Below are 546,047 nucleotides of genomic sequence, written 5' to 3' on the forward strand. Positions count from 1 at the left end.
GTAGTCCCAGCTACTCGGGAGGCTGAGGCAGGAGAACGGCGTGAACCCGGGAGGCGGAGGTTGCAATGAGCAGAGATCGCATCACTGCACTCCAGCCTGGGCGACAGAGCGAAACTCCATCTCAAAAAAAAAAAAAAAATAGACAAGCTGTAATGCAGTTAGCACAGTCACAGATACTGGCACATGGAAGAAACTGTTGGCAGAGAGACATGGATGCTAAGGACTCAGAAAACCAGACGATTCTGCTGGAAGGCTGGAGCAGTAGGAATGTGAAGAGGAGGAGTTGGAGAAAAGTCTGGTCATTCATTCAGCAAGTGTTTGGCTGGCCACTGTGAGGCACTGTGCTAGCAGGACATATGATGGTAATATAGCATGTGGGGCTTAAACTCCTATGGGGAAGACACTAAAAGCCATCCTGTATTATTACAGACTGAGCCAAGGGCTCTGGGAAGCAGTGCAAGGAGAGGGAGGGATTAACCAGGGTGACAGCTGGTCTAGGGAAGCCTCAGAGGAGCTGAGACCGATAGGTGATAAAGATGAGCCACTTACGTTGGGCGTTAGAGGCAAAGCAGGGGAAGTAGCAGGTTTTAGGGCCCCTATGGGGAAAGCACTTGCTGTGTTGCAGGAGCTAACAGGCCAGGTAGATGAGGTTGAAGGTGGAGAATACACGAGACAAGATCATTCAGGACCTGGTAAGTCATAGTGAAGAATCTGGGCTGGGCACAGTGGTTCACGCCTGCAATCCCAGCACTTTGGGAGGCCGAGGTGGGTGGATCACTTGAGGTCAGCAGTTCAAGACCAGCCTGGCCAACATGGTGAAACCCCTGTCTCTACTAAAAATACAAAAATTAGCAGGGGCGTGGTGGCGTGCACCTATAATCCCAGCTACTTGGGAGGGTGAGGCAGGAGAATCGTTTGAACCTGGGAGGCGGAGGTTGTAGTGAGCTGAGGTCTCACCACTGCACTCCAGCCTGGGCGATAGAGTGAGACTCCATCTCAAAAAAAAAAAAAAAAAAAAAAAAGAATCTGGATTTTACCAAAATTAGAATGAGTAGCTACTACTGAAAATGTCTTAAGCAAGGGAGCAACAAGCTCTGTCGTATAAAAACCTCACTCTGGGAACTGTGGGGCAATTAGACTGGAAGTGGGTGGGAATAAAAGCAGAGAGCCTAGCTAGGAGGCTGATGCCTGGCTCCTGGTTAGAGCTGATGGCTGTTAGAGACCTTGCAGCCTGGCTGGAAACCGTGCCTCCTGGCTGGGAGTGCCAGAGGAGAATACTGGGAAGCCCTGAGCAGGCATAGAGCAGCTCTGTTTTGTAGCTGGGGTAGCTGCCTGGCCTAGTAAGGTAAATGACTCACCCGTCTGCCATCTTTCACCTACAGCCTGATGTGATTCAGCCAGAGCTGGATTATCCAGAATCTTCTCTGATGGAGGAAGATTCAGGTCAGGAAACCCATGAAGAGGTAGGAGAGACCCTAGAAATTGTCCAGTTTTTCCTACCTGAGGTGTATCTTTGTGAAGACGAAGTTGAAGCCTAGAAAAATCATGACCTGCTGAAGATAGTATAGCTCTGGGGGTCGAATCAAGACCTAAACCAGGCCAGGCGCGGTCAGACGCGGTGGCTCATGCCTGTAATCCCAACACTTTGAGAGGCCAAGGCAGGTGAATCACTTGAGGTCAGGAGTTCGAGACCAGCCTGGGCAACATGGCGAAACCCTGTCTCTACTAAAAATACAAAAATTAGCCAGGTGTGATGGCTCATGCCTGTAATCCCAGCTACTCGGGAGGCTGAGGCAGGAGAATAGCTTTAACCGGGGAGTCAGAGGTTGCAGTGAGCTGAGATTGTGCCACTGCACTCCAGCCTGGGCAACAGAGCGAGACCCCATCTCAAAAATAAACAAACAAAAAACGCATAAAAAATTAAAGTTAGTTTTATTCAGAAGTTTTTTTGTTTTTTTTTTTTTTATGTGTGTGTGTGCTTTTTTTTTTTTTTGAGAAAAAAAAAAAAAAAAAGGAGCCCTGAACCAAAGCAGAGGCTATTCTAAGACTTTTGTTTTTGAGATGCCATCATAGCTCACTGCAGCTTTGAACTCCTGGGCTCCTCCTGCCTCGGCCTCCTGAGTTGCTAGGAGTACAGGTGTGTGCCATTGTACCCAGCTAATTTTTTGCAGAGACGTGGTCTTGCCATTACCCAGAAGGGTCTTAAACTCCCAGCCTCCAGTGATCCTCCCTCCTTGGCCTCCCAAAACACTAGCAAAATAGGCGTGAGGCACTATCCCTGGTCTCGGATGTTTATGAATGATTTCAGCATCACGTAGAGAATGACTCTGGGGGTTAAAGATTGCAACTTATATTAAATTGTTCCCAATTATTTGAGGGCAACATTCTGGTAAACAATAAAGCAGGGGCCGGGCACAGTGGCTCACGCCTGTAATCCCAGCACTTTGGGAGGCTGAGGCGGGTGGATCACTTGAGGTCAGGAGTTCGAGACCAGCCTGGCCAACATGGTGAAACCCTGTCTCTACTAAAAATACAAAAATTAGCTGGGCGTGGTGGTGTCTGCCTGTAGTCCCAGCTACTCAGGAGGCTGAGACAGGAGAATCGCTTAAACCTGGGAGGCAGAGGTTGCAGTGAGCCGAGATCGTGCCACTGCACTCCAGCCTCAGTGACAGAGCGAGACACCATCTGAAAACAAACAAACAAACAAACAAACAAAAATGCATAAAGAATTAAAGTTAGTTTTATTAAGAAGTCTTTTTTTTTTTGAGGCAGGGTCTTACTCTATTGCCCAGGCCAAAGTACAATGGCACAACCATGGCTCATTGCAGCCTCCAACTCCTGGGCTCAAAGGATCTCCTTGCCTCAGCCTCTCCAGTAGCTGGGACTACAGTTGCCTGCCACCACACCCAGCTAATTAAAAAAATTTTCTTTTATAGAGATGGAGTCTCGCTATGTTGACCAGGCTGGTTTTGAACTCCTGGCTTCAAGTGATCCTCCTGCCTCAGCCTCCCAAAGTGCTGAGATTACAAGTGTGAGTCATTGTGCCCAGTCTTGCTCTGTTACCCAGGCTAGAGTGCCGTGGCGTGATCTCGGCTCACTGCAACCTCCACTTCCCGGGTTCCAGCAGTTCTGCCTCAGCCTCCCGAGTAGCTGGGATTACAGGCACCCGCCACCATGCCTGACTAATTTTTTTATTTTGTAGTAGAGATCGGGTTTCACCATGTTGGCCAGGCTGTTCTCGAACTCCTGATCTCAGGTGATCTGCCCACCTTGGCCTCCCAAAGTGCTGGGATTACAGGCATAAGCCACCGTGCCCATCCGGCCTATTTTTTGTTTGTTTTTAAGAGATGGGGGTCTTGCTATGTTGCCAAGGCTGGTCTTGAACTCCTGGCCTCAAGTGATGCTTCTACCTTGGCCTCCCAAAGTGCTAGGATTACAAGCATGAGTCACTGCATCCCACTGTTATTTTTCTTTGCCATTGTATTTTCTAGATTTCTAACTTTTCTGCATCAACCATGTATTATTTTTATAAGGTGGGGTACATAAATTAAAAGGGGGTTTCCCAGAGAGAGAGTGAATACAGAGAGCTAAGAAACATGAGCCACCAGCTCTGGTTCCAGGCCTGGAACCCCTCTGCTTTGTGGCCCAGGACTCCTTCCTCAGATGCCAATGAGGACTTGTCCCTCGGTGGCACTGCCAAATGAGAGCTGCCTCCCCACACCCCCGCCCCAGAGCTCCCTGGATGGGACTGCCATGCAGGTGGGAAGAGGTAGGATTAACACCCTCCTCCCATTGGCACCAAGAAGCTGTTTATAACTAGAAAAAAGTTCTCCTCCCTCCCAAGCTTAGCCTGAGGCATTTCCTGGAGGCAAAAGCTGGGACAGTCTTTAAAGTCAGAAAGCCTCAAGGGCTTCCCACTTGCTCCCCAGCACAGGTGTTAGGAAAAGTTAAATACTTGGGTACCTCGGAAAGTGAGTTCCAGAAGGTCTCTGATCCCACATAGCTCTGAGCAAGCAGGACCACTCTCCTAAGAGTACTGGAGTTAATGTCATTTCCCTAGCTTCTCTCTTGTGCTCAAAAATATCTCTTAAGCTGGGCGCAGTGGCTCATGCCTGTAATCCCAACACTTTGGGAGGCCAAGGCAGGAGGATCGCTTGAGCCTAGGAGTTTGAGACTAGCCTGGGCAACATGAGACCCTGTCTCTACAAAAAGTAAAAAAAAAAAAGAATTTCAGCTCAGGTTAGGGCTATGAAGAAAATCAAACTGATAATTTATGGAGAGTGACTCTGGTTTGAAGAGTAACATTACATGCGCTTTGTTTCTTTTATCTTTTTTTTTTTTTTTTTTTTTTGAGACAGGGTCTCACTCAGTCTCCTAGGCTGGAGTGCAGTGGCACTGTCTCGGCTCACTGCAACTTCTGCCTCCCGGGTTCAAATGATTCTTGTGCCTCAGCCTCCCAAACAGCTGGGATTACAGGTGTGTGCCACCACGCCCAGCTTATTTTTTGTATTTTAATAGAGATGGGGTTTCACCACGTTGCCCAGGCAATCCACCCACCTTAGCCTCCCGAAGTGCTGAGATTACCTGCATGAGCCACCGTGGCTGGCCAAGAGCATTGATTTTAGAATGGACAGTCCTGGGTTAGACTTCAAGCCCCACCATTCACTGGCTGTGCGAATTCAGACAAGTTACTTACCCTCTCTGAGCCAGTTTCTTTATCTGTAAAATAAATAACCCCCTTGATACTGCACAATGGCAGCCATAATTCTTGTTGTTTTTGAAGGTGTTGTTATCTAGGAGGGGTGTCAAGGGAAGTAAACTCTGTATAGTAAATCTCCACCCAGCTGACTGCTTAAATAACCCAGCCAGAGGGTACCCTAGAAGCTTCTGGCACCCCAGGGCTGCCTGCCAGGGCTTAAAACATTTTACCTCTGTGTTGTCATGGTGGCCCAAAGAAGGAAGGCCCAGCTCTCAGAACATTCTAGGTTTGTACACCAAGCACACCTTGAGCTTGTCCCAGGTAGACACAAGGATGCTTCCTAACCACAGGCTGGGTTCCTTGGGGAGTGGACTCCACTGGGGGCTAGTGCAGACCAAGGAAAAGAAAGAGGACCAGCAGAAGAAGTCAGACTGGCTGGGCGTGGTGGCTCATGCCTGTAATCCCAACACTTTGGGAGGCCGAGGCAGATGGATCATCTGAGGTCAGGAGTTTGAGACCAGCCTGGCCAAATGGTGAAACCCCGTCTCTACTAAAAATACGAAAAATTAGCTGGGCATGGTGGTGGTGGGCACCTGTAATCCCAGCTACTTGGGAAACTGAGACAGGAGAATTGCTTGAACCTGGGAGGCAGAGGCTGCAGTGAGCTGACATCACACCACTGCCCTCTTGCCTGGGCGACAGAGTGAGACTCCATTTCAAAAAAAAAAAAAAAAAAAAGAAGTCAGACCAAGATGTAGATGTGTTGTGTTTTTGTTGTTGTTGTTGTTGTTTTTAAGACGGAGTCTTGCTCTGTCACCCAGGCTGGAGTGCAATGGCATGATCTTGGCTCACTGTAACCTCCGCCTCCTGGATTCAGGTGATTTTCCCACCTTAGTCTCCCGAGTAGCTGGGACTACAGGCTCCCACCACCACGTCTGGCTAGTTTTGGTATTTTTAGTAGAGACAGGGTTTCACTATGTTGGCCAGGCTGGTCTCAAACTCCTGATCTTGTGATCCACCCTCCTCGGCCTCCCAAAGTGCTGGGATTACAGGTGTGAGCCACCGCACCCAGACTGTAGTCTCTTTTGATCACTCACTGGAGGCTGCTGCCTAGGAGGTGGGCAGACAGGGCAGGGCAGTTCTCTTCAGCCTGGCCAATCCCTGAAGAGGCCGACAGCACGTCCAGCATCTGAGGTGGTAAATCTTTCGTACTGAAGGGACTATGGGTACCCACCACACTCCCCTCCCTACCTCTGCATCTTTCTCCGGCCCATTTTATACCTGCATCTGCTTCTTGAAGCTCTGTAACAACAGATTGGCAAAATAAAAATCACTAGATGTCCTTTTACTTATTAAATTCACAAAGTTTTTTTTTAATCATTATAATATCCGGCATGAGCCAAGATATGGGAAATGATTGTTTCAAACACTGCTGGCGGGAAGACCCATTCAACAACATCAGTCAAAAAACTTGACCCAGCAATTCTATTTCTAAGAATTTATCCTGAGAAGATAATCATGATTGTGGGCAAATATTTAGCCAGGAGACTCTTCATTGTAGCTTAACGGCAAATAATTAGAAACAACCTCAATGTACAAAAACAGGGAATTGCCCGACTAAAGCATGGTATAATAGAAGACAAGTAAGCCATTCGACATGATGCAGATGAGAAACAGAAAGATGTTCACAATATCTCATTACCTGAATAAATGGTGATAATAGCATGTGTAGTACGATCCCATATTTGTAGAAAACCATTGTGTGTATTCTTTTTTTCTAAAAAAAAAAATGCTGGAAGGATAAGAACTAAAATCTTAACAGTGATTATTTCCGCATGGCAGGATTATCAGTAGTTTTCCTTTGCTTATTTGTGTGAGCCACACCCAGCATGTTACTGCTTTTGTACTAAGGGGGGAAAGCAATGTAAGTTATTAAAAAGAAATAGATTCCATCCCCGTGACTCAGTCAGCCCTTCCAAACACAAGGAACAAGGACCGTCCTACAAATGAGTTTGAAGTCCTCTGGGGAAAGGACAGAAATCAATGAATTTAAAATGCCTGAGCAATGTGCAGAGTTGGAGAGAATACAAATTCCTTGCACAAGACGGAGGTTGTGGCGGCTGCTTGAGTGATAGCAAAGGACGAACACTCTGTACTGTGTGGGGCAGGCAACCAGCACACACAGAAGATCACACACACAAAAATAGTGCCTTCTCTGGGCACTCACTCGAGGGCAGGCCTGGGCCAGGTGCCGCACATGTACCCTGTGTCACTGGATCTTCATTCCAAGGTGGAAAATGAGGCTCAGAGAGGTTAAGTGTCTTGTCCAGGGTAACACAGCTAGTGAGAGTAGAGCAGAGATCCAAATGCAGGACCATTGGCTATGCTCATATTTATTACTATGTGCCATGTAAAAAAAAATAATTTTTCTCTTTTCTTTGGGGCCTTGGCCTGATATGCTTGAATTTATATATAGACCGAATGCCAAGGGCAGACTCCGGCAGGCATCAAGGACAGAGCAATGATGGAGTGTAGCGAAAGTGTTGGCTGGCAGCTGCTTGGTGCTGACTGCCTTCTTGCTGCTCCTGGCCTATCCCCATTTTGAAACTTCTGCCTAGACTGGGCACAGTGGCTCACACCTGTAATCTCAGCACTTTGGGAGGCTGAGGCAGGCAGATCGCTTGAGCTCAGTAGTTTGAGACCAGCCTGGGAAACATGGGGGAACCCCATCTCTACAAAAAATACAAAAATTAGCTGGGTGTGGTGGTGCACACCTGCAGTCCCAGCTACTCAGGAAGCTGAGGTGGGAGGATCACTCGAGCTTGGGAGGTGGAGGTTGCAGTGAACCAAGGTCACAACACTGCCCTCCAGCCTGGGTGGCAGAGTGACACCCTGTCTCAAAAAGCAAAACAAAACAAAAAACTTTTATCCAGAACCTTCCCTGATTGCTCTGGAACCCTTCTTCTCCATTGCACTTTTTTTTTTTTTGAGATGGAGTTTCACTCTTATTGCCCAGGCTGGAGTGCAACGGCACGATCTCAGCTCACTGCAACCTCTGCCTCCTGGGTTCAAGCAATTCTCCTGCCTCAGCCTCCCAAGTACCTGGGATTACAGGCATGCACCACCACACCCAGCTAATTTTGTATTTTTGGTAGCGATGGGGTTTCACCATGTTGGTCAGGCTGGTCTCAAACTCCTTACCTCAGGTGATCCACCCACCTCGGCCTCCCAAAGTGCTGGGATTACAGGCGTAAGCCACCGCACCCAGCCTCCATTGCACTCTTGTAAGGCCAGACTGATGCCCCTGCTCAAACACCTTCAATGGCTCCCCACTGCCCACAACAAGATCAAGTTCATATTCCCTAGCCTGACATGTAAGACCCAGGCTACCTCAAATCTCACTTCGCAAACCTACCAAATAGGGTCCTTGCTGGGCTTTCATTTGCTCCATCACCTTATGCCTGGGCATGGATTAGGGAGACAGGATATGCCTGAGTTTGAATCCTAGCCCTGCTGCTCTTTGGCTGGGGCTCCTTGGGCAGGTTGTTTCCCCTTTCTGACCCTCAGTTTCCTCATCTGAAAAATGGAATAATGATGCTGACATGTCACAGGGTGGTTGGGAAAATATATGAGAGTGCTTGTGATGTGCTTAGCACAGGTCTAGGAGGGGTCATTTGTTATGTTGCTACAGAGGGTAAATGAATGGGTCTCCCCGCACAGTCTTCAGGGACCTGTGCCTAATTAGCATATTTGATCCACAAAAATGCAGGCTGAGCGCTTTGGGGCTGACTGTACAGCTGAATCAGCCAAGTGCCTCCCCCTCATTGTCCCAGCTGCTTTAAAATCGTGTTCTCGGCATCCCTTCCCTCCCTCTGAGGCCTGATCGCTTTCCTGTGTTCTCCTTTTTGTCCCTTGGCAATCTCATTTTCCATGCCTCCAACACTATTTTAAGCCCCAGCAACCGTGTATCTTCCTCGGGCATCCCTTATCTCTCCCCAACACCTTTCACTGAGAACAGAGTCCTCTCAGTTCCCTCCATCCTTGCTGTCTCAGCAGGCTTCTGTCTCCCTCCTGTGCAGGCCCCAAACAGGGAGGGCCACCTCTTGCCCGGGGCTGCAACTCCATGCGATGCCTGATCTCTTTAGCTCACCAAGCTTTCCTAATGGAAACATCTCCTTCCATTGGGCCCTCTGCAGGGAATCTTTTCCCTCCACTGGCAGCCAGGAGAGGCTACAGCAGAGCAGAGATTGGGGAAATATGTCCTGCCCAGCTTCCTACTCTCTTCCCTTTCCCCTGACCAGCTTTCTACTCTCTTCCCTTTCCCCTGCCCCTCTGCCAATAGAATGACTTGAATTACAGGCTATATCAGCAAAAGCAGGGTATTTAGAACAAAGGAGGTGATAGGCCCTCTTTTTCATGCTGAGCTAACCACATGTGGAGTATTGTAGCTTCCAGTTCAAGTGCCTAGCTATAGGGGAGGAAAGCCTATAGGGGCTGAGAGAATGGACTTTGGAAGCTGCAAATCTGGGTTTGAATTCTGACTCAGCCACTTTGCAGCCAAAAGCAAGTGACTGAACTTCCTTTTTGTTTTTATTTTTATTTTTGAGACAGAGTCTCATTCTGTTGCCCAGGCTGGAGTGCAGTGGTGCGATCTCGGCTCACTGTAACCTCCACCTCCCGGGTTCAAGCAATTCTCTTGCCTCAACCTCCCTAGTAGCTGGGATTATAGGCACATGCCACCACGCCCGGCTAATTTTTTACTTTTAGTAGAGACAGGGTTTCACTATGTTGGCCAGGCTGGTCTCGAACTCCTGACCTCAGGTGATCCGCCCGCCTTGGCCTCCCAAAGTGCTGGGATTATAGGCGTGAGCCACTGCGCCCGGCCTGAACTTCCAAACAAGACTTTTAATCAACTATTTTCCTGGCTTTGTTTCAAGGATTCACTGAGGGTAATTTCCAGTCCTACAAAGCTGTGTGGGGCACCTCCTCTGGGCTCCCAGGACACCGATTGCACACTTACCAGGCCTGTCTTCTGTGTCCAGCTTGTGTATCCAGGCCATCCAGAGCCCAAAGGCTTCTGGGAGATGGCCCAGGAGGAATTAGGGCAGCTCTGCCAAGAGAGTGGGGGGTGGGGTGCACAGAAAGCCAGCTGGAGCATTGGCGGGAAGTACCTGCCACTCCTCTCCCAGCCCAGTCCCTGTGAGCTCACTAGCTTGTCTCACAGCAGACCGGGACTGTACACACCTTATCCCAGCCACCCTGCCAACATCTCCAGTTCATTGATAGGACAACTGTGGCTTTGGAAGGTGAGGCCACCTTGCTCAAAGTCAGAGAGCCAGGGAGTGGCTGAGCCCAGTTCAGTTCTGACCCCAGAGCCTAGCCCCTGCTCTGAATGGCAAAAGCAAAATAGGCCACCAGCCATTTAGAGGACCCTGGTCCCCCAGGGAAAAGGTCTGACCTGGCCATCACGTCTTACTCTGAATTAACACCCTGGGGAGCGTTAAATGCCTTTCTGTGTAGGCCTCTCTCAAGCAGGGGAGTGTGGTTTTCCAGGTGTGACAGGCCACCTCCTGTTTGACAGGTCATCAAGCTGGTCCTCATCTGTCACGTCACTGTCCTGTGGCAAGGCCTCTGACCCTGAAGGCTGGGCTGTGGACATTGGCTCTGTCATGGGGCACCTGGGGAGCCCATCAGAGTGAAGGGGCCAGTAGCTTCACTTTCTTCTAAACAAACTCCCATCCAAAGGGCTCAAATATGGAGTTTCCAACCTTCCCTAGAGACAAGGGCCTGGGGAGAGGCTGTTTCACGACAGAAGTCACCCATGGAGGCAAAAGCCTTGGAGTTCAAGCCACCCTCGATTCTGTCCCACCAGCAAGAACTACCAGCCAAAACTCAGAGTGACGGGCCGCTCTATAACTGTTCATGGCCCTAGGACCCCAGAATTCCATGCTTCGAACTGTGCCCCCCCGGAAATAGCAGGTGATGAGTGCAAAGGGGTTTCTGGCAGGGTGGTTAAAAGAAGGGAGATGGCTGGGCACAATGGCTCACGCCTGTAATCCCAGCACTTTGGGAGACCCAGGGAGGTGGATCACCTGAGGTCAGGAGTTCGAGCCCAGCCTGGCCAACATGGTGAAATCCAGTCTCTTTTAAAAATACAAAAATTAGCTGGGCCTAGTGGGGCGTGCCTGTAATCCCAGCTACTTGGGAGGCTGAAGCAGGAGAATTGCTTGAACCTGGGAGGTGGAGGTTGCAGTGAGCCAAGATCGCGCCACTGCACTTCAGCCTGGGTGACAGAGCAAGACTCCAGCTCAAAAAAAAAAAAAAAAAAAAAGAAGGGAGAGGTGGAAATGGCTCCAAATACAGGGTAGACAGGGCTGCCTGCTCGTCATAGGAGTTTCCGTCTCTCCCATTTGAACAGGGTACGCTGCTTTCCCAGTGCCCTCCCCGTTCTGATCTCATCTGATCCTCGAGATTACCTGTGCCCATGAGGCAAGAGGGCAAGGGACAATGCTTATCCGCCATTTGTCTTCTTCTTCTTTTTTGTTTTGAGATGGAGTCTCGCTCTGTTTCCCAGGCTAGAGTGCAATCATGCAATCTCGGCTTACTGCAACCTCCGCCTTCCAGGTTCAAGTGATTCTCCTGCCTCAGCCTCGTGGAGTAGCTGGGACTGCAGGCATGCACCATTATGCCTGGCTAATTTTTGTATTTTTAGTAGAGATGGGGTTTCACCATGTTGGCCAGGCTGGTCTCGAACTCCCGACCTCAAGTGATCTGCCCACCTGGGCCTCCCAAAGTGCTGGGATTATAGGTGTGAGCCACTGCGCCTGGCCTCCCCCGTTTCTCAAAAGAAGAAACCCTCAAAAGAAGAAAGCCCACAGAGGCCAAGTGACTGACCCAAGGTCACACAGCTCCTTAAAATCCAGGGCCAGACCCTAGTCTCCTAAATTTTAATCCAGTGCTCTTTTCACTACTCCAGGCCGCCTTTATGAACAAATGAACAGTAAAAAGGACAAATATGTTGAAGCCTGGAGTCTGGGTGTGAAAGAACACTCAGGATGCAGATGAGCCCCTGAGATGGGAGGTGAGGGGGAGCCTGCCTGTAAACTCTTCAAAGAAAATTCCCAACTTGGCTGGGCATGGTGGCTCACACCTGTAATCCCAGCACTTTGGGAGGTCAAGGCAGGAGGATCACTTGAGCCCAGGAGTTCAAAACCAGCCTGGGCAACATGGTGAAACCCTGTCTGTATTATTAGAAATGATAATAAAATAAAATAAGAAAGAGAAATTCCTACCTTTATAGGAATCATTGGTGCTTTTCTCACTGGGGGCCCCTTTTCCACCTGGCTCTTCTGCGTAAAATCACTTTAAGGAGGAGAAAACCATAATTACAATCTCCTTAGGATGGCAGAGCACTTAAGGGACATGTCAGAGTGCTGAGAGTGGACTCCTGTTGCTAGAAAAGGCAGCGTCACCGTCATCATTTCATATTCAGAAAACTAGAATTAAGTACCTGTCATTTTTGTAATTCAGACCACAGTAAGTAAAGCTGGAGGAAACCTCCATGGCTGGAGGAGAGCCACAGAAGCTCAGCAAAGTCTTTTTTTTTGAGACAGAGTCTTGCTCTGTTGCTCACGCTGGAGTGCAGTGGTGTTATCTTGGCTCACTGCAACCTCCACCTCCCGGGTTCAAGTGATTCTTGTGCCTCGGCCTCCCAAGTAGCTGGAGACTACAGATGTGTGCCACCATACCCAGCTAATTTTTGTATTTTTAGTAGAGACGGGATTTCACCATGTTGGCCAGGCTGGTCTCCAACTCCTGACCTCAGGTGATCCGCCCACCTCAGCCTCCCAAAGTATTGGAATTACAGGCGTGAGCCACCACACCTGGCCCCAGCAGAGTCTTAAGCAGGACAAAGCTCCCCACCCCCAGGGGAGAGGGGGATGTCTGGAATTCCAAAGCCTAAGATTGGGGCTGGTTGGGGGTTGAAATAGGTGGAGAAAATCTGGACTAAATGCCCTTTAAGATGTACTGAATTCCGCCAGTCTGTATGAAATCCTCTTGCTGATTATCGATCGTTGGAAGGGAATTTTCAGTGTGATGTGAAGTGAGAATTTCATGCTCGTTTTGAGGATCCCCACCCCCACCCCATACACATATAGGGTAACCTCTAGAAAGAACGATTTTTTTTTTTTTTGAGACAGGGTCTTGCTCTGTTGCCCAGGTTGGAGTGCAGTGGCATGCTCAGGGCTCACTGCAGCCTTCACCCCACCAGGCTCAAGTGATCCTCCCACCTCAGGCTCCCGAGTAGCTAGGGCTACAGGTGCATGCCACCACACCTGGCTAATTTTTCTATTTTTTGTAGAGACGAGGTTTCGCCATGTTGCCCTAGCTGTTCTTGAACCCCCAGGCTCAAGCAATCCACCCACCTCCGTCTTTCAAAGTGCTGGGATTACAGGCATGAGCCACTGCACCCAGCCCTCAGAATGAATTTTTAACCCTAGTTCTGACTACTGAATTGCAACAGCCTCTGGCCACAGTCAAAGCCCCTGCCTTGCTGCCCCACACTCAGAGATTTAGAGAAGGCCAGATGCCAAGCTGCTCTGGGGAGCCTCTGCTCCACCCTTCCTCTCCCTGGGGACTGGCCTTCCCCCAGGTGGGTCCCCTGGAGCCTGGGTGCCTCCCCAGCTCCTTCTAGGCATCCCATAAACATGCTCTGGGTGCCAACACCCCTCCCCACCTCTAAGCCCCCTCTTCCTTGTCAATGCCAATTTCCTTCCAAGAAGGATGCTCCTGTTCCATTCTTCCTGCTGGCTGCCTCCCCGCCACTTCCTGGCAGAGCCCCAGTGAACCCCATTGCCTCTGCCTAGTTAATCTCTCTCTCTCTCTCTCTGCTTCTGGGAATTCTCTTTGCTCTCAGCCTCTTTCTGTTGATTTTGCTTGTTTATTTCTCTTCCCACTCATTTCTTCATTCATGTATTAGGATTTAGCACAATTATTAATCATTTTTACAAAATGTCTTATATAATATCCACATGCCTCTTGTACAGTGAATTCCAAGAAGGCAGAGTCTGGGTTCTTCTCACACATGCCTGACACATAGTCGATTTTTGGCGAATATGTGAGTGGATGCACTTGTCCTCCTCTTCCTTTTCCCTTCCAGCCGGGCTGACCGCCCAGTCCCTGATTTCTGAGAACAAGCTGCAAACACTGAGAACTGCGCTTTGAACCACTGACTAGGCAGTGGGCTAGCCTGCCTTCTGGCCTTAACTCCTTCCCTTCTGCCTTTTTTTTTTTTTTCTTTTTTTTTAGAGACAGGGCCTTGCTCTGTCATCCAAGCCTAAGTGCAGTGGCTTGATCATAGCTCACTGCAGCCTCGAACTCCTGGGCTTAGCCTCAACCTCATGAATAGTCAGGACTGGGACTACAGCTGAGCACCACTATGCCTGGCTAATTTTTATTTTTTTAATTAATTTTAATTATTATTATTATTTTTTGAGACGGAGTCTCACTCTGTCACCCAGGCTGGAGTGCAATGGCGCAGTCTCTGCTCACTGCAACCTCTGCCTCCTGGGTTCAAGTGATTCCCCTGCCTCAGCCTCCTGAGTGGCTGGGATTACAGGTGTGTGCCACCACCCCCGGCTAATTTTTGTATTTTTAGTGGAGACGGGGTTTCGTTATGTTGGCCAGGCTGGTCTCAAACTCCTGACTTCAGGTGATCCACTTGCCCCGGCCTCCCAAAGTGCTGAGATTATAGGCGTGAGCCACCATGCCCGGCCTCTATTATTTTCATTTATGCACATTCCCTTCCAGACTTGCTTGGTTTGTATGAAAAAAAAATTAACATTTTCACCATCATGGTGCATCAATCATGTATTCTACTTTTAAAAATTCTTGAATATTTAGTTTCCCATGTCACTACCAAGTCTCTGTTGATATCATTTTAAACAGCTACACAACACCCCCTTGCATTTTTCTTTTGTTTGCTTTTTTTCTTCTTTACAGAGGTGGTCGAGTTACCCCCCTGCATTTCTTGGGTGTTGACTTTTTTTGTTTCATTTCCCTCCCAGTATGATTTTACCCAAGCTCCTGGTGTGGCAGGGCCATGCAAGTTCTCACCAATCCTTTCTTCTTCCAGACTGCACCTGGCTCTTTAAGCCTAACCCATCCTCCCACCCCTGTGGGGGCTCTCGGGTCCCTTTTAGTAAACAAGGACCGGCTCTGCCCCACCACCTCACAGAGGCACAGAAGCACTGTTCAAACACACATGCCCATGACATTGCCACCCACAGATTAGGAACAAAGACGCTGGAGTCTTAAGTCCTCTTGGAGACGCAAGGTCTTCAAAGCTTGCTGGCAAATGTGATAGTCGTGTTCTTTGCCAGGGCCTAGAGAAGGCACTTAGAAAATACCCGTGTAGAAGCAGCAGTGGGGATGGTGGGATGCAGTGACCCAGCAGGCATTTCTAGCCCCACTTCGCTTCTAACACTTCTGCAGCTGCAAATTTTTTTTTTCCTTTTAAGAGACAAGGTCTCTGGCTGGGTGCGGTGGCTCATGCTTATAATCCCAGCACTTTGGGAGGCTGAGGTGGGTGGATCACGAGGTCAGGAGTTCGAGACTAGCCTGGCCAACATGATGAAACCCCATCTCTACTAAAAATACAAAAATTAGCCGGGCACGGTGGTGCACACCTGTAGTCCCAGCTACTCGGGAGGCTGAGGCAGGAGCATCACTGGAACCCGGGAGGCGGAGGTTGCAGTGAGCCGAGATCGTGCCACTGCACTCCAGCCTGGGTGACAGAGCAAGACTCCGTCTCAAAAAAAAAAAGAGACAAGGTCTCACTCGTTGCCCAGGCTGAAGTGCAGTGGCATGATTATAGCTCACTGCAGCCTCCAACTCCTGGGTGCACCCTCCAACTCCTGGGCTCAAGTGATCCTCCAGCCTCAACCTCCTGCGTAGCTGGGACTACAGGTGTGCACCACCATACCCACCTTATTTATTATTTTCTGGAGGGATCGGGTCTTGCTATGTTGCACAGGCTGGAGCAGCTGCCAATGTTAATTAAACCTTGGGATCTCCTCAGAGGATTTAACTGGCACCAGGTGGAAAGATTTCATCTGGTCCAACAGGATCACTGTACAGATGGGAAAACTGAGGCCCTGAGAGGCGAGGCAGTAGGCGTAGGAACACCATTCTGGATGGCCCCTAAGCTGTTTTCAAAGCACCTCTGAAAGAGTGCTTTCAAGATCTGAAACGAGAAAGTAGTAGATCCTCAAGGGAGATGAAGTTTGACCTGGCACTACATTCTGAAAAATTTGAAAAACTGACTCCTTCTCAAATACTTTAAACCAGGATTTTCACATGAGGCCTGAACACCAGTCCAGGTGGGTGGGAGGTATAGATGACTAAGAGAATGTGAGAGGGGCCGTGTGAACAGGAACAGGTAAGACCAGCAAATCCTGGGAACTCCCAACTCACCTTGCCTTGCTCCAGGGACAAGCACTGGACCTGAGGAGTTTAGGGAGGTCCCTGGCAAATGCCTCCAGGAGGAAACAGAGTCTTCCTGCTGCCTGTCAGGACGGCTGACCCTGGGCCTGATCTCAGCTAATTCAGCAGCTCAGGGGGAGGACACCACCTCCGTATCTGCTCTGCATCTCAAATACACCAAGAGGGCTGGCCAGGTAGAGGGATTGCCATTGATTTTCACTTGTGCGGGCTGACCTAACAAAACCAATCCATCAAGTGCCTGTCTGCCTCTGCTTCAGACTCTCATCCTAAGCACGTGCAAATAAATTGCACCAGCATCCAGGGTGATTTGTCAAGGTCCAGCCAGGCATGGGCCCTGGCTTCCGCTGATAGGATGGGGCTCCAGGCTAGGCTGGGCTAGGGTCAGCCCAGTCAATGCCCCGCTGTTGACTCGCCATTGAGTGACAACACGCAGGGTGGCCTGGCATCTGCTGCCACGCTAGGAACTGGTTGGCCATGCCTGGGAAGGGGCTTTGAGGAAACAGGCCCAAGTCCCACTCACTTTGACAGGGCTTGGCAGTGACATTCTCACTTGTTTCTTAAGGTTTCTGTCCGAACTCTAGATTTGGGGGGATTTATTACAATGTAGATACAACCATGAGGTGCTGAGTTTGGGTACTGCCTCTGCCACTGGCTGAATGTCCTTGGGCCAGTTGTGAGATGGAGATGACACCACCTACAGGGGTCTAGAGCCCTGTAAAGGCCAGGGTCCAATCCCTGTTCTGCCACTTCCTAGCTGTGGCGGGGGCAGGTGCCTTCAGCCCTCAGTGCCTCATTTTCCTTATCTGTACTACCGGGCTGAAAATGGTACCTACCTCCTACGGTGGAGCTGTCATAACTGAATGAGAAAATGCAAAGGACCACAGGGGCTCACCCCACCCAGCCCTTCATTCCACTAGCAAGGACTGGAGGCTCAGAGAAGGGGGTGATGTTCTGGGGTCACACAGCAAGGCAGAGCAGCATTAGAGGGGTTACAGGAGCCACAAGCAGGAGAGGATGACGGAGAGAGCACAGTGACCATCCTGCCTTCCTGTCCTCCAGCTGGCAGCTGTCCCTGAAGAATGAGACACAGGGAATGTGGGTCATGGACATACACAGATCGTTTGAAAGGGTCAAAAATTTTATTAGCAGGACTTTTTGTGTTTTTGAATATACCGGTTTCCTGCTGTCCAGGGTAAAGGGGAAGTGGTGTCTTGCGGCCCGAGGTTTGGGGCGCTTGCCTTGGGACTCCATCCCCATCTGTTTCCCGCCAGCGCAGCTGGGGGAAGGTGCCTGCTTGCCGGCCCCACGGATTCTTCGGCTGTGGCATAAGGCACTGTGTGTTCTGCAGGAAGGCGCTCATGGCTGGCTGGTGGATGAGAGGCGGCCTTCTCAGGGGCTGCAAAACTGAGGCTGTTGAGGGGTTGAGTTGAACTTGGGGCCCCTAGTGAAGAGGCCCCAGGCGATGGGAGCGCGGTCTGGTGAGTCTGGTGCCGCTGCCTCCCCGCTGGCCCTGCACCAGGTCTCAGGATGGGATCATGCCTTTGCTCCTCTTGCGGTCGGCCATGGTTCTCCGGTTGTGGTTGGCTCTTGTCGCCTTGTTGGCTTCCTTCTTCCTGCGTTCCTGGGTTGTCTCGCGGCTCTGCCCATGGCCTCGGGGGCTGCCGGCCACTGCTGTTGAGCTGTCATGCCGGTACCTGAGGGAGGAACAACCCACCCCACGAGAACCTGTCAGCCGGAAGAGGCTCTGGCGGGAGAGCTCACAGCCTGCCTTGCTGTTCACTGGGAGAGGACATAGACTGGGCCTGGTCACTCATGTCCCAACTTCAGATGGAAGGAGAGATGGAGCCCGGCAGGGGCAGGGCCCTGGGGCTCTGACCAGCCCCGAGCCTGGTGTTTTCTCTTCTCTGGGCCTTGCTTCCAGGTCCACCCATTGCTACGTGTAGCGGAGGAACAGCTAGAGAGCTGACACAGCCTACAGGAGACAGGGAGGGCTTCAGGTGGGTCTCCTTCTTTCTCCATCTGGGGCCACATGCTGCAGCTGAGACATTACTCCTGTTCTCCACCCTAGGGCTTTGCCTGGCAGCCTCCAAAGACCAAGTGCACTCACAGATGTGACCTAGGGCCCTTTCAGACCATCTTGACCACTGGGATTTGCCAGAGCTCCGCACTCAGGGGGCTGGGATGGATGAGAAGTCAGGGTTGCTCTGCTCCCTGCTCAACAACCTTCTGTGGCTCCCCACTGCCTTCAGAATGAAATCCAAATGCCTTCCCTGTGGCCAGGCCTCCTGAACCCAGCAGACAGTGCTGCATGAAGCCTAGGGCCGGGATGTGGGAGTGGGCTTCTACTCCTGGCTTGGCCTTAGGTGGAGGCAGATCCTTGGCCCCTCTCAATGTTTCCTCACTGGGAAGATGTGGGGCCTGGTTGAGGAGTCTCTGGGTACTGATCTCAGCTCCCCTCGAAGATCCCTCTCCTGACCACGCCTGCTTTCTTACTTTTCTGCCCTCATATGACAAACTCCTCTGAGCCCTTTTCACCCTTAGGGGCCCAACTCAAGTGCCCGTCACTTCCATACCTCTATCAGCCAGAAAGGATGTGTGTGTGTCTGTCTGAGCTCTCTCACATTTACACTCTGCCTGATATCAGCTAGCCCTGGACACGTTGGGTGATAAATCCCCTCCTGTGTTCACCAAGTAATGGTTATGAGTGGGGACCCTGGAGCTGAGCCAACTGGGCTCCATCTTTGCTACATCACCTACTAGCTGTGTGACTTCTGGCTGGTTACTTAACGTCTCTGGGCCTGAGTTTTTTCATCTGTCAAATAAGGATAGTGATAATGGTAGCTACTTCACCGGGTTGTCGTGAAAACTAAATACACATGGAGCACTTAGGGTGTACGTGTGGGTTTCCTGGGTGGCTGGCTGGGCCCTCCCCAGATGGTGGGAGGGGTCCCCCCAGAAGCAGCCCCTTGAATGCTCACCCTTTCTTGGCGAGAAAGGCCATGCGCCTGGCTTCTGCCTTCTCTCTCAGCACTGCAGGGTCCTGCACAAAATGGTCGGGCTGTGGAAGGGAGAGGAGACCAAATCTGGAGTCAGGAGCTGCCACATTTTCCTAAGCAGCGATGAGGCCCTGCTCAAGTGAAGCTTGTCGATGCCTCCATGCCAGGTGTGGGGGGAAGCTGCAGCCTGGCAGAGCGACGCCCAGGAATGGAGTGGGATTACTGTGGTCTGAGGTTTCCATTAGGAGCCCCCTGCCCCACCTCTTCCCTGAGCGGGTGGCAGCTGAAGGGACTGAGGCTTCCTGGACAGGCTGGTAGAGTGGATAGACCATAGTTATGGCATAACAATGACAAATGGGAGTGGTGGGGAGGCCAGGATGGCCACTGTGAGAGGCTGTGCAGGGCCCTGAAGACTGCGGGAGCCACCCGTGGGAGCTAAGTGGTCCCAGGATCTGCAGGCCTAGGCCTCACTGTGGCACCACTAGCGGCATGTGTGGGAGTGCCCACTCTCAAGGACAGCCTTCTGTGCCAACAGTGCAAGGAAAAACTGGGACCTAGGGACCACAGACAGGCTTTGGTGGCCAGTAGCTTTAAAAAGGAAAAAAAAAGGCCAGACACTGTAGTTTACATCTGTAATCCCAGCACTTTGGGAGGTCAAGGTGGGAGGATCACTTGAGTCCAGGAGTTTGAGACCAGCCTGGGCAACACTGTGAGATCCCATCTCTACAAAAACATATAAAAACTAGCCAGGCGTGGTGGTGTGAGCCCATAATCCCAGCTACTAGGGAAGCTGAGGTGAGAGGATTGCTTGGGCCCAGGAGTTTGAGGCTGTAGTAAGCCATGACTGCACCACTGCACCCTAGCCTAGGTGACAAAGCGAGACTCTGTCTCTAAAAATAAGAAGAAGAAGGCTGGGTGTGGTGGTTCATGCCTGTAATCCCAGCACTTTGGGAGGCCGAGGCAGGTGGATCACCTGAGGTCAGGAGTTGGAGACCAGCCTGGCCAACATGGTGAAACTCCGTCTTTACTGAAAATACAAAAAATTAGCCAGGCATGGTGGCGAGCTCCTGTAATCCCAGCTACTTGGGAGGCTGAGGCAGGAGAATCGCTTGAATCCGGGAGGTGGAGGTTGCAGTGAGCCAAGGTTGCACCATTGCACTCCAGCCTGGATGACGAGAGTGGGACGCCATCTCCAAAACAACAACAACAACAACAAAACACACACACACACACAAAACTGGTAGGTTTTACATAAAAGTCTTGGCTGACCCCTTGCCTGAGAAGCAGATAAATCTGTGGAAACTCTGAGTCTGTGCTTGCACCGAGGAGCCCCTGAGGCAGGGCACGTGCTTCCCACTGCTCAGCGCAGTCCCCACCAGGCCCTGCTACTCATTGCCGTTGGTGACCTGGCCCCAGAAACATCTGAATTTGTCACCCTGGTGTGGGGCATGATCCCAGGTTGCTGCCCTGTCACCTGAGCAGTACCGCTTTTATCTGTTCTGTATGTTGAGGTTCTAGTTAAGATTTCATTCAAATAAAAAGTTTAGCTGCTAAAAAGTAGAATTTTCTAACTTACCGATCCAGATGACCTCCCAGGGCCCTTGGGCTCTAACTCCTCTCTGATTTTAAGAATTGCCATCCTGGGTACGGTGCTGCTAACTGCCCTTCTCCTGACCCCCAGGCTCCTGGGCCTAATAATGAAGCTGGTGGCTCAGAGGCCCTGCCTTTAATCTGTCCCCTGGGTCCTCACTAGTGGGCAGCAGAAGTGAGTTCTAAGCCAGTAGCTCTCCAAGCAGACATCCTGGGCTCAAAGGGACTCCTCCTGTCCCTGCCAGTGATGCTGGGGCTGCCTCAGGGCCAGACACAGGGAGGGGTGAGGGGCCCTTCTGATTCACCCCTCAGAACTGCACTCTCCCCTTCATCTGCTACCTGCCAGGGAGGTACCTTGGGAGCCTCCTCGTCAGCCTCGTCTTCCTCATCGTCATCATCCTCCTCCTGCCCTTCTCTAGGCACTTTGGTTCTCAGCACCTGAGGGATGGTGAATGGCCTGAGGGTGTAGAGAGAAATGAGATCAAAGATGAGGTTCAACCAGGAGCAAGAGCCACCAGGAGGAGGGAACCTGGTTGGGTGAGATGGGGCCGCCAGGAGGGCTCAGGAGGTTGGGAAAAACCAAAAGACTTTCAAGCCAGCTTTGCTCCAGCCCCTGGATTCTCTGAGGTTAACAGAATTTGAGGTGGGGTTGAGAGGGCGACTGAGATGGGGCCAGGAGGGTCTCTAGTCCTCTCTTCAGTCAGGACAGCTCTGCTTGGATCTGTATTGGGGAATCGCTGTAACATTCCACCTGAAAACGTTTTCTTCAATTAAGAAGAAAAATGGACTGAGCGTGGTGGCTCACGCCTGTTAATACCCACACTTTGGGAGGTTGAGGTGGAAGGATCGCTTGAGCCCAGGAGGTGAGACTAGTCTGGGCAACATAGTGAGAACCCCACCTCCACAAAAAATAAAAAAGCGGGGTGTGATGGTGCACACCACACCTGTAGTCCCAGCTACTCAGGAGGCTGAGGTGGGATGATCACTTGTAGTCCAGGAGGTCAAGGCTGCAGTCAGCCATGATTCCATCACTGCACTCCAGCCTGGGCGACAGAGTGAAACTGTCTCAAAAAAGAAAAACGCAAAGCTACTGCATGACACCGAATAAATGCTGCCCCATTCAGGGTGGGCTGGGGTGGAGGAGCACTGGATTAGGAGTCAGGAGGACTGGGTTTGGGCCCTGGATCTGCCACATCTGTGTAAACAAGTGGGTGAGGGAGCCCCATGGGCCTGAGAGCTGCTCTGCCCTGGAATGCCACCCCCGCTATGACCTCACCTGCGGCTGATGAGCTCGTCATCAGAGTCTGCATCATTGGCGCCCACCTGGTTGCCATCGTATGTGTCATCGTACTCATCCTCATAGTAGACACTGTGGTAGGGCAGGCTCTCGCCTGGCTGCAGTGGCACCTGCAATGGCATAAGCATGGGTTTGGGGGGCTCAGGGGCTGGCCTGGTTTCCCTGGCCCAGCAGAGACCTGGCCTTGCTGGCCTACCTCCTCCACCACCACGCTGTACTGCTCGTAGCGCTGCCGCTGTGCCGCCACTGCATGCTTGTCGTTCAGCAAACTCCGCGTGTTTTCCTCCTTCCTGGTGCTGAGAAGGAACAGCAGAAAGAGAGGAAGGAAAACCATCAGGCTTGGAAGGCCGCAAGGTACGGAGGGTCCAGAGACCACAGGCTTAACTGCTCCAGCCCTCAGACTGTCACAGAGACAAATGAAATCAAGCATTGGTGAGGGCGTAGGAGGGTGGGACTGTCACTGCTGCTGGTGCCCATAAGGATGGCTCCAGCCACTTTAGAGGGCATCCCAAGAGCCACCGTTTTTTTTTTTTTTGAGAGGAAGTCTTGCTCTGTCGCCCAGGCTGGAGTGCAGTGGCACGATCTCGGCTCACTGCAACCTCCGCCTCCCAGATTCAAGCGATTCTTCTGTCTCAGCCTCCCGTGTAGCTGGGACTACAGGCCTGGTTAATTTTTGTATTTTTATTAGAGATGGGGTTTCACCATGTTGGCCAGGTTGGCCTCAAACTCCTGACCGCAAGTGATCCCCCCACCTCAGCCTCCCAAAGTGCTGGGATTACAGGCGTGAGCCGCTGCGCCCGGCCAAGAGCCACTGTTAAAAGGTAAAATGGGGCTGGGCGCAGTGGCTCACTCCTGTAATCCCAACACTTTGGGAGGCTGAGGCGGGTGGATCACAAGGTCAGGAGTTCAAGACCAGCCTGACCAAGATGGTGAAACCCTGTCTCTACTAAAAATACAAAAATTAGCCGGGCATAGTGGCGGGTGCCTGTAATCCCAGTTACACGGGAGGCTGAGGCAGGAGAATTGCTTGAACGTGGGAAGTGGAGGTTGCAGTGAGCCGAGATCACGCCACTGCACTCCAGCCTGGGCGACAGAGCAAGACTCCGTCTCAAAATAAATAAATAAATAAAAAAGGTAAAATGTGCGCACCTTTCAACCAGGATATTCCCTGTCAAGGCATCTGCCCTAAAGAAACACCAGCTGTGTGTACAGAGGTCTGATTAGGGATTTTCTTTTCAGCATTGTTTGCAACAGTGAAAAATGGAAAGCAACTAATGTCCATCATGAATGAAAGAGCCAAATGAACTGTGCCACATCTGTATTAGATCACTGTGTGGTAGTTGTCAAGAAAGACATTGATCTATTTGTGCTGATGCGGAAAGAATTCTCACTTATTCCCAAGGAAAACAAGCAAGCTACAGAAAAATGCACACAGTATGATCCCAAAAGCAAACCACGCTAACTCTGTTTCTATGGCCACACACCCATGCATGACAATGCAGACAGAAGGCTAGGAAGCCCCACGCCAAATGACAGTGGTTACTGCTTGGAAGCACCTGGAGTTGTCTAAAACTTTTTTTTTTGTTGTTACAGGCTAGAGTGCAGTGATATGATCTTGCAACCTCCGCCTCCTGGGCTCAAGCGATTCTCGTGCCTCAGGCTCCTGAGTAGCTGGGAGTACAGGTGCGTGCCACTATGCGTGGCTAATTTTTGTATTTTGTTATAGAGATGGGGTATCTGCCATGTTGGCCAGGCTGGTCTGGAACTCCCGGTCTCAAGTGATCCGCTTGCCTCAACCTCCCAAAGTGCTAGGATTACAGGAATGAGCCACCGTGCCCAGCGTAATTTTTAAATTTTTTGTAGTGACAGGGTCTCACTATATTGCCCAGGCTGGTCTTCATCTCCTGGGCTCAAGTGATCCTCTGCTTCAGCCTTCCAAAGTGCTGGGATTACAGGTGTGAGCTACTGTGCCCAGCCTGGATCTCTTAAACAAAATTTTTTTTCATTTTAAAATTGTTATTCGTTTATTGTTTTTTCAAAAATGACCTTTCCTTGCCAACAAACAAAAATTTAAGAAGCAGTAAGGCCACATGTGGCTTTCTGACTGAGCTCAAGGGAGCCATAGGGATGTTTGGGGTATAAGAAAAGGGGGTTCCCAGTCCTCTTCCTATCACCCCCACCTCACTACAGCAGCCTTCTGTCTCTTCCACAGCTCAAGTTTCCATGTAAAATTTCACTGGAAGAAAATGTTTGGAAGCCCAACTCTGGCCACGTTACAGATGAGGAAACTCGGGTGCATTGGGTGGGAGAAGGAACATGTTTGGGTCACAAGTGAGCTGCAGCACAGCCTTGGCAGGGACTGAGGCTTCTCAACTCATGGCTTTGCAAACCTGTGAAAAAACCTGGCTTGTCAGAAACATACCCAGGCCTGTGGAATGTAGCTTCTAGCCCTGCAGGGGAAAATCAATATGAGATGCCAGGCAAGAAAATCCAGCTTAGCTGTGAAATCGGGTCTCTGGAATGTATCAAGGGTAAGATAATTAAAAAAAAAAAAGAAAAGACACAAAGCCAAAGACAGCTTCCATAAAAATCTTCTATTAACTGGCTTTCGGTGCAGGGAGAGGCAGGCGTCTGAGTCCATCTCAGTCTGTCGGGCTATCTGCCTGGCAGCCAGGGCAGGTCAGGACTGCAGCCTTCAGCGTGGCGGGCTAGGGTTTGCCTCCCTTCACATCTTTTTTTTTTTGAGACGGACTCTTGCTCTGTTGCCCAGGCTGGAGTGCAGTGGCGTGATCTCAGCTCACTGCAACCTCCACCAGCCGGGTTCAAGCGATTCTCCTGCCTTAGCCTCCCCAGTAGCTGGGACTACACGTGTGTGCCACCAAGCCCGGCTAATTTTTTGTATTTTTTTTTTTAGTAGTCTTTATTAAGGACCTGCTCTGTGCCGGGCAGGGTATGAGGCTGAGTTGGGGAGAGATTCAGAAATGAAGAAAATAGAGATCTGTCCTCATGAACTCAGTGTAGTGGAGATGACAGACCAGTCAACACGAAATGTGCTGAACGGAAGCCCTGGAAACAAAGGGAATGAACTTGGTTCAGGAGGTCTGGCTGGGCGTCTGTAGGAAGGGGTAATGGAGGCTCCACGGTAGGGGGTTACTTGATTGGACCAGGAGCCCCAAGGTATGGCAGGAGGGATGGTGCACTTGATTTAGACTAGGGAGAAATCTCAGTTCAAAGAAATCTTTCACATCCACCAGGGAAGGGGCCTGTGACTGTGACCTTGGCCCTGTACCTGGTTTTCTTTGCTAAGCTGAAAAAGAGGTAGAGAGGAAGAAAAAGGAGCCCAAGCTTGTTCAGGTGGTAGGTGCCACTGGTAGGAGCACACCCATGCATTTGACACATATTTCCTAAGGGCCTAATAGGTTCCAGGACCTGCGCTGGGCCAGGAGACTGAGGAAGAATGAGAGGCGTCACCATCCTTTCTGCTACACCTTCGGCTTCTGGTCCATCCCGTCCCTGGTTCTGTGCAGTGGGGCAGTTCTTTCATGCTGTGTGACCTCTGGTTATGTGGCTCCCTGGCAGGGCCAGGCAGAGAAGCATGGCAAGCTCCACCCACCCTAGCTGTGCCCTGGAAGAAGACACAGGTAGGGACAGTGAAGCCCGGGCACCTGGGCAGCTTGTCCAGGGAGGTGCAACCTTGGCCCCAGACCTCATTTGGAGCCAGAAAGGAAAAAGAAAAATCAGGACCAAAGCCAGCTGGGAAAAGATGCATCAGAGGCCAGAACTTCAGTCAAGCCTGGAAACACAGGCAATGGTGGCTGCAGAGACCCTCTGGAGCAGGTAGCTTCCTCAGCCTCCAAGATGGGAGCAAGCCCTGGGAATATGCAGGTGCCCCTGAAACCTCGCCACCTTTCCCTTCCTCATCTCCTCAAGCCTGTCCTTCAAGGCCCAATTCAAACTGGTCCTTAGCAGGGTGACTCCTGCCTTTGAACTTCTAAAGAGCCTGTGGAAGCAACAGACTCCTACTTTTCCAGGTGAAGAATCAGGGGATCCAGAGAGGCAGAACAACCCTCTTAAGGTCACACAGCTACTAAGAGCAAAGCCAGGGCCAGACACAGGTCTCTTGATTCAGGTCTGCTTTGCCATTTCCTGGGCTGTGTGACCACAGGCAAGTCCCTTATCCTCACGAAGTCTCAGTTCCTTCTCTTGGCACCCACTTCCCAGGGCTGATGTGAGAAAGAAATGACATGTCGAAGCAGATCCAGCACTTTCTGGGCTCAACAAAGTGAATCCTGTTTCTTTTACTACAGGACTTTTCAGAGCCTTAATGTGCTCTGCGACTCCCCAAAAGGCAGACCAAGGGCACAGACATTTAAAACAAAATTTTAATTATTATTATTTTTTGAGACAGAGTTTCACTCTTGTTGCCCAGGATGGAGTGCAATGGTGTGATCCTGGCTCACTGCAACCTCCACCTCCCAGGTTCAAATGATTCTCCTGCCTCAGCCTCCCGAGTAACTGAGATTACAGACGCCTGCCACCATGCCCAGCTAGTTTTTTGTATTTTTAGTAGAGATGGGGTTTCACCATGTTGGCCAGGTTGGTTTTGAACTCCTGACCTCAGGTGATCCACCCACCTTGGCCTCCCAAAGTGCAGGGATTACAGCCACCACGCCCGGCCGGCACAGACATTTTTAGAACACATGTTATCTTCCAGGGCACCATGGAATGGTCCAAAGGGATTAGGGGACCCTGCCTCTTGCCCACTGACTCCTTCACTGGCTATGATATACCTGTAGCACATGTATTGATGTCTCCACAACAGCCATGCTGCACCTCACCCATTCTCCAAACAGACCCTACATTTTCTTTAGGTCTTTCTACCTTTCCGTTTCACCCTGGGCTCCAGGCCTGCATGCACCCTGTGAGTTGGTTTTCCTGATGAGATATGAGGGGTATTGGAGACTTCTGGGAAAGGTATCCTAGGCTCTAGGAGAGACACAGGAAGACCTGGTCTGGACTATCTCCTGGCACTGTCATGTCTGGAAGCCATAGTAGAAACAGCTGCAGCCCCCCTGCAGCCTCAAAGGAAGTAGCCTGACCACGAAGTGAGGCCCCAAGAGACTGGGAAGATACATTCTGGATGATAGGTCAACCAAGCCTAGACGGCCCTACCTTACACCGCCTTGTCATGCAAGGGAACAGATTTCCTTACTACTTAAGCACTGAGTACAGCCTATCTGATTCAACAACAAACACATTTTAACTCCACTACCATCTGCAGCGTCCTACCTAATTTCTCATGGGATTAGGACATGTGTCCCTGCCGAAGTTCCTGTGTACCCCACCCCAGCACCTCCCACTCTGTCCTTACTTGTTTAATGGTCTTTCTCATGATCATTTGAGGGCAAGGCCTGGGTATCCAGCTCACCCTGTTTCCCTGGTGTCTAGCATAGGATCTGGTGCTAGTAAATCTCTTAATAAATATTTGCTGAATGAATAAATAAATAATGAACACATGAATGGAGGCTTTGCCTCTTTGCAATCTGCAGCCCCTGGGCTACCCAGCACAGTGAGTCTCTCCACGTGGCAGCCCAGAGGGCCCCAGGAACAAGGGCACAGTGTTCCAGAAACCTGGCCACCTCAATGCCAGCCACTCTGCTGACCCTGACAGCTGGGACCAGCCCCTTGGCAAATGCTCGTAGGTGACTTATGACCTAGGTGGGGTGAGATGAGACTTTACAATACCATGGGCCCTGGACAAAACCACAGATCAAGGTGAAAGGCCATGTCCAGAGATGGCTAATCTCTGTGGGGAACTTACCAATCAGGCTCCCTGGATTGGAGCAGGGGGCCAGGCTTCTCGCCAGCCTGGAGGACCCCTTGTCTGCCCCCTGCCCACCGCTGGAGCTACAGAGGGCCATGCTGGCCTGGAATAGCGGCCACTGATCCAGGATAACATCTTTGGCCTGGGATCTGGGGATGTCGCAATGATGCAGGATAACATCTCTAGGCTGGGATCTGGGGGTGTTGCAATGTGTATGACTAAGCAGTTTGCAAGTGCTTCCTGTCCAGCCAGCCAGACGGCTTTGTAGTTGCCCTGCGCCAGTTCCCCAAGCCCTCAGCCAGCCAAGCTTTTAGCAGTGGACAGCCCTAGGGAGGGGTAACAGCACAGGGCCCTAACTGAAGAAGCAGCTGGCATTTCCGCCACTGGGGCTCCTACCACAGGAATGAGGCTGGCTGGTCTCCTCCCTCTCTGAACCTCACGGTCCCCATCCACGTGATGGTGAAAGAGCAGCCTGTACTTGTAAAGAGGTCCCCTGATTTCTAGATTCCATGCAGAACTTTGGGGGACTAGAATACATCTTATTTTGCTGTTCTCTACTTGGATGTTGTACTCTTTACCATGACATCCGACTCTCTGTCCCTCTGATGGGTTATCACTCCAAAGCCGGGTGAACTCTCTTATTTTTTTTTCTTGAGACAGGTTCTTACTTTGTCACCCAGGCTGGAGTACAGTGGCACAATCACAGCTCACTGCAGCCTTGACCTCCTGGGCTTAAGCGATCTTACCGCCTCAGCCTCCAGAGTAGCTGGAACTATAGGCGTGTGCCAGCACACCCGGCTAATTTTTGTATTTTTTGTATATATGGGGTTTCGCCATGTTGCCCAGGCTGGTCTCGAACTCCTGGACTCAAGTGATCCACCTGCCTTGGCCTCCCAAAGTGCTGGGACTAGGCATGAGCCGCTGCACCCAGCCCTGATCTTTTCAAAACATAAAATATGCTGGCTTTGTCGGTTCATGGGACCCTTTGCTGTGCTCACTATGGCCTCGGGACCACTGTCCCTGTTGCTCTGCTTGGGAAGCTTCTCCTTCCCTCCTTTGCAGAACTGACCCCTCCTCACCCTTTAGCTCTCGGTCCCGTGTCATGTTCTCAGAGGAGCCTTCCTGACTGGGGTGAAGCCCTACCAAAGGCTCAGAATTCTGTGCACCTCCAGCTTGTAGTATTTGTTATACCTGCAATTTGATGTTGCTTGTTTGATGAGTTGATTAATGCAAACTCCACGTAGGCAGGGGCCGTGTCTGTTTCACTCCCCACTATATCCCCAGAACCTAATTAATCCAGAGCCTAGAATGCTGTAAGTATTAGACAAATATTTGTTGAATAAATGGATAAATCATGAACGGACTTTCAATGCCAAAAAAGTAGGAAGGACATAAAATAAAAATAAATAGAAAGGCCTTAAAGTGGAATATGTTCACCTTCTGAAAAGCTCAAAGTCCTTAATTTTCTCACAGCCTGGGGAAAATCAGGTCAAAGAGTGGTTTCTGGGAAGCACTGTCCACCAGTGATTTGACGGTTAACACATTAAAAGATGTAAGAAGAAGGGAAGAGGGGGATAGTTTTGGCCCTTCTGGCCTTTTGCTATCAACAGGGGGGATTCACTAACAGCCTCCCTGCACAGAGTCAGAACCTGAAGCCTGATCAGTAGAGAACCTGCTCCTAACCACTGGGGGTGCACAGGTCTAGGGTTGTGAAGGGATCCCTGTGCTGATACTCCATGGCCAATTCTGCGAAGATGGAGCCCTTGGTTTCCCTGTGTCCTCTCTGCACTTCCAGAGTCGGGGTATCGGAACCCCATGGCCCACTGCACTCACCTCTTGCCCTTGTGCACCCGGCTCAGGTCTACTGAGTCCCTGCTGAACACATCAAACTCGTCATTCTGGAAGACGTTGTGGCGAGACGTCAGCAGGGGTGTAGGGTCTGGTTTCATTTCTCTGGGTGGGGGACACAGAGAGCAATTTAAGGGGGCCCTGCCAGCTGATGCAATCTGCACCCCACTTCCCCCTGCTGTATTAAATCCATCGGATTTTTCAGTTCCCTTCAACAGGCACTCCTAGGACACAATCTCAAAACCTTGAAGAGGGAGATAAGCCGCTGCCTGATCTGGCCTCTGCCTGGGTATGCAGCCACACCTCAAACAAAGCTCCCCCTCATTCCCTGCATGCCATTCACACAGGGTTTCCTTCTGTTTCTTAAAAGTGCTATCCCACATTTAATGCTCATAATAGTCGCATAAGATCAGTAGTCACAGATCACTCAACCTCATTGTGCCTCAGAGCCCTCATTGTGCCTCAGAGGCTGAGGAACTTGTCCAAAGGCACAAAGCTAATTTCTCAAGTTAACAAGTGATTGGTAAACATCACTTGCTCATGGAAGAAACACCCTTTTGGGCACTGGTTCCTGCTGTCCCATGGGGCCTTCAGAGCAGCAGTGGGCCAAATAAATGGTGGGTGTGATGAAAGTGAGACGCTGTGGCCATCCTCTCTCACAAATCTACTGGGAAGGTCGTAATGACAGGGGCAGGTCAGGAATGTAGGGGATCAGAAGGGCTCAACAACCGTGTGTTACATCCCTGAAGACACATCCATGGCGCTCTAATCAGCCTTCCCACAAAGTGTGGCAGGGATGTGTACACTCTCTGCCCTGCCTGGGGCAAGTAAAAAACTCCTGTAGGGCCTAAGGTTTTTATGTTTCCCCAAAGAGGGCTTTAGTTTAAATGGCTGGGAAGAGAGAACAAGCTGAGTCCTGGGCCATGAATGAGGGAAGGAAGAGAGGAAGGGGCCCCACCCCGAGGCAGCCTGGGCAGTGGGAGCCTCCTCCCACCTGTCTCTCCCACCTGTCTAGGTTGCGGTCCAGCTGGCTGAGGGTGGGGGCCAGCCGCTCCTCCAGGATATTGTTGATCACCTGCTCTGGGTCGTAGTGGTAGTACTCCAGGCAGGCCAGGATGAAGCCCTCACCAAGGTCTGGCAGCAGGTCCTTCACTTGGGAGATGAGTGAGTCCAGTTCCACCCCACACATGGCAGGGCCCACAGCCGCGGCTGCTCCCATGCACTGTAGTGAGAGCCAGAGCCAAGAAGGGGAAGGCTAAGTGGGCTGGTGATAGGGCCACAGGCCCCATACAGCACTGGACTAGGCATCAGGGATCTGGTTCAAGTCCTGGGATTACCCCTCCTGCCTGTGGGAACTTTGTCAAGTGACTCAAGTCTCTCTGAGCCTCCATTTCCTTCTCTGTGAAAAAGGGGGCTCATGATTGTTATGATTATTGCATGCCTGTATCAAAATATCTCATGTAACCTATAAATATATACACCTACTACATATCCAGGAAAATAAACAATAAAAAATAAAAATAATTTAAGGCCGGGTACAGTGGTTCATACCTGTAATCCCAGCACTTTGGGAGGCTGAGGCAAGAGAATTACCTGAGCTCAGGAGTTAGACCAGCCTGAGCAACACAGCAAGACCCCATCTGTTCAAAAAATTTTAAAAAGTAGCCAGGTGGCTGGGTGTGGTGGCTCATGCCTGTAATCCTAGCACTTTGGGAGGCCGAGACGGGTGGACTGCCTGAGCTCAGGAGTTTGAGACCAGCCTGGGCAACACAGTGAAACCCTGTCTCTACTAAAAAAATTAGCCAGGCGTGGTGGCGTGCGCCTGTGGTCCCAGCTACTTAGGAGGCTGAGGTGGGAGGATTACTTGATCCCAGAAGGTTGAGGCTGCAGTGAGCTTGATCAAGCCACTGCACTCCAGCCTGGGTGACAGAGCAAGACCCTGTCTCAAACAATAAAAAATAAAATAAAATAAATTAGGCCAGGTGTGGTGCTCATGCCTATAATCCCAGCACTTTGGGAGGCTGAGGCAGGTGGATCATCTGAGGTCAGGAGTTTGAGACCAGCCTGACCAACATAGTGAAACCCCATCTCTGCTAAAAAAAAATACAAAAAATTAGCTGGGTGTGGTGGTGGGTGTCTGTAATCCCAGTTACTCAGGAGGCTGAGGCAGGAGAATCGCTTGATCCCAGGAGGCAGAGGTTGCAGTAAGCAGAGATCGCACTATTGCACTCCAGCCTGGGCAATAAGAGTGAAACTCCATCTCAAAAAAAAAAACAAAAAACAAAAAACAAAAAACAAACAAACAAACAAAATAAATAATTAAATTAAATTAAAATTTTGAAGGGACTGTATGACTTACCAGCTGGGCTACTGGCTGTGTGACTTTGGGCAGGATGCTTCCCCTCTCTGAACCTCAGTTTCCTCCTTATAAAATGGGCCTATACCACCCACCTCATGGGGTTGTTTCAAATAGTTCAAAGATGGCACAAAACCCAGTGAGCACAGTACTTGGCACAGGCCAGGCCCTCCATAAACAGCCCTGGTTTCTACCAATTCTTCCTAATAATCCAAGGTCCTTTTCCAACAAGTTGACTGACGGTGGAGGCGAACATCAACCACCAGAGCTGGACTGTGTGGAGATGCTCCCCTTTAATTACGATCTCTTTTTTAAGTAAGGGGCATGCATTTTATATATTGCTCAATGTGACTTAATTGTGTTAGCCTTTTAATTTAAGGAAATTTACAGATCACAGCAATACAAATCTCCATGACTCTGCTAAGAAGCGAAATGGGGAAGAAGGTGGGAAAAGGTGAAGGAGGCCATTATTCTCCAAGGCCCTGCAGGAATCACAGGGTCTGGGCTGGGAGGAAGGACTGTGGCATTTGTTAATGGAGCACTGAAGGCCAGTCAGGCTCAGGGTATTCCATGTGATAGTTCTGGGAATCCCAGGGTCTGGGCTGGGAGGAAGGACTGTGGCATTTGTTAATGGAGCACTGAAGGCCAGTCAGGCTCAGGGTATTCCATGTGATAGCTCTGGGAATCCCAACACCTCATGGAGGTGGGCACTACATCTGTCCCCACCTTATAGATGAGGAACCAAGGTTCAACGTGAGTGACGTGCCTAAGGCCATACAGCTGCCAAGTGGCAGAACCAGGTCACACCCCTGAGCTGCCTGGCCCGAGTCTGTGTGGTCTTCATCTCTCTTATCATGCTGCCTCCCAACATGCAGGGGAGAGTCCTGGCCTTGGTGGCCAATCAAGACAGCCACAGATTTGGCCAGTCCTGGAAAAGCCTGGAGAGAAGGCACCAGATCCGAGGTTTCTACACTGGTTCAGTGGAATCCTGGAGCCCCACGGAGGGACTTCCAAGAAGGCCAAACCATGGGACTTGGCACTGTTCCCAGTTGCAACCAAAGGAGCTCCACTTTTATCTATTTAGAGGAGAGCTCCGGGAAGGGCTCATGGAAACATTCATGGAAAGTTTTGTCTCTTCATTTTATAGAGGGGAAGCTAAGGCTTCGATAGTTGAAGCAACTTGCTCTCTCCTCACACACAGTCCAGCATGCCCCCAGCTTGGGACCCTCTAAAGGCAGCACAGAGCTGACCAGTTGCTTGAGGCTGTCTATTCCCCAAAAAAACTTCTTCCCTGAGTATAAAAGCAAAGAAGGGAGGTTTCCTGCTGCCCCAGCCTCTCAGATAGGGCCAAGGAGGGACAAGCAAAGAGGGAAAAGCGCCACTCAGACACATACCTCCTCTTCCTCCGAGTTCTCCGGATGTGATGATGCTTGACTGACTGCCTCTGCTGTCACCATGACCCCGTTAGGCTCCCCATTAGGCTCCTCAGTCACCGATGGGTCTTTAGCATCTGTGGCTTTCCGTCTGTCCACCCCTTCCCATGCACTCTCGACTGCCTGGAGGATGTAGGCAGTCCGCGTCTCGTCCCTGTGAGGACTTGTTAAGGGGTCTGTCTTAGGCTCCTAGCTCTGAAGCAGCATAATTTCTCAGTCCCTCCCCAGCATCTGACCACATGGTTCCTGCCAGGGGCTTTCTGGGCTATACCTAAGTGGTATAGCCCACGGGCACCTGGGCTGCATGGAAAAATGGGTCAGACTACAGCCACTCTGGCCTCACAAACTAGTGCCTGCCACTCAGCAGAAAGCAGCTCTGAGTAAAGACAGGGCCAGGGCTGCCATCAGAGTGTCCTGGGGCACAGGTATGGACGAGCCAGCAGCTCCTCTTTTGTACTGACTGCCAGGAGGAGGGTGTGGTAGGGCCACTGCCACTGGGCTTCCTGTCCAACCAGCTGAGGGCATTCTGCAAAGGCTGTGGGCCATCAGGTGTCCCTGAAGCAGGACTGAGCAATCTACCGCAACCACCAAAATGACCCATAAGCTGGCTGCTCCTCCCTGTCCTTCCTCCTTGTTAACCACCCTGGGCACTGTCAAGCCAGAAATCTGAGAGTCCCCTTAGACTCCCTCACTCTGCTTCTTGTCCAAACCCTCATCATCCATGCTTGGATGCCAGCAACAGCCTCCTCACTGGCCCGAGCCTCACGGTGGTCCCGGGCCAGTCCATTCTCTTCCCTGGGCCAGACAGAGCTTTTCCAAAGTATAGAACTGCCCATGTCACCTCCTGCTTCACAACCTTCCGCGCTCCCCAGTGCTTGCAGGACAGAGCCCAAACTTCTTAGTGATGGTCACCCCAGGGCTGTGCACGTTGCTGGCCTTCACCTCACCTGCAACACCCCAATTCCTCCTCCTGGGAGACCCCTCCTTAAGGACTGCCCCCTGTACTCTATACACGACGTCTGTGGCTCTAAAGAGCCTGTTTTCTCTGTCCTCTGTCCACTGCGAACATTCTTGTCCTTGTCCTTGCTCCTGGCTTGGTGCTCTCCCATTCTTTCTGCTGCTCTTCTGCTTGGACATCATTTCCATCTGAGACCCCCACCCAGAGCTCTGCTGGGTGAGGTGCCACCTCTGGTTTCCTGCCCTCTGAAATCTTCCCACGTGACGCTCTATCTAACTGCCTGTTTACTTGTCCACCTCCCCTCCTGCTGTGAGGAGGGGCTGAGTCCATCTTGGTCACATAGGCCCAGATGCTCAGGAAACACAGACGGAAAATAGCACTGCATCTCCCCTGCCCCAAGCATCAGAGCAGCCATCTCCTCTAGAAAAGGCAAGGCTGGGACCTTGGCAGGCCACCTCGGACAGCTGGCTGACCCATGCGTTCTGGGGCTAAACCTCTTTCCACTCCTCTGGGTTCCAGCAGCCTGTCTCACCTCTGACCTAGTCAAGCTGGGCCCTGTCGTAGTGGGCTATGGTAGAAGGATACAAGACTGACGAGGCCTGCTGCAGCAAGCTGATGTCTTCGGCCACGGGGAAGAGTGCATCATAGTCCCGGAGGAACCTGCAGGCAGGTGAGAGCAGATGGGATGGACAGAGCTGGGGCCACAGGAATGCTGTGCTGCTGCAGGCCACTCCCTGTGTTTGCAGCCCGACCTTATTAGAGCTGTGGTGGGCCTATAGCGGGGGTCTATCATGTAAGGTCTCTTGGGGACCTGTGGGAGGGTCACGGGCCCAGGCCAGCTCAGCCACACTCACCTCTTCTCCTGCAGCAAGGAGCTGAAGATCTGAAGGAACTCTTCGATGAAGCCCTGAATGTTGTCACAGCTAGAACAGGACACCAGGGAAGATGAGCTCATGCAATGCAAGATGAGCTGCAGCTCCTTTACACACCCCCTGCCCCTCTTCAAGGCTGGGGCCCAGTGGAGGAATGAGGCATTTTTCTTGGTTTCTCATCTCTGTTCAGCCAACCCCAGTGCAGTGGAGGAAGCCAAGATGAAATAATGGAAACGCTCCTGAAGGGCTTGGGGAGGAGACTCTTCCACCAGGAGGCAATTCCTGAGGGCTTACCTGCTTTCTAGGATGGGAAAGAGGCAGATCTGGTTCAGGATGATGTGGAAAATCTCCATTAGCTTCTTCCTGGAATGGGAGAGCCTCTGCCACAGGTCACCAAGAAGCCTAGGCCAGAGAGAAAAAAGACACAGGTTTAGGAGACAAAAAGGCCCTGAGGGGCCAGGTGCAGTGGTTTACACCTGAAACCCTAGCATCTTGGGAATCTGAGGTGGGAGGATCACTTGAGCCCCAGGAGTTTGAGACCAGCCTGAGCAACTAAGTGAAATCCTGTCTCTACAAAAAATACAAAAAATTAGTCAAATGTGGTGATGCAGGCCTGTAGTTCCAGCTCCTGGGGAGGCTAAGGCAGGGGGATCGCATTCACCTGGGAGGTCAAGGCTGCAGTGAGCCATGATGGTGCCATTCCAGCCTGGGTGACAGAGCAAGACCCTGTCTCAAAAAAAAAAAAAAAAAAAAAAAAGGGAAAAGAAAAAGAAAAAGAAAAAAAGGCACAAAGGGAGCTTCTCCCCAGCAGTTGCAGGTGCCTCCCTGGAGCAGAGAAGGCCTCACAATTCACTGCTGAGAGCAGCTGGCAAAAGCCACAGGCCTAGAGAAGACAGCTGCTTTCAGGGCTGCTTCTCAGTTCAAACAGTGGGTCAGGAACCAGCAGGCTGAGTACCAAGAGCATGGAGTAACAGCTGAGGGAAGGGCTTCAATGCAGGGGCCAGCCATCATGGTATTTTGGGGGATTGGGTTAATAGACATAATTGCCTTAGTACAAGCAGGACTTTGGGTCAAATCTCCTTCATGGTGTTTAGTAACACTTAACTCTAGTTGTTGCAGTCTTTCATGTTAGGTCTTCATACAAGTCTTTACAGAGAACATATATATTTTTTTAATATGCTAAGAGTTTAAAAAAAAATGCAGTTCAAGACCAGCCTGGCCAACACGTCAAAACCCCATCTCTACAAAAAATACAAAAATTAGCCGGGTGTGGTGGCACACGCCTATAATCCCAGCTACTCGGGAGACTGAAGTGGGAGGACTGATTGATGTCAGGAGGTCAAGGCTGCAGTGAGCCGTGACTGCACCACTGCACTCCAGCCTGGGTGACAGAGCAAGACCCTGTCTCAAACAACAACAACAACAACAAAAAAAACAAATGCAGAGGTCAGGAAGTGGCTAGATAGGGATGCAGAAGCTCAAAGCTGCACAGTCCCTGGTTCCACCCACTTGTCTTAGAGATGGGGATGCTAATGCCCAAGGAAGGCAGGGCCCTGCTCGGGCCTCTCTGTCCCACAACAACATTCTTAATTTTGTCCCCGCCTCACTTGCTATCTTCAAGCCTCCTCTTCTTAATTGCAGACTCCATTTCGGGAATTGCTGCTTCGTAGAAGGAAGCTAGTCTGTGCAGGCACACACAGGGAAAATGTTGGATTAGTTCATAAATACCACACTTCATAAGAACATCACAGCAAACCCCAGGGAGTGGAAAGGCCCATTTCTTTTTCCACACAATTTTCTCCAGGGACCCCTTGGTTCTTCCCTGAGCTCACCCCAGACTGACCCACTGGGGCTGGTCCCAGGAACAGCTCATAAGAAGTGACCCATAGCCATGTCCCTCATTCAGATGGGCAACTAAGACCCAGATAGGCTCATACTAACAGAGGAATCAGAAGGCCACTCGGAACCCACTGAAGTTTGAGAAGCAGATCCAAGATTACTTGCTTGTAATTTTCTTGCTCAAAAACTGTCAGTTAGCCAGGCACAGTGGCTCATGCCTGTAATCCCAGCACTTTGTGGGGCTGAGGCAGGAAGATTGCTTGAGCCAGGAGCTCAAGATCAGCCTGGGAAACAGGCTGGTGAAACTCCATCTCTACAAAAAATACAAAAATTAGCCAGGCATGGTGGTCCACACCTGTAGCCCCAGCTACTTGGGAGGCTGAGGCAGTAGGCCAGGAGGTCAAGGCTATAGTGAGCCATGATCACACCACTACATTCCAGCCTGAGTGACAGAGTGGAGACCCTGTCTCAAAAAAAAAAAAAAAAAAAAAAATTGTTCTGGCTGGGTGCGGTGGCTCATGCCTGTAATCCTAGCACTCTGGGAGACCGAGATGGGTGGATTACTTAGAGGTCAGGAGTTTGAGACCAGCCTGGCCAACATGGTGAAGCCCCGTCTCTACTAAAAATACAAAAATTAGCCAGAAGTGGTGGTGCACACCTGTAATCTCAGCTACTCAGGAGGCTGAGGCAGGAGAATTGCTTGAACCTGGTAGGTGGAGGTTGCAGTGAGCCAAGATCGCCCCACTGAACTCCAGCCTGGGCAACAGAGTGAGACTCTGTCTCAAAAAAAAAAAAAAAAAAATATATATATATTTTAACATGAAAATCTCAACACAATATTTGTATTTGGTCAAAATAGGCTAAATGTTCTCATGATTTTTTCCCAATCCCATTGGAAATGATAAAAAAAATATTAAAATAAAAATAATAATTAAAAAATTTAAGAAAAAAGTAAATGTATCATATTTTCTACATTGGCTTATGAGTTAAGCCAGTTAGCACTGTTTCTATAACTTTTTAATTAACTAATTAAATTTTTTTTTTGAGACGAAGTCTAGTTATATTGCCCAGGCTAGTTTTGACCTCCTGGGCTCAAGCGATCTTCCTGCCTCAGCCTCCCAAGACACTGAGATTACAGGTACCTGGCTTAAAACTTTTATAAAATTAAGGCTGTGCATGGTGGCTTATGCCTGTAATCCCAGCACTGTGGGAGGCTGAGGTGGGCAGATCACTTGAGGTCAGGAGTTTGAGACCAGCCTGGCCAACATGGGAAACTCTGTCTCCACTAAAAATACGAAAATTAGCTAGGCATGGGGGCGGGCACCTGTAATCCCAGCTACTCGGGAGGCTGAGGAGGGAGAATTGCTTGAATCTGGGAGGTGGAGGTTGCAGTGAGCTGAAATTGTGCCACTGTACCCTAGCCTGGGTGACAGAGTAAGACTCTGTCCCAAAAAAAAATTTAAAAATTGTAAAATTAAAAATAATTTATATGAAATTATTTTCAAATAAATATACTAATAAAAAAAAAGAAAAGAAAAACAGCTGCTAGCAGCTCCCTACCTCTTATGACAGCAAACCATAATTATTCTCTCTGGTACATCCATATCTGTCACAGTATATAGCCAATCTTGCTTCTCACCTAGGTGATTTCATACCACCCTTTCCCAACTCAAATTCAAACTCTCCATCCCAGCCGCACAACCCCTCAACATTCTTCCAGAGATCAGCACTCCCACAGCCCTCTGGCTTCCTCTCAGGCTAATGCTGGCCACTGCTCTTCTCTTCTTTCTCCTCATTCTCCTCCTCCTCCATGCAGCATTCCAGGCCCACCTCCTCCCATGCACTTCCTGATTATGCTCACTCATGGGCATTCTTCCTTTCCAGAACTAGATGCATTGCATGTGGAATATATTGCCCTGTTGCCCTGGCAAGTGAAATTGCAGCTGCCTCTTTTCTGTGGTATAATTCTTCCCCCAAACATCTTAAGCTTCCCAAAGCCGGAACTGCAGCTTAAGTGTCTAGGTTGGTGCTGAATTTGGAGCAAGTCCTCTGTAAACACGTGCCTGTCAGTTGGCTGGTTTCTGGCAATGTCTATCCTACTACAGTGCTATATGTAACAAAGGGTAACTAGACCAAAAGAGGCAGGCCCTACTAGGCCCACAGCATAGTCCAGAAAAATGACAGAGAGGGCAGTTTGGCCTAAACAGATTCAGCTGTTGCCAGGATATGTTGCTGGTGGGAGAGTAAATTGGAACAACCCCTATGGAGGGCGATTTGGCAAGATCTATGGAAATTAAAAATGTACATACCATCTGTCCTTGCTAGTCTACTTCTAGGAATTATTCCTCAGATATACTCACAGAGATACCAAATAATGTGTGTGCAAAGTTATTCTTTGTAATTTTTTTTTTTTTTTTTTTGAGACAGAGTCTCCCTCTGTTGCCCAGGCTGGAGGGCAGTGGTGCAATCCCTGCTCACTGCAACCTCCGCCTCCCGGTTTCAAGCAATTCTCCCACCTCAGCCTCCCAAATAGCTGGAATTAGAGGTGCGTGCCACCACATCCAGCTAATTTTTGTATTTTTAGTAGAGGTGGGGTTTCACCATGTTGGCCAGGCTGGTCTCGAACTCCTGACCCCAAGTGGTCTGCCTGCCTTGGCCTCCCAAAGTGCTGGAATTACAGCCATGAGCCACTGCGCCTGGCCTCTGTAGTATTTTTTTGTATAGCAAACAACTGAAAAAAACCTAAAGGACCATCTATGGGATCTGGTATTCCATACAGTGGAATTCTACCTGGCCATACCAAAGACATTAGAGAAAGGGTGCTTAATGCACTGGTGTGGCACCACTGCTAAGTAAAAAAGTAAAATGCAAACAGTAAATACTCATAATATGCCAGCCTTAAATTTTTTAAAAGGAGGGAGACATATAATGTGCATAGTTGCTCATATGTGCATATATTCTTGCATATCTCTGGAAAATTCCACCAAAAAAACCTAATGACGATGGCTGTATGTGAATAATAGAACTGCGAAAGCAGAAAGGGAGACTTTCCAGTGTGTATTTTATACTTTTTGAGTTTTGAGCCATGTGAATGTATTATTTATTCATAAAAGGGCAGAAAGAGATATACTCAGCTATACTTGAGTAGATGGGAAAGGAAGGAGGAAAAAGGTTATTTTGAGAGGGATTATCAACAAAGCTGATTGGGCAACTGTAACCACTTTCAGAGAGGCCTGGAGAACTGAGGTGGCTGTATTTGCTCAGCAGGGCGTTCCTGGCCTCCAGCACAGTTGGAGCAGGCTGGGTCAGCCCCAGGGTGTTCGTGGGTCAAAGGCAGTGTTGCCTTTAGTCAAAAGTGTTTCCCTTTCTTCCTCCTCACCCTGAGATGGGTATAGCTTCTCCCCTGCCTCTGCTGTCCCTTGCAGTAAAGTCAGCTCTTCCAAAACTTATCCCTTCCCCATCTCCAAGCCTTTCAAAAGCAATCTGTGCCACATTTGGGGAAACACTTTAACAAAATGGGAAAATGCCTATGATAAGCGAAAATATGCAAGGTACGAAATTCTAAGAATAGTATGATTTCTTATGGTGATTTTAATTTCCTACTTTTCTGGATTTTCCAAATGTTCTACAAGCACATGCTGCTTTTATCATGAGAAAAGATACCTTTTTAAAAAAGTGGACAGCTACATACCCCTCTCTTCTGGGGAAAATGGCGGGCAGCAGGTTATCCTAACATTCTCTGGGAGGCTCAATAACCCTAATGTCTGATTTTTATAAGCTGAGGCGACCAGGGAGGGGTCACAGCACCAGCTGCCATCTCTGGCACATGTAAGGACTAGATAAATGTTTTGTTAAATGGGTGAGTAAATGACAGAATGGACAGGCAGCTGAATGGACGGAGTTGGGCAGCTCCCAGAAGCTGCTACAAATGGTGGGGAGAAACGTCTTGCTAGAGTGACAATCAGAGGCCACTGGGAAGAGGCCTGTGCCCACAACTGCCAGGCAATACGCAGGTTGCCAACCCTTTCACCCTGGCCTGGAATGCCCACACCCACCCCTTTCTTACTGCACAAGCAACAGATACTCTTGGTGCTAAGAGGGCAAAGTGGGTCTGCCTCCCTGGCTCATATTCTCCTTCATGTCTGTCTCCATCCCACCAGGATCTTTCTAACAGCTCCTTTGGATAAAAGCCTCCAGGGGCTCCCCACTGCCTACAGCATAAAGGCCCTGCCAGCACATCCCAGGTTCCCCACGATCTGACTTCTACTGACTTACCCAAAGTGGGCTCTTGTTACTGGCTTGTTTTCCTGCTGTTCTGTGTGTCCCCACCCTCTGCCTCATGTCACACTTCACTCCCCGGCTCTCTCTCTGGGCCTCCGCATGCTTCACTTCACCTGCCTAGGATGCCCTTCCTGCTATGGGAACTTTTCTTTGTCTGGAAGATAGCTGTTCCTTCAAGACATCCTTCAAGGGTGATCTCCCAGCTCCATGTTGGAGCACTCCTGTTGTTTCCTAGTGTGTGTTCCCCCCAGGCTACTCTACTGAACTGAAACTATTCTTGGTTGTGCGTTTTTTTTTTTTTTTTTTTTAGATGGAGTCTTGCTCTGTCGCCCAGAGTGGAGTGCAGTGGTGCGATCTCAGCTCACTGCAACCTCCGCCACCCGGGTTCAAGTGATTCTCCTGTTTCAGCCTCCTCAGTAGCTGGGAATACAAGTGCATGCTGCCATGCCCAGTAATTTTTGTATTTTTAGTAGAGACGGGGTGTCACCATATTGGTCAGGCTGGTCTTGAACTCCTGACCTCAGGTGATCCACCCGCCTCGGCCTCCCAAAGTGCTGGGATGACAGGCATGAGCCAACGCACCCAGCCCATTGTATGTGTGTGTGTATTTTTTTTTTCCCTACCCTATCCTGGTCTTGGCCAAAAATGGGAGTGCTTCTAAAATGCAGGCGCCACACAAGCAGGAGGCTTATCTGTCGTTTTCACTGCTGCATCCCCAGGCTGGAAGAGGGACTGGTACATTCTAAGCACCCAGTAAATATTTGTTAAATGAGTAAATATTTGTTAAATTAGTACATAAGCCAGTACCTCTATTTCAACAGCCAGAACTATCACCTTACCTGTAACAAAAGTCATGCTTCTGGAAGGTCTGGCAAGCCAAAGGGAAGATATCCAGAAAGGCCCAAAGTGTGGTGCAGGTATCACAAAGGTAGAGAACAATGTCCTTTAATTCCTGTTGCCAAAAGAATACACTGCATTATTCTCCTCTGCCCACACATACAGATCTGCAGAGCGCCTGAGACAACATTAAAACAGTCAGGGTCCCAAACAGGCAGGATGTTACATGGGAGGAAAAGAACACTGGAGGTCCCAGGCAAAGCCTGGCTGGTCCATCTTCAAGAGCACGATCTGGGTGAGTCACCTAACCTCTCTAAGCCTCAGGTCATTACTCCAATGGCCTTACACCCAATCACTGCTAGGGTTACTTCCAGTTCTAAGATAATACAGTTCCCTCTTCTAAGCTAAAGGAAAACCAACTCTTGAATCTGAAGACATCATGCAAAGAAGGAACATCCGAGGCAGGACAAGAATATTAAGTCCATAGGTTTTTCACATCTTGAAGAGGGTATACAAAACACTTTCTTCTAAGTTTCTTACACACTTTCCTGGTTCTCATGACAACTCTGAAAAGTAGGCTGGGAAGCTGTTGAGGATCTTTATTTTACAGAAAAGGAAACCGAGGTTCCGAGAGGTAAAATGATTTGCTCCCACAGCACCTGCCACGTGCCCTTCTGAAATGAGATCACCATCTCCAGGAGGACAGCTCATAGCTGCCTTGTTCCTGTTCTATCTCCAGGGCTAGGGCAGCACCTGACACATGTCGAGGCTTCCTGAATGTTTGCCTTCTATCTGTCACCCTTGTCAACTCTAAATTCCATGACTGCAGGGGCCAGTCTGCTTTTGTTTACTGCTTTACCTCCAGGCATAGCACAGGGTCTGGCACATGCTCGGGACTCCTCAATATAAGTCCACTGAATAAATGGCTCAATGAATAACTCACAAATGAACATGTCAAACTGAAATAAATGAGGACTCTGAATCCTTATTCCCCAGTTCTTTCCACTACTCTATAAATGAAGCTCCCAGAGAGAAATCCAAGCCAGCTGAAAATGCTCTAAACCTGTGTGATGGGACATAATAGTTGCTCACTGTGCTGGAGGAAGGGGCCCTGGGCAGGGAAGAGGCCACTGGGTCCTCTACTGGGGCAATCTTCCCAGCCTCTGGGTAGCTAGGCCCTGGTTGGAGGGACCCAGCAGGAAAGAGACTGGGCTGAAGGGCAACCTTACCAGGAGAGGCATGTCACTGGGGGTCAATCGGCCCCTTTCCTCGAGCTTCTGGGGTGTGGTACTGGCCCCGTCCCCTTGCAAACCACAGTGTTGGAGGATATTGCTGAAGACCTGTGAAAGACAAGAACGGGCTCTCTCACATCATACTGAACCAGGGCTAGGACCCCTGGCAGCAGCCAGGGTCAGGTGATCTGAAAACTGCCTTGGAGTTTCTAGAATATTTACCCATGTTTCCAGGATATAAGCTGAGACAATTACCTTCTCCAAGAGTGAGGTCAGAGTAAAAACTATGTAAGACGGGGATGATGGGAGCATCCTTCTTAAAGGAGGGCGAAGAGGATTAAAAAGACAACCTGGAGCCACGTGTGGTGGCTCACTCCTGTAATCCCCAAACTTTGGGAGGCCAAGGATAGGGGATCATTTGAGGCCGGAAGTTCAAGACCAGCCTGGGCAACATGGTGAGACCCCCATCTCCACAAAATTTTTTTTAAATTAGCTGGGCAAGATGATGTGTACCTGTAATCCCAGCTACTTGAGAGGCTGAGGTGGGAGGATCAACTGAGCCCAGGAGTTCAAGGCTGCAGTGAGCTATGATTGTGCCACTGCACTCTAGCCTTGGTGACAGAGCAGGACCCTGTCTTTAAAAAAAAAGAAAAAAGAAAATCCTCCCAGATTCCTGTAGATATTATCTGACCGTATAGGCCAGGCAAGTATAATGAACATTTAAGATATACTTTAGCAATGTATAACAAATCTTTAGAACCCCTGTAGATGGCTATTTATGGAAACTACATTGAAAATAAGACAAGTCAACAGTGAGAGAAAAACGGTCCATTGTAGGCACTGAAGTGACTGTGCCATTTTAAGGAGGCTAGCATGTAAGGATTCCAAAACTTACTGTGAACAGTAGATATCTCTTGGTGGTGGGATTATGAGGGAATGATAATGTTCCTCTTTCATTTTTTATTTTCCGAATTTTCTACAATGAACATTATTTCATGAAATAATTTTGTAAAACTTTAAAGCTACTTTTTTAGAAACACTGGTCTCTTAGAGGGATATCCTTAGAGGCATATGGCTGTTGGCAAGCAACAAAAAATGCAAGCCAAACTCTGTCTGTATGAGCGCCAGCCAGCCAGCCCTTAGGCTTAAGTCTTGTTCAAAAGGGAAAAGGGCAAATTTAAAGAGGTGTAGTCAGGGGTAAGACAAAGAGACTGTCTGGGGAGATGCGGGAGTCAGGGAATAAACATTTCCTCAGCTCCTCCAGGAAAGTCAGGAAACACCATTGAGTTGGGGAGGTGGCCTATCCTCCAAGCTCAACCTCCCCTGCGCAGGGCCAAGAGCCGGTACCTGAAGGATGGTAGGCAGGGTTTCATCCAGGTCACTGTAGTAACTTGGCTGCTGTGTAAAGATGTTTCCTAAAAAGAGAAGAGAAAGGTTGGAATTGAGAAAAGGTGGGGGCTCAGGGCAGCGAAGAGGACACATTACAAATGGTTGCCAGCAGGTCTGTGACCTTTCTCCCTTTTCCTAATCCTATCTGCAGCTAGGACCTAGGACGAGTCCTGGCCCCAGGCCCTGCTGGCACTGAGCTTTGGCCCAGCCTAGAAGCTTCCCCAGGGTGGGGGAGGGACCTTGCTCAGTATGATTTAACCTTTTAAGTACCTCTGCCTAGTGAATTACATAAAAGACCCGCCCTGGTCAAACCAGCTCACACTGATGTCCCCAAGGAGTGATCACACTTGGGTACCCTGCCTCCTATGACAGCTTTGGCTCTGCAAGTTGGAGTTAAGTCATCCAGGAAAATTAGCAGATAGGATCTCTTTGCTCAAGAAACATGGATGCAATAATCCAGGACTCTCCAATAATATGAGGAGATTCCAGGGAGATATTTCTCCGGAAATTTCATACCTTTCACTTTTAGATATGCTAACCATACTAATCCATCCTACTCCAAGGTGAGAGGCCTGAGAAGGACTTGGAGATAGATTTACCACACACTTGCAGTTGTTCCTATAAGATGAAGCTTGTCTCCAAGTGTTTACTATTCTCCAAGTGCTGCCGCTGTGAGTGCGTAGGTTCGAGCATATGGTAACTGGAACAGAAACCAAGTGTTCCAGCTGCCCAAATGGCAAGAGAGGGAGAGAGGGAGAGAGGGAGGGAGGGAGGGAGGGAAGATCACAGCTAGCTTGGGGACGTGACAATGTGAAATGCCAATGCCCTTAAGAAGCCAGGGTTCTTGGCCCCCTATAATCCCAGCATCTAAGGCTGGCTGATGGTCAGGACGTTCTGAATTCTAGGTGTTCTCTGCCTTTGGGCAGGTCTGTCCTTGGTTTCCTTATTGATGACCCTGCAGCCCTTGCTGGACCCTGGAGGATTTAAAAAATGAATGAGTTCAAAAACCAGATAGGGCTGGGTGAGTAAGCAAGTCACTAGGTGGCTGGACTTTCTGTAAGCACTTTCCTGGATGCCACTGCATTTCTTGAGTCCAGAAAGCTGAGTTTTACCAGCCTGCACTTGCTCAGCACCTCCCACCGCCAGATGGGTGCTGATCCCATAACCTGTGAAGGTGTGCCCAGACCATCTGCACCCACCTCCTACTCCTGATAGGCAAGGAACGACAGAGCTATCTCCCCACCAAACTCTGTTCCTCCTAAAAAACCCTCAAGGTTAAGTCCAAACTCCTGACCATGGCACAAAAGGCCCTGTGAGATCTGGCCTCTGCTGGTATCCCAGGCCACCCTTTCCCCCTTCCCTACACTACACTCCTCCCTCACACCATTCTCAACCTCAGAAAACCATCCCTGTCCCCGCCTTCTGTTTGGGGTGCCTTCCTAGAGCTAACTCCACCATAAGGCAGGTGTCACCTCCTCCACGCAGTGCCTCTTGACCCAGGCATTAGGAGAGGTCTCCTCTTACAACCCCCAGGGCCATACCATGTTCTCCAAAGCATCCCAACCACTTCGCACTGGGGAGGCACCCTCTCATGATCCTTCCAGTGCTGCAGCCTGAGTAAAGCGAGGTTTTACATGCATCAGTATACATCAAATTTCATACTCTATCCTTGGGGTCTTCTAAGTCCCTTTCCTCACCTTCATCTGATTCTAATGACAGTGACGATGTAACTTTTGATCTCCTAAAGAAATAATAAAAATGTAAGGAATAGCAATGGCATCCTTTGAAATGTCCCTTCTCAGATGAAAGCAGTTCAGAAACCCAGGGTGAATGGAGATACTGCCAAGTAGATCACTGCAGTCCACAACTGGGCCAAGGCCCAAGTCATTCCTGGTTTGCAAAGCAGTGTCGAGAGTCTAACTGAAAGGGCTTGCTTTCAAAATTATACTTGTTGATGCACAATACCAGCCTTGAAAGTTAAAAAAAAAAGTTAGGTGGGGGATTGGGATAGGTACTCAGGAGGCCAAGGTGGGAGGATTGCTTGGAAAAAAAAAAAAAAAAGCAAGGTAAGGAACTGGGCTTCTACTCACAGAACACTCAACCAGTCCCCTTTCTCCCACCTTCTTTCACTTGTCAATCCTCTTACAAGTGATCACTTTGCCTGAGTTTCCGCGGTATAGAAATTGGCGGCTGCCCCTTCTTGTGCCTTCTGCTCAAAGGTTAAAAAGAGAGCTGCTGTGTATGTGTGTGTGATAGAGACTGAGAGAGACAGACAGAAACTGCAGGCCCCTTCTCACTCCCTGCCTACACACACACACACACACAACACACACACACACACACACACACACACTTCTCACTCCCTGCCTACACACACACACACAACACACACACACACACACACACACACGGCTCCTGAGGCCTGGTCCTGACTTCTTTTGTGCTGACTCCCCTCTAGGAGCCAAAGAAGGGGCTCTTCTTAATAAGCCAGTTTAGGGTTCTCAACCTCAAGGTCTGAGAACTCTTAAAAACACCTCAGAATCTATGAGGGAGGACATTTTTCTGGACAGAAGTTTTCATCTGATTCTCAAAGGAGTCAGTGATCTGGACGATTAGGAGCCCAGGCAGTAAGTGAGTAGGCTTTCTCACTCTCCCATCACCACGCAGTCCCCTCTGGATACCTGCAGCCATCTTACAACCAATAGGTCCCATGCTGAACCTCGCCTCTACCCAAAGCTCCCTCTCCCACCTCCCAAAGGGCCTTTTTCCTGCAACCAACACCTGTTCCAGCTGACCTCACCAAGCCCTGCTTAAATCTGCTTCCTGGATTTCCTTTTCTTCCCCAGCAGCCCAGCCAGGCTCTCACCTTCAAGCCCACACAGATGTGCCCACCTCCTACAAGGCCTCCTGTCTCTACCCTCCCCACCTGCACATGGCCAGATGAATCTTGTTACCAGATGGCTCCTTGCCCTGCTCCAAGCTCCTGGAGGCTCCGCGGTCTCATCACAGTAAGAGCTCATGCTTACCAATGGCTGTGACATGCCAGGCACGGTCCTGAGCACTCTACTCATGCTATCTCAACAACCCAATTTGTTTTTTTTTGAGGCAGAGTTTAGCTCTTGTTGCCCAGGCTGGAGTGCAATGGCACAATCTCCGCTTGCTGCAACCTCCGCCTCCCAGGTTCAAGCGATTCTCCTGCCTCAGCCTCCCGAGTAGTTGGGATTACAGGTGCCTGCCACCACGCCCTGCAAATTTTTTGTATTTTTAGTAGAGATGGGGTTTCGCCATATTGGCCAGGCTGGTCTCAAACTCCTGACCTCAGGTGATCCACCCACCTCGGCCTCCCAAAATGCTGGGATTACAGGCGTGAGCCACCAGACCCGGCCTCAACAACCCTATGTAATCCCTGCACCCATCCTATGGGTAGGTATATTATTAGTCTTCCCATTCTGCAGATGAAAAAAACTGGGGCTTAGAGTAGTTAATTGACTTGGTTAAGGGGACACAGCCAGGAATAGAGCTGTGGTGTGAATTAGGCAGTTCAATTTCAAAGCCTGTCTTCTTAGCCACCAAGCAATACCACTCCCCAAGTGCTAAAGCCTGGCATGAAGCCCTTCCCAATCCGGCTCCAAGGCTCCAAATCCCCCTCCCCCGTCTCCTGCTGCTGCCCTCCTGGAATGCTCCCCTCTCTAAGCAAACTGGCCTAAGAATTGTTTCTCTAACTGTGCCTTCTGGTGCTCACTTGCTCCATCCTCTCAATATGTGGTAAAATTACTAGGAGTCTTTCTTAGTCGGGGTCTAAGAGACAGTATCTCACTTTGTCACCCAGGCTGGAGTGCAGTGGTGTGATCATAGTTCACGACAGCTTCAACATCCTAGGCTCAAGGCATCCTCCAGAATCAGCCTCCAGAGTAGCTGAGACTACAGGGGCATGCCACCACGCCTGACTAATTTTTAATTTTTTGTAGAGACAGGGTGTGGCTGTGTTTCCCAGGCTGGAAAAAAAAAAAGATTAACTGATGATCAGGAAATAATTAGATATGAATGAGAAACCAGAGATTATTCCAGTGAAAATGTTGGATGCAAAATTTCTTTTTTTCTTTTTTTTTGAGACGGAGTCTCGCACTGTCGCCCAGGCTGGAGTGCAGTGGCACCATCTTGGCTCACTGCAACCTCTGCCTCCTGGGTTAACACGATTCTCCTCCCTCAGCCTCCCAAGTAGCTGGGATTACAGGTGCACACCACCACACCCGGCTAATTTTTTGTATTTTTAGTAGAGACGGGGTTTCACTATGTTGGCCAGATTGGTCACGAACTCCTGACCTCGTGATTTGCCTGCCTCGGCCTCCCAAAGTGCTGGGGTTACAGGCGTGAGCCACCTCACCTGGCTGCAAAATTTCATATACATTATGATCAAGTATGGTTTAAGAAAAATACAGAGAAAAGACTAGAAGGAAAAAACAACCAAATGGTTGTTTCTTGTAGAAATCTGGTAACTGCTTTCCTGCTTCACTATACTTTATATCCTTTCAAAATTTCTTAAATTAATACATATTATCTTTACCATTAAGAAAAGAAAAGGCTGGGCGCAGTGGCTCACGTCTGTAATCCCAACACTTTGGGAGGCCGAGGCGGGTGGATCACCTGAGGTCGGGAGTTCGAGACCAGCCTGATCAACGTGCAGAAACCCCATCTCTACTAAAAATACCTGTAATCCCAGCTACTTCGGAGGCTGAAGCAGGAGAATCACTTGAACCTGGGAGGCGGAGGTTGCGGTGAGCCGAGATTGCGCCACTGCACTCTAGCCTGGGCAACAGGAGCAAAACTCCATCTCAATAAACAAAAAAAAAAAAAAAAAAAAAAAGGAAGGAAAGAATAAAGGAAAGTGACCATTATAAGGGATAACTCAGTTTTGTAACTAGGTATTTAGAAGACTGTGTCCTACAGTCTCCAGGTGAGGAGAGCTGGCAAGGGTGTCCAGGGTGAACACCCCTCTGTGCCAGGCCCAGCTCCATGAGCTACAATTTAAAGAGGAATTCACTGGGGTGCTCTCTCTGTAACATCCCACAGTGCTTCTGTTTCTCTTTTTTTCTTATTTTTGTGTGTGTGTATGCGTATAAAGAGGAACCTCTAAAAAAACTGCTTGTTTTTGATCAAACCTTCTGCCCCTCTGCCTGCTAATGGGATCCAACGGCTAATGTCCGTTCCTTTTGCAACCCAGAAGAGCCCTCTCTGAACTCTGTCTCTACCTGCTCTCAGCAACAATGCAAATCATGACATTTTTGACACAGTGCCATCATCCCTGAAGCAGGGAGTTGCAGAGCAAGAGCTTGAGAGTCAGGTCTACGTTTACACACGTCCCGGCTGGGCCACTTATTAGTCATATCCTCTCAGGCAAGTCCCCTACATTTTAACCTCAGTTTCCTTATCTGTAAGTGGGGATGGTGACAGCACTTATCTCACAGGGCTGCTGTGAGGATCCAATTGACATAACATATGTGGAGTGCTTGGCAGAATGCCAGGTCCCCGGAACACTCTCCAGTAAAGGTTAGCTTAGTTATCGCTGCTGTTCTTACATTCGTCGCCAAAGGAAACTTCCCCATTCCTATGTCTGACGCATGGCCAATTGCATAATACTAATACACTCCCAAGGCAGAATGGTGGCTTACACTGTAATCTCAGCTGTTCAGGAAGCTAAAGCAGGAGGATCACTTGCGGCCAGGAGTTCAAGACCAGCTGGAACAACATAGTAAGACCCCATCTACTAAAAAAAAATTTTTTTTAATTCACCAGGCATGGTGGTGTGCACCTGTAGTCCCAGGTACCTGGGAGGCTGAGTTGGGGGGATAGCTTTACTCCAGGAATGTGAAGCTGCAGTGACATATGATTGCACCACTGCACTCTTGCCTGAGTGACAGAGCAAGGCTTTGTCTTTTTTTTTTTTTTTTTTTTTGAGATGGAGTCTTGCTCCATCTCAAACACTGCAACTTCTGCCTCCCAGGTTCAAGTGATTCTCCTGAAAAAAAACAAAACAAAACAAAACAAAACAAAACTTCCAGATCCCTGGGGAACTGTCTGGTACACAGTTTTATTTCCACCTCCCTAGGTAGTGTCACTACCTAGTTATTTTGAGGTGACACTCATATATCTGTTAAGCAATTTCCCAAGACTCCCTGCCCCTATCACCCTGAGTCCCTGGGCACTGTCAAAGCGCTGGCCTTTGCAACCTTTAGTTTGGCATGTGGGGGCCATCTTGGTGCATCCTCCCAGTCCTGCATCCTACACACCTATCATCTTCTGAAGCAGTGGTGAGTTGCCTTTTCCAAAGAGCACGCAGAGGTCCAGGATCTTTGGAATGTCAAAGAGGAAGTTATTGTAGAGGATTTCTCCAAATGCAGAAGGGGAAATGAAGTGATCCTAAGGAAAAATGCAGAGAGAAAGGATAGAGATTTTCTGAACACTCCTACATTATAAATAGCAAACTCATGAGAAACAATCTTTGGTTCCATCAAATGGGGACTGGCTAATGATGCCTTATGCATAGACCTGGAGCAATGGCCATTCTCCCCCTGCCTTTTTTTTTTTTTTATTTTAAATGTTAATCTATCTATGTTTTTGTGTCTCTAGACTAAACATCCCCATGACTTTTAGAACTGGCTGTATTATCACGTCTTTTTTTTTTTTTTTTTTTTTTTTGAGACAGGGTCTGGCTCTGTTGCCCAGGCTGATGTGCAATGGTGTAATCTCTGCTCACTGCAACCTCTACCTTGCCAGCTCAAGCCATTCTCCCACTTCAGTCTCTTGAGTAGCTGGGACTACAGGCACGTGCCACAATGCCTGGCTAATTTTTGTATTTTTTGTAGAGATAGGGTTTCCCTATATTGCCCAAGCTGGTCTCGAACTCCTGATCTCAAGCAATGAGCTTGCCTCGGCCTCCCAAAGTGCTGGGATTACAGGTGTAAGCCACAGTGCCCAGCCTCCCCTTTAAAAAAAAATTTTTTTTTAATTTTATTTTTTGAGACAGTCTTGCTCTGTTGCCCAGGCTGGAGTGCAGTGGTGCTATCTCGGCTCACTGCAACCTCCGCCTCCCAGGTTCAAGCAATTCTCCTGCCTCAGCCTCCCAAGTAGCTGGGATTACAGGAGCTCGCCACCACACCCAGCTAATTTTTGTATTTTTAGTAGAGACAGGGTTTCGCCATGTTGGCCATGCTGGTCTCGAACTCCTGACCTCAAATGATTCACCTGCCTCGGCCTCCCAAAGTGCTGGGATTACAGGCGTGAGCTACCATACCAGGCCCACTCTCCCTTTTAATGTAAAAAGAAACAAAGCATGCTATAAAACAATCAGTTGGGAATTTATCCTGAAATATTTGCAGATAAATTAGTATGATATCTAGGATTGCTTTAAAATACTTCAGGAAAAAAGAACTAAGGGGGAGAGATAAAATGAGAGTGGCGGAATGTTGATAATTGTTGAAGGGTACATGGGATTCACTGTACTTTGTATGTGAAAATTTTGTATTTGTGGCCAGGCGCGATAGCTCGCGTCGGTAATCTCAGCACTTTGGGAGGCCGAGGCAGGCGGATCACGTGAGGTCAGGAGTTCGGGATCAGCCCGGCCAACATGGTGAAACCCCATTTCTACTAAAAATACAAAAATTAGCTGGGAGTGGTGGCACATGCCTGTAATCCCAGCTACTTGGGAGGCTGAGGTAGGAGAATGCTTGAATCCAGGAGGCGGAGGTTGCAGTGAGCAGAGATCATGCCATTGCACTCCAGCCTGGGCAACAAGAGTGAAACTCCATCTCAAAAAAAAAAAAAAGAAAAGAAAATTTTGTATTTATGTATATTTGGAAATTTCCATTCTAGGTCAGGTGTGGTGGCTAGTGCCTATAATCCCAGCTACTTGGGAGGCTGAAGAGGGAGGACTGCTTGAGGCCAGGAATTCAAAACCAACCAGGGCAAAATAGCAAGATCCCCTCTCTCCAAAAACATTTTTTAAATTAGCCGGGTGTGGTGGTGTCTGCAGTCCCAGCTACTTTGGAGGCTGAGGCTGGAGGATTCCTTGAGCTCAGGAGTTTGAGGCTGCAGGAAGCTATGTTGCGCCACTGCACTCCAGCTTGGGTGACAGAGATTCTGTCTCTAAAAACAAAGAAAAAGGAAAAGAAAATGTCCATATTATAACACTTTTTAAACAGATCCTATTTTTTAAATACACACACACACACACACACACACACTCAAAGGGAACAAATTCCCTGAAGAAATATGCATGTAATAGGTGTAGTGGCTCATGCCTGTAATTCCAGCACTTTGGGAGCCTGAGGTGGGAATATAACTTGAGTTCAGGAGTTCAAGACTAGCCTGAGAAACATAGCGAGACCTCGTCTCTACTGAAAATCAAATAAATTAGCCAGGCATGATGGTGCATGCCTGTATCTCAGCTATTTGGGAGGCTGAGATGGGAGGATCACTTGAGCCTGGGAGATTGAAGCTGCAATGAGCTATAATCACGCCACTGCACTCCAGCCTGGGCAACAGAGTGACACCGTCTCAAAAAAAGCAAAGAAAGAAAGATGCACCTAACAGTGGTTATTTTGCAGGGCAGAGATTTTGTCGGTGACATTCATATTTCCGCAATGTTTGGGTTGTTTAAAGTCAGGAAAAAAAAACAGTAAAGATTTTTAAAAAGAGTACACAAGTTCCTTTAAGAAGTCAGAATCAATGTTTTTTCTCTCTGACGCACAAGTCAAGGCAGTCACGCGTCAGCTGGCAAAGGGCCCTCGGCTCTCTTTGATGGAAACACTGGGTGTAACACAGACCAACCCAGTGAATTAGAGGATAAGGCAGGTGGCACAGATTTCTTCCCCAACAGTGGGAATAAAGATGGAGGAGAGACAAAGAGGAAACTCAATGCTTCCAGAGCCTTCCTTCCCAGGGGTGGAGAGCCCGGCACAGAGGTGTCGAGTATCGGGTGATGACCTGTCATGGGATCAGTGGCTTACTTTGGATTCCTTGTGAGTGGACATGCGGAGGAAGGTGAGAAAAACACTTCGATGGAGGCGCTTCTGCATGTCAACAACCTCAGGGGCTGAGGCCACCCCCTCGTCGAACTTGCGGGGGACATAGCGCAGGTAGGAGTCCAGGCACTTCTGTAGAGTCTCGTCAAAGATCACCTAAACCAGGAGACAGAGGAGAGCGAGGATTTATCCCTTAGGCCCCAGGGGCTTGTGGGTGGACTGTGCAGGGACTCAATGCCCATCAGCCCTGCCCTATTCCAAACACTCCGACCCCAAGGGACCAAGGAGGTATGAATGAGCCGAGGGCTAAACACAAGATTCTAAAATTGACACTTTGAAAGGTGTGTAAACATTAAGATTGTGATACAAGACAGAGCAATCCGAACCACAATTTGCTGTTAAGGATCCAGTGAAAGAAGTAGACAAAAAAGCACCTCCTAGGGGAAGAAAAACAACAACAGCAACCAACCAATGGCATGTCATGTGCTTTGTCTTAGCGTTAATTTTGATAGAATGTTACCTGGCACCAGAATTTATCGTGAGGCAAGGCCAGGAGCCAGTCGAGGTCATTGGCTACGAAGGTGGCGCGTTCCAGGTACTCCTCCACTAGGGCGGGAATGTTGTCTTTAGGGGGCGGTTTGTATAACACAAAATACCGGTCTGCCTTCTGCTCGGGGTGCTACGGATCCAAAAACCACGTGTTAACGTGGCAGAGGTTAGTCAGCGAGGGCCCATTTGCCAACCCACAGCAATGACAACACTTGGCTGTTCCAATCGGTGACCCTCCAAGGAGCTTTTAAGCATAAAGAACCAAGTGTATCTAACAAAGAGGGCATGGTTGCATTCAGCGAACACTAGGCGGTAATTAAAATCCATGTTTTCGGAGTGGATTTAATGACACGGGGAAAGGTTAAGGGAAGAGAAAGCAGGATACAAAACTCTGTTTAATATAATCAGTTTTCATTTTCCTTTTTTAGTAAAAGGCAAAAGATTTATTTGTTATGAAGAAAAACCAGAGCATAGTTTTCGGTTTTTAAAAAGTATAAGTATATTCACACACTGGTATTGATTTTTAAAAAAGAAGTTGGGGAGATGACGCCCCAAAGCTAATAGTGGTTATCTCTGATGGGGGTGGGGGGTGGTGAATTGTGGCTTGAATAGACTTTCCCATTAAAAAAAAAGAGAACATATATTCATATATTACTTTTGTTTTGTTTTGTTTTTGAGACAGGTCTCACTCCCGTTGCCCAGGCTGAAGTGGAGTGGCATAATCTTGGCTCACTGCAGCCTCTACCTCCTGGGCTCAGGTGATCCCCCACCTCAGCCTCCCAAGTAGATGGGACTACAGGTGCACACCACCATGCCTGGCTAATTTTTTTTTAGTAGAGATGGGGTTTTGCCATGTTGCCCAGATGGTCTCAAACTCCTGGGCTCAAGCCATCCGCCTGCCTTGGCCTCCCAAAGTGCTAAGATTACAGGTTTGAGCCACCTCTCCCGGCCACATATATTACTTTTTAAATTAATTTTTAATTATATAATTTGACATAAGCATCTTTTCTTTCAAAAACTTACAAGGTACAGAGAAGGTGAGCTGCCTGGGACTACACTCCCAGGCCCCATGTTCCCTGCAGAGGTAACCACTCACCATCTGATGGGTGTCCTTGCAGACCTTTTCCAGGCATTTACATTAAATTATACCCATAAAGGCCAGGCACAGTGGCTCATGCCTATAATCCCAGCACTTTGGGAGGCTGAGGCGGGCAGATCACGAGGTCAGGAGATCGAGACCATCCTGGCTAGCACGGTGAAACCCCGTCTCTACTAAAAATACAAAAAAATTAGCCGGGCATGGTGGCGGGCGCCTGTAGTCCCAGCTACTCAGGAGGCTGAGGCAGGAGAACGGCGTGAACCCGGGAGGCAGAGCTTGCAGTGAACCGAGATCACGCCACTGCACCCCAGCCTGGCTGACAGAGCGAGACTCCATCTCAAAAAAAAAAAAAAAAAAAATTATACCCATGAAACAATTTGTTTGGGTCTGTTCTTTCCTTTTTTTTGTTTTTTATTTTTTTGTAAGTTAAGTCTCAGCGTAGAATCACAAGTTCTCCCTTGCAGCCCCTACTTGCCATGAACAAACCTTACTTTGTTCACCACAAAGAGATGGGCTCAGTTTTCTCCTTTGACTACATAAGGGGTGCTTTCTCTGGGGAAGTGGTAGCAGGAGGATAGCCAGGCAATGTGTCAGCTCTTATCAACCACAGTCCATTCACTTCCAGGTCTGTTGATCCAGGGGATATAGAAAAATTGAGACTGATAAGAGGTCAGCCTCCTCAAGAACCATCTATGCCTTCCTAGTGCCTTACGCGAGTTTCCAAACTGTAGAGCTTGTGGGTACCACAAGGATTCTTCAAGGCCACCTCTCATGTGGGTCTGCAGGACCCCCTCCCATTTAAATCAAATTTGTATTATGGAGTTACAGGTACAAATCTGTTGAAAAAGAAATTCTGCTGGCTGAAACAAGTTCAAAACAACTGTCACGAGCCGAAATACATCTCCTTGGTTTCCAAGCTTCCTCCCTCCTCTATCTGTTGGCACTTTACCTCTTCCCTCACTTCTCACTCAGGCCAGGCTACTCATTCTCCCGACACACACACACACACACACACACACACACACAACCAGGCTACTCATTCTCCTGACACACACACACATACACACATACACCCAGACTACTCATTCTCCCGACACACACACACACACACACACACACACACACACACCCCTCTGAGATTCTACTTTCCCTGCAATCCCACAGGGGGAAGATGGACATCTAAATCACCAAGTGAGCACAAAACAAAGGAAGTGACAGCTCAAACCTGGCAGAGGGACTGTGGAAATGCAGAAGCGAATTAACAGCACCTGGAGGATAAGGGACGGCTTCCCAGAGCAAGCAGACTGCCTCCAAGGCTCCAAGCATTCGAGGATAAGGACTTCAAATGGAAGAAACATTTTTATGGAGGCATAAACATGGGTCATAACAAAAGGGCACAGATTGCACTGGGCGGTGGGAGACAGATTTGGCGAATGCTGGAATGGTGCAAATGAAAGCTGCCACTTATTGTGGACCTGCCCTGTGCCAGCCACTAAGCAGGCACAACCCACAGCCCCTATTTTTTTAATCTACAAAAACTATTTAAAAGAGACATAGTATTCATCCCATTTTAGAGGAGGAATCAAACAGTAAGTTTCAGGAACTTTCCCAAGGTCATGGGATTAAAGAGGCAACTGAGGCAGGATTTGAGCCAAAGCTTACACTGCAGACCTATTACATGACCTATGGTATCTGTGTGCCATCCTGGTCTCACTGATTGTCCTTCTGACCCCAGTTCCAATCTCACCTCCTCCAGGAAGCCTCCCTGACTCCCATCCCAGCTGGATTAGGAGCTCATCTAAGCTCTCCCTCAGCACCTGCATTCTGTGCTCACCTCTCTATACCACTTGAACGGCATTAAAAGTGCTTTCAGACCAGTGGTTTGCATGGGGAAAGGGTGGGAGGAAGGCATGGATTGCAGAGAGGCACAAGAAAACTTTTAGGGGTGGTAGAAATGCTCATTGATGATGATGATAGTTTCATGCATGCATACAGATGGAAAAACCAATCAAATTGCATATTTTACGTTTTAATTTTTAAAATGTTGGCTGGGTACAGTGGCTCATGCCTGTAATCCCAGCACTTTTGGAGGCCAAGTCAGGCCCATCACTTGAGGCCAGGAGTTTGAGACCAGCCTGGCCAACACTGTGAAATCCCATCTCTTATCAAAAATACAAAACTTAGCCAGGTGTAGTGGCACGCACCTATAGTCCCAGCTACTCGGGAGGCTGAGGCAGGAGAATCACTTGCACCTGGGAGGCAGAGGTTGCAGTGAGCAGAGATCATGCCACTGCACCCCAGCCTGGGCAACAGGTGAGACTCCACCTCAAAAAAAAAAATCCCTTTCTTTTCATAGGTGTTGACAAATTGTATATTTTAAATATGTGCAGTTTATTGTCCTTCAACAATGCCTGAATAAAGCTGTATAAAAGGGGAGGACTGGTCTTCCCAGCTGTCTCCCCCACTAGCTTGTAGGTGTCTGGAGGCAGTCTGAGCTTTGCTCACCCAGCATTCTGAGTCTGTAGAACACCACCTGGCATTGAGCAGACTTTCTGTACAGATCTGCTGGCTGGACAAAGAAATGAATGGAGGCTGACTGGACGTGGTGGCTCACGCCTGTAATCCCAGTGCTTTAGGAGGCCAAGGCGGGCGGATCACAAGGTCAGAAGTTCGAGACTAGCCTAGCCAACATGGTGAAACCCCGTCTCTACTAAAAACACAAAAATTAGCTGGTCCCAGCTACTCAGGAGGCTGATGCAGAAGAATCACTTGAACCCGGGAGGCGGAGGTTGCAGTGAGCCAAGATCGCGCCACTGCACTCCAGCCTAGGCGACAGAGCGAGACTCTGTCTGGGGAAAAAAAAAAATGGTTTTGCCATGTCGCCCGAGCTGGTCTTGAACTCCTGGGCTCAAGTGATCTACCTGCCTCAGCCTCCCAAAGTGCTGGGATTATAGGCGTGAGCTACCGGGCCTAGCCACAAGACTATTTCTTTTGGGTCTTCAAGTATGTGCTATTCAAATAGATCCTCAACCAACATTAGCTCTACCAATTACCCTGAAAAGGTGGTGTGGTAACTACCCTTTGGCTAGAGATCATGCCCCAAGCCAAGACTAAAGGGACAAATACAGGGTGGACACATATCTTAGTACAATCTTTCAGGAGCTGCCCGTGGCCTTCAGAGTAACACTCTTCAGTCTGCCAACAAGACCCCTCTTCGATCAGGCAGCTGTCTCCCTCAACTCATCTGCCTTCCCACCATACCCCCAATTTAGTGCTGCTGTTGTTGTCCCTGCTGTCATCACCATTGTAATAACAATTTATTGAGTGCTTACTATGTTCCAGGCACAGTGCTCATTCACAGGCATCTCATTTAATCCCCACAACCACCCTGCAAAGCTGGTCCTATTATTATCATTTTTGGATTTGAGGCTTAGAGAGGTTCAATAACTTGCCCAAAGACACAAAGACAAATATCCAAATATGTGTGAAATGAACACGAAGCCTGTACTTGCTAACTCTGCTATACTGTTGCCACCTCAAGTGACTTGTGGTTAGTGTAAGAGTCAGGATCTCTCAAGACTCCAGGACTGCATACTAAGGTTGTCCTACCAGGTCCAGCCTTCTCCTGTTGCTCTGCCCAGCTAGTGTTAAGTCGCCCTTCAATACCCAGTTCAGAAGCCCTTTCCTTCAGGAAGCCCTCCTGGGCTGCACGTGCCCTCCCACCAGGCCAAAGGCCTCCCTGCCCCTACACACCCCACTGGTCTGGATCAGCGGCCCCGGCTCTGCACTCATGGAACAGCCTAGACTTCCTTCTGTCACAACCCTGATCACACTAGAGAAGCTACTGGTCTGTCTTTCTCTTAGGTCGTGGGCTCTTCAAGGGCAGAGACCATGTCTTTTCTCTTTATAGCTCCAGCACCTGGCACATGGCCTGGCTGCAGTCCCTGACTCATGTACCAAATGTTTTCTGAGAGCCTCCTGTGCGCCTGGCACTGGAAATCAGGAGTAAAGGGCAAGGACCAGGCCATCGCTCTCACAATGCCTGCAGTCTAACAACCCACATGTTCATTTGGTATGGGGGGAGGACTGAGGTGGAAAATCATACTCGACCACCCAAGGAGCCAGTCTCCATCAGTGTTTCCAACAGAACTTTCTGCAATAATATAACTGCTCTATATCTGTGCTGGCACTCACCACATGGGGCTATTTTAATTTAAAAGCATTACAATTAAATTAAAAATCTAGTTCCTCAGTCCACACTCACTATTCACATTACAAGTGCTTAATAGCTACATGTGGTGAATGACCACCTATTGGGTGGCTATCATACTGAAAAGAACACTTCCAGATTTTCTGATAAATATCTCCCACACATAAAAAGGTTATAAAAAGAAAATGAGAGGCTTTATAGCAGAAAGATTTTAAGGATATGTGTCCTAGGGTCTGCCTGGCTAGGCTCCCATCCTGGCTCCCCTGATTTCCTAATTCTGTGACTCTGAACTCTCAGTTTGCTCATCTGTAAAATGGAGACAATCAAAATGTCTATTTGTAGGGCTGTGATGTGGACTAAATGAGATAATCCGGGTGAAGTGTTTAGAATGGTCTGGCACAGGGCAAGTACTGTATAAATGTCAGGTACTATTATTAGAGACTATTTAAGAAGTAATAAGAAGCCATCTAGAAGGCAGGAAATAAAACACCAAGTTCCTGTTTCCCACGACTTTACTCAAACCCCTAGAAAACACTTCCTCCCACCTTGTTCAAGTGAGCTGAAATTCTTGGGAAAACAACCAGTGGGTATAGGAACTCCAGGGCCGCATCTATCTCCTTCTTCAGCAGCCTGGCACCTCTCCATGGCTTTAATCTCTCTCTGCAGCTGGTAATCGACATGTTCATAGCCTCCTTATTTTTCAGTCTCACTAGCCCTGCCGGGGTGTTTGTATGTGATGCTTCCTATCTCAGTTGAGATAAAAGACGGCCCAACCTCTGAAATCAGCGTTCCCACCAAAATACGGATAGCAGCTTAGATAGCTCTGAAAACGCTACCTGAAACCTGAACACCCTCCACAGGGTCAAATCCACAAACCCAGCTTTGGGCTGGATCCATTTCTAGCCCAATCCAGGCTGAATGAGAACTGCCATTGGACTGATTCAAAATTAAATGCTTTGTGGGGAAGGTGCAGGGTGGTGACATGGAAAATCCTATGCAAATTCAAGCTGCTGCTCGGAAGGAAATTCCTACTCTGGGCCTGGAAGAGACTAGTAGTGTCTCAGCTACTGAATCACCGACCATGGCCCTCGTGTCATTCTTGGAACAGATAAAGAAGGAATTTACTTTTTGCTCCTGAAATTGCAAGACTGACAATATCAGGCTGAATGGCCTTAAGTGACCGGCTCACCAGCGCTGGTGAAGTCCTCAGCTTTCCTGTCTTCGGGTCCTTGTGGGTGATCTGGAGTTGGTCCAGGGGCAGAGCTGGCATTGTGCTGCGTGACCCTCCTGAAAAGAATATGGATGGGAAGAAGAGAGCAGACACACAGACTCCTGGGGGCAGGGCCTACGCTGGGGCTGATCCCAGAGTCAGAAGAGAAGCTTCAACCTCTCGCCTTAGGAGGCTCCTGTTGTGGTTCAGGACCTGGTTCATGCACCTACTAACCCAGACAAAGTGACTTTTGCATAAAGCAGTTCTCAATTGTAGAAGAAAATACTTCCCCAGATGACTTCTGATATATTTCCACCCACTTTTTTTTTTTTTTTTTGAGATGGAGTCTCGATCTGTCACCAGGCTGAAGTGCAGTGGCGCTATCTCAGCTCACTGCAACCTCCGCCTCCCTGGTTCAAGTGATTCTCCTGCCTCAGCCTCCCCAGTAGCTGGGACTGCAGGCACACACCACCATGCCCAGCTATTTTTTTTTTTTTTAAAGAGACAGAGTCTTACTCTGTTGTCCAGTGAAGTGGTGAGATCATAGCTCACTGTGGCCTCTAACTTTTGAGCTAAAGCAATCCTCCCACCTCAGCCTCCTGAGTAGCTGGGACTACAGGCATGCACCACTACGGCCAGCTAATTTTTTAAATTTTTTTGTAGAGACAGGTTTTATTTTTTGATAGATAAGTTCTTACTACATCACTCGGGCTGGTCTCAAACTCCTGGGCTCAAATGATCCTCCTGTCTTGGCCTCCCAAAGTGCTGCCTCAACCTCCCAAAGCGCTCACAGGTGTGAGCCTCTGTGCCCAGCCTGTTTCCACCCACTTTGAGAAGTACTGGCTAAAAATATGTAGATTCCCTTTATTATGGCTCCAGCTTCGTGAGCTCAGTAGCCTGTGAGCTCTATGAAGACAGTGCCCAGGGCTCTCCTCTTGCTATCTTTTCTGTGAGCACAGGATTGGTACAGAGGTGGCCTCACCAAATGTTTGAAGAATGACTACATATGAGGACACTCCTTTTAAAACTCTAGCCAGATTTTAAGTCTTTTGAGGGTTGAAGCCATGGGCCTTTCCTCACTTGTGGAGGATGTTAAGATTTTGCAACCTTTCTAGGCTTCAGGGAAGAAGTACATGGAAGAATAGAAGGACATGAGAAGAAGGGAAGGACATGGAAAAAGAGAAGGACCAGGGAAAAAGATAATTCATAGAAAACTGACAGTGCAAGCTCCTTTCTACAAAGGCACAAACTGACCTCACAGTCAGTGAGTGGCAGATCCAAGGTCTCCTGTCTTGCTGTCCAGTGTTCTTTTCACAATATCACTTGGCCTGACCCACAGAAGGGACATACGTGTTAAATGAATCACGGAATAGAAGTGTATTAGGCCCCTCAAAAAACATGCCATAAAAGGCTAGAACAGACTCAATGACAACATGAAGAGAGACAGAGGCTGGGGTGATTAAACTGTCACCTCTTGAGCCTTCACAGACAAGCAGAGGAGCATGGGGGACATGAGCTACCAGCTGTGTCATATCTCAGATATTGGGCCAGGCTTAATGATATGAAGAGCTCCTCTAAGTGCTTTTCTTTGTCTCTTTTTTTTTTTTTTTAATAGAGACGGGGTTTCACCATGTTGCCCAGGCTGGTTTCAAACTCCCAAACTCAAGCAATACGCCCATCTTGGCTTCCCAAAGTGCTGGGATTATAGGTGTGAGCGCCTGGCCTCTAAGTGCTCTTCTCAGCATTAAATTACTTGCCCTGTTAACTGGCTTTACATGTATTAATGCTCACAAAAAGTCTAAGGTCAGTTCTATTATTATCCTCATTTTATCAGTGACAAAACAGAGGCTCACAGAAAATAAGAAACTTGCCCAAGGTCTCACAATTAGTGGGTGGTGAAGCAGGCTGGTTCTTAACCATTCACTATACTGTGTCTAGTTTAGTTAAACTTAGGGGTGGGATGGGGTGCAGGGGTGGAGTGAAAGTCAAAGCACTTCTAGAAGAGAGTCTGAGTAGTCTTGGTAATAGAGACTGGCCACGGAAGAAGGGTGCCCCAGGCAGAGGAAACAGCAGAGCAAAGGCAAGGAGGTGGAAACAGCCTGGTACCCAAGGAACCTTGGTTCTGGCCTGTTATAAAGACTGTGAAGATCCCCACCCTAGAAGGAGTAATAAGAGAGGACCAGTCTGCCTAGTCCTTGACACCTGTTCCGGCTCTAGGATCCCAGCAGATCAGACACACATGGTCTCTGCATACACGAGGTGGCCTGAAAAAAAATCACAAGGCAAAGAAAGTAATAAAGGGCTTAGGGTAAGTTTTCATCTTTCAGCTTTGCAAAGCATAGATAATATCCTCTGCTGCACGTATTTCTAATCAAGTTACTGTCTTACTAGCCTCTCACAACAACCCAATTAAGGACAACAAGGATTACCATGTTCAGATGTCCAAAGAGGGGCCCTGATTTGCTCAAGGTAAATACATTATTGGCCAAGCTGAAACCGAAGCCCAGGTCTTTTGCTAGGGCACCTGGGGCTCTTGTGCCAAATATGTTAAAAAATACTACTAATAATTTTTTTTCTAACCCTCTAGCCATGCTGGAAAGTGAGCTGGAAACACCACTGCTCTGCACACCAGTGCAGAAGTCTAAACGACTGACAGGCCCAGTTCTTTCCAGGCTCGCCCACTGAAGATGGCTGTGGGAGTGTTGGGTGTGAGACACAGGGTGGAGAAAAAGTCATGAGGAGGAGGCAAGTCTCCACCCTTTAACCTCTAGGCCCCACAGTCCAGGCCTAGACAGGTAGAGACAGCATTTGCTTTCAGAAGAAATTCACGGCCAGGTGCAGTGGCTCATGCCTGTAATCCCAGCACTTGGGAAGCCAAGGCAGGAGGATTGCTCGAAGCCAGGAGTTTGAGACCAGCCTAAGCAACATAGTGAGACCCCCATCTCTACAAAAAATTCAAAAATTAGTCAGGTGTGGTGGTGCATCCCTGTAGTCCCAGCTACTTAGGAGGCTGAGGCGGAAGGATCACTTGAGCCTAGGAGATCAAGGCTGCAGTAAGCCATGATGGCACCACTGCACTCCATCCTAGGTGACAGAGCAAGACCCTGTCCCAAAATTTAAAAAAAAAAAAAAAAAAATTTTTTTTTTTAAAAGAAATTCACTCCTACAAACCATTGCCTGCCAGGGCAATTCAGGGCTAGCCTGGTGTGGTGGTAGGGAGAGAGCGCTACAGTCCTACAGCCTGGGTTCAAATCCTGGCTCCACCTTTTCCTATCCATGTTGAGACCTTGAGTCAGTTCCCTAACCTCTCTAACTTTTGATTGCCTCTTCTGTAATACCAGAATTGTAATAGTACATAAACTCGTAGGGTTGTTATGAGAAGTAATCAATGTGAAGTGTTCAACCCAATACCTGGCACATAATAAGCACTCAATAAAGTTTAGTTGTTGTTATTATTCAAGTCCCAAACAGAGGCAAGACACTTTGGGCTTCCTGGTTTATTCAGCAAACAATTCCTGAATACAATCTGGGTCCTAGGCATATAACTGACTATGATTTGGCGTTAAAGCTGTAACAGGAAATGTCCAAAACTACAGTATAGTAGAGAAAGGAAGGATATTACAAAGAAGGTGATCTATAACCTGGATGTTGAAGGATGGGGGAAAAGGTGACATTCCAAGCAGAGAGCAAGCATGAACAAAGGCTCAGAGTCTTAAAATGTGTGGCTTTGGGTCGGGTGAGGTGGCTTCCGCCTGCAATCAGCACTTTGGGAAGCCGTGGCAGGAGAAATGCTTGAGCCCAGGAGATTGAGGTTGCAATGAGCCATGATACGTCACTGAACTCCAGCCTAGGGGACACAGTGAGACCCTGTCTAAAAAGTGTGGCTTTGAAGGAAGAGGGAGACATTTGGTGTTACTGAAAACACAGGTCAGATAGGGGATGACAGAAGTGAAGAGAGAAGAGAAGCTGGATAGGGAAGACAGGACCAGTTTAAAAAGAGCCTCAAAATAGCTTGAACCCGGGAGGCGAAGGTTGCAGTGAGCCGAGATCACGCCATTGCACTCCAGCCTGGGCGACAGAGCGAGACTCCATCTCAAAAAAAAAAAAAAAAAAAAAAAAAAGCCTCAATGCTACACTAAAGATTTTAGTATTTCACCTGAAGGCAGTGAGAAGTCATTTAAGTATGAGACAGACATGACCAGAAAGAGATGATGATAACCTGGTGGCAGAAAAGACCTTTAATAAACCACGAGAGAGCAAACAGTATGTTAATCATTTCATTCATTCCTTTTTTTTTGAGATGGAGTCTCACGCTGTCACCCAGGCTAGAGTGCAGAGGAACGATCTCAGCTCACTGCCACCTCTGCCTCCCGGGTTCAAGAGATTCTCCTGCCTCAGCCTCCTGAGTAGCTGGGATTACGGGCATACGCCTGGCTAATTTTTGCATTTTTAGTAGAGAGAGGGTTTTGCCATGCTGGCCAGGCTGGTCTGGAACTCCTGACCTCAGGTGATCCGCCCGCCTTGGCTTCCCAAAATGCTGGGATTACAGGCATGAGTCACTGCCCGGCCATTCAAATATTTTTGAGCACCTATTATGTGGCAGGCACTGATGCCCAGAGAATATTAAGGTGGGCAAATAACAAACCTGGTCCTGCCCTTCACAGAGCTAACAGTCATAATGGGGAAAGACAGATACTTTTCCAATTAGCCATACAAACAAATAAAAACCAATACCATGATGTAGCTATGTAGATAAGGCTCATGAAGCTGTGGCAGCATTTAAAAGAGAGACCTGGCTTGAAGAAGAAGGGATGTCAAGGAAGACCTGAGTTTTTGTCTAAAGCACGGGTACAAATTAACTAGGCAGGGCTGGGCGCGATGGCTCACGCCTGTAATCCCAGCGCTTTGGGAGGCCGAGGCGGGCGGATCACGAGGCCAGGAGATCGAGACCATCCTGGCTAGCAAGGTGAAACCCCGTCTCTACTGAAAAAAAAAAAAAAAAATTAGCAGGGCGTGGTGGTGCATGCCTGTAATCCTAGCTATTCAGGAGGCTGAGGCAGGAGAATCGCTTGAACCCGGGAGGCGGAGGTTGCAGTGGGACGAGATCACGCCACTGCACTCCAGCCTGGGCGACAGAGCAAGACCCCGTCTTGGGGGGAAAAAAGAAATTAACTAGGCAATCTGAACTTTGAGTTCCAAAAGGACAAACAATAATCATGACTATGTCTGTGCCCACCACTGTATTCCCCTGCTAGACAGGACAGCAAAAGCCAAAAGCTAAGAAAGGGAGGGGGAGCTCCCTACAAGCACCCAATTGCAATATGGCCTGGGAGCATCCCCGGGGCTACTGCTCCCTCAGCCTCTTTGTCATCATTCCTCTACTCTCTCAATTAAATATTACTCTCCTCAGAGACCTTCTGATGGCTCTGCCTATAGTATCCACTCTCCCAGTTACTGTCATAGCTTTAATGACCTCGTGCATTTGCTTGTCGTTGACCATCTCCTCCCACTAGACTGTAAGCTCCATGAGGGCAGAAGCCTTGTCTGTCTTGCTTTCTTTGTATCCCCAATGTCTAGATCTGTGTCTGGCACATAGGAAGCATTCCACAAATATTTGCTGAACGAATGAATGAACCCTCAGGAAACTGAAGCCCCGGGTGTGAGGACGTGGGGGGATCGTGGCTGGTCCAAGGCCACTCTGGGGCCGAACTTCGAACCCGTGGCTCCTGACCCTGGCGGCCAAGTCTCGAGAGGCGGCTCACAACCCCTCAGGCAGCGTAAGCGTGGGCCCCGCAATGGAGGCCAGAGGGTGGGAGAGCCAAGGCTGCCCAAGGCACAGCCGCGGCTCCTCCGGGGTCCCTTGCCCTGCATCTGGCAGGGACCAGCCACGCACTCACCTCGGCGGCTCCACCACCGGCTCTGTGCCGCCGCCGCCTCCGCCGCCGCCGACCACGGTGACAGCTCCCTGAGCGCCCGCACTTCCGGGGTCAAACTGCGATTCCGCAGAAGCAGACAGGAAGTCTCGGCCTGGCCCCGCCCCCAGAGCCGAGCAAACTACCGCCGGGAAGCCGGACCCGGGCTGCGCCTCTCTTCTTAAGACTCCGCCCCACACTCGGCGTCTGTAGCCACGCCCCCTTCCCCTCCTATCTGCCTTCCTGCTTAAGCAGCGAATAGGTCAGCTGAGGGCGGGCTGTGTGATTACACGTTTTGGGAAATCTAAGTATGGCACCTGAGAGGACGTCTCGGAATCCCAGGCTTCCACCTTCTGCCGGACCTCCTTAGTCACCGTTTTACATATTTAATCCAGAAGAGAAATTTTAACAAGTCAAAAGGACGAACATAATGTTAAGCAGATGTACAAGTACAGACTGCGATTTCATTTACGGGAAATTCTAGAACAGACAGAACTCATGAGTAGTGATGGTGTTAAAATTGGTGATTTCCTCTGGGGCTGTGGGCTGGGAGGGGCCACAAGTGAGGCTGGGGTCACCCCCTGTCTTCATCTCGGTGATAGCCATGTAGATGTGTTCACTTTGGAAAATTCATCAAATTGTACACTTAAGATTTGTGCATTTTTCTGTATGTATGCAATACAGTTTTGTTCTGTTTTGTTTAAGGAAGTTACAAGTATAGCTATCCTAAGAGAAGGATGCAATTTTTTCTACAGAGTGTCTCAGGTAATGTAGGTTTAGTGGTTCCTAAGCCTGACTATGGATCAGAATCATCACAGAAAACTTGTTAAGAACACACATTCCTGGCTTCATCTCAGTGCCTGGTACACATTAAGAATTCAAAACCAACCACCATCATTATTGGGGTGTTATAGAAGCCCCCGAATGGAGAACACAACCCCACCCTGGGATTGTGAAATATTTCCCAGGACACTCCTGCCAACCCCTGCTATCTGCACTAGGGCTACAAGGAATGCTTAGTTCAGTGCCTGTCTTCAAGGGGCTTACAGGATAGGAAGTGCAAGAAAACCAATAGCAATGAGTCAATGTGATGAATGCAGGGTGCTAAGGAAATAGGAGAGATGGGCTGTAAACCAGAAATGAGATGAGAGGGGCTGGATATTATATTAGTTTTGTATTGCTGCATATTACCACAAACTTATAACAACACACTGCTTGCCACTTATAACAAACACATTTATTTATTTATTTATTTTGAGACAGAGTCTCACTCTGTCGCCAGGCTGGAGTGCAGTGGTGTGATCTCGGCTCACTGTAACCTCTGCCTCCCGGGTTCAAGCGATTCTCCTGCCTCAGCCTCCCAAGGAGCCAGGACTACAGGCACGAGCCACCAGGCCCAGCTAATTTTTGTATTTTTAGTAGAGACGGAGTTTCACCATGTTGGCCAGGATGGTCTCGATCTCTTGACGTCGTGATCCGCCTGCCTCAGCCTTCCAAAGTGCTGGGGTTACAGGTGTGAGCCACCACACCTGGCCAACAAACATATTTATTATCTCACATTTTCTGTGGGCCAGGAATCTGAGGATGGCATAGCTGGCTCCTCTGCATCAGGGTCACCCACAAGACTGCAATCAAGATATCGGCCAGGGCTGGAGTCTCATTTAAAGGCTCAACTCAAAAAGGATCTGCTTCCCATGTCTAGTGGCTAAATTCAGTTCCTTACTGGTTGTTGGACTAAGGGTCTCAGTTCCTAGCTGGATTTTGGCCAAAGGCTTGTCACGTAGGCTTCTCCAGTGTAGCAGCCTGCTTCATCAAAGCATGCAAGCCTAAAAGTTAATAGGGAAGCCAAGAGTGGTGGCACATGCTTATAGTTCCAGCAGATTGGGAGGCTGAAGCAGGAGGATTGTTTGCGCCTAGGAGTTCAAATTGAGCCTGAGCAACATAGCAAGACCCAGTCTCTAAAAATTAAAAATAAATAAATACATAAAAGAAGGCAATAGGGGCCGGGCACCGTGGCTCATGCCTATAATCCCAACACTTCGGGTGGCTAAGGTGGGAAGATTGCTTGAGCCCAGAAGTCTGAGGCCATCGTAGGCAACATAGCGAGACTTCGTCTCTACAAAAAAAAATTTTTAAATTAGCCAGGCATGCTGGTGCATGCCTGTAGTCCCAGCTACTTAGGCGGTCGAGGCAGGAGGATTGCTTGAGCCCAGGAGTTCAAGGCTGCAGCTACTTAGGAGGTCGAGGCAGGAGGATTGCTTGAGCCCAGGAGTCCGAGGCTGCAGTTAGCTGTGATCACACCACTGCACTCCAGCCTGCACAACAGAGCAAGACCCTGTCTCAAACAAACAAAAGGAGGCAATAGGAGATTCTACTAAGAAGAGAGAAATTACAACCTCATGTAACCTAATCAAGAAAGTGACATCAGTTTTGCCATGTTCTATTTGTTAGTAGCAAGTCACAGGATTTGCCCACAGGGGATTACACGAGGGCATGAATACCAAAAGATGTGAATCAATGGAGGCCATTCTAGAGTCTGCCTGCCACAGATACTAAGAGGATGCGTATCAACCCCAGGTCTGCAGCAGAGGAAGTAGAGGTGCAGAGAGATAAAGACAGTTGTGATAATAATGACCACATTTGTCAAACCCTTGCTTCATCCCAGGCACTGGAATAAGCATTTTACACATATTATCTCTTTGACTTTTTTTTTTTTTTTTAATGAGATGGAGTCTCACTCTGTCACCCAGGCTGGAGTGCAGTGGCACGATCTTGGTTCACTGCAACCTCCGCCTCCCAGGTTCAAGCCATCCTCCCGCCTCAGCCTCCCTAGTAGCTGGGACTACAGGCATGCACTGGGATAATTTTTGTATTTTTAGTAGAGATGTGGTTTTGCCATGTTGGGCAAGCTGGTCTCAAACTCCTGACCTCAGGTGATCTGCCCGTCTTGGTCTCTCAAAGTGCTGGGATTACAGGTGTGAGCCACTGAGCCAGGCGCTCCTTGTGTCTTTGTAACAATGATAAGAGGTAGAGGCTATTATGACCCCATTTTAAAGAGAGGTTTAAAGACTAGACCAGAGTCACAGAGCTGGTAAGTGGGTGGAGTGGGGATTTGAATTCAGCCCTGTTTAGCCCCAAGCTCCAAGAGGTCTCAAGTGCCACAAGCTGCGTCAGAACAGTGAATGTTTCCCTTTGTTGCTGTTATTTATTTTTTTTTTTTGAGATAGGGTCTCCCTCTGTCACCCAGGCTGGAGTGCAGTGGTGTGATCATGGCTCATTTCAGCCTCTGCCTCCTGGGCTCAAACAATTCTCTTGCCTCAGTTTCCTGAGTAGGTGTGACTATAGGCATGCACCACCATGCCTGGCTAATTTTTAATTTTTTTGTAGAGATGGTGTCTCACTATGTTGCCCAGGCTGGTCTTGAACTCTTGGGCTCAAACGATCCTCCCACCTCAGCCTCCCAAAGTGCTGGGATTACAGGTATGAGCCTCCATGCCAGCCTGTTGCTGTCATTTTTAGGAAAACTGATCTTCTACTGACATGGAAGGGACAGAAAAAGGTGCCAGAAACTGTGTGTTTTTGTTTTATTTTGTTTTTTCTTCTCTGTCATCCACACACACTGGGCACAAGGAAAATGCAATCTGTATCTTGGTGACTGGTTGGGAGAAAATCACGTACAGCAGCCTTTGGTCCAGGAAAAACTTAAAATAGTAGTTCTGGAAAAAATATATGCACTGGTTCCATCTTTCCCTATGGGTACAAAGATGTTCATATCACTAAGGTTTTGGAACTAAATAACATGACTGTAAGAAGACAAAACATCCAATAAGTCACCTAACTTCTCCAAACATATCTGTTTTCTCATCTGTTAAACAAGGTAGTTAATATCCACTTCATCATCATTAGAAGGCTTAAGGCTGGGTGTGGTGGCTCATGCCTGTAATCCCAGCACTTTGAGAGGCTGAGGTGGGAGGACTGCTTGAGGCCAAGAGTTCGAGACCAACCCAGGCAACATAATGAGACTTAGTCTCTCAAAAAATAAAAATAAAAAAACTAGCTGGGTGTGGTGGCACACACCTGTAGTCCCAGCTACTCTGGAGGCTGAGGTGGGAGGATAGTTTGAGCCTGGGAGATGGAGTCTGCAGTAAGCTGTGGTTGTGCCACTGCACTTCAGTCTCAAAACAAAACAAAACAAAACAGAAGGCTTAAATGAGATAATATAGACAATGCCAAGAACATAGTAGGTGCTCAAAAAATGTTAGTGAAAAGGAAGGAAGAAAGGAGACTCCCTATCAGCTGAAGCGTTAACTTTTACATTTCTTTCATCTTTCTCCCTTGCCTAAGGAGCTTAATGAGGAATGTTGGTTTACAAAGGACACATTCTTGTCTGAGCTAATATGTGTCCAACTGAAATTAAATTTAAAAGCTGGTTTAACAGGAGAGGACTCAAATCATGCATAAGTCATTTGCAAACATGCAAATACAGAGTAATTTCTTGGCCTGGCTTCTCCTCTAGATTAAAAGAAAAACAACTAATTTAAGAACAACAGTTTGGGTTGGCAAAAGAGAGGAGTGTCCATGGTTCTTAAAACCAACAAAGTCTAGGGGTAACTAGGGAGAAAACTGTCAATATTCGGTGCCACGAAATAGACATTGAAATATCCAGGTCTGAGTCTTGCCTGGCCCAGACACTCTGAGTCACCTCAGATGAATCAGTGTTCCCTTCTTTTGCACATCAGTCCTCCAGCAAGCATGTGTTTGCAGAGCACTCATTGTTGAGATTAGCTGTTGTTTGGCATCCAGTGTTTATTTCCTCTGTTTTCCTACCAATAGCAACTTGATCACTCCTTAGGGAACCGTCACTCCCATTTCAATATGTGTGGAGTGGGGTTGACCCCTTACCCAGAGTTTAAGTGTCCAAAATTGTATTAGTCATCTAGGGCTATGCAAGAAATCATCCCACAATACAGTAGTTTAAAACAGTAATAGGCCAGGCACTGTGGCTCACGCTTGTAATCCCAGCACTTTGGGAGGCTGAGGCAGGAAGATCACGAGGTCAGGAGATCAAGACCATCCTGGCTAACATGGTGAAACCCCGTCTCTACTAAAAATACAAAAAATTAGCCGGGCGTGGTGGCGTATGCCTATAGTCCCAGCTACTTGGGAGGCTGAGGCAGGAGAATTGCTTGAACCCAGGAGGCAGAGGTTGCAGTGAGCCAAGACCACACCACTGCACTTCAGCCTGGGCAACAGAGCAAGACTCCATCTAAACAAAACAAAACAGTAATCATAGTTTTTTAGGCCAGGTGCAGTGTCTCACACTTGTAATCCCAGCACTTTGAGAGCCAAGGTGGGAGGATAACTTGGGCCCAGGAGTTCAAGACTAGCCCGGGCAACATAGTGAAACCCCACCTCAATTTTTAAAAATAGTTTATTATCCCATATGGTGTCTGTGGGTTGGGAGTTCCAAAGTGGCTTGGCTGGGTGGTTCTGGCTTAGGGTCTCTCAGGAAGATGCAATCAGATGTCAGCTAGGACTGAAGGCTTGATTAAAGTTGAAGGATCCACTTCCATGGTAGATCATTTACTCACATGACTGCCAGGCTGGTACTGGCTATTGGCAAGGGGCCTCAGTTCCTCTCTACGGGGCTAGTTGAGTGTCCCCACCACATGTCCCCTGGCATCTCTCAAAGGGAACAATCTAAGATATCAAAGCAGAAGCACCAATGTCTTTGTGACCTAGCTTTGGAAGTCACAAACTATCACTTCAGCCGCATTTCTACTGGTCGCATAGGCCAGTCTTGATTCAGTGTGGGAGGGGGTCTTACTATCCAAGGGCATGGATATCAGAAGGCAGGATCACTGGGGGCCATCTTGGAAGCTGCCACATCAATCTAATATAAGCCTGGCATATTCTAAACCTTCAGCCACAGTGATTGGCTCAAGAGTGGATACGTGATGTTCAAATCTTTTTGTTTGTTTGTTTGTTTTTAAGAGACAGGATCTATATTGCCCAGGCCAGTCTCGAACTTCTGGTCTCAAGTGACCCTCCCGCCTCAGCCTCCCAAAGTGCTAGGATTATAGACATAAGCCATTCCGTCCAGTCTGCCAAATCTATCCAGTGATACCCAATTCTGGTATCTTTATTTGAAATCAAAAGGAGAGAGAAGCTCTCTTTCTGATGAGATAGTTAGCAGTAAGAATGAACTAAGCTTTTACTGGCTGGAGGCCACCACCTAGAACCTGAGAATGAAGCTAGCTCAAAGAACAGGAGAGCCAAGAAAAGGAATGACAAGCAGAGAGAGAATGAAAGAGAGAGATGACATGATTTGAACTCCGGATCTAGGCAAATCTGAATTCAGGTACCCTGAGGCTTTTCTCATGCCTGTTTCGCTTAAGCCATTTGAGTTGGGCTTCTGTCCTAATACAACTTTTAGATGCTCAGTCCTCCTCATGTTTAGTTGACCAGCCTTTTCTAAAGATTATGACTGGTACCCACTAGGGCAAGAGGGGTGAGATTGCTAACTGTTCAGGCTCATGACCAGAAACAGTGGCTGGCATTTCAAGTTGCTAGATTAGGGACAAGGAGATATTAGCTTACGGATAGACCAGGTGTACCTTGGGTAGCCACCAATTGGTACTCTTTAACTAGACCAGTGGTGTTCTGGAGAGGTACATGGTAAAGAGGTAGCTGATGGATTGGCTGTAGAGTCTAATGATCTAGGTGTTAAGCCCATTTATATCCCTTAATTACTAGGCAAACTGGGACAAATTGCTTAGCTTATCTAAGCCCTTGGCTGTATAATAATACTTGTTCAACCTACTATAATCACTCAGCAACAAACATTCATTGAGCACCTACTATGTGCCAGTTATCATCAATAAAGCAATGATTCAGTTCCAGCCTTCAGGGTTTTCACAGTCTTGTCAGAAATATGAATGACACATAAATTATAGCATGGTTTAAGAAGTATTGTGATAGGCACATACATGATGTTTTGAGGTCATAAGTGAAAAAGCTTTTTTTTTTTTTTTTTTTGAGACAGAGTTTTGCTCTTGTCGCCCAGGCTGGAGTGTAATGGCGCAATTTCAGCTCACTGCAACCTCTGCGTCCCGGGTTCAAGCGAGTCTCCTGCCTCAGCCTCCTGAAGTAGCTGGGATTACAGGTGCCTGCCACCATGCCCCGCAATTTTTTTTGTATTTTTAGTTGAGATGGGTTTTCACCATGTTGGCCAGTCTGGTCTTGAACTCCTGACCTCAGGTGATCCACCTGCCTCAGCCTCCCAAAGTGCTGGGATTACAGGCGTGAGCCACCGTGCCTGGCCAAAAGCTTTTTTTTTTTTTTTTTTTTTTTGAGACAAGGTCTCAGTGGCACCATCATTGCTCACTGCAGCCTGGGACTCCTAGGCTCAAGTGATCCTTCCACCTCGGCCTCCCAACTAGTATTGCAGGTGTGAGCCACCACCCCCGGCCAGGAAAAGCATCTTATGTAGTAGGATATGCATGGACTTTCTGGAGAGGATGCTGTTTAATCTGAGTTTTCAGGAAATCTAGGAGCTGACAGGCTACTAGAACATAACAAGGAAAGGAGCAAAGACCCAGAGGTGTAAAAGAAGATGGACCATTCAGGTAATTGCAAGTAAACGCGTATAGCTTGAATCTCAGAGTTTAAGGGCATTTTATGGAGAGGCCAGATTATAGAGGGCTTTGTGGACCATGCTAAGGAGCTGATGGTGGGGAAGGTCCTGGAGTGTTTGAAGGGAGCTGAGGAATTTTTAGAAAGATAACTCTAGTATTCAATGGTAGGCAGTCTTGTGAAAAGAATAAAAGGAAAAAAGATAACTCTACTAGCCATGGCAGTGGACAGGATAGATGATAGCAAGAATGGAGCTAGGGCTGGTGCAGTGGCTCACATCTGTAATCTCAACAGTTTGGGAGGCCAAGATGGGAGAATCACTTGAGCCCAGGAGTTTGAGACCAGCCTAGGCAACATAGAGAGGCCCTGTCTCTTCAAAAAAAAATACAAAAAGCCAGGTGGTGGCTCATGCCTCTAGTACCAGCTACTTGGGAAGCTGAGGCAGGAGGATCACTTGAGCCCAGGAGGTTGAGGCCGCAGTGAGCCATGATGATGCCACTGCACTCCAGCCTGGGTGACTGGCTGACAGAGCAAGACCCTGCCTTAAAAAAAAGAAAAAAGAATGGAGCTAGGCCTGTGTTGCAGTTATCTGTAGCTGCATGATAAACTATCCCCAAATTTAGTGGCTTACAAAGATGTATTATGTCTCATGATTCTGTGAATTGGCTGGGCTAAGCTGAGTGGTTCTTCTGCTCCACATAGTGTCAGCTGATGTTATCATTTGATTACATTGAGTTAGGTGCTCATTTGAGGCTGGAACGTCCCAGGCAGCATCATTCATATGTCTGGCATCTGAGCTGGGGTAGCTGGAATAGCTGGCAGCTGGGTGGGGCTCTCTTGCCACATGGTCTCTCTCATCATTCAGTAGTTTACTCCAGTAGTTCTCAAGCAGGGGTGATTTTCTCCCACAGGGGACATATGGCAGTGTCTGGAGACATTTCTGGTTGTCACTACTGGAGGAACTAGGAATTAGAGGCCAGGGATGCTGCTAAACATCCTACAATGCACAGAACAGCCTCACCACAAAGAACTATCTGACCCAAAGTATTAATAATGATCAGCTTGAGAAACATTGGTATAGCCAGAGCTTCTATGTGGTGGTTTAGACCCCAAGAGGGTAAAAATGGAAAAATGGAAAACATATTTCTTTCTTTTTTTTTTTGAGACTGAGTCTCACTCTGTTACCCAGGCTGGAGTGCAGTGGCATGATCTCAACTCACTGCAGCCTCCACCTCCTGGGTTCAAGTGATTCTCCTGCCTCAGCCTCCAGAGTAGCTGGAATTATGGGCACTTGTCACCATGCCTAGCTAATTTTTGTATATTAGTAGAGATGGGGTTGTACCATGTTGGCCAGGCCTCAGCCTCCCAAAGTGTTGAGATTACAGGTGTGAGTCACTGTGCCTGGCCTGTTTTTTGTTTTTTTGAGACAGGGTTTCCCTTTGTCACCCAGGCTGGAGTACAGTGGTGTGAACACGACTCACTGCAGCCTCGACCTCCTGGGCTCAAGCAATTCTCCTGCCTCAGCCCCACCAAGTAGCTGGGACCACAGGCGCATGTCACCATGCCCGACTAATTTTTGCATTTTTTGTAAATATGGGGTTCCGCCATGTTGCCCATGCTGGTCTCGAACTCTGGGGCTCAAGCGACCTACCTGCCCTGGCTAACCAAATTGCTGGGATTACAGGCAGTAGCCACTGTGCCTAGTCAAGACGCTGCCATATTTCTTTTCTTTTCTTTCTTTCTTTCTTTCTTTTTTTTTTTTTTTTTTGAGATGGAGTTTCTCTCCTGCTGCCCAGGCTGGAGTACAATGGCCTGATCTTGGCTCACCACAACCTCCACCTCCCATGTTCAAGCGATTCGCCTGTCTCAGCCTCCTGAGTAGCTGGGATTACAGGTATGCACCCCCATGCCTGGCTAATTTTGTATTTTTAGTAGAGATGGGGTTTCTCCATGTTGGTCAGGCTGGTCTCACACTCCCAACCTCAGGTGATCCACCTGCCTTGGCCTCCCAAAGTGGTGGGATTATAGGTGTGAGCCGCAGTGCCTGGCCGAAGCTGCCATATTTCTTTTTATGTATGTATGTGTGTATTTATCTTTGTAAGACCTCTCAGGGATGAATGAAGTTGCCATATTTCTTAAGCCCTAGGCTCTGGAAAGCCACACTATTACTTTGTCCACATTCTATTGGTCAAAGCAAGTTACAAGGCCAGCTCTGATTCAAGTGGAGAGGAATTAGTTCTTCTCCCCATCCATGGGCAACTACTAGTCTATTTTCTGTCTTATAGATCTTTGGTGACCATTTTAACAGGAAATCCACCACAGACAGCGAGACAATTTAATGAAAAAGATTCATGTGAGAAGTGATAGTGGTGTGCGCTCAAACATTGGCAAAGTGTCCTCATGAGAAAATGAAATAATGGCAGTTGAAATCTCTTTGCAAAGTGTTACATAAATATATTAATTTCATAATCCACACTGTCCTCAGCCAGGAACTGCTGTCTCCAGCAGCTTTCTGTTAAGCCAGGCTTTCTTTCAACAGGCCTCCGTTCTGTGTCTGTCCAATCCCCCTGGCCTCTGTTGAGTTCATCAAAGCTTCTGCTGACTCCAGAAGAATCTAGAGAATGATCACTGCAGTGAAAAGTCTCAAATCATCCCCCAGGGCCCCTAATAACAAAACATCTGCTTGTCATTGTCTCCTACCCCTTTTGGTTTTAGAGAGAAAACAGTGTTAAGTGATGATAATGGTAAACAACTTAAAAACCAGGTCTCCTGGCTTCCAGGAAAAGAGCTTTAATTTGAAGGCAGCTAATTATCCATTCATTATAATTTACAAATAGTAGTTGTCTTGCCTCCTGTCACTGGTCTGTGAACAACAGTCAGAAAGATGAAAAAAAGTCAGAGTTAACACATTTTAGAAATCAGAGGGCAGAGAACCCCCAAATTGAAGAAAACTCTTACAGAACATGTAATTCAAACCTCTCATTGTATGGATAAGGAAACTGAGGCCCAAAGAGGGAATGGGGTCTTTTTAGAGTCACCCAGCAGTCGGGGGATGGCAGAATGGGCACTGGAACCAAAGCTTCCATGCTGGCTCTAGCCTAAAGCCCCACCCAGGGAGATGAAAGGGTGGTTCTGTCTGCCTCCATGCAGCCTGGAGACTCTGCACTCAGACCACCCATCAAAGTGGCAGTTGGCATGTTCAGGTCTCTCTATAATCATCAGGGTGGGACAATAAAGCCACAGAACCAGGAGGTAGAAACAATTCCTCAAGGGCTGGGACATGGTTTAAATTCAGAGGGGGTTGGGTCAGCAAACATTTTGCTTCACATCAAGATTTTAACATTTTTTATTTGGTAGCATCTTGAACTTTTTTTTTTTTTTTGAGACAGGGTCTTGCTCTGCTGCCCAGGCTAAAGTGCAGTGTCAGTGATCACAGCTCACTGAAGCCTTGACCTCCTGGCTCAAGCGATCCTCCTGCTTCAGGCTCCTGAATGGCTGGAATTACAGGCACAAGCCACTGTGCCCAGCTATTTAAAAAATTTTTTTTCTTAGACATGAGGTCTTGCTCTGTTGCCCAAGCTGGTTTCAAACTCCTGGACTCAAGCGATCCTCACAGCTCAGCCTCCCAAAGTGTTAGGATTACAGGTGCGAGCCACCATGCCCAGCCACATCTTGTACTTTCCATGTAGGATCTGAAAGGGAGGAATTTCAAGATGTCTCTGGGCTACCCTGGTGATGGGAAATATTGACACTTAGTGGTTTTGGCCATTAAACCTGGGGTTTCAATCCAGTGGAATATCACCAGCTCTTTAGCTTTCCTTGAGAGAGTTTGAAAATAAGTTACTGGAAGATTTGCCTTGACCATCATGAAAAGAGGGGAACCCTACTTTCTCTTCTTGCTGGGTATCTACTCTCCGGGCTTGCACAGTCCCCAGAGATTTCAGTATGCAGCTGCTCTGACCTAATTCCTTGAGTACAATGGCACCTTCACACCTCAGGGCACTAGCCCATGCTGCTTCCTCGGCCTGAAATAACCCCCTGCTCTCCTTGTCAAGGTAAAGCCTCCTCTTCATCTCATTTTTTCCCAGGTTATAGTCACTTTCCTGATATACACATTCCTAGTTAGCTCCCTTCACTTCCCTTGTGTGTCACTGGTCACAGCTTATCTTCTTGTATTTATTGTGTTGTCAATCAGTGATTGACTCCTTCATTAGGCTATGTGTTCTGACAAATTAGAGACCTCATCTGTTTTGTTCACCAACCTTATCCCCAGTGCTTAGCTTGGTACCTGGCATCTTACAGTGTGCATTAAATATTTGCTGGCTGAATGATTGAATCAAAGTGCTAGGATAATCTAGACCAACTCTTCCAATTCCGAGTAAAAAACCATAGTCCAGAGATGGGCAATGACTTGCCCAGGGTCACGAAGAAGGCATCTAATAGCTCCTTGCTGATTACTGACTTCCTTAAAATACCTTGGCCCTGAGACAGGGCCATTTTGAGGAGAGGCAAGACTGAGAGACTGAGTTGTTTTCCATGCTGTCTTAGTCCGTTTGTGCTGTTAAAACAGAACACTTGAGGCTGAGATATTTACAAAGAACATAAATTTATTTCTAATGGTTCAGGAGGCTGGGAAGTCCAAGATTAAAGCACTAGTAGGTTTGGTTGTCTGGTGAGGCCTTGCTCTCTGCTTCTAAGATGGCGCCATGTTGCTGTATCCTTCAGAGAGAAGGAACATTGCATCCTTGCATGGCAGAAGGAAGAAGGGCAAGAGGGTTGAACTCCCTCCATCAAATTCTTTTATGAGGCTGGGCCCGGTGGCTCACGCCTGTAATCCCAGCACTTTTGAAGGCCAAGGTGGGTGGATAACCTGAGGTTAGGAGTTCAAGACCAGCCTGGCCAAAATGGTGAAACCCCATCTCTACTAAAAATACAGAAAATTAGCTGGGTGTAGTGGCAGGTGCCTGTAATCCCAGCTCCTTGGGAGGCTGTAGCAGGATAATTGCTTGAACTTGGCAGATGGAGATTGCAGTGAGCCAAGATTGTGACAACGCACTCCAGCCTGTGCAACAAGAGCAAAAAAAAAAATTCTTTCATGAGGGCACCTAATCCTGTTCATTAGGGCAGTGCCCTCATGACTCAATCACCTCGTAAAGGCTCCACCTTTTAATACTGTCACATTGGCAACACCCGAATTTTGAAGGGGACACATTCAAACCATAGCACACGTTCTGAACAACTGTAGTTCCTCTTCTTAACAGAAGGCTCCCCATGAGGCACGAATTCTAAACCCAGGTCCATGAAGGGGCTCCCAAGATCTGTGTCCCCCTTGAATTATACACAGTTGTGTTTGGGGAATATTTTTCAGTAGAGAGACTGAGAGGCTTCATCTGATTCTCAAAGAAACATCCTCAAAAGGCTAAGAGCAACTCACACCAGCACCCTGCTGAACCTCTTCTTCCCTTCTAGCTAGAAAAGCCATCTTAAGGCCCAAGAATCTCTGGTGACAGAAACATGGCTCAGTGTGAGGCTGTGAGGCAGGCAGTGGTCAGGGCAATGGTCAGTGGCTAATACATGGAATCAGAGAGAAATATATTTTCAGCTTCAGTTGGTTAGGGATGTCAGGGAAAGCTTCCAGGAGTAGGTGCCAATCAAGCTGGGCTGTAATGGACTGTGAAGGTTCAAGAGGCTGAAAGTGATGTGGGGAGGGAAACACAGTCCAGAATTCCCTTCAGGCAGCCCCAATGTCTTCACCAATGCCCATTCCCAAAAGGGGAGCTTGTTTAAATTGTCCAGTATTGGTGTCATTTTCATCCAGAGATCATCTTGGATGTAGAGTTTCTTTTTCCCTTTCTCTTTATTTTATTTTTTATTTTTTTGAGTTGGGTTCCCACCCTCACTCAAGCTGGAGTGTAGTGGTGTGCCCATGGCTCACTGCAGCCTTGAACTCCTGGCCTCATGTGATCTTCTTGCCTCAGCCTGCCAAGTAGCTAAGACTACAGGCATCGACTAATTTTTTTTTTTTTTTTTTAGAGATGAGATCTTACTATGTTGCCCAGGCTGGTCTCAAACTCCTGGGCTCAAGTGATCCTCCTGCCTTGGCCTCTCAAAGTGCTGGAATTACATTATAGGTGTGAGTTGCTGCACCCAGCCCCGTCTCCCTTTATGTTTTATTATTTTATTTTCTTTTAATTTTTATTTTATATATATATATATATTTTTTTTTTTTTTTTTGACAGAGTCTGACTCTGTCACCCAGGCTGGGGTGCAATGGCATGATCTCGGCTCACTGCAACCTCTGCCTCCTGGGTTCAAGTGATTCTCCTGCCTCAGCCTCCTGAGTAGCTGAGATTACAGGCATGAGTCACTGCACCCGGCTATTTGGCTATTTATTTGTTTTTAATGGAGATGAAACTTTGCCAAGTTGCCAAGGCTGGTCTCTAATTCCTGAGGTCAAGCAACCTGCCCACATGGGCCTCCAAAAGTGCTGGGATTACAGGAGTGAGCTACTGCGGCTGGCCCATTATTTCATTTTTTTGAGACAGATTCTTGCTGTGTTACCCAGGCTAGACTGCAGTGGCACAATCACAGCTAACTGCAGTCTCAGCCTTCCAGGCTGAAGTGATCCTTGATGCTCAGCCTCCCAAACAGCTGGGACTACAGGAGTGTGCCACCACACCTGGCTAATTTTGTATTTTTATTTTTATTATTATTTTTTGAGACGGAGTCTCACTCTGTCACCCAGGCTGGAGTGCAATGGCACAATCTCGGCTCACCGCAACCTCCACCTCCTGGGTTCAACCTGCCTCAGCCTCCCAAGTAGCTGGGATTACAGGCATGCACCACCACACATGGCTAATTTTTACATTTTTTAGTAGAGATGGAGTTTTGCCATCTTGGCCAGGCTGGTCTTGAACTCCTGACCTTAGGTGATCCACCTGCCTCAGCCTCCCAAAGTGCTGGAATTACAGGCATGAACCACAGCACCCAGTCCCCTCTCCCTTTAGAAGAAAACATAGACTGATTTTGTGATGCCAACCACTGCCATTGGCCCTTTGTCCTCGCTGCTGAATTATTCATCCTGCACAATGAATTATTAATTTCCATTTTTGGAGCGCAAATGCCAGGCAAATAGGTAGAAATGGAAATGGAACTGGGACCCTGGGCATGGAGCCACAGACATCCCTAGGTCCTCCAAAGCACAGGCCACCAGGGCCAATAAATTATACAGGAATCCACAAGGGGCTCACCCTGAAATGCACTTGACAGAGGGTGAAGTTGGTACAAGATTATGGTGGCCCTGAAGTGGCTGGGCTCCATTACCCCTGGGCTCTCAGACCTCTCGCTTTCCTGAGCCTTAGCTGTAGCCACCCTTTGGCTGACTCTGGCATAGGGATGTATTGCATATTTAGAGTGGGCTCAAGCAGCATTCTGTGGAGTGACTTGGGTTTGAATCTGAGCCTACCATCCAAGTGACCCTGGATTAATCAAGCAGGGTTTCTCAATGTCAGCTCTATTGACATTTTGGCCTGGATAATTCCTTGTTATGGGAGACTGTTCCACGCATTATAGGATATTGAGTACCATTTCTGGCTTCTACTCACTAGGTGCCAGTACCACAGCTCCCTCCTTCCCCTTCCCCACCCCCAAGTTACAACAACCAAAAATGTCTGTAGACATTATCAAGTGTCCCTGGTCTCCTGGGTTGGGGGGAGGGGCACAAAATTTCTTCTGCTTGAGAACTACTGGGTAAGTGCCATCAATTTTTAAAATATTTTTTTTTCTCATCTACTGAAGGGGGATCTGAATGGTAGTCACCAGTATGAGATGACAATCAAATGAGATCATGGATGTAAAGCCTCAGCTTATTCGGAGTGTCTCTACCCTGGGACTTTTCTTCTATTTATTTATTTTTTGAGACAGAGTCTCCAACTGTTACCCAGGCTGGAGTGCAGTGGCACGATCTTGGCTCACTTCAGCCTCCACCTCCTGGATTCAAGCAATTCTCCTACCCCAGCCTCCCAAGTAGCTGGGATTACAGGCATGCGCCACCATGCCGGGCTAATTTTTGTATTCTTAGTAGAGACGGGGTTTCACCATGTTGGCCAGGCTGGTCTCCAACTCCTACCTCAGGTGATCCACCTGCCTCGGCCTCCCAAAGTGCTGGGATTACAGGCATGAGCCACCGCATCCAGCCTGGGACCTTTCTATTACATGAACTAATGGTTCTCTTTTAGGTTTAAGTTCAGGCTTGGTTAGGTTTGCATTCAGCTTGCAGGTAGCAAAATATCCACCATAAATGGACTTAAACAGTGAAGGGGAACGACTGATTCACATAACTGGATATCCAGAAGTAAGTTGAGCTTCGAGTTTGGCTGATGCAACAACTCACCCGTGTCCTCAGGCACTGGTTTTGTCTTTGTGCTCTGCCATATATAGTGAGGTGTTCTACTGAGACTGGTTCACCTTGGGGTCTTAAGATGCCCTCCAGCAGCAGCTGGCACCATGGGTTTCCTTCTTCCCTTGAGCACAGAAAGAACACACGTGTTCCAGCATTCCAAGGCAGTCTTGAGAGTCAGGCTGGCTGGGCCACTTTGGTCACATGCTCACTCCAAAATTAGTGTCTTCATTCAGTGGAATGGATGTACTTAAACTGGTTAGTTTAAGCCTCTCAGGTCCTACCCATGGGATGGAATCGCATTCCCAAAATACATGGCTGTGTGAGTACTCAAATGAAGATCTAAGCACCTACGATCTAGGGACTGGTCCTGAACTCATCATTGTAGCTGGCAGGGAGGAACAGGCTGTGCTGATCGGCTGGACCTAGGACTTAAGCAACCCTTGGAGTTGGTGTCTTGGGAACAAGGAGAGGTTAGCCTCACCCAATCACAGGAACTGGAAGTGAGAGATGGTTTCCCAATCCCAAAATAGAGATGCTGCTCCCAGAAATGGAGGGAGGGATGCTGAACACATGTCCATTTTGTGTTGCTATAACAGAATACTGAGACTGACTTTTTTTGTTTGTTTGTTTTTTGTATTGTTTTTTGAGGTAGACTCTCGCTCTGTCACCAGGCTGGAGTGCAGTGGCGCAGTCGCAGCTCACTGCAACCTCCGCCTCCCGGGTTCAAATGATTCTTCTGCCTCAGCCTCCCAAGTAGCTGGGACTACAAGTGAGCACCACAGCGCCCAGCTAATTTTTGTATTTTTAGTAGAGACAAGGTTTCACCATGTTGGCCAGGATGGTCTCGATTTCTTGACCTCATGATCTGCCCGCCTCGGTCTCCCAAAGTGCTGGGATTACAGGCGTGATCCACTGCACCAAGAAAATTTTTTTTCTTTTTTTTTTTTTAAGACTGAGTCGCTCTGTTGCCCAGGCTGGAGTGGAGTCGTGCGATCTTGGCTCACTGCAACCTCTGCCTCACGGGTTCAAGTGATTCTCCTGCCTCAGCCTCCTGAGTAGCCGGGACTACAGGCATGTGCCACCACACTCGGCTAATTTTTGTATTTTTAGTAGAGACAGGGTTTCGCCATGTTGGCCAGGCTGGTCTTGAACTCCTGACCTCAGGTGATCTGCCTGCCTCAGCCTCCCAAAGTGCTGGGATTATAGGCGTGAGCCATCCTGCCCGGACTCAGACTCTACTTTTAGGGGAATCTAGGATAAGTCAAAGATTTTACCTGGTCTGAGATTTAGATTTGTCTATACACTTTTTAGACATGTGAGAAATAAGTATGTTTTGTGTTTTTAAATTGGCCTCCTGCCTGCTGATCAGGGGCTGTGCTCAGAGGACGCTGCACGAAGGGACTGAAAGTCAAGCTTCTGGATTTCCAGTGAGGTCCAGACCTTTCCTGGCAGGAGGCAGCAGCCCGCCAGCTGCTGTGCCTGGGGTGGGCAGGAGGGTGGCAGAAGCATCCCAACATGAACCGTTGCCCAGAGAAGCTGTCAGGGGCTGACTGCAGGACTTGAGAACTTTATCAACATGTCACCAGCCAGAGAGAGAAGGCGGCTATGCCTCTAGCTGAGCTCCTGTGGTTCTGACCAATGTATCAGGCTACTACTGGTGTGTTCTCAACGCCACTTGGTCATCGAGTGTTTCATTGGGGTGGCTTGCCAGTGACAAGGCACAAAGCAGCTTTTGCAGAGATAGTAAGAGGAAGCTGGAGAATGGGATGTCTCCTTGTCTCTAGTGGCCTTGCTGCTTCCCTACTGACTATAGACAGACATGTCATAATACGCTCTGCTCCCCTGGGCTCTGTGCCCTCTACCAATGCCCACTGATAATCCCTGACACTGTTTGGATGACTGCCTCATTTTCTCAACCCTCTGGCCCCTGCCCAGCCACCTACTGTGTCCTCCTCCTAATAGGGCTCTTGGCCACTTCCCCGGGCTGAAAGCTTGCTCCTTGTGGATTGCCAATGAGACCCGCAGGCCCAATACTTTTTGCCTTTGACAATCCTTTAGCTCCGTAACAGAAAATCAGCAGTGCCAGCAGGGCATGAAAACAGCCCAGTTTATACATATTTGTCAATATCTCAGTTTATGGTTAGGCATATCTGGGCAATTTGGAACAAAATAGAATGGTTACTGATGAGCCCCAGATTGATATTTTGCAATGGTTCTCCATGGCAGTTCAAGGAACTGTGTGAGGCACTTAAACCTCTTCAACTGTATCTTATCTTGTCCCGTAAACACCCACCGTTGAGTCAACTGTGACTCCATGACCATCTCACCCCTCTAGCTCCCATGCCTGTATCCCAGCTAGTCCCACTGCAGGAGATGTTCTTCCCACTCCTGTTCCCCTTGTACCTGGTATACTTAGAATCATCTTTCAGGTCTCAGCTGAGTGCCCTGTCCTCTAGGAAGCCCTTCTGACTTTCTCAAACTGAGTAAGGTTCCTCCTGTAAGTTCCCAAGTTGCCTAAAATAAACCTTAGCACATTGCCTTGTACTCGTCTATTGATGTGTTTGTCCCTTGCAGTGGGTGATAAATTCCTAGACATTCAAGTACTATGTCTAGTTCACCAATCATGTCCTCAGGGCCAAGGCTTGTGTCTGGCACAGAGGAGGTGCTCAGTATTTGTTGAATAAATATTAGCTGGCTTCAAAGTGTCTAATAATTTGAATTGAGGGTATATTGGGAGTTAATGAAATCTCAGGTTTTATATTATATATAAAAGTGAAAGCCATGTCTATAATTCCAGCTGCTTGGTAGACCAAGATGGGAGGACATCTTGAGGCCAGGAGTTTGAGGCTGCAGTGTACTATGATCACACATGTGAACAGCAATTGCACTCCAGCCTGGGCAACATAGTGAGACCCCATCTCTAAAAAAATAAAAAATGGAAAAATAATTAGTTCATGTGTTACGGTATGTTAATATGGTATGTTAATATTATTATGTTAATACATCAAATATATACTTACATACGCAAATATTTTAGACTCACATAACCACAAATTTAAAAATACTGTATTATTAAAAATGGAAAGAAAATAAATATGCAACAATCTAACAATATAAGCATTGTTTATTTTCCTCCAGCCATATATTTTCCCAAGTGGCAGCATATGTTCTTTCTACTCTCTTACTTTTTTTTTTTTGAGACAGTCTCGCTCTGTTGCCCAAGCTGGAGTGCAGTGGCGCGATCTCAGCTCACTGCAACCTCTGCCTCCTGGGTTCAAGTGATTCTCCTGCCTCAGCCTCCCGAGTAGCTGGGACTACAGGCGCGCGCCACCATGCCCAGCTAATTTTTTTATTTTTAGTAGAGACGGGGTTTCACCATGTTGGCTAGGATGGTCTCAATCTCTTGACCTCATGATCCGCCCACCTCAGCTTCCCAAAGTGTTGGGATTACACGCATGAGCCAACGTGCCCGGCCTAAAAAATATTTTAATTAGCTAGACAAAGTGGCACATGCCTGTAGTCCCAGCTACCCAGGAGGCTGAGGCAGGAGGATCACTTGAACCCAGAAGTTTGAGGTTGCAATGAGCTATGATTGAGTCATTGCACTCCAGCCTGGGCGATAGAGCGATAAAAAATATATATATGCATATATATACATATACACACACACAGACACAGATATATATATATATATATATATCAAAAATAAAAGAGAATATACTGTACGGTTCCATTTATATAAAGTTCAAAATAAGACAAACTAATCTACAGCAATAAAAGAACAGTGGGCCAGGTGAGGTGGCTCATGCCTATAATCCCAGCACTTTGGGAGGCCGAGGCAGGCAGATAGCTTGAGTCTGAGAGTTCGAGGCCAGCCTAGGCGACATGGTGAGACCCCCCCCCCCGTCTCTATAAAAAGTACAAAAAAATTAGCTGGGCATGGTGGCACATGCCTGTAGTCCCAGTTACTTGGGAGGCTGAGGTGGGAGGTTCACTTAAACCCAGGAGGTCAAGGCTGCAGTGAGCTGTGATCACACCACTGCACTTCAGTCTGGGTGACAGAGTGAGACCCTGTCTCAAAAAAAAAAAAGTGGTCATGTGGGAAGGCAGTTATCGATTATAGGGAACACGAGGGAGTTGGTAACATTGGGGGCTGATAACATTCTATATCTTGATAGAGATGTTGGTTACATGAGCGTTTACATATATAAAACTATGTCAGGCTGTACACTTAAGATTTGTGTACTTTATGTGTAAAATAAAATTGTAAACATATATTATGCTTCCTAAACTAGTGTAATCTGAGTAAGTCTGTAGTCTTGTTAATTGCCAATTAATTTCCTGACTTTGGTAATGCACTATAGTTACGTAAGATGTTACCATTGGGGGAAGTTGGATGATAGGTACACAGAACTTCTCTGTACTATTTTGCAACTTCTCGTGAGTCTACAGTTTTTTCAAAATATGAAGTTAAAAAAATCTTATCCTTCCTATTCTTCATTTAAAAATCAGACAGTTTAAACATACTATTCTTTCCATCATAAAATCCTTCTTGCCTTCAGCCAAATTTATGGATCTAATTCATTTATTTTCTTTTCTAAGTGATTTCAGGCTCACCTTTCCCTCCCTCCCTTCCTCCCTCTTTTCCTTCCTTCCTTCCTTCCTTCCTTCCTTCCTTCCTTCCTTCCTTCCTCCCTCCCACCCTCCCTTCCTCCCATCCAGCCTTTCCTTCTTTCATCCATTCATTCTATTTGCCTGTCATCCATCCATCTATTATTAAATCCTTCCTTCTTTCCCCTCCCTTTCTTCCTTCCTTCTTTCCTTTTCTCCCTCCGTCCTTTCCTTCAGTATCATTGAATCTGGTCTGTTTCTCCTTTCTGCCCCCTCTAGATCACCCCACCTCAGTGAATACCTGCTCTGAGAGGGCATCTCCACTTTTCTACCCATAGACTCTTACTGCCCCATGCCTTGGTGAATCTAAGAGCTAGGAAGTCTAGAAGTCTTAATTTCACCATCCTCCCTGCTCTAAACCCTGCTGACCTATGGGCAGGCCTCTAATTTCATTTCCTTTCCTTCCTTTCTTCCTTCTTTTTTTTTTGAGACAGAGTCTCACTCTGTCCCCCAGGCTGGAGTGCAGTGGCACGATCTCTGCTCACTGCAGGCTCTGCCTCCCAGGTTCTAGCGATTCTCCTGCCTCAGCCTCCCGAGTAGCTGGGATTACAGGCGCCCACCACTATGCCCAGCTAATTTTTGTATTTTTAGTAGAGACGGAGTTTCACCATGTTAGCCAGGCTGGTCTTTAACTCCTGACCTCAGGTGATCCACCCACCTCGGCTTCCCAAAGTGCTGGGATTACAGACGTGAGCCACTGCGCATGGCATAATTTCTAAGTCTGGGTTTACCTGTTTGAAAAATGGGTTGAATAATAGATGCCTCCTTCACAAGGGTGTTGAACTTTAATTACTGTTTGCAGTGTTGCTTAAGGGAGGAGATGAAAGGCATTTTTAAAGTTCATGTAACTGGCATTAGTAGTAAAGCTGAGGAATTTGTTTGTGAGTTTTGTAAGGTTGTTATAACTGGGAAAAGGGTGAAAAAAAGGTTGGTTTTATGCGGAAAAACCTTACCCAAAAAATAGCCACAGATTCTGGTTAGTACAAATAGCAAGAACACGTTGTACCTCAAAGTACTTTGCAAATTTCACATTCTTCCATGCCCCTGGAAAGATAGAACCCACAATTCCAAAGCTGAAAATAAGGAGTTTACCTGGGGTAAGGCAGGAAATTCAAGAGCTGAGTTTTGGCTGAGACCATTCTGAGTTCTCTTCACAATTTACAAGAAAAATGCAGTTAAAGCACAGAGTTCTTTATTTTTACCATAAATACTTTTTCTTTTTGCATTCTGATCACATTTCTATCAATATTACAGTTAACAAAAACTTTTAGAAATCTGCCATTTTGAGAGAGCACTTTATAAAGGAGAGGTTAGGATAAAATAAAAGGCCAAAACTCAGCTCAAGCCTTCAAAGTATTTACCATCAAACCAGAAGATAAATAGGAGTGAGTGCCCTATATTTAGAATTTACTTCACAGTGCCCTGTTATTAATAATAACTGCCCCCTTTGGAGTGTCCAAAGCCCTTTAAAATACATTACTTCATTTGATCCACCAACAGGGCTGGAATTACAAGCTCTGGTCTAAAGATGAGAGACTTAAGCTCCCACAGAAGTGACTTTTCTAAGGCTACAAAGCCGCCAAGTGATGGCACTGGGACTTAAACTTAGTCTTGGTAATTGGAATGGTCTAGAGAAATCTAGTGGAATGGTGTAGTGTTCTTTCTACCGTACTGCTATCCTAGTAGAACTCAAAGGAGAGCCCTGGTGTTTTGTCCTAGGTTCAAAGCTAGTCTGTGCCAAAGATCAATGCTATGTGGCATCTAATCAGAGAGGAGGTATAGTGTAGAGGGTAAGGGTGTGGGCTTGGACTCAGAGACTCTGGTTTTTTTCCTGGCTTTTAATGGCTATAAAGATTGGAGCATATGACTTGGCTTTGCTGAGCTTGTTTCCTCATCTGTTAAGTGGGTATATAATAACAATGCTTCCAACTTTACTAGGTTCTATTAAAAGAGATAATCTATGAAGAGCACTTAGCACTGTGCCTGGCAGACATAGGCTTTGCCAAAAGCTATGAGGTGATCTTGACGAATGGCCAGTGCACCTTAATCCCTGAAATGAACCATCTTGGGCCAAAAACTCAAAAGAATTAAAACCTAAACCAAACCAAACCAAAACAAAACCTTTTTATTTTATTTTTTATTTTATTATTTTTTTTGAGACAGAGTCTCACTCTGTCACCCAGGCTGGAGTGGAGTGGAGCCATCTCGGCTCACTGCAACCTCTGCCTCCTGGGTTCAAGCGATTCTCCTGCCTCAGCCTCCCGCATAGCTAGGACTACAGGCGTGTGCCACCATGCCCAGCTAATTTTTTGAATTTTTAATAGAGACAGGGTTTCATCGTGTTAGCCAGGATAGCCTCGATCTCCTGACCTCGTGATCTGCCCACCTCGGCTTCCCAAAGTGCTGGGATTACAGGCGTGAGCCACCGTGCCCGGCCTATTTTATTTTATTTTATTTATTATTGCTATTATTATTTTGAGACAGAGTCTCACTCTGTAGCCCAGGCTGGAGTGCTCACTGCAACCTCTGCTTCCCGGGTTCAAGCGATTCTTGTGCCTAGTCACCCGAGTAGCTGGGATTACAAGTGTGCACCATCACACCAGCTAATTTGTTTGTATTTTTAGTAGAGATGGGGTTTCGCCATGTTGGTCAGGCTGGCCTCAAACTCCTGGCCTCAAGTGATCTACCCGCCTCGGCCTACCAAAGTGTTGGGATTACAGCCGTGAGCCACCGTGCCCAGCCACAACCCTTTTATTTTGAGATAATTGTAGATCTGTGTGCAGTTGTAAGAAAGCACATGGAGAGATCCCCTAGGTCCCTATGTCTTTTGCCCATTTTCCCCTAATGGTAACATCTTCTATAACTATAGTACAATATCACAATCAGGAAATTGACATTGATACAATCCATCGACCTTTATTTGGATTTCCCTAGTTTTATATTCATTCGTGTGTGTGTGTGTGTGTGTTTGTGTATGTGTGTGTTTGCATGTATGCCTAGTTCTGTAGTATAATTTTATCATGGGTAAATTTGTTTGACTACCATCCACAGTTTCATCACAAGGATACTTTGTGTAACCCTTTTATAGCCATAGCCTTCTCCCTTCCTCCCTGCCTTGCTAACTCCTGGCAACCAATAATCTATTCTCCATCTCTATAATTTTGTCATTTCAAGAATGTTATATAAATAGAATTACACAATATGTAGCCTTTCTTTTTTTTTTTTTAATTTTATAAGTAGAGATGGGGTCTCACTTTGTTGCCCAGGCTCATTTTGAACTCTTGGGCTCCAGTGATCCTCCCACCTCAGCCTCTCAAAGTGCTGACATTATAGACTTCAGCCTATAAACCAAAAGGCCATGCTCAGCCTTTTTTTTTTTTCTTGAGACAGTGTTTCACTCTGTCAACCAGGCTGAAGTGCAGTCGTGTGATCACGGCTCACTGCAGCCTCGACCTCCCTAGGCTCAGGTGATCCTCTCATCTCAGCTTTCTAAGTAGCTGGCACTAGAGGTGTACACCACCAATACTTTTTGAAGTTTTTTGTAGAGACAGGGTTTCACTATGTTGCCCAGGCTGGTCTCAAACTCCTGGGCTCAAGTGATCTGCCCACCTTGGCCTCCCAAAGTGCTGGGACTACAGGCATGAGCCACCTGGCCCTGCCCTATGTAGCCCTTTGAGATCGACTTTTTTTTTTTTTCATTCAACATAATTTCCTTGAGATCCAACAAAGTTGTTGCAGGTATCAATAGCACCTTCCTTTTTATTGCTGAGTAGTAGTCCATGATACGATGTACCACAGTTTGTTTTACATTCACCCATTGAAGCTCATTTGGTTGGTTTCCAATTTGGGACTATTATGAATAAAGCTGCTATGGATAATCATGTACAGATTTTTTTTTTTTTTTTTTTAGACTGAGTCTCACTCTGTCGCCCAGGCTAGAGTACAGTGGTGCAATCTCGGCTCATGGCAACCTCCGCCTCCCAGGTTCAAGTGATTTTCCTGCCTCAGCCTTCCAAGTAGCTGGGATTAGAGGTGCCCGCCACCATGCCCGGCTAACTTTTGTATTTTTAGTAGAGATGGGGTTTCACCATGTTGGTCAGGCTGGTCTTGAACTCCTGACCTCAGGTGACCCACCTGCCTTGGCTTCCCAAAGTGCTGGGATTACAGGCGTCATGTACAGATTTTTGCGTGAACGTTAAGTTTGTCATTTCTCCGGAATAAATGCCCAAGAGTACAACTGCTGGGTATTGGTAAGCATATGTTTAATTTTTTAAGAAACTGTCATATTTTTTCCACACTGTTTTTGCCATTTCGCATTCCCACCAGCCATGTATGAGTGACCCAATTTCTCTGCATCCTCACCAGCATTTGGTGTTATCATTGTTTTTATTATTTTATTTTATTTTTGAGATAGGGTCTTGCTCCACCCAGGCTGGAGTACAGTGGCACAATCATAGCTCACTGCAGCCTTGAGCTTTTGGACTCAAGTGGTCTTCTTGCCTCAGCCTCTAGAGTAGCTGGGATCACAGGCATGCCCCACCATGTCCAGCTATTTTGTTATTGTTGTTGTTGTTAAAGACGGGCACTTGCCATGTTGTCCAGGCTGATCTCAAATTTCTGGGTTCAAGTGATCCTCCCACCTTGGACTCCCAAAATTCTGCGATTACAGGCGTGAACCACCTGGTCTATTTTTTATTTTAGCCATTCTGCCAGATGTGTAGTTATATCTCATTGTAGTTTTAATTTGCATTTCTCTAATTACTAATCTGAGCATCTTTTCATGTGTTCATTTTCCATCTGCATATTCTCTCATTGAAATGCCTGTTCATATCTTTTGCCCACTTTCTAGCTGGATTGTTGGATCTTTACTGTTGGGTTTGTCATTGTTTTAAAGATGGGGTCTTGTTTTATTGCCCAGGCTGAACTTGAATTCCTGAGCTCAAGCGACCCTCTCACCTCAGCCTCCTGAGTAGCTAGGACTATGGGTGTGCACCACTGCACCTGGCTTACCGTTGAGTTTTGATAGTTCTCTGTCAGATATGTAGCTTACAAATATTTTCTCCCAGTCTGTAGCATGTCTTTTTTTTTTTTTTTTTTGAGACGGAGTCTTGCTCTGTCGCCTAGGCTGGAGTGCAGTGGCGTGATCTCAGCTCACTGTAAGCTCTGCCTCCCGGGTTTACGCCGTTCTCCTGCCTCAGCCTCCCGAGTAGCTGGGATTACAAGCATACACCACCACACCTGGCTAATTTTTCTATTTTTTTTTTTTTTAGTAGAGACGGGGTTTCACCATATTGGTCAGGCTGTTCTGGAACTCCTGACCACGTGATCCGCCCGCCTTGGCCTCCCGAAGTGCTGGGATTACAGGCGTGAGTCACCTCACCCGGCCTGTAGCTTGTCTTTTCATCTTCTTCACAAGGTCTTTCACAAAGCATCAGTTTTAAATTTTGATGTGGTACAATTTATTTATATTTCCTTTTATGGCTTGTGCTTTTGGTGTCAAGTCTAAAAACTTTTTGCCTAGTCCTAGATCCCAAAGATTCTCTCCTATGTATTTTTCTTAAAAGGTTTATAGTTTTATGTTTTACATTTAAGTCTGATCCATTTTGAGTTAATTTTTGTATATTATCCAGGTTCTTTTTTTTCCATGGATGTCCAATTGCCCTGGCATCATTTGTTTAAAACGTGATTCTCCCTCTGTTGAATTGCTTTTGCACCTTTGTCAAAAATCAACTGGACATGTTTATGTGAGCCTATTTCTGAGTCAAGAACTCAAAGGAATTTTGACTCAAATATTGAACTCAGGTGAATAAAACATAAGAAATCAATCCACAGAGAGACTGAATGAAGACTAACATGTGAAACATTTATCAAACAATCTAATGCTCTATGTAATAAAGTATGAAATTATAAGAAATTGCCTGTGAGTACCCTGATCATTAAAACATAGGCTCAGGGAAGTGGTTCCAATCAGCAGAGTGCACTGAAATAGATACTGACTTTGGGGCCAGGAGACCTGCAACTGGACTGTGATTCCATCGTTTATCACCTGAGCGACACTAGGCGGGGGTAGGTAAGTTAATGAACCTCATGGAGCCTCACCTCCATCACTCACTGGAGATCACATTACTTGCCTTGCAGGATTAATGTGTGGACCAGTGAGATGGGAGCCTACAGAATGGCAGACACTAAGCTTGGTCCACATTAGCTACAGCAGGGGCAGATATGAAAAATTGTTTGGAGTTTTTATCTCATATTTTCTATCGGTCCCCTCCCAATTACTAAAAGTGAATATCCACTGTAAGTAAAAAGTGCATGTGTGGCCAGGCAGTGTGGCTCACGCCTGTAATCCCAGCACTTTGGGAGGCAGAGGCGGGTGGATCACTTGATGTTAGGAGTTTGAGACCAGCCTGGCCAACATGGTGAAACCCCGTCTCTACAAAAAATACAAAAATTAACTGGGCGTGGCAGCGGGTGGCTGTAATCCCAGCTACTCGGGAGGCTGAGGCAGGAGAATCGCTTGAACCCAAGAGGCAAAGGTTGCAGTGAGCCGAGATGGCACCACTGCATCCCAGCCTGGGCGACAGAGGAAGACTCAGTCTCAAAAAAATAAAATAAAATAAAATAAAATAAAATAAAATAAAATAAAATAAGTGCATGTGCTATGCAAATGTGCCCTGCAAATGCACTAGTTTCCTAGTCCCTTTTTCCGACCAGACTACTGCTCTTAAACCCTCGTCTTGTCTTGTTTTATGGAAATTGCAGAGAAGGCAGGGCATGGTAGCTCAGGCCTGTAATCCCAGTACTTTGGGAGATTGATACAGGAGGATCACTTGAGTCCAGGAGTTTGAGAGCAGCCTGGGCAACATAGCAAGAACCTATCTATAAAGACTGAAAAAAATTACCCAGTTTTGGTGGCACACCTGTAGTCCCAGCTACTTAGGAGGCCAAGGTGGGAGAATCACTTGAGCCCAGAAAGTTGAGGCTGCAGTGAGTCATGTTCATGCACTCCAGCCTGGGTGACAGAGTGAGACACTGTCTCTTTAAAAAGGAAGAAAGAAAGAAATTGTAAAGATGCTACAAGTCTACACCATGGGTTGGGCATCTCTTCTGAGCATCAGAGCCATTGAGTGGTGCCTTCCTCTTGGCCACTGAGTGATTCTGCAAATGAGAGTCTTCTTTTCTTTCTCTGGACATCAGCTTTTCCCTAGAAAGGAGAAATTTGGTGCCCACCCCCTAAGGTGGCTTAGAAGGATCAAAATGTACAAAATGCAGAATACCTGGTAGATTTCCTCACACTTTATGTGTATGAAACACTGTTAAGCATGGCTTGGCAATCTACAGCTCGGGCCAAAATCCTGCCCCAACTTTTCCCTCCATCCTGTCTTCATGGCCTGACAGCCAAGAATGGTTTTTATATTTTGAGGCATTGTAGAGGTTATTATCAAAAAGATGAAAGATAAAGTGTTGGCAAGGATGTGGAGAAAGGGTACCTTTGTACACAGTGGGTGTTATTGTAAATTAGTACAGCCCTTATGGAAAACATTACGGAGGTTCCTCAAAAAACTAAAAATAGAGCTACCATATGATCCAGCAATCTCACTGCTGGGTACATATCCAAAGGAATTGAAGTCAGTATGCTGAAGAGATGTTGGCATTCTCATGTTCATTGCAGCACTAATCACAATAGCCAAGATATGGAAGTAATGGAAGTGTCCATCAACGGATGAATGTATTTTTTCAAATGTGGTATATAGACACAATGGAATATTATTGAGCCTTAAAAACACATGAAATTCTGTCATTTGCTGTTGCATGGATGAACCTAGAGGATATTATGTGAAGTGAAATAAGCCAGGCACAGTGACAAACACTTCTATGTGGAATCTGAAAGTCAAATGCATAGAAGTAGAGGGTAGAGTGGTAGTTCTCAGAGGCTGGTGGGGGTGGGGAGGTGAGCAGGAACGGGGAGATGTTGGTAAAGGGGGTGCGAAGTTATAGTTAGAGGAATAAGTTCTGGTGTCTTATTGCACAGCAAGCTGACTATAGTTAATAATAATGTATTTGTCTATTTTGAAATAGCTAGAAGAGAGGATTTTAAATTTTCTCACCACAAAGAAATGATACATATTTGAGGAGATGAATATGCTAATTCCCCTGATTTGATCATTCTACAATGTGCGAAACAGCACATTGTATCCCATAAGTATGCATAATTATCTGGCAATTAAAAATAAATTTGAAAAAAGAAAAAAGAGTTCAAGGAAGGAAGAAAGGAAGGGAGAAAATGTCACAGGGATGTATGTGGCTTGTAAAACATTAAATATTTATTATCTGGTTCTATTTATTTTTTTTTAATTGAGACGGAGTCTTAATCTGTCACCCAGGCTGGAGTGCAGTGGTGCGATTTCAGCTCACTGCAACCTCAGCCTCCCAAGTAGCTGAGATTACAGGCACCCACCACCAGGCCCAGCTAATTTTTGTATTTTTAGTAGAGACAGGATTTTGCAACGTTGGCCAAGCTGGTCTCAAACTCCTGACCTCAAGTGATCTACCCGCCTTGGCCTCCCAAAGTGCTGGGATTACAAGTGTGAGCCACCGTGCCCAGCCTATTATCTGGTTCTTTTTTTTTTTTTTTTTTTTTGAGATGGAGCCTCCCTCTGTTACTCAGGCTGGAGTACAATGGTGCAATCTCGGCTCACTGCAACCTCTATCTCGGGGGTTCAAGTGATTCTGGTGCCTCAGCCTCCCAAGTAGCTGAGATTAGAGGTGTGCACCACCTTGTCTGGCTAAGTTTTATATTTTTAGTAGAGACGGGGTTTCACCATGTTGGCCAGGCTGGTCTTGAACTCCTGACTTCAGGTGATCTGCCCTCCTCAGCCTCCCAAAGTGCTGGGATTACAGGCGTGAGCCACCGTGCCCAGCCTATCTGGTTCTTTACAGAAAAAGTTTGCTGTCACCTGTTGTAGAGGATAAAAATGAAGCTCAAAAAGGGGAAAATATTACTGTCTTGAGGTCACCCAACAAGGAAATCATTCATCTAAAACAAACAGATTGGGTTCCCTTTATATACAAGGATATAAATACTTACAAGATCATAGAACAGTCAGTGCAGTGTTTCTCAAAGTGAGTGCCACGGACCCCAGATCCCAGAATTGCCCAGTAATGTGTTCTCAGCTCAAATGAGTTCTGGAAACTCTGGAAACTCCATAAGCTCTTCTTAGATGATTATTATGTACATCAGTATATCAAGACTCTGAGAAGTTCTGCTGCAAAGAACAAAACTGTTCGGTTACCTTGTTGAACTCAGCATGTCCCCAGTTATTTTCTAGCTGGGAATCTTTTTGGGGGGGTTTATTTTGATGATAGCAATGTAATACCTTTCCTCAGAAATATTTGAGAAATTCTGAAGACATAGGTCAATCACTTAGGTTTGAAAGCCAGCCCATCCACTTCTTTGCATAGGACCCTGTGCAAGTTGCCCAGTCTCTCTTTGAGCCTTGTTGGTGGGAAGTGGAGACTCATTTCCAGTGACATTTCTGATCCCCTGGTTCCTGCCTTTAGAGCTACATTTCCCCATAGGGGTGTTCACTGGCAACCTCCCACACCACTGGGCTCAGAGTAGAGAATGAGCTTTATTTTTTCTCTCTGATTGTACATAATTCTATAATTTACTGGAAAGACTGAGGCCTCCACATCACACTTGGGGCCCTTTTATGCAGCATATGCCCTGATAAGGGAGGACACAGTGGGTCAGATTCTAGAAGACTCGACCTTAAAAAGTCACGAACGTGGGAACAAGGGAGACAGATGGAATATGTACAATAAAAGGATTTGTCAGGCCCAGCATGGTGGCTCATGCCTGTAATCCCAGCACTTTGGGAGGCTGATGCAGGTGGATCACTTGAGGTCAGGAGTTTGAGACCAGCCTGGCTAACATGGTGAAACCCCATCTCTACTGAAAATACAAACATTAGCCGGTGTGGTGGCTTGTGCCTGTAATCCCAGGTACCTGGAAGGCTGAGGCACAAGAATCGCTTGAACCCAGGAAGTGGAGATTGCAGTGAGCTGAGATCGTGCCATTGCACTCCAGCCTGGGTGACAGAGCAAGACTCCGTCTCAAAAAAAAAAAAAAAAAAAAGGATTTTTCAACATCCAGAGACTTGTTGGGACAGGGTTGATTATTTCCTAGAGGTGCTGAAAAAGGAATTTGTAATATTAAAAGAATGTAACCATTATGGAATCCAGCCTGCACTCTGTGGTTAACAACACAACATTAGATCATAGAATTTCAGCAAAGATTCTCTCCTTAATATGGTGAGACTGCCTCACAGAAAGATGCCCCAATAAACCCATACCTGTTGGGGGAAGAGACCAGCTCTCTTTTGCCTCTGCGTATTTGCAGGTTCTGAGTCAACTTTTTCTTTGATTTTTGCCCACTTAGCTCCTCCCCTTCCTTCGAGTCTCTGTATCAATGTCACCGGGACCTTCACAAGTCTGCTGCACAACTGCTGCCATAAATCCTATATCTTCTCCATTACAGTACTTACCTGGGCTTCTGTTGACTTTGTCTTACCAACTAGACTGTAAGTCTCAGGAGGCCAGGGACTGGTTTTGTCTTGTTCACGGTTGCATGGGCAGAGCTTGTCCTGGTGCTCAATAAACATTTACAACAAAAAGATTGACTAGGCCAGGCATGGTGGCTCAGGCCTGTAATCCTAGCACTTTGGGAGGCTGAGGCGGGCGGATTGCCTGGGCTCAGGAGTCCAAGACTGGCCTGGACAACACAGTGAAACCCTGTCTCTACTAAAATACAAAACATTAGCCAGGCATGGCGGCGTGTGCCTGAAGTCACAGCTCCTCGGGAGGCTGAGACAGAAATATTGCTTGAAGCTGGGAGGAGGAGGTTGCAGTGAGCCGAGGTCACACCACTGCACTCCAGCCTGGGTGACAGAGTGAGACTCCATCTCCAAAAAAAAAAAAAAAAAAAGATTGACTAAGAGTGCATTTGCATCTCTTTGGACTCCTTGGTTCTCAGACACATTGGGGAAACTGAGGCAGCTTGGCCAACTCTGTAGAGATGCGGCAGGGCTGGGAATGTAAGATCCTCTGACACCAGGTGTAAGACTCTTTCATAGCCCTCAATCACTTCTTAAATTCCTCCCCAGCGGAGCTTCCGTGACCTTATTCTATTCTTTCTTGTCATCTTTGCAGAGATGAAGACTGTTTCAGAGAATTACTTTATAACAAATGAGATCCAGAATAGAAGAAAATTTATCTAACTCTCAGGGGCAGGAGAAATGTGAGCCTTTGGACCTTGAATTTAAATGAGCCAGAAAATCCCTGCTAATTCTCTTCCCCTGCTGAGTCCCGTCTGCTTCACATTCAGCAGAGGAGAAAGCCAGCCTGTGTCACCCATGATTTATGCCCTGCCGTTTGCTCTCTTTCTCTGGAACATTAAACACCCTGAGCAGAGGAGGAAGAGGTACTCTCAGGAGGTCTGGTTGCCAGACGGGTGTCTGGGGGTGGGGAGCTCTCTGCTCTGTTGGGAAAAAGGGAGGAGGTTGAGTTAAAAAAAAAAAAAAAAAAGGCCCATGCGGCTTCCACATAAAAGGAATAAGGGAGTCTCTGTGTGCCTTGACCTCTGCAAAAACAATTGGCCTCTGAGCCAAGAGACCTGGGTGCTTGATTTACTCATTTACTAAGTACCTTTGGGCAAGACTTTCCTGTTTCTGGGCCTCAGTTTTCCTGCCTGTCAAAGAAGGGTCTGGGTGGTTTGAGCTCCCTACAGCTTCATGGATCTGGAGCTAGTTGGTACAGCGACCTTGCATAGACAGAGACAATGTAGCACAGTGGTTAACCATAGGGACTCCAGTCCCCTGGGTGGGTTCTGACTCCAGCTCCACCTCTTACCTCCCACTATGTGGCCCTGGGAAAGTTCCTCACCTTTCAATTTCATCTGCATGGTGAGGTTAGTAGCCAGGACCTTCCTCATTGGGTGGCAGGGAACTAAAGCCAGGCTCTTGCAGTGGTGCTGGCACTGACCTAGTACTTTATAATAGAGTCAGCTGTTATTGGGACTGTTGTTCCTGAGATGGTCCCCTACTGTGACCTTGGTGTCCCTCGACCCCAGTTCTCTGCTTGGAGCTCGCTTGGTGCAGGGCAGGGCATCTTAGTGAGCAATTGGAAGTTCTGGGCAGAAGGGAGAAGGAGCTATTTTCAGTGGGTTCTGGTTCTATTTGTAGCTGGTGAGTTGGCCCAGTCTGCAGGGAAGCTTTGGGCACAGCACACTGGGCACTGAGAGAGGTGTGTTGTCTTACATTGGAGAGGGGAGGGAAAGGAGAGAGAGGAGACAGGCAGGTCAAATGGAGAGAAAAAGGAGGGAAGCCACCCCCCCACTCACCCTCCCATACCTTTCTAACCTGTTCTTGCCAATTTCATCTCCTCTATCTTACCTGGGGAAATTTAGAGGGGGGCCCTGAACTTTTAAAGGTAGATTTAGTTTGCAACGCGAAGTGATCCATCGACCCAGTTACCACAGTGTTCCCTAACCTATGGCGTTGATTTTTTCCAGCTGAAGTGGGACTTTTATCCCCAGCAGAATTTTGGGGTATTTGTTAAGGTAGGTGGTGCCTAAACCACTAAATACCTAAGTCATTTTTCAAAATAAAGAGGAAGCGCTCTCATTTCCCCACTGGATACTAGGGCAGAACCTGCTGACTTCCTCTTCCAGAACCATCCCCTATATGGCTAAGCGAGTTGCTTACCCTCTCTGGCCCTCAGTTCTTCATTCATGAAATGAGGCAGGGGTGCCAGGGAGACACGTTTGGAGCTCTTGAGTTGTTTCCAGTTGTAATTCTGTGGCTCCCTGATGCAGTAATCAAACCAGGTGAGGCTGATCCTTTAATCAAAGGATGGTTGGTAGAACTAGGAGGCTCCAAGGAGAGGATGACATTCTACCCTGTCATTATCTGGATGATAAAACTGAGGTCCTAAAGGTGGGGTCAGATCAGGCAGTGAGTCAGTGGCTCAGCTGGGTCAGTAACCCAAGCCTCTTACCTCCCATTGTAGCAAAGCCTCCCTGACACTGGACTGCAGGGTACCTCTTCCTGGAGGGATGATGGCACTCACATCTACTGAGTGGCATTGTACTATTGTAGTTGTGTTAACTGATTTAACTCCCACATTAATCCATTTTCCAGATGAAGATCACCCATATAGAAAGAAATGGTAACATCAAAAGCTCAATCAAACATTATTTGAGTATTTCCCAATGTCCAGTTATCTGGGTATCATCCTCATGAATTTTTGACATAATTTGCTTCATACATTTATACTAATATTTACTTCCTACTTTTATTTCTCTCTTTTTAAAATTTTTTTGTGTTTTTTGGAGAGAAGGTCTCACTCTAACCCAGGCTGGAGTGCTGTGGCACACTCATAGCTCACGGCAGCCTTGACCTCCTGGGCTCAAGTGGTCCTCTCACTCAGCCTTCCAAGTAGCTGGGACTGCAGCCATGTGCCACCACATCAGCTAACTTTTGTATTTTTTTGTAGAGACAGGGGCTCACCATGTTGTCCAGGCTGGTCTCAAACTCCTGGCCTCAAGCAATCCTCCTGCCTCACCCTCCCAAGTAGCTAGGACTACAGGCATGCCACAGTGTATGGTTTCGTCTCTTTGATAATAGCCATTTTTACAAGTGTTATGTGATATCTCATTGTGGTTTTAATTTGCATTTCCCCGATGATTAGTAATCTTCAACAGTTTTTCATATAGCTGTTGGCTATTTGTGTCTTCTTTTGAGAAATGCCTATTCAGAACTTCTGCCCATTTTTTCAGTAAGATTATTTATTTGCTTACCATTGAGTTCTTTATACATTTTGTATATTAACCCCTAGTCAGATGTATGGTTTGCTAATATATTCTCCCATTCAATAGGTTATCTCATTACTCTGTTGTTTTCTTTGCTGGGCAGAAGGTTTTTAGTTTGATGTAGTCCCATTTGTCTATTTTTGTTTTTGTTGCCTGTGCTTTTAGAGTCATATCCAAAAAATCATTTCCCAGACCAATGTTATGAAGCTTTTATGTTTTCTTCTGGTAGTTTTAATTTCAGGTCATATATTTAAATCTTTAATCCATTTTGAGTTGATTTTTGTGTATGGTGTAAGATGAAGGTCTAATTTCATTCTTCTGCATGTGAATATAGTTTTTCCTAGCACCATTTATTGAAGAGACTGTCTTTTCTCCATTGTGTAGTTGTCATCTTTGTTGAAAATCAATTGACTGTAAATGTCTGGATTTACTTGTGGCCTCTCTGTTCTGTTTCATTGGTCTGTATGTCTGTTTTTATGCCAGCACCATGATATTCTGATTAATGTAGCTTTGTTATTTTGAAATCAGGTAGTGTGATACCTCTGGCTTTGTTCTTTTTGTTCAAGACAGATTTGGCTATTCAGTCTTTTGTGGTTCATATGAATTTTAGAACTTTAAAAAAATTTCTGTGAAAACTGTCATTGGAATTTTGATAGGCTAGTATTGAACCTGTAGATTGCTTTGGATAATACAGATATTTTAACAATGTCAATTCTTTCAATCCAAAAACAAAGGATATCTTTCTGTTAATTTGCCTTCTTCAGTTTGTTTCATCGTTGTTTTATAGTTTTTAGTGTACAGATCTTTTACCTCCTTGGTTAAATTTATTTCTAAGTATTTTTCTTTTGGTAGCTATTGTGAATGGGATTGTTTTCTTGATTCCTTTTTTGGATAATTAGTTGTTATGTTGTTAGTATACAGAAGTGCTACTAATCTTTGTGTGCTGATTTTGCATCCTGGAACTTAACTGAATTTGTTTATTAGTTCTAATGGTTTTCTGGTGGAGTCTTTAGGGTTTTCCATACATATGATCATGTTGTCCGTAAACAGAGACTATTTAACGTCTTCCCTTCTGATTTGGAGGCCTTTTATTTCTTTCTCTTGCCTAATTGCTCTGGCTAGGATTTCCTGTACTATGTTGAATAGAAGTGGTGAGAGTAGGGGTCCTTATCTTATTCCTGATCTTAGAGGAGAAGTTTTCAGCTTTGTACCATTGAGTATGATATTAGCTATGGGCTTGTCATATATGGCCTTTATTATGTTGGGATACATTTCTCCTATACCTAATTTGTTGGGAGTTTTATCATGAAAGGATACTGAATTTTGTCAAGTGCCCTTTCTGTGTCTATTGAGATGATGGGATGGTTTTGCCCTTCACTCTGTTAATGTGTTGTATCACATTTATTGATTTGTATACGTTGAACCATCCTTGCATCTCAGGGATAAATCCCACTTGATCATGGTGAATGATCTTGTTAATGTGCTGTTGAATTTGGTTTGCTAATAGTTAAAAAATGACGTTATTTTAAAAATATCATTGTAAATCCATGATGTGTTAACATAAATGACATATTTTTATGTAAAAAATCTATATTTTCTCAAACAAAAAATTTCATGAGAAGAATGGCATTGTTTTTAACATGTTTGCAATTTTCATTAAAGTCTGACAATGGAAGAATTCTGCATTCTCATATCTGCTTCTGCATTTAGTCTGGGGCAATTTGTTTTGGTTAAAGTACATGAAGAAAATGCAGCCTTATATATTTCAGTTCATTGTGGATATTCTTTTTTGATACTACACCAAAAGTTGGCAGGTAATAGTTTCTTAAAGTTTATTTGCATAAATTCATATCAATGAATTTTTCATACTCACACTAAAATCCATTGGTCTACCTTATACTTTTTTTTTTTTTTGAGACAGTCTCACTCTGTCATCCAGGTTGGAGTGCAGTGGCACGATCTTGGCTCACTGCAACCTCTGCCTCCTGAGTTCAAGTGATTCTCCTGCCTCAGCCTCCCGAGTAGCTGGGATTACAGGCATGCATGGCCACGCCCAATAATATCATGCATTGGTCATATGAAAAATATTGGTTTACTATGTAGCGCTTTAAAATGTTGGCACATTTCATTATATGATATAAAATATTCATTTTGCTAATATCACCAACCGTCTCAGCAGATGTATTGGGAAGGTATATTGGGAGGCTGTCAAGCTCATGGTGGGACATTTAAGTTTTCCAAAATTGTAAGTAAGCTTGAATTTTATCATTGACAACAAATACTATTAGCTGTCTTACTAGATGTGACAAACCTACTTCGTATATTTTTGAGGAAATGTCTGCCAAACACCCAAATCTGAGTAACTGTAGTTTGCATGTTAACCATTCTTTCAAGTAAAAATGATATTTCCTTAAACAAGAGGCTAGCTCATCTTGCAGCTCAAACAATTGCAAAAGTGCTTTTCTTTGAGACCACTGTCCTACTTCTGAATAGTAAACATGCTTTATGTGTGTGGGAAATAAGTGCCTAATAGGTAGAGGGCTTTATTTTAGAGTGATGAAAATGTTTTGGAATGGGACAGAAGTAGTGGTTGTGTAACATTGTGAATGCACAAAATGTCACTGAATTGTCCACTTAAAATGATTAGTTTCATGTTATGTGAATTTCACCTCAATTTAAAAAGTGAAAAAAGGGCTTTATGTGTAATTTCCAATCCATCACACAGAATAGTAAAAAGGCTTGTATTCAAATATATAGAGATAATAAAATACATATTTTTTGTTACTGCTTCATCAATGATTTTCTTAAGTGAAACTGGCATTTTGTTTACTACTAGTGTACGTTGGTGAAGAGTACAATGGCTACTAGTACATATCATATCACTGCCTTGATTTGTGATAAAGTGCCACCAGTTTTACTACCACTGCTTTTGCACTATTAGTGCAAATGTCAACACAGTAAAAAGGCAAACAATTTCTTAGTATTATTAAAATAGTTTTTATTTATTTTATATTTATTTATTTATTTTGAGATGGAGTCTCACTCTGTCGCCCAGGCTGGGGTGTAATAGCGCAATTTCGGCTCACTGCAACCTCTGCCTCCTGGGTTCAAGCGATTCTCCTGCCTCAGCTTCGTGAGTAGCTGGGATTACACATGCCCGCCACCACGCCCAGCTAATTTTTGTATTTTTAGTAGAGATGGGGCTTCACTATATTGGCTAGGCTGGTCTCAAACTCCTGACCTCAAGTGATCTGCCTGCCTCGGCCTCCCAAAGTGCTGGGATTACAGGTGTGAGCCACCACTCCTGGCCTATGAAAATAGTTTTGACCCAACTAGAACCCTGAAAAAGTCTCAGGACCCTCCAGGGACCTGTGGACTATGCTTTGAGAATCACTGCTCTAGGCTCAATCAGAGTTGAAATTACCCTCTCCTACAGTAGGGTTGCAGTATGGTGTTTGGAAAATCCCAGGAGACATTGAATCACAGCAACATGATTCAACTCTAATTTCTGTCTGACCCGTGGCAAATTGTTCCTCAAAGTCTGAAAACCACAGTTACTCCTGTCGGCTAGCTGGATTGGGAGACCAAGGAGATGCTGAAGAGATTATGGGCTAATTCACGCAAAGTGCCCACTGAAATGAGTGACATTTAGAGTTAAGCAGTATTACCCAGTGTTGGGAAGTCTGCATTTTGGGAGGCTGAGGGACCCCTGCCTTCCAGGGGCCCTGCATGACTTTAGGAAGCCTCCAACACTCAATCAGCATTTTCATCTGTCTTAGGCTATTTCAGAGTCCCTGTGAAGCTGGAAGAACATTTTCGGCTTTGGAGATAGGATGGGGAGCAAGGCTGAAAGGACAGCAGGAGGAGGAGGAGACGGTCAGGCGGGTAGAGGACCTCACATGAGAAATAGGGCAGCGAGACGAAGCCAGGATTGGTTCCCTCTTTCCTTGACTCAGTGCACAAAGCTGGGGCTTTGTCTTCAGCCAAAGCACACAAGGAACCTGTGCACTGGTTTGGCTTTAAATAGAATATAAAACGTTCTCAAACCCATTACCTTAAAGAACCGTAACATGCTTCTTTTTTCTTTTTCTTTTCTTTTTTTTTTTTTTTTTTTTTTTTGAGACAGAGTCTCGCTCTGTTGCCAGGCTGGAGTGCAGTGGCGTGATGTCGGCTCACTGCAATCTCCACCTCCCAGGCTCAAGCGATTCTCCTGCCTCAGCCTCCAGAGTAACTGGGACTACAGGCGCGTGCCACCACACCCGACTAATTTTTGTATTTTTAGTAGAGACAGGGTTTCATCATGTTGGCCAGGATGGTCTCGATCTCCTGACCTCATGATCCACCCGCCTCGGCCTCCCAAAGTGCTGGGATTACAGGCGTGAGCCACGGAGACCGGCCAACATGAGTTAAGTAGGTTAGTGATTACCACCCTAGAAGGCGATGAGGAAACTGACGCATAGAAAAGGGAAAAGAGAAGCAGATATGCGGAGGCGACAAGATTCAAATTTAAGTCTTTAGACACAGACCAGCTTTCTATTGAGTCTCCTTAGGCCCTTCTTCTTGAGGTGAGTTTTCAAGGCCATGCTGCAGTTTTCTCTTTCTTATTTATAAATAATTTACTAAAGTCTGTCTTAAAGGTAAGCAAGTGGGCAGCAGTGGTGATGAGGTGTAGTAATGAAGTTGACAAGCATGCACTTGGAGTCAAATCTTCTGGGTTCAAATCCTGACCTTTACACTTTCTTATGTGTAAAATAGAGGACAGTAACAATACCTTCCTATAGTGTTGTTGTAAAGATTACATTATCTTTAAATTTTATTTTATTTTATTTATTTCTGAGACAGAGTCTCGCTCTATCGCCCAGGCTAGAGTGCAGAGGCGCCATCTTGGCTTACTGCAACCTCTGCCTCCCGGGTTCAAGCAATTTTCCTGAGTAAGCAATTTTCCTCCGGAGTAGCTGGGATTACAGGCACCTGCCACCATGCCTGGCTAATTTTTGTATTTTTAGTACAGATGGGGTTTCGCCATGTTGGCCAGGCTGGTCTCGAACTCCTGACCTCAGGTGATCTGCCCGCCTCGGCCTCCCAAAGTGCTGGGATTACAGGTGTGAGCCACCGTGCCCGGCCTAAGATTACATTAGATATACATGTAAAGTGCTCGTATAGCGCGCGCCACAATTGAAAGGTTCAATCCAGCCAGTTGCAGTGGTGAATACCTCTAGACCCAGTAGGGAAGCCGAGGCAGGAGGGTTGCTGGAGCCCGGGAGTTGGAAGCTGTAGTGTGCTAATATCTGGTCTGTGAATAGCCACTCACTCCAATTCATGTTAGCTATTATGAAAACGAGAAGGTGCGAATAGTGTGATTTCATGGGCATAGAGAAATTCCTCCTATGTCTCAAATACTGGTTGAAGATTCAATTGAAGATTATTTAGCCCACATTAAAAGGCAAACACGATGACATTCCGTCTAAAAAGAGGTCAAAATTACAAGCCATCTCCTTCGCTCTCCCGTGGTGAATTCCTGGGGAGCTGTGGGATTGGCTGAGTGGATGCTGATTGCCTATTGGCAGAACTCTTTGCCCTGTGCCTTCTCACTGGGAGCTAGGTAGCCTATGGGTGGGCTGTCCTGGAGTCAGGTGCTAGCTTCAGTCCAATCAGAGGCCACCAACCTGTGGCAGTTCGTCCTATGGCCTTTCCCTGAGCAGATGACTGGTTAGGGGAATTTCCCTGCCGGGGGGCTTGATGGCTGATGAGAACCTTGGTTTATCAGACAGTGGGAAAAACAGGTTGGAAAGTCCTTTTTTTTTTTTTTTCTTAATTTTTAAAGTTTAAGGTTGGGCGTTGTGGCTCACCCCTGTAATCCCAGCACTTTGGGAGGCGGAGGCAGATGGATCGTTTGAACTCAGGGGTTTGAGACCAGCCTGGGGAACACGGTGAGACACCACCCCCACCCCCCGTCTCTATGAGAAATACAAAAATTAGCCAGGTGTGGTGGAGCACGCCTGTAGTCCCAGCTTCTCAAGAGGCTGAGGTGGGAGGATGGCTCGAGCCCTGGGAGGTAGAGGTTGCAGCGAGCAGAGATCCAGCCACTGCACTCCAGTCTGGACAACAGAGTGAGACCTTGTCTGAAAATAAAATAAAATATAAAAATAAAAAGAGGCCGGGCACGGTGGCTCATGCCTGTAATCCCAGCACTTTGGGAGGCCGAGACGGGTGGATCACCTGAGGTCGGGAGTTCGAGACCAGCCTGACCAACATGGAGAAACCCCGTCCCTACTAAAAATACAAAAAATTAGTCAAGTGTGGTGGCATATGCCTGTAATACCAGCTACTCGGGAGGCTGAGGCAGGAGAGTCGGTTGAACCCGGGAGGCAGAGGTTGCAGTGAGCCGAGTTCCCGCCATTACACTCCAGCCTGGGCAACAAGAGCAAAACTCTGTCTCAAAAATAAAATAAAATAAAATAAAATAAAATAAAATAAAATAAAATAAAATAACTTTAAATCATTCATCAATTTTAGTATTTACTGTTTCTTCTCCCATTCCATTAAGCCTATAGTCAGTCATAGAACAGAAAGGGAAAATCAGGGCAGCCACATATAAATAAAGGTGCAAAGTTGAGGCAGGAGTGGACCCTCAAGGGCCACGAAGAGGTCATTGCTGAGCTTCACATTTAGGCCTGGGCTTTCTGGAAGCCAGAGTGAAAAGAGAGACACAATCAGATGCGTAACAGTTATCAAAAAGCAGGAAGCACACCGGTTTTTCTGGTAGTAAAGCAAGGGCTTTCCAAGCTTTTAACTCTAAAGTAATTTATTTCATTCTTTCTTTTTTCTCTGACACCCAGATTGGAGTGCAGTGGCACAATCAGGGCTCACTGCAACCTCTGCCTCCCAGGCTCAAGCCATTCTCCCACCTCAGCCTCTCAAATAGCTGGGACTACAGGCGTGCACCACCACGCCTGGCCAGTTTTTTGGTATTTTTTGTAGAGATGGGATTTCGCCATGTTGCCTAGGCTGGTCTCGAACTCCTGAGCTCAAGCAATCCACCTGCCTCGGCCTCCTAAAGTGCTGGGATTTCAGGCATGAGCCACTGCGCCCGGCCTAAAGTAATTTCTTACTTGAGATTTTATTTCAGGCTACTGTGTCCATGCACTGGGCAGTACAGCCTGGTGGGTAAGACAGCACAGTATTTTTTTTTTTTTTTTGTCTGCTGTGTTTGAATTTTGTTTTAATACATGCAATTTATTCTGTGCTTCACTTTCTTCATCTGTAACATGGAGATAATGGCATCTACCTATTAAAGTTGTGAAGATTCAATTAGATGAGTTGTATGAATAAATGTTAGCTGTTAGTTTAGTTTCGTTTTTTTGAGATGGAGTCTTGCTCTGTCGCCCAGGCTGGAGTGCCGTGGCACAGTCTCGGCTCACTGCAACCTCCGCCTCCCGGGTTCAAGTTATTCTCCTGCCTCAGCCTCCCAAGTAGCTGGGATTACAGGCGCCCGCCACCATGCACAGCTAACTTTTGTATTTTTAGTAGATCCAGGGTTTCACCATGTTGGCCAGGCTGGTATCGAACACCTGAGTTCAGGTGATCCACTCACCTTGGCCTCCCAAAGTGCTGGGATTACAGGCGTGAGCCCCCGCGCCCAACCAGCTGTTAGTTAATCAAGAAATTCGACTGCCTACTACTTAACCTGCACAGTTCTAGGTGCTGGGGAAACAGTGATGAACAAGACAAGATCCTTATCTTCAAGTAGCTTTTACATTTTAGTGGAGTAAAATGACAATAAACATTGAAAATAAATTTCAGAAAGTGCTGTGGAAAAACTTTTCAACAGACACAGGAATAGATTTCATTTGACTAGTTCTCCCAGTTTCCAGAAAAGTCAAGGGTAGAATGTTAAAAGGCAACTCAGAGGAGGTGAATCTCTTAGGGCCTAAGGTAATGCAATCCTGGTTTGTGGAATTCTGCAGGCTAGTGTGGGTAGGTTACAATTTTTTGGGAGAGTTGTTCTTTACTTTGTTTGAAAACTCACTTCTTCCCGCTGAGCTTTTGATTAGGAACTGAAGTTGAATCAGTTTGAAATTGTATTCTGCCCGGGTGCGGTGGTTCATGCCTGTAATCCCAGCGCTTTGGGAGGCCGAGGTGGGTGGATTGCTTCAGCCCAGGAGTTTGAGATCAGCCTGGACAAAATGGCAGAAACCTCATCTCTACAAAAAATACAAAATTTAGCCGGGCATGATGTTGTGAGTCTGTAGTCTCAGCTACTCAGGAGGCTGAGGTGTGCGGATCGCTTGAGCCCGGGAGGCAGAGGTTGCAGTGAGCCGAGATGCCACTGCACTCCAGCCTGGGCGACAGAGCCAGACTCTGTCTCAAAAAAAAAATTAAAAAAAAAAAAGAAAAGAAAAGAAAAGAAATTGTATTCTGAATACAACTTCTAAAACACTATATTTACTTGCATTATATTAAACTGGTTTTATCCTGACCACAATTGCAGGTGGAAGATACCACTATTGTTCTATTTTTCTGGTAAGTAGAGTGAGCCATGTCTTGCCCAGGGTTACAGAGCTTGGAAAAGACGCCTCCTAAAAATCTGTAGGACCACCTTTGGTTTTCTTCCAGATTTTTTTTTGTCATCTCTTTTCCTCCACCCATTTCCCATCTGTCTAGCCATTCTTGCTCCGCTGGGCTTTTTCGCGAGCCTCTCCCCAGCTGCAGCCCCGCCCATCTCCTGGGGCGTGACCACCTGTCCAGGCCCCGCCCCCGTCCAACCGGCGGAGACCCGCCCCCTTTCCCGGACACCGGGCTCCGCGCCCGAGCGTGCGCGCGCGCCCGAGCGTGCGCGCGCGTCCTCGCTCGTCGCCCGGCTCGGCGTCGGGAGCGCGCTCTGTGTGGCCGCTGCCGCCATGTTGTTGTGGTTGTGAGAAGGCGGCGGCGGCGGCGGCGGCGGAGTAGCAGCCGGACGAGACGTCCCAGCGGCTCAGGCGCTGCCCAGCGCCGGCCCTGGCAGGGAGCCTGGTGGGGTGGCGGAGGGGGAGACTGTGCCGTGGCGGGCCTCGCCATGTCCTGCTGCCCGGTAAGAACCCCATCCCCGTCCTCCGTCTCCTCGGGGGGTGAGGAAGAGCTGGAGGAGGGGCCAGCCTCGGCCCCGGCCCTGGCCAGGCGGCTGTCACCCTCTGAGGAGGCAGCGCCCTGGGAGGGCTGGGGACTGCGTGCGGGGCCCGGGGAGGGGCGTCCCCGGCGGCTGTCGCCGCCAGGGGGAGGCGCTGGGTGTGGGAGTGGGAATGGGAGCTCGGCGGCCGAGCTCGGCCCGGACCCTAGATGCGGGGGAGGTGGGGTCCCGGGCTCGGGCTGCCTTCCCAGACCTGGCGGGGATGGGCCCGTGCGGCTCTGGGTGTGGGACGTACCCTCGGAGCGCCCGGAGTTATTCCCACGAACTCCCGGGAGGTGGGTGTGCGCCCTTCGCCCCCTGCCGGGTCTGTGGCGGTCCATCGTTGGCGGATACTGGAGGTCAGGGGCCATGGGAGCCCCGGGGCGAACGGTGCGGGCCTGGGCCTTGTGGAAAGGAGGAGTGACCGCCCGATCGTGCAGCAGGGCATCCTCCTGACCTGGTAGTACTTAGGTGGGAAGGATGATTGGGGGCGGTTGGCGTAACTGAGGGAACACTGGTCAGACTGCTCCGCAAATGATTACAGTGTTATTTCTCCGATAGTAATTTTGCTTGATGTATGGCATTTCCGGACCCATAAGATGATACTGTAGGTTGTATTTTGGACTGGAAAACTTATGTCAAAATTATGGGGTAGATTTTATGGCCACATTAATAGACTCCCCTGGAGTTTGATAATCTCACTTGTGAGTTTTGGACATGGACTGCTATTACATATTGATGTTCAAATGTCCTTTCCAGACCCAGGCCTAAATTCTTACTGTTGTAGTATCTTGATTCTGACATCTATTTTTCCACAACCAAAACAAACAAAACAAAACCCCAAAACCATATACTTTTCTAGTTAAGGTTCAACTTTCTCATATGTGAATGGTAATGCCATAAGAGGCCTGGGTTGAATTACAGGAGATTATTATTATTTTTTTCAATGTCAAATGTTTGTGATTTGTCCATGGAGAGGTGGTGGGGACCTTCCCCTTTCAGATTCAGGGCTGTTCAGTAGGACAGGAGACATTGATGGCGTGCAGAAAGTCTTCCCTTTATAGGGCCTATGACTTGGGTAGGCTAGAAGAGCTTACAGAATGACACTTTTTTTTTTTTTTTTTTTTTTTTTTAAGACAGAATCTCGCTCTCCCGCCCAGGCCGGAGTGCAGTAGTGCGATCTCTGCTCACTGCAACCTCCGCCTGCCAGGTTCTAGCAATCCTCCCACCTCAGCCTCCCAAGTAGCTGGGATTACAAGTGTGCGCCACCACGGCTGGCTAATTTTTGTATTTTTAGTAGAGACGGGGATTTCACCATGTTGGGCAGGCTGGCCTGGAACTCCTGACCTCAAGTGATCCGCTTGCGTTGACCTTCGAAAGTGTTGGGATTATAGGCGTGAGCCACTGCCGCCAGCTGGAATGACACGGTTTTGAGTAAACCCAGTATAGTATGTGATATTAAATTAAATTTGGAGGATTCTAGAATTTTAGATTGGCTGCCTATGAATACCTCTTTTGGCTCCAATTACTCCCTCATTTTCAGGTGACTCAGAGAACTTCAAGTGACCAGCACAGTGGTACAGCCCCGCTTGTCGTTAATGACCAGCCATAAAAAACCCTGAGTTTCTCAGCTCATAGGCCAGGTTCTTCAGTGGTTGTCTAGTTTAAGGCTGGTCATTAGAAATATTATGGACTACCTAAATTCCTCGAACTCATGCGGGACCTGGTGAATTAAAATCTCTGAGGATAGAGCCTGGGGATCTATCCTTACAAAGCTCCGTGAATGATTGTGGTCAGCAAGGCATGTGAACTTTTGCTTTAGGTTGGGTATTCCAAAGAAGTTCCATTAATTATGACTTCTCAGGGTGCTTTTGTTTATAGATCTTTAAGAATTTAAGAGGTGGAGAAGAAGGGGAAGCATGAGAAACTTAAAGAGATGCAAATTGAGCATCTCTTAAAATATAATGGATTTATGTAGGGGAAACAGATTTGTTGCCAAAAGTTAATTTGTAAACAAGTTATTAGGAACACACTTGATAAAATTAGATGCTGATTAATTGGAGATATACTGTATCCAGAGATATATTGAAGGATCCAGAGGAAATAAACAGAGAAGGAGAGGGAGTAAGTCGGCTTCTGGCTCATAAAGGGGTCCACTGAAGATGCTTCGCACCATCATGATTGCTCCTAAACCATCTGACTCAGATTTCTAGTGGAGGGTAGGATGGGTGTGTTAGCAATCATTTGAGACCCGGGTTGTGAACCAGGAAGGGTTACTATGTACTGTGAAAAGTTCTTGAAATTTGCCGCAAGCCATGAGGAGTGGTAAAGTCAGTTTAAAAATCTGCTGTAGTTCTAGTTAACACGTTCACACCTTCTTCAGTAAAGTGGAATGCTGTTACCAAAGGAAGTATTCGTGTTTTAGAGGGGGGTGTGGTGAAGGTTCTTAAAAGTTTGGAAGAGGTGGAAGAAAATGTTGTTACAGTTGTGTAGAGTAGTGAAGGGCTTTGGTAAATATCCTGTCAAATCATAGAGTAGTATTTTTAGAGTTGCACCCAGCTGTCCATTAGAAGAGCCAGAGGCCTTGTCTGTTTTGTTCCCTGGTGTCCCCGGTACCCAGCGCAGTTATCAGCATATTCTGTGCCCTCAGATATTTTTTAATTAAGTGAATAGTATTGATATGGAAAAAAGAACAGTTATAGTGGTTTATAGCAGTGTTAGTTATTAAAAGCTACCTGATATTTTGCAATGGATTAAAGAGCCAATTTTTGATCAAATAGGGCTCTGGGTAGGAAAGAAAATGAAAATGAAGAGCCAGCTTTCAGTGCTTATTGTTTGGAATTTTTGAGATTCCTTTAAGAAATTGTTTTCTAAAGACTGTCATGAACATTATCGAGTCCCCTAGTTTTTGAGTCTTAATGAATCTTAAGTGTTTCAGATGTTAGTGACTTTTTTAAGAGCACAGTAAATGCAAAGGTAGTATAGAATAGTGGGAAGTTCTGGATTGACAGACATATATTCTGATTCCATCTGTGTCATTTATTGCTGTTGGGAATGTCACTTAACTTCTCTGGGCGTCAGTTTTCTCATATATACAATTAAGGGCCTATAGTCTTTGACCTCAAGTAGTTTCTCTAGCCTGATTCTGCAAATTTTTAATCATTTCAAATTATGTTACTTGGTATTCATCTCATATAGGTAGACGAACCTTTATTATTTAAAAGAAACAAGATTCTGTGTTGGGTTCTGCTTTTAGCTTATGGATTTTAGACATTGTCCAAAAGTGCTTCCGATGTTGAATGTATGTTGCAAGTGTTATGTAGAAAGAACATGCTTATGCTGTTGTAATTGGCTTAGTGTTGAAATCAAATTGGGTTTTACATTGGGAACTTCATAATTTAGTGTGAAGTCATGAGACTTGAGAATGGTTTGGGGGGAGTTTGTGCAATTTATATAGCTAGCTGTTTCTTACCACCTAATTCTGTAATTTTCTATGATGAATATATAGATAAATTTATAATCAGTGTAACATTGATTTAAGTTATAAGATGATATCAGATTCATACTGGATTGAACTAGAACTCCCAGTAACTTTAGAGGCTACCAAATTATTAACATGTCATTGCATTTTTAATCTTAATTTTGTGATATCAATACTGATATGCTTCCATCTTTGCTTTTGTATCTAGAAACAATATACCTTTTAAGTTCATATTTGTATCAGATATTAAAAATGAAAATTGTAGCATGAAAGTGGGTAGATAGTAAATCTTGGGTTCAAGCCTGGGTTGTTATTCTTCATTACCCATGTTGTTTCTGGCAAGCTACATAACCCCCCTGAGCTCCAGTTCCCTCATTAGTGAAAGGAAGAAGAGCAACTTTTCTACTTTTCTAACAGACTGTGGATCAAACAATAGTGTATATGAAAAGCATTCTAAAAATGTAAGGGGCTGGTAATAGAATCGTATTGTATTAGAATCCTATTTTATGTCTTTGAAGAATTGGCTTGTGGAGCAGTGGTAAACCTAGTCTGTATTGTCAAGTGCAGAATTTACCAATATCACTGATATGGCAACAGAGAAGATTTCTGCTTCTGTACTCTGGCTGGAGAAACCTTTCAGTACATGTATCCTGTCTGCCAGTCGGAATAGTCACAATGTTGCAGAGACTTCAGAGGAACCTGGGGTGTCTCACATTTATGCCAAGGTCTCTACTTGGAATAGACTTGGCTAGATTTCACCCATTTTCTTACGTTGGAGCAGTGGTAGAAGGTGGTAGGAGCAAGGAGTTCAGCACATTCTGTGTAAAGTTCTAAGGCTGTGTTTTTAAGTAGCAGGTGGCAGTGTCATAGGGTAATGAAATCAATGTACTTATTTAAAAAAGCATTTTCAGAAAGAGAATATATCAGTACATTGCATAAAGTAAAAGTAAATATAGACACAGAGGTATTGTCCTGATGCTGATAGCTGCAGATATTCAGAATGATTCTGTTAGATGGTAGCAAGCTTTTCTGATTTCACTTATCTAGGGTCTAAATCTAATTTCTTTAGTAGTTAATACTGTTTTGTTTTGTTTTGTTTTTTTTGACACAGAATCTTGCTCTGTTGCCCAGGCTGGAGTGCAGTGGCACGATCTCGGCTCACTGTAACCTCTGCCTCCCGGGTTCAAGATTTGGGAAACTTTTGTTTCTTTTTAAAAGATATTTTTATGTATGTATACTTGGTTGCCGTGTAAAATGTATTTTTTCTTTTTAAAAATTATAATTTTCATTTTTTGTGGAGACAGGGTTTTGCTACGTTGCCCAGGCTGGTCTTGAACTCCTGGGCTCAAAGGTAGTCCTCCTGCCTTGGCCTCCCAAAGTGCTGGGATTGTAGACATGAGCCACTGTGCCTGGCCTAAAAGGTTGTTTTTTCTTTTGGGTTGTGATAAAACTTTGTCGTTGTTGTTTGGGGGCATAGTACTTGGGCAATGTGGATAGAATGACTGTCTATAAAATAGTAAGGCATGAAACAAACGAAAACAAAAAGAAAATTGTGAAGATGGGTTACCTTAAAGCTATTCTGTTAGTGGTGAAATACCTCATAGCTATGTTCTGAACTGTTGATTTAATGAACAAAGCACATGAACTTATGCTGTAATAATATTCTTAAGTACTCTTTTCCCTTAACATGGAGTATGGAGTACTTTAACCACAGAGGTATTGTCTTCATGCTGATAACTATGGATATTCAGAATGATTCTGTTATGACAGATGATAGCAAGCTTTTCTGATTTCGCTTACCTGGGGTCGAAATCTAATTTCTTTATTAGTTAATGCTTTTTTTTTTTTTTTTTTTTTGGAGACAGAGTCTCGCTCTGTTGCCAAGGCTGGAGTGCAATGGCGCGATCTCGGCTCACTGTAACCTCCGCCTCCTGGGTTCAAGTGATTCTCCCTGCCTCAGCCTCCCCAAGTCGTTAATACTTTTATAACTTAGTTGCAGAAGAGAAATATAAATTTATTTAGTTTTCAGAATTATTCATAGATTTATAATCTGGCAAAATATAAGGAAATTATAAGTATATTGATAAATCATGACATAACTGGCAAGAATTGGCATAAAGACAAGATGGTTATAACTTGAAATAGGGTTGTTATTTATTGTATGCCTATCATTTTTCCATGAGATAAACCAAATATTTAATTGTTTAGACTGACTCCACAAATGACATGGGAAGGCAGAGTGTTTATAAAGAGTTTTGGAAGTGATATAGGACAGTAATTTGGAGTTTTAACTTAATCTTATTTTAAATTTCAAAATGAAATCATTTCTGGTTATGAAAGCTACAGAACTTTTTTTTTTTTTTTTTTTAGATGGCGTCTCACTCTGTCACTCAGGCTGGAATGCAGTGGTGTGATCTCAGCTCACTGCAACCTCAGCCTCCTGGTTCTAGCAATTCTGCTGCCTTAGCCTCCTGAGTAGTTGGGATTACAGGTACCTGCCACCACGCCTGGCTAATTTTTGTATTTTTAGTAGAGACAGGGTTTCACCATGTTGGCCAGGCTGGTTTCAAACTCCTGACCTCAGGTGATCCGCCTGCCTTGGCCTCCCAAAGTGGTGGGATTACAGGCGTGAGCCACTGCACCTGGCCCAGAACAGTTTTAGTGTTTTTAAAAAAAAAGTAGAGATGACCTGTAATCCCATCTGGATGTAATGTTTGGTATTTTTATTTTTTTTCTTATACATATCTATTGAAATAATTTTAAAAAGAACAACTTTCCCTGTAAAATTGATATTCTCTTAATGAGCATTTAGTGTTTATAATATGGATGCATCATAGTTTATAGCAGTTCTGTGTTGTTAATGGATATTGTCAATTTTTCCCTTAAAGCAGTACTGTGATGAACTCGTTTGGACATTGAATTGCATTGAATTGTTCTATTATTTTATTATTTCCTTAGGATAAATTCTTTTTTTTTTTTTTGAGACAGAGTCTCACTTTGTTGCCCAGGCTGGAGTGCGGTGGTGCGATCTAGGCTCACTGCAGCCTCTGCCTCCCAGGTTCAAGCGATTCTCCTGCCTCAGCCTCCTGAGTAGCTGGGCGTACAGGCGCGTGCCACCACGCCCGGCTAATTTTTTGTATTTTTAGTAGAGACAGGGTTTCACCATGTTGGCCAGGATGGCCTCAATCTCCTGACCTCATGATCCGCCTGCCTCCGCCTCCCAAAGTGCTGGGATTACAGGCCTGAGCCACTGCACCTGGCCCAGGATAAATTCTTAAAAGTGGGTTTATTAGCTGGGCGTGGTGGCTCATGCATGTAATCCCAGCACTTTGGGAGGCCAAGGCGGGTGGATCACCTGAGGTCAGCAGTTCAAGACCAGGCTGGCCAACATGGTAAAACCCCGTCTCTACTAAAAATACAAAAATCAGTCGGGTGTGGTGGCAGGCCTCTGTAATTCCAGCTACTTGGAAGGCTGAGGCACAGAGAATCACTTGAACCCAGGAGACAGAGGTTGCAGTGAGCCGAGATTAAGCTGCTGCACTCCAGCCTGGGCGACAGAGTGAGACTCAGTCTCAAAAGAAAAAAAAAAAGTGGGATTATTAGGTCAAAAGGTACGTGTGTTTTAAATTTGGATATACTCAAGATGCCCTTTAGATAGGATGTCTATTTCAAATTCCCATCAACAGCGTATTAGTATTCAATTCCATATATTCTTGCTAGTGATTTGTCATCTTTAGCTTGTTGTTGGGAGTTTAAAGTAGTTTGAAACAGTTTTCTGTTTCTTTTTCAGCATCAGGACTTACTTCCATAGCTTAACTCTTCGGAGGGAGCTGATAAAAATGAAAGATCAGTGACAAGGGAGTGGTGTAGACCAGTGGTCTTCAAACTTTTTGGTTGCTTACCCCATCACCAAAAAATTTTGAGCATTAAGCAGGTGCGGTACATGGTCCTGTGGTCCCAGCTACTTAGTTGGCTGAGGCAGGAGAATGTTTGAGGCCAGGAGTTCAAGGCTAAATTTCACTGTGATTGTGCTTATGAATATAGCCACTGTACTCTAGCCTGGACAACATAGCGAGACCATCTCTTTAGAAAAAAAAAAAAAGATGAGATGGGAAGAATGAAGTCAGAAAAAAAAAATTGATAGGACTTCGTGTTGTTGCTTTGAGAAAAGAGAAAAAGAAAAAAATTGAGCATCAATTCTTAATCCTTAGATATTTAATTTACAAATAATATATGTATAGTAAATGATTATTGTGGACTTTATAAAATACGAACAAAAAATCAACAAGGATGATAATTAAAAATAAAGTTCAGATATTTTCCTTTTTTACCCTGGGTTGTCTTGGTTACTCCTGGAGGTGTGCATGTGCGTGTGTGTATGTATGTATGTGTGTGTGTGTGTATATATTTAATATATATGTGTATACATAATATATATGTGTATACATAATATATAATATATATGTGTATATATAACATATATATGTGTATGTATAATATGTATATATTTTTGAGACAAGAGTCTTTTTCTGTTACCGAGGCTGGTGTGCAATGGTGCGATCTTCGCTCACTGCAACCTCTGCCTCCTGGGTTGAAGTGATTCTTGGGCCTCAGCCACTTGAGTAGTTGGGATTACAGGTGTGTGCCACCATGCCTGGCTAATTTTTTTATTTTTTTAGTAGAGACGGGATTTTGCCATGTTGGCCAGGCTGATCTGGAACTCCTGGCTTCAAGTGAATTGCCTGCCTTGGCCTCCCAAAGTGCTGGGATTACAGGTGTGAGCCACCGTGCATATGTTATACTTGCTTTGGATACTACTGCTTTAGACTCTTAAGGTTTAATATTGAGCATTTATAGATGCTTGTTTTTGGGCATTTCACTAGTTTTGCTGGTCCAGTTTAGTTGGATCATGAATACCTTTAAAATGTCCCATGCTAGGCTGGGCGCGGTGGCTCAGGCCTGTAATCCTAGCACTTTGGGAGGCCAAGGCAGACGGATCATGAGGTCAGGAGATCGAGACCATCCTGGCTAACACCGTGAAACCCGTCTCTACTAAAAATACAAAAAATTAGCCCAGCGTGGTGGCACGCGCCTGTAGTTCCAGCTACTCGGGAGGCTGAGGAAGGATAATGTCTTGAACCCGGGAGGCGGAGGTTGCAGTGAGCTGAGATTGTGCCACTGCACTGCAGCCTGGGTGACAGAGCGAGACTCCACCTCAAAAAAAAAAAAAATGTCCCATGCTCTTGAGAGTCGTATCTGCAATAAGGGCAAAAATAAATTTAAAACATCAGTTCAATACTTTTTGCATTGTTGAGGTGGCTGAATTTGAAAAGGACAAATTGTAGGATAAGAAGCAATGTAAGTACTCTATTTCTTCTAGATATGAAGAATTAATATTTGCAGAACATATTTTAAAAAATTATGTTTTTTGGAAAGCCGTTTGGCTGTAATATGTATCTCCCTGTTTTTTAAGAGTTAGGTCCTAGAGACTGAGTGAAGGGATGAATAATTGCTACTTGCTCTCCTTTGCTTTCAAAGTACCACAATTAACCTGTCACTAACTCTGTTTGGATTAGCCTGAGCCTATAACAAACTTTCCATGATGATTCTTAGATTAAAAGATAATTTTTTTCTTGAGTTAGAATAAGTTGCTTTTGATCTGTGGCTGCCTGCCCCCCAACCCCTATAAATTATGACATCAGGAAACAAGGCTTTTTGTATTAGAAAAAAATGGGGAAATTAATTTCAGTTATTTCATGTGGGTCATTGGCAGAGAAAGATAATACTAAAATCTTAGAGACTGTGGAAAGAGATTATATTAAGCAACTTGAGTGATTACTTTTTTGCCAGTTAAATGAGATAATTTATATTGAAGATGATTGCTATATACAGTGCTTTGCACAAAAGGCCACATATCTCTTTTTACCTTAGGTAACATGATGTATAAGCTACTTTCACATATATCTTCTTAGGTCATCACAAGGATTTGAGATCATCATTTAATCAGGACTGTTGTGACTTGCTTGAGACCACGTGCCTAGTGTTTGACATCATATTTCAAGAGGTAGACTGAAAGTTCTGCAGAAATAGGGACTGGTGGCTGTTCTCTCCCTTACTCCCTAGCAGTTAATACATTGCCTGGTACAGAGTAAGCTGTCAATATTTGTGGACTATTTAAACTCCTGCATATTTATTTACACATGTAAATAAGTTATAGCATTGTAAAACCAACAGGTATATTTCGCGTAGTGAGATTGTTCCTTCATCTTATGTGCACAGAAAATATTTTCGTGGAAGAGGTCTTGAATTTTAGATCAACCTTTCACATATCCCTTTACTTTCTCTTAAGATACTTTCATGGTGACAAAAAAAATACTCTTAATGTCATTCCTTTCACTGTGTGTGTAACTCCTGTGGCAAGACTGTATATTTGTATGTATGTATTTGTTTATTTAGTAGGCTGCTATTTATAAAGGAAGCATACTCATTAGTTGGTCTTTGCGTACATAATGGTTCCCAAGACATGGACTCCATGGTTTGCTGTGAGTGAATGAAAAAGAGCAGGTATGATTCCCCTCACCTTTGTCATTCTCTCCAGTTTCTTGTACATATGGTTGACTTACTCAGCAGTAAGTGTAACTTCTTTACAATGAAGAAAATTAGTCTTCCAAAGAACTAGTATGCTACTTCCCGCTTGTTCTGCAGTATTTAAAATCCTGTTTGGTAAATGAACTAAGACACTTTTATATATAGAAGAGACCCTGGATGGCCATGAATGGAAATATTAGTAGTGATTAATTTCTGTCTTAGTGGGATGATGTGGCTTTTTTGCTTCTTATTCTTTTAGAGTTTCCCATTTTTCTACAATAAGCATGTATTACTTTTATACGTAGGAAAAACTGCTATTTTATTTTATTTTTTATTTTTTGAGACGGAGTCTCACTCTGTCACCCAGGCTGGAGTGCAGTGGCGTGTTCTCAGCTCACTGCAACCTCCACCTCTTGGGTTCAAGCCATTCTTGTGTCTCAGCCTCCCAAGTAGCTGAGACTACAGGCACAAGCCACCACAGCCAGCTGATTTTTTGTATTTTTTAGAGATGGGATTTCGCCATGTTGGCCAGGCTGGTCTTGAACTCCTGACCTCAGGTGATCCGCCCATCTTGGCCTTCCAAAGTGCTGGGATTACAGGTGTGAGCCACCACGCTCAGCCAAAAACTGCTATTTTAAAGTCTTTATTTTTCATTGGATGTCTTCTGAAGGTTTATGTCGCACTCACCATTGAGAAAGTGGGTGGTTAACTGGCTCCAGTTCCTAAGAGGAATGGCAGCGGTAGGAAGTAGTATGGGAGGAGTGGGGCAGGTAAGCTGATTTGAACTTTATCATTGTGAACTCCAGTATGACTAAAGACATTCTGGGATTTGATCACAATTAAACCCAAGAGGACTGAGCCATCTAGTTTTTTTCTTCTTAATAAGCTGATTGAGAATTATAAAAGACACCTTAAGAAAAATCAGTTTCTATGCACTCTGTAAACACAGAACTCAGCCCGAACTCCCAAGTTCTGTATCCGTGTGTGTGTGTGTGTGTGTGTGTGTGTGTGTGTGTGGTGGTATGTTTTAAATATCAAATGGAGTTGTGGCAACTCAGATGGGATATGGTTTATATTAATACATCTAATATGAATTGGAAGATACTTAGGCAAACGAGTTTTATTATGACAGTATAGGCTTATTGGAGTTTTGGTGTTAATATACAGCTGGGAGTTGAGCCTTTAAGTTTATATAGCCATCTGGTGATATTTTAGGAAGAGCTGTGTCACATATCCTCTAGAGTTTAAGTGATTAGAGCTTGTTGGCTTTTGCTATTAGTTTACTGCACACTTGTAGTGTTTTAAATGCTTCTGTGAATGGATAACATAATTCAAAAAGGTTAGATTTCTGGGTTAAGACATTTGTTATTATAGGCCCTTATTTATTCTTTTAAAGAGTAAGATTAGGCTGGATGCAGTGGCTCGTGCCTATAATCCCAGCACTTTGGGAGGCCAAGGTGGGCAGATGAGGTCAGGAGTTTGAGACCAGCCTGGCCAACATGGCAAAACCCCATCTCTACTAAAAATACAAAAATTAACGGGGCGCGGTGGTGGGCATCTGTAATCCCAGCTACTCAGGAGGCTGAGGCAGGAGAATCACTTGAACCTGGGAGGTGGAGGTTGCAGTGAGCCGAGATCGTGCCACTGCACTCCAGCCTGGTTGACAGAGGGAGACTCCATCTCAAAAAAAAAAAGTTGAAGAGCAGTTGAAATAATAAATGTAGGTACTGTTAGGTTGGTGCAAAATTAATTGTGGTTTTGGATTGTGAATTTTAAATCATTGTAACTAGGCCCAAACAGATCTTCATTTATCAAAATAGGAACCGTTACAATCAACACATTTTTGCCGATGAGAAATAAGTTTGTTTATACCTGTAGTATAAAAATCCATGCTTTGAGGTTCGATGAACTCTTGGAAAGCATTTTCTGCATCCTGCTGGTTGTGGAAGCATTTTCCCTGCAAAAAATTTTCTAGATGTTTGGAAAAGTGATAGTCGGTTGGCGAGTGGTCAGTTGAATATGGTGGATGAGGCAAAACTTTGTAGCCTAATTCAACTTTTGAAATGTTGGTTGTGCAACGTGTTGTCGGGTGGTTGTGGAGAAGAATTGGACCCTTTCTGTGGACCAGTGCTGGCTGCAGGCGTTGCAGTTTTCAGTGCATCTCATCGATTTGCTGAGCATACTTCTCAGATGTATTGGTTTTACTGGGATTCAGAAAGCTGTAGTGGATCAGACCAGGAGCAGACCACCAAACAGTGACCATGACCACTTTCTGGTGCAAGTTCGGCTTTGGGAAGTGCTTTGGAGTGTCTTCTTGGTCCAGCCACTTAGCTGGTCATCACTGTTGTATAAAATCCACTTTTTGTCGCACATCACAATCCAACCAAGAAATGGTTCGTCGTCGTTACGTAGAATAAGAGAAGACAACATTTCAAAACGACAATTTTTAAAATTTTCGGTCAGCTCATGAGGCACCCACTTATCAAGCTTTTTCACCATTTGGCTGGGCGTGGTAGCCCACGCCTGTATTCCCAGCACTTTGGGGGGCGGAGGTGGGTAGATTACTTGAGGCCAGAAGTTCAAGACCAGCCTGGCCAACGTGGTGAAACCCCATCTCTACTAAAAATACAAAAATTAGTTGGACATGGTGGCAGGCATGTGTAATCCCAGCAACTAGGGAGGCTGAGGCACGAGAATCACTTGAACACAGGAAGTAGATGTTGCAGTGAGCCCAGATCACACCACTGCACTCCAGCCTAGGTGATAGAGTGAGACTCCATCTCAAAAACAAACAAACAAACAAAACTTCTTCACCTTTCCAGTTGGCTTCAATTGCCTGCCAAACAAGGGTAGAATGGTCGACATTGAGTTCTTCGGCAATTTCTCGTGTAGTTGTAAGAGGATCAGCTTCGATGATTGCTCTCAGTTGGTCATTGCCAACTTCTGGCCAGCCACTACACTCCTCATCTTCAAGGCTCTCGTCTCCTTTGCAACACTTCTTGAACCACCACTGCACAGTTTCTGGGCCAAATGTGTAGTTGATGTTGTGAGTTGTCTCCGCTGCTTCATGACCCATTTTGAACTCAAGAAAATCACTTGAATTTGCTTTTTGTCTAACATAATTTCCATAGTCTAAAAAAAAAAAAGCAAAAAATACGTTATTAGCAAGAAAAGGCAAGAAATGTTCATTAAAATGATGTATAACATAACCACATTTATTTAAGAGTGTATTCCAGTATTAAATGGCAAATTTCAACAGTGCAAAAACTGCAATTACATTTGCACCAACCTAATAATATAACAGGCTTGTCACACACACACACACACACACACACACACACACACACACACACACACACACAAATCCCATATAGAATCTACAAAGCCTGTCTGTCTCTGAATTCCACAACCTTGGCTTATTTTTTTAAAGTAAAATTTAAATATTTAAAAAATTTAGAAAAATATGGAGAATAATTTAACAAACACCATGTACTAATTCAGTAGATTTTTTTTCTTTTTCTTTTTCTTTTTTTTCTTTTTTTTTGAGATGGAGTCTCGCTTTGTCGCCAGGCTGGAGTGCAGTGGTGGAATAGGCTCACTGTAACCTCTGCCTCCTGGGTTCAAGCGATTCTCTACCTCAGCTTCCCGAGTAGCTGGGACTACAGGTGCACGCCACCACGCCCAGCTAATTTTTGTGTTTTTAGTAGAGACAGGGTTTCACCATGTTGGCCAGGATGGTCTTGATCTCTTGACCTTGTGATTGGCCTGCCTTGGCCTCCCAAAGTGCTGGGATTACAGGCGTGAGCCACCATGTCCAGCCCATTCAGTAGATTTAATAGATGCTGACATCTTGTCAGATTTGCTTCAAAGGTGTATTTAAGTATGTTTTTGTTTATTTATTTATTTATTTTTGAGACGGGCTCTCACTCTGTTGCCCATACTGATGTGCAGTGGCGCAATCTCTGCTCACTGCACCTTCCATCTCCCAGGTTCAAGTGATTCTTGTGCCTCGGCCTTTTGAGTAGCTGGGATTACAGGAGCTCGTCACCATGCCCGGCTAATTTTTTTATTTTTAGTAGAGACTATGTTGGCCAGGCTGGTTTTGAACTGACCTCAAGTGATCTGCCCATCTTGGCCCCCCAAAGGGCTGAGATTACAGGGGTGAGCCACTGTGCCTGGCCTGTATTTGCTTTTAAAAATTAAAATATGCATACGGTTGGAGTCCCTTTTGTCATCCTCTTAGATCGTATTTTCGTATGCAGAAGTTATTTATCTTTTTAGCTCATGCACTTATATTCTTCCTACAAATATCTCTATATATTTTATGTAGTATTGGGTTTCAAATTTATGTGATATTTTAGTACATACTTTCTATAATTTGAAAAATGACATGTTGATTTATGTGTATTATTATTATTATTTTTTGAAACAGAATCTTTCTCTGTCACCCAGGCTGTAGTACAGTGGCACAATCTTGGCTCACTGCAACTTCCGTCTCCCAGGTTCAAGTGATTCTCGAGCCTCAGCCTCTCAAGTAGCTGGGATTACAAGTGTGAGCCACTGCACTTGCCTTACTTCATTACTTTTAATAGCTGTATAGTATTCAGTCATATGAATGAATAGTACACAATTTTAGTCCTTTACTGATAGTTGTTTTCAACAAATATACAAAGGTAAACTTTTTCCTCAAATTGGGTCAAGCTATATATATTGTTCTAAATTAGCTCTTTTTCTCCCAGTAATAATAGTGTGCAGGTTTGTTACATGGGTATATTGCATGAGGTTTGGGGTACAATTGATCACATCACCCAGGTGGTAAGCATAGCACCCACTAGATAGTTATAAGTTTTTTGAGACAGGGTAGGTCTCTGTCCCTCAGGCTGGAGTGCAATGTTGTGATCACTGGTCACTGCAGTTTTGACCGCTCGGGCTCAGTCCATCCTCCCAGCTCAGCCTCCTGGGTAGCCGAGACTGCAGTGTTGGGCCACCATTCCCTGCTAATTTTTGTATTTTTTTGTAGAGACTGGGTTTCGCCCTGTTACGCAGGCTGCCTCGAACTCCTGGACTCAAGCAATCCACCCACCTCAGCCTCCCAAAGTGCTGGTATTATAGGCGTGAGCTACTGTACCCAGCTCCTAGTAGGTAGTTTTGAACCTTCACGCCTTCCCATCCTCTCCTCTCTGTTAGTTCCCTGAATCCCATGTTTACGTCCATGTTTACCCAATGTTTAGTTTAGAATGATGATCTCCAGCTGCATCATGTTGCTGCAAAGGACATGATTTTGTTCTTTTTTATGGCTGCAGCGAACCTTTGGGTAAAGAAAATTTACAAAAATATCTCACATCTTTTTTTTTTTTTTAATGAAAGTAAGTAGTAGTAATCCATAGGTCAGATCTACTTTATAAGTGAGTCACTGATAAAGACAGTAGTTACACATTTTATAACATTACCTTGATGGGGCAAATTTTTCTTGTTTTGTTTTTGTTTTACTTGAGTTAATTTGGATGAGACTTTCTTGAATTACTTACATTTATAGCGTTTACCTCCAGTGGGGTTGAGATGAGGAGCCTTCAATCCAACAAAGTTGTATACATGCATTCATGGAGATGACACTTAGGCTATTTAATCAGGAAACACTCATACTTGTCTACATGTAGATAGTCCTATTCTTTGGAAATTTCGCTATGTTGCCGCTGCTGGTCTTGAACTCCTGAGCTCCAGTGATCCTCCCACCTTGGCCTCCCAGAGTGCTAGGATTATAGACGTGAGCCATTGTGCCCAGCCAGAAATATGATTTTAATTCCATAGTATATAGTATATGTTATTGTGAATAGAGTATGTGTTTATTCTGTAAGTAGCAAATTGACTCCTTCAACAGTTTTAATAGTTTTCTAGTTGTTTTGTCTTTAGTTTCCCAGGCAAATAATGCTGTTGTCTTCAATCACAGTATTGATTAGTTCATCCCATTCTTCATATTGATCATTGTTTTTGGATATTAAATAATACTACTGTAATAATTAAGAAAGATGGAAAGCCTCACCAATTTGCATGTCATTCTTGTGCAGGGACCACGCTAATCTTCTCTGTATTGTTCCAATTTTAGTATATGTGCTGCTGAATCGAGCACTCCATTTCTGTAAAGCTTAAAAAATGGACAAAACTAACAGATGGGAATGGAAATCAGAATAATGGTTATCTTTGGTGGTGAGGACAGGGGAGATTGTAGGTATGCTGCTAATTTCTGTGTCTTGATCTGGGTCTTGATTTCATGGTTGTGTTCAGTTTATGAGAATCATCGAGTAGTAGACTTAGGAAGGGTGCACTTCTTTGTATGTATATTATACCTCAGTTAAAAACTTTTGCCTCGCAAAATTTTAAAGAACATAATCTGCTGAGTTCATCGTCTTTTAGCTTTTGATGTAACTTTCCCACTACTTCTCTTCATATGTGAATACACTTAATGATAAGCCATTTAACCTTTTTATTATGATATAAAACAAACATACAGAAGAGTGCACAAATCAAATGTATAGCTTAATGAAATTTTAAAATTATTAAATTGGAGGTTTTTTGGGGTGCATTATACCTGTGTCTTTGTTAGGAGGGAAGGAGTTGATGGAGGGCTAAAAATTCTGGAGAGGACAAAGTTTTAAGGAATCTCAGAACACCAAAACCTCATCTTGGCTCTGCCTTCACATTATTGTTTCTTTGGGTAAGTCATTTAACTTATTTAGACCTCACTTTTTTTTGTATAAGAGGTATAATACTTAACGTTTCTTTTGCAAACTGAATTAGGTAGGTGAAATTCACGTAAAATAATAGGAATATAGAGTACTGTTACTAAATAGGTCTTTATTTAGGCCATTGAATTTAGGCTACTTACCTTACAGAGCAGAATAGTGGGATACAAAGACTACACAGCTGGTGATTATTGATATCATTCATTTATATTAGGTTAGTATTGAGGCTTAGTTAACTATGCCAGGCACTACCTTGTGATTTATTATAATACATGTATTAACTCATTTAATAGTCTAGGATTATTCCCAGAGGTAGTCAAAATTATCCCAATTTTACTGATGAGACAATTGAGGCAAAATTAAGTTAAATAATTTGCCTAGGTGGGTTGAGTTCTTGAGCCTGTGCTTTAAAAAAATTTTTTTTTGAGAAAGGGTCTCACTCTGTCACCCAGGGTGGAGTGAGTGGCGTGATCTTGGCTCACTGCAGCCTCTGCCTTCAAGGCTCAAGTCATACTCCTGCCTCATCCCCCTAAGTAGCTGGGACTACAGGTGTGTGCCACCACACCTGGCTAATTTTTTTTGTGTATTTTATAGAGATGGGGTTTTGCCACTGGACTCAAGTGGTTTGCCTTGGCCTCCCAAAATGCTGGGATTACAGGTGTGAGCCACTGCGTCCGGCCTAAGCCAGTGCTCTTTTTTTGTTATACTGCCTAGTTATGTGAAAATATGTAAAGACTTTTAGGCAGATGTTAAGATTTTATAATAATCTGTTAGAGAGTTTTTGAAGTAAAAGTTTTGGTATTTTGAACCAAAATTAGGAGAAGAGTCTCATTTGTTTTGACCATGATGATTCTGGAAAAGATTGATGTTAATATTTATTACTTGGGCTTTATTCCCTTAATTTTCTCCTAAAATGACTAGGATGTAAGCACTAGGTAGTTTTCTTTAAGAATATATATATATATATATATTTTAATATTAAAGGATTTTGTGACTAATTTACAAATATTGTTTAATTTTTAGGCAAAATGTTAATGGAAGGGAGTTTTAAAACTTGGAGGCAGATCAGACCAAAGTTTAGTGTTCTTGCTTCGGTAGTTTAAGCAGCATCTATTTGGTCTTGGTATTAGAGCAATAATTAAGATTCTATCATATGTATGGTTGAAAATTATTTTTATTAAGGTATGTTTGAGTATGGTTCTGTGAGGTTGGGAAACACATCTAGTTTTGCAACCACCATGATCAAGATACAGAGTAGTTCCTCAAAAAATTTCCTCATGACCCTTTCTATAGTCAGCCCATTTCCTCACCTCTAGTCTCTGGCAACCACTGATCTGTTTTTTCTCTGTTGTATTGTCTTTTTTTCAGAATTTCCATGTAAACAAAATCATGCAGTATTTAGCCTTTTTGTTTTAATTTTTGTTTGTTTGATAGAAATGGGAGGTCTTGTTATATTGCCTATGCTGGCCGCAAGCTCCTGGTCTCAAGGGATCCTCCTGCTTGACTCAGTATGTGGCTTCTTGAGACTGACATCTTTTATTTAACCTAATGTATTTTGAGATTCATCCATGTTTTTATGTATCAGTAATTACTTTCTGTTGTTTAGGAGCATTCCACTGTATGGATGTACAACAACTTCTGTGTTCATTCCCCAGTTCATTTGGGTTGTTTCCAGTTTTTGGTAATTACAAATAAAAGTGCCATAAAAGCCTTGATACATGCATACATACACATGTGCCCAAGTATTTTTTTTTATGGTTTAAAAAAATATGGTGCCTAGAACTTTTATAACTTTATTAGAGAACCTGAAAAAGCTGGTGATTTTCACAGAACATTATAAATTGCTTGGTAAACTTCATCCCTAAAAAAGCCCACTCTGGAATGAGAATAATCTGTTTGTATAAATAATCTTATAGTATAAACTGTAAGTCATTAGAATTTTTTTAAATTGAAGTACACACACATACTTGTTAAATGGGTAAATTTATATATAAAACTCCTTAGTGCATAATTTCATATTTTATGTTTTTAGTAGCTTTTAAATTGTCAATCATTGACTTTTTTGTTCCTCTAAGTAGTAGAATGGTTATATAATTGGTTATGAAAGTTTTTTTTTTTTTTGAGATGGAGTCTCGCTCTGTCGCCCAGGCTGGAGTGCAGTGGCGCGATCTCCTGTCTCAGCCTCCTGAGTACCTGGGACTACAGGTGCCCACCACCACGCCTGGCTAATTTTTTTGTATTTTTAGTAGAGATGGGGTTTCACGATATTGGCCAGGCTGGTCTTGAACTCCTGACCTTGTGATCCACCTGTCTTGGCCTCCCAAAGTGCTGGGATTACAGGCATGAGTCACCGTGCTTGGCTGGTTATGAAAGTTTGTAAGTAAAAAATAACTGGGAAAAATTTTAGCACTACAGAATTCCTTTTTCTTCTCCTCTCCTCCCCTCTCCTCCCCCAAGATGGCTGGAGGTATTAATATTGATAAGCAGAGTTTCATGTGAATAAGACATAAAACTTAGGTTGATTACCTATGTTAATAAATTATCTTCTTTGTTCCTATGTAGTGAGCTTTCTTTTTGCAGCAATCTGAGGCCAAGAGAAATAGATGAGACCTTTTTACCTTAGAAAAGAGGTTGCAGGCTGGATGTGGTGGCTCACGCCTAGAATCCTAGCACTTTGGGAGGCCGAGGAGGGCAGATCACTTGAGGTCAGGAGTTCGAGGCCACCGCCTAGGCAACATGGTGAAATCTTGTCTCTACTAAAAACACAAAAATTATTTGGGCGTAATGGCATGTGCCTGTAATCCCAGCTACTTGGAGGCTGAGGCATGAGAATCACTTGAACCCAGGAGGCGGAGGCTGTAGTGAGCCGAGATTGTGCCAGTCCACTCCAGCTTGGGTGACAGAATGAGACTCCATCTCAAAAAAATAAAATAAAAATAAAAAAGAAAAGAGTTTGCAGGCCATTTTTGCAAGTTAATTTTTTGAGGTTCCAGTTCCAACCCTGAGTCAGACTACAGAGGCCATAGGTGGTTTGACGTTTCAGAGAATAGCAGTGTTTTTGATTTTCTTTTTTTCTTTTTCTTTCTTTCTTTTTTTTTTTTTTTTTTGAGACAGGGTCTTACTGTCATCCAGGCTGGAGTGCAGTGGTGCAATCATGGCTCACTGCAGCCTCAACCTCCTGGGCTCAGGTGATCCTCCCAACTTAGCCTCCCGGGTGCTGGGACTGTAGGAACATGCCAACACGCCTGGCTAATTTTTGTGTTTTTTTTTGCATGTACGTAGAGATGGGGTTGCGTCATGTTGCCCATCTTGAACTCCTGGGCTCAAGAGATCGCCTGCCTCGGCCTCCCAATGTGCTGGGATCACAGGTGTGAGCCACCTTGCCCAGCCATTTCTTTTGTGTAGTATGGAATCTTAGTTTAAGCCCTCAGTTTAAATGTATTATATAATTGAGGTGCTAGGTGTACAGAGGTACTAGAACTACAGAGCTTTTCTCATTAATGTACGTTCCTTCTGATGTTGAATATTTAGAAAACTGAATATTGTGTTTGGAACCAAGGGATATTACACTTGAAATATGGTCATTTGGTGAACAGGTATCTCATTTGTAGGCTATCATTATTTTTGGTGAACAGGTATCTCATATGTAGGCTATCATTAATTTTGGCGATTTCACATTAAAATAGCTGCCTGGAAATACCTGCCCAGTTTTGCCAGTAGTGGGAATTGCAGGTTAACCGTTGGTCTTCTATATGTGGCTGTATGATGTGGACAAGACTTATAGCTCTTTACTTTAACTGAGACAACAATGTTGGTGATCCAAGTCTAGAATTCCAGGATAGGGTTGCCAAAATTAACACCGTGGGAGTATGGAGGTAGCAACTGTGGGATTAGTAATACAAATAGAATTTTAATTAGCTTTATCAGTTGCACACTTAATCTTCATTGCTACCTTGTGAAGTAGGCACGGCAGGCTATATATTGTTACTTCTACTTTACAAGTAAGTAAATTATGTTTCATAGCTGTCAGGACTTACCTGAGGTTGCACTGCTAGTGAGTAGCTGAAATAGTACTTGAGTCCAGACATCAGGTTGGATGCTGTTTCCACTTTTGCAGTTTACTGTCGTGAATAAGAGCTCAGGCTTGGGTTTGAATTGTGGTTCTACCACTTACCTGTCTGTGATCTTGGGGAAGTTCTTTAACTTCTCTGAGTCTCAGGTTTAAAATGGGGATAACAATAATACCTCTTAGGGCTCTTGTGAGATTTCAGCAAGTGCTTATAATATTAGATAACCAATAGTAAGCACTCAGTATTTGCTAATTGTGGTTGTTTCTACTGTTATTACAGTGATAACAACACTACAGTTACACATCCTCTTTCCCCTAAGGATCTGTGTTAAGAGTTGAAAGACAATAAATGTAAGAAGCAAAAATATTCAAAGATGATAGAATAAGTAGCAAGGGGAGTTGATTTTAGCAGGAAGATGGACAATGTTCAGAGGGGTATGTGTGTGTGTTGTGTGTATGTGTGTGTCTTGGTTTTAAACATGGTAGCAGTTAGACAATTAAGTTACAAGTGTGTTAGACAGTTGGAGCTTTAGGACAGGGTTGAGTAGGAGGACCAGTGTTGGAGGAAAACTTTTTAATCACCATCACAGATGGCATATGGAAATTTACATTTCTACCAAGATTTAAACATACCAATTTGCTATCCTCTGTTATGGTTCTTAGAGCTATTGTTACATCAGAATGGAGTAAGAAGCTTATCATACATTTTTCATTTTTAGTGGTTTTACAGAGAATAATACAGAAAGTCAGCATATATCCTACTACAGTTTATCCTTGGTATACTTGGGGGATGGGTTCCAGGACCCCCACATACACCAAAATCTGGGCATACTTAAGTCCCCCAGGTGCCCCTGTGGAACCTGCCTATATGAAAAGCTAGCCCTTGGCCTGCTGTATATATAGGTTTCATATCCCGAGAATACTTTTTCCATCCACATTTGGTTAAAAGAAATCCGCACATGAGTGGACCTGTGCAGTTCAAACCCCTGTTGTTCGAAGGACAACTGTGTAAATAAAAGGGTGGTCCCTCTCCTTAAAATTTCATAGTTGATACTTGTATCATAGTTGATATATAGTAGTTGATGCTATGAAAATTTCATAGTTGATAAAGTTTCATAGTTGAGCCCTTTTACCATGTGTGTAAGTCTTAAGGGCTAGGGAATTCAGAAGTATAAGTTACAGGGTTGTATCTTTTGGTGCTTGAGTCCTTTCCTTTGGATAAGGTACTTCCTTGATGTAAGGTAATGTTCTTTCAAGCATTTTAAATTAAATGAAGTTGTTTGAATTTACTTGTTGGGGAATATCTTGCCTTTAATATAATAGCTGCTGTGTGGAATTATGTATTTTATGTATTCGGTGTTTTTGAACTTGCATCTTTTATTACTGTATTTTTACAGCTTTCCCCATTTTGGATATTAAAACAATTTTATGGGGTTTTGGTGCATATTTTAGATTTGTGCACTAAACACTTGCAAAAGCATATTTTAAATTATGGCAAGTTTCCTAAACCTGTTAACCTTTTATATATTAGCTGTTATATATTAACTTTTTTCAAAGTCATTATATATCCTTTTACTGACAAATGTCAAACAAGTTCTGAGCATCTGAAAGTCTAGATTCATCCAGAGCATTTGCTCAGGATGGCATTTTTTTGGTTTTTCTTTTGAGATGGGGTTCTCACTATGTTTTCTACGCTGGCCTTTAACTCCTTGGATCAAGCAGTCCTCCTGTCTCAGCCTGCCAGGTAACCGGGACTAGGTGTGTACCACTGTGCCAGGCTTGTTTTCAAAGTTCATAGGAAAAACTTTGGTGTCTTCTAAAGAGACCAGTACCGTACACGAATATATTTGTCTCACATTTATCCATCTGTCTGTCTGTCTGTCTGTCTGTCTGTCTATCTATCTATCTATCTATCTATCTATCTATCTATCTATCTATCTATCTAATCTATCTAATCTATGACGGAGTCTCGCTTTGTTGCCCAGGCTGGAGTGCAGTGGTGCGATCTTGGCTCACTGCAATCTCCTTCTCCCGGGTTCAAGCAATTCTCCTGCCTCAGCCTCCCTAGTAGCTGGGATTACAGGCGTGTGCCACCACACCTGGCTAATTTTTTTTTTTTGTATTTTTAATAGAGACGGAGTTTCACCATGTTGGCCAGGCTGGTCTCCAACTCCTGACCTCAAGTGTTCCATCTCCCTCGGCCTCCCGAAGTGCTGGGATTATAGGGATGAACCACCGTGCCTGGCCTGTCTCACTTTTTATACCCCGAAAGCATTATTACTATCCATTATTTTATTCAGAGCTAGGAGCTTTTTCATTCCTGTACTGTGGAACTACTTGAGTTGCCCTATATCTACTCCCCCTTTCCCCATTCTGAACATTGTTTCACCTTATAAAAATTAAAAATTTGGCTGGTGTGGTGGCTCATGCCTGTATCCCAGCACTTTGGGAGACAGAGGCGGATGGATCACTTGAGGCCAGGAGTTCGAGACCAGCCTGGCCAACATGGTGAAACCCCGTCTCTACTAAAAACACAAAAATTAGCTGGGCATGGTGGCGTGCATCTGTAATCCCAGCTACTTGGGAGGCCGAGGCAGGAGAATTGCTTAAACCAGGAGGCGGAGGTTGCAGTGAGCTGAGATTGCGCCACTGTACTCCAGCCCAGGTGACAGAGTGAGACTCGGTCTCAAACAAACAAAATCCAAAAACATCCTAAAAATTACAAAATTTGGACAGGTGCGATGGGTCACACCTGTAATCCCAGCACTTTGGGAGGCCGAGGCGGGTGGATCACGAGGTCAGGAGATCGAGACCATCCTGGCTAACAGAATGAAACCCCGTCTCTACTAAAAAAATACAAAAAATTAGCCGGGCGTCGTGGTGGGCGCCTGTAGTCCCAGCTACTCGGGAGGCTGAGGCAGGAGAATGGTGTGAACCCGGGAGGCAGAGCTTGCAGTGAGCCGAGATAGCACCACTGCACTGCAGCTGGGCGACAGAGCAAGACTCCGTCTTAAAATAAAAAAAATTACAAACTTTTTTATTGATGGGTTCCTCTAAAACCCATTACTAAAGTTACTTACTAAAGAGTAGATGTTTTCCCCCTTTACCGATAGTTGATGGACCGTCAGAGAATCCTTGAGTATCTCAAGCTTTTACTTAACTTCAGAGTTCTTACCTGAGACAGAAAAGTTGAGTTTTCTTTCCTCAAGGGCATAAAAAATTTTAAATGCACCCATTTGCATAAAATCTACTCAAAGAAAATTATCAAGTGATTTTACAGGATATTTTTGGATGCTTGCACATAAGAGAATCTTTTAACAAAACTGCTTAACCTCCTTTGTATTATTCATTCCCTCTCTTACTAAAACAAGTGAATGGCTTGCTTGGATGTGTATCTGTATCTTTTTTTTTTGATACACACTTTGAAGGAGTCTTCTGAAATGCAGTGTTTTGGCCACCATTCCAGCTCTACAGGAATATGGTTTCATGATAAAGCCAACAAAGAGCACACTGGCAGCAGTCCAGCAGCTGACTCACCAAGGAGTAATGATAGACACTTTGAAAGGAGTGACCTGTCTCAGGATCTCACATTTCAAAGCTTCATGCTATGATTACATTGGTAAAAGGCAGCCAAGAAATCTAGATGAGATCTTGCTTGTACCTCCTAAGAGTAATGCTATATAGGTAGGAAGGACTTCCACAGTCAGATGCAAGTAAGATTTTTTTTCCTAACAACCTTGTAAAACCTGGGGGTGGGAAACACGTTGAGGATTCAGAATGGGGGTAACCGTGGTGGAAGCTTTCCTTCTACGGACCTGGATGAGAACAGCCTTATAGTGACTGAGGGTAACTCAAGAAGCTCAATGCCATCCGTATTAGTTTTCTAGAGCTAAGGGAATATACATAGTTTAGTAGTAAGCACAAGTATCATGTTCATGTCAGACACTGTAGCTACTGCTTCCTACTAGAACAGACCAGAAGAAACCAAAGCAAGACCAGAATCATTTCAGTTTTGAGGAACAGACCCTTTCCTTACTAGTATTGCACACTTTAGGAGTAAAAATAGAATGAAAGTGGATTTGCTTCAGTACTCTGAAATAGATAGTTAACTGTTGATTGTTTTGGTGGATTAGAGTGATTGCAGCTCTGTTTCTAAATTGAATTTCATGGCTATACGTTGTTCTAGGTGGCAAATTAATCTTTTATCAGTACCACAAATTGATTGTTGGCCCTTTGCGGAAATAGCAGGAATATGTCTTTTTCATTTTGTTGAAGGGTAGCTCAGAGATAAAACATTTACATAATCTGAAAATATTTTTCAGAGATAAGACTAAGTGACTATGTATACCACAGTGATAGATTGATCCACTTTGATTATTGTAGAACTTTCTATTTCTCAGTAAAAAGTGCTAAACATGGTAAAATTATGAAGGATTGCTTTTAGCTATTTGCTGTATTCTTTAAAGCATATTTAGGAATAAAAAGTTAGTTTCCAAAGTGCTGTCATTTATTTAATACACATTTTCTCCAGAATGTGCTTCCCAAAAGTTAAGAGTGCTTTTATTTATTTAATTCTTTTCTTTTCTTTTTTTTTTTTGAGACAAATTCTCACTCTGTTGCCCTGGCTGGAGTGCAGTGGCACAGTCTGCTGCAGCCTCGACCTTCCAGGCTCCCACGACCTTCCCAGGCCCAAGCCATCCTCCCAATTTAGCCTCCACCATGCTCAGCTGAATTTTTATTTCTTGTAGAGACTGGGTATTGCCGTATTGCCCAGACTGGTCTCAAACTCCTGGGCTTACTGTGCCCGGCCCACAAGAAATATGTTACTTTTTTTGAGATTTTTGTATAATTTGAGAACGCAGATTATTTGCCCTACTCCCCCAACCCCCAGTGATACAGACCTGGTTTCATTGCACTGAGAGAAAAAAATTAGTTTCTTAATTTATGTTGCTTTTCTGCCTTTTTGAGATTGAGTGCTTTGACTTTTCTCTTGTTTTTGTATTTGCAGTATATGTGTTGTTCCTACTTAATTTCTTATATGGTTTAAACTTGCATCTGTAAATTATTTATTAGCTAGCTTTATGACTTGGGCAAGTTACGTTATCTCTCTGCTCCTTAGTTTCCCTCTTTATAAAATGAGGATAATAATATTACCTACTTTGTAGAGTTGAGTAAGATTAATGACTAATAAATGGTAAAGCACTTAAAAGAGTGCTCTATACATGTTGGCTGTTAAAATTATAAGCAAGGACCTGGACTTCTCCCCTCCATTAATTGTAACTCTTCATTTTTATAATTTTTTCATAAATAGTATGTCTCTCAGCATATAACAGAACTTTGTATTAAGGAATAATAAATATCACCATGTATGTAATTCTTTATTATAAACATAAATTTGCTTCTTGTTAAAAACAGAGTATCATTTTCTTGCCTCAGATTGAGCTTGAAAGAAATTAGTAGAAAGTGGGCCCTTTTGGCCGGGTGCGGTGGCTCACGCCTGTAATCCCAGCACTTTGGGAGGCCAAGGCGGGCGGATCATGAGATCAGGAGACTGAGACCATCGTGGCTAACACGGTGAAACCCCGTCTCTACTAAAAAATACAAAAAAATTAGCCGGGCATGGTGGTGGGTGCCCGTAGTCCCCACTACTCGCTACTCGGGAGGCTGAGGCAGGAGAATGGCGTGAACCCAGGAGGCGGAGCTTGCAGTGAGCCGAGATTGTGCCACTGCATTCCAGCCTGGGCGACAGAACGAGACTCCATCTCAAAAAAAAAAAAAAAAAAAAAAAGAAAGTGGGCCCTTTTCTGTGTTTTATAGGTACCCACACACCACTGAATGTAGGTCATCGTTTAAATTCTGAGTGTACATCCAAATCTAGTGCAGTTATGTAGAACAAAACAGTTTGTATGGAACTAGAAGTGTTACTGGAAAGGTAAATACTGTAGTTGGTAGTAAACTGATCAGTTAAAGTGATGGATCAGCAAAGATTTGGGGGTTGCTGGTTTTTATTTAACACTCAGTTGTTTCAGAGTGATTACTCCTGAAACAAAGTTATTTCGAACATAGATGTGTTAAGGAATTTCATATTCCTTTCCACTTAAACCTCTTGAGAAAGGAAGCATTTCTTCAGGGATAGTTAGCTATGTGAGTGCTACATGAATTTTAGTTATTACTGTGGCGACTATATGATAACCAAAAGTAGGAGTCTCACACTTTAGTTTCAGATTTGTGCTGTTATTGAGTAAATTTTTAAAATGAGATTGCCCTCTTTCTTGCTAAACTGTCATATATATAAGCCCATTAAATTGACTTTTATGCCTCTTTTCCTTTTTTTTTTTTTTAACCTGTTAAGACTTTTTTTTTCTTTCTCATATTTACCCCTGCCTAAGCAAGGCCTCAACTCTCCACGGAAATCTTCAGTAAAAGGCAAAAAGATTTATTCATTATGAAGAGAAACCAGAGCATGTGTGACAGGACTTTATGTAATTATAAGTTAGTGGTTCAGTGCCAGGGGTTAGATTTTCTTAACTTTTACGTTTAGTAGGATTATTGATAATTCCTAAGTTGTATCCTTAAATCATATTTTTTGAACATTAGGGATCTGCTTCCAACACTTAATTATACTAGTAAAAGGAATAGAACATGCACTGGATTTCTTGTTTTTGAGATTCTTTCATTCCTGCCCTACCCCAGGCAGGAGGTCTGTCTGCAGTGGAAGAGAATGAAACCAGAGTGAGGCCAAACAAGTAAAGAGGAGCATGAGATAGAGATGGATCCCATGGCACTGTGCCTTTGAGGCCCTTGTCCTGAAGTTTTTTTCCTTGTTTCTATGCAGCATCTCATTATCCTGTGAGCCATCAAATTCTGATTTTTGGGCTGGGTGCGGTGGCTCGCACCTGTAATCACAGCACTTTGGGAGGCTGAGGCAAGACGATTGCTTGAGCCCAGGAGTTGGAGACCAGCCTGGGCAACGTAGGGAGACTTGTCTCTACAAAAAATAAAAAAATTAGCCAGGTGTGGTGGCACACGCCTGTGGTCCCAGCTACTTGGGATGCTGACATGGGAGGGTCCCTTGAGTCTGGAAGGTCAAGGTTGCAGTGAGCCATGATCACGATACTGCAGTCCAGCCTGGGTGACAGAGTGAGACTGTGTCTCAAAAAAATTTTTTTTAAATTTTGTGTAAATTAGCTTGATTTGGGTTTTTTTTTTTTTTACTTACAACTGAGAATTTGACCAGTATATTTAATGTTAGTCTGACCATTTCTCCAGTGGGCTTTCTACGTATTTAAAAATAGTTTGGACTTTAATCTCAGGGTAAACATTAATATATATAGGTACACTCAGTTTATACATGAGATAATATTCAGGATCAGTGGAGTGAAAATAGTAAAGTATCTTCCATTTTTCAATGGCTTAGAGGGAAAAGTGTTCATAATGGGTATAGAATTAATCAGTATTCCTTTCCCATTATTTATGCCTATACAGTGTAGAAGTTTCCCTTAAAGAGCTTATCACCATAATAAGTACAATAGCAAAGATATAAAGTCAGTACTTTTCACTGATTAGGCATAAATATCCTCTTTATTGTTTTCTTACAAAGTAGCTATGATACACATATAAAAGGGTCAGAAAGAGAGGGGAGAAAAACTCGGTGAAAAGTCAGACAAGAGGAAATGAAGAGGTGAGGTATGTATAGTAAGCATTAGTGAACTTGTAGTAATTGCTTTAGGTTCCATGGATTGCCCACTTGTGGATTAAATGTTAGACTTCTGCAAAATGAGTTGATGGTAGAGATGAAGAAAAGTCTTAATTTGTTTTCTTTATGCTAAGGTTAAAGTTGGTGTGGTTAATTAGGTATTAAGATCAGTTTTCCTGTCTTTTTATTATTTATTTATGTTTATGAATGAATGAATGAATGAAGAAATGAATGACAAAGTCTTGCTTTGTCACCCAGGCTGGAGTGTAGTGGCATGATCATAGCACACTGCTGCCTCAAACTCCTGGGCTCAAAGGATCCTCCTGCCTCCCAAGTAGCTGGGATTACAGGTGTGCACTACCATGCCTGGCTAATTTTAAAATTTTTAGTAGAGATGGGTTCTCGCTATGTTGCCCAGGCTGATCTAGAACTCAAGCGATCCTCCTGTGTCAGCCTCCCAAAGTGCTAGGAGGATTGCAGGCATGGGCCACCAAACCTGGCCTTGTCTTGCTTTTTAATAAGCTGTTGTCATTATGTTGCCTTTCAAAGTCCAGTTCTTCTTTACCACCCCATTTGCCTGGAGGTAATGCATTAGGTGAGAATGAAAGGTGAGTACCTAAAAGATTCAGAATTGGAAGGCCTTAATAGGATCAATGTGTAGGAGCTGCAGAGAATATGAAGGACTTTTAAATATTCCAGTCCCAAAATAAACTTGACCATTGGCCAAGATTGTGGTAAGCTAAGTATTTGAGATGTCTGTGCTACATCATCCAACTCTTGGCCTGAACTGTTTTAGCTGGCTTGCCTATGTAAATTGAAACTTCCTTTAATACTTAACTGTGGGTTAAACATAGTTCTGGAGCTCCATCGAAAGGGTCTTAGCCAGGCACAGTGGCTTACACCTGTAATCCCAGCATTCTGGGAAGCCGAGGCGAGAGAATCACTTGTGAGGCCTGGAGTTTGAGACCAGCCTGGGCAACATTGCAAGACCCCCTCTACAAAATAATAATAATAATAATTATCCAGCTGTGGTGGTGCTCACCTGTAGTCCCAGCTACTCAGGAAGCTGAGGTAGGAGAGTTGCTTGAGCCCAGGACATCAAGACAGCAGTGAGCCATGATTGCACCACTGCACTCTAGCCTGGGTAACAGCGAGACTCCCGTCTCAAAACAAAAACAGAAACAAAGGGTCTTAGTTATACAGATCTTCTTAATCATTCCTAAAGCGTACATTCGAAGTTTATATTTACAGTAAAGTGATCTATATCCCAAAACATGTTTCCACTGGTTACTAATTTGGGGCAAGTCATTAACTTCTCAGAGCCCTTCTGTAACTAAGATTTAGGGAAAATACTTGTCTTAACCAGAGCACATATGTAATACCTTTGACTTTTTTTGCTGCCACATGGTTAAAAAATCAGCCTTAGAGAGGTATAATTTGCACAAATTTTGCCTTTTTTCTAGGATGTAATATAAATGAAATCATACAGGATATACTACTATTTTGTGCCTGTCCTCTTTCATTTTAGTATAATGCTTTGAGAATCATTCATATTGTTAAAAGTAGTAGTTGTTCCATTTAATTGCTAAGTAGTAGTCCATTGTATGGATATTCCACAATTCCTTTATTTACTAGTTAATGGATATTGGGTTTTTTTTTTTTTTCCAGGTTTTGGGTTTATTTATTTATTTATTTGAGACAGAGTCTCGCTCTGTTGCCCAGGCTGGAGTGCGGTGGCGAGATCTCGGCTAACTGCAACCTCCGCCTCCTGGGTTAAAGCTATTCTCCTGCCTCAGCCTGCTGAGGAGCTGGGACTACAGGCGCATGCCACCACACTTGGCTAATTTTTTTGTATTTTTAGTAGAGACGGAGTTTCACCTTGTTAGCCGGGTTGGTCTGATCTCTTGAGCTCGTGATCCGCCCACCTCAACCTCCCAAAGTGCTGGGATTACAGGCGTGAGCCACCACGCCCGGCCCGGTTTTTGGCTATTACGAATAAATCTCCTCTGAATATTTGCAACATAGATCTTTGTGTGGACATATATTTTCATTTCTCTTGGTTAAAAATCCAGGAGTAGAAATTGCAGGATTGTAGGGTAAGTGTGTTTATAGTTTTTAAAGTAACGGCCTATTTTGCATTCCCACTGGCAATGCATGAGAATTCCAGGGCTCTAAATCCTTGTTGATGCTTGGTATTGTCATTCTTACTAACTTAAGTCATTCTAGTGGGTCTGTAGTAATACATCATCATGGTTTTAGTTTGTAATTTCCAGATGACTAATGATGATTATCTTTTTATGTGCTTATTTGCCATTTATATGTCTTTGGTGAAGTGTCTGTTCAAATCTTTTGCTCATTAAAATAGGTTGTTTTTTGTTTATTGTGAGTTCATAATGTATTCCGAATATGAGTCCTTTATAACAGGTTTTGCAAATTACATGTTTTGCAAATATGTTCTTGTAATTTGTGGCTTGCCTTTTCATTCTTAACAGTGTCTTTCAGAGAGCAAAAACTTAATCTTTATGTAGTCAGTTATTTTTTTTTTCTTTTTGAGTTAATGACCTTTTTAGCCTATCTAAGGAATTATCTCTAAACCTAAGGTCACTAATATTTTCTTAAATTTTATTCTGGAAGTTTATAGCTTTGTTTGACATTTAGGTCTGTGAAACACTTCAAATTAATACTGAGAGAAGTAAGTGTAGGCTTGCCTTTTTGTATATACTGTGAATATCTGAGTTTTCCTCTGAGCAGTGCTTCAGTTGCAGCTCACAAAATGACATATTGTGTACTACTATTCAGTTTGAATATTTTCTAATTTCTCTTTTAATGTCTTTTTTGGCCTATGAATTATAAAAGTTTGATGTTTAACTTCCTGTAGATATTTTACTGTTACTAATTTAATTCCATTGTGGTCAGAGAACATACTCTATAGGATTTCAGTCTTTTTCAGGATTTCAGAATTTGAGATTTGTTTTGTGGTAAGGCATATGGTCTATTGTGGTGAATGTTTTGTGTCTTTGAGAAGACAAATATTTGGTTCTACCAGTTTTGTCTCATATATTTTGAAGTTCTGTTTTTAGGTACATACATATTTAGGATTGTTATGTCTTCTCAGTAAATTCATTCTTTTATAATGACTTGTCCCACTTTATTTTGGTAATATTTGCCATCCCCTAGGCTACTTTAACATGAATATAACTCTTGTAGCTTTATTACCACAGTATTTGCATAATTTTTTCCCATCCTTTTACTTTTAGTCTGTGTATATATTTGCAATGCATTTCTTGTAATTAGCACATAGTTAGGTCTTGCTTTTTTATTTAGGCTGACAGTCCCCTTCATTCATTCATTCGTTCATTCATTGAGATGGAGTCTCGCTCTGCCACCCAGGCTGGAGTGCAGTGGTGCGATCTTGGCTCACTGCAACCTCCGCCTCCCGGGTTCAAGTGATTCTCCTGCCTCGGCCTCCTGAGGAGCTGGGATTACAGGCGCCTGCCACCATGCCCGGCTAATTTTTGTATATTTTGTGTTTTGTATATTTACCCCTGTGTTGGCAAAGCTGGTCTCAAACTCCTGACTTTAGGTGATCCACCCGCCTTGGCCTCCTAAAGTGCTGGGATTACAGGTGTGAGCCACTGCGCCAGGCTGACAGTCTCCTTTTAATTGTTGTTATTAAATGATGGGTTTACTCTGAGTTTGAGTATCCATATGGTTAGGTTTCAGTCTACCATTTTGCCATTTGTTTTCTATTCATCCCATCTATTCTTTTCTGTCATTTTTTGAATGAAAGATTTTGTAATATTTCATCTTATCCCCTCTTTTAGTGGAGATATACTTATTTGTTCTATTTTTTTCTGTGGCTGCTCTACAGTAGAGTAGATACCTTTAACTTATGACATTCTGCCTTCAAATTATATACCACTTAATGTATAAGAATCCTATGGTGTTATGTCTCCATTTTCCTATCTTCTGTTCTTTTTGCTATTGTCATACATTTTACTTTTGGATATGTTAGAAAATCCATAATTCAACGTTAGGCTTGTTTTTATTTAAAGCTTTGTTCAGCTGGGCCTGGAGAAGAGCCTTTGCCCTTGGGCTAGTTGAGCTGTGTTTATAAAGGTTTCAGCTGAATGGCCTGAGTTTAGTAAGGTCTCTTTAATCAGTCAGAAGGAGAATGCCTGTGTAAACTCTGGTAGTTGCGTTTATAGTTCCCAAGTAGTTGCTTGTTACCCAGTGGTTGTTCTTTGCCTACCCTCGTGAAATCTCACCTAATACATGTGCAGCTAATTTAGTAAAGATGTAGTAGTGCCTCACAAATTACAGCTGCTTCAGCCTTCGGAGACACATTTAAGTTTCTGATTGGGTTTCCACCCTCCCTAGATTCTCAGTTTCTCCCTTTCTGGCTGGGGTCTGGAAACTGCCTCAAAATACAAAGCTTTGACAATCATAAGGCAGAGGTAATTTGCTTGTCTTCTCTCGGGGATCACAGTTCGGTGCTGTCTATTGTCCAGCATCCAAGAATAGCTGTTTCATGTGTCTTGTCCAGTTTTTTAGTAGTTTTGGTGGAAGGGCTAGTCTCAAGTTACTCCATCATGGTAAGACTAATTTAACTTTTTATAAATAAATACAAGGTTTGCATGATAAAGGCTATTATAGCCTACTTCATAAATTAATACATTGCATTCTGTGGGCAGTGTTTTGCACCATTTGTCCTGGCTTAGCTGATATTCATGTTCTAATTGTTCATTACAGGATTTTATGTAAATAAATAAATGTTTAGCCTTCGTAATGGGATTGTTAATAGTACCCTGGATCTGCTACTTTACCAATTGCTCACTAATGCCTACAGTTGATTGCCAACACTATCCCACTGCCCCCTGTAACTGCAGTAGTTTGAGCTTTAAGATATAATGTCACTAATTATGGATTATTCTGTTCTTGTTCTATAATATCCCAATATCTTCAGCAAAGGATTCTGTATTGGCTCCCACCAGCTGGTATTTACTAGAATGTGGAAATAATTCAAACAGGAGGACTGTGCTTTTAAAAACCTGCTTTAACATTAGAAGAGGAAAAGTGATTGTAAATGGCTATTTTTCATGTAAGGGAGGGATTAAATTTTCATATCTATTGTTTAAAGAAATCTGTAGCCAAAGGTGTCTGTTTTTAGTTGGGTCATTGTTAGGACTATAGACTTCAGTTTTGTATTCTTAGTAATATTACCCCCTTCACCTCCCCTGATAACCCAAGAAAAGATCCTTCGTATAAGATTTTAAAAATTGCACCAGAGGAGCCAGGTGGCTCATGCCTGTAGTCCCAGCTACTCACTACTCGGCAGGCTGAGGTGGGAGTATTGCTTCACCCCAGGAGTTCAAGGCCCAAGGCCAGCCTGGGCAACATAGGGAGAACTCGTCTCTTAAAAAAAAAAAAAAAAAAATTGCACTGGGATTTGCATTAAAAGTTGCAATACATACCTAGTATGTTTTTTAATCATAATGTGCAATTTAAAAAAAATGTGTAATTTTTACCTGCCTTCTAATTTGATCCTTTATTGTTCACCAGTAGGTTTATTTCACTGGAACAAGTCTTTGTGCCATATTTGGCATCACCAAAGGAATAGTGCCAGTATTTATTGACAAATGAGGACAAATAGTTTTTCCACATTCTATTGCCATCATTGTTACTAGGTAAACAATAGAAGCTTATAAAAATATTGTGCATTTAATACCTTTTTGGTTTCCTTTTATACTTGTTAAAAGTCATTTATACGTAAATTGACATACTGTGTCCATGATATGTATGGATAAGTAAGATCTTTTTGTAGCTTGAAGATCTTATGAGTAAATAGCATTTCCTAACTATTAAATGGGATTTGAATAGCTGTCAAGGGATTACTTGATACAGAGAAGTTGCTAATTTAGTTTGAAATTGTAAAATACATTTTCCCCTCTGAAATCACGAAATGCCTCATATTGCTAATGCAGTGAGTTTAAGTGTTGAATTTAGAAAAAATTAGTAACTGCTGGTGTTATTTGGCATGAGATGAACCTGGAAGGGAAGTGTTGAGGGGCATCATCTGTACTTGGCACTGTTTAGAACTTTCTTTAGAGGTGTATAGTGCTTTCTTACACTAATATTCCAGTGTATGCCTGAATAGCACTTTTCTTCTTGTACTGAAAAATAAGTCCATGGTGTTAAGCAGGCATCTCTAAAGTGGCCATCTGATTTAAAATAGCTTCCATAAGTTTTAATTAATTTTGCATGTTTTAGTTTCTCTTTTTGATAGCAGGTAGTAGCTCTCTGAAGCATTCCTTCTGCCTTGAAACATCTTTCTTTTTCATATATTTGCCGTTTTCCTTTGTGAGACTTAGGCTTATAATACAATAAATATTTAAGTGCCACCTATTTACTAGGCACTGTTAGGTTATAGGCTCTGTAGATGTAGTGGTGAACAAGATCTCCGTTGTTACTCAGTTTGTAGACTATGAAGGAAAAGGAGTAAGGGTTGGAGAATTACTCATGTATTAAATATATGTTGCTTTTTGGAGGCAAATGAATAAAATATTTAGAATGGTTAAGATAGTCTTCTGCTTTCTTTGGATTCACTAGGGGTTTTATCATAATCTGTCTCATATCATTTCATATGTTAAAAGGGAATTTTAATGAAATACGTTACTACTGGTTGTGGATTCTAAAAGGTAGAAGGACAAAATATTATTTGCCTTTAAGAATACAAAGAAAGGATTGTCTGTTTATATGGTTAGTTGAATTGTCTTATTTCCTATTTATTTATTTTTTATTGCTGAGATCTCACTTTGTTGCCCAGGATGATTTTTAACTCATGGCCTCAAGTGATCTCCTGCCTTGGCCTCCCAAAATGCTGGAATTACAGGCCTGAGCCATTTCACCCCAGCCTATTTCTTATTCTCCCTACAAGGGACATTTTAGTGTAAGGCAAAAATATAAAATTATCACTCATAATGTTTTTTCGGAAAATATATGACTGCATGGTTTTGTGGTTTTCTTAGCAGTCACTGGGTCATTAAGTTACCTCATTTTTTGCTTCTTGTTCTTCCTTTTTTCTGGGGGAAAAAGTTTTCTCTAGGTCTCATCTCTCAATTCTTTAGCAAGGCATATTTTTATTCATCATACCATAACTGTATATATACTTAAAAGTAAATGACGTTTTGTCTTACCATGGATTTCTCACGTATCTGGTGAAGTGGTTTAAACTGTCCAATTTTATGTGCATTGAAAGCAAAAGCTAGCTGAGAAAGGAAAGTTTTTCTCATCAAAGAGGTTGAAATTACTGTCGTAAAACAGTGATAAATACCAGGTAAGATATGTGATCCTTGAAGTTCAATAAATATTTTTGGACTGTTAATTTATATTCACTTTTGGGCATATTTTTTTTTGAGACATGGTCTCTATAGCCCAGGATGGAGTGCAGTCATGTAATCATGGCTCATTGCAGCCTCTGCCTCCTGGGCTCAAGCGATCTTCCCACTTCAGCCTCCTCAGTAGCTAAGACTACAGGCATGTGCCACCATGCCTAGCTAATAAAAAAAAAAAAAATGTTTTGTAGAGATGGAGTCTCACTGTATTGCTCAGGCTAGTCTCGAACTCCTGAGCTCAAGCAGTCCTCCTGCCTCACCTTCCCATAGTATTGGGATTAGAGGCATGAGCCACTGCACCCAGCCTGGTTTTAATCTTTAGGAAATATTTTTCTAGGTTAAACTCAACACAGTATAAGTATTTTTACATGTATTTCAGAATCTAAATTTATTAGGATACTGGCTGATGACTTACATGCTTTTATTATTAAGATTTAGGTTCCCAGCACTTTGGGAGGCTGAGGCGGGCAGATCATGAGGTCAAGAGATCGAGACCATCCTGGCCAACATGGTGAAACCCTGTCTTTACTAAAAATATGAAAATTAGCTAGGCATGTTGGCATGTGCCTGTAGTCCCAGCTACTTGGGAGGCTGAGGCAGGAGAATCGCTTGAACCTGGGAGGCTGAGGCAGGAGAATCGCTTGAACCTGGGAGGCAGAGGTTGCAGTTAGCTGAGATCGCGCCACTGCACTGCAGCCTGGGCGACAGAGCAAGACTCTGTCTCAAAAAAAACCAAAAAAAAAAAATTAGGCAATTTGCTTTAAAAATTAGATAACTCATGAACTCGTTGGTTATTCCTTATTAGCTAAAAAAATTATTAGACCACTGTATATTATGCTAATTAAATGACTCATTTCTGCTAGTTATAACAACCGTCTATAATAGGCTACAGAACACATTTTGCTGGAGTACGTAAAACTAAGCCCACCAGGAAACTTAAGGCTAAAATTAAACAGAATCCTGCTAACCTTGTGTGTGTATTCAATTTTGGTACCTGAAAGAATTTGTGGTATTTAGAATATTTGAATGTTATGTTATATTTGTTTGGATGTTTATATTTTATATTTACATGACAAAAAGGATATGGTTGCTATTTAAACTTTTTGGATGGTAGGAAAATAATCTTAGGCACAGGAAACCATGACAAGACCAGTGTTGTAGAACTATTATGGATAAAGCTTTTTTTTTTTTAACTTTATGTATAAGTAATTCTCTAGAGCAGAAATTACTCAAGCTTTCAGTGTATAAATTGCATTTGGCCTAAAGATTGATACTGACCAAATATAAAAGATTTTGCTGCTTCTCCTAATTTTCTTGTAGCTTTTGATATTCTTTGAAGATACCTAATGGTTATTTAATTTCTTCAGGTTTTACTAAATTTTGTTCATTCTAAAGACTTTTAAAAAGCTTACACATCTAATATGTCAGAGCTATGACAAAAATGCCAGGTTTTTTTTAGGGGACGGTGGGGGTGGCGGGGGTGGTCCTGTAATAATGCTACAGTATCTTGATGGACATCCTGTTAATACTTTGGGGAATGTGTTTGTTTTGTATTGCTGTGAAGGAATACCCAAGGCTGGGTAGTTTATAAAGAAAAGAGTTTTATTTGGCTCAAAGTTCTGCAGGCTGTACAAGCAGCATGGCACCAGTATCTGCTTCTAGTGGGGCCTCAGGAAGCTCCCAATCATGTTGGAAGGCGAAGGGGGAACAGGCGTGTCATGTGGCGAGAGGCAGCAAAAGAGAGAGGAGGAGGTGCTAGGCTCTTTTTAAACAACCAGTTCTCACGTGAACTAATAGAGCGAGAACTTGCTTATTACCGAGGGGAGGGCACCAAGCCATATTAGGGATCTGCCCTCATAACCAGGTATCTTCCACTAGGCGCCACCTCCAACGTTTGGGATCACATTTCACCATGAGATTTGGAGGGGACAAATATCTAAACCACGTCAAGGAGTTTCTTTTGGGAGAGCTTAGGATCTTATTTTATTACTTTTTAATGGATGATTGATTTATTTTCTGAAATTCCTATTTTACTGTGTCTTTTTGAATTGTACAGTTCTCTGGCATTTAAATACTTTGATATTGTTGTGCATTGGTTACCACCATCCTTCTCTAGAACTTTTTCATCTTTCTCAATTGAAACTCTGTACTTACTAAACACTAACTCCCCATTCAATCCTCTTCCTAGTCCTTGGCAATTACCATTCTATTTTCTATTTTCTATTTTTGTGAATTTAACTACCATACATACCTCCATATAAGTGGAATAATATAATATTTGACCTTCTGTGACTGGCTTATTTCACTTAACATAATGTCTTCAAGGTACATCCATGTCTTTTTTTTTTTTTTCTTTTTTTTTTGAGACAGAGTGTCACTCTATTGCCCAGGCTGGAGTGCGGTGGTGCCATCTCGGCTTGCTGCAACCTCCACCTCTTGGGTTGAAGCAAATTCTTGTGCCTCAGCCTCCCAAGCAGCTGGGACTACAAGTATGCGGCACCACACCAGCTAATTTTTGTATCATGTCTTTTTTTTTTTTTTTTTGAGATGGAGTTTTGCCCTTGTCACCCAGGCTGCAGTGCAGTGTCGCCATCTGTGCTGACTGCTACCTCTGCCTCCTGGGTTCAGGTGATTCTCCTGCCTCAGCCTCCCGAGTAGCTGGGATTACAGGCACCCGCCACCTTGCCCAGCTAATTTTTAGTAGAGACGGGGTTTTGCCATGTTGGCCAGGCTGGTCTCAAACTCCTGACCTCAGGTGATCCTCCCGCCTTGACCTCCCAAAGTGCTGGGATTACAACTGTGAGCCACCACGCCCGGCCTGTATCATGTCTTTTAAAGACTGAAAAATACTCCATCGTGTGTAGACTCTACATTTTGTTTATCCATTTACCTGTTGATGGACAGTTGAGTTGCTTCTGCTTTTTGGCTGTTGTGAATAATTCTCCTATGAATGTTGGTGTACAAATATCTGTTTAAGTACCTGCTTTTACTTCTTGTGGGTATATACCCAGAATTGGAATTATTTTTGTTTACCCATTTATCCATTGATGGACAGTTGGGTTGCTTCTACTTTTTAGCTATTGTGAAGAATGCTCCTATGAACATTGGTGTACACGTATCTGTGTATATCTGTATATCAAGTCTCTGCTTTTACTCCTTTTGGGTATATACCGAGAAGTGGAATTACTGGATCATATGGTCATTCTGTGTGTTAATTTTTTGAGAAATCTCTATTTTCTACAGTAGCTGTACCATTTTATATTCCTACCAGCAATGCACAAGGATCCACACACCCCAGCCAGCACTTAAAAAAAATTTAAAATAGCCATCATAATGGGTGTGAAGTAGTATCTAATTGTAGTTTTGACTCACATTTCCCTAGTGACTAGTTTTTTTTTTTTTTGAGACTGGATCTCACTCTGTCACCCAGACTGGAGTGCGGTGGGGTGATCAGGGCTCATTGCAGGCTCAATCGGTTCTCCCACCTTAGCCTCCAGAGTGGCTGAGACCACAGGCGCACACTACCATATCCAGCCAAATTTTTTTTTTTTTTTTTTTTTGAGACGGAGTCTTGCTCTATTGCCCAGGCTGGAGTGCAGTGGTGCCATCTCGGCTCACTGCAAGCTCCGCCTCCTGGGTTCACGCCATTCTCCTGCCTCAGCCTCCTGAGTAGCTGGGACTACAGGTGCGTGTCACCACTCCCAGCTAATTTTTTGTAGTTTTTTATTTTATTTATTTATTTATTTATTTTTTTAGTGGAGATGGGGTTTCACCGTGTTAGCCAGGATGGTCTCAATCTCCTGGCCTTGTGATCCACCCTCCTCGGCCTCTCAAAGTGCTGGGATTACAGGCGTGAGCCACTGTGCCCAGCTTGTATTTTTTTTATGTAGACATAGGGTTTTGCCGTGTTTCCCAGGCTGGTCCCAAACTCCTGGGCTTAAGTGATCTGCCCACCTTGGCCTCCCAAAGTGCTGGGACTACAGGGGTGAGCCATTGCGCTTGGCCAACTAGGGATGTTGAGTATCTTTTCTTGTATGTATTGGTCTTTTGAGCTTCTTTGGAACAATGTCTGTTCAAGTCTTTATTAGTTTTCTCTGGCTACCATAACAAAATATCACACTCTGGGTGGCTTAAACAACAGAAATAAGTCTGGCAGGGTTTGACTTTTGGTGATGGCTCTCTTCCTAGAGTGAGGTCTCTGGTGTCTTGTCTTTTAAGCACACTAATCCTATTGGATCAAGGATCCATCTGCATGACCTTATTTAACCTTAATTACATCTTACAGGTGTAATTAAGGCTCTGTCTTCAAATACAGTCATATTAGGGGTTAGGGTTTCAACATTTCAATTTCAAGGGGCCAAAAAGCCCATATTCAAAGCCCTTTGCCTACTTGTGAATTGGATTGGTTTTTGTTCTTGAGTTGTAAAAATATATTCTAAACATTCCTTAACAGATATGTGATTTGCAGATATTTTCTCCATCCTGTGAGTTGCCTTTTGTACTCTGTTGATAGTGCCCTTTGGTGCACAAAAGATTTTCATTTGGATAAAGTTAGCTTTTTCTTTTTTAGCCTGTACTTTTGGTGTCTTATCCAAGAAATCATTGCCAAATGCTATGTCATGAAGCTTTTCCCCTGTTTTCTTCTAAGAGTCTTACAGTTTTAGCTCTTATAGTTAGGTCTTTGATCCATTTGAGTTAATTTTTAAATTAACTCATGTTAATTAAAAACAGTTAATTACATATGGTCTAAAATAAAGGTCCAGCTTCATTGTTTTGCTTATGGATATCCAGTTTTCTCAATACCATTCATTGAAAAGACTGTCCTTTTCCCATTGCATGGTCTTGGTATCCTTGTTGAAAATCATTTGACCATATATGTAAGTGTTTATTTCTGGGCTGTCTACTTTATTCTGTTGGCCTATATGTCTATTTTTATGCCAGTTTCCTCACTGTTTTGTTTACTGCAGCTTTGTAGTAAGTTTTGCAGTCAGTTAGTGTGAGTTCTTCAACATTGTTCTTTTCAAGTTCACTTTGGCTATTCGGGGTTCTTTGAAAGTCCGTGTGAATTTTAGACTGAATTTTTCTATTTCTGCATAAAATGCCATTGGGATTTTAATAGGGATTGCATTAAATCTGTAGATCACTTTGGGTAGTATTGACATCTTCACAATATAAAGTCTTCCAATCCATGAACACATGATATTTTTTCATTTATTTGTGTATTCTTTATTTTAGTAGTGATTTGTAGTTTTCAGTATAATAGTCTTTTGCTTCCTTGGTTAAGTTTATTTCTAAGTAATTATTTTTTATGCTATTGTAAATGGAATTTGTTAATTTCTTTTTTTGGCTTGTTCATTGTTAGTGTATATGTATATTTTTTGTATCTTGAACCAAGAATAGAATTGCTAGATTTGACAGTTTATAATTAATTTGGCTGTCCATACTAATATTGATAATAGATATAATTGTCTAAGTAATAGGCTTTTAAAATGTTTGGCATGAAATAATTTGAGAAGCATTTCCCCTTTAAATTTATTTTATTTTTTTGGAGACAGAGCAAACTCTGTCACCCAGGCTAGAGTGCAGTAGCACAATTACTGCTCACTGTAGCTGGCTCCTCCGAGGCTCAGGGGATCCTCCCACCTTATCCTCCCTAGTAGCTGGGACCAGAGGTGTGCATCACTATGCCTGGCTAATTTTATTGTTTTTTGTAGAGATGGAGTCTGACTATGTTAGTCAGATCGGTCTCACACTCCTGGGCTCAAGCAGTCCTCCTGCCTCAGCCTCCCAAAGTATTGGGATTACAGGTGTGAGCTACTGCTCCCAGCCTGAATTTTTTGACGTCAGTGTTAATTTGTGTGTGCTATGTTCTGTCTGGATATATTGGACTGGTAGCTTGCAAACAGCCTAACCCTTGGAGATAAGTTGATTTTAAATTAAGAGTAATTGTAGTGGATAATTGCAGAGGCTCTTAAAAGAGTAAATTTCATTTTAAAAAGAAGGAACCAGGAGTAAGAATGTAAAAATATTACCTACCTTTTTATTTGTTTTCCTTAAAAAAAAAAAAAAAACAGCTTTGTTGAGCTGTAATTCATAGGCCATAAAACTCAGTCTTTTAAAGTACACAACTAGGGCCGGGCATGGTGGCTCATGCCTGTAATCCCAGCAATTTGGGAGGCTGAGATGGGTGGATCACTTGAGACCAGGAGTTTGAGATCAGCCTGGCCAACAAGACGAACCCCTGTCTCTACTAAAATCACAAAAAAATAGCTGGGTGTGATGGTGGGCACCTGTGGTCCCAGCTGTTTGGGAGGCTGAGGCATGAGAATCACTTGAACTCAAGATGCGGAGGTTGCAATGAGCTGAGATCAAGCCACTGCACTCCAGCCTGAACCACAGAACAAGACGGTCTCAAAAAATAAAATAAAAATAAAGTATGCAATGTAATGATTTTGGGCATGTTCAGAGTTGCATGGTCATAACTGCTATTTAATTTCAGAATCCCTAACAGAGACCTCATGCCCTGTAGCAGTTATTCCACTTTCCCACTCCTCTTTAGTCCTTCGCAACTGCTAGTTGATTTTCTCTTTCAATGCATTTACCTATTTTTGATATTTTATTTAAATAGAACCGTACATGTGGCCTTTTGTGCTGGCTGCTTTCATTTAGCATGAAAGCATTTTCATTTTCGTCTGTGTTGTAGCACATTATCAGTACTTAATTCCTTTTAATGGCTGAATAATACTCCATTGTGTGTATGGATATACCACATTTTGTTCATCCGTCAGTGATCATTTGGGTTTTTATTATTTTACTATTGTGAATACTGGTGCTTTTAATCTTTATGTACAGATTTTTGTGGGGACACACGTTTTCAGTTTTCTTGGGTATATACCTAGGAGTGAAATGGCTGAATCATTTGGTAACTGTATGTTTAACTTTTTGAAGAACTACCACACTGTTTCCCACAGTGGAGCTATATCATGTCACATTCCTATCAGCAATTATTAGGATTTTAATTTCTCCACATTCTTGATTACATTTGTGATTATCTGCCCTTTTGATTTTAGTCATGCTAGTGGGTTTAAAGTGGTATCTCATTGTGGCTTTGATTTGTAATTCCTTAATGACTAAAGATGCTGGGCATCTTTTGTATACTTATTGATCATTTGTGTATCTTCTTTGGAAAAATGTTTATTTAGATTCTTTGCCTATTTTTAATTTGGAACTTAAAACAAATTATTGTCATGGGAGTTCTTTATGTATTCTGGATACAAGTCCCTTATCCTTGGGTTGTCCTGATTGTGCCCTTTAAAGCACAAAAATGTTTAATTTTGATGAAATCCCATTTATTTCATTTTTCTTTAGCCACTAAATGCTTTTGGTTTTATATCTCAGAAACCATTGCCTAATCTAAGGTTATGAAGATTTACTCCTGTGTTTTCATATAGAAGTTTAATAGTTTTTGTGCTTACATTTAGGTCTGAGTCTATTTTGAGTTAATTTTTGTATATGGTGTGAGGTAGAGTTCTTATTTAATTCTTTGGTAGATGGATATTCAGTTGTCCCACCACCGTTTGTTGAAAACTGTTCTTTCCTCGTTGAGTTGTTCTAGCATCTTTGTTAAATAACATAGATGTTAAATAAATGTTAAATAAATTAACCATCTGTGTAAGAGTTTATTTCTTGACTTTAAATTCTATTCCATTGATCTGTGTGTCTTTATGCTAGTACCACATTTTCTTGATAATTTCAAAACTTACTACAAAGATATACTTGAGAAGTGTGAGTTATTCAGCTTTGTCCTTTTTTCATGGTTGTTTTGGTTATTCTGGGTCCCTTGTATTTGCACATGAATTTTAGGATCAGCTTGTTGATGTATGCAAAAAGCTCACTGATAGAAAGATTGCATTGAATCTATAGATCATTTTGTCAGTTTGTTGTCATCTTAAAAGGTTATCTTTAGATCAGTGAACAAGAGATGTTTCTGTTTAGGTGGTCTTTACTTTTTTTCAATAATATTTTGTAGTTTTAAAACATTTTTGTTTTAAATTCTTGTTTTTTTATTTTAATTTCGAGGTGTTTAGCCGGTACTTCTGTTCTTAGTGGTAGTGGTAGAGGTTTATCAAAAAAGAGAACTCAAATACTGATGGGCTTTCTAAAGCAGTGTGCGTGCAATAAGGTGCATGCATTGGGCACAGCAACACTTGTGAGAAATGATAGTAACATTCCTTGGATGAGACTCTTTAAGGGAGGAAAATGTATTATATTAGTTTCTTGTTTGCATCAGCACCTCCCGGAATTAATTTTCAGTATATAAGTAGGTGAAGAAATGCTCCTTTTAAAATACTTTTTTGTTTTTTTAAAATTTTTACCGCAATCATGACTACATATCCTTGTAAAATATTAAAATGTAATGCTAAAATCTCTAGCCTTTTTTTTTTTTTTTTTTTTTTTTTTTTTTTTTGAGACGACGTCTTGCTTTGTCGCCCCCACAGGAGTACAGTGGCATGATCTCAGGTCACTGCAAACTCCACCTCCTGGGTTCAAGCTATTCTCCTGCCTCAGTCACCCAAGTAGCTGGGACTACAGGCGCAAACCACCACGCCTGTCTAGCCATCATTTTTAATCCCGTTCTTTTCTCATCCTCTGTACGGGTAATCACTACATTTTTTTTTCTTTTTTTTTTTAGACAAAGTCTTGCTCTTGTCCCCCAGGCTGGAGTAGGATGGCACGATCTCTGGTCACTGCTGCCTCCGCCTCCTGGGTAGCGATTCTCCTGCCTCAGCCTCCCTAGTAGCTGGGGTTGCAGGTGCCTGCCACAACGTCCAGATAATTTTTGTATTTTTAGTAGAGACGGGGTTTCATCATGTTGGCCAGGTTGGTCTCAAACTCCTGACCTCAGGTGATCCGCTGGCCTTGGCCTCCCAAAGTGGTGGGATTACAGGCATGAGCCACTGTGCCTGGTCACATTTTTTTTCTTTTAGGCTTTCCCCCCAGTGCCCTTATATATGTATGTACCACCAAATAATATGTAGCTTTCTTTTTTTCTCTTTCTTCTTTTTAAATATGCTGTGCATTTACTCTATATATTTTTCCCCAATTGATGGATATTTAGGCTGTTTCTAGTTTTTTGTTTTTACAACCTGTTGGTGTGAGGTTTAAAAAAAAATTTTTTTGAAGTTTTTTTAAAATAGAGATGAAGTCTCGGCATGTTGCCTAGGCTGATCCTGAACTCCTGGGCTCAAGTGATCCACCCTCCTTGGCCACCCAAAGTGCTAGGATTACAGGTGTGAGCCACCACTCCTGGCTCAAAGTTTTTAAAACATGCCTCAGGGAATATGTGCGCCGACTTTGTTGAAATATATCAAGAGAAGTAGAGTTACTTGGCTATATGGAATACGTAGTAGTAGTCGTAGTATATTGTCAAGGTACTCTTCAAAGTAGCTTTAGCAGTTTTACCATTATCAAAAGTGTGTACAATTGCTCACTTTTGGCTGGGCATGGTGGCTCATGCCTGTAATCCCAGCACTTTGGTAGGCCAAGGTAGGTGGATCACCTGAGGTCAGGAGTTCAAGACCAGTCTGGGCAACATGGTGAAACCCTGTCTCTACTAAAAAATACAAAAATTAGCTGGACGGGGTGGCGTGTGCCTGTAATCCCAGCTACTCGGGAGGCTAAGGCAGGAGAATCGCTTGAGCCTGGGAGGCGGAGGTTGCAGTGAGCCGAGATTGTGCCATTACACTCCAGCCTGGGTGATAGAGCAAGACTCCATCTCAAAAACAAACAAACAGAAAACACTCATTTTTCCACCAGTGCCAGTACTTGAAATTAAGCAACATCTTACTTTTCTGCCGATCTTTTTGATGGAAAACAGTTTCTTTATTGTTTTAATTTTCATTTTTTCTGATTATTTATGAAGTTGAGATGTTTTCATATGTGTGTTGAACATTTGCATTTCTTTTGTAATTTTTTTTTGGTCTGTTTTTCAGGTTTTTTCTCTCTCATGGATTTTTATTTTTTCTTAGAGTCTTGCTCTGTCACCCAGGCTGGAGTGCAGTGGCGCAATCTCGGCTCACTGCAACCTCCGCCTCCCAGGTTCAAGTGATTCTCCTGCCTCAGCCTCCCGAGTAGCTGGGACTACAGTTGTGTGCCACCATGCCCGGCTAACTTTTTTTTGTATTTTTAGCAGAGACAGGGTTTCACCGTGTTAGTCAGGATGGTCTCGATCTCCTGACCTCTTGATCCGCCCATCTTGGCCTCCAAAAGTGCTGGAATTACAGGCGTGAGCCACCGCGCCCGGCCTCATAGAAGGTTTTTAAAATGGAAATGCTCAACTCTTTTTAGATTATTATTCTAACACTTACTGGGAAGGTCTGAATTTTGACTGAACTGTTTATAGCATTGGACAAGTGTTTGAGAGGTGTGAGTGGTGTGTGGAGAGTACAGCAGGTAAGAAGAGCCCTAGTAACTGTGGACAGCACATAGATTGGGTTCCAGACACATAGTCTTTGAATATTTGTCTTTCAGTTGAATCAGTTCAGTGAATTCCTTTCATACTATTTGATTTCCAGATAATTTTTTAAAGCCTTAGGAGTGTGTTTGTATAATATTTTTGCTTTTGAAAGTCAATTTATTAAGGTAAATTGTCTACAACAAAATTCACTTCGTATATTTTGGAAAATATATACAGTTATAAAATCACCACCTGATTAATATGTAGAATATTTCCATTACTGCAAAAAGAATTCCAGGTACCCTTTGGCCATTAATTCTCTCTACTGCTCAGTGAACCACTGATCATATCTCCATCACTATAGGTTAGTTTTGCCTCTTGTATAATTTAATATAAATGGTCATCCCAGATCTTTTATGTAGACTTCCAAACCTAGCATTATATTCACATTAAGAATATGAACTTGGCCAGGTGCAGTGGCTCATGGCTGTAATCTTAGCACTTTGAGAGGCTGAAGTGGGAGGATTGCCCAGGAGTTCGAGACCAGCCTAGGCAACATGGCGAAACCGTCTCTACAAAAAGTTAGCTGAGCGTGGTGGCACATGTGTGTAGTCCCAGCTACCTGGGAGGCTGAGGCGGGAGGATAACTTGAGCCAGGAAGGTCAAGGCTGCAGTGAGCTGTGATTGCGCCACTGCACTCCAGCCTGGGCTACAGAGTGAGACCGTGTCTTGAAAGAGAAAAAAGAATATGAATTTTTGACTGGGTACAGTGGCTTACGCTTGTAATTCCAGCACTTTGGGAAGCTAGGGCAAGAGGATTGCTTGAGCCCAGGAGTTTGAGACCAGCATGGGCAACATAGTGAGACCTGTCTCTACAAAAATATAAAAATAAAAAAATTAGCTGGTCATGCTGGTGCATGTGAATAGTGCTAGCTACTCAGGAGGTAGAGTTGGGTGGATCACTTGATCCTGGGAGGTGGAGGCTGCAGTGAGCCATGATCACACCACTGTACTCCAGCCTGGGCATCAGAGTGTGAGACGCTGTCTCAAAAGAAAAAAAAAAAACTTAAAAATGAGCTAACTTTGAGAGTGGTTGGTTTAAAAATCTTGAATTTCTCTAGAGTTGAGAATTGTTTCTGAATTGATTTGGCAACTTTATGTCACTATTTAATAAGTAAAATTTTTTGTGTTAAATTCTGCAGTGGAAATACACAACAAGGTTAACAGTACTTGAATATCTGAAATGAGATATAGTCAGTGGAAGGAAGATAGTATTTTAATCTACCCCTTTTTCCATACTTGCCTCTTAAATGTTAGTTTCATGGTACTGTTAATCATTATATACAATGACTTTTGGTTGTTCTGTACATACATATATTGCTTTGAACAAAGGAGGACAACATCCAAAGTGATAATAGTATTTAGTTTCTGCCAAAGCTGTTTTTTTGTTTTGTTTTGTTCTGTTTTTGAGAGAGTCTCACTCTGTCGCCCAGGCTGGAGTGCAATGGCATGATCACTGCAACTTCTGCCTCCCGGGTTCAAGCGATTCTTCTGCCTCAGCCTCCCAAGTAGCTGGGACTATGGGCGCGTGCTATCATGCCCAGCTAACTTTTGTATTTTTAGTAGAAATGGGGTTCCACCATATTGACCAGGCTGGTCTTGAACTCCTGACCTCGTGATCCGCCTGCCTTGGCCTTCCAAAGTGTTGGGATTACAGGCATGAGCCACCACACCTGGCTGCCAAAGCTATGTTTTAAAAAAATAATTTTCTATTTTTGTAGTCCTCCTAGAAGGGGAGAGAGAATCCTTTTTTTTTTTTTTAAAGCAGATTAAGACCATTGGAGGGAAGGAGTATGTCTAACCTGATTTTTAGCCCTTTTTTGTAAGACAGCAATGTTACAGATTTATCAAGATTTCATGTTATTTGGTAGGAACTCCTGACAGCCAGCTCTTTATTCTTCTTTGCACATGTGCATTGATCTCACTGTACACCTTCTCAAAATTCTGGAATGGTTTATTCTTTTGAAAAAATTCCCATCTCAGAGATACACTAATGTTGATCAGGATTATAAGGACAGGTTATAAATCTGAATGCCATTGTAATCTGTTTCAGTCTATTACATTGTAGATTTTTGACTTGAACCAGTAAGTTCTCTAAGTGCTTCTCTTTTGTTCTCTTAATTATAAAAATTGAGGCATAATATACATATAAGGTATAGTAACCCTAAATTAAAGCCTGGCAGCTTTTTAGATATGTATAGACCCATGTAACTACACCCATATTAATATACAGAACATTTATAGCTCTCTCCCTACTAAGGTTCCCTTCCATCCTTTCTTAGGCACTACATACTGTGAGATAATCACTGTCTTGTCATCTGTCGCCAGAGTGCTTTCATTTTTGTTTTTGGTTTCATAGTTAAAGTTCTTTTCAAAATGTTCCTTTTTTTGGTGGAAATTTAACAGGGTGCTAAATTGGTATAACTAACTTATTAGTAAAGTTATAATCAAAGATTGCTGGGAAGGCACGGAAGTGATCAAGACTAATTATGATTCAGATGATTAATAGTATCATTCAAAGATAGTCTTATGCAGCATTCCTCATGGTCAGAGTACTTTACCTGGGACTAGAGTACAACATTTTTTAAAAAAATTTGGATTTTGCCATAAGGAAAATAACGAAAAAGCAAAAGGATAATGAACTGATGTGATGAATGTTCATGTACCTACAACCTAATTTAACAAATATTTATCCCTGTCATAGTTCAGATTTTAAAAACTAACTTTGCTATGTTATATGAAAATAATAATAGTTATAGAAATAATGCACTCTCAATGTTCTTCACCAATTGTTTACATTTTGTTTCATGTGCTTTATTATTTCTCCCTTTCTCCATATTTTTTCCCTGAATCATTTTAGAGTAAGTTGGAAGCACTGTGCCCCTTTGCCTCTAAATACTTGAGAGTTTATTTCTTTTTATAAAATTTTAAAATTTTTATTTTTTGAGATGGCGTCTTGCTCTGTTGCCCAGGCTGGAGTGCAGTGGTGCGATCTCAGTTCACTGCCACCTCTGCCTCCTGGGTTCAAGCGATTCTCCTGCTTCAGCCTCCGTAGTAGCTGGGACTACAGGTGCGTGCCACCACGTCTGGCTAATTTTTTGTATTTTTAGTAGAGATGGGGTTTCACTGTGTTAGCCAGGATGGTCTTGATCTCCTGACCTCATGATCCGCCTGTCTCGGCCTCCCAAAGTGCTGGGGTTACAGGTGGAGAGTTTATTTCTTGAGAATAAGGACATTATCTTTTTTTTCTTTTTATTATCCAGGCAAAAAAAACTGTGAAGAATGTTATTTTATATAACCACAGACAATCCTTCATGGGTTTTTATAGATTAATTTTGAGGATGCTTTTATATCCAAGTTCTTGGATACACATCACAGTTGGCAAAATATTTCTCGTGCTATCAGATTTGTATACCATCAGAATTTTTAGTATATTTTTAATCTTAACTAAATGCAAATGTAGCTTAGTTTACTATCGGTCAAGTTATTTTAAAATTGGAGAATTAAAATGCATCTTGCTGGCTTCATTTGTATTTCACTGGGTGATTGTCACCAGGTATGCTCTCTTCCATTATCTTCACATAATTTTTGAACTGAGAGGTACTAATCAGACTTTAGTCATCAATGATAGTCTTGTTCTTTGCACATAAAGATGATAGTGTAAACCCAACAGAGCAGTTCTGTGTTTTTTTTTTTTTTTTTTAGGAGACTGGGTCTCACTGTGTTGCCCAGTCTAGACTTGTACTCCTGGACTCAAGCCATCCTTCTGCCCCAGCCTCCCAAGTAGCTGGGACCACAGGTGTGCACCATTGTGCCTGGCTAAAGTAGGCATTTTTAGTTTTGCTTTCTTACCACCTCTCAATGAGATGATGCACTTGTGGTTGTCCAGCCATACATATTCTTCTGCTTATTTCCCTATGATAGTACATGTTTTTAGGGTAGTTGATTTATGGATAAAAACATGTTTATATTATGTATAATATCTATGGAAGTGAATACATTTGCTTATGAAAATTAAACTCTAGCTGGGCACGGTGGCTCACGCCTGTAATTCCAGCACTTTGGGAGGTAGAGGTGAGTGGATCACGAGGTCAAGAGATCGAGACCATCCTGGCTAACACGGTGAAACCCCATCTCTACTAAAAGTACAAAAAATTAGTCGGGCATGGTGGCGGGCACCTGTAGTCTCAGCTACTCCGGAGGCTGACGCAGGAGAATGGTGTGAACCTGGGAGGCGGGGCTTGCGGTGAGCTGAGATCGCACCACTGCACTCCAGCCTGGGCGGTAGAGAGAGACTCTGTCTCAAAGAGAAAAAAAAAATTAAGCTCTGGACATTAAAGGTGTTAGCACGCATCTAATCAAATGAGCAACTGTGTATTAGATTACTTGAAGAAGGTGGTATCCCATTTGGCTATTCTAGAGCCCAATTTTTCTTTTGTATGTGTAATTTCTGGAGTTTTCTCTTGCCATACTTGCATTTTAATATAAAAATCTACACTAATGTGGTCTCTTTTCCTTAGTATCTAAGTTTTTAATGTCATTATAGATTGTAATATTTGGAGACTTTGAAAAGATTCTATTTTAGGGGAAAACTAGGGCATGCAGGTTGATCTTGTCCCATTATGGTGAGTTGTTTGTCCTACCTTGTTATATTAGAATCTAGAAACATACTAGCTTTGACCTTGGGCAAGTTATTGAATCCTTGGGAACCTTGAAGTCCTCACTGTTAAGTGGGTTAAGTGGCACCTCCTTCAACAACTATGAAGATTGAATGAGATAGTGCGTAAAAAGTACATAGCCCAGTGATTGGCACATAGTTCAGTAAATAATAGCTTTAAAGTATGAAAATAATGGTATTTATTCAGAGTTTGGTTTTGCTTAACAAAGTAATTTATCCATTTAGGCTACTTTTATTAAGCATATATTTTTCTATTATAGTATTTAAGCAGAGCTTTGTGTGTAATATATTTTAACTATAGGTGTCTTGTGATAAGAAATGGATACTTCTGTAATGAAGACGTTTTAAGAGCTTTTAAGTTGTACATTAATTTGTTCTTTGATAAACCCATGAGATTGTTTTGTCAGGGGAGATAATTCTATTTCTTTTGAGAGGTAAAAACAGCTTGTACTATAGTATTTGATCAATTTACAATAGGACATTAGTGGTAGAGCTAATATGTATGTGATTACTAAATGGCATGTACAGTTCGAAGTGTTTCTGTTTATTAGCTCACTTAATTCTCACAGTAACACCATAAGATACCATTGGGAGTGGAAGCAGGAGAAAGAAAAAGTGACTTGCTCAAGATTACAGAACTACTAGATGCCTGAATTGGGTTTTGAGGCAAGGTCAGGCTGACTTTAAAGCTGTGTAAGAATGTGTTAAAAACTAACATTTAAAAAAGTGCTAGTGTATGTTTTCAGTTCTTACCTTACACACTAGTATTCCTTTTGAAAGCCTTGTTTAAAACAGCAGAAACTGAAATGATACGGCAGAGTAAAACGAGACGTCATATTTCTCCACTAGGTCAAAGAGGTAAAGAATAGAAGTAACACTGCCACAAATTGTGGGGAATAGAATAAAAGAAGGAAAGCAGGAGATCTATTCCTCAGTTCTGACTTTTACAAAATAATTTCCATATCTGATGCGGTTTACTGTCTGATTGAATGATCTCTTCTCTCCATGCCCACTTTTTTTTTTTTTTTTTTTGAGACGGAGTCATGCTGTGTCTCACTCTGTCGCCCAGGCTGGAGTGCAGTGGTGCAATCTCGGCTCACTGCAGGCTCTGCCTCCCAGGTTCACGCCATTCTCCTGCCTCAGCCTCCTGAGTAGCTGGGACTATAGGCGCCCGCCACCACGCCTGGCTAATTTTTTGTATTTTTAGTAGAGACGGGGTTTCACCGTATTAGCCAGGGTGGTCTGGATCTCCTGACCTCGTGATCCGCCCTCTTTGGCCTCCCAAAGTGCTGGGTTTACAGGCGTGAGTCACTGTGCCCGGCCTCCATGCCCACTTTTAGGGGAAAAGTTTAGAAGATGGAGACAAAACCAACTATCCATTCTGCTGTCTCTTAGATTTTCATCTCTTTCTATTCTGTAGCCTACAATCGTAATGTAGACCAAGATTAGGCTGAAGAATAAAATATTCCTTAATGTATCTAATATTTTTATAGTATTGAACTGTAACCCCATAATAAATTTTTTTGGGGAAAGTCAGATTATTTGGTTATGCTTGGGAACTTTTAGGTAGTTGCAGACTCATTAATAAACTGATCACATGGACCAGATTGTCTTATCCGGTCAGCTTTTTGCTTCCTTGTTCTTATATTTGCTCTATTGTGCTGGTGCCCATAACAACATAAACTTACAGCTCAGTAATGCAGGGCAAGTAGACTTCCTTCCTGCCCTGGAGCTTTTTCCTGTACTAGATGCCAGTTCTGAGGATGGTGAGCCTGAGAGTTTAATGGAAAACCTGATTTCTTGATTCTCTGTGGTTAGATTTGTTTCAATGCTGAAATAAACTCTAAGAGAGTAGGTAGAAAGCAGTGCTTGGCTGGAGGATATTTAATAAGTGTTCAACTTTAGAATGAATGGGTTTCTTGCTTTGTTAACTTCTTGAAAATGCCAGTGTCTTTAATGATACCATTTAATAGAGGTAATCTGTAGTGGAACATTATTTAGTGACACCACATTTTTAATTCAATAGCCATTTATTTGCTTTTGTAAATTCTCTGTATTTTCTCATATTCCCAAAGACTTTTTTCAGTTTTCTAAGTGAATTAATTTCTTTGAGTAGAATATAAAATAGTAATATTAAAAAATATGGCCCCTCGTGCTATCCACTTGAGTTTTAAGATGGTTAGGTTTTTTCGTATTACTGACTGGCTAAAAGGAGAATTTTGATCCTGGAGAATTTGATTTGAGTTTTAGATATAAAGGCTTATATTTTACCCCCCTTTTCTTAAATTTTTTGTCAAGCACCCCCCTTCTACAGCTGACAAAACTAAGATACTTCTTAATATTGGATTAAGCTTTTGTTATTATATATTAGTTTTCTGTGTTATCTTTCTAGTCATATCTAGTAATGTTAAGCTTCATTTTGTCTTGTACTTACTTGGATTTGCAGCTTTAAGATGCTTATCATTAGGGCTGAATCTTATTTCTCTGGAGGATACTGACTCTTTAAATGGCTGTAAAAATCATTGTTTGAGCGCCTACTCGATACCAAGACATTCTCTTCTAAGAAGAGACTTCTTTCTTTACCATATACTGTCTACCTTTGGTCACAGCAGTTTTGAGGCTTGGGAGCTATTTGTTCTATTCCTTTTTTTGTGCTTGTTCACTTTTTTCTTTCAAAAAACTTTGCAGATTTTTTTTTTTTTTTTTGAGTCAGGGTCTTGCTCTGTTGCCCAGGATGAAGTGCAAGCAGCACAATCATAGCTTACTGCAGGCTTGAGCTCCTGGGGTTAAGTGATCCTCCTGCCTCAGCCTCCCAAGTAGCGGGGACTATAGGCTACAGGCATGTGCCGCCGCACCCAAACTTGATTTGTTTTATAAAACACTAGTTTTTAGAATATAAAACTTGGTGAATAGTATCACTATGTATAATTCTTGAGTCTCAAGTAAACACATCAAAATGCGTTTCGTAGGGAGTATATATTCAGGGCAACTTGAATCTATGCTCCTGAGAAAAATAAATTTAGAAAACCGACAAAAACCCAAAATGCATTTCATAAATTGTACAAGAAGATTTGAAGTAATTAAAAAATGATGGAGCAAACTTTCACAAGCCTGTTTTTTTAGTTGTTGGTTCCTAATTTGGCATCAGTCTGTACTGAGTTGATGCTTCAGTAGGTTTGAGACAGGAATAATACAGGGTTGGTCACAAGAGAACAGAAAATTCTAGGCAGCAGTTTTACATGACTAGCATAAAGGAAACTGTTGAAATAGCTGCATAAACTAGGGGCTGACAAGACCTTAAAAAACCAGAGTGTGGGCCAAGCTGGCTAAGACTGACCCAGCATGGCACTGGATTTGACCTAGGTTTCACCTAGGATCTCATTATATGCTCATTAACATACTAAATCACATACCCACCAGCACCATGCAGTTCCAGGAACACCCATATTTGGTGTAGAAATGGGTGGCACTACAGTTCTGAGAAACGTAACTGTTTTCCTGGAATCTTCCTGAATATTCCATGCTTTGCGTAAAGAAACCCATAAAGATGGAAGTACCAACCCGCTTGGTACAACCTTCTCTTGAGTATACCCACACCCCCCTTTCTTGAGTTTATAATTTTCGCTTTGTCATAAATCTCCGTACTTTCACTGTTTCTGACTCATTCTTGAATTTCTCCTTGTGATAGTGTCAAGAGCCTGGACACCAGCTGAGGGAGAGGTCTCACTGCTGTTTGGGGACTTCCCCCAGCCCGCTGGTATTCAGACCTTTCCAAAATCTGAGTGTCTGTTGTGGAATCATATAGAGAGAAATTTTTCTTGGTCATTAGAGTAAAGTATATGCAAATTCTTTTCTTCTTTTCCATAGCTCACTGCTATTTGGGGACTTCCCCCAGCCCACTGGTATTCAGACCTTTCCGAAATCTGAGTCTCTGATGTGGAACCATATAGAGATAAATTTTTCTTGGTCATTAGAGTAAAGGTATATGCAAATTCTTTTCTTCTTTCCCATAGAATGTTTGCTCAGGACCAGCTGCATAATTTACAGGACCTCTTCAAGAGGTGATTTAGAAAACTATACATTTTCTTTACTTTTATTTTATTATTATTTTTTTTGAGACAGAGTCTCACTCTGATGCCCAGGCTAGAGTGCAGTGTCGTGATCTCAGCTCACTACAACCTCCACCTCCCGGGTTCAACCGATTCTCCTGCCTCAGCCTCCTGAGTAGCTGGGACTACAGGCACCCGCCACCACGCCCGGCTAATTTTTGTATTTTTAGTAGAGGCGGGGTTTCACCATATTGGCCAGGCTGGTCTTGAACTCCTGACCTCAAATGATACACCCGCCTCGGCCTCCCAAAGTGCTGGGATTACAGAAGTGAGTCACTGTGCCTAGCTGAAAACTATACGTTTTCTAATTGTGCTGCATAATTGTATATTTTGTGATTTTTATTTGATGAAAATATGTCCACGCTGGAATTTAAAATAAACTGTTTTACAATGGTATTTTTGTGTCCTAACTTAAGGTCTGGTTAAGGAGTGTCATGGTTCAAACTGTTTTTATTATAGGTTTAAATAAAATAAAAACAAAACACCGTGGGGCCAAAAGATGGGAAAGGGACTTTGTTGGAGCTGATAGTTTTATTATTTTCAAACATTTAAATCTTGTAGAGATAGACTTTTCAAATTAATCCTGAGTTGTTAATTTTAAGCTTTGTGATTATCTCACTCTTGAGATAATCCTATAAACCTTTTCAGACATAATCATTGAGGTTAGCTAAAACTACTTTTAGCAAAAGCCATATGCTTGTTTTCCCAGTGGGTGAAATTGAGCACTGACTTTTGGAGTCACTAATGTTTTAGTGAAACTGCTTAAATTTCAAGGTAGACCTTAGTGACTTTCTATATGTATGAAGGTATTACTTGACTGTTTTATAAAATAAGAACCGTAATTGGCGTAGACTTTCAGATGAGATTGGGAACATTCAGGGTGGTATGGCCGTAGGCAGTATGGACTTTCAGATAGCAGCTATAACTGTTAATAATAAGAGTAGGACTGTCAGGCCTCTCTGCCCAGGCTAAGCCATCATATCTCCTGTGACCTGCCCGTATACATCCAGATGGCCTGAAGCAACTGAAGAACCATGAAAGATGACATTCAACCATTGTAATCTGTTCCTGCCCAACCCTAACTGATCAATTGACCTTATGACAATACACCCTCCCCGCCCTTGCGATCATGTACTTCGTGATATTTCCCCGCCCTTAAGAAGGTACTTTGCACCTGTAATCCCAGCACTTCGGGAGGCTGAGGCAGGCAGATCATGAGGTCAGGAGATGGAGACCATCCTGGCTAACACAGTGAAACCCCGTCTCTGCTAAAAATACAAAAAAATTAGCCAGGCGTGGTGGCGGGCGACTGTAGTCCCAGCTACTCCGGAGGCTGAGGAAGGAGAATGGCGTGAACCTGGGAGGCGGAACTTGCAGTGAGCCGAGATCGTGCCACTTCACTCCAGCCTGGGGGACAGAGCGAGACTCCGTTTCAAAAAAAAAAAAAAAAAAAAAAAGTACTTTGTAATATTCTCCCTGCGCTTGAGAATGTACTTTGTGAGATCCACCCCCTGCCCACAAAAATTTGTTCCTAATTCCACTGCCTATCCCAAACCTGTAAGAACTAATGATAATCCTACCACCCTTTGCTGACTCTTTTCTTGGACTCAGCCCGCCTGCACCCAGGTGAAACAAACAGCCTTGTTGCTCACACAAAGCCTGTTTGGTGGACTCTCTTCACATGGATGCGCGTGACAATGACTGTACTTTTAACATATGAGAAGTTTGATGGGAGTTGAAACTAGAACTTTTTTTTTTCCTCCTGAATAGGAAAAATTGGAACATTCTTTAAGGTCCAGCTTTTCTCACCCTGCCCCACCTTTTTAAAAAAATTGTTGCTTATTGCCAATAGACTAGCAAGTGGTTGAACAGTTTCCTTGGCAAGAGGTGCCAGGTGACTGACTAATGCCATCGTAAAGCACATGCCCTTGATCACATCATATGGACTTGATCTCCTTGGAGGCTAATTATATTTAGGGACATTTTAGTACTTTCGAGGAACCTCAGACTTTGCTGAGGTTGAAAACACTGGTGACCTCCCTTTGGTTATAAGAGAGACCAGGAGTTCATATGCATTCCTTCAGAAAAATATTTGAAAAATATAACACTGACCTTGGGAGATTAGTGCATATGATCTTGATTTTATGATCTTTTCTAGAGATACTGCACCACTGCAGCCACCGCCTCAATCATGATACAGAACTTTTACATCACATGAGAAAGTTCCTTTATGCACCGCTTCTAGTTAGTCTTTCTCTGCCCTAATCCAACCTACTATTCTCTTTCCTATCACTAAAAATTAGTTTCATCCTTGAACTTCATGTAAATGGAATCATACAATATTCTTTTCTAACTTGTTGCTTTGAGTGAACATCATGCTTTTGAGACTTATCCAGGTTGTATCAGTAAGTAGTTTGTTCATTTTTATTGCTGAGTATGGCAAGCCATTATAGAAATATACCACAATTTGTTTATCTGATCACTTACTGGATATTTGGGGTTGTTTCCAGTTTGGGGCTATTATGAGTAAGGTTGCTGTGAACATTTGTGTCCAGACCTTTTTGTGATAATGTGCTTTCATTTCTCTTGGGTAATACCCAGGAGTAGAATTGTTGGATCATAGGATAAATGTATGCTTAACCTCATAAGCAGTTGCCAAACTGTCCTCCAAAGTGGTAATGCCATTTTACACTTTACGAGCCGTGTATGAATTCCAGTTACTCGACGTCCTCACCAACATTTGCTCTTGCCAGTTTCTTTAATTTTAGTTAGTCCAGTGGATGTAAAAGGGTATCTCACTGTGGTTTTCATTTTTTGTCTCCCTGATGACTGATTTGAGAATACTTCTCCTACATGACTTTCATTTTCTTAATGGTGTCTTTTGATAAGTAGAGATTTTTAAAATAAAATTTTAATTGTGGGAAAATATGTATGACATTTATTACCATCTTAACCATTTTAAAATGTACAATTCAGTGGCATCTCTACAAAAAAATAAAAAAATTAGCCAGACATGGTGGTGAGTGCCTGTAATCCTGGCTGCTTGGGAGGCCATGGTAGGAGGATCCCTTGAGTCCCAGGAGTCTGAAGTTGCAGTGAGCTATGATTGTGCCACTGCACCCCGGGGTAGGCAACAGAGTGAGATGCCATCTCTTAAAAAGAAAAAACAAAAACAAAAACGGTATTTTCTATCTTGAATGCCTTTAGTTTTTGGATATGTTGACCCTTCTGTGACACCTTGGTCCACATGATGTATTGGGCGAAATTCACCCCTGATATTTCACGTAGGTTCTTTTCTATTTTCCCTAAGTGTCGGCCAGTCTGAGAAATAAAGGGAAAGATTACAAAAGAGAGAAATTTTAAAGCTGGATGTCTAGGGGAGACGTCACATGTCGGCAGCTTCCGTGATGACCCCTAAGCCGCAAAACCAGCAAGTTTTTATTAGCGATTTTCAAAAGGGGAGGGAGTGTACGAATAGGGTGTGGGTCACAGAGATCACATGCTTCACTTGCTTCACAAGGTAATATCACAAGGCAAATGGAGGCAGGGCGAGATCACAGGACCACAGGACTGGGGCAAAATTAAAATTGCTAATGAAGTTTCGGGCACGCATTGTCATTGATAACATCTTATCAGGAGACAGGGTTTGAGAGCAGACAACCGGTCTGACCAAAATTTATTAGGTGGGAATTTCCCCTTCCTAATAAGCCTGGGAGCACTACGGGAGACTAGGGCTTATTTCATCCCTCCGCTACGACCGTAAAAGACAGCCGTCCCCAAAGCGGCCATTTCAGAGGCTTCCTCTCAGGGACGCATTCTCTTTCTCAGGGATGTTCCTTGCTGAGAAAAAGAATTCAGCGATATTTCTCCCATTTGCTTTTGAAAGAAAAATATGGCTCTGTTCCATCCGGCTCACTGGCAGTCAGAGTTTAAGGTTATCTCTCTTGTTCCCTGAACATTGCTGTTATCCTGTTCTTTTTTCAAGGTGCCCAGATTTCATATTGTTCAAACACACATGCTCTACAAACAACTTGTACAGTTAATGCAATCATCACAGGGTCCTGAGGTGACATACATCCTCCTCAGCTTATGAAGATGATAGGATTAAAAGATTAAAGTAAAGACAGGCATAGGAAATCACAAGGGTATTGATTGGGGAGGTAATAAGTGTCTGTGAAATCTTCATAATTTATGTTCAGAGATTGCAGTAAAGACAGGCGTAAGAAATTATAAAAGTATTAATTTGGGGAACTAATAAATGTCCATGAAATCTTCACAATTTATGTTCTGTCATGGCTTCAGCTGGTCCCTCCGTTCGGGGTCCCTGACTTCCCGCAACAATGATGTGTGTATTTTTCTTTTTTTCTCTTTTTTTTTTTTTTTTTTTTTTGAGACAGAATCTCACTCTGTCACCCAGGCTGGAGTGCAGTGGCGCCATCTCGGCTCACTGCAAGCTCTGCCTCCCAGGTTCATGCCATTCTCCTGCCTCAGCCTCCTGAGTAGCTGGGACTACAGGCACCTGCCACCACGCCTGGCTAATTGTTTTGTATTTTTAGTAGAGATGGGGTTTCACCGTGTTAGCCAGGATGGTCTCGATCTGACCTCGTGATCCGCCCGTCTCAGCCTCCCAAAGTGCTGGGATTACAGGCGTGAGCCACCACACCCAGCCTTGATGTGTGTATTTTTCTTGTCTACATTTGCCACTCTTTTAGTATATAAGTTTATAAGTTCATAGAAATTTTAGCTGAAGTTTTTGGAGAAAGTGTGTTGGGTAAGGTGAGCTTGTCAGGGAAGGAAGGAATTGGTATGTTATGATTATTCCAGATCTACTTTGAATCTGTATCCTATGACTTAAAGGATTATTGTGCTATGTCTCATATAGCAAAATGAGGCTCTTATAGTCTTAGAACATGATAGACTTTTAGTTTAGGCATTTTGCTTCCCCTTCCCCACCCCCAAACCTCACCCCCAATGCCAGCTCCTTCATGTGGACAACTTTTTTTTTTTTTTCTTTCTTGAGACAAGGTCTGGCTCGATTGCCCAGGCTGGAGTGTAGTAGCACGATCTTGGCTCATTGCAAACTCTGCCTCCTGGGCTTACGCCATTCTCCCACCTCAGCTGCCCGAGTAGCTGGGACTACAGGTATGCACCACCATGACTGGCTAATTTTTTTTTGTAGAGATGGGATTTTGCCATGTTGCCCAGGCTGTTTTCGAACTTGTGAGCTCAGGTGATCCTCCTGCCTTGGCATCGCAAAGTGGTGGGATTACAGGTGTGAGCCACTGCATCCGGCCTCCGTGTGGACAACTTAAGGCAAGAGCTAGAGGGGTCTTAAAGCCCAGAAGAGTGAGAACAGTGTTTCGTGGTTCCTTTTGAGACATTAATATCTTTTAGGTTGGTGCAAAAGTAATTGTGGTTTTTGCCATTAAAAATGATGGCAAAAACTGTAATTACTTTTGCACCAATCTAATACTTATCTCCACTACTTTTATCTACCCCAAGAACTTGTCATTGTCCTAGGGGAGAATTAACTTTTACTTCTTTCTGACTTACGTGTTAGTTTTGTGATGTTTTATTCTAGATTAAGTATCCTCACTTAAAGTCATGTTTTTGATAATAGGGGAAAAAGTCAGACTTTTACTTTTGTCTTTTCTTCCTACCCCCACAAGAAGACAGGAAGTAGATAGAGATCAAATTGAGTTGGAGGAGGATAGTATTTGTGGACTTCCAGACAAATTCTGTTATCCTCAGGACATATGTAGCTTGGTATGCAGAGGCAGCATGACTTTTGGAAATTAAGTGCTGTTCTTTTTCTTATTTCTGTTGCATTTTAAAGTTTTGCAAGCTACTTTGCTCGGTTATCTTTAATGTTGTATGTTAGCCAGTTGATTAGTGACTTTTTATTGTGATAAAACTTTATTTGCAGTAGATCTTTACAAACTGAGATCACAGAACATGTAAACTCATTAGAACTGTTATTTTCAATTGGTGTATTTCTGATTTAAGCTTTTCTTTTGGAAATGTTTACTTTTATATTTGCTAAATAGATATTTCAGTCATTGATTACAATGAATGAACTGTATAAATAGGTTCATTGCTGAAATTGCTGCTGTGTGTGATTTATAATAATAGCAGATTTCTCCATAATCAAAGTAAATACAATATCCACATTTTATTTCTGGAAATGAATTGTTTAAATATTATTTTTTAGACAGGGTCTCCTCTGTCACCCAGGCTGGAGTGCAGAGGGATGATCACCACTCACTGCATCCTCAGCCTCCTGGACTCGAGTGATTCTCTAGCCTCAGCCTTCTAAGTAGCTGGGGCCACAGGCACGTGCCATGAGGCCTGGCGAATTTTTCGTAGAGGTGGGATTTTGCCATGTTGCCCAGGCTGGTCTCGAACCCCTAGGCTCCAGCAGTTCTCCTGCCTCGCCCTCCTAAAGTGTTGGAATTACAGTTGTGAGCCACTGCGCCCAGCCTGGAAATGTAAATAATTATAATGACATGTAGTAAGCATTATAAATAAGAATAACTATATTGAAATGGCACAGTGAACTCTGCAGGGAAGCTTTTGCAGTAAAAATGTTTTCAGGCTGGCCAGGTGCGGTGGCTTACGTCTGTAATCTCAACACTTTGGGAGGCCAAGGTGGGAGGATAGCTTGAAGCTAGTTTGACACCAGCCTGGGTAAAGCGAGATCCCTGTCTCTATAAAAAATAAAAAAAAAAAAAATGTAGCCAGGCATGGTGGTATATGTCTGTGGTCCCAGCTACTTGGGAGGCTGAGACAGTAGGATTGCTTGAGTCTGGGATCCTGAGGCTGCAGTAAGCTGTGATCGTGCCACTGCATTCCAGCCTGGGCAACAGAGTGAGACTCCAGTCTTTAAAATGAAAAAAAAAAAAAAAAAAAAAAATTTCGAGCCAAGAATTGAAGGACACATGGGCCTTGTCCAGATGGATAAAGTGGGATGAGGGAATCAGGCAAAGATAATAGCAGTTAAAAAAAATTTATGGATGAAAAAAATTTAAAAGCAGTCCCAACTTGTTTAATTTGGAAATGTAATGTCAGCGTTTATTTTTTGGAGAGAAATTTTAGGAAAACTTCTATTGAAGGACTACGACAGGGAGTGTTAAAAGATTTGACCAGAGTAGTTATGTTATAAATTCAATTGTAAAACTTGTGTGTGTGTGTATATATTTGTGTGTGTGTGTAAGGTAATCAAGGTATAATTAAATTTAAGCAAATGTTTGAGAGTCAATTTGATGGAAAAAGTGGCGGTGATACTGATAACATGCAATGGAAAGATGAGAATTAGGCATTTCAAAGAAAGCAGTGAAAATTGATGTCAGATTTTGTCATTGGAAATAGAGTCAAATGGTTTCTAGACTGGAATACCTAGAACAACTGTGATTCCCAAAGGAGTATTAAGGAGCTGTGGTGGGGAGAAGAGAGAGGAGAGGGAGGCAGATGATGGATTCTGTTTAGGATAGAGGTAAAGGTGCTAGATTGACAACCTAGAGGAGATCTGGTAATCTGTGGTCATGTGCTAGCAATAGCAGTCAGGGTTGAGGGTTATTTGGAGAGCTCTCTGCTAGTAGCTGAGGGCTCGAGAGAAAGGCTTGTCATTTCTGTGGGAAGGACTGATCCTGTTGCATGTGTACCGGGTCAGGCCTGTTCATGAATGGTTTCAGACTGTTAATGGATTAGAAAAATGTCTTATGAAGAAAAATGAGGGAACAAGGAATCCGGAGGAAATGATTTTTGTAGTAGTTTCTCTATATGAAGAATTTGGATTAGTATTAGGGCAATATCATTCAAACCTCTCATTAATGTACTACCTGCATATTTTTTTTGCAGTATCTGTATACCAAATGGGAGTGCATCTTAAAGACAATGGCATGTTATAGTTGAATTGGAAAAGTTTTTTTTTTCTAGTGGTATGTAAATTAATAGTGTGTCTTGAATTTGATGGCATCTCAGACTGAATAAAAGGTAAAATTTTAAAAATGCTCAGTAGCGCAAATATAGTTCTTAAAAAGATACTTGTTTATGTTCTGTTTAATCTCAGATATCACCAATGATAATATATACCATGGCATGGAAATACTGGTAATAGAGTACTCCCATTGAAAAAATAACTATATGCTTTAGAATATAGGGTTTAGGTTAGATTGTAAGGAAACTGTTGAAGATGTAAATCATTAGAAAAGAAAAAGTGTAAGTTCTTTCCAAGGTTCTTATGTTTCCAGCATTTTAACATATATACATGTTCTGACTGAACAGTAGTAGTGCAGAATCTGTTATCCAATCACAGGTCTGATTTTACCAGAGAGCTTGGATAAACATATTATTTCTTTCTCCTCTTTCGGACATAGCTCCTTTGACAAATGATTTTTATGTTGGAAAATGCAAGAAAAATAAGTAGCTCAGATTGACTTTGGAAATGTAATATTATTCTTAATTCACAGACTTGTTGGCAACTTGAGAATTCCAATTACTTGTCTGTGTGGATTGTTTTTTTTAAATGCTGAATTGTATAGTACTTAAGTTTTTGATGTATAAACAATATACTTAATATACTCCATAATGTATGAGGATAGGTTTCTATTAGGCTGTATGTTTGAGAAAGTTTTCCTCTTATGACAAAAGTTAATTTAGCCAGTATGCTAAATTAAAAAAAAAAAAACCCTGCCTCCCAGTTTTCTGAGTTAAGTAAAATGATGGTGTAAGAATTTTTTAAGTTCAAGGTTTGGTCTGTCTGAATTTTTCTGAGTCATTGATTTAAATGCAGTTACTTAAAAGCATACGGGGAGAAATTCCTTTTACTACTTGTTAGCTCTGATTTAACTTGGTACTTTTGCTTTCCTTAAGTAAAGCATGTTGATGAATTCTACTTTTTGGCTTTAGCTGAAAAAGTTCATTTTCTTCCTGTATGTATTTGGATGGCAGTCACATGTATTCCTCTAGTTTACATGAGATAAATATTACTAATTTTAAAAAGGTGGGTCTTTTCTGGGGGTATGTTGAATTGAAGATGGTGTTCAGGTCAAGACAGTTTCTGGTCTTTTGGCCATTTAATAATCTGAGAATTGCTTTGAAAGGGTAGGTATTTAAGCTCATCATTTAAACAGAGCCTGCATTGTGGTGTGTGGTTATTGGAGGTTGTTGGGGTTTTTATTGGCGTGTTTTCAAAAATATGGGTAGCCCCCTACCTAAATGCCAGAATACAAATTTTAACTAGGCCAGTAGAAGAGGGAATTATTTTCATTTCACATAGCCTCTAGCATTTGAATTTTGTCTGTCTTTGAATGTACCTCTTGGCTAGCTAGAGTTGGACAGTTTTCAATTGTGATGACAGCAGTTAAAAATTCAAATCTGTTCCTTTTCATTGTTGAGTTGTATGCTTAAAGGATGCGTCTGCATTTTCATTCAGCTTTCTGGTCCTTGTCGATTTTTGATGTCTGTTATTCTGCATAAAACTGTGTGGCAGGAGCCAGAACTTTTAAGAATCTTTCTGTTTACAGATGGGGAGACAATAACATTAACATTCATTAACATTCAAAATAAAACATTCTTACACTGATAAGCAATATGCAGGTTAGCTAGGTTTGGGATACTGATAGATATTTTTTGAGTGTAGTTTACTTCCAAATGTCTTCTAGAATTTATGTTTAATATCTCAAATACCTACACAGAATAGGAATGGCATGCTTATTTATACATGGGCATACTCTTGAGTTCTAATGGCAAGCCAGCCTTCAAATTAAGTTGTCTTCCTGGAAAAGAAACCTCTTAGGCAACTGTGAAGGGAGAGGGATAATATAAAAAGGATGGAGTTTAGAAATTTGTCTTTTTGTGGTAAGATCTAGAAACAAAGCATATTAGAATAAGCAGTGTAAATTTTGTACCTTTCAAAAAGATACTGATGTTTTTATCATGAAATAATAAAAACATATTGTTGTCTAAAAAAAAAAAAAAGCCAAAAAACCCAGCCAGGTGCTATGACTCATGCCTGTAATTCCAACACTTTGGGAGGCTGAGGCGGGAGGATTGCTTGAGCCTAGGAGTTCAAGACCAATGAGACCACATCTCTACAAAAAACCACAACAGTAAAAATGAGCCGGGCATGGTGGCATGTGTCTGTAGTCCCAACTACTCAGGAGACTGGAGTGAGAGGATCGCTTGAGCCTGAAAGGTTGATGCTGCAGTGAGCCATGATCATGCCACTGCACTCTAGCCTGGGTGACAGCGAAGCCCTGTCTTAAAACACACACACACGCGCGCGCGCGTGCACGCGTCAGGCATCGTGGCTCATGCCACACACACACACACGGGCACGCGTGCCAGGCGTGGTGGCTCATGCCTGTAATCCCAGCACTTTGGGAGGCCGAGGCGGGCAGATCACCTGAGGTCAGGAGTTCGAGACCAGCCTGGCCAACGTGGTGAAACACCCCATCTGTACTAAAAGTACAAAAATTAGCCTGGTGTGGTGGCAGGCACATGTAGTCCCAGCTATTCAGGAGGCTGAAGCAGGATAATCGCTGGAACCCAGGAGGCAGAGGTTGCAGTGAGCCAAGATCATGCCACTGCACTCCAGCCTGGGTGATAAAGTAAGACTCTGTCCCCCGCCCCCCCCCCCCCCCCAAAAAAAACAATCACACGTACACATAAACCCACAAAAAACACACACATTCCACATTTCTGGTCTTTGCTGCCTATCTCATTGATTAGTTTTCTGTTGAGTACGTGAGAATAGGAGCTCTTAATTTAAACCTTATTAAAAAAAAACTTTTTGAGAACCTGTTTTTAAAACTACTACTCTTCGTGGAGATTGATTATTTTGGGTCTTTTTGTCCAAGAAAATGAAATTAAGATTTTATTCTTTGATTGGTATGAGGGAGGAAGGAGAGTCTTCGGTCTAGTGTTAAAGATAAAATTATGTATGTTTAAGAGGGGCAGAAGTCATCACAAGATTATAATTAGGAAAATTTAAGTTTCCATACTTCCAAGGAAGTATGAATTTCTAGAATATCTTTTATTTCCATTTGATTTAGGCATTGCTATTGAGGACACTGATTTGGGGCAAGGTGTTGGGGAGAACAGGAGGGATTGTAGTTAACTTCTTTCCTCTTCACCAGAGGTTAACTGAGAGCAAGAAGCAGGACATGAATGAGTGTGCAAGAATTTACCTTCTGTTAATTTCCCAAAGGTAGACCTTGGAAATAGTCAAAAGAACAAAAGTCAGGAAACCTTTTTCCGAGGCTGGAGCTAGTCTTTCTGATCTTTCCAAAGCAGTTATAAATATTGAAGTACCTCTGGCACTTAGATAAAATGATTCTGCGTGGCTTTCAACTCAGTTAATTTCTAATGCTTGAATGTCTGGATTTTCTATGATTTCTGAACAACTCAGATTTAAGTATGTCTTTTGTTTTCTGTGAAATTATAAGGGTTTTTTCCTTAGGAGATAGGGAACATTTCTGTTTTTTATTTTTTTATTTTTTGAGATGGAATTTCACTCTGTCGCCCAGGCTGGAGTGCAGTGGTGTGATCTCAGCTCGCTGCAACCTCCGCCTCCTGGGTTCAAGCAATTCTGCTGCCTCAGCCTCCTGAGTAGCTGGGATTACAGATGCACACCACCATGCCCAGATAATTTTTGTATTTTTAGTAGAGGTGGGGTTTCACCATGTTGGTCAGGCCGGTCTCAAACTCCTCACCGCGTGATCTGCCCATCTCAGCCTCCCAGAGTACTGGGATTATAGGCATGGGCCACCACCACGACTGGCTGGGAACATTTCTTTCAGATGGTAAACCTAAATGCTGCCTTATAAAATTAGATTTTAAACTCTTAATTTCTATAGTAAAATAATGCCTACCTTGTGATATTTTATAGAGGACATAGATTCAGAAAATAACTTTACAGATTACTTACAGAACTTCCTTACCATCTTGTTAATGATATATCAGTATATCTGAGTTAAAAGTATAAAGTGGGCCGGGCGCAGTGGCTTACGCCTGTAATCCTAGCACGTTGGGAGGCCGAGGCAGGTGGATCACGAGGTCAAGAGATCGAGACCATCCTGGCCCACATGGTGAAACCCCATCTCTACTGAAAATACAAAAATTAGCTGGGCGTGGTGGCATGAGTTTGTAATCTCAGCTACTTGGGAGGCTGAGGCAGGAGAATTGCTTGAACCCAGGAGGCAGAGGTTGCAGTGAGCCAAGATCGCGCCACTGCACTCCAGCCTGGCGATAGAGTGAGACTCAGTCTCAAAAGAAAAGTATAAAGTGAATGTGTTCTGCATGTAGAAGGGAATATAAAGAGCAAATCAGAACATATACTTTTATATTCATTCTTAAAAATTTAATTTTTACCGTTTTTAGCAGATTGTATATGATCTTTGGTTTTAATCTCTTCTGGTGCTAAAGATATTATATATGGCTGATATTCCCCTACCCCCTATCTCTTGTATAAGGGTTGAGTTTAAAAGGAAAATGCTTGTAAAATAAGTTATTTAGAAGGGTACCAATGAAATTTGTTAAGGTTGGTTTATTTGCAGTTAATCTTTTCTGAGAACATGGTCAGGGCTGCCTCCTCTTCCCTGTTGAGATGTGTAAAGCAATAAGGTGCATGTGAAATGCAACCAGCCTGTTGTCTAAAAATGTTAGTGTGTAATTACTTTGCTTTTCATTTCTCACATTTTTGGGTTTACATCTGGAAACGCCACTAAATGAAGACGAGTGATTTTTTAAGCATTAATCACTAACCTACTGTTTCAGATTCTGTCTATTGCAGAACTTCTTTTGAAGAATGTATTTAGAACCTTTCCCACATTAAAAAGGTCAATTTATGTAAATGAAGAATAAACAACATACTGTGTACCTCGTATGTAGTTACATACTTGTACATGATTGATCTTTTGGTCATTATCTATTGAAACAGAGTTTTCACTTGTTAATAGTGGAAATTATCTTAACTGTTGCTGGTTCAAGTGATTTATTACAAGTAATTTGTAATTTTTGAGACAGTCTCTCACTCCATCAAGTGGAGTGTCGTGTAGTGGCTCAATCATGGCTCACTGCAACCTCTGCCTCCTGGGCTGAAGTAATCCGCCCACCTCAGCCTCCTAGTAGCTGGGACTACAAGCATGTGCCACCACGCCCAGCTAATTTTTGTGGTTTTTTTTGTAGATGATGGTTTCATCATGTTGCCGAGGCTGGTCTCGAACTCCTAGGCTGAAGCCATCTACCCGCCTTGAGTAAAGGTTTTTTGATACAAGAAATGATTATAACTTGGAGTTCAGCTTGGATTCTGACAACTTACTAGATTTTTTTCCCCCTCGGGAGAGGATGGTTGTTTCTTGCTTAGGAAATGATAATATTTTAGCTGCTTATCTGTGCCCCACAGCTGGCAGAGAAATGCAGTATGCTGATCATGAAGTTGCATCTGGAACCCTGAAAACTTCCAGACCTTAATGTTTCCAAAGAGATAGAAAAGACACATAGCTTCTGGTGTGTGTTGTTGTTTTTTTTTTTAAATCATGTTAGTTGGAGGTCTCATTGAACCAGGACAGTGACAGAATTTTATATTTATATTTGTTTTATCTTTTTCAATGCATGGTCATCAATAGGGAAAAAGTTACACTAGGAGCATTGAGTCCTGTGAGGATATCACACCTGACCCTGGAATGGCAGTTGTGTAAGGGTAGGAACTTTGTTTTGTTCATTGCTGTATTTCTAGTTCCTAGAATAGTGCCCATCACTCAGAAAAACACATTGAATAACATCCACCACTTACCACAGTAGCTGAATGTAGCCATGCTTTTAACTCTCTCCTCGTCTGTTTTCATTTATAGTTGACTTCAACAACAGAGGTTTTAGAAAACTTGATCAGGGAGTAAGACTAACCTATAGTAGTTTTACACAGTGGGTTTTGGTTAATGCTCATGATTAATTTATCTTCCCACCATAGAATGGTCTTACCCAACATGCTACAGAATTCTAGTTTCTGATATGTGAAAAGTTAATAGACATAAGAAAGGAAACACTAACAAGCTGAAAAAAATCACCTAAAATTGTGGCAGTTGTAAATCTACTTCTTAAAATTTTGCACCTCTTGAATTTTTAAAATACTGCCTCTACACTCAAATTTTTCTCTGGATCTGTTTCTTAATATTAAATGCATGTGTAAAAAAATCTATTTTAACATCAGCGAAAGTGAAAAGATTGTTTTAAAGTTATTCAGTGTTGCCTTCTTAAGGTTTTGACTCTTAATTATGGTTCATTTGAAAGACAGGACTATGTAGAAAGTATTCTGTTGTTCTTTTGAAGTTAAACTGTATCTCAGCCAAAAAAGTGCTGCTTTAGTCCCCAGTACCCCTCAACATTTTAGGAGGCCTGGCCAGAGCCTCTTAGTTTTCCATCATGAATTTGGTTCAGACTTACTAGTTTTTGTAGCTGGGGTTCTTTTATTATATAAACGGTACAAATTGGTGTGCCTCTTTGCCCTTGTTGAAGCTGATGTGCTAGGTGGCACATCGATGATCACATAAACAGTTCTGTGTAGGTGCTAAATATGTCCATTCCTTTTTGGCCTTCTTAGGGCCTCTGTGCCCTTTGTTTTAGTCATTACCTCGTTATTTTACAGAAAGGGACTTAGAGTATATTGTGTTAGGTCCCCCCCTCCAGTGAAAGCTGCATGATGATATCCAATACTGTAGTATTTAATAATTTAGTATATTTTTACTCCTTCAGGGTTATCTTTTACAATGGACAAAATCCTGTCCATATGGGACAATATGTGTACCAATATGTGATGGTGAAAGTTTTACCCTCTTATTTCAGATAACTTCCAGAAAGGTGTATTTATTTATACCCCTCTTGGAGATGGAACCTAACAACCCTGCCCACCCCTCTTCCCTGTTTGTCTGTTCGTTAGTGCTTAATGTGTTTAAGCATCCCTTGTTACTTTTAGGTAATTGCTTAGATTTAATGCAACCACATTACATTCTGCTACCTCTACTAATACGTGAACGTTCAAGGTTACCCAAACATAACTACTCTTATTCCTTAAGGTATATACGTGACTGGTATCATGGGAAGGTACCTTATGGTACCAGAGAGCTTCTTTCAGACTCACCTCTACTTGGCCCTTTTTTTTTCTTTCAAATGAGTCTTTTTTTTTTTTTTGTCTCTTAAATTTAAAAGAGACAAGGTCTCACTGTCATCCAGGCTGAGAGTACAGCATTGTAATCATAGCTCGCTGCAACCTCGGACTCCTGGGCTCAAGCAACCCTCCTACCTCAGCCTCCCGAGTACCTGGGACTACAAATGTGTGCCACCATGGCTGGCTAATTAAAATATTTTATTTTATTTTATTTTTATTTTTTGTAGAGATGGGGGTATTTCTTTGTTGTATAGGCTGGTCTCAAACTTCTGGCTTCAAGCAGTCCTCCCACTTCGGCCTCCCAGAGTGCTAAGATTATAGGCATGAGCCACCACGCCCTGTCTACATGGCCCTTGTCTGACAAATAGTCCTAAGAGGCGTGAGCAGTTTTTAATTTGCTCGCAATGTTTCACAATGACACACTGTTTCTAACCAAGCAGATGTTTGACTGTGGTTATTGGGAAGAATAGTCTTTGCCAGCATTAAGCCCACCTACCCGAACCTTTTTTGTTGAATCTCTCTTGTTTGGTCCATCTCTTGGAAGTTAATCAGCACCTGTGGAAACTTTACGCAAACACTTCTGTATTACTGAAGATACCTCATCTTTTTGACAGAATAAATTATCACGTGATTTTTAGAACATGTCAGATAGCTTTTACAGCAGATATAGTGATTTTCCTGAATTAAATCTAGCACCATCAGTTCATTCTTGCCCTTCGACTTGACCTGTCTCTTGAACCATTTCTCCCCCAATTTACCTGTTGGACGTACATCTACTTGGGAGGTCACTGTTAAAGCCAGCATGTCATAGCTCGATAACTTCATTGGGATCTACCCTTCATTTCTTAATGATAATATCCTTTTTCTAGTTACCATAAGCCTTACAATTTTTCAGTTATTTTTGACAACTTGCTCTGCTTCCTTTTTTTCCATTATTTTGTTGGTTGTCGTTGTTGTGACAATCTAGGGTCTTACTTTGTTGGCCAGGCTGGAGTGCAGTGGCACCACTGTGGCTCACTGCAGCCTTGACCTCCCAGGCCCAAGCCATCCTCCCATCTCAGCCTTCTGAGTAGCTAGGACCACAGGTGTGTACTGCTATGCCCAGCTTTTTAAATTTTTATAGAGATGAGGTCTCCCCATGTTGCCTGGACTGGTCTTGAGCTCCTGGCTCCAGTGATCCTCCTGCCTCAGCCTCCCAAAGTGTTGGGATTAGAGGTATGAGTCATTGCACCCGGCCAGACATAATTTTTAAAAAGCAATATAATGTCCTTGCTCTAATAAAAAGGAAAAATAAAAAGGAAAATAATTTGTAATAGTATATATTTCATGCAAATACTCAGGTAGAATTATACTCTTGCAGGAAAAGGTTCTACAGATTTATAAATCCCTCAACTTTCCTGCTGTACTATGTTGTATTTAATACTTAGTTAAACAACTTAATAGCAAGACTAGTCTTCATACTAAATACTTAATAGCAAGACTGGTCTTCATGCTAAATACAGTTCGTCTCTGAAGTTGCAAATTATGAGTAGCTATTTTCATTGTCATATAGTGTGTGTGAATAATATGGCCTGAATTATAAAACATAAAAGTTATTGGGGAGACAAAAATATTATGTTTAAAATGGTTAAGACACTTCATTGTTGCATATTTAGCTTTCCTTTATGGTTCTTAGTTAATAATGTACCATATTTTACTGACTTTTTTTTTCTTTTCTTTTTTGAGATGGAATCTCACACTGTCGCCAAGGCTGGAGCGCAGTGGCGCAATCTCAGCTCACTGCAACCTCCACCTCCCGGGTTTGAGTGATTCTTGTGCCTCAGCCTCCTGAGTAGCTGGGACTACAGGTGTGCCCCACCACACCCAGCTAATTTTTGTATTTTTAGTAGAGCTGGGGTTTCGCTGTGTTGGCCAGGCTGGTCTTGAACTCTTGACCTCAGTTGATCCACCCACCTTGGCCTCCCAAAGTGCTGGGATTATAGGCATGAGCCACCGCGCCTGGCCTTGACTTCTTAATTTCAGAGTTTTGATATTCTGAGCAATCTTGTTCATTTATGTGACTCCATGTCATTTAAACATCTCAAATGGATGAGTCGTGTTTGCACAACTTTAGAGAAATTGTCACAAAGGAACAGGTCGATTAGATGTTTTGTCTCTGTAAAGTTCAGATTGTTGCCTACTGGTGACAAGAATTCTTTGTTTTTTGTTTTGTTTTTTTGAGACAGAGTCTCGCTTTATTGCCCAGGCTGGAGTGCAGTGGCGTGATCTTGGCTCACTGAAACCTCCACGTCTCATGTTCAAGTAATTGTCCTGCCTCAGCCTCCTGGATAGCTGGGATCACAGGCGCATGCCACCACACCCAGCTAATTTTTGTATTTTTAGTAGAGACGGGGTTTTGCCGTGTTCACCAGGCTGGTCTCTAACTCCTGACCTCAAGTGATCCGCCTGCCTCGGCCTCCCAAAGTGCTGGGATTACAGGTGTGAGCTACCGCGCCTGGCTGAATTCTTTGTTTTTCTACCATATTCTCCTTACCCTTTTTCTTAAACAAAAGGACAGATCCCTTGATAGAAGCCAATTATGTGTACAAAACACCCTAAACTAAGTCCAAGCCTGGAGTGTCTGTGATCTTTTTAGTTTTGTAAAGTACCTGTTCCTGTATTGGCAACGATTTACCCAAGAAGCCACCAGAAATGATGCTTGCTTGACTGAGAAAAACTTAAATAAGCCTCTCTGTGGGGTTTGGAAAGCTCTGTTCTGTACAGTTCTGCAATTTCTGAAGGCATGCTAAGGCTTGACTGGGTCTCTTCTGTGCAGTTATAAACGTTCTAAAATCTGTGGTTGACTAAATACTCCATGTTGCACCAATTTAAAAATCTCATTGTCATAGCATTATGACTGGTAGAGAAAGGTCTTGTGGGGAGATCTAAGTGGCTTAACTTGATTCTTAGGATATTTGTCATTATAAAATAACTGTTTTTTCTTTTGCAGACTTCCTTGTGAAACCTCCTAGTAGAAAAAGTTCTTGGGACAAACTTCATTTGGTAAGTTTGTTTCTCCCCTCCTGCCACCCCCGCCCGCCTCCAATACTCTCTCTGTGCTGTTTCGAGGCAAGGAAAAATTAATTTACAGGTTGATTTTTGGGGATCTGTTTGTCAGTGTCCATGATTATTTAGATGAGTTTTTCTATGTTCACTTTAATGTCCTTACATGTGATTTTTTTTTTTTTTTCACTAGGACTCATACCAGGTCACTTTTTCTGTATTTAATTGCACTGTAATAGTGTACTGGAAAACTTGTATTTAAGTTGAGATTTTGAGTTGCCGCACTAATCGTTTGTCTAAAATAAATAGATGTTATCAATCTCCAGTTATTTTTGTTATTTATTTATTGATTGATTGATATATTTTTTGAGACAGTCTTGCTGTGTTTCCCAGGCTGGAGTACAGTTAGGTGATTATAGCTCACTGCAGCCTTGAACCCCTGGGCTACAGCAATCCTCCTGCCTCAGCCTCCCAGTTGCTGGGACTACAGGTGTGTGCCATCAGGCCTGGCTAGTTTGGAAACTTTTTTTGTAGAGACAGGATCTCGTTCTGTTGCCCAGGCTGATATAGTTCTTTTAAATTCAAACTTGCTTCTTGTTTTGAGTTTTCTTAAATTGGTATATATCTATATGAAAAATAAGACCTCTTATTACTAGAGTTAGTTCAGCAGTTCCCCCTTACCTTCTTTTGCTTTCCAAGGTTCAGTTATCCAAGGTCCAAAAGTACTAAAATATCAAGAGAGCGAGAAAGAGAGACACTACACATTCATATGACTTTCATTATAGTGTATTGTTGGTTGTTCTATTTTGTTATTAGTTGTTGTTAATCTCTCACTGTTTCTAATTTATAAAGTAAACTTTATCATAGGTACATGTGTAGAGGAAAAACTATCTATCTATCTATCTATCTATCTATCTATCTATCTATCTATCTATATATATAGTTTTCAGTACTACCTGTAGTTTCAGGGATCCACAGGGGGTCTTGGAACATATTCCCTGAGGATAAGGCAGGGGATTACTGTAGTGCAAATATGAATTTTAATGAGAAAAACAAGTTCTGAAAAATTTGCGAGTTCTTTCTCCAGTGTGGCTGCTAAACCTTTTCCTTTTTCATAAAATGTCCTTTTCATAGACCTTTGTGTATCTCTTACTAGGTAAATCTTTATTAGTGCCTCTTGTTTCTGCCACCTGTTTAGGGAACTGTAGTACAGTTTTATTAGAAGACAAGTTATTGCCTTGGTTTTAAGTTCCTAAATCCAGATCATTTCCTTGTTCAGGAACTGTTGCCTTGCTATTGCCTCTAGAACAAGGATCAAACTCCTTAGCATAACATTTCAGGTTCTTTACAGGTAGGCTTCAAACAGCTTGTCACCTGTTTTCTCTGTGTACCAAGTTCATCTCTTGTAGCCACACCGACCTACCTCCTGTCTCTCAAATACTCTCCAAGGTGCTTTTTTGTCTTACTCTGCCGCCATGCCATTCCTGCTCCCCTCTTGTCTCAGTGGCTCAAAATTTGGCTGGTTCAGTTATTAAAAGCTTGAGTCTTCCAGAAAGTCTTCCTTAAGTGCCCATCTCAGAATCTCTTTCTCTGCTTTTTGCATTACCATGGAATTAAATTTCTGTATCTCTTAACATACTCTTGTCTTATTAGTTATATTTGTCTGTCACCCCCACAGGATTGGGAATGCCCTTGAAGGCAAGAACTATATTGATATTTGAATTGTCAGTTCACAGAAACACTCCTAGACTCCTGGGATACCAGTGCCTTCTCAGTATAAATTCTTCTTGACTAGGGTTTTTGTTTTGGTAAGAATAGGGGAGGAGAATAGATTGGTTTTAGTAGAGATTGGTCAGCATAGTCTTGTTGATTTAGGTTACTGTTTTTTCCCCACTTTTCTGTATAGTGGAGGATCATAGGGTATATATAATCTGTGCCCTTGTAGTCCAAGTTGCTCCGTGTATTACTTGAGGTATTCTTTGCAAGTATAAGTTTTAGTTTTTGAGTAAGGAATTGAGTAATTTCTCTTTAACAGGTGCCTGAAAGATGAGATTCCATGTTCAGTAGGAAGATTAAATGTTGGTTTGCTTCTGTAAAGATTTCTGAGAAGTCATATCATGGGGCGGTACTGATGATGGAGCTGAGAGAAGCATGCAGGTTCCAGCTGTCAAATTCTCATATATTAAGGAAAGAAAGGTTATTTCACCTTCAGGCTTGGAATAGGAATCTTAATCTTCATTTAGCCAGGGGGGTGGGGGAGTGTTGCAGATTAGATCTGTAGTGAAGGAAATGTAATCCTTTTTACTTTATTTACTTATTTATTTTTGAGACAGAGTCTTGTTCTGTCACCCAGGCTGGAGTGTGGTGGCGCGACCTCGGCTCACTGCAGCCTCCACCTGCTGGGTTCAAGCAATTCTCCTGCCTCAGCTTCCTGAGTAGCTGGGATTACAGGCATGCTCCACCACTCCTGGCTAATTTTTGTGTTTTTAGTAGAGACGGGGTTTCACTATGTTGGCCAGGCTGGTCTCGAACTTCTGATTTCCAGTGATCCATCTGTCTCAGACTCCCAAAGTGCTGGGATTACAGATGTGTGCCACTGTGCTGGCCAGAAACGTAATAACATATTACTTGGCTCTGTAGCATTTAATATTTGTATTGCCATAATAATGTAAATTTGTAAAAGTGTTAATTTTTTTTTTTTTTTTTTTGACACAAGGTCTCACTCTTGCCCATGTTGGAATGCAGTAGTGTGATCTTGGGTCACTGCAGCCTCGATCTCCTGAGCTCAAGTGATCCTCCCACCTCAGCCTCCTGAGTAGGTGGGACTACGGGCATGTACCACCTTGCTAGGCTAATTTGTTTTTATTTTTATTTTTGTGGAGACTAGGTCTCATTATGTTGCTCAGGCTGGTCTTGAACTCCTGGGCCCAAGTGATCCTCCTGCCTCAGCCTCTCATAGTGTTGGTCTTACAGGTGTGAGCCACTGCCCCTGGCCACGTTCTTATCTGAAGAAGCATGATCTAGGTTTGAAGAGAAAGATGTAAATGTATTTAATTTTGATGCCAGGAAACATACTGTTTAATTAATATGTGCCCCAGATTAAAGGAGACTAAAGAGATATAAAAATAGCTTCAATATATGATCCCGGACTAGATCCTTTACCAAAGGGGGGAATATTGCTGTGAAGGATAAAGGATATGATTGGATTCATTGACAAAATTGGAATAGATATGGTAGATTATTATATCAGTGTTAAATTTTCTGAAATTGAAACTAGAACTGTGTTAAATTTTCTGAAATTGAAACTAGAACTGTGGTTATATGAGAGATTATCTTTCTTAGGAAATACATACTGAAGTAGTAAGAATTAAAGAGATATTTGTATGCAAACCTCTTTTAAATGGTTCAAAAAAAATGCATGTGCATATGCGTGAACAAAAAAGAAGACAGTGTTGGAAACTGTCCTATCCAAATTCTCTGTAATGAAACATTTAATGAAGTACAGTCTTTATATAACCATGTGTTGTCATATGTATGAATACATGTACATACTACTTTAAAAAGTGCTTATTACATGCCAGTAACTATTCTAAGCATGTTATATGCATTATATCTTAATTCTCACAACTCTTTGATGCAATGATTATTCTCCTTGTTTTCTCGATGAAGAAACTGAGGCTCAGAGAGGTAGTATGATTTGCTCTCAAGGTCATAGAGTTAGTATATGGCAGCCCTGAGGGCCATTGCTTTACATTCCTGATTGTTTTTTCTTGAGGCTATTCTTAACACTCTGAGTGTAAATGAAAACCTTTCATTAAAACTTATTTTGAGTTTTCTGTTTAAAAGCTTTTTTTGTAGAAAAATTTGTTATCCTAATTGCAAATGTTTTAAAAGTTTAAAAACTGAAAGTCACTGCTCCCACTCTCTTCCCTAGGAAGGTAGATTGTTAACCATTATATAGTTTTTTGTATATGTATAAACATACTTTGGAATTAATACAGACAATGCTTAGGCATATTTTTATTTTAACTTTTAAAATTACAGAACATTGAAAACTTATGGCAAGTTGATAAATATGTGTTGTTTTTTTTTTTTAAATTAACAGAAGAGTATGTAGTCTTTGGCAATAATAACCCCTCTGCAACCCTTCCCCCAAATTTATATGCTTTTACCTAGTATATTCATTTTTAAGAATAATTAGGGCTACAGAAATAGCGACTTGTGCATAGATATGGATAAGGGTGGTTGTTGCGGCTTTTTTGGTGGCAGTGGAAAAATGGAAACAACCTAAATGTCTCACTAATTGATGGATGGTTGAGTTATGATATATTGGGGTATAATGGATTACCGAACTGCCATATGTATACACTGACATAGGAGGGATTTGTTATATTAATTGAAGAATATATACTGAAGAAACTACAGTATGGCTACCCCACCCCACCCACTTTGGGGGGTAGATAATGTGTGTCTTTGTACACTCATGTGCCACATAATGATGTTTTGGTTAGCAACAGACCCAAGATACGATGGTAGTCTCATGAGATTAAAATGGAACTGAAAAATAACTATCACCTAGTGGAGTTGTAGTTGTCATAATGTCTTGGTACAATTACTTTTTTAAAATAAACTTAGTGTAGCCTAGTTGTATAGTGTTTATAAAGTCTGTAGAAGTGTACAGTAATGTCCTAGGCCTTCACACATTGACTCACTACTCACTGACATACCCAGAGCAACTTCCAGTCCTACAAGCACCATTCATGGTAAGTGTTGTCCTATACAAGTGTACCATTTTAATCTTTTGTATCATTTTTACTGTATCTTCACTGTTTATGTATGTTTAGATATACAAATAGGGAGCACTGTGTTACAGTTGCCTACAGTATTCAGTACAGTAACATGCTGTGCAGGTTTGTAGCCTAGGAACAACAGGCTATACCATATAGCCTAGGTGTGTAGTAGACTGTCCCATCTAGGTTTGTATAAATACCTCTGTGATGTTTGCACAACAGCTAAATCTGCTAATGATGCATTTCTCAAAACATGTCTCCATCGTTAAGCGAAGCTTGACTGTATGTGCATAGAGAACTGTCTGGATAGACTTATGAAATAGTTAACAGTTGCTATATTTACATGTAGATGAACTAAAGGGCAGTAAGGAGTGAAAAGCGAACTTCTGCTTACCAATTTTTTTTAAATAAGTTTAACTCAGATATATTAATAACATAAAATTCACATACTATACAATTCAACCATTTAAAGTGTACAGTTCAGTGGCTCAGTATATTCATGAAGTTGTGTAGCCATCACCACAGTCCATTTTAGGACCTTTTCCTCACCTCAGAAACTTCAGGCCAGGTGTGGTGGCTAATGACTATGATCCCAGCAGTTTGGGAGGCCAAGGTGAGAGGATTGTTTGAGGTTGGGAATTCGAGACCACCCTGGACAACATGGTGTGAGTCTCCCCTTTTCCCCCCACAAAAATAAAAATAGCCGGGTGTGGTGGCTTGCACCTGTGGTCCTGGCTACTCTGGAGGCTGAGGCAGGAAGATCGCTGGAGCCCAGGAGGTTGAGGCTGCCGTGAACCATGATCCTGTGATTACAGCACTGCAACTCCAGCCTGGGCAGCAGAGCAAGACCCTATCTCCAAAACAAAACAGAACTTCATAGCTGTCAATCTCTCTTACCCTCGGTCTTTCCTAGCTCCTGGCACCCACTAATCTGCTCTCTAAGATTTTCCTGTTCTGGACATTTCATATAAATGATATCATAACAATATGTGGTCTTTTGTGACTCGCTTCATCATTTAGCATAATGTTTTTAAGGTTCATTCACGTTGAAGCATGTATCAGTACTTCATTCCTTTCTCTCTTTTTTCTTTTTTTTTTTTGAGACAGGGTCTCACTCTGTTGCCTAAGCTTCTGGTGTGCCGTGGCATGAAGATCTGGGCTCACTGAAACCTTGCCACTGCATCCTGGGCTCAAGTGATCCTCCCACTTTCAGCCTCCCGAGTAGCTGGGACTACAGGCACATGCCAGCACGTCCAGCTAGTTTTTGTATTTTTTATCTTTTTTTCTTTTATTATTATTTTATAGAGATGGGGTTTTGCCATGTTGCCCGGGCTGGTCCCGAACTCCTGGCCTTGAGTGATCCACCTCCCTGGACTTCCCAAAGTGCTGGGATTACAGGCATGAGCCACCATGCCTGGCTCAATTTTTGTGTTTTTTGTAGAGGTGGGGTTTCACCATATTGCCCAGGCTGGTCTCAAACACCTGGGTAAAAGCAGTGTGCTGACTACATCTTTTCAAAGTGTTGGGATTATAGGCATGAGCCACTGTGTCTGGCCACTTAATTCCTTTTTTTTTTTTTTTTTTTTTTTGAGATGAGTCTCGCTCTGTCACCAGGCTGGAGAGCAATGGTGCGATCTTGGCTCACTGCAGCCTCTGTCTACCGGGTTCAAGCGATTCTCCTGCGTCAGCCTCCCAAGTAGCTGGGACTATAGGCATGCACTGCCACGCCCAGCTAATTTTTGTACTTTTAGTAGAGATGGGTTTTCACCGTTGGCCGGGGTGGTCTCGATCTCTTGACCTTGTGATCTGCCCTCTTCAGCCTCCCAAAATGCTGGGATTACAGGTGTGAGCCACCGTGCCCAGCCCACTTAATTCCTTTCTATGGCCAAATAATTTTCCATTGTTTAGATATGCCACATTCTGTTTATTCATCCATCTGTTGATGGACATTTGGTTTCAGTGAGCCTTGATCTTCACGCCACTGCACACCAGTAGCCTGGGTGAGAATGAGACCCTGTAATGGAAAAAAAAAAAAAAAGAGAGGAATGAAGTACTAATACGTGCTTTAAAATAGCCCATCCCACCTTTGGGCTATTTTGAATAAATCTACTATAAACGTGTATTTACAAGATTTTACATGGATGTATGTTTTTGGTTTCTTGGATATATACCTAGGAGTAAGATTGTTGAGTCAAATGGTAACTCTGTGTTTAGTTGAGCAACTGCCAGGCTATTTTTCAAAGAGGCCGCACTATTTTACATTATCACTAGCAGAGTATGAGGTTACTTGTTTACTTTTTACATCTGTATCTTATTTACTGAGTGCATGCATTACTAGTATAACTAATTTTAAGAAGTATTACACTGCTTATCAGACTAACAGTAATGACTCAATTTCTTCCTTTTGTACTGTTGGTAATACAACTACCACTGTGGGGTTCACATTTTGCAAGTCAGGTGCTGTAATGAACCCTGAATATTTCCTAAGGATTGGTCACATCTGCGATTTGTAGTGTTTTTTGTTTGTTTGTTTGTTTTACATAATACCCACAGTGGTCTAATGCTCTTTCTAGTTTTAAAAGGAACCTTTAGCAAGTACTTGATTCTGATTGGTTGCACAGTTTCCTGTGATCTTGGCTTTTTCTTATGGACTTGGAATTCCTATAGCAGTTTTAACTTTTCTCAGATACTTAAAGCAGCACCTCTTACTTTGAACTATTTTAACTATTTCTTATCTCCTCTGGACTGTAAATTCTTTAATCTCCCTTTGCTGCCACATCTAGGCCTCTACCTAAACCTGTGAGTTACACACCAGGATATCTTTCACATACTTAGGCTTTTATCCGTACTGCCTCCATTGTAAATCAAGCCACTAGTCTCTTACTGTAATTGTCTCCTGGTTCTCTTCTTTATTCTTTTTCTCTTTTAATCCATTCACCCCACATCAACCAGGGTGATCTTAAAATCAAATCATGTCACTTTGCTATTTAAAACCTGTCAATGGCTCCCTGTTGTATTTGGACTATATTTTAAACTTACTACTATTCACATGATCTTTTCCTTTACATTTCTCCAACTTCAGTTGTGCCACTCTTCTTTCTGATTCAGTACAGTTTAGCTACAATGGTTTCCTCCTTTTAGTTCTTCAAAATTATCAAGGTCTTTCCTGTCTGAGGAACACATGCACTTCCGTATATTAGAAACTGGCCTTGCCCCACCAAGTAGTCTTTTCTGATCACTTTATCTAAAGTAGGTCTTCGGTACCCCCAAACCCCAGTCCCTGTCTCAGCATCCCGTTTGTTTCCTTTATCATATTTAGCACAATTTGTAATTATTACCATCTTTTTCTGTCTTCTGCGATGGTATATAAGTTGTATTAATGCAGAACTAACAGTGTCATACTGTCTAACACATACTAGATTATTGGTAAATTTTGACTGACTGCAGTGCAGAAAGAACATTTTACAGAATCTATTTGGTATAGAAATGGAAGGCCTTATTTCTGGGTGAAGACTATGTTTAAATTGAGACTTTTAATGCCGAGTGGCAAATCTTTGTCTTGGTATTTCTGTACTCATTAAAAAATTAGAGTAGGCCAGGTGTGGTGGCTCACGCACTTTGGGAGGCCAAGGCAGGCAGATCACTTGAGGCCAGAAATTTGAGACCAGCCTGACCAACATGGTGAAACCCTGTCTCTACTAAAAATACAAAAATTAGCCAGGCATGGTGGCATATGCCTGTAATCCCAGCTACTTGAGAGGCTGAGACACCAGAATCACTTGAATCCGGGAGGCAGAGGTTGCAGTGAGCTGAGATCGCACCACTGCACTCCAGCCTGAGCGATAGAGCGAGACTCTGTCTCAAAAACAATACAAAACAAAACAAATTAGATTTGACTGGGAAGATAGCTTATGTATATATATATATAATGTGACTGCAGATTGAGAGTTTATTTTGTAATTGGAATTTGATTTCTAGTTCAGTGTCACTACAGATGAGTACATTTTAGTAGGGACATCCGGGATGGTTGTGAGAGTTTTTCTCTAAATTTCTCTGAAAAAAATCTGAAAGACATAACAGTGCATATTGATAGGCTTACTGTATAAACAGTGGTTTTATGAGAGATAAAAGTTTGACTCTTTAAATTAATTCTTCAATAACTGGAGGTTTTTGAGGTAGAATTGCCATTATGGTTAAAAAAAACTTTATGTGAAAATTTCAAATATATAAAAGTAGAGAAAATAGTTTAATAAATCTCCATTGACTTATCTCACTGGTCTTCAAAAGTTACCAACTCATGACCCATCTTGTTTCAGAGGTACTCCTACTCATTCTGCCTACTCCTTGGTATATAACTTTATGTATTTTATAGTTAAAAGATAAATTCTTTTTAAAAACCCATCACCACACACAAAAACCTTATAACCACAGTAACATTGTCAATTATATAGAAAATTAATAACTCCTTAATATCATCAGTTATTTAGTATGTGGTCAGATTTCCCTAATAGATGTCTCAGCTTATACTTTGAATAAGGATCCAAATAAGATCTATATATTGCAGTTGGTTGACATGGTCACTTAAGTCTCTCTTAATTCTGTAGGTTTCCCTTCTATGTCGATCTTTTGTCTTGCTATTTAAAGAATAGGGGTTATTTTCCTGTAGTTTTCCATAGACTATTATTTGCATCTTATATTTCATTAGCAGTTGTAAAATAGTATTATCAAATTCTTTTCTTTGTATATTAGGTAGAATTCTTCCCTCATCAACTGCTTCATTCTATACTAGTTCATTTTGTGTAAGAAAGGCAGGATAGATACTTGATTCTTTCCCCTTACTTGCTAGTTTTCAAAAATAAAAGGTTAGTTCCTTAACATCTTCCACTGGTGACCTGTAGGGGTGTGCATGTGTGTGTGTGTGTGTGTGTGTGTGTGTGTGTGTGTGTGTGTGTGTGTGTGTGTATGTATGTGTGTCTGTCTGTCTGTCTGTCTTAGTGTGTGTGTGTAAGAGAGAATGTTTCTTTATGAACTCATATTTAAACATCCTGAAACCCAACCCATTGCATTTAACCATTTTGCTCAAATTGTTTCATTTTTAGCTAGTGAGTCTCTCCAAATTGACTCCCAATTATTTCTGACTTACCCTCAGTAGTCTTTTATATGTTTCTTACTTTCCAGTTTAATATGATGTTTCAGAATCAAATTGTACATTTTCTGTTCTAGACCTGGAATTGGTTATATTTTTTTTCAGGTGCCCCATCTTCTTTTGAAGTGAGAATTAGTCTTTAGGGACCATAGTCTAGGGGCTTAGAATGCTCATTGCTGCTGGGTTGATACTGTAACTTTTTTGCAGCGTTTATTTTTATCTTATGAAGAGTTTGATTATATTGTTACTCTTCACCTCTATTTTGTGTGTGTGTGTGTGTGTGTGTGTGTGTGTATGCGCGTGCGCGCACATGTTTTTTAGAGACAAGGTCTTGCTCTGTCACTCAGGCTGGAGTGCAGTAGCATAATCATAGCTCACTGCAGCCTTGAACTCCTGAGCTCAAGGGATCCTCCCACATCAGCCTCCCAAGTAGCTAGGACTACGGGTGTGCACAACCACCTAATTTTTTTTTTTTTTTTCAGTAGAGACAGTCTTGCTATGTTGCCCAGGCTGGCCTTGAACTCTTGGGCTCAAGCTGTCTTCCTGTCCTGGCCTCCCAAATTGCTAGGATTATAAGAGTGAGCCACTGCACATGGCCTCTGTATTTTTTTTTTTTTGAGCTATAAGTCATATCACATAAAATCCACCCTTTTAAAGTATACAATTCAGTGGTTTTTAGTATAGTCATAAAGCTGTAGAACCATTACCATTACCTAATTCCAAACATTTCATCACCCTGCAAAGGTACCTTGTACCCATTAGCAGTCACTCCCTATTCTTCCCTCAACCTGGCTCCTGGCAACCACTAATCTACTTTCTGTCTCTGTGGATTTACCTTTTCTGGACATCTCATACAAATGGAATCACACAATATATGGCCTTTTGTGCCCCAGGTTCTCTCACTTAGCATAATGTTTTCATCTATGTGTGTCATGTATCAGTATTTTATTCCATTTTATTGCTGGATAACTCCATTATATATACTGTGTGTGTGTGTGTATTTTTTGTTTGTTTATCCATTCACATTTTGTTTGTCCATTCATTGATTGATGCATATTTGGGTTGTTTGCACTTTTGGCCATCATGAATAATGCTGTTACGAAAATTTGTGTACAAGTTTTTATGCGGACATACATTTTCAGTTCTCTTAGGTATATACCCAGGAGTGGAACTGATGGGACATATGATGACTCTACAACTTTTTTGGGAACTGCCAAACTTTTCATCAGAGGTTGTACCACTTTACATTCCTGCCAGCAGTGTATGGGGGTTTCACCTTCACATTCCACCTACATCTGACATTAGTATCTTCCTCACTGGAGTTATATTATAGTTTTGCAAAATGCATTAAATTCACTTCCATTTAAATTGTTTAAGATACAGCAGTTTGAATGTGTCTATGATGCTATCTTTAGAAATTTTATTCTAAAACACAAATATCTTTTGTGTAATATTAGGACAGTTTTTAAAAAGTAATTCAGTATGTTTCTTTTTTGAAAAGGTTCTTTATAACAGTATGCAGTTCTTTTAATAAGTTCATACCCTCAAATTTTCTCTGCCTTTGCCCTTCTCCTTTTTAATTCCAATAAGTGCCTTTTTGCACATCTTTACCTTCCTATCTAAAGTAGCACTTCTGTTACACCATCACCAAACTCTGCTTTATTTTCTTTGCAGCAGTTGCCTACTGCCTAACATTAGTTATCTGTTTCTTTGTTTCTAATGAGAAAGACCAACAATAAAATCAAGTTCCATGAATTTCTGTTCACAGTGGTGTCCCCAAAGTCTACAACAGTGCATGGAGTGTAGAAAATATTGAATAAATATTTATTGAAAAGAATGAATAAATGAGATAATTTTACGTTAGTTTCAGTTCTTGAGCTAGGCCACATCACAAAAGTTTGGCTTGGTTTGAAGAGTGGTGAAGAATGATGACTCCAACTTGGTCTGTTACTGAACCATAAGGTTCTTCCTCATCCTTCCAGCCTCTAAAAAATGGTGCACCCAAAACCCCTGTCCTTAGTCATCTTAGCCTCTCCATTTATACTTGCTCCTGCATTTGGCTTTAATGCCATTCACACACTGATGTCTCCCACATTTATGTTTATATCTCTAGGCTCCATCTTCTTGATCTCTAGTCTGGTTTAACTAGCACTTTACTTGGCATCTTTGTTTGGATATGTGATAGGTTCTCAAACATAATGTGTCTAAAATGGAAACTTTAATTTCTTGTTCCTTGTCCGTTGAGCTGTCTCTGCATGGCACGAGAAGAATAGATTTTTCTTACAATGCCCTTCATCAATAAATAGAAAATCCTTGCTTCCGGTTGCTGACACAAAAAGCTTGACTTCTCTTTTTCTATCCTATTTAATTCATCAACTCAAATCCTATGGGCAGTATTTTCAAAGTATATCCAGAATCAGTAACATCCCACCACTTCTATCTCTACTACCTTTTCATTGCTATATTGTCTCTTGCTGGGGTTAATGACGCTTTCTAATTGGTCTTCCTTTGCCCCTTACCCCCAGTAGCCTTGACTGTTCTCTACCCAACAGCCAAAATGATTCTTTTTTTTGTTTTTTTGTTTTTTGTTTTGAGACTGAGTCTCACACTGTCACCTGGGCTGGATGTGCAATGGCGTGATCTCAGCTCACTGCAACCTCTGCCTCCCAGGTTCACGTTATTCTCCTGTCTTAGCCTCCCGAGTAGCTGGGACTACAGGCACACACCACCATGCCCTGCTAATTTTTTGTATTTTTAGTAGAGATGGGGTTTCACTATGTTGGCCAGGCTGGTCTCGAACTCCTGACCTCGTGATCTGCCTGCTTTGGCCTCCCAAAATGCTGGGATTACAGGCGTGAGCCACCACACCCGGCCAAAATGATTCTTTAAAGTAAGTCATCTCCTACCACTCCTCTGCTCAAAATGCCTCAACACAATCTGGGCCTTGCTATTGCTTTTATATTCTCTTGTTCCCTTGCTTACATTGCCCTTAAAAGAGTTTTATGCTGCACATTGAAGCCCAAACTCCCTGAAATAGCCTGTGTTACAGAAGCTTAGCAAACTAGAAATGTTGGTTTTGCATGAGACTGTTCAAAGAAAAGAGCAACTTACTTACTCTTTGTATAAGCCTATCTTTGGGTTTCTAGTTGGATATTCTTTCCCCCTTTTTTGTTCTTATAAAACCAGGTAAAGGTATTAGTACAGATTGTAAGTTTTTAGAAGAGCATAGAATATTTGGGTAATAAGGCAAATTTATTTCTCCTATTTTGCTCGTAAGTCAGTTTGATTTCCTCAGATGGGGGATCCATTTTGAATTTAGAGATAATCACAAAAACATCCTAAAATACTACAAGAATAATGATTTTGCATTTGCAGGTTGACGTTATTTATTTTTTTGAGACAGAGTCTTGCTCTGTTGCCCAGGCTAGAGTGCAGTGGTGTAATCACAGCATACTACAGCCCCAACCTTCCAGGCTCAGTTGATCCTCCCACCTCAGCCTCCTGAGTAACTGGGACTACAGGCATGTGCTGCCATGACCAGCTTTTTTTTTTTTTTTTTTGGAGACAGAGTTTCACTCTGTTGCCCAGGCTGGTCTCGAACTTCTGAGCTCAGGCCATCTGCCTCAGCCTTCCAAAGTACTGGGATTATAGGCATAAGCCACCTTGCCTGGCCTGTAGGTTGATTTTAATTGTTGCTTTATTCATCCAAGTTTTATGATATTTTTTGTTTTACTACGAACATTAGGAATGTTAGCCTTTGATACTGTTTTTGCAGAAACAGGTTAAGACTAACAGGAGTTTTACAAAGGAACTGTCAAATTGGGATTTGACTAGTGGGAATTGGCTGGGTGATAATCAACTTTTTCTTGGCTGACTCTGATCAGCTTCTTAGGCCTGTGTATATACAATACCTTTATTAGGATATGGCCGATTAGGGGAAAAACTATTGCCAATTTTGCCTCCCCTCCTCTTTTTTTTTTTTCTTCTTCCCCCCCTTTCCCCCCCACCCCCAGACCTCACCATAAGGGAAAGAAGAGAGCCTTGTTGGACACTGAAGAAGGGACGGGGATTTCTCCTCCTAATCTGAGCCTCTTGTCATGGTAAGTACAAGGAAATAAGAGTTAAAAAAAAAAAAAAAAAAAAAAAAACCTGTGTCCTGACAATTAAGTGAACACTAGTAAATTCATACTTACCCATTTTTGTTTTTGTAAGAAATTATTTTTTTCTTTCCCAGATCTCTTGTGTCTTTTCTTGTTTACTTAGTAGTAATAATTAGAGTACTCCAATATACAGAGCAGTTTCATTTCTATTAACTTTAATCCTGTGAGCTAGATGTTGTCTCTTATTTTTCAGTCAGCAAGTAAATGGAATCAAGACTAAAACATACAGTTCTTGGACTCCAGGTTTTTAATTCCTTTTCTAGGAAGTAGCGTGTGGTGAAAACTGTGTGTGTGTGTTTGTGTGTAGACAAATTGTAAGATGGTAATCTGCATATTTACTTAAAAATTTTTTTAAATTGACAAATTACATATATATTGTGTACAGCATAATATTTTGAAATATATATATACCTTGTGGAATGGCTAAATCAAGCTGATTAACATATGTATTACTTCACATAGTATATATGCTTTATGAATTTATAGAAGCAATTCCCTACCTTCCCTGTTTTGTCTCTTTAAGGCAGTATTTTGATCCCATAGTAGGTGGAGCAGCCCTGCACACCCCCTCCTGTATCTTTAACCAGAAAGAGATTTTAATGGACAATTTAATGACTTACGGGCCATTTCGGGCCCAGCTCAAGCAGAGAAGATGGAGCAACAAGCCAGCCACATTTTCATCAATCCTGAGGAAATGTAAACAGTGCTTCAAGGCTTAAAAGAGAAATGGTCCTCTGTAATATTGTCCTTCTTCTACCTTGTGATGTTTCCTAGATCCAAACTGTTTTATGCTGATGCACAGAGAAGGAATTGAAAAGGCTACATTAATTTCAAGCTTCATTAGGGACGTATGGAAAATGCTTTTCAAAATTAAAAAAAGTAAAACAAAATAACTAGTTGTGCAGAAATGTCATATTAAAAGGAAGAGAAAGGTAACTGCCCTTATCTTAAAGGCATGCCAATTTTTTCTTAGTTTGTGGGCATTACAACTTTATGATTTATCTTATACCTAAACATTGATGAACTTTTCCTGTTACTTTCTTGATTATATTTTATTTTATTGGTTTTCCCACAGAGTTTTCAATGAATTGAAAAAGTGCTTGTCTAGTATTTCAGCCAGTGCTAATGAATAACAAATGATGGGCTTATGAAAGCAGCTCTGTTCCGTATTGAGGGTTTGTCCTTCATTGTATACCACACGGCTAGTAACAGTGTGGTCCTCTTCCTGGTGCTGCTGGGTTCTCCATGGTGCCTAGCAGAAAGTCTTCCTGGTGTTGTCCCTGGCCTGATGCTTTAGACAACGCTTGGGAGTTGATTCTGTGTGTACTAGTTGGGGAGTAGCACGGCCATGTATGTATCTTTTGTTTTTGTTTAGTTTCTCATAAAGTAGCATTGTTATAAGTTTTTACAAATTCTCATTTATAACTCTACCACCAGAACCCATGGTTGTATTCCGTTTTCTTTTCTCTTGAGACAGAGTCTTGCTCTGTTGCCCAGGCTGGAGTGCAGTGGTGCGATCTCAGCTCACTGCAACCTGCACCTACTGGGTTCAAGCGATTCTTGTGCCTCTGCCTCTCAAGTAGCTAGAATTACAGGCACCTGCCACCATGCTTAGCTAATTTTTGTATTTTCAGTAGAGACGGGGTTTCGCCATGTTGGCCAGGCTGGTCTCGAACTCCTGACCTCAGGTGATGTGCCTGCCTCAGTCTCCCGAAGTGCTGGGATCACAGGCATGAGCTGCTGCGCCCCATCGGTTATATTCCTTTCTAACTAGTTCATGTCTCATATGTATGTTTTATATAGTTAGAATGATAAAATAATTAAGTTTCTATTTTGCTTATTTCACTTAATAAATTAAACATTCTCCCATGTTGATTCCTTGGATTCCTAATGATCATTTTACTAGCTGTATAACATTCTGCAAGTTGTTGAACCATTGATTTTAATATATACTGTATTATAGCATTTAGAGTGTATGTCCTTAATCCTTAGTTTTTGTGTAGCCAATTCAGGAGCATTGAACATTCTTTTTGTTTTTAACTGTAAACTGCTGTACTAATTTGAGAGTAACATTTTTCCCTTGTCTTTTATACTCTTAAAGGTTCTTAAACGAGATTGGAGTCTGTCTTTGAGAGGTTAAGCATTAGCAAAATATATTTTCATGTTTTGTGGAAAATCTCAAGCCTATACAGAGAGAAAAGTACAGTGCACTCATATACACATCATTCAGCTGCAGTAATCATAAATTCACGACTATTCTTGTTTCATTTGACTTCTTTTACCCCTACCTTCTTGGCAATAATCCCAAGCATTTTATCAAGGGAAATGTATTGTTTGTCTTTTAATACCAGTCTTAAGAATATGACTGGAAATGACAGTAGGACTGGTAATTATTTTCACTTCTACGCTTTGCAAACACGAACACTAGATATGAATTCAGTTAGTAGGATTAATTGACTGGTCGTCAGTCTCTCCTTCCCATGTACTTTATTTTTTTGAAATGGAGTTTCGCTCTTGTTGCCCAGGCTGGAATGCAATGGCGTGATCTTGGCTCACTGCAACCTCCGCCTCCTGGGTACAAGCGATTCTCCTGCCTCAGCCTCCTGAGTAGCTGAGATTACAGGTGCCTGCCACCACGCCCAGCTAATTTTTGTCTTTTAGTAGGGACGGGATTTCACCATGTTGGTCAGGCTGGTCTCCAACTCCTGACCTCAGGTGATCCGTCTGCCTCGGCCTCCCAAAGTGCTGAGATTACAGGCATGAGTCACCGCACCTGGCCCTTCCCATGTACTTTAAATATTTATCTCTATGGTTGACTTCTGCTCTGAAGCCTGTACTTTCCTCTCTTAGCTGCATAATTTAGCCAATAGCAGAAACTAGCCTGGAACTGTGGTGACTGGCCCTTTTTCAGTATTTTGTAGATGACCCCACTGACTTTATGGAGGTGGATGGAGACTACGAAGTGCCAGATACCACAATGCCTGGTGTTCCTCAGCAGTACCAGGAAATTAATGACATGGAATACATCTCTCTAATAAGTTACTCCTTATAGCTAGGATACGTTTGATTCCAAAACTGTTACCAGACCAGTGTTTCCCAATTTATCTTCTTCCAACTTCTCACCTTATTAACCATCTCAAGTTTGGCCTTCCTCACCTATGAAACTCACAGAAACTATAATAAATTCAGGCTAATTCAACTGCTAAATTCAACTGTTCAGCCACATGGGATCACCAGTCCCCTAGATTCAATGAGTCCTAATGTTAAGTCCTTGGGGATTAAATGCATTTTTGTGTACAAGGAGAGAAAAGTTCTGAAGCTTTACAGGTAATGTGAACTGAGACAATAGCTTTTAAAAAGAACATTTGTTTGATTATGAAAAATAAGTACTTCATATTCTTGCCTTGCTGGCCTAATTCTCAGTTGTTTTATGTTGAAAATCATGCATTTTCAGTTTTCAGTAGCTACTTTGGTGATACGTATTGGTCTGGATTAGCACCCTGGTGAGTGTGCCAGCAAGAGTGAGTAGGTAAATGGCTTCTTTTTGTTCTTTACAAGCCTGCTACATTACTTCAATTCTGTGCTAAAAGTCAGCAGAAAACTAGGTCAGGGAATCACTTAAAGATTAATAATGGGTACCTCTGTAAAATGACCTTACAGAGAATAAAAGTCTAGGCCTTGTGAGGTATGTGAGGTAAAAAGTTAATGTGATGCTGAGAAGTTATGTTAAAAGTATACTTTTATGTAAGATTTTTGCTCCCCTCCATGTTTACATAGCATTTCCTTACTATCCCATATTGGTTTATGAGAAAAATCTCCCTAAATTGAAGATTCTTCACATCTTTCATTTGGTCTCTTTTTTTGGAGACAGGATCTCACTCTGTCGCCCAGGTTGGAGAGCAGTGGTGCAATCATGGCTCACCTTTCATAGATTAGCACTAGGAGAATGGTTTTAGGAAAAGCCTGGCTTTTGGAGTGAAGCAGCTTTAATTGGTATTTAGTATTAGAGTATAGTAGAGAAGCAGCTCTGATGGTTTCCAGACCTCTTTTTACTTCTTAAATTATTGAGGTACCCCCAAGAGGGTTTGTTTATGTGGGTTATGTCTGTTTATACCATATTAGAAAATAAAACTGAGAAATCTTTAAAATGCTCATAAATTCATTTAAAAGTAACAACAAACCAATTATATAGTAGCATAAATAACATTTTTTGATGAAAAATATTTTTTCATCATCCAAAGATAGTTTTATTGTTAACATTTTTGCAAATCTCTTTAATATTTGGCCTAATAGATGACAGGTAAATTCTCATATCTACTTCGGCATTCAGTCCGTTACAATGTTTTCTTTGAAATATATAAAGAAAATGCAGCCTCAGGCAGATATGTGGTTAGAAAAGTAGTTACAAAAAGGAAGAGTATTTTAAGTTTTCCCAGATAATTTATATTTTTCTTTAATACCAAACCAAAACTTGACAAGTGATGTGTTTTTTTGTTTGTTTTTGACACAAGGTCTTGCTCTATTGCCCAGGCTTGACCGTAGTGGCGCAATCACAGCTCACTGTAGCCGCTACAGTGCACCTCCGGTGCAGGTGATCCTCCCATCTCAGCCTCTTAAGTATCTGGGACTACAGGCATGCGCCACTGTGCCCATCTAGTTTCTCTATTTTTTGTAGAGATGGGGTCTCACCATGTTGCCCAGGCTGGTCTTGAACTCCTGGGCTCAAGCGATCTGCCCACTGTAGCCCCCCAAAGTGCTGAGATTACAGGCATGAGCCGTGTGCCTGGCCAGTGGTGGTTCTTTAAAGGTTAGTTGCAGTGTAGAATCTGAAACTGTATCAGTGAACTTTTTGTATTATATTACATTAAAACCATTAGTCTGTCTTGTACTTTGAGTGGATCTTTTATCCACATATGATTTTGTAACATGCATTGGTCATTAGGAAAATAATGGGTTCATTGATTGAGGCAGATCTTCAAAAGTTGACATATTTTATTATAGTGTGTGTTTTTTTTTTAAAAAATCACACTTGTTAATACCTTCACTTTAAAGATAAAAGTTGTAAGTACTAGGAAGCTATAAAGTTCATGGTGGGAGATGAGAGGTTTTCCAAAATCTAATTTTTGCACAGAAGCTTTATTATTGACAACTAATACTATCTTTTGTTGTTACTGTTTGTTTTTTTCCTAATACTGTCTTTTGGAAAAAAGACCTGCCAAATGTCCAAGTCTGCATTACCATAGTTTTTCCGTCAGTTGTTCTTCCAATTAAGAATGATACTCAATGAAAAAAAATGGCTAGTTCATCTCTTAATTGAAGCATTTGCACAAGTGCTTTACTTTGTGACACCGTAATATTGCACCATGCATCAGAGGTGTTTTACTTGTATTTCCTCTGTAAAAAAGACTTCTACTTAAGGGTCAGGATTTAATAAATAGAATTTATAATATTTCCTTGCTTTATCAAGGTCATTCTTATGGAATTGGCACCACTGCCTCAATTGTGCTAAGGTACCAGCAGTTTTACCTACCAGTTTTTTTTGCACTATTAGTATAAATGTCAATACAGTGAAGAAAGGCAATAATACCGTAATATAATTGGAAGGTTTTGACCTCGCAGGGCCCCTGTAAGCATCTCAGAGTCTGTGGACTTCATTTTGAGAATCATGCTAGTGTAGAGTATTACCAGTTTATGATTATGGTTGCTGTTAGTAAAACCTTAGGTGTTGTTTATAGATAAGAAGAAAAACTCTTTCTGGGGGAAGACTTACAAAATTATTGGAATTGTGTTAAGTAGTGTATACAGAAGCAACCAGTAACCACTGGTTATAATTCTTAATGCTGTCAGTTGAACATGATGTGGCTTTTGCTCTTTTAAAAATTGCTGTGTGGGGCCAGTCTTGGTGGCTCACACCTGTAATCCCAGCACTTTGGGAGGCTAAGGTGGGAGGATTACTTGAGCCCAGGAGTTTGAAACCAACCTGGACAACATAACGAGACCTTGTCTCTACTGAAAATAAAAAAAATTAGCCTGGCATGGTGGTGGGCGCCTGTGGTCCCAGCTACCTGGGAGGCTGAGGTTGGAGGATCACTTGAGCCCAGGAGTTGGAGGTTACAATTAGCTGTGATTGTGCTGCTGCACTCCAACATGGGTGACAGATCAAAACCCTGACTTAAAAAAGAAAAATGCTGTGTAAACAGATTCTATTATAATTTAGTCAGGCTTTGTGATAGATGACATTTCTCTCATGTCTTCCTATACCATAAAAATTCATAACGCAAAAGATTACTTTTTAATACAAATTGTAATTTACATGTCATCTAGATGAGAATTTGTTGCTTCCTCTTTTGAAATTGTCTTAACAGAAATCTATTTTGTAATATAAGGCAGAGTAAATGAAGGACAGTCTTTCATATATTTTCAACTTGGGAAATTCAGTTCTTAAGCTTACTTTTTCTTAGAAATTGTTTTCAAGCTTTCTATTATGAAAATTTCACATGTAACCAGAGTAGACACAATGGTAGAGATAATGAACTCTCACCCAGTTTCATGAATTACTAATTCATAGATAGTCCTGTTTCACTTATGTCCCGCTTCTTCCTTACTCTCGCCCCAGTTACTTTGAAGCAAATTTCAAATGTCACCTTTTATTTTTAAATATTTCAGTATGTATCTCTCAAATAATTTAAGATCGTAACTTAAAGAGAAAAAAGCATTATATCTTGGTTTCTCTTAAAAGTAGTGTGGGGCTGGGCACAGTGGCTCATGTCTGTTATCGCAGCACTTTGGGAGGCTGAGGCAGCTGGATCACCTGAGGCCAGGAGTTGAAGACCAGCCTGACCAACATGGCAAAACCCCGTCTCTACAAAAATAGTAGCCAGGCGTTGTGGCGCGCACCTGTAGTCCCAGCTACTCAGGAGGCTGAGGCAGGAGAATCGCCTGAACCCAGGAGGCAGAGGTTGCAGTGAGCCAAGATTACACCACTGCACTACCTGTGCACTACACTACCAGTGCACCACTGCCTGGGCGATAGAGTGAGATTCTGTCTCAAAAAAAGAAAAAAAAAGTATTAAGAAGCTGTTAGTGCCTAATAGAAATATTCTAACCTCTTTGACTTTTTTTTTGCATCAATGTGTTTTCAGACTAGATGTAACTAATGTATTGGATAGAAAAACTTTTTAAGATCAATATTGTTTCCTTGAGCTTTTCTGCCTGTTCACCTTGGTCTTTGTACTTTCATTGTGATTATGCTAGCAGATATGGCAGAAAAACCAAATATGGATGATTAGAAGCTTTGAAATTATTTTAAGGTTTTGGACTTTTCCAGGATGAAGAGACTCGGCACAGCCTTGAGTGCATCCAGGCCAATCAGATCTTTCCCAGGAAGCAGCTGATCCGGGAGGATGAGAATCTTCAGGTAATTATAGGCAACTTTTAAATGTAAAATATTTATTTAGCATTAACTGTATAGCAGAGTTAATGGATTTAAGTGTAACGTACTATATTATATATATATATAAAACCATACATGTAGTAGAAATGCAAGCTGGAAAACATCTCATTTTAGCAAGACTTCTTTCCTGAGAATCCACTGTTTAAGATGATCTTCTCTGTATCATTCCTTTAGTAGTTCAGAATTTGAATAACTAGATATATTTGAATTAGGTGGGTATAAACCCATCCTCTTTAGCTTCCTTATCTACTTATGTGCTGTGTTTTCAACTTCAGTGGCAGAGGATTTACCATCCATTCAGCCAACTGATGTTTGAAGCTTTTTTTCTTTTTTGACTGCTTCAGAACTCTGAAGGGTTTCTTTCATTTCGAAGGTTCCTTTCCTTGAACTTCACGGAGAGAGCACAGAGTTTGTGGGCCGTGCCGAGGATGCCATCATTGCCCTTTCCAATTACAGACTTCACATCAAGTTCAAGGAGTCTCTTGTTAATGTAAGTGATTACCAGCTGCTCTCCGTCTAAGGTAAATGGAGAAAGTAAGTCAAAAAACTTAATGCTCTCAAAGAGAGGAGAGGCATACAGAATTGGGAGAGAAAACATTATGTGCTCTGCTTTTCTCACTTAATTTAGCACTCAAGGAACATTAGCTTGGCCAGGCACGGTGGCTCACGCCTGTAATCCCAGCACTTTGGGAGGCCAAGGCAGGCAGATCACGAGGTCAGGAGATCGAGACCATCCTGGCTAACACGGTGAAACCCCATTTCTACTAAAAATACAAAAAATTAGCCGGGTGTGGTGGCGGGCGCCTGTAGTCCCAGCTACTCAGGAGGCTGAGTCAGGAGAATGGCATGAACCCGGGAGGTGGAGCTGGCAGTGAGCCAAGATCGCGCCACTGCACTCCAGCCTGGGTGACCAGAGCAAGACTCCATCTCAAAAACAAACAAACAACAACAACAACAACAACAAAACACACTAGATCAGCAAGCAGCTCTTATGCTTGATTTAAAATGATGTGTGTAGTTGTCAGCTGAGGTGTCCATTGTTTAGTTAACAGTGAATGATTTGCATTAGGTAATGCTGTATCATTAAGCTTTATAAAGGTATAAAGGCTGAATAGGCTTTTATTCTGCAATCTTTAGTAGTTACCAACTGCCTCAGTTGAGATAATTCCCTGGGCCTTAATGTCAAATGATGAGATGCACTTTGAGCTCACTGCAGACTCTCATTACAGCATGAGGTTACTCTAATGACTCCTTGGTGGTATAAGTGTAGATGTTAAGTATAATGTTTATTTGCATAATGGACTATGTATTACTGAAGAAAAGGAAGGCTCTTGATTCTCAAGAGTACATTTACCCTTTTCAGTTATGAATGTCCTCTCAGTGAACTGGTTCTTCCAGTGCTCTGCTATCATTAGCCTTAAATGAAACGAATAAAGGCTTGAAAATTCATGTACTTACAGCAAATGCCTTCTTCCTTCTTTACTTGCCAGTGTTGTGGCTTTCTACACTCCACTTCCGGCACAGAGAAGTGTATTATGACACGTTAAAACTGCTCAGGACTGTAATTCCATGCAGACTGTGTTTTGGCTTCATTTTGGGATTCTTTGAAATCTGTTGTTCATTCGTTTTACTCAGCAATTAAAAAAAGACTCAGTGGCTGTCATTTTTTTTTGGTAGTTGACATTTTTTACTTGTTATTATCATTCTTCCTTGTAGTTAAGCATTTATGTCCAGGAGCAGTTTTGCCTGAATCCCTTCTGGCTTCTAGATTTGGGCCATGATTATAGCAGTTACATCAGTTTTCTGTTTATCAGCTAAAGATACACACCACATTCATTAAGGAAAGAGGCAATGCTGTTCTTTCATACTGTGTAGCACTCTGTTCAGAAGGGTCCACTTGGATTTGAGTAGTCGTGATGGGGAGGGGAAAGGGGGGAAACACCTATAAAATCCCAGCAACTGAGAATTCCCCACCAGCTACTGTGGAAGTAATGATAGTAGTGTTTAGTAGAACTGCCCAATTTAACTTTGTGTTCTTTCAGTGTTTGAATTGCTGGAATTAAATTATAATTAAATTGCATGTGAGAATGATAGTTTCATATCATTGCATTTTCTCATGTCATCCTGTATTTATCAGTTTATTGGTTGATGGCCAAGTGCTTCAGAGACTATTTTAGAACTATTTGGGAATAAGGTCTGCTGGAAAGAAAGCAGGAAAGAAAGAAAGAAAGAAAGAAACTGATCATGTCATTCATCAGCTTAAAGCCCTTCAGTGTTTCTTCACTACTTCTATGATGAAGATCAGATTGTTTAGCATGACATGAAGCTGTCTGACAACGTGGCAGGGACCAAGGATCACAGTTTCCCTCCTTTCCCCATTATCACATTTTTACTTGTAAAAGCAGCCTCTTTGTACTATTCAGCCATACCTCACACCTCTGTGTTCTCTTTTCGGCCCAGGAACTTCTGTTCACCTGTCAAAATTCAGTTCAGGTGATAACTTCTCCTGTGAAGCCTTTCTTAGTCCCAGTTCCCTCTGTGACAGTTAATTACACTGTTTCTTTGCTTTGTCTTTATCTTGTACATTCTTTTATAACATTTACCAAATAGGTTGTAATTTTTGGTTAATTGTTTTTGTATCTTCAAGATCCAGCATGTCTCCTGGTGCCACAATATTCAGTAAATATTAAATGAATTGAAGTTAATGTGGGTTTGAAGTGGGCATTAGAACGTTTTCCCCCTTTGGCGTTTAAAGCTCATTTTAAAACAGTACATTTCTGTGTGAATAGGCTGTGGCTTAATTGTCTCTAAGGATAGCTGTGTGAGTAGGTTGTTGACTGGAATTGTTGATTCCCCATTGTGACTGAGAGATAATGCTTAAGGAAACTTGCCACTGTTCTTTCTTTTGATCCATTTTCTTAATCTGAAAGTGTTTTTTTCTGTTAGCATCATAACCCTCTAAGGCATAGAGCCTACATGTTACTTAAAAAGCCCAGGGTAGGCCGGGTGCAGTGATGCACGCCTGTAATCTCAGCACTTTGGGGGGCTGAGGCAGGCAGATCACCTGAGGTTGTGAGTTTGAAACCAGCCTGGCCAAAATGGTGAAACCCCATCTCTACTAAAAATACAAAAATTAGCTGGGCATGGTGGCATGTGCTACTCAGGAAGCTGAGGTAGGAGAATCACTTGAACCCAGGAGGCGGAGGTTGCAATGAGCTGAGATCACGCCACTGCACTCCAGCCTGGATGACAGAGGGAGACTCTGTCAAAAAAAAAAAAAAGGAAAAAAAAAAAAACACCCAAGGTGTAATGGCTTTGTACAGAAAAATGATGGTGTAAAAGTATTTTGGCATTGCAGTGACTTTAAAAATTTCAGATTGAGGCCGGGTGCGGTGGCTCACGCCTGTAATCCCAGCACTTTAGGAGGCCGAGGCAGGAGGATCATGAGGTCAGGAGATCACGACCATCCTGGCTAACACGGTGAAACCCCGTCTCTACCAAAAATACAAAAAATTAGCCGGACGTGGTGGCGGGCGCCTGTAGTCCCAGCTACTCAGGAGGCTGAGTCAGGAGAATGGCGTGAACCCGGGAGGCGGAGCTTGCAGTGAGCCGAGATCGCACCATTGCACTCCAGCCTGGGTGACAGAGCGAGACTCTGTCTCATAAAAAAAAAAAAAAAAAAAAAAATTTCAGATTGAGAGAGACTAGAACTCCTCCATAAAAATAAATTAATTTCATCACAGCTAGTGCTAAGAGATTCCTGAAACCTGAAACCTGGAGGTACTTAGGAAACAAGGATTCTTCCTGCATCGGGTCCTGGATGGAGATCAGACAGTTGGTAGTGGTGTTGCCCCTCCCTCTTTCCTTCCCTTAGCAAATAAGTATTTCAATAAAATATGTGTATTTCAATAAAATATGTTAGATCAGGAGGCTCTCTTTAAATGTTATTTTATCTATATCAAACACATTTAAACCATCAAAGCCCAGACATACCAGCATATGTTGTGGCATGCCCCAGTTCATCATTTTGTATGCTTAAATCAAAATACTTAGCACTTCAGAAAATGATTTACCATCAAGTTTTAAATAGCTACCTGATATCATATATTCTCTTTTAATTTCATAGCACATTGAGTAAAATGTGTCTGTAGGTTTTGATACCGTAAACATCATTATTTTAATTCACACATTCACTGAATATCAAGTTCCAGTTCCTGTGGTAAAGAATCTCTGTAGTAGAGTTTATGTGTAGCATTTAAGGTATACATTGCTCCTATTCTGTGCTTTTCCCAAATTATTATATATTTACAGACATAGCTCTTTGAAGCTTAGATAACTTATAAACAAGTGTTCAAGTGGAATTCATGAACGTTTAAAAGTTTGTGTGTGTATGTGTGTGTGTGTTTGTAATTTAATAGACTGCTTCTCAATCTGCTGCTTCTAAAATCTCTGTAAGTAGCATGAAAATCCTAGGTGGTTGCTGCACCTGTGCTTGGAGCAAATTGGTTTTGAGTGTTAGATGCTCACCTTGCAAATCAGCAGAATGTTTCCCCTCTGCATGAGTCCTTTTCCTCTTACTGGACCAAATTCCAGTTGTATGCTACTATGAGAACAATTTGTAGGGTAAGGAAAAAGCCCTGCAGTTTATACATAAGCAGATGGAATTGTGACCTTCAAAAAAATGTAGAACAAGTTTCTGTTAGAAATAATTTGTAAAATCAACACTAGTTTTTTTTTTCTTTCACTTTGTTTTTTGGAGACGGGGTTTCACTCTGTTGTCCAGGCTGGAGTGCGTTAGCACAGTCTCGGCTCACTGCAGCCTTAGTCTCCTGGGCTCAAGTTATTCTCCCACCTCAGCCTCCCAAAGTGTTGGAACTACAGGCGTTAGCCACCACACCCTGCTGCGAAGGAGGTTGTTGTTAACATTTAATGCACTTTGATCTAGCATTCATATAACAGTGGGAGCCTCTGAAAGCAGTGCTGGAGGCTTGTAAATTGTCAAAGGTGAACAATAGAGTTTGAATCTTAAACCAGTGACAGTCTTCTGCTGATTAGTGGGTTTTTGGTGGTTCTTTGTTTTTTGAAACAGGGTCTTGCTCTGTCGCCCAGGCTGGAGTGCACTGGCGCCATCATGGCCCACTGCAGCCTCAACTTCCTGCGCTTAGGTGATCCTCCCACCTCAGCCTTCTGAGTAGCTAGGTCTACAGACACATGCCACCGCGTTCAGTTAATTTAATTTTATTTTTTGTAGAGGTGATGTCTGTGTTGCCCAGGTTGGTCTCAAAACTCCTGGGCTCAAGCAGTGCACCCACCTTGGCCTCCCAAAGTGCTGGGATTACAGATGTGAGCCACTGCACTCAATTTTTTATTTTATTTTTTTTATTTTATTATATTTATTTTATTTTTATGTTATGTTATGTTATGTTATGTTATGTTATGTTATGTTATGTTATGTTATGTTATGTTATGTTATTGTAGTGACAGGGTTTCACCATGTTGCCCAGGCTGGTCTTGAACTCCTGGGCTCAAGCGATCCTCCTGCCTCAGCCTACCAAAGTGCTGGGTTTATAGATGTGAGCCGTTGTGCCCGGCCCTGATTAGTTTTTAAATGAAAAGATTTTTGTGGCCAGATATTCCACTTTATTACTGATTTTAGATTTAGACTCATTATTTTTACTCTTTTACTGCCATTTTAACTTCACGTGTACAAGATTAGTACTTCCCATTCAGGCTATAAAAAGGATGTTTGTTTTTAAAAAGGTAGGAATTATCCCACTCTAGATTCTGGTGTTTAAAAATAATGCACATGTATGCACACACACCCAGAATGAATTGAGGTAAATATAGTAGGGTATGATGGCATCAGTTCCCTCTGGAATGTGACAGTACTGTGGACATAACCTGTGCATGTCTGTATGTCTGTTAAATTTTTAAACTGCTGCTCTTCTGCTTTTTTTGGATTGATGCTCTTAAGGGTGTTAGTGTCTATAATGTAACTTGGCTTTTTGAGGAATTGGTCGTAGCACTGAATGTGTTTGATGCATTGTTTGAGCATGAGTTTGGTGAAATTTATATTAGGAAAAGCATTGTAAGGTGAGATTGCGTTGCCTGGCAGGTGGAGAGATAGAGGAGAGAGGAGCAAAAAGAAAATGAGTTGCTACAAGACATTGAATCAGTACGTTTGAGAGGATTTGCAAGTGAGTTTATCTTGCTACTCTTTTACAAAAGGAATTGCATCTGAGGAGTTTTGATTTAAACTCTATTTTCCTCTTGAAGATCCCTGGTGGATAAGCTACTTATTTGTGAAAGAAAAACTAAAGTAGAGCTCATATGGAAGAGAAGCCCACGTGTAGGGGCAGAAAGAAAGACACACCGTGTATGGTGGAAGGAGCCCAGGCTGGAGGACAGACATGGATCCTGGTCCTGACTTTACTACTATACTAGCTTATAGTGTAGTAGTTTAACCTTCCTGGGCTGTAAAGTGGACTGGCTCTTGAATCTGTAATTTGCTTTTGAGGTTGAATATAGGGTATCTCTAGTTATAGAAATGTTAAGAGATTGTTTTCATATGTGAGGAAATTTGAACCTAAAGCAGTGTAGTGGGCCTTAAGAAAATAGAGAAACAGTATGTTTTGGATGGAGGTATGAACAGGAAAAGAAGGTCAATTCTGCCTTTTAGAAAAGGCAATCTGGACTGGGTGCAGTGGCTCACACCTGTAATCCCAGCACTTTGGGAGGCCTAGGCGGGTGGATCACCTGAGGTCAGTGGTTCGACACCAACCTGGCCAAATGGCAAAACGCCATCTCTACTAAAAATACAAAAATTAGCTGGGCGTGGTGGCTGGGATCACAGGTGCCTGCTACTCAGGAAGCTGAGGCAGGGAGAATAGCTTGAACCTGGGAGGTGGAGGTTGCAGTGAACCAAGATCGCGCCATTGCACTCCAGCCTGGGCAACAGAACGAGACTCCATCTCAAAAAAAAAAAAAAAAAAGAAAGAAAGAAAGAAAGAAAAGGCAGTCTGTGCAGGAAGTGCTGAAGGGAAACACTGCAGTAGAAAGGAGAAGAAAAGGGAGATATTTGTTATAAAAATCAGGTGTTTATCTTTTATATGTCCCTATTCTTGCTGCGTATTAAGCTTTCCTGCATGTGACAATCTGCATGAATATTAAAATCTGCTGTTCTCCATATCTGTGACTTGTAATGCACATGGTTGATTTTGGTGACTTGCTAGTGTCTGCAATCTGAATTCAATGCATAGAACCAACATTCTAATTCTTTTTTCTTAAATTTACGATGTTAAAATATAGAAAAAAAATATGTATATATTGCCTGAATTTTAGGTAGCAAATGTTTTGCATGGTCTGAGATAATTTTATGATATTAAATTTGGGCACAGGCCACTGGGCTCTGGTTTAGTAATAAGGATGTAAAACTTACCTGTTCTTTGTAGCAAAGTAGCAAAGGCTAATCCATTTCCCCCAGCAGCTGCTAAGAGCATTAGCTGGTTTTCATGTCTTCTGTCCATAAAGAAAGTCAGTTGCAGGGGACTTGGGATGCAGGTGACTGCTGCAAGAGCAGCCTCTTCTTGCGGATTTGTAAAGCTCACTCTAATCCTATCCCAGACTCTTCCCAGGCCCCATGACTGAGATTTCCTTAGTTGTGACCAAGGTTCAGAAAGCAGAGGCTGATGGCACATGGGAAGGCTTGAGGCTTGCCCAATGAAGCCAGCAAAATTTTAATTGGTAACATTTTAGAAAATTGAGATTAGAACTCACGGCTCTTAATTGCCAGTCTGGCAGCCACATTTTGGGGGGATATAGTGAGTAAGGTAGTTAGCAGGAGTATATACAAAATAAAAAGCAGTAAGTGTCTGTTACAGGCTACCCAGAGAACTGGCCTGAGAACAAAGCAAAGTTGTCTTCTAATCTGTCTTCTTAATCTCAATATTTCTTCTTTATAGTTTTATCTCTGATAAATTGTAGGTTTTTTTTTTTTTTTCCCTTCTTAGATGCACAGGTCTCGGAAGAATTCTTAGTTGCATCAGTTGCAGTTTCTCACAGCACCTTGGGGTTAAGGACGTAAACAAAAACAGAAGGCCAAAAGCTCCTTTTGTTCTCAGAACACAGGCAAGATTTTTCTTTTTTCTTTTTTCTTTTTTTTTTTTTTTTTGAGATGGAGTTTCGCTCTTGTTGCCCAGGCTGGTGTGCAATGACACGATCTCAGCTTACCGCAGTCTCTGCCTCCGGGATTCAAGCGATTCTCCTGCCTCAGCCTCTGGAGTAGCTGGGATTACAGGCATGCACCAAAATTACAGGCATGCACCAAAATTACAGGCATGCACCAAATATAGGCATGCACCAAATACAGACATGCACCAAAATTATCCGCACCCGGATAATTTTGTATTTTTAGTAGAGATGGGGTTTCTCCATGGTGGTCAGGCTGGTCTCAAACTCCTGACCTCAGGTGATCCGCCCACCTCGGCCTCCCAAAATGTTGGCATTACAGGCGTGAGCCACCGTGTCCGGCCAAGATTTCTTAGTCTTTTTCTGACCCCCAGTCCTAATACATTTGTAAGGGAATTTTTATAGACTGTAGACTTAAAAGCAAGAAGACTTTAGTCCTAAGGTAGAAACTCCCAGTCATTTATCTGAGTAATATTATTTTGCTTTCTTCTCTTCTTTAACTACCCCTGCTCCAGTTTCTGTTTCTTTGTCCAGCACTGGGCTTCTTTTTGATCCCTGCATCCTCATTCTGAGAGTTCTCTGCTGACTGGCAGCTCTGTGGTGGGGCAGTTTGCAGGAAGCTTGTTCCTGAAACTGGCTCAGCTAACACGAGGGCCAGCCTGTGCAGACAGTACTCTTGTTCCTGTCTGCATTGGAGGAGACTGTCCTCCTCTTTGCATACTAAACACAAGTTGTTGGAATGCTATTTGCAACTCCCAGAGCCACATTTTGGCTAGACTTGATACACTGTAAGAGGCAAATGGCCCACTCCTTTTTCAAGGAGTAAAAGTATTCACTATTATTTTACCAGGTTTGCCTTGAAAGCCTAGAAATTGCTTTTTGAAGTCAAGGGTTGAATTAGGATGATTTAAGGGATAGGAGGAGGATCCTCATATTGTCCTGAAGATTTGGCACCCTGTCTAGATGCTTTTGCTTCTATCTGTCTCCCTTCTCTCTATCTGCTGTTGTACATAATCCTGTGTCCAGTAGAGTCTGTAGACCAGATTGGCAAGGGGGAACCATTCCAGCTTGTTCAAACCTCAAGCCCCATTTGGCAAACAGGGCTTCTAACTGATCTTTTGAAGCAAATCTGACATAGTTATTATAGTTTTAGCATCCTTGATCACTGTATGGCCTTCTCCCTCCTTTTTGATACTTTTGGGTCTATTCTACTTAGTAGAGAGCCTGGCCAGCAGCTATTGCCCCATTGTCTTTTCTGTGCAATCCACAGTCAGCTTAGAACTCTAGTTTTTTTCAGGAGCCTCATTGGCTGACACTAAGCCATAAGCCCACTCTGTCATTTGGGGCAAACAATAGTCTCCCACTGGCATTCTGATCTGTAGTTCTTTTCTATAAGCAAGAAAAGATTACTGTTCTGGCTCCCTTCAGCTTCTATGTCATTGCATCATTGCAAATCATAGTCAGTTATAGCGTCTAAAAGTAGTACTCTGATCTTGTGAATTCGGTGCCTGAGAAATATATTCTCCCCTTCTTCCAAAGGTGGTGCCACCTCTTTGTTGCCTTCATGCTATGACATGACTTGAGACCACTGATTTAGAGATAAAGGGAAGTCCTAATTCACTTTGTAGTAAATCACTTGAGTACTGTTGATCCAGATAAGTTTGCAGTTCTATTTTTGTTGCTTTCCCTCATAGATCTTTTTAATTAGTCTTGTTGGACACATTGAAGAACTCCAGGGTCAATGCCTTTTTGACTAAGAGGACTTCATTTTTTTAAAATTGCAGGTTCCATTACAGCTTATAGAAAGTGTTGAATGCCGAGATATATTTCAGCTTCATTTGACTTGCAAAGACTGCAAAGTTATCAGGTATGTGGTATGGTATGTTTGTGTTGCTGTTTAGTGTGGAAAATATTTTTTAAAGAATGGGTCCATTATTTGGTAACTTAGTAAAATACCTTTTGATGATTAGCCTCATTAGGAATATTTTCTGAGTAGTTTGTGCCTGAAATATTTTATCTGTAGGATGTATACTTTGCTATGTTGAAAGATGTTTTTTTTTTAATTTGGAAATAATTTTAAATTTACAAAAGTGCAAAAATAAAAATACTAAAAAGAACATCAGTACACCATTCACCCAGATTCACTTGTTAACATTTTACCATTTGCTTTATTATTTGCAGAGGCGTGTGTGTGTGTGTGTGTGTGTGTGTGTGTGTGTGTGTGTGTTTCTTTTCCTGAACAGATTGAGAGTAAGTTATGTAATCATGGCTCTTAACCCCAAAATACTTTAGTGTGCTTTCCTAAGAATAGGGATATTTTCTTACATAACCATAACATCATCAATTTTCAATTTTACATTGATAATACTTATATCCAGTCTACTATACATGTTCCAATTTTGTCAGTTCACCTAATGACCTATTGATACTTTTTTATAGCATTCTCCCTCACCTCCATCTCATTCAGTACAGGATCCAGTCTAGGTCATATATTGCATTTAGCTGCCATGACTCTGTAGCCTTCTTTAATCTGGAACATTTTCTTTTTTTGTTGTTTGTTTGATTTTTGAGACAGAGTCTTGCTCTGTCGCCCAGGCTGGAGTGCAGTAGCACGATCTCAGTGCACTGCAACTTCTGCCTCCTGGGTTCAAGCGATTCTCCTGCCTCAGCCTCCTGAGTAGCTGGGGTTACAGGTGTGTGCCACCACACCCGGCTAATTTTTGTATTTTTAGTAGAGATGGGGTTTCACCATGTTGGTCAGGCTGGTCTTGAACTCTGACCTCGTGATCTGCCTGTCTCGGCTTCCCAAAGTGCTGGGATTACAGGCATGAGCCGCCATACCCGGCCAATCTGGAACATTTTCTACAGCCTTATTTTCTTTTATGACATTCACATTTTGCAGAATACAGTGTTTTGTTTTAATGGAATACTTCTCATGTTGTGTTTGTCCAGTATTTCCTCAATTAAATTGAGGTTCTATTTTCTCAACTGGAATACTGTATATATGATGTCACGTCCTTTTCAGGGTATTGTATTACATCTGGAAGTACAGTGTCCACATGTCCTTCATTGGTGATGTTAATTTTGATTATTCCAGTCGAGATGTCACCTGGCTTCTGTATAATTTCTGCGTTTTCTCTCTTGCAACTAAAAACAGTCTGGGGGAGGCACTTTGAAACAATGCAAATGTCCCTGCTTCTCATAAAAATTTCTCCATAAGTTTAGCATTCATTGATGATTTGTATCTGCGCTTAACTATAATGGTTGCAGGCTGGGTGTGGTGGCTCACGCCTGTAATCCTAGCACTTGGGCAGGCCGAGGTGGGGGTGGATCACTTGAGGTCAGGAGTTTGAGACCAGCCTGGCCAACATGGCAAATCCCCATCTCTACTAAAAATACGAAAATTAGCTGGGTGTGGTGGTGCACGCCTGTAGTCCCAGCTACTTGGGAGTCTGAGGCGGAAGAATTGCTTGAGCCTGGGAGGCAAGAGGTTGCAGTGAGCTGAGATCACGCCACTGTACTCCAGCCTGGGTGACAGAACAAGACTCCATCTGAAAAACCAAAAACCAACAATGAAGCCTGAAATGCATTTTTAAATTTAATAGCTCTAGAGGTCTTAAATTCCACAAGTTTTTACTGCATTCCTCTGACCTCTTCTGGGGTGTCAGTAAATATTATGTGTTGGCATATTGATGAGCCACCATGATTGGGATGAGGGAGAGGTTTAAGTGACCCCTTGGTTTTAAGATAGATATTTATATTGCTTTTTAGTCAGTGAGATTTGGCTTATTTTTGATAGATACTGGCTACAACTCACAGTTTAAGAAGGTAGTTGCTTATTAATTAGTCAGTTTTTAACATTGCATTCAAAAAGGCCAAATATTTAAACAAATCTTTATTTTTATTTATTTATTTTCTTGAGACAGAGCCTCACTCTCTTGCCCAGGCTGGAGTGCAGTGGTGTGATCTTGGCTTACTGCAACCCGTACCTCCCTGTTTCAAGTGATTCTCATGCCTCAGCCTTCTGAGAAGCTGGGATTACAGGTGCACGCCACCACACCTGGCTAATATTTTTGTATGTTTATCAGAGACGGGAGTTTTGCCATGTTGGCCAGGCTGGTCTTGAACTCCTGACCTCCAGTGATCTGCCCATCTTGGCCTCCCAAAGTGCTGGGATTACAGACATGAGCCACTGCACTTAGCCTAAACATATCTTTAATAAATTAGTTTTCACTAATTATTTTAACTTCTTAGTTGTATATACTGAAAATTGCAGTTGACAATAGAATTGTTTTGTTCTCTACATGGTCATAGCTGAAAGTTTCAGTGCAGTCTGTCTTTTGGATCTGATTTGTCCTAATAGCTAAATATTGAAATTACTCCTTAACTGGCTAAAAATAATGCTGTGTTGTTTTTTTTTTAAACTTGATCTAATATGTTACTACAAAACAAAGATTTTTCTAAACATATTTTTTATGAGGGACAACCATAAACTTTGATGGAAGAAGTAGAATGAAACTCCACTCATGAAAGAGAATAGCTGCCATTTTTCTGTAATAATTGTCATTAATCTTAGAAGAGATTTCATTAGTCTAAAAAAATAGGTTTTCCAATGGTCAGCTTCCTTCTTTTGGACATTTTGTTCCATTGGCTAACATTTGTTTTTCTTATAAGTGATAATGAGCATGCGAATGACTGACTGCCTCAGATGCTTTCTTGGTTGTAGTTCCCACTTCACTACGAGTGGGCATTCTTGAAATAATGGCTTTTCTTACATTTCATTTCAACTGTCTTCTGATTACATCCATACTTGTTTGGCTTTACAAAGGTGTCAGTTTTCAACCTTTGAGCAGTGTCAAGAGTGGCTGAAGAGACTGAACAACGCAATCCGACCACCTGCTAAAATAGAAGATCTCTTCTCATTTGCATACCATGCTTGGTGCATGGAGGTCTATGCCAGTGAAAAAGAGCAACATGGAGACCTGTGCAGACCAGGTACGCCTTTCTGAAATGTGCAAATGGCCAGGGGCTTTATCAAGCTACTGATGGAGGTACTTTTAACATGAAATGGGACACCTAAGCATTCATATATCAATCAGTGTATATTTTAAGGAGCACCTAGCAAGTGCGCAGCATTCTTTTAAGCTTAATAGAACATCTTTTCTGCCTACCGGGGAAGGGAAGAACGCTAGAAGGCATCACAATCTATTGGGCCTAAAAACAGCTCAACTATAATAAGGTTTTATGAATAGTATGGAAGCCTGATAGAAAGGAGCCATGAGTTTTGTATACATGTGTGGGAAGACTTCACATTTAAAGTGGCTTTTGAATCAGCTTTGAAAGTTGAATAGGAGTTCATTGGTGAGAGGCCAGGTTCCTATCAATAACAAATAGATAGTGGGGTTTGTTTTTTGTTTTTTTTGAGACGGAGTTTCGCTCTTGTTGCCCAGGCTGGAGTGCGATGGCTCAATCTCGGACCACTGCAACCTCCGCCTCCTGGGTTCAAGCAATTCCCCTGCCTCAGCCTCCTGTGTAGCTGGGATTACAGGCATGCACCACCATGCCCGGCTAATTTTTTATTTTTAGTAGAAACGGGGTTTCTCCATGTTGGTCAGGCTGGTCTCAGGTGATACGCCCGCCTTGGCCACCCGGAGTGCTTGGATTTATAGGCATGAGCCACAGCTCCTGGCCTAGATTATGGGTTTTAACATGTGACCCCCTCCCCCTCAAAAAAAAACAAAAAGAGATGCTGAGCCTGTTCTGGAACCCAGGCTTCCTGACTCCTCTATAGTCTTTGTCCCCCTCACTGTCATTCTCCATCAGAAATGGCTTTGACCAAGTTCATGTTATTTCTCTGCATGTAGTTTCTTGTAAACTTTATGTGGTCATAGAACTTTGCTGGTCCAACACTGACTTTTAGTGTGTCAGGTTTCGAAGTGAAGTCTTAAATTTCTGTGCAGTGAAAAGTTGTGAGCCTCCTTCAAGTAAAGTTTACTCTTGGGACTTTTGTCTAGAAACCTGAAATTTTAATCCTGAATCTTCAATCTTATAAGTCTGCCCTGGGTCATTTTAAACATTTGAGGCTAATCTTGCTATGCTTGTGTTACTTTGTTCTCTGGCCCCATGACTAATTGAAGCTTTTGGTTCACATTCTTGTTCTATTAAAATGCTTGTAGCATTAGCATTATCTTATGTTTAACAATGCTTTGATAAATACTTTTGTTTGATCCTCATGACCTTGTCAAACAGGCAAGATAGGTTGGTGTCTGTTTTGGGAGCCAAAGAAATGGAGGCTCAGAGGTAAAAAGCCTGTTGTCAAGTCCCAGTGCTAGTCACTGACGACAGAACTAGGACTTAAAACCAGTTCTCAGTTATTCAGACCTGACCATGGTGGATGCTGTGGATACAGAGTTTGAAAAACAAAAGCACCTGCCCTCTTGGAGCCTCAGGGAAAGCCTCAGAATCCCAGCTTCTCACAGGCGTGTCCAGGCCAGCAGAATCCTGTCACCTACGAGAGACCACACCAACCGTGGAAGTTTATGAGAATGTGCTTAAACTGTCTCTCACTTCACTCCGATTGTTACATCTATTTTTTTTTCTTTATTGAAATGCCATCACATTTTAAATACATTTTTTCATTTTTTATGGCTCTTTTCAAATTTGGGGGTTTTTCTTAAAGAGAAAGTTTACAAACGGTGATGTGTACAAATCTTACATGTACAGTTTCTGAGTTTTTAACCATTGCATCTTCTTTATTAAATTTTTAGTTTCTACCATCTCCTAGGATAATGAACTTAATGAGTGCATCCTACTGCATTATGTTATATAAGAACTTTAATTTGTTTAAGACCCCTGACTCCAAGAGGTATTCCCTAATTTTGGGTTGCCAGCATTTACTCAGCAAGATTTGCTTTCTCCTATCCTGTTCTCTCACAACCACAGACTGAAAAGTCCTTATCTTTTTAGGAGAGCTTTTTTAGTTCCTTGATAATTTGAGTTTCTTTTAGATTTCAGCAAACTCTTAGGATATTCCTGAGAGGTACCTCAGTCTAGTCTTTTAATTATGGGTGGCTCTGCCCTGAGGTGGGATGACTTTGGTCCCCAGACCCTTCCCCTTCCTGATGATATCTGGTATTCTTTGGCCATCAGGACATAAAGATATCTACAGTGTTCTCTGTCTTTTCGTAGGTTTGTGATGCAGGGGCATGTGAGGGGTAAAGTACTGACTTAGGAATTAGGAAACCTGAATTTAAATGCGTATTCTACGATTTAGTTGAAAAAAAGAACACTGGGCAAAGAATTTATGCTTTCTATGCTTTAGTTTCCTTTGTGCTTTAAAGTGGGACATTCATGCTCTTCCTGCCCAGGCTGATCCAGGTATCCTGAAGATCAAATCTGTTAATGCTGCAGAGTTCAATTCAGTAAATGTTTAAGTGCCCCCTATGTGCCATGCTTATGAAAACACTTTGGAAATTATGCAACTACAAGGTAATGCAATCATAACTGTTTGGCTAGAGATTATGAGTACGGGTTGCATTTTGTTTCTTCCCAGTATACACAGTCCACATTGATGTTAACCTGCCACCACTCAGCATGGAATCTTGTATTTCAGTGACTTGGTTGAATCTATGTGTATGTATGGCTTTTGCCTTTTATGTATATTCGCTGTGGAGTACAAAGGAAAAACTTGGTTTTAATTAAAAACAAACCGAAAAAACAAAAAACACCTCGAGGACATCCAGTCAACCTGTTTCTTTTGTCATTACCTAATGTTGTTGAGCAGTGGCGGTGTATATAGCATTACTCATCAAATATTAGCGTACCAGACAACCACATACTTATAAGTCATCTTTAGGATGAGACAACACTTGAGATATTTCAAAGTCATGCCTTTTTATAATCTGCCCCAGTACATGATATCACAAGTGTAGACTCTGAGGGGTGGAAGTTAGTTTAATCTTATAGCAGTTAATAAAGCCTTTTATGGAGTCTTCTCTACCTAGCCTGCTAGAAGTAGAATGTATCAGAGAGGAGAGAAATGAGAAAATTACATAATTGTCTTAGTATTCATATAAATCTTAGTTTCTGGCTGTTGAACCAGTCATAGTTAAGCCAGCCGTACTGTGGTCACAGCTCTAAGGCTTAATCAGCTTTGGAAGAAGTTTCAACATTGCTGTTGGAGTTTACCTGTGAAACCTGCAGAAGCCTTTGCCAAATTCTTGACCCTTCTCTTAGCCCCTCAAACTCTAAAAAAGTGGACTGAAAGCTAAAAGCTTCTCTCCCGTGTCCTTAACTTCCTGCTCCTCATTGCAACTGACTTGTTGGTGATGGCTCTGTACTAGAGTGTTAATCTGGAGGCCTGACAGATGACTGGGCAGCTTAGCTGCCAGTTTAGTAACATCAGGCCTACCTCTCTAACCTCTCTCACGTGAAATGTCCCTTAAGCCCATCTTGTTTATCCACGACTAGCATATGACTCTGGGTCTTAACACTGCTGTGAAGCTGCCTATTTATCTGTCTTCCGGGTTTGAATGCAGTCCAGGAAGTTGCATCTAGAGGATTTACTGTGACCTTTGTACATAGAAAAGCATAATTCCTTTCTCCATATTTGAAAATCTGCTAAGAGGTAGTTCTTACCTTCTCTGACTCTGGTATTGGTCTGCTTCCTCACCTGCCAGGTAAAGGCCTGTCCCTTCTGTCCCAGGCCTTTTAAGCTGTGTGTAATTGTGGGCTTGAATACTCAGGATCAGCCAGGGAGCTAGACTTTTGGGGGAAAATGTTTTAGATCGCTGATTGACACTGTGTTTGTGATAGAGGGAGTTATGGAACTTCATTGCTTTTAAAAAGAAAGTTTTCATTTCCACTAAAGTGAAAATTGCTGGACTGTATTATTTTTAGTATAAGAAACACTAAATGCTGAAAAGGGACAAAGGCAGATAGGAAGGGTTGAAATGGAAATATAAAGCCAAACAAAAACCTTATAGCCCCAGTATTTAAAGAAAGTTGGGATATCACAGTGTATTCAATGTTGAATTGATTGAGACCTGAGAATTCTGAGATGGAAATTTTTAAGGGGAATCCAGCAATAGATCTGTTTGTGTTTATTTTTCTGGCTAAGTAAACGTGAGTGAACATCTCACACAATTTGCAAAAGCTGGTTGAATTCCTGATATATGTAATGATGTGGTTTTCAAATAGGTTATGATCCAGTAGTGGGTCATGAAATCTAATTTTAAAGAAATGGAATAGAAAATACCAAATTGTGTCACACACATAGTAAGAGTGGGTATTGTTTTGTGAAATGCTTTCAAAAAAATAATGTATGTTGTATTAGCTGGGCACAGTGTCTACCTATAGTCCTAGCTATTCAAGAGGCTGAGGTGGGAAGATTGCTTGAGTTTAGGAGTTCAAATCCAGCTTAGGCAACAGAGGGAAACCCGGTCTCTCAAAAAATGAATAAATTAAAACATGTTTGTTGTATTGTGATGTAAAACATAATTCTTATTGTGGGTTGTGATGGTCAGTTTCAGAGTTTATGAAGTCACTGCCTTAGAGGATATAAAAATAATTAAAACTCATTCCCATTCCCAAAGAACTCGAAATAACAGATTTTCTATACCTGCTAGTCAGTATATATTTCTGCATATAGCTCAGAATGTTGTGCTCTGGATGGTGGTTCTAAGTCCTTCTTTGGGAAATGGTTCTATGAAGTAAATTGCTAGTGATAGTGATTGTTACTGTTATTATTTTGCCAGTGGTTATTTTTAAATCACAAGATCCTTTAAGGGTATCTATGTGTTTTATCCTGAGATAGAGGTATTAATGTAAAAGATCATTAATGTGCAGTTCAAGAAAAGCACACAAAAAATAAATCATTAATGAAATACTTACAGCTTTTGCAAAGACTTGGAGCTATATCCCAGAGTCGGGGGAAAAAATCTCTTAATGAACTTGGAATTTGCTACAGTTTTGCAGCTTTTAGATTGGGATTATGAATTAAAGACTCCTTGTCTGTTTTTTTTGTTTTGTTTTGTTTTGTTTTTTTCCCCTTTTTTTGAGACAGGGTCTCACTCTGTTGCCCAGGCTGGAGTGCAATGGTGTGATGATGGCTCACTGCAGCCTCAACTTCCCTAGGTTCAGGTGATCCTCCCACCTCAGCCTCTCAAGTAGCTGGGACTATAGGCATGGACCACCGCAACTTAATTTTTGCATTTTTGTGGAGATGGGGTTTCACCATGTTGCCCAGGCTGGTCTTGAACTCCTGGGCTCAAGCAATCTGCCTGCATCAGCCTCCCAAAGTGCTGGGATTACAGGTGTGAGGCACCGCGTCTGGCCTAGTATCCTTGATGGTCAATATTCCTTGCAATTTGTAGACAGATGGCACCCCAATTCAGATAGTTTTTTCCTGTTTGGAAGCCTGCTACATTGCTTCTAAAACTTTTCCAAAATGGGATGGATTTAGCTATTATTTCTTCTTGCACCTCATCTTCTCTCAACCTCATCTTTTTATAGCTCTCCTTCAGGAAATGTATAATACCTAGCTTGAGCTCAAGAAAAGCAGTTTAAATGGGAAGTAGTTTAACAGAATTGTCTTCCATTCAAGTAATTGCTGTTTCCTATTCTGTAGCTCCTCTCCCAGGGAGAACAAAGCTTTATACTCTGAACACTAAAGTGAAATCTGTTTTGTGCTTTTGTTGTTGTGGTTTCTTCCAGCCCTGCTAGCACTTATTTTACAACCTGTACCACTATATATTAGAGGTTCTGCTTAATATTTTTTAAAATAACATGCTGCCCTAGGACTGTGTATGTTTTCAAGGAAGAAAGTTATTTTAGATTTACTGAATTTATGTTAGCTTCGTTTCTACCTCTGTTTTGCTTTTTTAAGGAAGATAAAGCCAGATTCATTAGGGCAAATATAGCCAGATTATACCAGCTTGGGTGGCTGTTCTTGCAAATAATCAGCACTTAGTAGTATGGTGTTTCCTGAGATTCCTGGCTGGCAGTTATGATTCCATGACCTGTTAACCTGCCATCATCTAAAAGGCTCTGGAAACCAGAATGTTTTTCATACCCTATTTGGTGTCTTGGCTGGACCTGATCTGAGCTGACATGAGGCTATTTGTTGCTTTATTTATCCCACCTGGTATGAATGATCTATACCTTTCACGAAAGAAATATTAATATTTGTTTAAGGAGATCTTGTTAAGCATGTGAGCCTAATATTATATTCACTGTCTTACCTTAACGAAAGTTTGGAAAACTCTCAAGTTCTAAAATTTGGACCAAAGGGTTTTGGATGAGGAATTATAGTTCTGTATTGCTACTCGTGGTGATCTTGTTATTGATTTTATTTCTTATTAAGTGTACTGTCAGTCTGAGTGTGGAAGTAGGCAAGTAGCCAGTGTAGGACAAGAGCATGGGTTTTGGGGCCAGACAGCCCTGCCATAATAACCTGTTTTAATTTTGTCCTTTGTAAAATGAGCTCAGTGATACTGTTCTCAGAGTTGATTGTAAGGATTAGATGAGATAACATAACTCTTGATCAGAATTAATTTCTTTCCTCTTTATAATCTTAACCTGACAGGGATCTTTCTAAACTAAAACTATATATGTTACTTTATTATTTATACAATTCTTACCTTTAAAAATACACAGGCTGGGCGCAGTGGCTCACGCCTGTAATTCCAGCACTTTTGGGAGGCCGAGGCGGGCAGATCACATGAGGCCAGGAGTTCGAGACCAGCCTGGCCCGTGTGGTAAAACCCCATCTCTACTGAAAGCGCAAAAATTAGCCAGTCGTGGTGGCATGCACCTGTAATCCCAGCTATTTGGGTGGCTGAGGCACAAGAATCACTTGAACCTGGGAGGCGGAAGTTTCAGTGAGCTGAGATCACACCACTGCACTCCGGCCTGTGTGACAGAGTGGAACTCTGTCTCAAAAAATATATATATTTACATATATGTAACATGTATATTTCTTTGTTTTTATTCCACCTGTTTTGCAAAATGGTATTCATTTCTTCCTTTCTGCTGTTTATCTTTGGCCTCTAGGGGAGCATGTAACTTCAAGGTTTAAAAACGAGGTGGAGAGGATGGGTTTTGATATGAACAACGCCTGGAGGATTTCCAACATCAATGAGAAGTACAAGTGAGTTATATGGGTCCCTGTGGACTGTTTCACAGCCAGTGCCTTTGCAGAAACCGCAATTCTCATGTGGCAGAACATTTGAACTTAGACTTTTTATTTGAAATGGTTTTATTTATTAAATCTAAAGGCATGATCTTCAGAGTATTTATTGAATCTTCTGTTCCCATTGCTATCATTGGAATGGAAAGTGATCCTTACTTAACAGGATCCTAGAACCTTCCCTTTTACCCCCTCTAGGCCTCTGTTTTTTCTGGTACATGCATGTCTAAATAATATTGTATTTGCCTGTAGGCAGGCAGTTACCATTTTTCTCATCACCACTTGGCATCACATTAGAGAGAGGATCAGTGGTCTCATAAGCAGTGACAGAACATTTATGAACTAGTTTTTATGACTGTAATTTTACTCCAGGTGGTGTGAAATAGACATAAGTACAGTTGAGTATCCCTCATCTGAAATTCTTGGGACTGTAAATATTTCAGATTTTGGATTTTTTTCAGGTTTTGGAGTATTTGCATGAACATAATGAGATTATCTTGGGCCTGGGACCCAAGTCTAAACACAAAATTCTTTGTCTCATATACACATTATACAGCTGGAAGGTAATTTTGTACAATATTTTAAATAATTTCATGCATGATGTTTTGTACGAAAAGTTTTGACTGTGACTTGACTGTGACCCATCACATGAGGTCAAGTGTAGAATTTTCCACTTGTGGCATTATGTCAGCACTCAAAGTTTTGGATTTTGGAGCATTTCAGATTTTTGGATTAAAGATGCTCAATCTGTATTATTCTGTCCTTTAATATATTGATCTAAAACCAACTTCACTGCTATGATCATTTAACCATTAAATATTAATGTAACCTTTATTTGGCTGGACATGGTGGCTCACACCTGTAATCCCAGCACTTTGGGAGGCCAAGGCGGATCAGCTGATGTCAGGAGTTTGAGACCAGCACGGCCAACATGGCGAAACCTTGTCTCTACTAAAAATACAAAAATTAGCTGGGCGTGGTGGTGCATGCCTGTAGTCCCAGCAACTTGGGAGGCTGAGGCAGGAGAATTGCTTGAACCTGGGAGGTGGAGGTTGTAGTGAGCTGAGATTGCACCACTATATTCCAACCTGGGTGATAGAGTGAGACTGTGTCTCAAAAAAAAAATTAATGTGACCATTTAGCCATTACCCAGTTCCTTAAAATGTGTAAGTGCATTGGTGGGGGAGGACAGTTAACTACTATGATTTTGGTGATCCAAATTTCTATAAAACAAAATTGTCCAGGATAGTTAAATATCTTAAATCTTTAACTATATCCTTCTTGGCCAGGCGCGGTGGCTCACGCCTGTAATCCCAGCACTTTGGGAGGCCGAGGCAGGAGGATCATGAGGTCAGGAGATCGAGACCATCCTGGCTAACACGATGAAACCCCATCTCTACTAAAAATACAAAAAATTACCCGGGCATAGTTGCAGGTGGCTGTAGTCCCAGCTACTTGGGAGGCTGAGGCGGGAGAATGGCATGAACCTGGGAAGCGGAGCTTGCAGTGAGCCGAGATTGTGCCACTGCACTCCAGCCTGGGCAACCGAGCGAGACTCTGTCTTAAAAAAAAAAAAAAATTAAAAAAAATAAATATATCCTTCTCCTACGTTTCCCTGCATCATTAATCATTCTGCGGTCCTCTTAGCTGTCTCAAATTATGACGGGCATTTTCCTGGTCTGTTTGTGGCTAGCCGTCAGAGTTTTCACTGGAAAAGCTATAGCTAATTGCTATACACTGTTTCAGTTTTCACTGGAAAAGCTATAGCTAATTGCTATACACAGTTCTTAATGTGGACCTTCTCCAGGGAGTTGAGAACCCAGGGTGTTTTGAAGAGTTGGAGCTGCAGACTTTTTATACTTTTGCCTGTTCTCAGTGACGAGTCAAAGCAAAGAAGGAGGGTGAATGCTGGATGAGGGGGCGGCCTCAGAGAGCCTGTGGCTGCATTAGGCTTTCCTGAGTGTAACCTATACTGGAAATTGTTTATCCACAAGTAAGTAGGTAGTGCGTACTGAAGAGCTGACTACTGGGAGTGTAGTACCTATAGGACAATGAACAGAATGTTTAGAAAATTAGATCAAGTAAAAAAAAACTGTGAATTAAGACAGACTTGTTGGAAAATAATCCCTAATTCGGCTTTTAAAAATTAACTTCTTGAGAGGCCAAGATAGGAGGATTGATTAAGCCCAGGAGTTTGAGACTAGGCTGGGCAACACAGTGAGACCTCATCTCTACAGAAAATTTCTTAAAAATTTGGCCAGGCATGGTGGCTCATTCCTCTAATCCCAGCACTTTGGGAGGCCAAGGCGGGTGGATCACGAGCTCAGGAGATCGAGACCATCCTGGCTAACACAGTGAAACCCCGTCTCTACTAAAAATACAAAAAAATTAGCCGGCATGGTGGCGGGCGCCTGTAGTCCCAGCTACTCAGGAGACTGAGGCAGGAGAATGGCGTGAACCCGGGAGGTGGAGCTTGCAATGAACCGAGATCATGCCACTGCACTCCAGCCTGGGCGACAGAGCGAGACTCCATCTCAAAGAAAAAAAAATTAGTTGGGCATGGTGGTGCATGCCTGTAGTCCCAGCTACTGGGGAGGCTGAAGTAGAAGAGTTGTTTGAGCCCAGGAGGTCGAGGCTGCTGTGAGCCATGACCGCTCCACTGCTCTCTAGCCCGGGTAACAGAGCAAAACTGTCTCAAGGAGTTTACCAGTTATACCTCAGAACCAGTCTTTAGGATGTTATCACCACCATAAAACAAAATGGGGGGTGGTGGGAAACAATAGGATGTTGAAAGTTTTCCCTACTACAAAGGTAGAAGAGTGAGAGCCAAGTTTACTCTTGAGTTTAATACATAATAAAGGGAATGAGATTCATGGTTAGATATTAACCATCATTACTGGCTCCCAGCTTATTTTTAGGAGTTTGTGAATAGGTGTTAGGAAGTTTGTATAGCTACTCTCAGTCATAGCCATTCTCTTTTGTTCAGTGGCTTTAAATTCCTGAGACTTAATCTTCTGGAAATTGAGAAGAGGAGAGATTTAGTGCAAAATGATCAAAACCCCCAAATCCTAAGCCATTTTGTGTTTTTCTGCGCTTTCCGCTATGTATAGGATAGGCTAGGGCAGGGGGTTGGTGGTGTTGGTGGAGTTTGTGTGTTTTAGGATTTGGATTAAAGGCCTTATTGCCTTCACTATTGAAAAAAGAAGATTGGATTATCCAGAGAGAGACATTGTCCTGTAAGTAAAAATCTATTGGAAGTATTGCTTCCTAGGATACCAGCTTGACTGTAGCTGGTATCTTCCCTAATTAAAAGAAAGCTTATCCCCCCGCCCCCAGTATAATTTGTTCTGAAGTATGTTTTATGGAAATTATGGTTAATAGCTTAGTCATATTACTAACCTGGTTCAGTGGGACTGAGGCTGTGTATGCAGATAGACTGGCTTGTGTTGGTTTTGCATACCCATGGCTGCACCTGTTACCTATAAGGATTGACACCCTGTTTGGTTCAAATCAAAGAATGAGTTAATCCTGTGAAGTCTCTGGAAACTTGCAATTGTGGGCTTTTGTCCTTCCCTGAGGGTCTGGTAGAACTGACACGGACTCTCAGTTCTGTAATTGGACTGGGCGCTCATGTAGTTAGAAATAACCTATGTACTTGTTACAGCAGAAGAGTTGTAATGGAGTATAAAGAGACTGACCCTCGACTCCCCTTTTTTTCATTGATAGTTAAGATTGCCAGATTCCCAAAAGGTAGCATCAAGTGGAACAATTCAAGATAGTATCATTTGTTGTATACACATAAGTAAACATTTAAGGCAACAAAACAAAACAAAACACACTTATGGTAACCCATTCTGTTGAGGAGTCCAAAACGAATAAAGCGCCTCATCGCCTTTAACTGGCTCTGTGGCAGTGAGATCATCATCCTTATGCTGGCTTACCTAGTGTCTCTCTCTCTCTCCCATTTTCTCTCTCCCTCTCTTATCCCCTTGACTCTCCCCACTTCTCATCTTCTCTTTAGATTATGTGGTAGCTATCCTCAAGAGCTCATAGTGCCTGCCTGGATCACTGACAAAGAACTAGAAAGTGTATCAAGTTTCAGGTCCTGGAAGCGCATCCCTGCCGTCGTCTACAGGTAAGTTAAACTGGACCAGTCCCAGCTTGGGCTGGTGCTGCTGCCTGCTGCATATGGTCTGCTGCCTCTGCTGCTGCTAACCTGGGAAGGGTGAGGAGAGTTCAGAGAACTTTCTAGGCAAGGCTGTACTTCCTTATTGTTAAAGCTTCTCCTCCAGTAACACATCAGTACCGACTGCATTCAGAACACTAGCTGGTTGTTCATTTGAAACAGATAAGAAAGTTTTAGTTGTAAAGTGGCTGGACTTGCTATTTCAATATCCTTCTTACATTCTGTGAGAAGATAATGTGCTTACTAAGCATTTAGCTTCAGCTGTTAGCAGGGCTTTTGGATTGAGAGATGAGTCTTAGAAAGTGATCTTTGGAAATATAGAGTCGAGTTGGCTCTGATTGTCTTTGTGGTTGAAACTTTGACATGTGGAAGAACTCTGTTTCGAGAGGAAGCATTTAGAGAAGAAGACTGGGGCATGACTAGATAGAAGATTTCAGTGATCAGAGGCATGAGAGCCATGGGGTGCAAGTTCTAGATGGGGATGGTGGCATGGTGATGGAGCACAGATTTTGGAATCACAGATCTGAATTCAGGTATATTCTTAGACTTCTTGCTAAGGCACCTTGAATAAGTTCCCTAACTGACCTCAGTATGTTCCTAATGAATACAGTGGGAATGGTAGTTCTTATTTTGTAGATATGTTCTGGTTCTAAATGAGGGCCTATAAACACTGAGCTTCTGTACCAGCATTTGGAGTAGGTTGTATCTCTTGAGTGCTGCTTTTATAATTCATTGAATATCTCAGTTCTCACAGAATCCTATTAAATTTTAAAGAAGTCCTTCCTTCTTATTCTGGAAATGTTTTGGATGTCATCTCTTTGTAATGTTTACATTCTCCATTTCATTTTCCCAGTTTGCCGGCTTTTTGGACTCTCCCTGAGTTGGGCCAATCCAGTGGCTTACAGTTAGAAACTTCATTCCACTGAAATATTGAGATTGTAGGAAGGGATTTGTCTCCTTGTGGAATTCCTACAGAGGTAACCAGCTTGTTCATTTAGTCTACTAAAGGCAAACTCTGATGCCCACTCTGAATGGAGAGAGATGGAAAAGTATTTGCTCTGGCCCAGTGGAACTCATTACGTTTTTAATCTCAATTCTCATCACTGTTGTTTTCAGACACCCCTAGAAACGTCAGTCACCAAATTTACCTATCATTCAAGTGGTAAGGATGCTACAGGAACTAGAGAGTAGTGAAAGCTGAAGGGATTTATGAGTCTTATCAATGATCAGCTCAGCTGGAATGGGGAAAGCAGCCAGTTGCTGCTCTGGCCAACAACTGTGTTAGGTCAGCAGCCCTGGCATCTGTGGGGCTTGCTGACTTTGACCAAAAGGGGGAAGGTACTCTTATTTGCAAAATAAGAGGCTTTAGGTGAATTCTCCCTTTGGGAAGAGAAGCTTAAGAGGGCTGGTTGAAGAAAAACTTCCTTTTTTTCTAAATTTTATTCTAGAGGGCATGCACCTTCTAAAATTAATTCTAGAGGGCATGCACCCTAGGTTTTTCCCCCCTTTTTCTAGAGATACAAGGGGATATATAAATGAAAAATTTTATTTGCAGTTTTTCAGAGAAAGTCTTTCAAAAGATCACAAAGTTCTTGGTGTAGTCATTCATACAAAATCAGGCAGGTTTCCTGGAACTGGGCTCTGTCTCAGAACATGTGTCTTGTATCGCTGAGATGCAAACTGGGTTGCTGTAGTATTTGGGAGCTTTGTAAGGGGCGTGTGGAAGAATCGGATCCTCCACCATGCTCTGCTTTGCCAGCCTAGGTGGCAGGATGCCTGGAACTCTTGACATCCATTTCCTGAATTTAGTTGTCTGTAGATTGGGTCATGATTCCTGAGGTTGCCAGCAACAGTTACTTGACAGCACCATGCTGAACCAGCGCTTGATTAGGGCTTTGTCCTACTGTGATGAGAGAGCACTTAATTGGATTTATAACTGAAGGTAGAGATTGCTCTAACCCAGCAAGATGATGTAAAGGGCACCCATCTATAGTGCAGTTCACAGCTTTTTCCTTTGTGCATGTGGTGATTATTATAAACTCCTAATTACTTAAGGGAGCTTGCCTAAATCTAAGTTGGGGTTACTTAAGACAATTCTGTTCCTATATAAAATTGAAGCATTCTGTGTTTTAGTAGGGAGGGCTTTATCTGTTGGACATCATAATTTTTATACTTTGCCTGGTTCTGTTAGTGATAGAAATGCATTCCTTTAGTGATTTTTAACTGTAGTGTTTGAATTATCTTTCATGTAGTCTGAAGCATTTTAGAAGACTGCAGAAAACATAATTGTTTATTGCAATAGTCCAGTTGAAATCTAATAGCTACTATAATGCAGTGTCCCCTAAAACCCAAGATCCAGGCTGAAGAGCGCCATCTACTGCTCCTCTTGGGCACTGCTGGGAAGCATTGAAGAAGAGGAATATGCTCAGGAAAGGCCCAACCAGCCTCTTGTGCAGGGTTTGGAGTCATTCAGCTCAGTGGTTGCCCAGTGCCTGTTATTTGCTAGGAGACATTTTATAAAGAATCATTGAGGTTTTATTTCTATTTTGGCCCCATTCAACACGTGAGCCAGTTGAGCATGTTGGCAATACACAAGTACTTACAGCTACTTGTCTCCCAGGGAGGGGAGGATTTAAAAACTACAAGCAAACTGGTGATTTCAGTGGAATTTGATTAGTGCCAAATTTAACTTATTTGTGAGTTTTAGGAGTAAAAACAAATTACAGTACATTTTCATCATCCCAAAAAACCCATTCACAGGGCACCCAGCCACCGTAGCCCTGAATAATTAAGATGTCCAATGGATAAAGCCCCTGCTACTAAAACATAGAGTGCTTCAGTTTTATATAGAAACATACTCGTTTTAAGTAACCCCAACTTAGAATTAGGTAAGCTCCCTTAAGTAACTAGGAGTTTATAATAGTCACTACATGCAGAAATCTACTTCCGTCTTTATAGATTTGCCTATTTTGGATACTTCATGTTAATTGTCGTACAATAAGTTGCCTTTTGTGACCGACTTCTTTCACTTGTCATAACATATTTGAGGTTCATCAGTGTCCTAGCCTGTATCAGAACTTTATTCCTCTTTACTGCCAAGTAATAGAATTTTTCTAACTTTTTATTGGTTAAAATTGCCTAATTAGGAAAAGTTTGGGTTTTAATAGCACCTTAAAGTAGACTGTGATTTCTGGTCTGTCTTATTGGAAAAGGATATGTCAGAGTATGGTTTTCTGAGGTTGATGTTCTTCTTCTCTTTCTAAGAGCCCTAGGAAGGGTAGCTGGCTCATTGAGCTATCTGCCTATTATAAGAGCAGTCTGTGACTCATGAAATCTCAGGAGATTTTGTAAAGCAGTTCACTGTGGGCCAGGTAAATGTTTTATTCCCAGAGGCGGGCTCTTGGTTCAGCATTAAGAAGGTAGCAGATTTCACTATTGGGTAGCAGAATTAGTGTAGTATCTATAGATTTAAGTTACGAATATTGATTTATTTTCACTAAGAGTACACATTAATTCTTTTTTGTTTTTTGGAAATGGGGTCTTGCTCTGTCACCCAAGCGGAGTGCTGGAGTGCAGTGGCACAATCATAGCTTTCTGCAACTTCAGCCTTCTGGGTTCAAGGGATCCTTCCACCTCAGCCTCCTGAGTAGCTGCGACTACAGGCATGTGCTACCATGCCTGGCTAATTTGTAAAAACTTTTTTGTAAAGATGGGGTCTCGCTATGTTGCTCAGGCTGGTCTTGAACTCCTGGGCTCAAGTGATCCTCCTGCGTCAGCCTCTCAAAGTGCTGGGATTGCAGAGTGAGCCTCCATGCCTGACCCCTGTTAGTCATTTTTTTGGGTAACTTTACAGGGATCTCCGTGATGTTATGGTAATTGAGAAAGACACACAGGTTTTGTTGTTTGTTCTTGTTGGTTGTGTAAGATTTCTACCCTCTTTAATACTGAGAGGACTTGAAGCTGACCCAACACTTACCTAGAATTAGACTGTTCATTAAGGCACTTAAAATCTATTTTGTGTGAGTACAGAGAGCATCTGAATGGGTACAGTTGTTGTCTCTTGTTCCTCACACAGGCACCAGAGCAATGGAGCTGTCATTGCCCGCTGTGGACAGCCAGAGGTTAGCTGGTGGGGCTGGCGAAATGCAGATGATGAGCATCTGGTACAGTCAGTAGCCAAAGCTTGTGCCTCTGACTCCCGATCGAGTGGCAGCAAGCTGTCAACTAGGAACACTTCTCGAGACTTTCCCAATGGGGGAGACCTTTCTGACGTGGAGTTCGGTAAGGTGCTCCCTGGACCCATGGCAATGATTTTTATAGCATCTAAGAACCTTTACTTGAAATGGCCTCTTCCTTACAAGACATAGATTTACTTTTATAGAAGTGAATGTGCAGAGCTTCACTTGATGGGATTGATTGAGGAGTCATGGGTCTTGGCAGAGAATCAGAAGACCCTTTGTTTCAAACCTGAATCAAGATATTAGTATGTTTGTTGTCTTTCTTGCCATTGTGACAAAAATGGAGTGTTTATGTAATAGAGGACTTGCAGTATCTGCAGACCATGGCAGGAAATGCCAGGCTTCATGAAAGGACAACAGATATAGAAATGAAGTATAAGAGACTGGGCTGTGTGAACCCCATGTGTACTCTGGGAGTCAGTTTTGGAGAATAAATCCTTCTCATCTTTCATAAGAAGGCCACATAGAAAATAAAGAGAAAAATCCTATGTATCAAGGGTTTTGGTTAGGGGATTTCATTTTATTGAGCCTTTTTTGTGCCATAAGATGTGCTTGTGGGTCTAATTCTGCACAGTTCTGGGAGAGACAGGCTCATTTAGTATGCCCTCTCCCTCTGTGTCCCTAGATTCTTCTCTGTCAAATGCTTCAGGAGCAGAGAGTTTAGCCATCCAACCGCAGAAGCTTTTGATCTTGGATGCACGCTCCTATGCAGCTGCTGTGGCAAACCGAGCCAAAGGAGGAGGCTGCGAATGCCCAGGTGAGGTGTATGGTGCTTTGTTCCCCATACTTTCTCTTTGTGAGTGTAGCCCTTGCCCAACTGAGACTTAGTTCCCAATTTGAAATAAGTGGCAAGCCATATTCCTCATCCATCCTGTCGTGAGAGTGCCAGAGCTTCTCTTTGGATTCTTAACACTGTATGTTCTTTTCTGAGGAGAAAAGGAGGAGGAGGTGCAGTGAAGTCACATAATCTTCCTTCCTTGTGCCAACTTGTAGGTGATAAGGAAAGCAGATCTTCCCCATAATAAGGCCTGTTCATGTTTGGAAGCTGCTGCTTTAGTGGGCTCAATTTCTCAGCCATCTAAAAGCTTTTTGTTGCCTTTGACAGAGGGTATGCTCATCACTGGCCTTGTAGCAAACTCCTCAGGGGCCTCTCCTTAGAAAACCTGGGGTGAAAATTGAAGCAGTAAATACAGAACCCTAGTAAGGTATCTCTGTCCTGAGCTGTAACACCATTACTGTTGGAATGCTAGCTTTCCCGAAGGAGGGACCCCCCTCAGTGCCTCTGGCACAGGCAGAGGCACCAGGCTCTTTGTTCAGATGTGGTCTAAGCTGGAAATTGAAAGCAGCTGTACCAAGGTGAAATTTGAATGTGTGAACGCATTGTTCTGCGGAGTTCTTTTCAAAGAGATTTCAAAGCCACAAGTTAGATAAGGCCCAAGAAGTAAAGCCAGAGTGAGATCGAAGTAGGCCTTTCTTTTAAAAAATAATAGCTTTTATTTTATGTCAGTATCTTCTTTACAAATCTAACCTTCCCTTTTCACCCTTTTTGAAAAGATAGCTAAAATTCAATGTGTTCCTCTTATTATAAAGGATTGGGCTAATAGTTAAGCATTTCAAAACATTTCAGTTTCGTTAATCAGAAGCTGCAGTGGGTTTGTTTTATAGCCAGTTTGCTTTTAAATTTGGCCATGTGGGCTTTAAATTCAACGTATTTGTGTTCTCTTTATTGTTACTCTCTCCAGAGTATTACCCAAACTGTGAAGTTGTGTTTATGGGGATGGCAAACATTCATTCTATTCGGAGGAGTTTTCAGTCTCTGCGGTTGCTGTGCACTCAGATGCCAGATCCGGGAAAGTAAGTCGTTGGCCTTGGCTTTCATTTTGCATCGCTCTTAAATAATAAGTTTGCTTCTTTCCTTGAACTAAGGGGGAAAAAAAGAAAAAAAAATTAATTTGGAGCAGTCTTTCCTTCTGTTTCTTGGTAATCTTCAGTTACCAGACCAGTCTCTGCAAGTATCTCCTTGCTGGGTCTGAAATGTGGCAGCACAGAGGAAGAGTTGGGAGGAAATACAGCCATTTGAAAGGTTTTAAAATCTGCAGCACAGAAGAAATCTCAGCATCAAAACAGAAGCATTACCTTACTGTTTGTCCTGGGACCTTTCCCTTCCACATCATTTTTAGCCCAAAGAAATTTAATTCTTCAGTTTCTGATGTCCCATAGTGATACATAACCTGTTATGAACTGGGATGTTTTATCATGAAAAGTCAGAATTTATTCATCATGTTCTAAAGGGGTTAAACTTGCCATTAAGTCAGTTCCTTTTACATCTGCTTTCAATTTCTAAACTGTTCTCATTTACTAAGCATATTATCCTGATTCTTATTGCTTATTAAATATGAATGGCTGGCATTTGCAGTGAGGAAGGTGAAATAATACCCCCTCCAAGGGTACTGATTGAATACAAGATAAATTAGGAAGAATGCTCTGTAAAACAAATATGGACAGATAAGTATTTAAAAATCCTGTTTTACTATTTCAGGAAGCCAGAGATAGGTGCCAGAGAAGACAGAATTTTGTTTTCTGGTATTTGTGCTGGAGCCCATAGTTGTTTCTCTGGGTCCTATTCAGTAGATCTCATGATCACATCAAGTTTACTGCGTTCTTTATTTGATTTATTAAATCAGATGCTGCCTAAACCACTTATATTGACTGCCAGTAGCAAATGATTAAATTCACCGTAGTTGTCATCAGCCAAGAGGATGAAGCAGTGCCTTTGGGGAAAGCCTGACTGGAGAATTGAGCTTGCTGCCTCCTTTGGGGATTAGCCATTTGCATTTGCTACACAGTTCCAGGTCCCAGCTAGCAGCTCTTTCTTCCCTAGGGTGGTATGTAGAAGGAGCCTTACTAAGGACCCAGGAGATCGGCTGCGAACTGTGTAACCTTGGCCAAGGGGTTTAACTACTGTAGATCTCAGTTTTCCTGTCTATAAAATGAAAGACATGTAATCAACACTACATGATCTCTTAATACCCTCCATATATTAAAAATCTTAAAGAGCTATCGGAGTCAAAAAAGATAGAATTAGCCCTCACCTGGTCCACATAAATGTCTTGGGGATTTTATTAAAGGTAATGCTTTTATGTATTTGGCAGCAAATCATAATGCTGCACTGAAGTCTCCCTTATGGGTAAAAAGCAGCTGTAGCAGTGATGGGCAGCTGTAATTAGGCCCCCCGGCCTGTGTTTAGGGCTGTGGAGGATAGGGGAATGGTAGGCTTCTAGTGCAGGTTGAGAATAGGACAAGGGAATGGGGAGTCTCTCAGCAGCCCCTCCTTGGCTGGCAGGTTTTGGAGTACAGCTTCATTAGTCACAGACAACACCAACTGGTATTAAATAATAGTTTAGTTAGGTTCAAAAGAACCTCACACCGGTTCTCTTGTTTACCATTTCTTCAGGTGCTAGGAGATAATTTAGTATTTGTTCTCCTAAGCCTTATCTTTTAGTTCCTTTCAAGAATATGTGAGGAATGAAATAAACAATTGATCCGTCAGGAAAAAATGTTTCTCAGGTACGTGCTAGGAGATAGAAAGTCTTAAGATTGGATTTTTACCCATAACAGACTTATAATTCATTAAACAGTGGGACTCCCTACTGTATGCTAGGCACTGTGCTGGGGGTACAGTTATGACTGAGACATAGTGTTAGCCCTCTGAGGAGTCACAGTCTGGTTGGTAGTCCAAACAAATCCATATGCAACCAGTACTTATGCACTGCATTCTGTTGTCTGTTTGCCTGGAAAGACCCCCCACCTCCTTAGACTATGCCAAAATTTCATACTTATTCCACAGGGTTTAGTAGGCCTTTATAGCCTTCCCACAGTCCCCTGACAGAAATGTTTATTTCTTCCTCTGACTCAGTGTTTGAAAGACTTGACTTGTGATCTTAACTACAAATCTGATCACATTTGGGAAAAATCAACTCCTTTTTAGGGATTGGGACGGGTGAGGGAAAGCACAAGAAACAAAATGCAACAGAGTTTAAAAAGCAAGTGTGATTAGCTTGTGATTACTCCCAAGGGGCAGCTATTGCTATCTGATACTCCTAAAGTGAGATGGAGTCTCTCTCTGTCATCCATGCTGGAGTGCGGTGGCCTGATCTCAGCTCACTGCAACCTCCACCTCCCGGGTTCAAGTGATTCTCCTGCCTCAGCCTCCTGAGTAGCTGGGATTACAGGCGTGTGCCACTATGCCCAGCTAATTTTTGTATTTTTAGTAGAGATGGGGTTTCACCATGTTGGCCAGGCTGGTCTGGAACTCCTGACCTCAAGTGATCCACCCACCTCAGCCTCCGAAAGTGCTGGGATTACAGGCATGAGCCACTGCGCCTGGCCCCTAAAAGTCTTTCAAAAAAAGGTTCTTCCTAGATCGCTGCTGAATCCAGTCTGTGTTGAGCCCAGCAATACTGTGTGGCCATTGGTATACTAATTTGTATCAGTATAAATTATCAGATTGGGCTCATCTGGTTTTAGTCAGTAAACATTAAAGAATTAAACAGTGGTAAGTGTTACAGTCTGGGTCATAGGCAGGGTTGTGTGTACCATTCTTGTATACGGCATCCAGCTTATGTCTCATAGATATATTTGTATTCATGAGTTTTTCTTTTCTTTTTTTTTTTTTGAGAACTTGTTGGGCGTAGTTGCTGATCATTAAATATAAATATCTTCTGTTTTACATCTCAGAAGTGGCTACATTTTTTATTCAGGAGAAGATTCCAGAAAGAGCCACTTTCCTTATACCATGGACTGAAAAATGTCAAATATTTTGTCCGGGGAATCATCTATACAGATTTTGGAACAAAAGGTGTGCTATTAATTGTAGCCCCTATTTCTAAGGCTCTTCTCTCTTGTATAGTAGGGCTTGGGCCTCATCCTGAGACATGCTTTATAAACACACAGATTTTTTTGTTTTGGCAGTGTTATATTTGGAGAGAGAAATCTTTGGAAATTGCTTTTTCATTTGACAATCATTGAGCATGATGCAGTAAATCATAAAAAATCAGCATTTTCTAATCCTCTCCTGTTTTTATAGTTGGCTATCAGCTCTTGAAAGCACAAAATGGCTCCATCACTTGTCTGTGCTTCTGAAATCAGCGCTTCTGGTAGTGCATGCTGTGGATCAGGATCAGCGGCCGGTGCTAGTGCACTGCTCAGATGGCTGGGACCGCACCCCCCAGATTGTGGCATTGGCTAAGCTCTTGCTGGACCCTTATTACCGAACCATAGAGGTGAGCCCATCCAAATGGGAGGGGTTGGTACTTCAGGATGAGCCAGGGAAACGTCTCAGGAGTGATACCAGTTTTGGGAGTGGTGATTCGGTTAAAGAAAGTGAAATTTCTGTTTTGATCATTGTTCCTTTATGCCATGAGCTAAATTATGGTGGTTCCTCCCACAGTTCTTGCACCTCTTAAAATGGGGCAGATTATGGGTAACAAGGTATTGAGAATATAGACATATTTTCCTTTACAGTCTATCTACTTGTAAAAGTTTTTAGCTACCTCAGGAAAATAAGGCGTCTGTAAAAGGATCTTGGCATGCTAGATATTACCAGAGTGTTCTGTGGAGAAGCAGCTCTACCTGAAATAACCATCTGTTGGGTTAAAGATGAAAGAAAAATCATAAAGTACCCTAAAATATATGCAAGTATTAATTAAACTTGGGGTATAGAAGGATTTTACAGACTTGACTTTGTAACACCAGAGGCAGAAATGTTAAGAGAAATTTAGGGGGAAAGTGTGGTTTTTATATAGTGAACACAAGAGGCTAAAAATACACATTCAAGAAAGGCTTAGATAAACGCAGTCAATACCATTTTAGTGATCATGGAATGGAGTTCAGGGAATTGGGAAATTTCCCTAAGTGTGTGCCTCATCAGGGATAGAGCCTTCCACCAAAGGGCAAGGCCGGGTGGGCTTTCTGGGAGGCTGTTAGAGGGGATTGCTTTCTGTGACACCAGGCTTAGGACTGTCACAGTCTGGATAGTCTAGCACAAATGGTCTCTCCTGGATGCTTCCCTGCAGGGTTTCCAGGTCCTCGTGGAAATGGAGTGGCTGGATTTTGGCCATAAATTTGCTGACCGGTGTGGTCATGGGGAGAACTCAGATGATCTGAATGAACGTTGCCCAGTGTTTCTGCAGTGGCTTGACTGTGTTCATCAGCTTCAGAGGCAATTTCCTTGCTCTTTTGAGTTCAATGAAGCATTCCTTGTAAGTTTCTTCATTTTGGGGACTTTCTCAATTTGAAGGAGGGTCAGTACAAATGTTAGTGGGCCAGTTCTCACATGAAACTGTGCTGCCTCTTCAGAATTTAATAGAGGTGATTTTTTTCCTGTTTCTGCTTTTTTTTAGTAAATAATTTTGCTATTTTCAAAAAGAGAAAATCCAGGTATACCAGGTTTGCATGAAGTCCTTGTGTTGTTTTAAACTTAGTTTTTTTTTTTAAAGGGATGGTAGAAACCCTAAATAGCAGTTAGAAATAGAAGCAATCAGAATGTCTGGACCATGCTCCCTCCAGTCTGTCTACCAGACCCCCATGACTGTCTCAGACTCTGCACCCTCTCCTTTGATGGAGGGTACACTATCCCTGCCCTCTTTCAGCCCTTCTGTCCATTTGTATACCAGCTCTCATCTCCTCTCATCTGCTGCACTGGCTGGCTCCAGCATTTCTCTTCTCTGCCTTCTGCATCAGTGCGTTTCCCTCGCTACCAGAGCATGGGTTTCAGCTTAAAAATGTGTAGTGTCTCTCATCTTTTTAAAACCCATTCTTGGTCCTGCATTTACCTCTAGCTATCATCCCATTGCTCTTGTTCCCCTTTACAGCAGAGCTCCTCAAGTTTTCTACCCGTGCTATCTCAAATTCCTCTTTCCACTCTCTCTTAAACCCACTTCAATCAGGCATTCACCCCACTGCTTAACAAAGCTGCTCTTGTTAAAATGACCAGTGACCTTCATGCCACCAATCCAGTGAGAAGTTCTCAGTCTTCATCTCTTTGATCCGTCATTACCATTTGGCACAGTTTAACCACTCCTTCCTTGAAATGCTTTCTTCAATTGACTTCTAGTACTTCCTTGCAGTTGACTTCTAGTACTTCCTTGCTGTTAGTTCTCCTTCTACCTTACTGGGTTGTTTTCTGCCTCCTTTGCTGATTCCCCTTAATCCCTCCAGAGATAGTATCTTGCTGTGTCACCCAAGCTGGAGTGCAGCAGTGTGATCTTAACTCACTGCATCCTCAAACTTCTGGGATCAAGAGATTCTCCCACCTCAGCCTCCCCAGTAGCTGGGACCACAGGCACATGCCAAGATGCCTGGCTAGTTTTTAAAAATTTTTTGTAAATAGACATGGAGTCTCGCTATGTTGCCCAGGCTGGTCTCAAACCTCCTGGCAAGTGATTCTCCCACCTTGGTTGCCCAAAGAATTACAGGCGTAAGCTTCGACACCTAGCCTCCTCTCCCCAGTTCTAAATGTTGGAATGCCCCATTGCTCAGCCTCCAGGCTGCTCCTCCATCCACACTTCCAGGTATTTCATCCATTCTAGTTGGCTTTAATTGCCATCTGTATGCTGATGAGTCCCACATTTATACACCTTCAGCTTAGACCTCTCCACTTCAGACTCACGTATCTAAATTACTACTAGGTATCTCCACTTGGCTGTCTTAATGTTGATTCAGACTTAATAAATTCAAAACTTGATGCTTCTTTTTGGAGACAGCATCTCACTCTGTCACCCAGGCTGGAGTACAGTGGCGCAAACACAGCTCACTGCAGCCTTGAACTCCCAGGGTCAAGTGATCTTCTCACCTTAGCCCCCTGAGTAGCTAGGACTGCAGGTGCGTACCACTGTGCCTGGCTGATGTTTTTAATTTTTTTTTTTTTTTTTTTAAGAGATGGGGTCTTGCTTTGTTGCCCAGGCAGGTCTCAAACACCTGGGCTCAAACAATATCCTCCCACCCCGGCCTCCCAAAATGCTGGTATTAACAGGCATGAGTCACCATGCCTGTCCAAAACTTAATTCTTGATTCCTGTGTTTCCTCACTATAAAACTTGATCTTCCAAACTTGATCTTCCAGAAGTCTTCTCTCTCACCATATGGCATTTCCATCCCTCCTTTTGTTTGGGGCAAAATTCTTTGTCATCGTCAAGTCTCCTTCCTCCCTCCCTCCCTCCCTACTTCCCTCCCTCCCTCTTCCACATTCAGTCAGATTGTGCAGCTCTGCTTTCACAATATATCTAAAACCTGGTTATTTATTGCCACCTTTACTGGTACCACACTGGTTCAAGCCACCATCATCTCCTGCCCCAATTGAGTTATCCCAGCATAGAGAGTCTCTTCTAAAACACAAGGCAGGCTGTGTCATTCCTTGGCTTAAAAACCTCTAGTTACATTTTACACAAAAGCCAAAGTTCTTAAAATGGCCTCCAGGGCCTTCCTAGAGGTTACCTCTCTAGGTTCATTTCCTACCATTCTCCCTCTTCTGCAATCTCCTTTAGTCACACTGGCCTCCTTGCTGTAGCTCAGAAATTGCAAGCATGTGCTTTACCTCAAAGCCATTGCACCTGTGGTTGCCTCTGCCTGGAGTGCTTCCCCTCAGATACCCACATGCCTGCTCTTTCATGTCCACTGGGTCCCAGCCAGTGAGGCCATCCTGCACTGCCTCATATGTGTCCTGTCCATCTCAGTCTGCCTTGTTCTCCATAGCACTGGTCACTCTTCAGCTATGACTAGAGCAAGCTCCATCAGGGCAGAAGAATTTGCTGGTCATTGCTACATGCCCAGCACCTTAGTCTTGTTTGGGCCATGTGAAATGCTCAATAATTTGTAGAATGAACAAGTAGTTTTACAAATATACTGTCAGCTCAGACTTGAGTTGTACACTGATGTGCTCCTGCACCCAGTTCATATGCTGTGGTGCTTCTGAGAGTGGCTGTTAATTCACAATCTCAGACTGTTTATCAGGGAAGCTAAGAGGAATGGGGGCACCAACAACCTGTCTGACTCAGGTTGTTGGGTCCTGGAATTGGTGGTGTGAGGAGGAGGAGGAGGCTACTGCATGGCTTACTGGGTTCCCTGTCCTGACAGAGTAAATTGAAGTGTTCTCAGGGATGTTAGGATAAGGTGGCTCAGCTGAGCTGACTTATCAGAGTGTGCATGCCTGATTGCTTAATTTGTGCTTCATTGGACTTCCATAGGTGAAACTGGTGCAGCATACCTATTCCTGCCTCTTTGGAACATTCCTGTGCAACAACGCCAAGGAGAGAGGGGAAAAGCATACTCAGGAACGGACATGTTCCGTGTGGTCACTTCTTCGGGCAGGCAACAAGGCTTTCAAAAACCTACTGTATTCCTCTCAGTCAGAAGCCGTATGTATCCTTCAGCCTTTCCACTGTGGTCAGCAGAAGGAATTTGGGGTTGGTTGCATATGAGAGCCTTTTTGAGTAGTGACTGTTTTTGTGAAGACATCTCTACTGTCTCTGGATGGACTGGTTCCATTTTTCCCCCATGATTCTGTCCTGAGGAAGGCCTGCTTCTGATGGTGCTCTGATCTGTTTCTGATGACTACTTGCTGAGGGTGGTTTGGTTTAACACAGATCTCTACTTTGCCACCCTAGACATGAATCTTTTTTGGCACTGTCTCCAGAGCTTAACTTATTTCTAGCATATTCTGTCTTACAGGAGAGGCACTTAAGTTGCTTCCTGATGCACTGATAGCTCAGAAGGAGCTGCCACCAGGCCCCCAGCACCCTCCCAGTGTCAATAAGCAATGATACCCACCAAAGCTTCTGTCTCAGAACAGTAAACTGTGTTTGACATTGGTATGTGTGTCTGTCTGATTCTCTGCTCACATGAAGAGCTGGCAGGCCCTTTAATACTTTGTTCCCCGAAGGAATGAATACCTTCTGTTAAGCAGAGAAAAGGAGGCACATAGACCTATGTGTCAGTTTCATAGTAATATTAGCTTTGTCAGAATGCATCTTAGACCCTAAAGAAGTCAAAAGGAGGCTAATCAGAGTTCATATTGATTTCCTGGACTATTAATATGGTTCTCATTACATTTAAGTAATCACAGAAAAGATTTAAGCTGACTGCTTGTCTCTCCCCTTCAGTGTGCCTTCTGGGGAAGTAACAATACAGCAGAAAAATTTCCTTCTTTTCACATGATTAATTTCAATGATCCCATAAAATGGGTTTGACAGTGTTTCTTGAAGCCAAGCTTTTGTGCCAGCGGGTTGGACAATCACCATCTAACAGAATGACTCACTTTCTTAGGCAGTAAAAGCAACAAATCAAGCTGATGAAAGTCAGACATTGAAGGTGACCTAAGAAATAACTATAATGAGAAAGGGATCTAAAAAATATTTTATATTTTCATGCTCTCAAGTGCCTCTTAGGTGAAAAATGTTGGCTATATAAAATGTCTAGTCCTGTATTGGTCCTCTTGGGATAGACCTGTATCCATTGGTGCTGCTTCTTTGTGGAGATCCTGTCAGCCCTGTTGGGTATTCCAGCTGGGTGCTTGCTCTTGATCCTCATTTCCAGACATTCTGGAAGACTTCTTGGGGCATATTTAAACCTGTGTCCTCCCCCCTCCTCAGGTGCTGTACCCTGTGTGCCATGTGCGTAACCTGATGCTGTGGAGTGCAGTGTACCTGCCCTGCCCATCCCCAACCACCCCTGTGGACGACAGCTGTGCACCATACCCAGCCCCAGGCACCAGCCCTGATGATCCCCCCCTGAGCCGGTGAGCCCAGGGTGATGCCCCAGGCCTGACAGCCTGTGTGGGTGTATTCCTGTGTCGGGACGTGTCCAGGGATGGGCAGAGATCATGATGCTATCTGGCTCCACCATATCTTTCTTAGGTCTCTGCAGTTTTTTCAGGGAAGTTATAGGGATTTCTGAGCTACAAGGCTGTAAGATCCTTGTTTCTGGGAGTGAGTTGGGCCCTGTTGCTTCATGTTGTTTTGCATACACTGAGCCGCTCCTCAGTGATAGAGCAAATCCTCCAGTTTTTCTGTGACCCCCTGGTTTGTGTTTTCCCCAGTGCTCTGTGCTCCTGCCTATTTGCCATGATTTGTCTTCTGAGGCTTAAAAGGCAGATGCTGTCAGATGACAGAAAATTTTGCTTTGGGGCCAGGCTTGGTGGCTCATGCCTGTAATCCCAGCACTTTGGGAGGCCAAGGCGGGAGGATCGCTTGAGCCCAGGAGTTCAGACCAGCCTGGGCAATGTGGTGAAACTCCGTTTCTACCCAAAATGCAAAAACTAACCAAGCGTGGTGGCACATACCTGTAGTCCCAGCTACTTGGGAGGTTGAGGCAGGAGGATCACTTGAGCCTGGAAGGTGGAGGTTGCAGTGATCCAAGATCCATTGCACTCCAGCCTGGATGACAGGGCAAGACCTGTCTCAGGAAAAAAAAAAAAAAGAAAATTTGGCTTTGTCACTTGAGAATCAGCTTTATTAAATTCAGACTGATAGATAATACATTAATTTAAAATACTGTAATATCAAGAAACACCAGTGCTACTTTGCCATCCACTGAGAAACACAGCAGCGTCATGAAGAACGTCTTTTGGAAATAGCATTTGCAGGCCGGGTGCAGTGGCTGACGCCTGTAATCCTAGCACTTTGGGAGGCCAAGGTGGGCGGATCACCTGAGGTCAGGAGTTCAAGACCAGCCTGAACAAAATGGTGAAACACCCATCTCTACTAAAAATACAAAAAAACTAGCGGGGCGTGGTGGCACACACCTATAATCCCAGCTACTCAGGAGGCTGAGGCAGGATCGCTTGAACCTGGGAGGCGGAGGTTGCAGTGAGCTGAGATCTGCCACTGCACTCCAGCCTGGGCGACAGAGTGAGACTCCATCTCAAAAAAAAAAAAAAAAAAAAAAAAGGAAATAGCATTTGCTGTTAGCTCATTTGTATGTATGGGGCATGGGGTTGGGGGAGTTTGAAAGGAAATCTGCACACTAGGAGGACTTGTTCCGGAGCTTTGCTGCTCCAGCAGTCTGGGCCTCGCTCCAGAGATGCTACAGCTCCATGAGTAGCCGTAATGGACCCAGTTATGAAACAACTGCTTGTTAAAACCTATTGTCTCCTACTTCCTCCAAACAGTTTCCAAGATTTTCACTTCCCCCAAATTCGTTTCCTTTAGGCTACCAAAGACTAGATCATACGACAATCTGACCACAGCCTGTGACAACACAGTGCCTCTGGCCAGCCGGCGCTGCAGCGACCCCAGCCTGAACGAGAAGTGGCAGGAGCACCGGCGCTCACTAGAGCTGAGCAGCCTGGCTGGCCCTGGAGAGGATCCCCTTTCTGCCGACAGCCTAGGGAAGCCCACCAGAGTGCCGGGGGGTGCCGAGCTTTCTGTTGCAGCCGGAGTAGCTGAGGGGCAGATGGAGAACATCTTGCAGGAGGCCACCAAAGAGGAGAGTGGAGTAGAGGAACCTGCCCACAGGGCAGGCATTGAGATACAGGAGGGTAAAGAGGACCCTCTCTTAGAAAAGGAGAGCAGGAGGAAGACACCTGAGGCCTCAGCCATTGGACTTCACCAAGACCCAGAAATGGGTGATGCTGCTCTGAGGAGCCATCTGGATATGAGCTGGCCTCTGTTCTCACAGGGTATTTCTGAACAGCAGAGTGGGCTCAGTGTTCTCCTCAGTTCTCTCCAGGTCCCCCCCAGGGGAGAGGATTCCCTGGAGGTCCCTGTGGAGCAGTTTCGAATAGAAGAGATTGCAGAGGGTAGGGAGGAAGCAGTTCTTCCAATCCCAGTAGATGCAAAAGTTGGCTATGGTACCTCACAGTCATGTTCTCTGCTACCTTCCCAAGTCCCTTTTGAGACCAGAGGACCAAACGTGGACAGTTCTACAGACATGTTAGTGGAAGATAAGGTGAAGTCAGTAAGTGGGCCCCAAGGTCATCATAGATCTTGCCTGGTAAATAGTGGCAAGGACAGGCTTCCTCAGACCATGGAACCCAGCCCTTCAGAGACAAGCCTGGGCGAGAGGCCCCAAGTGGGGTCTGTGGTGCATAGGACTTCCCCTGGCAGCACTCTCAGCCTGACACGTTCCCCTTGTGCCTTGCCTTTAGCCGAATGTAAAGAGGGGCTTGTGTGCAATGGTGCCCCAGAGACTGAAAACAGGGCCTCAGAGCAGCCCCCAGGTCTTAGCACCCTCCAGATGTACCCCACACCCAATGGGCATTGCACCAATGGGGAGGCTGGTAGGAGCAAGGACTCACTGAGCCGTCAGCTGTCTGCTATGAGCTGCAGCTCTGCCCACTTACACTCAAGGAACTTGCACCACAAGTGGCTGCATAGCCACTCAGGAAGGCCATCTGCAACCAGCAGCCCCGACCAGCCTTCCCGCAGCCACCTGGACGATGATGGCATGTCAGTGTACACAGACACGATCCAACAGCGCCTGCGTCAGATTGAGTCAGGCCACCAGCAGGAAGTAGAAACTTTGAAGAAACAAGTCCAGGAGCTGAAGAGTCGCCTGGAGAGCCAGTACCTGACCAGCTCCCTACACTTTAATGGAGACTTTGGGGATGAGGTGGTGAGTAGGCTGTGGTATTCCTCCATAGCTGCCCAAGGAGACGGCATGCTGAGGCTGGGTGCCCTTTGTGCCCAGTGCATGGTGATTGGTACAGGTTGTTAAAGGATTGGAAAGGTCCAGAGTAGCCCTGTTAAGAGAGGCTGGAGATGAGCCTCCACGACAGCGATGGCAGCCTGCCTGTTTTCTGCTTCGCTTACTTTCTGCAGATGTCCTGTTGAGGCCGTTGGAAAGGAAGAGACTTAGCATGCACTGCATGGTTGATCAGATCTCTCAGACACAGGATCATAAGTCTTCAGAAGGGCTTGAACCCATGGGCAGAATGACATCTGTAGGGCAATGCCAAGTTATTCCTGTCAGATTTTAGTGCCTGTTCTGCCTTAGTAACTACAAAGTATTAGTCCTTCCAGACGTGGGCTATGGCTTTGAAGGTTCAGTTCTTTTTAAACAAATATTTATACCCATCCTGTGGCAGATGCTGCCAGTAGAAATGGAGAGAAGGGACTGGTTTCTAGCACTGTTGAGGAGTTAGCTCTGATGGGGGTTTGTGGCTGGAAATGGGGGTTCCAGAGGGGGAGGTTCTCAAGGAGGTGCTTTCCTCTCTGGGTGGACTTGACTCAGGCAGCTCAAGTACAAGTGTGAGCCTGGCTCTCAAGTGGTCAGCGTACATTAAAGGCGGGCACATCCAGTGACTTTCAGTTCAGAGTGACTTGGCTTTTCCTTCATGCTAATGATAGTTTCTCATGTTCCCAGAGAGTCCTTCTAAGAAAAGGAGGGCATCCCGAAAGCACTCAGCTTTAACTAAGTGGCAGGCAGGGTTGGATTGACAGGCCCACTGGAGCAGCTGACATACAGAATTCTCATTCCATTTTGGTCACTTCCCTCTCACTCACTTTCTGGAACCCTGAGGCCTGTTTTTCTACTCCAGAGTCACTGCACACAACCTGTGTATCCCTCTCCCAGCTGAGCCCAGGCCCACACTGCACTTCTTCACCCCAGTTCTTGATGGCTGATGCATCTGCAGATTCGGCAGTCCTAGCACTCGGCCCCACCCAGAGTCCTCAGTGCTCCCTTCTTCACCAGGCCTTTTCTTCTTTTGGGAGGAGACCAGGTTCATTCTGTTCAGCTGTGTTTGTTTGCCAACAGACTTCAATCCCCGACTCGGAAAGCAATCTGGATCAGAACTGTTTGTCTCGCTGCAGCACAGAGATTTTCTCTGAAGCCAGCTGGGAGCAGGTGGATAAACAGGACACAGAGGTACAGGCTCAGCCCCTGCTCTGAGTGCCATCCATTTAACTGTTTTGTGGTTCTTCTCCACCCCCATTCCCACCCCATACCCCTGGCCAAGGAAGCACCTCCCAGCACAGCTAGCCCTGAGCCTCTGGCACCTTAGCTCCTGGGAACCCACATGAAGCCTAGGATTTCTGAGCCAGGGAGACTCAGCAAGCTGGCCCTCCCTCTTCATTGCCTCTATGAACTGGAGCCTTGCCAGCTCTCACAGTGACCCAGGGTGCTGCTGCCTGCTACTTTATCTCAGGGGAGATTGGAGTCCCCTCCAGGGAAACGATTTGGACGCCTTTCTTGTACTGTTGACATCAGATCTGCTGGGCTGGTGCCACTGGAGCTGATGTGGTCCTTGTGACTCTTGCTGCCCCCAGCATGGCTCTGCTGGCTCCAGCTGGATGGCCCATCTCCTGTCAGTAACCTGGCCCCATCTGTTTTGCAGATGACCCGTTGGCTTCCTGACCACCTGGCCGCCCACTGCTATGCGTGCGACAGTGCCTTCTGGCTTGCCAGCAGGAAGCACCACTGCAGGTACCATTGAGGGGCTGTGGTAGGGTGGGCTGCGTGTGGAGGCTGAGGGTCGGCCCACAGAGCCTGCAGAGTAGAGGGTTGTGGGCGTCTCAGTGTTCTGTCTGAGGCAGAGCCATGGTCTCATCTTCCTGTGCCTCTGAAATTGGTGTTTGCAAAACTGCATTTGGCATCTTTGTTCAAATTCAGAGTAATCACTATTAAATTCTGAAATGTGCAAATGGTAGCATTTTGTTGTTTCCCAGATGTGGTGAAACAACAGCCACCACTGAAACCACCATTTCTTATTCTCAGCATAACATTTCTTCCCATTCAACATGGCTACTATGAGCAAAACCAGTTTTCCTGCGATGGGGAGGGAACTATTTTCCTATTCCTTTCCTGCTCCCTGACCCCACACTTGTTTTCCCTTGTGCCATTGGTGAGCAGCCGTAGCTTGGGAAGTAGTAGAGACAGCTGAGGACAGTCTTCCAATCATTAAGGTTCCTGACTTCTTTTTCCTTCTGGGTTGGGGTAGTGAGTTTACTAGGGACCCTGTGCCCCAGCTAGGGTGTTGACTGTCTGGTGGATGTTCAGTGTTCTTAGAAGAGAAAGTTTATCTGAATCATGCCATAGCTCACCCACACGAGTGGGTGGATTGAAAATGGAACAGTCTCTTTGCCTAGTAATGATGCTTCTAGGACATGTATCTCCCCACCCTGCACCCCAAGCCCAGATATCTTTGGTTGGCTTCTCTTCTGAGCTCTTTCTCCCCTCCTTGCAGGGACACTGACCGTGTTGATCAAACGTGGTGAGCATTTGCAACAACCTGCCTGTGATGTCTGCACATCTACAATAACTTCTCCACACTAACTCTTATCATTTCCCCCTCTCTGCACTCACTAGGGTGAAGCCTGGGGCCTTGGGTGCACAGGCAGATAGGTGGGCTTGAGGGGATTCAAAGCAGCTGAGGAGAGGCCATCGAGGGTGGGTCAGGCTGCAGCCATGTGCTCCCCTCCTGATCACAGAGGTCAGCCAGGCCGTCTTGCTTGTGACGAGAAGTAGTGCTTCTTCTGGTCTTGTAGGGGAACCAGTTGGGTTTTCAGAGCTATTTATTTTGGGTCAGTGATTCATTGAGATGCCAGAATAATGCTAGTGATTTCCAGGTCAAACAGCATCACTGCTTCTTTTTTCCCTTTTTTTTTTTTTTTTAAGAGACCAGGACTGAACAGAGGTGATCTTTCCAGAGAATTGTTTTAGCTTGGAAGACTTCAAGGAAAGATTCCACTTAGTGTCTTTCAGGGTCCTCTGAAAGAAGTCAGATAGAAAAGCATCAGCCAGGTGCGGTGGCTCACGCCTATAATCCTAGCACTTTGGGAGGCCGAGGAAGGCAGATCACCTGAGGTCAGGAGTTCAAGACCAGCCCGACCAACATTGTGTAACTCCATCTTTACTAAAAATACAAAATTAGCTGGGCATGGTGGTACACGCCTGTAATCCCAGCTCCTTGGGAGGCTGAGGCAGGAGAATCTCTTGAACCTAGGAGGCGGAGGTTGCAGTGAGCCAAGATCGCACCATTGCACTCCAGCCTGGGCAATAAGAGCAAAACTCCATCTCAAAAAAGTAAAGAAAAGAAAGAAAAGCATCAAATTCATGTCAGGCTTTTGAGCTGAACTCCAGCAGGAATGTTAAAGAAGTGTAGATGTTCAGAAATTTTTCTGTGTAACTACAGGTTTTTGCTGACTCATGCTTTTTAGAACTAGTTACGAAGTACAGCATTCTAGAAGATGAATTTTGTGTTTTTCTTTTCTGTCTTTCCATTGCCCCATGTCCCACCTTTTCCTTTGTGGTATTCTTTTGTTCCCAACTGGTCTTAGTCTTCTCTCCTCCTGTGCCTAAGTGATCCTTAATCCAGCAGTGGGTTTGCATTCCGAACAGCATAAATGAAAAGTTAGAAGGCTAAGAAGCTGCCTTCCCCCAGTCTTTGGTGGGCTGTGTCAGGCTCCTTGGAGTTTCTTGTTCTTAGGCTCATTAGGATTGATTTGTACCTCAGGGCCCAGCAAAAGTAGAGTTGTAAGGTGGGCAGAAACTCATTCTTTGCCAATTCCCTTTCCTGTTAGCTCTGATGGGCATCCATCTGGGGGTGCAGAACTGTGCTGCACAGATGCCTCAGAACCCAGCTTTCAGGGGAGGAGGAGAGGGATGCCTGGGGCCTGAGTGCATTCTGGCCTTCTGGTAGAACTCTGGTTTTCCCTGGAGATGCATGGGTCGGGGAGTGAGCCATAATTGACTGACACCTATCTAATAAGGGGGTGTGTGTGCACGTGTGTTCATCTGTGTTCTTGTCCTCCCACCTCTCCTCTTTCACCCTCTGAGCATGCATCACAGGCTGCTTGTCCCTGGCTTTGCATGCTGCCAGCAGAGCAGTCCAAAATGGCAGCAGTCTATCTGCCATGTTGCTGCCTTTGATCCTCTGGAGAAGTGGCCGTTGGGCAAGGCTCCTTACTCCCCAGTGAGGCTGGGTAGTTGTTTCTGTCGTTTGAGGAGCCTGGCCTCTGTGATCACAAGCTACACAGAGGGCATTGCCTAGGTGGGTGTGGCCACTGGGTTTTCCTGGATCAGGACTAACCCATTGTTAGGACCATGTATTCTTAGAGATCTCTCTTGAGCAGCATTCTTTTGTATACCTGAGCAGCATTCTTTTGAGTCAGTGGTGAGGCAGCCAAGAATCCCTGGCCCCAAAGTGAAAATGACATGTGACTCTGCTAGGTATGGACACCCTCCCTACCCAGCTTGTTCCTGGGCTAGAGAGATGAAAGGGTTTGATCTCAAGGAGCTCCAGCACATGCAAATTACACACAGCAAAGTTTGTCTTTTGAAGTTGGTTTCCCTCCGCATACCTGCTGGCCAAAACTAACATTGTTCTGTTTCTTCTCATCTCAAGGAATTGTGGGAACGTATTCTGCTCCAGTTGTTGTAACCAGAAGGTTCCAGTTCCCAGCCAGCAGCTCTTTGAACCCAGTCGAGTATGCAAGTCTTGCTATAGCAGCCTACATCCCACAAGCTCCAGCATTGACCTTGAACTGGATAAGCCCATTGCTGCCACTTCCAACTGAAGCTCAGTGACCTGGGTGGGCAGTGGCCAAGCTGCTGTTCCTATGACAGGCCCACTCAGCCTGGGCAGACCGAGAGGCCCGTGCACTTTGGAATGGGAGCGTGGAACCACCTGTACAGAGTGACAGAGATTTGGGATGCACCACTGGATTGTAGATTGATTTTTCTTTCCTGTCCCCCTACTCCCTCCCTACCTTTTCCACCCTCCTCCTCAAAAAAGGAAACTTTCCCTTGGTTGTCTTAATTTTTTTTTTTTTTGATGGAAGACCAAGGGTTGCCAGGCCCACTGTAACTGCCGAGCTGCCTGCTGTCAGGTGACACTGAGGGATGGCTTGTTTCTTCCGGGTGGGAGGATGGTGGTCAGAGCCAGGAGTATGGGAAGAAAGCCAGTGCTAACATGCAACCATTCCTCACGCCACCGCCACATCAGAGCTGGTTGGGAACCCTTTGCTGCTGGGGAGGCTGGAAGCATATTCCCCAGGAGCACTGCCCTGGGCATCATCTCCCTCCTGCGAGGAGCTGAGCCAGTCCCCTCACAGATGGATAAATGAGGCTGATGTTTGGAGGGAGAGGCACACTGTAAATGGCATCCCCTTAGGCGCCTCTTTGGGAAAGGAAAGTGGATGCTCCTTTGAGGCAGGCGAGGGGCTGGGAGTGGGTAGCCGTCATGTTGTCCCCCGTGGGATCCCATTTTTAACTTGACCCGGATTGTCTTGGGCTCCCTTTACTTTCAGGGGGCTGCTTTCCTGGGCCAGGCTGTGTAGCACTTCCCACCCTCAGGCATGAGTACAGACTGGCCAAAATGGTTATGCACTCAAGGCCAAAGCCTCCCCTGAGCCCAGACACACCTGGGTCCCCATTCTGGGGCCTGGTCCCCTAAACAATCTCTTCCTCAGCCAGCACAGGGAAATCCAGACTCAGGGTTCCAGAAATCCCCCGTTCCCAAACCAAACCAATCATGGATCTTCCCTTTAAGGGGTAGAATCAGCCTTTAGAGTTACAAGCCCCTGGAAAAGGGAGCAGGTCCCATACAATCAGCCTTTCTCCTTCTTCTCTTCTTGGGACAGGAAGAACTGCTGAGCAGTCCCCCTTCGCCGCTCCTGGCTGTCTGAGTGGGCACTTGTCTGGCTGCTGGCCAGCAGTAAAGGGCCACTTGGTGACTTCGTAGGGTTCCTTAGAGAAGTGACATGGCCTTGAGGAGATTCAGGGCACCTTTCCTCAGTGAGCTTTGATATGGTCCAAAAACAGCCTTAAATCAAGAATATTTGTGGAGGTAGGTGTGGGGAAGGTTGGAGAAGAGTTAGGTTTGTGCTTTGTAATCTTGGCATCCATGTTTTGTGCCTGCCCTCCCTCTTGGGGAGGCCATGCTTGACTCTGCTGAAAGCTGCTAACTGGTGACAGGGTGGATCATGGTGAGGACTAGGGGTAAGGTCAAGGAATGCTTAAGCTCTGGCCCTGCCCTGTATTCCTCTTCCCCTTGGTAGCAGTTCCCTGACCAAGGGCAAGGTGTGTCTCAGGAAGGTGGTTCTGTGCATGCCTGGGTGTGGTTAAGGCGTGGCCCAGAAGGCTTCCCTGGTGCTCTCAGTCCAGGCAAAGCCCAGAGCATCTGAGCACGTCTCTGACTTCCAGTGGCAACACAGAGTTTGAATGTGGTGAAACAGGGTGTAGTTCTTTTCCACATTCTGTGTCATCTAGTCGTGCAGGTAGGGGAAAAGTTGGTCTAATTGAAGATTGTGCATTTCCTAGTGACAGGTGCCAAGAGGTTATGATACGGGTTTCTTGGGTCTGATGTACAGTGTGAATAAATGCTTGCAGCTCTTAGCTCTTTTTTGATCGATGAAGCACTTTTTTATTAATATTTTCCTTTGTTAAAGGAGGAACCGTAACTCTCCATAGCTGTACATATAACCCTTTTCTCCTAAAGAGGAGTCAGTCAGTGCTCCTATATTTTTCATTTTTTGTCAAAGCAAGAAGTAAATACTTTAGAATTGTTAAATATATAAATAAAGCAAATAAAGTTGAGTGTTCCACATGGTAGCATTTGCTAACACTTCCTAATTCTTTGCCCTGTGGTTTATCCCCTCTTCGTCCCTTTTCCCTCTCACACAGAAGTGTTTGAGGGCCTGCTGGGAAACTGACCTTTGGCAAAGGAAAGCTACAGATAGCCTTCCGACTCTAGACCTTGGCAAGGAGCCTCACCATGATGTCCAAGCACTGAACGCATTTCCTCAGTGATTTTGCTCCTAAAATCTCCCAGGCTAAAAGAGGGCAAAGCAGTCAGGGATCTGACCTGGCAGCTCTTCCTCCTTCTCTGAAGAGTTCGCATCAGTAGTCATTACAACTACCTCTCGCCTCTAGGCTCCATTTTTAGCTGCTGCTCTGATTTCAGGGCAGCCAGTACTCTGGCCCCTTCAGTGGGGGAGTGGAAGGAGATGTGGGGTGGGGGTGAGAAAATGCTTCTGCCTGTTGTTCTTGAAGGATAGACTATGGGTGGGCAGAGAGAACTGGGGGCAGAAATGGAATTAGACGTGATTGGGTTATGCAGTCAACTAGAGGTCTCCTTCCCGCCCTCTCTCCACACAGAGAGGAACCTCTGCTCCTTAGCTCTTACAGCAGGACTGTGGCATCTAGTCACTTCAATACTAGTTCTTGCTCTTCACAGAGGTAGATTTTTCTTTCCCCAACAGCACTGTTGGGCATCCCTCCCATCACATGGGTCTGTGGGTGAGATATGTTATGCTGTTCCTCCCTCGGGAAGGTTGGTATTGAGGGGTGCCTTGCTCCAGAGGCGCCAGCCCAGCATCTGTGGTGAGTTGGCTAAGATCCAGAGTGACCTGCTCAGAGCTCCCCAGAGGCCTTCACTCTTTGGGGCAGTCTCTCTAGGGTCACTTTCTGAATGTACCTTCTACCTAAAGTATACAAACACAAAGAGCCAGCTGAGCTGGTTCTAGTGTGAAAGCTGTAAGTGCCACCCAGCAGGCGTTTGAAAACAAGAAATCATTCTTCTGTGGAAGGAGAATGTGCCATCTCAGCTACCCTCAGTCCGCCAGGGAGCCCAGTCTGTGTATTCATATGAAGTTGTGAAAACCATGAGTGTGTGCCATGGCCATCGTGTCTACACACAGCCACTATTGTTCCTGTGTGCTAGTCCCCAGCAAATTAAAAAACACTGGCACGGCCTAGGAAGGGCGTTGCGAGCTCCTAAATGGAAAGCTTCTCTGGGGGTAGGAAGATGAAGAGCCAAGATGCTGGTGAAGCAGGTGCAGTAGTGAGGATCCAAGGCAAGGAATTGCCCTGAGGGAGGTGGCTGCATATGGAGAAAGGCAGTTCTCTGTGGGCAAGGCCAGCTTGCGTCAGGCTGTAGAGGGAATTTGGTCTCAAGCAACAGGGCATGAACTGTGACTTTGAGCTGCCAGGTTGTCTTCATCTCAGAACTTTCCTATCCTGGCACTCTCGTTACCTTTCTCCTATACCTTGGCCTCTGTAACTGCAGTCCAAAACAAGTTACAGCTGCCTTAATCCACTGAGATTCTCTATGAGGATGTACAGAAAAGTTTTCCTGTAATAATTTTGCTTATATGCTAACTTTTCATGTTAGCAAAGAATATTCTATGAATTAGAATGTTACTGTGGTAGATCTAAAGGAGAATGAGCAGAAGGTGCTGGAAGACCTGTTAAACAATCTCTGGCTATTAAAAAACATCAAGATGAGAATTAAAGGCATATCCTGATATACTTGCCTGCTTGCACATGAGGCTGGGAGATCCCATGCCTGTTGAAGTTAACTCTAGCCCTGACCTCTATTGATCTTTTGGGAATGAGGGCTGATTTGAAGGTGCTGTTGCAGGATTTCATTTAGCTGCTGCCAGTTCAAGTGACCTGTCCCCAGGGCTGCAGCTATATCCACCTGATTGCAGTAGGTGAGGGCTAACAGCAGAATTTAAAGTGGACCCTGGGCTGTGGAGCAAAGTGACTATCCATTTGGAGTTTTGGATAATGTGGCAGGAGTCCCAGCTGTTTAATTTCTAGTCACATTTTCCAGGAAGTTGTTCTAAGTTGAGATTACTGACAAGATTTCTCAAGGGCAGGACCAGATATGTGAGAGACTTCTAGTTCAGAGCTGACCCCTCTAAGCCTCTGACACTTAAACACGAGTCCTGCTGTCCCCAGCACACAACTGCACTGAAGCCTTGTTCCTCTCGGCTGGTGTAGAGTTCATCTGCGTGTTGTGTGCAGATACCAGTAGCCTCCCTGCTTGAACAGGCCTCTCCTAGGCTAGGCAGGTGTTCAGAGGCATGAAGGTCTGGGCAGGGGAAGGGCGTCTTCTGAAATGGGAGTTACCAGGTTTTTAAATGCTGCTATTGTTTTATTTACCATTTAAGGTCTTTTCTATTATATCTGAGTAACTAGTCAGTTTTTCTTACAGTGCTCATAGCAGTTGTATTTGAATTGTATTTTCAGTGAAATTTGTTTTACATTGCCATTTAAAATTGGCCTTTAACAGCTTCCCCACTGGCTTATAAGATTTTTTTTTTGAATGAAAACATAACCCATGAGGCTCAGATGCTGTTGAAGAAATAAATGGTATGTTGCTGCTGATAGTAGTGCTTGCCTATTGTAACAGCATTGGTTCTGCTGTAGCCTCAGTGACCATTTAAGTTGAATAAATCTGTCATTTTCACCCACAAACAGTTGTTGAGCCCCTGGATTTGGGTTGTCACTGTGGTTCTCCTGCCAGTGCTATAATCCATTGTCGTAGGTGCAGGGTATGAATCAGCTCAGCCTCTTAGGAGAGAGGGGCTCTCAGTGAGGAGGGGGCAGGGAGGGGGGGGGGGTCACTATTTATCTTCCAGAGGCAGGGTTCATGGATTCCTGATGTTTAGAGGCGGAAGGGACCTTAGGTCACCTACTTCCACGGTTTTCATACTGTTCTCTGGGGCCTCGTGGAGAGGGAGCCTCCAGGCCCATTCAAAGCTTTATTAGATTTAAAAGTAAGATCTGGTATGAAGAAAGGTTTTGTTTCTTAAAATAAAAAGTCTGAAAATCACTAATCCAATCTCTTCCTTTTTCATTGAGGAAACTGAGACTCAGAGAGGGCCAAAGACATCCAGATTACCAATGAGTTAACAGCAAAATTATTTGAATAAAAGTCATTCTTGGCCAGGCACAGTGGTTCATGCCTGTAATCCCAGCACTTTGGGAGGCCGAGGTGGGAGGATCACTTGAGCCCAAGAGTTCAAGACCAGCCTGGGCAATACGTTGAGACCCATCTCTACGAAAAATATAAATAAACCTGTCTCTACAAAAAATATGAATAAACTAGTCAGGCATGGTGGTGCACACCTGTAGTCCTAGCTACTTGGGAGCCTAAGGTGGGAGGATCTCTTGAGCCTAGGAGTTTCGGGCTGTGGTGAGCCATGATCACGCCACTGCACTCCAGCCTGGGCAACAGAGGGAGACCCTGTCCCATAAAAAAAGGAAAATACTTTCCCGACTCCTAACCCTCTTCTTGTGCTCTTGGGCCTCCAGAAAGCCTGATGTAAATAGCTGTATTGGTTCTCGTTGAAATCTCGGCGAGGAGCTTAGGCAATTGCCATCACAAGGCTTGAATTATGAGCCCTTCTCTCCCTCTTAACCAAAATCAAAATGTTGTGATAGTCTAATCCAGTGTTTTTGTTTTTAACTTTTCAAATACATAAAAACAAATGATACGTTATTAGCACGAATCATCAAAGTTTAAGTCATAACATCTTAAATCAGTGGGCTTGGGGAGGGAGCATTTTTCATTAGTGCAGATGATAGGTTCACCGTGAACTGTCCCAGCATCCAATTTCTGGATTTTGTTTTAGTTATATAATATGGGGGAGTTTAATTTTTAAAAATTTGAGTTTTATAGGTAAGTGGTTGCAAATGGTAGTAATCACAGCTTGCCTGCAATCTCTTGTTGACAAAACTGAAGTACATGCCTGAAAAAAGGGATTAATAGAAGAATATCCAAAACCTGCTTTCAGTCTTTATCATCCATATATCAGATGAGAGACACCCAAAGATTTATAAGCACTAAAATTACTTTATGCTCAGGGCCACCAGGACTGAGTTGGCCCTGGGCCTAATGATCACAGCACTAAGCTGGTGCCCTCCCAGTCAGTGACCCCTGCAAAGGCCACACACACACACACACACACACACACACAGCAATACAGACTGTACAGTGAAGTCTCAAGCAGCCTCACTGAATGTGTTTTAAACCTTTGGGTGTATATAGTTTAAAAGACGGTTATTAATATTTATCAGGACATTATTTATTAATATCAGGACAAATTCTCCTGAGGCAGTGCCACAAAAGTTGGTTTGAAAACCACCAGTTTGGTGGAAAGCACCTGTGTTTTAGAGCCCACAGACCTGGGGTGGGATCCTAGCCCTGCAGCACCAGCTGAGTTGCTCATGGGTGTACGAGGAACTCGGAGACATTTCCTCATCTGTAGCAGAGCACATGGCATATAAATGGAGTGGGAAGGTGGGGGCCTAGCAAATGCTGTCCTCCCCACTGTCCCGTGAAATGAGATAGATAGCATTTCTGTCTCTGGCTTCTAGCAGGCATTTGGAACAATCAGAGCCAGGCAGCACTTCCATTCCACTGTGTGTTGAAACTAAGACCCTGCTCTCGCTTCCACCTTACAGGGGAAAACATTTGACTTTGAAGCATTCCAATCTGAGTTTTGCACTAAGTTACAAATGAATCACTAGCTGAAGAAGACAAACTAAAGTTCGTATATGTGTTTTAGTTTTATTTATTTTGAGACAGTCTCACTCTGTTACCCAGGCTGGAGTGCAGTGGCGCGATCTCGACTCGCTGCAACCTCCGCTTCCCAGATTCAAGTGATTCTCCCACCTCAGCCTCCTGAGTAGCTGGAATTACAGGCACCCACCATCATGCCCAGCTAATTTTTGTATTTTTGTAGAGATGATAGGGTTTCACCATGTTGGCCAGGCTGGTTGAACTCCTGACCTCAGGTGAAATGCCCGCCTCAGCCTCCCAAAGTGCTAGGATTACAGGCGTGAGCCACCGTGCCTGGCCTTATATATGTGTTTTGTTTTTAAATTAACATTTTGTAAACAGATGGTGGTCTGCATGTGCACCGATGCTTTAAGAGTGTATGGAGCCAATGGGAAGGGAGTGTGGAGAGAAACTGCTTGTTGGGGTTGAGGCAGCATCTAAGAACGCCTGAGTCCTGCCATGGCAACAATCCTGCAAAGACAGACAGACAGGACCTCACTTTGTTAAACTGATGAGTTTAAGTTCAAGACTAAAGACGAAGCCAGAAGATGCAGACTAGCTTCAAGGCTGAGAAGTGGGGAAGGTGGAGCCAGGTGGACCTCGCCTCTGCATCACAGAGGCCTGGGTCCAGGCTATGGTGCTCTTAGCATCTCTTTAAGAATAAATCCCAGAGCCCAAGGTTGGAAGAGGAAGTGGAGGCCTTGCGTTCAGATGGCCCTCCCCACCCTCTCCAATGACAGAGGAGCCCAAGGTTGCCGAACATATTTAAGGCCATGTCATCCGAGTTCAAATAGACATGAGTTTGTAGTAAGTGGTTGCTGCACTTTGCCAGCTGGAAGATCAAGCCTTAGAACTGGAGGTTCTTTCAAGTCCCCCAGAAAGTGCTGGCATACACTGTGTACCGGGGCAGCTCCCTCTTTAGAAGTCCCTGTCAGCCCTTGGGACACAAACTGCATCCCCTGGCCCCTTGGGGGTGGTCTGATTCTTTCTGTTCTCTTTCATCTGATTCAGTAATAAGCTAGCTAGCTAGCTGCTGCCTTATTACCGCCTAACTAGAGACTCCTAGTTTTGGAAAGACAGTAAGATGTCAGCTTGCCAGCCTCTATTACTGGGATGAGGAGACGGAAATGGAAACCATGAGAATGGTGTGCCTCTCGACAGTTGCCACTGACCCCTGGAGAGGAGTCCTAGTTGGGTTGGGAGGAAGGGGGTTGGGCTTGAACTCTCCCTGCCCCCTTACTTTTGGAGCAGCAGCATCTCCCCGAGGAGCTGAGAGGTCACTCCCTGGGTCAAGCAGCCTGAGCTAGTCCCTCTCTACGGACAGGATGATTCACAGCCCAGAAAAGGGAGCAGCCACCTCTGGAAACCGTGTACATCCTAAGAGCCCCTCCTGCAGCACCTTCCTTAGGTTGATTCAGGGAGGGAAGCTGTGGGAGGAGTCGGGGAAAGGCCCAGGAGCAGTGCTTCCTCTCTCCCTGCTGCACCAACATCTTGGAAGCTTGGTGGAGGTGGGAACACAACTCTTACCAGTAGTGCTGCTCTTCCTCCTGTCCCACACCCCCACTTTCTCTTCCCCTTTCCAAATACCCAAAGGTTTTAATGTGATCTCCTGGCATTGGAGACCCTGGGCACCACTGCACATTCAGGCCAGTGAGCAGGTCAGGCCCATGTAGCCACCGGAGGTGGCAATGCCCGAGAGGCCATCCTGCGGGCACTAGCTGGAGATGCCAGTGCTGAGTGACTCCAAGGAGATTGTTTTCCTTCTGAAAAAGCAGCACATGGCTGGGTGCAGTGGCTCATGCCTGTAATCCCAGCACTTTGGGAGGCCGAGGCGGGTGGGTTGCCTCAGCTCAGGAGTTCGAAACCAGCCTGGGCAACACGGTGAAACTCCGTCTCTACTAAAATACAAAAGCTGTAGCTAGGCATGGCAGCTGCTCAGGAGGCTGAGGCAGGAGAATTGCTTGAACCTGGGAGGCGGAGGTTGCAGTGAGCCGAGATTGTGCCACTACACTCCAGCCTGGGCGACAGAGCGAGACTCCATCTCAAAAAAAAAAAAAAAAGACACCATTCCTTTTGCTGAAGTGGGCACAGGCCAGGCCCCTAGGAACTGAGCACTTGCAGTGCTGCAGGAAGTGCTCTCCTGGCACTCCCTTGTCCTGCCAAGAAGTGGGGACTGCAGGGGACTTTGAGCAACCCAGTACATGAACCTCTTCATTTACAGAAGCATTTTGGAGGCTTTTTTCACTACACAAAAGGTTCTACTATAGAATTTTCCAATTGTATTTTGCATTTTAAAATATACTGTTCATTAACATAAAAATATACACAAGGCCGGGCACAGTGGCTCATGCCTGTAATCCCAGCACTTTGGGAGGCCGAGGGAGGCGGATCACTTGAGGTCAGGAATTCAAGACCAGCCTGGCCAACATGGCGAAACCCTATCTTTACAAAAACTTAGCCGGGCCTGGTGGCACGCCCCTATAGTTCCAGCTACTCGGGAGGCTGAGGCAGGAGAATCGTTTGAACCTGGGAGGCAGAGGTTGCAGTGAGCCAAGGTCGCGTTACTGCACTCCAACGTGGTTGACGGAGCAAGACACCGTCTCAAGAAAAAAAAAAAGTGTACACAGTTACAAGTGAAATTCCCACTTGCTAGAGGTAACTGACTCACCACCTTTAGTGAGTTGTCTTGGTTTTGTTTTTTAAAAATACTCTGCAACAAACCTTTACTTGTTTTTGTTGTCTGTTACAGAGTAAACCGTGGTGTAGATTCTTCTGCCAGAAATTCTCACACTTTTGGAGTTAGAGAACAGAAATGGTTCAGTAAGTGACAAAATGACAGCCAGAATAGATGATCTAGGGCTTTGTCCCACATCCACCATGGCCTCAGCCTTTTTCTTTCAACCTTGTTTGGCTGGCTCCTTCCTCTATCCCTAAAGCTGTCCAGTCCTCCAGCCTGCAAAGCAAATTCTTTCAAGTCAAAGCAAATTCTTTCAAGTCTCTGCCTCCAGCAAGTATCCTGTCTTGCTCCTTCCCTTCACTGTGAAACGAACAGAAAGTGGCCAGCTCTATATCGTCTTTGCTTTACCACCCCTTCCTCTTCCTCCTGCTTCTGCTGCCCCCCCCACCACCCCAACATTGGGTGTCCCCAAGGACTAGCCACACACTCTAGACCCACTCCAAAGCATTCTTTCTTGCAACCATTCTGCAACCTGCAACCTTGCTAACCCTCCTGCCAGTTCTTCTGCCTCTGTAGTTGGCCTGTGAGACTTTGCAGGCAGCCCTCTCACCTACTTCCTTGGCATTACTGCTCTGAGGCTCAGCTCTCTGCCCTCCTTCCATGCATGCTTCCTTGGACATGCAGAAATTAAAGTGCTGAAAATGGAGGCCTGTTATATACCACAGTTCTAAGTCTCTGGAGGCCTCCTTCAGGCACCTGGGGAGACTGCGAGAGCATCAGGTGTCCCCATCTGGACGTGTCTATGTGGCCATGCTTCACCTGCACCCCCCACGCAGTTCGATGGCATTAACCTGGGGACTAGTTCTGGGCCTGAAAACTGAGCTCAGCCTTGTCAGCCAGAGATGCCTCGGGGCTTCCCCTGAACTGAGAGGCCACAACGTCTGCTCTTCGCTTTTATCCTCTGTTGCAGGATGCAGTCAGCACCTAGTGTGGGGGTGAACGCCGATGCCAAGTTTGCCCTCCTATCCTTCAACCCCAAGGAGGAAGTTCACCTCTTATTTTCATATTGTAATTGAATTCCGACACCCCACCAACCCTTCCTGGGACTGGGGGAAGCCCCATCGTCAGTCTATTTATGACACTCAGTTGTAGGAAGCTTTGACCCTGGTTGGACAGGAATGAGCTAGAGCACCCAAAGCCACTGGGCATGTTTTCTGTGTGCTGCCCTAGGCAAGGGCAGAGGGGCCTCTGCCTCCCCTTACCTGAGCCTACCAGAACACCCTTGCCAGTCACATGTCTTCCGGGTCACCCTGCTGCCCTCCAAGGCACCTCATGCCCTCAGAGGGCCCTGCTGATGCCTGAAAAGCCCAGATCAAGCTGAGAACAAGGGCCTGGCTGTCTGTTCAGGAACCCTCTGCGCTGTTCTGCCTCGGTACTCTGTCACCCCTCATTGCTGAGGACCCTAACCAATGCATGCACAGAGAGTCTTGGCTTCTGACAGCTCTGGATATGCTCTGTGGCGCCTTCATGTAGTAAGTCATTGAAGGCTAAGTCTCTGTGCAGGCTTCACTGGTGACTCACACATGTCCCCACCCCTACCGTTCCATGAGATGACATGGCACTTCTGTCTCAGGCACTGTTTGCTCTCAAGAATATGCTGCCTGTTAGGGAAGATGATCAGGCAGATAAATATATTCATACCCTCATCCAAAAAGAACAGGACCTGAAAAAGCCTCTTAGAGACAACCCATTGAAAATGGAGACCAGTGTTTCATACAGCACATAGTGAAAAAGGTTTGATCTGAATTTAATCTTGCAAAATGAAACTATTATTGAAATAAGTATCTTTTTTGAATCGACAAAATTATATATAATATACAGTATGTTTTGAAATATGTATACATTGTGTAATGGTTAAATCGATCTAATTAACATATGCGTTACCTCACATACTTATTTTTTTGTGATGAGAAACACTTAAAATCTACCCTCTTAGAGATTTTCAAGAATACAAGGCATTGTTATTAACTAAGTCACCTTGTGGTGCAATAGAGCTCTTTAACCTAATCCTATTTAACTGAAATTTATCCTTTCACCAGTATCTCCCACTGTTTTGTTTAAAAGTATGTTTTAACAAAAGGTAATTGCAACTATAGGCTAATTCTTTGTTGTTGTTGTTGTTATTGAGAGAGGGTCAGTCTCGCTCTGTCGCCCAGGCTGGAGTGCAGTGGCACGATCTTGGCTCACTACAACCTCCGCCTCCCGGGTTCAAGAGATTCTCGTGCCTCAGCTTCCTGAGTAGCAGGGATTATAGGCATGCACTAGTACACCCAGCTAATTTTTGTAGTTTTAGTAGAGGTGGGGTTTTGCCATGTTGGCTTGGCTAGTCTCAAACTTCTGACCTTAAGTGATCCACCTGCCTTGACCTCCCAAAGTGCTGGGATTACAGGCGTGAGCCACCACTCCCAACCAGGCTAATTCTTAAAAATAATATTTTAGGTGTATTTCCCTCCCCAAATTATATGATTGCGCAATAGGACATTATTTCATGTTTGATTTTCTAGTGTAATCAATCACAGGATCATTTTAGGAAAAGTTAGTCAAGGGCTTCCTCAATTTCCCTCTTAAATCCTTTAGTCTTTGATATTCACATCATCCCCCTAGGAAACACCTAATTGGTTAGACATGTCACCTTCCCCTTCATTTGTTAATGGACCTACTCTCTGTGATCCTTATTTCCAATGGCTACACTCATCTGAGCAGTTTGCCAACACATTCACCAACTATGTGAAATTCTGCATATTTTACAAAACTTAAATTGTACTTTGGTGCCTGTTTTGTTGTATTTTCAACATCTCACAATCCATAACAGGAAAGCTGGGCTATGGTGGATGGAGAGTATGTTAAAGAGGAAGAGATGTTTAAGTGGAGAGTGATTTTTCTAAGTGGTTGAGTTGTGTAGAGAATACTCTTCATGTCTGATGACTTTAGCTTTCTCCACAACTAGTGGCTACAGGAACTTGGATACTGACTAGTTGGAGTTATAGCTCAGAGGAAGAAGAGAGTACATGTACATCTGAGCAGGGAGCCTGCCCCTTGGGGGATAGCAGTGACATCAACACATGGCAATATGATGACGTCAAGGTGAGCCAAGGCAAGTGGGCGGGTTTCAGGATCTGAGCCAGAGGGCATGGGTTAGCGAACGGGAAAGGCAGGAAATATTTGTTAAAAGCTTAGGCCAAAAAAGTCTCCTATGTCAGGCCAAACACTGGTCCCAATTCTATAGGTATTTGAGGTTTCTGAACAGAGAATGGAACAAGATGATAATAGTTAATATTTGTTATGAGCTAGGCACTGTCCAAATACTTTCCATGAGTAACACATTTAATTCTCCTATTAACCTGGTGAGGTACTGTGACAGCCTCATTTGAAACTAAGATGACTGAGCCAGTAGAGCTGTTAAGCCCCTTGCCCAAGGTCACCCAGAAAGTTGAAGCAGCAGAGCCATGGTTTGAATCTGGGCCCTCTGCCTCCTGAAATCACGCTCTCAACCGCTGCGCTACCCAGTCTCTCCTGGGCCCAGGATGAATGGAAGTGGGTGCTGGGAGGCGAGGCAAGATGAGGTGGAAAGAGCAGTAAGAGGCCACCTGCATGATAAAAGGCCTAAACCAGGGCAGAGAACGGTTCAAGAACAACTCCAAAGAACACTGAATGTTAAAGTACTAGTGCTGTTTCATTGGCTTTACACAGGACTGTTTCTTTCCAAAACTCAGTAAGTCATGCATGAAGCAATCACCAATGCAAGAATGAATCAGGGGCCGGGCGCGGTGGCTCATGCCTGTAATCCCAGCACTTTGGGAGGCCGAGGCAGGCAGATCATGAGGTCAGGAGATCAAGACCATCCTGGCTGACATGGTGAAACCCCGTCTCTACTAAAATACAAAAAATTAGCCGGGCGTGGTGGCGGGCACCTGTAGTCCCAGCTACTCGGAAGGCTGAGGCAGGAGAATGGTGTGAACCCGTGGGGCGGAGCTTGCAGTGAGCCGAGATCGAGCCACTGCACTCCAGCCTGGGCGACAGAGCAAGACTCTGTCTCAAAAAAAAAAAAAAAAAAGAAGGAATCAGCTGCTCACTAAAATTAACTGTTTCAGCCGGGCATGGTGGCTCATGCCTATAATTCCAGCATTTTGGGAGGCTGAGGTGGGTGGATCACCTGGGGTCAGGAGTTCAAGACCAGCCTGATCAACATGGTGAAACCCCATCCCTACTAAAAATACAGAAATTAGCCGGGCATGGTGGCAGGCACCTGTAATCCCAGCTACTTGGGCGGCTGAGGCGGGAGAATTGCTTGAACCTGGGAAGCGGAGGTTGTAGTGAGCAGAGATTGCACCATTGCACCCCAACCTGGGCAACAAGAGTAAAACTCTGTCTCAAAAAAATAAAAAATAACATAAAATTCACCGTTTCTCAGGAAGAGCTCCCTCAACTAAACAGCTTCCCTTCTAATGCAGGGACAAATTGGCATTTAAGATAAATTTGCAGCAGACACCAGGGGGGCTAATGATCCTATGATTGATTACACTATAGAAAATCAAACATGAAATGATGAAGCTAGAGCTCAGTGTCTGCCTAGGCAAGTGCCTGCTTGTGCACAGCAGACAAAGCCCTGACCCAGTGTTGTGAGACCTGTATTCTAGCCCCCAGTCACTTACGGGGTAGGGGGTTGACCACTCTACTCTGCTTTAATTTCTCACCTATGGGGATATTTGTCCAGTCTGCCCATGGGACTGTTGAGGATCCAGTGAGGAAATAGATCGTGTTTTACAAAGTCTGGCTGATCTACAGTGGAAAGAATGGTTCTGCCAAAGCTTGCACTTGAACATCTGTGACTGATTCCCAGCACCTTACCTGCGTTCCAGTGTAGTCTCCATGGGAGGCAGCAGGAATCCTGCTTGTCTGCCATGCAGCCTGGCAGCTCCAAGGCAACAGCATCCCTCCTCTTACCCATATCTGCCAAACCCAAGAGAAGAGGGAAATATGTCAGGTCTCTCAGGGTGTGGGAAGGACTCTTGGCCATCTCCAGCCAGGACAGTCCCCAACAAGAAATACCGGGGTTGGGGTAATGCCAGGGACAGGTTTTCTGGCAAGGATAGGAAGCTCTGCCCTGGGCTGCTGAAATCTCTGACAGATGGGCTCCATGGGTGGCCTTGCTTCCAGCACAGGCGAGGTCTAGGCAAGTGGTCAGCAGTGCAGACCCCCTCCCTTCAGGGCTTCAGCCGCCTTACCTCCATGTGGGCCAGTGTCTGGATGTGCAGCCAGTGATCCCTGAACTTCCCAAATACAAACCTCTTGATGGATGCCCATCCTAGGAAAGGAGCGGCACCAGAGGTTGACTCTCTGGTCAATTTCTAGTATTTCCTCTGAGCCCCAAGGGCAGCATTGTGCAATAAGCTGCCTTGTCTGGCCTCTCTTGCCGTGCCCATACCTACTAAACCCCCCGATTATGGCCTTGCGGGGAGTGTTCCCGTCCAGTCTCAGAGTAGGAGCACACATGGAGGCCCTTTCCTCTGTGGTACCCTCAACCCTGCTCTGCACTTCAGTAGTCCTGCTTGACCCACAGATCCCTCCCACCTTCTGTGCCCCCCATGCCCAGGGCTGCTTCTGTTGCTTCCCTCACCTTCCCTTCCAGCCCAGACTTCCACTCCCCTGCAAGCCATCCAGAAGAAGTCTCACACTAAGTCGTGGAAAATGCACAAGCCAGAAACAGCACAACTGTCCAACCACAGGGCAAGGAATAAGGAACTTGTGAAAGTTAGCCACAAACATAACATGGCAATGAATCAATAAAGTAGTTACATACAGCCACATGGACAAATCTCACAGAATATTGAGTGGAAAAAAGAATAAAATATATGCAGTATGATTCCATTTTTGAGAAGTTCAAAACCAGGCAAAACAAAACTATTCTTTGGGGGTGCAAGAATATGGTAACTACAAAAGCCGAGGTCCCGGTGGTCTCTAGGAGGATGTAGAGAACAGGTTGGGGAGGATCTAGAGTGCTAGGGATGCTCCAGATCTTGATTGGAGTAGTGGGTTTATAATTCAGCAACCCCTACAGATATGTTTGATGTGCTTTCCTACATATATGTTATTTCATGAAGAAAAAAAAAAAAAACCCTAGCACCCCATCCCCCTGCTCTGCCTTGACCGGCTCAGGGCACAAGCCCCCTAGCGTGCACACCTCTTACCCTGTTGGCCTCAGTGGGGAGCATTGGATGGGGAGCTTCCAGGGCCTGAGGACAAAGGGATGGCCCACCACTCAGAGGTCCCATCTTTATTCCTTCCTCTGGGGTGTCTCCCTGTCCCAGGTTGTCACATCCTGGCCCCAGCCCCACTGTGTTCTCTGGGGAGTTTGGCTGTGTTGACCTGGAGCACCCAGTTTCCTGGCTTCCTTGGGTGGCCTTACCTGACCTAGGTCTGTTTCTTACAGAGGGATCTGCTCTAATGAGCCATTCCAGTGCCCCAGGTTTAATTTAATATCTGGTGGGATAGTCTTGGTCTTCGTCATTTGTTTCTGTCACGTGGTCACCTGCTCACTTACTTACAGTTAGGGGAAAGCTTACAGGGAGTCATGCCTGGGAACGTTTGATTCTATGTGAGAATATCAGTCACATAGCAAGGTGAACTCTTACTCCGTGTCAGATGGACATTGGCCATGGAAACCAAGATCCTTGTCCTTATGGAGAGGAATGCTGAGAGAAGACAGGGAAGTGTGATGAGGGCTGCAGAGCAGGCTGGCAGCCTGTGGGAACCTGCACTGAGCAAGTCAGACAAGGGAAGGAATGTTTCACTGAAGGCCTGAGGGATGGAGAGGGAACAAGAGGGAAGACACTCAGCCACGTCTTCATTTCCTTTAGCCCTGACAACCATGCTTTATAATAGGTATTATTATTCCCATTTTACAGATGTGGAAACTGAGGCACAGAGGGGTAAAGAGCCCAGCCCAAGCTCACTCAGCTAACATGTGGCAGAATGAGGACTTAAAAAGCCAGTCTAGATGATTCAGAAGCTGTAAGCAAGGAGGCTGCTACCACAGTCATGGTCAGGAATGACGGTGGTTTCACTGGTTATGGAACAAGTAGATGTGTGGGCTCAAGAGAGGTACTAATGATAGAATTGATGTTCTATGGACTTAGGGAGGGATCAGTCAGAGACAACTCGCAGCTTCGGCCTTGATCAACTAGGAGGACAGTGATTCACATTCACCAAGATGAAGAAACGGGAAGAGCAGATTTGGAGGGAAAAAGGTCATTCATCTAAATTTGATACATTCTACTTCAGTTAAAAAAAAAAAAAAAAAGAAAGAAATGGGTTGATTGAAAACAAAACAAGATGATTCCATGCCTAGAACTCCCGCTCTGTGCCACCCCTCCTTCAATCCCAGCATTCTCACACCCTTCGCCCTGCTTCTTTCCAGCGTCCTCATGTATACCTGTACCTCTGATCCTTGGGCCCTCCAATATCCAATGCCAAGCAGATTGCATTTCAGAGAACCACCTAGACGACACTGTCCTTGGCCACACCATTCACCACCTCACCCGTGCTTTCTCCTGACCTTCTCAGGGTGGAGTTCCCTTGGTCTTTCTAGTCCTGAGACCACTCTCTGTGTGCAGAGCTGGCTTCATAGGTGTGCAGCCTCTGCAGTTACACATGGCCCCACACTCAGAAGGGCCCACCTTCCGTTTAATGCTCCTCTGTTGCAGTCTTGAAATTCCTAACATTAAACAAAGGACCCCACACTTTCATTTTTCACTAGGTCCCTCCCACAAATTATATAGTCGGTCCTGTACGTATGTCTGCAACATAATGAGGCAAACCAACGTGCGGCAGCCTTTCCCATCCATGGCAGTGAACCTCATTTCCATCTAGGAAGTCCAACTGCTTCAAATCACAGGGAGACAAAGCAAAAAAAGGAGCTCAATTTTTTTTGTTTCTATGAAATACAGTTTTATGTGTAGTTTTATGTTTCTTCCTGGATAATAATTTAGGAGGGAACCCTGAGGAACAGGATACAGAAATAACAAATTATGGGCCATTAACTGTGGCTAATTATTTCTTTATAGCTTAGAGTGGAGGCACATCTGAGTTGCTTTGGCACTCACAGTTACAGGAAGGGAGGGAGGGCAGCTTAAATACAATATAGAACCCATGGGGAGACGAAGGGAGGAGCAATTTATTGCAGGTTCAGCATCCCCAATCCAGAATCTGAAACGTTTTGAGAACTGACATGCTCAAAGGAAATGCTCATTGGAGCATTTTGGATTTCAGATTTTCAGATTAAGGATGCTGAACTATAAAAGGATAATGCAAATATTCCAAAATCCGAAAAAATTAAAAATCCAAAACACTTCTGGTCCCAACATTTTGGATAAGGGACATTCAACCTGTAATCTCAGCCTAGCTTCTGAAGCATAAAAGCAGAGCAGCAGACAAACATGCAAATAAACTTATGTCCAACCCAAAAGTCTAGTATCTGGTTTGACTTTGTGGAAGAAAAGGATTTCCTGTTTCACAGAATCCTTTTGTTCCTTGCCCTTTTTACCCAGAGAGAGAGAGAGTTGCTTAGCATAAGTCATGGAAGGATGGCTGGGGACTATCAGAACCCTCAAGAGAAAGGTTTGTTGGTCTGGTTTATGCTACATTTAGGAGAAGGCCCAGGACTGTTCCTACAGCCAAGACTGGAACGAGGACTCAGGGTAGGGGTGGGGTGGGTAGTGGATGGAGAAATAGGAGAGTAACCAGGAAGAGAAATGGGTACCCAGGTATCCTCTGAGGGTGACTCGAAAGAGAGATCAAAAAGCAACTGACTGTGAAAGTCAGGAAACACTTTTGCCATCACCGGAATCCATGAATGTTGAAGATTGACTGAGTAGGCTGTTTTCTTTCTGGTGATGGACAGTTCCTTCTAGATGCAGCAGAGTTACAATTCCATACTGTAATATGTTGGATAATGAGCCTTCAACTGGGTCTAAAATTAGGACTTTGACACACAAGAAAAATGTCTTCAGGCTTCAGGTTTTTGTTATCTGGTTTCTTTTGGATACTTTTAGCTCTTCGTCTATCCTCCAGAAAAGACCAAGCTGACCCACTCATTGTTAGCACAAAGAATGCTGTAAGGGTCACTGAAGACAAATCGTGCTGGTTTGGGAATAAGAAAAAAGAAGACAAACTCCTCTTGCCACAACTATGTGCTAGCCTAGAAGTGCACTTTAGTCATTTATTACCTCATTTGACATTGATCTATCATATGATCAACATGACTCACTGGTGCCTAGAGACTCTCTAACTTGTTTTTCCTGGCCCTGTGCCCTATTCAATACCCCACACCCCAGATTTACTCCTTATTACAGCTGGCTTGTGGGAAATGGGACTGGCCTGGGGTTCTCAAGAGTGGGCTGAGCTACCTCTCCAGTAGTGCTCTCGAAAGTGGCTATTGTTTCTGAACTGAGAGCTCTGCAATGAGCAGACACTGCATGGACTGTTCTTCTGAAGATTTAATTCCACATATATAGACATTGCCCAAGAAGGCTCTTCCTTTAGCATGGTTTGTATGCTCATGTTCCAGTCTTCTTATTTCCTACCTGGAGAACTCTTGCTCTTCATCGATCCATTAATTATTGGTGTGCCAATTTGTGTTTCAGCTGTGCCAAAATGAAGGATCGGGATTATCTTCTAAACAAAAAGAATGACCTCCTTCTCCTGTGTCTAGGCCCTGAGGCATTTCCCTGCTCACTAATGGGATTAAGAATATTTTCATATGTTTATTGGCCATTGTGAATTTTTCTTTTTTCTTTTTTTTCTCTTCTTACAAACAGATGTTTTATTGCATTTGGTCCACAGTCGTATTTCACATTATCTCATGGAGCAGGGCCCCTGGGTGTGGGTCCCTGTGCAGTACTTGGTGGGGCATGTGGCCGGGGGAGATGGAGCAGTATAGCTGGTCAGGCCAAGAAAGGGAGAATGAGGGCTGGGGGCTCTTTAAAACCTACTGAGAGGTCAGGCACAGTGGCTCATGCCTGTAATCCCAGCACTTGGGGAGGCTGCGGCAGGCAGATCACCTGAGGCCAGGAGTTTGAGACCAGCCTGGCCAACATGGTGAAACCCTGTCTCTACTAAAAATACAAAATTTAGCCAGGTGTGGTGGAGCACCTGCAGTCCCAGCTACTTGGGAGGCTGAGGCAGGAGAATCCCTTGAGCCCAGGAGGTGGAGGTGCTGTGAGCATGCCACTGCACTCCAGGCTGGGCAACAACAACAACAAAACCTACTGAGGTCACAGTGTGGGGAGTTAGCATGGAGAGGGGGTCAGGCTTAGCCCTAACAACTTAGAATTCCACTTCCTTGTACAGGCCTCACTTTCCCTACCGAGCCCTGGGGCAGGTCTGAGGGTCTGAGGTCTGTTGGTCTGAGGGTCCTAGGGAAATCCAGCCACTTGGGAGCCTGAGATATTTAGTATCGTGGCCAGGCCCCCTTTCCCAAGGGACTTATTTCCCAGCACCCTCTCCACTGTCCCTGCCCCATTCCTCGGAAAAAAAAAAAAAAATGTATTTTTCTTTTGTTGATACTTCCTGAAGCTTTAGCGGGTACAGAAAACACAAACTGATCAGCTGACAAAAGGGAGAAAAGGAGAGGCAACTGGAAACCTTCGGGGACCAGTTCCCTCCAAGCCCAGGTCTCTTCTCCCCAGCACAGCTTGGCCCACAGCCTGGACGTGCCAACAGGGACCCTCACCCTACACTTAGCGGGATATGGCCTTGACTCCTTCCCCCACAGCCCGGTGGCTCAGTCCTGCGAAGGACCAAGGCAAAGGGGAAAAAAGCCCTGCTGCCTGATCCCATGCTGCCACTCACAGACCCTCGGTTGATTGGCAGCACTGAACAGGTTAAGAGGAAAAAGACATGAAAACACAGAAAAACCCAAAAACCCAGACGGGGAGATGATGTGGGGAGAGAGCATGCTGGCAGACTTCGTAGTCAGCTTCCTCCTGGTAGTAAGGGGGATATTCAGGGACCTCCCCGGGGCCCAGGCAGTCGCCAGCGCCTGAGGGAGCCCCCACTGTGCCTTGCGGGCAGTACTTGGGGTCGTATATCTGCTGGCCCAGGCCAAGACCTGGCTACTCTGGTTGGTGCCCTGTGTGTAACCCATCTGCAGGGATATGGAGGAGTTACCACACTTGTCGGTTCCCAGCTTGGTGTCAGAGATGTGCCGCTGCATCCCAGGAGCCGTCATGGCCACCTGGCTGACACACTTGTTTATACCCATCTGGACACTGATGATGGAGTGGTCCATGGGGGGCAGGATGTAGTTGTTGGGGTCGTAGAAATGCCTCCTCATGCTGTATGCGGTCATCCCTGACTGGCTGGCACATTTGTTGGTGCCCATCTGCAGCCCGAGCATGCACTGGCCAGCCTTCAAGGGGGGTTGTCAGAGTTCCACTCCTGCTTCTCCAAGTACTTGATGCCAGTGTCCACCCCGCTCTGCAGCTCCTTAGTCTTGGCCTTCCTCACCAGGGCGAGAAGAGACACCTGCAGCTGTGTCATACTTCTACTCTCAAACAGGTCGTTGGCCTCGAACAGGTCCATGGGGTTCATCCGTAGCTGACCATGGCCTTGATGAAGTTGAAGAGGTTTTCTAGCTGGTGCCAGTTCTGCATGTAGTGATTGATCTTGGGGACTGAGCCTGGCTGTAGCTTGTTCATGAGTGTGCATAAGATAATCCCGTCCTTCAGGCCCTTCTGGAAGTCGGGGCCGATGAAGAGGCCTGTGAGTCCCTTGATCCAGCTGTGGAGCTCTGCCTCCTTCTGGGGGTCATATTTGGACAGAAGCTGGTTCTTGACCTCAGCCGACAGCCCATATGAGGGGCCCTTGTTGAACTGCGTGGAGCTCATGGCTGGCAGACACGGCGGCGGGATGGGACTGGACAGGACGGGACAGTACCCGTGAATTTTTCATTCTTATCTGCCCACTTTTATTGGGTTGCTTTTTCTTACTGGTTTATAAAAACCATTATATATTGGAGCTTTGAACTTTTTATTAAATGTAATATAATCACAGGCTGTCACTTGTTTAAACTGAATTTTTTAGTGGCATCTTTGTCAGTTACTAAGCTACTGTCTCTCGGCTTCCAACCTGCCCTTCTGTATTCAGCTCTGGGATGCTGGAACTGAAACTGTGAAACTATAGTCCTCCTTAGCCAGCTGGCCTTCTGATAGGTCCCGCCAACAAGGGGAGCTAGAGAGAGACTCGAAGCCAGGAGGAGGGTAGAAGGAGTTGCTCCTTCCTGTTTTGCTTGATGCTCCAGTCAGTGTTGTTCCAGCATTGGCTTCTTACCATGAAGGTAGCACTTGGTTCCAGTTTCCAGCCTCTTGCAGCAGTCCCAGAATGATCCTCATTCCAAACCTTGGTGGTAACAGCCAGGTTATATCTGTGGTAGGCAGAATAATGGCTCTCCAAAGATGTCCATGTTCTCATTCCTGGAACCTGTTGAATATGTTATCTTAAATTGCAAAAGGGACCTTGCAGATGGGATTAAGATGAGGAATTTGAGATGGGAGATTATCCTAGGTAGTCTGGGTAGGACCAATGTCATCACAAGGGTCCTTACAAGCCTAAGAGGAGAGCAGAAGGGTTAGTGTCAGAGTGATGTGATGTGTAAAGGACTCAACCAGCCATTAAAGAGGAAAGAAGGAACCATAAGCCAAAGAAGGTGGGCAGCCTCTAGAAGCTGGAAAAGGCAAGAAAATGGATTATCTCCAAGGGCCTCCAGAAAGGAACACAGTCCTGCTGGCACCTTGCTTTTGCTCAGTGAGTTCAGCCAAGAATGGCTGTTGAGGTGCTGGAGAGCAGTAACCCCAGGGGCCCTGAGTTCTAGTATGATTTTGCCATTAACTAGCTGGCTTTGGAGACAACGTGGCCCCACCCTGAGCCTCAGTTTCCTTACTCACTGTATGCTGGGCACCATTATCTCACAAAACAAAGTGGGTGTTGATATTTCTCATCCCCAATGGCTTTAAAGAGGGAAATGGAATAATTAGATGTGTGCTTCAGAAAGATCACTTGGGCTGCGGTATTAAAAAATGGTTGGCTCTTTATTCTCATCCATGTTTGTCAAAAATCTTACCCATCTTTCAAGACTTGGTTCACATCTTCTGTCTTCCACAAGTCCCCTCCCCACCCTGCCTGACCTCTTAGTTGGAGTCATTATCTACCTGGCACTCCCCACAAAGCAGAGAACTACATATACTGTAAATCCCTTGAAATTGGACATCACGTGTTTCATCCACATGTGCTCCACCGGGCTAGGTCCATGCCCGGACTGATAAATGTGTGCAGAATTATCCTCTGCACTGAAAAACCATTTTTGTGGGACAGAGGAAGAAATAATGGAGCCACTCAATACTTGTTGGGGACTCAAGCCTTCTTTTGATAAGGGAGTTTATCTGCAGGCCTCAAGGGGTGTACAATTAAGCACTGCAGGATGTATTTCCCCTAGCTCTGAAAGGTTCTGATCTGCCTTGAGTACTGATGTTGAAAAGGACTGTCTGGGAAACAGGCCCTGAGGTCAGCTTGGTTTACTGTCACTAGGCTTTAATCATATCCTGCAACTTGGAACCCTGAGAGGGTTCTTTTCACCTTGCACAATATGATGTGAGCTTTGCCGAGCTGCACTATTGATAAATGGGAAAGAGCAATAGTGACCTGCTTTCTCTTTTGAGACTTTTGCCCATTAAATATATTCTTCCTTAGATCCAAGCAATTCAATAGTATGGAAATTAAAAGCTTTTGTTGAATACCTGTTCTACAGTTTGAAGAGCAGTCCTCCCGTTTCATAATTTAGAATAACTTGAAGAAAAAAACCAAAATATCTATTATTATCTAAGAAAAGACTGGAAAATGTTTGTGACTTCTATAGAGTCTGTAACCAAGAACAGTATACCTAAGAAATCCAGAGATTTCCCAGATAATTTTTTTTTTTTGAGACAGGGTCTCACTTTGTCACCTAGGCTTGAGTGCAGTGGCATGAACATGGCTCACCACAGCCTTGACTCCCTGGGCTCAAGTGATCTTCCTGCCTCAGCTTCCCTAGTAGCTGGCACCACAGCTACAGGTGCACACCACCACACCTGGCTAATTAAAAAATTTGTTTTGGTAGAGATGGGGAGTTGCCATGTTGCCCAGCCTGGTCTTGAACTCCTGGGTTCAAGCAATCCTCCTGCCTTGGCCTCCCAAAGTGCTGGGATTACAGACCTGAGCCACCATGCCTGGTCCCAAATAAATTTACAAAGAATTTCACTGGGGACTAGTTAAAATATTCTGGGATTAATTTTTATTAATGTATTATTATTATTCTACCACACTGCCTCTGGTGGTGTGGTGGGGACAGAGCTTGATTGAAAAGAAACAGCCGGGCGCGATGGCTCATGCCTGTAATCCCAGCACTTTGGGAGGCTGAGGCGGGCTGATCACGGAGTCAGGAGATTGAGACCATCCTGGCTAACACGGTGAAACCCTGTCTCTACTAAAAATACAAAAAATTAGCTGGGTGTGGTGGCGGGCGCCTGTGTCCCAGCTACTCGGGAGGCTGAGGCAGGAGAATGGCATGAACCCGAGAGGCGGAGCTTGCAGTGAGCTGAGATCTCGCCACTGCACTCCAGCCTGGGCAACAGAGCAAGACTCCATCTCAAAAAAAAAAAAAAAAGAAACATGAGAGAACTTTCTGTAGTGACAGTCATACTTTATAATTGGATGCAGGGGCCGGGCACAGTGGCTCACGCCTGTAATCCCAGCACTTTGGGAGGCCGAGGAGGGCGGATCACCTGAGGTCAGGAGTTCAAGACTATCTTGGCCAATATGGTGAAACCCTGTCTCTACAAAAAATATAAAAATTAGCCAGGCAGAGTGGTACACGCCTGTAATCCCAGCTACTGGGGAAGCTGAGGCAGGAGAATTGCTTGAACCTGGAAGGTGGAGGTTGCAGTGAGCTGAGATGGCGCCACTGCACTACAGCTTGGGCGACAGAGCAAGACCCTGTCTCAAAAATAAAAAAAAATTGGATGCAAGATACATATGTGAATACATTTGTCAAGGCAAAGACTAATTCCAACAGCAAATTATGGTGATATTATATATAAGAGAGTAGAGAGTGATGGAGTTTACCTTGAAATGGAGCTCAGCCCCTGCCATGCTCACGTGTTCTGTAGCTTCCACTACTGGACTATTTATGGCCTCCATTGCAGAGGGCCAGGCTGAGAGGAAAAGATGTCCTTCTCTCCGAAGCTGTTGAACCTGGAAAATATAGGGGAGGCAGAGGTAGAACTGTGGCAAATGAGAAAGGTACTAGGAAGCGGTATAAAAAATAGTAGCTAACATGAACCCAATTCTACGTGTGGGTATTTTATTTCTTTTCTAGAAAAATGCAAAAAAAGTAGCCTGCAGGGGGGCAGATCAGAGCAGCAGTTCCCAGTGTGTGGTGAGGAGGGACCCTACAGGCTCTGAGACTCATTCAGATGGTCATGAGGTCTAAATTATTTTAATAATAATAATAGGCCAGGTGCGGTAGCTCACTCTTGTAATCCCATCACTTTGGGAGGCTGAGATGGGAGGATCACTTGAGGTCAGGAGTTCGAGACCAGCCTGGTCAACATGGTGATACCTCATCTCTACTCAAAACATGAAAATTAGCCAGGCGTGGTGGCGGGCGCCTGTAGTTCCAGCTACTAGGGAGGCTGAGGCAGGAGAATAACTTGAACCTGGGAGAACAGTTTGTAGTGAGCTGAGATTGTGCCACTGCACTCCAGCCTGGGTGACAGAGCGAGACTCCATCTCAAAAAAAAAAGGAAAATAATAATAATAATAATAACCCGTTATTTGTCTTTTCATTTGCTTTCTCTTTCAAGTGTACAGTGGAGTTTCCAAACACTGAGTGACATGTGAGAGCTTAAAAAATTAAATGCAGAAGTTGATTTAAGAATCCAGCTGTCTTCTTTTGAGCCAGACATTAAAGAAATTTGCAAAGATGTAAAACAATGACATTCTTCCCATTATCGTTTTGTTTTAGACAATGTAGTTATTTTTCATTTAAATGTTATGTTAATGTGTAATGAGTTTATTAGTGTTATTTCTAAATGAGTTAAATATTTTAAAGTTTCTCTATTTTGGGCTGGGTGTGGTGGCTCACACCTGTAATCCCAGCACGTTGGGAGGCCAAGGTGAGTGGATTACTTGAGGTCAGGAGTTCAAGACCAGCCTGGCCAACATGCGAAACCCTGTCTCTACTAAAAATGCAAAAATCAGCCAGGTGTGGTGCCACACGCCTGTAATCCCAGCTACTTGGGAGGCTGAGGCAGGAGAATTGCTTGAGACTAGGCGGCGGAGATTGCAGTGAGCTGAGATCGTGCCACTGCACTCCAGCCTGGGTGAAAGAGCAAGACTCTATCTCAAAAAAATAAAATAAAATAAAAATAAAGTTTGTCCATTTCAATTTATAATATGGTAATTTTTTTTTTTTTTTTAAACAGGGTCTTACTCTGTCACTCAGGCTAAAGTGCAGTGGTGTGATCAGAGCTCACTGCAGTCTCAAACCCCTGGGCTCAAGTGATTCTCCTGCCTCAGCCTTGTGACCAGCTGGGAGTATAGGCACACACCTTTGTGCTTAGCTAATTTTTACATTTTTTGTAGAGATGGGCTTTCACTATGTTGATAGGCTGGTCTGGAATTCCTGCGCTCAAGTGATCCTCCTGCTTCAGCCTTCCGAAGTGCTGGGATTAGAGGTTTGAGCCACTGTGCCTTGCTAATATGATAAAATGTGATAGCTGTTAAATAAACACAGGATTTTTAGGGGTCCATAGTAATTTTTTTTATTAAAAGTGTTTTAAAAGTGAGGTATAATTTATATACAGTAAAATGCACAAGTCTTAAATGTACAACTCAATTAATTTTTACGTATGTATACACCATGAAACCTTCACCCACTTCAACATATAGACCATTTCCTTCACCCTGGAAGGACCCTTGCACCTTATTGAATCAATACCTAGTCCTCCGGAGGTAACCATTATTCTGATTTCTACCACCATAGATTAGTTTTGCTTGATTTTGAATGTCATATGAATGGAATCATATACTTTTTTGTTTGGCTTTTTTTTTTAATCTCAGCATAAAGTTTTTGAGATTCATCCATGCTGTTCTGCATATTACTACATTTTTTTACTTTTATTATTGCTGGTGGTATTCCATTGTCTGATTATATCACAAACTGTTCTATGTTTTTCTTGATGGATATTTGGATTTTGTCAAGTTTTTGGCTATTAGTAATTAAGTGGCTATGAATATTCTTGTATAAGACTTTTGGTGGACATATAAACTAATTTTTCTTGAGCATATTCCTGGATGTGGAATTGCTGGGTCCTATAGTTGGCTTTATAAGAAACTGCTGGCCAGGTGCAGTGGCTCACACCTGTAATCCCAGCACTTTGGGAGGCCAAGATGGGTGGATCACTTGAGCTCAGGAGTTTGAGACCAACCCGGCAAACATGGTGAAACCCCATCTCTACTAATAGTACAAAAATTAGCCGGGCATGGTGGTACACTCCTGTAATCTCAGCTACTCGAGAGGCTGAGGCACAAGAATCACTTGAACCCAGGAGGTGGAGGTTGCATTAAGCTGAGATTGCAACACTACACTCCAGCCTGGGTGACAGAGTGAAACTGTGTCTCAAAAACAAACAAACAAACAAAAAACGAAACAAAGGCCAGTCACGGTGGCTCATGCCTGTAATCCCAGCACTTTGGGAGGCTGAGGCGGGCGGGTCACCTGAGGCCAGGAGTTCGAGACCAGCCTGGACAACATGGTGAAACCCCATCTCTACTAACAATACAAAAATTAGCCAGGTGTGGTAGCACATACCTGTAATCCCAGCCACTTGGGAGGCTGAGGCAGGAGAGTTGCTTAAACCCGGGAGGCAGAGGTTGCAGTGAGCTGAGCTCACCACTGCACTCCAGCCTGGGCGACGAGCCAAACTCTGTCTCAAAAAAAAAAAAAAAAAAAAGAAAACATCAATAATACTAAGTGGTGATGAGCATGAGTAACAATTGGAAATCTCATACATTGCTGGTAGAAATACAAAATGGTAAAGCCATTTGGAAAAACAATAGGCAATCTCTTATAAACATACTCGTCCATTTGACATAGCAATCCTATTTTTAGGTATTTATCCAAGAGAAATGAAAGCATATCCATACAAACACCCGAATGTGAATGCTCATAGTAGCCTAATTCAAAGTAGCCCCAAACTAGAAACAATCCAAAAGTCTAACAACTGGTGCATGGATAAACAAATTGTGGCACATCCACATAATGGAAAGCTACCCAGCAATGGAAAGGAACAAACAAGTGATACATGCAACAACATGGATGAATCTCAAAAGCACTGTGGTCAGTTGAAAAAAAAAAAAAGGCAAACACAAAGGAGTACATACCATATGATTCCACTTATATGACATTCTAGAAAAGGCAAAACTATAGGGACAGGAAACATCAATGGTTGCCAGGGACTGTGGGTGAGGAGAGGAGACTTGACTATAAAGGAACATGAGGAAATTTTTCAGGGTGACAGAAATGTTCTGTATCTTGATATGGTGGTGATTACATGATTGTATACATTTGCCAAAACTCACAGAATTATATACTTATAAAGGGTGAATTTTACTATATATAAATTATGCCTCAATAGACCTGACTTTTAAAAAATAAACATTTCAAAAATTAAGACAAAACCCCTCAAAAAGTCATTACCTTGCAAACAAAAAGAATTTCTTTTAAGCACGGCCTGACACAGAATGATGTGTTCGGTGAGACAAACTGGAAGCAACGAGAAAGAAAACAATACCTCCTAGGTACATGAGGTCCCACTTATATTTTGAAGGCTGGAGAGACCTATGCCAAGGCTGTAGCTCAACGCATGAATGTATTTATCTTCGAGTCTTTGTACTTTCCTAGCACTTAGCAAATGATAAGCATTCATTAAATGTTTGTTTGAATGAACTTTTGTTTTGGCTGCTGAGAGACATGTGGCCTAATTGCTGTAGTGGTTATGACAATTTGGCTAGCTCCATGTGAATGATTTGAACTATGTCAAGAGTCCCCAAGACCACCCTCAGGTTCAGTAATTCACTAGGAGTCATAGGACTCCGTTAAACTTATGGTTATGGTTTATTATAATGAAAGGATACAGATTCGAATTAGCAAAGGGAAAAGGCACATAAGGCAAAGCCCAGGAGAAACCAGGCATAAGCTTTCAGCTGTCCTCTACTAGTCTCACAGTGTTTAATGCTCTGAGTAATGATGTTTGACGCCGTGCAAATTGTTGCCAACCAGGGAAGCTCACTTCAGTCTCGGTGTTCAGGATTTTAACGGAGGCAGTCATATAGGTATGCAGGCCCTGTGTAAATGACCTTAGCTGTCAGTCTCCAGCTGCACAGGTCAAATTGACACTGTGTGGTCCAGGATTTCAGGCATACAAAAATAGGCATTCACCATAAATCACATTGTTAGCATAATCTACCTAGACAAACAGATGCAGTGTGGCCCAAGGCCTCAGGCATACAAAGACACTCTTATCAGGCAGGATATTCCAAGCTTCAGAAGTTATCTCCCAGAAGCTGGTCAAGGGCCAGGCCATTATTTGGAATATGCAGGGCTTAAGTAACCCAAGCCTGCTGATTTAATGCTTTACTGCACAGACTGTATCAAGATTTTTAAACCAGGCTTTGTGAATAGCTATATATTCATGTGCATGTGAGGGCATATAATTCTCTCAAAATTCATATCTCATAATTTCTGTTTGTGTATTTTTTCTAGGTAAAAGATGTTTCACAGCTTTTGTCAGATTGTCAAATATCCCGCAACTCAGAAAGATTAAGAATCTGGAGTGATGTCAGCAAGAGAGTGGAATAGGAAGCCACAGACCTTGGTCCCCTAAAGAAACACTGGGCTGGGCATGGCGGTTCACACCTGTAATCCCAGGACTTTGAGAGCCTGAGGTGGGAGGATTGCTTGAGCCCAGAAGCTCAAGACTGGCCTGGGCAACATAGTGAGACTCATCTCTACAAAAAAATTTAAAAATGAAAAACTAGCCAGGCATGGTGGTGAATGCCTGTAGTCCTAGCTACTTGTGAGGCTGAGGGAGGAGAATCGCTTGAGCCCAGGAGTTCAACCCTGCAGTGAGCTATGATTGTGCCATTGCACTCCAACCTGGGTGACAGAGTGAGACCCTGTCACTAAAAAATACATAGACACTTACTTAACAATAACATACAGTTTAAAAAGCCTTTATGAGAACTCCAAAACTCAAGTAAGAAGTCACAGAGGCCGGGCACAGTCGCTCACACCTGTAATCCTAGCACTTTGGGAGGCTGAGGTGGGTGGATCACCTGAGGTCAGGAGTTCAAGACCAGCCTGGCCAATATGGCGAAACCCCATACAATTATTACAAAAATTAGCCAGGCGTGGTGGTGCATGCCTGTAATCCCAGCTACTTGGGAGGCTGAGGAAGGAGAATCGCTTGAACCCAGGAGGTGGAGGTTGCAGTGAGCCAAGATCGTGCCACTGCACTCCAGCCTGTGCAATGGGAGTGAGACTCCATCTCAAAAAAAAAAAAGAAAAAAAAAGAAGTCACAGTACCCCAGGCAAGTGCAAAGCCAAAAACAGCTGCATGGAAACAGGTAAGAAGCCATTGCCTTCACTCATGATAGTCCTTTCTCCACAAGCCAGCACAGCTCAGTGTAATCATAAAAAAATGCCCAACTCATGGCTTCTTCCATGGGAGGGAATGAAAAGAATGGGATTTACATCTAATGTTCCAGCTTTTTGGGGAAACTTCCCAAGGGACTGGTTTCTGTTTTGTGTGACTCTGAATGCTGACAGAGAACTAGCATACTTTGGATACATGGGGGCCCTTGAGACAGCTCAGCAGCTTGTTGCAGCACCAGAAAACCTGCAGTACTGAAAACAGACAATGGAAGCAGCAAGAAATTATGAGCTCCTGATAAAAACCAGCAAACTTTTCTAATTGGGAAATTATATGCACAAGCCCAGAGAGATGCATCCCCAGAAAAGGTTTGAGAGGCCCACAGAATCTCTGGCTGGACTGATTGATGAAGTTCTTCCGCTGTATGAAGCCGGTCTATAAAGACTGGGAGAAGCTGCTGTTTTTACAAATGCTTAAATTCCAACAAGTATTAATAAGACATATGAAGAAACAGGGAAACATGGCCCAATCAAAGGATCAAAGTAAATCACCAGAAACTGATCCTAAAGAAATAGAAGCCAGCCGGGCATGGTGGCTCACACCTATAGTCCCAGCTACTTGAGAGGCTAAGGTGGGAGGATCCCTTGAGCCTGGGAGGCAGAGGTTGCAGTGAGCCAAGATCATGCCACTGCACTCCAGCTTGGGCAACAGAGTGAGACCCTGTCTCAAAAAAAAAAAAAAAGGATACAATAACTAAAGAAAATAATTCACTAGAAAAGTTCAGCAGCAGACTTGATCAAGCAGAAGCAAGAATCAGCAAAGTTAAAGACAGGTCATTTAAAATGATCAAGTGAGAGGAGCAAAAGAGGAAAAGAATAAAGAAAAATGAACAAAGCCTAAGGAACTTATGGAACACCATCAAGTAGGCCAATATATGCATTAGGGAAGTTCCAGAAGGAGAAGGGAGAGAGAAGAGCACAAAGAGCTTATCTGAAGAAATAATAGCTTAAAACTTCCCAAATCTGAGAAAGAAAATGGACATCCAAAGTCAAGAAGCTCAGCCAGGTGCAGTGGCTCACACCTGTAATCCCAGCACTTTGGGAGGCCAAGGCAGGCAGGCAGATCGCTTGAGCCCAGCAGTTCCCAGCCTGGGCAACATGGTGAAATCCCATCTCTACAAAAAATACAGAAATTAGCCAGGTGTAGCGGTTCACACCTATAGTCCCAGCTACCTGGGAGGCTGAGGTGGGAGGATCCCTCAAACCCAGGAGGTTGAGGCTGCAGTGAGCTGTGATCACACCACTGCACTTCAGCCTGGGCAACAGAGCAAGATCCTGTCTCAAAAAAAACCCAAAAAATTCAAGAAGCTCAAAATATTCTAACCAGAATGAACCCAAATGGGCCCGCAAGAGATGTGTTATAATAAAACTGTCAAAAGTCAAAGACAAAAAGAGAACCTTGAAAGCAGCTAGAGAAAAGCAACTCATCACATACAAGAGAGCTCCCATAATATTATTAGTGGATTTCTCAGCAGAAACCTTACAGACCAGAAGGGAGCGGATGAATTGAATGACATTTTCCAAGTGCTAAAAGAAAAAAACCCGAAAGGGTGGGCATGGTGGCTCACACCTGTAATCCAAGCACTTTGGGAGGCTGAGGTGAGAGGATTATTTGAGCCCAGGAGTTCAGGACTAGCTTGGGCAACATAGGGAGACCCGTCTCTATACATTTTTTTTTTTTTTTAATAAAAATCAGCTGGGCACGTTGACATGTGCCTGTAGTCCTGGCTACTTAGGCAGCTGAGGCAGGATTGCTTGAGCCTGAGAGGTTGCAGTTGCAATAAGTCATGATTGTGCCACTGCACTCCAGTCTGGGTGACAGAGTAAGACCCTGTCTCAAAAAAAGAATAAAAAAGAAAAACTAGTAACCAAGAACACTATATCTAGCAAAACTATTTTTCTTTTTTTTTTTTTTTTTTGAGACGGAGTCTTGCTCTGTCGCCCAGGCTGGAGTGCAGTGGCACAATCTCGGCTCACTGCAAACTCCGCCTCCCGGGTTCACGCCATTCTCCTGCCTCAGCCTCCCCAGTGGCTGGGACTACAGGTGCTGGCCACCACGCTCGGCTAATTTTTTGTATTTTTAGTAGAGACGGGGTTTCACCGTGTTAGCCACGATGGTCTCAATCTCCTGACCTCGTGATCTGCCCACCTCGGCCTCCCAAAGTGCTGGGATTACAAGCCTGAGCCAGCAAAACTATTTTTCAAAAATGAAAGGAACTAAAGACCCTCCCAAATAAACAAAAGCTTAGGGAGTACTCACCACTAGACCTGCCTTATAAGAAATGCTAAAGGAATTCTTTCAAGTTTAAACTAAAGGATACTAGATAGCAACACAAAAGCATATAAAAATATAAAGCTGTCTGGTAAATATATAGACAAATACAAAATCCTGTAATACTGCAATGGTGGCATATAAATAACATTTAATTCTGGTACAGAATTAAAAAGGTAAAATCATAAGAATAATTATAACTATAAAACTATATTAATGATACAAATATAAAAAGATGTAATTTATGACCTTGATAACATAAAGGGGGGATGTAAAGGAGTAAAGTTTCATATGCAATTGAAGTTAAGTTGTTATCAGTTTAAAATAGATTGTTATAATATGCCTTATGTAAAACCCATGGTAACCACAGAGGAAATACCTATAGAAGATTAAAAAAAAAACTGAGAAAGGAATCAAAGCATGTCACTACAAAAAATTAATGAAACACAAAGGAAGACACCAAGAGAAGAAAAAGGGGACAAATTAACTACAAGACATTTAAAAAGAGAAAGAAATGGCAACAGTAAGTCCTCCTCTATCAGTAATTGCTTTAAATGTATAATAGATTAAACTCTCAAATCAACAGACATAGAGTGGCTGAATGGATTTAAAAAACAAGATCCAACTATATGCTGTCTACTGGCTCACTTTAGACATAAGGACACACAAAGGCTGAAAATGAAAGGATGGAAAAATATATTCCATACAAATAGTAACCAAAAGAGAGCGAAGAGGCCACACTTATATCCAACAAAATAGACTTTAAGTCAAAAACTGTCACAAGAGACAAAGAAGAACATCATATAATGATAAAGGCATTAATTCACCAAGAAGACGTAAGAATTATATATGTGCCTAACATAAGCGCATCCAAATAGCTATAGCAAACATTAATGGAATTGAAAGGAGAAACAGACAGTAACACAAAAAGAGTAGATTTCAATAACCTATATTCAACAATGGGTAGAACAACCAGTCATAAGATCAATAAATAAATAAAAGATTTGAACAACACTATATACCAATTGGACCTATATAGAACAGTCCACCCAATAACAGTGATAATGGTGAATACCCATTTTTCTCAAGCATACATGAAACATTCTCCAAGACAGATCACTTGTTAAGCCACAAAACAGGTCTTAACAAGTTTAAGAAGACTGAAGTCATACCAGGTATCTTTTCTGACTACAATGAAATAAAACTAGAAATCTATACAAAAGGAAAACTGAAAAATTCCTAAGTATGTGGAAATTAAACAACACATTGGAATAAACAATGGATCAAGGAGGCACTCACCAGGGAAATTCAAAAATATCTTTAGACAAATGAAAATAAAAAAGATCGCCCAGCCAGCTGCACCATCCAGGAGGGAGGTGGGGGCCAGCCCCCGCCCGGCCAGCCGCCCTGTCCGGGAGGGAGGTGGGGGGCGCCTCCGTCCGGCCGCCACCCCGTCCGGGAGGTGGGGGACGCCTCTGCCCGGCCGCCCCTTCTGGGAAGTGAGGAGCCCCTCTGCCCGGCCGCCACCCCGTCTGGGAGGTGTACCCAACAGCTCATTGAGAATGGGCCATGATGACGATGGCGGTTTTGTGGAATAGAAAAGGGGGAAATGTGGGGAATAGATAGAGAAATCAGATTGTTGCTGTGTCTGTGTAGAAAGAAGTAGACATAGGAGACTCCATTTTGTTCTGTACTAAGAAAGATTCTTCTGCCTTGGGATGCTGGTGATCTATGACCTTGCCCCCAACCCTGTGCTCTCTGAAACATGTGCTGTGTCCACTCAGGGTTAAATGGATTAAGGGCGGTGCAAGATGTGCTTTGTTAAACAGATGCTTGAAGGCAGCATGCTCCTTAAGAGTCATCACCACTCCCTAATCTCAAGTACCCAGGGACACAAACACTGCAGAAGGCTGCAGGGTCCTCTGCCTAGGAAAACCAGAGACCTTTGTTCACTTGTTTATCTGCTGACGTTCCCTCCACTATTGTCCTATGACCCTGCCAAATCCCCCTCTGCGAGAAACACCCAAGAATGATCAATTAAAAAAAAAAAAGAAGAAAAAAAAGAAAACCTAGCTCTATAAAAAATCCAAAAAAAAAAAAAATTTGCTGGGCATGGTGGCACATGCCTGTAGTCCCAGCTATTCAGGAGGCTTAGTTGGGAGGATCACTTGAGCCCAAAAGTTCAGGGCCACAGTGAGCTATGATTGTGCCACTGCACTCCAGCCTGGATGACAGAGTGAGACCTTGTCTCTAAAAAATAAAATAAATTGCCTGGTGCAGTGGCTCATGCCTGTAATCCCAACACTTTGGGAGGCCAAGGCAGGTGAATCACTTGAGGTCAGGAGTTTGAGACCAGCCTGGTCAACATGGTGAAACCCTGTCTCTACTAAAAATACAAAAACTAGCAGGGTGTGGTGGTGTGCACCTGTAGTACCAGCTACTCCGGAGGCCGAGGCACGAGAATCGCTTGAACCCGGGAGGCAGAAGCTGCAATGAGCTGAAATCCCGCCACTGCACTATAGGCTGGGCAAAAGAGTGAGACTACATCTCAAAAATAAAAAATAAAAATAAATAAAATAAAATAAATCTAAAAAGAAAATATTTTTAGAATATATAGGAAAAGAAATGACAAGAAGTTAAAATGGCACATTGGAAAATATCTACAAAAAAAAGCAGTAAGGGAGAAAGAAATAAAAACACATAAGACATATAGAAAACAAATAGCAAAATTACAGACATAAATCCAACCTTGTTAGTAATGGATTAAGCACTCCAATCAAAAGGCAGAGATTGGAAAAATGGATAAAAACAACATGATCCAACTATATTCTGTCTATAAGAGATACAGTTTATTTCACTTATTTTAATCTTTTGAAATGATTCAATCTTGTTCTGTTGCCCAGGTGGGGTGCAGTGGTGTGATCACAACTCACTACAACTTTGAACTCCTGGTCTTAAGCAATCCTACCCCAGCCTCCCAAGTAGTTGGGACTAAAGGCACATGCCACCCCACCCAGCTAATTTTAGAAAGTTTTTTTAGAGATGGCATCTGTATTGCCCAGGCTGGTCTTGAACTCCTGGGCTCAAGCGATCTTTATCTCTCTCCCCACCCTTTTTTTTTTTTTTTTTTTTTTAAGAAACAGGATCTCACTCTGTCATCCAGGCTAGAGTGCAACGCACAATCATAGCTCACTGCAGCCTCAAAATCCTGAGCTCAAGTGATCCTTCCAACTCAGCCTCCTGAGTAGCTGGGACTACAGGTGCAGGCTACCAAACTCAGCTAATTATTAAGTATTTTTTTTTTTTAGAGACAGGGTCTTATTTGTTGGCCAGGCTGGTCTTGAACTTCTGGCCTCAAGAGATCCTCCCACTTCAGCCTCCCAGAATTCTGTGATTATAGGAGTGAGCCACCACTCCGGGCCCATCTGGCATTTTTATTATTGCCAAAGAAAAGAGCTGGAGTAGCTATACTTATACCAGACAAAAAAAGACTTTAAGATAAAATGTGTTACTAGACACAAAAAAAGGACATTTAATAATGATTTTAAAAGTCAGTCTATCAAGAAGATACAGGCTGGGTGCAGTGGCTCATGCCTATAATCCCAGCACTTTAGGAGGCCGAGGTGGGTGGATCACTTGAGATCAGGAGTTCGAGACCAACCTGGCCAACATGGTGAAACCCTGTCTCTACTAAAAATACAAAAATTAGCTGGGTGTGGTATGGGGTGCTTGTAATCCCAGCTACTCAGAAGGCTGAGGCAGGAGAATTGCTTGAACCTGGGAGTTGGAGGTTGCAGTGAGCCAAGATCACGCCACTGCACTCCAGCCTGGGCAACAGAACAACAACAACAAAAAAGAAGATACAACAATTAGAAACAAATATCTACCTAACAACAGAGCCTCAAAATACATGAAGCAAAAAATAAATAAGGGGAGAAATAAACAATTCAACAATACTAATTAGAGAAATAATACTTCCCTCTCAGAAACAGATAGAACTAGACAGAAGACCAACAAGGAAATAGAAGACTTGAACAACACTACAAACTAACTAGATCTAAGGAACATCAATAGAACTTTCCACCCAAAACCAGCAGACTATACATTTTCTCAAGTGCACATGGAATAGTCTCCAGAATAGACCATATGTCAGGCTATAAAACAAGTGTCAATAAATTTAAAAGGACTGAAATCATACAATGTATATTCTGTCACCACAAGCAATATCACAATAAATCAACAACTGAAGGAAATTTGGGAAATTTACAAATATGTGGAAACCACAAAACACACTCCAAAATACCTATTAGGTCAAAGAAGAAATCACAAGAGATACTAGAAAATACTTTGAAGTGAATGAAAACAAAAACACAATGTAGCAAAATTAGGGCTGGGCACGGTGGCTCAGACCTGTAATCCCAGCACTGTGGGAGGCCGAGGCTGGTGGATCACCTGAGGTCATGAGCTCGAGATCAGCCTGTCCAACATGGTTAAACCCCATTTCTACTAAAAATACAAAAAGTAGCTGGGTGCGGTGGCATGCACCTGTAATCCCGGCTACTCGGGAGGCTCAGGCATGAGAATTGCTTGAACCTGGGAGGTGGAAGTTGCAGTTAGCTGAGATTGCGCCACCGCACTCCAGCCTGGGTGATAGGGCAAGACTCCATCTCAAAAAAACAAAAACAAAACAAAACAAAAAACCCCCACCAAAAACAATGTAGTAAAATGTATGAGATGCAGCTAAAGCACACCTAAGTGGGAAATTTATAGCTGTAAATGCTACATTAAATAAAGACCTCGAATAAATTACGTAATCTTACATTTTAAGAAACTCAAAAAAGAAGAGAAAACTAAATCCAAAGCAAGCAGAAAGAAGGGAATAATACAGATTAGAGTAGAAACAAACAAAATTGAGAATAGAAAAACAATAGAGAAAATCAATAAAACCAAAAGTTGTTTCTTGGAAAAAAAATCAACAAAATTGACAAATCTTTAGCAAGGCAGACTAAGAAAAAAATTAGACTGAAGTTACTAAAATTAGGATTGAAAGAGGTACATTATTACCAACCTTACAGAAATAAAAGGGATTATAAGAGAATTTTATAAATAATTGCATGCCAGCCAGGAGCAGTGGCTCATGCCTGTAATCCCAGAACTTTGGGAGGCCAAGGTGGGTGGATCACTTGAGGCTAGGAGTTTGAGACCAGCCTGGGCAGCATGGCAAAACCCTGTCTTTACCAAAAATACAAAAAAAGATAGCCAGGCATGGTGGTGTGTGCCTGTAGTCCCTGCTAATTGGGAGGCTTGAGGCATGAGAATTGCTTGAACTGGAAGACGGAGGTTGCAGTGAACTGAGATCATGCCACTGCCCTCCAGCCTGGGTGATACAGCGAGACTCCATCTCAAAAAGAAAAAAAAACAACTGTATGCCAACAAATTAGGTAACCTAGATGGAATGGACAAATTCCTATAAAGACACAAACTACTGAATGACTCAAGAAAATATAGATAACCTGAATAGGCCTATAATAAGCAGAGATTGCATTAGTAGTTAAAAACAACAACAACAACAACAACAACAAACCTTCCACAAAGAAAAGCCCAGGACCAGATGGCTTCACTGGTGAATTCTACCAGATATATAAAGAAGAATTCACACTCTTCCCAAAAAATAAAAGGGGAGAGAACACTTCTCAATGCCTTCTATGAGACGGGTATACCAAAACCAGAAGAAAGAACATCACAAGAACACTACAAATCAATATTCCTTATGAATATAGACACAACACTCCCCCCAAATAGTGGCAAACTAAATCCAATAACATATAAAAAGGAATATACACCACAAACCACATGGAATTTATCCCAGGATTGCAAGGTTGGTTCAATATATAAAAATCAATTTAACATACTAAGAATAAAGGATAAAACTCACATGATCAATAGATGTAGAAAAAGTATTAAACAAAATCCAATATCTTTTTTTTTTTTTGAGATGGAGTCTCTCTCTGTCACCCAGGCTGGAGTGGCATGATTTCTGCTCACTGCATCCTCTGCCTCCCGGGTTCCAGCGATTCTCCTGCCTCAGCCTCCTGAGTAGCTGGGATTATAGGTGCCTGCCACCACACCTGGCTAATTTTTGTATTTTTAGCCGAGAAGGAGTTTCACCATGTTGGCCAGGCTGGTCTCAAACTCCTGACTTCAGGTGATCCGCCCGTCTTGGTCTCCCAAAGTGCTGGGATTACAGGTGTGAGCCACTGTGCCTGGCCAAAATCCAATATCTTTTTATGATAAAAAACATTCCACAAACTGGGACTAGAAGGAAAGCCATTAATATGATAAAGGGCATCTACAAAAAGCCCCAGCTAACATCATACTTGTTGGTGAAAGACTGAATGCTTTCCCCTAAGAAAATTCCTTATCAGGAATAAGACAAGGATATCTGCTCTTGCCACTTCTATTCAATATTGTACTGGAGGTTCTAGCCAGGGAAATTAACCAAGAAAAATAAATAAACAGCACCCAGATTAGAAAGGAAGAATTAAAACTATCTTTATTTGCAGATGACAAAATCTTGTCTATAGAAAATTCACAAAAAAATTGGTGAGAACTAATACAAGTTCAGCAAGGATACAGGATGCAAGATTAATATAGGAAAAGCAATTATTTTTCTATACACTAGCAATGAACAATCCCAAAATGAGATTAAGAAAACAATTCCATGTATAATAGCATTGTTAAGGACTGAATTATGCCCTCCCCAACCCCAATTCATATGTTGAAGCCCTAACCTCCAATGTTACTATACTTGGAGACAGGACCTTTAAGGAGGTAATTAAGGTTAAATGAGGTCATAAGGGTGGAGTGCTAATCCAAAGGGACTGGAGTTATAACAAGAGGAAGAGACATCAAAGACATCTCTCTCTCCACATATGCACAGAGAAAAGACTATGTGAAGACACAGCAAGAAGGAGGCAGTCTGCAAGCCAGGAAGAGAGGCCTCACCCAAAACCAACTCTGCTGGCACCTTAATCTTGGACTTCCAGCCTCTAGAACTGTAAGATCAGCTTCCATTGTTTAAGCCACACTATTTGTGGTATTCTGTTATTGCAGCCCAAGCAAACTAATATAAGCATCAAAGAAAATAAAAATCTTAGGAATAAATTTAACCAAAGAAGTGTAAGACTTGTACACTGAAAACTATAAACATTGTTGAAAGAAATTAAAGAAAACCTATATAAATGGAAAGATATCCATATTTGTGGATTGAAAACAATATTATTCAGATAGCAATGCTCCCCAAATTGATCTACAGATTCAATGTAATCCCTATCAAAATCTCAGTTGCCTTTTTTGGCAGGCAGTAACAAGCTGATCCTAAAATTCAAATGGAAATGCAAGGGACTCAGAATAGCCAAAACAATCTTGAAAAAGAAAAAAGTCAAAAGATATACTTCTTGGATTTCAAAATGGCCAAGAAGCAAATGAAAAGATGTTCAACATCATTAGTCATTAGGAAAATGCAAATCAAAACCACAATGAGATATCATTTCACACCCAGTAGGATGGCTGTAATTTTTTTTGAGATGGAGTCTCACTCTGCTGCCCAGGCTAGAGTGCAGTAGCACAGTCTGGGCTCACTGCAACTTCTGCCTCCCAGGTTCAAGCAATTCTCTTGCCTCAGCCTCCCAAGTAGCTGGGATTACAGGCATGCGCCACCACACTTGGCTAATTTTTATATTTTTAGTAGAGACAGGGTTTCACCATGTTGGCCAGGCTGGTCTCCAACTCCTGACCTCAGGTGATCCACCAACCTTGGCCTCACAAAGTGCAGGGATTACAGGCATGAGCCACCACACCCAACCTATAACTTTTTTTAAAAGGGGAAAATGACGAAGCAAAGATATGGGAAAATTGGAACCCCTTATACATTGCTGGTGAATGTAAAACAGTGTAGTTGCTTTGGAAAGAGTTTGACCATTTCTCAAAAAGGTAAACATAGAGTTACCATGTGACGCAGCAATTCTGCTCCCAGATATATATCCAAGAAAAATGAAAACATATATCCACACATAACCTTCTACATAAATGTTCATAGAAGTATTATTCTTCACAGCAAAAGGGTGAAAACCTAAATGTCCATCAACTGACAGATGTACAAAATGTGGTAAACATGGAATACTTTTTAGCCATAAAAAGGAATACATGCTACAGCATGAATGAATATTATACTTTAGTTATTAAGTGAAAGAAGCCAGATACAAAAGGCCATAGTGTATGATTTCATTTATATGAAATATCCAGAGTAGACAAATCCATAGAGACAGAAAGTAGGTTAATGGTTGACAAGGAATAGGGGAGGAAGGAATGGGAGAATGACTGCTAATAAGCATGGGGCTTCTTTTGGGGGTGATGCAGGTGTTCTGGAATTAGACAGTGGTGATGGTTGCACAACTTTGTGAATCAGCATACTAAAATATGCTGATTTGTATATTTTAAAGTAGTGAATTTGATCTATATGTTTAATAAAAAATACTTTTTTTTTTTTTTCCTTTTAAAGAGACAAGGTTTTGCTCTGTTGCCCAGACTGCAGTGCAGTGGCACAATCACAGCTCACTGCAGCCTCAACCTCCTGGGCTCAATCAATCCTTTTGCCTCAGCCTTCTGAGTAGCTGGGACTACAGGTGCATGCCACGATGCTCAGCTAATTTTTGTATTTTTTATAGAGACGGGGTTTCACCATGTTTCCCAGGCTGGTCTCAAACTCCTGGGCTCAGGCAATCCTCCCTCCACACCCTCCCAAAATACTGGGATTACAGGCATGAGCCACTGCACCCAGCCCCCAATGCCTCTTAAAATGGTAAATCTTTCTGTGCTGTGCATTAATGTGACTGAGGTTAACATTGTCCCTGTCACGTTGAAGAACATGGTTTCCACAGAAATCTGGCTTTTTGGGAGGAAGACAGTTTCCTTAGATGTAAGTTCTAGCAAACCTGTAAAGGAGGACTTCTTCCAAGTCTCTTTCTCCCTTCCATTTTTAAAGGTAGGTAGGTAATTTTCCTGTGATGTCTTACACTTTCCAGCTGTTTAACCTTTCTTTTGGCAGGAAGAAATTGGCCTTTGTTAGTTTAATGAGAAGAGGTGTAAGAAAAGTCTGCCTCAGATTTCTTGTGTTATTGTGTTCAGTTTATGCAAAGATCATAAGTATTCTGATCTTAAATTTGGGACCTTCGCAATCAAGAGATCATCAGTATTTACAAATTTAACTTATCACGAAGTCATATCAACTAAGGGAAGAAAAACAAGACCCTCATGGGGCTGAGCCTGCAATATGGTCGTATAGGAATTCTAAACCATTTTTTAGGTAACTCATTTTCCAAGCACCAAGAAATGTAGAAAATAAAGGGCCTCAAATTATAGGCTGTCAATAGTGTGGAGCATTTTGTACATCACCTCATCTAGATCTCTGTGCAGATGTACCAAGTAGCAATCATGGAAAACTAGTTTAAAGTCAATTTCATTTGAAACTTCTATTAAGTGATAATCATTAAGGGGAATAACATCATTTTACACGTCAACAAAACTTCACATTCAGAAGACAGAACCAAGTAGCTAAATAGAACATTTCCATAATGCTTGAGAATTCAATATCTTTCTTGACATCATTTCTTAGTCTAGGCACTCAAGCAAGCAGCAGCTTTACACTTACAGCCCCTGTCATTTCCTGTTCTAGTTCATTAAACCCTAGGCTTTCCCCAGAAACTCACAACCCTCATGGAGATCCTTCTGCCAGTCAGAACAGATTCATTTGAAGGAGGCAGAAATTGATATGCAGCTCTGAGTAAGGATGAAGGCCATAATAAATTGCCACCTACACATGGAATTATATTTTGTAGGATGACAGTATGTGGGCAGAAGCAGCAGGAATTAGACCTTATAGTTGGGGACTTATTTCATATTGACTCCTTTCTCCTTGGCTGCCAAAGGATGGATAAAGTTCAGAAGCTACAGCTAGGTTGGCAACTCTTTACCTTTGCCTTTCTTTCTACAAAATACCCCAAATAAGCTAGCAATATAGCCAGTTCACACGCAAAGGCTTGAATCAAAACTACAGTTCTCTAAATCATTTTGCTTCTCTTTTCTCGGTGATGCTTAAAATTCTAGGATTTCAGAGTCACGTTCATAAATACATTTATAAGCACCACTGACCACTCCCTGCAATCAGATGGCTACTGCATGCTCCAATGGAAACCAGAATAAAAAGACATCCCGACATAGAAATGAGCGCTTAAAATAAGGCAGCTGAAAAGAAAAAGCCACATTTAACTTAACCTTACTGAGGAAGGGGACAAAGATGAGGGAGGACTCTCTCTACTCAGCTTTTCTCTTAATCGTAAGTGAGACATTTGGAATTGCAAAAGCAACATTTAGCTTTCAGAAGCATGTTGCTGCCAGGAGTGGAAAGAAAGGATCTTACACCTCCTTTTCTCTCCTCATTCTAAAGTGGTGGGCAAAATGTCTGCTTTTATTGGTTTGAGGTATTCTAACCATTGCCAAAGAACAAGTAAAGAAAATGATATACACATGCTCTGCTCCTAAAAATGTCACCTCTTTTGTAAAGCTGTCTTGATTCCCAATTCAGAATGTATAGCTTCCTTCTCTACATTCTATCATATACTTTATACCTCCATTAGTATTACAGATCTCCCTCTCTCACTAAACTGTAGAATTCCATAGTTTGGGGACCAAGTCATTACCTCTGTGATCCCCGCAGTGCAAAGTAGAGTGCTTTATTAATGGTAGGTACAAAATAAATGCTTGATGAATGAATGTGATGGTGTCAACTTCATAACTGGACATTATGCTTTTCAGAGTTCCAATAAATGTTGAAAACAAATAAAGAAACTACCCTTCCTACTTAGCTGCTCCCTCCATCCCAATCTCTTTTTCTCTATATTTGGTATCACGATTGTGTACATTGAAGAGGGAGACACATCTAATGGGAAATATCCTCCTGGGAAGATATTTTATATTCAATATTTCTATTTTGATAACCCTCCAATGAACCATTTTTTGGGGGAGGATTTCCAAGGTTAAACTGAACTTGATGAGCAGCGCTCCGATCATTTTAGGTAGGCAAAAGATAGCTCTGCTGGCCAGGCGCAGTGGCTCACGCCTGTAAACCCAGCACTTTGTGAGGCTGAGGTGGGCAGATCACTTGAGGTCAGGAGTTCGAGAGAAGCCTGGCCAACATGGTGAAACCCCGTCTCTACTAAAAATACAAAAATTAGCTGGGTGTGGTGGCGCATGCCTGTAATCCCAGCTACTCAGAAGGCTAAGGCAGGAGAATAGCTTGAACCCGGGAGGCGGAGGGTTGCAGTGAGCCGGGATTGCACCACTGCACTCCAGCCTGGGTGAGAGAGTGAGACTCCATCTCAAAAAAAAAAAAAAAAGATAGCTCTGCTTCTGGTGACACAGTGCGCTGTCAGATGCCTCGGAATAAACTATAAAGGTCTAAAAACTAAAAGCATGACACCAAGACTCCCCTAACCAGGTGCTGCCTATATGAAATGATCAAGAAGAACAAGAAAGAAACCCTGAATTCTTTTTAACTAACAAGGAAAAATGGTCCTTAGCCCTCAAAAAACAAGGCTCAAACTAGAGACTGATTGGTGACTGACAACTGTTTCAGGTACAGAGTCAGGTGATGTAAATGTGTCTAAAGAGAGAAAGGTCAAATTTAGCCAATGAAAGTCATCTCAAATAAGATTCCCTCCTCTATTTTCACCTGTGTCATGTGTTGTTTTACTACTGGGGTTTGGCAAAACTTCAGCTGGAGAATTTTGACCTTTGTCAAAATTCTGGTTATTTGGAAATTTCTAAACTGATCAAGTTCTGCCACAATGCACATTTTCTCCTTGCAAAACAAACAAAATGCTTTGACAGGGACAATTCCCAGTCTCTTATCACTGAAAGGTACAAAGGAAGCTGGGAAGTTGTTTGAATATCATATAGCACTTTTGAGTTCATTAGGCCATTATCCCCAGGGCTGTATTTAATCAAGATGAAAAAGCACAGGCTCAAAGCCTTTTTAGTTGACAAGAAGCGAGTATTTGGCTTGGGACTTCTGTGTCTGAGTTGTAAGTCAGGTTCACAGAAAAGTAATCAGAAACTAGCCTGACTGGAGACAAGAAAGAGTCTCAAAATAAGAGGTATGAGACCATGGGTTGCACATGTGACCCGGCCTCTTAAGAAGCTTAGGGACCTTGAGCAAATTACTTATATTCTCATCTGTAAAGTAAAGGACTAGACTTGGAGTATTTCTAAAGCCCCCTGTAACACTGTCAATGTTTAATTACCTAATGTTGTTCCTTAAGTAACCAATTCATTCATTCAACTATTTGAATACCTTCAATGTTCACTGAGGAACAGTTAATTCAGGTATCTATTTGAATACCTTCAATGAACATAATAAAAGAAGTAAAAATAACAGCTCTTGACCTCAAGGAGTTAAGCCAGTGGTAAAGATGAAGGCTTTACCCAACAGCTCCTAGCACAGGGGCCAGGCACAGGGGCTTATTAACCCATTCCTTTGGTCACAAGGAGCCTGCCAAATGATGAGGAAGGAAAGGAGTAAGAGAAACTCCACAGAAGCTCTTCGGAGGAAAACAGGGTAATTTATAATTTCAGTCCACCAATGTCTATTGAGTGCCTACTGTGTGTGCCAGCACTGGGCATCCTGGGGCGACTCTGCCAGATCGGGCCTCTGATGACACTTACTTACTTATTCCAGGTGGTAGAGAGAAAAAAACAAAACAGGTTATCAAAGAAATGAAGTCCAGGGCTGGGCTTGGGGGCTCAAGCCTGTAATCCTAGCACTTTGGGAGGCTGAGGTGGGTGGATTGCTTGAGGTCAGGAGTTCAAGACCAGCCTGGCCAACATGGTGAAACCCCATCTCTACTAAAAATACAAAAATCAGCCGGGCATGGTGATGCATGCCTGTAACCCCAGCTACTTAGGTGGCTGAGGCAGGAGAATCACTTGAGCCTGGGAGGTGGAGGTGGCAGCGAGCCAATATCACGCCACTGCACTCCAGCCTGGGTGACAGAGCAAGACTCTGTCTCACAAAAAAAAAAAAAAAAAAAAAAAAAAAAAAATTAGATTGAGAGAAATTCTATGAAAGAAACAGAATAACGAATAACTGTGTTTGCTGGTGGGGTGGACTGCCAATAGTATAGGGCAGAGAGGGGTAAGTCTTTGGATATGGTAGTAGTTGACTGAGCTCAGATCTGAAGGCAGAAGAAAATTAGAACAGCCAGCACAGAGGGCCTAGTGATCCAGCCACAGAGGCTGGTAAATGCGGAGGCTGAGAAGGGCTGGTGCAGACAAACCATCTGTGTGGTTGGAGCTTAAAAAGCAGTTACTTCCGGAAAGTATAGGGTGAACGCAGTAGTTCTCAACAGAGGGCAATTTTGCACACCCCATGGGACATTTGGCAAAGTCTAGAGAAATTTTTGGTTGTTATGATGGTGGGGGTGGGGAGAAGGTTGAGAAAACTTGCACTAAAAGAATACTTCAGCCCAAATTTCAGTTTTAGTCATTATGTTCTAAACTCATGTTCTCGCCAACTTGAATAGTTTTTTTTTCTTTCCTGCAGAAACAAAATAAGAACAGGTTTCAAGTGGCTCACTCTTTCATCTACTCTCTTGGGAAATCCCCTTGGGGAGGTTCATGGGACTCCAGGAGCCTTTGGAAAGCACCACAGGATACGAAATATCTACCTAAACAGGTGAGAAACGATCCAAGGAGCCACACCCCCAACTGCTCCCACAGTTACCAGGGCAGAAAAAACTGAGATTAGGGGTAGGGCACAAAGGAGAGTATATTTACGTTTTATTTGCATAATTACAAATTAATGTAAAGAATACAAAGTCAGGTCCAGGGTAGGGATGAAGAGGTTGCAGATGCCCTCAAGTATTGGAAAGCTCTGGCCTTCTGGCCTTATGTCTTTTTTCTTTCTTTTCTTTTTTTTATTTTTGAGACAGGGTCTCCCTCTGTTGCCCAGGCTGGAGTGCAATGGTACGATCTTGGCTCACTGCAACCTCAAACTCCCCGGTTCAAGCGATCCTCCTACCTCAGCCTCCCGAGCAGCTGGGACTACAGGCGCACGTCAGGTGGCCCAGCTAATTTTTGTACTTTTTAAAATTTTTTTGAGACGGAGTCTCGCTCTGTCGCCCAGGCTGGAGTGCAATGGCGGAATCTCGGCTCACTGCAACCTCAGCCTCCTGGGCTCAAGCGATTCTCGTGCCTCAGCTTCCCAAGTAGCTGGGACTACAGGCGCGCGCCACCACGCCCAGCTAATTTTTGTATTTTTTGTAGAGACGGGTTTTCAACATGTTGGCCAGGCTGGTCTCGAATTCCTGACCTCAAGTGACGCGCCCGCCTCAGCCTCCCAGAGTGCTGGGATCCCAGGTGGAGCCACCGCGCCGCACTTCTCGGGCCTTCTTCTAACTCGGGTCCCTGGGCCCCCCAGGCTCTCGCTTCCCTCCCCTACGCCGCCCCGCGCCCGCCTCAGACCTCTCTGGGACCCGCCGGCCTGGCGTCCTGGCCCGCCCGAGCCCCACGGTCCCTCGGGTCCTAACCTCGGCGGGGCAGGCACCTCCTCAGGAAGCCCCGGAGCAGGCTGTCGTTGTATAGGTGGCCCAGGCTAGCGGCCCCTGACCGAAGGTCGCGTCGGGTCAGTGTGCAGCCCGTGGCTGAGAGGCGGCTGCTCAGGGGCCGGGCGGGCTAGGGGCCGGCTAGCCGCCGTTCGCCCCTGCTTTGCATATTCATAAAGTCTAGCGAGGCCGGTCGCCCCGGCTAGCCGTGGACGGGTCATGAATTATTCATGAGGAAGCCTCTGGTCCCGCCCAGAAAGGCCTCGTTGACTATTCATGAGCCCAGGAGCGGGTTTGGGCCGGAAAAGGCCGTTGACCCCCGGTGGGGGGGAAGCGTCGACGAGCTGAGGTGAGGGCTGTTGAGACGCGAGGTCTCGGCCCAGAGAGGGCACTCGGGCGTTGTTAGTTCTGTCTTTATGTCAAAAAACAATTTTTTTTTCTTTTCTTATTACTTAAGGCTTTAAGTTGGATTTAGGCCCTCATATTTCGTGAGGGCCTAAAGTACTGTGAAGAGAATCGGGAGGGCAGGGGGCTGAGGAGGAAGGCAAAAGGGAGGCGATTTCCCCCAGAACTGGACAGAGAGCACCCAGGTAGTTTTGAAATTCAGATTTTTCTGGACATGAAATCAAACTTGCTGAGCAAGCAGCAGCCATAATGAGCTATGATGAGGCTGGCAGGGCAGACGATGTCTGTGCCCGACATTGGAGGGGGCCGTGTGTGGTGGAGCTTTGGGGAAGTTTATCTTACCTGGGTCAGATTCTCCCCAGCCATTGAGGTTTTCTGCCAGGATCGATGCCTGGTACAGGCCAAGAGGTGAGAGAGGTGGGGACAAGACACCCCGCCCCCCTTGACCTCAGCTCCCATTTCACTTTAGTGAGGATTTGCCAATTAATCCCTATGGACTTTAGTTCCCTAAACAGTTCAGAGGGAGAGAGTCTTGAACCTCAGGATTAGCCAATCGCCAAAATGTGTCCGAGTACGCAGGGCACTGGACAGGCTGTGCAGTACATCGTGTACTCAGCTGGTAGAAATGAGGGGTGGTTCTGGCCCCTAACGGGGTTTTTAATCTCAGCAGGATAATAATCTAATTTCTCCTCCATTGGACCATCAATCTGTTGAGGTAGGAACAGTATTTTACGTCTTGTAATCCTGCATGTTGTTGCCTGGCACATTGTAGTTGCCTCGTAGATGTTGAATGAATGAATAACTGAAATAGCATGAAAAAGATATTAAAAAGTCAAAAGAGCATGAACAAATACTCAATTAATATAGTGGAAGCCATTTTCTCTGAATGAGCACAGGTAGGGGAATTACCAGGGCCAAATGGAATTTGTTAAAATGGTGAATAATTTATTGAAGCAAGCTCTGTTGGAAGGTCTAAGTAATTGGGCGAACTTTGGCAAACCAAGTTCCCTTGCTTAGCCTCACTTTCCTTTTCTTTTTTCTTTTTTTTTGTGAGACAGAGTCGAGCTCTGTGCCAGGCTGGAGTGCAGTGATGCAATCTCAGCTCACTGCAACCTCCACCTCTCGGGTTCAAGCGATTCCCCTGCCTCAGCCTCCCATGTAGCTGGGACTACAGGTGTGCACCACCATGCCCAGCTAATTTTTTTTATTTTTTTTATTTTTAGTAGAGACAGGGTTTCACCATGTTGGCCGGGATAGTCTCGATCTCTTGACCTCGTGATCCTCCCACCTCGGCCTCCCAAAGTGCTGGGATTACAGGTGTGAGCCACTGCACCTGGCCCCTTTTCTTTATAGTTTTATGTTTAGGTTTAAATCCATGATCCATTTTGCATTAATATTTGTATACAGTGTGAGATTTAGGTTAAGTTTCTTTTAATTCTCTGTTCTTCCCCCCACCCCCCGGATGTCCTTTTGTTTCAGCACCATTTGCTGAAAAAAAGATTCTTCCTCCACAGAATTGGATCTTCTTTAAATCAAAGGGGTTGGAAGATGTCTGTGCTCCCTTCCAGCTTTAGGAATCTATTGAACCCATTTATGTTAACGTACACTTCTTTTGAGTAAAGCCATTCTTAACAACATGCATGTGTAAGGTAGGTAATATAGTTGCATTTCAGAATCCAGCTATTGGATAGTGTTCACCTGATAGAAAAGGGATTTTCTTGTAAAAAATGGTTTTTGAAGATTGAGAAAGATGGGTAGAGAGCCTTCACAAATCAACTATGATTATATTTGGGAAAATATAATAAAACTTTGGCTTTTGCTTCACTTGGAATGGTTAAAAAAGTGGTTTAGGCCTTAGTAAACTAAACAGCAGCTGGCTAATCTTTATGTGAATCTTGGACTCACACATAGTAGGGGTAAAATAGGAAGTAATTGTGCCACCATATAAAATAGGGCAATTGAAGGCATGGTGTGGTGTCTCATATGTGTAATCCCAAAACTTTGAGAGGCCAAGAGTTCGAGGCCAGTCTGAGCAACATAGTGAGACCCCCCCCCTCCACCCGCCCGCCCAACTCTACAAAAATAAAAAATTTTTAAAAATTAGCAGGGCATGGTGGTGCATGCATATAGTCTTAGCTACTTGGAAGGCTGAGATAGGAGGATCACTTGAGCCAGAAGTTTGAGGTTGCAATGAGCTGTGATTATGCCAGCCTAGGTGACAGATCATGCCACCGCACTTTACTCTGTCTCAAAAAAAAAAAAAAAAGAAAATGAATACACAACAACAAAAAAAATAGGGCAATTGAGATATAGGTCAAGAGGTAAGCCTAGAGTGAATCTTTACCAGAAAGAGCACAGAAATATTGCCTCTTTCTCAAGAAGATCATAATCCTTGTCACAAAGTAGACATATCAAATATAAGAGTGAGGGTCAGTTGCAGTGGCTCACACTTATAATCCCAGCACTTTGGGAGGCTAAGAAAGGAGTATTGCTTGAGCCCAGAAGTTCAAAACCAGCCTGGGTAACATAGTGAGACCTCATCTCTACCAAAAATAAAATTTGCTGAGTGTGGTAGCACATGGCCTCTAGAACTAGCTACTTAGGAGGCTGAGGTGGGAGGATCACTTGAGCCCAGGAGGTCGAGGTTGCAGTGAGCCAAGATTGCGCCACTGCATTCCTGCCTGGGTAAACAGAGTAAGACCTTGTCTCAAAAACAGAAGAGGGAATGGTATTGATGAACTGTGAAGTTTCAAATATGTGTGGATCTAATTTGCAAACAAATATATAAGAGAATGACATTGCAAAGTTAGCTTTCAGTTCTTAAAATCCATAGTTATGAAATCTCTTCTAGGTTTTTAGATAATGAGCCTGAACAAAGGGATAACACATAGAAAAAATCAGACCTATTCTCTGAGAATGCATGCTCTCTAGAGTCATACCTCCTGTGAACTTGTGAACTTTTAAAATTAAGCAGGGTTTGTACTTAAATAGAAGACCTCCACAAAACACTTGCTCAAAGGGAAAACAGTAGCAACAGAATAATTAGAGGCTGAAAGGAGTCTGGCTTTTTTTTTGAGACGGAGTTTCACTCTTGTTGCCCAGGCTGGAGTGCAATGGTGCAATCTCGGCTCACTGCAACCTCCACCTCCCGGGTTCAAGCGATTCTCCTGCCTCAGCCTCTCAAGTAGCTGGGATTACAGGCACCCACCACCATGCCCAGTTTTAGTAGAGACGAAGTTTCACCATGTTTTTTGAAAAAATAATTTAGATCTTTTTGCCTTCCTGAAGCAAGCTCATGCTAGAACACTAGAAAGAGACCCTCCCATGTTTAGAAATAAGCAGGCAAGCCAAAGAACTAGGGAGGCCCTGGTAGTGCATCATATTAGATAGAATGAAAGCAAAGGAGAATTTCATTTTGGAGAGTCAGTCTGGAAAAACTTTTAAATTGTAAGCCAGACTTGTTGAGTTTTAGTCTCAGTTCTGTTACTGAGTGGCTGACTAATCCCGGGTAAGTCTAGATTTTGAATTCCCCATCTAGAAAATTAGATATTTGGACTAAATTACTGTCTTAGTCCAGTTTGTACTGCTGTAACAATACCTGAGGCTGGGTAACGTAAAAAGAGCAGACATGTATTGGCTTATGATTCTGGAGGCTGGGAAGTCCAAGAACAAGGATATGCATCTTGTAAGGACCTTCTTGCTGTGTCATAACATGGAGGAAGGCATCACCTGTTAAGACAGAGAGAGCAAGGAGAGAGAGAGTGAGTGTGCCAAACTTGCTTTTATAACAAATCCACTTTCCTGATAATGAACCTGCTCCTGGGGTAACAATATTAATCCATTCATGAAGGCACCTAATCACCTCTTAAAGGCCCCAACTCTCAACACTTGCATTGAGGATTAAGCTTCCAACATATGAACTTTGGGATACACATTCAAACCATAGCAATGATATTTAAAGTTTCTTCTACCTTTAAAATTTTGTGGTATTTTTCTAGACTCTTAATTATTCCTTGTTCCTATAGTTCTTCTCTGTTGACTCAGCAAATATTTAGTTAGTTAAGTTAGGTTTTTAATTTTTTTTATTTTTTACTTATTTATTTATTTTTAAAGTAGAGACAGGGCTTCACCATGTTGGCCAGGCTGGTCTTGAACTCCTGACCTCAAGTGATCCATCCCACCGTGACCTCCCGAAATACTGAGATTACAGGTGTGAGCCACCATGCCCAGCCTTAGCAAATATTTATTGAGTACCTATTTAATTTCAGTACTGTGATGATGCTGAGAGTTCAAGAATGAGCTAAACGGCCAGGTGTGGTGGCTCACGCCTGTAATCCCAGCAATTTGGGAGGCCAAGGCGGGCGGATCATGAGGTCAGGAGTTCGAGACCATCCTCGCTAACATGGTGAAACCCCATCTCTACTAAAGATACGAAAAAATTAGCCAAGCATGGTGGCAGGTGCCTGTAGTCCCAGCTACTCGGGAGGCTGAGGCAGGAGGGTGGCATGAACCCGGGAGGTGGGGCTTGCAGTGAGCCGAGATTGCACCACTGCACTCCAGCCTGGGCAACAGAGCCAGACTCCGTCTCAAAAAAAAAAGAATGAGCTAAACAAGACACAAAAGATCACATATTGTATGGTTTCATTTATATGTAATGTTCAGAATAGGCAATTTCATAAAGATGAAAGGTAGGTTAGTGGTTTCCAGCGGCTGGGGAAAGGAGAGAATAGGAGTGACTGCTAATGGGCATGGGATTTCTTTTAGGGGTGATGAAAATGTTCTGGAATTGATAGTGTTTGCATTATTTTGTGAATACACTAAATTGATGGTTTATACTATATTAAACAGATGGTTGCAGAATTTTGTGAATATACTAAAACCCACTGAATTATACCTATTAAAAAAACTTTAAAGGCTGGGTGCAGTGGCTCATGCCTGTAATCCCAGCACTTTGGGAGGCCAAAGTGGGCAGATCACTTGAGGTCAGGGGTTCTAGACCAGCCTGGCCAACATGGCTAAACCCCATCTCTACTAAAAATACAAAAATTAGCTGGATGTGGTGGCACACACCTGTAATCCCAGCTACTCAGGACGCTGAGGCAGGAGAATGGCTTGAACCCTGGAAACAGAGGTTGCAGTGAGCTGAGATTATACCACTGCACTTCACCTGGGTGACACAGTGAGAGTCCTTTTCAATAAATAAATAAATAAAACTTTAAAATATAAAGAATGAGCTAGACTGACACAACAGCTAGACACAATTTTGCTCTCATGTTAGCTCACAGTAGGTCAGGGGATACTTAAAGACAACTATGGTACAGTATATATTGCAAAGGGCACATAACCCAGACTTCGTAATAGTGGTAGTGGGAATTAGGAAGTCATCCCTTAAGGAAATTTTACTAAGCCATATGATATGGTTTGGATTTGTGTCTCCACCCAAATCTCATGTCAAATTGTAATCCCCAGTGTTGGAGGAGGGCCCTGGTGGGAGTTGACTGGATCATGGGGGTAGATTTCCCACTTGCTGTTCTTGTAATTATGAGTTCTCATGAGATCTGGTTGTTTAAAAGTGTGTAGCACCTCCCCTTTCCCTCTCTTCCTCCTTCTCTGGCCGTGTAAAACGTGCCTCCTTCTCCTTCCCCTTCTGCCATGGTTGTAAGTTTCCTGAGGTCTCCCCAGCTATGCTTCCTGTGTAGCCTGCATAACTGTAAGTCATTTAAACCCCTTTCTTTATAAATTACCCAGTCTTAGGTAGTTCTTTATAGCAACGCAAGAATGGACTAATACACCATACCTATGAGATGAGCAGGAATTGGGAATGGAGGAGGATGTTTCAGGCAGAAGGAATATTGCAAAATCCTGAGAGCTAGAAGGAATATAGTCCTTTGGGGTAAAGAAGGTAAGAATAGCTGGTAAATAAAAGTATAAGGGAAAATAGAGCTGAGGCTAGGGAGGCATGAGTCAAATCTTGAAGCCATGGTAAGAGTTTTAGATTTTATCCTGAGAGTAGTGGGGAGCCATTGAAGTATTTCAATCTGGGAAAATGCATAATCGAGTTTGTAATTTAAAAACTCTGGCTGCAATATACAGAACAGACTGGAGAAGGAGAATACCAGTGACAGGAAATTGGTGGTTGCAGCAGTACAGGCAAAAGATGAGACTGGTTGGTCTAAAGTAGAGATGACAACAACCTGGCTAAAGTGAGGAGTTGGACACATTTGAGATATATATATATATATATATATATATATGTGCAGGGGGATAGGGTTTCACTCTTGTTGCCCAGGCTGGAATGCAATGGCGTGATCTTGGCTCACTGCAACCTCCACCTACTGGGTTCAAGTGATTCTCCTGCCTCAGCCTCCCAAGTAGCTGAGATTACAGGCATGTGCCACTACGCCCAGCTAATTTTGTATTTTTAGTAGAGATGGGGTTTGTCCATGTTGGTCAAGCATGTGCCACCATGCCCAGCTAATTTTGTATTTTCAGTAGAGATGGGGTTTCTCCATGTTGGTCAGGCTGGTCTTGAACTCCTGACCTCAGGTGATCTGCCCACCTCAGCCTCCCAAAGTCCTGGGATTACAGGCGTGAGCCACTGCACCTGGCCTACATTTGAGAAATATTAAGGTGATGGAACATGGGAACGAGGAAGGGATTAAGGTTGAGTCACAGATTTTGTGCTTGAGCAACTAGGTATGTGATGATGTCATTCACTGAGTGAGGGAACAGAAGTAAGTTTTTGGGGAAAATAATTCACATTCAAATGTGTTGAGAACATCAAGGTAGAACAGTCTTATGATCAGTTAGAAGAACAAGTCAGCAACTGCTGAGAGAGACCTGGGTTGGGGATATACACATAAGAATCAATAGGATAGAAGTTATACTTGAAACAATGGGAGTGTATTTGTTCATCCAGGGAGTGTGTGGTAAAAGTAAAAAAGAAGAGCTCTGTTTTAGTCTGTTCTTGCATTGCTATAAAGAAATTTCTGAGACTGGGCAATTTATAAAGAAAAGAGGTTTAATTGGCTCACGGTTCCACAGGCTGTACAGAAAGCATGGTAGCATCTGCCTGACTTTTGAGGAGGCCTCAGGAAACTTACAATTATGGCAGAAGACAAAGGAGAAGCAGGCACATCTTACATGGCCAAAGCAGGAGAGAGAGAGAGAGGGGAAAAAAAAAGGTTCTACACACCTTTAAACAACCAGATCTTGCAATAACTCACTCACTTACTATTGCAAGAACTGCACTGAGGGTATAGTGCTAAACCATTCATGAGAAACTGCCCAGATGATCCAGTTATCTCCTACTGTGCCTGGCCATGCCAGCTGCTAGGTAACTGAGTCAGAATTTGAACTTAGGTTCCTTAACTCTAAAGGCTCTTTCTACTAGATTATACTGCTGGTTATTTCTCTCTCTCTCTCTCTCTCTCTATATATATATACACACACATACATATATACATATACATATCTGTACATATGTATACATATGTACACATGTACACACGTATACATATGTACACATGTACACACGTATACATATGTACACATGTACACACGTATACATATACACATGTACACACGTATACATATACACATATGTACACACGTATACCTATGTGTACATATATACATATATACCTATGTATACATATATACACACATATATACATATATACACACATATATACATATATACATACATACAGATATACATATATACATATATGTATAAAATTTAATTTTACTTTTATAAATGTTAATTCCTAAGGAATTTACCAAATGCTAATATTAAACAGCTTGAATCCTTTCTCAAAAGCAAGTGTCCTGAATGCCTCAGAGTTTTCAATGGTAATATTAATTTAATCTAGGCCATCCATACATTGCAAAAATATGGATGTAGTAATGCATTGTGTTCTAATTGGCTGATGCTATTTTCAGAGCTTGATTCCCTAGAAATGATATCAGAATGTCTATGATCATAGAGAAATTTTTAAAACCCTACTAATATAGAAAACTATTTAGTTTTATTAAGTAAGTTTTAATAAGTAAGTTTTATTAATTTTATTAATTAAAAAAGTTAATTAATTTAAAAATTAATTTAAAAATTAAGTAAGTTTTATTAAGTAAGTTTTATTAGTTTTATTGATATTAGTATTCTATACTAATATAGAAAACTATTCTAGAAAATCATGATTTCTCTTATTTATTGTGTCTAAGACTAATAACTACCCCAGTAGTGGGTAGTGTATTATGGTTTAATGGGCTGGGACTAGATCTTAAACTCTTAGAGCTACTTTGTTTCCAATTTTATTTTTTGAAATTTAAGGGGGACAACTGATGTGTGACATATGAAGGTTATACTCTAAAATCAAGTAAAGATAGCTTGGAATCTTTAAGGGTTAAAGAACTATTGGTGGTTTTCAGTCTCATATATAAAATATTGTAAAAGAGTGTCCCCTAGTGCCCCTCTGAAGAAGTAATTTGAAATAAATTTAATATTACCACCTATTTATAATCTCTATCACCACCTTGTGGCAGTGTTCGCAAATAATTCTGCCCTCTTTTCTTGGGAAAATCTTCAAGAATCTTGCATTAATGGATACACAAAAACCGGTCACAGGCTATCCTTGGTGATCCAGAATGGAATATCTTTAAAGAAGTTATTTTACAAGTATTTTGGTCAGAACTTCATAAAACCTTGAAAAGAAGCCCCAGTTGAAATTAAATTAAGACTTTGTAAAGGAAAGGGAAAATTTGCTTCTTCTTTTTTTTTTTTTGAGATGGAGTCTGGCTCTGTCGGCCAGGCTGGAGTGCAGTGGCGCAATCTTGGCTCACTGCAAGCTCCACCTCCCGGGTTCACGCCGTTCTCCTGCCTCAGCCTCCTGAGTAGCTGGGACTATAGGCGCCTGCCACTATGCCTGTCTAATTTTTGTATTTTTAGTAGAGATGGGATTTCACCATGTTGGCCAGGATGGTCTTGATCTCCTGACCTCGTGATCCACCCGCCTTGGCCTCCCAAAGTCCTGGGATTACAGGCATGAGCCACCATGCCCGGCTGCTTCTTTTTTATATTAACAAAACAATAAGGGTGAAAACTAGATGTATTTTAAATATTAACTTTTTTATTGTGGTAAACTGTAATATGAAACTCAACACCTCAGCTTTTCTAAGTGTACAACTCAGTGACACTAAGCACATTTGCAATGTTGTGCAACCATTATCACTATCCATTTCTAAAACCTTCTCATCATCCTGAACAGAAACTCTATACCTATTAAACTCTTTATTCCTTCTACCCCACCAGCACCTGGTAACCTCTATTCTACTTTCTGTCTCTGTGAATTTGCCTACTGTAGGTACCTCATATAAGTGGGATCATATAATATTTGTCCTTTTATGTCTGGCTTTTCACTTAGCATAATGTTTTCAAGATTTATTCACATTGTTGCATGTATCAGAACTTCATTCCTTTTTAAGATTGAATAGGGGTCGGGTGTGGTGGCTCATGCCTACAATCCCAGCACACTGGGAGGATGAGGCGGGTGGATTGCCTGAACCTAGGAATTCAAGACCAGCCTGGGCAACATGACAAAACCCCATCTCCACAAAAAATACAAAAATTAGCGAGGTGTGGTGGCAAATGCTTGTAGTCCCAGCTACTCGAGAGGCTGAGGTGGGAGAATCATTTGAGCCTGGGAGTCGGAGGTTGCAGTGAGCCGAGATCATGCCATTGCACTCTACTGTGGGTGACAGAAGGAGACCCCGTCTCAAAAACAAAACAAAACAAACAAACAAAACAATTGAGTAATATTCCATTGTAAATACCACATTTTGTTTATCCATTCATCTTTTAATAGACATTTGAATTGTTTCCATCTTTTGGCTAATGTGAATTATGTGGCTATGAGCATTGGTGTGCAAGTATCTGTTTGAGTCCCTGGTTTCAATTCTTTCGAATATATACCTAGAGATGGAAATGCTGGATAATATGGTAATTCTGTTTAACTTTTTGAGGAATGCCGTTGCTATTTTCCACAACGGCTGCACCATTTTCATTCTCACCAGCAATGCATAAGGGTTTTAATTTCTCCACATCCTTACCAACTTACTATTTTCCATTTTTGAATAATCATTTATAAAATTTTTAATCGACACACAGTAATTGTACATATTTGTGGGGTACAGAGTGATATTTTGATACATGTATACAATATGTAATGGTCAAGTCAAAGCATATTCATCAGTTCAAACATTTATCATTCTTTGTGTTGAACTATTTTTAAATATACAATAAATCATTGTTAACTGTGGTCACTCTACAGTGCTATAGAACAATATAATTTATTCTCCTATATAGCTGTAATTTTATATCCATTAACTAACTTCTCCCTATCCAGCCTCCTCCCTGCTGCCCTTCCTAGCTTTTAATAACTAATTCTGAGAGCTCATCTGTTTTAGCTCCCAGGTGAGTGAGAACACATGGTATTTATCTTTCTGTACTTGACTTACTTCACTTAAAATTATATCATCTAGGTTAATCTCTGTTGCTGTGAATGACAGATTTCATGCTTTTTTAAATGGCTGAATAATATTCCATTGTGTATATATATACTTTTCTTCCTTTCTTTCTTTCTCTCTCTCTCTCTCTTTCTGTCTTTCTGTCTCTCTTTCTTTCTTTTTTTTTGACAGAGTCTTGCTCTGTTGCCCAGGCTGGAGTGCAGTGGTGCAATCATGGCTCACTGCACTGCAGCCTTGAACTCCTGGGCTCAAGTAGTCCACCTTAGCTTCCCAAGTAGCTGGGACTATAGGTGCGTGCCACCACACCCAGCTAATTTTCATATTTTTTGTACAGATAGGGTTTCACCATGTTGCCTAGGCTGGTCTTGAACTCCTGGGCTCAAGCAACCTGCCTGCTTCAACCTCCCAAAGTGCTGGGATTACAGACATGAGCTGCCACCCCGGCCTATATTTTATTCATGCATTCATCCGTTGATGGACACTTAGGTTGATTCCATATCTTGGATATTGTGAATAGTGCTGCAATAAACATGGAGGTATAGATATCTCTTCCATATACTGATTTCTTTTCTTTTGGATAAATACCCAATAGTAGGATTGCTGGATTATATGGTATTTCTATTTTAAGATTTTTGAGGACCTTCCATACTGTTTTCCATAATGCTTGTACTAATTTACATTCCTACCAACAGTGTATAAGAATTTTCTTTTCTTTGCATCCTTGCCAGCATTCGTTATTTTTTGTTATTTTATTTTATTTTATTTCATTTCATTTTTTGAGATGGAGTCTTGCTCTGTTGCCCAGGCTGGAGTGCAGTGACAAGATCTTGGCTAACTGCAACCTCCACCTCCCCGGTTCAAGTGATTCTCCTGCCTCAGCCTCTCAAGAAGCTGGGACTACAGGCGCATGCCACCACACCCGGCTAATTTTTTTTTTTTTTTTTTTTTTTTGTATTTTTAGTAAAGACAGGATTTCACCAGACTGGTCTTAAACTCTTGACCTCAGGTGATCCACCCACCTCGGCCTCCCAAAGTGCTGGGATTACAGGTGTGAGCCACCTCACCTGGCCATTTTTTGTCCTTTTAATAATAGCCATTCTAACTGTGGGGAGATGATATCTCATTGTGGTTTCAATTTGCATTTCCCTGATGATTAATCATGTTGAGCATTTTTTCATATACTTATTAGCCATTTGTATGCCTTCTTTTGAGAAATGTCTATTCAGATCCTTTGCTTTTTTTTTTTTTGGCTTTTGAGTTGCTTGCGCTTCTTGTATATTCTGGATATTAATTCTTTCTTGGATGAATAGTTTTCAAATGTTTTCTCCCATTCTATAGGCTGTCTCTTCACTCTGTTGGTTATTTACTTAGCTGTGTAGAAACTTTTTAGTTTGATATAATCTCATTTGTGTATTTTTGGTTTTGTTACCTGTGCATTTGAAGTCTTAGCCATAAAATCTTTACCCAGACCAATGTCCTGAAGCATTTTTCCTGTGTTTTATAATTTTGAGCCTTACATTTAAGTCTTTAACATATTTTGAGTTTATTTTTGTATATGGTGAGAGACAGGGGTCTCTCATTCTTCTGCTGTGGATATCCAGTTTCTCCAGAACCATTTTTTGACAAGGGTATCTTTTCCCCAATGTATGTTCTTGGTGCCTTTGTCAAAAATAAGCTGGTTGTAAATAGGCAGATTTATTTCTGGGTTCTCTATTCTGTTCCATTGGTCTATGTATCTCTTTTTATACCAGTGCCATGCTGTTTTGGTTACTATAGCTTTGTAGTATATTTTAAAGCCAGGTAATGTGATGCCTCCAACTTTGTTCTTTTTGCTCAGAATTACTTTAGCTGTTCAGAGTCTTTTGTGGTTCCATAGGAATTTTAGGAGTTTTTTTCCATTTCTATGAAGAGTGTAATTGGTATTTTGACAGGGATTGCATTTGAATCTGTAGATTGTTTTGGGTAATTAATATGATCATTTTAGCAATATTAATTCTTCTAATCAATGAATATGGGATGCCTTTCCATCTTTTTGTGTTCTGTTCAATTTCTTTCATCAGTGTTTTGTAGTTTCATTGTAGCAATCTTTCACTTTCTTAAATTTATTCCTAGCTAATTTTTTTGGTAGGTATTGTAAATGAGATTTCTGTCTTGATTTCTTTTTCAGCTAGTTGAATGAATAACTATTTTAATGGCTATGAAGTATAAACATTAACTTCTGGTTGAATTTGCAAATAAGTTACAACTGAAGTCAGTTCAAGAAATGTTTTTGAGCCTTTGCTATATTGTTACACTCTGAGGGAATAACAAGGATTAATAATATATATTGAGTCTCTAGGTGATTTACAATGTATTTTCTCCTCCGAATATATTTTTGAACAAATAAATAATCTTATAATTTTCATTGAGTGGGTGGAAAAATTCATCCAGAGACCTTATGCCAAAATTATAGATAAAAATGTTTATTAAACTTATTTCCCAATGAGTATGGTCAAATTTTAATTATTTATTTCTCCTTTGGAAAATTAACAATAGGTACTTTTTTCAACTCAAATTCATTTTATCGTTTAGATAGGGCCTGATAGAATTATCTTAGCATTCATTCTTCCTTTGCTCTTCAAAATGTAGCTTGGTAAATTTCTCTCTGAACTGAACAATCTTGAAAACAGTTTATACTTAACTGTCTTTGATTTTAATTTTTTGTTTGCTTTTAGACTTTTTAAGTTTCATTTTTGGGCAGAGTAAGAGAGGAAGCATTATATTTGGCAAGGTCTCTAATTAATTAATTATTTTTTAATAGGTTGGACTTGTTGAAATAATCCTGATACATTCCTACAATGGCCACTGCTCAGCTTTCTCACTGCATCACAATACACAAGGCATCTAAGGTATTTGTTAAGAATTAAAAGAAAATCAATGACCATTTAGTGAGTTAGTTCAGAATTATGATTTTAATCTTTTGTGTGTGTGTTTTTAAGCAGCAGTTTTATCAGTTAATTGGCACATAATATTCTGGGAGAGTATGTGTACATTTTAACTGCCTAATAGACCAAGGACCAGAAAATTAAAATAAATTTCTACAAAGTTACTTACTGGGTGCTTGTTTCATGTTTATGTAATATATTTAGGTCTTCTAGAGTAAAAGAAATCAGAAACAAAAAGATGTTTAAAGAGAATGGTTCTTGGTTAGACATTCACTTCCTAAAGTGTTAGGAAACTTGTGTTGCACACCATGGTGTAAAATTATAAGAACAGAAGGGGAGAGCACTGAGAGAAACTTGGATGCTAGGAGGTCTAGGGGAGCATCCCAGGGCCAGGCATATAGTTTAGTTTGTCTCATGACATTCATTAATGCATCATTTGTTTATTCATTGAGACTAAATATTATGTAATATAATATTCATTATACTGTGTAATTCACTGATAAAATACAAAAATATGATCTTCATCTTCCAAAAGTTTATAATCTGGTTAGGAGTTAAGTCAATATACAAAGTGATATATGATTTACATATATGTGAAAAAGAGGAAGACAATGCAAATTATAGGGATTTATTTAGAGATTTCACATGGACTGGAATGGTTTGTATATTCCTCATGAAAGAGGTAAGACTGAAGGTGGACAGACCTTGAATGATGAAGATAATTTGCATAGAGGGGGAGAATTCCCTGAGGAAAACCTAGCATATGCCTTGGCTCAGAATAAGAAATAAGATGGGCTGATTACAAAATTGGCTGACTGGCTTTGGGCTGCCTTGCAGTGAAATGCATGGTAAAAGCATTGCACTGTCTTTTCCTATACCATCTCTCTCTTTTTCTGGGGATACAGGATCTAGTATAAAAATGAGACCCTTAATTTTGGGGATCTGTTTATACCTTCCATCTGTGCCTGTTTATTAGGCCCTAGAAACTACATGCTTTCCTGGGCCTGTTTTTCCAAGGACTCCACCCTGAAGCCGGTAATCCAATTAAGAAACTTAAAAACTGGCAATCGAAAAATCTTACAACTACTGGGTCTTGTTCTGCCTGTGTATTTATATGTGTTGCATGTATGGTGTTTACATAAAAGAGTGTTAATTAATTGGCTTAAAGAAAAATAAGCACTTAAATCAAATATTTTGTCAGAAAAATTAAAACTTTAGTGCCTTTTAGTTTACATGACTTTAATAATCTTTGGAAAATACAGATTATTGGTAAAATAAAAATATCTTCAAAATTTAGACACTTGATTTAGGTCAGATATTAGGTTTGCTAAAGGCTTTAATGTCATAAACTGCTTCTTTGACTTTTAAAAATTGTTCAGCTTACCTGCTTTGGAGCCATTAGAGTCTAGGTAAAGCCTAGGGACATGTGGAGTTAGCCATGTCCCCTGGCTATGCTGGGAAAAATCAGACTTTATCTGCACTCCGCCTTCAAAGATTATATTAACTGGTAATAAGTATTATCCTTGTAGTATGAATTAAGAGTGATACAGAATGTAAGCCACATGAGGGAGAGGATTTTTATATGTTTTGCTCACTACTATGTCTCAGAACCTAAAACAGTACCTAGAATGTAGTAAGATTAAATACATATTTGGATTAAGATTTTCATACTTTGGAAATGGGAAAAAGAGCATGCCTGGCTGAAAGAACTGCATAAGACAACATTTTCCAAACTTATTTGACCAGCAAACACTTAACATTTTTACTGGGAGTATATATTCATATAATGCATAGGTGTACAACTAAATGAATTTTTATGAACTTAACACATTATTATAAGCCAGAAGCCAGATCAGAAACCAGAACACTACCAGCACTCCCTCTCATGCTGTCTTCTAGTTATTATTACCTCTCCCCACCAAGAGAAACCACCATCTTGACATCTAACAGCTTAGATTAGTTTCACCTGCTATTGTACTTTATATAAATGAAATCATATACTAATACTCATTTGTATCTGGTTTCTTTTGCTCAGCATTGTGTGTGAGAGTCATCTATATTACTCAGTATAGTTATAGATCATTCATTCTCATTGCTATATAGTATTCCATTGGGGGCGTATACCCCAGTTTTATTTATTCTACTGTTGATGAGCATTTGGGTCGTTTCCAGCATGGGTCTATTACAATAATGCTTTTCTGAATACTCTAATTCATTTCCTATAGTGAACATATAAGCATATGTGTTGGATGTATACCTATAAGTAAAATATGAGTCATAGGATATGTGTATATTTAGCTTTATTATATACTGCCAAGCACTTTTCCAATGAGGTTGTACCCATTTACCCTCCCACAACCAGTGTTTAGGAGTTTTTATTATTCTACATCCTTTTTAAAACTTTTAGCCATTTTGGTGGGTGTGTAGTATTCTCTCATTGTGATTTTTTTTTTTGACAGTCTCACTCTGTCACCCAGGCTGGAGTGGTGCAACCTTGGCTCACTGTGATCTCTGCCTCCAGGGTTCAAGTGTTTCTCCTGCCTCAGCCTCCCAAGTAGCTGGGATTACGGGCGCCTTCTACCACACCTGGCTAATTTTTGTATTTTTAGTAGAGACGGGGGTTTCACCATGTTGGCCAGGCTGGTCTTGAACTCCTGACCTCAAGTGATCCGCCCACCCCAGCCTCCCAAAGTGCTGGGATTGCAGGTGTGAGCCACCACCCCTGGCCTCCTTGTGATTTTAATGCTCACTTCCCTGATAAAGTTTAAACACTTTTTCATTTGTTTATTGGTCATTTGGGTACGCTCTTTTATTGTCTATTTTCACACAAGTAGACACTTTTCTATTTGATTGTCTTTCTTAAAGAATTTTAGGAGTTCTTTATACATTCTGGATATGAGTCCTTTGTAAGACCTATGCTCTTAATAGTATATTAATGAATGAAGTTCTAAAGTTTAATATAGTCTAATTTGTTAATATTTAGCAAATGCTTTAAAATTATAATGTATTGACACAACACTGGCTGGAATTCATGAGACATATTTTGTGCTTGGCTTAAAGAAAACAGCAAAAAGCAGTCTCACAGAATATGACAAACAGATCAAATTTTTATTTTTATGTTAATACATAAACACAGTAAACATTGTGTATACAATAAACATAGTATGTCAAACATATGTTGAAATGATAATTTGAGATACTGGCACAACCTATCCATCAGCAAATATTCTACTCTTGGTAGACACCCCTTACATACTGAAGCAAAAGTCACAAATTCATATATCAGTCGCTCTCTTATCACATTCCTTTTATGGCACACTATTTCTTAAGGAAGACTATCTAATCATTTAAGAACAATGATTTAAGTTTGTTTACTATGTTATATATATATACACACATAAAATTTAGCAGGAAGCTATTCCTAGTATTGATACTTTTTATAGAACACTATGTGACATCTTACAGAAGCTTTGTGTTCCTCAGAGCTCTGGCTTAAGCAAACCACAAAAGTATGGAAAAACATGGCAGTAGAATAGTAGATGAATAGCCACAATTCCACATAGCTAGACAGTAGAGTGCATGGGAGAGAATAAGGGAGTGTGGGCAGGGAGGAAGGGGTGCAAGATGAGGCAGGAGAGCTAAACAAGAATAAGATTTTGACAGTTCTCAAATCCCACTCTAAGGTACTTGAACTCTCTCCTGGATGAACACTGGCAGTATCATGATAAGATTTGTATCCTTGAAAATTAATTCTGATGGCAATATGGAAGACAGGTTGAATAAAAGAATCGTTAGCAAAGAGATAAGGGGCTACTGCAGTAATCAAGGAGAGAATTGAGTATGTCCTCAGTCAAGCCAGTGGCAGTGAGCAGGGAAAGGAGAAAATAGATTTGAGAACTCTTTTAGAGAGAATTAATAGAATTTAGTGGGGTATGAAGGAGAGAGAAGACAAAGATGAAGCTGCTTCTAGCCTGGATGACTGGAGTAGTGCTGATTCACTAGTCTGAGAATGAGACTTGGGATCAGATTTTAGCCAGGGGTGGCAGAGATAAACTGAGTTTAAGGGATCTACAAAGTGGTTTAGGTGCAGATGTTCAGGAAATAAAAATACAGAACTGGGACTCAGAACAGAAATAGGGACCTGAATTCCTTTTTGTATAGGCTGTAGCTGAAGCTATGAAACTAGACAAGATTATTCAAGAAGACAGCTATAAAAGAGAAAAAGCCTGAAGACAGAATCCTGGGGGATAACCAATATTTAAAGAGTAGAACAACTGGAAAAAATAAAAGAGACTGAGACAGATATGTACTGATAGGTGAAAAAACAAAGTAGTGTTATGGCACCTTGGAGAGGAAAAGAGAGTATGTGGGTAACAGTGTCAGACAATATAAAGAAGTTACATATTATGAGGAATGAGAAGAGGTCAACTGTAGGATTGTACTTGGTGACTTTGGAGAGAATAGTTTAGAAAGGAAAGGAGGAAAATCCAGATTGCAGTGGGGTCTGAGGAGTGTATGAGAGGGAAGAAGATTATATAATCATAGTAAAACTCCAGTTTCATGGATCATTGTGAAATAAATTGTTTTAGTCTTGAATTACTTGGGTAATTGTTTCTGCCTTTCTGCTCTGCCTTGCCTATGAAGATCTAATTTAATGTAATATTCAAAGCGCTGTTTCTTTTTGATTACCTTCAAAGATATCAAATTTGAAGTCCTGAGAAATCTTTTCATCATATCTGTGGTAATGATGTGATAAACTGAATATATTAAAGAATACTAATCTTTTTTCACCTCCGTTGTTTTTCCAGGAAACAGTTTTCCCATCCCAAATCACTAATGAGCATGAGTCACTGAAAATGGTGAAGAAACTTTTTGCTACTTCCATCTCATGTATAACATACCTAAGGGGCCTGTTTCCAGAGAGCTCTTATGGAGAACGCCATTTGGATGGTAAAGTTAAACTAACTAGTCTCTTTGGCTGTTGTAGCCCCTTTCTCTATTTAGCAGGAATAAACCTTTCACGTCTCACAAAGTGTGCTAATTCCAACTTAAGGGCCTGTTCTTCAAGACCAATTTGCTAATCCGTTTTCCATTTTAATTTTACTGTGTGTAGTGATTTTACTTATAGGAATTACTAGTTCCTAGCTAGACGCCAGGTGACAGATGGAAGAAAAAAGAAATGTTTGGACAAGTCCAGTATAAAAGCAACAGCTAGATCAAAATCTATTTGAATGCTGTAGATTTGCACTACGTTGTGCCTCAATTGAATTTATTCTTTAAGGAACACTTTGGCATTGAGGAAGTTCAAAGGAACCAGGTGAAAAACTTTTCTCCCTGTTAACGTATATAAAAATACTGGGAAAAAAAAGCCAAACTTACTTGTTGATTAACATGGATATTAAAATAATTATTATTCTAATCAGTTCTGGCTTTTTTCTCAATTGCCAGGTCTTCTACTTTCATTCCTTTTGTTTCAGTGCTCTTAAACTTATCATCTTATTGCCTTATATTACAAGCTGTTTCTGGCCCCTTTTCTTCTCTTATTATAAAAACAAGTACCAGCCAGGCATGGTGGCTCATGCCTGTAATCCCAACACTTGGGGAGGCCGAGGCAAGTGGATCACCTGAGGTCAGGAGTTCGAGACCAGCCTGGCCAACATGGTGAAACACTGTCTCTACTAAAAATACAAAAATTAGTTGGGCATTATGCTGGGCGCCTGTAATCCCAGCTACCTGGGAGGCTGAGGCAGGAGAATCACTTGAACCCAGGAGACAGACATTGCAATGAGCCAAGATCGTGCCATTGCACTCCAGCCTGGGTGACAAGAGCAAAACTTCATCTCAGAAAAACAAAAAACAAAAACAAAAACAAAAACAAAAAACCCAAGTACCTAGGACTCAACAAGTTTTCAAAAATCTTATTTGTTTAAAAAGCTGGATTGTGTATCGTGAAAATGGCCATACTGCCCAAAGTAAATTATAGATTCAATGTTGTTCCCATCAAGCTACCATTGACTTTCTTCACAGAATTAGAAAAAACTACTTTAAATTTCATATGGAACCAAAAAGGAGCCCATATAGCCAAGACAATCCTAAGCAAAAAGAACAAAGCTGGAGGCATCATGCTACCTGACTTCAAATTATGCTACAAGGCTACAGTAACCAAAACAGCATGGTACTGCTAGCAAAATAGATATATAGACCAATGGAACAGAACAGAGGCCTCAGAAATAACACCACACATCTACAACCATCTGATCTTTGACAAACCTGACAAAAACAAGCATTGAGTAAAGGATTCCCTATTTAATAAATGGTGCTGGGAAAACCGGCTAGCCATACGCAGAAAACTGAAACTGGACCCCTTCCTTACACCTTATACAAAAATTAATTCAAGATGGATTAAAGACTTAAATGTAATACCTAAAACCATAAAAACCCTAGAAGAAAACCTAGGCAGTACCATTCAGGCCATAGGCATGGGCAAAGACTTCATGACTAAAGCACCAAAAGCAATTGCAACAAAAGCCAAAATAGACAAATGGGAACTAATTAAACCGAAGAGCTTCTGCACAGCAAAAGAAATTGTCATCACAGTGAACAGGAAACATACAGAATGGGAGAAAATGTTTCCAATCTATCCATCTGACAAAGGTTTAATATCCAGAATCTACAAGGAACTTAAAACAAATTTACAAGAAAAAAACAACCCCATCAAAAAGTGGGCAAAGGATATGAACAGACACTTCTCAAAAGAAGACATTTATGCAGCCAACAAACATATGAAAAAAAGCTCATCATCACTGGTCGTTAGAGAGATGCAAATCAAAACCACAATGAGATACCATCTCATGCCAGTTAGAACGGAAATCACTAAAAAGTCAGGAAATAACAGATGCTGGAGAGAATGTAGAGAAATAGGAATGCTTTTACACTGTTGGTGGGAGTGTAAATTAGTTCAACCATTGTGGAAGACAGTGTGGCAATTCCTCAAGGATATAGAACCAGAAATACCATTTGACCAAGCAATCCCATTACTGGGTATATATCCAAAGGATTATAAATCATTCTGTTATAAAGACACATGTACACATATGTTTATTGCAGCACTATTTACAATAGCAAAGACTTGGAACCAACCCAAATGCCCATCAACGATAGGCTGGATAAAGAAAATGTGGCACATATACATCATAGAGAACTATGTACCCATGAAAAATAATTAGTTCCTGTCCTTTGTAGGAACATGGATGATGCTGGAAACCATCATTCTCAGCAAACTAACACAGGAACAGAAAACCAAACACTGCATGTTCTCACTCATAAGTGGGAGTTGAACAATGAGAACACATGGAAACAGGAAGGGGAACATCACACACTGGAGCCTGTCGGGGGGTGGGGGGCAAGGGAAGGAATAGCATTAGGACAAATACCTAATGCATGTGGGGCTTAAAACCTAGATAATGGGTTGATGGGTGCAACAAACCACCATGGCACATGAACAAACCTGCACTTTCTGCACATGTATTCCAGAACTTAAAGTATTAAAAAAAAAAAAAAGCTGGATTGTGAATCTTGTTGACTTGTCACTAAAATAGGAACTGTCATTTGGAAAATAAACATAGAGAGCTACAAGTTGCCTTGTAAGATGTTATTTTTCAAAATCTAATTTTAAATTTCTTAACATCTGTATTTAATGATATACCTTGGCCTCATTTCAGTCTAATTCTCTTGGTTGGGCATGGTGGCTCAGGCTTGTAATCCCAAGTGTAACCATAACACTTTGAAAGGCAAGGTGGGCAGACTGCTTGAGCCTAGGAGTCCAAGACCAGCCTGAACAACACGGTGAAACCCTGTCTCTATAAAAAATACAAAAATTTAGCTGGCCATGGTGGTGAGTGCCTGTAATTCCAGCTACTCTGGAGGCTGAGGTGGGAGGATCATCTGAGCCTGGGGGGTTAAGGCTACAGTGAGCTGTGATTGCACCACTGAATTCCAGCTTGAGTGATACAGTGAGACTCTGTCTCAAAAAAAAATTATCTTAAGTAATGTAAGAGCATCAATAAAATGCATGTGTGCTATAAGCACATAAACATGATATTTGCAATCATGACAACCTCATTTGTATTATGACATCTTTTGGTCTATGAGATACAAACTTGTAATAGTGAATGTGTTTATATCTAACGTATATTTGCAGTTTCCCCTCTTGTCTAGAACATAGAATTGAGAAAGACATATTTTTGATAATAAGCACATATTGTGTGCCAGTCACTACCCTAGGCAACGGCAATGATACCATTCCCTATAGCTTTATTTTTTGTGACAGTTATTGTGGAAGTTTTATGTCTCCTTTTCAATGTTTGTTCTTAAAGTAATATACATCATAAAAATGCTTAATACTCCTGTGTCACTCTCTTGTAATTTCTGAATGTTATATCAACATGGGATAATTTTCATATCCCTCAGTAGAGATACAGGTAACATCAATTTTAGTATAGGAAAACAATACGAAAAGGTGCAGTTGCTTATGCAAAATCACACATAAATCAGTGATTGATCTTGGACTACTTTAAACCAAAACTCTATTTATTTATTTTGAGAGGGAGTCTCATTTCATTGTCCGGGCTGGAGTGTGGTGGCATGATCATTACAGGATTACAGCTTCGACCTTCCAGCCTCAAGTGATCCTCCTGCCTCAGCTTCCTGAGTAGTTGGGACTATAGGCATGTGCCACTATGCCCAGATAATTTTTTTAATTATTTTTTTTAGAGGTGAGGTTTCACTAGGTTGCCCAGGCTGGTTTCGACGTCCTAGGCTCAAGCAATCCTTCTGCCTCAGCCTCCCAAAGTGCTGGGATTACAGGTGTGAGCCACCACGCCCGGCCTAAACCCAAACTCTTAATATGATATTCCTATTCTTCTTAAGTATAAAAAGGTAGATTTCAGATAAAATAAATATTTGAGAATAATCCATGTGAAATTTTTTATTCTTTCCTTTTCAATGAGAGGGAGAGAAATAACAGGGAAATGACTGATATTTAGGTGTATATTTTAAGTTGGTCAATGGAGATAGTCTCAATACTACCTCATAATTACTTAGAATTCTACAGCGGCAAAGAAGGGACACAAATTGATTTTGGAGCCAACTCAGTTGTGCTACATTGTAGAAGGGGGAAAATCCTTACTGTAATCGAAATTGAGACCCAGCTACTTCTTAACATAGGATTTATTTTTAAAGTAGATGTTTAGAGATCCAAAATGTTTTTATAAGCTATAAAACTAAATAAATTACATAAATAAAATAGTTAAAGGAAATACCCTATTTAGCATGGACAATTTCAGTACAGCAGTCATTTAGTAGATAAAAATAGACTGTGTTTCTGTTTTTGTAGACCTCAGTTTAAAAATCCTCCAAGAAGATAAAAAATGTCCTGGGTCACTGCATATTATCAGATGGTAAGTAATAGAAATTCTATAAAAGTTGAACAACATTATTTTTACCATGGCTGAAATTACCCATAAGACTTTATTTAGTAAGATCATTTTTTAAAAAACCATTTCTTCTTTCCTACTTTCCCTCTTTCTTTTTCTTTTTCTGTTTTTGATTTTTTTTTTTTTTTTTTTTTTTGAGATGGAGTCTTGCTCTGTCCCCCAGGCTGGAGTGCAGTGGCACGATCTCGGCTCACTGCAACCTCTGCCTCCCAGGTTCAAGTGATTCTCCGCCTCAGCCTCCCGGGTAGCTGGGACTACAGGTGCATGCCACCACGCTCAGCTAATTTTTGTATTTTTAGTAGAGACAGGGTTTCATCATGTTGGCCAGGATGGTCTCGATCTCTTGACCTCATGATCCAACCACCTTGGCCTCACAAAGTGCTGGGACTACAGGTGTGAGCCACTGCCCTGGCCTACTTTCCCTCTTTCTTTTTAAAAATAATTTTCTAGGAATTTGTAAGAATTATTCAATATAATTTTAAGACACTGATTTAGCTTTTTGAAAGAAAATTGACTTGTATAAAAATAAAAACTGTGATAAAATATTAAATATATACACCTATTATGTACCCACAGAGATTTTAAAAATTGATAATTCATTATATGAGTGTCAGTGTACTAAACATGGGATCCAAAAAAATTTGGTTCACTACCACAAAATAGCTCACTATTACTTATAAAGTTCTATCAACATATTAAAAGTTGCTGGAAGTTTAAAAAAATGATTAAATGGGAAAGGTAAGATGGTTATCAACTTAATGTACATCAAAGCAAAAAGTGCAAATGAATTCTGTACTTGGAATTTTTTTGGATTTGCATATGGTCCAATTGACATCAAACATTTATTTCTTGACAGGATTCAAGGTTGTTTTGATGCTTTGGAAAAGAGATACGTAAGAATGTTTTTAAACTTACACTGGAATCAAAGGCTTGTCTTTTATTCTTTAAAAAAAGAAATTAGACATTTATTTTGTTTTTGTGTTTAACAGTATAAGTGTCTACGTTTGCATCCATAAACTAATGTCTTATTATCTTATGTCTTTATTGTCCTGTTGTTGTCTCCTTTGCATCAATTAGAAAACTCATTTTTTCTCTTTTACATACTCACATTTTTTGACCACAGAGTTTCCTCTGAAGTCACTGGAAGAGATCCACAGGATGTGGGACAGGAGAGACAAGAATCTGGCATTTAGTGCATTGAACATATTTAGAATAGTGGTGATTCAATTTGCAGATATGAAAGGAAAAAATTGACTTGAATAATTGGTTTTTATTCTGTCTTAGTTATTTTGGTAACTATATTTTGTTCATAAGTATAATCTATTCCATTACAATAGCTAGTATTGTACCTCAAATTTTAAAAAAATATAGCTTAAATTTTAAGTGCATCTGATCTTTCATGCTGCCCAAGACAGCTATGAAGGGTGTACAAAATGGAGGCTCTAGTCCTAGTTGAAGAGACAAGATGTATATAAATGAAATTTCTCTTTTTCTTTTTTTTTCTGTGAAGCTTTTATTATGAGCAGAGGGCAGGGCAAGGCAGGGGGCTCAGTCCTTGGCAGCGGCTTTCCTCATGGTGGCCAGGACATTGCGCAGCTCCTCCTACTTCCTCTTGGTGCGGATGTGTGTTCTCACCTTTTTCTTGATGAACTTGAAGGCCCTTTTGTCCTTGGAGACCTTGAGCTACTCCATGGGATGCTGCCCATACAGGGTGAAGCCACACACCTCTCAGATCATATCCCGCATGAACTTGGTGTGTTTGGTCAGGCACCTGCGATGGCAGCTGGGCCTGGGCTTGCTCACATTCTTGGTCACCTTGTGGCCCTTGTTGAGGCCCATGGCTGTAGGATAAAGCAGAACCATGGCTGCTGCTCTCCAGTGACAGCCAAGGCCTGTAAGTATTTGAAATTTCCCCCACTGCTTTTCCCTACTTTCTCCATCTATGTCTTTTTACTCCTCAATTCCTGTTCCTTTAAGAAATCTTGAGGTCAGGAAGGCTTACACTGGATTATTTAGCACATTCATACATTTCTATTTCCACTGCACATTTGTTACTTATGATTTATTCAACACTGACCAGAGGGACCTAGGGATACAAAGATAAAACAGAAGTGGGAAAGAGCTTATAACCATGGCAGAAGATAAGTGAATTCATATGCAGGGCTGATGATCAGCTGTTACATACTGACTCAGCTGTATCTGCTCTTAAAATATTGAAATATTTCTGTATTGAATGGTAAATAGCTACTTTTCTGAGACCTCATGTGGCTCCCCATCAATATCCTCCCCATCACCTTACAGTGTCTCTTTTGGGATCTCTCCAGAACACTCCAAAATCCAGTAACCAAAGGGTTAATATCTAGTCCGAACGTTGCTTCCAGGAGGCCAGCTCTAGAGCCAAATTGGCATCCTTTCTGATTGGCCAGTATCTATGTCATATTGGGCTTTACATGTTTATTTATTAATTTTTTTGTGAGTGTGTGGCAGAGTCTTACTCTGTTGCCCAGGCTGGAGTGCAGTGGCGCAAACTTGGCTCATTGCAACCTCCACCTCCCAGGTTCAAGCGATGCTGCTGCCTCAGCCTCCTAAGTAGCTGAGATTACAGAAATGCACCACCACACTCGGCTAATTTTTGTAATTTTAGTAGAGACGGGGTTTCACCATGTTGGTCAGGCTTCTCTCGAACTCCTGACCTCAAGTGATCTGCCCAACTCAGCCTCCCAACATGCTGGGATTACAGGCATGAACCACTTCACCCAGACTACTATATATTGATTTTTTTATATCAATTTGATATTTTTATGTAAAAATATCAGAGATATTTCAATCACCCCTATAATGCTCATTAGAAAGTGATGTATGCCAAAAGAAAGATAATGATCATATGCAATGGCAAGTATGGGAAAGGAGGCACTATACCCTGTGAGAAACATGAGAGAAATCTTTTGAGAGAAAATAGCTTCTGAGCTTTGGAGGCCCTGAATATTTGGACAGATTGAGAGGGGGAGAAGGCCATCACTGTTATACTGAACAGTGCTCACTCATTCCCCTTCATCCATTCATTTAGCAGCATTTCCTGACTGTTCCTCATTGAGGGGCAGTACAATATAGTTAGAAGTTCAAGTTTTGGAGTCAGATGGTCTGAAGAATCCCAGTTCTGTCACTTAACACCTGTGTGACCTTTGGCAAGTAACCTACCTTTTGGTACCTTAGTTTCTTTGCATATAAGATGGGGATAATAATAGAATCCACTTGTTAAGGATATTTGATAATTAAATGAGTTAATAATCTAAAGCAGTGGTTCTCAAACTTTAGCTTGCATCAGAATCACCTGGAGGACTTGTTAAAGCACATGTTGTCAAGCCTCACCTCAAAATTTCTGATGTAAGAATTTGCATTTCAGACAAATTACAAGTGATGCTCTTGACTGCTGGTCTAGGGACCATAATTTGAAAACCACTGATCTAAAATGTTTAGAACAATGCCTGACACATAACAAATACTATGCATGTGTTAAACATTCATTCTTTATACATTGGCTATTTAATCTGTGCCAGACACTGTGCCTAAGCATTGGATGAGATAATAATGAGAGTAAAATGTGATTCTACTCCCAGGGAGGTCATAATATAATAGAGTCACTTCTTAAATAAAAAATTATAAGTATTACATGTACTAAAATAGCAGTATAATGTACAAAGAGTATCTAGCTAGTTTGATAAATTTATTTTACTAAATGACTACCTGTATGACTGACTCAGTCAAAATAGCTTGTTTTGGAGAGATCAAAAGACAAAATTTTAGATAGATGACTTAGTCTCTTAAGTAAATAGTATTTATATGTTTTTCAGTTGTTAATCTTTTATAACTTTCCTCAGGTGATCTTGTAGCTGATATGATGTTTTAAAAGTAGTTTGAGGCCGAGCACAGTGGCTCACACCTGTAATCCCAGCACTTTGGGAGGCTGAGACGGGTGGATCTCTTGAACCCAGGAGTTTGAGACCGGCCTGGGCAACATGGTGACACCCTGTCTCTGCTATAAATACAAAAAATTAGCTGAGTATGGTGGCTTGTGCCTATAATCCCTGCTACTCGAGAGGCTGAGGCAGGAGAATTGCTTGAACCTAGGAGGCAGAGGTTGCAGTGAGCTGAGACCATGCCACTGCACTCCAGCCTGGGCGACAGAGCGAAACTTCATCTCAAATAAATAAATAAATAAATGAAAATAGTTTGAGTAAAATCAGATTTGAGTATCTAGAGATCTTGAAAGGTGTTCCCCTGTAAGAGCATGATTATTTCTAGTTATGAAATTTTGTGTGATTTTTTTTTTTTTTTGAGACGGAGTCTCGCTCTATTGCCCAGGCTGGAGTGCAGTGGTGTGATCTCGGCTCACTGCAACCTCTGCCTCCCGAGTTCAAGCGATTCTTCTGCCTCAGCCTCCCAAGTAGCTGGGACTACAGGCCCGTGCCACCATGCCTTGCTGATTTTTGTATTTTTAAAGTAGAGATGGGGTTTCAATTTTGGGTGATTTTTATACTTATTTTGTACTTTATATTATGCTTGAATTCTTTAAAATAAGTACATATCAGTGTTGCAGATAATTACTGTAAAAGTTCCTTATTCGCATTCTCAATCCCTCACCATTCCAACCCACTGTCCACACTGCATACTTTCAGAAACCCAAGTCTGATCATGTCATTCTTTTGCCTAAAAATTTTCCACAGCTTTTAAAATAAAGTTCAGGGTCCTTCACATGGTCTGCAAGGCCTGTATGATCCCTATCTTCCTGTCCAGGGCATCACTGTCGTTCCCATGTTCAAGCCACACAAAGAATCTAGAACATGCCAAGCTCCTTTTACCTTTGCATATATTGTTCCTCTTGCCTGGAAACTTCTCTCCCCTGCCCCATACACCTTGCCTGGCTAACTCCAATTCATCTGTCAAGTCTCAGCTTAAATATTTACTTCCCTAGGGAGGCCCTCCCTGACACCCTCCTCCCTAGCCTAGATGGTCCCTTTATTTCATGTTCTCATAGCATCCCATGCTGCTTCTTCATAGCAATGAACACGATGTTAATGATGTAGCTATCTTTGCTATTTTTTTGTTGTTTAACGTTGTTCTCCCCTGCTAGTCTAAATGTTCCCTGAGATTGGGACCATGTCTATTTTTGAATGAATGCATAAATAAATGAACTCAATTAAGTAATGTATGAGTTTATATGCAGTAATCAAAATGGCCACACAGTGGCAGTAAAGTTTTAGTCCTTTGATATGAAATTATGGTTCTGAAATTTTTTTTCTTTTCTCTCTTTCTTTCTCTCGCTCTCTCTTTCCCTCCCTCCCTCCTTCTTTCCTTCCTTCCTTCCTTTCTTCTTTTTCTTGCTTTCTCTCTTTCCTTCCTTTCTTTCCTTTCCTCCCTCCCTCCTTCCTTCCTTCCTTTTTTTTTTTTTTGGAGTTTCTCTCTCTGTTGCCCAGGCTGGAGTGCAGTGGCGTGGTCTTGGCTCACTGCAACCTCTGCCTCCCGGGTTCAAGTGATTCTCCTGCCTCAGCCTCCCGAGTAGCTGGGATTACAGGTGCCTGCCACTACACCTGGCTAATTTTTTGTATTTTTAGTAGAGACGGGGTTTCACCATGTCGGCCATGCTGGTCTCGAACTCCTGACCTTGTGATCCTCCGGCCTCAGACTCCCAAAGTGCTGGGATTACAGGCGTGAGCCACTATGCCCGGCCCTCTCTTTCTTTCTTATAGGGTTTCACTCTGTTGCTTAGGCTAGAGTGCATTGGCACAATCACGGCTCACTGCAGCCTCAACTTCCAGGCCTCAAACAATCCTCCTGCCTCAGCCTCCCAAGTAGCTAGGACCACAAGTGTGCACCACTATGCCTAGATAATTATTTACTTTTTGTAGAGATGGCATCTTGCCATGTTTCCCAGGCTGGCTTTGAATTCCTGGGTTCAAATGATCTGCCCATCTTGGGCTCCCAAAGTGCTGGGATTACAGGCAAGAACCACTGTGCCTGGCCTGAAATTTTCTGATTTGTATTCTAGTTTTTAAAAACAATTATCATTGGTTTGATTATATTTCTATCTCTATCTATATGTTACTCTTTCAAGCAGAGATAATCTGTTCATAGTAGTGTATATGTAGAGAGGACAAGGACTTTATAGACATATAAGATGTTTTTACTTTAGTAGATTAGTTTCAAATGGGACACTTTTTGAGGTACTTGTTGAATATTTAATTATTTAGTAATAATGAATTATTTTGTATACCTTTTGTCTCCAGAACTAGAATATAACTTTTTAAGGGTAGGGATAGTTATCTTTTTTGTGTCCCTCTCGTCTCTAGCAGAGCCCTGTGTACGTAATGGACTCTCACTTGAATGAGTGAATAGTTAGTACAGTTGGCCCTCCATGTATCAGAGCATTCTACATCCACAGATTCAACCAACTGGAAAATATTTAGAAAAAATAACAGTACAACAATAAAAAATAATACAAATAAAAAATACAGTGTGACAAGTATTTATATAGCATTTACATGGTATTAAGTATTATAAGTAATCTAGAAATTATTTAAAATACAGTTGAACTCATTACACATTATATACAGGTATCAAAATATCACATGTACCCCCAAAATATGTACAACTATTATATATCAATTAAAAAATGCTAGTCTTTCAGAAATGGAGAGAAAAAAAGAAAAAGTTATAGGAAAGAATCAGTTTTCAGATATCTAGGAAATTCCCCTTTATAATGCAAAAAAATTGCTATCAAATTGTGAGCATATACTTTTTTTTTTTTTTTTTGAGATGGAATCTCGCTCTGTCACCCAGGCTGGAGTGCAATGGCGCGATCTCAGCTCACTGCAACCTCTGCCTCCCAGGTTCAAGCAATTCTCCTGTTTCAGCCTCCCAAGTAGCTGGGATTACAGGCACAAGCCGCCATGCCTGGCTAATTTTTTGTATTTTAGTAGAGACAGAGTTTCACCATGTTTCCCAGGCTGATCCCAAACTCCTGAGCTCAGGCAGTCTACCCACCTTGGCCTCCCAAAGTGCTAGGATTACAGGCGTGAACCACTGCACCCGGCCTCATATAATATACTTTTAGCATAAAATTAATTTTGACCTTCCTGGAAAAAAGTACAGTTGACCTTTGAACAACATGGGTTTGAGCTTCACAGGTCCACTTATATATGGATTATTTTCAATAAATACAGCTGGCCCTCTGTATCTGTGGCTTCCACATCTGCAACCAAAGGTGGATTGAAAATACAGGACGGGGCCAGGGCAGTGGTTCACGCCTGTAATCCCAACACTTTGGGAGGCCGAGGTGGGTGGATCACAAGTTCAGAAGATCGAGACCATCCTGGCCAACATGGTGAAACCCTGTCTCTACTAAAAATACAAAAATTAGCTGGGCGTGGTGATGCATGCGTGTAATCCCAGCTACTCAGGAGGCTGAGGCAGGAGAATCGCTTGAACCCGGGAGGCAGAGGTTGCAGTGAGCCAAGATCACGCTACTGTACTCCAGCCTGGCGACAGAGCAAGACTCTGTCAGAAAAAAAAAAAAGAAAGAAAGAAAGAAAGAAAGAAAGAAAGAAAGAAAGAAAGAAAGAAAGAAAGAAAAAGAAAATACTACAGGCTGGGCACAGTGGCTCATGCCTATAATTCCAGCACTTTGGGAGGCCAAGATGGGAGGATCACTTGAGGTCAGGAGTTCACGACCAGCCTAGCCAACATGGCAAAACCCCATCTCTACTGAAAATACAAAAATTAGCTGGGCATTGAGGCGGGCATCTGTAATCCCAGCTACTCAGGAGGCTGAAGCAGGGGAATCCCTTGAACCTGGGAGACAGATGTTGCAGTCAGCCGATATCATGCCACAACACTCCAACCTGGGTGACAGAGTGAGACTCTGTCTCAAAAAAAAAGAAAAAAGAAAATACAGTATCTGTAGATGTGAAACCCAGATATGGAAGGCTGACTTTTCATATACTCCCTGAGGTACTTGAGTACACATGGATTTTGGTATTCATAGGGAGTCCTGGAACTAATTCCTTCTCAGATACTGAGAGATGACTGTGTCCTTTTTCTTCTGGCCTTCTGGATATTTTTTTCCTACCCAAATCTTTCGAAACTCTCTGAAATAATATTTTAATTAGTCTATTGAAAAGAATGATAATATAGGTGCAAGTATGTAATAATAATAGTTTTTTTTCTTTCTCTTGAAGCTACGTGTGGCAGTACTGACAGTAAGTACACACTCATTTAAAGACCAAGCCTCTGTCTCTATTTCATTGTCTTTTGGCAAGTGAAACATTAAAACAGTACTCTCCCTCTTCCTCCCTGACTTTTTTTTTAATCTGTCTTGGAATTAAAAACATAGGATCTATCAGAAGTTTAATAAAAGATTATGAATTATATATTTCTTTGGTATAATACATGGGAAAATGTATAGGCTATACTATCTGCTTCATTTATTGGCTCTCAGGATTTTATTTTTTTAGTTACTTTACAGACTCCAAATTTTTTGTTTTTGAAGTTTGGTAGACTCTTTTGAAATTTTGTATACCTCTGAGTTTAACATGTTATACATAGTTAAGAATAGAAAATGAGAAGATACCACTGAGAGTCTTAGATCTATGATTTATTGAACAAATTTTAAACCATAATGGATTATTTAGAATTTATTTGTAGCTCAGTCATGGTAATTATGAATGCTTCATTATTAATTTCCTTTTATTCAGTGTTCACAGAATATTCTAAAGACTCTACATTCACAAAATAAGCATATCCTATCTCTAGCTTAAAATATATGTCTGTACTCAACTAATAGAACACAAATTGAACTCTATATAAAAAAGGTATTTCATGAGGAGTAATCTAGTAAATTCCAGAAATTAAATGATGTTTATTTTCCCTTATACAGCTTTACACAAATCCCATGGGATCTGAGGTAAGATCACACACAAACGTATAGGTGGGTAGTATATGTATATTATATTTTAAGATGTTTTTCTGAGTTGAGGCTATAGATTTTGTTACTAGACTACCATATGAGCAGAGGAACTAATAGTGGGCTCTTTCAGTATATTTTACTCTAAACTTGACCAATCTCTTATTATGAGATTTTTCAAAAACTATGTAAGGGTATTGGGGAAAAAAGGCTTTGAGAAGAACTGAGCTTATTCCCTAACCTGTTGGCATTAAGAGTCTCTTAATGTATAAATGTATAAAACCACATTTTTTCTTAAAAATTTTTTAAATTTAATTTTTATGAACTTTTTTTCTGAGTCATATAAAACCACATTTTATTATTTATTTAAACTGATTATGAATCTTTTCTGTTTATGGCCTTTTGGGAAAATAAATGAGATATGGCATAACTCTAATTTTCTTTTTTGCCAACTAAATTCTCCCTCTTTTCGTGTTTTTATAGATTTTCAGAGCTTTACCTCTTTACTTCTCTCTTAGATTTCTTCCCTCTGTTTAGGGAATCCGACTCATCTTCAAGGCCAACTATGTTCATATCTTATATGTAAACCTCTTTGGCTATTTGGTCTATACTAACTTCTTTCTTTAAATTCTTTTTCCAGCAGAACCCCACAATTTAACACTCTCAATTGATTCATATTGATTGCTTAATCTCCTCAACCAGATTGTGAATTCTTCTTTTTTTTCTTTTTTCTTTTTTTTAGATGGAGTCTCGCTCTGTTACATAGGCTGGCTCTGCCTCCCAGGCTTCTAGCAATTCTCCTGCCTCAGCCTCCTGAGTAGCTGGGACTACTGGCATGCACCACCATGGCCGGCTAATTTTTATATTTTTTATATTTTTAATTTTTATATTTTTAGTAGAGATGGGGTTTCACCGTGTTGGCCAGGCTGGTCTTGAACTCCTAACCTCAGTGATCTGCCTGCCTCCTCCTCCCAAAGTGCTGGGATTACTGGCATGACCCAGCATGTCTGGCCCAGATTGTGAATTCTTGAGGACAAGAGTCTTGTCTCATAGTCTTGGACACATAATAGTTACTTGTGCCACTTTGAATGTGGCTGTGGGACAGAAATGGAGGGAGAAACTTTCTGTTCTCTTCTCACTTTACTCTCTTTGTCTTTCTCCTAGCTTTCTTTCCCTTTTCTTTACTTTCAATTTTCCTTCTCTAAGCCTACATATTTAGCCTAACTGGTGCTATTCTAGACTAAATTATGCATTTTTAGCTCTTAATATTCTTTCTTTGCAAGATGACATGTAGCTGTTTAAGCAAGGGGTAAGAAAACTTTTACATACGGTAGGTAGCAATTCCTCAATGCCCAAACTAGTTCTATCTTTTATTTCTTTGTCTCTTGTTTCATTTCAAAATGCTTCCCCACCACACTGTAAGTTTGAAGGGAAGTTTCCCAAAATAAAACCTTCTGATAGTTACTAAATTGGTCATTTTCTTAGTGTACTATTTATCATGTTTTCTTATGCATGAAAACTTCCTAGTTTGAAACCAGTGTTTTTTGGGGGTAGTGAAATGCTAAGCAAATTGAGTTTAATTACAAAAAAAGTATTACAGAGTGGGAAGAAATGCAGGCATATATAATAATGAAGTTAGGAAACAAAAGCTGGTTATGTGGTAAGTTTTGAGCTATCATTTATGACCCAGGAAAAAATATTTTGAATGTTTACAGAGTGTTCCCCTTACGGGTAGATAGTGATGCCTAACCTCTACGTGTTCATGGTATACTTTTTATTACTAAAAAATTCAGTAGCATATTGGGTAATACTAAAACACTCAAAGGAGCCCAAACAAATCAGTAATAATTACAATGTAACTACTACTGTGGTATAGCAATGTTCATAGGGCCTAAAAAGCATCCACAAGTTACATTATTTTATGATTGCTATTTAGCATCAAGTCACTGATAAAACTATTTACCTCCCTGATCTCATTCTCTTATATACTCAAAAACAACATTCTAACATAAACATCGTCTTTAGCATTCATCTCATATTGTGCCATGTTTCTTGAGTTGTATGCCTGGAAGTATATCCTTTCCTGAACAAAATTGCACAAACAATAACAATGTTTATATATGCCTGAAGCAAAAATACACTAGACAGTTGGATTAAAATTTGCAGCACTCTTGTGAAGAGTATGTCATGGTATAACAATTGAGAACCTCTGGCTTAAATCAAACAAGTGTGTGTCCCTAGTTCAGAAGGCCAACTGAGTTTTCAGCATTCTACAAAGTTATGGTACTTCTGTGCTATAAGTTTTGTTCTGGTTGCTCCATCTCATGAAAGAGATGACCAAGGAAAGTAACTAAGCATCTAAGTAAACTAAGTACTAAAGTAGTGAAGAGTGATAGTGTAGCTTTTCTATAGGAACACACTACAAAATGAGTAGCAAGTATTAGTAAAACATGTAAGCCAAAATGTAAATAAGATTTACACAGCTTAATGCATATAAGACCATATAGAATTATTATATATGAATATGGTGAAGGCATAAATCTTATGGTTTCACTATTCCTTTGTGCCTATTTACCATTGGAGGTGATCAATACTCTTTATTTTTTATTTTTTTAAGAGACAGGCTCTCCCTCCATCACCCAGGCTGGAGTTCAGTGGTGTGATCTTGGCTCATGGCAGCCTTGACCTTCTAGGCCCAAGCGATCCTCCAACCTCAGCTTCCCAAGTAGCTGGGACTGCAGTTGTTCGCCACAATGCCCAGTTATTTTTAAAAATTTTTGCAAATGTGGGGTTATGTTGCCCTGGCTGGTCTCAAAGGATCCCCTTGCCTCAGCCTCCCAAAATGCTGGGATTACAGGTGTGAGCCACTGCACTTGGCCAACACTCACTTTTAATAGATTGCTTCATGAACTTAACTATAAGTGGTCTCCGTTCCTAGCCACAATATACTTTTAGATACTTTATTTTAGAAAAAAATCCTTGCAGGATGAAATCCTAAGTAAGCATGAACTCTACCTTGGCCAAATATTTATTCATTCAGCAAATATTAATTGGGTTCCTTTTATGTGCCTAGCACTGTTCAAGGTATAAAAACACAGGGGTGAATGGGATAGGCAAGATCCCTGCTCTCTAGAAGCCTACATTCTTATGAGGTAGGATAAACAATAAATAAATAAATAAAAATTAGTACAAACAATTTCAGATAGACATAGTGCTATGAAGAAAAATTTTTAAACAGGTGATGTACTAGAGAGTGCTGAAGTGGAGAATGAAGAAGGAGGGATTGGATGGCTGTGTTAGATTGGGCAGTTCCTAGGAGGCATCCCTGAGAGGCTACTGTTTGAGCTGAGATGAATAACCAGAAGGAGTCAGCCCATGCAAGTCTGTGAAGGGCAATGGCATGTGACAGGCCAAATAACACCACAGTTAACATCACAGGCATTGGAGTCAAATCGCAGTTCTACCACTTACTAGCTTCATCAATAATGAGAATAATGTCTACTTCAGAGTGTTGGCTACACAAGGGGATGAACTCGTGAAATATTTAGGGCAGTGCCTGAATATTATTATTATCATTAACTGGAGACCACATGTTCCAGAATATAGCTGTGCAAAGGTCCTAAGACAAGAAGGAATCTTGGGTGTTTGAGCATAGAAAAGGTGCCATGAGCCTGGAGCTTAGCTGAGTGCAAGGGAAAGTGGCCAGAGATAAGGTCAGAGAGGCAGACAGGGGACAGATGAGTAGGGCCTTGCAAATCAAGATAACTTTTGGATTTTATTTTAAGGGTGGTGAGAAGCTAATGGGGGTTTTTAAGAAAATGAGTGACATTGTCTGATTTGTATTTTCAAAAACTCCTTTTGGCTGCAGAACAGAGAATGAGCATCATATGGACTTGCAATTTGCTTTAGAGATAGACCTGAAAAGTCTTGCCAATGGGTTGGAATGTGGAGGGAGAAGGAAAGGCTGTATATGTTGCTGCTGCTTTGGCCTATGTGACTATATTTAGTATGATTCATAGAAACCACTGATGAGCAGTTCAATGGTTCATCTTTATTAGGCAACACATTAGTCTGAAAAGTGTTATATGAGGTGTTAAGAATAGTACCTGCTGTAAATATACTTTCCTAGATAAGCCAGAGTCAGACTGAAGTTAATTAAGGATTAGCATCTTCTGTAAAACAATTATAACTATAACTCTTTTATTAGTTGCTTCAGGGATCAAATAATAAAGTGTAAATAAAATTATCAACTACTAAAACAACCTACTCTTGTTACAATTTAAAAAAACAAGAGATCACTCAGAGCATTAAACAGCTAGAGTTGATTGAGAAACATGGGCAGGCAGGAAGAATGGGCATTGTTTGCTTGGCAGAGCAATTACACCCAGCATTGGCTAAGAGAGGACTCTGTTCATCTCGCCTATCTGGAGTGAACCTGTTGCTATAGGCTCCTCTAATCTCATCTGTCTCTCCTATTGTATTTACAAAGCAGTTTTCTGAACTTGATTTGATTTCTCAAGTAGGCTGTCTTATTCGGAAAATGCTTTTATCTTTTAAAATTAACTCCATTACAAATCAATCTCCTTAGAGTTTAAGCATCATGAGCCAATTTTCCCAAGATCTGATCACCTGTAATTAAGTTTCATGTTAAGGTTTAAGATTAGCAGAGCTGGGAGGCTTAAAGTAACAGAAACACTGAGACTTTTTCTGATCAGTCTGACATCCTCATTTTCACATTGTCAAGGATCAAATACTGAACCAGATGAATAAAGGACATTTTTTGTGTTCTGTTTTGAGCTTATACTGTTTACTTGTCATTAGTACTTCTCCAGCTCTGTGGACATACTGTATGACATATCTGGGCCAAATTTTTATATTTCAGTTTATTTTATTATTTCTTTCCTTCTATTCTATTCTATTTTTTGAGATGGAGTCTCGCTCTGTCACCCAGGCTGGAGTGCAGAGGAACAATCTAGGCTCACTGCAACCTCTGCTTCCTGGGTTCAAGCGATTCTCCTGCCTCAGCCTCCTGAGTAGCTGGGATTACAGGCGCGCACCACCATGCCCGGCTAATTTTTGTATTTTTAGTAGAGACAGGGTTTTCCCACATTGGCCAGGCTGGTCTTGAACTCCTGACCTCAGGTGATCTGCCAAAATGACCTCGGTCTCCCAAAATGCTGGGATTACGGGCGTGAGCCACCATGCCCAGCCAGACATTCATTTTATTTTAAATGGAATCTATCTCTTATGAGGAAATTTGTCCCTCTTTATTTCTAGTTTTCTTAACAGTGAGGAGAGCAGATAGCAGTAGTAGCATCTAGTTTTCAGTGCAGGACTGAAAAAACAAGACTTGATATCAGAGATCAGGGCTCCTTTTCTAATTTTTGTAATTTTCCTATTGCCATTGTAGTCTTCCCTGAATTACTGCAGTAGACTCTTAATTGCTCTCATGGTTTTTATTTCTTCCCCTCCACACTTTTAAAGGAGCCAAGATGATGTTTAAAAAATACAAATCACTCACCTGCTTAAAACTCTTCCGTAGACTTCTAGCTTACTTAGAATGAAATCCAAACCCCTTACCATAGCCAACAAGGCCCCATAGTCTCCTTTATCACCTCATTTCCTGGGTTCTCCCCCTCGCTCACTGGTTTCCAGCCACTGGGCCTCCTCTCTGACCCTAGAAGAGGCATCCCTTCCCACTTCAGAGCCTTTGCATTGCTGTTCCCTCTGCCTGAGGCACCCCACCCCCAAGATCTGCACATAACTGACCCTTGAGGCTCAGTTCAAACCTCACCTCTTCAGCAAGGCCTTCCTTGGCCCTTCCAAACCAAAGCAGCACTTGTCCCCTTCATGTACCTCTCTATCACAGCATCTGCTTCTTGTTCACAGCACTTACACTATCGGAATTAGCTTATTTCATTTGTTTACTTATTTACTGACTATTTCCCCTACTGGATTGTATGTATATTCCAGAAAAACAGGGACCTTTTCTGTCTTGTTCACCACTGTGACTCCAGTGACTGGCACAAAATAGACGTTCAATACAATATTTGTTACATGAATGAATGGTTTCTCAACTGGTTCCACTGTTGTTTACCTAGTTCGGTTAGATATTTGACTCTGTGATTTTGTTTTTCCAGCTTTAAAATGGTAATAATAGTATCTTTCATCTAATTTATTTTTAGCATGGAGGAGAAAAACTAGGTTGTCTTTATATTTGGAAATATTACTCTTGAATAATGTGATACTGTGAAACAAACAGCTATATAGGAAGTACAGTAGATATACAGTGAAAATGTTCCTTACTTATGATCAGGTAAGATTCTGGATTTCTTTTCTAAATTCTTTTTTTTTCTTTATTTCCTTTGGTTTTTATAGAAAGTGACTGAGATGTACCAGTTCAAATTCAAATACACGAAAGAAGGAGCCACTATGGATTTTGACAGGTAGAATCTAACTGCTTAATGAACATGAGAAATAAATAGGATTGAGGTAAACATAAGCTTCTTGAGGCCAGAGAAAGGCCTTATACTTCTTTACACATTTCCCCACAAACCCTACAGAAAACCACTATTATAAAAAGGGGCTGCAACAATTGTTTACATGCCTGAAATCCATGGATTAAGCTGGTGGGAATAGAGAAAATGGCATGCAGCACAAAGGTAGAAATTATGTCAATAAGGTTGCCTACACGCTATTGATTGAATAACTCCATAAGGCTCTGTCTAGCCATTAATTCAAAGTTTCTCAACTGCTATGCCTAGATAGCGATCCTTTCCACCTCGATATAGCCAGCCTGTGCCTAGGGTAGATAATACCCCTGGACTATTTGCCCGTATGCACAAATATTCTCATTTGCTTACCCCAGTATGTCATATAAATGTCATTTTCTTTGTGTCCTTGTATGAAAAGATTAGAAAGCACTGCAGTTTCCTATGAAGTCGAAAATTCCAAGTTTTAGGTTACTAATGGGTTAAATAGCAAACACAAGGACATTGAAGAGCAACATTTATTTTTCTCCCAGTAGCTTTTGGATTCAGACCTGCCAGGGGGGATGGAGAGCTAAGTATTGCTGATGAGATGGCACAGTAGTGGAAGGTACAGATGATGGTGAAAAGCTCTGGATAGTAGAGGAATCCAAGTAAGGGGGATGGATGCCCCTGAAAGGAATGACTGATGAGAGACATGGCCTAATTTTCAATTTTCCCTACTATTAGCTCTGGCTCATCATTTGCCATGAGCTTGAGGACTTTTCTCCAAGATTCACTCCCTTAATTATCCTTCCATTTGTAAAACCTACAGACAGCACTAGAATGTGAAGAGAAAATCAGTTCCAAAAATGAGAATTAAAATATTACCTTTTATTAGCTAACATTTGTATAATACTTTACAGCTTATACAGCAGCACTTTTCATACACGTTTTCTCACATAAAAAGTTACCTTTACTCTCCAAAACTCAAAAATATACACTGATGGCCAGATTAAACTCTTTTGTTCTGAAGGCACATATGCCAAGAGGTAAGCTGTAAAACAAAAATGGCCAAATCTTTCACATGCTAAGGAGAGAAGGTGATGCATATTATTAATTTCCTAGAGAAGAAATATAGGCATTTGTTTAAATGGGAGTCCTGAATATGATTTTACGGATGTGTCCTGGAGGCTCCCATGAGCTACATGCCTATAGCCCTTCATTCTGGTTACCTACATTTGAATTGGTTAAATCCTGGTTGGCAGAATTTTAAGTTGTTCATAATTGGAAAAGGAGCTAATGTATTCACTTAATAAATGTTTGCTTCATGAATTCACACTGTCTCCAAAGATCAGTTAGGGAAAAATCCAACATTTCAATTACTTTGGGTTATTTTTCATATTAAGAGCTAACTATGTGCACAGCCATGTGTAAATATATTATAGTCATGGTCCCTCCTGGAAACTACTCAAATGTGAGACTAATTGTGGAAGGAAACTTTGGAGATAAATGAACAAAGTTTAGAATTGGAAGGTAATTTAGTCCAAATTGTTCATTCATTCATTAATTCAACAAATGTTGATTGAATAGCTGGGCACCAAACTCTGTACTGTGGAGATGAAAGATATAGCCACTCACAGTCTAGAGAAGGACAAATAGTTATCCTGAGGATGAGATGAGGGTATTATCAGAGAAGACTTCTTTGAAGAGTCTGCACATGAGCTAGGTATTAGAGGATAAATTTAGGACAGTCAGGAAGAGAAGTGGAAAAGCACAGTACAAGCAAAGTGAACAGCATATGCAAATACTTTGAGTGAGAGGAAACTGGGCAATAGCTGCAGATGAGGATGGAGGTGAGGATATGACGGGTTGTGAAAGGAATTGTATACACACTGTCTTTGAATTTGATTGAAAAGTGGTGGATAAAATAGAAGAATTCTAAGTAAGAAGGTGACATGAACAGATTTTCCTATTAGTAATATTATTTCAGCAGTGATATGGAGAATATTTTGCAGTGTGGACAAGAAGGAAAGCAGGAAAAATAGTTAGATAGCCACTGTAGTAATCAATGCAAGAGTGAGGAAGGGATACTTTTGCAAGATAATCAGACGGTAGAAAGGCCCAGAGCTGGTGATTGATTTTATGCTTGAGAGTTGTAGAAATGTCTTTACGCTTATCTCACAAATGAGCTAACTGACCTAGAGTGTGTCTAAATGACTTGACCAAGGTCATTCAGCTAGTTATCAGCAGAGCTGATATTAGATGCCAGGTCACCTAATTCCAAATTCGTTGTTCTTACTATTGTGGTATATGATTTTTTTCAAATCAAATTTTTAAAAAGATCGTATTTTAAATGCTTTTAGGGAATTTGCTACTTAAGAAATTCTTTGTATATACATTGCAAAAAGTACCATCGCTCCCCTAATTTACATTCTAAAAAAGTCTCAAAATGTACTAATGTTTAATTTATATTTACTCACATAGTCAAAAGTTTTGTTCCTTTTGGGATAGATTGCCACTATTGTATGTGATCAAAAAGTATGCTTTTTTTTCTATGTAGTCATAGCAGCAGTACAAGCTTTGAAAGTGGAACAAACAATGAAGATATTAAGAAAGCCAGTGTTCTACTGATCCGTAAATTGTATATACTGATGCAGGACCTTGAGCCACTTCCTAATAATGTTGTACTTACTATGAAACTCCACTACTATAATGCAGGTAAGTAGAGAACTTTAGGCAAATTCCTCCTTAAGTGCTGAGCTAATATTTTATATAAGTAAAAGGATTTTGCAGGCATCTGAAAGAGAAGTCTGTTGCTACACATGAAAGATTAATCGGACTTGTTGTATTGAAACTCAGTTTTCATGGCTTTTTGCCCTTTTCATTTCGCAGTGACCCCACATGATTACCAACCCCTCGGTTTTAAAGAAGGGGTAAATTCACACTTCCTGCTGTTTGACAAGGAGCCTATCAACGTGCAAGTGGGATTTGTCTCCACTGGCTTTCATAGCATGAAAGTAAAAGTCATGACAGAGGCTACAAAAGTGATTGATTTGGAGAACAATCTGTTTCAGGAGAACAGCACTACTGAGATCGCCCATCAGGGTCTAGACTGTGATGAGGAAGAAGAATGCAATGACCATGTAAGGCAAAGCTTTAGAGATTTTCTATCGTGTCAGTTAAACACAATTGATATTTTTCAGTTTCTACCCAGGGCATGCACATGGAGTGTGCCAGCTATAAAAACTGAAACAAAACTAGTCTCTGACATCAAGGAGTTTTTAATCTAAAAAAGTTTAATCTTCTAAAAGGAAATATACTTTATCAGATGAAATTGTCCATAACTAGGAGGAAAAAGATTTTCTAATATATTTATTTTATTAAAGATATCATAAATTTAGAAAATTTGAGGTTTTCTTTCCTTTATTTGTAAATGACATATTTTTAGGATTGAAAAATATCCTAGGTATTCATTCATACTCATTGGAAGTATAAATCAGTTCTTGATACTGAGATAATTGGATGGGAGGAGTTGGGGAAGATAAATTTTATGGATAAACCCGAGTCAGAGTGAAAACAAATAATAGTTAACTTCTGGTTATGTGGAGGAAGACAAGCTTTGGGGCTAACTCACTGGGGAAAGTCAGGGGGTTGGTGGGGTTGGAGCTAGTGGAGCCAAACAGTCAGGTCTCTGATCCCTTTATCCTCCCATTTCCACCAATAGAGACTTGGAGTTAGATTCTTGCTAGGGTCCCATTATGCCCTAGGTAACTCCACACCCTTAACTGGTGGTTGTCTGGATAATAATGTTAACTGTATGACAACATTGTATTAAAAGGGTTCTGAGTTAGACAAAAAATTTTCAGTAGGAAGGGATGCTATAAGATCTTTTCAGGAGATATTTTAAGATTAGAATGATAACTTGTTTGCTTAAGATAATTTGAGTCTTATTTAAAGATAGGTGACTGTGCTAGGTAACTTCTGAAGGTTCCTTCTAGTTCTTTAACTCTGTATTATGTTTAATACATTGAAAAGAGGTTCTAGTTGTTCTAGTTTTAATTCAATTAATGTAAATAATATAACCAAACAAGCAACAGATTGTTTTTAAATTTTTAGTGCTTTCTTGATGTTAGACATAAAAATGACTTTGGATTTTGGTGCAATTTTCCTCTTCCAATTTCACTCAAGGAAGATATAGCTAACATAGAAAGGGGGAAAAAAATGAAGGTTAAGAAAAGAATGTTTCAGCTAGTTTTTTTTTTTTGCTCTTGTTGTTTTTGAGACAGGGTCTCGCTCTGTTGCCCAGGCTGAAGTACAGTGGTGCAACCATGACTCACTGGTGCCTCAACTTACCAAGAAATCCTCCTACCTCAGCCTCTCGAGTAGCTGGGACTATAGGCACATGCCACCACACCTGGCTAATTTTTTATTTTTTAATTTTTTGTAGAGACAAGGGTCTCACTGTTACCAGGGCTGGTCTCAAACTCCTGGGCTCAAGCAATCCTTTCACTTTGACCTCCCAAAGTGCTGGGATTACAGGTATGAGACACCACACTGGGCCTCAGCTAGGTATTTATTTATTTATTTATTTATTTATTTATTTATTTTTTATTTAGGGAAAGAGTCTTGCTCTGTTGTCCAGGCTTGAGTGCTGGAGTGCAGTAGTTGATCACAGCTCACTGCAGCCTTGACCTTCTGGGCCCAAGTAATCCTTTCAGCTCAGCCTCCAGTGTAGCTGAAACCATAGGTGTGCGCCACCACACCCAGCTAATTTTTTATTTTTTGTAGAGACAGGGTCTCCCTATGTTGTCCAGGCTGATCTTGAACCTCCTGGGCTCCAGTGATCCTCCTGCCTTGGCCTCTCAAAGTGCTAGGATTACACCACACCTGGTTAGATTTTTACCTTTTAATTAAGAATTTCTTTCTTTTTTTTTTTTATCAAATGAAAGCAGGACAACCTAAGAATGCATAGTTCAACTAATAGATTAAATAAGAAATGTGATAATCCTTCTCAAGCATACATTTAGTTGAAACTATATGTATTATATGGACTTTGTGGTAAACTTAGTTGATTGAAGTTTCTCTCTCAGCCAGCCAAACATATGAGAGAATTTAGTAAGTCTAGTAAAGTGGTTACTGACACTTTCCCACTAAGGATTCCTTTTTGTTTTCCTTCATGGAATACATGGAACACACACACACACACACACACACTCACACATACATACATGTGTATACATATGTAGAATCTTTATTTCTTTTAAAAATTTTATTTTGAGATATACATATAATAGACTACATAAAAATATGTACAGTTTAAAGAATAATGAGAACATCCATATGTCCTCCATTTAGGCTAAGATGTAGAACATTGCTACTCCCTTAGAAGCCACCATGTGTCCCTTCCTCATTGCACGCCCTCTGAAGGTAACCACTCTCCCGACCTTCATGATAACCTTTCCTTGCTCTTCTTTATAGTTTTGCCATGGATGAGTACATCTACTCCTTTTAAATTTGTATATCAAAGTAATCATACTCTGAGTATTCTCCTTTAATTTTCTTTTGCTTGAACTTCAAAGTTGAGATTTAGCCATTGTGTTATTGTTCTTTCATTTTCACTGCTGTAGAGTTTTCTACTCTGGATAGACATTCTTTTTAATTGTTATAAACATTCATGTACATACCTCCTGGTACACCTGTCAAAGAGTGTCTCTTGGGAATATATGAAACAGTTCTAGGCTTGTGTATTTTCAACTATATTAGGTAAAGCAAAACTGTTTTCCAAAGTGGTCGTACCAACTTACTCGCTACCCCCAGTGGAGGAGAGTACCCTACATTCTTGCCAACACTTATTGTCAGGGTTTATGTTTCCTGCCAGTCTGCTAGATATGAAATGGTAATGCCTCATGATGTTAATTTGAATTTCTCTGACTATTTGTGTGTTTGTGCATCTTTTCTTTGGCCATCCTATTTTGCTCATATTAAATAGCTGTTCATGTCTTTCATGCATTTGTCTATCAGGTTATTTATCTTTTCCTCAATGGTTTAAAAATATGTGCTTAGTAATAATTCTTTTTCACTCATTTATGTTGCAATATTTTTTTCATGTTTGTGGCTCATCTTTTCACTTTCTTTTTCTTTTCTTTTTTTTTTTTTTTTTGAGACAGAGTTTCCTCTTGTTGCCCAGGCCTGAGTGCAATGGCACAATCTCAGCTCACGGTAACCTTCTGCCTCCTGGGTTCAAGTGATTCTCCCGCGTCAGCCTCCTGAGTAGCTGGGATTACAGGCATGTGCCACCACACCCAGCTAATTTTGTATTTTTAGTAGAGACAGGGTTTCTCCACGTTGGTCAGGGTGGTCTTGAACTCCCGACCTCAGGTGATCCGCCCACCTCAGCCTCCCAAAGTGCTGGGATTACAGGCATGAGCCATTGTGCCTGGCTCATCTTTCACTTTCTTTAAGAGGTCTTTTGAGCAATATAAGTTTTTGATTTTAATATAGTCTAATCTTTTGCTTTAATATGTGCTTTTGGATATCCTTAAGAAATGCTCTACCTAAGGTCATTAATAATATTCTCATATTTTATTCTAAAAGTTTTAATGCTTTTCTTTTTACATTTAGGTTTATAATCCACTTAAAGCTTATTTTTATTTATGGAGTGAAATAGACCAGACTTTCTTAACACTTTTAAATTCAAGAATAATAAACATACAGTAAAACATATGTATCAGTGATACAGCTCAATAAATATTCACAAACTGAACACTAGAGCTGGGATGAGGGTGATGCAAGCAAAGTGCCTAGGGAGCATATTTTAAGGAAGATCTCAGGTGCCAAGAGTAAGGACCTCCTTACATTTTGCCCCCTGGACATCTTGCTTGCTTTGTCTTTGTCACAACCCTACTGAATAAATATGTGAAATCAGCACTCAGATCAAGAAATAGAATTCTTCCAGACCCTGAGAAACCCCCAGTCTTACTTTACAGTCACTATTCTACTCACAAGAATATTGCTATCCTGACTTCTATTCGCATAGATTAGTTTCTCCTCTTTATTTTATAGACATGGAATCATAGAGTATGGACTTTTTTTTTTTTTTTTTTTGAGACGGAGTCTCCCACTGTCTCCCAGGCTGGAGTGCAGTGTTGTGATCTCTGCTCTGCTCACTGCAAGTTCCGCCTCCTGGGTTCACGCCATTCTCCTGTCTCAGACTCTCAAGTAGCTGGGACTACAGGCGCCCGCCACCATGCCGCCTAATTTTTTGTATTTTTGGTAGAGATGGGGTTTCACCGTGTTAGCCAGGATGGTCTTGATCTCCTGACCTCTTGATCAGCCCGCCTCGGCCTCCCAAAGTGCTGGGATTACAGGCGTGAGCCACCACGCAGGGCCGAGTATGGACCATTTTTTCAGTTAACATTATGTTGTGAGATTTACCCATATTTTTACATGTTGTTGTAGACCATCCTGACAATTTATTCATTCTATTGTTAATGACAATTTATTCATTGTAATGTTAATTTGGATAATTTATAATTTTTGTCTATGATGGATAGAAATGCTTTGAATATTCTGGAACATGTTTTTTAGGGAAATAACTACACATTTCTGGTGGGAATAGAATTACTAGGAGTAGAATTGCTGGGTCAAAGGGTATGTGTATATTTAGTTTTAACAGATAGTGCAAAATAGTTTCCAAAGTATTTGTGCCAATTTACAATCCCACCAGCAATGTATGAGAGTTGTGGTTGCTTTACATCCTCACTAACCCTTGGCGTTTTCCATCATTAAGATTTTAGCCATTCTGGTGGGTGTGCTGTGGTATGTCATTGTTGTTTTAATTTATTTAATTTAATTTAATTTATTAAACTAATTTTAACTAATGAAGAGGAGCACCTTTTTATATATTCATTGGCCATGTTGAATATTTTCTTTTGTGAAGTATCTGTTCAAATTGTTTGCTCCTCCCCTGCCTTTTTTTCTCTTGGATTGTCTTTCATTCCTACTGATTTGTAGGAGTTCTGCATATATATTCTGCATATAAGTACTTTGTTGGATACATGTATTGTGAATATCTTCTTCAACCTTATGAGTTGTTTTCTTAATGAGGTGTTTTATAAACAGAAGTTCTTAATTTTAATATATTCTAATTTATCAATCTTTTCAGCTATATTCAGAAGTTTTCAGTACTGCTTGAGACATTTTTACCTACTTCAAAATTTATAGAGATGTACTCTATGTTTTTCTCTAAAAAAGGGAAATAACTACAGAAACAGAAGAGAGATTTTTAAAGTTATAAAAACCTCCATGAATAACTTCATACTAAAAAATATGAATACCTGGCCTTTCTCTCCTCTACCTTCAGGTATGGTATTGATATATTTTGGTATCAAATTATTAGTGGAGGTCTCATAATTTTTAAAATGTCTTCTATTTCTGTAGTTATTTCCCTTTTTTCATATCTGGTGCTGTTCATTTGTGTCTCATTTATTTTTCTTTATTATGCTTGCCAAAAATTAGTATTTTTTATTAGTCTTTTCAAAAAGCCATCTTTTGGTTGTGCTAATCACTTCTATTGCTTTGTTTGTTTGTTTTCCATTTCATTTACAAGTAATCCTCCCACCTCAGCCTCCCAAGTAGCTATGATTATAAATGCATGCCACCGCACCTGGCTATTTTTTTTTTTTTTTTTGATACTGAGTCTTGCTCTGTCACCCAGGCTGGAGTGCAGTGGCCCGATCTCGGCTCACTGCAACCTCTGCTTCCCTGATGGAAGCGATTCTCCTGCCTCAGCCTCCTGAGTAGCTGGGATTACAGGCATGTACCACCACACCCACCTAGTTTTTATATTTTTAGTAGAGATGGGGTTTCATAATGTTGGTCAGGCTGGTCTCGAACTCCTGACTTCGTGATCTGCCCACCTCGGCCTCCCAAAGTGCTGGGATTACAGGTGTGAACCACCACGCCCAGCCTAATTTTTGTGTTTGTTCTAGAGATAGGATTTCTTCATGTTGCCCAGGCTGGTCTCAAATTCCTGAGTTCAAGCCATCTGCTGGCCTTGGCCTCCTAAAGTGCTGGGATTATAGGCGTGAGCCATCACGCCTGGCACATCTTTGTCTTTTTCTATTTCTCTGGTTTGGTTTGTCTTTCTGATTCCAAATTGTACTTCCATAAATGTATAGACATGAATATCCTACAGGTACCTTAGATTCAACATCTTCAAATGGAATTTTAACTTCTGACCAAACATGCACTTCCTCATCCTAGGTTCCTTATCTTGGTATTGCACCATCACTTTTCTAAGCAACCCAACCAGGAATATGTTCAACTGTTATTTTCTCCTCACTTTCTACATTCTTTTGGTACACCATTTCCATGTGTTTTGCCTTTGAAGTATTTCTCAAATCTAGTGCTGTTACCACTGTGCTGATTCAGGATGTCATCATTGCTTTCTTGGTGATAATTGAGTCTTCTAACTGGGTCTCTTTGATGTCATCATTGCCTCTCCAGTCTGTCTTCCAGGGTGCCAGAGAGTGAGGCACTCAAATATTTCAAATATTTTAAGTTGATTTATTTTGTGTAATTGCAAAGGGCAGAATGAGAACCAGTAGATGAAAATTATGTTGATTTTGGCTCAATAGAAGGAAGAATTTTCTCTTTACAAATTTTAAAGCAATATTATTATAACATTAAAGTAATTTAAAAACCAATGGAAATCTTCCGCCGTCCCACCATCCTATCAATACTGTTTTTATTTTTATATGTCCCATCCTCTCCAGTATTTTTTCATTGATTTATATATTTGTATATGGTTTTGATCATGGTATATGTGAATTTATTTTACTTTTATACTTAACATTATTGATTTTGTAAATATGTTCCACTTTAATCTTTATATTTTTAATTTTAATGACTTCTTGTTTTATTTAGGCACTCTACCATTTCCCTACTTTGAAACATTTAGGTTAATTCTTGATTTTGCTATTATAAAGTATTGTAATAAATACCTTTGCACACAGGAAAGCATTTTAAAAATTTTTCTACGAATATAGTATCAGGAGTGAAATTTACAGAGCTTGAACATTTGTATGGCTCTCAAATGAGTAGTACCAAATCATTTTCCAGAAGCTGCCAGCTTCTCCACCTCCTCAGGGTGGATTTTCTAACAATGATAACTACTTAAACCTGGTTGCCTTGTGTGGGGTTGAGCTCCAGTGTCACCAGCTGTGCTCAAGTGCAGATATACGTATGTTCAAGATAGAGTAGATGATTAGGGTGTTGCAAAAGTAAAATCATGATTTAGAGGGAAGGTTGAACTAGATTGACCTCTAAGATATCTTTCATGCTAAGATTGTCTGGGATATTTTTTGAATCCCTATTAAGAGAATAATGCCCTGGCCGGGCACGGTGGCTCACGCCTGTAACCCCAGCACTTTGGGAGGCTGAGGCGGGTGGATCACAAGGTCAGGAGATCGAGGCTGTCCGTCCCGGCTAACACGGTGAAACCCTGTCTCTACCAAAAATACAAAAAATTAGCCAGGCATGGTGGCGGGCACCTGTAGTCCCAGCTACTTGGGAGGCTGAGGCAGGAGAATGGCAAAAACCCGGGAGGTGGAGCTGGTAGTGAGCCGAGATCGCGCCACTACACTCCAGCCTGGGTGGCAGAGTGAGACTCCATCTCAAAAAAAAAAAAAAAAAAAAAAAAAGAGAGAGAGAGAATAAATAATGCCCTGCTAAACACTGTGAGGAAAATAAAGACATATAAGATATAGCCTGTGTCCTTTAGAATTGTGGCTGAAGAGATAACACCTACATAATGTAATAAAAAGGTAATACTAGAGAGTATATGAATGATAGAAATAATATTAACTAACAATTTCGAGCACTCTCAGAGCTTTACATATATTATCACTTTCAATCTTCCTAGCTATTTTATAAGGTAGATACTATTGTTATCTTCATTTTACAAATAGGAAACTAAGCCAGAGAAATTAGCCCAAGACTCCATACATAGTGAATTTGTAACAGGGACAGAATTCAAACCCAGGCAATTGAACTCCAAAGTACTAGGGTTACAGAAAAAAGGATAAATTGGTACTGTGTGGGAAAATTTCATTAAGTTGGCGATTTTTTTTTTCTTTGAGATGTACTCTCACTATGTTGCCCAGGCTGGTCTTAAACTCCTGGGCTCAAGCAATCCTCCCACTTCAGCCTTCCACGTACCTGAGATTATAGGCATGTGTCACCATGCCTAGCTTGATTTGGTGATTTTGTGGATGAATCATATTTTGATTGGCAGTGATCATGGCAGAGGACATTCCAGGCAAGTTGGAAAGTCCAGTATGGTAGCATCAGAAATTCTGTCTTTGTGACTTAGAATTACAATACTGAATGTTCCACGCCTTTCCTGTATCCTACATGGCTTTGCTGAAATTTCTTTACTCTTGGTAATCTCTAACTCAAAGATTTTTTAAAACTTTAAAAATAATTTATAATTTAAATTTTATTTAAAATTAAAATAGAAAGTTTATAAATTTTTGATCAAACAGCTTACACTGCTTTTCTACCAATGATCTATAGTAAAGAAGGGATTTAACACAATCATCTTGTTGTGAGACCATTGAAAATAGAAAGATTTTAATACAATTTTCTTTTTCAGGTAATTCCTTATTTCAGTCACAGAAAGGCAAATATAACAGAGTTTCTACTAATAGTTGAAATTATTCAGTAATTGTGCTATTCACTTTCTGGTGTGATTCTTAAGATCCAAGGAATAATGTGAAAGTGAGATTATAATTTGGCAAAGGATTCAGAATTGTAAAAGCACACATGCTTGAAACTTAAGAATTCTTAAGTTATAAGAACTCTAAAAACCTAACTCCACTTGAAAAATAGAACATTGAAATTGTCCAAGGAATCTCGGGACAATACAGGGTTCAGTAAGCCTGTCTGAAAAACGCTGTCCTAATTGTGTCCTTATCATTTAATCTGCCCCCCACACACTTTCAGGATAGGTCTTCATTCTTTTCTTTTCTTTTTTTTTTTTTTTTTTTTTTTGAGACAGGGTCTCACTCTGTCACCCAAGCTGGAGTGCAGTGACGCGATCTCGGCTCACTGCAATCTCTGCCTGCTGGGATCAAGCCATTCTTCTACCTCAGCCACCCGAGTAACTGGGACTACAGGGGCGTGCCACCACGTCTGGCTAATTTTTATATGTTTTATAGAGGCAGGGTTTCGCCATGTTGCCCAGGCTGGTCTCCAACTCCTGAGCTCAAGCAACCCACCCGCCTCTGCCTCCGCCTCCCAAAGTGCTGGAATTACAGGCAAGAGCCACCATGCCTGGCCAGGTCTTCCTTCCTAATAGGGGTGTTTTAGGCCTAAGCTATAGCTAGTAAGTTTACATAAACAAATAAGCACTTCACATAACCCTGGGAAGTTCTTTTTTTTTCCCTGTCATAGACAACTGGGCAGATAGCAGTAGACATACATACTGAAGACAACTTCCCCTAAAGATCCTTAGACAGGTTTCTTCAAAGAACTGACCTATATGGTGCTAATCAACATATGTTCTGTAATTTGTTGTAGAATCTGACTTAAATTTATGTTGTTTAAATGCTGAGGGAAAAGTACTTCTTTCTAGTAGAAATAATTAACCCAGTCTCCTTAAAAAATTCTAGTAATTACTTACACAGACAGTGATAAAAAGACGGAGGGCTAATGTTGGTCCAGGTCTATTTTGGAGATTAATTGTTCCAGTTTATTAAGTCATTATAGTTCTTTGAGAATTAATATTTTAACCATATTTTTAGGCAGGGGTCTACTATAATTTTCTAATTTTCTGAAATACTTATGTGTCTTTATACCTCCAAATACAGTTGCTAGACACTCTCTACAAGGTTTTTTTCTAGGCCTTTCTTTTGTAACTAGAAATCTTGATCCAGAATGGCATTTTTTTCATCTGTAACATATCAATTTCACTGAAGCATAAATAATTCATACAAATGATTTTTTTTGAGGATGAGCTAAAGGCAGAGAATACTGTTTTCTTATAAGAGCCACAAGTATTTTTAAAGTTTATTCAATAGTTTATTATTTGATTTAGCTACAAAGAATGGTTTGCTTTTTAAGCATATCCCAAACATACACACTCTATTACACTATTTTCTAAGTGTAATAAAAATGGTTTGCATTTTGCCTGGATTTCTGCATCTTATTTCAATTTAAAAATAATGTTTTAAGATAGCTTTTTTCTTTTTTATGAATTCCACAAAAGAATCCACAAATTATAACAATATGTAGTTTACCTGATGTATTCTTTCCCTCCATGAAGCCCATTTCTCACTCTTTTGTGCCAACACACTTAATTAAAAAGCAAATGATTTATTTTTAAGAAATTAGAATGTAAAGTACATTGTTTCCAAGGTAAATGGCAGCATTTACGTGTGGACTAGAAAGGTATTTTTCTGAATTCCTTAGAATTGCTTTGTATTTCAGATAGTAGATTAAAACAAGAGCCTTTTCATTCAAAACCTATTGTCTCCCACTAAACTCTGAACTGAAGTTTTGCATTTTTTGAGGTATAGTCTGATGATTTTCATAGCATCACATCTCCTGAAGCATATATGCCTTCTTTGATACAACATAGTGTTGGCAAGAATATCTCAGATTCTTGGAAGTGGGGTTGATTATATTGAAAGCACTGGAAGAGGCACATTATTTGCAGAAAATATCCAGCCTTAAAAAAACACATGCATCAGGCCAGGTGCAGTGGCTGATGCCTATAATCCCAGCACTTTGGGAGGCCGAGGCGGGAGGATCACCTGAGATCAGGAGTACAAGACCAGCCTGGCCAACATGGTGAAACCCTGTCTCTACTAAAAATACAAAAATTAGCCAACACGAGAATCATTTGAACCTGGGAGGCAGAGGTTGCAGTGAGCTGAGATCACTCACGCTACTGCACTCCAGCCTGGGAGACAGAGGGAGACTCCGTCTCAAAAAAAAAAAACAAAACCAAAAAACCACACACACACACATCATTCTTTCTTCATCATGAGACTCTAGTCTTTTTCATTAAGTTTCCTTTTGTCAAATAGAAAATTATTTCCAATTAATTTTTCTGTTTTGCAGTCCAGAATGTAATTGCTATCCTCTGTTAACTGTGCAAAGAGGAATGAAAGTTGGTTGACTTTCCCATCAGTCTTATAAGTCATTTCTTTTTTTATATGAATCATTCTGTAACATATCAGAGAATTACTTCTTTCCTTTTGTGAGTAGGAAGAGCCACACTGATTATCTGTATATGTTTCACTCACATTAAAGAAGTATGCTGATATGTATTATAGCAGAAAAAAAGTCAAACATAGTGAGTAATCTTAGGTAGAAATGCTTTCGATGTTACAATTAATAAGCCCTAGCATTAAAATAAATAAGTTTTATTTAAAAAAGAGTAAGACAGAATATTCTGTTTGGTTAAAAAAGAGATGCCTCTAATAATACAATGTTATCATTACACCAAAATCAATGAAATATTAGGTTTCATTTAAACTCAGATTTTTTTCAAAGTGACTTCATTGAGATGTTATTCAATTGCACGTTGGAAAAAAGTATAATGATAATGTTACCCAATTTCCTATAACTATATTCAGTTGGCTGATTTTCCTAATACCATTATGTGTGTTAAAGTTTTCTATTTGATGCTAAATTGTCTGTTGGTACACACATGAGATTATGCTTGTAACAAATCTAAGCATCATAAGAGGAGTAATTCTTTTAGCACTTATATTAGGATCTCAAAATTGAGAGCTAAGACTTCAGAAGACCAGTCCTTCTGACAATGGTAAAGAAAAGTTAGAAACACAATTGGCCTCATTTTCTTCTGGATTTGGCAGACCTGTTAGTGTTAATTGTATATATATACATATATATATATAATATATTTATTTATGATTATACTTTAAGTTCTGGGATACATGTGCAGAACATGCAGGCTTGTTACATAGGTATACACATGCCATGGTGGTTTGCAATTGGCCCTTTGTGACTGTGGGTTCTGCATTAGTGGATTCAGCCAACTGTGGGTTTAAAATGTTAAAAAAAAAAAAAGGATGATTGGGTCTGTACTGAACATGTACAGACTTTTTTTCTTGTCCTCCATGGTTCCCTAAACAATACAGTATAACTACATAGCATTTATGTTGTATTGGGTATTATAAATAATCTAGAGATAATTTAATATATATGGGAATATGTACATAGGATGTGCATATTATATGCCAATACTGTGCCATTTTTTATAAGGGATTTGAGCATCCATAGATTTCCTGTCTGTAGGTGTGGAGTGTGTGTGCCCTGAAACCAATTCCTCATGGATACAGAGGGATGACTGTATACTTTATGAGCCACTACCTAGGTGTGCTTTTTTTCTGCCCAACGGAGGGCTCTTTCTGCTTTGATGACCAAAGTTGGAACAAACAAACTTTATCACTAAAGGTATCATTTTGACATTTAAACAAGGCTACATGAAGCTCATTGTGAAGAAAGTTTAAAAGAATGTTCTACTGGGGCCAGGTGTGGTGGCTCACGCCTGTAATCCCAGCACTCTGCGAGGCCAAGGCGGGTGATCACCTGAGGTCAGGAGTTCGAGACAAGCCTGGCCAACATGGTGAAACCCTGTCTGTACCAAAAATACAAAAAATTAGCCAGGCATTGTGGCGGATGCTTGTAATCCCAACTACTTGGTAGGCTGAGGCAGGAAAATCACTTGAACCCGGGAGGCGAAGGTTGCAGTGAGCCGAGATCACACCATTGCACTCCAGCATATAATATATATGACTATATATATATATATAATCATAAATAAATATATTATATATATGTATATATATATACAATTAACACTAACAGGTCTGCCAGTTCCAGAAGAAAATGAGGCCAATTGTGTTTCTAACTTTTCTTTACCATTGTCAGAAGGACTGGTCTTCTGAAGTCTTAGCTCTCAATTTTGAGATCCTAATATAAATGCTAAAAGAATTACTCCTCTTATGATGCTTAGATTTGTTACAAGCATAATCTCATGTGTGTACCAACAGAGCCTTGCTCTGTCACCAAAAAAAAAAAAAAAAGTTCTACTATATTCTAATCAACAATAGGTTATCAGCATTTATTCAGTCAATAAATGTATATTGAGGCCTACTATGCTTGAGTCATCATAGGAGGGTAGGGTACACAAAGAAGAATGGGCCAAATCCCTGATTCAAAATTGATTAGAGGAAGAGAAACAAACAAATAGCTATTTATTATATAATAATAATAGCCACCATTTATTAAGTGCCCACAAAAGGCTGTGTATATTTGTGAACCCAATTAATCCCAACAACAACTTTGCATGATATTTTATAGCTGAAGAAACAGAAGTTCAAAGACATTAAGTAGCATGTCCAAGGTTGCCCAACTAGAGAGCATCAAAATCAATATTTCAATCTAGGTCTGTCTGGCTCCAAAACTCATACTCAATCTGTTAAATCATATATTCGCCTATGTAGGGGAGAGCGTGTAAAATTTCAGAAGAGAGGTAAAAACCCTATATTAGAATGACCAAATTCCGCTTTCACTCATGAAAGAGTAATGTAAGAGTTACCCTCTTGCTGTAAACAACTAGAAAACTGGGCAAAATATATGAAGCAACTGTTTTTGGACATTAGATAACAGGCACACAGGAATGGGATCCTTGACAGAAGAAAAGTGAGACCAGTCTTAAAATTGCCCTGGCTTCCTGCTAGGAGGCACCTTCCAGACCACTGGTTCAGGGAGAGAGAACCCAAGCAGAGCATGGCAGTCTTGCTGAGTCGAAGAAAGAGACTGGAGTATGGGGAATCTGAGGCAGTTGGAGACAGAATATCAGAGGGCAGGGAACTATACAGAGAAGGAGATCCAGAAATCAGCATAGGGGTTCCTTGAGTCTTTTAATATTCAGCTTTTCAGGTGTGGGTCAAAACTCCACAAGCCTGGACAAAGAAAACTGGCAACTGAACAATTCCCAGAGCTCTCACAGGGATGGGAGATGTTCACATAATGACCAGTCAAATGGAGAGCCCTTCTCGAACACTCAGAACATTCAATAGAGACTCCAGAAGGGTTACATGTTAGCAGTAGAGCTAAACCAAACTTTTAGTAAAACCCTCCAGATTTAATCTAATAAAGTTTTAAAATATGCCTCAAAAGGATCAAGCTTATCTGCCTGCCAAAACAATTTTTAAGAAAGATAACAAAATTCAAACATTCAACAATGTAACATTCTTATTGTTCAGAATCTAATAAAAGTTTCTTGATATGTAAAGCAGCAGGAAAACTGATCCATAACCTGGGGGACACCAGTCAGTAGAGTCAAGCCCAGAAATTTCAGCAATGATAAAATTAGTAGATAAGGACTTTAAAACAGCTGTTATACCAAGTGCAATGATAGCCTATGTTTACACACAAAAATGTATGCAAATGTTTACAGCAACTCTATTCATAATCTTCAAAGTATGGAAACAATTAGGTGTTTCTTAATTAGGGAATGGATAAACTTAAGACAAAAAGGAACAAACTATTGAAACATGCAACAACATGGATGAGTTGCAAATGCATGATAAGTGAAAGAAGCCAGAATCAGAAGACTACATACTATTTGATTCTATTTGTACAACATTTTTTCTGTTTTTAATAGCTTGAAATGTAATTTATTTACCATGCAATTCACTCATTTAAAATGTACAACTTAATGGTTTTTAGTATAGTCACAGAGATTTGCAACCATCACTACAGTCAAAATTTTAGAAGATTTTCATCACCTGAAAAAAACCCCTATTCTTTAGCTTTCACCTTCCTGTCTTATTTCTCCTCTCTCCCAGTCCTAAATAACCATTAATCTATTTTCTGTCTCCAGATTCGCCTATTATGGTATATTTCAAATAAATGAAGTCATATACTATGATGAATTTTGTGACTGACCTCTTTCACTTAACATTGTGTTTTCTTTTCTTCTTCTTTTTTTTTTCCCACAAATAGGGCTTTTAATTTGACACTATTAAAAGTCTGAATGTTAAACAGATTCGTGGACTGATGGTTCATATCCATCAGCTCTTTCAATTTTAGCACCTTTCTCATCCTTGGTAGCTTTTTCAAAACTACTACCTTCACCATGAAGCTACATGAGTTTTCCCAATTCAAACTTGGGCTTCTTTATTTTTACTTTCCTAATGAAGACACCATGGAGAGGATAAACAGATAGGCAAGCCTTTTCTATGTCTTTTCCAGTGCTGTCTGGAATCAATTTATTGACCACTTCTTTCAAGTCATTTGTCTGCACCTCTTGGGTCATGATTTCCATCATCTTCTTCTGGATTTGGCAGACCTGTTAGTGTCAATTGTAAGAAGTCTTCCATGTGTAATTGTTGCATTTTTTAGTAAAATCAACACAAAACAGACAAAGTAAATAATCATTGGTAGTCTTGACATCAATGTGAACTTAAATCATGGTCTGCTATTTTTTAGCCATGGAACACATTTTGTCACAGATAAGATCCATGCCATGGAAATTATCTGAACATCTTCAGTATCAGCTTGAATTTTCTAAATGCAACTTCATCATTCTGCACATCAGGCAAACTCACTTCAAACACATGACCCTTGAGGCCATCAGATGCAATTTTGATTCCTTGAGTCCTGGTGATGAGTGTCTTTCCCATAGTTATTATACTGAACATAGCAGGTGCTTTCACATCATACCAATCTTTCTTAGAAAATGGATCAAGCTATTTGAGCCCAGGAGGTCAAGGCTGCAGTGAGCTGTTGATCACACCACTGTACTGCAACCAGGGCTACAGAGCAAGACCCTGTTTCAAAAAAGGAAGGAAGGAAGGAAGGGAGGGAGGGAGGGAGGGAGGGAGGTAGGGGGAATGGAAAGAAGGAAAGGAAGAGACAGACAGAAATAAATAATGAAAGAAAGAAAAGAAGGAGGGAGAGAAAGAAAGAAATAAAATGGATCAACCACTTTCTTCTTGGCTTGCTTTTGCCACCTCTCATAAAGTGCTTGTTCTTGCCAACTACCATGTGCTTTTCAGACAAAAGGGCAGCATCGTGTTTTCAAAGTTCATCCATGTATGGCATGTGTCATTACTTCATCCCTTTTTATGGCTGAATAATACTCCATTGTATGGATACACCACATTTTGTCTATCCATGTATTAGTGATGGGCATTTGGGTTCTTTCAACCTTTTGGCTATTGTGAATAATGCTGCTATAAACATTTGTATATAAGTTCTTTTTGAGTATCTATTTTTAATTTTCTTGGATATATACCTAGGAGTAGAATTGCTGGGTCATATGTGTTTAATCATTTGGAGAACTCCAAAATTCTTCCAAAGTGGCTGTACCATTTTACATTCCCAACATCAGTGTATGAGGGTTCCAATTTCTCCACATCCTTACCAGCACTTGGTATTGTCTCACTTTTTGATTCTAGCCATCCTAGTGGGTGCAAAGTAAGTGGTACCTCATTGTGGTTTTAATTCGTATTTCTCTAATGACTAATGATGTCAAGCATCTTTTCATGTGCTTCTTATCCATTTATATATATTCCTTGGAGACATGTTTATTCAGATCTTTTGCCCATTTTTTTTTTGAGACAGAGTCTTGCTCTGTTGCCTAGGCAACAGAGAAGCTGGGACCATAGGTGTGCACCGCCATGCCTGGCTAATTTTTAAAATATTTTTGTGGAGATGGGGTCTCGCCATGTTTCCTGGGCTGGTCTCGAACTCCTGGAGTCAAGCATTCCTCTCACCTTGGCCCCCTAAAATGCAAGAATTACAGGTATGAGCCTCTGCATCCAGCTTCCTTTGCCCATTTTAAAAACGGTCATTTGTCCTTTTATTACTGAGGTGTAAGAGTTCTTTATATATTCTGGGTAAATTCCTTACCAGATATACAATTTATAAATATTGTCTTCCATTCCATTTTCATTTATTTGGATTTTCTTTAATTTCTTTCAGCCATGTTTTGTGGTTTTTAGATTATAAATTTTGTATTTATTTTGTTAAATTTATTCATAAGCATTCTTTTCATACTGTTCACAATAGTATGTGAATAGTATGTGAACTGCACAATAGCATGAAAAGAATAAAATACTTGGGAATAAATATTCATCTTTGTATTATTCATTGCAGGTATATAGAAATACTTTTGAATTTTGTATACTGATTTTGTATTCTACAACCTTGGTAGGATAGTTAATTTTATGTGTCAACTTGGAGGGTGCTACTGGATGAAATTAACATTTAAATCAGTAAACTTTAAGTTAAGCAGGTTGCTTTGAGTAAAGTAAAACTAACACTCCATGATGTGTGTGGATCTCACTGAATTTGTTGAAGGCCTGAATAGAACAAAAAGACTGGCCTCCCTGAGCAGGAGGGAATGCTCCAGCAGATTGCCTTAGACTTCATCTGCACCATTGACTCTCCTGGGTCTCTAGCCTGTTGGCCTTCAGACTGGAACCGCATCATCAACTTTCCTGGGTCTCATGCCTGCTGGTTCACACTGTAGATATTGGACTTGCCAGCCTCCATAATTGGATGAGCCAATTCTTTATAATAAATGTGTTTATATATATATATGAACTGTACTACATATATATATATCTCCTCTGTCTCTCTCTCTCTACATACATATATATATATAAATAACCTGTCTCTCTCTCTACATATATATATATACTTATATATATATTTTTTCATCCTACTAGTTCTGTTTCTCTAGAGAACCCTGACTGATATGCTTGCTGAACTCGATGAATAGTTCTAATACTTTTTTTTTAGAAGATTCCTGATTACTTTCTATATCCTAGTTTTTTTAGAGGATCCCTGAGGATTTTCTATATACAAAAGCATGTCATCTGCAAATAGATATAGTTTCACTTCTTCGTTTCTAATCTGGATGCCTTTTATTTCCTTTTCTTATCTAATTGCCCTGGCTAGAACCTCCATTACAATGTTGAATAGAAGTGAAGAGACATCCTTGTCTTGTTCCTAATCTTAGAGAAGCATCTAATTTTTCATCATTAGGTATGGGTTTTTGTTTTAGGTGCCCTTTGTTATGTTGAAGAAGTTCCCTTCTTAGTCTGCTGAGTGTTTTTTTAATCGTGGAAGGGTGTTGGATTTTGTCAAATGCTTTTCCTGCATCTCTTGAAATGATCATGTGATTTTTGCTTTTTATTCTTTTGATATAATGTATTACATTAGCTGATTTTCAGATATTAACCCAAGCTTGCATTCCTGAGATAGATTCCTCCTTTATCATTGTGTGTACGTGTATCTGTGTGTGTGTGTGTGTGTGTGTGTGTGTATTTATATTGCTAGATGTTTTGCTAGTATTTTGTTGAGGATTTTTGTGTCTAATGCATGAGAGATATTGATCTGTAGTTTTCTTGTGTTGCCTTTGGTTTTGGTATCAGGGTAACACTGGCTTCATAAAAATGAGTTGAATTAGCCCTGCATGGTGGTGCACACCTGTAATCCCAGCTACTCGGGGGGCTGAGGCACGAGAATTGCTTGAACCTGGGAAGCAGAGGTTGCCATGAGCTGAGATAGCACCAGTGCACTCCAGCCTGGGCAACAAAGTGAGACTCTGTCAAAAAAATAAAAAAGAAAAAGTGTGCATGAGAGAGAGAAATGAATTGAAAAGTTTTTACTTACCTTCTACTTTTTGGAAGAGTTTGTGAAGAGTTAGTATTAATTCTTCTTTAAATGTTTGGTAGAGTTTAGTGGTGAAGCTATCTGTGACTGGGCTTTTCTTTTTGTGGATAGTTTTAAAAATTGTTAATTCAAGGTCTTCACTTGTTATAGATATATTTATATTTTCAATTTCTTCTTGAGTCAGTTTTGGTATTTTGTGTAATTTAGGCAATTTCCATTTCATCTAAGTTATCTAATTGATTGACATATTATTGTTCATAGTATTCTGTTATAATGCTTTTTATTTTTGTAAGGTCAGCAGTAATATCTGGTCTTTTATTTCCAATTCTGGTAATTTTAGTCTTTTATTTACTTGGTCAAGCTGGCTAAAGGTTTGTCAATTTTGTTGATCTTTCAAAGAATCAGCCTTTGGATTCACTGATTGTCACTATTTTTTAATTCTCCATATCATAAATGTCTACACTAATCTGTATTATTTCCTTCCTGTGCTTGCTTTAGGTTTAGTTTGCACTTTTTCCAGTGTCTTAAGGTGGAAAGTTAGGTTATTTGAGATCTCCTTTCTTAATATAGGCATTTACAGTTGTAAATTTTCCTCTAAGCAATGCTTTAGCAGTGTTATGTTTTGTTATGTTGTATCTTCATTTTCATTTATCTTGAGGTATTTTCTGATTTCCCCTTTATTTTTTTGACACAGTATCTCTCTCTCTGTCACCCAGGCTGGAGTGCAGTGGAATGACCTCGGCTCACTGCAACCTCTGCCTCCTGGGTTCAAGCAATTCTCCTGCCTTAGCATCCTGAGTAGCTGGGATTACAGGCATGCACCACCATGTCCAGCTAATTTTTGTATTTTTAGTAAAGACGGGGTTTCACCATGTTGGCCAGGCTTGTCTCAAACTCCTGACTTCAAGTGATCCACCCACCTTGGCCTCCCAAAGTGCTGGGATTACAGGCATGAGCCACCTCTGATTTCCCTTTTGATTTATTCTTTGATCCATTGGTTATTAGGAGTATGTTGTTTAATTTCCACATACTTTTTTATTTAATTTTTTTATTTCCATAGGTTATCAGGGAACAGGTGGTGTTTGGTTACATGAGTAAGTTCTTTAGTTGTGATTTGTGAGATTTTGGTGCACCCATCACCTGAGCAGTATACACTGTACTCAATTTGTAGTCTTTTATCCCTCAACCCCTTCCACATACATTTGAGTTTCCGAAATCTTATTCTGTTATTAGCTTCTAATTTCATTCCAGTGAGGTCAGAGAACATACTTTTTTTTTTTTTTTTTTTTTGAGGCGGAGTCTTGCTCTGTCCCAGGTTGGAGTGCAGTGGCACAATCTCGGCTTACTGCAACCTCCGCCTCCTGAGTTCAAGTGATTCCCCTGCCTCAGCCTCCCAAGTAGCTGGGATTACAGGCATGTGCCACCACCCCCGGCTAATTTTTTTGTATTTTTAATAGAGACGGGGTTTAACCATATTGGCCAGGCTGGTCTTGAACTCCTGATCTTGTGATCTGCCCGCCTTGGCCTCCCAAAGTGCTGAGATTACAAGCGTGAGCCACTGCACCCAGCCAAACATACTTTTTATTATTTCTATCCTTTTAAATTTGTTGAGGTTTGTTTTGTGCCTTAACATACGGTTTACGGGCTGGGTGCGATAGCTCTTACCTGTAATCCTAGCACTTTGAGAGGCTGAGGCAAGAGAATGGCTTGAGGTGAGGAGTTTGAGACTAGCCTGAGCAACATAGTGAGACCCAGTCTCTACAAAAAAACAACAAAAAACCAACCAACCAACCAACAAACAAAAACCAGCCAGGCGTGGTGGCATGTGCCTGTGGTCCTACCTACTTGAAAGGCTGAGCTGGGAGAATTGCTTGAGCCTGGGAGGTAAAGGTTGTAGTGAGTTGTGATCACTCCACTGCACTCCAGCCTGAGCAGCAGAGTGAGACCCTGTCTCCTTGACTCAAAAAAAAGTAAATATATGGTTTATGCTGGAGAATATTCCATGTGCACTTGAGAAGACTGTATATTCTGCTGTTACTGGGTATAGTGTTCTATATATATATCTGTTAGGTCTAGTTAGTTTAGACTGTTGTTCAGATATTCTGCCTAATTGTCCTATTCATTACTGAAGTTCAGGTATTGAAGTCTGATGCTATTATTGTTGAATTGTCTGTTTCTTCCTTCATCAGTTTTTCTTCATATTTTTTGTGTTCTAACATTAGGTGCATATATTTATATTTATTTTATTTTCTTGACGGGTTGATCCTTTTATTATCCCCAAATGCCCCTTATTATCTCCAGTTACAACCTCTGCCTTTTGATGGGTTTGCTTAATCCATTCATGTTTAATGTTACTATTGATATATTTGGTTTATGACAGTCATTTTACTTTTTATTTCTATGTGTTTTATATGTGTTTATTGTACCTCTATTCCTCCTTGACTTGTTTTCCTTGCACTGAGTGAATGAAGCATTTTAATTTCTTTAATTTTTTTCACTATTTTTTTGAATTTCTTTAGTAGTTGCACTAGGGCTTATCATGCACATCCTAACTTATCAGAATCAGTTTCAGGTTTATACTAGCTTAATTCCAGTGAGACATGGCAATGTTACCCTTATGTAGTCTCTTTTGTCCCTTTTTGATATTTTTTTTTATGTGTTACATCTATTAATGGTACAAGATCAACAATTATTGTTTAATTGGTACTTTATCATCTGTAGCTATTTCCTTGCCCAAACAGCTTTTCTCCTACTCAGCTTCTTTGTGCTATTATTGGCAAATATACTACATTTGTTGAAGTTTTAGGTCAAACAATATACCATATGCATATTATTTTACACAACTTACTATATAAAATTTAGTTCATTTAAGAGAAGAAAGGAGAAAAATGTGCATTTACATTGCCTTTTATAATTGCATTATAAGAGCACCTTTACTGATGCTCTTTGTTTTCTCAAGTCAGTTTGAATTATTGTGTGTGATAATTTTCAGCCTGAATAATTTTCTTTAGTATTTCCTGTAAGATGAATCTGCTAGCAAAATTCTCTCAGTTTTTGTTTATCTGGGAGTGTTTTTATCTTACCTTTGTTTTTTAAAGATATCTTTGCTGAATAAAGAATTGTTGGCTGACAGTTTTTTTTTCTTTGAGCACTTTGAATATGTTGTCTCACTACCTAACTGGCCCCCATTGCTCCTGCTGAGAGATCAGCTATTTTCGTTATAGGGGTTCCTTTGTTAGCAATGAGTCATTTTTCTCTTGTTGTTTTTAAGATTTTCTCCATGTCTTTGGTTTTCAGCATTTTTACTATGATATGTCTATTTGTGGATCTTTTTCTTACTCAGAAGTGCAGCCTTAGGTATGCCCCACAGTCACCCTGGGATAATGATGGTTGATATGCCTTGGATATTTGTCCTGCCCAATCCTCATGTTGAAATGTAACTGGAGGTGGGGCCTGATGGGAGGTGTTTGGGTCATGGGTGCGGATCCCTCATGGCTTTGTGCTGTCCTTGTAATGGTGAGTTCTTGCAAGATCTGGTTGTTTAAAAGTGTGTGGCACCTCTGTGCTCTCTGTTGCTCCCACTCTTGCCATGTGAGACACCTGCTCCCCCTTTGCCTTCTGCCATGATTGTAAACTTTCTGAGGCCCTCACCAGAAGCTGATGCCAGTGCTATGCTTTCTGTACAGCCTACAGAACCACGAGCCAATTAAACCTCTTTTCTTATAAATTACCAAGCCTCAGATATTTCTTTGTACCAACACAAGAACAGCCTAATACAGAGGTTTCATCTGGGCTTTCTTTGGCCAATTCTTTCCCTGCCCAGTTATTAAACACAACTAATTGCTGGTGATTGCTCCATTATTTTCATCAGTGTCCCAGGCATATATTACTCTACAGTTTAATCAAATCAAATTTGGACTTCTTTAAAGGGATAGTTACTGAGGTTCCAGTGTTTGAAATTTGTTCTGACCACAGGAGGACTTCTCTCAGTTATCTATTTCCTGATTCTCTCCTGAAAACTGGCCAGCCTACAGTTTAGCAAATACCTGTAATGAATCTACCAATCTCCTTCCAATTGCCTTTTGATACAACCTCCATTGTATTTGAGCATGTCCTTATCCTTGAACTTCTCCATGCTCTGTTGCAATAAAGTCACTGTCTTTGGAAAGAGATTAGGAGCTATTTTATGCACTGCTTCTCCCCTTGGAAAAATATCTGAGCCACAGCTCTGGAGCTAGGTACGGGGACAATGGTGTGCTTATCTCTGAGTGATACGCAGCTTTAGGAGCTGATGGCCGAGTGGAGGGGGGACAGTAGACTCAGATCTTCTCAGCTTGCCTCTCCCAGCATAGAACCACGACCTTACAAGCCAGGGCAAGGGTGATTGAGACCTCAGCATTCTCAGTGGTACTGTACCCTAGGCAGAACTTCCATTTCACCAGTGAGGCTGGAAGTATAGTGGTACTGTATCCTACACAAAACTTCCATCTCACCATGAGCCCCCACCTCATGGCCATACTCAACATAGAATTTAGCAATAGCTGGAGGCAAGAAGAAAAATACTAACGTTCTTTTCCTCCCATGAAGATAGCCCTCAGAGTGGGAGCTTGGGAGAGAGGGAGGCTTGTGTTCTTGGCTATCCCAATCTATAATGGAAGGGTGGAGGGAATGGACTTGGTTCAAATACCACCAACTTTTGTTGTTCTTGGCAAATTTTAGAAGATATTCTTGAACGGAGGCTTCTTCAATTACTATATGCCTTTAGGTATAACAGAGACTTCAATTTTTAAAAACAGTTTTTAGCAGTTTTGCTGGAGAGCTGGTCTGTGGAGCTCCTCACACTGACATGTGGGAAATTGATCTCAAATTGGAAACAACCTACATTTCCCTCAGTGAAGTATTAGTTCAGTAAATTTTGGAAGAACAATAAAATGAAGTACTGTGTATTCCTTAAAAACATATTAGACAGGGGCCAGGCGTGGTGGCTCACACCTGTAATCCCAGCACTTTGGGAGGCTGAGACGGGCCTATAGTTTTGCCTTTGCCAGAATATTGTGTAAGAGATCACACACAATTATCAATAGGCCGAGAAGGGCAGATCATGAGGTCAGGAGATCGAGACCATCCTGGCTAACACGGTGAAACCCCGTCTCTACTAAAAATACAAAAAAGTTAGCTGGGCGTGGTGACGGGTGCCTGTAATCCCAGCTACTTGGGAGGCTGAGGCAGAGCTTGCAGTGAGCTGAGATAGTGCCACTGCACTCCAGCCTGGGTGACAGAGCAAGACTCCGTCTCGAAAAAAAAAATTAGACAAAATAATTGACCCAGAGAAAATATTTGTACTATTTTGCTATGTGAAGGAAAAAATAAAATAAGACACCTAACAACTTTTCAGTGTATAATATAATTTGGGTTAAGTCAGTAACTGATGCTTATGTTATTATAACTACATAATTTTATACAGAGTTGAGTTGTTGTAAGCCATGATTGCTTTTCCTTTCTTGTACAAATTTTTGTTTTCATTACAGCTAATAATTGTTTTTCATTGGCTCAGTTTTCTCTTTACTTATTCCTAAATCAATTCCAAACTTTATGCTGATTATCTGCACTGCCCAAAATGGTAGCCACTAACCACATGGCTACTAGAATTTAAATTTAAATTAATTTTGACTAAATAAAACAATAAGTTCACTGCCATGTCAAATCCAGTATGCTCGTCTTTTTATTCACCACTGCCTTCCCTTTTCCACACATAGAACAAGTTTGTCTACCCAGTTTCCCTCCCTCTCTGCACCACCTTTATCTCAGTGTCTTAAGTTCAGAATCTTGAAATCATTCTCCTGCATTATCCTCATTTAGTCAAGTATCAGAATTCCCCTAAGCCTTCCCTTTCCAGCCTGTTCTTACTGCCAAAACTCAAGTCCAGACCTTCATCCTCTCCTATCTGAATTACTACCACAGCCTTGAGGCTCTCCCACAGCCTCCTGGATCCTAGATACCACTGCCATCTACTGTTATTTAAATATAACTTTTATCCTATTGCTTCCCTAATCAAAAATATCTCATGAGTCCTATTTCCGGCATCAAGTCTAAACACCTTTTCCTGGCTTTCGGGCTGCTTGTAGCCCGGCTCCACCTTATCTATCTTATTACCCAACATCTTCCCCTTCCTTGAGTTAGGTCAGTTTTCTCACTGTCACAAGAACTGGCCAAGTTCATTTCTTCCCCCATATCTTAACAAGTGTATTTTCTCTTGTCCAGAATGCCTTTCTTTCCATTGGCCCAAATCATATCCATTTTGCAAGAGAATTGTCTATGCTTCCTGTGTCCAATTCCCTGCTTTCTGTTCTCTTTAACCCACTTTAATCAAGCTTTTATCACCACCACTTTACTATTCAAGCCATAATTCTTATCACTTTCCTATCATTAGTCACTTTCTCAGTCTTTCCCATCTCAGTAAATGACACTATCATTTACTTAGTTGCTTCAAACCTAAAAGCCATCCTTAGTTCTTCTCCCTCAAAACCTATATCCAGTCCATCAGTGAGTCTAGTGAGCTTTCCATTCAAAATATATTTCAAATCTGGCCACTTCTCACTATCTCACTGCTACCACTCTGGCCCAAGGAAACAGTACCTCTCCAGTGGTCTCCTTGCTTTCATTTTTGCCCTTGCACAGTTTATTTCACCAAAGCATCTTTAAAGATGTCAATCTATTCATGTCACTTCACTGTTTATGGCTTTTAAGGCCATACCTGATCTGCTCTAGCCCAAGGCTCTGACCTTACCTTCTTTCAATTTCCCCTTACTTCCTCGTCTCTATTTTCTCCAGCCTTCTTTCTGTTTCTACAAAAAGCTAAGCTTTTTGACACCTCACTTACACATGGACACATTTCAGAATAGTCACTAGATAGGTTAGAAAAGAATAAGTGTTTTCAGTTTCCACAATATTTGTCACTAAAATATGTATTGTATTAACAGGAAAAACTTATTTCTAAAATCTACATTTTTGTATAAGTTTATTTTTATTTTGAAATAATCTCAAGCTTACAGAAAACCTGCAAGTACACACAAATCATGTTTTATTTTCTGAGCCATTTGCTTTATCACTCCTGTATACTGTACTATGTAATTCCTATAGGCAAGGATATTCTCCTATATATTCACAATATAACCATCAAAACTGAGAAATCAGCTTTGATTCATTACTGTCATCTAACCCTCAGATTCCTTTCAAGTTTTTCCAGTTGTCCCAGTAATATCCATTATGGCAAAAGGATCCAGGTTAGAATCATGTGTTGTATTTAGTTAAATTTCTTTAGCTTCCCTTAGCTTGGAACAGGTCCTCAGTCCTTCCTTGACTTTCATGACCTTGACATGTTTTAATAGAACAGGCCACTTATTTTTTAGAATGTCCTTCAATTTGCATTTGTCTGATGTTTCCTCAAGATTAGATTCAGGGTATGCATCTTTTTAAAGAATAACATAGGGCTGGGCATGGTGGATTATGCTTGTTATCCCAGCACTTTGGGAAACCGAGGCAGAAGGATCACCTGAGGCCAGGAGTTCAAGACCAGCCCGGGTCACACAGCAAGACCCACATCTCCTAAAACTTTTTAAAAAGTTAGCTGGGTGTGGTGGCACGTGTCTGTAGTCCTAGTTACTCCAGAGGCTGAGGCAAGAGGATCACTTGAACCCAACAGTTTTAAGGTTGCAGTGAGAGCTATGTTCACACCACTACACTCCAGCCTGGGTGACAAAGTGAGACCTTGCTTTTTTTAAAAAAAAAAAAAGAAAGAAAGAAGGAATATCACAGAAGTGGTGCTGAGTAATCTTTACTTACTTCAGGTGGCACATGATTTTGATTTGTCCCATTATCAATTATGTTTTATTTGGTCACTTGATTAAGGTGGTGTCTGCCAGCCTTCTCCACTGTAAAATTATTTTCCCCTTTGTAATTAATAAGTAGTTTATAGAAAAGTACTTAGCAACTATGTAAGTTATCCTGATCCTCATCAAACTTCCCATTTATTCACTTATTTATATCAGTATGGACTCATGGGTCTTTATTTTATCTGTTACTATCATTATTTATTTTGATGCTCATATTCTCTAAGATTTTGCCAGTGGGAGCCTCTTCAAGTTGGCTCTCGTATTCTTTGACATGTCCCTCTAATTAAGCACTTCCTTACATCCTGTTACAAGCTGTTCCAGACTTGTCTTGTGTTTTCCCTGTTCCAGTCCTGGAATCAGCCATTTCTTCAAGGATCCCTGGTTTTTCAGTGATTCCTTCTAATAGCCACAATGTGGTTTCTCTCAGTGGACAGAACTAGAGAATATATGTATGCACACAACACACACACACACACAGACACATCTATATTTATGTATCTATATGAAAACCCATGATTTCACACCTATACCATCAATGCCAATCCAATACTGTAGAATTCATTCTAGCTTTATCACTTTCTATATTTGTAATTTTTCTCCATCAGTGAGAAAACTGGCTGCCATTATCATTAGCTTATTAATTTATTTGATCAGTTCCCTTAAATGTAACCAAACTCCCATCTTTGCCACCTTCCTTGTACACATATAGACACCCATATCACACCTCTAGGACTCTTGACTCTACTCCCCAGACTGCCTCCTCACCCTGCTCAAGCTTTGACACTCTGCCTTGGGCCTTTTCCCCATGTAGATGACCCTGCTTACCCTGCTCAGGCTCCAACTCTGGCATTCCCACTGTGGGTCACCCACACTTGTGATGCCCTCGTTACTCCATTTGGCACTGACTCCCCAAGCCACGCTCGCCCTCCACATGGTTGCCCTCCTCACACTGCACAGGCTCTGATACGGATGCTTAGCTTGCTCTGCCCCACCTGATATTGGCTTTAGGATTGAGCTGTTTCTCAAGAATTGGGAAAAGGAAGAAGTAAGACCATATTTTATTTAGAAAATGCTTCCTACTTAGTGTAGCTTTCACTGTGAGTTGAGAAGGCTGTAACATTTCTGTTCCCTTTGACCTAAAAAAGCATGTATTATTAGTATTCATCTGCCTTAAATACTGTAGCAATCAGTGGACCAGGAGCCAAATCATTTTTGAAAGAACACCTAACCTAAATGAATGTAGAAACAAAACAACCAGATAAAAAAAGAAAGATTCCTTCACATTTTTTCATCTTTTGTTCAAATGCTTTGGTATTATGGACACAGTCTCAGAATCACTGTTAAGTGCTAATGATTAATAAGTTCATGAACCTTACATTTTGAACAGGGTAGTTTCTGATGCCTGAGGCCCTTGGATCAAAATTAATTGTATCTTTTAAAACTGAGAAATGAAAATATTTAGTCACAATAACATTACTGTCATTCAGTCATACCACAAGATTTTGCAAGGCAATGTCTACATTGAATTGATTGTCCCTTGAAACTTTAGAACTAAAACCTCTGCAAGATTGTCCTTGATAATCTTTTCACAGCAATAAAAGCACTGACGAAGAGTCAAGAGTCAGGGCGTTGTCATCAAAGAGACTAAACTCCTGCAGACTACAACTTTCCCAGGACAAAAATATTCAAGTTTGCCTCCAAACCTCTTCAAGATATAAACTAACCATTCCAAGAAGTAGCATTTTCATTCCTACTGTTACTCTAAATTGTCTGAGAGGCAAATTTAGCCTTTTTTCTAAATTAAGATATGTTATTATTGGACTTTTGTTTAATTCTAAGCCAAAATATACCCAAACTCCCACTACATTCCTTGGAAGCTGTAGATGCTGTTGAAGTGCTCTCTTGGCCACATCTCACTCCTTTAGGAGTCAGCACTCTCCATCTGTATCCTCTTGGAGACCATGAAAGGGAAAACAGCCTCTGTGACTTCTCCAACCAGGTGGGTCAGATTAGCTTTACAGTCCACTTACAAGGAGACTAACAAAGCTCCTCTGTGGGTGTTTGAGCACATTTTACAAAACTGCTGATGACCTCATGAGCCAAAGAAACCAGGTCTCACATTGTGGACTAAGCCTAAATATTAATACTACTTTATATTTATGTAGTGTCTTTTTTCCAAGGAACTCCAGCCTCTTTACAGACATTATGTCACTAATCCTCAAAGCATCCCTGTTTGGTACATGGCAAATATTATCCCCCTCCCTTTTTTTTTTTTTTTTTTTTAACAGTGATGGAAACTTGCAAGTTGGTGATGGAACCCAGCCCCCTGGTTCTTAGTCTATGCACTATACCATAAAAAAAGTCAGACGAATACTTTTTCAAGCTATTCATTGCTTCTTGGGTGGGATTTAAGAGGATGTCTTGGCTTGTATGCATTTCAGTTTTCAGTGTCTCTAGCTTCTATGATCCTCTTTTTCTTCTTCATTGTAAGTCAAGCATGTTCAAGCATATTTCTCTTCCACTGTTGCATTTATGGGAACACTAGAAGTTTGTAACTGAGATTTGAAGTGAAAGACTTCGGTATTGAATATGTAATTTCACTTGTCACTCAGAGATCCCTTATACTTCTCATAACCTAAAAGAAATTAATTTTTTAAAAAATTCACCATGTCAGCTTAGAGCACATTTCATTTATAGCAAACACATTTTCACCAAAATTAGGTAATGTTCAACTAAATACAACCAATTTGTGTTGAATTATTAACATATACCAGATATTATACCAAACATTTTCAAATACATGATCTTGTTTTACATATATTAACACATATGTAATATTCCATGTGAACCTGTTAGATTTAATTCTTAAGTGTATAAACACTCTCCTAGAGTAGGGCAAAGAAAAAAAAAGAGGCATTAATAGAAATATGGCCTCAGTTGTTATATCCAATAAAAATAAAAATAAAAGAGCTCCCTCAATTCTCTCAGTGGAAATCCCCAGTGTAAATATTTCCACAAAAGAGGAAAATGTAGGTAACTTCTAAAAATCACCAAGAGTTAGCTTCATATCCACAAAGTAAAAAAAAAAAAAAAAAAAAAAAACTTAAAAGTTTGGTTCCTACATAATCAACAACTATACAAAGCATAAGGAAGAGAATAAAACACAGCCATATCTAAGGATGACAAATATTTCTTGATTTCACTTGGTTAGACCCTTCCTAATCAGGATTATTAAAACCAGGAATTATGAACTGTAGTGGTATAGCTTGCTCACTCTTTCTTTCCTTTCTTTCTTTTCTTTTCTTTTTTCTTTTCTTTCTTTCTTTCCTTCTTTCTTTCTTTTTCTTTCTCTCCTTTTCCTTTTCCTTCCTTCCTTCCTCCCTCCCCTCCCCTCCCTTCCCCTTCCCCTTCCCCTTCTCCTTCCTTCCTTCCTTCCCTCCCTCCTTCCTTCCTTCCCTCCCTCCCTCCCTCCCTCCCTCCCTCCCTCCCTCCCTCCCTTCCTCCCTTACTGTCTCTCTCTATCTCTTTCCCCCTCCCCTTCTCTCTTTCTCTTTCTTTCTTTCTTTCCAGGGTCTTGCTCTGTCACCCAGGCTAGAATGCAGTGACATGATCCACAGCTCACTGCAGCTTTGACTTCCTGGGCTCCCGCGATCCTCCCACCCCAGGCTTCCAAGGAGCTGGAACCACAAGCGCATGCCACCGCTCTTGGCTAATTTTTGTATTTTTGGTAGAGATGGGGTTTCACCATGTTGCCCAGGTTGATCTCAAACTCCTGAGCTCAAGCAATCTGCACACCTCGGCCTCCAAAAGTTCTGGTATTACAGGCATGAGCCACTGCGCCTGCCCCTGTAGTGGTAAAACTTTAGTCACAAAAAATCAATTTCACATCTCATTTTAAAATTCTTTTATATGAACTACTGTCATGTTTTTCAAATTGGTGGACATCTGTAGCTTCACTGAATTAGAATGATGCCAGTGAAATGAAAGACAATGCGGAAAAATCAGAAAAGTTCTCCTAAAATAAGGCAGAGAGTTTCAACTCTTAATCATTGAATTTTGAAAGCCCTCAGAATAAAAATGTACCATATGCCCTGCCATAATACTGTTTCACTCTGCTCTCTGGCCCAGCTAGATTCGAACTAGCCCTACATTTCTAAGTAAATAGTGCTTAATTTGAAACTGAGAAGCCCTACCACATCATGGAAAATCTTTATAGGTTGGAAAATATGTATATTATGTCATGCTTTAGGTATATAATCTAGCCATATTCTGTAATAGCTTTGCTGCAGTTTATACTCAACAACCTTGAGTTTTTAAGAAAACATATTTGTATATTCCAAATGTTTGGTTTATCTTTCATAGGAAATATTAGCCAAAAGGGATACCCTGTATTTCAGGTAAAAACTTAGTGATAGGGAAATTTAAAAAGTGTTAGTCAAAAATCGAATGTTTGCCCTATCAGGGTTGCCATGCACGACTGTGCTGATTGTGTACTGCATAATTCCAGGGATACCTAAAACACAGACAGAAATGTGAATGACACCCCTGGGGTTGAGCAACGCCTGGCAGCCCTGATTTTAAGTAAATAGTAAAGCTTTTGAAAATGCTCATTTTTTTTTTTCTGATTCACTACTGAAGACCAGTTGTGAGCTGCAGGAGGGCTTTTATTATTTTTCCTATTTTTTTGTGTATATGCAAGGTCCTTAGTTTTTTCCTCTCCATGTTGTTTCCAAAAGACTTCCTTACTGACTGAGCTTCAGCACACTGCTCTGGCATTCTCCCAGCTCTAAGTTTTCATGAGTCAGGGAAAATGTGTGCACTCTGAAAAGAAGCTTGTCAGACATGCTCAGCCAGCCCAGAGCTAATTTATGAAGTCCCTCTCTCCATTCTTCTTTTCCATCCACATTCTTACAGCCTACTGCTTGTACCTTTATTTAGCCCTGACTTCATCCTACCTGTGTTGGATGTTAGTTAGAGTTTGTTGTTTACATATCTGTGTTCCTTACTACCTTGAACTCTACTGCCCATCCCTGCTGTCCTGCTGCGACTGTGCCCTGCCCTTATCACCACCATAGCACTTAGCATGGTGCCTTGAATCTTCTGCTTGTCTGACCCTCCTCTTTTACCTTTCCATTCTTTGGTTTTCTTTCATTTTCTTTAGTCAGGAGGAAAATATGTATTCTCTAGATGGGGAGAATAACTGGAGGAATGGGAAGAAAGCTCACCTCCGTAAAAGACCAAGAGTGGCCCTGCAGTTAGTTCTGTTACTTGGTCACAACCCTCCATTTCCTCATTTACTCTTACTGTGGCCAGGCCTGGCCCAGATTTAATGAAACAACTTGAAGAGGGTGATATCATGAATTTTATTCCAATTTTAAGTTTTTAGTGATGCAGTTGATTTTGAAATGACAACAGTACAGATGGTTTTTGCAAGGATGTAAAAGAAACTAGTAACAGTGGTTGTCTTTTAGAAGGGGACTTGAATGGTTCTGGGATAGCAGGGAAAGTTTCACTATATACCTTTATATTACCTTTTGAATTGCATATTATGTAAATGTATTAGCTATTGAAATAGTTACATAAAACTAACAAAAATGGAAGCAATTAAATAACTATAGTTGAACTAAATTGATGCTGTAGAAAATTCTGTTAATTACAACAAAGTGTTTGAATATATTTTTTCAAAGCTAGATCAGGAAGAGGAGAGGTATGATTATTCTCATTTTGTGTTAGAAATTTTGAAAATGTTTCATCATTTCCTGCATAAATAATATGAAAATTAAGTTTAGGTGCGTGCTCCTTATATAAAACTTATCCTCACTCTGAGCACTCAACTACTTCTTCACTTTAGGGGTTTTCTATTTCTCTTCAATTGAATTTAGGGCCAATTTAAAGTGAAAATCTGACTTCTTAGTGACTGTATCTTGCAATTCTGCCTCTGCCTTGTGTGGAGGAACTTTACTGGGGAGGCCAGAGTTCCTAAGTGTTATCTACTTTGGTCTCTCCTTCCTGCCAGCAGGAGTAGGCAGTTATGACCTGAGGTTTAGATATTGCACCAATAAAGATCTTCCATCTTAGACAATTTTCATACCAAAGTGGTCTTTTTCTGATATTTTATAGGACCTATCTCTATAGTCATTTCTGTACTTACAGTTATGCTACGTTCCTCTCAACACCTGCTAAAGCACTTATAGAGGCTCATGTTCAAGCAAATGACCTACATAGCAAGTCTGTGAGAAGCAGGGTATTGCATTTCCAATTCTGTATCTATTATCTGTTCATCTCTTTTTTGAAGAATCAGCAAATGTATGTCAAACTTTAGTACATCTAATGACACCATCATGTCATTGCCTGTAAATTTCCTCTATTCATGCCACAAACCAAGAAACAACTTTTTCATTTTTATAATTACTTCAGGTATGTGCTTGAGCGTGTTTATGTATTTAATGTATCCACCTTTAACTACCACGGAATTCATAATTATTTACTCAGGCATTTGAAAGTAAGAAAGTAACTGACATTTTCCTATTGAAAAGTATTTAATAATATTTTAGAATATTTTATAATTTTTAAAAGCCTAATAAACATTATTTTTTTAAATGTTCTTTTTTACCTTTGCAAATAAAGCAAGATTTCAAATAAAAAGATTTTTACACTAACATTTTTTATCACTTTGAAATAAAGGGGATAAAAGAGATTAAAGTAATAAAATTGTGGATTATTATAACCGTGTCAAGTAATAGAAAACACAATTTAAACAATTAATAAACACACTGATATGAAACTTCATATTTTTAATTTAAGTTTAATTATATTTAATACAATTTACACATGAATACATTCTCATAGATAGTTCAAAAACTGCCAATAAGGATATTCCATGCCTTTTCCTTTGCATTTAAAATACACACACAGGGTGGGCATGGTGGCTCACATCTGTAGTCCCAGCCCTTTGGGAGGCTGGGGTGGGCCAATAACTTTAGCCCAGCAGTTTGAGACCAGCGTGGGCAACATGGTGAAAACCCATCTCTACCAAAAATACAAAAATTAGCTGGGCGTGGTAATGTGTGCCTGTAGTCCCAGGTACTCAGGAGGCTGAGGTGGGAGGATTACCTGAGATGGGGAGGTCAAGGCTGCAGTAAGCCATGGATGGCACCACTGCACCCCAGCCTAGGTGACAGAGTGAGACCCTGTCTCAAAATACACACACACACACACACACACACACACGATATGTCGTTTAATACAGCAGCTACTAGCCACATGTGGCTATTGAGTACTTGAAATGTGGCCAGTTTGAATTGAAATGTAGGTATAAAATATACGCTGGATTGTGAGGACGTACTACAAAAAAAGAACGTAAAATATCTCCATCATTTTAATATTCACATATTAAAATGATAGTTTTTAATTTATTGGGTTAAATTAAATATTAAATTTTAATTTCATCGTTTCTTCTTACTTTTTAAAATATGGTTCAAATTTAAAATTATTTGGTGTGTAATTGTGTCTTGCATTCTATTTCTATTAGGCAGTACTGTATATAGGTATATACATGCAAACATTTGATTTGTGGACTTTTTTTTTTTTTTTTTTGAGACAGAGTCTTGCTCTGTCGCCCAGGCTGGAGTGCAGTGGCGCAATCTCGGCTCACTGCAACCTCTGCCTCCCAGGTTCAAGCAATTCTCCTGCCTCAGCCTCTAGAGTAGCTGGGATTACAGGCACCCACCATCATGCCTGGCTAATTTTGGTATTTTTGTAGAGACAGGGTTTTACCATTTTGGCCAGGCTGGTCTTGAACGCCTGACCTCAGGTGATCCACCCGCCTCAGCCTCCCAAAGTGTTGGGATTACAGGCGTGAGCCACCACACCTGGCGATTTGTGGACATCTTAAAATCACAAATGCAATAATATTGTCCTTTTTTTAAACTTACTTTTTTCACTTAACATACATCTTACAGATTTTTCCCTATCAGTATACTTAAATGAACCTCATTCTTTTTAACTGTGGCATAGTAATCCTTAGTATTAAAGTGTTCTAGGTTTATTTCAAGTTTTTTATATTGATGAACATTTAAGTTTTTACTTTTTCTTAGGAACATTGCTTCAGGAATGTCCTTGAACATGACTCTTTGTGCATATATGGGAGCATTTCTCTAGGATAGACACCTAGGGGGCCAGAAGATATTTGAAGTTTTTGAATATCTGGATATAGTCCTGTTCAAAGATTGTATTACCTCAGAAAAGATGCTTATTTTTTATGGTTTTGTCATTTTTATAAATCATGTGATTTTCTTTTCTTTTCTTTTTTTGTTTTTTTGAGACAGGGTCTCACTCTGTTGCCCAGGCCACAGTGCAGTGGCACAATCTTGGCTCACCTCAACCTCTGCCTCCTGGGCACAAGCAATCTTCTGCCACATCAGCCTTCTGAGTAGCTGGGATTACAGGCATGTACCACCACGCCCAGCTAATTTTTTGTATTTTTTGTAGAGACGAAGTTTCTCCATGTTGCCCAGGCTGTTCTCAAACCACTGGGCTCAAGTAATCCACCTGCCTCAGCCTCCCAAAGTTCTGGGATTACAGGCATGAACCACCACGCCCGGCCATGTGTTGACTTTTTTTTTATTTTTATTTTTATTTTTGTGTTGGTTTGTTATTGTGGTAAAATATACATAATATATAATTTGCCATTTTAACGATTTTTAAGGATACAGTTCAGAGGCATTAAGTGTATTCACATTGTTGTGCAACTGTCACCGTTATCCATTTCCAGAAGTTTCTTCATCTTCCCAAACTGAAACTCTATACCCATTAAACAATAACTCCTCATCTCCCTCTCCCCATAGTCCCTGGCAATCATCATTCTATTTTCTGTCTCTATTAATTTGACTACTCTATATACCTTACACAAGTGGAATTATATAATATTTGTTCTTTTTTGACTGGCTTATTTCACTTAGCATAATGTCCTCAAGGTTCATCCATGTTTGAGCATGTATCAGAATATCTTTCCTTTTAAAGCTGAATAATATTCCATTGTATGTATATACCATATTTTGTTTATCCATTCATCTATTGATGGACAGGTGGGTTGCTTCTACCTTTTGGCTATTGTGAATAACGCTGCTATGAACATGGGTGTACAAATATTTGTTCAAGTTCCTGCTTTCAGTCCTTTTGGATATGTACCCAGCAGTGGAATTGCTGGATAATATGGTAATTCTATTTTTAATTTTTTGAAGAACTGACCTATTATTTTCCATAGCAGCTGCACCATTTAACATTTCTACCAGCAATGCACAAGGGTTCCAGTTTCTTCACATCATCCCCAACTTGTTATTTTCTGTTTTATTTTTTAATAATAACTATTATAATGAGTATGAAGTGGTATATCTTTGTGGCTTTAATTTGCATCTCTGATGATAGTGGTATTGAGCATCTTTTCATGTGCTTATTGGCTAATTGCATATCTTATTTAGAGAAATGTCTCTTCAAGTCCTTTGCCCATCTTAAACTCAGGATTTTGTTTGTTTTTTTGCTGGTTTGTATTTTAAGAGACAGCGTCTCACTATGTTGCCCAGGCTGGTCCCAAACTCCTGGGCTCAGGCGATCCTCCTGCCTCAGCCTCCTGAGTAGCTGGGATTACAAGTGTGAGCCACCATACCCACTAAAATCACGTTGTTTTGTTGTTGTTGAGTTGTAGGAATGCTTCATACATTTTGGACATTAACCCATTATTAGATAAATGATTTGCAAATATTTTCTATCATTCTATGGGTTGCCTTCTTGATAATAGCATCCTTCGATGCACAAAAGTTTTAAATTTTGAAGTCCAATTTACCTATTTTTTCTTTTGCCATTGTTTTTTGTGTCATATCTAAGAAATCCTTGTTAATTCCAATGTTATGATGATTTTCCCTATGTTTTCTTGTTTTGGCTCTTAGGTTTAGGTCTTTGATCCTTTCTGAGTTAACTTTTGTGTATGATCTAAGATAAAGGTCCAACTTCATTCTTTTGCATATGGATATTCCATTTTCTTAACAGCGTTTGTTGAAAAGACTATCTTTCCTCATTGAAAATCATTTGACCATATACATGCGGGTTTATTTCTGGGCTCTTTACTCTACTCCATTGGTCTATATGCCTGTCTTTATGCCAGTACCACACTGTTCTGATTACTGTAGGTTTGTAGTAAGCTTTGAAATCAGGAAATGTGAGACCTCCAACTTTGTTTTTCTTATTCAAGATTGTTTTGGTCATTTGGAGATCCTTGAGATCCCGTATAAATTTTAGAATGGGTTTTCTATCTCTGCAAAAAATTTTATTGGGATTTTGAGAAAGGTTGTGTTGAGTCTGTAGATTGCTTTGGGTAGTATTGACATCTTAACCATATTGTCTTTCAATCTATGAATGCAGATGTCTTTCCATGGTCTCATCATTTTATACATTTTATATGTTGCTTAAGAGGGTCTTCCCAATGCTAAAGTTATAAATAATTTTTTTCTATATTTTGTTTTAATAGATTTGTAGTTTGGGTTTACATATTTGTTTCCTTAAGTTAGCTGGGATATTTCCCCCAGTATGATAACTTTTTCCCATTTTATTGGTACCACCTGAATAGTCTGCCCATTCCCTGGTAATTGAAATGCCACCTTTTTCATAAACCACAGCATAGGTTTGTTTTTAGATTTTTCTCTTCTATTTCACTGATCTATATATCTACTCTTGTGATATAATTTTTAATTACCTTAATTTTATAGTAGCTTTTGATATCTGGTAGGGTAACTGTTTCCCCTCATTCTTCTTCTTTCTGTTTATTCCCTTTATTTTTATTATTGTTCTTCTTTTTCTTTATTCTTCATTCTTCTTCTGTTTTTATTCTCTTTATTATTATTATTCCCCTCATTATTCTTCTTTTTCATTATTCTTTTTAAGGTTTTCCCATATATTTTCTCTTTCAGATGACTATTAGAATCAGCCTAACAAGTTCCAACAGACATATTATTGGAATTTTGATTGAGATTACATTTATTTGATGAATTAATCTTGGGAAACTTATTTTTATAATAATATGCCTTTGTGTTTTGAGGAAACATTATTTCTAGTATCTATATTCCTATTATCACCATAATCCCTGAGACATTTTCTATTTACTTGTATAATATTCAAGATTGCCATGTAGAATAGCTCTGTCCAATAGAACTTTCCATGATAATAAAAATGTTCTGTATCTGTGATGTCAAATAGGTAGCCACTTACCACATGTGGCTATTGAGCACCAGAAATGTGGCTAATGCAACTGAGGAAGTAAATTTTAAGTTTTATTTCATTTTGATTAAATGTAAATGGCCACATGTAGCTAATAGCTGTCATATTAGACAGTACGGCTTTTGAATGTATGAATAAATGTGTAACTGAACACTTTTGTAAGTAGTAGAGGTAGTGTAGCAAAGAATTATTGATACCTACTGTGTGAAAGACATTGTGTAAAGCATTGCAGAGAGGCAAAAGGCCATAAAATTAATACACATTAATTCCTAAATAAAAATCCAATCCAGGTATAAGACAATTTGTTTACAAATATTTCTGTTGTCAGAAACATTCAATTACAAAAATGTAGTGTGGATATTCATTAGAAAGAAAGTTCATGTCAAATTAAAGGAGCAAGAGAGGCTTTGTGGATGAAGTACTATTAGAAATTGGCCTTGAAGGAATTATTCAAAATTTAAAAGAAAGAAAGTAATGGAAGATTTCTGTTTTCTTAAATCTAGAGGAAATAGAGAAGAGGGAAAAGAATGTGGTATGTTTGGAGGATTAGTTCCCTTGGTTGCTGTAACAAATTACAAGTTTGGTGGCTTAAAACAACAAAAATGTATTCTCTCACAATTCTAGATGCCAGAAGTCCAAAAGCAATATGAGTGGTCTGAAATCAAGATGTCAGCAGAGCCATACTCCCTCTGGGGGCTCTAAGAGAAGTTCTATTCTTTGCCTCATCCAGCTTCTAGTAGCTGCTGGCATTCCTGGTCACAGCAGTCTCTGACCCTATTGTCACATTGTCTTCTCTTCTGTCTGTGTTCACATCTCCCATTGCCTCTGTCTTACAAGGATACATCTGATTACATTTAGGGTCCACCTGCATAATTAAGAACTCTCCATTTCAAGATCCTTTATTACATCTGTAGAGACGCCCCCCTTTTATATTTTTGCCATGTAAGGTCACATTCACAGGCTCCAGAATTTAGGACATGAACATCTTTTGGGGCTCATTTTTCAGTGTACTACAAATATCCAATTTGCCTGGAGTTGGGGATTCCTGTGGCAGTAGGAATTATGATAACTGTCAGTCACTGAATGACTTGCACATGTGAGAGGTTATACCAAGTGCTCTATCTGTGCTATTCCATTTACTCATTACAAGAACACTGTGTAGGCATTAGGAGACGAGGGATGAATCTAAGGTGACTGTTTTCCACCTTTGATGACTGGGAAATGATGATTTACAGAAATTGTAGAGTCATGAGGAAAAATTGGTTACAAAGGAAAAACAATAAATTTGACTTTGGCTGTGTTTAGTTTGAAGTCCCAATAGGCTGTGCCCAAGGAAAGATCAACCCCAAATAGAAACTTAAGGGCCCCATGAAGAATTCTTACAGTCTCTTCTATAATTTTTTACCTTGTTTTCCCCTTTGGGTTGAAGAAACAAATTATAAGGAGCACTAAACTTGAAATCAGAAGACTTGGGTTCAAAACTTGCACTTACTAAATGTGTGAACTAGATAAGTCATTTCACTTCTCTGAGCTTCAGTTTCTACATCTGTACAAGAGGAATAACCACTCCCCCTCCCATCACACACAGTTATTGTGAGGAATAATTGACATAACATATGTGATTTTTTAGTATATAGTCTGTTGTAAGCATTCAAAAGTTTAATTTGAAGGTAATATGTCTTAAAGCTATCTGGATCCTAAGTAAAACTCTACATTATTTTTACAAATCTATGATCAACTGCTTTTCCCATTGTCCAGATGACCATTCTATACTTTTACCACTTAAGTGTTTTAAGTGCTACCCAAGACCAATTTACTCCCTTTCTAAGCAGATGACCTAAACTCTACTTCATAGAAATAATTAAGGCCATCAAACATAAATCATTCAACTTTCTGCTCTCGTATTTAAATGTTTACCTGTATCTGTATCCATTTTACCTCATTCCTTTGGACCTCAGAAGAAGTAATATCCTTTCTTTTGTCCCAAGTGAATACTTCTTTAGATATGTGCCCTTGATGCAATTTCCTTCATCCTTAGCTCCAGGTCACATAGTCAATGCCTGGTGGACATCTTCATTTGGATACCTCATTCCAATTCAGAATATTGAAAACAGAGTCAGTTGTTTCTTCATCCATCCTCCCTACCATGTTCCTACCTCCTACTCCCTCAACTTCTATTTCCCATCTTGGTCACTGGCATTACCAGAAACTTGGGTAATTTTTGTCATGTTTTACTCCTTTCTTTCCTTTACTATACCTGTGCTTATTCCAATTAATGATCAAGTCATGGTAGGGCTCAGGTTCAGGCACTCATTCTGTCTCTCCTGAGCCCTCTATCCTTTTAATGTTTTCCCTCTAACTTCACTGCGGCTTTTGGTCTTGCTCAGATCATTCCTTTTCTGAAGTAGCCTCATTGCTTCTCATCTTACTCCTCTCCAATCCACCCTTCACACTGCTGCCATAGGGATCTTTCTAAAACAGACCTACTCTTGGAACCCTTCAGGGCTCTCCATTACAGACTCTCATTACAAAGTCCAAACTTTAAAGAATGACATTGTCTGACCCAGCCCACCACTCCCACACCCTTCCTGTTAGCCCCATTGAACTATATCCAATTCCCCAGAGGTATCCTGCTTTATATCCCTGTACCTGTGCTCCTTCTGTCTAAAATGTGTTATCTGCAACCCCATTTCCTAATGCTGTTTGCCTGGTGAATGTCTGCTCATCTTGCATTACTTAGTTCAAGCTTCATATCCCTTTTGAAGCCTTGCCAGGCCTCCCCAGAAAGAACTGATAAGATCTTTTTGGAACCCCTGCTGTACCCTATATATGACTCTGTCATTTCCTCTGTAACCTGTTTGTTTCCCCGTACCAGGCCTTCTTTGAGGACATGAAGTGTCTTGATCAGCTTTGTATCTTTAGTGTTTAACACAATGTCTGGCACAGAGAAGGTGCTCAAAAAAACATTTATCAAATAAATGAATTAATTATAAAACTTTTAAAGTCATATGATGCCTTAGAGAAGGGAGTAAGGAAGAACTTATGTAATAACTTTTGGAGATAATTGGAAATATCTGATTATGAGCCTAAGAAGAATACACATTTACCTCCTAAGTAGAGATAGTCATGGTCCAGAACTCTGGTCACAAACTACAGAAGATAAAGAAATTAATTGAATGGGCAAACCCCTCGTAAGTCCCAGTAAAACATGAGACATTTCCCAATGTGCTCTTGATGTGATTTCCTCCATCCTTAGATCCAGTTCACATAGTCAACACCTGGTGAACATCTTCATTTGGATATCTCACATCTAATTCAGAATCTTAAAAACAGAGTCAGTTATTTCTCCATCTATCTTCCCCACCATTTTCCCACCTCTCACTCCCTCAACTTCTTCTATTTCCAATCTTGGTCAATGGCATTACCACAAACTTGGATAATTTTTGTCATGTTTTACTCCTTTCTTTCCTTTACTGTACCAACATATCAAGAAAGCTTACAGCTCCACTGGTGTTGGATGTAAGTATTCTCTCAAAGCATTTGCTTTCTTACTGCTTATTCATCATAATGTTAACATAAACTTCATTTATGTTAATAGCATTTATTTTATAATTACTGTTGATCTACCTTTCATTGTGCCAAAAATATAAATGTTAAGGGAATCAAAACTAACATCAGTGGTATAACTTACTTTTAGGGACATAGATCCTTTGAACCATAGAAATCTTTGATCTGGAAACTGCCAAATCCAAAGATTCTAGACATAAACTTAACTACAAATTTATACTGGTGAGGACTGGTTTTCTCAAGAGAAAACATTTTGCCAGATCTGACTTGAAAAATAATTTTGAAGTGAGCAAAATTCACTACACTCACCCCAGGCACAAAACTCACCATATTTCCTGGCTGCCTGGGGCTGCCCTCTCCCGTGGTTCCCCATGCAGGTCTACCTCCTCATGCAAAACAAGTACCATGCCCTGAACTGCCCTTCCTGTGTCACAACATATCTGTCTTTTTTCCAAAGCCTGTGAGGCTCTGCTTTTAGTAGGCTGACACTTGGAGACCACTTGGTAAATTCACTTACACTAACATAATATTAAGTAAAAATTCCAGGGGAATTTACATTTTTAACAGGAGTATGTTGGATGCATAATACCTAACCATAAGAGCTAATCTAATAAAGGGAAATTTCCTACCATATCATATATTTTCCATGTCTTTTCATGTTTCATTGTCTTTAAACATATTGAACTTTCTGCCTAGAATAACCTCCCCCTGCTCCCACCACCATTTCCAGTCTGGTGAACTGCTGCTCTTCCTTCAATACCCAGCTCAATGTCTCTCTTCTAAGGAGCCTTCTCTAAATTCCCCAGCCTGAGTTGGTCCCTCCCTCTGGACTTCTATAAAACTTTGTGTACTTGTCTCAATTTCTTTAATCTTTTATTCACTCTTCAAATGACTTCAAGGTGACGTCTACCCTCACCAATCCAATGCACTAAGTAAACCCCATGTGGTGAAATCAAGTGGACATATTTGAGTCCTCATCTTCCTTGCCCTCTCAGCAACACCTGACACTATTGACCACCACCTTTTAATTTCTCCACTCCCTCTTCTTAAAACCCCCTTCCCCTGACTTTCTCAACATGACAGTCTGCTAGTCTTCTTTTATCTCTCTCTTTCTCAGTCTACTTTGTTGGCTCATCCTCTAACTAATCTCTAAATGTTAGATTTCTTTAGGCTATGTCCTGATCCTTTTCCCTTCCCACACTCTGATCTTTCAATAAGCAAACTCTTCCACACCCATGGCATTAGTTATCCTCTGTATGCTTATGACTTTCAAATTTACATCTCCACCCCAGACCTCTTTCCTGAACTTCAGACTTCCACAGAGAGCCACCGATTCAGCATGTCCACACGAAGATTTTGTAGGCATTCCAAATTCAGCAGGTTCAAAACTCCCATTGTTCTCGACCTGAGAGAACAGCACCTCCATCCATGCAGTTAGCCAAACTAGAAACTGGGAAGTTATTATTGACCCATCTATCTCTCTCTTACCATGGTATCCAATTGGCCATCCTCCTGACTCTACCTGCCAAATATATCTCTCAATTTTAACTTCTCTCCATCTCCACTGCCATGCAAGTTATCACCTGTCTACCACTATAACAGACTCATCACTTGTATCTGCTTGATGTCTCCAATACATTTCTACACTGCAGGCAGAGTGCTCTTTGAAAATTCATTCATCAAAAAGTATTTATTGAACCTTTACTATGTCAAGGCACTTGCTAGATAGTGATACAAATGTAACCAAGACATGCATGTTCCTAATCTCCTAGAACTCTATACAGTTCTGTGATTGGGAGACCTAACTTATGTGGGATGGAGAGAACTTCTCTGAGGAAATAATTTTTTTAATCTGGGATCTGAAGAATGAGTAGGAATCAACTAGTCAAAAAGGGAAGGCAATGGAAGGGAAAGAACATTTTAGGCAGAAGGAACATCATGTGCAAAGGTTTAGAATCAAGAGGAAGCAAGGTATGAGAAGCAAGATATGAGGCTAGGCACAGCCAGGGCCTGAGGAGTTATAAGTCTAACTGGGAAATACTCAGGAGGTCTAGTAGCTCCTCAAACAGCCTGCCAAATTAGATTAGTGAGTGGAGGTGTGAGCATTTTTCTGAGGAGAGAGTGCATAGCTTTCATCAGGGTCTGTGACACTTTCCCTCCCCTGAAAATGTAAAGAACTATGTCTGGGGTATGAAAGGCCATTTTTGGACTTTGTCCTAAAAGCAATGGATGACATTGGAAAGTATGAAGCCAAAAAGTAACATGGCCAGATTGTAAAATTCATGGGGCAGGAATTTTTATCTCTTTTGTTCACTGATAAGTCCCAAACACCTAGAAGAGTGCCATGCACATAGCTGACACTCAATAAATAACTGCTGAATGAATTGCCAAATGTCTATTTTGGCATTACATGGTATTGTATTATATTGTAATTGTGTACTTAATGTCTCTCCTTTACAAGGCTCAATTCTGGGAAACCAACTATGTCTCATTGATCTTTGTATTACTAGAGATATGTTTTTAGTGCCCAGCTCATGGCCTGGCTTAAAATCAGTTTCATTTATGTGTTCATTCATTCAGCCAATAATTAAAGAGCATCTACCAGATGGCAGGAACTGAGAATACAAAGATGATGAAAATATTGGGGCTGGGCGCAGTGGCTCATGCCTGTAATCCCAGCACTTTGGGAGGCCAACGCATGCAGATCACCTGAGGTCAGGAGTTTGAGACTAGCCTGGCCAATATGGTAAAACCCTGTCTCTACTAAAAATACAAAAATTAGCTGGGCGTGGTCGCGGGTACCTGTAATCCCAGCTACTTGGGAGGCTGAGGCATGAGAATTGCTTGAACCTGGGAGATGGAGATTTCAGTGAGCCGAGATTGCACCACTGTACTCTAGCCTGGGTGACAGAATGAGACTCCGTTTCGGGAAAAAAAAAAAAAAAATGGCCCAAACCTCAAGGAGTTTACACTGTGGATGGGAAGACTAGTAAGTAGGCCTGATAATACTGCATAGTAAATCCTACAAAAGGGGTAAGAACAGAACACAGCTGTGGGGGTGTCAGGGAAGCCCAGCAGGCAGAAGAAACTATGGAGCTGCCCCTGAATCAAATGAAGAAGAGAGGAGCAAAGCGTGGGAGTGGGCATTAAAGGTAAAGTCCAGAGTGGGGCAAGCGGGGCCCATTAGAACTGCAAGTGGTTAAGTGTGGGGGAAGATGGAGCTGCAGAAATAGGCCAAGGCCATAAAGCACCTAGACTTTATTCTGAGGTCCATGGGAAGTTATTAATGGATGACTGATGAAGCAGAAGAGCGATGTGTCAGATCTGCATATGAGACTACTTGTGCTCCAGAGTGGACAATGGATTGGAGAGGCAGTCATAGTGGCAGTAGGGACCAGTGATTGGGAGAGATGATGTTTGCCTGCACTAAAGAAGTAATGGGAATAGAGGACAATGGATGGATTTGAGAGCTATTAAGGAGGTAGGATCAAAAGGAATTAGTGATTAATTAGACGCTAGCATGAGAATGATGGAGTAGTCATGGATGATTCTCTGATTTTTAACTTGGACACCTTGGGTGAGTGAGAACGAAGATTGGGAACAGGCTTAGAGAAGCAGATGATGAATTCCAATTTGGGCAGACTGCACTTGAGTTTTCTTTGGAATACCCATGTGGAGACTTTTAGTCGGCAGTTGGATACACACATGGATCTGAAGTTCAGAAGGAAGATCTAGGCTGTAAACATAAATGTGGGGGTCTTTGCTTATGAATGGGTAATTGATTCCTAGAAGTGGATGAGATCACTCAGGGAAGGTGTGGAGAATAAGGAGAAAGACAGCCAAAGACAGAACTTTAGGAGAACATTCAAGTAACAAGCATTTTTAAAGGGAGCAAATAAAGGAATAAGTGATTAAAAAGAGTCATTTAGAAGAAGGGATCCCTTCTAGAGCTTCCCAAATACTGCTACCAAATCAGCTGGCTATCCTATTTGTGCTTAAGGCAAAGCCTACTTTTTGGCTCCCCAAATGGAGAATATGTTACTAAACCAAAGATGGAAAGTAGGGCAACATCATATACAGAAAGCATATCTTCAGGGCTTTTTTCAGATACATATGTGGATACTCTACTCCTGAGGCTCTACTGGTAAACAGATCATAGCAGCGTCTTGTTAGTCTGCATCAAGAAACACTTAATAATTAAAAAAGAAACACTTTAAAAAGCTGTATGTTTAAAATATAATATGAAAAGTATTAGAAGTCATTTGATGATCATCTGATGTTCGGATCATCCAGATAATCTTTCTAGCCTGCCTGATTACTGGCCCTTTGCTTGGCTTGTTGGCTTTGGCATCGAGTGTACAAACTCAGCCAGTTGGAATACACCTGAAAAATGTTTCTCAAATGTTCCTTTGTGTGGATAAATTTGTTGGTTTATATAGTGTGTATATGTTATTTGTCTATGTTAAGAAGTGTCCCCTGGCTGATAACATACTTGTTTTTCAGCCCACAAATTTTCTATGAACCATTGAGAGTTCCCAGGCCTCACTATTACCTTGAGATATTGAAGATATTTTGACTTACTGCAATAAAATTAGAGTTCTGCAACTTGTAATTAAACTTTGGATTTATTTGAACAATGGAAGAAAAAAGAGAACAAAACTATTAAACCATCAGGTCAACTGGTCAGTTGAGAATTCGTACACTCATCTTCTCTTCTTTCATGTGTACCCAGATTTGATAGAAGTGAGGATAGTTTGGTTTGAATGGAAACCATGGCCAAGCAACAAGCTAACTTTTACCAGATACTTTTTTCCTACAGTCAAACCATAACAAATTCATCTCCTAGATAACAACTTGGTTTTTGTGCTCTGACTTTTTATGTTGCTATTTCCTTTCCTTTAGAGCAGCCCATTTCAAATTTTTACATGTAAGTAAACGAGTTATTTGAGGGGCTGCTCTATATCTTTTCTCAGAGTTTTGTATAGCTACTGTCTTAGTATAAGCCAAAGGGAATTTGTGGTTCCTGAGATCAGAAATTCAACTGCTTTCTAAAACTGAAGGATGAATTAGTACTTAAGTTAGCCATTTTGATACACAATCTTTGTTCCTAAATGACACTTAAATGTTTTATTTGCACTTCCACTATTTTGTTATAATAACATATCAATAATAATAACATGCCTCTCCTACAAAGGACAAAAAGGATAATTTTAGAAACTCTACTATATATTCTCACAAGTCTTGCTTTAAATATATATATTATATATATTATAGAATATATATAATATATAATATATATAATAATATATATAATATAATATAATATAATATAATATATGTATATCTTATTCCATTTTCCTTCCAAAGAAAAAACATAGGACATGGAAAAACCTTTCCTCCCATCTAGTGGCTGGAAAATATATAAATGTCCTCTATCTGTTTTTTGGAATTCCAGGCATTAGGGATTGTTTGGCAGATTATAATATATCTAATTGTTCACCCAGTTAAGCAAAAATAAGTTCTAAAATCTTTACCAAAGCCAAACTCAATGGCAAAATATATATCTATAATGATTCACTAACCAACTTCCCTTTCATCAATAACATACTCCTCAGTAGAAAGGTTATGGTTCTTCTTAATTCATTATTCTGAACATACGATAGAAAACACAAAGCAGTATGTCTCTGCTACCTGAAATTGGGACTTCAATTACATTTGCCTCTAAAGCAGTCAGTGCCCCAGATCTCTCCTAAACCTTAATTGCTTCTTGTTGGCCCCACAACTTAACAAGCCTTCTCTCAAGAGTTGGATGTGTTGAATTCACTAGAGAGAGCCAAGAAACTGTCTCAGAAACTGGCTGCCTCCAAGGGACCTCAGCTCCTGAAACTTGGAATACCAGACTCTGATACTGGCAGCAGGGCCTCTGTGCAGGGCCAAACCAGCCCACAGGAAAGCAGGTTTGGATCCGTTATGCAACTTGAGGGATTAATGCTTGGTCTACCTGTCTTATATATGTCTTGTGCAGATGTCAAAATCTCTGCTGAATTGTGCCTCTCTCTGGTGATTCTCACAGATTCAAAGAATGAATTTTGTGTGCAGTCAGCAAAGTTCTGAGTGCTCCAGGAAGAAGAGGAAGGTCAGTGAACCAGTGAAGGTCTTCATCCCTAACAGAAAATGAAAGCTAAATATTCCTTCTACATTTATTTTAAAATAAGTTTATTTTGTAAAAACATGCATAAACTGTCTTAGCAGGAAAGTACATTCCTGTTACCAAAACCTTTTTCTAAATTTTTTGCTCAATTTTTTTTGTCAGTTGCTAAGTGCTAAATTACTGGCCAGGTAGGACGTGAGTCCACTTTGCCATAAGGAAAGCGGGTCAATAGGGCTGCCTCTGGATAGCATTACTTCAAAGCTGGGTTAGAGATGAGGCACCTTTTATATTATATTTGTAAAAGAACCACAGCAGCTATTTTGGAAAAAAGCTGTTGTTCTCAAAGGAAAGAAGGATTTTTTTGCATAATTAAACTCTTCAGCTATTTAGACTGCTGTGAAATGTTTTGACTTGTTGTAACCTGTATACTGGAATCCCTCTCTAGCTGTATTAAAAATTCCCACAGAGTTGCATAGGATGTGTGGAGGTGCTTATCCAGGTGTGATTTATGTGTTAACCTCAGTCACGAGGTTGATCAGCTAATTGTGGGACCAAAATGTGCCCTGCCTCAACTCTGGCCCCAGGCCCTGTTCTGTTATCCAATCCGAAACACGGAACATGCTGCAATTCAGGAGTCTGGCTCTCTTCTTAAGACCTATATTAAATATTTCCCAAGAAGCACTTCAGTTTATCAGTCTGTAACCTGCAAATGATGCTATTAGTTCCCTCCTTATTCTGGAAGAATTTGGATAGACTTAATTGATGATTAGTATGAGATGAACAATAGATGACTTAAAGTGTTATTTCTATTATTTATATAACATGAGATTTAGTAACTTATAAAATGAGGTTTAGTAATTTAATTTAAATGGATAGGACCAATAAGTTAAATATTAAGTGTGTGACTTATGGTTAAATAAAATGAAAATACAAGACTTTTTTTTTTGCTCATCTTTCTTCACACAGAAAGGAAAAGTTTCTTTGCTAACATCAGTATCTCTCCAAATGTAAAGTGTAGTGAGAACATCAATAATTGGAGTGCTTGTTAAAATATGGATTACTAGGCCTGCCTCATTTCTACTAAATCAAACTCTCAGGTTCAGGCACTGTGGAAAACTCTCCAGATTCTAACACACACACACACACACACACACAATGGAGAACCAATGACCTCTGACCCAGACTAAAGTGAATCTCTGTAGGAAAATCCCAGGGAGCCTGCCTGTTCAGCACTGCCCCTTGCCAGACTCTCAGCCATTCTTGACTATCTACGGCAGCCTACCAAACTGGGGTCTTAAATTGGGCTATAGCAATGGGGCCTGCAGGCAAGGAGGAGTATTTCCCCTTCTTTTAGTGTATTAAGTGGACTCATGAAAGCCTGCTCTGCCACTGAAAGAAGGAGGGGAAAGGTATTGGACTTATATCCTTGATAGAATTGTAGACTGAGTCACTGTAATTTCTTTGAAGAGAATCACATAAAGAGATTAGCTGTCTAGTAGAGGAATTAGGTTTGTGTCTCTCCAGAGAGAAGGTCTAAGAGCAAATCGGTAAAGGCTATAGGAGATCAATTTATAAGGAGGAGCTTTTTTTTTTTTTTCAACATAATCTCAGCTCACTGCAACATTGACCTCCCAGGCTCAAGTGATCCTCCCACCTCAACCTCCGGACTGGCTGGGACTACAAGCATGTGCCACCATGCCTGGCTAATTTTTGTGTCTTTTGTAGAGATGGGGGTTTGCCATGTTGCCCAGGCTGGTCTCGAACTCCTGACTTCAAGTAATCCAGCCACCTCAGCCTCCCAAAGTGCTAGGATTACAGGCATGAGCCACCACACCCAGCCCAGGAGGAGCTTTTTAACTCTACAATTGTCAGTTGTCAAAATTTTGAGATGGGCTACCTTGTGAGTTAGTGAGCTTGTCTTCACTGCAGGTATTTGAACACAGAGGAGCTTCACAAAAACTCTATAAAGACTCTCAAAGCAAATTACCACTACTGAGTAATTAGTTAATCTGGATTTCAAAAGGAACTATTTTGCTTCAAGGGGAATTGAGCTCATAATCTGTATTTGTGATTGTCATAAACTTAGCCTAAGGCTGACAGATCCTTTAAGTCAAAGTCTCAAATCTGAATCTATCTAGAAAATTTCTATAGTGATTTTATTATCTCTATTAACACCTCTTTCCCCATCTGAACAGTCTTTATCACTGCCAGTAGGTGGACTGTGTGTTTCTGAGGCAGTGCGTATGTGAGACAACAGAGAAGTTTCTGGGCCTGTGCCCTTGGCTGGGCACACACGGAAGGAGATCTGTTATCAAGGGAATCTGAGAACTGTGAAAATGTGAACTATCTGATTTTACACAGCAGAGCTCAAATATGCAACCAGCTATCAATATTGGAGTGTATTCAGTTCTATCTACTGAATGATTTATTAGAAGGAAAGAAATCTTTTCTCTATTCATTTTGGTTCTTAATTGTAATGGGATGAATAAACACAAGTGCATCAAGGAGCTGACACTTTAGTGAAAAGAATGAAAACAGGCCCCATGCTGGGATGCCTGAGCTGTTCTAGACCAGCCATTCCCTCACTCTGACTGTGCTTGGTTCATCAGTGTGATCACAAAGATTAGATGATGATAGTTGGAAACTATTAAATAAAAAGTTATGTAGGGGAAATTTGAATTTGGCTGTTTGGGGTTTTTCTGTCTTTACAGAAATTTGGTCTAGCTGGAAAGACATGGGTTAGGTTCATGACTGCCGCCAGCCTTTGAAGCCAGGCACCGAAACCACACCTTCATTTCCCCTCTTGCAGGTCCCTCTGCTGTCTGGGTCCTTTCATTCTCCAGCTCACCTCTTCCAGGAAGAGGCTGGAAATGTTCATCAGTATCAAAGTTGCATTCACATGAGTTCAGAGTTGTGTGTGTGTTCTTAAAATTCCACTAACCATTAGAGCCAAATTTAATGTATCTTAAAATTGTCAATTTATGGTTTCAAACCCAACAGTATTGGATATTTAGGGACTTCAACAAAATATTATAATAAAATAATTCTCAGTTATAATCATCATCATTTAGAAAGAGGTCCCAAATAATAAAATGAAACTGAACACACTATGCATGTAAGAGTTAAGTCAAGGTCCACTACAATGTACGATTCTAGATTCTGTACAAGTGAGAAAATGCCTAAATGTATCCCCTTTAGACATTTTTAGTTTGTTTAAAGGAAAAAAAGGTAATATTTTCAGTGTGACTGTGTGATTTGTGTACTGAGGTCATGGCTGAGACTTGATACATAATTTCCAGTTTTGATAGAGAAGGAGGACACCCTTGTCTTAGTTAAAAAAAAAAAAAGCTTTTATTAATGGGCCCTTGGGTTATCCATTGGTAAAGTCAAATTCCTATTTAGAAATGGCAAGACTTGAGGTCCTAAGGAGCTAATCTGCTCATATAATATCCCCTTGGGTGCACAATATCTCTGCAATTAGAGTTTTGCTGTCTGGGAGGAGCAAACTCAGTCTTACAGTAGGTGGTGGCTCACAGGTACCACTGGCTATGTGTAAACTATTCCTTTGCAACCTGGCTGGAAGTTGCACATGAGATTTGCTCAATAGAGGATGTTGAGAAAGGGATTGGCCAGCGTTTCTGGTAATAGGCTGATTTACTCAGCTTCAGGGCTTTTTCCTGTGTTATAATTCCATCATGTTATCCCAGAGCCTTTAGTAGTAAAGTAGTAAAGTCTCATTAAACTTTTATTTTATTTTATTTTGAGATGGTCTCACTCTGTCACCCAGGCTGGAGTATAGTGGTGCAATCATGGCTCACTACAGCCTTGACCTCCCAGGTTCAAGTGATCCTCCCACCTCAGCCTCCCAAGTAGCTAGAACTACAGGTACATGCCACCACGCCCAGATAATTTTTGTATTTTTTAGTAGAGATGAGGTTTTGCCATGTTGCCCAGGCTGGTCTCAAACTCCTGGGCTCAAGCAATTTGCCCGCCTCAGCCTCCCAGAGTGCTGGGATTACAGATGTGAGCCAGCATGCCCAGGCTCATGAAACATTTTAGTCTGGACTTACCTGTGCCATGAGGTTCAGCAGTGCATGGGTTTTTCCATGGCAGGAGTGGAGAGGCAGGCTGCTTGAGATAGCCAGAAACATCTATGGGGCACTAGTGGAGCATTCCTTGGGGTCTCAGACACTTAGAAACCTGGTATAAGAGTGGATTTTAAGGGGTTGTTGTTTGGGTATTTCAGGACTCCTGAAGGCTGGTGAAGTCTGGAGCATCTAGGTTCCATATGGGTAATTACTAATTGGCTCTAGGGTAAGCAAGCAAAGTTAGTTTTTCATCTTCCTTTTAGCAAGGTAGTGAAGAAAAGGCCTAGGCTGCTAGATTCAAAACCTCTCATTTTCTAGATAAGGTATTTCATCTCTCTAGCCCCCAGTTTATTCAGTCTATAAAATCTGAATAATAATTACACCTATTTCATACTTTTGTGAGATTTAAGCAAGCGGATTCAAGTAAACTGCCCTGCACACATATAGTCACTACTCAACAGATGTTCATCGTGATGGCTGCTTTTTAACTCTTAGCGTGTCCACTTTGTCTCCAGGAACTTAGGATTCCTTCTTTCTTCCCCTTCCCTTCCCTTCCCTTCCCTTTTTCTCTTCCCTTCTTCCCTTCCTCCCTTCCTTTCCTCCCTTCCCTTCTTCCCTTCTCTTTCCCTTCCCTTCCCTTTCCCTTTCCCTTTCCCTTCCTTCCCTTTCCCTTTCCCTTTCCCTTCCCTCTCCTCTCCTCTCCTCTCCTCCCCTCTCCTCCCCTAACCTACCCTACCCTACCCTACCCTACCCTCCCTCCCTCCCTCTCTTCTCTTCTCTTCTCTTCTCTTCTCTTTTTGACAAGGTTTCAGTCTATCACCCAGGCTGGAGTGCAGTGGAGCCTCAACTTCCCAGGCTCAAGCAATTCTCCCACCTCAGCCTCCTCCTAAGTAGCTGGGACTACACACATGTGCTACTATGCTTGGCTAATTTTTGTGTTTTTTGTAGAGATGGGGTTTTGCCACGTTGCCCAGGCTGGTCTTGAACTCCTGGGCTCAAGCTATCCGCCCACCAAAAGTGCTGGGATTACAGGTGTGAGCCACTGCACCTGGCCTCAGGAGTTTGGATTTCTATGCTGCTTTTTGCCTACCCAGAGCTCCTACATCAACAGCCTGTCCAAGCCTGGGGCCAGCACTTGAACCATGCTTCCAATTGCCTCTGTTCTCAGAACCCTCCCCACTCCTTTCCCTAAATCGAAACTCCCTTTCCATCAAGATAGTTCAATGGGAGAGAAGCATCAGACAAAGCTTAATATGCTGCCCTCCCACATTTGCATTTTAAAACAGAAGCTTGTTAATTAGAAAAATGAATCTCACCTAGGGATTGTGATATGAGAACAGACTGAATAAACAAGGAAGAAGAAAGTTTAAAGGGAACTTTGTAGCTGTCTTTAAATTTATGAAAGTCTGTCATAAAATGCAGGTAACCACAGACACATTCTATGTTGTTCCAAAGCGTAGAACATAGACCCAATGGGAGGACATCCCAGGGATGCGGATTTGGCCTCAACCTATTAAAGAATTTTCCCCCCATGCTCTAGCAAACTGCCTGGCACATGGAAGGCAATCAACATTTGACTGTTTTTGATAGCAATGAAAACTGTCAGATGGTGACTGCTTCTGGCTGTAATGAGTTCCTTATCACTGGAAGTGTTCAAGACTAGTTGTGCAAGATGTTGTCCATTCGGATAAGAATTGAACCAACTGAATACTGTAGTCTCTTCTAGCTATAAAACTCAGTGACACTTCTATAAATAGTTGAATTTCAACGGAGATTTTAGAGCAAAGGAACATTTTATCAATTCTTTTTCCAAAAGGCAGGAAAGTGGTTAAAACTGAGGGTTCTGGAGTTAGACATTATCTGGGTTCAAACCCTGGTCACCCTACTTACTAGCTGTATGACTCTGTTTGGCAATTTTAATGTTTTACTTGCTATCTCTGTACATCAGCTTCCTTATCTGTGAAATGGGGGCAATAGTAGTGTCTTTCTCACAGAGCTATTGTGAGAGCTCAATGAGTTAATACAGGAAAAGCACTTAGAAGAATAGCTGGCACATAGAAAGTTAATGTTCAATAAACATTAGTTATGAGGTATCATCTGATACCCTTGCCACTTCTACAGCTTTTTACGTCTTTTCAGTATGTGGAGGGAGGTCCTTTGTAGCATAATTGACCCTGACCTTGTTTTTTCCTAAATCAGATGCCAGCCATGGCCACTGTGATTAACTAGTGGACTTTCTATCTCCTAAAAGCAAGCTTTAAAGCTAAACAAGCAGACAGGGCTGGTGACGTGCAGTTTATGAAGGATCTGCCAATGAAACACAATCATGGCTGTGGACACCCTAACCCTGCTATGTGCCTGACAAGTGATAGATAACCAGTAAATATTTGTTGAATGAGCTGGGTGCAGTGGTGTGTGTCTGTTGTCCCAGCTACTCAGGAGGCTGAGGCGGGAGGATTGCTTGAGCCCAAGAGTTTGAGACCAGCCTGGGTAACACAGCAAGATTCCATCTTTAAAAAATAAACAAATAAACAAAAATAAAATATGTGTTGAATGAATAGATTAACTCGGTAGGGTTTTATTATTTTTATTTATTTAGTTTTGATCAGGTAATACATTCACATGATTTAAAATTCAAAAGGAACAAAAGGATATATAAAGAAAAACCTCCCTCCCACCCAGTCCCTCAGCCATCCAGTTTCCTTCCCCATAGGGAACTAACATAAACACTTTCTCATATGTCTTTCCAGAGCTATTTTAGGCATAAAGAAGCAAACATACTTGCTTACGCACATTTATTTCTTTCCCTCCCTTTTAAACAAATGGCTCATATACTGTTCTAGGCATGATTATTGAAGTAGCCCCAGAAACGGGAGTGAGCATGGGTACGCCAAGGAGGAATTAAAAAAGAAAGAGCTCAGGGACAGAAAAATCAACCAGGAGACTATTGCATTAATACAGATGTAAGGCGATTAGAGCCTGGACTAGTATATTAAATGGGATAATCAGGGAAAGAATTATTTGAATGTTTTTTAACTTACACTGGGGTAACCACTATATAGAGTATTTCTGTCACCCCAGAAGTTCCCTTGTGTCCCTTTGCCGCCAGCCCACCCTCCCCAGGCCCAGGCACCAACTCCTCTGCTTTGTCAGAGTTTTTCAGCTTTCGTGTTACAGGCCTGCATGCCCGTGGTGGGACCTCCACTCAGCAGAGTTAATCACAATACCAGTCAACATCAGTGGCACTTACTCCAGGCCAGACACTCCATTAAGCACCTACATGTGCTCATTCATTTAATCCTCTTCACCAACTGAAGCAGGTACTGCTTTTATCTCAATTTCCGATAAGATATCTAAGATACAGAGAAGTTAAATCACTTGCTGAAGGTCACACAGTTAGTACATAGCAAAGTCAGAATTTTGAACTCAGAACAATCGGCTTCCAGTGACCATATGTAAAAATAATATAAGAAAATATTCAGACCCCCACAGAAAGAGTTCATTGCTATTCATCGAGATTCAGAGGGAAGACCAATCCTTAGTAGGTTGATATAGAACGAAGTTGTCCAGAAGCCTTCAAGTGTACTTTTAACTTGTCAGTTAAAAGAAAGCCAGTAGCCTTACTTCATAGGCATTAGCCAGTGGGCAGAATTTCACTTCATTCCCCTGCCTTCAATGTGCACAACCCCATGATGTTTTCTTCTAAGAAATTATAACATTTAGAACTATCTCTGTATGTTAAAGAATTGGTGTGGTCAGGGCATTACTGAGAATGACAAGTATCTCTGCCTATCTGTGGGTCCCAGAATATGCATGTCATTCTGAAACCACAAGGAATGCGGTTAAATCCTCTGGTCGCATCTCTCAACAAAGATTTAGCTGTTTCACTGTTGCCTCCAAAGAGCTTTTTTCCTGGACTAAGATGTTAATTCACAGTGATGTCTACTAATGGGTCTTCCATAAAGAGGACTCTATTAAAGGAATTAATTACATTACATGTTCAGAAACTTCCCAGCATAATGAAATGACTCCCTAGCTGAAATAGTATGAGAAGGAAACCATTGAACTAAATCATAATGGAGACAAGTTTCCATAAAGTGAAATGCAAGTTTGCTAATATAACTGTAGACTATGAGAAACAGGAGAGTGAAAATGCTAATAATGAAACTTTTCACTCACTGATGGAGTTTTATTAAATATAGATCATCTTTTTCCAAACATTTCAAGTTACTTATCATCTTCTATTTGAGGCCTAAGTTTGCCACTTATTAACATTGTCAATTAACCTTAAAATGCTATTTTAATGTTTTGGTTTTTTTTAAACAAGAAAATAGTTGTCCTCAGTCAACATAGAATAAAAGAAAATAGACTCAGGTTGCATTCGATGGCATTCAAATTCCAGAGGAGGTGGTAGAACGATCTATTCTGGAAATCTAGGTTGGTTTTGACACCGTGCTGCCTAAAGCCTGGGGAGTAGATTAGATGACTTTCTGTTCTCTTATTCCACAGTATGGTCCATTTTCACACTGCAAATCTACAGAAATGATAATAGCAGAAGAAAAAGATAACAGCAGGTTAAGTGTGGTGCTAGGGATTGTGCTGGCAACTGGCAAACCACCAATTCATTGGTTTCTAGGTAGATATGGGACAGTGGTGCAGGGCAGGGTAACATGGAATGTTCATTACAGTCAAAGTCTGGATTGTAATCTTAATCTTGGTTCTCCCTTTATTTCTGGACAAGACTCTTAGTTCTCTATTCCGCTGTTTCTTTAGTTGCAAAATGTGGATAGTGAACCTGTCTTTCCACCTAGGGTTTTTAACAACCAGGAGATAGAAGCAGTGGGTTATGACAGTCTACTCTAAATCTGGCACAGTACCTGTGATCCCTCTGCCTGGGCTCTGGGATAGTTTGGAGGAGGAATGGAGGGTTCCCTTGAGGGACCAGCCCATTCATCATCAGTGGTTCTAGAGAGATCCTGATCCCAGGAACCAGGAGAGCCTGGACCAGTTCTCTGGCCCCACTCCAGGCATTTGGGTTACTGTCGAGCAAAAGCGAGCTTCATCGGAACCTAGTTTATGCTTAACTGAAACTTGGGCATTAGTCAGAAACAACTCAGCCTTCAAAATGAGGCCCACAGGGAAGTTGTTTTTATTAATGAAACTCATTTATGATTATAGTATATAAAGCAATCATTTGCATGCTATGAACTGTTTAAGAGATTATGGTGATGATATAATGTGTAGAGAGGCAGAAAAGTTACAGAGTTTACAAGACGATAAACCACCTTTCAATAACTTACTATTGTTTAGATTTCAAGTGCTTCTTAAAATGGATAAGCTAAATAAACTCTTAACATAGTTCTAGCTAAAAGTCATTAGTCTAACACTTCTGGTGGAAACTGTTAAACCAATTCTGCAACCAAAAAGATAAACAGCTAAAAACTGCCAGGTATCAGTATTATTGTAATATTCCCTTTATCAAAAACCTATAACTGAAATTTATAGGTAAGAGTTTACAGTAAGCAGCAGGTACCTGGAAACTTGTCAGTTAAGGTTTCCCTTTATAGAAGAACCTCTGCTGTAAGCTTTTCAGCCCTCTAAAGCCAGTAAAATTAAAAAAAAAAAAAAAAGAGCTTTCACTATTAGTTTCTAAGGAAATTATATAAAGGTCATAATACTAAGAGAAAAGTTTAAATTGTCATTTCCAATAGGACATAAGCCTCCTAAGAAAAAAACAACCTTGTGTGTTTTTCTTGGGGGGGAGGCATATATAAATAACAATCAAAAATCTTTTTCTTTCTTGATTTAATTTTAAAGGTGATAGTTAACTAAATCACTTTAAAATGACTTCCTGCTGCTCCCCCAACCTCCTCAAAATTAAGAATACAACAAATATTTGCATAGGTTTATTATTCACATTTAATCATGAATAATTCACTTTGTACAGACAGCTGGGTAAACAAGAGATTTGGAGTTTCCTTTTTCTAGAATATTTTTCCATTGGCTGAAAGGAAACAGCATCAGTGGTGATTTTATATGATTTTCAGTGCCATCTTGTTTTCTCTCCTCTGGATAGGAGACCCCTCCTCCCTCCCTCCTTCTGTCCTTTTTTTTTTTTTTCCAGTTTACTTATTTCTGCCAGCTTTTGGGCTACACCTCACCAACATAACATTTTTCATTACAAAATGAAAAAATAGCTCAATCATTCAGTTTTTTATTCTGCAAGACAACATAAAGTGTTTGTTTCTCACTTTCCACAATATTAGAGTTTTTTTAAACTGTGGGTTTGCTTTTGTGTGAAGACCCTCTTACTGATGCGAAAATATCTTTCAGAACTAATTCTGCCTCATCATTACCTCCATCTTTTCCTATCAGCCATTAACAATTTCACAATTATTGACTGTCTGCCACAAAGTTGGTTCTCATTTCCCTCTGCACCTCCCAGGCCTACGTGAGGAAGTGGAGCACGTATCACTGAACACAGGTTTACCCAAGGCTATCAACTCTTGGGCAAGGGGGGCATAATTTACCAAAGGTCAAGGATCCTTTCAGTTCTGTGAACGTCATTAATCAAATTGTGATAGTATAACCTGTGGTTTAGGAGACAATAAGGCTTGCCATAATTCATCTACGACCAAAGGAGGGGTTGGGGGTGGGGGGGGGGGGGCGGTCATAGTATATCTTTGGGAAATCCCTGCATTTTGTCATGGCCTCTGGGAAGTAAGAATTTTCGACACCCACCAAATGTCAAGCATCCACTCTAACTACGTTAGTTGAGGACAAACATTGGCTTTGGGATGTATGTGCCCTCTATTCAGCAACACATATAATAAAATGTGAATGTCGTAGAATGGCAAGTAGCATTCTAGAGAAAATTAACCATACTTTGACTAAATTAAAAATTAATGCTTTCTTCATTTAACACTTAGGGTTTACTGTATGCTAGATGTGTTCTAACCATGTCATACATATTAACTCTTTAATTCCCATAACAACCCTTTGAGATAGGTACAATCCTTATCCCCATTTTACAGATATGGAAACTGAGGCACAGAGAAATTAAGTAATTTGCTTAATATCACCACAGGAAGTGGTAAAGGTAGGATTTGAACCAGGCAGTCTGACTCCAAAGTCTGTGCTTTTAACCACCATGCTTTGCTATGAGTATAATACCTGCTTATGGCAAAATAAGAAAAGCACAAAGAAGAAAAAAATTACCCATAGTCCCACTCCCTACTTTAGTATATTTCCTTTGTGTGTGTGTGTGTGTGTGTTTGTGTATTTTTTTCCGTTTTTTTCAATTAACTATACTTTGTGAATATTCTCTCATAGAAGATACTGATTTGATTGAACATTCAGATCATTTTCTTAGTCTACTGTGTTAAGTACTGGCCCAGCTAAGTTTGGAAGCACTTACGATTGGTGGAATGGAGTGGAGTAGAGGACTGCTGATTTAGCAGATGCATTATTTCCCCAAGCCAAAGAGCTGCCCTGAAAATGGGCCAAATATAATTTCTTTTAAGCAACCTGAAAAAAGTGTTTCAGCCTAGAGACATACCGTGACTTTTTCCTTCAAAGCATTTCATTTACGTTCACTTTATAAAGTTCAGTTTTCTTAGGGGCTAGGTAGCAGGGGCAGTGGGGGCGGTGTGGCGGAGCCGCTGTGAGTCTTAATGCAAAGAGAAATGTAGGCTAGTCAACAGGAAACCCAAAGTGCTTGATACAGCACACTGACCTCTAATTGTACCTTGGCATGGCTGCTTTCTCTTTCTTTGATAGGTGTTGCAAAAATATAATAAATATAATAATATATCTTTTTAAAAAAAACATTTTTCTGGTAAACAAAACTGTTGTTATATGCCAAGACAATAAGCATCTCTGAAGCCAAGACAGTAGTGGTCATTGCTATGGCCAGCTACAGCTTTTGGCCAAGTCACATGCCATCCTGTCAACAGCCAAAGAGGTAAACAGCATAGATATGTGCTGACCTAACCTCAAAAACTCTTGGGAGCACAAGGAAATTGGCTTGAAAAGACTCTCTCTTTTTCCTCCTTGTTAATTGAATTTCTGTCTCTAATTAAAGAGACAAAAACAGAAAACAATATTCAAAAGGGAAAGTCAAAGAATAATCCCCATCTCTGGAAAAAAATAAATCATTGAATCATCAGAAACATGGCTGCATTGATTCTCACTCTTTCCCTGAGCTGTTTACCCATTTTCAGGTGAGGAAGTGAAGAGGAGGGCCAAGGGCCAACTTTTTCAAAGGGCCCTCTCTGGGAATTACTTTTGTATGTACATAAATTTCCACAATAAGTATCTTTTGAAGTTTTCATGCAACTGAGTTGTTCTTTCAAAATTCTTATCCAATGTTCTAACTTGAATTGTGCTACCAGAAAATCAGGTGTATCTTAATTGCTAAGTCAAAGTTGGCTTCTTTTGGAAACCAAAGCTCGCTAACTTGAGCCCCTAAACTCACCCAACCTCCTTATTTTTTCCTTTAAAATACCTTTTTCCCCACTTCCTACAGTCACTGGTCTTAGGTCCCCTTGTAACCATTGCAGGCAGCTGCTGTTCGAAATTTTAAAAATGAAATTTGGGCCGGGTGCGGTGGCTCATGCCTGTAATCCCAGCACTTTGGGAGGCCAAAGAGGGCAGATTGCTTGAGCCCAGAAGTTCAAGACCAGCCTGGGCAACATGGTGAAACCCTATCTCTACAAAAAATACAAAAATTAGCCTGTAAGTCACAGCTACTCAGGAGGCTGATGTGGGAGGATCACTTGAGTCCAGGAGGTCGAGGCTTCAGTGAGCTGTGATCATGCCTGAGTGATACAGCAAGAGACTGCCTCAAAAAAAAAAAAGTTTTTTTCATTAACCCTAAAACTAAGGTCAAATCTCTTTCTGTTTCCAGTGTTTTGAAAACTAGTTCTAATTCTTTCTGTCTGAGTCTTCGCTTCTAGTCTTAGGGGAATGACAAGGCATTGGGACAGGAAACTAATAAGCCCTTCCAACCAACAGCCTATTAGCTGTTGAAGGTTACCACTTCATCCAGATTCCAAAGAGACTCCTTCAAGGAAGGATCTGGGGACCAGTGAGTACCTAGGAGCAGACTAGCAATCTTTCTCCAGAGAAGGCTTTAGTAGGTAGTAACTACAACTCACCCTAATATGTTATATTAGAGCCCACCACTTACAGAGGACTTACAAAGGGTTTCTGATGCATATAATCGCATTGAAGTTTCACCATTATCTCCTGGGGGTGGGGGATGGGTGGGTAGTGACTATTGTACATAGCCTGTGTTGGCTGCCCCATATCTCACAGTTTATGGAGGACCTGATCTGAGTGCACCTGTACCACGTACATGGCATGTGTACCATGGCCTTGCTCCCTCCTTGCCCTGAGTCTTCCTCCTTCATTCCTTGCCCAGCTCAGCTATAGTGTCTTATATTTCAGTCAAAAGCTGTCTTTCTCCAAGACATACTGATCAGTTAGCTTAAGCTGTGAACGTTTGGTTTTGGTGTCCCCCTACCCAAAGAGGAGTCTTCAGGGCTCCTCTCCTGACACCCTGCTGCCTGCTGTTCCTGTGCTCTCACACCATGCCTCCCATCTCACAGGACTCCCTGAGGCCACACCCCACCCAGGCCTGCTGTCTTGGAAAACCACTCATGACTTGAGCTTGGACCTTTTCTCCCACAATTAAACTCACTTGCCCTACGTCTCCTCTCTCTAAGTCCTACTAGGGGTCCAATTTGTGCTAAGAGACTACTAGCTGGCAATGGTATACTATTCTAATACCCCAATCCTCTCAGGACCACTTATTAGCCATGTGGGCTTGGGTGAGCAATTCAGCACCCCCTGAGATTCACCTGTGAAATGGGGATAATCATTCTTTACAAGTGAGGACCAAGTGAAATAATTTGGAGTGCTATATACATATCACCTGAATTCCTTCTTGCCCCTCAACCCTCTCTTTCTCTCCTAAAGTAATTTCAGGGCACCATCTTCTCCTGCCTGGATTACTGCAGCAGCCTCCAGACCACAAAATTTTCTCTGCAGTTCAAGTACATTTCATTTACCATCTTGCAGATGGTAAGACATGTTTACAAGTCAGCTGGCTTCTGAATGTGTCTTCTGGGCATTCAATTCCCCCAACTACTTTCATCTTACAGCTTCAGCCACTACCCCTAGCACGGTTATCTCTTGCAGTTACTGGTGTAACTTTCGATGGCACTATGAAGTCCCCATTGGCACCTGTTTATGCCTCTCGGCCAAACCCCTGCTAAGGGGGTGACAGGGGCAGCATGCTCCAGTAAGGTTGAAGCACTCTTCTCATGGAGGCTCACCCAAGAGGGAAAGAAAAGCAGAAGGAAATGAGGGAAGGAAAGGTGGAGGCTAGAAAGACACTTTGGAAACTGTGAAAGTGGCCCTGAGCTCACATGAAATGCAAGCCAGCAAAAGTGTTGAGATTGGAAACTTTAATGTGGCCCTTTTGAGAGAACAGCTGTAGCACTGCAATTTCCTAGAAATCTGGATGGACACATTTAAAGAGAGTGAAGCACTGAATGGAAATAACTAGAAAAGAGGCTTCCTCCTGAGCTCTGAATGTCCTATCGTGGAGGAGTTACAAGAAAGAGCAAAGCTAATAGCCAACTGAAAACCCACATGTTGTACATTTAAGGTGATAGCTGGGAACCCAGATTCTATTTTTAGTCAAAAAAGTGGGGGGAACATGCATGAATTGCTATGAACAAGAAAGGCCAGCAAGGAAAGAGAGAGAAACAAGGGAGGAGAGGCCAGTGCCAGCTTTCAGGACTGACATTATGGTGATTTTTCTTTCCCTGCTCTGAGAAGTTGATCTGGTGGTCCTAAGTTCCTGGCATTGGGCAATTTTCCAAAAGTTTGGGGAAGTTACTCATGAAGAAGAAGCCAACTCCAGACAGCTCGTCGGGAAATGTGGAGAGTCAGTGCCTGGGTGGTTTTCATACTAATCCAGGATTTATTAAAGCTCAGAAAGCCAGCAGCAGAGAAGGTTTTTATAATGAGACATTTTGCAAATAGAGTCATCAGCATTTTTTGATAGAAAAGAAAGTTTCTCTCTGAAACTTTCTGAAGGAGGTGGCTGGCTTGGGAGGATGGGAAGAGGAGGGGGGCTCCTTCTATGAGTGCTGTGGCAGGTGGGGGACTCCAGCAGTGGGAGACTCATTCCTTTCTCAGTCCCCTCCCCTTCAGGGTACAAAGTTTTTATTTGCAGTTGGGAGGAATTAGAGTCAATGATCTAATAGAGCTAACTTTTTCCTCTCAATATGGTATGATGTGGCATTGGTAGCTCTGCCAGATACTGATGCTACCAAGGGAACTTCAGTGCAGGTGGACTTCACGTTATTACATTGACTTATTCTTCCAAAGTTACATAGAAACTAAATTGTTTTAAATCTACACAAGTAGTTAAAGAAGCCCTACTGGAAATCTTTTGTAAATCTAAATATGCATCTGAAAGGCGAGTAAACACTTCCAAAAATATTTTGCTTGTAGCTCTGAATTTTGATTTGTCTCCTTTGCTGCCGGAACATTCAAGATGTATAAATGTTGTGGTGTAGATTAATCATCTGTCCATACCCACCTTGATTTTCCAGAATTTTATATTAAGCAGATTGGTTTCCCTTCATGTAAAAAAAAATCCAATAATTCTGCAGCTTCTTTGGGACTTTATAATTTTTCACTTAAAACAACAACCAAAAAATTTTGTTATTTCCAAACACACTAGAAGACCACATCATCTAGCCCTTGAGCACAGCATTGGCCAAAGTTTGAATGAGGGGCTAGGCCCTGAGCATCAGGTGATGCTGATTGTCAGTGGTCAACTCGATGTACATACCTTCTTGGGAATGGGTTCTGTGCAAGGCACTGGCTGGGTACGATGAAAGGAAGTCCTGAACTGTTCAGACAGTCCATCTGATGAGCAGCAATAAGCCCTGAAGAGGAATAGGGTTAACAAATACCAACAGTCTAACGCATACCTCAGAGGAGAGAGAGAGGTCTAGCATGGTGAGGGAAAGTTTCAAGGAGGGAGTGAATTTTGAGCTGGATCTTGAGGGGAGGTCAGGGTTTGTATACACAGAGTCAGGCAGGAAGAGCATCTCCTACTAAGAGGAACAGAGGAGTGACTGCTCAGAGGTGTGAGGATTGAAGGGGATTTGGTGATAGAAAATGGACCAGTGTGGCAGGATTTCCAGAAAGGAAATCCTGGAAAAGTTTCAGAACAAATTTTGAATTAAGGGTTTGCAAACACTTATGTGAAAACAATAATTGCTAAGAGTCAAGCATGGGTGCACTAAGAACTAGTCACTTCCTGTTTTTTATAAGGTTACTAGACTGGTAAACTAGAGGATGTTGTCCAAGGGATTCTTGTGATTGGCTGGAATTTGGTCTTTTTCTAATGTAAAGTTTTATTGTTCTGTGTAAGAGTAGAACTCAACTGTGTTGAGTTCCATTATGCCACTCCTTGCAGCAAGGTATCTGACATAGGCTCTGTGATATTCTTGGTAGGGCTGTGGTCTGTGTAAGTCAACATTCATCCCCAGAGGTGATGGATCAATGGCAGGATAGAGGATGGTTTCCGTACTATAACAGGGCTTGATGTTTGGCCCATTTCATTTTTCCATCTTCATTCTTGTTTGCCAATGACATAAGGAAACATACAGGCACACAGGATACATTATCAGAGTTCCAGATAATATGAAACTGGAAGAGATAAATAAATGTATTCATTGGTATATCAAAAAAGATCTTTTGGGGCTAAAATGATAGACCAAAAAAAGCAGCTGAAATACAATAGTTATAAATGCAAAATACTGTATCTAGGGTCAAAAAATCAACTTCTCGAAAAGCAGATGGAGAAATATGTCTTAACCACAGTTGATGTGAAAAGAGACCAAGGCCTTTTAGTTTACCACAATATGACCTAACAGTGTAATGTACTTAGCAAAAGAAGGCTATATTTAGTAAACATATCGTGTCACTATGTTCTTTAATTCAACAAGTCCTTATTTTGTCCCCCAATATGTGTCAGGTATGAGGTTGGGCAGTGAATACACACTGGGGACCAAGACAGAAAGAGTCCCTCCCACATACAGCCTGCAGTTTAGTAGAGGACAGAAACAAACACCAGAAAAAGTAAACATATAAAATCATTAAACCTTGTGAAAGGGGTCTGGAGGGGCACAAATAAAAGTGGGTAAGGGTCAGGAGGGACCTGCATTTCATGAAGTGGTCAGGGCAGGCCTCTCTGAGGAAGTGGTGCTTGAGCTGAGGCCATATGAAGAGGAAGGACAGTCAGAGAGACAAAACACTCCAAGCAGGACAGTGAGTGCATAGGCCCTGAGTCTGGAAGGAACTTGATGTGTTTTTGGAACTGAAAGACCAATGAGGCTGGCCCCCACTGTGGCTGCCAATGTCCATTCTCCTGTCCTTCCATAGCGATGGGGATTCTGACACAGGGCTACCTGGCTGTAGTATGTTTCCCAGCTTCCCTTGCAGTTGAACATGGCCATGGGACTGAGTTTTCATGAGTGGAATGCTAACAAAAGATCTTCTGTGACAGCTGGGGCCCTTAAGAGGTGGGTGAACCCCCCCTACCCTTCACACTTTCCTTTTCTTGCTGGATGCATCTGAGACTTGGTAGTAACCCAGCTTATACCAGAACACCACATGGAATAGCCGATCCCCAGTCAGAAGGGGCCTTGGTCACTGAATGACTGCAGAGAATACAGCCCCTTGCCCGCTTGGATCACTCATCTCACTCATCATCACTCAACTCTCAAGATGGTTACTTGAGAGAAAAAAGTTTCTATATTCTTTAAGCCACTGAAGTATTGTCATGTCTCTTACCTAACCTAACTACTACAGAAACAGAGGAGATACTAGCGCCACCAACCAGTCCACATTTAGAGCGTTGCATTTAGTCCAAAGGTTCACGTTTTTAAAAGAGACATTGACCATCTGAAGCATGTCTAGGGAAAGGTAACAATAACAACATTTAGGAGTCTGAAAACCAAGTCAATGAAAAATCTGTTAAAGACATTACAGTTGTTTAGTCTGGAAAAGAGATTTCTCCAGGGTGACATGATAACTGTCTTCAAAAATTGAAGAAGAGGAATGAAACTGAATTGGGGTAGCTCAGTGGGACCTATGGCTGGTTGGGATTTGTGATGAAGCAGATTCTCATTCAATATAGGGAAGAAGTATCTAACAATGAGGGGTGATTAGAAAAAGGCCAGATTGCTTTGAGTATCAGAGGCTTCTCCCTATCACTGCACCCAGAGAATGGCCACCCACTTATGAGATGTTGCAGGGGTGATCCAATATCATTGTGGCAATGCTAGTGAATTCTAGGATTTCATGTAGAAGAGGTGATATATAATGCAGGTGAAGCCAGGTCACAAGGGGGAACTGACTGTCAGTTTGGAGTGTATCCTGGAGGCAAGTAGTATCTTGAAGGTTTCTGAGCAGAGTAGCAACATGATCAAAGCAATCTGCTAGGAACATTGCTTTGGCCAACACAGGGTGGAAAAAGTCCTGATTTTTATAGCCCATGTTGGTCATTGGGTGCTTATATTCCCTGAACCAGTAGCAATTTAAAGAAAACCAAGAGTGGGCCGGGCACAGTGGCTCACGCCTGTAATCCCAGCACTTTGGGAGGCTGAGGAGGGTGGATTATGAGGTCAGGAGATCGAGACCATCCTGGCTAACACAGTGAAACCCCATCACTACTAAAAATACAAAAAAATTAGCCGGGCATGGTGGCACGTGCCTGTAGTCCCAGCTACTCAGGAGGCTGAGGCAAGAGAATTGCTTGAACCCGGAAGGCAAAGGTTGCAGTGAGCTGAGATCGCGCCATTGCACTCCAGCCTGGGTGACAGAGCGAGACTCCGTCTCAAAAAAAAAAAAAAGGAAAACCAAGAGTAAACAACATTGATTTTCTTTACTTTATTTTTGAGATAATCCAAAAAATAGTTATGAGCTAGCATTTTTTAACAATTTATCTTCCAAGATGAATGATCCTTTCATTTCAAGGAACTCAAAGTACTTGACATCCCAGTCTCATTCAGGCTTGTCTCATATATGAACCGCTATGTCAGGGGCAAGACTGTCAAACCTCCTCTCTCAGATAAGAAGGATTCACAAAGAGGGGAAGTGAGTTGTTCAAGGTCACAGTGAGTCAATGGCAGGGCAGGCTCTTTGACTGAGGTCTCCCAACCCTCAGGCCTGCACACTGCCTTGTGCCCATGCAAAGGATACCTCAACTAGGAATGTCCCCCACATACCAGAAAAACCAACCTGAATGAACATCCTTTCTGAAGATAGAAATTACCTGAGATATTTAAGGTTCAACCAATCTCATTTTGTAGATGAGGAAACTGAGGCTTAGTGAACTCAGGCCTGGGATTCCTTGTACTACATCTTACCATCCCATCTACCCATAAAATGGTAGGCCCAGAAACAACCTACATGATTACCTGGAACCAACTAGGCTATCATCATCAGCTCCACTGTCTGGAAATATAAAGGCTCATATTGGCTTTGGCCACCAAAGAGAGGAAACATTCTGCAATCCTTAAAAACTCATGGCCGAAGGGGGTGGGGAGAACTGTTTGAGCCTTGTACTTACAAAGTCAAAAGGGAAAACATGTGTTTCACATTTGTCTTGGGATGGGAAAGAAAAACTTTTCCTTTCACTTAATCTTGGTTTAAACAAACAGAGAGACTGCCCTTTCTGTAAACTCACCGAATGTCAAATATTGTTCACTCGCATGGCATCGGCTTACTAAGCCACTACAGAGCCACTTCCCTCACGTAATCCCCTCAATCCAAAGGCACTTCAACTTGAAGAGGATCAACTGAAATAATACACATTTCCTCTGATGATTGGACAAGAGGCAGCCGATGGAATCAGGTTTCCAAACCTATAACCCCTGGTTTCAGCCGGAGACTTGAGGCAATACAGCCTCAGTCATGACTCAGGATTTTGCGAGTGAAAGCAAGCACGTCAAGTGATGTAAGAAAATTCCCCCATTCCTCCAACCCACTGGCTTCCTCCTCCCTGGAGAATTCAGTCAGACAGCATTGTGTTGGGGGTGGGGGAGAAACAGAGGTATCCTGTCACTGGGTGCTGAGCTGCCGGCACGCCTCCTATCACCATTGCCATGGCCAGCGTCATCACCATTGCGGTGGCCAGCGTCAGCGTTTGACAAAGGAAGTACTCAGTTACAATTACCTTCCTGTTGGCCAGCAGCTCAGATAATTGCTTTGCAATGTGTGTGAGAACCTCATAAATTAAACCAAGAAACAGAGGGGCCAGGTCTGGGCTGAAGGGAAGTGTCAAGTGGAGGAGGCAGTGATGCAAGTCTACCTTTGAAGTCACTTTGTTTGTGAAAAGTCTGCTGTGCTCTCTTAAGGAAACTCCACTGGAATGAGGTTTCTGTGCATGTGGGGTTTAGGGCTATTGTTTTTGGCTCTGACTTTCACCTCAAGCCCTAGCTAGGACATGTATAAATCCCATAACAACAGCCTGACATGAAATTGCTCACCCTCTCATTGCATCAGGGGACTTTTACTCAGGCGGATTTTGAATGCCTCATTGTTTAATAGGACAGGAAGTTTACTCTCAATGTAAATGAGGAATCCTTTTTCTCCCCGCCTTACCTCCTTGGAAGATTGTTACAGAGGCCTGACTTGTTGGCCCTAGTCTAGCTTCTGGTCTAGCTCCTTCCATAAAAGCAGCTGCAGCCCAGCAGCAGCCTCCCAGTTTCTTTATTGGGGTAAGGCTTTTCTTAGGACCAAAGTTTTGGGGCAGGCTTTTCCCTAGAGGGAGTGCTGGGTGATGGGTTAAGTAAGGGCCACCCAGGGACAGGGTGGGGTTGGATGTGAAAAGGGTGGATTTTCTCTTTTCAGTTTCTTCATTCTGAACTGGACCTAGGTTTTTTTTTAATCACAGAGAGGGAAGCCCCATCTCTAAATCTTATGATGCTTTTCTTCCTTGGGATATATCACAAGGAAAAAGTGGGTGACTAGCCCACATTTGTGGCATAAGGATAGGACTCTGAAGTCCAAATGTATCAGACTAACCAGCATCAGCAAGAAGATGCCTAATTCAGAACCGTGACCCTACCCTCTGTTAGAGCAAATCTCTGAGGATAGAAACTTCTAGAAAAATCCTTGTGGGCTCCCCCACATCTCACACCACACTCTGTAGGCAAACCATTTAAAAAAGGCACAAGTATAACCCTCTCAATCTTCTTCTGATGCCCTCAGCAACAAGATTGGCTGAGAGATCTTCAAAGGGAGAATAATCTCAGATACAATTACTTTAGTCAAAGGAAACCAGTTATGGACAACAACGAGGGAAATGACAGAGACACTAACTCAGTAAGATGAGGAAGCCCTAGTTTATTTGGTTTGTATATCCAGAATCTTTTTTCCTACACATCTGAAAAGATACCAATAATGAGTTAAAAAAAAAAAAATCAAGTCAACCACTGCGCATGTAGACCTAGAGATTAGTTAAGGTTGAATTCCCATCACCATTGCCTTCCACACACAGCTTCATCAACAATGATGAAGAGTCAAGGATGGGCTGGGCAGGTGGCTCAGGTCTGTAATCCCATAACTTTGGGAGGCCAAGGTGAGTGGATCACTTGAGGTCAGGAGTTCAAGACCAGCCTAGGCAACATGGTAAAAGCTGTCTCTACTAAAAATATATAAAAAAAAAAAATTTAGCTGGGCATGTGGTGCACACTGGTAATCCCAGCTACTCCAGAAGCTGAGGCAGGAGAATCACTTGAACCCAGGAGGCGAAGGTTGCAGTGAGCCGAGATCGAGCCACTGCACCTCGGCCCGGGTGACACTTGCTCTGTCTCAAAAAAATAGGAAGAGTCAAGGATGATCCCTGACAGTGAATATGCTAAAGATTTATTTGTTTAAAATTGCAACATTAACCAGAGTTTTACACACGTGTATATGTGTATACGCATGTAAGTGTGTGATTGTGATTTTATTTGCACCAGGTCAGGTATAACTAAGCAAGAAGTAGCAGCCTTGCTTGTGGCCAGAGCTCTGTTCTCAGAGCTGCTTTCACATTACAGTCACCTGTAGAGATTCATCCACAACACACAGATACCTGAATGCCTGAGTGTCTCCCCCAGAGGTTCGGATTTAACTGGGCTGGCCTGGGATCTGAGCACACATCTTTTTTTTTTAAAGCTCTCCAGCTGATTATAATGTGTGTCCAGGTCACCATCCACTGAACTAGGCCAGCCCCTAATGCAGTCTTCTCCCTCCACTGCTCTGTAAAATTGAGCCACATTTGCCAGCTCCTTGCACAATATCCTCTCACTTGGGCACTGGTGATTCTCTCATCTCCCTGGTCCTCATCCTCGCTTCACCCCACACTTCAGCATCTGGGATCTGGCCTCCCTGTGACTATACCATGGCAAAAAAGTTCTTCCTAAAATGGCCTCAGGTATAATTCACATTTTAAATTACTTCCTACTCAATAAAAATGATTGTATTTATAAACAATCTGGTCATTCTCATGTAATGAGGTGAGAAAAAACCAAGCTGCATTCAGTGGCACATGACTGCTTGGCTGGCCCCTTCCTCAGCGGGTCTGTGTACCAGCTTCGTACAAGGCTGGTGCAAATCCATCCTGTTGAAGGTACAAATAACTGTGTATTGGGAACCCTCAGGAACCTTTGGGGGCTGGCACAGAGCTTGGCACACCACAGGTGCTCAGCAAACTTCTGATGAAACAGAGAATATTGAGTCTGCAAATTCAGGGGGTTTCCCCAACCTAATTTGGTTCTGGAAATTCAAATGACTGGACTGAGAAAAAGTTGTCCTGGTGATTACCAAACCCCCTCTCAGAGAACGCAGCAAGTGGCAGAACTAGCCAAAGAAACGCAGGCGTGATCAGTAGATACGCACAAGCATGCTATCTTTCCTGCCTCTCCCCCTTTCTTTCTCCTCCCTGAGAACAGCTTTTCATGTCATTGCAGAAATAAGGTGGAGGGGCTTCCTTTCCACCCCAAAAGCAATTTGGTTGATGGGGTTTTAAGCCAGGATCTCTCTGGGTAGAAATGACGTTCTGTGCTGCTAATGATAAATGGTGAACAAGGAGATTCTCTTTAGTTTTTTAGTCTGTGTAAGCACCTAAGTGCCCCAGATTCTCAACATTTGCTGTTTTGTCTTCTCTGGGTCCTATCTTGGCCATGTCGCCTCACTCTGAGCTTGCTTCTGGAAGGAGGTAACAGACGTCAACTAAAATCTGCCTGTTTATGGTGTTTTTCTGTTTCATACTCTTGAGTTAATATGTTCTAATATCTCGTTGGATGGACCTTTCCTAACCCCATCTCACCCTTCCTTTTCAGGATTTTGTTATTTTCTCTCATTCATGAGACATGAATTTCTTTTTCTTTCTTTTTTTTTTTTAATTAGTCTAAGGTTGAATTCCCATCACCATTGTTTTCCACACACAGCTTCATCAGTGATGATGACGAGTCAAGGATGGCCCAGGCACGTGGCTTATGCCTGTAATCTCAGTACTTGGAGAGGCTGAGGTGGGTGGATCACTCGAGGCCAGGAGTTCGAGACCAGCCTGGCCAACATGGCAAAACCCTGTCTCTACTAAAAATGCAAAAAAATTTTAGTCCAGTGGCACGACCTCGGCTCATGGCAACCTCTGCCTCCTGAGTTCAAGTGATACTCCTGCCTCAGCCTCCCGAGTAGCTGGAATTACAGGAGACTGCTACCACGCCTGGCTAATTTTTATATTTTTAGTAGAGATGGGGTTTCACCATGTCAGCCAGGCTGGTCTCAAACTCCTGACCCCAAGAGATCCACCCACCTAGGCCTCCCAAAGTGTTGGGATTACAGGCGTCAGCCACCATGCCCAGTCATGAATTTTCTTTAAAAAAAAAAAAAATCAGTGAATCTCACTGGGGTTTTTATTGGAATCATAATGAATCAGCAAGTTAATTTGGGACTAAACAAATTTTCTAAATTGAATTTTCCCATGTAACAACGGCTATATTATTCAAATCACCTTTAAAACTTCTAAGTAAAATTGTGTAGTGTTCTTTATCAAGATCCCACATAGGTTTACTGCTATGTGATTTATGGCTTTGGGTGCTACTGTGAATAGAATATTGGAATTATGGTTCTCAATAGCTTACTGGTAAAGATGAATGCCTTGATTTTGGGGTGTTTATCTTGTGTCCAGCCATTTTTCTAAATCATTTTATTAATTTCAGTAGTTTCTATCTGGTTTCTTTAAATTTTTTAAGGGTACAACCACGTGATTGCAAAGAATAATATTTTATATTGATCAAGGGGGGTAGTGGTCCAACATATTAGTGCCCTAGGACTGCTGTCATAAGGTACCACAAACTGAGTGGCTTAAAAACAACATAAATGTATATTATTATTATTATTATTATTATTATTATTATTTTATTATTATTTTGAGATGGAGTCTGGCTCTGTCAGCCAGGCTGGAGTGCAGTGGCTCGATCTTGGCTCACTGCAACCTCTGCCTCCTGGGTTCAAGCGATTCTCCTGCTTCAGCCTCTCGGGTAGCTGGGACTACAGGTGCCCGCCACCATGCCCGGCTAATTTTTGTATTTTTAGTAGAGACAAGGTTTCACCACGTTGACCAGGCTGATCTCGAACTCCTGACCTCAGGTGATCCGCCCACCTCGGCCCCCCAAAGTGCTGGGATTATAGGCGTGAGCCACCATGCCCGGCCAGAAATGTATTCTTTTACTGTCCTGAAGGCTGGAAATCTGAAATCAAGGTGTCAGCTGGGTTGGCTCCTTCTAGAGGCTCTGAGGGAGAATCTGTTCCATGCCTCTCCTAGCTTCCAGTGGTTGCTGACAATCCTTGGTGATTCTTGGCACGCAGGCCCATCACTCCAGTCTCTACCTCTGTCTTCAAAAAGGTTTCTTCCCCATGTGTCTGTGTATCTCCAAATCTCTCTCTCCTTACACAGCTATCAGCCATTGCATTTAGGGCCTACTCTCCTCCAGTATAACCTCATCTTGACTTGATTACATCTACAAAGACCGGATTTCCAAATAAGGTTATATTCACGGGTACCCAGAGTTAAGACTTTTTTTTTTTTTTTTTTTCCGAGACGGAGTCTCGCTGTTGCCCAGGCTGGAGTGCAGTGGCGCGATCTCAGCTCACTGAAGGCTCCGCCCCCCGGGGTTCACGCCATTCTCCTGCCTCAGCCTCCCGAGTAGCTGGGACTACAGGCGCCCACCCCCTCGCCCGGCTAATTTTTGTATTTTTAGTAGAGACGGGGTTTCACTGTGTTAGCCAGGACGGTCTCGATCTCCTGACCTCATGATCTGCCCGCCTCGGCCTCCCAGAGTGCTGGGATTACAGGCGTGAGCCACCGCGCCCGGCGAGTTAAGGCTTTAACATACCTTTTCGGGGGACACAATCCCGCAACATCTAGTGTGTTTGTCTCTGACGAGGCTACATCTAGAAGTTGTGGTCCAGCTCATGAACCATATTTCAAGATGTACATTGAAAAAAAGCATTTGTCCTGATAAAGGTGGCCACACGGTGAAGGATCTTGCATCTGCGTGATATGAGAAATGCTACGGGAACTATGTTCAGCTTGGATCCAGGCTTTTGGAAGAGTGTAATGTCCATCTTCACATGCATATGGGGCTTTCATGGTACACATAATCTGTATTGGAGGGAAGTAGATTTTGGCTCAATATAATTTTGGCTCAAGATCCAAAGGATCTTTGGATTAAGGCCATTTACTAAGGGCAGTGAACTTAAAGCAGTAGTAACTTACCTCATCCTTCGCTCATCTAACAAATATGTACGAGGCCTGTTATGCTCCAGGCAGCGGCACCAGGCCAGATGTTAGGGCAATAACAGGCATATGAGAGATACAGGCCTTGCCCTCAGGAAGCTTGCAGTCTAGCAGGCCCTGACAGGGTCCAGGCAGGCTGGGTTGGCACGGCGGTCAAATTGTTTCTTAGCTAAGGCATCATGGTCTTTATGGCCTTTGAGAGGCAATGTGTAAATGAAAGTGGGGGTTTGGGGTGAGGAGTGGGAGTTGAGTGGAATGGATTTTTTTTTTTTAATTTATCAGCTTACATCGGAGGACTGGATTTAAAAAAAAAAAAAGATTGAAATGAACACAAGGGCTTTCCCTGGCAGGCCACATGCAAAAAAAGTCAGCTCCTTCACACCATCACGCATGTCCGACCCTCAGTGGAGAAGTTTTATCTGCACAAGTCTCAGATTCCACTCTCCTGCTTCCCATTACAGCCTTCTCAGCCTTACCCCACCCAGCCTGAGTAACGAAGCTCAACAAACAAAACAGTAACTGCTCGGGCCAGAGCCACCTCGCTGGGAAAACAAGTTCCTCTCCCAAATCTCAGCAGACAAAATAGCCCAGGCCCTAGGTGTTTCCCCTTCTGCCTGGGACATGCAGCCAGGAAAGCAAAGCGAGAAGCTCTAAATCAAGTGTTTTCAGCCGAACCAGATCCAGGAGTAGAAGGGAGAGGCCTCCACTCTCAGCGGCTGTTCCTCCTTAATGAGCCAAAACAAAGCCGATGCCAAGGAAGTTAATCTGCCCCGAGATAGGGGAGAGCCACTCCCTGAGGTGGAGAAGGAGCTTGGGCCCAAGGCACGGTCTGGCCTAGAAGGCTGGGCCTACAGAGGTGCACACGGCCAAGATCAACCTTCCAGGTGAGAGGAGGTTCAGTCTTTCAGAAAAAGGAACCCCCTGTATGCTTGTTTGCTGCCTTTTGACCATATGAGGAGACAAATACACTATTTAAAAGATCTGTCAGCCTTACGCCTGTAATCCCAGCACTTTGGGAGGCCGAGGCGGGTGGATCATTTGAGGTCAGGAGTTTGTGACCAGCCTGGCCTATATGGCGAAACCCTGTATCTACAAAATATACAAAAATTAGCTGGGAGTGGTGGCGCATGCCTGTAGTCCCAGCTACTCAGGAGGCTGAGGCATGAGAATCGCTTGAACCCAGGAGGCAGAGGTTGCAGTGAGCCGAGATTGTACCATTGCACTCCAGCCTGGACAACAGAGCAAGACTCTGTCTCAAAAAAAAAAAAAAAAAATCTGTCATTGGTGCTTGGAAATGCCTGGCACTCAACACCAAGGAGGTCTCAAAAAACATCTGGAAGAGATCATGGGGTTCCTGCCCCCACTGTCCATCCTTCCCCTGCTTCTCTGCACAAGTGCACATAGCCTCACCCAAGCACACATGGGTACATGTGTGCACATATAGCAGCACACATACATTCACCCTTCCACACATGCATCCTCACACATGTATATGTGCATGTGCACACATACCCACATACATAAACACACTCCTATATGCGAGTATGCACACAATCCACCTTCTCACACATTCTCAAATGCACCTGTCTGCACACACATTCTCATGCAAAACACACATGTTCTCCCTCACACACGGCTATAAGTGCACGTGCATGCATCCTTATACACACATTCACACACAAACGTGCACTCTGTATACACACGAACCTGCACCTTACATCTTCACACATGTCCATGCGTATAGGTTAATGTACACGTTTACCCTCATACACAAGCACACACATACATGCATTTTCACACATGCATATGTGTGCACACATTGTCATAGTGCCCTCACACACATGCACACACACATGTGCATCCTCACATACATCCTCACACCTACATACCCCCCATGCCCTATACTTGGGTGAACACTCATCCTCTCATACACAAACCCCTTTTGAGCTGATGCTTCTCCCAGAGTTAATTTGACTGTCTCCTCCATGACAAGGAGAGGCCAGTGACTGGGTCTGGTTTCCATTTGGAGCTCGCAGCCTGGCACCCAGCTTGGCAGACAGATGGTAGCAAAGGCCCATAGCCCCAGGTCACCCACGGGCCCCAGAGGAGTGTTCCTGCCATCCATCCATCACCCAAGAGCCAGCACCCTGGAGTTGGATCAGTGTGGTCCTCACAGTAGCTTGGTGACCATGAATAAGTTTCACAGCCTGAGTCTTAGTTTTTCATCCAAAAAAGGTGGTTAACACTTATTTCATGGCGTTGAGAAGGCTAAGATGACAGAGGTGAAGTGGCCACACATAGTAGGTGATCAGGAAAGAGCTCTTTCAGGCGGCTGCCCTGGGCCACCGGAACTCCCTGGCCACCATTCTCCAGGGCCCCAGGCACACTGGGATGGGAACTAATGAAATCCAAATGTGAAACTCTAGGCCTTTCATGTGGTTGCTGGTCAGAAGCACATTTGATAAGGTGTGCCGGCTGTCCTGGCCGTCCCTACATGAAGTCTGTCTAGCCAAGGCATTTCCAGGGGTCTAATGAGAAGGGAACTGTGGTTGGGTGATTTCGAAGGTGATGGGAAAGACGTTGTTTTTTATTTATAAAGCTGCCAGGGCCAGTTGGGGAAAAGCAGAGGAAAGGGAAACTACAAGAAAGTAGATCCAAAGAAACAGAACCTGAAAGAGCTCCCCAGGCTGCTGCCTAGAACATCTGGAACTAAGCTAATGGGCATGGAGGGAGAGCAGCTGCCAAGCCATCTCTTGGCACGAGCTCTGAGAGCCGCCTGAGGGAGCTGGAGCAGACGCCGTGGGACTTTTCCCCTGAGTTATTGCAGCTTCCTCCTGGAGCCGGCCCGGGGTGGCGGCTCAAACATGGAAATGTGGTCTGAATCCTCTTCCCAGCAACTGCTGCTGGGCCTCAGTTTCTCTCTGTGAGGCGGGCAGTTGAGCGAAATGAAATTATAATATTTAATTATAATATTGCGAGTGTCAGACACTGTGCTGAGTTCTGCATGTGGATCCTCTTAATCCTTAAAACAACTCCAGAAGTGGCAATGATTGCACCCACTTTGCAGATAGAATAACTGCTCAGAGAGGGTGTGTGTGTGTTACCTAAGGTCACGGAGCCAGCAAGGGCACTGGGTGAGAATTTGAACCCAGAGCCACTGGCTTCCTAACCACAGCGCTCTCCTGCTGAGCAGGGACAAGTACTCATCTTCCCAGCTCTCCCTGCAGTCAGGGAGCCAGAACACCCTGGGACCGGAAACTGCTGCCTGGATGACCTCAGCCAGCTACCTCGTTTCGCAGACGGGGAAAGTGAGAACCAGAGAAGGCCAGTGACTGGCCCAAGGTCACGTTGTGTCCCATATCCTCCTCTCATTCCCGGACGTCCAGCTCCCCAACAGCCCCAGCACAGAGCTGGGGAAAAATCTTCAGAGACATCCCCTTGGGAAGACAGCTGGAAGGCAGGGCTGAGCCGGGGGCATTTGTGACCCAGCCGCGAGGTGATGAGGTGCTGACGAAAGTACTGTATTTCCCCCTTTTGAGAAACGCTTTGGCATCAGATGAGTCTTGGGGGAGGGAGGAGAGGAATTTGGCAGGGATCTGGTTATAAGCCATCTGGAGGGTGGCGTGAGGACCGGAAAAGCCTCTGCCCGTTCTGTTTGGTCTCATCCCCTGAATGAGGTCACTGAATGTGCACGGGAGGCTCAGCGCTGCCCCACTCCAGCCTGATGGAGAAATCCTACCCGAAATCCCAAAGCAGGACAGGGACATTCCCGCCAGATACTTTTGCAGCCTTTGTCCTATGGGACGAAGCAAGGGATGATGACACACTCGCCTGCCCACCCGGAAGTGAGTCTCAGGTCATTGCATCAGAAGGGTGACAACCTAACACAAGTCATTGCTAAGCAACTCTCGCGTGCTCAGTATTCACATTTTCTTGCTTCATTCTGACCACTACACTGCACAGGAGCCATTATTCCCACCCCCCACCTCCATTTACAGATGAGGACACTGAGACCCAGAGAGCTTTTTGTTTTGTTTTGTTTTGTTTTTTGAGATGGAGTCTTGCTCTGTCACCCAGGCTGGAGTGCAATGGCACGATCTCAGCTCACTGCAACCTCCGCCTCCTGGGTTCAAGAGATTCCCTTGCCTCAGCCTTCCGAGTAGCTGGGACTACAGGCACCTGCCACCACACCCAGCTAATTTTGTATTAGAGATGTGGTTTCACCATGTTGGCCAGGCTGGTCTCCAACTCCTGACCTCGTGATCCACCTGCCTCAGCATCCCAAAGTGCTGGGATTACAGGCATGAGCCACCGCGCCTGGCCTGTTTTATTTTTTGTTTGTTTGTTTGTTTTGTTTTGTTTTCAGAGATAGGGTCTGGCTTTGTTTTCCAGGTTAGGGTGCAGTGGTGCGACCATAGCTCACTGTAGCCTCAAACTCCTGGGCTTAAGCAATTCTCTCGCCTCAGCCTACCAGGAACTGGAACTACAAATGCATGCCACCATCCCCAGCTAATATTTTTCCTTTTTGGAAAAATGAAGTCTCACTATGTTGCCCAGGCTGGTCTCAAACTCCTGGGCTCAGGTGATCCTCCTGCAGTGCTGGGATTACAGGCATGAGCCACTCTGCCCGGCCAATCTCAGAGAGTTTTGATGAAGTTACAAAGTTCTGACCGTGGAGCCAGAACTCAAATCTAGGTATGCGAGGTCCGAGCCCAGGCTTCCACCAGGGCCACTGTGCTGCAACTGCCACCACTTCCTGGCACCTCAAGTGACACCCAAGCATCATTCAAGGGAAATGGCCCATATCCCGGCAATCCCCCCCGCCCCACTTTCTTCTCTGAATTAGGGACTTCGGCAGAGACAGAGCCCCAGCAGCCTCCACCCGTCCCCTCGTGTCGGCCTTGCTCACCCACGGATGAATCAGTTGGAATGTTTGGACATCCCAGCTCAGCGGCTGTGGTACCAGGAGCTGTCAGGAGGCGGGAATGCAGAGAATGTGGCTCACTGTGCTCCCGCCCGCCCAGGCTGAATCCGCAGAGAGGTTTGGAAGGTGAATGACACAATGTTTGTCAAGGGTTTGGGACGACAGGTGCATGTGAAGATGAGGACAAAGACTGATTCTTTTCTTGGGGCTGCCGGCACAGTTTCGCATCCCTCCCACACATGTCCGCATTCCAGGCCCAGACACTCCGTGCCCTGGGCTCCTATGAAGGGCAAGAAACCACTGATTAGGAAGCAAGAAGAAGAAAAAGAAATGTCCCAGGCTCTTAAAAGAAAGAGTGTTTGACCTCTTTACCCAAATGCCATCCTGAAACACAGCTTTTTTGTTTGTCGTTTTTTTTTTCTTTTAGAGACAGGGTCTTGCTCTGTCACCCAGGCTGGAGTGCAGTGGCACGCTCACAGCTCACTGCAGCTTCCAACTCCTGGGCTCAAGCGATCCTCCCACCTCAGCCTCCCAAAGCACTGGGATTACAGGCGTGAGCCACTGCACCAGGCCCTGAAACACTGCTTTGATTCTGTCTCTCTCCTACTCAGATGCCTTTGTGCAGGCCGACAATCTTTTCTGGTGTCTTCTCTGTGCGGGGCTGTGTCTGGGCACTGAGTAGACAGTAGTGAAGAAGACGGTGATAGTCCTTCCCCAGGGAGTTTCCCTTCTGGAGAGAGGTTCAGATAATTAAAAAGTGAGTGCGCTCACGCCTGTAATCCCAGCACTTTGGGAGGCCAAGGCGGGTGGATCACAAGGTCAGGAGTTCGAGACCAGCCTGGCCAATATGGTGAAACCCCGTCTCTACTAAAAATACAAAAATTAGCCAGGCATGATGGTGGGCACCTGTAATCCCAGCTACTCAGGAGGCTGAGACAGGAGAATCGCTTGAACTCGAGAGGCGGAAGTTGCAGTGAGCCGAGATTGTGCCATTGCACTCCAGCCTGGACGACAGAGCGAGACTCTGTCTCAAAAAAGAAAAGTGAGTGTGTGATTACAGATGAGCAGTGTGGGGGAGGAAACAAACTAGGTCTGTGATGGAAATTAGGGAAATGGGGTTCCTTTAAAATGAAATCAAACTCCGAGAGCTGCGTGCTGCCTAAATGTGTCACCTCACTGCCCACTGAACACACCATATTTTTCTGCCTCACTGCCTCAGTTCCTGTAATCTCCCCATCCGGGTTCCTTTTTCCTCCCACCTTTCCAGAGTCTGTGCTGCCCACCCCGCCATCCAGAAACTTCCTTGCCCACTTAGGGCTCTGCCCTGTGGATATAAGGTCACCTTCTCATATCTCTCTCTTCCTGTGGGAAGCATAGTTATCTCATGCACCAAGGCTGCGTGAGAATTCCCTCTGACACAAGTGCCCCAGAATCTTTTATTTTGGTGCCAGGCACTGGGGAGATGCAAAATAAATAGTTCTTTAGCAAATGGGCATCCCCAGACTCTGGCAGACTGTGGAAGGTCTGGAGAATGAGCAAAGAAATCGTGTTTAAGAAATGCTCAGTGCAGGAGCCAGCCCGGACCGTGTGGATTCAGGAGGTCCACATCACATGCACACTGTTCAGGAAGGAGGAAGGGCTAAGGGTAGGAACTGTTTGATCAGCCCCTCTTCCGGAAGCTCAGGCCCCCAGATGTTGCCTTGATTACCTATCAAAATGAGCAAATGCCAGAATTCACCCAAGGCCTCGCTGACGCAGGGCACTGGAGAGAGAAAAACCACTGGGCTGATTATTTTGGCTTTATCCACCACATCTGTTTCAGCTCAGCATCTCTGCTTGTCATCTTTAAAGAGATGGCTGCAGCGTTACAGAATCTTAGAGCTGGAAATGGCCTCGGAAGTCCTCACATCTCTCCACCTCCTTTTGCAGATAAGGGTCATGTCGCTCAGAGGCTGTGACTCACCCCCGGCCACGTGGCCGGTAGGAGGCCCAGCTGGGCCCGGAAAGAGGACCGTGGCTCTCAGCTCCCAGGCCGGAGCCTTTCCCGGTTTTCCAAGCTTCCTCTTGGATCACACCAAGTCGTTTCCCCATTCGCCTCCATTAGGCCTCACGAGTGAGAGAAGCTAGCCATGGCCCTTTCTCTCTCACTTCCCTCGCTGCCCACCGCCCCCAAAAAAGGGAGAGATTCTCTTCCAGAACCAAACAGCGATGTTTTTTTTCCTCAACCGACGTCCTGTACCCTCCAAACTAGGCGCATCTCCAGGAGCACAGGCGCCTACACTCATACAGTGACTGAAAGAATGTCATCCACCCTCCTGTCAACTCTGGGAACCAAGAGGCCATTTCTCAGCCACTGCACACGCCGAGGAGTCAGAGGGACTCAATTCTGCCCTGACTTGTCACACTCTCCTTGGCCAAGGCCTCCCCAAGGCATCTCAACCCCATTTTTCTGAGCCCCCCTGTTGACTGTGACCTTCTGTGCAGGCTGAGTTAGCAGGCTCTCTGGAAGGTGCTTCATGTCCATTCTGGAAGGGAGAGATTATTATCCCTACCCCCTCCCACTTTTTAGAAACAGGTATAGAAATTGAGGCTCAGAGAGGTTAAGTTACCTGGCCATGGTCGCCCAGCTAGTCAGTGGTAGAGTCAGAATTCAAACCCCCACAAGGCTTCCTGTGTGCCTCAAAGGAGCTAGAGGCAGCTCAAGATGTCCCTGCATGCACGCTCAGTAACAGCACCTCAGTGCCCTGCCCGAGTGCCTGAAATCCCCTCATTGGAGTCATCTCTCAGGTGACCCCAGCCTCAGGTGGCTAGCCATTCCTTCCTAATGGAAAAGACTGAGGATGGCCAGCTACGGTGGCTGAAGTCTGTAATCCCAGCACTTTGGGAGGCCACCTGAGGTCAGGAGTTCGAGATCAGTTTGGCTAATATGGTGAAACCCCGTCTTTACTAAAAATTAAAAAATTAGCCAGGTGGCATTGGGCACCTGTAGTCCCAGCTATTCAGGAGGCTGAGGTGGGAGAATCGCTTGAACCCAGGAGGTGGAGGCTGCAGTAAGCCGAAATCACGCCACTGGACTCCAGCCTGGGTGACAGAACAAGACTCCGTCTCAAAAACAAAAAAAGACTGAGGATAAGTGGGAGGGGAGGGTATACAAGAATACCCTTGGCAAAGATTTGATGATCACAGGAATGGTCTGAGGCTTGACAGCAAGGCCCAGAGAGTTTGGGAGGGCTCAGGGTTGACATGCGGAGAGGAGGAGGAGGAGGAGGAGAGAGGTCTCCAAGGCAAAGCCTGGGGGTAGGTGGGGGCAGGACATGAGGGCAGCAGCAGGAAGGTAAAATGGGTGCAGAGGACAGCAGGTTCCTCCACTTTGAGGAATCAAAGCCCTCAGGGGCTGGCTCTGGGCAGGGATTGGTTTTGGGGCGGAAGGTGGAAGGGCCGGCGTGACTGGGAGGCATTAGTCAGCAGCGGAGCTTTATGAAAGGAGGGATTGTCCAGAGCCTCCTTACTCACCGGGCCAACTGGGTTGTCCCCAGAGCCCGGGGAGCTGGGCTGTTATCAGAAGGGGACCGGGAATTCTGTGCCGCTCACTGCCCAGGTTGAATGGCTGGGGCCACAGGGGCCAAGCGTGGGGGCCCCGTCCAGCCTCAGCGGCTGTGACTCACAGCCCTCAGCTGAGTTTCTTCATTTTCCGCTGTCCCTGGGACAGTGGGACCAGAGCCCTGGTGGGAGGCCTGACTCCCCTCTCTTGTGATAGAGGAGACCTATGGCTGATTCACAGGAGCCTGCCCCCGGCATCACCCCAGCTGACCCACTGATGCACCCCGTCTGAAATCCACGGAGTTGCAGGCATGCCTGGAAGACCCCGAGCATTTACCCATCTCTTCCTCCTTCAGTCATTCGCACAGTCATTCTTTTTATGGTTGTGTTTTTCCAATCTTTATGATTTTTTTTCCAATGGCAAAAGTAATCTATTGAATATTGGATTCAAAAGGAATAAAATTCTGATATATGCTCCCATGTGAGTGAACTTGAGGATATTAAGTGAAATAAGCCAGACACAAAAGGACAAATACTGTGTGATTGCACTTATATGAGTCAAATTTGTAGAGACAGAAAGTAGAATAAATGTTGCCAGGGGCTGGGGAAGGGGAAAGGGAGAGTTAGTGTTTAATGGGGACAGAGTTTCACTGGGGAAGGTGGTGGTAGTGGTTGCAACATTGGGAACGTACTTAATGCCACTGAACCATACGCTTAAAAATGGTTCAAATGGAACATTTAATGTCACGCGTATTTTACCGTAATAAAGAAAAACAAAAAGTGATCTATTGTTCAAACAATATATAAAAGATAAAACATAAAAGTAGATGACTGGGCTCATAATTACCCTCATTTCTCACCCTGTTACCAGTTTGGAATATCTGCTTTCGAACCTTTTAACGTCCCCACGCAATCGTGTATGTGTGGGCAAATATAAGCCCTGAGGGGGGAAGGGAATGTGATCTCCAGGTGCCAGACACATGCTCCTCATCCCTGTCTCTTTGAAGGACAATGTCATGCCTGCATCCCCAGGTGCCCAGTGGCAAGGTCGCGCATGAACAATCACCGCCATCCAGCGATGTCTTAGAGGTGTCTGGCTCGGTGCTAAGCCCTTTCACATGCATGAGCTCAATCCTTACACCAGCGTCGTGAGGAAGGTATATCTTGATGCTCACTTCAAAGTCCATTTGAAGGCCAGGTGCAGTGGCTCACCCCTGTAATCCCAGCACTTTGAGAGGCTGAGGCAGGATTGCTTGAGCCCAGGAGTTCAAGACCAGGCTGGGCAACATAGTGAGACCCTGTCTCTAAAAAATTAAAAATTAGCGGGGCATGGTGGTGGTGTGCTCCTGTAGTGCCAACTACTCAGGAGGCTGAGGTGGGAGGGTCACCTGAGCCCAGGAGTTCGAGGCTACCGTGAGCCATGATCACAGCACTGCACTCCAGCCCAGGCAACAGAGTGAGACCCTGTCTCAAAAACAAAAAACAGTCCAGGCTGGGCTCAGTGGCTCACGCCTTGTAATCCCAGCACTTTGAGAGGCCAAGGTGGGCAGATCACCTGAGGTCAGGAGTTCGAGACCAGCCTGGCAAACATGGTGAAACCCCGTCTCTACTAAAAATACAAAAATTAGCCAGGTGTGGTGGCATACACCTGTAATCCCAGCTACTCAGGAGGCTGAAGCAGGAGAATTGCTTGAACCCGGGAGGTGGAGGTTGCAGTGAGCCGAGATCACGCCACTGCACTCCAGCCTGGGCAACAGAGCGAGACACCATCTAAAACAACAACAACAACAAAAACCCAGTCCATTTCATAAATGAAGACTCAAAGGAGGCAAAGCAGGGATGACCTGTGAGATTGTCAGGATTTGCAGAGATGCCTCTGCCATCATGTGCCCCGATCCTCAGCAGAGGGAGGCACTTGCACACTTTGTAGCAATCCCTTCATTTCTGGCTTCCCTGTTGACTGTACATTCCTAGGGAGAAGGATTATGCCAGCTCGTTCCCCGCTTGGTCCTCCACAAGCCTCGAGCACAGTAGGTGTTCAACAAATATTTGTGGAAAGAATGCTTCTCATTCATTTCTCTGTTTGATCTTCTCCCACACTCCTGTGAGGTAGCACATTAGGCAATATGATTGCTGCTGCTGTTAGTCATCTGGTTAGCAGGCGAGATGGGGTGACTTCCTCTGGGTCACACGGCCAGGGCCTGCTGAGCTGGTCTCAGCCTCCTGGCTCCCCTCCCAGGCCTTTCCAACCCTGTCATGAGGACCTTGGCTCCTGTGCTTAAAAAACAAAGATATTAATTGGGAGGAGGAAGCCTTTGAGTCATTACCAGCAACAATAATAATAATTACAATCCTCCTACTTGTAACCTTTACCTCATGTAATCCCCACTTCCATAGCACCAGTGAGGGAGGTGCTATTATTATCTCTAATAGATTGTTCTGCAGCTAGACAGAGAGGTTGAGCAACTTCCTCAACATCACACAGCTACGAGCAACAGAGCAGAGATTCAGACCCCATCTGGTTCCAGAGCCCATAAACCACAAGTTACAAATATTGTAATCCCAAGTGGCATCCTCCACCGCACCCAGACAGACTCACAGCGTGTGTGGGCTGCGTTTGGTGAGGGAGAGGCTGAATGGAACATCCATGTATTCTCTCCTGCATTCATTCATTCACTCTCACTTAGTGAGCATTCGCTGAAACCCACCTGGGCGCCCTGCCAAGCGTCTGGCCCTAGGACACAGCAAGAGCAGGATGGTGCCCTTTCTGCCCCCAGGGAGGCTTTGGCCAGGTAGGAGAGGCAGATATCACTGTGCAATTCATTGCTTCATTAGAGCAAAGATGAGTGCCACCGGGGAGGAGGGATAAGCCTCTGTCTGCCTAAACCCAGGGTGGGGAAGGCTGCCCCTCAGAGCTGCCATCTCAGTGGCAGTTTGCGGATGGCAGGAATCAGGGAGCTGAGAGTGGAGAGCGTTCCAAGCGCCTGGAATTCCATAGTCTGGGCAGAGGCTTGGATCTGACTAGGATGGAAAGATGGCCGGTGTGGTCGGAACTGGTGAGAGAGGAGGAGAGGAGTGGGGATGGGGGTTCCAGGGGAGGTGGGCCAGCACTGTCCTGCCCAGTGTCCAAACCCTCTCAGACAGAACTAAGGCTGCGGCGAATGTCTTCACTTTCACTATTATCCTTAAAGAGTAAACAGGAAGTCCAAGTTAAAAGTTCCCATTTCTGGGCCGGGTGCGGTGGCTCACGCCTGTAATCCCAGCACTTTGGGAGGCCGAGGTGGGCAGATCACGAGGTCAAGAGATCAAGACCATCCTGGCTAACACGATGAAACCCCATCTCTGCTAAAAGTACAAAAAAAAAATTTAGCCAGGTGTGGTGGTGGGCGCCTGTAGTCCCAGCTACTTGGGAGGCTGAGGCAGGAGAATGGCATGAACCTGTGAGGCAGAGCTTGCAGTGAGCCGAGATTGCGCCACTGCACTCCAGCCTGGGCGACAGAGCAAGACTCTGTCTCAAAAAAAAAAAAAAAAAAAAAAAAAAAAAAAGTTCCCATTTCTGCCATTTCTGGCCAGGTGCAGCGGTGCATGCCTGTAATCCCAGCACTTTAGGAGGCTGAGGCGGGAGGATTGCTTGAGTCGAGGAGTTCAAGACCAGCCTAGGCAACATAGCAAAACCTCATATCTGCAAAAAAATTGAAAGAATTTAGCCAGGTTTGGTAGCATGCACCTGTAGTACCAGCTACTTGGGATGCTGAGGTGGGAGGATTACTTGAACCTAGGAGGTACAGGCTGAAGTGAGCCATGATTGTGCCACTGTATTCTAGCCTGGGCAACAGAGTGAGACCCCCCATCTCCAAAAAAAAAAAAAGAAGTTATCATTTCTCCCCAGGTTGCTGGGCTTAGATGGGGCCTCCAGTAAGCATTTAATCCAGATGCTGCATCTGTGCTGACGTTTGCATGTGACAACGTGCTCACTGTATTGTTTGACCCTCACAGCCACCTGGAAGGAGGGAAGGAGAGCAGATGTCAGAGCCCTGTACAGAGGAGGAAACTGAGGCAAGAAAAGGCAGCATCTGAGCTCCCCACGCTCCTTTCCTGGTGGCCTTTTCTCCACTGTAAGGTGCATTCAATAGCACCTTAGTCTCTGAGTTGCAAGGGGACATGGAGAGGGTTATATGATGTAATCCAGGTAAAGAGTCGAGCAGACAAAGGCTCAACATCAGCGTTCAGTAAACGGCGACTGCTGTCATTGTCATGATAACCAGAGTTGTGACTCTTAGGATTCCCATACTCGGCTTCTCCCTGACCACCTGCACTGCCATGAGCTGGGCACCGAGCCAGGAGCTGGGAGGCAGGGAGGTGTTGGAGGCATCCCCTGCTCTTAAGGAGCATACAGTGTAGCAGGGAGGCAGTAATTAGCAACCCAAGGCAGCCAGCAAAGCACCAAAGAAGGACCAGGGCTCAGGGAGTCTTTGGGGCAGGTGTGGCAGGGGATGGAAAGCAGCTTGAACCTCTGAGATGGGAACGTGGACAAGGAAGCTGCAGAAACCTCAGACGGTTTGTGGTAGGTGTTCTCTGGGGCTGGAGCAGACAGGACTGAGGCTGGTGAGTCAGTGATCATCACATTCAGTGGAGTTTGAATTGTAGCTCCATCCCTCAGGATGAACAGGCGGCCACCAGGGATCAGGTGTGAGACCCGCTGCCTGGACGGTCACAGTTGATGCTGTGGTGAAAAACTCAAGGCTAAGTCGGGCACGGTGCCTCACGCCTGTCATCTCAGCACTTTGGGAGGCTGAGGCAGGTGGATCATCTGAGGTCAGGAGTTCAAGACCAGCCTGGCCAACATGGTGAAACCCCATCTCTACTAAAAATACAAAAATCAGCCAGGTGTGGTGGCGCATGCCTGTAATCCCAGCTTCTCGGGAGGCTGAGGCAGGAGAATCACTTGAACCCAAGAGAAGGAGGTTGCAGAGAGCCAAGATCATGCCGCTGTACTCCAGCCTAGGCAACAAGAGCGAAACCCCGTCTCAAAAAAACAAAAACAGAAACAAACAAACAAACAAAAAGTCTCCACCTTTTCATGAAGCTGCCAACCAGTGCAGCAGATCCTTCTTAACCGTAGTATTTATTTGGAATTTTTTTCTAATTGCAGATGTAAATTGTGCAGAATGCAGAAAGGTAGGACTCACCTGTGCATGCGTGTGTGCCTCTATGCGCACACACACACACATACACACACACACACAACGGGAGGAAAAGCCAAGATCATTTATAGCTCACTACCCTGGGTAGCCCTGGTTAACCCCTCAGAGTACCTCCCTCCAGTCTTTCATTTATTCCCTGAAGGGGTCGATTCCAAGTGCTGTAAGAGAGGGAAACCCAAGGAGGTGATGGGGACCAGGGAAGTTGGGATGGCCTTGGGGAGAAGGCGAGATTCAGACTCAGTCTTAAAAGAGGGGCCAGTTTGAAAAGACCAGGGTAGAAGAAGAGGAATTCCAGACGAGGGGACCAGCACGGCTAAGGCACACAGTTGGGGAAACCAATAAGGAACATGATCATTTATGGAGCACTTACCCACAGGCCAGCCTCTGATATGCAACACATGTGTTACCTAGCTGGGTGCAGAGGCTCACGCCTATAATCTCAGCACTTTGGGAGGCCGAGGCAGGAGGATCGCTTGAGTCCAGGAGTTCAAGACCAGCCTGCGCAACATAACAAGATCCCATCTCTACAAAAAAATTTTAAAAATTAGCCAGGTGTGGTGGCATGGGTCTGTAGTCCCAGCTACTCAGGCGGCTAAGGTGGGAGGATCACTTGAGCCCAGGAGGTTGAGGCTGCAGTGAGCCATAATTGTGCCACTGCACTCCAGCCTGGGCAACAGAGTGAGACCCTGTTTCAAAAAACCAAAAAACCAAAAACCTTATGTTACATGACTGGATTGGACAACCCATGGGGTGGAGACAAGAATAGCCTCATTTCAGGGTGAGGAAACTGAGACACTCACACCCCTTAGCCATTCTGTGGCTGTGGTTCAGAACCAGGACTGGCTCACACCCAAGTTAAGTGGGGGCTGCCTAGAATGGGGACTGGTTGTTGGGGATTGGGACCCCCTGAGTTCCAGTGGCCTGGGCCCTCGTAGTGTCTGTCCTTCTGAGGAAGGGGACGGAGCATCAGGAGCCAGGACAGTAAGGGAAATGTGAAGGAGGAGGGTGTGAGGGGACGTCACCTGCTCCCGTCCCATGCCAAAGAGGCTTTATCAGGGCACTGCAGACCCTGCCAATCGCCAATGCTCATCTGAAGCTGGGCTTCTCAGAGTATGGGCCTGCTGTCCTCGAGACAAGAGATAAGGCAGCCCCAGTCAACAGGCCTCTAAATGTTGGTGACCAAGCAGAAGCCACACAAGGCTGATGGCCGGCTGGAAGGGAGGCCTCGCCAGCATCTTCTGCCCACCCCCCCTGGCCACTCCGGGTTGGGGAGGTAGGGGTGGGGGAAGGGCAGACCCAGGTAAGAAAAACAGCAATAAGAAAGATTTTTAAAACCCCACACATGGCTGGGCATGATGGCTCATGCCTGTAATCCCAGCACTTTGGGAAGCCGAGGCAGGTGGATCTCTTGAGGTCAGGAATTCAAGACCAGCCTGGCCAACATGGTAAAACCCTGTCTCTACTAAAAATACAAAAAATTAACCGGAAGTGGTGGCGAGCGCCTGCAATCCCAGCTGCTCAGGAGGCTGAGGCAGGAGAATTGCTTGAATCTGGGAAGCAGAGGTTACAGTGATCTGATATCGCGCCACTGGACTCCAGCCTAGGTGACAGTGAGACTGTCTCAAAAAAATAAAAAATAAACATAAATAAAAATAAAATCCTGCACGTTTCCGCCATGCCTTTGGTTCACAAAGTGCTTTGACTCTCATTATCAGTGTGAAAAGGAAACGTGGGGGCCTCAGAGCCAGCCTGAGGTCCAGGCCTCACATCACCACTTTCTGGCTGTGTGACTATGGGCAGGTGACTTCACTCACCTCTCTGAACCTCAATTTCCTCACCTGTAAAATGGCAACAGTAACACCATCTCCCCTTTTCTGAGCTCAGTGTCCAGCCAGCCTGTGGCCACTTTCCTCCTGGTCCTCTTCCCTCCCCACTGGCCTCCTCCTTTCTCCAGAGGGCACCACCTTTGCCCTGCGCCAGACAGCCAGGCCCTTGCCAGGCCAAGAGTTGAGTCAGACTTCAGTTCACCAACATGCTGCCGGGGTGGACGAGCCTGGACAGCCAGAGGAATCTTGTCCCGGCTCCCATACGGCAGCCAGTGCTTTGTCAGGCCCAGGGCGGGTGGGTGAGAGGGAGACAGGGAGGGGAGGAGGGGAGCCCCCGACGGGGAGGCTCTGATTCTGCCAGTGAAGGTTTTTGTTCTCTGGAATGCCAGGCCAGGGCAGTCAGCTCTGCCAACAAGAAGACTGGCCTCCAATAATAATGTTTTTCCCTGGGTTTTCTAGAATGCATCAGCTGCTTTCTAATTTGAACCATCAGGAGAAAGCTCATATGTGCTGAGTCTCAGAACAGCCGTATAAAGAAAACTGCTCCCCAGGCTTAACAAGAGCTGGCCTCTGAGGGACTTTGGCCAAGGGGCCCCTGAACAGGAGGCTGGGAGTGCCTCCCCAGGTACCTTCCCGTCCAGCCCAGGCCCTCGGTTGGCATCCTCCCCAGGGCACACCAGCCACTGTTCTCTCCACCTACACCCAGGAGGGCCGGCTGGGCGCCAGAGCCCATGCGAGGCTCTCGGCACGACCATCGTCACTGTTCCTGAGGTTCACGTGGATGATCACGTGCTGCAGGCCAGCAACATGCTGAGTACTTCACATTTCATATCCGTCTACCGGGGTCGCACTCCACAGAAGAGAGTGGCAAGACCCACAGAGAGGAAAGGACCTTGCCCAAAGTCCCCCAGCACTGAAGAGCTGGGCTTCCAGCCCCAGGTCTGCCTTGACAGTTCCATAGCCAGGCCTCACCCCCTGCAAATAAAAGAATTAAGACTCACCACTTCTAGGCCAGGCACAGTGGCTCACACCTGTAATCCCAGCACTTTGGGAAGCTGAGGAGGGCGGATCACCTGCGCTCAGGAGTTCAAGACCAGCCTGGCCAAAATGGTGAAAACTCGTCTCTACTAAAAATACAAAAATTAGCCAGGTGTGGTGGCACACCCCCGTAATCCCAGCTACTCGGGAGACTGAGGCAGGAGAATCACTTGAACCTGGGAGGCAGAGGTTGCAGTGAGCCGAGATCGCACCATTGCACTCCAGCATGGGTGACAGAGAGAGACTCCAACTCAAAAAAATAAATAAATAAAAAGACTCACCACTTTGTACCTACTAGGTGTGGCTAGAATCAAAAAATCACATAAGGCCAGGCATGGTAGTATATGCCTGTAATCCCAGCACTTTGAGAGGCTGAGGCAGGAGGATGTCTTGAGGCCAGGAGTTCAAGACCAGCCTGGGCAATGTAGCAAGACCCCCGTCTCTAAAAAATAAATAAATAAATAAAAGAAATAATAAAGTCACATAATGCGAGAGATAGCCAGGATGTGGAGAAACCAGAACCTCTGTCCACTGGTGGTGGGAATGCGGAATGGCACAGCCACTGCGGAACAGCCTGTCAGTTCCTCAAATAATTAGACAGAGTTGCCACGTGACCCAGCAATCTCACTCCTCATATGCACCTGAGAGAAAGGAAAACGCAGGTGCACACAAAGACAGGAACATGAATGTTCATAGCAGCATTATTCATAACAGGCAAAATGTGGAAACTACCCACATGGAAAAACAAAATGTAGAATATCTATACAGTGGAATGTTATTCAGCCATAAAATGGAATGAAGTCCCACCCATGCTAAAACATGCATGAACTTTGCAAACACTACGCAGGTGAAAGAAGCCAGTCCCTACAGGCCACATGTGGTAATTCCATATAGACATTCCGTGTATGAAATATCTAGGATAGGAAAATTCATAGAAACAAAGATCAGTGGTTTCTCGTGGTTGGGGGTGAGCATGGGGGGTGATAGCCAAAGGGTATAGGTTCTTTCTTTCTTTCTTTTTCTTTCTTTCTTCTTTCTTCCTTTCTTCCTCTCTCTCTTTCTTTCCCTCTCTCTCTTCTTTCTTTCTCTCTCCTTTTCTTTCTCTCTTTCCCTCTCTTTCTTCTTTCTTTCTTCCTTCCATCCTTCCTTCCTCTCTTTCCCTCTCTTTCTTTCCCTCTCTTTCTTTCTTTCCTTACTTCCTCTTTCTTTCTCTCTTTCCCTCTCTGTCTTTCTCCTTTCTTTCTTCTTCTTTCTTTCTTTTTCTTTCTTTCTTCTTCTTTCTCTCTCTCTCCTTCCTCCCTCCCTTCCTTCCTTCCTTCCTTTCTCTCTCTCTCTCTGTCTGTCTCTCTCTCTCTCTTTCTTCCTTCCTTCCAGGGCCTTATTCTGTCACCCAGGCTGAGTGCAGTGGTGCAATCATAGCTCACTGCAGCCTCCACCTCCTAGCCTTAAGACATCCTCCCACCTCAGCCTCCTGAGTAGCTGGAGTCACAGGAACACACCACCATGCCAGGCTAGTTTGTTTTTTTTTTTTTCTTTTTGTAGAGATGGGGGTCTTGCTATGTTGCCCAGGCTGGTCTTGAACTCCTGGGCTAAAGCCATCCTCTTCCTTAGCCTCCCAAAGTTTTGGGAGTACAGGCGTGAGCACCTGGCCCAAGCTCTCTTTTTGCAGTGGTAAGAATGTTCTAAAATTGACTGTGGTTGCAAATATCAGTGAATACACTAAAAACCACTGAATTCTGCACTTTAAATGGGTGAATTTTACAGTGTGTGAATTCTCTCTCAATAAAACTGTTGAAAAAAGAAAAGTGTGAATGTGCAGGCTTTGAGAAACTCACAGGTCGGGGAGGATAGAGAAGTAAACGATTCCTGTCATAATACAGCAGGCACAGGCGGGGCACAGGGAGACGATCTGGTGAGCGGGGCTGGCTGAGGACAGGTGTCTGAGCTCAGGGGTGAAAATAAGTTTTCCACAAGAGGCCATGTTAGTACAGTGCTATGGGAAGAGAGGGGGACACCTCTCAGCCTAGGGAGCTTGGGTGAAGGGAGAGGCAATCCAGGAAGGCTTCCTAGAGCAGGTGCCATTGGGCTGAGTCCTGAAAAATGAGTCAGGCAAGAAAGCAAGAGGCAGAAGAAGATGTCACAGGTGAAAAGGGTGGAAGCCTACTCAGGGAATGTTCTGGGTGGAGGTTGGGGAGTGACAGGGAGGAGAATCCTGCCTGGTGTCCTGGGAAGGTGTCGGGAAGTCCCCCGACATCTACCTCTACCCCCTGTGTTTCTTCAAGCAAGCCCTTGCCCCTCTCTGGGCCTGGGTTCTAACAAAAGCCCTTCCATCTCTGAGGCTGAGAGTCTCTGGGGCTCAGGTTGGAGTGATGAGGTCAAAGGGAGGGCGGACGGGGAATCAGGAGGAGGGGACGTCGTCGGGTGTCAGGGCCTGGAGACAGAGGGACCGAGGCCTCTATGGCCTTCGTGGCCATAGAGCCGGACCTGCTGCCCAGAGGCCATGTCCCCGCTACCCCCAGGCCTCCCCAGGAAACAGAAGTGCCTGGGGAGGAATCGAAACAGAAACACAGGTGTCTCTCCCTGGGCAGATTCCAAGAAAAAAAAAGAAAGTGGCCTCTAGAGAAGAGAACTTGTGAGCTTTGAAGGGAGGAAGGAAACCCAAGCCGCGAGAGGAAGTGAGAGAGGAGGGTAGGTGTGAGAGAGAAGCAGGTGCCCCAGGCGCGGGCCACACCGGCCACGGCCCACGGCCATGCCACCAGTCAGGCTTGTGGAACCCAACCGCAGGCAGCTTTGAGGGGGCACAAGAAGTGTGTGTGGAGGAGGAGCGGGCCCTGATGACGGTCCCCAGTGGTGCCACCAGCCTCCTGTCTCCTCGGCCCTGATACTCTCTTGGCCTCCCCAAGTCACCGTGGCCCTGGCACTAATGGGTCCTGAATTTGGAGTCATGGGGTCTCCTTTTGGCTTTTTGGAGAGTTCAGCCTTTTGGCCCCACCATGTGTGATTTGCAGTCTCTGAGCCTCAGTTTGCTTGTCTGTAAAATGGGGACCGCCAGTGCTGCTCTCCCCCTGCCGTCGGGGAGCACAGAGTGTGCACTAGAGGAAGACAAAGCAATGTGCATGAAAACACCTGGCCATGCAGACCTAAGGGATGGGAAGATCGTGGGCATGGTGATATTAACCTCTTGCACGGTGATGGTATCCATTTCTTGGATGGTGAGGATATCAACCTCTTCATGCAGTGTTTTCACCTTTCTGAAGCATCTTCTCATTACTTACCTCCTCTGAGCCTCACAGTGCCGAGTGCAAAAGACCAGGTGGGTGTCCTTATACCCATTTGACAGGAGATAAAACTGAGGCTTGGAGAAGCAGCATCACGGAGCAGGCAGGAGAACGATGGGGATGTTGGGCTCCTGGGGCCTGGACGTCACCACCCACCTCTTTGCTTTCCTCTGGCCCCGTTGGCTGCCAAGCTGGGGTAATTGGGGTCCTTGTGCTTTTCACACAGGTAGAGACCACCCCGACACCCCAAGCCAAACTTCCTGGGTCACATGCAGGGTGTTCAGGCTGGAGCAGGAAAGATTCACAAACACATCATCAAATATGTGAAAGCCTTTTAGGTAGAAGCTGAATTAGGCTAGTTCTGGGTGGTCCCAAGGGTAGAACAAGGACAAATGCCCTAGGAGGTTATAGGAACATGGAGAAGGGATTCAGTTCGTTATGGAAAAGAGCATTCTGAATACACTGAGCCAGTTACAGATAGAACGTGTTGCCTGCAGGGTGGTGAGCTCCCCATCACTGGGGGCATTCAAGTGCAGGCCTGACAACCAGGTGGCAGAAGAGGTAGTGCAGAGGGGAGCAGATTCTATGAGGGAGGTTACCCTAGCACCGGGCTTCTCAACCTCAGCATGATCCACACTCTTGGAGGTGGGGGCTGCCCTTGGCATTGTAGGATATTCAGCCGCATCCCTGCTGTCTACAGCCAGATGCCAGCAGCATCCCCAACTGTGACAGCCAAAGATGTTTCCAGACATTGTCAAGTGTGCCCTGGGGCAGAATTGCCCCCAGTTAAGAAGTTCTGGCTTAGAAGACCTTTAAGACCCCCTGAGATCCTAGGATTCTGTCATTCTACACGAGGAACCACAAGAGTCACTCTCATTTTTTGAGCCCGTGTGGACTGCATGCTGCTAAGAGTCTTGGACACATCATGCCCTTTAATGTTGTAACTGCCTGGGTTGGTACCTCTTCTTACGTAACCCTCTCCCACTCCTCGGCTGTGTTTATTCCAACTCCTTACATCCCGGATAGCGTCCCTCCCACCCGCTGCAGGCCCTCCCTTCATCCTTCCCCCACCCATCCCATTCACACCCCATCTTTTATTATATTCCAGCACCTCTGTGCTCCCATAAATAGCACCGTGTCTAGGGTCTCCATGTCTGTCTTCCCACTGGACGCTGGGCTCTTGGAGGGCCAGTTGGCTCTTGTTCAACTCTGGATACCCACATAGTAGGGATTCAACACACATGTACTAAGGGACTGAGGCAGACACATCGGCTCAGGGATATCAGTGAACCAGCCCCGGTCAGCTGGGGCTGCCTGACTCTGCAGCCCTCGAGTCCCCTGGATGCACCCCGGGGAAGCAGCCCGCTGTCCGGCTCCTCTGTGCACAGGTCTCTAACCCAGAGGCCCACAGTGTCCACCGGAAGGACGAGGGGCAGGACATGTGGGCAGGAGCCTCCCCTGTAGGAGGAAATGACCTGGATAATGAGGGTGACCACAGCCTCGTTCATGAAACCCCAGATACCCGACCTGGTCTCTGTCTTCAAAGCCAGAAGGAGGATGCTTTAGGGGAAACAAGGGAAGTCCCACGGGGAAATGGTCAGGCAGAGGGCGTTCCTGTTAACTGAATATTCTGATTAAGTGGGAGCCATAGCATTAGCTGGCAGGAAGCCCACCGCCCTTTGTGGGGCTGTCTTTGTGGGGTTTCTTTCGTAGAGCGATGAAGATTTGAACTATGTTGGCGGTTTCCAAGCTTTTTGGGTGTTTTTATTTTGGTTTTAGCAGAAGTCCCTACTTCTTAAAGGAAAATCTCATGTAATATCCCATATGTAAAACCTGATCCCAAGGCCAGGAGTGGTGGCTCATGCCTGTAATCCCAGCACTTTGGGAGGCCAAGGCAGGTGGATCACTTGAGTCCAAGAGTTCGAGACCAGCCATGGGTAGCATGGTGAGACTCCATCTATACAAAAAATAAATACAAAAATTAGCAGAGTGCAGTGTGTGTGTCTATAGTCCCAGCTACTCCGGAGGCTCAGGTGGGAGGATTGTCTGAGTCCAGGAGGCAGAGTTTGCTGAGATTGTGGCACTGCACTCCAGCCTGGGTGACAGAGCAATTCTCTGTCCCAAAGAACAATAAAAAAAAAAACCCTTCCCAAAGTGGCCCTGAGTCACCTGCCAGCCCCACAGAGATCCTCAGAGCCTGGTTAGAAACTCCCAAGGTTTCTCTGAGGTCCTCCTGGCTGCCGTGATCTGCGATTCTGTAACTGACCCCACCTAATGGTGAGACGCATCCCAGCTTTACAGGATGCCCTCAGGGCTCTGCAAGGTTGCGGGTGAGAGCTGTGACTCGGGCTATCCTCGAACATGCTGAGATGGAAAATTCTGGTCATCCGAGTATTCTGTTTATTTCTGTGGGTCCCTTGGTAAACAGGAATTTACAGTACCCAGCAAAGATAAACTTATGGAACTCATTACCCCAGAAAGGGTTACAGACCAGGGACATGAGCACACCCGGTCAGACCCTGCGGTGTTTGGATGACAGAGCCCTGAATGGAGACACCCCAGGTCTGGTCCCAGCCTGACAGCAGTGGCCACAGCCTCAGGAGAGCCACTGTCGCAAGGCCAGAGCTCTGAAAACACTCACAAGCATTTTCTCATCGCTTTGAGGTTTACCATGCATTCCTTTCCTTTTTTTACTGATTGAGGAACTGAGGCTCAGAGAGGTGGAGTCCCTTGCAAGTGGCTGAAGCCAGAGTTCTCAGCTTCACTATCAGGGGCTCCCACGCCATCCACTGAGTGACCAGAGCAAAGCTGGGCTTGCCCTTTTAACCTGGAAACTGGGGCTTTTCGATGGGAGCCCACCTTCCCGTGAACATGCGTGGGTTGAGTGAGTGCCCTCGGGTCAGGTTTGAATTAGACTCTGATAATAGAAAGATGGGCCAGGCACAGTGGCTCATGCCTATAACCCCAGCCCTTGGAAGGCCAAGGCAAGAGGATCGCTTGAGACTAGGAGTTTGAGACCAGCCTGGGCAACAGAGCGAGAGCCTGTCTCTAAAATAATTAGCCAGGCATGTGGCACATGCCTGTAGTCCCGATTGCTGGGGAGGCTGAGATGGGAGGATTGCTTGAGCCCAGGAGTTTGAGATTATAGTGAGCTATGATCATTGTACCACTGCACTCCAGCCTGGGCGACAGAGTAAGACTCTATCTCAAAAAGAAAAGAAAAATGGATAAAGACATAGCCCTTAGGACAAAGGGCCAAGAGTTAACTTTACCAGGCAGCTGGAGAGGGGGCAAATGGAGGTTTTGCTGAGAAGGAAGTGTCCGGGCTGATCTGGAGGCTGCGTAATCAAGTAACAGATGGAGGCAGCAGGGAACAGCATTTCCTCATAGGGAACAGCCTGAACTAAGTGGAAGAGGCATGAGGAAACATCCCAAAAGATTCCTCCAGCTAACTGCCAAGAGTACTGGTGGGTCATTACAGAATGATGAAGAAGGGAGGGCTGGTGTCCCAGGATCAATATCCCAGAGAAGGAATAAGGGTTCTCCTTCCAGAGCCCGATTTCTAGGTTTTGGGAGCCCTGAGGCTGGCCACGGGAAACGTTTCTGATATTTGTGAGAATCTCTGAATCAGTTCTTGTTGGAGCTGGCAGAGCCCTTTAGGGGTTGTATTAGTTTCCTGTGGTTGCCATAATAAATTACCACAAACTGGGTGGCTTGAAATAACAGACATTTATTCACTCACAGTTCTGGAGGCCAGAAGTCTGAAATCAAGGTGCCAGCAGGGCCGCACCCATTTCAAGGCTGTAGGGAAGAATCCTTGCCTGCCTCTTCTAGGTGGTTTCTGGAGGGTGGCTCCAGGTGCCCCGGAGCTTATGGCTGCCTCACCCCAGCCTCTGTCTCTGTCCTCACCTGGCTTTCTCCCCTGCGTGCCTCGAGCCTCTCTCTCCCTTTCTCTTGTAAGGACACTTGTCATTGTCTTATAAGGACACTTCTGTGGGTTGAGGACCCACGTAGATATTCCAGGATGATCTCATCTAGAGATCCTTAACTTAGTTACATCTACAAAGACCCTTTTTCCAAATAAGGTCACATTCACGGGTTCCAGGAGGTAGGTGTATCTTGGAGGCTGGGGAGGGGACACCATTGAACCTACCCGGGGATCAGCCATTCAACAACCTTATTCTGCCGTTGAGGATGCTGAGGCTCAGGTGGACAAAGGCTCTTGCCCAAAGCTAGCCAGTCGGTGACACAGGGATCCTCAGGTGCCCCAAGATTCTTGTGCCAACACCACCATTGTCATCATAGCACAATACGTGCATTGTTTCATACAGGCCAGACATTGTTCTGTGCCGAACCTCTCTCAACTCACAGTAAGCCTGCTCCTCAGAGGAGGAAGACGGCACAGAGAGCTCTAGGAACTTGCCCAAGGTCACACAGTCAGTCTGTGGGTTTATGGTGTCCCCCTGGAAACCCATGTGTCCAGAACAGCCTTGACACATAGGAGTCGGTATATGTTTGTGAGCGCCAGCGTGGCTCTGAGGCCTGGCGGGGAAGAACGGAAGTCTATAGTCCTGCTGGAGAGGCGGACACTCACAAGATCACTTCCTAGACTGTCGGGGAGAGGCCAGCCTGGGAGTGCCTGGGGGATTTTCCCAAGAAAGAGACCTGAGTTGAGTCACCTCTAAGGAAGAATAAAACCAGTGAGAGGGAATGCCTGGGATGGGAAGGACTTCCCAGGAAAGCTGGAATGAGCATAGCATGTCCCAGGGACACAATCAGTTCAGTTTTGCTGGAGCAGAAAGCAGGAAGCCAGGGGAAAATGAGGCTGAGGTTCAAACTTGGTCCTGAAGGTACTAGGGAGCCACGGTTGGTTTAAGCAGGAGCTATGTCAGCCGCTTTGTGTTTTAGAAAGATTGCTCTGGGAGGCCAGGGGTGGGTGAGGCCTCTGCAGGGACCCCTCTGAAGGTGTACCCTGAGTTTAGCTCCAACCCCTTGCTTGGCAGGTGTGGGATGAAGCTGCAATTTAGGGCAGGAGGAGCAGGGCCTGGTCAACTCCCCTTCTGTTCCGGAACCCCAAGTCACAGGGGAAACCTGGGGGGATGGAGGAGAAAGGTCTGCAGTCACAATCTAGCCAGCGCCTGCTAGGCAGGTGGCGGCCTGTGAGAAAGCTGCTGAAGATGTTAAAGGAGGCCTGGCGCAGTGGCTCACACCTGTAATCCCAGCACTTTTGGAGGCCAAGGCGGGCGGATCACTTGAGGCCAGGAGTTCGAGGCCAGCCTGGCCAACATGGTGAAACGCCGTCTCTACTATAAAAAAAAAAAATACAAAAATTAGCTTGGCATGATGGTGCATGCCTGTAGTCCCAGCTACTCGTGAGGCTGAGGCAAGAGAATCACTTGAATCTGGGAGGTGGAAGCTGCAGTGAGCGGAGATAGCACCACTGCCCTCCAGCCTGGGAGACAGAGCGAGATTCTGTCTCAAAAAAAAAGAAAAAAGAAAAAAGAAAAAAGATGTTAAAGGAGGTGGTTGGGTCAGCTTTTCCCAGTGTCCATGGAATGTGGTCCTGAAAGAGCTGCTGGCAAAGAATCCACAGACATGCTGCATACTCCGTCCCCACCTGACTGCCCTTAAGGCTCTGATAAGTCCTGCAACAAACACTTCTTTTTCATTTTGTTTAACCCACTCTTTCCCAAACTTTTTTGATGCAAAGTCAGGTTTTCTTCTTTGAATGCTGGTGCACTGCCTTGTGAATGCAGAGCAACACAACTCACTTTGGGCAATGCTAGTACAGAGGAAGTACTTTGGGCAATGCTAGTATAGACCAGAAGTGAGGAGGCTTGGGTAGGGAGGTATGATCTTTGCGAGAGCACCCACCACTTCTCTGGGCCTCCATTTCCTCCTTGCTGCCTCCTATTCAATAGTTATCTTATGTATTACAGTAACCACATAGCGTCTCTGTAGAAGGGATCTTGTGTTTCCACCCTGGGGTTCAGTACCTGGCACAGAGCCAGATGCTGAATGAATACATGAATGAAAGTCTAAAATAAGAACTGCCCGGCCTGGGCAACATAGTGAGACCCCATCTCTACAAATTAAAAAAAAAAAATAGCTGTGTGATACCCGCCTGTGATCTCAGCTACTGGGGAGGCTAAGGCAGAAGGATTGCTTGAGCCTGGAAGATCAAGACTGCAGTGAGTTGTGGCTGGGTGTGGTGGCTCACGCCTGTAATCTCAGCAGTTTAGGGGGGCGAAGTGGGCAAATCACTTGAGGTCGGGAGTTTGAGACCAGCCTGGCCAACATGGTGAAACCTCATCTCTACTAAAAATACAAAATTAGCTGGGTGTGGTGGCACATGCCTGTAATCCCAGCTACTTGGTAAGCTGAGGCAGGAGAACTGCTTGAACCTGGGAGGTGGAGGTTGCAGTGAGCCGAAATCGAGCCACTGCACTCCAGCCTGGGCGCCAGGAGTGAGACTCCATCTCAAAAAAAAAAAAAAAAAAAAAAGGAGAGAGACTGCAGTGAGTTGTGATGGTGCCACTGTATTCCAGCCTGGGCATCAGAGTAAGATCCTGCTCCAAAAAAAAAAAAAAAAAAAAAAAACAGAACTGCCTCTCCAGTAGAGCTATTATGGAATTGAGTCAATGAATGCCGATGAGATGAGATGAGTTTTATGTTAGTAAATGCCAAAGCCCTATTCACCTGTAAGGGATGACTTTTTAAATATGTGCTGTATTTCAAGGCGCCTTACTCCCCATGTTCCCCGGTGCCTAAAATTCCACCATTAGTCACTCGTTTGCCATAGGGCACTGAAGGCCCCAATTAAAATGTAAATGTGTGACCTAGTGGTGTTTCCATGGAGCCACCAGCACCCCTGACAGGGCCTCATGTCATCATTGTTGGCAATTTGTTCACCAGATTAGTCCAGCAGAAAATTGCTGTCGATGAAGGGACTCATCTACAGAGAACCAGAGAACTCCTATGCAGAAGAGAGTATGTGGAGCAGGAAATGATGCTGGCCGGCATTCGGGGGGGCCTCGGGGCCCATGCATTGACCGCTGTCACCCCACCACCTTCCACTACACGCCTGGGCCGTCACCTACCTCCAAGGGCACCCGGGTCAGGGGCTTGGAGGGGCCCGCCAAGGCCATTCCCTAGGGCTGGGAGGGAAACTCTGGCCCATTTTGCCAAGGGCAACCAGCCGTCCCGGGGGTCCGAGCTACACCCTGCAGGAAGCCCACGCAGCACAGCCCTCCAGCTGGGGTCAGGTCCGCCTGGCCAGCTGTGGGTTTGGGACAGGACGCCCCTTCTGGGAACACAGGAAGGAAGGGAGGGCGCTGCTGACCACTGTCAGGACGAGTCCCTTCCTCCCTGCCCCTTTCCTCACCCCTTACCTCCATGGCCCCACCCTCTTCCCCACCAGGTGGCAGCCCCTCCGAGGACCAGAGGGTGAGATGGGAGGCCCCTATCCAAGGGGTCTTACCCTAAAGGGTTTGGGAGAAATGCAGTCTCTTGGCCAGAGCCAACCTATTCCTGCCATAAGCAGCCCTGGAAGCCCTGAGGAGGCAGTAGATGGGGAAACTGAGGCTCCTCCATCAGGTCTCTGCTCAAATATCACTTTCCCGCCCACCCATCTAAATCAGCCCCTCCCCAGGCTCTGCGACAGCGTCCTCTTCCGGGGCATTCTGTCACCCGCTGATACCATCCTGTGTGCATAAGGACTGAGACCTGCATCCAGCCGTCATCCAGAACATAGTAGGTGGTTCGTAAATATCTGTGGAACAGGCCGGGCGTGGTGGCTCATGCCTGTAATCCCAGCACTTTGGGAGGCCGAGGCGAGTGGATCACGAGGTCAAGAGATCGAGACCATCCTGGCCAACATGGTGAAACCCTGTCTCTACTAAAAATACAAAAATTAGCTGGCCATGGTGGCAGGCGCCTATAGTCCCAGCTACTCAGGAGTCTGAGGCAGGAGAATCACTTGAACCCAGGAGGCAGAAGTTGCAGTGAGCCAAGATTGTGCCACTGCACTCCCAGCCTGGTGACAGAGCGAGACTCGGTCAAAAAAAAAAAATTATATATATATATTTGTTGAACAAACAAAGGACGTAAGAACTAGAGAAAAGGCTGGGTGCAGTGGCTCACACCTATAACCCCAGCACTTTGGGAAGCCGAGGTGAGCAGATCACTTGAGGCCAGGAGTTTGAGACCAGCCTGGCCAACATGGTGAAACCCCATCTCTACTAAAATACTAAAAATACAATAATAATAATAATAACCGGGCATGGCGGCAGACACCTGTAATCCCAGCTACTTAGGAGGCTGAGGCACGAGAATCGCTTGAACCCAGGAGGCAGAGGTTGCAGTGAGCCAAGATCCCACCGCTGCACTCCAGCCTGGGCAAGAGAGCAAGATTCTGTCTCAAAAAAAAAACTGCAGAAAAGACTGTCAGAGTAATTTGAAAGTCAGCAAAGGATTAGCTCAAGAACCCAGGCCCTGGAGGATTGCTTGAGCCCAGGAGGTCTAGGCTGCAGTAAACTGTGATGGTGCCACTACACTTCAGCCTGGGCAACAGAGCAAGACCCAATCTCAAAAAAAAGGAAAAAAAAGAAAGAACCCATGCCCCTGGACCCCCAGGCCTGGTCACCTGCAGGCTGTGTTCCTAAGATGACTGAGAGTGCGCACCTTCCTCTGCACACCTCTCTTCTACCCACCACCCAAAAGAGGGGACACTTACTCCATGGGACCCAGACACACACCCCACCACCCTCAGGCAATTATTTCCAGACATAGACCAGGGCTCAGCAACCTGTCTGTAAAGGGCCAGGTACTAACTATTTTAGCCTTCATGGACCATCAAGGTCTCTGTCATGACTAGTGGATTCTATTATAACACACACAAAAATAACCAAGACAATATGTAAATGAATGGGCGTGGCTGTGTTCCAATAAAGCTTTGTTTACAAAAACAGGCAGCTGGATGGATTTAGCAAATCAAAATTCAGGACATCCAGTTAAACTTGAACTTTAGTGTCCTGTATTTTATCTGCAACCATAGCCTGGTGGGTAGCGGTGTGCAGATCCCTAGGCATAACTGGATTGGTGTGAACCTTGCAGTAACAAGAAAGAAAACTGCCATTTTGGAATGCTCCACAGTACGGGAACACCGGGCAGAGTGCCTTCCTTATATTAGCCCATCTGTCTTCCCAGCAGCCCTGTGAGATGAGACACAGGGTCCACACTTTGCATACGAGGAAATGGGGACACAGAAGAAAAATCAGGAGTCCTGGTTCCCATAGCCAGTCAGGGACAGAACCAGGACCCACACCCAGGGCAGTCTGGCTCTAAAGCCTGAATCCTCTTACACCAGCCTCACTTCACGAAAACCAAGGCTCAGAGAGGTGAAGGGATGTGTCCAGAGAGCACGGCAAGGGGGAGGCTGCCTGAGACCAGGAGGAAAGGCCTCCTAGCTTCCTACCCACTGAGCTTTCCAGGGGCTGCCCAAGGCTTCTGTGTGTGAACTTGCAGTTGTCATTGGCCTCTTGGGCTGTCCCGCGAGTGTGTGCAAGTGTGTTTGCACACATATATGCACACAAACAGGATCGGAGGCCGAGGAGCCCCACAGTCAGTTTCAAGGGAGATGGCTCTTGTTCTTGTCTTCTTCTTCTTTTTTTTTTTTTTTTTTGAGACAGAGTCTCCCTCTGTTGCTAGGCTGGAGTGCAGTGGCATGATCTCAACTCACTGCAACCCCCGCCTCCCGGGTTCAAGCGATTCTCCTGTCTCAGCCTCCCGAGTAGCTGGGACTACAGGTACGCGCCACCACACCCAGCTAATTTTTGTATTTTTACTAGAGATGGGGTTTCACTATGTTGGCCAGGATGGTCTCAATCTCTTGACCTTGTGACCCACCTGCCTCGGCCTCCCAAAGTGCTGGGATTACAGGCATGAGCCACCTTGCCAGCCGTCTTCTTTATCACCATAGTCGGAGAGCAGGTGAGATGCTGAGAGGTGGTAGGTTAATTGATGGATTCCTTTGACCAGGGCTTCTCAGCCTCGGCACAGCTGACATTTTGGGCCAAATGATTCTTGGCGGCAGGAGGGGGCTGTCCTGTGCATTGAGGCATGTTTAGCAGCACCCCTGGCCTCCACTCTCTAGATGCCAGCAGCACCTCACCAGTTATACAAGACAACCAAAACCGTCTCGGGGCATCGCAAAATGTCCCCTGGAGGCAAGATCGCCTCTGACCGAGAACTATTGATTTTGACTCCCTGAGGTTTGAACATCCTCAAGGGCTCACCAGGGAACCTGCACTCATCCTCTGCTCTGGAGGCCACGAACCTCCCCAGGCCTTTGGCAAAGACATTCTGGACACCCAAAATGGTACCAGGCATTATCAGGAAACCCTAAAAAGCAGAAGGAAGGGTTAGTCTCGGCCAAGCAGTGATAAAAATCTCTGTGAGCACAGAACGAACACCAGCTGATGCAGCCTGCTGTTCCGTAGACAGCAAACGATGCTCGAAGCCAGAGGTCCCCAAACCTGCCTGTACACGGGGTCACCCCGGGAGCTTGTTCTTTTCATGGACCCAAGTGGACTCTGGAGGGTGGTCCTGGAATCTGTCTTTTCCATGTTTCTTCCTTCCCCCACTCAGCTCTGTTTCCACCCAGCAGGTGCTTGGGGTCAATTCCTGAAGACCCCTTGGAGGGAACCAAGTGGTGGCCCCAGAGCTGCCAGCAGGGGAGGTGGTTTGGAGAAAGGACTTGGGGTGCATGAATCCTGCCACGTGGGTGGCTGACTTCCTTGCGTCAGGCTGGTCTGGTGGAGACAATGACCTCACCTGCTTGGAAGAGCCCTTGGCGGCTGCTTGGATCTGGGGTCGGGGAGGGGTCCCGAGGGCCAGACAGAGAGGAGCTTGGGGGCTGAGTACACCTCCCCCCGGCCTGGCTGCAGCCCAGCGTGGCTGCCTGTGGTCTGGCCCGGGAGCGAGGGACAGACCTCCCCCATGGCTGGCACCCGCTCAGCGGCCTCTTCCCAACCACGGTGGGGAAAGGGAAAGGGGCTGACGTGGGGCTGACCTCACGCCCGGCTGCCCCTCCTCCAGTGCCTCCCTCGGGGGTTCCCTGCTGCTGGGAAGCTGGACCTCCTGTGGGAGGAGTGGGGGAGGGGAGGCAAGCAGAGAATGAGGGAGGCTGAACTGAGTGGGGGGCTCTGGAGGCTGGGGTGGGGGAGACAGAAAGACCCCCCACACATCTCTGTACTTTCTCCGCAGCCTCCAAGAGATCTGGGGTTCCCCTTACTCCATGTGGAAGGGCTTATGAGAGTTTTAGAGGTGATCAAGAATGGACAGCCCTGTGGGCAGCATAGGAGGAGGCAGACTGGGCACTGACATTCAGCCGCTGCCCGGCCTGCTTACCCAGCCTGGCGGGCATCTTCACATCTGCTTCTTACAATGGCTATCATGTGACAGATGAGGAAACTAGGCACAGAGAATTTCAGAAACTTGCCTAAGCTCCCACAGCTGGAAAAAATAAAGCCAGGATTCAAATCCAAGCGTGTCAGAGCCCTGGCCCTGTGCTGGGTGCTGCACACCAGCTCTCATCTGATGAGATGAACAATGTCCTGAGAATCGCAGTGAAACGCAGATTCCAAACCAGCAGTCTGAAGTGGGGCCAAGATTCCGTATTTTGGCCAGGCGTGGTGGCTCGCACCTCTTATCCCAGCACTTTGGGATGTCATGGTGGGAAAATCACTTGAAGCCAGGAGTTTGAGAGCAGCCTGGGCAACATAGTGAGACCCCGTCTCTACAAAAATAAGTTAGCCAGGCTCAGTGGTGTGCACCTATAGTCCTAGGTACTCGGAAGGCTGAGGTGGGAAGATCACCTGAGCTCAGGAGTTCAAGGCTGCGGTGAGCTATAATTGTGTCACCGCACTCTAGCCTGGATGACAGAGCGAGAGCCAGTCTCTAAAATAACAAAAAACAAAAAATGTTCTGCATCTCTAAGCTCCCAGAGGTGTAGACACAACTGGCCTGTGCTCCATTCGTTTTACCTAGTGTAGCCTGGCATAGGCATTTAATAAATGGAAGCTGTTATTGCTATTTCCTACATAAAGTATATATCATGTGTTCTGTGCATAGTAGGGGCCAATAAACAGTAGGTCCTTGTAAAACATGATCCTATAAAGAGAGTCTGGTGAATTCTAGAGCCCAGTAGAAACCTGTGATTAGCCGGGTAAAGTGGCTCACGCCTGTAATCCCAGCACTTTGGGAGGCCAGTGGCCAGCAGATCACTTGAGGTCAGGAGTTTGAGACCAGCCTAGCCAACATGGCAAAATCCCGTCTTTACTAAAAATACAAAATTAGCCAGGGGTGGTGGTGCATGCCTGTAGTCCCAGCTACTTGGGAGGCTGAGGCACGAGAATCACTTGAACCCAGGAGGTGGAAGTTGCAGTGAGCCAAGATCACGCCATTGCACTCCAGCCTGGGCAACACAGTGAGACCCTGTCTCCAAAAAAAAAAAAAAAAAAAAAAGAAACCTACAATTGGAGTTCAGATGGACTTAGGAGAGTCAAACCTGAAAGAGGCAAAGAGCACTTGAAGGATGAGGTGACATTTGAACAGGACCTTGAAGGATCAGAATTTTCTCCATAGGAAAGGAAAAAGGGCAGTCTAGACAAAAGTTCTGTGACATTTAACAGACCTCCAAGCTACCACTATGGCCTGAGGGAAGTGGTTGTGAGGGAGGTGAGCCCAGAGGTTCCGTTGGACAGAACAAGCTACATGCTTTGTAAAATGGAAATGCCAGGTCGCTGGTTGAAAAACCATTAAGAATTCCTGCATGAGGGCCCTGGGCAGCTGCCCAGACTGTGCACACATGAACTTAGCCTTGAAGCTGGGAACTAGGTCTACAAGGAGGAGTTGGCCTTACCCCGTCAGCAGCTTAAGCAGGAATTTTAAAGGCTTTTGAAGTAAGAAGATGGTTCGGTCAGACTGGAAGGCTCAAGGCAGGGGGATGGGTCTGAAGGCTGTTGCAGCAGCACAGGCTGAGTCCAGGACACAGAGGAGGGAATAGCCCGAGCCACATGGAGGCTGATTTGGACACATTTGGTCCAGGTGGCATATAGGCCTTGGAAAGATATGGGTGTGTTCGTGTCCCAAGGCTGCCTAACACATTACCACAAACCGAGTGGCTTAAAACAATAGACATTTATTCTCTCACAGTTCTGGAGGCCAAAAGTCAGAAATCAAAGGGTCAGTAGGGCTGTGCTCCCTCCAAGGCTCTGAGGGAGGAGCCTTCCCTGTCTCTTCCAGCTTTTGGTGGCCCTAAGCCTTCCTTGACTTGGTGCCTATCACTCCAATCTCAGCCTCTGTCTTCACGCGGCCTTCTCCTCTTCTCTCCTTTCTTCATCTCTTAGGACACTTGTCCCTGCATTTAGGGCTCACCCAGAAATCCAGGATGATCTCACTTCGAGATCCTTAACTGAATTACATCTGCAAAGATTCTTTTTCCAAATAAGGTCACGTTCTGGGGATTAAGACTCAGCTATATCTTCTCTGGGGGGCCACCATCCAACCCCCTACAGTGGGAGGTGCAGGTGAGGCTCCTGTTTGAGACAGGGCAGGGAAAGCAGGGAGGGGAGGAGGCTGAGAGTTCTGGACCCACGGGCTGTCGGTGCCTGGGCCTTGCCTATGGCACACTTCTCATCTATCTGCAAAGAACCGTCCTTCAGGGAAATGGGGAGTGTTCCAGCTGGCTCGCTGGGAGGTGGGGCCTGAGTGAGTGCGCCAGGAAAGAGCCTGCTGACAGGTAGGGCCCATCCCGGCTTTGATTCATTGGCCGTCTGGGCAGGAGCTGGACCGATCAGCTAGGAATTACAAAAATGCTTCGCACATATTTTCCTCTCGCTGGTGGTTTTCTGCTTGGTTAACCCCTGCTGGGCCCCCAATCCCGTTGCTCGTCTGTGTCTGCAGCTGTGGCTCTTTCTCTGCATCTCACCCACCCCCGGCCCCAGACACTCTCTTCACATCCCCTCCCCTCTCCCCCAGTCACTGACTCTTGGCTGGAGTGGGCAGGGCTTGACCACGTCCTCATAATTGAAATTTTTGGCCCCAAAGCAGGGTGGTGCTTCCCCAAGTCAAAGGGACGGACTCAAGCTGAGGCCTCTGCTAGGGCAGGAGGAGGCTTGAGAAATGTCCTGGATGCCAAAGCCAGTGACCAGGAAAAGGCTTTTTGCCTGGGTCCCAGAGGATCCGAGTGGCCTTGTAATGAGGCAGATTTAAGGCCACTGATCCCCAATTTCTTGCCCCAATCATGTTGCCTTCCTTCCTGCCCCCATCTCATGGCATTCGCAGACTCTTCCCAGAGGGAGGAAGTCCTTCATCAATAAAAAGGGTTTTAAACTACTGGAGTTAAGGCAGAAGCTTCTGAGGCTTCTGCTCCACCTTCAAAAGTCCACCCTCAGTCAGGCTAAAGCCCCAGTTTGTGCCTGTGTCATCCTGGCCCCTTTTAGGACCCGTTTCATTGGACTGTGTCTTAGCCATTTCGGTTGCTGTAACAGAATATTGCAGACTGGGTAATTTAAAGAAAAGAAGTTTATTTCACTCACGGTTCCGGAGGCTGGGAAGTGCAAAAACGTGGCACCAGCATCTGGTGAGGAACTTTTTGCCGCATCATAACATGGCAGAAGACGTCACATGATGAGAGCTGGTGTGCACGTTAGGTCTGGCCTTTCTTCCTCTTCTTCTAGCCACCAGTCCCCGTCATGAGGGCCCAACACTGATAATCTTATCTAATCCCAACTACCTCCCAAAGGGCCCACCACCAATCAACACACGGATTTGGGGATTGGGTTTCCAACACATGAAATTTGGGGGACACATTCAAATCATAGCAAGCTTCACTGGATGTCGGGCGCCAGCTTTTGCAAAGATGGCTGCAGAAACCGCCCTCCAAAAATCCACAAGCCTGTGCAGAAGGCTGTGGCTGAAGGAGAGAGCATCACAACACCCCTGTCCCCCCCATAAGTCTCCAGGGAGAAATTCCCTTTCGAAACCAGTCCCAGGACAGGCTCTGCTTTCCCTGAGACTCCTCTTTTTTGATTATGAGAATCACATAAGAAGATCACATTTCCATTTTCCTTTTGGCTGCCAGGAATCTCAGATCCAACTTTGAAGCTCAGCCATGGCAATTATGTGGCCCCTTGTGATCTGAAACATTTATTTTCTTTCTTTCTGTGGTCTTAGTTTTCTCACTCTGTTTATATCTTCTCTCATCCCGATTCTCTATTTTATCAGCATTTTCATTAGGTACTTTCTGCTATAAGCTGCTTTACATGCTGTTTGGAATAAAGAGGATTGTAAATAGGGAAATAAATACATCGTGGTTCCATTATGATGTTAATATTTATTGCTGAAAATGTGATTGTTTAGCAAAATAAATGAATTCATATTCTGCATTGCCTTTGAATTTCGAACAGAGGTTACCCGGGAGACTCTCTTTCTTCTGCTAGTAACCATTGAGCTCCTGTAGATCTAACGCCTGGTGCATAGAAGGCCTTGCCAGTCTTGACCAGGTGAGTGGATGGTGTTGACCATAAAGATGAGAAAACATCAACAGCACCTCTCACAAGCTGAGTGACGTCAGGGTACCCTCTGCCTCCCTGGGCCTCAGTTTCCTTATGTGAGATAGAAGGAGTAACCCAGCCAAAGCCTCACTGAGTGGTTGGCAGGATCTCGTGATGGGTGAGAAGATGCTTTGTGAACTGCAAGATGTAGGGCCTCGCAGAGCCCATGGGCATATGTATCCTGTGGGTAGCTGTTGGCAATTGTTCTCTTGGGATTGGGGGAAGGGTGGTGCCATGTCCTGTTGAACTCCTGAGAGCCGGCTGGGCAGGAGGGCTGCCCCGCTGGCTCTACCACACGCCTGGGGTCAGGGGGCCTCTCTCTCCAGGCATCCTCTGGACCTGAGACTCAAGTTACCATGAGGGGATCAGTCAGCTACTAGGACTTTTGTCTGCCAGGCTCGCACCCTCCCCATCCACCTGGCCCTGGCCTTGAACTCAGGACTGTCAGAATCCTCCCTTCCACATTCACTGGGAGAGAGTGGCCCCTTCCCCTGCAAAGAGGGCACCAGGTGTCCGAGACGCATTCCGCTTGGACCATCTCCACCCTTGGAGGAGCGGGATTCACGAGGCATTTCTATGTCCCTACTTGTAATTCCTTCGGACAACCTTGTGGAGTAGATAAGATGGCATTCGTCACTGATGATTCTTGCAATTTTCAAGATAAGACAGCTGAGCCCATGAAAAGGGTCACGGGACTGCATCGGGGAGCGCCAGGCCCAGGATCCTGGCCGGCCGCAGGGGCAGGGCCTTCCCAGCAAAGCAAACACCTCCCTTCTCCCACTTTTTCCCACAAAGTGATTGTTTTTGCCTCTTTTTTGGAGGGTGACCCAATAACCAATTAACAGTCGTTTGTTCTATTTTGCCAGGGCAGGGCCCTCTCCCAGGCTGAGAGAGGCAGGGAGCATCCCCAGGCCCTGGCGTCCCCAGCCAGCCACCCAGAACTTCGCTGTCATTCTCTACCTTTCTGTGCTTTGCCATTTGTTTTGTTTTCCTCTAGTTTCCTAGTAAAGGTTGCTTTTGAAAAGCTTCAACCTTGTCTCCCTGAGCAGAGGGGAGGGGTGTTTCCACCCCTGGGCGGTAGGGGAGGACGTTGTGGGGTGTGGCCCAGGGCCTGAGCCAGCCTCCTGGAGACTGGGCGGGAGACTTCAGGGGAAGACTCAGAAACAGCTGCGGGCCTGCCGGCCTCTCCGTCCCAAGCAGCTGCCTTCCCGGCCCTTGGCCATTTGCACTTGGCGTGGGGGACTCCTGAGGAACGAGAGATGAAAGCGCAGGGTGGCCTTTCTCCGACTTTAATGTGCACACGAGTCTCCTGGGATCTTGCTAATGTGTACGTTCTGATTCTGCCGGTCTGGGGGTGAGGTCAAGATTCTGCACTGCTAATCAGCTTCCAGGTGAGGCCAAGGTCGCGCCATGTTGTTGAATGCAGTCCCTTCACGGCACAGAGAGCAGAGGGGACCACAGCCTGAGCCCCCTGCTGCCTCCCAGAGCGAGGCTCTCCCCATCATGGACTCACCGCCCTCTATGTGCCTCGTCCATCACATACATCCTAAGTGTCCCTCCCAGCCTGTGAGCTTCTAGAAGGCATTGCAACCCGGCACAGGAGCTGACACAAATATTCAGGAACAAGCAAGTAGGTGACTCTCAGAAACACTGCCCAGATCCCCGAAATAAATCTCGGCTCGGGGAGCCCCAGACCCAAACCCTAGAGCAAAGAGCAGGGAGACATTCGGGGCCGCTCCAGAGTCTCAGTGTCTGTGGTTTCCCAGTTCTGACCTTGAATCCCCCCAGGAAGGGATTGCAGAAGGCTGGGAAGAAGGTTGCAGTGGAAGGGGATTCGGTTCCCAAATGGGCAGCGGGAGGAGGGACGGAATCAGGGCGGGCAGAGTCCTCCTTGGTTCTGGCCCCAGTGTCCTGTGTGATTCTGAGTAGGACCACCTGTCCCCTCCCACTCTGGAGCCATTCGAGTTGTCCTGTTTTGTCCCTCTGAATGGTCAACAGGACATTCCTGGGCAACAGAGACCTTGGCAGCTGGTATCTTACAGGTCCTCGAAGTCTCATGTAGGGGAAAGATCTTGAGATCTGGAGGTGAAGGAGTGGCCCTAACTGGCCCTAAACACTTCAGGTGCCCCTGGGCATGTGGTTTCATGGCTCTGAGCCTTGATTTCTTCTCTGGTATGTGGGGATGGCAACTCCTGGAGATCCCATGAGATTAAGTGAGGGGTTGGGAGGGAACGAGCTGAGATATCACACGGCACCCCATTTACTTCTTCTTTTTTTTTTTTTTTTTTTTTTTTTGAGACAGGGTCTTCCTCTGTCACCCAGGCTGCAGTGCAGTGGTGCAATCATGGCTCACCGCAGCCTCAGCCTCCTGGGATCAAGGGATCCTCCCACCTCAGCACCCCGAGTAGCTGGGACCACAGGCGGATGCCACAGCATCTGGCTGTTCGTATATTTTGTAGACAGGGTTTCACCATGTTGGCCAGGCTGGTCTCGAATTCCTGGGCTCAAATGATCCACCTGCCTCAGCCTCCCAAAGTGCTAGGATTACAGGAGTGACCCACAGTGCCCAGTACCCCCTTTACCTCTGAGCAATCCATCTCTTTCCTTGGGGGCACCCCATGATCTAGACACCGCCCACCTTGTTCTGCCTTGGCCAAAATACCACCTAACTGCCCCCACCTATGCCAGGTGCCCCTCCCCCACCCTCCTCCACCCTTGGCTGAGTCCCACTTGGCTGGTGCCCAGGACAGGGACAGTCCCAGCCCTTCCAGCCCATCTCCCCACATCAGTACACTCCGGAGAGCCAGCCAAGAGTAGATTCTTTATTCATTTCTCTTTTTTTCTTAAAAAAAAAAAGTATTCATTTGGTATAAAAAATAAATATTTTAAATATGACATTGAATAAATAAAAATAATCTGTCAGTATGAAACATCCCCACAGGGTACATTCATCAAAGAGGAATTTGTCACCCAAGGCCATGTGCTTTTCAGTGGAAAGGAAGGAGGGAAACCTCTAAGGCCGCATGGTGGGCCCACGGAGCTAGCACGTGGGCGGGACTGAAGGCTGGATGCCGGGATTGGGGTGGGGAACTAGAGATGATTGTAAGGCAGGAACATCTGTACCATCTGCAGGGAAATGCTACCTCCCCGGTTGCCAGAGCTCCAACCCCACACACTATGTCTACTCTGGAGAGCCGGCAAGGCAGAGCGGGACTGGCTGGGTCAGGGTGGAAGTGCCCCAAGTCAGGGACAAGGAGGACAATGGGGACGATGGGGAGGAGAGACAAGTAAACTAGCAGTGCTTTTTTAAAAAATGTTTAAAGAATAAATAAGGGCCCGGAGACGTCTCTCTTGGTAAACTCTCTCTTCCTCCGGCCAGGCACAGGTGTGGTCCACACCAGCAGATAAAAAGGGAAGAGAAACCCAGCTCCCGGCCTGGCAGAGCTGTTTCACGCAAAGGCTCTGTGATTCAGTGATGCTGTGCAGGGTGGACGCCAAGCTGCCGGACGGGATCTGGAGGGAGCACTGAGGATGGGTCCCATGGGGCCAAGTCCAGGCTGGGCGGGAGAGCGACTCAGAGCCAGGGTCGCAAGGTGGGCCTGGCACAGAGCTCCCAAGTCCACAGGGAGATGAGGTGATGGGCGAGTCAGCTGGGCCCCCCAGGTGGAATCAGCAACTCTGGTTCCCAGACAAGTTTGTCTTTCTTGAAGCCCATCTTGGGGGAATGCAGCCAGCCCCAAGCTAAGCCGGATGAAGCAGGAAGGAGAAGGCAGTCCCTGCATCCTGGACAAGGGTGAGTGTGGCCCACATCTCAACAGCCACATCCTCGTCTTGCCGTTGGGATGGACAGATGGACAACTCCGGGCTGCACCCTCCACCCCTACCCCAGGCCTCAGGACCTGCCTGCACACTGCCCATGCGCCATCCAGGTAAAGTGCTTAGAGAGCGACAGGGAAAGGTGCAAAGTGAGTGAAAAGTACCATAATTAGTACCATCATCTTGTCGGAGGAACTTGGAGGCCGGCAGCCCGCTCAGGGTTTGAGAAGAAGCCAGAACACTGCTCTGAGCAGCTGCCCCAACTCTGCTGCCTCCCTCCCTCCCCTACTCTCAGACTGGAGGGCGTTTCTCCACTCGCCTGGCCCCAGCACAAAGGAAGAGATCGGGTTCCCTGCCTGGGAGCCCAGACATGGGTGGGAGTGGGATGGGGGTGGAGCAGGAGGGCCCACAGCTTCCTGGTCTGAGTCCCAGGCGTCTGCAGCCTCCCTCTCCTCTTCTTGGGAGCAATGGGCAGCTGATCCCCCCAGTCTACCCCACCTTCCTGGGGTCTAGCCCAGCCAGGCCCCCCCGCACCCTCTATGGGTGTCCGGGCCACAGGAGGAGCTTCCCTGCTGTGTCGGAGCATGCTGGGTGCAGGGGCAGGGTTGTTCCAGGGCGCTACTTCAGAGGCAGCATGGGGACACAGAAACAAGGACAGGGTGGGCCACAAGGACTGTCTTGCCCACTGCTCCAGGGGGCACAATATCTTCCAGGAACAGTGCGCCTCACAACACAATGCTGGGGCACCCGAGAACAGTGTGAACCAGCCCCCTGGAATCAAGACAGAAAGGCACCCGGCCTCTCCACAAACTGGCCCAGCCCCTGCAGCCTGGACCCTGACACCCTAAAGCAAGTCACAGTAGGGGATGGGGGTGGAGCAAGACCCCCCACTCCCACTCAGGCCTCCCCATTCTCTCAGATCCGACCCTTCTCTGAGCTTCACCCGTAAGGCTTATTCCACTTGTAACATTGTCGACTTCCAGACCAGGCCCTGCTAAGCCCTGGCCCTGGCACTTGTGTCGGGAGCCATCATCATATTTTGTTGAGTAGGGACCAGGTAAAGGGGAATTAACTTTGCCACTGAAAGCACCAATAAGTTAATATAAATAGGATATCATAATAAATAGAAATCATGCCAGGTCAGACGCACAGCACGCTTGGAGCTCAGGGTTCCCTGAGACCCTGACCCCAAGTTCTGCTGTCCCCTTGCCCTGGGGACCAGAGACGGCCTCCAGTCCCCCTCAAGTACCTCTGTGTGACCTCACAAGGCCTCCCAGGGCCTCAGATGTGAGCTGCTACTCTGAGCTACCCCAGCCCCTTCTTACAGACCCTTACCCAGAGGAAGAGCCTGGGTCCCTCAGAACGTCTGCACCTGACTTAGCAACCTGCCCTTGCCCTACCCACCTCCACAAACCCCTGCTGCAGGTCCAGCCATCAGACCCTGGCCATCCCAGGCTGCAGGGAAGATCACGGGGAAGAGAAGGAAGAACCTATCAAAGCTTTCCAGGCCTCTCCTCCTCCCAGCGTCTTCCTTCCCAGGCCTGAAGGTGGCTTCTCTGCCTCCCCAATAGCCTGAATGCCAAGTGACCTCCTTCTGGAAACTTCTGCCTGATTGTTCCTATGCCCAAGTTCTCTGATCATCCTCAAAAGAAGACAGCCTTCCATCCCAGAGGCCCCTCTCTATCTTCCACTCATCAAACTTCTAGGGGACAAGGAGTCCTTTGGGATCCTAGCCCCTCTGGCCCACCTAAGTCCCAACCTAAGGGGCAGCAAAGGCACAGATGGTGATAATTTGCTGGGGGCTGGTCCACTCCCCTGGGCCCTGCTGTCTCACCCTGTGGTCAGGGCTCTTGTAGATGACTTGTGTAGTTTGTTCACTGCACAAAGTGAGCAAGGGGCCAAAGGGACAAGTAGAGGCAGAAGTCCAGCCCACGCTCCCCAGTCCACAATCTCCCAGACGAAGGGGCACCTTCTTCTAGCTCCCTCCCTATGGAAGTTTCCACTCTGCTCAGCTTCATCACAGCCCAGCCCAGAGTGGAGTGGACTGGCCAGGCACCCTCGGGGTCTGCCAGCAGCCCCCATTTGGGTTTAGCGATGCCCTGGGCCCCAGCCACCCTAGGACAGGCCCCCACATCTGGACCCAACTCCTGAGATCCCTCGGTTCACAGCACACTTCAAGACCTCCTGCTAGAAGGCCTGGGCCAACACGGCGATGATCTGCTTATACTTCCCCAGGAGTTGACAGCCCAGCTTCTTCTTCTGGAAGACGTCCTTACCCGAGGTGTCAGGGCCGTAGGTCACGTCCACATGGCCCACGTGGTACTTGCTGCACAGGCGGCACAGCACGTTGCTAAGGAGGCCTCGCAGGATGTCGGCGGTGGCGTTGAGCTTGCTGTGGAGGCTGAGGGCACTGGGGTTGAGGATCTTCTGGTCCCGGGTGATGTTGCCCAGGGAGGTGCCAAGGTACACGACTATGCGGTACAGCTCCACCAGCTTGGCCTTCTCCGTGCCGTTGGCGTGGAAGGGTGGGAAGTCCGTCACGTTGGGGCCACATAGCTTGTCCAGGTTGTTGGGGAACGGCTCCCCCTGGGCTGTGTACTGAGGGGCAGAAGGGAGGTGACGTGGGAGTCAGGGGTCAGTGTCCCAGCCCTGCCGCCAACCCTTTGGGCAAGCTCTTGCGTCTGTTTCCCCATCTAGCGCATAAGGACCCAACTCCTTGCCCTGTAAGCATCTGGAATTGTCGTGAGAGCCAAAACTAATTGTAATGTGAGTGCCCTTGCTAAAGATCAAAGACTGAGCCATGCACGCAGTCATCATTATCATCATCATCATCACCACCCTAAGGGGACAGAAGGGAAAACTCGGTGTCTAGCCCTAGCTGGGGCACCACACACAAGTACTTCCATCCCTGCACTCACAATGTTCCGGGACGCCCCTCCATGCCCAGCACCCACAGCCCACTGCCTCTCAACCGCATCTCCCTGGTGCCTCACGCCCATTTCCCCTCCATCCCTCGCTCCCTGCAGCAGGACAATCACAAGACAAGAAGTGCCAGGTCCCCACCTTTGCACCCAGTTCTCCCCTTGCTAACTGGGCACCCTGGGGAAGCTTCCCTGGGGAAGCTTGGGCAGGAAGTGGCAGGAGTCTGGGGGTGGTTTAATCAAGCCCTCTCCCCATTCTCTCCTTCCAGCCTCAAAAGGTCTCCTCAACCCAGATCAGGACAGCCCCTAATGATATTTACAAGCCCCCTCCCTGCCATCTCCTGTCAGTATCCCAGGGGTAACTTACATAGAGAATAAAGAGGGCATTGGCACTGCCATTGAGCTGTGCCAGTTGGCTCCTGATCTGGTTCATGAGGTTGTTGTGACATGGGTGGCGTATGGCACAGGTGGCGTTGACAGGGGTGATGGGGAGGGGGCTCCCCGCCCCATGTTTCCAGTGCAGAACCAACAGCAGGGGCACAACTCCTGGGGACAGTCAGGAAGAAGCCATGAGTAGAAAGGCAGGAAAGGGTGGCCTGGGGTCATGGCACACCAGATGGGGGTCCAACAATGGCCGCATGGGAGAGGACTCCTGGTTCCCCCTCACCACCTGCAGCTGTCTTCCTGGGGCCTAGTCTTCACTCTGTCACTGCGTGTGTTTCTCTGTTTCCCTCTCTCTACCTTAGCTCTCCCTGCTCTCTTCTGGGATGACGGAAAGACGAGGGCAAGACACAAGCCATTTCCACCCAAAGGGTGCAGGGTCCAGGAGGGACTCCCAGCCATCCCACCCTTTCCCTCAGGAAGGCAAAGGCCCTAAGGCCCCCTGGCCCTCTGGCTGGAAGGCACCAGGCCCCAGGCCCAGCAGGCACCAGGAGAAAGGAGACTCCTCTCTTCCCACCTCCCGTGGTGGCCCAGGTTCCTCAGTGGCGCTTCCCACTCACTGGCCCATTGCAGCCCAAATCTCCGAAGCCAGGCACCCATGGGGGCCACGGGGCATAGGGGAGTGGGGAGGAGTCCTCGGCTGACCCTCATCTCCCTCCCAAACCTGCCGCTTGATTCTGGCTCCCTGGGCCAATTGCCCCCAATTCTGCCCCCGCCCCCATCATCCCCTATCTCTTCCTTCCCTAGTGTCCCCTATCTCACTCAAGCTCACCCCATTTCTGCCTGGCTGTCCCCACTCTCCATCCCCAAATCATCATTCAAAACTCTCTGTTCCCCCAGCTCCGGACAGCCCCTGACTCCATGCCTTCTCCCGACTCATCTGCTGTCCCTTGTCCCAGGGGTTCCCCTCCCCCCTAACACACACACACACCGGCTCAGGGAGGGAGAGGAAATGGTGCACCAGGAGAGAGAGAAAAGGCAAAAGGTCATAGGCAGTCGGGTGGGCGGGGAGGAAGGAAAGTGAAAGGTGACAGGAGAGCTGGGAGCTGTCCCGACATGTCCTGGTTTGCCCCTCCCCCAGGGGGGCCTGTTCTCCCGACTCCCCCCAGGCCCCCTTAGACGCTTTTCCAGGGCTCCGCAGAAGGGCACCTGAAGATGGTGGGGGCCGGGGTCAGCGGGCGAGTGAGGCTGGAGACCTCCCCCGGATCCCCCATGCTGGAACAGGCGGGAGAGGGGCCTCCTCAAGTTCACTTCTCCTGGGTCCCCTGTTCGTCCCAGCATCCCCAGGCAGTGCTGAGGCCCCGGGGTGGCTGCGGGAGGGGGGCCACACCCCTATATCTCACCTAGCGCAGACCACACGCTTCCAGACACCAGCAGATGGAGGCGGCACCTGCTCCCGTCCCAGGCCGGAGTTTGCAAGCTGCTCGCCGCCCGCGCCCCTCCCTGGGAGCAGCCCGGGACCGCGGTTGGAAAGGAGAAAGCGGAAAGAAAGAAAGAAAGAAAAGAAAAAGAGAGAGGGAGAGTGAATCTGGGAGAAAGCGCAGAGGGAAGAGCAGCCAGCGAGTGTCCGGAGCGAGGAGGAGGAGGAGGAGAAGGAGAGGGGGAGGAAGAGGAGGAGGATGAAGGCTCGGCGCCCCCTCCCTCGCCGCCAACCTGCCGCGGGGCGTGCGGTGCTTGGGACCATGTGCCCGCGCTCGCTCCGGGCCGCCACCCAGCGCCTCCGGTGGCTGCGCGGGCGCCCCAAGTGTTCGTGTGTCTGCTGCGGGTGGGCGTCCGGCTCGCGCTGCCGAGCGCCCCAAGTTGCCGCCGCGCCCCGCAGCGGGGACGCGAAGCCGGCGCGGGGCGGGTGTATTTACCTGCCGCCAAGACCTTCATTATGGGCTGCACTTCAGAGGGCCTTGGAGGAAACCTCAGATGCCGGCAGTTTTCAGAGGTTCATGCTCAAATGGGGAATTTGCCTGATTTATATACTGGAGCCTGTGTTGTAAGACAGAAACAGCTATATTTAGCCGGGATCCCCAGTCCAGGAAGTTGTTTGAGGTGCATCATAGGAAATTATGAATGGAAGAAAGTGAGAGTGAAGGGGGGGACGAGTGAGGGGGGAGGGGGGGGAGAACAGACTTTTTCCCTCTTCTAAGAATTTGATTGATAAAATTATAATGAAGCCTTCGACAAAACGCCCTGTGGTTTTCCTGCCTGGCTTGTCCCGGGAGTTGTCTGAAGATGGGCATCGCCAGGAGGGGGCCCCTGGCCGAGTCAGCAGGGGTCCCAGCAGTGGGCGCCCCAGACGGCCCTGACTCACCTGGGTTTGGGGAGGTAGCGAGTCTGGACTAGCAGATGGAGACTGGCCCCTGTGCCCCCTGGTTGGGGGGCTTTAGGGGGGCAGTGGGAGGAGGAGGGTTGGGGCTTGGCTGAGAAGGAGCCTCCAGGAGGAGGGGCCGGGACCGGCGTGGACTTTAGACGGTCATAAAGTGGAACTGAACATGGGCGCTGGAAGCCACCCCAGAGGTAGCCTTCTCCAATCTGCGCATTGCCACTGGGCTCCCAGGGGCTTCAAGGGGAACGCGTTGCCCAGGGCCCCAGAGGGTCAGGCCTCCAGACACCACCAGTGCGCTCGCCCTGCTGACCACTGTACCTGTGAGGCTGGGGAAGGGGCTAGGAAGACATGGGGGTAGGGGTGACTGTGACTCGGTTCTGTCGGGACACTCTGGGAAGGTGCTTCTGGGAAGGCGGTCCAGCATTTCCATTCTGAAGCAGGACTGAGAGAGGCTTGGCGAAATCGTACCCCAGTTTCCTCCTCGGGGTGCTGATTGATGGTTGGGGAAACTGAGAAGTGGCTGGTCCCTTCCAGACCTGCCTTGGGAGCCCCTTTGAGCCCAGCCTCAGAGAATGATGGAGGTCCCCAAAAAGTGCTTCTAGAGGCTCTAAGGCAGTGTCACATGTTCTGGCGTCTTCTGAGGCCAGGCGATTTGTGAATGAGGAAGGGCAGAAAGGAGTAGTGGGGAGCCAGGCAAAATGAGCACAGGGACACCTCCAAGAAATGCAACAGAAAAGTGAAAATAAATACACCCTATGAGATGCGGGAATGCTGGCCAGACAGCATGGCCACGCGTCTGGGGCCATGCCGTCCCTAAAGCTGCCAGGGGACCCCCAGTACCAGGAGATGATTTAGTCCCCTGCGGCCCCTTCCCAGCCCTTCCGCCTGACCCTGACCTGAGATCAAGGTGTGTGAGTTGGTTTTCCAAGGCCAGGGAGCTCCTGCAGCCTCGCCCGGGCCCCCACTGCCCCCTCGCCCATCCTCCATGCCCCCAGCTCCTGCCTCTTGCCACATCCCAGACCTGCCCAGCCACGCGTTCCTCCTTCATCGTGCCAGGACGAGCCCTGGTGCCTGCTGCCGTTCCCCACCACACACACACCCTGCTTTATCTAGGCTCTTGCCCCCCCATTCTCTCCCAGCAGGGCCTCGGATGTGAGGTGATAAAACTGCCCATCCCAGCTGGCACTTCCCGAACTGGCTCTCCTTCCTCCTTCCTGCCTCTCACCCCACACCTTGTCTCTTCTTTGAGGGACCATGGAGGGCCCCACTTGGCACTTACTGCTCCTATACACTTGCTCTGGGGTCAGCGTACACTACTAGGAGACTCACCTGCCCTGGCCTGGCTCAGGTAACCCCACATCCAGGACACCCCAGCTCAACCCTTCTTCTTACACCTCCCCCAGCATCTCCTGCACAAGGACCTGACCACTCAGAGCACGTGAGCTCTGGGCCAGTCCCCAGTCCCATCCCACATCACCCAGACCCCTGCCACCTGACTCAGCCTGGCTCTCCTGACATGGACCCCAAATCCATGTGACCAGGGGCTCACTGTGGCCTCCACCTATCAAACCCCCGTCGCCCGGCCTGAGTCTCTCATTAGGCTCAAGAGTTCTGCGGCCGCCCCTACATCTACCATTCTGCCCAGTGTCTCCCCTGCATCCTTCCAAGCGGACCCCCAGGCCCTTGCATGCCTTCTGGCAAGCCAGACCCCACATCAGCCCTATAATCCACCCCCAATCGCTGTTTAATCTCAGCCCCACCCCACAGGAAACAGGAAGTGAGGACAGGGTCTAGAAGACACTGACACTAAGGCCCCTTAACCCCAGCCCTGACTGGCCCCTCCAGTGCCTCAGTTTCCCCTCCTCTCACGGTACCTGACTTGGTTTGTGCTCCCCAAGTGCTCTGGGCCCCTCGGCGCCCCAGGCCCAGCCTCCCCCTCCTGTCCATGTCCAGGCACCACCTGCTCTGGGCCTCTGGAGGGAAGGCTGGGCAGGGTCTCGGAGCTGCAAGTCTGTGTGCCGCCTGCAACGTGGCTGCGGCCCCCAGGAATCAGCCGCCCAGGCTACGCTCCAGGCCCACTTTGGTCTCTGGGAGTTTGTTTTCTTCCCTCCCTCTCTATGCTGTGTGTGTGTTCCCCGCCTCCGGCCGGCTCCCTCATGGAAGAAGGCACCCTCCCTTCTTGGCTGCCGGCTCCCAGGGTCACGACCCCAGGCCCCACCCTGGAGTGGCAGCCCCGGCTTGGCCCCTTCCAGCTGTGACTTCATCCACAGCCTGTCCTGCTCCTGCAGATGGGGCCTGCTGGGGATTTGCCCGGTCTCAGGGTGAGCAGGACAGTCCCGGCCACATGGGACCCCCTGACATTGAGCAGGGGTTACTAGGCCAGAACCCAGGAGTGCTGTCTCCAGGTGGCTGTGCCATCCAACTCATCACTGCTCTCCAGGAAGGGAGTGCACCCTCTAGCACGTGCAGCTACCCAGCTGCTCGTCTTCTGCTGATTGTTACCCGCCATCCACAAGTCTCTCCTGGGATGTCACAGCTGCTTATTTTCCAGATGGGGAAACTGAGGCTCAGAGAGGTGAAGATACTATGTGGGGCTCACATAAAGAGTTAATAACAGAGCCAGGTCTGGAACCGGGGCTTCTGTCTTGCAGGCCACAACAATCCCTGCAGCACCTCTTGCTCCGAGAGGGCGAAGGGCATGGCAGGTGTGCTCGGGCCGCCTTCCTCCAGGAAGCCTCCCCTGCCTCCCACGGCCCCAACCAGCTCACATCGGCCTTGTCCTGCCTGCTCGTGTTTCAAGTGGGGATGAGTCTTATTCCTCAACCTTTGAGAGTTTGAATGGGGTCTGAGACTCACTTGTGCTCTAGACAGCACCTGGCTCAGGGCTATACGCTGACATGAATAGAGGTTAAGTATTTTTTGAGAAAGCATTTTATAGTTTCCAAAAACTGTCAGTGCCAACTCTCTTGTGGAAAGGAGATGCAAAGGCCTGAAGGTTTGAAGAATGGACTCTGGCCTCATTCAGAACCAGGTTGGAGGTTTGGCTCTGCCAGTTATGAGCTGAGTGACTTTGGGGAAGGGACTACCACCTCCTGGCCTCAGTTTCTTCAACTATAAAATGGGAATAATGGTACTGCCATTGTGGGTCTGCTGTGAGGGCTCAGGGCTCAGCATGGTTCTGGGCACCCAGCAAGCCGCCTGTCTGCATATCATCACCCATTGTGCTGACCTCCCTGTGAAGCAGGGGTTCATTTGACAGATGGGGAAACTTGGGTCCATGCCAGGGTGCTGAGCGGGGAAGGCTGGGCAGGAGCAAGACCTCTCAAGCCTCTGCTGATGGTAAATTGAGGCAAGATACCCACGTAGCCTCCAGCTTCAAGGGTGCCCCAGATAAATCAGACGGGTTGTGGGAGGGGCTGGCAGGGCAGTGTGCTCACTCCCCCAGAGCCCCCTTCCTGGCCCCTCACCACCCCCACCCCAAGCCTGATCTGAGGACAGCAGCTGACCTGGCCTTACCGCCCCCAGAAGCTGATTCACCCCCAGGCCCCATGTGAGAAGGAAGGAGACAAACTCAGCTCTGAGGGGCTTGAATCACCAGCCGCCCCCTGCAAAGCCCCGGGGTTGGGGGGGGATGCGGGGGTGGGGGCCAGCCCCCTGCCTGTCTGTCTCTTTCCTGGACCCTGGGGCTCTCAGGAGAGAGGGCAGCATGGCAGTGGCATGGGCAGGGGTGAGATGGGAGGTCCCTTCACAGTCAGGCATTCTGTGTGGGCAGCCAGCAGCAGTTACTCACCAGGTAAGCAGCTCTCCGGGCATTGGGGAATTCCCCAAGACCAGCGACCCAGAAACAGCGCTCCGGGCACCCCCAGCTGCCCAGGCTGGCCTCCCTCCTTCCTTCCCCATCCCCTCTGGCCCTGGTACCTGGAAAATGAGCAGAGCCCTCAGGTGGGCCTAGGAAGGAAGCGGGGGGCCAGAGGGTGGGTCCCAGGCTCAGAGCTGGTGAGGAGTGGCCAGAGGAGATGGTGAAACTCAGGAATGCCTGGCACAGCCCAGCCAGTTGGGCATCCTGGCCAAAAAGGCAAGAGCACCGCACTCTTCAATGCTTGAGGAGTGAGAGTGTGATGCCACCAGCGGACCGTGCCTCCACTGTTCTCACCCCAGTGGTGTGGGTTCAAATCCCTCCTGCCCCAACAGCCAGCTATGTGGCCCGGGACAACGGGCTTCCTTTCTCATACCCTCGGTTTCCCCTCTGCAAATGAGGATGCTGTCATAACAGCCTCGTGGGGCCATCATGGGGATGTTTCTTGGGAAATGTGGATAAACGTCTAACACATGGCAGCCCTTCTAATAAGATCTGGTTGTGGCCGCAGAAGGAGCTCAAACTCCAGACCGAGTCAGGGGCTTGGGTTAGGGCTGGGTCCTGTGGTCAGCACACTGGAGTCTGAGAGTCAGGGCAGGAGGTGGCTCCTGGGTCCGCTTAGTTCATGGAGCCTGGTGTGGGTTTTGGGAGAGTGGGTAGCATCTCAGAACCTTGGGGGGGACATAAGCAGTACTTCCTCCATCTCTGGGCCCTGGAGAGCCCAGCTGTCTTCTGGGGGCTCTTGAGGTCCAGACGCTGGACCTATCTCCTGCCCTTTCTCACCCTTACCGGATCCAGTCTCTGGCAGCGACCAGCAGTATCCCCTCAGGGCCAAGGAGAAGCCAGAAGCCACCCTGGCCTTCTGCCAACTGCTCCCATCATCACCCGACATTTCCCGACCGACTGTGTCAGGAATCAACCCCCTGGAGATGAATCAGAGTGACTGCATTTTTTTTCTTCATTTCTGATAGAAATTGCAAGGGAAGCAGCAGCCCCTGATCATTGGCAGGGCCAGCCAGAGGCCTGGCCGTGGGGTTGCGTGGGGCCGGTCCCCCCCAGGGCTCTGTAGAATGAGTTGCTGTCTACCCCAGCCATCAGCATTTAGTGAGCATGGCCTTTGAGACTCTGCAAGCACTTTTACCTCCCCCAGGCTCTCCCTGAATCTCGAACTAGCCTGAGACCATTGCAGACAGATGTAGAGAGGGCAGTGTTTTCACACTGCAGGCCTCTGCCTCTTCGTGGGTCATGGATTCAATTAGAGGGTTGCCACCAACACTTTCAAAAAGGAATAGCGAAATCACCTGGCATCGCCCAGAGCCAGGGCGAGGATTGCTCCATGAAACTTTTTTTCCGGTTGTCTGTGTGTCAGTATCTGCATCCTCATCTGGTTGCAAGGTGCAATGTATTTCTTACTGTGGGTGGCAGTCAAAAACATTTGCAAGCCGCTGGTATCGATGTTGAAAGCAGGCCCAGAGGGGCTGAGGAGTGACTTGCCCAAGGTCACTCAGCAGTGTCTCACGGGGTTCCTGACTTCCCTTCCAGCTCAGGAATGGGCCAGAGGTGCCGCAGGGTAGGGCAGGGTGGGGCTGAGCAGGTGCTCAACGTGGGGAACCTGGCGGCACCCTGTGCCATGCCATGACAAAGGCCTTCCAGAGCCCAACCTCTCACTGTCCACTCCCTTCCGCAGCTTCGGACCCCTGGGCTCTCTGCCCTGCCCCGTCCCACCTGGGTGGAGCCCAGGACAGTCACAGGCCTTTCTTTCGTACTCCACCAGGGAGTCTTTCATCCTCACCACAGGGTGCGGGAAGAGGAAGTGGCCACAGCCACCTTCCCAGGGCAGCCTGAGGCCAAGAGCCACAGCCTGCAGTAGAGGGCGCACACTTGGGCTCCCTGTGGCCCTGGGACGTGGCTGAGTCTCTTTGTCTGAGTCTGAGTGGGCATTTGCCTGAGCATGTGTGTGTAGTGAGTGCCTCTGTGTCTGTGCATGCCTGTGTCTGGTCCCGTGTGTGCATGTGTGGTGTATGCATGTGTGTGCATGTGTGTGGATCTGCTTCTACTGTTTGCTTTGTGTGACAGCGAGCTAGACGGTGCACATCTCTGGCTGCTATTGTGAGTTCTCCGTGTGGTTGTGTGAGTCTGTGTGTGTGCGCACGCGTGCGCGCGTGCCCATGGGCATGAAGCCAGTGCGACTGTGTGTCTGGCCTTGTGTCTGCATGAGTTTGTGTAGGACTGTGGATCCCTGGGCACGAGGGCTCGGAGAGTGGGGAGGCCTAACCCTGGGCGTGCACGCATGCGTTTCTGAGCCTCCAGGCCTGCGTGTGCCCCGGCGTGTGTCTCCAACAATCCCTGCTCCTCACCCTCCAGCCCCCGCCCCTGGGAACCATGTGGCAGCCTCACGTCACAGGGGCCACCAGCAGCTGGCTTCCTCCCTACCCCGCCCCAGCCCCCCCTCCCCACAACGCCCTGGCCACCCTGACTCTTGGCACAGGGACAAAGCTGATGTCAGAGGCGAGCTGACAGCTTTCTTCTCCCACTGGATTTTCCAAAAGAGAGAGACCACAGCGGCCCCTATTAAATAATCGTGGGGCTGGGGGGTAAAGGAGGGACGTGTCACTCAATGATTTCCTGGACTCAGAGGCCATAAACAGAACAGGAAGCAGCCCAAGGACCTATTCAGCCTGAAACTGGCCGTGCAGAGGTGTGGGCCTGGCCTCCTCTCCTTCCCCTCCCCCAGCCAAGCTCACTGGGGCCACCCTGACCTGACCCAGCACCCAGGGGAGCCTGAGGATTGTTCTGAGGATGGTGGGTGGGAGGGTGATGGGAGCCTCCGGTCTGGCGACGGTGATGACATGGAAAGAATAAAGTGGTCCCATCCCACTGGGTGGGGAGGATGGAGGGGTGAGACCTGGCTGAGGTTGGACTATCCTCTTCCCTGGGAAGAGAAGGAAGAGTGAGCTTCCTGGGGTGAGGGGAGGGATGGGGCGGGGTGGGGGAGCCTCTGGTGGAACCTGGGATTGGAGGGGCCAGGCCTCCCTCTGTGTCTTGCAACGGGGTCGTAATACCTGTCCCCCACCAGTCCTGCACTCTTGGGTCCCCCTAGACCTCCAGGACCCTCCCAGCCCGGAGTAGTGCCCTTCCTGGGGCACAGGCCCTCAAGGCTTTCATAAGCCTCTCTCCCACCCCCTCCCCACGAAACCAAGCATTACCAAGTGCTCACCAGAACCCGCTATGGGCTCAAACCCTAACCCCCATTCTCTGAGGGAGGCATTTTAATCTTCATTTGACAGACTCGGAAACTGAGGCTCACAGAGTGGAATGATTTGTCCCAGGTCACACAGTGTGTAATGGAGCCAGGTCTCCACCCCAGCCCCCTACACCCAGCCTCCCTAAAACAGGACCCGGGAGGCCCAGGTGTGGTCTGAGCAGCCAGGCCCAGGGGGGGTCCCGGCAGAGTCACTCCCCGGGGAGCCCCTCCTTCTGCCTGGACCAGGCCGCCCAGTGGCTGATAAGCCACAGGACTGCATGACACAATCCCGCTCTGATCTTCTGCCCAGCCGAGCCTCTGCCCCCACCCCACCCCTGGACCCTGTTTCCATCTCCTCCCTTTCTGGGTGGGACCAACACCCGGGCCTGGTGTCATTCATGGTGGGCTGTCCAGAGAGCCAGCTTCTCTGTGAACCTCTCAGCTGTTGAGGTCTCCCCAAAGTCCACCCTAGCCAGAGGGCTGGCAGCAGGAGACCCCTGCAGAGGGAGGACAGTGGCCTATGCCACCCCCACCTGCCGGGTGGGGGTTGGGGACTTAGGGCCCATCTTGGACCCTGCTGGCCTCAGCATCCCCACTTGGTAAAGGAAAAGCTCGGAGAAGAGATGAGGCTGTGCTGTGGAGGGGAGGAGGCTAAGTGGGCTCTGGAATCAGCCAGACCCCAGGTCCAGGCCCACCTCGGCCACTTACGAACTGTGCAGCCTCGGGCAGGTGGCCTCATCGCTCAGGCCTCAGTTCCAACGTCTACAAAATGGGGTAACAGTGTTGTCAACCTGTGAGGTCAGCAATGTCCTCTGCAAAGGCTGGCCAGCATGGAAAACATGGCTTGGTTATTGATATTGCTATTGTTTGAGACAGGGTCTCATTCTGTTGCCCAGGCTGGAGTGCAGAAGTGCCACCATAGCTCACTGCAGCCTCAATCACCCCCGCTCAAGCAATCCTCCTGCCTCAGCCTCCCAAAGTGCTGGGATTACAGGCATGAGCCACTGCACCAGGCTCTGTTATTGATATTATCTTAGCCGTGGGGCCCAGAGAGGGGAAGTCACTTTTCCAAGGCCACACAGCAAATTAGTGGCACATTCTCAGTAGTATGTGGACTGGTGGCCTCTCTTGAACTCCCAGACAGGGAGCTAGGAACCCTGGGTTTCAGTCCTGATTTGCTTGTGAGAATTCCAGAAGGAAGCTTCTCAGAGTCTCAGTTTCCCTTTCTAGATAAGTCCATGAGTCCCAAAGTGTCTAGAAAAGGTTCTTTGGGGCCAGGCACGGTGGCTCACGCCTGTAATCCCAGCACTTTGGGAAGCCGAAGTGGGCAGATCACCTGAGGTCGGGAGTTCGAGACCAGCCTGACCAACATGGAGAAACCCCATCTCTACTAAAAATACAAAATTAGCTGGGCATGGTGGTACATGCCTGTAATCTCAGCTACTCGGGAGGCTGAGGCAGGAGAATCGATTGAACCCAGGAGGTGGAGGTTGCGGTGAGCTGAGATCACACCATTGCACTCCGTCTCAAAAAAAAAAAGAGGGGAAAAAAAAAGAAAGAAAGAAAAGAGAAAAAGAAAAGATTATCTGAAGAGTGGCTTGTGGGGAGCAGTGGTGGGGGATAGAGAGAGAGACCCAGGTCCCCAGGAAAGCTGGGCCCAGGGCTAGGGGAGAGTCCAGGTCCAGGGCTCCCAGACCAGCATATGAAAGACACCCAATCACCTAGCCCGGCTCCAAACCATGGGCTGCAGCGCCCCCCGCTGCCCAGCGGGCAGCAGGTCCCGCGGTCACGGCCCCGCTAGCCCCAGGCCAGCCTGCAGCCGGGGCCTCCCCTAGAGCTAGGCGGGATGGCATTTGGGGATTTGAGGAAGTGAGCGGGGACGCCTGAGACTCAGAACGGAGAGTGGGCAGATACAGGCCAAGGCTGGAGAAGGGGGCACCACTGAGGGGGTCCTGGAGGAGCCTATGCCATGTCCAGCACCTCCTGGGGAAGCCCTGAGGACTGGCCACAAGGGGGTGCCAGGACCACATGCCTCTGCCTGGCGGAGGCTCTGGGAGGAGGAAGAGGAGGAGGGGAGAAGAATTTCTCTCCTGGCCCTGCTGCCGCGTCCCACTCCCCTCAGACTTCCAGGACGTCCTCTCTCCCCAGCCCCCATTTACAGGTCCTCACGACAATTCTTCCAAATGGGAATTACAATCACCGTTTTACAGAGGAGACAATTAAGACCCACAGAGGTAAAATAAACCAGGGACACGCGGGGCAGAGCCCAGGTCCCCACCCTGCCCCAGCGTGCCAGGGAACCCCAGCATCCAGACCCAGGACTGGCCCACCCCGGAGACAGTTTCCCTATCCCCTCGGAAGCCTCTCCCCAGGTCTCGGGAGTTGCTGATAGCAAGATTGGGGTCGAGCCCCATCCCCTCTCATGCCAGGCTCCGTGCAAGGATTTTACCTATATTTTTCCTTTCTCGCCACAGTGATCCCATAATTAGATCCATTTTACACAGTGAGTGAGGCACAGTGCAGTCAAGTCCTGCACTGGCCCAAGGCCAAAAGCACAGGGGCCTTGAACTTGAGTGACCACACACGCTGGAGCCTCCTATACAGGAACCACCTCTCCATCAGAAGGAAACCGAGGTCTTCATGGGCTGGGCCCCCTGCACTGCTCTGGGGAAAAGAGAACTTGAGGGTCCCTTGGGAATCCAGGACTCAAAACTCCCAGATGACTGACCCCTCCAGGGTCCCAAACAGCCAGGATTCAAATCCAGACCTCCTTCCAGCCACCATGTCCAGAGCTCTCTCCCCTGCCCTTTAACCCTTTGATGCTCTTTAAACCCTCACATGTCCACATGACACTTTCGCATCCGTTCTCTCCTGCTTAGCCTCAACATCCTCAGAGAGATGTTCGGGGCGTATCTCACCACGCCCATTGCATAGAAGGGGAAACTGAGGCCTGGAGCGTGTGTGGGCCACCAGATGCCCCCCTGACCCACAAGGGAGTGAGTGATATTTGCTTTGGTGGAGGATAAATTTGGAGGCTGGCCTCTACCCCCGGCCCTGCCCCTGGGAGAAGCCTACCGTGGTCTGTGCCTGCACACGCCGCTCCGGATCTGGAAGGTTTGCCAGGTCTTCAGTGGGACACCATCGTCTTCCGGGCCAGGCCCCCTCTGCTTCCCTCTCCTGCTGGATCTTCTCTGGAGTTGGCTCCTCACCCCGCCCCCAACTTGACTTCCCGTCCAGAGCTGGGTGGCCCTGACGCTACCCCCACTTCCACCCCCCACCTCCAGCTGAAGGACTGGGGGCAGTAGGTGCAGAGGGCCCTGGGTTCCCACCCAGTCTGTGCCTGACACAGGTTGGGGCAGGGTCTTGGGAGCCAAGGGGAGAAGCAGGGCCGGGGCGTGGGGAGGGGGCGTCCTTGTGCCCGATGCCCCTGCCCAGTGCTGCGTGGCGAGGCCGCTGGGGCCTGAGTCACAGCTGACGGGGCCGCGCCCAGCCTGCCTGAGTGACCCAGGCCGGCATAAGGCGATGACTGGGCAGCCCTCCGCATGACCGCAGGGGTCGGCCTTAGGTGTTTTGACTCAGACCTGCCACAGGCCGTGTGCAGCACATCCAGCCTCCCCTTGTCCCTGTCCCCAGAAGAGTCACAGGGCTGCAGCTCCCCCCACGAGACATTGGGCCCCCTCCCAGGCCACCACTCCCTGCCCCAGCACCCACCTCCAAACCTGGGGCGCCACCTGGCCCATCTGATCCACCCTTGCCACAAGCTCCACGGCCCCGCCTGCCCAACCCCCTCCCTCAGAGACCTTCGCCCCTCCCCGAGCCCAGCCCTCAGACGTCCTGAGACGTAGGGAGCCGGGCCGGCCTTGGGAGGGCCTCCCCACTCCAAAGGAGCATGGACTGTGAACCTTCCTCTGCACTGAAAAAGGGCTTTTGTGGGCACCCCATGTCCCAGCCCCTGGTGGAGGGTGGGAGGCAGGCAGGGCAGGTGACAGGACAGGGACAAAGAGAAAAGAGCCGAGAAGAAAGAAAACCACTAAGGAGGGAAAGAGGAAATAAGAGAGAGAGCCTCAGCCACACTGGGTCAGGGACGGCCCTGCCAATAACGTCGTGTCTGTGCCATCTCCCAGGGAATCTTTGTCACAGCTGGGAGGTGGGCCAAGTTGGCCACATTGTACAGAGGGGAAACTGAGGCTCAGCCCGGGCAGAGTACCCAGCTAGGGGGCTGAGATCTAACTCATTTTGTGTAACTCTAAAGTATTTTAAACTCATCCCTGGGAAGAAAAAAAAAATCACATGAAAACCTGCAGCAAAGAGTCTAAGGCCACAGAGGCCCAAGGAAGGCCCGGGTTCGCATCCTGGCTCTGCTGTTTCTACGCTGAGTTTGTTCTGTAGATTAACAAAATGTGCCAGGACCCCTCCCCGCCTTTTCCTGTAGTTTTGCTGTCCTAGGGAACTTTTAACCCATGTGTGTGACATGCAGCATTGACTGAGAGTCCCGGACCGCCGCCCTGAAAAACTTAAAAAAGAAAAAGAGAACCCAGCTTCGAGTAGATTCAGCGGCTGGACTGCACCAGGATCTCTTTATCTTCCTTAGCCTGGTGCCAGCGGACAGCTGCTCGTGACGCCTTTGTCCCTTATGTGAGTCAGTGCCGGGAGCACACACTTCTTTGCAGGCGCTGAAGGCCCCGTCCCTCTAGGGAAAATGTGCCTAGCAGAGCATCAGCTCTCGCACACTGTGGCAACAAAGCGGTTGCTCAGAGGGCCCCATCCTGCTGCCTCTCACGGTGGATGGTCGTGGGGACCCATCACACAGCCGTCCGTGCTGTGGAGTCGGCAGGATGATTTGACAAGGCCCCGTTCTGCCTCTGTCTGATGGAAACTCCAAGTGGGCAAGCCACCCACAGCACCGGGGCAGCCCCACGAGCCCCTCTGGGTGGGGCAATCACGGAGGTGGGGGCATCTGTGCTTGGCCTCAAGGGCAGGAGGATGTAAGAAATAGGGAGGGGGGCCAGGAACAGAGGCCGATGCCTGTAATTCCAGCACTTTGGGAGACCGAGGTGGGAGGGTTGCTTGAGGCCAGGAGTTCGAGACCTGCCTGGGCAAAATAGCAAGATCCCATCTCTACAAAAACTAAAAATTTAGCCAGGCATGGTGGTGGCCTGTAGTCCCAGCTACCCAGGAGGCTTAGGTGGGAGGATTGTTTGAGCCCGGGAGGTCAAGGCTGCAGTGAGCCACAATCGTGCCACTGTCCTGCAGCCTGGGCGAGACAGTGAGACCCTGTTTCTCCAAAGGGGGAAAAAAAAAGAAGAGCTGAGGGGGAATAGGGAGCCCAGGCTGCATGCAGGGGTGGGAGCAGCTGAGTGGATAGAATGCAGAGATGACTGGCAACATGGGCCGTGCCTGAGAGCTGGGGGCCTCTGATGCTGCAGCCAGGAGTTAGGAATGGATGCTCTGTGCACTAGGATAAGAGGGAGTTCCAGAAGGTTTGCAAGCAGGAGAAGATAGGACAATAGTGATACTTTTAGGCTGTGTCCAGGGATCCAGACCCTGGCAGGCGATGGGGAGAGGAGTCGCCTGCAAGAGACGGGTATGGGAGAGACCACAGGACCGAGTGATGGAGGGGAGAGGAGGGGCTGAGGGAGATAAAGGCAATGGGCTGGGATTCTGGAACTTTATAGGGGCAAATGAGAAGCAGAAAGCAAGTGCAGGGTTTGGGGGCAGAACGGTGAGTTTGGCTTCAAGGCACCCACTAAGTCAGGAGACTATCCTGGTAGCTGGGTCTGTAGGATCTGGCCTTGGGAGGGATCAGACTGCAGGTGGTAGTTTGGGGTTACCTGCAACTGTGACTCCTCAGGAGATGTTACAGGGATGACAAGTCCTCATAGACAGTGTACTTGAGACCCCCTCCCAGAGTCAAGCTCCCCCATCTGTTTCCTGTGGGGTGGGTGTGCTCTAGTTCAAAGTCAGCCTCAGACACCTCTCCTGGGCAGTGAGAGGTGGGGGATGGCCAGGGGTCAGGCAGCCATGCTGGGCTTCCCAGCTTTTCCTCCACAGGCCAACCTCTGCCCTCCTGGAGGGCAACCCCAGGGTCAGCCCGCAGCGCCTGCTCCCCTTCCGCTCCGGGAACCAGAGTGTACCTGGCTTTTGGTGTCTGCCACCTCCCACCCACAGCTTCCCAGCAGCTGAGGTGGAGGAAACCCTCTTCCCCCAGCTGGGGCAGGGAGACACAAGTGAGGGCCCCCACTCTGCTGTTGGCGGGGCCTGGAGCCAGGGCAGGCCGGGCGTGGGGGTGGCACCTGTCTAGGATGGGCTCCCTGGTGCACGCCTCGGTGCCTCTGCTTCCCCCAGCAACACATTTGCCTCTGTCTTCTCCTTGGGGCTGGGAGGCGGGGCCCCACCTGCCCTGCTCTTCCTTGAGCGCCTACTGTGTGCCAGGCACCATGTGGATGCAGAGACAGCGTCAAGCAAAGCAGACTCGGTCTCCGTCCTCCATGCTAATAGGAGATGCAGTTGGGAATGTGAACACCACACAGAGCGCGTGCTGCCGGAAGGGACGGCACAACCAAGTTCCTGGACCCAGACTCTGGACAGGTGAGGAAGAATTGCTAAGGATGCATCCTCCAGCTGAGATCTGACAAGGAAGGAGCTAACTTGACAAACAGGATGGGGAACAGCATTCCAGGCAGAGGGAACAGCATAGGAAGAAACCCTGTGGTAGGAAGGAGCCCCAGGCATTTTGGGAGCCAAAAGATGGCCGTTATGGTAGGACCCCTGAGGGCAAGGGGGAGCCCAGTGGGGGCCGCGGGAGGCTCTTGCTAGGTACTTGGTAAATAGGCTGGAATATGTCAGAGAGCTTCCCAGGAAGACTGCTGGTTGGGAGTTAGGGGCCTGGAGTTCTAGCCTCAGTCCTGCACTACTTTGCTCTGTGACCCTAAGCAAGATGCTTCCCCTCTCTGGGCCTTTGGGTAAATCCTGATGCCCTCACTCATGATACTCTGATCCCTGAATGCTCAGAGCCTTTGCCCTAGCTCTTCCCGCCTCCCCATCTGCACGTCACTCAGACCACAGTGTGGACATCACCTCTCCAGATGCCACTCTGACCACTCGCAGCGCCTGGCTCTCCCGCTGCTGTTACATCACCCTGCTTTATTTTTGCTGAGCTCATCCTGCAATCGCAGATGCTCCTGTTGGTCCTTGTGCCTGTCTATTGTCTGTCTGCCCCTTGCCCTGGAGTTCTGTGCCTTCAGGAATTCATGAAATTGTCAGCCAAGTTACAGAGGAAGAGGGGCACCAGGAAGATGCACCCGCCTGGGAGTCCCACGGCCCTGAATTCAAACTGTGCCTATCCCCAGTTAATTTGGTCTGAGGATGTGGGCAGGCCACTCAGACTCTCTGAGCCTCAGTCTTCTCATCTGCAAAATGTATCATGTCTATTGCAGGGAGTTCTGCACTGGTTCTCCTCCACCCTGATGTCAAGTCCTCCTGTTCCCATCCCATCCCCAGCTCTATTTGCCATTTCAGGAAGTGGGGGTAGCCAGGGACCGATCCAAGTCAAGCTCACCTGCCTCTGGGAGCCCTTGCCTCAGCATGTTTTCGGCCTATACGTGCTCACCTGGGCATTCGGGGGGAGCCCAGTTTTCTGCGAGTCAGATAGAAACCCTAACCCCTTGGGCTCTTCAGGAAGCAGTTTTAAGCACAAACCAGGTCACTGGCCTTGTCTAAGGCAGGATCTGTTATTCTTTTGTTCATTCCACAGATGAGGAAACAAAGGCTCAGAGATGTGAAGGAATTTTCCCAAGGTCACCCAGAGAGACGGAACGGGGCTGAGACAGGATTTCAAGCCCAGCCAGGTCTCTTCATTCCTCTGCACACAGCCATTCCTCGTGTCTGCTGCATGCTCACTCCACATCAGGCAGGATGCTGGTGGCAGGGGTGTAACTGTGAACTCACTCTTTGATTTATTCCACAAATGCCTACAGCACCTTCCATGTTGCAGGCACCGGATGTGCCCGTGTCCCCCCAGGGTGATCCAGGAACATACACACATATGAGAGGACACGCTGGCACATACCTAAGCTTGCACATGCACAGACATGCATGCAGAGACGCACCCAGATATCCATGCCTACAAGCACTCATAAATACAGATACAGACATATGCCTCCATTAGGACACTGACATCCAGGCTTCAAAATGAGGTAAGAGAAATACACATGCAACACACATTGGTATATAACACACATCAGCATGCAACGTCCATCAGCACACAGACCTCAGCCACACACCCATGGGGGCCCAGAAGCAGCCCACACACTCAAGCCTTTCTTCCTCCCCTCTTGCTGCCACGTCTTGACACCCCTCATCCCCAATGTGTCAAGGGAGCCCCATTTGGCCATAACCAATGCCTCATCTGAGTTTGACACCCCACCCCACCACAGTCACAGCCCCCGGCGGCTGGGGCATGTGACTTCCCTTCCTAGGCAGAGCAAGGACCTCCAGCCCATCCCCAGAGCATGGACGCTTTTGGCCTTGCCACCAAGGTCCCTCCTCTCTCTAAGAGGCTGCCCTTCCACCACCCCAAATCCTTTCCAAGACAACCGAGAGACACAGAGGGTTTAGAAACCAGGCAAGTTTTAAATATAAGTTTGCACAATATTAACATTAAATATACATCATAAATAAGCCTTATAAATATAAAACTGATAAAAATTGGTAAAAATCGATAAATTAGTCATGTCCCTCCAAGGAATTGGCCTCGCAGTTTCTGAGACCCCCTCTAGGAGGGCAATGGCTCCTGCGTGAGAAAAATTCCAAGATCCACCACCAGGGGGAGCAGCCAGCAGCAAGGACCCAAGACTGGGGCTTCCCGGCGCTGGGAGGTGGGTCTGCTTTTACAGAGACCTCCGTGTACACCTCCCAGCGCCATTTGCACCACATGTCCTGATTTACAGATTTTAATATCCACCTTACGTTAGGGAATCCAAGCAACCGACAGGCAGTGGGGGCCTTGTACAGCCTCCAACTCCCTAGCTTCACAAAGAGAAAACAGGTCCACAGAGGTAAAGTGACCTGCCCCAGGCCACGTGGCGACTTTGGGGCTGGCCTGGGACCTGAGCTCCATTCCCTGGACCCCCGGATCAGGGCTCCTGGGACACCCTGCCGCTGTTACAGCTGCCTAAAGTGAGGTCACCCAGACATCCAGGTGTCTGGTTTGGGACATGATGAGGCATAGGAGGCCAGCTCAGGCTGTGACCTCCCCTTCAGAACCACGGAAAGGAGGAAGTCTGGGGGCAACGGCCCTGCAAGTCATGAGAGGGAAGGACCGGCAGGCCTCGGGGAGCAAGGCAGGGGGGCAGTCAGCCCGGCCATGAGTCAGCCTGTGTCATCAGACCCCTGAATCAATGGAAAGTCGGCCCCGCGTGGCCCGCCCGGCCACCCCACTGGGCCTGGGGAACTTGGGGCTGAGGGGGGGGAGCAACAGCCTGACTCTGTCTCCCAGCCTGGAGGAGGTAGAGGGGTCTGCCCAGCTCCCACCTCTTAAAGTGCACTTCTCAGTGGCTAGTAGCAGAGGGGAACAGGTTTGGGGACCCGGGAGCTGTCATCCTGCGATGGTTCCTCTCATCCACAGAGCACCTGCCGCATCCTTCACCGGCAAGGGGTGCTCTCGAGGCTACCGGGGCAGCTGTCCCCTGGGCATGAGTCTCTTGCCTTTCCTGGAGGGTCTGGTCCTGCGCACCCCCTTCCTCAGGGCCTGGTGGGGGCTGTGTCTCCGGCTCCGGTTCGGGCTCTCCCCCCACTTGCTGAAGACCCGCCCCACTGAGTGCATGAAGCGATGGTAGCCACGCAGGAACCTGCAGCCCTCCAGCTTGCGCTGAAAAGCATCCGAGGCAGGGGTGGGGGTGGGTGGCTGAGAGGCCCCCCGGCCAGCCTTCGTGGGCTCAGCCGTGTCTGAGTTGTCCAGCAGCTGGGCCATGCAGTAGATGTTGTTCCTGAGCCCGAGGATGTTCGGCCTCGCCATCTGCAGCTTCTCCAGGTCCTCGATGTTCAGCCCAGACCTCTCCAAATCCTGGGCCTTGGGGAGGCGCTGCTCAAAGTCGGCCAGTCTGTGCAGGACGCAGCCCAGTGTGGCGTTGAGGGTCTGCAGGAAGCCCCGCCTGCCCAGCCCCCTCAGGGTCTCCTCGCTGGGGAAGGCCCCGGGGCGCTCCCTGCAGTGCTCTCTCAGTTTAGGAACATCCAGGCCTTGGATACGTATCTGGCGGGAACAGGAGGATCACAGGGTGAATGCTGAGGATCCGGACCATACTCACAGACAAGTCAGCCTTGAAATGCTAGACCTCATGCACCCCAATCCAATCTCCCACTGGACAGATCCGGAAACTGAGGCCCGAGAGGGAAGAGGACCCCAAGATCACTGCAGGCAAGGTCGGAGTGATGTTGGGGGGCTGGTGGGATGCCCGTGGAGAATGAAGAGCTTCAAGAGGGCTGGACTCTGTCTTGCTCACTGCTACGTCCCAGTGCCTAGACCAGAGTCTGGCAGGTGTGCAGGAAACACACTGAGTAAGCAGGTGAGCACGGTGATGGTGTCCAGAGTCCCGCCCCGGGACCACAGAGCTAGGAAAGCCAGAGGGCCAGCCTTAGCTCCTCAGGGTTAAGGCCGGAATAACACAGCGACTCAGTTCCCCCACCTGGCCATATGGAGTGGGGCTAGGCCTGTCCTCCCTGCTTCTCACTCCCTTCCTAACCCCATAGTTCTCTGAGACTCAGACGCCACAAGGGCCCAGGTGCTTACATAGGGGTCCAGGAGTCTGCTGGTGTCCTGCATGAGATCTGTCTGCTTCTGGAGCTGGCCAAGGAGCACGTGGTACTCTTTCGAGCAGCTGCCTATAGCCGCCATGCTCGCCATGCTTGGAAACAGGAGTGCAAGGACCAGACCTAAGGCAGAGAAGAGGGGTGTCACCTGACTTGGTGAGGAAAGCCACGGATGGGAGCCTCGGGGAGGGGGTTCAAGAGGGCCTTGAAAGGTGCCTCCTTCATCCCAGACTTTGTGTAGTGGAGGGCGGGGGCTGAGCACTGTGTGGCACGGTGTGTGCCCAGGTGTGCCCACCAAGGCCACCATCATCTCCCCAGTAAGTCACTGCCCAGGGCCTGACACAGCAAGAAGTGGGAGGGACTGAGACAGTGGCTGCGATTTACCAAGTAGGTCTTTGAGCAAAGGCTGCAGTGCCTGGCTGGATCCCAGTCCTGCCTACAGCACGGTTCTAACCTCGAGAGCTGACTCTCTGCAAGGTGGGACTGGCTCCCTGCAAGACCACTGGGCTAAAGACCGGCCACTGCCCTAGGACCTGCCTTGTCAGCTGCTCTGGCCATCCAGGTAGATGGGCCTGAGAGGGCTTCAGGGCAGGCAGCCCGGGAGCAGCTTGTGCCCTCAGCTCTGTCTAGAACCAGGAGAGGCTGTCTTTTCAACCAGAGGTGCAGCCTGGAACAGATGTGGAAAACCCTCCAGTCCATGTCCCCACTTTCCTGACAGGTAAACCAAGTCTCAGGAGAAGGTCCTACTCAGGTCACACAAGGCCAGGGCTCTCCCCTGACCTCTCATGCCTCCCTCCTCTCTCCATAAGTGGCTCCTTCTGTCAGGCCCACCAGGGATGCTGTGAGCCTGTCAGAAGGTGTCGGGGGCGGGTACAGTTACCGCTCACCACCACCCCCAACGGGGCACCGGCAGCCACGTGGTCGGAAGGGGCCTATGGCGCAATGGCCCGGAAGGCAGTGACACCATCGTTCCCGTCCTAAGAACCATCCGGCCCTTTGGGGAAGACTGGCTGTTGGGGAGGGCCAAGGGGCCAGGCACCCAGGCTTAGTGACCCCAGGGCACCCTCGCCGCCTCCCCAGGTATCTGCTGCCGGGCTCTGGCAGGGGCCTGTGGCTGTGGCAGTGCACGTGGGACTGGGGTTTCTGTGTGGCTGTGCATCTGGGTCTGTGTGCGGCGTGAGGGAGACCTGTTCCGTTCACCATGGGGACTCTGGTCTGCATGTGGGGGTTCCTGGCCTGGTGAGATCCAGGGCTGTAGATGACGTCATATGGCTGTGTGCGCATGTGGCCATGTGGGTGTGGCTGTGCGTGCTGTGTGATTGTGTGGGCTCTGGGGCCCCCAGGCCCGGCTGACTTTCTATTCATCCTGGGCAAGCTGGAGGCCCCACAACCCCTCCACACCTCACACCACTTCCCTGCCCAGCTTCTGAGCCTCCCTCTCCTGCCCAGCCTCTTTGCCCATCCTATTCTCTCACCCCCTGGTTCCCAGAGTTGCCTCTACATCTTGACATCACCTCCCCCTGGAAGCCTTCCAGGGATGCCCCTTCTCTACCTGTGGAGATGCCAGGTTCTCAGTGGACCACTCTCTCTGCCTGACCTCCTGGCTCTCTCCCCTTCTCAGCATCCTTCTGCCTGGCGCCCAGCCTCCCCAGTTCCCGGAGGGCAGAGGGTGCCTCTGCTCCCCACCGGCACCCGTGGGCAGACCCAGCAGGCGGGTTCTGGCGGGGAGGAAGGAAGTACTTACTGAGCAGCGTCCTCTGTGTGAGCAGTACCCCCATGCTGGGTGCCCGTGCTCCGGCCCGCGCCCGCTGGGGGTGACACCTCTCGGCTGGGAGCCCTGCAGGCTGGCAGCCACTTTATGCCCGCTGGGGCGATTGGCCAACACCTCATGAGGTGGGTGGGGATGGGGAGGGGGGAGGGCAGGCCTTCTGGGAACATGACCCCAAAAACCAAAATTTCCACGGGCGGCCAATGGGCGCAGGGCGCGGTGTATGCCCGCTCCTCCTCCTGTTTTCTTCGAATTCGTTCTTCGAGGTCAGCCCTACGCCCAAGGATGATGTAAACCGCAGCCTCAGCCTTCCTGGGGTGAGTGGGGAAGAAAAGGGTCCATGCCATCTTCGGGGAACTGGGCCAGGGATGGGCAGGAGGGACTTCGAGCTAGGCCTCTGGAGGCCTCAGGCCAGTCTCGGCCCAGGAGCCATTGGCCTCGCAGGACACGGTGGTTGGGGGCTGAGGGGAGCGAGACATCTTCCTTCTTGAGTGCCCTTCCTGCCCTCTCGCCGGGGCTGTTGGGACATCTGTGAGCGGAAACCACCGGGCTCTGGGCACAGAGCCAGACGCAGGCTGGCAGCCCCGAGATTGTGGTTCAGGCCCCAGGACCAGCATCCCCCAGCCCGGCTCCCGACGGTCTCCTTTCCCCCATTGTGCACCCTCTGCCAGGCCCACTCCCCAAAGCCAGGCCTTGTCTCTGTAGGCAGGCTCCACTGGGGAGAACTGGACACTTGGAACAAGAGAAACAGGAGGCCAGGGTTCAAGCCTGCTGAGGTGCTGTGTGACCTGAGGCAAGTCACTTAACCTCTCTGGGCCTCAGAGACCCACAACTATAAAATGAGGAGGAGAAAAGCCTTTCCCAGCCCACCTCACAGGGTTGCTGCCATCATGGACATAAAAGGAAACGACCTCTGAAGGAAAAAGCAAAGATGAAGGTCTGATTCCAAGTATTAGCTGTCGAGGGGGCGGGATGGGGGAAGGAGGAGATGGGGAAGCTGTGAGCTCAGAGGGGAAGCCGGGGAGGGGGAGTTGCCGCCTTGACAGTTGGGGACCAGGTTTCACTTTCTCTGAAAGATAGCGATCTTAGGTTGGTCCTCTGCGAAAGGGCCCTGGGAACAGCGCCTCCCTAGTCAACCTGCTACTTTACTGTGGGGTAAACTGAGGCCTGGGTGAAGGCAGACAGGGAGGCCAAGAGGCTGGCCCAGGCCTATAGACCCTGCCTGGTCAGCACATCTCCCAGGCCCAGAGGAGGGTCCTTGGCCTGCACCCTAAGAAGCCTGGGTGGGAGGAGGCCCTCAGGAGTCTGGGGAGTCAGGGTGGGACTCCTGGAGGCTGCCAGGGAGGCCTGAGCTGCTCCAGCTGGAGGGAGCATGGGGTCTGGGGCGCCTGAGCAAGGAGAGCTGGGGCAGCCAGAAAGGAGGAGGTTGAATGCACCCGTCCATGCCTGCTCCCGATGCCCACTGTGGCCACCAAGGCAGCTGCCACCCATTCTCCCCATCACTCATTTATTCATTCGACAAACCTTTATTTGGCTCCATTCTGCACCAGCCACTCCCAGGTCTGAGGATCACGTAGTAGGCAAAAATAGGCGACCCCACGCCCAGGAGGCTGCTCTTCAGCCCCTACCCACTCCCCGGCACCCAGGCTGGGACTCACCACACCAGGCCTCATACCTCCCCCTCACCACCCCCAGGGGCCAGTTCTGGATTCTCATCCTGAGAATGTCGCTTCCGCTGAAGTCCTCATCTCTGTGCCCACCCCCACAATGCTGTTTCCTGGGGCCATGCCAAGAGGGGATCCTTCTCCATTTCACATCCCTGATCTCATCTTTTTTTCTTTTTTTAAATGCAGGATCTTGCTCTGTCACCCAGGCTGGAGTGCAGTGGCGCCATCGTAGGTAGCTCACTGTGGCCTCCAGCTCCTAAGCTGAAGCAAGGCTCCCCGCCTTAGTCTCCTGAGTAGCTGAGACCACAGGCATGCATCACTATGCCCAGCTAGTTTTTTTATTTTTTGTAGAGACGGGGTGTCACTATGTTGCCCAGGCTGATAACAAACTCCTGGGTTCAAATGATCCTCCTGCCTTGGCCTCCCAAAGTGCTGGGATTGCAAGCGTGAGCCACAGCACCCAGCCACCAATCTCATCCTGCAACAGCCAGGGGAGAGAAGCCGCTGGGCAGTGACACCTCAGCTCACTTCAGTGAGGAGCTCGAAGCTCTGGGAAGTTTAGGGGCTGGCTCAAGGAAGGAGCGCCAGATCTGAGCAGAAGGCTCCAGGCCATTCTCAGCTGTGGCTGACCGACCACCACGCTTGGCGAGAAACAGCCACATGCCTTTATCTTATTCTATCTATCCTGTGGTCCAGGGAGGCCGTGCTGTCTCCTCATGGCAGAGAGAGGAGGTTGCTTTGTCTGAGGTCACCTACGAATAGTTAAGAGGAGAGGGGCATTTGGCCAGGCATGGTGGCTCATGCCTATAATCCCAGCACTTTGGGAGGCCGAGGCAGGAGGGTCATTTGAGCCCAGGACTTCGAGACTGTGTCTTTACAGAAAATGTAAAAATAAATTATCCAGACATCGTAGCGCATACCTGAAGTCCCAGCTACTAGGGAGGTTGAGGCAGGAGGATCGCTCAAGCCCCGAAGGTTGAGGCTGCAGTGAGCCATTATCATGCCACAGGACTCCAGCCTGGGTGACAGAGCAATGCCCTGTTTAAAAAAAACAAAAAACAAAAAAACCCACCAAGAAAAGAAGGCATTCAAATGAGGCCCAAAGACCATACTCTTTGCACATAGTTAATGAGGGTGTCAGGCACACGGCCCAGGGCGCAGAGTCACTGAAGGTAAGGAGAGCATGTAGATTACATTGCTAGGACTCCCATAACAAAGTACCACAGACTGGGGGGGCTTAAGTAACAGAGATTTATTTTCTCACAGTTCTAGAGGCTGAAGTCTGAAATCAAGGGCTGGTTCCCAAGGCCTCTCTCCTTGACTTGTAGATGACTGTCTCTCCCTGTATCTCCACATCATGTTCCTTCTGCTTGTCCGTGGCCTAATCGCTTTTTTTTTTTTTTTTTTTTTTTGAGACAGAGTCTAGCTCCGTCACCCAGGCTGGAGTGCAGTGGCATGATCTCAGCTCACTACAACCTCTGCCACCTGGGTTCAAGCGCTTCTCCTGCCTTAGCCTCCTGAGTAGCTGGGATTACAGGCGTGTGCCACCACGCCAGGCTAATTTTTGTATTTTTAGTAGAGACAGGGTTTCGCCATGTTGTCCAGGCTGATCTCGAACTCCTAACCTCAGGTGATCCACCTGCCTCAGCCTCCCAAAGTGCTGGGATTACAGGAGCGAGCCACCGCGCTTGGCCTTATCTCTTCTTATGAGGACACCATTCATATTGGATTAGGGCCCACTCACATTTTACCTTAATTATTCCTTTTTTTTTTTTCTTTTTCAAGACAAGTTCTTGCTGTGTTGCCCAGGCTTAAGTGTACAGTGGTGCTTTCATAGCTCACTGCAGCCTTGAACTCCTGGCCTTAAGCGATCCTCCTGCCTCAGCCTCCAGAGTAGCTGGGATTACAGGTATGTGCTACCACACCTGGCCAATTTTACCTTAATTACTTCTTTTTTTTTTTCTTTTTTTGTTTTTTTGAGATGGAATCTCACTCTGTCACCCACGCTGGAGTGCAGTGGCGCCAGCTCGGCTCACTGCAACCTCTGCCTCCCAGGTTCAAGCAATTCTCCTGCCTCAGCCTCCCGAGTAGCTGGGACTACAAGTGCCCACCACCACGCCTGGCTAATTTTTGTATTTTTTTAGTAGAGACGGGGTTTCACCATGTAGGCCAGGCTGGTCTCGAACTCCTGGCCTCAAGTGATCTGCCTGCCATGGCCTCCCAAAGTGCTGGGATTACAGGCGTGAGCTACCGCACCCAGCCCTTAATTACTTCTTTAAAGGCTCAACTTCCAAATACAGTCACGTTCTGACACACTATGGTTAGGACTTCAACACATGAGTTCAGGGAAGACACCATTCAGTCCATGCAGCCTGCAAGAGGAGGGCATGGCTGGAGGGTACAGGGGCTGGGGCCACTGTCGGAGCATCCAGAGTGAAGTGATACACAAGAGGACAGGGAGTGGCTCGGAGGTGAGGAGGCCTGGCCGCTGACCATCCCAGCCAAGCGTGAGGAAAGATGCGTCAGCGTTTCTGGTGAGGTCAGCAATCAGTGACGTCCCTCTCACCAGCAGGAAAAGCTTGCAACATGGCCCAGCCAGTATAAATAGGCTCCCCGACCACAGGACCCGGGCTGTCCCCTCTTCCCGGGCCACGTCAGCCAGGCCCGCGTGATTTGGAGAGGAAGAGAGGACCAGCTTGGTTCCTCAGAACTGCTGCTTCCTCGCTTTCCGGCTTACCCTCTGGCTGTGGGGGCCCTACGCCTTTAAATGCAAGGATAGGACCTGAGATGGCCTGGCAGGGCCAGGTCAAAACTGGAGGCTGGGGAGAGGTGCTCCAGTGGGGGGAGAGAAGGTGGCCCCCAATCTGCTGGGTGGGAGGTGGAGACCAACCGAAGTTCCATCTCAATCTGCCTGTGAGCCCAGTGTCCCTGGACCAGTCATGTCCCCCTTCTGAGCCTCAGTTTCCTCTTTTTAAACTGCAATGACAGAACTGAACAACAATGAAAAAGACAAGCAATCCAATTTAAAAATGGGCAAAGGATTTTAATAGACATTTCTCCAAAAAAAAGAAGATATACAAATGGCCAAGAAGCACGTGAAAAGATGCTAAACACCAGGGAAATGCAAATCAAAACCACGATGAGAAGCCATTCCACATTCACTAGGGTGGCTATAATCAAAGGTAGACGATTACAAGTGCTAACGAGGAGATGGAGAGATGAGAACCCTGGGGCATTGCTGGTGGGAATCTACAATGAATGGTGCCGCCAAATTGGAAAACGGTTTGGCAGTTCCGCAAATGGTTAAACACAGAGGCCAGGGGCAGTGGCTCACGCCTGTGATCCCAGCACTTTGGGAAGCTGAGGCGGGCAGATCACTTGAGGCCAGGAGTTTGAGACCAGCCTGGCCAACGTGGTGAAACTCCAACTCTACTAAAAGTACAAAAAATTAATGCAGGCATGGTAGCACTCACCGGTAATCCCAGCTACTTGGGAGGCTGACGCAGGAGAATTGCTTGAACCTGGGAGGCGGAGGTTGCAGTGAGCCAAGATTGTGCCACTACCCTCCAGTCTGGGTGACAGAGTGAGACACTGTCTCAAAAAAAAAAAAAAAAAAAGAGATATCATATAACCAACAATTCCACTCCTAGATATACACCCAAGAGAACTGAAAACATAGGCCAGCTGCAGTGGTCAGACCTTAATCCCAGCACCTTGGGAGGCCAAGATGGGAGGATCACCTGAGCCCAGGAGTTCAAGACCAGCCTGGGCAAAAAAGTGAGACCCCATCTCTACAAAACATTTAAAAATTAGCTGAGCATGGTGGCTTGCACCTGTGTGGTCCCAGCTACTCAGGAAGCTGAGACCGAAAGATCACTTGAGCCTGGGAGGTCAAGGCTGCAGTGAGCCATATTCATACCACGGCACTCCAGCCTGAGTGACAGAGTGAGACTCTGTCTCTGGACAAAAAAAAAAAAAAAAAAAAAAGAGGCTGAGCACGGTGGTTCACACCTTTAATCCCAGCACTTTGGGAGGCCAAGGCAGGTGGATCACCTGAGGTCGGGAGTTCAAGACCAGCCTGACCAACATGGTGAAACTCCATCTCTACTAAAGATACAAAAATTAGCTGGGCATGGTGGCGCACGCCTGTAATCCCAGCTACTCAGGAGACTGAGGCAGGAGAATCACTTGAATCTGCGAGGTGGAGGCTGCAGTGAGCTGAGATCGCGCCTTTGCACTCTAGCCTGGCAACAAGAGCGAAATGCCAAAAAAAAAATAAGAAAGAGAGAAAGAGAGAGAGGGAGAGAGGGAGGAAGGAAGGAAACGTACATCCACACAAAAACTTGCAAATGTTCATAGGAGCAATTATTCGGCATAGCCAAAAAGTGGAAGCAACCTAAATGTCTGTCAATAGAAAATGGATAAACAAAATGTGTCCTATCCATACAAAGGAATATTAAGTCACAAAACGGAAGGAAGCATTACCATGTGCCACAACATGCATGAACCTTGAAACCATGATGCTGCATGAAAGAAGCCAGACACAAAAGGCCACATGTTGTATGATTCTGCTATGGGAAATGTCGGGAATAGGCACATGGAGAGACACAGAGAATACACCAGTGGCTGCTGGGGGCTGGGGCATCCAGGGCTGGGGAGAGACTGCTAATGGGCACGAGGTTTCTTTGGAGGTGATGAAGATATTCTGGAATTACATAGTGGCGATGGTTGCACAACCATGTGAATATACCCAAAACCCCCAAATCATACACTTTAAAATGATACAATTGATGGTAGGTGAGTTATATCTGAATGTTTTAAAATGCAGTAGCAAATGCACCTTGTAGGACAGTCAGCAAAATGCAGTGAGGTGAGTACGTGAGCGCCTGGCACATTGGAGCAGGTGCTCGGTCACACTTACCCGCCAGCTGCCAGGGCAGACGAAGGCAGGCATTTGCTTATGTCACACGGTGGCTTTGAGGGAGATTGGGAAAGGCAGTGTTACATAAACCCCAGGGTGAACAAGGAGCCACCAAGCACCCTCCCCAGAAGGTCATTGAGGTCACACTGGGATGGGAGGGGGGATCCCTTGGCTTGCAACCTCCACGGAGTTCTTCTGGGACCTGGAGTGTCCACCCACAGGTGTAGGAGAAGGAGCCCCGTTCTGTGCAGTAACCTCCAACTGTCTGCCTCATGGCAACCGAATCCAAAGATCCTCAGACAAGGCCCCACCACTGCCCACTCTCTGGCTGGCCTGGAAACCCCCGCTGCTGCTCTCTTTGAGTCCAGGATCCTGTCCTGAGATGAGGGGACATGTGAGATGACCACAGAATGCCCACAACCCTACAGAGCCAGGCAGAGCCCCTTTGCGGCTCTAAGCACTAAAATACTATGCTAACTAAAAACTACCCTCAGCATCAAACAAAGATAAGGAAGTCTAGTCTGACTTTTCTCATGATGACAACATACCATGCCTATTTTGAAACGTCAGAGTCTGGCCAAAAATGTTTGGGTGAATGGGGTACCAGTCATCGTTATCGGGAATATTTCTGGAGCAACCTCTGTGTACTGGTCCCAGTCCTAAGCATTGAATCCTTGTAACCTCTTTAGGAGGCAAGTATCATTATTTTGTCCTGCAGATGGTGAAGCTGAGGCCTGAGAGGCAGAGACCTGGGAGGGAGCAAAGGCACACTGGAGCCCAGGCACCCTCCTAGAGCCACCAGATCGACCCGCATGCCCAATGGGTTGTCCAGAACTGATGTTGCCAAGTGGCTTGAGGAAAGCAAAAACAACAGCTTGGGGAAGGAGCCAGGAGAGGGAGGAGGTTCCCTGTCACAGTGGGAGGCCAGCCAGGGCGCAGGATGGCACAGGCCTAGTTTAGAGAATGGCAGGTGTGGCTGGAAGTCTGACAGGGAGGAAGATGAGGAGTGAGGGGTGATGGCATCCCACTAGGCTTTGTTGCTCTTGCGGCCCCTAGGGAGGGGCTCATACCACACAGCCGGGTCGAGTCCTTCTGCTTAAACAGTCCCTGTCTTCCCACTGCCATTCTGATAAGGCCAAAGTCATTACCACGGCCACCAGGTCCTGCCCACCTCCCAGCCTCACTAGTACCTTTCTTTTGCCTGCCTCTTTCTCTGGCCTTCCTCAGTCCTTCCGGGAGCAGCTCTCACCTCAGGGCCTTTGCACATGCCGTTCCCACTTCCTGAGCACTCTACCTGTGACCTGCCACCTAGACATCAACGTCCAGTCCACGCTGCACCTTTTCAGGGAAGCCCTCCCTGACCTTCCTCACCCCAGGCTGGTCCCAACCCGCCTCCTGGGACCCTCCCAGAGTACCACGTATCCCTCCACACCACGCTCTTCAGAGGTGTACATTTTTAAAACTATGAGGTTGTCTCTCCAGCCAGACTGGAAACTCTCAGAGGGTGTATACTGTGGTTGTGGCCCCCACCCCCATTGCCTCTCCAGAGCACAGCAAAGCCCCCAGAATGTAATAGGCTCTCCATACATTCTTGGTGAACCGATGAATGCACAGCCATATAGCTGCAGCCATCTTTAGAAGCCTGAGGAAAGGTGAGCTGTGGCTCCCAGGCTGCAGGACCCAGAGGCGTCCCTGTCCCACATCTGGTGAACCCAGAGCCAGGCCTCTGGAAGTGCAGGGCCATCTCGCTGTGGGCAGGAACAAATCTCTCAGGCCCTTTTCCATGCATTCTCCCGGTCCCCTCTCCCGAAGAATCAGAACTCTATCAATCACAGTCCATCAGAGCATGTGATTCTGTTTCTGGGAAGCTTCAATTTCAAAGACGCTGAGTTTCTCTTTTATGATAATTTTTTTAAAGGGAAATCAAAATCTGCTCTTTCACTCACTGCAGATTTCAGCACTTTCCCGGAAAATTGACTAAAAAAGAAAAAGCCACTGGTGCTTCTTTTAAAGGGTTCACTTCAGAATGAATTCCACATGAGTGGCACCTGATGGTCTCATAGAAAGAGATTGGTCTTCGTGGAAGGGGGCAGTCCTACCTTTTGCAAAAACAGACAAATCACAGTGGGTTCTCAGTCTGTCATTTGAGCTATATTTAAGTACCCACTGTGTGTGCTGGGCACAGGCTAGGTGTGGAGGATAAATCAGAGAGAAGGAAAAGGCTTCCGGTCAAATGAATCTGCACCGAATGTCTTTTTATAGCCAGGTTTTGAAGGGTGAGTAAACGCACACGCTCACACATGTGCATACGAGGGCCAACACCCGGCACATGGAAGGGTCTGGAAAACCCATTGATGGACCACCCATTTCTCAACCCAGGCCACAGAAGGGAGCACCTGACTCACCCTCGCTTTTGTGGTGTAGCAATGCACCTGTGTCCTGAACAGCACCAATCAGAATCCTTCCCTGGGATGACGTCAGACTCAGGAAGCATACCTCTGTCACATGGCTGGGATATCACTAATCTGCCGCTATGGAAAACCACCTTCCCCAGCCTCACAGGCAGAGGTGGGGGGTCCTGCAGAGTGGACAAGAATGTGTCCGGCGCAGCCAGGGAGGCTGAGGGGTCTCCCTGAGCCCTGATCCCTGTTGAAGCCAGGGACATACACGTGGTGTGTCCCAGCCACACAGGACAAGACACAGGTCCCCTCTTTGCTAGCTGTGCTGGTTTTCTGGCACTTGGAGCTGGGAGTCCTTCGTCCCACACAAGCATGAAGATAGAGGCAGGAGGCACGGAGGACAGGGAGGAAGTTGGTCAGACTCAGAACGTTCTGTTGGTGCCAGCTGCACAGGCACAGCAAGTGCTGCAAAACCTCAGAGTCTTTGCCCAACAAAGAGGCAACTGCAGAAGATGGTGGGAAGAGGCCAGGGTCCCAGTGGGGCTGTCTACGAATGACAGCCCTGATCCCAAGGGGAAGTCTGGGACACAGAGGTGGGGCTCCCAGCGATGTGGATCACCACCTGGAGGAAGTGCCCTGGGACAGGCGCTGTGCAAGGGTGGCTTTCCTCCCCGTCTCATTCTCGGAGAGACACCAAGGAAACTCAGGGTGTTTATTCTGATACGAAAAAGAGAAACAAATCTGGTAGTTCTGAGGGGAGAGAAGGCCATCAGCGCTTGCTCCATCCAAGGGCCTGCTGGTGGCCATTCAATGGGTGATAGAGGGTGACTGGCCAGGGCCAGGTCACTCTGTCCACAGAACAAGCATATACAGAAGGAAGGCAGAACAATGTGTCATTAAACACAAGTGCTGGGCGCCTCCGCAGTCAAGAAGGCAGAGCTTAGTAACCGAAAGGTGAAAACAACCCAAATGTCCTTTAACAGATAATACAGCCAGGCACGGTGGCTCATGCCTGTAATCCCAGCACTTTGGGAGGCTGAGACAGGTGGATCACCTGAGGTCAGGAGTTCAAAATCAGCCTGGCCAACATGGTGAAACCCCATCTCTACTAAAAATACAAAAATTAGCCAGGCGTGGTGGCGGGCGCCTGTAGTCCCAGCTACTCAGGAGGCTGAGGCAAGAGAATCACTTGAACCCGGGAGGCGGAGGTTGCAATGAGCCAAGATCGCGCCATTGCACTCCAGCCTGGGTGACAAGAGTGAAACTCTATCTCAAAAAAAAGAGAAAAGAAACAAAATGTGGTCTACGCAAACCATGGACTATTATTCAGCCATAAAAAAGAGTGAAGCACTAAAACACACTGCAACGTGGATGAACCCCAAAGATGTTATGCTGAACCAAAGAATCTAGATGCAAAAAGTCACCTATTACACAATTCCATTGCAAGAAATATCCACCATAGGCAAATCCACAGAGACAGAATGCAGACTGGTGGTCGCCAGGGGCTGGGGGAGAGAGGAATGGGGAGTGGCTATTAATGAATATGGGGTTTCTTTTTGGATTCATGAAGATGTTTCAGAACTAGACAGTTGTGCAACATTGTGAATGTACTAAAGGGCCCCGAATTCCTGAATTTGTTTTTTTTTTCTCCTTTTTTCTTTTTTTTTTTTTTTTTGGAGATAAGGTCTGGCTCCTTTGCCCAGGCTGGAGTGCAATGGCACGATCTCAGCTCACTGCAACCTCCATCTCCTGGGCTCAAGTCACCTCAAGCCACCCCCTGCAGCTGGGACTACAGGCACGTGCCAACAGGCCCGGCTAGCTTTTAGTAGAGATGGGGTTTTGCCATGTTGCCCAGGCTGGTCTCAAACTCCTGAGCGCAAGTGATCCGCCCACCTCAGCCTTCCAAAGCGCTGGGATTACAGGCATGGCACCCAGCCCAATTAGTCATTTTTAAAATGGCTGGTTTTATATATTATGTGAAGCTCATTGCAATTAAAAAAAAATTTTTAAGGCAGAGCTGAAAAACACAACCACCCCAGGAAAGCCAAGGGGGCTGGAAGACAGTGAGTCAGACATCAAGGGGGCAGGAGAAAGTCCAAGGGCCTCCCCTGGCTCTTCCTGTTTTATTGCCTATTGTGCACTTATCTAAGAGCTCTTATTCTTAGACACAGAAAAGCCTCACTTAAGTTGCAAAGGCCGAGGCATGCTGGCTTAGGACACTGCCTGATGGCAGCTGGGAAGGCTTTCCTCTTTGGGAGAGAACAAGCATGGGGAGGCGCCAACCGGAAAGCTGGTGAAGGCTGGGAGGTCTCAAAGGCAGGTCTCGTGAGCAGGGGGCTGTGATCAGGGAGGGAGAGGACACACTAGGATTGAGACTGAGGCAGGGAGGCCAGCGGGGAGTCTAAGACAGCAACAGAGGAGAGGACATCCGTGGCTGAATCCGGTCCCTGGAAAGCATGGGGTGCCGACTGGGGAGGAGCACTAGGCTGGAGAGCCAGCAGGGTGGGGGAGCTCTGTGTCAGGGCAGGCTGGCTGAGCAGAGTCCAGGCTGAGCAGCTCTGGGCACAGTGGGCAGAAAGGAGGGGCAGTCGTGCTTCTGGCTGCAGACAGAAGAAGGGGACAGAGAAGGAGAGGAGGGAGCGGGTAGGAGGGAAACTGGAGAGGCCAAGGCTGAAGGAGCCAGGGCAGGAAGGTGGAAGGTGGAGGGTACTGGTGACTGCACGGGAGCTGGGCCTCCTGAGAGCCGGGCACTGGAACCAGCACTGGGGGAGGTGGCAGTGCAGTAGCAAATGTCCCCTGATCAGGGAGAGGCAGGGAGGCCTGAGGGCATGTGGGTTCAGGGTAGAGAAGTGGGCATGTGGGTTCAGGGTAGAGAAGTAGACAAGAGGGTACACATAGGCACATGTGTGAACACAAAAACGTGAAAGACGGCTGGGCGCTGTGGCTCATGCCTGTAATCCTAGCACTTTGGGAGGCCAAGTGTGGATCACCTGAGGTTAGGAGTTCGAGACCAGCCTGATTAACATGGTGACTAACTTGACTGAAAATACAAACATTAGCCGGGCATGGTGGCGCACGCCTGTAATCCAAGCTACCTGGGAGGCTGAGGCAGCAGAAGCGGCTGAGCCTGGGAGGCAGAGGTTGCAGTGAGCCGAGATCGTGCTACTGCATTCCAGCCTGGGTGACAGAGTGAGACCCTGTCTCAAAAAACAAAACAAAAAAAACATGGAAGATGCCTCCATGCACGCATACTCTCAAAAACATACAAAACCAGCCCTGACACATAGAAAAACAGACTTGCAGAAACATAGACCCCCCCAGCACTCACATGTGTACACACATGCACAGATGCACAGACACACACAGCCATATACATGCAGGCAGGCACACATGCAGAAAGAGAGCCAGTGTTCTTATGTAAGCAGATACATGTACACCCACAGAGAGCCTGACCTCCAACAGAGGTCCAAGTACACACCCACACCAGGACACACCGTCACTTCTACATGTGGGTAAACTGTCTCACATACATGTGCACCTTCCTGCCAAAACAGACTCATCTGTAGAGATGTATACACAGAGGTCTGCACTCACTGCAAAGGCAATGCTGCCCACACACACCCAAGCAGCATGCACCCATGCAGTACACACACCCGTGCAGCTTGCAGACACCCCTGTGGCACAGTCACCCATGCAGCACACACATCCACATGGCACCATGACCAACCCCCGGGAAGGCAGCTCTGGGTACCCCATAAGAGGCAGCCTGGCTCTGGAACCCCAGTGCCGGGGCTTGCCTGGGAAAGTGAGATGCAAACCGCGGCCATTGCCCAACACACCCACCCGGCCAGCCCCGGGTCAGGAAGGAGCCAGGGCCAGCCCTCGCGTGCCCGCCCACACATCCGTTGCCACCAGCAGCAGACACCCGGCCACCGACGCAGACAGCTGGGATTGCAAGGGATCTTGCAAAATCTCCCGTCCCTCAGGGTTCAGCTAAATTGTCTCTTTGCCCAAGGAAACTCCCCAGGCTCCTGTGGGGACTCCTAACCTTCTTTTGGAATTCTGGTTCCGCACTGCCCAGCTGTGTGAGACTGGGCAAGGCACTTCACCTCTCTGTGCTTCATGTCCACCTGGGTAAAATAGGGATAACAAGAGCATGCGTTGAATATACAGTCATGCACCGCATAACATTTTCATCAGTGATGAACCACATATTTGATGATGGTCCTGCAAGATTATAATAGAGCTCAAAGGTTCCTGGCGTCTAGTGATGTCTGGATGATCCAACCTTGCATAGGCCTAGGCTAGTGTGTTAGTGTGTGCGTATTGGTCATAGTTTTGGTGGGTTTTTGTTTTTGTTTTTTGAGACAGGGTCTTGCTCTGTTGCCCAGGCTAGAGTGCAGTGGCGTAAACACAGTTCACTGCAGCCTTGACCTCCTCAGCCCAAGCAATCCTCCCACTCCCACCTCCTGAGTAGCTGGGAGCACAGGTGCGTACCACTACACCCAGCTAATTTTTATTTTTTGTAGAGACAGGGTCTTGCCATGTTGCCCATGCTGGTCTCGAATTCCTGGGCTCATGTAGTCCTTCTGCCTTGGCCTCCCAAAGTGCTAGGATTACAGGCATGACTCACTGTGCCCGGCTTGGTCTTAGTTTTTTTTAACAAAAATGTTTAAAAAGTTTTAAAAAATTTAATTTTAAAATAGAAAAAAGCTTATGCAGTAAGGATATAAAGAAAATATTTTTGTTTAGCTGTACAATGTTTTAAGCTGAGTGTTAATACAAAAGATTTAAAAATTAAAAAAATAAAAGTTTACAAAGTAAAACGTTATAGTAAGTGAAGGTTCATTTATCATTGAAGAACGAAAAATATTTTTAATAAATTTAGTGTAGCCTAAGTATACAGTGTTTATCAAGTCTACAGTAATGTACGGTAACGTCCTAAGCCTTCACATTCACTCACACTCACTCACTGACTCACCCCGAGCAACTCCTAGTCTTGCAAGCTTTATTCATGGTAAATGTCCTATTCGGGTATTTTTTATTTTGTTTCATTTTGTTTCTGAGATGGAGTCTCGCTCTGTCCCCCAGGCGGGAGTGCAGTGGTGTGATCTCAGCTCACTGCAACCTCCACCTTCTGGGTTCAAGCAATTGTCCTGCCTCAGCCTCCCGAGTAGCTGGGATTATAGGCGTGCACCACCATGCACGCTAATTTTTGTATTTTTAGTAGAGGTGGGGTTTCACCATGTTGACCAGGCTAGTCTCAAACTCCTGACCTTGTGATCTGCCCACCTCGGCCTCCCAAAGTGTTGGGATCACAGGCATGAGCCACCACGCCTGGTGGGTTTACTGTTTTTATAATTAATTAATTGAGAGACAGAGTCTTGCTCTGTCACCCAGGCTGGAGTGCAGTGGCATGATCATAACTCACTGTAGCCTTCAACTCCTGGGATCAAGTGATCCTCCCTCCTCACAGCCTCTTGAGTAGCTGAGTAGCTAGGACTACAGGCACACACCACCATGCCCAGCTTTTTTTTTTTTTTTTTGAGACAGAGTCTCGCTCTGTCGCCCAGGCTGGAGTGCAGTGGCGTGATCTCGGCTCACTGCAAGCTCCGCCTCCCAGATTCACACCATTCTCCTGCCTCAGCCTCCCAAGTAGCTGGTACTACAGGTGCCCGCCACCACGCCTGGCTAATTTTTTTTTTTTTTTTTTGTATTTTTACTACAGACGGGGTTTCACTGTGTTAGCCAGGATGGTCTCGATCTCCTTACCTTGTGATCCGCCCGCCTTGGCCTCCCAAAGTGCTGGGATTACAGGCGTGAGCGACCGTGCCCGGCCCTAGCTTTTTTTCTTTTTTTTTTAGACAGAGTCTTGTTCTGTTGCCCAGGCTGGGGTGCAGTGGTGCGATCTCGGCTCACTGCAAGCTCTGCCTCCCAGATTCACGCCATTCTCCTGCCTCAGTCTTCAGAGTAGCTAGGACTACAGGCGCGTGCCACCATGCCCAGCTAATTATTTTTGGTATTTTTAGTAGAGAAGGGGTTTCACCATGTTGGTCAGGATGGTCTCAATCTCTTGACCTCGTGATCCACCCGCCTCAGCCTCCCAAACTGCTGGGATTACAGACGTGAGCCACAAGCCCAGCGATTTTAAAATTATTATTATTATTATTGTACAGATGGGCTTTCGCCATGTTGTCCAGACTGGTCTCCACCTGGGTAAAACTCCTAGGCTCAAGTGATTCTCCTGCGTCAACCTCCCAAAGTGCTGGGGTTACAGGTGTGAGCCACCACACGTGGCTATGCTTTTTTTATACCGCATTTTTACTGTGCCTTGTCTATGTTTAGGTATGTAAGCACTCGCCATTGCATTATAACTGCCTACAGTATTCAGCACAGAAACACGCTGTACAGGTTTGCAGCCCAGGAGCAACAGGCTAGCCCAGCTGGCCCAGGTGTGTAGCAGGCTATCCCAACTAGGTTTGTGTGAGTACACTCTATGACGTTCATACGACAACCAAATCGCCTAATGATGCATTTCTCAGAATGTATCCCCTCTCCTTAAGCAACATGTAGACTGTATAGATGTACCAAGCACAACACCTGCCCTCCCATACAGGCGAATGAGGGAAGTGGCTTCCCTGTGCTCGCTCAGTAAGCCAGCCGCAGACGGCTCAGCATCCCCCGCTACTCCTTTCTCCTGCCTCCTGCTCAGGCCCTTCCCACTGGGCAGGATCCTGGGTCCCAGAGGAAGATGAAGAACATGTACAGTTTCTTCTCACCTCTACAGAGGACCAAAAAGCCAGCTGTGGAACCATTTGGCAAGCATGCGACCCGGCGGCCTCACCCACCTGGGAGGGAGATGAGGACTTTAAATCCTAAATCTCTGCTCCAGTATTTCGGAGAGGGGAATTTAGGAGTTCACTTCCTCTGTCTAGGCATGAAGATGAGAAAGGGTGGAAGTAATCCGCTGACTCTGCCTGGCTAAGGTTTCCTCATCTCCTGTCCCCACCCACCCAGGCCCACATCCTCCCTGCAGATGCTGGGCACCAGGCTGGCAGTTGGAGGGCAGAGAGCCCCCTCCCTCTCCCTGAGGGACCGTGGGCAGGCCCCTCCCTGGGACCTGCTGCCATCTTTATGAAGACAGGCACTTCGGCTCCCCAGCCTGTGCTGATGTGGACAGGTGACCAAGAGCTCCCAAGGTGAAGGATGTGGGCTGCGTGCCAGTAAGTGCCCCCAGCCTCGGTTATGAATGACCCACGTGGAGCCCAACCCCGGACCCAGGCTGACCAGACCAGCTTCCTGTGCCCCAGGACTCTCTGGGGGCCTGGATGGGACAAGGAGGTAGCTCTGTGAGTCTCCACCTTAACCTGAGAGATCTCAAGGTCAGCCTGTCTGACCTGACACACAGCATCAGCTGCGTGTGACATTCCGGGTCACGTTCCTGGAAGATGCCCCCCACTTTCTCATCTGTGTGTCCCTGGGGCACTTCCCAAGTTCTGTGCCCCTGAGCCCAGCTTGGTCTCATGATCTCCCCAGCACTCCTAGGAAGGTGGCCCTATCTGTAGCCTGCTGGAGGCGAAGAGCTGGCCCAGTGACCCCTAAGGACCCTATTATCTAGGAGCTAAAAATCCTCCACACAGACACACGGGTATGTGGCAGAGACACACACAGGCACACTGACCTCAGGCCTGTGTGAGTCAGAGCAGCCCGCGGTGGTGCACCTGTGGCCCCTCACCCAGGCCAGCCTCGTGGACAACCCCAAGAACTAGCGGAGGCCAGGTTGGGACTTGGTATGAGGGACCCAAGAGAGGCCTGAGGCCCTTGGTGAGCCGGGGTGACAGGAACACCAAACCAGGCAATGACTCATAGGCAGACAGACAGATGGTGAGACCCCCAGGGCTGGATATGGGGCCAGGAGCCCACTAGCTATAGGTTAAACAGCCCCAAGAATCCTGACTCTGAAGCTCCCACCTCAAGCCCAGACATCCCCCAAGCCAGGGCCCACACCAGGCCCTCAAAAGAGAGGAACTGGGACTCCCACTCCCCCAACCCCCCTCCCCCAACAAAAGACAAACTCGGCCTGGTGTGGCACTTTGGGAGGCCAAGGCAGGCGGATCACTTGAGGTCAGGAGTCCAAGACCACCCTGGCCAATGTGGTGAAACCCTGTCTCTAGTAAAAATACAAAAATTAGCCTGGCATCGTGGTGGCCCCCTGTAATCCCAGCTATTCATGAGGTCGAGGCAGAAGAATCTCTTGAACCCGGGAGGTGGAGGTTGCAGTGAGCTGAGATTGTGCCACTGCACTCCAGCCTGGGCGACAAAGCGAGACTCCATCAAAAAAAAAAAAAAAAAAAGTCAAACTCCAAAGAAATGCCTCCCCCACCCCGCCATGTTCCTGAAAGAGCTGTCTCCTAGGTCTCCATGCACATGGGGAAACTGAGGCTGAAGCGAAGGGCTGGCCCGGGGGGCCCCTGCTGCTCACTCACCAGGCTGTGCTGTGCTCTTGGCTCCTGTGATCTGCAGCCCGAGGCCCCAGACCCCTGGTCCCCAGGAGCAGGGCGGGCGCATTGCCAGAGGCCTGTCCCTGTTCTGGCTTTTCTGAGGAGCCACCACGACCTCTGAGTACACAGAAGTCACACCCTTCTTCCCTGCCTGAGCATGGGCGGGTCTGGGCTGAGGGAACCCGATAGTCTCCCTGGGTCATCTGTGGGGCCCCATCAGGCAATAGCAGGATCCCAGCCTCACCAAGCAGGGAGGCGGCCTCCGAGGACAGAGCAGGCTCCAGGTGGCCTCCAGGTCCCTGTCCCATCCTCCTGGCCCTGAACTTTAGGAATGACTCCAGGAGAGCCCTGGTGTTAAGAACTGACTGATCTCTTAGCCAACAAGAGGGACGGCCAGAACTCAGGCAGGACCCAGAAAAAAGCAGGCTGCGGGCTGGAAGAAAGAAAAGTGCTTTTGGGCCCTCTTTGGTGGGTTTCATAGCAGGCCCGCCATATCCACAGTGACAGGGAAGGCTGGGAGACTTCCCCAGACAGGAGGGTCTGGGAGTCTCTGCCAAGGTTCGGAACCCTCTGGGCTATTTGGAAGCTATTCTGAAATCTGGGAACACCCCAGATTTCAAAGGCAGGCATGGGAATGGGAATCATGTGACCTTGGCTAAGTCATGTCACCTCTCAAAGCTTCGGTTCCTCGTCTGGAAAATGGTGATGGTTTACTGAGCTGTGGTGAGAGGTGAATGAGGCAAAGCCAGGTGAGCCCAGCCCCCAGCCAGCTACACAGAGAGAGACCAAGAGCTCAGATCGAGGGGACCATGAGGTGGAGCCATGGCTGAGACTCAGACCCAGAGGACCCCCAAGGACCGTAGCCCAACCCAGTCACTACAAAGTCCTTTATTAACAAGTCAATAAAAACAGAAGAGAGAGAGATGTCAAAATACTTTCCTTGGAGGCCCCAGGAGGGAGAGGCACTGTCAGGACTCACCTGGCCAGGGAAGGCAACCCCACCAGAGGCAGAACGGAGGTCAGGGGGGCAGCTGGCCCAGGAAGCCTTTGGGGAATGGCTCAGGCCTCAGGCAGGGACTGTGCAAACGCCGAGGCTGCGCAGGGAGTGATGGGTTGGGGGCTTAAGCCCCGAGCACCGTGTTCCCCTGCATGGGCAGACACGCAGTCAGGCTAGCACCTGCCCACTCCACCTGTGAGTGTACACAGGTGTCCGCGTAAAAGCCGGTGCCTGCACGCAGCTTACATACAGAGAGCGGAACGAGGGTCCCCAGCAGAACAGGGGGCTCATTCCAGAGCTTAAGGAAATAGCTTAGAGAAGTCTTTGGAAGCCTGGGTCGAGGGGAGAGCAGGGAGGCTGCTCTGTTCCCCATGGGCCTCAGGAAGCCAGGCCTTCCTGCCGCCGCTGGAGGACCTCGATGACGCTGCCGATACCGTCCTCGGGCACCTGAGGGCAGGTGGGCAGGAGGGAAGGGTCAAGGTGGAAGCTGGCCAGGGCTACCCCTGACTTCCTGGCCCAGCTGAGACTACCTCCTGCCGCCCACATTTCTGGGCCTCACTCTCCCCTCTGCCCCAGCCCTTGGTGCTCCCCCTGCCCCAGTCCTTGGTGCTCACCAGGGCGTGGTCGAAGTTGAAGGTGCTGATGTAGTAGGCAGAGATGTCAGCGGCAGCCAGGGGACCCGCAATCTGTGCTACGATGCCACATTCATCTGAGGGTGGTGGAGGAGGGCCACATGTGGCACATGCCGGTTGCTCCCCAGACACTCCCCAACCCCCCAACACTGGGAACAGCCCTCACCAAAGCCCAGGGGCTGTCCACCGATGCGCACCATCCTCCACAGCTCCCCCGAGGAGCTGGTCAGCAGGAGGTCACTGGGGAACCTGGGGAAGGAGATGGGTGATGGGTAGGGCACCCCCATCCACCCCTGCCTGACCGTGAGCTCTGGGACAGGTACACCTGCTGACCTCAGAGTCTGATGCCCCACCTCCTCCCTGCCTGGGACTGGCTGGGGCCTGGGGCCCACCCGGGGTCAGGGGTCACCTACTTTTTCTGTGTTTCAGCATCCATGACAATGGAGATATAACCCTCGATGAGGGAGAAGGCAAAGAACGTGATGGAGCTGGGTTCAGGACTGCTAGAGGCTGCCTCCTTGGGGGTGCTGGGGAGGGATGGGAGGTTTAGGGGCTCTACCAGGCACCCAGCCTACTGCCCCTGCTCCCGATCAGCCTCCAGAACCCCGGGAAGGAGCTGGCATGGTGGCCTGGGCAGGCTCTGCCATCTCTGCTACCCGCCCAAGGGTCCAGCCCTCTGGAAGGTGTGGGTGGGGATGGGGGAGGACAATGAACCCAGCCTGTGCCAAAAACAAAGGATTCCACGGTGAGAGGGCCAGACTAGGGCATGGCTCAGAGGACCCCACTGGAAAGGGATCCAGCTTTGGGGCAAGAACCTTCCCCGAACATCAGTGAAGCACAAGTGAGCATCATGGGCTGCCAGGAACCCCAAGAGAGGACAAGCAAGAGGTGCAAAACTGATAGATGGGCGGAAAGTGGTGGGACAGAGTGTAGGGAACAGTGGTGTGAGGACAAAGACGAAGTTCCAAGGTCCACCTGTGCGAGTAGAAGAGGACATCTATGAGGGTGGTGGCGATGGCTGGAAGCGTCTCAGGGTCCAGTGTGAGGACACAGAAGCGGTTCTGTGGGCTCTGGATGGGATGCACCGTGGGGCTGGGCCCTGCTGGAGGACAGCAGCAGGTGAAAAGGTGTCCGTGGGCTGGGGCGCCCCCTGGTGGCTAGTCAGGGAGAGGCGTGGGCCAGGGGCGGGTCTTGCTATCCAGGAACTGGCCGGGGTCCTCCTGCCCCACTGGGGCCCAAAAGGGAAGGGACCCAGTGGGAAGAGGAGGCCCTGCCCAAGTCCAAGTGTCAGGGGGCGGCCCTCACCATGCTGAGTGCGGGGAAAGCCATTGCTGGAATCATCCCTCGTCACAGGCACAGGCTCTCCGCCCACCTCGCGGTAAATGTCGAACTCCTGGGCCAGCGTGTGGATCACCACGGACAGGTCCTGCTCCCGCACCTGGGCCACAGCAGATGGCACATCACATGGGCTCCCAGGTACCTATGTCCACCCTGCTCTGCATCAGCACCAGCAGGAAACTCACCAGGATGAAGTCCGTCTGGTAAGTGGACAGCATCAGCACAGACACGTGGTGCTCGGCCAGTGGCGCGATGACCGAACGGGCGATCTTGGTGACCCCAGCAGCCTGCACTGCCGCACCGCTGTGAGACGACACGTTCAGCACCAGCCATGTGGCCTCCGCTACTTGCAGGAACTCAGATGGGGGCAGCTCTGTGGGCAGGGGACATGTCAGGTCAGGGTCTACAAGGCTGGCCCCTGCCCCTCTCTGAGCCTCAGTTTCCCTTTCTGTGCCTTGGAGGGCTCCATCAAGGTAAGGGCAGGTCTGGAGGCTGGGGCTCCTGAAGTCCCTATGTGTGCAAAGACTGAGAAAGGCTTCAAGTGCTGGCCTGGTGGCATTGAAACTTCCCACTTAAGATCAGAGGTCCAGATTCAGACAGACCTGGGTTCAAATCCCAGCTTTGTTAATTTGTCTTGTGACCTGGGGTGGGTGATTTGAGTCTCAGTTTCCTCATCTGTAAAATGGGACGACAATATCTACCTCACTACAGTGTCTTCTGTGGGTTAGCAGAAGCTTTGTACCACATGGCACCACCAGGGGGCATTCGCAGATCAGGTTGGCTGGGGGATTGCCTTCCCCTTTTGCAGACCCAGACTTCTGAAGTAAAAACAGGGAAACTAAGGCCTGCAGTGGAGCATGGGGACAGGCTAAGCTCCAGCTAGCTGGCCTGAGACTCCAAGCCTGTGAGGATGGGCAGGGCCAGCAGCAGGAGGAGGAGCTAGGCGTCAGCTCCAGGCCCCAGGGAGGGCCCAGGCTGGCGTCCAGTCCTGAGCTGGGGCCAGGGCCTGGGTGGCTGCTATTCACCCCAGCACAGCCAGGAGGCCTCCGGGACCCTCCCCTGAGATGGCTGCCTGCTCCTGCATTCCTTCCCTCAGACTCCTGGAGTTTCCAGACCAGCAGGGGAGGAGGTGACCCAAACCAGAGAGTAAGACCAGGAGGAAATAATACCAGGGACTTCTAACAGCAGCACTTGACTGGAATCATAACAGAGGCCCTTCTGCAGGCCTAAGACTGCTGAGTGCCCCTCAGCGGTTTTAAGTTTATAAAGGCCTCATGGGACCCTATGTATCAGAACCATAACTATACCCATTTTACATAAGAGAAAACAGCTCAGAGAGGGAAAGTGATTTGCTCAAGGGCACACAGCCAGGGAGTGGTGGAGTAGGATTCGAACCCCGACCCATCTGCTTTTAAGGCTTAAGCTCTAGGGACGGATCCCAGCAACTGGTGAGAACCCTACAGAAGGGGAGCGCGACAAGCCCCTCCCGTACTCCCGTTCCCCAGACCAACCCCCACCTTTAAAGCCCTCCTCGTCCACCATAAGCGTGTAATCCTCAGGGGTCTCCGTCAGGCTGAAGAACTTGCACCTGGTTGGGGGTGGGGAGCATCTTCAGCTTGGTGTGGAGAACTAGGGGCCGGGAGTGGATTTCTCTCCATCTGCCCCGAGACACCCCCGCGACCCTGGGCCGGGCGCCTTCTTGCCCTCTCGGCCTTTAATTTCCAGGGTAATGGGATGTTAGCCCCATCTCCGGGGTTGGGGGCTACTTTCCGGCCTCCCGACCTCTCCAGGAGCCCTCCACCCCTCCACTCCTGGAGGGAGGAGAGGTTCACACCCGCGGCGACAGCCCCAGGGGCGTCGGACCTTGGACCCCCTAGTCCAGCCCCTCTGACATGAAGGGAGGCGTCCTGGAAGGAGCTCCCCGCAGTGACCAGGTAGGAATGCCCCCATTTGACACTACTGAGTTAAGCATTGCCCATCCCAGGCTGTTTGCGCTTTGCCCCTGGGAGGGGGCCTCACGGGGCCGGATAGGCGGCGGTCCCCCAGGCCGGATGGCGGCCGGAGGGGGAGAGTCCTCCCCACCCGCTCCCGCCCGCCTGCCTGCCTGCCTTACGGCGATCCTAATCCTCCGACCCTGGCCCGGAGCGAGAGCAGAGCCCCCAGCCCCCATCTGCGCTCCCGAACCCGGGCGCGCACCGGCTGCGGCGGGGCAGGAAGAGCAGCTTGATGAGCGGGTGGGTGTAGAGCCAGAGACCGGGACGGGCGACGCTCAGCACCCGCACCCGGTGTTCTAGGATGTGCAGTTCCATCGCGGCTCGCGCGTACCCGACCCCGCCGCCAACTAGACCCAGGCCGCACGGGAGGCGGGGCGGCGGGGGTGGTGCCCGAGCCTTAAAGGAGCCGCTGCGCGGCCGCGTCCACGCCGCGCGCTGCGAGGCTGACCCGCCCAGCCAGGCGCGGCGTCCGGCTCCTTGACGGCCACGCCCCGCGGGAAGAGAAGCCTATTGGGTGGTCACGCCTCCTCCTAACGCCAGAACCTCATCCCGCTTTCCAGCCAGCCCACCGAGACCGCCCCGAACGGCTCCGCCTTTTTTAGTACTGGCTCGGGGATAGACCCCACCCCGTCTGACTCCTCCAGGCCCCGCCCCTGACGCGCCCCCTCCCTGGGCTCCGCTCTTTCCGCGGAAAGCCAGCTGCGCAGCCGGTGGGAGCATCCCGGAGGGGACGTTTCTATCCTTCTGGCACACACGTGGGTTTCATGATTGAAGTCCTTGAGACAGAAGGGACACGAAACAAACTGGAGCTCGGCTAGGACCAGAACGCTGCCCCCAAATCCCCGGAGCAATGAGAGGCACAGGTCTGCTGTGCAGCGCTGTCCCCCGGGCGCCTTTCGCTCTCCTGCCTCTCATGGCTGCAGGGGGCAGGGCCGCCAACACAGGATTGCGATTGATACCTACCCTTCCCCGCTTGCGAGGGGGCTGACAAATTGAAACCTGGCCTGGTAGCCCCACTTATTCCTTTCATCCAACTTTCAAAATAGAAGGCTCCCCACCAGGGGCACACAGAGGTAGAATCCTAGCCACCTCTGCCTGAGCGACATACTTTGGGTTAGGGGGCTGCAGGTGGCCAAGGCCTAAGGCTTGAGGTCCCGCGATACCAACAAAACCCGGAAGTGCTTGAGCCAGTAATGCCCAGTGCTCAGACTTTGGTGGGGGAGGCCCTTGCAGCTGAGGTTCAGTGAGTACTCAGACCTCAAGCCTGAAACTTGAGCCCCAAAGCCTGCAGCCGTTAGCTAGCCTGTGCACATCTAAACTTGCTTCAGGTTCAAGGAGGCCCCTGGCACTGGCAGACACCCCAGATCTTATCAGGCCTTCACAGGTCTAAGACCCCCCCAAGGCTGAGCAGGTATCAGCATGACCATGTTGGCTCCATGCAGGGCTGAGAATGCTCCAGGGGACCCTTGCCTGGCCCGAGCACCCTGAGGCCTCAGATGTGAGGCTTTGAACCAAGTAGATTAAAGCAGGCCTCAGGCCTGAATGGGACCCAGCAGGCCTGAGCAGGCCCTCTGCCTGCTCTGGAGCCCCCACCATAGGCAGATGGAAGCCAAGCTAAGCCTCCTCCCTGGACTCTCGGGCTTGACACATTCCTGTGAAACACTATGTAGCCACCACATCCTGGCCTATCCCCTGGAGGACTAGGGGAAGGAGGAGCTTCTCAAAGGCTGAGCCCATCTCATCAATGGCAGGTGCAGACAGAGTGGGAAACCATGGGGCTGAGGGGAAGGAGGCAGGAAGTGGAGTGGCCTACGCTGATAGTCTCTTGAAACCCTTCACCTCCCTAGGCCTCAGTATCCCCAGCTGTACCAGGACAGGATGTTCCAGGCCCAGGCGAAGGCTGAAAGCTCCCAGGGAGGCTCTGCTCCTCCCTCTCCTGCCCCCTCCCGCTATGGCCTGGCCTGGCCCAGCTTGGTCATCTGCCAGGAACAGCGCTATTGTTTGACTGGAAAAGCTGCTTCCTCAGCAGAAGGGGGGCCTCTCCCAGGGACACCCTGTCCTTGCCCTCACCAGTCATCAGGTTGTGACCGCAGTGCCTGCCTGGGCCCTCAAGGGCAGAATCAGGTCTCCTGGAGCCCTGGTCAGGAGAGGAAGCTGAGTGAGGGGCTCTTGGTGCAAATCCGGCTGAGGCTTTCCCATTCAGCTCCTGTTTCCTCGTCTGTAAAATGGGGCTAATGGAGCCTACTTGACCAGTCCAGCCTGGCACTTGGCAGTAAATTGAAGGCGGCATTTTATCAAAGAACCACAATTCGCCCCCCTCCCTGAGGGCCTGGGCTGAGCCTGTGAGGACATTCGTGGTGCTCCACTCCGGGCCCCGTCCCTGACCCCAACCCAGAATCAGCTCTCAGAAACTTACTGGAGCCTGAGGTAGCATCCAAGCCAGGACTTGAAGGAGGAAGACCCTGAAACCTCCTCCTTAGGAGTCCCTGCCCCCTTGGTGGGTGGGTGAGGACCAAGGCCTAGGGAGCACGCCCTGCTCTGCCCAGCACTGAGCTCCAGCCCTGGTGTCCCTCATCTGTGGCAGAAGGTAGACATAAGGCAGTGGGGATGGGGTGAGTGAAAATGGGGGTTAAGAATGGGGGCTGACCAGGGACTTGGCATGTCCTCTGGCAAAGGTACCTCTCAGAGAGGCTCTGGTGCTGGGCTGGGGCCCAGGAGAAGGGGCTCTGTAGGGCAAAGAGAAGAGATGCTGAGCACCAAGGTGACCAAGGTGGTACCCCCTTCCCAGCCCCTAGCTGTACACGAGCTCTCTATACAAGGCTGTTTATTTCTGTACAAAACCATGTTTCTATTTTACACAAAGAACACCCCACCCTTTCCCCTCACACCAGCACCCTAACCCTGGGGAGCATCCCCCAGGAGGAGGGGGCTGAAGGAGGCCCCACCCCCCAGGCCCTAGCTTCTGCCTGCCCTGGCTGGGCCAGCCTGAGTGCCACTGTAAAGAAAATAAATAAGGAGGCTCAGGCAGAATCTGTGTTGGACCAGGCAGAATCTGTGTTGGACCAGCCAGACTCCAGCCCAGCCCAGTGGCCAGGCAGCTTGGCCCTCAGAGGGTGGGCAGGACGTGGAATGTCAGTTCATGAACCGTGTAGTTATATGGAGACCCCGCCCTGGAGGCCTTAGCTGCCAGGGTTACAAGTAGGTGTCCTCACTCTCTTGGGACGTCAAGCTCTCCTGGGAGCGGTGGTGGGCTGAGACCTGGGGAGCCAAATCCTGAGGGTCTGAGTCCTTGGGGGCTGAGTCCTTCGGGGGCACATGCTGTGGGGGACATGCATCTCCTGCAGCGGCCACCACCATGGCTTGATTTGGGGCTGGGGGCTTCTCCAGCTGCCCTCTCCCCTTCATCTGTTTCCGCTGCTCCTTCTGGGCCTGCTTGGGTGGCTTGGGCTTGGCTTTGGAGCCAGGGAGGGGGGCATCTAGGGGCAGGCGGATGGACGGTGAAGGTTGTAGGGCAGGCCGGGGACCAGGTTCTGCATCCAAGATAGCCTTGGCACCATGCAGCCTGGGCGGGGAGCGGCACTGCAGCTCACCCCGGGTCTCCTGCCAGCGCCGCAGCTGGATGAGGTGTTCGCGCTCAATCTGGCGCTCTGTCACGGGCAACTCCACCACCTGCAGGGGCAGTGACACAGGCAAGTGGACACCAAGAAGAAGGACCTTCCCCTTCTGCCTCCCAGCCTGGGCCCCCAGTCTTCCTCAGCATCCCCCAGCCTTGGCCACTAAACACTGACCCCAGGAAGGATGAGGGTCTAGTCCCAAGCTGCAGTCACGAGCCCCACAGCTGAGTGCCAGGTGAGCTGGACACTTGAGACCCACCGCCTCTGAGGATAAAGCTGCCCACAGCTTCACGAGTCCACCTGCCTGACTATGGGGCTAAAGGGGTAAGACCCAGACAGACAAAAACCTGCTCTCTGCTAACCTGTCACCCACCGCTGCCCAGGGCAGCCTGGCTGCTTAGGCTCAAATTCCAGCTCCACCTGGGTGGGCGACTTTAAGGGGAGTTGCTTATTGATTCTGCCTCTGTGAGCCTCCATTTCCTCATGTGTAAAAGCTGGTCACGCATGTTCCACCTAATTGCCCCTGAGAGACAAGTATCCATAAAGAAAGAACAAAGAGAAATAAGAGCTAAGGCTGCAAATGGGGTACCAGGGAGGAAGACGGGGCCGTGGGTCAACATTCTTCTTCATTCCCAAGCGGCTCGGATCCAGAAGGCCCTGCAGAGCCAGGCCTCTCTGTACCCCATGCGCTTCACCAGACAGAAGGATGAGGTCCACCCACATGTTCTGTGTTGCCTAGCAATGGTCCTGGCATGGGATCCACCCGCAGGGGCTGAGGGTTAGCGGGACCCCCTTCAAAGGACCCCCACCTGTCTTCCTCCCTCCCCATGATAAGGGGCAGGCATGGGCTGTACCTCCTGGACCAGAAAGGCCTCCTGCATGATCTTGGGGCTGAGGCTCCGCAGTCGCTCGATGGTCTCGTACTGGCCCTGGCAGGCTTTGACCTTCTCAGGGGAGCCCAGCGCGTGCTTCAGCAGCACCAGCCCCACCCGGAAGATGATCTTGACCCCTGCATGGGGGATGGGCAGTAAGTACAAGGAGGCTTTTTGGGGTTTCTCTGCAAAGAGAGGCCCCACTGTGGGCTGCTGGGGACAGGGGTGCTCCCCCCAAGCCCAGCCCAGTACCTTCACAGAAGAACATGTCCCAGACACGCAGCACAGAGCTCCAGGGCAAGGTTCGGGAGAAGGCGCACATGAACCATTCTGTCATATAGAGGAGCGGGTCGATCTTCTGACGGCTGAGGTGCTTGTGGGCCACCGGCGACATCTTCTGCAACAGCGAGAAAAGGATCTCCCCGTCCAGCTGGATCGCCTCCTAGGGAGACATTGAGGCCACGGGACCATGACCGTGGGCTGCAGGAGCCAGGGCAGAGACTACACCCCAGCACCCAGCACCCAGCAGGCTCAGGCAGCTACCGCCTGCAGGGTGTCTGCCTCTGCCAGGTGCTAGGATACAATGATGAGCAAAGCGGAGCCAGCTGGTCCCCTGGGGGAGCTTATCCTGAGAAGGGCACATGAGCAAAAGAGGCTAGGGGACGGGGAGGAGGCTGAATGCCCCTAACAAGGCTGGAGCAGGACTGCTCTCAAGCATGTGCTGGAGGGTCTCGCCTGTCAGGGTCAAGGAAGCTCCCTGAGGGCTAAAAGCTGAAGGAAAAGAGAAGTTTTTAGGGGACAGCACGGGGAAGGGAGCTTCCAAGCAGATTTTAGCCTAGGACAAGGCCAAGGCGAAGGGAGGGAAGAACTTGGTGCCCTGGAAGAACTTCAATTCTGCAAAGTGGCCAGAGCAGCTAGAGGCTGAGATGAAAGTCAGTGTAGAAGGGATAACGTCGCAACCCAGGAGACCTAACCCTGGCAGGCCTTGGGACTTCAGCCTGAAGGCAACAGAAGGCGGGAAAGTTTTTAACCTGGGCAGGAGTTACTATGAGAGAAGGGCCTGGAGGGGCCACAGAGGGTGTCCAGCCCGGGGCAAGTCCCAGGCCAGGCGACACTCACCAGTTTCTCGCTGTAGTAGCCGGGCAGGTACTTCTCACAGATCTGTACCAGGCACCAGAAGGCTTGCTGTGGGCAAGAGAGATGTGAGGCCTTGCCGTTGGGGGTTCCCCACCCACCCCCCTGCCTGCCCGGGGCCTGGTGGTACCTCAGCAGGCATGTGCATGAGCAAGACAGCGGCAATGGGCGCCTGGGCCTGGCAGTAGCCCTCCTCGGGACGGTACAGCGTGTAGGCCTTCAGCACACGGAATAGGTCCTGCTGGCTGTGGAGAGGCCGGGCAGAGCAGTGATGACCGGGGTGACTCTGCTACCCACGGCCTTCACCTATGCCCCAGTGGACCAGCCTGCCTCAGAATCTGCCCCTCCCTTGAGAGGGAAGGTGATCTGCTTGTGGTCACCAAGGGGTCAGTCTCCTACTGGAGCACATGGACTCTCACGTGCCCAGAAGGAAGGAGGTGGGGAAGGTCTCCCCCATGACAGGGGAGGGCAGAGGCTCAAAGATAAAACAGGGAGCAGGGCCAGGACGGGATGTAAAGCTATGTCAGGGCTGGAAGTAGGGGCCCCTCACTCAGCAGCTATGGCCCCTTGGCTGGGCCAGCTTTGTCCCTGCATCTGTCTTGGTCCCCTTGCCTGCCCTATCTCTCCCCTGCATACCCTCCACTCACCCAATTCCCTCTATCCCTCTTTCTCCCCAACAAAACCTGTTTCCGGAAGAGGGCCAGGCTGGACAAGCTCTAGCACTCTGGAGTCAATGAGGAAAGCCCCCCCAGAGGTAAGAGGAAATGCTGAGAACACACATCAGACTCAAACCAAAAAAAGGGAAATGCTAAGAGTGGAGTTGGGGGCACCCAGCTTCTAAAGCCCTGAACTCACTGTACCTCCTTAGACCCCTTAGAGACAGGCCCTAGAGCCACCTCCCACCTCATGAGGCCCAGCCTGCTCACCCGTGGCCCCCCCGGGACACAAACATCTCATGGAATGGGAACTGCCGGTGCAGGTCACGCTCAATCACGTCCAGCCACTTGGGGTCCCCAGGGGACATGTCCAGCTCCTAGAAGCAAGGGCACAAATTAGGGGCTGGGGAGGGTGGAGGTGGGCTTTGCTGACAGGACACGGCTGCCCAGGGATTAGGGGAGGGGGCCCTCCACCACGGGCAGTGCCCACCCAAGCCCATCACAGACTGGGCCTTCCCAAGGACAGGAAGAGAAGCTCAGGTAAGGATGCCTGGGCAGGGGCAAAGGGGCAAGGAGGGAAGGGCCCTGGAAACCTTAAACCTGGCTCTAGGAAGACCGATGAGGGCAAGATTGTCCACTCCAGCTGAGGCTGGAAGGACCTCTAGACATTTCATTCAGGAGTCAGATACATTATGTCACATCCTTAAGACAGAAGGCTGCTTCTCTGAGCAATAGCTACCAGCTGTTCCCACTTCTCTGAGCCAGGCGCTAAGCTGGGCACAGGGTACCTGTGGGCCTTACTGATCCTGCTCCCCAACCTCCAGAGATAGGACCTATCATTACACCCTGTTCGCAGATGAGAAAACTGAATGTCAAGGCCTCATGTCAAGGTATTTTACTCTGGCTAGAAAAATGGTGGAGCTGGGACTGGAAGCCAGGTCTGACTCAAAGCCGTCCATCCCAGCTCCTCAGCTACGTGCCTCCCTGTGCAGGTGGCGTCAACTATCCAGGAAGCCAGGTGTGTGTGAGATCTGCACAGAGCTCTTTCTGGAAGGACATGACATCTGTCAAACCATTAACCTCAGATACTTCTCTGGGTGCCGAGGTTTCAACAAAGTTTTACTCTTTTCTTTGAACTTCTGTGAACACTTCAGTATGTGCACCTTTACAAAACAACAAAGCCATTACAAAAAGGAAAATCTTTTCTTGGTCATTTGAAATGCTCTCTACCTTGATCTGCATGTTGGTTACATGGATGTGTATTATTTATCAAAACTCACTGAACTGCATGCACATTCAAGATCTATGCATTTTACTGTATGTAAATTCATACCTCAATTTTTAAAAAAGAAAGAAAAAATAAATAAGGAGGAAGCCCAGAGGGCTGAGCAGGGAAGCAGAGTATTCACCAGAGGAACCAGAATGTGCTGAAAGGTGTGGCCCAGGCACCTTCATGGGAGTGTTGGTTTAAGTACAAGTTGCCTGCAGGGCAGGGGCAGCATCAGGGAAGGCCCTCAGGAGGGAGGCCAGGTCCTCAGCAAACATACCCAGTGGGCGCAGACCCAGGCCCTGCCCTGACGAGCTGGTGACTTCATACAAGCCCCTTTCCCTCTCTGGCCCTCAGTGGGAGTGTCCTAGCATTAAGCTCAAGAACCTAGGGTGCCAGGAACTTGACTAGAGGGTAAGGACTGAGAGGAGCGGCTGACAGAGTGTTCAGGGCTGGAGGGGACAGGGAGGGGCTGGGGCCTCCACACAGAGCCCTAGAGCAGGCACATAGCGGAGCGGTGGATGCGTGCCTCTGGGGCCCCACACACCCTTGTGATGGGGGTCTGTGTACTGTGCACCTCTAAGTACTGTCTGAGCGCAGTGCAGGTTTGCTTTTGTCAGAAAGGGGAAGAGGGCCCCACAAATTCTCCTAGCAGTTCCCATGAGGTAGGAACCCGAAAACCCCAGAAGTCAGTTCCTAGGATGTGTTCATCTGGCACTTCAGCAGCCTAAGGCACTTGGCCACACATGGTTGGTGAGAAAGGAAAAGAGGGTAGCTGCAGATCGAAAGGGCACCGGCAGACAAGCAGGTACCATGGTCATGGGGCCTGTAGCCTCCACCAGCCTGAGGGGTACTGGCACCATCATAAGGTGAAGCCAGAGAAGAAAGCCAGGTAAAAAAGGACAGGGAGGTCCTGCCTGTCCAAGGAAGGAGGAAGAAATAGCACGTGCAGGAGAAGAAGGAGCCACCAGCACCTGCAGAGCCTGCCCTGAATGCTGAGGTTGGGATGGGCCACCTGGACTGGGTATTGAATGGAGGGCCCTGTGGGAAGAGAGCACAGAAACAGGTGCATGCTGCCATCACAGACCCCCACTGTGCCCTGCCTCGGCACAGGACCTGCAGCAACCAGGGGAAGTTCCTCATGCTTCCTCTGGGTCACCCACAGGCAAAGTCCTTCCAGGTGTGCTCACAAACCATTCTTCCAGCCCCCAGAACTGTGCAGGAACCCGTCACTCAGCTTCGGTGCATCAAGAAGGCCTTCTCTGCAAATCCACCTCCTCACACAAGCAACCTTCCAGACCCCCTGGGGGGTGGCTGATTCTTCTCTGGAAGCACAGCTCTACACACACATGCACACAGCTCTGTGTTCTGCTGCACACACACTCACGCTTGCTGAACCACACAGCCAACAGGCTGACCAGGCTGCCCACGCTCTTGGCTCTCATGCCTGGCTCTGGCAGCCTGATGTTAACTATGGACTTGGACTGAGGTTCCCACCCCTGAGCCTCCCACTTTGCCCAGGATGCAGCCCCTCGAAATGGAAGAGATGTAGCCACTAGGAGGAAGACTCTGGAGTCAAGAGGCTGCTCCAGTGTGGCCTGGTATTGGTACTCTGGGGAATAATCCAATCAGCCAGATTCAGACCTACCCCAGCCAGACACTCTACCAGCTTCCCTGCCCCTGCAAGTCCACGTGTTGCCAGCAAAAAGCTCTCGCCCTCTCCAGGTCAACAGCAGAAACTCTAGGCTACCTTGCCCTGCTCCTGCCCAGTCATCTCAAGGAACAGGTTTGGCAAGACTGGAGTGTTCAGTGAAGAAGCATGAGATATGTCAACAAAGAGCTGGTGGTAGGCAGCTCTGCTCTGTCTCACTGTCTGCCTGTCACCAGTCCCAAGGGCCTGCGAGAAACCCCGATGCCTGCGGCCAGATCTGGCAGGTAAGCCGGGGCAACCCCAGGGAATCCAACTGCTTCCCCATAGTTCCCTAGGGCAGCAGGCTGGAGGAGCTGCCCAGCTCTGAATGGAGACGTATTTTACTCTGGCCAGCCATGGGGCAGGGAGCAGCAGGAGGGATATCGGGACAGGAGGAGGGATAACAACAGAGGGCACCCTCTCTGGCCACTGACTGGCATCTGACCCCTTGAGCTACTTGGGCAGTTCCCTTCAGCCCCCTTGGGTTTGGCTCTGCTACTCCTAGGGCTGATGACCCCACAAGACACACAGGTGGGCTGTGCTGGCCAGGCTTGGACAAGGCAGGAGAAAGTAGAGGATGGGAGGCCAGGAGGCACTGAAGGACCTGTGGTCCTGCTCGTCAAGCCCCCATAGGCCCAGGGCACAGGGCCCAAGGCAGTCAGGGAAATGGTCTGAGTGTCCCCTCCTGATGACCAAGAGCAGGGAGGTAGCCTACTGAGCCCAGGAAAGCAAAACCTCAGTGGTCATCAAGAGAAAGAGCTGGAATAGGGGGTACCAAATCTGGCCATTCCACTGAGGGCTGCTCAGGGCTGGAGTCTCAGTTGTACAGACCCTCCAGGAGACACAGGTACCCAGGACTGGGCCGGTCTGGCCTGCTGGGGCCTGGGCAGTTGGGCACATGACTGGAGGTTTCATGGACTGCTCATCCTGTGAGGTTCAGGTGAGCACATGGAGGATTGCTGCCATGGGGAGGACGCCAAGAGATGCGGAAGGGAGGGCAGGGCAAAGGAAGGGAAACTTACGTCAAACTTTCCAGGGTTCTGCTGTAACTTCACCTTGCCTCCTGACAGGTACTGCCAAGCACGGCCCCGCAGAGAAGGCGGGATGCCCTTTTGGCACCGCAGACGAATCTGAAAATCAAAAGGACAGCTGAGCCCATGCAGCCACCCAGGCAGTTCCCCCAGCCCAGCCCCTCTGCCAATGCGTGGTGGGCCCTCAGTGCACACAGCAGCAAGAGCAGAAACAGGGAGAAAAGAGGACTTTCGCCGGGCAAGGTGGCTCACGCCTGTAATCCCAGCACTTTGGGAGGCCGAGGCGGGTGGATCACCTGAGTTCAGGAGTTTGAGACCAGCCTGGCCAACATGGTGAAACCCCGTCTCTACTAAAAATACAAAAATTAGCTGGGTGTGGTGGCGGGCGCCTGTAATCCTAGCTACTCGGGAGGCTAAGGCAGGAGAATCATTTGAACCCGGGAAGCAGAGTTGCAGTGAGCCAAGATCGTGCCATTGCCCTCCAGCCGGGTGACAACAGCAAAACTCTGTCTCAAAAAAAAAAAGGACTTTTCCTACTGTTGCTACCATGCCAATCCTATGGTGCGGGGAGAGGAGCTGCCTGCAATTAGATATGCTAACACCAGGTGATGGCAGGGTCCCACATCCCTGGTGACAACACAGGCATTCCTGAGGTCTGCCATGGAATTCCAGACCCTCATAACTATCTTCTGAATCAAAATGGAACCCTATAGGCGGGCACGCTGGCTCACACCTGTAATCCCAGCACTCTGGGGAGCCGAGAAGGGCAGATCACTTAAAGTCAGGAGTTCGAGACCAGCCTGGCCAACATGGTGAAACCCCGTCTCTACTAAAAATACAAAAAATTAGCCAGGCATGGTGGTGGGCGCCTGTAATCCTAGCTAGTTGGGAGGCTGAGGCACGAGAATCGCTTGAACCCAGGAGGTGGAGGTTGCAGTAAGCTAAGATCGTGCCACTGTACTCCAGCCGGGGTGACAGACCGAGACTCTGTTTCAGGAAAAAAAAAGAAAAAAAAGGAAAAGGAACCATTACAAGTTGGGTGAACCCCATAGTCTGTCACCAGGGAGGGCATTGCACTGTGTGCGGCTCAGCTGCAGCCACAGGGAAGGTAGCTCATGAGATGAACCAGAATGTGCCCAGAGGTGTGGCCTGGGCACTTTCACGCAGGTATGTTGGTTTCAGCAGCCATGTGGCAGGATACCGCCAGCCTAGAGGGGAGAAATCTCAGCAGAACTCTGAAGGAAGATGGGAGCTGCTCAAATGGCTCCCTCTTTGTTTTGGTCAAGAATCCCCACTCTCCTCTCGTTGACCCTGAGCTCCCAACATCACCAGCCTGGGGCATAGGCAGCTGGCCTGAGTGTGAGTCCTGATCTCAGCGCTTGCTAAAATGGCCCAGGTCTTCCCTGCCACTCATAGAATGGGAGAAGTGAGGGAGGAAGTATTTGAGGCAGCTCATGACCCAGAGCTAGTGCTCAATTCCGGCTAGCTGTTTTTATCAGGAAAAGTTTTCACTGGCAAAACTCAATTTGAAAAACTATCAAAACGATCATGTCTTTTACAAATGGGGCATTGAGGGTAGGGGAAAATTCGTGGGGGAAATTTCATCACACAAGCAGAGTGGGGGTAAATTCGTCATACAATCAGAAACCCTACTACCTCCTAGCTGCACTGCACAGGCTGGAGGGACCCAGCCCCGTGTACTTTCTACATCACCAGTGGGCTCCTCCTGGGCTTGGGACCAGAATGAGGCTCTGAAGGCAGTTGCCCTGACCCGTCAAGGTGGGCAAGGACAAAGCAGAGGCATCACTCCTGTGAAATGCTGTGGTGGGGGAGGGGTGAGATGGCCAATGATACTCCCTCAACCCCTGCACTAAGCAGCCTGACCTGGGATAAAGGGGATGGGCGCTCGGGGCATGAGAAGAACATCTGGATGTGGGTTTGAATCTAGCGCTGACCTTAAGCCAACCACTTCTCAACTGTAAGATCTGAATAATACCTACTACTGTGCAGAGTTGTCAAAGGAGTCCATTAGAGAGGGAAAATGTGCTTAGTGTGGGGCCTGACACAGTCTGTGTTCAGTAAGCAATGGCTTCCTCTCTGCCCCTCCATCCCAGGAGGATGCTTGACACAGAAGCCCAGGATCTCAGCTCACACCTAACTTCCCCTCACCTAGAAACCCCCTTCAACAGTCCCGCTGGAAGCTCTCAGAGGAGGGAGTACAGAAGCCCTGGCCTTCCTGGTGACCAGTGCAAACAAGAGAAAACTTTCCAAGGGTCAGAGAGAGTCAAGAACCAGGAAGGAGCCAGGCAAACAGGCTGAGGGTGGTGGGGGAAGAGTAGCAGTGGCTGGTCACAGGTGCCAAGTGAGAGCTTCTGGGACTGCCTAGAAAGGAGGCAGAGGAAGGGGGCTGAAGGGAACTGCACTAGACGCAAGGAAGAGTTTCCTGCGGCTATGGGACAAGGGTCTCCTTAAGGAAGCCAACTTGGGCAGGCTTTGGCAAAGGGATGTGCTTTAGCCCAAAGCCACAGGCCCTTCAGGCTCTCCCACAGAGCTAAGCTCAGCAAGAGGCAGCCCCACATCATCACAGCCCCCATCATACTTGGCCTTCTCCAGGAGAGCCCTTTGCTCTTTGCTTTTGCTTCGCCTTTGCTTCGCGGGGAGCAAAGAGCTGGGAGTACAGCCAGCCTTTCCCACTCTGGCCTCCTCAGCGTAAAGGTGCTGGAGGGGGTCATCCCTACCCTGCCTGCCTTAGGGAGGATGGTAGGGACCAGTAAGGATAAAGCATGGGAAAGTATTCCCAGAAACCACAGAGGATTACCATTCTCTGAGGCCAGGCCTTGGGAAAGGAGGTCTCTGATGAAAGCTGAGTGAGGACACACCCTTGCCTGCTGAACTCTGTGAGGGCAGGGCCCTGCGGGAAGACAGCATTCCAGCCCCAGCCCTGCCTCCCTGCAGGACCAGAATTCTCTCCTAGACATGGCTGGGAGTCTCCGGAAAGGAAGGCACCCTCCCAGCAGGACTATGTATGAGTCCAGGAGAAGTGTTGGGTCTGAGCCCACTTCCTGAAACAGGTATTATACTTCCTGTGCCGCGACTTCCTGACCAGAGGGAGAACTCAAGCCTCCACAGGCAGGAAGAGCCCCGAGGGCAAGGCCCAGTATGGCCACAGCTGAGATGGCACGAGGGGCACCCAGTGGATGGTTCTGGGCTGGAGAGAAGCAGTGAGTTAGGGCCTCTGGGCACAGTGGATTGAAGCACTTCCTCTGGAGGCCTCAGCTGGGCAGGGGCAGGTCTTGGGCTCTAACCACAGTGTCAGGAAAGAAAAGGGGAAGTGTCAGCTGCTACTCTGCTGAGAGGTGCTCCCCGAAGCTCCCCTCTGGAATCCCTATTTTCAAGAACACAGAAGGTCCCTGCCAACCACCAGTCACCATAACAGATTGCTGGAGAGCAAGCTACAGCTCACAGTAAGAGCCAGAGGAATGATGAGGCAGGGAAACAGAGCCAGAGTCAGGCAGGAAGCAGGTGAGGAATAACTGCCTTAACATTGTTTTTTAAAAAAGAGATAGGCTGGGTGCAGTGGCTCATGCCAGTAATTCCAGCACTTTGGGAGGCCGACGCACATGGATTGCTTGAGCTCAGGAGTTCCAGACTGGCCTGGCAACATGGTGAAACCCCATCTCTACAAAAAATACAAAAATTCGCCAGGTGTGGTGACATGTGCCTGTGGTCCCAGCTACTTGGGAGGCTGAGGTGGGAGAATCACTTAACTCCAGGAGTTCGAGGCTGCAGTGAGCCAAGATCATGCTGCTGCACTACAGCCTGGGTGACAGAGTGAGACCCTGTCTCAAATAGTTAGATAGATAGATAGATAGATAGATAGATAGATAGACAGACAGACAGACAGACAGATAGATATAGAGAATAACAAGCAAGAGCCCAGGTCTGGGTGAGCCTCTCCTCTCATAGCACAGGGCTTCACCATCTATGATACAGTCTACGAAGCACTTACCACCACTTCGTGGGGAGCAACAGGATTATCACTCCCATTTGGCCAGAGAAACTGAGGCTGAGAGGGTGAAGTGACTTGCCCAGAAGTTCCACAGTTAGCCACAGGTGTGAAGAGAGGAAAGGAGTGGGGCTGGGCCCAAGTCTATATGCCTGACTGTCAGTCCTGAGCTTTCTGTGAGGCCCTGCAGCCAGCTGTGCCAGCCTGGATCAGACCAGAGTGTCAGCTGATGAGAGTGGGCAATAGGGTTCATTCTGTGCATTAGGAACTTGTACAGAGAGACCCTAGCTGTAAGGCTCGGAACAGGCCTCCTCTAGGCCAGGTGGTAACACCATGCTGAGGGCAGCCAAGGACATCAACACACACACACACTTAAGAGTGGTGAGCAAGAATGTTCCCACAGGGCAACAGAGCTAGTGTCTAAAGACAGCCTCACTTGAAAAGGACTACTAGGTGATTTCATTTTCGTAAGACTATTATTAAAGTGTGAAGTTACTTTCTTCTTTCTTTGGCCAGGAGTCAAGACGGAAGTCATCAAGTTAATCTAGAGGGTAAAGAAGGCCTCGTACTGTGGTGGCTAAGAGGGCAGGTGCTAAAGGTACACTGCTTGGGTTCAAATCTTGACCAGGTCATCAGTAAAGTGGGGATACTACTATTACTAACCTCACACTAGGGTGCTGTAAGGAATTATCCCAGGCAAGTGCCAAGCACAAAGCAAATGTTCCATACACGCTAGTTACTGGCAGTATTGTAAAGTCCTCCTTGATAGCTGGTAAGCAGCACTTAAGTCCTTCCCCTGGGAAGGCTAGAGGAAAGCTGTGTTATGGCTGTTGGCTAAGAGTGGCTTTGAGGTTTAGCTCCAGGACAATGTTCTGCATGAATCTGAAGTCATTGTGTCAGGGCCCAACCTTCCCCCTGCTTTCAAGCCAGCTTCTGTCCTGCACTGGCAGTTGGAGGACACCTAAGGCATCTGGCAGTTACAGAAGCCCCTGCTTTCCTAAGCTGATGAAGTTCCTCCCTCTTCCTCCTCCTCCCCAAGCTGCCAACTCCCAGCCCAAGACCTGAGGCCAGGCCCCTCACCTTTTTGTGCTTCTTGGCCATCCATTTGTCCCAGTTGTTGAGCATGTCCAGCCACTTGGACTCCCTCTGCCTCAGCACCTCCAGGGGGACTTCCTCCAGCCTGTGGAGCAGAGGGCAGGGCCTGTGAGAGGTGCCAAGGGAAGCAAAGGCCCTGGCTTCATTCCCAGCCGCCAGCCTGGTCAGACCTCCATTCTTCCTGCCTACCATTCCTGCTGTTCCCTTCAGGACTGCTACCTCGGACCATCCTATTGCAGATGAGAGGGAACACACCACCTCCCCATCCACCGCCTCAAGGCATAAGCTAGAGAGACAGCAGGTGGTTCAAGTGCCTACTTCCCTAATGTGGCCAGGACCCATGGTACCTCTCTGAGGCAGAGGCTGAGTGAGTGTCTGCATCTGTGCAGCAAAGCAAAGCATTCCTGTCCTGGGTCTGCCTTAGTCAATAAGCCTCTTCAGAGGGCCGGTGTACAAGGTGCAGAGTTGAACACAAAAACCAGTCAAACGAGTACAGAAATAATATGCTCACCTCTTTACTTGAGCCAAACTCATTACTCAGAGTTTCCCCAATTATGCCCTGGCCCTTTCCCTCTCAGCCTTTATTCATGCCAGTCTCTTTGCTGGAATGCTTCCCAAATCGTCTCCACCCATCAAAATCCTACACACACTTCAAAGCCCCATCAAATACCACTTCTTCTATCTGTAGATCTACTGACTGGGCAGCTAGCACAACTGTGTTGCAGTGTTCTAGGGCGAGGGCCTCTGGATGGGTTATGGGGATGCCGTCCCATGATTAAAACAAAGTCTTGACCTTCATGGAGTTGATATTCTGGTGGGCACTGAATGTGGGGAAAACACCTCAGCACCAAGGTGCTTTTTTCTGCTTTCTTAACAGAATAAGGTATTAATGACAGACAAGGAAACAGGCTTAGAGAGGTAAGATACTCAGGAAAGGTATCTTGCTTAGCGTTCAATCAGTGGAAAAACCCAGACTCAAATACAAGTCAGGTCCCAGCCAAGAGCCAGCACACAGTGCTGCCTGACCTCTCAGAAAGGAGCACAGGGTCGGAGGCAGCTCAGAGGAGGTTCTCAGGAACAGGACACAGTGGGGCTGGGGCTTGGCCCAGGCCTGAGTCTCTGATCCTCTCTCTGCCGGAAGGAAATGTGCTACTGTGACTTTTACTGGTTGGAAGAGCAGAGGGAGGGGCCCTGGCAGAGCTGAGGCCTCTAAGACACAAAAGGGAAGGTCTTCCTCAGTGCATTTTATCTGGGGAAGTGCCCAGGCCTGAGAGCAGCCTTGGAACTGAACGTCTGAGGAAGGACTACAGCCCAGGCAAAGGAGGCCCCCTCAACGCACTGATACAAGGCACCCCACCTTGAACTGCTGCCCCTCTCACCACCTAAAGGCAGAACTAGGGCATGAGTTACTCCTTTCTTTGCCTTTCCTGATAAAAGCAAAGCAAGGACCACGCCTTTACAAAAGGTCAGGTAATTTACAAAGGGATATGTATCTCCGGGCAACCCCCAAACATCCCAGGAGCAGAAACTAAGAGCCCACACCTCCCAGGCCATGATACCTTCTACCACCTATAATGCACTGCTTATGCAACAAGTCAGAGGAACAGCCTTCTAGTTAACCAGTCAGAAGGGTGCCCAAACTGAGTCAACAGGAAGTTCTGGCAGTTATGGATGTAGATAATGGCTAATCCAATATCCCCACTGCACAGATGAAGGAACTGAGGCTTACAGAGGGCAAGGTTTTCACTTGAGATTACCAGTTTCCAAAGAACTCACAGGTGATTAAATATGTCTATCTGACACCTCAACCCTCAGTCTGGCTTTATTGATAAAATCTAACTGCAGGGACTCAAAGACGCCCATTCTCCCAACTGCAGATACACAGAGGAACATGTTAAATTCAGAGTTCTTTTAACTGATGCCAGATAACAGCTTTGGCAGTTTCAAACCCCCAATGTCAAACCTCAAACCGGAACTTCAGAAGAGTACAAAACAAACTACCATATTTCCTGGATTCTAAGACACCACTGATTTTAAGCTACACCATTGATTTGGCAAGATCTTCTCAGAAACAAACAAAAAACCCACTACTACTTTAACTGTGCATGCCAATTGAAAGATCTGTTTTGATTTTTTAAATCCTAAATTAGGAAAATTTTAAGGCAATATGGCCATCTGAATGGCTTTTCCTTTAATAGCAGAGGAGTTTAATCTACCTGGAGATGGTGAGAAGGAAGACACTGGAGGTCTGGCTGTACCCAGCACTCAGCGTACCACATGCTCTCTAACTGCAGGTAGATGTCTCTAGGCACAGGATATACTCCTGAAACATTGCAGGCTATCTATTTTTTTTTTTGTTAAATCAGAAGAGTCACATATCCTTCAATTAACTCAGTCAGGATCTTAGAAAACATCTGATCCAACTGCTGTCTGATATAGAAATCCTTTCTACATTAGGCAAGTCCCCTTTCTTCTCTGATCCTCAGTTTCGCTATATGCTTGTACAGTCTATCTTATGAATTTGACCCTCTAAGGAGGCCCACAGAGGAGCTGTGAGATGAAGCTGGGGCCAGAGGGGTCCCTGAAAATAGTATGACAGTGTAGAAGCCCTGAGGAGGCTTCCTCCTGACAGTGGAGAGGGCAGGAACCAATTGCTAGTGAGAGAGAAGCTGGCCCAGTATAAGGGACCACAAATGGCCCATGGGGGATGTCGCAAATCTGGCGGCCTCACTCATCCTCCAGAAAACCCCTCCTTCCTTAAGGTAGCCTGAGGGAGTCTCTGAAGCCAAAAGAGACAAGTGAGACCAGTTTCTTTGGCTCAGCCACTGCTGGAACTCCTCCACGGATGGGCCTTCCTTACCTCCAGGTGAAGTCACCCTATTGTTAAACAGTTTCCACTGCTAAAGCTTTCTTCCCCAACTTATGCCAAAATTGTCCTAGTAACTTCCACCGTAATCTCAACACCGCTTTTGAGACCACACAATTCTCCCATACCAGGCACACATGTTTATCCCTCACCATCCACTCATCCCTAACTGAATGCCCTTTCTTCTCCCTTCTCCAAGTGACAGTAACCCTTCAGAGCCCAATATTACATTAAAAACCACCACTACAACAATAATAACATCAGCAACAGTAGTTACCATTCGTAGATTATTTACTACTTACAATTTTCTTCTCAATGCTTCACATACCTTTATCACATGTACCTTTTGTAATAACCCTACTATAACATCATTCTCCCCTTTTTATTTTATTTTTTTGAGACGGAGTTTTGCGCTTGTTGCCCAGGCTGGAGTGCAATGGTGCGATCTCGGCTCACTGCAACCTCCGCCTTCCGGGTTGAAGTGATTCTCGTGCCTCAGCCTCCCGAGTAGCTGGGATTACAGGCGCCCGCCACCACACCCAGCTAATTTTTTGCATTTTTAGTAGAGACAGGGTTTCACTATGTTGGCCAGGCTGGTCTTGAACTCCTGACCTCAGGCGATCCACCCGCCTCGGCCTCCTGAAGTGTTGGGATTACAGGCGTGAGCCACAGCGCCCGGCCCATTCTCCCCATTTTAAAGTAGAATCCAAGGCTTAGTAATGTTAAGAGTGTTCCTTAAGACCATGTAGCTATAAGTGGCAGAGCTGGGACTCAAACCCAGGCCTGACTGACTCTACAGCTCATGCTCTTGACCCTTGTACTACACTTCTCTGCCTCCACAGGCCAAGCCCTCAGCCTCCACACAGCCTGCATGCCTGCATGCCTGCCTAGATCTCGTAAAATGTCCTCCAACCTGAAGATCTTCATCCTGGCTCAGAACACCATGTCTCATGCTTTTTAAACTGAGACCCACACAAACACAACACACATACACACATACAACCAGAATACATTTTAGGAAACGAGTTGCCCTTACATGTACTAATGCACTCTGATATTTCCAGATTGATTTTCTATTTTTCTATTCTATTGTTTTAAATGCTGGTCACAAGCCCCTAAAACTGATTTCAGCACCAACTGATAAATGAGTCAAGTCATTAAGTGTGAAATATGCACTTCATTACCACTTGCTCATATTACTCAGCACTGTCCCTCCACAGCTGGACCGGGTCTTGAACTTCTGTGACTCCTACCACACGCCCCAGGTGTTCAACAGCTGCCTGCCTGGCTTTCTCCATGACATCATTACCTTCATCTGCACTGCATCAGGGCTACAAGCTACTTTTGCCTTAGAAATTGTACGTGTCCCTCTAATAGCCCAGTGAAGTGGGGCCCTCACAGATTAATTACTATTTCCATTTGGACCATGACAGACTTGGCCTGATCAGAAAGGTTGTATGACTTGGACAAAGTCACAAAGCTAATAAGTAAGTAGCTGACCCAGGGCTTCCCCTCTGTCACAGTGACCTATATGCTATTTCTAGCTCCCTGGGGAAGGCTGTGGGGAAATCAGGCCCTTCTCCAGATGCTTCTGTGTGGCTCCATCTCTGGCCCCCAAGCCACTGGAGACAGTCTAACCCCCTCCTCCAGTGTTGTGACTGCCCCAGTGAGTGGCCTGCCGGTACCTAGCAATGCTCAGAGACACCAATACACTGGATGGGATGGTTTGCCAGCACAACCTCAGGTGCAGATGGTAAGCCTGGGTAAACTGCCATTTTTTTTTTTTGAGACGGAGTCTTGCTCTGTCGCCCAGGCTGGAGTGCAGTGGCATGATCTCGGCTCACTGCAACCTCCACCTCCCGGGTTTAAGTGATTCTCTTGGTTCAGCATCCCAAGTAGCTGGGGCACCACCACACCCAGCTAATTTTTGTATTTTTAGTAGAGACGGGGTTTCACCATGTTGGCCAGGATGGTCTCAATCTCTTGACCATGTGATCCACCCGCCTCAGCCTCCCAAAGTGCTGGGATGACAGGCATGAGCCACCGCACCCGGCCAGGGCAATCTGCCATTTGCTGGCAACCCCAGCTTCTAAGGAGGAAAGGCTCAGAGGAGACAAAGGTGGCACCTAATCACAGATCTTGTCAGGCTCCTGGACTGGAACAGGCTTAGCCATGCTGTGCCATGTCATGGTCCAAGGCAGCAGTGACACTCTGCTGACCCCATTCTCTGTAGGTTCCCAGTTTCCTAGCGTTCTCCCAAAACCCAGAGGCTTGAGGCTTCCAAAAGTTCAGAAGGACAAGACTGCTTCCCAGGCTACTGAGACCAAGGGCTGGGGTTCTCTCTTCCCTTGTCCTTCTAGACATCTGCTTTCTGCCCAAGCACATCTCAGCACCTCTGGCTAGGCAGGTTCAGCAAGGGCAGTGTCCATGCCCATCACCTCCTTATCCTAGCCTGTCGTGGGAGATAAATCTTGATACCAAGGAACCCGTCTAAACCCTCCTCCAAACCTCACTCCCTGAACCAGCCCAAACAAAGAGAAATACACCCTAAGCAGAAAGTCTGAGGTCACAGACCACAGGACTGATCCTCCTCTCACCCATAGGGGAAACCAGGTGGGGTGTAGGGGAGAATAAATAGAGTGGGGACTTGAAGTTAGCTGAGCTAGGTACTCCAGTTCTACCATCTACTAACTGGGAGACCATGTGCAAAACGTGACAACTTCTTCATCTTTCAGTGGGGTCATAACGCACAACTCATCTCTTATAGGGCTGCAATGAGGAATAAATGTGTACAAGGGCCCAGCCTGGTGGGTGGCCAGCAAATGGTAGCTATTAGGTGACTGGTATTTGCGGCTTAACTAGCAATTTCACATCTCTTTTCTCATCTGACTGGTCCCCATACACAGGCCTTTGAGGAAGGCAGGGCATGATTACCACCATTTTACTCATGAAGCAATTGAGGCTCTGAGAGATTACTTAATTTGCTCAATGGTAAACAAATTCTAACTCCTGGCCGCTGATCCAAGCTCTACCGCTTTACAGCTGTGTGAAACAGGGCTGGCTGCTTTGCTCTCTGAGCTTCCAGTTCCTCATCTGTAACCCAGGAGGAATGCCACCTCCTCAGAGAACATTGGTAAACATGATGTGAGGCAATTAAGAGCTGACACTTTCATGCGCTGGCCGTGTACTAGCTCTGCCAAGCACTACACAGGCACACAATCCCCCAAGGAAATAGCTTTAATTATCTCCATTTAATAGACAAGAACACTAAGATTCAGCACAGTGGAGTAATATGCCCAAGGTTACGTAGCCTAGAAGTAGAGGCTGCCACCTGAGCACTAAACTATCCAAGACATATAAAGTCCCCCGCTCATACCATGGCTTCAATCCCTGTCACATTCCCTTCCCTCTTCTTATCACCCTCTGTGCCGAGAAAGGCACGGGTGAATAACGTGAAAAAAACCCCTCACACTTGGGTCTCCAGGATGGAGAGGAGGCAGTTGGAGGAAGTCCCACCAAAGTGTGGAAAATTGGGAAGTGGATGTGCAGGGGAAGCATGGCCAATCACCGATCCAGAGGGTTTCCCTCTCCACCCAGAGCCTGAAAGTGAAGTGAGGACAAACAAAAGGCTGACCTGTTTTGCATACTAGGCAACAACCTCTGGAGTTCACTACCCTAAGAGGTGGTAATGAATGAAGGTATAAATGGCTTTTAGACCAGTTCCATAAGAAGTGATGATGAGAAACCAAAGGCAGGAGAGGGTAGGCTGGTGGTGTGCAAATGGCTGTCAGGACTGGGAAACCTATGAGATCATGCAGTGAGGCCATCCCCTCCCCAGAAGGTAAGCGGTCTGCCTGACGCCACAAACTCTGTGAGTTGGTAGGAAAAAGGAAGAGGATCTGCAGCAGCCTGGCACTCCCTTCTGGGGCCCGGCCACCCCTGCCTAGGAGCCGGCTGGCAGTGTCCAGGCTCCCTGTCTGAGTGAGAGAGTCTGGCTTGCTTCACTCTCCCTCCTTCCCAGTGCAGGCTAATTCTGGGGCTGCCTGTCTTTCCCATGAGGAATTCCCTGGCTCTGCTCCTTCTAGTGCTGGGTCAGTGCACAATGGTAAACAGGTTCTCTCCACCCTTCACTGGCCTTGGTGCCCTGGACCTCTGCCCAGCTCTCTACTCTGCTCAGCTCCACCCTACTCAGTGTGAGAAATGGTTCCTTTAGCACTAGCCTTGCTGGCTCCCAAAAAGAAAAACCAAGGTGTCTACCTTCCTCTGATGCACTCATCTAGGGAAGGGCGTAGACCACAGAGAAACTCCCAAGCAGCTCTCCCTGACAACTGCGGAAAGGTATTAGATAGGGTCTCGCTCTGTCGCCCAAGATGGAGTGCAGTGGCATGATCTCGGCTCACTGCAGCCTCTGCCTCCTGGGCTTAAGCCATCCTCCCACCTCAGCCTCTCGAGTAGCTGGGACCATAGGCTCATGCTACCATGCCCCACTAAGTTTTGTATTTTTTGTAGAGACAAGGTTTCACCGTGTTGCCCAGGCTAGTCTCAAACTCCTGGGCTCAAGTGATCTGCCTGCATCAGCCTCCCAAAGTGTTGGGATTACAGGTATTAGTGACTGAGTGCCGCCCGAGACTATTCTCAACAGAAGACATCTTTTCTCCAAATCCCAGCTCCTACCAGGCAGAGTGCTGCTTGAAATTCCCTTGCTGGTGACTGAGTCCTTGGATCACAGTCTCACTGCAGGCACCCAGGGGCCACCCTGACTCATCCTTACCAAACTGCTAGATCTCATTGATAGATCTTACCAAAATTAGTCTTGACTCACTGTTTATATAAGGCCCCTCCTCTACCCAGACTCGTCCATGGCTCCCTACTGCCCTCATTATCCAACAGAAACCTCAGACCCTGTAGCTGGGCATTACGGCACACGCCCTGTCATCCCAGCTGCTCGGGAGACTGAAGTGGGAGGATCACTTGAGCTCAGGAGTTTGAAGCTGCAGTGAACCATGATTGTGCCACTGCACCCTAGACTGGGCCACTGGGTCACAGGGCAAGACCTTTTCTCAAAACAAACAAACAAACAAACACAAAACAAAGAACAATAATAACAACAACAACAACACAAAAAACAAAGAAACTTCAGGCCCTGGCTCTCAAGGCCCTCCTGTTCCCCTGCACATCCCTTTCTCCCCTAGTCCCATCTCTATAAGCCCCTACCCCTGAGCCATCTTCCTTCAACCCCCATTCAATTTTGGTGCCATCATCTTGGGAAGCATCATTCCGAACTCCCTCTCATCTCTACAAAGCCCCTCCTAACTACTCCAGGGACAGAACACAATCAGGCCCTCATTATATTCCATGCACACCTTTCTAGAGCCTGTGTTCCAGGCCCTGAATCTACAAAGATGAATAAAATGTGGTCCCTGCCCTTGAGGAGGTCAATCTGGCAGCAACAAACAGGTAGGTAAATAACACACAGAGAAGAAGTGCCATCACAGGAGCATGTAGAAGGGGCTAGGAGACTGCAAAAAGACCCCAGGGTGAGGATGGGCTGTTTAGAGAAAGCTTTAAAGGGGAGTTGACTTTTGAATTGGGGTTTGAAGGGTGACAGGAAGTAGCTAGGCTGAGAAAGGGGAAAGAACACACCAGGCAAAACACTCAGTATGTTCAAATGCTAGTTAATAGAAGAGGGAATGGCTTGTTTGGGGAATGTGAGCAGTCCAGTGGGACAGGTGGAGCTTCTCCACCTAAGGGCTGTTCTGCAGAGGCAGCATTTCATGAGAAGGCGCGTTCCTGGAGGGCAGGGGCTCTCTTGGCCTCATTCTCTGTAGTGTGTCCCAAGCCTGATACCTAGCTGGTGCTCAATAAATGTGTGTGTGTGTGTGTGTGTGTTGTTATTGTTGTTTTGAGACGAAGTCTTGCTCTGTCACCCAGGCTGGAGTGCAGTGGCGCAATCTCGGCTCACTGCAACCTCCGCCTCCCGGGTTCAAGCTATTCTCCTGCCTCAGCCTCCTGAGTAGCTGGGACTACAGGTGTGCGCCACCACGCCCAGCTAATTTTTTTTTTTTTTTTTAGCAGAGACGGGGTTTCACCATGTTGGCCAGGATGGTCTCGATCTCCTGACCTCATGATCCACCCACCTCAGCCTCCCAAAGTGTGGGGATTACAGGCATGAGCCACCATGCCTGGCCAACAAATGTGTGTGTTGAGTGATTCATGAGCTTGGTGACCTCAGACACTCTGAATTTCATTAAGTGTTGTCAGCAGTGAAAAGGGAATATGCTCCTCTACCTTGATATCAGGTGGGTAAAGCATAGTAAGAACTTGATAAAGAAAAGCATTCCCTCTCTGGCCTGGTACCAGCTCTAGATCTTCCTCAAAGCCCAGCACAGGGCTGAGCACAGATCTGCTTGATGATGGCATTTTATAACATTACAATTCTAATATTCAATTAACTTAACTGAATGTCTGTTATAACACCAGACGCTTGCTATGCACCAGACACTGTGTTCAGCACTTAACTTACATTATTTCATTTAATCCTGACAAGCCCATGAGATAAGTCCTCTAATTATCAACTCCCTTTTGTGAATAAGGAAACTCAGGTTCTTCAGAAAGACAATAACTGGCCAAAGTCCAAGTCAAGCAGGGGATGGCACTGGAAAGTGAATCCGGGCACTGCTCATCTCTCCCTCTGTCACTCAACTCCACCACCAAGTGCTGTCCAGTAGGCTGGGTATACACAGCCTTGCTCCTGAGGAGCTTGGAGCTCAGTGGACTCAGAGGCACAAGCTGTGTGATGCTTGGCAAGTCACTTTGCCTCTCTGGGACTTGGTTTCTGCTTCTTAAAATGGGGACTATGATGATAAATACTCTCACAGAATTAAACGAGGTGATGTAGGTGAAAGCCTCGTCCACCATACAGGCTCCTCTGTGAAATGGCATTACTGTGACTATCCTGGGAGGATGGAGGGGGTCACTCAGAAGCAGAACAGGAAGCTCAGGATGAAAGTCTACATGGTGCCAGGCACAGTAGCTCACGCCTATACTCCCAACATTTTGGGAGGCAGAGGCCAGAGGACTGCTTGAGGCCAGGAGTTTGAGACCAGCCTGGGCAAGAGAGTGAGACCCTGTCTCTACAAAATTCTTTTAAAAATTAGCCAGGCATAGTGCTGCATGTCTGTAGTCGTAGCTACTCAGGAGGCTGAGGTGGAAGATTGCTTGAGCCCAGGAGTTCAAGGCTGCAGTGAGCCATAATTATGCCACTGCACTCCAGCCTGGGTGACAGAGGGAGACCCTGACTCAAAAAAAAAAAAAAAAACCCCACCAAAAAACCACAAAAAAAACACAGAGGAGGGTGGTGGTAATTATTAAGCAAACTCAGACTCCTTCCCCAAGTGACTACCACCACCCAGGAGGACAGAGGCCCCGGGCAGCACTCTGGTTGCAAGCCTTGAGTGGAATCTTTCGGGAGGCCCACCTTTGCTCTTACTTCTGCTTATCTTTACAGACCAAGGAAAGGGAAGGTCAGGCCCTCAGATCACAGCCCTGCTCCAGATGACTCAGCGAGGAACTCACGGGGGGATTCCCAACCTGCCCTGGAAGGCCAGGAAGCTCCAGACCACAAGCTGAGTGGGACTGGCTCCTGCCTAACCTCCACGGTCGTGGGGTAGGTTGGAAGAGCACGTGAGGGAAGCCAGATTTTCATCCCAAAGCTGCATTGCTCCCTTACCATTATGCTAAATGTCTGAGGTAAAATCTCAGAGGGTAATTTACACTCGAATTGTGAGAGCCGCCATGTTCCACAGAGCCCTTACTTTGTGACAGACACTGTGCTGGGTGCTTTACCAACAACATCTCCCTTAATCCTAATAATACTCCTGCTCCCAATGCCACCGCCACACCCAGCTAATTTTTTTGTATTTTTAGTAGAGATACGGTTTCGCTATGTTGCCCAGGCTGGTCTTGAACTCCTGGACTGAAGTGATCTGTCCACCTTGGCCTCCCAGAGTACTGGGATTATAGGCGTGAGCCACAGTGCCCAGCCTAGGTTCTCTTTGTGAAGCCAAGCGAAGATGAAAGGGAAAGCAGCAGCATTCTCCAAAAGTGGCTGGCCGCGGAAGATCGCTTCTGGACTCACAGTGTCCAAGGCCCAAAGCACTGAGTAGGGACAGGAGTTCTCCAAACTTATGCTCCTTCACTGGGTCACTCACGACCCAGCTACTCCTGCCTTGTCTTGGGGTACATATGAGGAGCTGTGTGTGGAGTCCTGGGACAGGAATTGTGTCATCCATCATGACAACTTAGCAACAAAAACAACCTGAAAAGCCTGGTAGGAGAAGTGCAGACACTTGGGGCCGGGCTGAAGTCCTAAGACTGGGACAGGAAGGGGAGGAGGAGAGGCCACACAGTGGTCACCAACTTTGGTAAGATGGGAAATTAGGAAGGAGGAATGCTGGGTGCCAGGCCCTGTTCCATCACTTGCTCACCCTTGGTTTCCTTATCAGGAAACAGGGTAAAATAATAGCCTACCAATTTCCCATTGCTCCTATAAGGGTTACTGAGAGGCAGTGGAAATGAAAGCACCTTGCAGACTAAAGAGCTAGATAAATCAAAGCATCCCTTGATTTGATTACATTCCCAAAGTCCTGAGGGACACCGATCCTGCACACAAAGAGAAGTCCAGCCTGGTATGGTAGTTCATGCCTCTAATTCCAGCACTTTGGGAGGCAGAGGCAGGAAGATCACTTGAAGCCAGGAGTTTAAGACCAAGCTGGGCAAAAAAGTAAGACCCTATCTCAATCAATCAATCAGAGAGGTCCTCTCACAAGAGGAACAGAGCATGCTGGGAGCAGTGGCTTCTGTGGCATGTGCCATGGTGACTCCCCTGAACTTGCATGGTACCACATAGAGAACTTCTCAAAGCACTGTTTTTTGTTTTGTTTTGTTTTTTGAGATAGGGTCTCCATTGCCCAGGCTGGAGTGCAGTAGTGCAATAATGGCTCACTGTAGCCTTGATTTCCCAGGCTCAGTGATCCTCCTACCTCAGCCTCCCAAGTAGCTGGGACAACAGCTGCGCACCACTATGCCCAGCTAATTTTTAAATTATGGGATGTAGAGATGGGGTCTCCCTATGTTACTCAGGCTTCAAAACACTTTTCATATACTCCACGGTCAGTCTCAGGATGTCAGATGTAGCTGTCTTCAACACCATCCCACTAAAGCTGCCTTAGTTGGCTGGCACAGTGGCTCATACCTATAATGTAAGCACTTTGGGAGGCTGAGGAGGGAGGATCGCTTGTGCCCAGGAGTTTGAAACCAGCCTGGGCAACATAGTGAGACTCTGTCTCTACAAAAAGTAAAAAAAGTAGCCAGGCATGGTGGCTTCAGCCTGTAATCCTAGCTACTCAGGAGGCTGAGGTGGGAAGATCGCTTGTGCCTGGGAGGCTGAGGCTGCAGTGAGCTGTGATTGCACCACTGCATTCCAGCCTGGGTGACAGAGCCAGACCCTGTCTCTTAAAAACAAACACACGTACACACACACATACAAACTGCGTAGTTTTTATGTGGGGAAAACCGAGGTTAAAAAGATTAAGCAACTTTTGACCGGCATGGTGGCTCATGCCTGTAATCCCAGCATTTTGGAAGGCCAAGGCGGGTGGATCACCTGAGGTCAGGAGTTTGAGACCAACCTGGCCAACATGGCAAAACCCCGTCTCTACTAAAAATGCAAAAATTAGCCGGGCATGGTGGTGGGCACCTAAAACCCCAGCTACTCGGGAGGCTGAGGCATGAGAATCGCTTGAACCGGAAGGCAGAGGTTGCAGTGAGCCAAGATCAATTGTGCCATTTCACTCCAGCCTGCGCAAAAGAGCAAAACTCCATCTCAAAAAAACAAAACAAAACCAAGATTAAGCAACTTTCTCAAGGTCACACAGCTAGTTAGTGGCTCAGTAAAGCATAGGGTTAAGGTCTCCAGATCTCCGTTCAGCAGTATTTGTTTATACTATGCTCCTAATCCAATTATCTCATTTGATCCTCACAATCCTTTGTATACAACCACATCTGGTAACTTCTTTCTCTTTTTAAAATTTTTTTTAGAAATGGGGTCTCGCTCTGTCACCCAGGCTGGAGTGCAGTGGCACAATGCAGCCTCAAACTCCCAGGCTCAGCCTCAGCCTCCGTAGTAGCTAGGACTACCGGCACGTGCCACCATGCCCAGCTAATTTATCTTTTAGAGACAGGGTCTCACTATGTTGACCAGACTGGTTGAAACTACTTGTTTAATGTCTGATTTCCCTGTGAGGGCAAGATCAGATCTATATCCTGAGCCTAGCACAGGGCTACACATATAGTAAGTGCTGGGTGAAAAAAACTGGAAGCATTAGCCCCATGGTTGGGTGAGGGATGTGCCTAAGTCACATATTACAAAGGTCAGTGGTGGAGCCATCACTGACACTCTGACCCTGTGCCTGGTTCAGAGCCCTTTCTCAAACACTAGCCTAAAATCCACATTTCCAGCCAGAATCTCTCACCTCCGGATGCCGCTGGTGGTGCCCCTTGTAAGTGCTGAGGGGTTTGCCTTCTCACAGGTTTTGTCCCAGCCAAGGCACTACCTCTAAGAACAGAATAAAGGTGCTAGGTGAGGTCAAACAAGCCTCCAGTTGCCAAGTGCCTCCCCTTGATCAGTGTATGCTGTGTCCAAAGGCCCAAACCCACCCTTCCCAGTTGCCATACCACCCTAAGGTAGGTTTTCCATGTTCTCAGGCCCCAGTCCTCTCTTCTGGTTCTCCTTGCATCCTTTCTTATCATCCAATATGTCTGCCAGGCAGAGACCAGGAAGCTCAACACCGCTTATCCTATTCCTTCCCCAACCAGGTCAGCCAACCCACTCTCCTGCTGGAAGGAGACAAAGAACCCCTTGATGTGCCCTGGGCAAGCCAGCCATACCAGGCACCTTGGGGAGCCCAGAGCTGTGACAACGCAGAGTCACAGCAGCCCACTGCCCTCTTCAGAGGAAGGCCACAGCTGGCCTTGCTTCCCTGTAGCCAGAGGGCTCCAGAATGGACTCTGTAAGAGGCCAAAGCCACTTCAGCTAGTCCAGAGCCTTCCTACCTCTCCATCAGCCCACATGGCAGTCATGAACCAAGCCCTAATGATTTGCCAGCCTCTTTATCCTCACTGCTCCAGACCTCTTCCAGGTCTCACCACAGCCCTTTTAGGCCATCCTTGATTCTCCCAACAGGTCTCACTGCCTGCAGTCCAGCTCCTCTTTATGCCGTCTTCCATGCCAGACCTGGACTAACTTTTATGCAACACAGGAGGCCTCAGCCTGACATTCAAGGCTGGACTCAGACCGCCCAACCCATTTCCTGGACTAACTTTTATGCAACACAAGAGGCCTCAGCCTGACATTCAAGGCTAGACTCGGACTGCCCAACCCATTTCCCTAACCTACCCTTGCTTCGTATCATCCTACTGCCTCCCATTCTTCTGGTCGTATCATCCTACTGCCTCCTGTTCTTCTTGTCATCTCTGCTCTTGGCACACATGCTCAAACGACTGCTTTTGGGAGGGACTTTGCACATGGGCCCCCTCTCATCCAATGGACTGCCCTGCTTTGCCTCTTCTGAAGCCTGGATCAAATGCTACTACTTTCTAGGCTCCTGTAGGTGGGGCTGGCTGCTTTTTCTTCTGTACTCCCAGAGCAACTGCATGCCTCAATGACAGCCTTCATCACTCAACACTGGAAAGATTTGTCTGTGGTTCTATTTTTCAGCAAGTCTGTGAGTGCCTTGAGGGCAATAAAACACAGACATCTTGTTCAGTTCTGTATCTCTTGTCCAAATCACAGGGTCTGACAGAGTAGGTGCTCAATAAATGTGTGGTAAATAAGCTCACTGCTAAGATGGATAAGCTGGCAAAAGTAAGCCTTGGTTTGCTCTCCCAGGCTGCTGGGTCTGCTGAGTATTTCTCTACCTGAAGCGGTGTTGAGTGCTAAGCTATGGCAGCCTCTGAAGACCTGGACAGGGCACAGAATGGAGTAGGGTAGGGTAGGGGGAGGAGAGACAGGAAATGGAAGGATGAGACAGAGAAAGCCAAAGTTGGCAGCTGCCCGGAAATCCTAGGTGGGGGCTTCTAAGCTGGTTAAGTATCGGGAGCATTGACTTGCCAGTGGGGTAGCCAGTACAGTGTTCTCCCTGCTGGAGAGGGTCTCTGGGACCAGGATTGCGGCAATAGATTTACCAGGGGCAGACTAATCAGTTAAAGGAGGCCTCCTACCCCTCAAGTGTACTGTCTGCAGGATAAAGTGATCACCTAGGACAACGGATGGATGATGGCAGGGCCCTGCTCTAGTCGGCAATGCATGCTGAGCCTGTAGGCTCAATTACCTTGACTGAGGAAGAGAAAGGGGAAGAGAATGGTCAGTGCTATGTAGCTAGAGGAGCACTGGGTGACAGTCGGAGGGCCTGGGATCCCTCTCTGGTCTGGCTTCACGGTTCACTAACAGCAAGAGTTCTCCAACCTTCAGATTCCTCACCGGTACAAGCAACATAATCCCTGCCTCATCTACAAAGTAACACTTCTTCCAAAAGGCACAGACTAGATATCAAAGTCAAATGGCCATTATGCAGCATGTTGGGGTCAAGACCAATGCAATCCGGACTCTGGCCTATGGGAGGACTAAATCAGGCCTGATCTGGCCATGCTTCCAGGACCTCTCCAAGGATTTTCCTCCCTGTGCCTTTCTCCTGCTTGATGGCCATGACCTTTCCCTGTACTGAGACCTGCTCTGCCCTCCATACTGGAAGGGGGAGGCAGCCAGATTCCTGCTAACTCCTGCCCTGGGTGTGGGGACCTTAGGGGCCTTAGGGACTTAGGGGCAGTAAGCACCTGGCACCCTGCCTGCTGCCACCTTAGCAAGGTGTAGTCACTACTGGATGCAGTGTCAAGAAACAGGTTCTAGTCCCAGTTCTGCCATTTACCAGCTGGCAAACCTTGGGCACTTTTTCCTCAGTCTTCAGTACGCTCATCCACAGAATGGGGATAATCACCCCTCTCAGGGGAAGTAAGGATTCACCATGGGTTAGGGTTCATTCCTGCCCACAGGGGCTGGGCCTCACTGACACTCATCATTATAGCCAAAGATGGGAAGTAGAAAATGAAAAGATAGAACCACAAGCTGCTCCAGTCTTTAAGAGGGAGAAGAACATTCACTGAGCACCTACCCTGTATTAGTTCATTTAAACCTCAGAATGATCCTGCAAAGTCAGTGTTATCATAACCATTCTGCAGGTGAGAAACTGAGGCTCAAGAGAAGTGAAGCAACATGTCCAAGATCACACAGCCAGCCAGACTCTGGCGCTTGTGTGAGGAGGGAGCACACAGTACCTTCTCTCGCCCACCTCGATATAAACAGATTGGGTGGCTGGGCCACAGCCAGGCCTCACTGCCCCTTGGGAGGTCCTGTTTCAGGCCCAGATGCTGGTAGGACAAAACATCAAGTAGGTGCTACCATCTTATCTCTTTCCCACAGCTTAGAGTTTCCCAGCAGGCGGACACTCAGGCACCTTCCCAGGGTAGCAGCTGGTGTGCCGGCTCCCTCCTTTACCAAGTCAGGTCTTGTCTGAGGACCTAACACTCACAGGGCCACCAAACCGGATTTTCCTTCGAGGCTAAGAAGGGAAAAATGAGAGAAAATGGGAGGGCCTGCAGTCTAGAGTCACAGCCCAGGGCCCCATATGTACAAATGCCTCCTTCCAGATGGGACACCCAGGGACCACCCCAATGCCAGCTCCATGCTCTCCTGGGATCTGTAACGGCTCAAGAAAAGTAGATGCTCTGAGTTTACTAACTAGAGAATAAGGCAAAGAGTCAGAATCTGGCCTGCCAGGAGGGCCCTGACCCCACTCCAATAAAAACTGGCACACAATAAACTATAGGGATGCCAATTAAGCCAGTTCTATGATTTCCAAAGTTGGCTAGTAATGAAAGCCCCAGGGAATGAGAACTAAAGAAGGCAATACTGCTATTCCAGATGTTTCTCCCTGGGCCCAGCTCAGATCCCTTGCTCCCATAACAGGAAGCCAACACCCATGGGATCCCAAAGAGCATAGCTCCTCACCTCATTTGGCCTGCAGACTGGGCGGACTGAGGCTGGATGGGAAGCTCTCAGCCTCAGGAGGCCAGACCTGACAATCACATACGAAAAGGAGAAGAAGGTCAGGGACCACCTCTCTCAGGTCACCTCCCTCGGGCCAGGAGACCTGGTATAAAACTTGTATCCTTCTTTCCCTTCCCAACCACTTCCTCTATGCTACAGAAGGGCCACCAAACAAGTCTGTTCTTCCTGCTCCAAAGTGACAGGAGGAGTATCATCACTCCTCCCACCCTTCCCTGCTGAAAACATGTCTTTTTCCTCAACTGGTCCTTCCTGGGCCTTTTTTTTTTTTTTTTTGAGACACGGTCTCACTGTCTCACCCAGACTGGAGTACAGTGGCATGATCTCAACTCTTTACAACCTCCGCCTCCCAAGCTCAAGCGATTCTCCTGTCTCAGCCTCCTGAGCAGCTGGGATTATGGGTGCGAGCCACTACCGCCTGGCTAATTTTTGTATTTTTAATAGAGACGGGGTTTCACCATGTTGGCCAGGCTGGTCTCAAACTCCTGACCTCAAATGATCTGCCCACCTCGGCCTCCTAAAGTGCTGGGATTATGGCGGTGAACCACTGCACCCGGCCCTTCCTGGGCTTCAATGCCCCACTCGGTCTCCAGCCAAGCCAGAAGAACTAATGCTGTCGGCACTCTCATCTATGCCTATGCCACCCACAGGATCATTTACTGGCAAGCTGCTTTCTTGCCTGTGGCTACTACTCAAAAACAGACAGGGACCATCTCAGTCTCACTAAAGGTTCCCTGCGGAGAAGGCTCAAAAGACAGACAAGGTGAAGAAATGGAAAGGCCTAGGACTGGGAATCAGGAATTCCAGGTTTCTCACAGGCCTCCAGTTTATCCATCTGTATGCTGATGGCCATCTCTAAGGTCACTTTCAGCTTTTTTTTTTTTTTTCAGGCAAGGTCTCCCACGCTGGAGTGTAGTGGCATGATTTCAGCTCACTGTAACCTCCACCTGCCTGGGCTCAAGCAGTCCTCCTACCTCAGCCTCCCAAGTGGCTAGGACTATAGGTGCATGACACCACACCCAATTAACTTTTGTATTTTTTGTAGAGATGGGGTTTCACCATGTTGGCCAGGCTGGTCTTGAACTCCTCGGCTCAAGCGATCGCCTGCCTCAGCCTCCCAAAGTGCTGGAATTACAGGCGTGAGGCACAGCACCCAGTCTTTTTTTTTTTTTTTTTTTTGAGATAGGGTCATGTTCTGTCTCAAGAAAGAGCTGGGTGGAGCACAGTGGCACCATCTTGGCTTACTGCAACCTCCACCTCCTGGGCTCAAGAGATCCTCCCACCTCTCAGCCTCCCAAGTAGCTGGGATTACAGATGCCCACCACAATGCCCAGCTAATTTTTTGTATTTTCTTGTAGAGATGGAGTTTCACCATGTTGCCCAGGCTGGTCTCGAATTCCTGAACTCAAGGAATCCACCTGCCTCAGCCTCCCAAAGTGCTGGGATTATAGGCATGAGCCACCATGCCCTGCCACTTTCAGCTTCCTGACTTGAAATGTCTCCCAGCAAATAAGTATTAATTACTCCACCGCAGGCCTGAGGAGAAAAAGGTGAATGAGCCTCTTCCCAGTCCTGAAGCTAATCAGTCTAATGAACTGGTAATGACAACATACTCTTATCCTTCTGGGCCACTTCTATTAGCCTCATATACTGCTGAGAGAGTCGAAAGCGCTGAGCCAAGTCAGGGAAGGTAAGAGCAGGCAGGTGACTGCTAAGACACTTCTGTTCTACCTGTCTGACACCTGATATCCTGCAGGGACGAAAGGCCATATTTATGGATGGTGAAGGCAGTGGAAACTGTACTGACCTGGGAGTCAGAAACCCTAAGTCCAAGTCCTAGTTCTGCCACTAATATGCTGTGATCTTCAGAAAGTTACTCTTCTCTCTGGGCCTCAGTTTCCTCATCTATGTAAGTAAGGGCTGAGCTGGTCAATCTATTAAGATGCCTTACAGGCCAGGCATGGTGGCTCACGTCTGTAAACCCAGCACTTCGGGGGGCTGAGGTGGGTGGATCGCCTGAGGTCAGGAGTTCAAGACCAGCCTGGCCAACATGGTGAAACTCCATCTCTACTAAAAATATGAAAAATTAGCCAGGCGTGGTGATGGGTGCAATCTCTGCCTCCCAGCTACTCAGGAGGCTGAGACAGGAGAATCACTTGAACCAGGGAGGCAGAGGTTGCAGTGAGTCAAGACTGCACCACTGCACTCCAGCCTGAGTGACAGAGCGAGACTCCGTCTCAAAAAAAAAAGATCCCTTACAGTGCAGTCTATGGTTTTTTTAATCTACTCATGCCATGTAGCTAATAGTCACCTCAGTAAGGTAGCCTGTGACCTGCTTTCTTACCCCCAGGCCTGGCAACTTCCACAACCAAAATGTCTTGAGACAACCTTTGGCCCAGGGTAGCTGAAATGGACCTTTAATCTGGAGTCAGAGTCCCCACCATCTCCACAGTACCCATGAGGGCTAACGTTTCACTTCTCTAGCACAGAACATGGACTCCTAGCCTTCAACCACGAGACTGGGTTCAGGGCGGTCACCCTGAAACTTTCCATAACTTCCCCTCTATGGCCTTGGGCAGGGACTTACTCTTGGCTTTTTTGAAACCACAATATAAATTAAGTAGGGAACATCGAAGCTTTCAGATACCAGAGATTTTAGGTTGACTGACAGGCTCCAGAAAGTGAGGGAAGGAGAGAGGACTGGAGCTGGGATCCCACCTCAGCCCCAGCCCTACAGACAGCAGCCATGTAGAGGGTGTCTGCAGAGCCACATCCCGGGTTTGTGGTTGTGGGGTAAGAAAGACAGATGTCTGGCTGCCTGGTTGGAGACTACAGCCAAAGGGAGGTGCTTCCACTGGGGCCTCACTCTGCCCACAAATACCAGAGATATGCCCTCATTTTTCTCTTCATTTCTCAGACCCTTAGAAGGAAAGAAAGAAAACTAACATTTTCTGGGCGGCTACTTGTGACAAGCGCTGTGCTAGGCACCTTCACGTATCATATACTCACTTAACCCCCAGAGTAATGTTGGGAAGTGGGTGTTACTGTCGCCCTTTACAGTGAGTAAACAGGCTCAGGGATTCAGGATCTTGCCCAAGGTCACAAAGCTAGCAAGTGTAATTCCTAAGTTTGGCCTTTTCCTAATATATCACATTGCTCTGCACCCCAAGATCTGGTTGATTGCCTGATAAGCATGTAGTAGGAACTCTCATGCCCTAGCATTCTCCCACAAATCTGAGCTCTTCCTTCCAAGGTCCCATAAATGCAACTGGGAACTCCTTTCCTAGATCTCAAGACCACACACCTCCCTGGGTCCTAATCCCAGGTGACTGCTTCTCAATTCAAAAACTCCAGGTCCCCACTAAGTTCTCACAAGTGAATCCCTGGGGAACTGTGACAAAGCATCAGTCAGGGTGAGGGTTCAGAATGAGGGGTGCTCTCTCTGAGTCCTGGACTAAACCTAGCCTGCTGTGAGCCAGTAGGGAGATACTGGAGGAGACAGATCCAGTGGGTGAGAGGGAACTCCCCTTAGGGGAGGGGCCTGGATTTCTCCAAGGAAGAAGGAGTCCTGGTGAATAAGAGGCTTTAGGGCTGGGGAAAATCCCGGAAGTGACAGGGGTTCTTAGACAGTTAAAGCGCTTCCATAAGTCATGAGAGAGTCTGGGGTGACCTTGGACAATCTCAATCGGTCAGAGAAAGGGACAAAGGATATTCTCTGGAGTAGGGTCATGGCAGGGCCCCAGGAGCTCCTACTGGTGATTGGGATGGAAAGCACACATCAGGAGGGAGTCTTGTCAGTTCTGTGCACAACACTGGTCTCACGTGACAGGACAGCTGGGATGGGAGTGGGGTATGGAGTCCATCTTTCCTAAGGGGACCGCCAGCCTGTACACATGATCTCTGAGGCCTGGGCTCGGGGGATTCTGTGGGGCAACATGGGGCCCAGCTTGGAGGCAAGGTGCTGTTCCACTGCCCCACATTTCTCTGTCTGCTAGCTGGGTGTCTGGGTGCTCTAGGGATAGGACATCGGGGGGTGCTAATATGAGCAGGGACCCTGCTGTGTCCCTGCCTGCCCCCGTCCCACGCCCAAGATCTGCCCTTGGGAGGAGGCGCATACATACACAGGACATACACAGAGCCCATCTACTGGCTCCTGTGGCTGCTGGAGCTGATGGTCTGTCCTAGTGGTGGGGCTCCCTGTCGCCCTGTAGGTGCTGGGAAGGGGGAGTACCTGCCCACCTGTTGCCAGTGCCAGTGGAGGAAGCTGTGTATGAGGGGGTAGGGGGCCCTTCTCCGACCCTTCCATGAGGAGAAGGGACTGTCTGTCCCAGGATGGAGCTGAGGGGAGGGAGGTGACCAATGTCTGTCCATCCAGAGGTCTGTATGCCTCGAGGAAAGGGTCAGTCTGTCCTGGGAAGGGGCGGGGGCGGGGCAGTCAGTCCTGAAGTCGGTCTGAGGTCTCCTGGTGTGGGGGCAGTGAGGCGGGGAGACAAGGGCGTCTGTGGGTTTCTGGGAGGGGGAGAGATGGAGAATACGTGTCTATGGAGGGGGGCGCCAGCCATCTGGGAGCCTGTCGGGGTGGCAGAAACGATCATCCCTAAGGTCTTGGCGGCAGGGGTTGGTTTGGGGCAGTCTGTCATTCTGTTCCACGGCTGGAAGGAGGGCACAGTCGGTCCTTCCTGGGAGCGAGTCAGTCTGTTCGGAGGGTGGAGGTGGCGGGTGGAGGTGTGGGCCCGTCCGCCTCCTGGGTCGGAAGTAGGACTGCGAAGGGGGCGGGTCTAGGAAGGCAGGGGTGGTGGGGGTGGGGCAGGAGAGGGAACGGGGATTAGTGGTCCCTGCCTGGGAGGGGGACGTGTCGGCAAGTCCCGAGGGCGCCTCCGTCCGTGTCGAGGCCCCTCGCGTGGGTACCCCGCTCAGTTCCGATCCCCGGCGCTACTCACGCGCCCTCGGCGCCCTGCGAGCCCACGATGAAGCCGAACTTGTCGATGCGGCGCTCGGCGAAGCCGTTGGCCTCCGAGTCGGACCCGAGAGAGCTGAGTTCGTCGGTGGTTGCGGCGTCGGGGCCCTGGGCCAGGCTCTCCCGGGTTCCCGACAGGCTTTCCCCGGCCGCGGGCGCGCGCGGCCCATTCTCTCCGTTGCTCTTCGCCATCCCGGCCGCGCCCGCCGCCTGAGCTCCAGCGGCCACCTCAGCCGCCCGGCTGCCGCCGACGCCCCGCCCACGCGCGGCGCCTATTGGCCGCCGGAAGGCCGGGGGCGGGGCTCCAGGCCCACCCGGGAGCTCTCCCCCAACGCCCAATGGGCGCCGCGGACCCCGGGCCCCGCCCACCTTCCCCCGGCGGGCGCCAACAAGACCGAAGTGAGGGGGCGGGGCAGCCGTCACCGCAGCCCTCCCCGCCCTCCTCCGGGCTGCCAATCACAAGAACTCACCTGGACGAGCTCGGGCCTTTCCGGGTTGGCCCCAAGCGGGGCCTGTCACCTACTGCAGAGCGCGAGCCGGAGGCCCAGGGCTTCCTCCATGGATTCCTCATCTGCCTCCTGAGCCCCGCTCCTTGCGAGACCCCAAGGACGTGGTAGGGATCGTTTGCCCCATTCATTTATGAGGAACTCTGAGGAGGCCTAAGTGAGTTCAGGGACGCAGAGCGGCTTAAAGGCCTAGCCTGAGCCAGAAGTCTGGCAGTCCCATTGCACTCACTGCTTCTGGGGCTTTAAATTACCTCGTGAGACCTAATTATTAATAATCACCAGCGTTTACTGAGCCACGCACGCCCGAAGCTCTACCTACTTTCTCCTGTAGTCTTTTCCCCAGCAGTTTTATGGAACATAAACATACCATAAATTCACGTTTAAAGTGTACAATGATTTTTAGCATATTTACAGAGTTGTGCAGCCATCACAACATTCTAATTTTAGAACATTTTCATCACCCCAAAAAGAAACTCCTACCAATTAGCAGTCACTCCGCATCCCGGCTCCCCCAGTCCCTGGCAACCACTAATCTGCTTTCTGTTTCTATAGATTTCCCTTTTCTGGATATTTCATATAAATGGAATTATACAATATATGACCTTTTATGTCTGGATTCTTTCTCTTGAACATTTTCAAGTTTCATCCACATTGTAGCATGTATCAGTGCTTCTGGATTCACATCTGCCCCAGGTATGTCTGGTTCCACCCCTCCCTTTCCTGGGATAGGCCCACACCACCATGAAAGACCTATACTGCCCCTCCTGGGAGCTGGGACTATACCAGATTTTGTTTTTCCATTCATCAGTGATGGTCATTCGCGTGTTTCTAGTTTTTAGCCATTATGAATAATGCTGCTCTGACCATTCAGGTACAAGCTTTTGTGTGGGGGCCTATGTTTTCATTTCTCTTGGATAGATAAGGAAGAGTGGAATTGCTGGGTCATATGGCAACTGTTTAACCTTTCAAGGAACTGGCAAACTGTTTTCCAAATTGGTTGCAACATGTCTTGTAATCTCTTAGCAATGAGGTATACACCATTATTAGTCCCATTTTACAGTTAAGGAGACTGAGGTAAAGTCAGGTAAAGTCAGTTGCCTAAGGTCCCAGAATTAGCTGTGAATATAGCCAGGATTCGAACTTAGCTCTTACCAACTGCCTATATTTGGAGGGAAGGGCCGATTTTATCTATTGGGCTTAGCCCCAAGCAGCTGATTTCTGACCCTAGAGATTGTCAACTCTTGGATCTATAATATAATGATAGCTCCTCGCTTATGTCTAGTACTTTATGGTTTACAAGTCAAGTCACAGTATATTGTCATCTGACACTCCCTGCAGACCTGTGGGAGAGACAGGCCTAGAGAGGGGAAGGGACTGGAAGACTCAGACCTGGCTGCAGGGCCTGGGACAGACTATTCAGGGCCCCAAGGCAAGCCCCAAGAGGGGGTCTTGAGCCTTGAGTGATTTCACCTTGATGCCATGTGGCCTGGACATTCTTGATGGCGTCATTGTACAATCCTCACATTCCATGAGCTTCTGGCTTTCCATAAACAAGGCAAGAACAGACATGGGAGTGGGCACAGGCTATTTTGGTCTTAAACCCTCAGTCTAGGAAGATGTTCCTTCTCTTCAGTGACTCCAGACAGTGGTGGGCTCCTGGTCCCAGCTCCCAGGAGGGGCGGTATGGGTCTTTCATGGTGGTATGGGCCTATCCCAGGAAAGGGAGGGGGAGGAGCCAGACATACCTGGGGCAGATGTGAAGCCTCAAGTACAGCAAAGAAAAGTATCCACGACCCTTTGACTTCATGATTCTATCCCTAGGGTCATATCCCAAACATGTTCTTACTCAGCTCTGTGAGGGCACAAATATAGAGACGTTCACCCCAGGGATATTTGGGGAGGGGGCAGATTAGAGACCCTGAGTGTTCACCTTTAGGAGACTGTATAGATGTTACTCCGGTGATGCTTCAGCTTCTAATTTTCTTTAATCAAACCACCAGGATTTGAATTTATGCTCTGTGACCTTGAGCAAATTACTTCTCTCTGAGCCCATTTCCTCATCTATAAATTGGAAATTCTGAAAAAATTCTTCCTTGGAAGAGTTGTGCTGAGACTTTAGTGTGACAGTATGCGCTAAACACCTGGCACATGGAGAAGCCCAGTAAATAATGGCCAGGAGCTGGGCGCGGTGGCTCATGCCTGTAATCCCAGCACTTTGAGAGGCTGAGGTGGGTGGATCACTTGAGATCAGGAGTTCGAGACCAGCCTGGCCAACGTGGTGAAACCCCGTCTCTATTAAAAATTCAAAAATTAGCTGGGCGTGGTGGCAGGCGCCTGTAATCACAGCTACTCAGGAGGCTGAGGCAAGAGAATCGCTGGAACCTGGGAGGCAGAGATTGCAGTGAGCAGAGATCGCACCACTCCAGCCTGGGTGACAGACAAGAGACTCCATCTCAAAATAAATAAATAAATAAATAAATAATGGCCAGGATTGGTGGCATTTGAAGCTTGCAAAAGGAATTGCGAATTCATTACTGTCTTGAGTGTTCCCCATCACAGCCTGTGGCTGCAGCGGGGGAGTTTGCCCAATTTAATCTATGGCACGTGGCTTGGGAGACTTCACTTCGTGGCTGTGCCCCTCAACAACTGGGTGTCCTTGTGTGAAACTGCTAACTTTTGTATTTTTTTTGTAGAGATTAGGTCTTACTATGTGGCCTAGGATGGTCTTGAACTCGTGGGCTCAAGTGATCTTCCCGCCTTGGCCTCCCAAATTGTTGGGATTACAGGCGTGAGCCTCCATGCCTGGCCAAACTCCAGAGTTCTTTATTTAATACACCTATAATGAGCCAGACATTAGTGCAGGGGTGTCCAACCCTTCGGCTTCCCTGGGCCATACTGGAAGAAGAATTGTCTTAGGCCGTACATAAAATACACTAACGATATAGCTGATGAGTTAAAAAACATTGCAAAAAAATATCTCATGTTTTAAGGAAGTTTACAAATTTGGGGCCGGGCGCGGCTCATGCCTATAATCCCAGCACTTTGGGAGGCCGAGGAGGGCGGATCATGAGGTCAGGAGATCGAGACCATCCTGGCTAACATGGTGAAACCCCGTCTCTACTAAAAATACAAAAAATTAGCCGGGCGTGGTGGCAGGAGCCTGTAGTCCCAGCTACTCGGGAGGCTGAGGCAGGAGAATGGCGTGAACCCGGGAGGTGGAGCTTGCAGTGAGCCGAGATGGCGCCACTGCACTCCAGCCTGGGCGAAAGAGCAAGACTCCGTCTCAAAAAAAAAAAAAAAAAAAAAGAAAGTTTACAAATTTGTGTTGGGCCACATTCAAAGCTCTCCTGGGCCATGGGTTGGACGAGCTTGCTCTAGTGAATAAGTGAGATGAAGTCCTGGCCCAATAGAGTTTATAGTCCAGTGGAGGAGGGACAACATGAACAAGCACAGAACATCTATCAGGTAGTGAGAATAAGAAAATAAAGCCAGGTAAGGTATGGAGAATGCTGGAGTAGGTGTTGGGGAGGTGGTATGAGCTGAAAATGAGGGAGCCCTTCTGCAGGACTGAGAATAGTGTACAAGCATGGCAGCAGATGCTGTTTCCCCTTGAAGGAGAAGGAGGCTGTGTTGTTAGATTGGAGTGAGAAAGCAGGGGGAACAGTGAACCAATGAATAAATGATCAGAAAGGAGCCCTGCAGAATCACGTGGTTCACTGGAATACAGAATTTAAGAGGCCTTAGGCAATGCTGTGGAACATCCTGGTGAACTGGCTGTTGGAGACATTCTTTTGAAGATAGAATGTGTTGATATCCCAGAGTCTCATCCTGCTGGGGTCATTCCCAACAGCTGGGCTTCAGGATCTCACATAGGCCCCTCTCCTGGATCCTGGAATGTGCATTTGGCATGTGCTCAGGAAACCTGTGAGCACTGGCCATGAGCAAAAGTCCAGATGCCCTTTTTTTTTTTTTTTTTTTTTTTGAGACGGAGTCTTGCTCTGTTGCCCAGGCTGGAGTGCAGTGGTGTGATCCTGGCTCACTGCAACCTCCACCTCCTGGGTTCAAGAGATTCTCCTGCCTCAGCCTCCCAAGTAGCTGGGATTACAAGCACCTGCCACCTGTTATAACAGTATTCTCTGTAATGATCTATTTTAATTTTAATTTAAAAAAACTTTTTTAGAGATGAGTTCTCACTATGTTGTCTAGGCTGACTTTGAACTTCCTGGCTCAAGCAATCCTCTTACCTCAACCTCCCAAGCAGCTGGAACTACAGGTGTGTCACTGTGCCTGGCAGGAGTTTATCTTGTCCTGCTTCATGGACTGTAGCGTCCAGGGGTACCTAGAATTGTTCACTTACATGCTGGGAGCAGTGGCAGGGCATGGTGTCAGGGCACTCACCAGGCAGTGTTCTTTTATATAACAATGCAGCCTTTTTTTTTTTTTAGACAGAGTTTCAATCTTGTTGCCCAGGCTGGAGTGCAATGGTGCTAACTCAGCTCACCACAACCCCCACCTCCTGGGTTCAAGCGATCCTCCTGCCTCAGCCTCTCAAGTAGCTGGGATTACAGGCATGTGCCACCATGCCCGGCTAATTTTGTATTTTTAGTAGAGACAGGGTTTCTCCATGTTGGTCAGGCTGGTCTTGAACTCCCGACCTCAGGTGATCCGCCCGCCTCGGCCTCCCAAAGTGCTGGGATTACAGGTGTGAGCCACTACACCCGGCAACAATGCAGAATTTAAAAACTGTAACAATACAGAATAGTTAACAGCAAATCTCCATATCTGGTAGAGTTAATGATCATAACTCTAAGATCTTACATTTTGCTTTTATTTTTAAAAAGTAAACTTCTAAAAATCTTATACACTGGTATGCGTACCCATGAGTAGAGCTATATTATGCTTTCTTGTCTAACTACAGGGATAAATGAAATATGATGATTGCTAATAGTACATGTATTTCAAGTATATATCCTAACATAACCCAATATAACCATTTAATATATTCTCTAATACAATATTATTAATATTAATTTTAAAGTGAAATGGTTCTGATCATTACTGGCCTCCTCTAAGAGTACATGACAAGTACTTAAGTAGTGGGTAGAACTGAAAGTGAAATTCCTTAATGTCTACAATTCCTGGAGCCCTCTGCGTGCAAGTCTTCAAAATTATGGTGACTTAAGTCCCACCCCACCTGTTTTCCCAGCAGTCCTGCAACAGGAGCATTTATCCCTATTTCATAGTGTGGTCTGGTGGAGCAGAGCAGTGTGGTCCCCAGGAAGGGATGAGCTGCTTTGGCTTTCCACAGCACTCACTGGCTACATGACCTTGGGTATTCCACCTCGTTTTAAAAATGGGGCAGATAATCCTCAGGAGATTGCAAGAAGAATCAGAAAAGCTGTGCAGAGCAGCTTTGTATTACAAACACTAGGACGCTACCTACATGCTGCAGGTCCTAAACTAGTGGAGTGCCAAGCAGCACACTGGGCCTGTGGCCACTGATGTTCACAAGGCCTCA

The 546,047-nt window shown here is 45.1% G+C and overlaps 7 protein-coding genes, 3 long non-coding RNA genes, 1 other non-coding gene and 3 pseudogenes across 52 annotated transcripts; 3 read left to right on the plus strand and 11 right to left on the minus strand.

Annotated features, from left to right (window-relative positions):
* Positions 1–17,324: 17,324 nt before the first annotated feature.
* ASCC2 (activating signal cointegrator 1 complex subunit 2) lies at positions 17,325–67,395 on the minus strand. 19 transcript variants are annotated; one of them, XM_019018576.4, is made up of 22 exons: positions 66,942–67,043; positions 63,247–63,308; positions 62,299–62,372; positions 61,024–61,121; positions 54,497–54,655; positions 53,962–54,132; positions 51,244–51,373; positions 44,915–44,982; positions 43,565–43,675; positions 42,338–42,450; positions 36,986–37,060; positions 35,673–35,780; positions 35,361–35,429; positions 35,092–35,166; positions 33,510–33,702; positions 30,767–30,981; positions 29,745–29,864; positions 22,284–22,383; positions 22,067–22,197; positions 21,145–21,247; positions 19,183–19,262; positions 17,325–17,898 (listed from the first exon to the last, which is right to left on the minus strand). In XM_019018576.4, the coding sequence occupies exons 4-22, from the start codon at positions 61,102–61,104 to the stop codon at positions 17,727–17,729; spliced, it is 2,274 nt and encodes a 757-aa protein (XP_018874121.1). In that variant the 5' UTR covers positions 61,105–61,121; positions 62,299–62,372; positions 63,247–63,308; positions 66,942–67,043; the 3' UTR covers positions 17,325–17,726. The 19 variants fall into 19 exon arrangements, with proteins under 19 accessions (XP_018874121.1, XP_055230121.1, XP_018874122.1 ...); XM_055374146.2 differs by having other exon boundaries at positions 21,130–21,247; XM_019018577.3 differs by lacking the exon at positions 62,299–62,372 and having other exon boundaries at positions 63,200–63,308; positions 66,942–67,296.
* A 42,928-nt stretch (positions 67,396–110,323) lies between these two features.
* On the plus strand, positions 110,324–255,047 carry MTMR3 (myotubularin related protein 3). 11 transcript variants are annotated; one of them, XM_019018580.4, is made up of 21 exons: positions 110,328–110,603; positions 184,102–184,154; positions 198,104–198,190; positions 205,578–205,667; positions 206,077–206,193; positions 215,675–215,757; positions 218,719–218,885; positions 225,942–226,038; positions 230,099–230,212; positions 234,339–234,544; positions 235,127–235,258; positions 236,244–236,355; positions 239,588–239,783; positions 240,576–240,761; positions 243,743–243,913; positions 245,147–245,292; positions 246,704–248,108; positions 249,252–249,362; positions 249,832–249,920; positions 250,681–250,707; positions 252,841–255,047. In XM_019018580.4, exons 3-21 carry the CDS (start codon positions 198,188–198,190, stop codon positions 253,010–253,012), a joined length of 3,624 nt encoding a protein of 1,207 aa, XP_018874125.1. In that variant the 5' UTR covers positions 110,328–110,603; positions 184,102–184,154; positions 198,104–198,187; the 3' UTR covers positions 253,013–255,047. The 11 variants fall into 11 exon arrangements, with proteins under 11 accessions (XP_004063306.1, XP_004063307.1, XP_018874125.1 ...); XM_055374161.2 differs by lacking the exon at positions 110,328–110,603 and adding an exon at positions 127,354–127,459; XM_004063258.5 differs by lacking the exon at positions 250,681–250,707 and having other exon boundaries at positions 110,324–110,603.
* On the minus strand, positions 126,768–126,874 carry LOC115931987 (U6 spliceosomal RNA). Its single transcript, XR_004068378.1, has one exon. It is a non-coding gene; the product is annotated as a U6 spliceosomal RNA (small nuclear RNA).
* LOC115931983 (uncharacterized) lies at positions 137,956–138,010 on the minus strand (annotated as a pseudogene).
* LOC129529410 (uncharacterized) lies at positions 235,972–300,379 on the minus strand. Of its 2 annotated transcripts, none has more exons than XR_008674901.2 (5): positions 300,243–300,379; positions 277,679–277,807; positions 267,374–267,475; positions 245,836–245,948; positions 235,972–236,422 (listed from the first exon to the last, which is right to left on the minus strand). It is a non-coding gene; the product is annotated as an uncharacterized lncRNA (long non-coding RNA). The 2 variants fall into 2 exon arrangements; XR_010133132.1 differs by lacking the exon at positions 300,243–300,379 and adding an exon at positions 280,428–280,538.
* LOC101136881 (calponin-2-like) lies at positions 273,406–274,451 on the minus strand (annotated as a pseudogene).
* Positions 300,380–300,466: 87 nt separating the features above from the next.
* HORMAD2 (HORMA domain containing 2) lies at positions 300,467–390,575 on the plus strand. Of its 9 annotated transcripts, XM_055374170.2 has the most exons (12): positions 300,519–300,606; positions 301,333–301,377; positions 313,987–314,074; positions 318,919–319,060; positions 323,505–323,568; positions 324,461–324,497; positions 331,839–331,859; positions 332,537–332,563; positions 338,942–339,009; positions 341,594–341,751; positions 341,926–342,176; positions 389,563–390,575. In XM_055374170.2, the coding sequence occupies exons 3-12, from the start codon at positions 314,024–314,026 to the stop codon at positions 389,665–389,667; spliced, it is 924 nt and encodes a 307-aa protein (XP_055230145.1). In that variant the 5' UTR covers positions 300,519–300,606; positions 301,333–301,377; positions 313,987–314,023; the 3' UTR covers positions 389,668–390,575. The 9 variants fall into 9 exon arrangements, with proteins under 9 accessions (XP_063560773.1, XP_018874131.1, XP_004063312.2 ...); XM_063704703.1 differs by lacking the exons at positions 301,333–301,377; positions 389,563–390,575 and adding an exon at positions 302,177–302,311 and having other exon boundaries at positions 300,467–300,606; positions 341,926–342,380; XM_019018586.4 differs by lacking the exon at positions 301,333–301,377 and having other exon boundaries at positions 300,496–300,606.
* LOC109024513 (large ribosomal subunit protein eL36-like) lies at positions 325,116–325,512 on the minus strand (annotated as a pseudogene).
* A 5,724-nt stretch (positions 390,576–396,299) lies between the features above and the next one.
* Positions 396,300–420,667, minus strand: LOC134758216 (uncharacterized). Its single transcript, XR_010133147.1, has 3 exons — positions 420,521–420,667; positions 405,601–405,697; positions 396,300–398,262 (listed from the first exon to the last, which is right to left on the minus strand). It is a non-coding gene; the product is annotated as an uncharacterized lncRNA (long non-coding RNA).
* Positions 420,668–452,587: 31,920 nt separating this feature from the next.
* On the plus strand, positions 452,588–454,640 carry LOC115931901 (uncharacterized). The gene is made up of 3 exons (XR_004068323.3): positions 452,588–452,668; positions 453,081–453,210; positions 453,341–454,640. It is a non-coding gene; the product is annotated as an uncharacterized lncRNA (long non-coding RNA).
* LIF (LIF interleukin 6 family cytokine) lies at positions 453,846–460,388 on the minus strand. Its single transcript, XM_055374172.1, has 3 exons — positions 460,073–460,388; positions 458,143–458,321; positions 453,846–457,452 (listed from the first exon to the last, which is right to left on the minus strand). The coding sequence occupies exons 1-3, from the start codon at positions 460,089–460,091 to the stop codon at positions 457,042–457,044; spliced, it is 609 nt and encodes a 202-aa protein (XP_055230147.1). The 5' UTR covers positions 460,092–460,388; the 3' UTR covers positions 453,846–457,041.
* Positions 460,389–476,244: 15,856 nt separating this feature from the next.
* Positions 476,245–480,335, minus strand: OSM (oncostatin M). Its single transcript, XM_004063266.5, has 3 exons — positions 480,184–480,335; positions 478,420–478,562; positions 476,245–477,882 (listed from the first exon to the last, which is right to left on the minus strand). The coding sequence occupies exons 1-3, from the start codon at positions 480,215–480,217 to the stop codon at positions 477,301–477,303; spliced, it is 759 nt and encodes a 252-aa protein (XP_004063314.1). The 5' UTR covers positions 480,218–480,335; the 3' UTR covers positions 476,245–477,300.
* An 18,232-nt stretch (positions 480,336–498,567) lies between these two features.
* On the minus strand, positions 498,568–503,305 carry CASTOR1 (cytosolic arginine sensor for mTORC1 subunit 1). Of its 4 annotated transcripts, none has more exons than XM_004063267.2 (9): positions 502,859–503,289; positions 502,180–502,250; positions 500,848–501,035; positions 500,630–500,762; positions 500,300–500,423; positions 499,738–499,851; positions 499,491–499,573; positions 499,307–499,401; positions 498,568–499,139 (listed from the first exon to the last, which is right to left on the minus strand). In XM_004063267.2, exons 1-9 carry the CDS (start codon positions 502,969–502,971, stop codon positions 499,071–499,073), a joined length of 990 nt encoding a protein of 329 aa, XP_004063315.1. In that variant the 5' UTR covers positions 502,972–503,289; the 3' UTR covers positions 498,568–499,070. The 4 variants fall into 4 exon arrangements, with proteins under 4 accessions (XP_004063315.1, XP_018874001.1, XP_018874003.1 ...); XM_019018456.2 differs by having other exon boundaries at positions 500,300–500,426; positions 502,859–503,234; XM_019018458.2 differs by lacking the exon at positions 499,738–499,851 and having other exon boundaries at positions 502,859–503,305.
* Positions 503,306–505,463: 2,158 nt separating this feature from the next.
* TBC1D10A (TBC1 domain family member 10A) lies at positions 505,464–540,295 on the minus strand. 2 transcript variants are annotated; one of them, XM_031005594.2, is made up of 9 exons: positions 540,007–540,295; positions 518,007–518,106; positions 512,912–513,019; positions 509,203–509,309; positions 508,407–508,521; positions 508,262–508,327; positions 507,395–507,584; positions 507,125–507,279; positions 505,464–506,325 (listed from the first exon to the last, which is right to left on the minus strand). In XM_031005594.2, exons 1-9 carry the CDS (start codon positions 540,213–540,215, stop codon positions 505,849–505,851), a joined length of 1,527 nt encoding a protein of 508 aa, XP_030861454.1. In that variant the 5' UTR covers positions 540,216–540,295; the 3' UTR covers positions 505,464–505,848. The 2 variants fall into 2 exon arrangements, with proteins under 2 accessions (XP_030861454.1, XP_004063316.2); XM_004063268.5 differs by lacking the exon at positions 540,007–540,295 and adding an exon at positions 531,420–531,505.
* Positions 540,296–546,047: the final 5,752 nt, after the last annotated feature.

Source organism: Gorilla gorilla, chromosome 23 (genome assembly GCF_029281585.2).
Source record: "Gorilla gorilla gorilla isolate KB3781 chromosome 23, NHGRI_mGorGor1-v2.1_pri, whole genome shotgun sequence".
Lineage (NCBI taxonomy): Eukaryota > Metazoa > Chordata > Mammalia > Primates > Hominidae > Gorilla > Gorilla gorilla.

Coding starts and splice junctions, on each gene's coding strand:
- ASCC2 (XM_055374144.1), bottom strand. CDS start 61,104: ATGCCAGCTCTGCCCCTGGACCAACTCCAGATCACCCACAAGGACCCG. Junction 33,703..35,091: donor CAGCAGGCCTCGTCAGTCTT/GTATCCTTCTAC, acceptor AAGTCCTCACAG/GGACGAGACGCGGACTGCCT. Junction 19,263..21,129: donor CCAAGGTACCTCCCTGGCAG/GTAGCAGATGAA, acceptor TCCCTTCCACAG/CCCGACCATTTTGTGCAGGA.
- MTMR3 (XM_019018580.4), top strand. Junction 205,668..206,076: donor GGGAGGATGAGAATCTTCAG/GTAATTATAGGC, acceptor TTCATTTCGAAG/GTTCCTTTCCTTGAACTTCA. Junction 215,758..218,718: donor AAAGACTGCAAAGTTATCAG/GTATGTGGTATG, acceptor GGCTTTACAAAG/GTGTCAGTTTTCAACCTTTG.
- HORMAD2 (XM_063704703.1), top strand. CDS start 314,024: ATGGCCACTGCTCAGCTTTCTCACTGCATCACAATACACAAGGCATCT. Junction 331,860..332,536: donor TACGTGTGGCAGTACTGACA/GTAAGTACACAC, acceptor TCCCTTATACAG/CTTTACACAAATCCCATGGG. Junction 332,564..338,941: donor CAAATCCCATGGGATCTGAG/GTAAGATCACAC, acceptor TGGTTTTTATAG/AAAGTGACTGAGATGTACCA.
- LIF (XM_055374172.1), bottom strand. Junction 457,453..458,142: donor ATGCCCTCTTTATTCTCTAT/GTAAGTTACCCC, acceptor TCTGCCCCTCAG/TACACAGCCCAGGGGGAGCC.
- OSM (XM_004063266.5), bottom strand. CDS start 480,217: ATGGGGGTACTGCTCACACAGAGGACGCTGCTCA. Junction 478,563..480,183: donor CACACAGAGGACGCTGCTCA/GTAAGTACTTCC, acceptor TCTCTGCCTTAG/GTCTGGTCCTTGCACTCCTG. Junction 477,883..478,419: donor GCAGACTCCTGGACCCCTAT/GTAAGCACCTGG, acceptor TGTTCCCGCCAG/ATACGTATCCAAGGCCTGGA.
- CASTOR1 (XM_019018456.2), bottom strand. CDS start 502,971: ATGGAACTGCACATCCTAGAACACCGGGTGCGGGTGCTGAGCGTCGCC. Junction 500,763..500,847: donor ACCAGACGGACTTCATCCTG/GTGAGTTTCCTG, acceptor GCTGTGGCCCAG/GTGCGGGAGCAGGACCTGTC. Junction 499,140..499,306: donor TCAACTTCGACCACGCCCTG/GTGAGCACCAAG, acceptor ACCTGCCCTCAG/GTGCCCGAGGACGGTATCGG.
- TBC1D10A (XM_031005594.2), bottom strand. CDS start 540,215: ATGGCGAAGAGCAACGGAGAGAATGGGCCGCGCGCGCCCGCGGCCGGG. Junction 518,107..540,006: donor TCGCAGGGCGCCGAGGGCGC/GTGAGTAGCGCC, acceptor TCTGCTCCACAG/GCTGGAGGAAGTCCCCCTGG. Junction 507,585..508,261: donor GCTACTACAGCGAGAAACTG/GTGAGTGTCGCC, acceptor ATGTCTCCCTAG/GAGGCGATCCAGCTGGACGG.